At 41.0% G+C, this 576,716-nt stretch overlaps 24 protein-coding genes and 1 long non-coding RNA gene across 81 annotated transcripts in view; 15 read left to right on the top strand and 10 right to left on the bottom strand.

Annotated features, from left to right (window-relative positions):
- Positions 1-12,367: 12,367 nt before the first annotated feature.
- znf618 (zinc finger protein 618) lies at positions 12,368-50,112 on the bottom strand. Of its 13 annotated transcripts, none has more exons than XM_030435246.1 (16): positions 49,597-50,112; positions 37,634-37,973; positions 36,355-36,432; positions 36,055-36,099; positions 35,764-35,799; positions 29,903-29,992; positions 28,129-28,209; positions 27,559-27,648; positions 27,059-27,148; positions 26,136-26,225; positions 24,640-24,717; positions 22,708-22,752; positions 21,888-21,965; positions 20,731-20,949; positions 19,287-20,389; positions 12,368-19,021 (listed from the first exon to the last, which is right to left on the bottom strand). In XM_030435246.1, exons 2-16 carry the CDS (start codon positions 37,944-37,946, stop codon positions 18,482-18,484), a joined length of 2,976 nt encoding a protein of 991 aa, XP_030291106.1. In that variant the 5' UTR covers positions 37,947-37,973; positions 49,597-50,112; the 3' UTR covers positions 12,368-18,481. The 13 variants fall into 13 exon arrangements, with proteins under 13 accessions (XP_030291106.1, XP_030291107.1, XP_030291108.1 ...); XM_030435247.1 differs by having other exon boundaries at positions 20,731-20,946; XM_030435248.1 differs by having other exon boundaries at positions 26,148-26,225.
- A 41,000-nt stretch (positions 50,113-91,112) lies between these two features.
- Positions 91,113-247,791, bottom strand: rgs3a (regulator of G protein signaling 3a). 12 transcript variants are annotated; one of them, XM_030436370.1, is made up of 25 exons: positions 247,639-247,791; positions 239,637-239,740; positions 230,211-230,261; positions 228,425-228,483; positions 228,234-228,328; positions 227,902-227,970; positions 225,556-225,609; positions 224,104-224,164; positions 220,138-220,228; positions 205,458-205,525; positions 192,719-192,800; positions 191,188-191,293; positions 189,655-190,093; positions 187,594-187,633; positions 185,133-185,491; positions 183,149-183,226; positions 179,049-179,160; positions 174,736-174,779; positions 155,605-155,739; positions 129,931-130,935; positions 108,160-108,230; positions 96,173-96,274; positions 94,736-94,797; positions 93,571-93,737; positions 91,113-93,454 (listed from the first exon to the last, which is right to left on the bottom strand). In XM_030436370.1, the coding sequence occupies exons 2-25, from the start codon at positions 239,713-239,715 to the stop codon at positions 93,254-93,256; spliced, it is 3,630 nt and encodes a 1,209-aa protein (XP_030292230.1). In that variant the 5' UTR covers positions 239,716-239,740; positions 247,639-247,791; the 3' UTR covers positions 91,113-93,253. The 12 variants fall into 12 exon arrangements, with proteins under 12 accessions (XP_030292230.1, XP_030292232.1, XP_030292231.1 ...); XM_030436372.1 differs by lacking the exon at positions 224,104-224,164 and having other exon boundaries at positions 225,564-225,609; XM_030436371.1 differs by lacking the exon at positions 225,556-225,609.
- Positions 247,792-247,833: 42 nt separating this feature from the next.
- Positions 247,834-251,124, top strand: rabepk (Rab9 effector protein with kelch motifs). Of its 2 annotated transcripts, none has more exons than XM_030436383.1 (8): positions 247,834-247,925; positions 248,434-248,500; positions 248,596-248,750; positions 249,249-249,404; positions 249,616-249,780; positions 250,318-250,467; positions 250,562-250,711; positions 250,838-251,124. In XM_030436383.1, the coding sequence occupies exons 2-8, from the start codon at positions 248,448-248,450 to the stop codon at positions 251,062-251,064; spliced, it is 1,056 nt and encodes a 351-aa protein (XP_030292243.1). In that variant the 5' UTR covers positions 247,834-247,925; positions 248,434-248,447; the 3' UTR covers positions 251,065-251,124. The 2 variants fall into 2 exon arrangements, with proteins under 2 accessions (XP_030292243.1, XP_030292245.1); XM_030436385.1 differs by having other exon boundaries at positions 247,862-248,072.
- A 187-nt stretch (positions 251,125-251,311) lies between these two features.
- On the bottom strand, positions 251,312-255,179 carry hspa5 (heat shock protein 5). The gene is made up of 9 exons (XM_030436382.1): positions 255,023-255,179; positions 254,315-254,465; positions 253,991-254,222; positions 253,735-253,872; positions 253,525-253,637; positions 253,032-253,422; positions 252,690-252,927; positions 252,432-252,599; positions 251,312-252,329 (listed from the first exon to the last, which is right to left on the bottom strand). The coding sequence occupies exons 2-9, from the start codon at positions 254,428-254,430 to the stop codon at positions 251,761-251,763; spliced, it is 1,965 nt and encodes a 654-aa protein (XP_030292242.1). The 5' UTR covers positions 254,431-254,465; positions 255,023-255,179; the 3' UTR covers positions 251,312-251,760.
- A 2,807-nt stretch (positions 255,180-257,986) lies between these two features.
- Positions 257,987-276,435, top strand: golga2 (golgin A2). Of its 6 annotated transcripts, none has more exons than XM_030435589.1 (28): positions 257,987-258,083; positions 259,343-259,501; positions 261,335-261,409; positions 262,422-262,574; positions 263,311-263,357; positions 263,678-263,741; positions 264,442-264,501; positions 265,415-265,495; positions 265,997-266,035; positions 266,147-266,209; positions 266,530-266,623; positions 266,725-266,831; positions 267,071-267,129; positions 267,332-267,473; positions 267,686-267,775; positions 268,469-268,576; positions 268,726-268,813; positions 269,268-269,410; positions 269,537-269,755; positions 269,884-269,997; positions 270,140-270,364; positions 270,612-270,711; positions 271,171-271,262; positions 271,556-271,784; positions 271,996-272,154; positions 272,277-272,383; positions 272,647-272,827; positions 272,961-276,435. In XM_030435589.1, the coding sequence occupies exons 1-28, from the start codon at positions 258,036-258,038 to the stop codon at positions 273,224-273,226; spliced, it is 3,312 nt and encodes a 1,103-aa protein (XP_030291449.1). In that variant the 5' UTR covers positions 257,987-258,035; the 3' UTR covers positions 273,227-276,435. The 6 variants fall into 6 exon arrangements, with proteins under 6 accessions (XP_030291449.1, XP_030291448.1, XP_030291450.1 ...); XM_030435588.1 differs by having other exon boundaries at positions 272,647-272,836; XM_030435590.1 differs by lacking the exon at positions 261,335-261,409 and having other exon boundaries at positions 272,647-272,836.
- Positions 276,436-277,401: 966 nt separating this feature from the next.
- Positions 277,402-336,016, bottom strand: dnm1a (dynamin 1a). Of its 13 annotated transcripts, none has more exons than XM_030435622.1 (24): positions 335,478-336,013; positions 319,568-319,641; positions 318,348-318,497; positions 317,986-318,189; positions 317,150-317,248; positions 315,881-316,041; positions 314,893-315,035; positions 314,670-314,805; positions 313,441-313,508; positions 312,471-312,609; positions 307,087-307,173; positions 306,151-306,221; positions 305,966-306,017; positions 304,889-304,900; positions 303,281-303,310; positions 302,847-302,960; positions 284,805-284,914; positions 283,886-283,997; positions 283,546-283,560; positions 282,980-283,150; positions 282,639-282,880; positions 282,250-282,453; positions 282,098-282,134; positions 277,402-278,117 (listed from the first exon to the last, which is right to left on the bottom strand). In XM_030435622.1, the coding sequence occupies exons 1-23, from the start codon at positions 335,636-335,638 to the stop codon at positions 282,125-282,127; spliced, it is 2,565 nt and encodes an 854-aa protein (XP_030291482.1). In that variant the 5' UTR covers positions 335,639-336,013; the 3' UTR covers positions 277,402-278,117; positions 282,098-282,124. The 13 variants fall into 13 exon arrangements, with proteins under 13 accessions (XP_030291482.1, XP_030291478.1, XP_030291479.1 ...); XM_030435618.1 differs by lacking the exon at positions 282,098-282,134 and adding an exon at positions 281,348-281,384 and having other exon boundaries at positions 277,402-279,719; XM_030435619.1 differs by lacking the exon at positions 282,098-282,134 and adding an exon at positions 281,348-281,384.
- A 1,446-nt stretch (positions 336,017-337,462) lies between these two features.
- Positions 337,463-345,381, top strand: ciz1a (cdkn1a interacting zinc finger protein 1a). 3 transcript variants are annotated; one of them, XM_030435848.1, is made up of 16 exons: positions 337,463-337,612; positions 338,120-338,378; positions 339,961-340,088; positions 340,198-340,424; positions 341,086-341,203; positions 341,396-341,483; positions 341,786-341,886; positions 342,007-342,086; positions 342,249-342,470; positions 342,552-342,682; positions 342,842-342,935; positions 343,058-343,171; positions 343,278-343,421; positions 343,530-343,608; positions 343,734-343,855; positions 344,343-345,381. In XM_030435848.1, the coding sequence occupies exons 2-16, from the start codon at positions 338,212-338,214 to the stop codon at positions 344,766-344,768; spliced, it is 2,241 nt and encodes a 746-aa protein (XP_030291708.1). In that variant the 5' UTR covers positions 337,463-337,612; positions 338,120-338,211; the 3' UTR covers positions 344,769-345,381. The 3 variants fall into 3 exon arrangements, with proteins under 3 accessions (XP_030291708.1, XP_030291706.1, XP_030291707.1); XM_030435846.1 differs by having other exon boundaries at positions 342,246-342,470; XM_030435847.1 differs by having other exon boundaries at positions 337,468-337,612; positions 338,137-338,378; positions 342,246-342,470.
- Positions 345,382-347,137: 1,756 nt separating this feature from the next.
- bbln (bublin coiled coil protein) lies at positions 347,138-349,413 on the bottom strand. Its single transcript, XM_030435849.1, has 2 exons — positions 349,013-349,413; positions 347,138-348,226 (listed from the first exon to the last, which is right to left on the bottom strand). The coding sequence occupies exons 1-2, from the start codon at positions 349,092-349,094 to the stop codon at positions 347,976-347,978; spliced, it is 333 nt and encodes a 110-aa protein (XP_030291709.1). The 5' UTR covers positions 349,095-349,413; the 3' UTR covers positions 347,138-347,975.
- A 1,367-nt stretch (positions 349,414-350,780) lies between these two features.
- surf2 (surfeit 2) lies at positions 350,781-354,887 on the top strand. Its single transcript, XM_030434710.1, has 6 exons — positions 350,781-350,971; positions 351,177-351,328; positions 352,179-352,282; positions 353,879-354,064; positions 354,214-354,353; positions 354,463-354,887. The coding sequence occupies exons 1-6, from the start codon at positions 350,897-350,899 to the stop codon at positions 354,550-354,552; spliced, it is 747 nt and encodes a 248-aa protein (XP_030290570.1). The 5' UTR covers positions 350,781-350,896; the 3' UTR covers positions 354,553-354,887.
- A 2,481-nt stretch (positions 354,888-357,368) lies between these two features.
- Positions 357,369-365,374, top strand: surf4 (surfeit 4). Its single transcript, XM_030436435.1, has 6 exons — positions 357,369-357,628; positions 360,927-361,113; positions 362,027-362,103; positions 362,193-362,236; positions 362,909-363,095; positions 363,998-365,374. The coding sequence occupies exons 1-6, from the start codon at positions 357,581-357,583 to the stop codon at positions 364,262-364,264; spliced, it is 810 nt and encodes a 269-aa protein (XP_030292295.1). The 5' UTR covers positions 357,369-357,580; the 3' UTR covers positions 364,265-365,374.
- Positions 365,375-372,343: 6,969 nt separating this feature from the next.
- On the top strand, positions 372,344-400,681 carry ass1 (argininosuccinate synthase 1). The gene is made up of 15 exons (XM_030436766.1): positions 372,344-372,450; positions 374,356-374,504; positions 375,532-375,600; positions 376,128-376,316; positions 378,891-378,947; positions 379,055-379,129; positions 380,245-380,315; positions 380,425-380,455; positions 386,170-386,260; positions 390,113-390,197; positions 390,891-390,955; positions 393,701-393,832; positions 396,033-396,189; positions 400,066-400,131; positions 400,236-400,681. The coding sequence occupies exons 2-15, from the start codon at positions 374,403-374,405 to the stop codon at positions 400,282-400,284; spliced, it is 1,239 nt and encodes a 412-aa protein (XP_030292626.1). The 5' UTR covers positions 372,344-372,450; positions 374,356-374,402; the 3' UTR covers positions 400,285-400,681.
- A 14,454-nt stretch (positions 400,682-415,135) lies between these two features.
- Positions 415,136-439,853, top strand: fubp3 (far upstream element (FUSE) binding protein 3). Of its 5 annotated transcripts, none has more exons than XM_030435929.1 (19): positions 415,136-415,287; positions 420,677-420,788; positions 424,493-424,523; positions 425,306-425,355; positions 425,507-425,578; positions 426,922-426,979; positions 427,213-427,375; positions 428,620-428,718; positions 428,947-429,051; positions 429,161-429,263; positions 430,264-430,364; positions 430,698-430,827; positions 435,321-435,481; positions 435,744-435,817; positions 435,951-436,030; positions 436,421-436,477; positions 436,750-436,800; positions 436,916-437,043; positions 438,152-439,853. In XM_030435929.1, the coding sequence occupies exons 1-19, from the start codon at positions 415,192-415,194 to the stop codon at positions 438,158-438,160; spliced, it is 1,680 nt and encodes a 559-aa protein (XP_030291789.1). In that variant the 5' UTR covers positions 415,136-415,191; the 3' UTR covers positions 438,161-439,853. The 5 variants fall into 5 exon arrangements, with proteins under 5 accessions (XP_030291789.1, XP_030291788.1, XP_030291787.1 ...); XM_030435928.1 differs by having other exon boundaries at positions 424,490-424,523; positions 435,954-436,030; XM_030435927.1 differs by having other exon boundaries at positions 424,490-424,523.
- Positions 439,854-446,402: 6,549 nt separating this feature from the next.
- prdm12a (PR domain containing 12a) lies at positions 446,403-451,076 on the top strand. Its single transcript, XM_030435064.1, has 5 exons — positions 446,403-446,764; positions 448,159-448,349; positions 448,451-448,606; positions 449,082-449,196; positions 450,115-451,076. The coding sequence occupies exons 1-5, from the start codon at positions 446,548-446,550 to the stop codon at positions 450,552-450,554; spliced, it is 1,119 nt and encodes a 372-aa protein (XP_030290924.1). The 5' UTR covers positions 446,403-446,547; the 3' UTR covers positions 450,555-451,076.
- A 1,832-nt stretch (positions 451,077-452,908) lies between these two features.
- On the bottom strand, positions 452,909-454,483 carry LOC115593284 (uncharacterized). The gene is made up of 4 exons (XR_003986283.1): positions 454,372-454,483; positions 453,692-453,956; positions 453,271-453,360; positions 452,909-453,190 (listed from the first exon to the last, which is right to left on the bottom strand). It is a non-coding gene; the product is annotated as an uncharacterized LOC115593284 (long non-coding RNA).
- On the top strand, positions 454,405-465,865 carry fbxw5 (F-box and WD repeat domain containing 5). Its single transcript, XM_030436773.1, has 10 exons — positions 454,405-454,535; positions 456,780-456,975; positions 457,108-457,265; positions 457,802-457,985; positions 458,328-458,476; positions 458,635-458,961; positions 459,047-459,230; positions 459,333-459,480; positions 459,927-460,139; positions 461,900-465,865. Exons 2-10 carry the CDS (start codon positions 456,789-456,791, stop codon positions 462,183-462,185), a joined length of 1,836 nt encoding a protein of 611 aa, XP_030292633.1. The 5' UTR covers positions 454,405-454,535; positions 456,780-456,788; the 3' UTR covers positions 462,186-465,865.
- Positions 465,866-473,921: 8,056 nt separating this feature from the next.
- On the bottom strand, positions 473,922-490,960 carry traf2b (Tnf receptor-associated factor 2b). 5 transcript variants are annotated; one of them, XM_030436775.1, is made up of 11 exons: positions 490,525-490,960; positions 485,180-485,382; positions 482,949-483,027; positions 482,624-482,722; positions 480,254-480,415; positions 480,093-480,167; positions 478,363-478,437; positions 477,298-477,525; positions 476,897-477,200; positions 476,070-476,218; positions 473,922-475,971 (listed from the first exon to the last, which is right to left on the bottom strand). In XM_030436775.1, the coding sequence occupies exons 2-11, from the start codon at positions 485,353-485,355 to the stop codon at positions 475,753-475,755; spliced, it is 1,566 nt and encodes a 521-aa protein (XP_030292635.1). In that variant the 5' UTR covers positions 485,356-485,382; positions 490,525-490,960; the 3' UTR covers positions 473,922-475,752. The 5 variants fall into 5 exon arrangements, with proteins under 5 accessions (XP_030292635.1, XP_030292634.1, XP_030292638.1 ...); XM_030436774.1 differs by having other exon boundaries at positions 490,610-490,958; XM_030436778.1 differs by having other exon boundaries at positions 490,906-490,928.
- Positions 490,961-491,635: 675 nt separating this feature from the next.
- Positions 491,636-505,041, top strand: coq4 (coenzyme Q4 homolog (S. cerevisiae)). Its single transcript, XM_030436779.1, has 7 exons — positions 491,636-491,949; positions 495,559-495,714; positions 499,070-499,166; positions 499,261-499,363; positions 499,497-499,626; positions 501,380-501,473; positions 503,050-505,041. The coding sequence occupies exons 1-7, from the start codon at positions 491,862-491,864 to the stop codon at positions 503,231-503,233; spliced, it is 852 nt and encodes a 283-aa protein (XP_030292639.1). The 5' UTR covers positions 491,636-491,861; the 3' UTR covers positions 503,234-505,041.
- Positions 505,042-509,495: 4,454 nt separating this feature from the next.
- On the bottom strand, positions 509,496-519,296 carry bspry (B-box and SPRY domain containing). The gene is made up of 6 exons (XM_030434781.1): positions 518,862-519,296; positions 517,874-517,972; positions 511,959-512,189; positions 511,819-511,844; positions 511,597-511,721; positions 509,496-510,896 (listed from the first exon to the last, which is right to left on the bottom strand). Exons 1-6 carry the CDS (start codon positions 519,225-519,227, stop codon positions 510,361-510,363), a joined length of 1,383 nt encoding a protein of 460 aa, XP_030290641.1. The 5' UTR covers positions 519,228-519,296; the 3' UTR covers positions 509,496-510,360.
- On the bottom strand, positions 513,620-515,307 carry LOC115592226 (paramyosin-like). The gene is made up of 2 exons (XM_030434782.1): positions 514,765-515,307; positions 513,620-514,663 (listed from the first exon to the last, which is right to left on the bottom strand). Exons 1-2 carry the CDS (start codon positions 515,151-515,153, stop codon positions 513,973-513,975), a joined length of 1,080 nt encoding a protein of 359 aa, XP_030290642.1. The 5' UTR covers positions 515,154-515,307; the 3' UTR covers positions 513,620-513,972.
- A 4,106-nt stretch (positions 519,297-523,402) lies between the features above and the next one.
- Positions 523,403-531,341, top strand: zmynd19 (zinc finger, MYND-type containing 19). Of its 2 annotated transcripts, XM_030436492.1 has the most exons (7): positions 523,403-523,694; positions 525,474-525,533; positions 525,636-525,742; positions 526,962-527,102; positions 527,221-527,401; positions 527,563-527,701; positions 527,788-531,341. In XM_030436492.1, exons 1-7 carry the CDS (start codon positions 523,644-523,646, stop codon positions 527,790-527,792), a joined length of 684 nt encoding a protein of 227 aa, XP_030292352.1. In that variant the 5' UTR covers positions 523,403-523,643; the 3' UTR covers positions 527,793-531,341. The 2 variants fall into 2 exon arrangements, with proteins under 2 accessions (XP_030292352.1, XP_030292351.1); XM_030436491.1 differs by having other exon boundaries at positions 523,404-523,694; positions 527,563-531,341.
- Positions 531,342-534,092: 2,751 nt separating this feature from the next.
- tmem141 (transmembrane protein 141) lies at positions 534,093-537,905 on the top strand. Its single transcript, XM_030434702.1, has 5 exons — positions 534,093-534,271; positions 534,444-534,510; positions 536,205-536,288; positions 536,421-536,531; positions 536,750-537,905. The coding sequence occupies exons 1-5, from the start codon at positions 534,218-534,220 to the stop codon at positions 536,809-536,811; spliced, it is 378 nt and encodes a 125-aa protein (XP_030290562.1). The 5' UTR covers positions 534,093-534,217; the 3' UTR covers positions 536,812-537,905.
- A 5,126-nt stretch (positions 537,906-543,031) lies between these two features.
- sapcd2 (suppressor APC domain containing 2) lies at positions 543,032-554,870 on the top strand. 2 transcript variants are annotated; one of them, XM_030436453.1, is made up of 6 exons: positions 543,032-544,048; positions 547,310-547,443; positions 551,606-551,752; positions 552,193-552,294; positions 553,076-553,195; positions 553,300-554,870. In XM_030436453.1, exons 1-6 carry the CDS (start codon positions 543,259-543,261, stop codon positions 553,426-553,428), a joined length of 1,422 nt encoding a protein of 473 aa, XP_030292313.1. In that variant the 5' UTR covers positions 543,032-543,258; the 3' UTR covers positions 553,429-554,870. The 2 variants fall into 2 exon arrangements, with proteins under 2 accessions (XP_030292313.1, XP_030292314.1); XM_030436454.1 differs by having other exon boundaries at positions 543,033-544,048; positions 553,079-553,195.
- A 4,419-nt stretch (positions 554,871-559,289) lies between these two features.
- Positions 559,290-562,953, top strand: hcar2 (hydroxycarboxylic acid receptor 2-). Its single transcript, XM_030435995.1, has 2 exons — positions 559,290-559,347; positions 560,982-562,953. Exon 2 carries the CDS (start codon positions 561,029-561,031, stop codon positions 561,914-561,916), a length of 888 nt encoding a protein of 295 aa, XP_030291855.1. The 5' UTR covers positions 559,290-559,347; positions 560,982-561,028; the 3' UTR covers positions 561,917-562,953.
- A 41-nt stretch (positions 562,954-562,994) lies between these two features.
- LOC115592825 (zinc finger protein 436) lies at positions 562,995-567,245 on the bottom strand. Its single transcript, XM_030435994.1, has 2 exons — positions 566,871-567,245; positions 562,995-565,638 (listed from the first exon to the last, which is right to left on the bottom strand). Exons 1-2 carry the CDS (start codon positions 567,067-567,069, stop codon positions 564,029-564,031), a joined length of 1,809 nt encoding a protein of 602 aa, XP_030291854.1. The 5' UTR covers positions 567,070-567,245; the 3' UTR covers positions 562,995-564,028.
- Positions 567,246-567,258: 13 nt separating this feature from the next.
- Positions 567,259-576,716, top strand: part of LOC115592823 (PH and SEC7 domain-containing protein 3) — a 12,141-nt gene continuing 2,683 nt past the window's right edge. Inside the window, exons 1-12 of one of the 4 annotated variants that reach the window (XM_030435990.1) lie at positions 567,259-567,411; positions 568,575-568,979; positions 570,701-571,370; positions 571,720-571,801; positions 571,975-572,314; positions 572,456-573,460; positions 575,784-575,864; positions 575,957-576,069; positions 576,172-576,230; positions 576,319-576,408; positions 576,502-576,545; positions 576,629-576,716. The exon at positions 576,629-576,716 is cut by the window's right edge and continues 85 nt beyond it. In XM_030435990.1, coding sequence (XP_030291850.1) covers positions 570,855-571,370; positions 571,720-571,801; positions 571,975-572,314; positions 572,456-573,460; positions 575,784-575,864; positions 575,957-576,069; positions 576,172-576,230; positions 576,319-576,408; positions 576,502-576,545; positions 576,629-576,716 — 2,418 coding nt within the window. In that variant the 5' untranslated portion in view covers positions 567,259-567,411; positions 568,575-568,979; positions 570,701-570,854. Of the gene's footprint in view, positions 567,522-567,586; positions 567,606-568,574; positions 568,980-569,576; positions 570,374-570,700; positions 571,371-571,719; positions 571,802-571,974; positions 572,315-572,455; positions 573,461-575,783; positions 575,865-575,956; positions 576,070-576,171; positions 576,231-576,318; positions 576,409-576,501; positions 576,546-576,628 lie in introns of those variants that run through there. The other 3 variants (XM_030435993.1, XM_030435991.1, XM_030435992.1) reach the window with 3 other exon arrangements.

Below are 576,716 nucleotides of genomic sequence, written 5' to 3'. Positions count from 1 at the left end.
TGCGCTTAGCATGGAAGGGGCAGCCAGTTCAGCCGCACACGAGGCCGGGCTGCTATATGTGAACGCTGGAAAATAGAGAAACGTGTTGTGGCTTTCATATAAAAACAAATTCAGCAGTAAAAGGTGAAATATTCGTAGCAGGGAGACGTCAGATTACCGTCCGCTGTGATGCCGTACGATCAATAAAGTGATGTATTTTCTTGGTGAAAAATTGAATTGTCTGTTATTAGATCTTATTCAGGATGAATTAGTGACGTCTACTAGCAAAACGGATCATCTCAAATCAGACAGAAGAGACCTTCGTAGATCAAAGGGGACGTTGACTCTTGCGTCCTACTTTTATGTCTGCAGTTGAATTGCCTCTCTGAAGTGTATTTGCATCACCATCCGTAGATACATGACATTCTAGTCTTTTTTTATATATATATGTCACCCTCATCCCACCACCCAAACTTCCTCCCTTGCTACATCATTTATTAGTCATAGCTTCCAGCTGTACAGGAGCAACAGAAAAGAGAATGTGACTGTTGTATCTCCGCCTCGAGCTTTTTTTCTCACCGCAGAGAGAATCCCGTCCCTCTACACCCCCGGTCGGACTACATCTGTCCACTTATCTGCACCTTTAAGGCAGATTTTTCGTTTGTCAAATTACAACCGTTCCTCGGAGCAAGAGGTGGTTTTCTTCCCCCCTTGTGAGACCAAACTGTGAGATTATACGTAGCTTTAAGTTATTGCAACAACCTTAGTTGACTTTTGGCATCTCGCGCCACAAAGGAACCGCTCTCTCTTCAGTACTACGCACGAATGGCTATATGCTTAACCACACAGCAACTGATTCAGTTATATAACAGCGCAGCGGGGCTAACCGAGGCAACATATACAGTATCATTTCATGCAGTCAGATATAAATCATTCCCACGAAGACGGAGAAACACGCAATTTCGCTAAAGTTCTCTGTCTGCATTTGTGTTTCAGATTATTGACTTAATGGTTTTTTTTGTCTTCATTGTACTTGTAGTTAAATGTTGGTTGTAAAAACAATGCCATAATACTTTACTGCCAGCATATGCTACACTTTGTGGTTGAATGAGTACATCAGTTTGACAAACTGAGCTTCTCATGTCCTCGCTTAGCCTTGGCTGGGAGAGCTCAACTGTGTTGCAGCTTACTTTACTCTGTGATCGTCACCGTGACTATGAAGTAAATAAATGCATAAGAGAGTTGTAGGCTTTGGCTTTGGTCATGTTTTTAAAAGCTTTCTGCGACTTAACTCTTTCACATTTGTCAGTTTTTTGGGGGCACCACCAAAGGAATGTCAAATGTATCCACACTGGCTAAGTTATATAAACAATTCAGTAGAATTTAACGCAATGTTGCCTCCGTACATGCCAAAGTTCTGGGTTACACCCCGCCTTTCCGAAACCCCGCTGTTCCGAACATAGACTTCAATTCATCGTAATGGCGGGGTTTCCCTCTTTTTTCAAAGACCCCGCTATTCCGAAAAGTCGATTGGGGAAACCCCTCCATTCCGAAACCCCCCCACTCCGAACTAACCCTTACCTTAACCCACTTCAGAAATGTGTGGGCGGCTGGAAGTGGGGATGTCAGCACCACGGATAGCGGTGTTTAATTTCGGAACAGCTGTGTTTTGGGGGGAGGGTCGGAACAGCGGTGTGTCGGAGTGGGGGGTTTCTAATTTTTCATCTTACGTTACAATCCGCTCACATATGGCCGGTGATGAACGCATGTAAAGTGCTACAAATTGATACACAGAGCTCCTTTTAAAGGTGCAATGTGTAAGAACTTTGGTTTTAAAATTCAAAAATTAACTGAAATTGTCCACAGAATGCAATGAAGTAACAGTTTTGACGTTATGTTGTGTACACCTGCATGTTGTGTTGCAAAGATATCTACTGAAGTTAGCGTGCTAAGCAGCTAGCTCTTAGCCAGTCTGTACCTCAGGAGGCCGTGGTCTAATGGTAAACAACACCAACAGCTTACGAGTTAACATAAGATGCAGTTAGCAGCAGTTAGCCGTTACCCTGGCGATATGCTTCCAACTATTTTGCTTTTTGGTTTGAAAAATGGGCAATTCTTAAATATTGCACCCTTGCAAAGTACAATTTGAGTATATGATGTTGTGTTACAGGAATTCTTTGTCTAACCCCCAAAGTTAGAGCTACACTTTTCAGTCAGACACCTCAGGAAATACAGAACCACGCTGCACATCACATCATTGCCTATATATGTAAATGTGCATGAGGAGTGTGTTCCCCATCATCCTCACATCATGGATTTTAGCGGCTGTTGTGAGCTGTGCGGTAAACAATAACCCATTATGGGTCCCCGACTGCAACCAAGGCTTGCCCTCAGTTTAACTCTGCTGCTTGTGGGGAAGAATTATACGTGCAGGGGAGCAGAGTACGGCACAGTCAGCACACCACCGCTTGCCACCACTACTGCCCCTCCGTCTAGACGTTAGAGCACGTCCATATGGAGATGGTTAAAAAGCTCATTAGCCGGCCTACTTGAAATACAGTTGCAGTGACGCTTGTCCATAAAAACACAAAGTAGAGTGGTTTCTGCAGTGGTATTAACCAGGTTGAAGCATCAAGCCCCCAGGACTGACAACAATTTGGCGCAGGCCTCCGGTTCACCAAACGATGGCTGAAACGGCATGCTTTCCAAGAAAGGAAGAAGGACAGAAATGATTTCTTGGAAGAGTTTTGGACCTTTTTGCATGAGGTAGTCTGATCCACTGGGTGAGGAAGAGCGGAAAAATGTCTGGTAAGGTGAATGGATGGCCCACTGGAAGAAAAGCAATGGCTTGGTCTTATTAAAAAACATTTAGGGTGACCAGAAGGATTGCTTTAGGGCAAAGAAAGATTTGAGGAAGATGGTGCAAAGACCAAATTCATGCGGCAGCCGTTCCTGGTTTGTCACTGCTGAATTTTTCAGCATTAAGTTAACACATTGAACTCATTGAACTAAAACTCCCCCTTCCTTTACTCGCACATAAAACAAAGTTTATATGTGTTGGCTTTCACATTGTAAAATACACCCATAAAAATGATTATTTATGGTATATCTGACCCCTTTTGACTTATGGAGCGCTGCAGATTAAAGTACCTTATGCCTTTTCAACACCTACTGCACAGTCAAATACATGTACATAGGCTTGATTTAGGCTAATTAGGGAACCTGATACCATAGGGGGAAATTTTACTTAATTGTGCAAAAAGCTATTTCACTGCCTCCTTTAGATTTGCTAGAAAAATTTAACCCCATGAAGATTCTGCCACATTTTTTACATCGATGTAGGTAAAACGTGTCTTAAACCATATCCCAATCCGGATCAAATCATTTGATTCAGTTAACAGTCACCTTTTGTACCTTTCAAGCTGCTAAAGAACAAAACTTATCCCCTCAGCTACACAACGTTTACAGGCTCTTTCTCATAGACGGTACAAAACATGGACGTAGGCCTCCATGTAGGCATCGACTTACTCCACGGAGGTGGAGCACAGACTTCTTGGACGGTCCGTCGGTAGAATTGGCCGTGCGGTATGACACAATATTTGTCTGATATTTGCATGAAAAACTCACCAAAGAGGCACCAACATGGGTGAGTGGTCAAGTTCAGTGTCGGGAAGTAGCTGAGGTTAAGCCAAGCAGAGCTAGCCTGTCATTAGCTGTCACTCAATGGCCGTTCCCTCGGTTGTGAATATCTTTGAATCTGCAGTTGTCACGAACAGGAGAGTAGAGCATTTTTTTTTTGTACCAGGCTGATAACATGTTTATTTCTGCTGGAAAGTTTTAACGTGTGCTCTTACGGTGATCGACTTGCTTGTGGAGCAACCCTCAGGTGGCCGTTCAAGGAACTGCATTTTTCTGCACTTCTGGAGGTTGCCATTTGTTCTTTCTACTCATTTTTGGGAAGTGTAAGCCCCACAATAAAAGCCCTGGTAAGCCCACTGCATGATTCCTACCCAGCAAAAGACAGACAGATACTGTTAGCAACTAGCTTGTGGACTTATTGGAGCATTTAGCAATTTAAAGGGGCATACAGTCTTTGATTTCCCTCAGGAGTTGGCTAAAGGAGAGTGAATACTGAACTTACTCCAACTTACTATTTTCTTTTCGAGCACAAAGACTAATAGCTTTAACAGATTATGTCAAATCTGGAGTTCGCGGTTGTAAGAATGGTCGTAAAAAATTCAAGAAAGGACTTAAATTTTTGATGTCCCACTATTAGATCATTTTCAACGATCTGAAAACTTCATCAAATTACTGTGTACACTCGCACAATGGCTGCACAGGGCTGCACATGAGGCTCTTGGGGGATGAATCAAATTTGACAGCAGCGACCACAGAGCAGCGGCGGCACTGTGAAGCACGAAGGGGAGAAAACCTCAAACATTACAGATGAAAGATATGTAGATAACAACTGTCACTGCAGCTCAAGCCGGCTGAAACTTCCGCGGAGCTTGCCACGGCACGAAGCGGTCCATCCAAACGGAAGCGCCTGCGACATGGAGGTCAGTAGGGCATCACGTCGTTGCAGGGCGACCTAATGTAGTGACAAACAGAAGGGGAATCATCAGAGAGAGCACAGGATGTCCCGCTGGTTTGCTGTTCAGTCTGCAAAATATTGGGAAACTGAAAGGAACAGTTGCGATCGGGGTAAAAAAAATGACTCAACGGCGGTCAAGAGTTGGAACAGACCTATGCAAGTTAAACATTCTCTCAAGCATCCTTTGTGAGCGCGAATCAAAGCTTCACACCCAATAAACTTTTCTCTTTATTGATACAAACCGAGCCTCGTTGCACAACATCTCTGAGGCTGTGTGTTTTTCGCTGGCGCGCCATGTTTGCACTCATGCGAACGATCAAAGCAAAACTACAGTGTGCGCCAAACGCTTATGAAGAACAGGATTCATAGGGCGGTGCCAGGGTAACGTACTGCATACGTGTACGAGCATGCGCGGCCGTGTTTACCTGTGAGAGTGGATTGCTCGCTGTGGATGGAGGGCGGGTTGTACCTGAGAGCAGATATGGAAACGGCGATCGGAACAACATTTTTTTTTTCCAGAATTGCTTTAAAAGTGACAAAGTGCTTTTTCAACCAGAGCGAAAGAAACAAAGTGAATCCTCGGCGTTTAGACATTTTGAAACCGACACGTGAACGTCTCAGAGGGTCTTTAGGCGACTACAACCAAGAGGAAAAAATGTCAGGAATGTCTAGAATGCGTCTGTAAACAACATTAACCCAATGCAGTGGACTTGGTGAGGAACACATACGCCTATTTCCGTTCGGGGTGTGTCGTAAAATGATCGAAGCGGCTCGCCGGGGTTGTGTAAACAACGCAGACTGTGCTCGCTGTGGACACAGTGCGCTGCGTAGGACGTAATATATGTTTCGCTCGGGGGGCCAGGGAAAAGGAAATAAACATAATGCGTTTAGTCAGTAAGCAGGAAAACACATGCTGCAGCATAAGTAAACAATGCATAATGTTACACTGAGATGAGCAAACAATGAGCACGTGCTGATTTCGCAGTCAACAATGCAATGCCGCACCTTAATGTGTCTGGGCCAAACAATGCAAAAGCCGATTATGCAAATTGGGGTTATCGAGGGCACCGCGATGTAACAATGGCACCGAGTTGATTGAGCCGGGCTGTGTGTGTGCGTACGCTACCCATCCCCTTGGGTTTCTTTTTTTTTCCCCACAGATGCCCTTCCCCGAAAACCCCCTATCCTACGCTCTCTGTCCTGAGGCCTCATTATAGGCGCTGCTGTCAATCAGAAGGTCAAGGGTCACGGCAGAGGATCAGCTTGATCAATACCCCCCGGCCTGATCAATCAACTTGTCTTTCCGCCTCCACCAATAAGATGCCGGCGTCCGTCAAAACAAAGGAGCGAGAGGGACGAGAATGCCAGAAAGAATTAGTGAGGAGTAAGAGAAAGGGAGAATGTAAACCAGCCTGCCTCACTGAACAAATCCCAGAAGCTGCTTTTTTTTTTTTTTCCCTCAGTTTAAGAATGACATTGTCAAGGACTAGGACATTGATGAGTGGTGTGCGTCATCATGATGCACCTGTAATGCCCCTGGGGTCCCTCTGTGTTCGCTCCAGATCTGTAGACACCTTGTGGGAGATTTAGATCTGTGGCTGCATGGTGATCAGTTTTATCGTGGCAAAAACACACACACACACACACACACACATCTTACACCGATCATCTTTGTCTTCTTTAGTGCTTTAGTGGTAGCAATAATATATGCTCATCTCGAATCCCTACAGCAGAAAAAAAAAACCCCTGCTTTCTACAAAATAACTCAAACAATTAAGCTTTACGATTACAAAAAGCATACTTCCATTTAATTATAAATCACCTTCTTTCATACATCCAAATTACTGGACTCGGGCGGCCTCTTCTCGTTTTCCTTTTAGCAGATGCAGAGTTAAGAAAATTGAAATGATCCATTAGCTTTGATTATCAAACAGGCTTAATAAATGGGTCATTTTTCAGTATCCTCTCAAATTAAAATTGCCCAGTGTGTATTTTCAATTGAGCGTCTGCTCCTGTGCCAAGGAATTATTTTCCCCGAGGAATCATTCCAGCCACCACGTAGTTACAAATCATGGAAATGAGATGATGGAATATAGAATAGAGAGGGGCGCTGCTGATGCTAAATCATTAAAAATGTACTTTCTTTACCTCAGCTCTGGAGCGACACCTCACTTGACATTAGTTGGCAGACAGCCAAGCATAAAGAGCGGAGGCGGCCCGGGCTGGTCTGTGGTAAAAGATAATTCCTTTAAAACTATGGGCAATATCCTAACAACATAGTCATGACACGCAGCGATAAAACAGATTTAAAAGGTTTGTAATACAATTTGACTGCTCTAAAAATCAGGCGGGACAGTGTGCTTTAACGACGATGCCGCGACGTCCAGAAGGAGGAAGTCACTCACAAAAAACTACTTTCACCTCACGACTCTATTAGCTCCGGATCAAATAACACAAATGCTTCAATTATGCTCGGTTAGCGAAGATAAAAACGTTAAACATATCAACCAACCGTATCCCATAAGAGATAATGAAATCCAAAAATAAAATGAACTTTCAGATGAGATGGTGAATCGAGCACCAGACTCTTCATCTGCTCTATTTAAGTCCTGTTTTGTTTTTGTTTTTTTTATCTGATTCATTTATGTTTCAGGATCTAAAATGAAAATACAATTGCGACATGAAACATCCAATCATGAGTCATCAAATACTCCCAGTTGAAACAATGTGGGGGGATTAATAAACAGGAAATATGCTTGTTTACCATCCGACAGTCGAATGAGAAGATTTACACCAGTTTCAAGCCTGTATGCTACATTCAAAGCTACATCTTGGAGAAGGTTAGCTTAGCTTAGCATAAAGACTTCAAGCAAAGAGGGGACACAACTGGCCCGGCTCTGTCCATATATAAAGTATCTGAATTAAAATCTACCTAGCACCACCTCTAAATGGGCGGGTGCTATGTGTGCTATGTGACTGTTTCTTTGCCGAAGGCGGCGATTTCCTCGACTCTCCGCCACGCTCAACTACAAAAAGGTGTGTAAGATAACCATCGGAGAAACTTCAACTTGCCATTTATATACTTCCATTTTTGCACAGATAAAAACAAAAGAGATGTAACATGCTAATCTGTGAGCTTTGGAGCTAACTGCTTACCCCCTGCTTCCAATCCATATGCTAAGCTAGGTTAAAAGACTGCTGGACCTAGCTTCAAGTTTGAGACACATATGAGAGTGAACCATACAATCATGATTCATAAAATCTGTCCAGTTGAAACACTGCGGAAATAAGAAGCAAGCCAGTCAGATGTCAAATGTAAAGCCTGAACTTTAATGACAGTTAGGTTTAGCTTAGCTTAGCGCAAATACTTGAAGTGGGAGGAAGCAGCTGGCGTAGCTCTGACCAAACATTAAAAAAACAAAACGAAAACTGACTCCTTTTTATTTTTTAGATTAGGAGCCAGGCTAGCTTCTCCCCCATGCATCCAGTCTGTATGCTAAGCTAAGCTAAGCTAAAATCAGCTACAGGCTGTTGGACCGGACCATGTGTGTTTAATCGACACACACGAGAGCTGTATCAATCCTCTTGTTCAACTCTCGACGTGTTAAACGTTTTTTACTCTAGCGAGCTGTCAGCACACCCCGAGGGGCCTGTGTCTGAACAACTAGTTTCGGGGGGAAGAAGTTTGAAAAAGGCGCAGCAGACGGCGAACTGATCGAGCAGCTGAAAACTGTGCAGACGCTACAGAGGAGAGACAAACCAGGGGAGCTGCAAAAAGAAAAAAGAAAAACCAGCAGCAGAAGGAACAGATTGTATAATAAGCCAAGACAGAGGAGTTGATTACTTTCAACTTGTGACATTTTGTAATAATTTCCCAGCCAAATAACACAATTTCACTGCTGTGTGCAGTGTTACTTGTCAAGCCTTTCGGTTCTCTCGGTGCGGAGTAATTGTTGTGTATAGAAATTATGTAGGGGGGGGGGAATACTTAACAAAAGGCAGAGTTGGGTCGGTAACAGAAACAGGGATATGCCCTGGCAAATAACGATGTTTCTGAAGACCAGCGTCAGAAATCCTGACTGTGGCAGTTTAACGAAAAGGGCAATTTACATTTTTTGCACATAACAAATGAGCCTGTTTCCAGAAGCACCAGAATAAACGGGCTTCATGTAAACGTCCTAAAAATTCAGGTTTGGATGTGTGTCCTCCTCTTGTCATTGTCTTCAAGCTGTCTGAAATTGCATGGCGATGGGCTGGATGTGCTCCCCAGATCATGACGACGATTAATAAATAATAACGGTGAGATCAGGGGGAACATCACTGAAGGGGCTATTTATATCCGCAGAGCAAATTTAACCTTGACCTCCTTTTTCACAGTGACCACACTTGCCTTTTCTCAAGCCAAGAGTCAAACATCATATTTTCACACTTCTGCGTCATCTCATAACTCTGACTTAGATATGAAATATTCAAATGCTGCTCTGCCCGCTGTAATGGCCAGTGAAATTCCTCATCGGGAGCCTTGCAGGACTGTGCGCTCTTTGTTCCAGGGGAGGATGTTGCCAGCACCTGCAAGCTGGAACGTGTGAGGTGTGCAAAAAGAAAAAAAATAACACACCTGGACAATCATCATGTGTGTCAGTGAAGGCGTCGTTGTGCGCTTTACAATCACGTTGTGTCATAGGTGGCTTTTGGGCAGAGCTGGGTACTCTGAGAGGCGCGTGAGAGGAAGCAAGGTCGATCTTTTAGGCCTACTGTGGGAACTGATTTCAATCCGAGTCAGTGTATGATGTGCGTGTGTGCGTACATATGCGCAGGTGTGCAGGAGGAGCAGAGGCAGGACGAACAGACAGGCACACCGGGTGCCTGTGAGGTCAGGGGCTAGGTGGAGTGTTAGCGGGAACGACACCTGACAGCGACTGGGAGGATGCGCCCTGGCAGTTCTGTACATTCATGTCACTACTGATAAAAGTCAGCACCTGCTGAGCAGGAGAAACTACAGTGCCGGTGCCACCGGGTCCTCCATACAGGACAGGGAGAGGAGGATGTGAACACTTCCTTCCGCCTGTCCTTCCGTGTCCCTACAGTGCTCACTGAGCAGACAAGTCGGGACAGCTGTGATGGCCATTGGTTGGGCAGGGGTGAAGGTGCCAACCTTGTCAATGCCAGAGGTGGGAGCAAGGCTACATGGCACCGCCCAGTTTGGGCTTGGAAAAGGAAACCTGGATGCCTCTCTTTTGGTTGTGTAACAGCCAAGGGCAGAGGGAAGTCTGCAGAACTTTCTCAGTCACTGCTAATGTAGCTGGACGGCGACATGTGTCTTACTGGGACGAGGAAAAACAATCAGATGTAGGATCTGAATTTTTTTAAAGGCTCGGCGTGAGAAAAACTAGCTGAGGTGTAGCGGTGCAGATGGTGAACCTGAAGGAAGGTGAACTGCGTATGATTTATGTCTATCAACTTCTGCATCTGTTTTTCCGCGCTTGATTCCTCTCTGTCCATAAAACACACAAATCCTTCAGATCAAAAAGCTCAAGTGTGAGGTCAGCTGGTAAAGCATGCAGTCTATGTAGAGAGGCTGTGTCCTCACCTGAGTGACCCAGGGTCCAAAGCTAACTTGTGGCCTTTTGGCTGAATGTCACTACCCCTTTCACTTCCACTGTAGTCACTATTCAGCAGCACTATCCCAAATGCCTAAAAGAAAAGTCCAAATTACCTCAAACTTGTCTCCCTTCTTTCATTTTGGAGCTGGAGGTGGATGATTGTCTAGTTGTAGTAAATTTATTGTATAACCTCATAAACACAAGCATTAAAGCAAATTATTGTATAGGCTTCTGGCTGTCTTTGTAACCTGGAGCTCTGCAGCATGGCAGTGTTTAAAAGCAACGCCAGTGCAATATAATGCAATCCTACCTAATCCTACCTTACCTAATGTCCTCAATCTATGTTCACTTCTGTAGTGTCGCTAGCATTTCTATTATTCTGTAGTGGTGCACACACTGTGGCTGATAAAAAGCCAGATACTGCCACCTAGTGGTCAGATACGAGAACACAGAGGGGACCCCCCCCCCCCCCCCCCCCCTTTACATTTAGCTGCTGCTGCATTTACCACACTTCCAATGCAGCCAAGAGCCCAAAATCATAATTTTAGAACTTGATCAATGTCTTCCAGTACAAAGAAATAGCTGATGTTTTCTGCTCCCGGACTCGTGTGGATGTACGTCGACTGCAAAAACAGTCCCACGCTCCTCGTTCACTTTCCCTGAGAAAAAAAAAAAAAAAGAGCTGATCTGCAACTTTTCCTTGAACGGAAGCAATTGGCGGCTTGTTTTCCCCACATTTTGCTTTTCTAAATTAGCCCCTTAAAAAAAACACACACACAAAAAAAGCGAGGGGCCAGCCAACACGCAAACACTGTGCTGAAAGCATAAATAACAAAAAACAACCTTAGCATGTCACTGTAGTAAGAGCCTGTGGAAAAACGTCACCTTCAGCAGTAGGGGTGTGGAGGAAGGGAAGGGGTCGTATTATGTGTGTGTGTGTGCGAGGGGGTTGGTGGTGTTGGTAGGCCAAACTTGGATGCATGTGCTGCAAATTAGGCCTTTTGGTAGGCAGCCCTTGTGCTGGGGAGCAGCGGAGGAGACAAGAGTGCGGGTGTTTTCTGCATGGCTGCAGACTGCTGCACCTTGGGGGCCGACTGACCCGGGTGCGAAAGGAAGGAGAGGAAGACAGACAGTGGGCTGTGATGAACATTTGCTTGCTCTTTCCCCTCTTTTTCTGTCTCACTCCCTCGCTCTTTTGCCCTATCCGTAGCCCCCGGGGAACCCTTTGCACGCACCTCTGAGCAGCCTCTGTACAGGCCGCTGCCCATGTGCGAGTCTTCAATCGCTCTGCCCTTATATAGGGCCTCTTTCCCCCCTCTACATGTGTTTGAGGCCCTCCGTCTCTCTCCCTCTCTCAGCCACCGTGGAAAGCTGTGCTTCATTTTCTCTGGGGCTGGGAGTCCTCATTCATACTGAAAAACAAGCAACCAGCCTCACTTTTTTGTACAGGAAGACAGTCAAATATTTCCCAGGCTCTCTCGATTCATAAATTCAGACAGTGTTGTAACAAAATGCCTGAGTGAAAAGTAAAGAAATCGTGTTTAAATATTACTTTGGTACAACTGAGTAAAAGTCTTAAAGTATCTGATATGACACATACTTCAGTTCATTTATTGGCAGAAAGTTACTTTTAAATATTAAGTGTCACACAACCTCTGTGCTTTGTATTGACTTGGCTGTCATCGATCAGGCCAATTATAAGAGCTGATATACAGCATTCTTGTTTTGTTCACTTACGTTTAGCAGACGCTTTTGTCCAATACACTGATGGCGGTGGCTGCCGTGCAAGGTGCAGTCCAGGGGAATCGAACCAGCAACCTTCAGAAAACAAGATGCTGGCTCTACCCCTGAGCCACAGCCGCCCTTTTTCAGTCCGACTGAAGATAAATTAATTTTAAAAACGTGCTGCTTTGGCTCTGATGCAGCGTACTAGCACAACATTTGCCTCCAGTTGTAGTGGAGTGGTACAGTAACCTGAGTAAATGTACTTAGTTACATTTCATCACTGAATTCAGAACCAGGTTTTCTCAATGTTTGTCATCTCCCCTCGACTGAAAAATAAACTTTTTTTCATCTTTCATCTAAAATTAGGACAAAGGGAGTTTCAGTCTGACCCTCAAGCACACGTCACCCGACTTTACAGCATTAAAATACTGTCATTCCTCCACATACAGCCAATCAGACGCCACAGTTTGACAGATTTGGAGTTTATTCACACATCACATACTACAGTGGGTAATGTATTCAAGAAACATTGAACAGCGCTGCCACATATGACACAGGAAAAAAAAAAAAAAAAAAGAAGACACTGAACCCTTTCTTTGCCATTATATAAAAATAGTGTTGCTACAAAAGTATAAATTAGGCTTACTAATAAGACAACTCAGATCTGAAGCTACACAGGAATCTGCTGCCAAAGTGCGATAAAAAAGAACAGAATCAAAACACGTTTTTTTGTTTTGTTGTTTTTTTGCATTTTAGCAGAGTATAAAAGGAAGTAATGCCTGTAAAATAGGATGAAAAGCAACACTAGTTTCTTAACCTGAATTGATAATACAGACTATAATCCATAGTTAAAACAGAACAGAGCTCCATGTTAGCATTCTTATACCATAGTTTTTTTACAATTATTATCTGAATAAGTTAAAATCCTGAAACAAAATAAAACTTACAGCTGAGTTCAATTTTCTAATACCAGTATCTAAGTTGAGTTCTTCTATTATATCAAAACCTTTTTGAAATGCTACTGTAGAAAATAGAGGTATAATGTTATTGGTGTTCCCTACTGTATCTCTGAAATGAAGGCTCCCCCTTGTGGCATAAAAACAGCAGTTCTTCTTGTATTTACATGATACATCCTCTGAAAATGGACGATGTCAACCCATAAAACACCATCCCATGATCAGCATCGCTACTCCCGCCCCTTGAAAAAAGGTTCAGATTCAGTCCAGGTTCTCTCATCTGACTCCTTGATTGAGTGTCTTAAGGTAACGTCTACTCGTAAGCCAGTGTGTTGTGTCAACAGATGCAAGTGAATCATGTTGGCTCTAACTTTATATATCAGTACTCTTATTAAAAGCATGCATATTTCTTAGATATAATTCTCATTTAAATCAACAAAAAAAGAATGCTATTTTTTTTTCTATGTAAAATCAAGTTGACATCATGACGTCAACGATGGCATTTTTGTCCCAGAGCGTGTTCTAGTTAAAATACTTATTTAAAAACTGTAAGAAAAAAATCCCTTCATCAGTTTCAGTCGGGGATCGCTTCTAAAACCACAAACCAATGTACAGTAATTTGACTATATCTTGATCAAAAGCTGACTGTCTGTATGCTCAGCTCATTTCCCAATTTATTTCTTTTTTCTTTTTAAATTACAACATTACCTTCTGAGTACTGAGGTAAAACATTAGATTGGTGCTTAGAAAATTAAAATTTAAAATATATTTTACAGCAATTTTCTTTTTTCTTTTTTTCTGGTTACCAAAATATAAATGTGTTGACATAAATCAGTCTGAAACAGCAGTATACATATTGATTTCAGGAATGCAAACCATCACAATGCAAAAAAAATAATAATAATAATAAAAATATTGTTTGTCTTGGTTACACTGAATCAAGTCTTACAGAAGGAAAACAGACAAACTAGTAAAACTGTCTGGTAACAAAATAAAACCCAAACAAAAGAAATCCTTTCAAAAACAAACAAAAGAACCCACTACATTATAACTTAACACCCTCTGAAAATTGCAGACTTCCACCTGGCTGCGTGACTTACAGGTGTATTCAAAGACCCTGTGACATCACTGTTGGGTGTGGTTACGGGTGCAACGAAGCGCAACGCTCAGTTGCACCACACCCAGCGTTTTGAGAAGGGCAGCAGCTGTGCTTTTCAGCCTAGTGTTAAGTTACTCTTTAAGGAGAGAAAAGCACATATGAAAAAAGTCAAAGCTGTTACTGGAGGTAAGGAGTCAGTTACAACACGTTATACAGTTTGCAATGCAGAGCCATTCACTTTTAACTGACGGAGACGACTGACGCGTTGAAAAATAAAAAAGCTGACTCAGCTGCGTTCAGGTAGACTTTAAAAAGATTCTCATCCTGGTGAGACCATGACACTTGAGACCATTCACTGAGATGCCCTATTAATTTCCCACGTGCAGTTTACCGTCTTCTTACTCCCGGTGTCCTTGCAAGCTAAAAAAGGTACGGTCACATTAGCTTCATGTTAAAAGGTGCAGTGTGTAAAAGGTACGGCCAACATTATTGTCAGATTCATAAAATGAACCAACAATGTCTACAGACTTTGAAGAAATGTTTATATTTATCATGTATTGCGCTGCAGAGATGTCTACTAGAGTTAGCATGCTAAACCAGCTAGCCCCATCGCCACCTCAAAAGGCTATGGTCTGATAGCATAGCCCAATGCAGTTTCAGCTGGGAGATGTATGCTGCAAATTTGCTCTGCTCACAGGCTCTCTTAACTTTTTCTAGTTTAATAAATAAACTTGCCATAGTCGCAGAAAGTATGTTTCCTCTCTAAACCTATTCTTTCTTGTATATCAGAACATACAACTGTACACAAGATGCACAGATTATACAACAAACTAGCTGGGATGGTTATTTCAGGCAAAAATGCGATCCAATAGTCGACGCAACTATTTGGTAATTATTCCATTATTAAAATGTTTGACCATTTGTATGTACTGTAGCAGTTATACTGACACTAGTGCTACACACTCTTTACCAGAGCCTGGTAATAATACGATTCTATAAGGCCTTATAACAACGCAATACCTGGTAGTACAGTGTTATACAAGTAAAGACAAAGGAAATACAATACAAAAGGTTTTTTCAGACAAAACCAGAGCTAAACTAACCATTAGAATTATTACTAATCGAACGACTATTTGAATATTCGATAATCATGACCCATCCATACTGCTAAGCTAACAGCAGAGAGTGTAGTGAGCAGCAGCTGGTTACTCTGGTTACTCTCCCCCCCGTTTGCTCGGAGCAACATTTGACATGGTAGGCCGATCTTTACAAACTGCCCCTTTAAACTAAATTGCCACAGGGCTACAACAGTGAGATCTACATTTCCAAGTACAGTTCCATCAGTGTTCCTATCCAGGCAAATCTGTGAGGTCAAAGTCGAACAAAAGGGTGAACTCTGACCCGTGAAAATCTCACTGAAACACACAGGCTTCGGTAGAGATTAATCAGAGACGGAGTGAATGCGGGTCGGGGCAGAAGTCTAATGTGACCGTACCTTCAGTTGTACTGGAGAGTTAAAGCTCGAAAACATGAAAAGAGAGATAGAAATGTTTTATTAGACTGTTGATAACGGGATTATCAATTATAGCTATTGGTGTTTAATATTTGAATACGGAGTAGATGATGCAGTAACTGGCAAAAACATAAAAAACGATAATTCTGGCCAAGCAGGTAGAGACATTCCCTGTTTTTTTCATGTGGAGTATTGTACTGCACCATTGAGGATCAAAAGACAATATATATTTAAACTGCACCACAAATATTATCGTAAAAGAAATACAAATGAGAGTCTCATACCACGTTATGAATATAAGTACATCTACCTGCTCTGGTATGACCCTGCTAATGTGGTTTGTAATCTACTGCTGAGTTCTTTTTCAGTATAAGTTAATACAGTGGAACTTGTGCTTGGGTGTGTTATTGTTAAAATTATTCCTGACTTGTTGTAGAAAATAAGAAGTGATTCCAAAAAGCGTGTGTGTTCAAACAAACAAACAAAAAATAGTGGGAACTTTGGAATAAAGCTACTTGTCAAATAACACAGTTTTCCATGATATTCAAACAGTCCACTAGAGGACAGTGTTTCCGACCATCAGCCATAAGTCCCTTTGAGTCTACTTGAGAGAGAAAAGAAAAAGAAAAGCTTTAGAAATAGATGGCAAAAAGAAGGCCATTGAACAGCAAAGAAAGGCATGATGTTGGTTCTTACTGAAGGGTTTAAGGTGGTCGCATGAAAGAGACTTAAGGCCCAAAAACAGAGATGACAAACTAGTACTTGACTAATTAGTACCAAAGGCAACAAACAAATTTTACAGTATAACTTCCATTCATCCAAGTCATTTGAGGAGGTATCAGCTTGAGTAAATGTATAGTAGAATTCATAAAAAAATAAATAACTTGACTTCATTAGTATGCATGTATGCGACTTTAGTGAATGTACTGGCAGAATTCGCTTCATCCTGAAAAAAATAAACCCTCAGTGATCCATTTATTTTTTCTCATTTTTTGTTTTTTTTCTTCGTTTGTTGCAAATGGCACTAACGGGGTGGAACGTTTCACAAAAGTCACGGTTCAGCACATACCTCGGCATTGAGGTCACAGTTTGGTGTGTGTGTGTTTTTTTTCGGTACAGTGAGGAGAAAAAAGTGGCGGTGCCTGTGCGGGTGCACTCATTCCTGAGAAAATCCCGTTGATTTCACAAAAACAGAAAATAATTTATTATCAATAATTAAGTGTAGAAGCATCATGGGAACAGTCGTTTTTTTTTGTAGCAGAGAGAGTTGGAAACTATGCCCTAAGATAAAGCTTATTGCCTTGAAAATGGAAAAATTTTGTAGCTTACATAAGGAAGACAATGGTTATACTGGAATGATAAATGAGTAAAGAAGAATAAATAAAATAATAACTTTCCTATGAACGAGTCTTTACTAAATAAGCTGTAAAAAAAAAATAATACACACACATACACACACACACATACACACATACACACATACACACACACTCTTAGTGGGCAACCACACAAGGATTTATGCAATATGAATTAAATCCTTGCCTATGAGCTTACCAAACTGATGGCTAATAACATTACTTCTGCTTATCTGAGGGCAACTTATAGCCAACTGCAGGTGTCTCTTTTCACAGAGCTGACTGATGTGACGTTCCTGTATTAGCAGCACTGGAAAACTAGCAGACAAAATGGCCTCGAGATTTCATTATTGTGTAGTTACTGACCTACAAGCTGGGTTGTACCATCAGGTATTAAAGGATAATGCAGGATGTATTTATCGAGCACATTATTTAATTTCCTGGCGGTGCAATCCAGCTGCGGTATAGTGAGGCTGAATGAAATCAAAGATACTAGATATGATGCTGTCCTCTTTGTATGTGGAAGGAGAAACAGATTGTGTTAACAAAGCTCAACCGAAAGCTTGATTTTGTTTTTCAAATTAACCTCATGATACTGGCCCCTTTGTGCAAATCTAACCATTTGATTTGCATTTTCTAGCATCAAGACACATTGAGTTAAATCTGGAAAGACAAACCATTGGATGACCTTTTTTTTTCTCCCCAACAATTTTAACATAAACAAAAAGGAGAGCATCATATCGTCATTAATGTTTTATCAGCTGTTTTCACCCTTTTAAATGAAATATGCATGCAGCCCAGTGCAAGCAACTGATCCACTGCTACATTTTTTTTTTTAGGCCACTGATGCAGCCGTTGATTTTGCTGCAATGATTTTACGCTCAGTTAACCCGACAGTCTCCTGTGGATGATTATGCTGCAAAATATAAAATTTCAGTGATGCAGAAAAGCAAATCATAAACCTACTACACTTAATTGTCAGAGGTGCAATGGCAGTGAGGATTCACCACTTGAATTTCTTGTCACACACCAATGGAAATGATCAACTTCCGACATACTGTACATGCTACTAACTGCCTCAACAGCCGCCTGTTTAGTTTCAATCTGTTTCCTGTATAATAACAATTAAGTGATATTAAATATTTCTCTCGGACATCTTTGATAATCTAGTAGGATTCTTTTCAGAGGTCTATGACAGTAGTTTCAAGCAGTGAAAGCTGACTTTACCTGAAAATGTTGCTGTCCAGTGAGAATAACAGCATTGTAGCCTAGCAGTTTAGTCATTAGGCTGGATTAATTCAAATCACTGGCCGTGATGTGACTGAGACTCGTCCTGCTTAAGTGTGCAGCCCATACCGAGGGTGGCGTACCAAACAGGAAAATCTTTTGAGAGTTACCGTTCCACCCCTACATTTTGTCCACAGTACTTAACAACAGTCCTTTTCTCTGTATAAAATATGTAATAAGCCGTATTGTTTTATGGGTGTTTGCAACCTGTACAATGTGAGTTTCCTGTAAATATTTGTCTTGAGACGTATTTAATGTCCATACACATTTAAGTTTACAGTTGGTCTAAACCTACAGTATATAAATAATAGTCTTAAGTCATTGGTTGGAGGTGAAGGTTTGGTTGGTTAGGGTTGATTAGGTTTCTCTTCTAGCCCATGTTGGCGCGAAGGAAAATTAGTTTGTTCATCTCCTCAGCGGTGACCTGCTGCTTCCTCTTCATGGCCAGGCTCTGCTCGCACACAGTCACACACTCGCTGCGTATGCCCACAGCGGGCACAGCGAGGAGCCACAGTGCCAGACGAGCGAGCTTGGGAAACTTATCGCTCACTGCTGAGCTCCAGTACTGGAAGAGGTCAGGTGTGCCTTGGAGAAGAGGCTCAGCCAAGTATTGAAAAATCTCTTGTCTGACTTGGCTCTGACTGTCGTCATTACCTGACACCGAGCTGGTCCCCCTTGAGGTGCCGCCGTTGTTTCCCCCTCCCTCTATGCGGCTTATTTTAGGGGTTGGTGGGCCGTCGGTGTCCCGGTCGTCGCCACCTGAAACTCCGCCACCAGTCATACCTCCATCCCTGGAGTCAGCGGCCATTTCGCATGCACGAGAGATTATGTCTTCATGCTGGTAGGCTGGCACTGAACGCAGCTTGAGCTGTGGGTCCAGGACCATGGCTACCTGGTGGGCTCGCTCAACCTATAAACAAGAACATTTAAACGACTGTCAGTTCTTCCTAAATCCATGCATCCATCACATATCAAATATCTGGGCTGTCTCTTAAATGTTCAATCTTGTTCAATCTGTTACTGTCTGAAATCTTTAGAATTGCAGTACAAGCTGCTTATACAACAGCACTGAACCTCTTACTGGCACCAAAATTGGTAGATTTAAACAATACCTAAAACTCTGACAGATAAATTTTGATTTAAATAACTTAATCAAAGCAATACCAGCTCAGTACCTTGAAGTTCTCCTTGAGTGCTTCTAGGAAGTAGTGGCAGAGTTTGCTAGCCGTGCCAGTTCCAGCCTCTCCAGCTTTGGACGTGAAGAACTTCTCTAAGCGCAGGTAGACAGGCAGCACCTGCTGTAAGGTTGGTCTCCTCTGGCTGCTCAGCTCCAGCGCTGCCAGGCGTAGAGGTGCCAGCAGACAAGCCAGCGTCCCCAGCAGATGCTTGTTGAGGCCCTGAAGGACAGGAGCCGTGGACTTGCTGCGTCCATACGCCTCACAAATCTGTTCAAAGTGGGCATGGACCTGCAGAAGAGATTCAGCCATACGATCCCAGCATGGAGGGGTGGGGCATTGTGCAGCGCTGCCCTGTGTACCTTCTTCGGTTGTGCTTGCGGACGTGTTGGTGCACTGGTCCTCACGAAGTGCCAGCGTGGAGGAGGATGCTATTTCCCTGCACGTTGAGAGAAGCTCGGCCAACTCGTGAAGACCTCGAGCTTGGAGGCTGCGCTTCCCAAGAACTGCCTGGACAACTGCACCGAGTGAGCACCCTGCGCATCGCAAGCATATCCTGCCCCGGCCGCCACCACCACCGAGTGGCGATCCTGAAAATCCTGCTGCCCAAACTCTGGGCTCCGAGACATACACGGTGCGGATGTCTGACATCACAAACTCAGACAGCACATTCTGCACCCAGTGGTGAATCTGCTCAGGCCCTTCCCTCAGCTCCACCTCCCTCACACCAAGCACGTAGCGCTTCAGTCTTGAGCCCTCCACCTGGTAGGCTGTTAGAACATAGCAAGCATCTGGGCCTGCTGTCTGGGAGTGGCAGGTGACAGCGATGCCAAGTGAAGCATTGGAGCCCAGCGCGCACGTGACTTTGACTTTGACTTGGTTGTACATGCGGGGCAGCTGGCGCATTGCCAAGGCACTCATGTTGCCAAAAGCATCGCGGGTGGAGTAGGCACCGTGACGAGCACCGGTATCCACTAGGGTCTGTGCCAACTTCAGGAAGTCCTTGCTGTTCAGCACATTTAGCATGCTCAGATCTGAACACATAACCCGTAAGAGGCGCTCAGCCACCTGCTGTCGCTCCTTCTCAGGTAGTCCGTTACTCTCTGCCAGCACAGACAGCAGATGGATGGGTAGGAAGGCAGAGCAAAACATAAAGATAATTAGTGTTAATGTTTTTTTAATTTGACATATTGGCGGGAAACGCACGGTATCCAAGAATGAAAATGGAAATAAGGAATCATAGAGATGTCTACAGATCAGACTTTGAATTTAAGGAGAAATTATCAGCTATCTAAAATATTTATCCATTTTGACTATTTTCTAACACAGTATAAATATACTCAAATGGCATATGAACATTTAAATAGCTCTGTATACTGTAAAAAGAGAAATTCTCAAGAATATGTGAAATAAAGTTGATGACCATACTGATAGCAGTACTTACGGCTGAGAGTGTGGTTTCTCTGGGAGATATTTTGAGGCTGGATTTGTAGTTTAACTGAGGAAAGAGCCTGGGCCTGGGCCTGGGCCTGGGCCTGGGCCTGGACCTGGACCTGGGCCTGAGCTTGAGCCTGAGCCTGAGAACCTCTCCAAAGCTGCTCTTGAGGACCGGAGGCTGAGGAGGTTTTGGGAGAGTCCCCTTTGGTGTGGTTCTCGTTGTCCGCTGGGGAGAAACAGAGATGGGACATCAGGTAGCAGCGATAACATTGTACGGTTTCAATGGATAGCGTCTGTTAGGTGTTTCCAGTGGAGAGAGAAGTAAAGAATAAAATTATGACAGAAAATTAAACAAATAATTACTGGTAGCAAAAGAAAAAGACAAAAATACATCAGTGATTCTGTCATTAACAAAGTGTGTCTTTAAAACCAGCTATGCAAGCTGACAAAACAAATTTCCTGAGTCAAGAGATCAGCTACTAATCTTGCAGGGTTTGTCATTAAATGAAGTCAGTCTCCCAGCATTAGCCAGACAGCAAAACATTATCATAAATTATCAACTAGTGTAAATAGTTTTTGTTTTCATAGTCAAGCCTGGATAACAGTATTTTAAGACTGTCCAAATAATAAATGTTTAATTTTAACTGCATGCAAGGACAGGCAACATGATTCATGCATAAGAGGATAAACTGCACTGAGGTCATTTATCAAGTGGAAATATCATATATTATGTGGTTACAGCTTCTCACACATGGGTTTCTGCCATTCTCCTTTTCATACCGTTGTAAAATTTAAATTTTACATTTACATTTTGTCATGACTTTCAGCTGTGGTTGATTTAGATTGGAATTGGTCTTTCTTTCTGGCATTTTAATTGGTTAATGATTATTAAATATGATTTAAAAAAAACAATAATACTGTGCCTCTACTGCTGTTGCAACAAAACATAAAAACTGTATCCAGCAGCCTCAGAACCAGATCTCCAACAACCCTTATATATTCTTTGTGTTTAATCTTGTGTGCAATAAATTTAATGGCTGCACCATTAAAAGTTACGTGGGATCTTATGGACTTTGACATGCACTGCAGCCACCGAGGGTGTGTTCACATTCTGTATTTGTTTTCTCTGTTGAACTCAACATGCATCTGTAGTCGTGGACTCACCAGCGTGGGACTGCATGTGCTCCAGCAGGTTGTTGTAGAACTGGAACTGGATGCCACAGGCACCACAAGTGTAGGGTTCTAAAAAATCACAAGGCCCAGAAGAGCGTTGACTCTTTGCCAGAGTACAAAATAAATACACTGTGCATCTGTCCATCTACTAGCCACTATTGCCTTTATGGTCCCTTATCTTATACCAGACAGATCAGCAGCTATAAAAGTCTTTTTTTCTAGACAAAGTGACTCAATTTGCTGCAGCATTTCTGAAAAACTGTGATGCATTTTCTTTGTTACTTTGCAAATAATTGTTTAAAAGTTGTATGTTGGGGCATCCTTGTGGGGTTTAATCACAATGTCCCTGATCTGAATCAACCAGAGGCCTTTGTTGCATGTCTTTCCACCTCTTTATCTCTCCTCACATTTCTGTCTGTTCCTACTGTATCATATCTAACAAAAAAGAAACATAATAAACAAATGTCTACACCTTTAATTAAAAATATTTTTAAAAATGTTACCGCTTTTCCAGCAATCTTTGTTCCTTGCAACAGTATGAGACAGCTTACTATTGGATCATTACAGGGCATGACTGAGTCTAAACACAATGCAAATGTACGTTAAGACCAATGTTAACAATCCTGATCAGACATTCCCCGGTGATAATGAAGCTTACTACAGAAAATCTGTATAATCACAATGGATTATTGCACCAAACAGTGACAGATTAACAAAAACTGAAGCAGACAAGGAAAAAATAAAAGGTGAAATGAGAAGGAGGGCGCATGCATATTTTCCTTTATGAGCAGGAAGGTGGGGTTGGACTTACTCTGGGTTGTAGAGAATGAGGTGGCCACCAGAGGGCTCGCAGTTCCTGTGGACAAGAGGTAAGAGGGGGAGTTAAAACTAAAGAAGGTGGGACTTTTTTCTCATTCTATTCCCTTTCTTATTTAGACAGTGCCTTTAGTGTTAAGTGTTATTTCAAAAGCAAGGCATCATTTCCAATCTAAGAGCATTTACTGTTTAGTTCTATGATTTGATTCCGACAATTATGACACGAATGATCAGTGACTAGACAATCAATTTAATATGCTGCATTTATTATAGGCAAAATACTTTTTCTTCCAAAGTTGTTAGATGGGTGTTAAAAAGATTAAGGCGCATTACAAAAAAAAATCGTTTATTAACAAGTCACCACATGCGCCGTATACACACTCTGATCAAAACATTAGAACCACACCCTTAGAGGAAAGTGTACAGCCTATTCCTTTTTTCTGTGTCGTTCACTTAAATAAGAAGCAGACAAAAGCATTCACTGCCACATTTACTAAGTAAAGCTAGAAGTGCGACCTACTAAACTTGAAAGACAAGTTCTTCATCTTGTATGCCAAGAGAGCGGGACTGAGACTGATCAACACTGTGGAGTTTCATTTTTTCCTTTTTTAAATCAATTGTTGCCAGGTAGTAGTTTATCTTGAGAAATTAAGCAAGAGAGATGTGACAAGTGCGAAGTGTCACATGTTTGCTGGGTTAAGTGTCTAACAGCAGACTTGCAGAGAGGAGCACACATTAACTATTAGTAGTTACGTGAAGCACTGATATAAATACAGCCAGCTTTCAGTTAAACCCATGGTAGTTTAAAACCTGACGGCTTAAATCTGAAATTTTCAATATCACATTAAATATTCATTGCTTAATGAGTAATAAATGTCAAGTTTGAAAAATACAACCATTCTTAGGTATATTGTGTTTTTAGTGGGTGTGGTTCGGTCAGGTGTCACTGACAGTGGCCTGGCAAAATAAGCACCCCAATGACACACCGTCATCAGATTCCGATTCAAACATTACCAATCGGTGCACAGATGTACGTGACATCACCGGCCAAACCACTTAAAAGCAGTGAGAGAAGTACAGAGAAAACAGCACCGACAGAAAACTGTCCGTGATGAGGAACAACCAAAACTTTTGGAACTTTTGCAGACAATTTTGCATTTCATGTAGGCCAGCATTGCTCACAGTGAGAGGCTGATGAAGAAAGTGAGTTTTCTGGGACTTTAATTACAAGTCTATTTTTAGATCACTGCCATGTAGGGCTGGGTGATATAGTCTTAAAATATTGTTATGATACTTTTAGGTGTCATTACAATACACAATATATATCTTCATAAAAGCCAGGACCAGGCAGCAAAATCAAATATTATATTTTTTCCCCAAATACCTCAATATTGACATTGTTACAATTTTAAAGAGGATTGCTTTTGGTTCTAACACAATGAGATTTTTGATTTTCATCCGTAATATGGATATAATGATGAAGTGGGTAGAGGCAAGTATTACAAAGTTCTGTAAGTTCAGAAAATAACATCACTTTTCTGTATTGCAGCCTTTAAAACCAGAAAAACGACACATATCATGAAGACAATATCCAGTCGCGTATCACATATAATATATCAATACATTGCCCAGCCCCACTGCCAGCTGTCATCAGAGCCAATAATTATCCGACAAGCTATTAAACAGGGTCTGTATTTTCATGGTCTGACTATGGGAAAGAATAATATTATTAGACCTTTTACATTTGAGTTTTATATTGTAACAATTGTTGAGAGGTAGGTCAAACAAACCTCTTTACATCCTCTGCCACCCCATCTCAATTTTCAGGCCAGCTGAACTGAAAATACGTTCCACCGTTCAAGCAGAAATGATACATTTCCACACAAATACACACACATCCACATAAAATAAGATACTCGGCGCTCACCGCTTGAATTTTGCGAGCTGTTTGTGTCAACCAGACTAGACTGAATTGCACTTTCCAGTTTCCGCCTGAATGGACTGTCTGTAAGTGAAAACACGGGAGAGACAATGAGTGACATGCCCACACTAAATAACGTCGATAATCTCTGAACCCACACATTAGTTAAAATGGAGCAAAGTCAAAGATAATCCTAATTTTGGTTTGCTGCATGCAAATCAATCAACGCTAACAGCCCCGATGAAAGGATCCAAATGTTCGTATTACATTTAAATATGGGTTTAATTCCTCGTCTTCATTCCATCTTTTTGACCCACTTCTAAGATGCGAGTGTGTGCCATGCTTTAAATAGTTCTTTATGGCAGAGCGCTTCTTAGCAGAAAGATGGAGGGGGGGAGGGGGGCGGGGTCATGTACCACAAAAATACAGAACCAGTTGGGAGACGAATCAACGATTTATGACAGCTGGATAAACATTTTGGTGAAGCAATGCAGCTGGGAAACATGATCTGAAATTGTCTGCGAAAAGCAGTCTAATTTTTGTATTAATTCTACTTATTGGGTTTATGAATCTGTCTGGAGAGAGAAAATATAACAGCTTTAATGAGACCAACATTTGAAAAAGAAATTGGAGAACCTGTGCAGTCTGTGTTAAATTTAATTTTAATGTTTTTAATCAAAACTTTAATGTGTTTAGGTGCTGGAGGCAATTAGAGAAAGATTCATAACAAGAAAAAAAGTCTTCAATGTATCATCACTTAAATTGTGCAATTAACCATTCACTAAAGGTTAATAGTTTCCAGTAGGGTTGCCACAAATAAAGTGGCAAGGTGACCCAGAACCTTTTATTCAATCTCTTCTGGTTCTCTTAAATCCTGTTTCCACTGGCTGACTGTAACACACTTCAGCCCGAGTGAGGTATGCTCTCATGAATTTCTACTATGCCCTCACAGCAGGACTGTGATATTACTGTGACGGTCCCTGCCCTCAAACCCAGTCATGCCAATATCATAGTAAACCGACTGGCTGCTATTTTAAAAAGACATTATTCAACAGGAAAGCCAATCGGTGTTTGGTTTTTCTAATCATGTTCACTGGGTTGTTTTCTCATTTTCTAACATCAATGCGTGCTCAATTTTAACCTGACACATCTCATAACACTCTCAGTCAATTACAAAGCTTTCAAGTTCTACAAAAAATATAATGTATATGATGGGTAAATGTGATGTTTGGTTCCAGGTAAATGGTAAAATATTTAATAAATCTATAAAATTCATAAAGGAAAAGAGAAAACAACCTGCTCTGGGGCTCTTTGTGCTGCTATCAAGGTGAACAATACCTAGGTTTGATGTTCTTATTTAAATTGGCAGGCACAACTATGGCATGTGTGTGTGTGTGTGTGTGTTGAGGTTATGAGGCATGCAAACTTTGTCTGGCAAAATATGTTTAATCAAGAAAACTAATGAGAAAATGTAGAATTATAATAAAAAAAAGGTTGCTTACTTTTTATCTTACCGGTTGTGCTATGGCCATATTTGGTCATATCCATGCTACCACATTCCTGTACCCGGGATGCCTTCAAATCAAAGGAGGCTACATAGAGATAAGATCTCAGTCAGTTGTAGCTCATTTTAAAAACAATATTCAAGATGACGTCACTTTTTGTTCATAGGAGGCTACATTTTTACAGATATTCATAAAAACAAATGACTCGACTAGAAGAAACTAACTGTTTTCAGTTACTTCCGGGTAGAAAATCTCTGCCACTAAGGCTAACACACAGTTTTATTTTCTATTTTTCATGATTTTATTTCAAAATGTGAACATCTCATTCTAAATAAATGTATGTTTGATGCTTTTATAACACTTTCATTACATTAAGCTGGAGACCCAACTTATCTGTTGGGCCACAGGCCTACATTTACGGCTGAAAATGACAATGGAAGTAAACAGGTTTTCCAGTTTCGCAAAAGTCCAGCAATCACCAGTCGTCTACCCGGAAATGACTGTTGTTGTAAACACGACATCCAGTGTTTCCCACAGAATGGCTGTGTACCTGTGGTGGGGGGGGGGGTGTCAGTATTTGACAACCTGAGAATGAGACTCAACAATCAACTTTAACCAACATTACATAGCATTCCTTGAATCGTCCACCTTGCTGGCACACTGGCTTGCCTGACCTTTCTGTTCCGCTCTCTGTTTTCTCACCTGCAATTCCGTTGTCATAGCAGCAGGTGGGCCGCTGTTGCATTAATTCAACTATAAAATATTAAATAAAAAAGAGTTGCCAAAAGGTACTTGGGCGGCTGTTAATATACCTGGATGGACCACCCAAGTAAAGTCTATGTGTTGGGAAACACTGACGTCACAACCTACACATCAAAGCCTACACAAAAAGGCTTTAAGGAGAAACTAAACAGGCTCACCCATTGGTGTGTGAAGAGCTACATGCTCCTGGTAGGGGTTGAAATACTTGTACTGCTTCCCACAGAACTCGCAAACATAGCTCCCAGTTTCTGCAGGCAAGAAAACACACAATTAAAACATTTGTCTTCATCAAAGTCCATGTCACTGCTAAAACCTTTATCATATCAATTAAGATCCAGTCTGTTGGATTAGTTGTGTTCAATTAAAAAGAAGTGGGGACAGAATCATTTTGTTAATCAAGTCTTATTTCAATAGGGAGAAGCAGAAAACAGGAGGTCGTAATAAGAGTGGAGAAGAGGAAGGAGCTGGTGAATCTGATCAGATCTTTTCCCGACTGAAAATTTCACATCTGAAAGTTTACCTTTAGCAAAAGCTCAATATTAGAGAAAGTGAAATACACAGAGGGTGTCCCTGCAATGTGCATAGAGGTTCACGCTGCCCCTCCCCACCCCCCAATCAGTAGGAGTCATTAGTGCAGTGACAAGTGCAGGCTTCCCACCTGCGAACACTGCCAATTGTGTTTGAAGGGACACCCGCTGCCGTCGGTTGAACCCGCGGTCTCTGCGGAGGTGGGCGAGTGCTTTTTCCCCTGCGAAGGAGGACTTTTGGACTCATGTTCTGAAACCTTTCCAGTGTGGAGTTAGCTCATATTGCTTACTGTTACTTCTCTAGTATGGATCATCACCATGACTTAGGCCATTACAAACTGTGTCCAATGCACTGAACTGGACACAGGTGGACTTAAAGCTGTCAAACTGTATGGCATGTCAAGAACAAATCAAAAGGAATGAAGGATGCACCTTAAATCTATTTGGTGTTTTTATGCCACATAAGAAAACATGTCTTGAGTCAGGTTTCTGATTTCCCCCCTACATCACTATTGTCATAAAACAGGAAACATATGAAACCAAATGGGTTACAGTGACAGATGATCCCAATATAATCTACTTCGACCAGAGGGTATGATTTGCTGTGTAAACTGCAGGGTGTAAAGTAAATTTCATAATCTTGTTTTGTAATTGTATGTCTGTGGCACTAACTGAAAAAAAAGTACATCAAACAGTCTTACTTGGTCCAATTTTCTGGTAGGGTTCAACTGGCTCCTCCTCTTTAAGGCCATCCACAGGTAACACTACCTGTTCATACGGATCTGTGAGAGATGAGGAACAAACAAAAGGAAAATAATTCACTGCATTACTGTAAGTTTACTTATCTCCTCTTGCTTCTTTGTAAAACATCTAAATGTGCTACATCCTCTTTACTGTTCCCTTTACTATTGTATTTTGGCAAACCATTTATAAATATAACACATAGTTCAACTACAAAGTTCAACTACAAAGTTCAACAACAACATCTATGTTTTTCTACTGTAAGGTGGAGAGCAGCAATGTTCCACTGTTTACTTTTATATGGGTCATTCCATGCCAGCTCATCCAGAATTCAGAACTTTTCCCTGTTCATTTCATGGATTTTCTCAAGGAAAATTCATGTAAAAAAAAACTTTTATTAAATTCATGGGACCTTGCAAAATCCTGCAGCTCTACTGCAAATACTTTTGAAAGTTATGAATGTTTGAAGTTTGAAGCCTCCGGGCTAAATTTCGCCATTTTTGGCATTCCTTGTAAATTTAATGCAAGCCTCAGAGACCGCTTATTTTTCACTGGATTGGGTTACAATTTGTACTGAACATCCAAGAAGCCCTAAGGATAATTAAGAGCGTACTGATTTGAATACTTGTTAATACTTGTTACAGAATGTTTTATAGTAATCAACTAGATTAAAAAATAATTTGTTTATTCAAATGAAGAATCTTTACATTGAAAAAAATATATATATATCTCCACTAGTTTTTACTTTCCAGCAACCAGTTTATGATTCTGTGTGGTGTTATTACAGTTATATCACACCCAGAAGTTATTTGGCCCTGCATAAAAAAGTAGTCTCACAGATCTTGCTAAATTTAGCTTCAGAGCTGAAAACCTTTGACTGTATAATTTCCCAAGAAATATCATTTTAATTTCCTAGAAAATGTAGGGGAATGCATTAATATTCATTGAATATATATTAACAATCTAAAGATGTCATATTAATCCATCCTTTTACATTTTTTGAAAACATAATTTTCAAGACTTTTCACCAGCTTAAATATCACATTCAGTAGCTCTATTTGCATAGGTAGATATTTGTACCATGTAACTGTGTTAATTTCAAGGTTTTCAATCCTAATGTGAGCCTGTTTTCATTGGGTTGTTTCTTACTAATAAAGATTTGTTAATCTTCATTCCTCAGCTCTATACACCTTCATTATTTGCAATTTCAAACATTTCCATCTACTTTCAGACATCATAAACTTGACCAAACTTGAAAGATCAACTCTTCTTTTATTGCAGGCTGTCTTGTGATAGTTGGCCTCTTCTTCTGAGCTTTTGCTAATAAAGCAGGGCTCCATGATCTCACCATCACATCAAACTGCTTAAGGATCAAGTAAATTATGATTGCCCTCTTTTATATAGGTCTGGTATGTTGCAATAATCCATTTAAAATCTGTCTCAGGTGGGACTAGCCTAGACCTGTTTTACCTTTGATTTATTAACTCTGCTTTATAAAACCCCACTGAAATGATAACTTGTCTGTTTTAAACTTTCCTTCCTGATTGACTTCTCTTTAACATGCTACTCAGTTTGTGTTGCTGTTGCAGGAGGAAGGTATTCTGCAGTGAGGGGACAGTAAAAATGCAAAGTTCCGTTGTGAGGGGTTTTCTGGTTTGAGTCTTAAAAGTGTGAAAGAGAAAGAAAAATAAGAATTGTCGTGCAAATATTCCAAAAACATGGTAACATGGTTACCATCAACTGCATGCAGGTCACGGTGCTCCTGGAAGCAGCTGTAGTATTTATACTTCTTGCCACAGATGTCACAGGAGTAACGGAAGCTACCTGCAGATGAACAGATAAGAGAGAGAAAGAGAACAGCATTGTTTTTATGTGACTGACACACAGGCAGGCAGACACTGGATAGGACTAGCACAGACAACCAGTATTCTGGGGATGAATGAATCCAAAACTGCAAACTGGCTAGATAATAACCTAATAATGACTTTAAAACGTTGCTGTGGTGCACAGTTTACAGTGCACCTTGTACCCAAAGGTGTTCCAATTACTGTATGTATTTCACTGTGCTGTAAAAAGAATTGCAGACTCTTGCTTTTACTCATTCTGCTATAGAAAAATGGATAAATGACAAAAGATTGAAAAAACACACAGCCAAAGATTTTATTGCATTGGGACAGACAGAGAGAGGGGGGGCTAAATGAGATTAGATAAACAAGACAAATAGGCAGATGAATCCCTGAGGGAAAAGTAAGAGAAAAGTTAATAATGATTTGATTATTTTTAAGAGAAACATCTCTATATAAACACAGCTATAAAAATATGCCCGCTAATCAAATTCCTGAGTCAATCAGTTGATTAAATTAAAAACAGTGTTAGAAAACATAATAGAAAGTAGAGTCTTTAAGAGAGAAAAGACATTTGTCCTTCTGTTCTGCTAAGAATTTACATTCTGCTAGCACATGACTCCAACCGGATTATGTGAACTGTCATACTGAATTACATTTTTGTTATGACCCAAACATACAAAAATAGATTTTAAAATTGCTAACACATTTATTAATATTGCTTTTAAGACAAAGGCCAAAGGACGCAGATGGCTTTTTCCATTCTCTCTGATTTTGTTGCAGTGGTAAGCATCGTGCAGCCAGGTGGCTGTTGACAAGAATACCTGAAGAGCCTCTTGGCACACTACAGTGAAACTCTGTCTGAAGGCAATCTGTTGCATAAAAAGAATGGCACAGAGCAACTGTAAGAAAGAAGTCAAATTCGAACCTTCTTTCTCCAGCTGGTTCAGGTTTAGTCTTTTCTCCATATTAATATGTCTGACTGATGCTGCCCCTGCAGATCGCCTCTCACCTTACACACCCATGTGACAAATGTTTTATCATTTAGCAGGAGAGCGACAACTTCCACGTTTTCTCCAGTCCGTTCTGACTCTGTTAATTCAATCAGCTGCATGAAAATATGCCACTCTGGAAGGTTTTTTTTGTGTTCTGAAAACATTTCTTCATAATCTCTACTGCTGCTCTTGAAAGTAAGATAACGTTTGTCAAAATACAATTTTTCATATTTTCGAAACAGACAAAATGGCTGTCCTAGAAATGCGATACAGGGAGGAAAGAGAAAAGCCAATACATTGTATTCAAATCAACCAGTTTCTCCACTTCGCAGTAAAAGGGTCCATGTGATTATGCTGAATTAGGAACAAGGAAGTACAGCTACAAAAGCGATTATTAGGGGGCCTAAGTGTAATTGCATTTATAACACCTCAAGGCTCCAGTACCATGCATATTCTATAATTTCCCCCACCAATTAACATGATTAAAACTATTTACCACAAATGTGTGGGTTCCTGGTATATGTCAGTGTGATTAAGGCTCACATTACATCATTGCTCCCAGCATAGGTGAGGACATGTGGAGTAAATCAATTACACAGTGACAACATGGACCACTGGTTATGTTTGCATCATCTTTGCAGGTTGTGAGGGCAGGCAAGACAAGTCCCTATGTCTTATATTTCTAACTATGCACTGATTGTGAAATTCTGGCCTGATAATTATACAGATGTTCAAAGGGACAGTTCACCCCCCCAATCCATATACAACAATGTTTGTGGATTATCTTGAATAACGCTGTTGTGATTTCTGGAAAGAGACACTGCTGTTGAGTTTTTCAACAACATTTTTGGGAGCTTTTGGACACCACAAGCCGAGTGCCTCCTAGTTCCATTATATTGAAGAGAATGCAGACATCTCTATGGCCAGACATCTCCAAAACTCTGCAAGTCACACCCAAACAATCTAGATGGATCAGTACCACTTGAGGTATGAGGAAGAATTTGTATTTTTGAGTTTGGGGTGAACTGTCCCTTTAAAATAATAATTTGGCCAATACTTGATGCAGATATCAATGTTTTGGTTTTTTGCTGTTGTTTTTGTCCTCCTTTGTGCCAGGGGAACAAAGAAATCTTGATTATAAAGACCTTCATTACTCCTTTAAACAGCACAGACTTTATTCTACAAATGTCTGAAACAACCTTTAATATAACCTTCATTCACATGAGATTTTTCTAATGAAGTGTTACTGCGTCAAGTACATACATCAGCCTCACAAACTGATGGCAGGGATTAGCATGTTCATAAATGTGCCTGCATGAAACTGACGTGGAACATCATATAAGCATCAACCGCTCCTATTGGTGAAGGTCATCTTGCTTTCTCAGCAGTTAATGAGGGGAATATTGGCCGATACTGATGTTTGGCCGATAAAAATCGCTGCAACCCTACATATTTCACATTTAAATGCCAAAGTGCAGCATGAATTCAGGTTAAGGTTATACACTGTCTGCCAACTGAACAAAACTGGAACTATAATAAACATTTTCCATTTAATTTCACTACTACTACTACTACAACTACAACAACTACTACTACTACTCATTTTAATTTTGACTGTGTTTGCGTGTCTGTGTGTGTTTAGAAGGCCTCATTTCTACCTCTCATGCTGTGCACTTGTGTATTTTTAGTCTTCGTCTAACTTTCAGCATGATTCCAAAGAGATATTCTGAGATGCTCAATAAATATGGAGCCAGGTTTTTTAAAGACTCCTCGCATTACTGCACCAACTGAATGGGACCACTCAGTGGATGCATCAGGGTAACTGACTCAGGGGATCGAGCAAATAAAAAAATACAGAAAACAAGTTGAACCTGGCTCAACTTTTGCCACAATGAAATGTCTTCTGGCAAGTCAAATATATGAAACTGCATATTCCTGGTTTTATTACTTAAAATCTTGTCAGTGTGATAACATTTTCCTCATGTAGTATGAGTATTATAAAACTCTGCAGTGTTTTGGCTTCTAATGATTTAAATAGATACATGATCTATCAGACTTCCTGGATCTCGCTGGTACCTGAAGCAACACACCCCCACCAACGCCTGCTTTCATTTTTTTTTTTTTAAACCCATGGCTGTTTTTCGGTCTGAACGCCCACTTAGTCAGAGCTGCAGAAAGTTTGTCCTAGCTGGGTTCCTGAAATACTCTTCAACTCCAAGTACTCCTCCACAACACTAAAGCCTGTGTTGTCTCCTGCACCAAGAACAAGTCTGGCGTTAAGCAGGCTAAAAAACCAAGGTCACAACACTTCCACATCCTCACTTTTCTGCCCTAAACCTGAGCTTCAGACTTCTCTGGATCACTGACCGTTTTCAATCTTCCCTCACGTAGTGACTTTTTATCTATCTGTATCCAATTAACTGCTATTAAAAACAGGTTATAACTGGCCTCAGCTTGTTTAATCTTTACTTGCTGCCACGTTCTTTTGGGATCACTTGGACGCCTCAATGAAGAAAGTTATATTTAAAATGTACACTTATAAATTGGCATGCCAGTCATTATCAAGTTTAAAGTCTAAATATGTGGCATCGACCAAAATGCTTTACAGGATGTTCCATCCTCTTAAGAATTTAATCTATCAGCGCTTTTTTTTTTTGCAAAGCAGCCTCTCTGGCCTAGTTATTAACACTGTCACAGACCTTTTGGTTACACTCTGCCTGTATTCATCATGCAGCTATAAAATAAACGACTGTAGTTCTGTCTGCAGATGATTGCTTTTTCTTTTCTCCCTGCCATGTTGATAGTGTTGCCTTTCAGCGATGTGCACATTCATGTAATGATTGCTGAGTGTGTGTGTGTGTGTGTGTGTGTGTAGGAAGCTTTATAAATAACTCAAGTACTACGCTAAGGAGGAGTAGGAGTATTTTTAGTCCAAATCAAACTTTCACCGTGATTCCTGAGAGTGATTTTTAAGATGCCTGATAAATGCAGGCCCTGGCAGCGGATATACAATGCAATTAAAGAGCAGCATCCCCACTCATGCATACTTTTATGAGTACAAAAATATAAACGCAACACTTTTGTTTTTGCCCCTATTTTTCACGAGTCAAAATAAAAGGATGCAGGACTTCTTATATGCACACAAAAGGCTAGTTTCTCTCTCCCTTTGTTCAGAAATGTGTTAAAAATCTGTCTTACTGAGCACTTCCCCTTTGCCAAGATAATCTATCCACCTGACAGGTGTGGCAAATCAAGACGCTGATTAAGCAGTGTGATTATTGCACAGGTGTTCCTTGGGCTAGTCAGATGACAGGCCACTCTAAAATGTGCAGTTTTATCACACGACACAATGCCACAGATGTCCCAAGTTTTGAGTGTGGAGTTGGCATGCTGTTTGCATGAATGTCTACCAAGGCTGTTTCCCGTGAATGTTTATTTCACTTCCATAAGCCGTAGCCAATGTTGTTTCTGAGAATTTGGCAGTACACCCTGCTGGAAGAACCAGCATAAACCAGCACCAAAACCAGCACCAAAACACAACATATGCTAGTCTTGCTGGTGACCAGTCACCAACAAGACCAACGTAAGGTGAGCATTTGCCCATATATGGGTAAATGCTCACCTTATGTTGGTTCAATGGCATCTGGTACTTTAGTGAAGTGATCTCTTCAGGAAATTTTGTGAACAGAGTGTCCCCATGGTGGGAGTGAGGTTATGGTATTAGCAGGCATAAGCTACAGACAACTAACACATCTTATTAACGGCAATTGGAATGCACAGAGATACTGTGACAATATCTTGAGGCCCGTTGAAGGTGCGACAATGGTCTTCGTGATCTTCCTGATCTTCCTGATCCTCGTGATCATGTGCTTCAGTGACCCCCGACATTACCTCAATTCACAGCATGATAATGCACAGCCACATGTTGCAAGGATCTGTACAATTTATGGAATTTTAAAACATTCCATGGCCTGTCTACTCAGAGATGTCAGCCATTGAGCATGTTTAAGACACATTGGATTGATGTTTACAATGTTCTAAATCCTTCAAATATTCAGCAACTTCACGCAGCCATTCAAGAGGAGGACCAACATCCGACAGGCCACAAGAAACAACCTAATCAACTTTTTACAAAGGAAATGTGTTTCACTGTAAGAGGAAAATGGTGGTCATGCTAGATACTGACTGCTTTTATTGACCCCCCTCCAAAAAAATCTCTAGCCTCAATAAAGTGAAATCCAGAGTTGAATGCATAATAAATGTATTTTTCAAGGCACACCTGTGCAATAATCATCCTGTCTAAATCAGCATTTTGATATGAAACACCTGTTAGGTGAATGGATTTTCTTGGCAAAGAAACAGTGCTCACTAACATGGATTTAAATAAAAAATGTGATCATTTTGATCAGAAAGTAGCCTTTTGAGAGCAAAGAAAAAGTTTGACATCTTTCATTTTTTTACTTGTAAAAACTGGGACCAAAAGTGTTGTTTCTGTTTAGCGTAGTTACTGCTTTACCTCTTTAAAAACACAGGAATTGTTGTTGTCAGACAAAGAGGGTCCAGTGTGTAGCTTTTGGCTGGGAGGACACTGTCTTAAATATGTTCCAGTGAGATCATTCAGCTAAACTTTAACTAAACTAATTGCATCAGCAAAACATAATTGTGATAATAAGAACATTGTGTCTACATAAGACATGACTGTGCCAGAAATGCTGAGGTTAAGTTGGATGTTGCCTGACAAGTGCTTGATATTCACCTATGGGAAGGCGGCTACAGAAGAGAAGAGACAAGGCTGATGGGAGAAAAGGAGAGAATAAATAATATAGCTTTGAGCCTGCTACGTAACACAGAGAAAAAGATATCGTTTATCTTCAGTTGTAAGTTGCATTGGATTGTTTCTAAGTCAGCTTCATGGAAGATCTTAACGTTATCATGTAAAAACAGCATAATGTCTGTTAAATGAGCCAAGTATGAAAGAAGCAGCTTGTGCTGGCATGCTAATAAACTTGACTGTGTTCACTAGATGAGTGTGCAGACGTGTACTCACTGTTAGGTGTCGGGGGTAGACCGTCTCCAACCATGCTCTCTGATTCTATAGGGGGAAAATAAGTCAGCCTTAAAGAAATCTGCAAGGAGATCAATGTGTGCTCACATCTGCTCCTGGCTTTCAACTAACACTAAAACAATTCAGAGGCCAAAAAATTAAATACAATTCCTGGGCAAAAACGGGACGTGTATGACTCATCTAGAGGAAGTGAATCATTTTAGGTCCAGACTGTCCAGAGAGGAAAAATAAGGCAAGCTTTTTCATTGAGATAAAATACATACGTGAACAAAAATGTCTTACCTCTGTGTGCCCTGACGTGCGTCTGAAAGCAGTTATAGTACTTGTACTTCTTCCCACATACACCACATACATAGGAACCTGCATGAAAAATTCAAAACAATATCATAAAAACAAAGTGACAGTATCTTTAACAATTCCTGCATACAGCATATTTGACTGACGTGAAAGTTGAGACCTTAGTTCTCTCTTGTACTCTTACTAATCCCTATCATAACTACAGTGCATATCTATCTCCCAATTACTTCTTTGAGCATAAACAAAAGATTAACAATAATCAGTTCAAGTTCTAAGCCTGAAGTAAACATAATTTTCCACATTATGTGCACATTAAATGTTTCCTGAATACTAAGATTCTGAGATCTTTTCTTGGCTTTTGCTGCATAATAGTGGAGAATAACAATAAATCTGATTCATTGATTCATATAACAACAATATAAGGAGCCAAGATTTGGGTCAGTGATGATATAAAAGGCATTTCAACTTGTCAGTAGTATACATATATAAAGCTAGCTTACATCTCTAAGCCATGGTCACTGGCTCTAATATTTGAGCTGCCAAAACTGCAATATGGTGCAAAACCTGCAAATGAAACTAATTGTAATCAAATACTTGTTTATTGTATGTACCTAGCTAAAACCACTGTCTAGGTATAATATTTATAATATCTATAATATAAATTTAATATTTATTTCTACCTGTTAGGGTTGTTATGTTGAAGGCTGTAATAAGTGGTGCAGTGAATTATATCAAATTACAGTGGAGGTCTTTGTTATATTTTTCCCTCCTGTTTTATATAAATGGGAACATTATAATCTTTGTAAAAGTAGGATTATTGCCGGGGTAACTATTGCACAGCATTACAAGTCCATAATAAACTCAGAACTGAATGCACATACAGCACATTTGTGTATTTGTGCAAATCATTCAACTAACCTAAACTACAAAATAAAAATCGCTTTTTCACTCATTTGGCCCTTATGGTACAGTCTCTAGCCATGCAGATAGTCTTGGTTTTGTTTGACTTTTCAATTGTGCTCACAGGATTGGAAAATTGCATTTTTAAAAATTCAACAGCAACAACAGGCTTTTCAAAAGGGTCCCATTTCCTCCGTGGAAAGTAGTCCCAATAGAAAAGTGCCTACAGCAAAGGTCTGTGGGTTATCCTGAGTAACCAGGACATTCTTTTCTTTCAGTCAGGAAGCAAGGTCAGGGTCAAGAGACACCAGACCAGATAGCAGTCAGGGAACGCATATATGTATGCATATGTATGTTCACACACCTATGCATGAGTCTGTGCTCTTCGTTGGAGGAGGAGTACCAAGGGCAAACATACCCTCGGACTGAGATCTACGGGATCCGGCACCGGTTGCTCCTCCTTCATTTCCTCCAATGACAACACAGATCTCAGCAGGGTTGGCATCACCCACTTTCCCATTACTTGTCTCCGAGGTCCCTGGCTCTTTCTTTATTGTGACAGGTGGTGGAGTGGAACTCTTTGATTTTGGGGCTGCGGATGGTGAGGGGCCATCTGTGGCTGCATTCCCACCGTCCGCCTGCTCCTTCCCAGGATTGGGTGCCTCTTGTGCACTCATGACTCCACCTCCTCTGAGCCTGTGCTTCTGTAACAGGGGAATAAACAGCAGAGAGACAGAAAAAGACAAAGCTTTATCTCTTGTAGCAATATAAAGTCTTGATTGAGGCTGGACTTCTTGCCATGTTCATAGTATAAGCTTTGGCTTGCACCTACATGACTGCCTGCACTTAGTAATCCAAATTGTGAGACACGTAGCCCTCTTTTTCTAAATACTTAAGAGGTGTGTGAGCTCAAACAGCACAGGATCCACCACCGGTACTATCTGTGATAGTGTAAATATGAAGGCAGGAAAAAAAAAAACAGACAAAATTGTCCTGTTAGCCATGAAGAGCAGACTGGCTTAACTGTTCATGAGTGACCTTTGATGACATAAATTCCACAGCTTTGTGACACCCAAGTGCTCTAATTTCAGAAATATCCAAATTACACAACTTGCCACTTCAGCACAGGGCTATAAAAGGCCTTGTTAAGAGAATGTGCTCGAAAGGCAACCAAGCAAAACAGAGTTATGCCAGGATGACTGATATTATGGAAAGAGGGGAAAATTGGTCATCTAATAATAGCACACCAATACAGCAACAACAAGCCTTTTCATAGCCCAAATACACCTTTCTCTGGATATGACACATGACCAAGAAGCCTCCTCACACAGGCCAGTGAATTTGATAATATTGACAAAACATTTACGGATTCAGTTCAAATTGCTAACATCTTCAGTTTTAAAAAAGTACTGTTAGCTCAGTCTTCCAGTTTTTGCAACACTGAACAGGCTTAATAGTTGTGCAAGTTGTGTGTTTTCTTGATTTCCTAATATCTTTTGCAACTTTTATATGGAAGCTCAACCATGCTTTTAAAGATTCTAGGATCAATTTAATGAACAACTGTAACTTCTGTGTATCCCACAATTTTGTTCGTTATGGCATAAGGGACATTTGACCTCCAGTTGGTGCTTCAGGAAAGGACTTAACACAGCCAGGATTCATTATCTTGGGCCAAATGCAGTCACAGTCAAAAGTTTATATACACTAAGACAACATATATCATGTCAGCCCCAATGATTTCTACAGCTCTAATTTTTCTGTGATGGAATGAGTGGAACATATACGACTTTGTCACAAAAAAAAAAAAACCCATGAAGTTTAGCTCAGTAAATGTGACCAAATCTACTGGATTGAAAATATACAAACAGTAATTCTACCATTTGGTTTAATGTCCCTTGGACATTTTTAACCTTAATTAGGCACATTTGATAGCCATCCACAAGCTTCTGGCAGGCCCCTGGTTGAATATTTAACCACTCCCCTTGCCAGAATCTGTGACGTTCAACCAAATGTGTTTGCTTCCTGGCACTGACTTGTTTCTTATGCACAGTCCACATGTTCTCGATGGGGTTCAAGTCAGGACTTTGGAAAGACCATTCCAAAACCTCAAATCTAGCCTGATTTAGCCATTACTTTACCACTTCTGATGTGTGTTTGGGATCATTGCCTTGTTGGAACACCCAACAGTGACCATAGCCAATCTTCTGGCTGATGATTTTAGGTTTTCCTGAGGAATTTCGGGATAATCTACCTTCTTGGTTATTCCATTTACTTTGTGACCAAATCTGCTGGGTCCAAAATACACATACAATAAATTAAATGACCATCAATGTAGAAAATTATGTGAATTATGATACTCCCACTAGACACAGCCACAAACACTACAATGGGAAAGTGTAAGGAGCTCAGCATTTATCTGGAAAAGCACATTATGGATTTGAACAAGTCAGGAAAGTCTGTTGGAGCCATTTCAAAGCAGTTACAAGTCACAAGAACAACTGTGCAAACAAGTGTTTGGAAGTATAAAGTGCATGACCTAGTTGTGTCACTGCCACGATCAGGAAGAAAATTCCAACGATCACCTGCTACTGAGAGAAAATTAGTCAGGGAGGTCAAGAGTCAAACAAAAACCACCAAAGACTAAGACTGCGATGAATTAGAAACTGCTGGAAGGCAGGTGACAGTGTCCACAGTCGAGCCTGCATTACATCAACATGGGCTGAGAGGCTGCTATGTAAGAAAGAAGCCCCTCACTCCAGACATGGCAAATTAAGGTTTGACTGAAGTTTGCTGCTGATCATATGGAAAAAGAATAAGCTCTCTAGAGGAAAGTTCTGCAGATGAAATAAAATGGAGCGCAGCAATATGTTTGGAGGTGAAAAGGTGAGGCCTTTAACCCCAAGACCACCATACCAACTGCCAAGCATGGTGGTCATAGTATTATGCTATGGGGCTGTTTTTGCTGCCACTGGATCTGGTGAGAGTAAATAGAATGATGAAGAACGAGGATGATCTCAATTCTTCAGGAAAACCTAAAATCATCAGCCAGATGATTGGGTCTTGGGTGCAGTTGGGTGTTCCAATAGGACAATGATCCCAAACACACATTAAAAGTGGTAAAGGAATGGCTAAATCCTATATCTGTACCAATCTGGGCTATCAACCGTTACCCCGGTACCTATCAAACCAAATGGTACTTTTATGGAGCATTACACTTCTTTGACAAACCATCCATTTCATAGCAAACATTGCCATTCAAGCTTTCAATTTGAGCATTTCTAGTTGATGGTTTCTATTTTGGTCCTTTTCCAGTTTTACTGAAAAAGCTTTATGTGAATTTTTCCATTGCCATTTTCAATGCAGAGTATTTGTTAAGCATGTTTTTTATGTTTTTCCAACCCACAGTGTCTTGTTTCACCAGTGGCAGAAGCTGTGGAGCAACCTGTGTGCACCTGTGTGCTTTTACCTACACTGCAATGGACTGTAAGTGTGAGAAGAAATTAGCAGACCAGATGTGTTTACATTCAAAGGTTATCTATGGGACCTTGTTGTGCATTTTTATACCACTAAATAAAATAAATACTGTTGTTGAAAAGAGAAGATGTCTTTGCACTTTACTACGGAATAAACCAGACTGCAGCTCAATGAAATATAAGCCTAGTTCGTACAGCTTTAATCAAAGGCTCAGAACTACAAATATAAGCCACAGATCTTTAAAATTTAATGTGTAATGCATCCATCTGCATTACAAGTGTGAAGCCAAGCTCCTCTGTGTTAAAGACTTCGTTCAACCCATTTCTGACTGTGTCCTGCGGAGGACTTAACACTTACGTTTAATGATGGCCAGATTATGATGACCCTAGTAGTAAAAGTAATGTAAATTACTTTCACATAATTTCATTTGTTTTCCTCAATAAAAACATTTTTGTAAGCAGATTAAATTTGCCAATGTAAACTGATCAGGTTGCTGACCTAATTAAAAAAAACTTCTGTCAAGGTAAACCATGCTTTTTTTCTATCAGCTATCACTGATCTACATTTTCTTACATTTGAAAGTAGCAGTGCAATACAACAGCTTGTCATCAATGTGTAAATTCAATACATCATCAAATACCGTGCGTACTTACACGTAAAAATATAAACACAAATGCGACAAATTACAGTTCAAGATTGATGATTTTCTTTCTGTGCACACAAAAAGCTTACTTATCTCCAATTCTGTTCACAAATGTGTTAAATCAGTGTTAGTGAGCAATGCTCCTTCGCTAAAGCATTCCATCCACCAGACAGGTGTTGCATATCAAGATGCTGATTAAACAGGATGATCATTGCTGTTATGGCTGCAGAGGTGTTCACCAGAGCTGGTGCCTGTAAACTGATAAAATGTTCAATTCACAAACCACAAGTTGTCTCCAATGTTGTTTCAGAGAATTTGGTGGTAGTTCAATGAATATTTAACTGGCAACAGCTCTAGTAGACATTCCAATAGCATACTGACATCTGTCGCATTGTGTGATAAAAACAACAAACAAATAAAAAAATGTTTTAGAGTGGCCAGCCCAACAGACACCTGTGTAATAATCATGCTGCTTAATCAGTACCTTGATATGCCACACCTGTCGGGTGGATGGATTATCCTGGCAAAAGAGAAGTGCTCAGCGACTCAAAATGTCAGAGGAATAAGCTTATGTGTGCACAGAATAGTCCTGAAGCTTTACTTCAACCAGGAGTGAGAACAGAAGTGCTGCATTTATATGATACTGGATTGTACAGGTGTACCTAGTCAAGTGGCCACTGAGTGTATTCTCAAATTTAAATGTATGTTGTAGAATACACTGGAATAATAATTTTAAAAAATTAGAAAAAAAAAGTGATGATGTATGTTTCACTTAAAGCTTTTATCAATATATGATAAAGGCATCCCAGTTACTTTATAGCTTAAGTTTAAATATCACAGTGACCATTACCAGTGAAACTTATACATTACAGTAACCTCGCTGTTTCATGAATTATCAACATAAATATAACAGATGAAACTATTAGATGTTTAATTCAGTATTCAATCAACAGTCAATTTTTGATAATGTCAACTGCTGCACTTCCATGTGGTATATTACAGTAAATTTGGGGGGATATTTTGGACTACTGGTCAGACGACAAGGACATTTGAAGACATCGCCTTGGATTCATTAAGGTCTTATATTTTCTCTGTTCATTTTTTTTTGTTCAAAATAGAGAAATAATCAGCAGACTATTAATTCAAATAATATACTGTAAAACAAAATGTGAAACAAAAATATGCAGCCTATTTGTCGACCAAAGGAGCAACCAATCACATATGATTCATACTGTCTTTGTACATTTATTCAATATTTACCACTCTGGATGTCCATAGCAGGTTTAAAATGCCGGTTTGAAGGGATCATGTGTTTCAAGTCAGTGAATCAGATAAGCCATCATTCTCTATATAGAAAGCTAGAAATCAGAGAAGCGGCTCGAAATTGGAACTCCTACAAAAATATTTTGGGTCAGCAAAGTCAGTGGCCCATTTATTGTCTACGCAGCAGTGCCAAATTTTACATCCCAGTGACACCATAAACTAAATGGTCAGCTCTCTATTTTCTGGCTTAAGGATTGAGCTTTCTTGGGTAGAACTGAATTCTTTTCACATTCTTATTGAAGTGCCTTTCTTGAGGAAACCCCAAATGTTGCTGATCAGGGAACAAAATTGTACCTATTCATATCATTTGAGAAGTAAAGGAAAAAAATGTTTTGTTTCTAGTACATTTATGTCCAAACTGTACATGTCCCTGTCTCTGTTTTTACAAATATCATTGAAGCCCTGTATTACAGAACACACCTATAATAACAGCTCAGCTTTCATGGTGTTTGTCTCTAAAAATATCTCTTGAAAACGATCATTACAAGGCTTGGTGCAATGGGCAGTATTACCCGTGGTATACAGACCACAATATTACATCAGTGTGATTTTAAAACGTCCATACTGTCATGTAATTTTCTGTAAAACTCTTAATTCAATAAACCATGCAGCAGACATGCACCACCAAATATGACTAAACCTGTGAAAACAAAAATAATAAGCACCCGTGAGTGAAAAGGATTCAGTTTTAACATTTTCTGACTCATGGAGAAATATGATGTAACTACAGATAAATTATGGGAGTAATTTTTCTGGCCAAAATAAACAGCTCCAATATGGCAGTGGTTTAGGTTCAGCCTGGAGCCAGCTTCTCCCTGCAGGCAAGTTTGTTCATGGTGTACAGGAAATTTAAATTTTGGGAGGCCTGTTTTTCCTTTTTACTGCAGAGGGGACCAAAAAAGGCTTAATTATGGTATGTGGATTGCCTTTTTCATAAAAAAGCAATATGAAGGTAACTGACAATGTTTTTATAATCGTCCTCTTGCTGAAAATGCTGTGTGAAAAGAGTGTTTCTGCGAAAATTTAACAGTGTGTCAGGAAAAATACAGTAAAGCCAGACCTCTCTGTCTCAGCCGTTTTTAAAAACGCAGCCCGAGGGAAGCAATTTCAAAGTCGACAACACCAGTATTTGGCAGCGTTCTGGCAGAACTTACACTGGTATGAAAATTTTGCTCCGTGACAAGTCTAATCCCCCACGCATACAAAAAGCAATGTGTCATCATTGTTGTTTTATGAATGATCGAGTAAAGGCCTTCCGTCAGCTTAAATTCCAGCCAAAACAAATGACGACAGCACAACTATAGTGACTCTTATCTGTGATGCATTTATTATGTCTCTATAAATTATTAACACTAAAGGGGATGCATCGATCATGTCACATGCTATAGGACTTGTGTTAAGTTCTTCAAAGCTGTTGAATAAAGGTCATATTGGAGGCTTTTTAGGACCGGTTACAACCAGCAATTTAACTTCCTTAGGATGTTTAATCAGCAATCAGTGGTTCCTGTTATTCCTTAACAAGTTTTACAGAAAGATCCAACCTAAGAGTCCAATTGCACGGCAGTTTATTCCCATTCTATGCGAGCGAAGGGGCAAATAATATTTTGAGACTTGAGTGGACTTTGACTGGCTGAGTCGAAGCCTTAGCCAATAGCAAAGATGTTTGTGTAGTTGAAACCTCTAATGGACTACAAACCAGCTAACTGGGTTCGGTGTGCCTCTCATCCAGCACAGCCCCACACTCAGCACTGGTAGAAAATTGACTTTGCCTGCATTTGCATTATGTGAGACCGTGCCCGAAGAAACCATGCAAAAGTGACTGTTAGGCCAGAGATATACTTGCTGTTGAGCCACGCACTTGCGTAGACAACGGGCTGCATGCTGAACGCAGCTGTTTACATAATTGCCTATATACAACGCGTGTTAGCAGAGTGGTGCACGTAAGCTTGCTGTTCAATGTTGACATGCTTACTGACACCTGGCCCTGTCACATCCTTGTAGAGGTGCTAAACTGATTTAGATTTTACATAAAAATATAAGCTTCTAAAATACGACACCTTGTTAAAGATTGCCGTGTGACCCCTGACAAAAAAGAAAGTGCCAAACGATGCCTAAAGTAGATAAACCAGCTCTACCTCAACCTGCTACAACAATAAAATGTCATACAGATCAGTCACAGAGAAACATTTGTAGTACTTTTACTTTCACTACCTAAATTCTGCTTCTACTTTTACTAAAGCACCACCATTGCCCCTTACATCTATCATTGTCTCTTCCTCGTCTTCTAAAAGTCTGCTTTTGTTTACTGAAAGAACAAGAGGTCCTCTGTTAGCACTGTTAGCTCATGACATGCTAACAAAAGGTCCCCAGTGCTCCCTGAGCACTACTAGCTTATTCTATAGCTCAGAGGAGAAAGTCTGTCTACTGGAGTCCCACGTGGACTCACTCCTGTGCTGTCCAGCTCAAGTCTGTTTGTGGTTAAAGAAAGCTAGCCGCCAACAGCTACGAGACGGAGATCGAGCAGCCATGATGGATCGAGCAGTGAAATCAATGTCGGACTGACTATTCTATGCTCCACCTATTTTATGACTGGTTTTTTTTTCTCTTTCCTTTTGATCAGGTAGTTTTTAGACCGCCAGTTGAGTAATTTGTAATGGACATGGTCTGATATTGATCCTGATTGATCGGAGTACACCCACTGTGGGGGGAACAAAGCAATGCATCTCACTGCCTTTCTTAAACCAACATGAACTGACTTTTATCATCCATAATCAATAAGAGCTCCCTCAAGTCATCCATTTAATATTTCCTGTGCAACATTCTAAATGCATACCCTAAATACATGAAATGCCTGTTGTGGCCTGTTTTTTTCCTCTAATTAAAGTCAAAATGCAAAATTAGCCATCTGGCCTTCTGTTCTTTCATAGTCTAAGCCTTCTGATATACTGTAACCTACAGCACCACGCAGAAGGGAAAATCTAAAACAGATGTACGTTTGCTTGATGTTCCCTCGCAAATAAAGGACAACTTAAACCAACTAAAACAAAAGGTCAACGGAGATAAATACCACAAGACTTGGAAACATAGTTAAATAATAAATATGCATATTAAGAATCCATAAACAGTACAGTCTAATTAGCATTTCCGTAAAGAGGTGTAGGTGGCAATTTATTAAACTAGTTTTCTCTCCGCGATGTGTTTTAAAATGTCACTGGATCTAGGGTTAAAGAATAAGGAGGTTAGGCATACAAGAAAAACATCACTAGGACATACCTCTGCTCAGAATTCAGCGCTTAGTAGAGGTACTTAAAATAATTGGCCTATATTTGGGCAGTACTGTATCTGCCTCTGCACAATAATGAAGTAAATCAATCACTGTGCTCGGTTAAAGCAAAAAAATAATAATCGTGTGCGTCGAACTTGGGGGGGGGGGGGGGGGGGATTTTCTTACTTTGAATTGTACCCTACATTGCCAAAAAAACTCTGTGCTGTGCATGCTAAGCAGACTGGAGTGGAGATTCCAAATATAAAATACAAATTTGTTTAAGGCTCAGGAAAATGTTTCCACTCTGGAGGGATTAAAAATAGGAATCAGCTAAAATGGGGGGGGGTGGAGGGGGGGTCACTTCAATCACTGCATGTTTGTATTATCCACAGCAGAGTCAGTGACTAGGAGCAAAGGGTTGACCAAAACCTGTTTCACACTAAATGCTTTGCTTTCCCTGTTTCTTTAATCAAATGCACATTTCCCTGTCCTCTGTAATAAATGTCTTCCAAGATGGTGTATGACCAATGATTTCAAAAAGCAATAATGCAGAGAAATGGATAAATCCCCCCCCCCCAGCTTCCCCTTCACCTCATACACACACACACGCATGCGGGATGCTCTGGAAAAAGAAACTGTGTCGTCTAGTAAAATTCCATCAGCATACACTCAAAACCCCCATAAAAACCTTTTCAATCTATATGTTAATGCCACGAATTAAAATTTAATAACAAGAGATATTGAAAAGCAGACTTGAATTATACAAAAATAAATCCTGAAAGATCAGGCCCCTAAAATTAGAAATTCAGGGCGGTATCCGGTCTGCTGTTAAACCCCTTGTAGGCTGGCAGATTAAATTTTTGATGAAAATCAAAATTACACTGCACACTGACGCAGGCGCAGCAAACCTGGCACTATTGTGATTTATGGATTCATTAAACCCGCGGGAGTTTCACCCCTCCCCTTTTCACTCAAAGAAATGAGATTTGCTTTGCTGAAAATTTGTATTTTCAGAAAAGCTACTCAGGCTCTGCTTTACCTTCAGAAAATGGTCAAGGCAAAAAAAAGGCAGCCTCTGTGTACATAACCACTGCACGTAAACAGGCCCTAATTTTCATTGCTGCAGCAATTGAACGTCCTTATGCATTATTCATGAAACCAATAAGGTTCATTTTTAAAAAGGAGGAGGCAGGAAAATATGTGCAGAATGCACAGAATTTTTTTTTTTTTTAATGCAGCAGCCCCAACCCCTGAAAAGCCATTCCCTTGAGACTAATTTAAGTGAAGCCATTTTCAGACATTTTCGACATGCCAATAGCAGAACAATAAGATGCTCACAATGTTTTAAAAAAGGATGTATGTTTGCTCAGACACATCTAAGCACAAATCAGGAGGCTGTACTAGTGCATTAACAAAAAAAGAACTGGCATGACATCAAAGATAGAGACTCTTTGTGTAACATCACTTACCCTTTAAATAGAAAACAAAACCTCTGTACTAAGTTAATGACAATCAGAGCAAGCAACTGTGTTTCAAACAGCGAAACCCACAGGCTGCGATATGATCCCTCACCATCTTGTGTTTATCAGTGCCTGAGGGGGACAAGTTTCACCTCTCCATCCAAACTATTTGCTCCAAATATCCACAGTGAAACAAAGCTTTTGTTCATTAAAGCACAGACAGAGCAGCATTCCTCCTACCCAACTTAAAAACGAGAACACTCCCAGAATACAGTGCCCATTAACCATATCAGGGTTTAAGGTGTTTTTCATTTCAACACTGCAGCATTACTTCTGAGAGCTTTCTAACTTATTACTTGGTCTTTCAGGTATTCTGCATATACACATTCCCTTCAATGACAGAGGGATCCAACCCTATTAAACTCATGACACTGGTTGCCTCTCCTTCACCAACTCAAACTCCTGCATTTTGATTAGATTTTTCCAAGCAAAGGTCAGAATTTACACCCAGATTTTGCATACCAACCATACTATTTCCACCAGCTCTTTGAATTTATACAGATTTGAAGGTCAGCATTTAAATTACCCACAGCAAAATGGCCTCCGCAGTTTTCCCTAACATTAAAATAAAAAGCAAGCCATGCAAGATGGGAAACTGTTTGGCGTCTGCAGGATTAATATAAACAGTAGAGGCACTGGTTGTGATTGTTTTTCCTGCCCCTCAAATTATGCTGACATGGTCTCTTTTTCTTCTTCCAGTGCTGTTCACTTCACTCTGGATAGTTATTTTTTTCCGCTCACACATTTCCAATCTCTAGAAATAAAAGTCACAAATTGTTCCATGTTTACCGAGCAGTGAATTATATCTGCATTCCCAGCGAATACACACAAATACACACTCACGGAAGAACAAGCAAGGACAAACAAGGAACATTACAGCCAATGTGTATGTCGAGCTGAAAAGGTCCAGGGTGGATTTGAGAGCTGTGTGTTTTTATCTTTATTTCTCTGGCACATTAAAAAAGATTTATCAAATGGCAAACAGTTTGTTTTTTGTTTTAAAATGCTTTAACTCAAGCCCAGAACATCCATCATGAATAAGAAAACAAAGAATTATTAAATTAACTTGCACAGCTGCTTTTTCTTTTCTTTTCTTTTTTTTTTTTTTTTGGAAAGGTCATTTTGCATTAATTAACATTAATGAAAGCACCAGATGCTTAAGCTTAATTTGTGGGTAATCACTTCCGGGTTGGCGTCCACTCCTTATTAAAAAAGCATTTAAAAAAAAATAAAGAAAAATGAATCTTCATGCACACAAACTAACATTCAATTAAAAAACAAAACTAGTCTCATTACTAGTCTCATTTCTTTTTTTAATTTGTCAAAATGACTGCCTACAGGTGGCGCCAATGACACGCAGTTTTTCTAAAAATCCCCCCCTCCTCTTCCTCCTCTCTATGTTCCTAAAAATAAAATTCCAACTGTATTTTGACATGACGACACTTTAGCGGCTCTTCTCGGCTCTCCACGCCGAACACGGAGCCGTCAAATACCCGCAAAAGTGTCGCCAATGTTGCGTGAGTTTCAGGGCGAACGATCAACTCCGGAGCTCTGCTCTAAAAATTTGCTGGGAAAAATTCACAAAACATGGCTGCAGGAGGTTTTTGTGTTTCAGATTGTTCCTCCCCTCGCCGTCCTTCATGTTGCCACTATCGCCTGGTTGCCCCCCCCCTCTCCATCGGCACAACACGGTGTTTTTAAACCCGGGGCTTGGTGTCGTTATACGCGGGGGCTTTACTAAAAAAGGTGCACAGACGACTAGTCAGCAGTTAACACGGGGAAAAACTTCCATTACAAAAATTCAGCTCCCCCCCCTCCAAAAAAAACAAAACACAACACACATCAACAGATTAGCTCCATTTCGGATGGCTTCAAAAAAAAAAAAGCCTGCACCTGGTTTCTCTTTTTTTTTTTTTTAGTGTGCAGGGCAGTAGTGCAAAAAAGGAAACACCGCCAGCTTCTCGTCTTGTTCAGAAAAAGAAGAGGACTGAAACTTAACACCCCTAAGTGAAATTTCACCTCCCCACCCCCGAGAGGAAAAAAAATAAAAAATTTAAGGATTTTTTTTTTTAAATGAGGAAAAAAAAACGTTTGTGACATACCTCCAAAAACGATGCAGCTCATGCGAAAACAGGCTCCCTCGCTCCACGAAAATCTTCCCTCCCAGACCAGAGGTGACTGCACAACTGCTTCCTCTCCCCCCCCCCCCACAAAAAAATAATAAAAAAAAAATTGTGAATTAGTTATGAGAAATTCCAAATGTTAAAATTTCCACCACCAGCCGCCTCTCTCTTCTCTCCCTCCTCTCTCTCTCTCTTCCTCTCTCTCTCTCCCCCTTCGCCGCGACACGCTACGTTACATTTTAGAAAGAGTAATGGCGTAATGAATCATGAATTTGCCGAAAGGTTTTTTAACTCCAGGTCCGTGCAGGCTCCCCCCGTTTTTCTGCCCTTTTTGCAGAGGCGAGGCGGCGGCGGAGGAGCGGAGGAGGAGGAGGGGTGGTGGAGGATTCTGTTGCGGTTCCTCCTGTAGGAAATTTCGTCCGCCATATACAAGGGCAGATTCCGAAATTGCAGCGCCGGCCTGTATATTAGCCTTGATGTTGAAAAAAAAGAAAAAAAAAAAAAAAAGAAAGAAAAAGGAAAAAAGTCTGGGAAGAAGACAGAGGGGAGGGAAAAAATGGTTGGTCGACTATAAAGTTACGCGGGGAAGTGAGGAGGGGAGCGCGGCTGGAAATTACGCAGAGGGGGAATACAAAATATAAATAAATAAACATAAATCATCTAAACAAATCAGGCTCAGACAGCTGTTTTATTAAGATAACAGCTTCTGATCAGGTTCATGTTTATGCCCAATGACATATAGAAATGGTCTGTGTAACAATCTTAAGTTTCACTTTCCAAATGTTTCCACTGTTGCTCATTCTAACGGGTAAAAGAGGAAACACAAACCCTGATTGATGTATTTTTTTCTTCCTTTTAATTTGCTCATTGAATCCACACAAACACTTGACAACACACTCACTCACTCAATCCACTCCTGTTCACTGCTGCAGTATCTTCCACTTGCAGCTTTTTTAAGGTGACTCGTCCCGGGAAAGGTTTTGGTCGGCCAACAAATTTCGATTTCAAAACCTCACTCTCAGAATTAGCAATCCTTTTTTTTCTCTCTTTCAAAATAGTTTTTGTTTCTAGAATGAAGTTTTCGAACTCGGAAGTTCATGAAGCAGCTTTGGCTCGTCAGGACATAATTTGACGTGTTTCCATTGTGTATACTGTACAAGTACAGGCTGTACATGTGGGTTTAATTATTAGACTTAATGCAGTCATACAGTAACAACAACAACAACTACAACAATAAAATAACACATGTTCTAATGTTCATAACACATGTGCTATTACACAATCTCAGATGTAATATATGTGATAGTTTTCATGAGCAGACACAAGAATAAAATACTAACTGTGTAAAGTGTACTTTGTGCCTTTTCGAGTCTTCGGTGAATCCTTATTAATTCAGTCGACTGAATGGAAAAACCTCTCATGAGAGATGTTCAGCCATCTGAAGAATTAATAGATTAATTAATTACATAATTAATTATTTAATCAACCTTTTAATGTATCCAGTTGACTGATCAATTAATTAATTTGTAATTAGTTAGCTGGGCGAGTTAGCGATTAAAGGTCACTATAGGCCTACTTATAGGTAAGAAAGGTCCGCAATAAGTTACAGCCACTGTAATCGACGTTTAAATCTATAAGCTGGTAAAAGAGCAGCACATCTACAAATGTGCGATGGGCCTACATGCATTCAGTATTTTATCAACTCGGCTCTCAGAAGGATTCATTTATAAGGGTTCTATTATTTTCTCAATTTTACATTACTCAATGTACTCCAAATAGATTTGTGACAAAAAGTTATTGAAAAGCACTAATCAGGGGAAGGGTACAAGAAAAATTTCATGGCGTCAAATATCCCTCAGAGAACAGTAAGGTCAATTAAAGTTAATGCACAACTGCAAGTCTGTGATCTCACGAGAAGGGCACTGAGGGGAGGCCACCAAGAAACCTCTGAATGAGCGACATTTTATTTTGCTTCACACGGTGACACAGTGAAAGTAAGTTTTGAAAATCTGACATCTGTTTTTGGGCATCATTTCCGAACACCCCACACATCAGCAGAAACACAACATTCCTGGTGGAGGCTGCATCATGCTGATGCTTCTCTGCAGCAGGCCCTGGAGGACTTGTGAGGGTGGAGCTGGGGGTCAAATTAATGCAGCAGAATCCGGAGGAATCGTGGAGGAAAGTTTGCTGCAGCAGCAACTTCGGACAACAGTTCTTAACATGAACCCACAGCTACACAGGACGGACTGAAATACAACAATGTTTATGTCCTGGAGTGGCTGTAGTTAGGGATTGTGGCGGGACTTGTTATTTGCTAACTCCTGGTCCGTGTGCTTGCAAGTTTACAGAGCTTGGGCAATCTTACAAAGAAGAATGAGGGGAAATAGCAGTGTGTCCACATGAAAAGACTACTAAGTGCCAAAAAGAACTGGAAAGATATGACTATCTATGAAATCATTTATTTGTACTAAAACCAATTTGTAGTTTTCACTTTGACACTATTTATTGTTTTTTTTTTCTTTCTGTTATCTGTGTCAAAAATCCCAGTCACACCCACTGAGTCAAAGATTTATTGTTGTAAAGCAGCACAGGAAACATCTGCAGGCTGGGCGGCACTGTACCAATTATGAGAATTAATTTTAAATTCCTCATGGGTGCAGCATGATTTATTTTACCTTTAATATCAAATAAAGCCGGGTAATTTATTTGCCTTTTGTCTTCAATACGCACATTATGGCACAGAAACCAAGTTGGGTATAAAAAATATGATGATTTGTGCTTTGACAACTGCTCAGTAAAGGAATTATGACCCTTTTTCATGAATATTTACAATACAGACACATAGTCATAAGGTCATTCATCTTCTTTTATTTAAAGAAAAGTCAAATGATGAAACAGTGAATCCGGGAGGACCAAATAGTTCACTTCCATTAATACTTTTCAAAGTGCTCATAAATTCCCCCGACAAACTTTTCCTCTCATGTGGACGTTATTGTTTTCATCAGCTGGACAGAGTTGCTTTGTACAAGATGTGCTCGGGAATTAGTTGATGAGATTTATTGCATACTTCACATACAATGAAGGGTTTATGATCTTTGCACTCAGAGCCAATCTTTTGTTTTGACTTTCAGACAGAATGAACCCTGCTCCCCCTGATGCATTTATCAATTCTGTCCAGCAGAGAGCACCAACACACCAGTAAACAGTTCCTCCCTGTGCTCCTATGCAGCGGCCATTGAACACACTGCATCTGTACATTGTAACCTGCTCACTGTTTGCTCTATGTCTCCCTCTGCTGCTCAGACTTTTCTTTCAATTCACCCCATCGCTTAACTGGTCCTGGATTCCAATTTTTTTTTTTTTTTTACTTCCCAGACAATTGTGTTGTCAGATGTGCAACAGCAAAGTGGGTTCGGCCCTGAAACATTCAAGGAAAGTTCCCTCGTGGAATCAAACATGTCGTCATGCAAGAGAGTTCATCATTCATCCAAGTATTGTGCAGAATTTTTAGCTGGGGGATGTTAAGTAAACACCAGCATACCTGAGATGCAGCAATTTGCATTCATCCTCAGTCTGCGTGTTGCAGCGAGGAGAGTCCAAGTTTTTTCAGGAGAGGCTTAATCCCTTCTTGACGGCATCACTTAATTGATCGGTTAACCTCTTGGATACAGAGCAAGGTGTTTGAGACACTGAGACTGGATGAGACTTACCTTTGAGAGGTTTTCAATGCCTCAGGTCTGGAGGAATTCAAATCTTTGCATGTAGTAGAGTAACACAGGATGATACAGGTTTGTTTTGACATTTCAAGTTTATTTGCAGAGCTCAATCTTGTATGAAAGCGATTCAAATTGATTAACAGTGTTATAAAGCAGCTGGAAATAAGAAAGAGCACGTACTTTCCCTAAAACACTGACTTCATTTATTTCAATCACACTAATCAACTTCCATCTAATTCAGTTACATAAGTTCAACGTAAAGTACCTCTATCATGTGGATTTAATGTGGATAAATTAAATAACTTGCCACTTAAACTAAGTTAGTGTCCTTTTTTTATTATACATAAAACTAATTCATATAATGCATTACTTTTATTTAGAATCCTTGAAGCAGACATAGCCATTTCATTTATTCACATACTGACTCAACATGATAGAATAGCTTTGAATTAAATCATATACTTTACGTAGAACTTGTGTAAATTTAATTAGATGGAAATTTCATTTTCATTTTTTTTGTGCGTGTATACACACAGATGGCAGACACACACAGTTAATTAGGAGTTGAACTAAACTTTCTTGAGCTTATTCTTAAAAATAAAATCGTGTACGTAGAGAAATAAAATCCGTGGGCGGACCGTTCCAAAGCAGCAAAAAGCGCTGAATGCTCTGTCGTAGTATTGAACACAGACTTTTGAAGGAACAGACAACTTAGTGCTTTTGTAGAATAGGAGTCAAACTCAAGCACAGTCAGTTCTGTAATGTTAAGCGAGTGGCGCTGTTTAAGAATCAGTGATATGAGATCAGCTAAATCAAGGAACAGGCTATGGAGGCCCGTAGGCAAACTGGATTACTGTATTTTTATTTTCATTTTTCTCAAGGAATGAATACATGGGGCAGCTGTAGCTCAGGAGGTAGACGGAGTAATCGGAAGGTCGCTGGTTTGAATCCCCGGCTCCCTCTTGCTGCATGTCAAAGCACCCTTGAGAAAGATATTAAACGCCAAATTTCCTCCTGATGAGCAGCTGGCACCTTGCATGGCCGCCTCTGCCATCAGTGTACGAATGTGTGTGTGTGAATGGGTCAATGTGACAAGTGTTGTAGAGTGGTTTTTCCACTCTACAACACTCTACACTTCAGCACTTTTTCCAGCAGACTGGAAAAAGCACTAAAGTGCAAGTCCATTTACTATACGTATGTGGAAAATTAGAATGCTATTATTGCTATTGCTATCAACTTTCAATTTTACATTATCATTTTTATAAAGTCCTCTCTTTGCTTCCATAACAAGTAGCTGCATTTTGAATTTGAACCACTAAATGCCTTTTGAAGTGGGTATGTGGCAGAAAAGACATTACAGTTATTTATTCAAATGCTCCTAAAGGCAAGTGTTTACGGGCCTGACTTTAATATAAAAAATATATATATTCTTGAGATACCCCTGATATGACAGAAGCCCATGCATGCTTTGTTCGAGGACAGAAAGTGATTGACACTTAACTCTGAAGCCAGTGCAATAGCTCACTATTTGAGTCCAGGAGTTCCTGGCAATATCATAGCTGTGTTTTAAATCACTCCATGTTGCTTTAAGATCTTTTCTGCTTTTTCCACAGCGATGACAGCAAAGACGTTCAACACCAAGGTCTAATATGCAAAAAACACAAGAGTCCAAGACTGAGGGATATTACAGGATGCAAGGAACGCACAAGACATTTTTTAACAGCAGCTGAGAACAAATTGAAATCCACTGACTCATACTGAGAAAAGGAGCTTCTGACTCCAGCTGAAACAACTGAAAGCTCATACATTTAGGATAAAAACCTAGCAACTGCATTGTCCTTAATACTACAAAACACACTCCATCTTTCTCAATTTTCACAGCTCAAGGTTAGTCTGACCTCCTCTCAACCTACTTTTTCAGAAGTATTCCTGCAAGTGGCGGAAGAACCAACAGGTGAGCGGAGCTGACAACAAGGATACTATTTTTTCTCCGTGACCTACTTGGGCTCGAGAGCCGCCCAGACCTTTGCTGCATGCTCAAGAGCTCGGCATAAATTAGGGAACACTTTCTCCAACACCGCTGTTCGCACCATGTAGGTCTCCCAAAATCAGACAAAAAAAATAAATAAAAAAGGGAGAACGAGAACAAAAACTGACAGAAAAGGTGCTCTTGTGCCCAGAAAAGAATTCCAGAAATATTTCAGAACCAAAGAATAAGCTGATTCTGTTTTGGCACAAGCTGTAAGCTCCAACAGCGTCTTCATCTGAAGATATTTAAAGTTGCATTCACTTCAAGCTTTGTGTGACTCTTAAACCAAGATTGTGCGACTTTTTGAGAGGAGTAAAAACCTGGTAAAAACATGGTATGACTAGCTGAGTATGATGCCGTAAGTTAGCTGATCTTTGCAAACTGCTACAGTATGTTTATATCACATCACAGACAAAGAAATTTCAATTGTTTATTTCAAACTGACCTTATAACAAGAAACAAGCACAGCGCATCTCAGCAGAAGTTGGCAGTAAATCAAAGTGTGTTCGGCAAAAGTCACGTACACTCACTTTAAGGACATAGACTCAAAGATCTGGCCGTGTCAATCATTTCTGACACAGTTTCCATATTGGATGAACAGGGCCGAAGGATACACCTGCAGAACTGGAGGAATGTTCTGAGCAAAATCAATCACACAGATACATGGATTGATGGAAAAAAAAAAGGGGGGGGGGGGGAAGTGGAATGTGTGCAACCACATCATGCCCTGTGCCTTTAATTCTTTGGATCCATCTTTTTTTCTAGTAAGTGATGGTTTATCAGTTGAATTCCATGTCTACTGAATAATTCTAATTATTACATTTATTAGGTTGCAATAATCCTTTTTTTCCACAGCAGACTACATGTCATAGTAGAAACAGCACAGGCGTTACTAAAATGTACTCCATGTGCGCTGTGACGGTGAGACAGCAGGCACAATAACAGGACCCTGAAACAGTCCAAAGCATCGCATTGGAATTAAACCATTATTTCTTTTTTTTTGACAACACTTGCCCTTTCTGCTGTGACATGTCAGTGTCAGTGACGGTTTCTTCAAAATGTTCATGGCAACCAGCGAGACCTTGTCGATCAACATGGTTTTCTTAATACACAGGGTAGGAATGAAAACACTTTTTACTGTTTGTGCTCTAATTTTGATGATGTTGTTAGGATATGTTGACGTCCCAGCACAAATACAGCAGACGGCCTCATTTAATGCACAGCAGCGAATGATGACAATGTTGAGTTAGACAACAGTTAACACAGTTAACAGCATCCTGATCAGTAAACAGAATGATGCGTTCTCTGTTGTCCGAGTTCATTTGTTACCCAATATGTGTTGGCGGTGCGCGAAAACAGTAGTTGGTGTCCGACCAATGACAAGGGACCGCTGGTGGGACTCCTGCCTGTTGTCCGTTGCGTTACCACTGGTAATTGCAGGTTTTTGTCAAAGGCTAATCAAAGGCCTCTTGTATCCATGTGCAGTGTGTTATTTAGGATCAGGGAACCTGTTCAACGCTGACCCCAAACCAAAAATAGAATATTATTGTTTTTCTCAGGTGTCTTATTTAAAAAACAAGCGAGTGTGGACTTAAGGCTTAAACATATTTAAAGAAACAGCTAGATGTTGGGAAAAACATACTTGTTTGACAAAAGTCAGATTATAGGGAAAACTATTTTTCACCTAACTCCAGTATACAGACGTGAAGTTGTTTTAAGATGTGTGTAGCTTAAAGATATGACATGTAACATTTCAGCATTAAAACAACAAGACCTTTTTAATATATTTCATCCCAAATGTTTGTAACAATATTCAACAGAGAGAAATCCGTTATTAAACTCAAGGTAACAGTGAGTTTCATCTGGTTGCCTGTCGTTGTAACTCGTCGGAGAGAATCAGAGAGTGAGGACAGAAGTCGTCAAACGTGACGACACATAACGAAACTTTAATACATTTCCTCATCCGTGAACATTTCCGCCTGAGTCATGTGGATAACAGATATTCATCACCAGTGTTGAAGGACAACAACTCCCTTGATCCCGCGCTACTTTCATCTTCCGCTTTGTACCCTTAATTAACCAAGCAACCAAAAAAACCTAATTCAAGGTCCACTTACGAGCTTCTCCAGAGGTTTCAAGTTGACTGGGTTTGCTCAGTAAACATGCTTAGCTAAGCTTAGCACAAAGACTGAAAGGGAAACTTTGACCTAGCTTAGTCAAGCAACAACAGAAAAAGTACACCTTCTAGTATTTGGACCCGCTCTCCGTTCACATAACTGTATTTGTCAATATGGCCAGATTTATTGTGATTTTTACCTTTTTCAAATCTTGTTTCCTGCCGAGGTGACGGCTATAGGTCATATTCTAAACATTGTGTATTTCATGGCACATCATGGTAAGGTCACACACATGATATTACTCTACTTTGGGGAATGGTTCTCTTAAACATGCAAAATCTTTAAGGAATATTTCAATACAATGTCCTGTGTGTGTGTTTTTTAGCCCTAAATCTGAAATGAGAATCTTGAGATCTGAGATTAACTCCGAAAAACAGTCAACTCTAACTTTGCTAACTCTTGATTATAGAATGGAATGTCTTGGTTAAAGGGTATCCTGTCTACACAATCATACAGTCCAGGAGACAATCAAAAGTAAACGCCACAAAAAGTATTTTAAACTCTCACCTGTACGCTGTGTACTCTCTCAGCCTGCACTTGTGACTTTTTATCTGATTGTTCTGGCTTCACCCTCTGTCCAATTACACCCCTGTCACTGACGTAGCACACAAACTAAGAAGTACAGCAGTGTTTGAAACACGTTATTCTTCCATGATATGCACGTGGAAGTGTAACTTTTAAGCTGTTTCACTCGAACAAAAACAGATTTCACAACACATGTGTAGCACTTTGTCTATTTCGAGACGAGTGATCGTCCTCTGTCTGCGGGGTAATCAGAGGCTTCTGCTTGTTTTGTCCCCTCACATCACAAGAGCACATGGCTGAAAAAGCCCATAATTGCTTCAACGTCACCTCTACACTTACATTGTGAGCACCTGATTAGGGAAGGAGAAGTGAGTAATGTAATTATAGTTATGACAGGGGTAGTATGAACTGACTGAACCTCCTCCGCTTTCATATGCATGAGGAGTGAGAGAAGAAGCTAAGAATAAAACATACAGTGATTGTGCAGCGAAACCTCTGCTGCCCACAATGACAAAATGTATCTGATTACAGCAGTGCCCTTTCCAAAGCTAATTATAGTTTTCTACTTTTCTGCACTTGGATGTTGTTTTTGTGTTTGGTCACAGTAGTGTCGAGGCCAGAACCTAAAATCATCATCAAGGAACTGAAAATATCAGAGTCTGCACATGATGTATTGGTGTGTTTTTTTTGTTGTTTTTTTTTAACATCAAACGTAAAATTAGTGCCCAACTAAACACTTCTGACATATTTTCTAACTGTTTTGAATTAGCTCGGTCGATATTATAAACATCGACTGTTGTGGTATTTCCAGCCTTGGAAGTGAAATCCACACGTGGTCTTACTTTTGTGAAAATGATGTCATGTCAGTCTCCCGTGAAATGATAAAGATGTATTTTGGAAAGTTGAGAGTTCTCCACATTCTCCCCTGTTGTTGTCTCTTGCAGCGGCTCATCATCTTCAGCTGACTGTAAGGAATAATGAGGAAAATTTAACAGCATTTTAAAGTGGATACAGCTCATCCCAAAGTAGAGTGAGAACAGGAGGAGTCTACAGCCAAGACAGCTAAATACAGAGGCCAAATTCAGCTCTTTTCCTGTGTGCCCCATGGGACATTATCTTGGGGAAAAAAACTGTACAGTAGTCGATGGCAAGAGCCAAATTATTGTTTGATCCCGATTGATGTTTCTCACGTAAAAGGATAATTTTGCAAGTAAAGAAAGTCACAGTGTGTCACAAAGATAGAAAAATTACAACTAGTTTGGTGTAAAACTGCAAAGTAAAATACATCATCCCTCTCAGTACATGCCACCAACACCAACATGGCTGTCATCACGGCACAGGAAAAGTATTAAGAAGGTAAAAATCACAATAAGTCTGGCCGTATTGACGAACGTTATATGTATAATTCATGGCACAATTCAAACAGGAACAAAAAACTTATTGTGTCTTTCCATTCTCTGTCATACATATTTTACCTGAAAAATGAAGGTCCATGGTGGTGTTCCAGACGGGGCGTGACTTTGCTTCTTTGTGCTAATGGTGGCATGCTAACGTGCTCACAATGGCACCGCTAATAAGGTCATGTTTAGCAGATATAAAGTGTATCATGTTCATCATCCTAGATTAGCGTTTTAGTATGCCGACATATGCTAATTTTCAGTAAACATAAAGTAGAAGTGAGTCTTGTGGAAATAGATTTGCAGGAATGCAATGTTAAACCAAAGCATTACACGAAGATTGCGACTTTATCCTGATGGTGTCAGAAGTCTCACTGTCCTGTCATTTCTCTCTCATTTTATTTGTGTGTCATGCGTTGTTGTTTTTGTTTTTTGTTTTTTGTGGGATGTTTTTCCCTTCTGTGTTCTTGTGCTCTTGTGTTCCTCCCTACTTGATTTCCCTCCACACCTGTCTTGCATCCGCTTCGTTAGCCCAGCACTGTTTCCAGCATTCTTCCCAACCAATCAGCTTCATTCCTGCTCTTCTGTTTCTTCCCAGCACTCTCCTCACCCGTGGCTTCTCCGCCTCTCTCCACCTTCAACTCTTCCCGTCGTTTAGTTTAGCACATATTTAAGTCCATTCGTCACATACATTCGAGTCTTCTGTTGTGTTAAACCGTTCCCACTGAGTTCGGTTAACTGTTCCTGATTTTAATTGTGGACATTTTTATCACTTAAAAAGTTTTGGGTTTTTTTGTTTTTGTTTTAAATCATCTCTAATGGGTTATGGATATATTAACCAAATTTCATGACAATCCATCCAACAGCTGTCAAGTGTCATTCTCACGGTGGAGTGGCAGTCAAGGTCAGGTGATCACCACAGTCATTAGAAACCACAACTGTCTGAACTAAATTCTGAAGAAAATCGTCCATTAGTTTAGATATTGTAGTCCAGAATGAAGGGTGGTTTTCAGTAGGCTCCGAATCAATATAGTTTGTAAATGTGCATATAAATTTTACATATTGTTTTGTATCTTATTTTTTCCCACTTCTGTCTATTTAGAATCTGTTGCTTAGTGTTGGCATTGAAATAAAGAACTATATCTAGATCTGCAAAAAAACAACAACAACACAGCAGTTCACAGTAAGGCCAAGGTGAACAGCTCATTCCATTCATGTCTCTCCCAATTAGAAGTTACACTTTAAATAACGTCCAAAATCCTCTTCTTATTCATGGAGTAGGTCGTGAACTCTGAACAGCCTCTTTACCACCAAGTAACACATAGCATTCATTAGTCTTGTTTTCACAGATACATTTTTTTTTTTTTGACAAGCTTCATTTAAAGCTTAAAATATACAAAAACATTATAGTTCATATTTGCTCAAAGGATCAAATTCTTTATGTACTGAGCAAACGGTGCTCTTTGTCTATCAGTGTGTTATGTTATTTTGCTCCACTTGACCGAATCACAGAAGTGGTTCCGGCACTCACTGCACTATTTGCGGTTCAGTGTGAGTTAAAAAATTATAAATATGAAGCCGGGTCATCCTGTTCCATTCTTTATCTGTCGTTTTTATTCCTGTTTTTCCTCCTCTGCTTTCTGTGTCAGAGTCATTCTTCGGCAATTTGGCTGCCCTCCAGAAAACATCCGTGCTTTTTTTGTCTCTCAGGTGGAAGATAAAAATGAGAAATGAACCCCTCCAGACGAGCACATCGGATCACCACTGGTGATTTAAAGTCGAAATAGGTTCACCGAAAGACATAAGAGCCCACGGTTCTGAAATCTCTTGCACACTGATGCACAGAACATGACGCTCCCCACAGCCGTTTCTCTGCTTACTCCCCGACTCCTCCACATTCTTCAGGGTCGCTGAGTTCAGCTAATTTAAAAATGCACACTGATAAATAAATTGAGTTTGGTGTATTGAAAACAGTGACAATGACCTACATGCGCCATCTGTCATAACTTTGCTGGAGAACAAACCCAGGAAGCAGGCCAAGTGAAAGCGACATCTGATTACAAGGCAGCCCAAGTATGAGGGGAAACCAAAAAAAAAAAAGGATTTTTCCATCTGCACATGGAGGAGTACGCTTGCCAGAAATTACAGATGGGGACAAAATCTGACAAAAAGCACAGATGGCCTCTCGTGAAGTTGAAGGAAAACACAACTGTACAATAAATGACCCCTTTGTTTAAGTGTTTATGAGTGAAAATTCCACGGTTCAAGATGAAATTATGTTTTTGGATGTATGTCGTTTCAACAGCGCTCCAATATGAAACACATTCAGCAGAATCAAAAAAAAAAAAAGTACCACCGAGTACTTATTAAAGGCCATGTGAACACAACAAGGGATTGTTTTTGGCAGTCTGGAAGAGTTTCTAAGTCTGGCACCATGTGGTACGCACATCCTCTCAAAGCCGACCTTTGCCCTGACGCAGAGCAGAGGTTGAGACAGTTGACATGAGACGGGCGGCCCAACATCCGACCAGACAGACAGAAAATGTGGGGACAGCTGATGAAACACACACACGCCAGTAGAAATACCATTGGGGAAAAACTCGATACTTGATGTACAATAAAAGAAAAAATCTGCTTTCTCTGGTTAGTTGCTAAATTAGTTGTGGCGGAATACATTTATCTGTTAAAAATGGATTCGCTCATGTGGCTTCACATGTTTTTAGCCCATGAAAAGTTTGTTTAAAGTACCACATTATGTTGCATTCTAATAGCTGTACTCCGCCATGGTTCTGAATATGTAATCATCCAGGTAAAGGGATTTTATAGAGGGGCTCTTCTTGTCTTTATGGGTTTGAAAAGACTAATTAGTAGCAACCCTTAAGGGGCAATAGCAGTTTTGATAGTATGAAGGCCCGTCCAGGTCCAAAGCCCCTGTGCTAGCAGTGTAAACACTAACATTCCCCTGGCCCTCAAGCTCCCAGTCCAAACCACTAGCTGCGCAGATAACGAAAACTAGCTAATGGCAGGTGCGGTTAGCAGCAGTTAGCTGCTCTTATGACTTGATGTGCAACTCTCCAAATTTAACTACAACATATTAAGGTATTCCCCATAAGTAAATGTTCACTGCCCCTTCTCAAATAAAATAAACATGAAGATGAAGCTGCACAAAATGGAAGTACAGCACTGCGTAAGCTGCAGTTTCATCTCAAGCGTGGTGGCTTATGACGGCTAATGTTTGATAGTATTGGCAAACAAATTAGATGTTGGTTTGTAACAGACATTACTCAGTCAGTTTGTTTGATTTTTATGTCTCTTTCAGCTCATTATTTTAGTTTTGGTTGGCTTCACTGTTATATTTCATTCTCAGCACCACCATCAACCTCTCCATTGATTTATTAGTTTCTGTGAAAATGTGCTGATAAACCTACTGTAAGCTAGCTGGACTGCCTGGCTCCAAACAACAGACAAAGTCAGGTGATCAAAGTGGACCATTTTGCAAATAAATACAAATGTTTTTCTGAGGATTTGGTCGGGAGGAAAACAGAGCTAAAAGCTGGGTGAACTGGACTTGCGGCCATCAGGTAAATAGAAACATTTCTCCAAATGAATGCTGATGTTGTCTGGTATCTGCTGAATGTATAAATATTTTAACAATTTTGTGATGTCCCCAAGCGAGCCAGAAAAAGTTGTTACTGGATTAGAACTACCGACACAAGAGAAACTGGTTAAATCAAAAGAAATATAATGAGTTGAAGCCACAGTGGCTGCTGTTCAGCAAATCCTACATATGACTCACTGTAAAGCCTCCTGCTGTAAGGAACAGAATCAGGGGAACGGAATCAATCAATATTGGCAGGGGACACTAGTGATTAACAAAATCCGTGTTCGTCAGAAACTAAATATAAACATTTTTTTTTTAGCCTCCCAATCTGTGGCAATGTTTCTTAAGGTGATACTAGGCAAGAACTCAAACATGAACTCTTTTGTGGAAGAGCCAATAAGACGTCTCTTACTGTTGCATCACCGGCAGAATTTAAAGCCCCCCGGGTCCTTGAGATGCCCTGTCTCTATTATAGCAGCACACTAATGAGCTTCCATTTATAGACTATTCATTTATATGATGTCAGCGCTCAGGTCAAGCCAAGACACACACACATGCATCTCCATATCCGAGTCTCAAAGGAGCACATTCCTAATGGATAAATGTAATTTACAAATACCTTGAGAAGTCTTGCTTTCCCGATTCATTAGTCCAGTAATTTATGTTGGGGTTCCTCTTGACCCACATGCATACAGTTGCAGTTACATAACACCCTTTTATTTTACATGGTGCTTGACAAAAGATGGCCTTTAAAGTGGATCTTAAAGCTCTGATCAGCCGTGAGCAAACAGAGGGTGAGGATTAGCTGCTTTTTGGCTCGATGGTTCGCCTCTTGCTTCATCATCTCCATTCAATACAAAGCCCATCAGTGCAGCTAAATAACCTGCAGTCATTCTCATGACGTGTCTTACCGTCATTTGTGAATACGACCCTGAGTTACCAGAAGTCTTATACTTGGGGCAGCTTGTCCCTCCTCACCTCAATGGAGGAAAGCAAGAAAAAGGCTGAATTTGTACCCTGCATCACATCTTAGGACAAACTATTCAAACGCATCTGAGTATAGGATAAGATAGGACACGACCTATCTTCAGACTGTTCATTTGTAGATGTCTTTCTTCAGATATCACTGCCACATTGAGCATGCTTGAGTTACTGCCAAAACTGTGTCACACAGGGTACAACATCTTAAAGACCCTGACAACTTATTTTCTCAATCACACAATCTTCTACATAAAGCTGAAAAGCTTGGGTTTAATTCACATTCGCCTACATATTTCAGAATCTCTGCTTTTCTTTACGCTTTTCTCTCAGCGGTCGGGACCAGTTCGGAAAAAAAGGTGAATCGTTGAACAATCTGATCGCAATCAAATCTGGTCAAATGTTGGTCCCGCTGAAGCAGACCGATTGCGTTTTGAACTCGACTGTTTAATAGACTCACAGAAAGAGAGTTGAAAATCAAGGTACTTTTCAATGGAATTGTACAGTCCCCTCTCTGTTAGTAGCTCTTGTAGATGGGTTCAGATTTTCTTTAAATAATTAATTGAGCACACGTGGGTCTGGTCAATAAAAAATGAAGTAAAATGTCTGTGAATTTCATCATGTTATTGATGTAAGAAACCATACGTAACTGAAGTTTAACAGTGTCACCGGGTCCGTCCTTTTCTTTCCCTGCTATGTTCCTTGCCATTTATCTCGTCTCAGGTTAGGTAATGCTTGTCCCTTTTCAGTGCACTTGCCCGCCGTGTATTCAGCTCTTTGAAGCCACTGTTCTAATGTGAAGGGCCCTTTTTCGTTTTCCATATTCATCAACCCTCCCGTGTAATCTGCACTCAGGAACCTCTTGGGCGGCTTTGGTTTCGTCTCTTCTGTCCTGAATGTTGCATGACAAGCAACCGAAATAAATGTAACCACACGGAGGACTACAAAGATTCGCTGAATTAATCTTAATTTCTAAGTAGGCGGAGGACATTTTATAGCTCTAGCTCCGGCCTGTGGAGGAAAAAAAAAAAAACATGAACTCTTTTCTGTGCTTGGCGTTTGTTTCATTCCTCTTTTGAAAAAAAAAAAAATGTGTCTCATGACTCGTCCGCTGCTATTTTGAGCATCTTCTCCCTCTTGCTCTCCTTTCTGAGCATTACCTTCATGTCGTCCTCCCTCCTCCTCTAAGTCTCTCACATCAAAAAGACATGCGAAAGTTTCCACTTTAATCTCATCACTGTCCCTACTCCCCCCCTCCCTCCAGGTCCTCTATCCCCCTCCCTCAGTCTCTGTCGTTCTCTCCCTCTTGTGAATGAAGAGTCAGTGATCGAGAGTGGGACTCTGCAGCCGCGTTACAAAACACTGCAGCACTTCTTATTCATAGTGCTGCCCTACTTTCATCGGTACCTGTGCGTGTGCATGTACAGTATACACGCACCCACGCTGAATGGATTGATTCATAAATTGTTTGCTAATAATGATGCCAAATGAGTCATTCACATGTGTAGGACTGAGCTGCTTGCAGACTGTGGTGATGGATATGTTCATCTGTACGCTCTGCAGCAGCCAGTGCTCTTGCTGATCCGGGGAGATTACATCACACAGAAAATTTCTGACGGTGACAAGCAGAGCTGAAGTCCATTTTCCATGTCAGCTGCCTCACATACTATAATTTGACCGCCTAAGGTGGATTACTGGTCCTCTTTCAAGCCCTGATTGCTCCCACATAGAGCAGCTCCAGGGCTGAATAGGTAAAGTAATGGTTATTACACTTACCTGCACTCAACGGCTCAGTGTAGACATAGCAAGGACAAAGACTGAGTGTGCACCTGGTCCTGAAATGGCCTTGATGGTTGTTACTCCTGCATCTCAGGATAAAGGTTTTATTCATGCATTGAAAGAGTGAGTTCCACTACTCTGATTACTATTTAAATATACATTGCACTTATTGTGCTTCCTTGTAATTGTAATTCAGCCCAGTTGACACAAGATACAATGTTCACAATAAAGTGTTAACGATTCTGCAAACCAACGATAGGTCCAAATGTGTACACGTCATCGGCTATGTACCGCAGACATTGACTGTCGTTCTAGTCTATGTTTTTAGCACTAGTAAGAATGACACTATTTTCAAGGAGACCATAGGACAATTTTGTGTTGTGGCGACAAAAGTTGATATTTTTGATGGGAGGTTGAGCCATTTCAAAATTGAGAATCAGAAAGAACCATCGGTGCACTCATGCATCCATACGTCCTTCATGCCGCCGTGGAAGTTGAGCAATAAAACCACCGGACGACGATGCTCGGAACTGGCATCGCACTTTTCCCTTCGCCACCAGTCGAACTCATCTTTAATTCCCGTCCGATCTGCTCCCACCTGTGCGTCTCCGTGACCGGGCGAAGTAACATCAAACGGATGTTTAAAAGCTGCTCATTAACTTGCATGACCTCTCCTCAAAAAGTTCCGCCATTTTAAAACATCTTTCTCTTGTCCTGCGGTCGCCTCTCGCTTGAACTATTGGCTACACCGCTACATTACCGGCGGTTCTGCTCCGTTGGTCCGTATCTAGGAGATTTACGAAAACATGCTGAGATACGGACGTACAGAAGGTTCAGTTCGTGTCAGTGTTCGTACAAATGAGGCTCTGAGGACTGTGTGTTTCTGACAAGACCACGGGACATCTCAAGCCGCGTTTGTGGTGACAAAACATGTCTCTCGTCACAGGTTTCTTCTCTGGAATGAAAATGAAACCAATGAGACGTACAGATAATTGTACTGTTTTGCCTCCTTCTTTTTTGGGCCGTGCACACAGCAAACTGAGTAGGAGTTCAGCATGAATTCAAAAACAAAAATTAAAAAAAAGCACGGATGACAAGAAAGAGAGACGAAACTATTACATCACAGACTTCAACACACGAGGCAGGAGCTAATGTTTGTTTGTGTGGGTGCAGTTCTCTAAATGTATTCCTCTTGAAAACTAATTCCGGGACACACGTTCAAACCCAAGACAGGTTTATGAAGTCATCAGTGCAGTGCTGCAGTGCACTCGTGCTTTTTGTCATCCATGTACTCCTGCTCTGCTCTGTCCTTCCTTCCCTCCCCTTTGGGAACTGTGTCAGTCCTTTTTCTGTCTTTACATGCAGCAGAAATGGAGCCGCTCAAGCACATGCTCCAATTGTGGAAAATTACATAATTGACCTACAGGTGTGACGGACACGGAGAGCAGGGGAGAATAGGCTGTTCTCTTCCTTTCATTTTCTTGTTGTTCAGCCAGTGGTTTTCATACAAAGTAAAAAAAAAGCACTTTTTCTGTCCTCCTCTTCCGCTCCGCTGGCACCAAGAGAAATGTTAACAGAAATTTCAAATCCGATCGACTATTTGATGTAGCGAGTTATGAATATTCTTTCAGCTACGGGATAATTGCTCTGGTGATTTCTCGACCCAAGATTTGCCCTTTTTAAAATGTAAATACAACATAACAAGCCGCACAGTTTTCCTTCTGCATATTTGTGAGTATTATCGTGATGTCATTCATCTTTTTGTTTTGTTTTCACATGATCAGCTAAAAATAGACATCAAATAACCTTAATGGATGAGTCCTCATCCTGTGACGTCGGGAGCTACAAATCCAGCTTTCTATACAGGCACGAAGACACACACACACACACACACACACACAGATGTGAATGTGCACTTTTGTTTGTGCATCATTTCCAATCATAACGCTTTGCTGATGATGCCTGTGTCGAGGATTATGCTAAACCGAACGTGAGCTCTAATCTGGATGAGTTTCCGACAGCTTCTATCTCTTTTCTAAGGCTTGAGCGGGAATGGAGCTCTCTGATGACCTAGATGCTTTTGCAAGGCTTTAAGTCACAGTTTGACCAGTGAATGTAGTGAATTTTTTCAGATTTGACCAGGAGAAACTCCCCAGTTTCCCTTGGTCTTTTGCGTTGGCATTTACAGAAGCTCTTGTTTGCACCCACATTTCTTCCACAAGTCAGGGCGTTGTTTGGGCGTCGTGTTTCTGGTGACTTTTTTTTTTTTTCTTGTGAGAAGTCAGGCCATCTCCAGCTATGTTTCTGGCGACAATTAAGGGATATTTATGCCGATCTTCAATCGCGTTTTTGGTGACAAAAACTTTTGTGGTGACAAAACCGGTCAAATTTAAGCCAAGCCGTGATGTTTTCCCGACCCTAATCAAGTGTATTCTTTTGTGCCTAAACCTAACAAGAGCATAAGTACAGTGTTGAGACAAGAAAAAAATATAAATTAAACAGAAGCTTAAAGTTGCAGAATAAAGAACAATAAAGTTTTAACTTATCTGTGGTTTTGCCCAAAACCGTCTTTGCTATAATTTTTTCTGGTCATTACTTTGTTTCAAAACCAAAGAAACATTCAGCACTGGACTAAAAGTAGACGGTATATATGACTTACTGTGCGTTCAGACCGAAAGCTTGTCCACTCCAAGTCGCTTAAGTCGCTTTTGTCACCCTGTTCGTTCTTGCTTCTAAATTTAAAGGGCCCGCACGCCGCTCGCGTTAAACACCACCACGCAACTACTGCTGTAGCAGCCCATCCATTTACCAACATCGTTGATCACGGAAAGTTACTTCATAAAGTCATTAAATAGCATGCTAGCATGCTACGTTGCAACGCTAGTATGCAATAGTTTCCCTCCTTTCTTACAAACATATTACACAATTAAAAGCGACCATCCTCCACGCCGTCGGCCGTCTTTAATTGATCCCTATTAGAGTTTAGATTCTCTGCCCAAGCCAGAGCGTCGATATTTCCCTCCACTATCCTCAGGCCAGGCCCTTGATCAAGCATTTGTGTTTTGCATTTTTTTAATAACTCAAAATAATGACTGTATTTCTAGCTACAAAACGTGCATCTCTCTCCTCCCTCCATGTTGTTTGAGTCGCTGCATGGTCTAACACGTGAGTGAGTTGTCCTCATGCTGAAAACGTGACTTGTTGCACACGTGACATCACTCCCTGAGACGCAAGAAGAAAGCAAAAATATATATTATAGGAAAATGACAAAAATAATAGTAACACACAGTGACTTGAATAAGTACCTTAATCTGGTTACTGGTTTGGAAATATTAACGCGTTAGATTAGTCGTTACTGAAAAAAGTGGTCAGCTCATAATTACAGTTAATGTGTCGGGCCGGGCCGGGCCGGGTCGGGTCGGGTCGGGCTTGATTTTGTGGGCCCGATCTAAACTCTAATCCCTATACGCGAACAGGGTCAAATCGTAGAGGACCGGGTGTTCTGCTACGGCAGCAATCAGCATTTCCAGCGCCATCTTGGAATGAATGTTTGGTAGGGACCAAAACTACGCGGGTTGTTCTCTGGGACCGACCTGACCAAGGGACGACAGCAGAACGAGACATCCCCATTGGTTATCGCATGGCTTTTCCACCTTTTCCACCAAGGCACGTCATAGCTCATTACATAAAGTTGGAGGATTTTTAACTTTTTTTTTCCTCCTAATCTGCCTATTCCACCCGCCTCCGCCTTTTCCACCTTTCCCTCCTTGTCCGCCTGGCTCCCAATACACAATGAATGACTTCCGGGATCATTTTCCTCTTTATGCGCCTTTGGTCTGAACGTACAGTTAAAGAGACTCGCTATGACCAAAATGATCACTGATGAGATCAGACTGCAGTATCACGGTGGCCTTTGCAACCAAGCCTTGACCTTCTTTTGAAGGTAACAGAGAACCTTTTTGCTGTGGGAAGTCTTAACTGCATATTTCAGGGCCTGGAGACAACCTCATGTGGCGAGACAGTCAAGATTTCATCCCTGAAAAGCACCAAGAATAGAGTTTTTCTGGGAAAATTGTATCTTTTTTACCTCATGACCGTCCTTTTCTGGGGGTGGACATGCTGACTTATCCACCATGACGAGAAAAAGCCTCGCTATATGTTTACCCTCCACTGTGTCTCATTCTCCTTCTGAGGGGGGAGAGTCAGGAGTGGCGTCACTCTGGTGGCCACGGTGTTTGGTCACGCTCTCCTGAACCATGGACAGTATGGCTGCAAGGAATACAGTGAAATGGTTTACCTTTCCCCCCCACAAACAGTATTTTTGTCTTCCATTCTCAATACCCTCTTTAAACAGCTGCATAAGCCAGTTAGTCACAGTGCAACGCGAATCATACGTCATCCTGTACTGAACTGATAAAGTGATTTGCTCGGAATAATTACTACAACGTGGTGTCTGCGTCAACTCGAGGCAGAAACAAACCACATTCTTCCTCCTTCTTGGCCCGCGTTGATTCATTTGGTTTCTAACTCTTACATTCCTGTCAATGAATTTAATGCTCTGTTTGCATGATGCCCATCTACTCAACCGCGCCGCCCATCCAGTCACCCTTTTGTTTGTAAGTGGGAGTCAATTTAAGTGGCACAGTCAGACATTCTCTGGCGTAACATCTACTCAACCAGAATTAAACAAAATAAAAAAAAAATCAACTGATCCACTGATATCTAAACATACGTATAAGACTAGAGTTGTGACACCTAATAAACAGCATGGCAGCTGGTTACTCAGTGTTTCTCACCTGGTATTTATTAGCTGTTTCCTGTTTCCTGACTCAGTACCTACCGCTGATGAGAACTAAAAGCTTGGGCCTCTGTCCTTTAATGGAGTAACTCTACGTTGATAGGAAAAATACTTGATTGCATTAGTTATTTGATTTACAGTATGATTTGACACAAGCAATATCACATTCACATTCCGTGTTTATCACCTGACTTTCAAATAAGGACGTGGAGGGAACGGTGGTGGAGTAACAGACGGGATATTTTCCCAGCCCCAACCTAATAGAATAGAACCTAGAACCTGAAGAAACGTAAAGTTAAATGTCCTTTGCCGGCGATTGTTCTGCCGATTGGTTCGGGCAATGTGCTCTCGTGTGATGTTGTATAAATGGCACGCCACTTAACAACATTTTGCGTGTAATGTCACGCATTTTAAGCTTTTTGTGTGTCATTTAACAGAGAGTGTAATTAGGTATCAACCTGCACTAAAGGACAGTCAGGAGTTGTTCAGCACGTGAGCTTCGCTGTCATGTGACCGTCATCATCATGGTAACAATAACACATGGCTAACGTGAGACAGCTTCAATTTTAGGCATCAAAAGTGCTTGGTTAGGTTTAGGAAAAGATTGTGGTCTAAGTCAAATATAACTTTACTTACATGCAGACATTACGTACATGAAGACCGTTGAATATGTTACAGGTTAAAGGTGCAATGTGTAATATTTAAGTGGAAAACATTTCGAAAATAAGAAAACACGCAACTACATGATATCTAATATATTGTGTTGCAGAGATAGCTACTGAAGTTAGCATGTGTTGTTGTGAGCGGTGGAAACACCTTCACTCCTCAGGTAATGAGACGTCCCTGTATGGACTGCTAGCTACATAGCTAACTCAGCTAACTAGGCAAAGGCAGTTACCGTCAGCAGCAGTTAGCTGTAATCTGGTGATATGCTGTCCCCTACTTGTTTTGAGTATGAGGTCAACAGGATGACTTGTATAACATATTGTACCTTTTAAGTTAAGGATGTTAAAATCCATCAATTTGGTGTCTCCTATCTCAATGTTTACACTACCTCATCGTAATTTTTTATCTCTATGACATTCGTGGCCCAAACGACACGTGAAAAGCAAAAAATGCGTTTTAATAACTTTGCGTAACTAAACAGATTAGCGTTTTATTTATACGCCACGTGGTGAGATAAGGCTGGAGGAGCACGAGGGACAAGGGAAGCAAATGAAATGATTTAATATTCCAATTGTGGGATGAACTTACACTGAGAGCTATTTAGAGATTTTGTGTATGTAAGGAGTACGGGGTGAGGTGGCCTTCCTGGTAGAGCCTCCGCCGCTGTAATTTCATTAGCTATTTTTAGTCGCAGACAGTACAGCGGATTGTGTTTTATCATCCTTCCCGTGCTGACGAGGAGGAGGAAGATTGCCTGGTAAAATATTATTGCTGGCTATACTGGCATTTGGAGGGGAAGAGAAAAAAAAACACCTGAAGGCTTTAAGTGAAAAGCCACATTCCGAATAACAGGTTGTGTAATTGAAATTAAATTGAAAACATTCCGACCGTCCCGTCTCACAGTCTGTCGGCACCGGACCTGCACCCACTCAAAAGCTGTGACTGATGTGGGGTTTTTTTGTTGAGTATTTAAGGAAAGTGAAACGGATGTTAGAAAAAAAATCTTTTCATTCAAAGCCTGTGTGGGTTTTCCCAAAACTCCCCATAATCCCCTCTTGAGCGGCTGCAGACATGTGCCACTATTATTAAGGAACTAGAAATAGGAAATATTTGAGATATATGAGATTATTGCCCTCCAAATGCTTCCATGAATCAATCAAAATGATTAAATTAGAGTTAAATTACTGAAAGTAAAAAAAAAAGAATGATGTCGCCACTCTCATAATCTAATGATCGATGTGACCGTTTAGCAGCTTTATTGCGGCACTATGTTACAATCTGTTGACTTGTGTTACACTCCAGCTGGTTGTCAAGCCAGTAGGGAGTAGAGTGAGGGATTATGTTGCCAGTCCCTGGTTCCTGTTTTCTAATTTTACATCAGAAAAAAAAAAAAAAAAAAAAAGGAGATGAGGAGTTTCCTGACTGCGTCCTGAGGGATCAAGCCCCTGGTTGCTAAGAGACTAATGGAAAGTCAGGAGCTGAAGGAATGATGGGAGTGAGTCACTGACAGGGGAAAAATGAGTGTATGAGTGTAAGAAAAATCTAACATCACCATGGAAGAAATAATAAGCATAAGCACTTATCCTTTCCAGACATCTGTTGTGTGCGTGTGCAGCATGTTATTCAATTAATCCTCGATTCCAAGTTCATTCTTCGCTGTGAGTGACACAATTTTATTGATCACACAGCCACCACAAAAATAGCAAGGGGAATTTCAATTTCGAATCCTGACTCGGAATTAGACCCTGAAGCATTACACTCTATGACAACTCTGTCGTAGAGCGACAGTTAATATTTTTTGGTTTATACAGTTGCAAAAAAGTCCCGCTGGAACTTTAACGAGTTTATTCCACCTCCTTCTGGTGACATAATGCTTGTGGGCTTGCGCGTCCACATCTGTGCGGCGAGCCTTTGATTATGTGTCACAGAGCAGAGAAATGAGATGACTAGGTTAGCAGCATTTTTTTTTCACTCGTCACTTGGTCCTCCCAGCGCTATTAATGCCTCGGTGACGCCACTACGGCGAGGCTGTAAACGTTCAGGATTAACTACTGTATGGATAGAAAACACGCACACCACCAATGCCTTGAAAAGGTAGAGAGGGGTCTATGAATCCAGGGGCATTCTCTCAAAATCAAGAATATAAAAGTACAATTCAAGATTACCTGTGGCATTATGTTGGTTTAAGTGCGCGAGTGTGAAAGGTATAATGCAAAAATGCGTTCATTCTGAGGCGGACTGAGAATGTTTGAGGGCCAGGGGTGAAAAAAATGTATCACAAGGACACCAGACGTATGTGGCGGGGCACCAGTGTGCAGAAAGCCACCATGTTTTGTCCACCAGTGTGCATGTTTATATGTAAAAATCCCAAACTGCAGGTTTAATGATAAAACGATGAACAAGAAAAATGATTAACAGTTGTTTTCATTTAAGTCATCCGTCAAGCAAAAACAAGATGTGGTGCTAACATATGAAGGTTCGATATTTTGGGACATATGCTTATGCGCTTTCTTTACAAGGGTTAGATTGAGGAGATCGAAACCACTCTCGCATCCATACAGTGAAGATTAAGTAAAGACGGCAAGCGGCTAGTTGGCTTAGTTCAGCATAAAGACTCAAAAGAAAGAGGAAACTGCTAGCCTGTTCAAATGTTACAAATATCATTTATGTTATATCTTGTTTAATCTTCACAAAAAACAGATGTATTACTGACAACTGTTGGTTTTCATAGGTAGTTAAATGCTTTGATTATACGTGCTGGGACTAGTTTTTGGCCGGGTGTCGTTACTTTCTGGAGTTCATAACGAATACAAGACTCCAAGAAAATAACCATCATGTGCCAGACTTTCATTGTGAAAACTGTAACTTAGACAATGGAAACTGTATAAGATTTCATCATGAAGCTTTTGTTATCTACGCCAAGGAGGCTATGTTTTCACTCGTGTCTGTTTGTTGGTTCATCAGGAGGATTATGCAAAAACTACAAAGTGGATTTCCATGAAATCTTGACTGGAGGACGGGTCTCAGCCCAGCGATCACCCTGTAACATAGCATTTCCGCTTCACTTCTCACACACAAAAGAATATTTTTCTGTCCTTGAGCTGCTCAACTACACAGATAGTGTACAAAGCAGAAATTATTGATGTAACTGTCCGCTCTATAGCATGATGATCAATCTGTGTTGAGGGGGGACAAAAAATGACTAATCCCTCATATCTATGCAACAGGCATTGCGCATCACAACTTCATTTGTCACCTCACCTTAAGCCTGATGAACATTTGCTCAAGTGTTTATTTCTGTCCGGCCAGAGTCGGTAAATTTAGGTCCCACATTGAAAACCTGGCAGTACAAGCTGACGTTAACCACTGTGGTATTAGGTAACACGTCTGTGGGCGAGGGGGGGGACATGTGTTCCTGTTGGGTTTAGCATGATTAAGTGAATCTGAAATGAGGTCTTTCCTTGACATTTTCAATGAATGGGAGAGGGACAGGGCGTGTGTGTGTTACCGAGTGGCTCTGGCGAGACAGACGTGTATGTGTCTCTTTTTGAATATCAGGACCACAGAAAAAATGAAATAAAATGAATGTATTGAATGACACACAGAAAGATGACTATTATAGAGAATTGTTCAGGTAATAAGCACTGAAAACCTAAAACCAGTCACCTAAACAAATGCAGATTCTCTATTCCTATCGGATTCCTATTCCCCCCCCCCCCCCCCCCCCAAGGTGTGATGTCAGAGGAAAATGGCCAACCTCTAAATATGGTCTATAACCGTCTACACAAAAATGCCCACAAGAAGGAAAACCACTTCCTCTTTCTGCCCGTCCTGGTGCAGGACTGTTCCAGGTACGTATACGTGCACTTTTACCACTAACCTGATAAACACATTATGGTTCGCTGACTCTTACCTGGTGTTGCAAGGGTGTATTTACATAAGAGAGGATCTTTTCTGTGCCCTGGTTCCAGGATAACAAACGTTAAAGTGTTCCAAATGTCGCTGAATAACACAATCACAAGCAGTGAGGCCTGCCGGCCATCTGAGGACGGCGCGTTTGAGTTTTGTCATCATTTGTTGTCAAGCAATCCTGGAATTTATTCTTCAAAAAAGTCAGAAATTCCAGCTGATGATGGGATGCAGCTTTTCCGACTTGTTTATCCTTCAGCCCATTTGTGTATCCTCTGTTGATTGCTGCTCCTTCAGGGTGAAATCTACCCGCTGCACCCGCTTTTGGTTACATCACCACCAGCAAACACATGTTGATGGGTGAGACTGTGGCATGGTTTTTTTTTTTGTTTTGTTCTCCTAGCAGCTCTGCTTCTTTGAGCTTGTTCTTGTCTTTTAATAAACACATATCCCGTGTAAAAAAGGGACTTTAAAAAAGTTTATTTGGTCGGTGGTTGGACAATGGCAGCATAACTGGCTGTGAATCTACAACAGTAGCCACAGAAGCCTGGTTAAAAAAACCGTAGTGATGACAAATAAGCTTTTTCCACCGTGTGACGGCTTTCACTTCCTTTGGATCTATTCTTGTCTCAGACGCTGTGGCCCACATGCTTACACTGTAGCTGGTGGTTTGAGAAATTGCAGGTACACAAGGTTTCACAGCCGTGTCAGATCTCACAGTCTCTTCTGTGAATATCTTACAAATAGCAGGGTGGCTATTTATGCAAAGACTGGATTATGTAAATGCTTTTTGCAATCTGGAAGCAACAATTCCAGAGATCACGTGAGGAGAAAACCATTTACAGTGTGACAAACTGCTGAAAGCGCCTTTTATTGTGAAGTATTGTACATTAGTGACATGCAATTCACCTACCGAACAACGTTCCTACTTAAAGTCGCCAAAGTTAGTGTGTTAGTGGCACCATGACTGGATTTAAACATATGTTTCTCCCCTGGAACAGACCTTTCCTTCAGTGACTTCTGTTTAAACTGCACAGTGAAGCTTTTTTTGCAAATGGCACAGTGCTAGCTTGTTTGCCAGAATGCCTCATTATGAGCCTGTGCATATATACACATAAATCAACCTGTCACAGTTCTTTCAGACTGTAGAGAAGGCAGTGGCCTGAACACATTTTCTGTCAGGGATGTTATTAAGATTTTCTGCTCCTTTTTTGTGCATGTACACGATGTTGGTTCTTGTGTTCTTGCATCCTAGTCGCCTGAATCCATGTTGGCATTGTAGGTTCCTGCAAAACACTACAGTACATTTACGTTTCATACACTTTTTCAACATGTCATATCACATTCAGAATACATCTTTATGAGTAGACTTTCATGACAGGAAGAGGGTGGGATGTGGGAGTGTGACAGCTAGATGATTTTCACCATTTTTTTAAGCCAAAGCAAGAAATCAGGACTATTTGAATCCTGATTGATGGTCATTTGAAAATAGGGTGGATATGTTTTGGGTTTTGGTTAGTTGTTGTTTTATTTTGTAGATTTTATCCTCATGTGTCTTGTCTTATTTTCCATTTCCTGTCTTTGTATGTTTTCCCACCTTTTTTCTGAGCACACCTGTGTCTCTGTTTTGTTCCCTGTGGCTTCAAATTTGTCTTTCATCTGGTATTTTGTTTAGTTTTTCCTTGGACTTTCCTTTGCCAGATTTTTTAGGGACTTTGGATATGAGCCCTTTTGCCTTTCTGTCTCTACGAGTCCTGTGTTTGGGTCCCTTTTTCTTAAACTGTGACACGAACCCACAAATCGGTTGCCAGATTTCTCTGTAGCTGTAGACTTTATGCGCATGTGGGAATCACTTTCACTTAAAGATTACTCATTACTATACTAATCCATATGTACTATACAGTGTGTGGACTATGTTGTACTGTGTCCCATCCTGACCCATTCTATCCCAACCTTTTTTTTTAAACTCTACTTCTGCCCTTCCTCTTTTGACACCCATCCTCTCCTTTCCCTGTCTATTTTTACATCAAGCATACAATAAAATTTTTATCCGGCAGCCTATAAATGCACCATTAACGAATTAGTGGTCTGCAATCACAGGATGTGGCCAAAAGCCAACAGTGAACAGCTGTTGACGTGTCAGCCCTCTGATCCTATATGACAGCGCCACTCCTCAGCCGCGCCCACGCCCCAGCCTGAGTGATGAGGCAAACAGGAAGAAGAGAGGAAACAAGTCATCCACATGTCAGACAGCAACCTGCCGCAACAAACCCACAACTGCTCCCACTGGTTACCACCCCCGAGGTTAGACCCCTCCTTTTTCGTTGTTTGGCTCTTACAGACATGTAGTTGCCACATGGAAATATGTGCTAACATGTTCACTGTAAAAACCTAAAATGGTAATAAAGTTTCCCATTTCAAGGACAGTTGCTGTGAGTGTCTTTTGGAGTCAGCACAGTCAGAAATTAGTTAATGCAGCTATAAGCTTTGGCGAAGCTCCTACTGTGTGTTTTTCCATCCTCGCGCCATGCTTGAACACATGGTATGAGCCAATAATGGCTTTTCAAAACATACTTCAAGGAAATGTTCTTCCAAGAAAAGCGCGGAGGTCTTTAACTGTTGAGTAAGAGTATTTTAGCAGATATAAATAAAACAGGCAAGCAACTGTTTTCCCCCCCAAAACAAACTCTAATAAACTCCCCATTGCAGCACCGAACAGCTTTTAGCAGCTGATGAGCCCGTTAGGAGATGATGGACGCCAAAAACTAAAAGGAGAGTTAACATGGGGGTAACATCCATGGGGGTGATCAGTAACATGTTTTTTAGAGTAACGTACACGTAAAGAGCTAGATGTCGGGTCAGAGTGGTGCAAAGCCATTCGTTCTGGAGGAGTAAACACCCGGAGTCAGCTCGGATTCTGCTTCATATTTGTTTACAGAATGGAGGAGAGCTCAGCGATTAGGTTTAATAAGTGGATTTATCCTCTTCCTGTTTATTTACCTGACTGCAGCAGCGACCTATGGAGGTGACCCACGCTGTCGCATGTTTCTGAAAGTTACTGTAATCTTGACTGTAGGGGAAATGTCTTTTATTACATGAGCAACATTACAGAGCGTTGAGAGGGAAAGGAGAGCGAGAACTGGAGTCTCTGGTGAGTGCTGTATTGAATGAGAGTTGACCTGAGTTTGCCGACTAACCTGCCCCGGATGGGGCCGACCAAATAAAATGCAATGTTATCGTGATAAACTTGTGGATATCTCCTTTTTTGAGCATTTTTGGAAACATTGGGAATAATCTAGGTACACAACTCAACAAAATATATGACAAGTTTGGTCATTTTTAGACATTTTATTGCAAAATTCATACATATTATGTTTAGCGAAACCGTAATCTTTTCCCAAACCTAACCAAGTGGATTTGGTCCCTTTTTATTTTGAACGTTGTGTGTTTATCATTGCTAACTTGACCACATGAGAAAGGGTGTTTTGTTTTGTTTTTCACCGACAAACACATCAAGATAATGTGTATAACTTAAAAATGTAACAACATAACAACATGAAACGACATCCACATCTTTACTCTATTTTTTACAGTTGCACATAAATGCAGTGTACTTACATACTTGGGGCCCAGCTCTCTGTTTCTGCCTTGCGCATTAACTTGACTTGGCTGGCACATAAATCCACAGGGAGATCCAGTTTGCAGATGTATGACTCACCGCCAAGACAGAAAACCGCTGAAAACCCCTTTTGCTCATCCAATAGCACCAGTCACCACATTCTTAGTGATGGAAGATAAACTTTATACAGCTGAGTTCAGATCGACGCTCGCAGCCCAGGAGGTTTTTGTATTAGTGGTTTCTGATCTTTGCCAAATGTATCTCACATTCATTCTGTGTTTTTATCATGTTTCTGCACAGAACCAATAATTATTTTGTTTTCGTTTCCACCCGCCAGGCCCAATGATTTTGCTATTTTTCTTTTAAAGCTGTTATTTTAGTTTGTCTGTAAGGATTAACAAAAGTACCATTTGGGTGCAGTTCAGACTCCTTAAGCAAAACGGCAGTTTTATCATTGTAAACTGCACACAGGCTCAGTTGCATGACTTGTATGCACCTCTATGAATGTTATGTAATCAGCAAAATCACGCGAAATGTACAGCTCACAACACATGTATTACTCCTCTGATTCATCGCTTTCAGGTTGTTAGTGGACACGGGCACAATCTATTCTATCTTTAAGCAGAAAAGAACACACAGGCGCCCACCTTAATGTATTTTGCAGAACGTAAAAGGACAGTCGAGAAATGGAAAGCAAGACAAGCTAGGAGACTGTCTGGTTAGTGTTAAATTGTTGCATAACCAGACCACTGTGACAAAGAAATGGAAAACGGATAAATCATTCAGCTGTGGCAGACACCTGCAGATCCTGCCCAGTACACCTAATCCATGTGTAAACCGTGTATTGATTAGTCCATGTAGGCGATGTATGTGAAAGTGTTGTGGGGACGTGTCTTTGTGCGTATGCCTCATTAGACGCAGTGTGTTTATGTCTGTGTGCGCAGCCACATTGATCTCTGAAGTACTGATGCCCTCCATCTCCTGTGCGCTGCCTCTGAATAATGAATTGTTGACACGAAAATAGCTTTTTTAGAACATGAGGGGGTTTTGGATGCCCTGATGTCTCCGGAGCTCCTTTCATAATCTTCTTAAACCAATTTTGTGTGCTCCTAATGCACTGTGAAACAAGGAAATGACTTGTTTTTATTATAACTGCAGAGAACGAACATGTGTTGTAACCATTCTTCAGCTCTGCAGGGGCCCAGACTTTTTAAAGACAGCTCAATCATCTAAATGATTGTTGGCAATGTATGTTTTCTGCAAACCATGGACATGTTGAAACTTTATGTCATTTAGATTCAAGGTTCTGTTCTTGTGTCGCGATAATGCTGCGCTCATGGTCGGGTTAGGTTCGTGCACAAGTACTGCTTGGTTTAAGGCTCTTTTGTCGCCAGAAACACAGCTGGGTTTGTCTCGAGGTCTTGTTAAAAAGAAACACAAAAAAAAAAAAACACATTGGGAAATTGTCCCAGTCTCATTCAAATTATACAGTTGTTTCAACACATGTTGAAACACAGTCCTGAACCGTGGTCACTGGCTTGGCCTCTAAATCTAAAACTGTCCCCTCCGACAGATGCAGACAAACCAGTTCCTACATATTGCACTTTTAAAATAACCTTGTCTGGTCTTTCTAGGTGCTGTATCGTAGGAAACCGGACTTGTTTCAGGTTTTTGAAGACGCTCCACCTCTCATTCAAGACACTTCTTCAGCTCTAACTAACTGGAGAGGAGTTTTGACGTCTGCTTGAAACCTGATTTTACTGCCCCAGTCTGATTTTTCTTGTCAGTTGCCTTGTTCCCACAGCTCATCAGCCGACAACACGACAAGTGTAGTGTTATCATTAATCATGAGAAGGGTGGCCAAGCTGAGAAAAGAAGGACTCAAGCTGTGATAAATATAGATTTGCGCATCCACGGTGCTTTTATAAATCTGAGTGATAAAATCAATCAGATTAAGAGGAAATTACGTGGGTAAAGGCTGAAAATGTGCGTGGTTTGTTTCCACTGCTCTCCAAAGTGAATTAGTCTCCTCGGGGGGATGTCGCCTGACGATCAGCTGATTTGTGTTGCTTAAATAACCTCATATTAGGCCCAAATCTACACTTTGATCTCCATTTAATGTGCAGCTATTTTTACACAAGCTGTTTCTGGACTCTTGTAAACCACAATGACAGGACAAAAATCTGTGTTCAAGTTTCCATCTCAGCTCTTTGCACTACAGTTAATTTGTTCAACTTAAATCGGCGGCTAAACATGTCGGAGTTGAAAAATTGCTGAAACAGCCTCACAGCCTCCGTCCAGACCGCTGAAAATCCTTCTGCCTCGAGCTTCCCTCCGTTCTGCCCCAGCCTCTCTGTATGCTCCGAGCCGTGGCCTTAAGATAATCCGGAGCCACATGGCCGCAGAGGATAGATGAGTAGTTTGACCTTATCCCGCAAGGTTAAGAGGCGTCCCGGCAATGGCTGTATTGTACATCGACGAACAAAGCCCGGGTCAAACGGTGCTATAGAGGTGACTGATGTTGATGTTTCCTCACATTGCAGCTGCATTGACGATAACAAGATCATTTGTCTCATGCGTCCCCAACAGTGTTGGGCAAGTGACTTTAAAATGCAATATATTACTTATTACTAGTTCATTTTAAAGTGACTCATTACCCTTCTTTTTTGGAAAAAATAGAGATAGAAATAATTATTTTTAATTTTAGGCTTAGCCATATGAAACACAATAGACCTGTGCCTTCTATAATGTAGCCTATAATAACATGATAACAGAAAAAATCTTTTTTCCATGCCTTTTTATTTATTATACGTAGCCTTTATTTATCCCACAACAGGGGTGATTTCCTAGTTACAACAGCTCAAGATGCAACAAGTACAGGAACAAAAAAGTCAGACAATAAACACATAAAGTTCAATTGAAAAATAAAGAGAAAAAAATAAGATATTTACAAAAAACAAAGTGAGTGGAAAGTGACATATGTACAATGTAAATTAAAGTGCGCTCTGAGGATTAGGCTTCATCATTAGGCCTACGAAGTACGGCTCATTTCAGTCACACAGTGACTTACAAGGAACTGACTCTGTATTTATAAGGCCAGTTGGTGTGGTGCTTAAAAAAACAAGAGATTTATGATGCAGGTCCATGCCTTTTTTTTGTCGTCTCTTGAGTTTTCCATGCATTAAACTGTGTCTCCGTGTCCTGCGATTGCATAGACGGAGCTGCAAGCCATCATCGTCACGTCAGACCTACTACACAAACCTCAATCTGTCTCCTAGCACAAGTGTTGGTCTTTCTTCAACCAGAAATAATTTATGAGCCTGACTTGCCAAAGGCTTTTCTGACATTATTCACGACGTGCATTTAAATGCAAAGAATGTGGGCCTCCCCCTACGATCGCTCCCACTCGCTGACTCAGGTGACGAGGCGCTGACGTTGTTGTTGTTTCTATTTTTCGCCAACGCATGTAATCGGCTAACTGAGGAGAAAATCATCGGCGTCTCCGGCGCTCGGCTCCAGCAAAGTTCACGGTCACATGAGATGATGTGCGAGCGTCGTCAGTTCACGGTCATGGATCATCATGCCTGTGATTATGCCTCTCGGTTTCATTTCCAGTTTTCATCTCCACTGAGATTTTTCCATATAAAACTGGGAAACTGTGCCTCTAAACACATTTCTGCTCAGTTGATATTTAGTTGAAGGATATCAAATGTCTCCAGAGTGGCTTTGTAGTCACATAAAAATGTAAGTCAGCGAGAGGAAGTAATGAAAATAAATTAGAGTTATTACCTCTGTGTGGGTGTTGAAATCAGTTTTGTCCTTGACTACCCTGATCACTCTGCATGCCTCTCTACTGTCTACTTCTCAATACCTGCGATCAGACACATTAACCGAAACTCATGAGTCAGGACGTGCCAGGGTGACATCATCGCCTTGATTCACTTCCGTTGTTTCACTTCCCCACTTTGAATCACACACGCTCGCCCATGCCAGATCACCACGTCGTCAAACGGCCCATTAACGTGAATCGAGGCACACGATCGGCAGGGCAGAGGACCCGGGGGAGGGGGGGGAGGGGAGGAAACAGTATCATAGCTGGCAGGGAGCACACGTCTGCTGCTGCCATCAGCACAGAGGGGCCTGGAACACTTCAACACAGGGACAAAAAAAAGTAAATTGTTCCGAAAAGAAATTGAAATCACAGATGCAGATTCTGTTGAATTAGCTCAGATGGAAATACTGATACACTGGCTTGGATTTGTTTTTTAGCCAGCAACTCAGTACTGCTTTTATCAGTGTCTTTTTGTAAAAACCACACGAGTGTTTTCTATTCCACCCAGTTCTTGCTCCAGAAGGAGATGAAGAAAAACAAGACTGAAGAGTCTACGGCTAAGCTAGTGATGCTGTTATGCTCACTGTGGAGACGTCCAAGATTATTATCAGATGACTTTAAATTTTGGCTCGTTGGTGGCGCTCCATAAAAAAAAAACGTAAGGGGGGGTCATCAAATTAATGTCAGCACTAAATTGCATTGTAATCTATCCAACAGCTGTCGAGACACTGTGTTCTGTAACACACATTTTAACCTTCACCGGTGGCGCTAAAAAAAAAAGACTAAAATGTCAACTTGGTGGTGGAGCTGCAGGGAAAAGTCGGAGCTCCACTGCACAACTTAATGACTAAATCTAAGAAATAAAAAGGCTTGATTTGAGAAAGATACAGACTAAAAGCAAGTTAAAGGATCTGCCAGGGTGGTAAGACTCGGCAAGATGTGTTAAAGGAGCAGTGTGCTGTTTTGTAGAAGAAATTTCAATAAGAAGAGAAATATCTTTAGGGACTGATTCTTTCCAAACAAACTCTTTGTTTTCTGAATAAACCAACTGACCCTAAAGGACAACACATGTTAATACTGTTTTACTTTGTTTGTATTTGCGAACCCTGCCACTTTTCTAGCTTCAAAACAAACCCTTTTAAAATAATGTGGTTCCAGTCTGAAAATAAGTAGGGCTCTGATGACTGATCCAAGGGTGGAAATAAGTAGGACTTGCTGGTTTTACTAAGGTAACCTAAAAGCACAATTTCAATTTAGCCCATATTTACATTATATTTTCACTTCAAGAACTTAAAAGCACTGAGTAAAATGACATCCCCGAACCTGACCTGAACCCGGACATCATATCTGGATTTCTGGCCGGTCTCCATGCTCTAGTCCTGGCATTACCAAAGTCAGTAGGCTTCATCCTCTGAAGTCCATGATTATAGACTGTATGCCAAATGCCACTGCAAGCCATTAGATATGTCTGAAAGTCAGGATGCTAGAATGTCTAAAAATGCCTGTGACTAAGTTCTTGCACCGAGAGGAAAGAAGAAAACCGTTGCATGAACCGAGTCGTCTCGTATTCCAATGAAGAGGCAGGTTTAGGAAATTAGCCTATAGGGTTTTTTTGGCTCGCAGGGTAATCTGATGAGGTCAGCGGGTTTTCAGTTGATTACAATCCTATTAGTGCATTATTGAAGCTTAGTGTTACTGTACTTACAACATTCATCATTTAAAGTGTTCTGTTGTGGAAGTGCCCATATGCATCCAGCAGGGGTTGGTGTCAAAACAGCTCAGCGAGACAAAGAGTTTAAGAGTGAGAAAAAACAACCTGAAAACACGCAGGGTGCAATGGGAAAAGCTAATTCGCTGATGCACAAGTGTTATTTAGAAGAGCAAGAGCAGCGTTTTGACGGTGACGGACCTGAGATGTGTACAAAAAATCAGGGGAAATACACATTTAAAGGTCAAAACAATGGGTCGATGTAATCCAAAATATCTTGATTCCAGAGGATGTAATCCGATCAGCGTCGTTACATGAGAGCAAACAGACAGTAATTGTACCGTTTGCCATGTCTGTGAAGTCTGAACCATCTGCAGCGAAATGAAATGTAAATGTGGAAATATGTGTCACACGTCAGATGGTTTAAAGTGGGCGTGAAAACTGAACTGAGGCCAGGGAAAACTTCATCCCTCCATCTCTCTCTTTGACCTTGCAGGAGGTTACTTCCAATTTTTTTTTTTTTTCACAGTTTCGGCTTAAAATAAACTGTTGCATGGTGTTTATTAAACGCTGCTTCGTTAAGGGGGGAACCATCTGGAGTGGAGTTTCGCCGCCTCTCCTGGGAGGAGAGCTGCGTCCTTGAGCCTCAGAGCGCAGCAGAAGAGACTAGGTATGGAACCTTGAAAACAACTTTGGACGAGACAATAAGACAACTTATTGGTTTAAGGTGGTCCCGGAAAAACAAACTAAAGAACGATTATGTAATGTAATTGATGGTTTTCGTGGTATTGGCTGAGGAGTTTAACAGAACCAGCAGTTAGGAACGGGAACAGTTAGATTGCAGGAGTGAGCAATCTTTCCGATCCGTGACAACAAAATTGCATCGGGCTGCTCACGACTCCTTCCCACTCCCTCTTCAGCACAGCCGAGTTCACAGCGACACGGTAATAAACACTGGAGCTCGCACGAGTTTCAAATGCACCTCCACACACCAATGAGTTCTATGAGTTCGTACGTCATTTTTAACTAATGCTTTTTACCCTTCAGCACACTTTTTGGTTTTACAGGGAGTTATGTGTGGAGAAACTTCTTGCTTGTGACTTCCTGTCTTCTTGTCACTGTGAGGTTAAACACAGCCAATATTTCCACATATGTTTTCACATCTGTACCTGTCATACATGCCATATTGACATGAGGTCATAAACATGTAGGCTGAGAGGATTGTGGTGGTGGAGTCCCAAGCCAGTGACCGCTGTTTGAGACTGTGTTTCAACATTTGTAAGAATGCAAGAACTTGATTTTTTGTATTTTTGACAGCTTCTTTTTGCATATGTAAGAGTATAAATACTATAACAAATACATTTTAGCTATGGTGTGTGTGTTTCTGTCTGTCTTTTGTGTGTGTTCAGTGTGTCTAATTGTGAGGTCCACAGCTGCATCCTCTCAGTGCAGCTGGGCCTGTCTGAAGCTCTTGCTGAATTTGGTCATGTTACAAGAATAATTGGAGGAGCTTCTCCTGAGGTATGTTCTCACATAAACATGTATACAGACCTTTCCCCATCTCATTTCTTTGTGCCCATGGTTGCTTGTTAACTTGGCGTCACTTAAGTGATCACTTAAGGCTTTTATCAAGTCAAGGCAAGGGTTAGGATTCGCTCTGTTTGATATGGGAGGGTGGTTGTATAATGACGTTAAGCTACCAGTTATGAGTAATGACATGTCATCTCTTCCTCCATGTTATGTCACAATGGAAAGTTGAGTCTGATTAAAAAGATAAACAACATTTACCCCATTTAAGGTTCACTGGGTGAAACAATTCCCATTTCTATCATGTAGGAGCCTCTCACAGTGTAACCAAAAGCTACTTAGGAAGTACAGAATGCTTTAGAAGAAGTGTCAGCGTACATGTGAAGTGTGCACATTTTGCAATTAATATAACACGTGAACTTACTGACAGTGGTTCTTTAAAGGAAAGGTTCAACATTTTAGTTCTCGACAAAAATCTAGATGAGAGAAGATTGATACCGCTCTTATGTGTGTTGAATCTGTCCGGTAAGGAAACACAACTAGCTAGCTACCTCAGCTTAGCATAAAGCCTAGAAACATAGAGAGAGAACTAGCCTGGTTCTGTCTGGTAAGTTAACCATACTAGCTAGCTAACTTAGCTTAGTACAGAGCTGCGAAACACAGGTAAACAACTTGCTTAGATCTGTTCAGGAAGGTACCTAGCTAGGTTATTTAGCTTAGCTTAGAGCTCAGAAGAAAGAAAAACAACTAGACTGGATCTGTCAGATAGAGGTAACAGGGGGAAACAGTTAGCTTAGCTTTATCCAAAGGTAGGCTAATTAACACGTTCCGACTAGTTCTGTTTCCAGTGTACAAAGCAAAGCTAACTGGCTGCTGAGGCTTCATATTAACATACAAAAATGAAAGTTGAATTTATCTTCTCTGTTTCTCTAAAGGTCATCTATATATAAAGCCAACCTTTTCTGATTAGACCACTGGGATTAGATTATTACATTATACTCCGTTCCACTCGCTCTTGCTCTGTCTGTTGCTGTCCATCGCCAGCGATGATGACATCCTCTAAAGTTGCCGGGCTACGTGCCTGTGATGGAAAACTGTACGGGCATGAAGCAGGTAGTGTGACATGTTCGTAAATGTTCCACAATAAAGGTGAGCTCAGCGCCGTTAGGGCCCCCCTGGCTCCTTCGAACCAGAACATATTTATCACAAATTTTCTGGAAAACACATGCGTTAACAGATGGTAGCCACAGTTACAAGGGTGCAAGAAAATAAACATATCTCGACGATCATGACGACATTACCTCATATAGCAGGTCAGCACATGTTATGCGCGTAGCAGGAAAAAAAAAAATACTTGCAAGACTCTGCAAAGAAACTGATCCGCTTTTCACACACCATGCTAAACTTTGAGGATGACACACGTCGGGGTGGAAATAAAAGAGTCTTTTCAAGTCAGCGGAGTAGACGACAAACAAACAAACAGGATCGAGGGATCCACTGAGTCAGCGAGGGCAGCCGCGCCGACGTGATGTTTCTTTTGTGAACCTGCCAAGAGTTGAAAGCAAAGGCCGATCTGAGAATTAAGGATTAATAGAAGCTTAAGCCCCTCGACTGCTGCACAAATAGATGAGAGACAAGGAGGGAAGGCCCCCTGAATTCAGCACGACTGAGTCCTATGAGTTCGTGCTGCTAAAAACAGAAAATCAAAAATGCTATTTAACAGCTTGAGTTCGAGTTATTTATGTGAGGTCATCTGATGGAGGCGTAAAGAAACTGGAATCTGAGCCTGCATAGTTTTGTGTCTTTATTTGAATGGGGCTTTGTACTGGTCTTCACATTCTTGTGTATCTGCTCCTTTTTCTTTCACGACACAATTTATTACAAAAATAAATATAGCCTATTGGATTCCAATCCAGGGATAAAGCAGGAATGATACTTTTTTAATTCTTGTAAATTTTACAATGAAAAGGTTTGAATGATTCATCCATATATAGAGTAAATCTTGAAAAATGTGTTGTCCTCAAAGATAAAAAATGAAAATGTCTGTGCAGCTGTTGTTGACCTCTTTTCCAAAATCAGGGGTGGTCTGAGATAGTTTGAGGGAAACTGTGTTCGCAACATATCTAAGTGTGGACGTCTTCTTTAGTGCAATTAAAATATTTGTATTAAAGCTTACAGCCTGTAACTGACACTCAAATGAATCGCTAGACAAATTGGGAAATATGCTCTTTAGCTTTCTTGCTGAGAAACAGATAAGAAGATCAAAACAGATCTCATATTGTGTTCAGTATATGTGATGCTAAAACCAGAGGGTGATTAGCTTAGCTTAGCTTAGCTTAGTTTAGCTCATCTTAGCTTAGGGAAAACAGCTCAGTTCAAAGTCAAATTTTGCTTAAAGGCACCTCTAAAACTCAATAACTGGCACTATCTTGTTTGATTAATTGACCGGCAAGGCAGTGTATCCCTGTGCTCCTGGTCTTTATGCTAAGCTACGCTAATCAACTCTAGCCTAATATTTATTGTATAGATATGTAAGTGGAAAATATTGTCTCCTTTTAAAGCTTTTATTTTAAACACACTTTTAAATTTACTTAAAATCATCAACAAAGTGTGATTTTTTTTTTTATAATAATAGATATCAAGTTAGCATGATAACAGCTAGCCCCATGCCTGAAAACCTCTATCCCTGTGTTAGCAGTGTATACAAGACTCCCCCAGTACACCAGCTAGCTGCACAGCTAGCTTAGCTAATGGCTACAGTCATGTACATATGGGATATAGTTAGCAGCTGTTAGCAGTAACTCTGGTGATATACTGCCCCCTGTTGGTTTGGAGTTCAACAGGTGGCCAATTCTTACATATTGCACCTTTAACTCCCAGAGAGAAAGCAAAACATCTGTCGCTCCAAGATTCTTATTTTATCTGTTATCTATTTTATGCCAGAACTATGAAACAAAACATGATGCATACCAGGCTTCAGCTTATCTTTTTCTTAAGTTTCACATCACGTGTACTGTGAGTTCTGCTGTGCTGCCAAAGCAATAAAGAAAAAGGTATTCGAATCTTATTTCCCCGTAGCCCAGCGGACAAGACGTGTATCTTTATAGTGTTGCACAACGTTGAAACACTGCTGTTAATAAATATAATAACACTCCTCACTCTATATCCTGGTGACAAAGTACAACACCAGACTGTCACATCAGAGGGAACATTGGCGGCCATATTTGGTAGCAGGACGCAAGAGACCGGAGCAGGAAATGCGAGCCAGCGCGTTGTGGGACTCACGTGACAGCTGAATTTTGAAAACAATGACAGACACTGTGATATGGTTTACACAGATTACAGAAAGGAAGGAAACTTGAACAAAAGGGATTTGGCAAAGGAATCCAGCTCAAGAGCAGGACCTCCATTGTGTGTCACATACAAGATGAGCGTACAAAAAAAACGACACAACAGACAGAGAGAGACAGTCGACAGGCACCGAGACGGAGAGGAAACAGGCCCAGAGAGGCGATAGAGAGGTTCATGACAATTCCTTTTGGAAGAAAAGAAGCTGCGTCTGTCAAAACAGATGGCAGCTGGTTAAGAAGATTAGGAGCTGTTACTACTGTTTCCAGCACCACTTCAGCCTGATCAACCCCCCCAAACACAGACAAACACACACATAGTATTTTCAACTGCCTCCTGTCATCCCACCCCTAAACAACCGGGCCAACACTCGACCCGTGTCGCTCAAATGCTCGTCTTACCAGAAACAGCAGAAACAGCTGGGGTCAGGATGATTCTCGATGTCCTGCGTCACTTCTCAATCCACTCCATCCCCAACAACTTTGGACTGACGGACACAAGCATATTATCTCAGTCCTTTTTATTTAAACAACTTGGACCTTTCCTTTTGTAGTTCTGATCACCATCTTTATTGGTGATGGTAATAACATTATTGTCAGTGGGAACAGAGCAGCAATGCTGTGATAAAGTGTGACGCAGCCAGTTACATAAGCGTTCAGATCGAAGGTGTAGATTTCGGGAGGGTGGAGGGGACTGGTGCATTTGTTGCCCCTTGTAAAAACTTGAAAGCTCCCATGGACCTTTTATTTTGACTTGCCTGAGAGCCTCATATTCCATTAGATTTGGAATTCTCACCCACATGGAGGTAGAATTTTGTGTTTTCCTTTTGTATGAATAAAACACATTCGGCTATACACTGATGCGGTAAAGGCACCAGTTGGTTTGTAAGATAAATCACCACAATGCAGGCAATGAAGCGTGTAATGCTCTATATTATGTTTGGGGGGAGGGGCTGTTGAAATGAAACCTAAAACCTGGGATCAGACAATCAAATTGAATTTTTACCAAAATTCAGAACACCCAAGATGGAATGACTTACTCATTTCACAGGAAAACTAACGACAGGTCAAGTGGAACCTGTAATCTGTGATATTTGTTAAAAAGCTAAATGTCTGTCTGCCTTCTTTTGTTACATTCTGACTATAATAGCTTTATTACCAACAGGAAGCGATAAACGCTAAAACTATGAAAGTTATGAGTTACTTTGTACAGAACCAGAATTCCCAAGATGGGATCTTGTTTTTTCAGGTAATTAAAGGAAAAATGTGCCATTTTGGGAAATTCACTTATTTGCTTTCTTGTTGAGAATGAAGTGTAAATTTCAATTCTACGCTTGCATCTTTGCAATAAATATGAAGCTAACGCGATTAGCCGAACAGCGACTCCAAAGCTCACTAACCAACGCGTTGTGCATGATTTATCCAGATAAAAACTAAAGCGTAAAAGGGTCAAGTTGTGGTTTTATGGGAGTCGCCGTCACGTTAAAACACCCATAAAATCACAACTTGTTGTGCATTAACAGCCTTACAGTTCTTGTATGAATGAAACAATCAGTGTATGTTGAATAATGTGTTAATGAGTTGGCTTTAGGAGATTCTGGAAGGCAACTTTGGACACATAGGCATGCTGTTTCAAGTCTTAAAGCTAAGTTAAGCTAAGTGGCTACAGGCTGTAGGTTCACATTGGATGCACACACAAGAGTGGTATCAAGTAGGTGAAATCAGTGCTCTTATCAAAATAGTCAAACTGTTCCTTAAAGGCAACTTTACACTACTGTCTTCGTGCTTTTAATCGGTCCACGGTAGCTCACGGATGACTTGAATGCTCATCGGTCTTAAAATGTGACCAGGACGCAAGAGGCAGAAATCAGGAGACAACACATGTTACTTCATCAGTTGGTTGGTTTATTTATCATTAGCAATGACACCAAATGTACTCTACTGTTTTCACTTGCTATCATAGGAGATGCATTTTTGAATTGTAAACAGTGAAAATGATAAAATGCATTTCAGAAAAACTCCTTACAAGCAGTGTATGACCAGGGAAGAGAGCAGATTGTACCTGCTCTCGCTCACCTATTTTTTTTTTTTTTAACAATACATGTCATCTTATAGTTTTTGAGTCTCTCATATTTACATAGATACAGCTGGGTCCCACGTTCTTCACCAGCAGAGACCTATTGGCTTTTTGTTTTTTGTTTGTTTTTAATGTGTTATCACATAGTTTTCTTAAAGAATTATATTTACAACCATAACGCGCCCCGGCTGCCTGCTGCCGGGGGTTTAAACACACAGTTAGAATCACTTGCTTAAAATTCGTTAAACTACTTATGTTTCTTGAAAGTTTTGCGTTGTAAGTCAACCTTATAGCTCTACGATTTTTGTGTTTTTTTTGTCTTCTCTTAACAAATAAAGTTAATACAGAGCTCAAGCCGTTCGTCTTTTTCCCCCCATAAAAATTCAAAAATTATCCAAATAAATGAACATAATAATGATAAAATAAAATAAGAAAATAAAAAAAAAAAAAAGAAAAAAGAAATATTGCACTTAAAGTTTCAGGACAGCATTGGACCTGTTTGGTGGTTAAAAGAGGAAAGTGAGAGCTTTTAGCTGAGTGCTTTGAAAGGAGGTGAGGGTGTCTGTAGAAGCGTCCAGCGAGTTAATCTAAATAAATAGGCAAACTTTTTGTACAACATGAAACTTTTGTCTCTTTTTTCTTTTTCTTCTTCTTCCTCTGACTATGACATTGAGCAACCTCTCGCTGTATTGCTCGGAAGAACTAGGGAGTGCAGGTTGGAACCCTAAAGCATATTTAAAAAAACAAACAAAAAACATTTGAGTGTGTAGAAAAAAAAACAAAAAAAAACAGAAGATAAACCAAGCCGGAAAACTGTCATAGCAATGTCCTGAGAATGCTTCCTCGGTTAGTCCAGAAATGAGCTACAATGTTGAAGGAAATGTCCTTTTGGCTGCGCGGAATATTTTATTTTTCTTTTCTTCTGGTTCTTCTTGAGTTTTTTTTCGCTCCTCGTTGTAAACAGTCTTTGGAGACAGGAAGCAAGTCGTCTTTTTTTTCCATAACTGGCTTCGAATGTGACTCTTAGACTGACACATCTCTGCATTTCATCACAGCCCCGGTGCGTCCGTCATTTATACATGTGTGTTCTTTGCCCCAACTGCCGTCTCCATCTTTTGTCCCTGTCGAGCGCTCACAGTATCTTTCCACAGTCTTGTGATGAGCTGAATAAAGGTGAAAGCTGTTTGAAAGAAGCTTCGAGAAGGGGGGGTGGTGTAGGTGTTTGACGGAGATGCGTGCGAAACTGAGCCAGGAGTGCTCGCTTTCGTTCGGACATCATCTTGTTTTTTTTTTCTTCCCTCCCTCCGCGATACAGTCAGAAAAGAAAAAAACAAAAAGAAGAAGGACTTTGCGTCGTACCGACAGCTTTTGAAGTGGCTTCACAGAGAACGAGGTGGAGGAAAGGAGGGGACTTTAAACGTTTTGAAAGGGGGAAAAAAAAAAAAGTGACAAAACAGTACCGGACTGTCTTCATGTCTGCAGGATTTTCTGAGCAACCCCTCCTTTTCTCCAGTACGACTGGACAAGAAACTTAAAAAAAAAAGACTGACACCAAAATCAAAACCCAAAGAGACAGTGATCAGACAAGCGTCCAGCTGCTGCTCCCGGCCCCTCGCTCGCGGGCTTCTGCATTTTTAGTAACATCCATCCATCCACTCATCGGTCCATTCATCCATCCGTCCACCTGGTAACTGTGTAAACTACATTCCTTTGCAGTGCCAATAGCTTTGCCGCGTCCTCTCACACCATAAACAACAACAACAACAACAACAACAAAATCATAGTGGACAGGATGACAGACACACACACACACACACACAAAATAAAAAGGCAAACAGAGAACCTCACGTCCCGCCCACCCACGCTACTTCAAGTCTGCCCCCCTTTTGTTTTGCTATTCTCTCGTCATTGTCTTCCTCTTCGTCCTCGTATCCGTTTTCTGGTCTCTTTATGATGACGATGAAGTCGGAGTGGAGCTGGGCTTTTTTTGGTTGATTAAGTCCGAGTAGAGTTCTGAGCGCAGGAAGCGTGGGTATGAGTCCTTCTCCATCAGCCCGTATATCCGCCGCTGCGCTAGGTCGAAGCAGGAGCGCGTCACATTCTGCAGGTTGTCCTTAGTGTGATCTCTGGTGTACGAATCCAGATTAACCTGCGGAGGGGAACAGATAGAAAACAAGTCAGCAAAGTGCAAGGAGGGATGGGAAAGCAAATTTTTTGATGCCATATTCCCCCAGTGTCCATGAAATGTGCACACTCTTCACTCACCTCTTTACACGACTGGATGGCGATGTATTCCGCAAAGATTTTCTTGGCTTTTGAGGCCATCTTGGACTGCGACTTGATCTTCTTGTATTCCTCGCATGCTAGCCAGAATTCCAGATTCTCCTCGCTGAACTCTGTGCGCAGGAAAGCTCTGAAGGCTGCCAGACCATCTGAGGGGGAGAGCGGGAGGAGAGAGGAGGAGGGAGGAGGAGGAGGAGGATAAACAAGAGGAGAGTTGACTTGAGTGCCATGGCAACCTCACAGCTGAAGTGCTCATCGGAGTTTCGGCGCCTAAAATAGCTCCTCTGACGGCCTTTTTGAGTCATGTGCTTGGCATAAAGTGAGAAATAAAAAAGCGCCCGCAAAACGCTGCGGCGCAGATTCACGTCTGTTAAGTGACATCAACCCGGTGACCCAATCCTTCCCCAGTGTTCAGCCTGGCTTCATGCGTTCCCCCTATTAACACGCCGTGAATGAACAAAGACATGACTGTTTTGGTGTGAGGACTAAATCTGGCACTTTAGGGCTTTTTTTTTTTTTTTTTTTTTTTTTTTGTGGAGTTTCGCTAGCGGTTAATGATTTGAGGAAGAAGGCATCCAGAAGAAAGAATAGCAGGAAGCGTCGTCCACCCACAACTCCCGTTTGCACCTTTTCCGTTCCCATGAATCACCCGCGCTGATAAGCGGAGCCAACGCGGGCGGTCATCTCTTACCTCACTCTGGTAAGAGCGGGAGTGAAGTAAGAGGTGAAGGAGAGGAAATTAGAAGAGGGGAGAACAAAGCTGAATGAGAAACAGATGTGGTGCTGGCGTTGTGTCAGCGTGCTGTGAAAGATGAATTGTGGGGGGACCAAAATAGCAACACACTGGCAGGTCGCCTCTCTCTTTTCTTTCTCCCTGTGTGAGGCATGTCCGTGGGGGGGGGGGGGGATTAGGGGGAAACTTGCTGCAATGCACTGCAGCAGTGTGCTTGTGCAATCCATATGTTGGTCCAAATAACAACGTTCCACCACCTCATGCCAGAACTGCATGTCTTTATTCACCACACACATTTGCACTCAATCATATCTTAAAAAAAAATAAAACAACACATCCAAACACAGGAACAGATGTTTCCCATGAAGATCTAAGTTAAAACGATGAGTGAAATGATTCAAAAAGTAAACTTACATTTGTGTGCCAGCAGTTTGTCAAGTGAGTCCCCCCACTTCAGCGCCTCCTCCGGGGTAGGCCTGCAGATGAAAGCAGAGCGATTCTTTAACAAGCCCATCTCTGCCAGGTTTCTCATTGTGTGACCCATCCGCAGGACTTCTTTGTCTAAGATTTGCCGGATGGATGAGTGGAAAAATAAAATGTGGAAGTGGGTAAATTCCTTCTCCCTCCTTTGCTTCCCTCTTCCACGCTAGTCTGTGTCTGCTCGTCTTCCGCCACACATGCAGCTCTGCCTCATGAATGCCTACAAACACTGAGAGTCTATCTGCCTCAGCCTGGTGGGGGGAAGGCTTTTATAATCCCACTGAATGCGAGCTTGAAGGCGGGAGGGGAGGGGCTGCGGCCGGCCAATGGGGGATGTGCTGTCGGGTTTAGAGACCTCCTCCCGCCACCAGTGTCTGTCTGCCCCCTGCTGCCTCTCATCCTCTCTGTGCTCCGCTGTGAAAGCGTGGCTCTTCACAGCGCTTATCTCACGCTTGCTGCCATCCTCAGCTGAAGCCTCATCTCACTTCTCCTGCTGTCGCGTCTTTTAGAACACGTACCAACAGATGTTGCATGTATGTGTTGAAGAGGCTGCTTAGCTTCTTAAAGGTGCAGTATGTAGTTTTACGGAAGAAATCTTAATCGGGATAGAAAGATCTTCATCGACTGATTCTTTTGTGCCTCAACAAACTGAATAAACAACCTCACGACTGAGTAAACTGAGTAGACAAACTGACCTTAAAGGACAACACAGCATCACACTGTTTTACTTTGTTTACATGTGGCGGACCCTGCCACCTCTCTAACTTCAAACGGTGTTCTGGGGACCTTATTTTCCCTCTGAGAACAGCTTGTTTATTCAGTTGTGAAAAAAGAAATACAGAGTTTATGTTATTGCAGCATTAATATTGTAAATATTGAAATCCAACTAAACTACATAGTGCTCCTTTAAGTCAAATGCTTAAACAGTAATCTATCATATCAATATTTCTATATAAGGACATTTATTGTGGTAGTTTGGGGCCAAACAGATATTAAGATGTAAAAATTAAATATAGAATGAATGCTCATCATACACCCTTTAACTTTTTCTTAGCATCCTGTGAAGTCTATTGCAAATCGCCAAAGAGCAGGAACAGAATCGTGGAAACGACATCAAACTAAAAAAGCACGTTAATCTCTGATATTGGTATGAATTCATTAAATAACTTAAAAGCTTGCATCCAGACACTTCACTTGTTTCCATCTGTCCTTTTTATTGCAGCCACGCATCCCATAAACACTCCCTTCACTTGCCACTGCCCACATGTCTGTCTTCCAAGGCCAGGTCATCGCCAGTCGCGGCGAGACCCGGAAAACGGCCTCACACACACACACCCACATGCAACACGCCGTCAGGAAGTGGCCACTTACTTGACTGACTTCATGGATTTGTCTAACTTGCTGGCTGGGTTGCTTCCTGGGGATTCATTCCTCCTCCGCAGGAAAGCCAGCCGGTTCTTCATGTCTTTGGCCCTGAGTGAAAGAAAAGATAGATGAGGGAGAGAGAAGAAAAAGATTTGTGGATACAGAAGGAGGTGAAAGGAGAAAAATGAAAGGAAGGATGAAGGGGGAAAAAAAGAGACACGGGAAGAAAGTGTGTTGAGTCCAAGTCCAAAAGTCCACAATTAAAACAATCCAAGGCACGGCGGTCACCAATTAAGTTCTTCAGCACTGTAAATCCAATCCACATGAAAACCCACAAAAGCCAGAAAATATGAAAATAGATGTACATTTTAGTCTTCAGCCAGGTGCGTTGGTATGAAGATACAGAATCTTTCCAAAAAGGCGAATATCAAGCTCCCTCTCCTTCGCTTTCTCCTCAGCGTCTCTCCTGTCAATCTATTATCTCTGACAGTCTTTCCTATGGATGCGTCCCTGGCAGGTTCCTCGGCAGGGACTGAGCGAATGTGACAGAGAAGGAGGAGAGAGACTCAAACCTCACTCCTCTGTTTCATCACGCCATTCTCAGCGTGCCCAGAGGGGCTGCTGAGAGGGAGCTGACCCAGGGCCGAGGCAACAGGGCACAGTGACCTCCTCACCCTGCTTCTGCAGCTTCCCTCCATCAGCAGCATCCAAAGTCCCCCTGACCGCCCACCTCCGGTGTTTCACCTTCACACACACACACACACACACACAGCGCTGCACATGCGCCACCTTAAATCTCACACCAACCACACGGCCCCCCCGCGGGATGCTTCAGAATCCTGCGCATTCCCATAATCCCATGGTACGTGTCCTGGCTTTTCCCGACCTGGAGCACGTGCTGCCTCATTGGGATGTGACCTCACTCAACACCCATTTCCTGAGTCCCTGCTTTTGATTTCCACTGTGGATTGGCTGGCCTGCTAATAATGCAGCACGGAAGTGTGCGCGCTCGCCGGCCCTAATCACTGCAAGCTGTCCCGCTGCCAACCCACGGCCCCCAGGAGAGCATGTACACCCCAAATTAAGAAACAGGGCTTCCAGTTAGAGACACTTATCATTCAGATATGCACACACAGGGTGGGCTGGGACTTGAATGCACTCGGCTGGGGATGAAAGGACGCCCACGCAAGCTTTTCAAAGAAGCCCACCCCTTCCCTCACACCTGTGCCAACTCATGCCCACTTCACTGGGGCTTTCATGCCAGTCACAGGTGTTGGAAAACTCCCCGTCTCCACCATCCGGTGCATGTGTGTGTGAAGGGAAGTGGGATGATTTATGCACGCGTATAAATACGTGCCCGAACTGGACAGAGAACACAGTCAGCCGTCTGATGTGACTTTTTCCAACTGCCGCACTGGAAGGAAAGGTAGAAAACAAGCCCGTACGCATGATACAACACGAGTGCATGAGCTGTTGGAAAGCAGCAGCTGAATAGCTCCTTTAAAAATCCGGATGAGTGTGACTTTGTGGCTGTACTGATTTGGCCCGTGTTTGGGTTTCGGGAGGTTCAGCCCCTGCAGATTTGCTTTAGAGAGCCACAAGGGGCCTTTTCTTTTTGGAAAGAGTCTGTGACGTTCAGGAGAGAAGGACTTGCAAAACGAGTGGTTTCAAATGACCTATCGATATGTTAGGGAAGCAAAGGCGTGCATTGGTTTGGCATTTGGTAAAAGCTTTTCGAAAAGCATTGTTCTTCTCTCGGGTAAGGTAGGGGAGAGAAGTGGAAAATCGATACGAGGAAAAAAATAGATGAAAGATGAAAGAGATTGAAAGACTCTTAGGAAGAACCAGAAAACTCACTTGAAACTCTGAGAATTACCTAAAGGTCCATGCAGCACGGCTGCTGGAGAGATGACTCATCCATTGATCGAAATAACGCCATTGCGCCGTATGAAGCAGGCCTAGACCAGATGCTGAACTACCGAACACAATTCAGGCCTCTCTTTCTCTGAAACAACAGGGCGCTCCGGCTCACAGCCCGGAGGGAATTTTTACCCAAATAAAACGCTCTCTCGCTGTTAAATAAACTCATAACATCAGAGCAGGATTCATTAGATTGCTCTATTTTTAGGTTGAGCTCAAGGCAATTAGGTCTTGAGCTGTGCATGTGTTAGCAGAAAAAAAGAGCCCCTGTCTTGCGAGGGAGAGAAGTGATTTGTCTTTTACAAGGGCTGGAAAATATTTCGTTGGCCTGACAAAAGAAGACTTTATTATTCAAGTCTGGGTTTTTATACAGGCTGAGGCTGCATGTGAACGACACGACAATGATGTCATAACAACAGCCACTAAAAGGCACATGTGTGTTTCTATCCTGCCACCATGTGGGTGTCAATGGATATTGCAAATGTCAGTGTTTTCAGCCCTCTCACAGCCCAGATTGCCTGTGAGACATTCTTCTGCAGAGAAAAGTTGGTGTCGACACTCACATCAACTTGAGCTCACATCGTCCCACGATTTATCTTTCACTTTTTCTTCTTTAGAAACTCAAACACAGCACAGACTCTCTGAAAAATAATTGACACATATTGCATGTCATGTAGCCGCCTCGTTTGAACCGCTAAACGCTCACTGCTGTCACACTTTGTTTTTTTTTTTCCTGCAGGAGCTGTGAGATTTTTTACACAGCTTCTTCCTGCGTGGCGACTTCACCGACGCGGCCGTAAATGCAGCTGCCTGTGTGATAATCAGCTCAATGGGAGTCAACAACTCCCTCGTTGAGGGCAGACACATTCTTCATCCTTCAAACAGAGTGTCACGCGGAGGAATGCAGACATGTCTGTGCCCTCCAGACGTGGAGATTTGCATCGTTATAACACCAGAGGTTTGCAAACTCAGCTACCTGAGAATAAATAATCACCTGAACACCACACAGCATACAGAGTAAAAAAACCTCCTTAGGTGAAAGTCTAAAGCCTTAACTAAGACTTACATGCATCCGCAGAGATGAGGCACTCATCCTGCCACAAGGCCAGCAATCTTTGACATGGAAAACATGGGTACACATATTTTTAGAGTCATGTCACTTAATAACAAACCTGCACTTATAATTGAAATTTGGTGCTTTTTGCATTTTCGCACTGACACTTCTCTCATGTTGCCAACCTCTGTATTTAAAAGATGATACTTTACTGTATCTCTCCAGCTGAGCCTGCTAATGGCTCCCCGGCAATAAAACAATTAGCGATCGCACTCCCTCGGATTTATTACATCCCATGTTCCCAACACTTAACCTAATCTGCTAAAAAGACTGACACATGCTCTGCAGGGGATTATCAAATTAGGATGATCTTTGATCCGACATGCTGCCACCCAGAAATGTATGCTCCACTGCCCCTTCGAGCGCACTAAATACAGCATGTCTATGCTGGCATTAACAACTGGCATCATGTGTACTCACACCTGAGTGTGTGTGTGCGCGAGAGAGCGAGGGAGAGAGAGAGAGAGAGAGAGAGCTTTATGTGCTTGAGTGAAAGAGCGAGAGGTCTTTAGCTCTGCAATTATCCGCAGGTTTCCGTACTTTTTATTCCCTCTATGCTTGGCTCACATTAGACGTACTAATAGCACCCCGCTGGCTATTCCTGGTGCTCTGATAAGTAGGCCGCACTCCCAGGGAAAGGCTCTGGGAGCACATGGGGGAGAGCTGCAGACAGACGTACTGCAGATCACAACGTATCACACAAGCAAATCCACCGCCCCACTTCATTGCACTTTTTTGGCCGGACCCCAATGGTACGCTCAAAACAACAAATGCAGTCGTCCGTGACTGAGTAGCTGAGTGACGAGGTTACCCCGCCGGTACTGCCAGTCCACTGTTGGACTTTTCCAAATAGCCACTGCTATTTCAGAATTAATCAGCGTGAACTGTTTTCTATTACATCATCAGAGAGTCCAACTGTGAGCACTGAGACTTTTTGGTTTCTCCTGATACGGAATATCAATTAATCATAACAGTTAATTGATGTGTTGCAGGCACCTCATTTCGTGGATTGTGATTAACAAATGCTGAATTAAAAAATGTTGGCACAAGGGCCAGAGAAGGGTGAAGGAAGAGCTGAAGCACAAGAAGAAGGAAGGAGGGACCCACTGGTCTGTGGGTATATGATATGGATATGATACAGAAACTTCAACTCTCTATGGGTACGTGTCCACAGGGTTGTCGTTTCACGTCAATGCATGCTTCGCTTCCAAGCATAAGATGCTTGACCGAAAAGAGGCTGCACCCTCCGACAACCACGCAAACACATACTTGCAGCACCTGATTGGACGAACGCCACTCGTGGGCTCCTCATTCCTGGATTTCATACCGGTTGAACATGGCGGCTCATTTGGAGACTTCCTGCTGAGGCACGTTATACCTGACAGCCCTCATAAGTTGCATAAAGTTGCCAGATTTCAACATCATGCAAATGAGTAGTGGGCAACACGATGCCCCGTCTTTCCAAAAAGCAATGCCATGCTACCAGAATGGGTTGCACAGCTAAGCCTTACTTAGACAATGAATGGTAGGTGCAGAATTGGCGGATCCTTTGGGAATGCCGAACTTGCTGTGCTCAGCCCAGAATAGATGCTAGGCACCTTGTCAAGCTGCTAGCTTTTGTATCGTAGCATAAATATTGCGAAAAATGCACTGAAAAAAACACAGTGGTAAATACATTTAGTTCTGCTGCTAGAATGTTTGGTCTCTATAAACTAAAGAATAGGACTACAATCTAAACTAACTATGTGAAAAGTGCCTTGTTCTAATTTAAGTGATCTGGCATTTGATGAATAAACATCACATGAATACGGAATGATAACAACAAAAAATTTTACTTTGAACACTAAAGAAGATTACTTCAAAGCATATCCAGGAGTTCACATCATCACATTTTTGCACATTGACCGTACACAGTCTCTCCATATACCAACTTTTGGTCAAGTCTAGCATGCTGTGGTTAGGTTTAATCGACCCTTTGCAAAGCCTGACCTGTGAGATCTGAACAAAGAGCATTCAGTTCAGAGGAGAAAAGCGAAGTAACTTTGAAAACAGCAGTCCAAGGTGAGCCACGTTCACTCATGTTTTCATTCCCTCTGTCGCCTTGTATTTACAGAAGGCTGTGTGCCTGTGAAGTGAGTACAGGGCACGACACACAAATAAGGCTGTGCAGGCTTGTGAGTCTGTTTGTGCATCTGTTAACTGTGTGAGAGCAACGGGTCAAGGGTTGTGTCAGCACGTCTGGAACATAACATTAATGCGGTTGTGGCTTCCTTAGAAAGATGTGGAAACAAATTGTGAGAGTTTGTTCTTGCACTTTCATCACAGACAGAACAGCCCTGAAACGGGATGTGTCCAAAACACATAAAACACACACAAGAAAGAGAAAGGCTAAACACAACAAAAAAAGACAGTCATTGTCAAATATTCCTCGAAGAACAACGAAAAAGGGAATTGTCCTGAATCTTGTCCATAAATATAACACCATCTCATTCACCGTCTACCTCAATCAAGTCCAAAAAAAGGAGCTCTATTTCTGAGCAAACTCACCTTCCTAGCCACAAAGACCACATGAGTGATCCTATTCCTGAAATCCAGGCTGTGTATAATAAGACAAAAGGGGCAGCCTCAAGTTAGAAGTTAAAGCAGCTTCCTCCAAAATAGTTTAGAGCACTTCACCCTCACGGGGGTTTTTCTTCTCCCTCACTGCGACTGTCAGATGAGATCCACGTAGAGGTCAGATAGCTTCCTGCCAGCTCGAGAGCAACGATTCCTGTGGGAGGCAAAGCAGCCCCCATCCACTCCTTCCTCACCCTCCCTACTGATGTTTCTAAATCTTGATAATGTAAACCAAAGTGCGGATGAACCCAAAGAAACACACACAGGCATGCGCACAACCGCTGCCTTGCTCTTACCTTTCAAGGTACTTCTCAGAGAAATCAACCATAGTGTGAAACATGGGTGCCGGCATGTACGCAGGTTCTCTTGGTGCGTGTGGAAATTTGACTGCATGTAAGCGTGTGTCAGGCGTGTCGTTGCTCGGGGTCCAGGGGTTTTTTGTTTGACAATCACATTCCTCTAACCCCTGAGAGGCTCTGCTGGAGCTTTATATAGTCCTGGGGGTCTGGAGAAGGCGGACCCTGGGCTCACCCAATCACCACGCAGTGTTTAGAGAGGACAGATTCCTTCCACGTGGGCCTGGATGAGTTTTTTTAGTTTTATGGGTTAGTAAGTTGAGATGACATTTGTTTTTGTTTTTTAGGAAAGGGAGTGATCGATGACTAATAATCTGTTCATCTACCCAAGATAACAACCTGTGGGAGAACTCTCTCTAAAGGTGTCCCAATACAATCCAATGTGCACTATTAGGAGCTCGTAATGCCTCTTTAAAATGGCTTTTATGCTTCCATACAATGTCTGTCTGAGGATCCCACTATCACAACTAAAGTAATACTGCTCGATTTATGGTTTTGTGTTAAGGGGGTTATGGCATAGCTACTGAGCAATACGCCACAGTGGGCTGCAGCGTAACTGAAGTGCACTTCCTTGAAAATATAATTACACATCAGGGCCATGACAGATACAGGAGTATCTATGGGGACTTTAGGAAGTCTGATTGGGCTGCTTGTGTTTTCTTTGGTAACATTCCAATGCCAGTAGAGATAAAGTAGCTGACCATGGTGACAACATTGAGGAAGTTCATGAAAGACTCAGTTGTCCTCTCCCTTTCAATCTAAAAATCTAGCAAATCCATTTCCAGTGCAAACCCGCCCACAGCGACCACTGCTCTCTATGAAGGAATGAATGCAAACATGACTATTGGTAGACAGTTGTCTCCTTTTGAGTAATGACGCGAGGCCCCCATGGTATGTTGCATAAATTATCAGTGAAACTTTTGGCACATCCTATTACTTAATCGTTATCATATCATCTTAACCTCTTTCTTAGAGTGATTGGTATGGTGTATCATTATTCCTGGAGCTCCAGTTTAGCGACTTTATCCTATGAATACCAGTAAAATGATTATTTCTGCTTAGTCAATGCAAGTGATATTATGGTACTTTGTTACTTGCGCTAGTTTTGGCAGACACCATAAGCATCACCCATGATTGTTTCCCCAGTCACCACCCCAATGACATCCCCAGGAAATACAGTGACTGTGAGGAGTATAATTAAAGGACAAATCCACTGATTTTACATGTCAAAGTCTGTTTAGAGGTCTTGGGGAGAACTACCGCTTACCTTATTTGAAGAAAGTAGTGTAAAGTCTTTTGCAGAGAGCTGCACAAGGTCTAGAAAACGGCCTTGGTTGATGCAATTTTGCAATTTAGCAGTTGGGATGAAATACTACAAGTTTGGTCGGGTGGAGGTGGACAAAAAAGCAAGGTTTCCAGATCTCTGTAGCCTAATTCTCATTTCTGCTTGACTGTGAGACTTCCCAAAACTATGACCAAACCAACTGTGGTAAAGTTGCATTGCAGGCAATGTGGTCGCTGGATAATTATCTTTTATTTTAGGTCTCCATGAAGCACATGTCGCCAGATCACGTACAATGATTTAAGTTAGTCCCAGCCATATTGGAAGGCCACACTTGAGGTCCAATTTTTTCTCTGTCTTTGTTGCATACACTTAATTAGGAGATGAAAGATTCTAGTTTCAGGAAGTCCAGAAAACAGTGATTTAGTACTTCCCTGTATCTATCTCTAACCTGGACAACCGAAGCTACTCCTACACAAACAGATTTACTTATCTCAACACTGATTCTACGACATGGTCAGAGCACATCATGTCTACTACAGAACCAATGTTCACTTTGGCAAACTTCCACAGAACACATAAGGAGCCATACACACTTGCTGGCAGAAAAAACTGTTGATATAACTGAGGGAATATGTCTTCAGTATACACTATATACAGTATGAAAAGTATAGCCGTGCATATGCTGAGCACACGGATGGTCATCTGTGTTGTTTGTAATAAACACTTCACAGGAACTCTGAGTTTTGCCCTCTCCATCTGTCAGTATATCTTGAGCTTCTGGGACGTCTGTATGTTCGTGTGAATGCAAAGCTTAGCCTCTGGTTATGCATCATTTATATGAACCGTTCAATCTGTCAACTAGCTCATGTTTCGGCACATATTTTTGTCAGTCAGCACTGTAAAAAGTCAAAGTGCTGTAGGTTTTTACTGCTTTATTGCTACTTGCTGGAAGCCACCAGATGGGAACAAAGGGGAATGTAGTCGTGCAAGAATCCTCTGCTCGGGGAAGCAGAACACCTGGACTGAGTTAAAAAAAAAACAAAAGGTGATAATGGAGGGGTGGGGGGGAGGAAGAGGAGATCAAGTGAACAATTTCAGGAAAACAGCTGTGCAGGATGCAGAAAAAGTAGACCCAGGGAGCCAAATGTGCAAAAAAGGAGAGCAGGAACAGGAGATGAGAAAATGTTCAAAGGAAGGAGGATCTATTTCATTCGAGACTAATGACAATTATGGTGATTGAGGCAAGAGGCTATCCCACCCGAAGAATGAGAGTACCTTCTCAAATTGCTTAATGGCTCCATGATTTGACCAAGTCCGATGTTGTTGGCCACTGATGTTGATCTACTCGCTCCAAAGGCTCTCTCTATATGTTATTTATTAGTCTCTGGCATCTGGGAGAAAATAATTTAATTTCCGTCATGCTTGGTTATATGGAAAAAGCCGGAGATTTCCATCTATAGCAGCAACATATTGCATTTGTATTCCTCTGAGTTACATGGACAGATATTGTACTGAGGGTGTGTTTATTGGTGTGGCTTAATATGATTGAGTAGATTATTGCCCCTGGTATTGGTTTACAGTGTGGAATAATGAAAACTGGCTGACAATGGGTCTCGAAATACTGGACGATGAAAGAAAAAATCTTCATAAGTGATAACAGGCTCATGACGCTCGAGGGATATAAAGGAAACAAAGGCTGTAAAGACAGAAGACGAGTATGTAAACATGTTTCCACTCTGCTCAGACAGCTCCGTGGGCCTCATTATCCTCGTTATATTGACTAATGATGACAGGAAAGGGTTGCTCTAAATGACAGGAAGACAAAACGTTTTTTTCCACGCAGCCGTCATCAGTGTCACAACTATATGTACAGATGCCGAGATACAAAGCTCCCTATCAACACACAACAGTGGAACAAGGACAAAATAATCATATGATATATACTATGTTCCAAACATTCAGCTGGTATATTATGTATATACAATGTATATGAGTCTTTTTCTATTTCTTACCTTTTTATTATACTGTTTATTTTTACTATTTTTTAATGTTTTTGTAATGTTACTGTCCTTTGGCTGCTGTGACACAGAAATATCCCCGTTTGCAGGACAAACAAAGGACTTCTCATTCTGATTCTGGACTGCTAGCTGCATGGCTAACTGCTCTAACTAGTTACACTTAGCAGCATTTAGTGTAGTTGAATTTCATCAGCTCTTCCTTTTTTTACGTCCTATTTGTTTTGAGTATGAACTCAACATGACGCTAATTCCCAGACACCTTTAATTCACGTTGTTTTATGACGCTGCATATACAAATCGTCGCTGCTCACCTTGTATTTTTGAATTTAACTGCGCTTGTATTTTTTATTTTCTATATTTCAAATAATGTATTTGAAGTAAAATCTCTATTTACCTGTTTGTTTTTTCCTGCCCTTGTGTTGCTGTAACACCTGAATCCTGGATCAATAAAGAATCATCTATTTTATTTTATCTTAAAAGAATGCTCAACGCGGACAGAGTGGTGTATAATATAAAGTAAGCTTACATCATGATGAATGTTTGTTGACCTACTGTTAGTTGGCAAATCACTGTTTGCTATCTATGACCTCTGTCAAACAGTGCCGTCCAGCTGAGTTGCTATTTGTGGCCATGACCAAACTCAGGTACACAACACACAGCGAGTCATATCTACTTTTTGTTCTGTGTATCAAGGCTTGAGGTCACTAGAATCAAATGATACAGTGACACTTTATAATAACTATTAGTTAATGGTGAATTTATAGCAAATTAGACTTCAGTTAACAGTTGCGTCAGAATCAAAATCAAAAATACTTTATTGATTCCCGTAGGAGAAATTGCGCACGTTATTTGACCATTTATTAAGCAATTGTGATGGTTTAAAAACAGTGGCAATTTTATAATGGCCGTCAAAATAATGTTTATAGACGAACTACACAATATTTCTTAACTTTGAACAAAGTATTCTAAACATAATTTGGGACTTGATGAAAAAGAAATGCTCAATAAATAGCTTACAACACATTTCATTGTTTAGCAGTGGTATAACTATTACCAAAGGTTTAATCAACAATAACTTTACAATTTAATAGTAATGATTATGTCTTCTTTAAAGTGCTATGATATGTAATGCATCAACTCCATTATTTATGTTTGATGTTACGACAATGAATACAGTGTTTAAAGGTGCAATATGTAGTTTTGGCACAGAAATTCAAACTCAGAAAGGTCAAATTTACACTATTAACAAGTTAGTATTAATACAAACTCATATATTTATTCATTTATTTGATATATTTATTGTTGACATAATAAACAAGCCATCCTTAGAGGAGAAAGAAGGTCCCCAGCACACAGGTTTAAGCTAGAGAGTGTTAGAAGTGTCCTTCAAATATAAACAAAGTCAAACACAATGAAACTGTGTGATCCTTAGAGGACAGTTTGTTTAATCATGAAAGCGCCTACAACGAAGATTAAAATTTCTTCCCCAAAATGACATAGTGCACCTTTAAAACAAGGATTTGATCACAAATCAAGCATTGCTTTCGAAATATGCTATTATTTGTAAGTTTCTACAAACAGTGACAAATTCAAGATATAAAACTACACTGGGGGGAAAGAAAGAAAACATCTCTCATCCCTAAAAAGCAGTGTGTCTGTTTTATGAAAGCAATAAAACACGTCTGAAGCTGTTTGCAACAGCTGACAAGAAAAGGCAACACACTCTCAGACTCTAGGAAAAGGGCCTTTGGAATCTTAATCACTTAATCTGCTGGTTAACTAAACAACATAAAAACACAGCCTGTGCAGAAGAATGGCTGGCTGTAAGAGCGGAGGACAGCCAGTGTGAGTGGTTTTATTTTCCCTGCGGCGTGAAATGCGCTTTCATCTTGATGAACGGGAGTGTGAATGAAGCTCAATCAACAGCTGATGAATCACCGAGGCGTCGACATGCACAAAACTCACCCAAGAACACACACGCACACTTTACCTCTCACACCACTGAGGTTGTGAGACACACACATATGGTGTCCTCCTGAGCGGCGCAGACATCATTTGCGACTTAATTAAGTAGGTGATGATCAGCGTTAAATGATGAGTGTTAACTTTCACTGTCACCTTAAAAACACATCTGTCAACATGTGCAGGTATCGCAAAAACTGAGAAAATGGCCAAAAAGGGAAAAACTGTAACGTTAAAGAATTAATGTTAACATAAATCAAGTAGAGTAAATATATATTTATATATATAATAAATATATGTCCTTCATAATCTAATCACACTCATACTAACACATTGTCAGAGTAAGTCTCAGATGACCCCTCGTGTCCTGAAACAGGTCGTTCACTGTTAGTATGGACAGAAGGGAAGACATCTGTTTCAAATAATGGACGTTAAAGCAGGGTGTGAAACCCTACCCTTTGACTTTGATTACATTTACATGAATATAAAGGAAGGGCTGATGACTATACTCTGAAAACACATTGAGAACCTCTGTTGGGTTGTCTCTCCTTGCCATGCCTTCCTCTGTATCACACACAAATAAACAATTATCTTGTTATTCTGGAGTGAAAAAACAAACAAACATGCCATTCCTTGTTCACAACTTTCAAAAAGAGCATTCAGTGATGCTGAAAATAACCACAGACAGCAAACACAACACGCTGATTCATCTGAGTACTTACAGGTTCTTGGATTTCTTCTTCTTTGTCCCTTCGGGGCCGACCTCGCAGCTACAGGGGGATCCGGAGCTCAGCTGGGGGGAGATGAAGGAGAGCACACACTGCATCATCCAACATCCACACAGAGAGAGAGGGCCTCGTGGCCTCATGCAGACACTGAAGCTAGCTGCTGACTAGCCCCAACAGGCTAAGTTGGCTCGTCAGCTAGTGAGTCCACGGTGTGTCCGGTTAGGCTAGACTGAGACTAGTCCAGTCCACAAAGTGATTAATCCATGACTGCAGTCCACGGTGTAAATCCCCTTAAGGCAAAGAAACATTCTCAGAGGTGTGTGTCTGTATCTCGCGGAATAAGTCTGCGTGTGTGTGATTGTGTGTGTGCAGTAGATGGTTTTGGGGTATTAAAAAAGTGAGGAGGCTCTGTGAGAGTGAGAGAGCGTGAAGGACTACGACTGTTGTTTCTGTTGGCCTCCAACTGTGCCCCGGGATTGAAGTGTCGAGCCAAGACCCCCGGTTTCACATTACACTTTCTGCCAACCCTCCACTTTGATTGGCTGAGAGGAAAAGGGAAGTTGCCTCAGGGTGGGGAAGGGGTCAATCTCCACTAATCTGATGGCTTGAAGCTGCCCCATTGTGTGTGTGTGTGTGTGTGTATGTGTGTGTGTGAGGGAGGCTCTAAATAATGAGCCATTGTATTACAGGAACACACAGTTAAATCTGAGCTAGATACTGGCCACAGCTGGTAACACATGGTGGGTGCTTTCTATCTTCGTGGGACCCACTTTGAGTTTTTCGACCTTCGGAGCGAGGACGCTTTTGGCAACTTGGAGACAATTCTGGCTGGCCTTCACTTCTCCGAGGTGCTGTTTTGAGGTTAAAGTGACAATCTACCCCGAAACACTCAAGTTACAGCTGGTTGTAAAGTTTGTAGTTTTCCCACTGAGGGAGAGCAGCAGCTTGAATTGCTATCAAGTATCTCCACAAACCACCCCCTCCAATAGCCCAAAGGTCCCAGCTTCTACCAGCAGTAACATAATCCATATTTACTTTCTTTTCTTCTGCCATGAACACGTTTTACCGCTGGAATCCACAGTGACAGCTTGACTTCACGCTGACCACAGCTGTTGTTCTCCATCAGCGAGGAAGCCACAAAGGTTTTACAGTTACCCTTCAAGCAGGCCCTCTGCGGGTGTGAGGGTTGGCTCAAAAGGTTAATTTTGTGTGGAGCGCCCTTTTTAAAGAAATAGCTTGACATTTTAGGTGTGTGTGTCTTGCTGATGCTTGTTCAGTGTACAAAGTGATCAATGGTGTAGCCCCTCCCCCTTTAGAAGAGATCATATCACTGGGATCCGATAATGGGAAGACATCTAGGATGACCAACAGAGATTTCTAACAGATCTTTTTTTAGAATTCAGTACCAATTGATTATATGACAGTGCAGCAGCTTCACTAATTTAAAATTCGAGATGAAATTGTGGCTTAAATTGACCCGATCATGTACCCATCAAGTCTAAATACAAACACTTAATCTCGTGAGAGTGGTCGTTATTAATGTAGCGTTTTAATGTTTTGAAATCTTATTGTTGTTGGTGGTGTTGCTGATGTTGTTGTGGTTTTTTTTCAACAGAACAAAACTGTCAATTGTCCTTTTTGTCTCTGGTATTGTGTTCCTGGGACTTTTATTCTATTTAAACATTTAGCCCCGTGCGCAAACATTTCCCTGCCTGACGTAACTTCAACTTGTGCATTTTTTAACACATCACCCGTGTTAAGCCTTTCTTTTACTGCAACCAACAACTACAAGTAACACAGAAAAACAGGAAGGGGAATATGTTTAGCCATTTCGATGAAATTGCTCTCATTATAAAACATTACTGTAATTCTGTCTTGGTTGTGAACACTCTCATCGTTCATTATTTGTCTTAAATTAAATATCGACCATGCTTCACCTGCTGCCTTCTTAAACGCTGACACCACTTTCAAGTCACTGGAGGATGAAGGAACAGATCAATAGCATCTGACTTATAGAAACCAACTCCTTACTAAAAAAAAAAGCTTGGCAGTCATTATCCTAACTGCAGCATATACTACAAAGCATTTTTTTTAATTAGCCTACCTTCCGCTTAAAGGTTTTGGACATCGGCTGCCTCATTATAATTCTTAAAAATGAACAGTCAAAATTTGATTTTTAAAAACTCTCTGCCACATCCTTCTCTTTAATGACTCCTCTCTCCAGCTGAGACTCATATAGTCATTATAGGAAGTGCACACCGATGCACTCAACGCATTCTGACTAAACTCACAGGTGATTGTGAAAGGCGAAGGAGCATTTGCTTTGCAGGAGCTTTCTAAAAATAAGTGAGAGCAAAGAGCAGGAACAAAATATTTTTAGAGCTGCTGTTTGATGGGTACAAAGTCCTGATGAACTGTACAGCTTGTTTGTGTGTGTGTTTGTGTGTGAGTAACAGGTTTGTTATACCAGTGTACTTGCACAAAAAAGCAAATATTTTGTAGAAAATGCCATATATTCTTATAGGTTAGTGATATTCTGATGATATCTGATAGACTTTAGGCTTTGAAAACTGCATCAGATTATTGAGTTCATATATTCTCAGGCCCCAATAAAATATATGATACATCCTAAACCACCCTTCCAAAAACAGCTTCAGACACAGGTCACCAAAGACTAAAAATCTAATCAGTAATCTGAGAAGGAACAGCACAACAGGGGAGTTCCAGTCTCTGCGGAGCTGTCGGCCAGGCTTTCCCCAGAAACCACCGAAAACAACTGGAAAACAACGCACACTTTGCCCTCGCCGGAGGCATTTGTCCTGAAGTAGTCCTCTAGGATGGAATTATTCAGGGGTATCGGGAGAGCAAATCGCGGCGTGTAGTGATTGCAGATGAGAGGTGGATTTTCCACTTGTTGGGTCAGCCCTGTTGTTCAAGGAGCTGCCTGCATGCAAGAGCTGGATGCACACTCACAGGGGACTGCTATGCTCCAACTGAATGAGATCCACCTTGAAACGTGTGTCTGCACTCTTCTTATAATTAGCTTTAGCAATTGGTAATTGGTCAACTTTTCAGAATCATAATGTATAACACGCAACACACAGATACTACTGAGTGCACGTGCGGAGGTATTAAAAGAACAATGTGGATGGCATCCGAGCAGCAGCTGTGAGAAAGCTGTGGGCTATGATTGATGATACAGCTAAATGTTTTCTGAAACCTGAAGGACCCGTGAAAGGCCTTTACTTTTCCCATCCTGTCTCCCTGCAATGCACACAGCATATGTGCCAAATCTCATGTCTGCGTTTCGACAGCAGAACCGCACATCAGAGAGACATGACTGAATCTCGTCAGTGGGAAGTCGGTTTAAAGTTTGAAAAACAAAAGCATTTCAAACAGAATCAAAATGGCCTTCCAGCTTCCATTCAATACCCATTTATAGAAAGGGTAAGCTCTTAAGGGAACAGTGGTTCTATGTGAGACGGGTCATTATGGACTTCAACAAATTACTTCCTGCCAAAAAGACCGTATTTTCCGGACGCTGGAGTTGTGTTTCTACTGCATTTAACGGCTCTGCTCGACTCGGATCGACTCACTTTTTTCAGATAGTACCACTTCAACGTAGGCGGGATGCTTTCACTGATTGTTATATCACACCGGCTGAAACTGTGATGACATCAACTTCTATGTGACACTAACACACAGGACCAGAAGAGGATATCCTTTTCTATTGACATCCTTATTGGCAGTCAAACACAGGAACCTCTGCACTTTGCGGTCAGTTTCGCAGGATGTCTGTGTTGCATAAGTGACTATTCTAGTGGCAATTCTCTAGGGCCAATCAGTGTTTCTGAGTGTTTTCACCCAACCATGAAGTGTAGTATCAGCTCAGCTTGCTTGGAACCTCGCCAGAGGTGATACCAAAAAAGGTACCAAGCACCAGGTACTATCCACAACTTTTGACAATGGAAAAACCAAAAAGAGCTGGTCAAGCAGAGTCGAGCCAGGCAGTACTATGTGGTAAGGCCAGAAGAATCATTTTGTGTCACATTAATCTTATTTTCAAGGATCTAACCCTAACCCTATCCCCATTTCTACATGACTATCTGATTACGTAAACGTTTTTTTTTACTAACACTGTGTTTTATTGTAAGGACTGTCTGAACAGTTAAGTAGTTTTGAGTTAAAATAAAATCTTGCAGCTTTACGGCGTTATTCTCAGGTTTCTATTTTTCGATTTGTCTCTGTTCTATCTAGGAGCAAAACCCCACCCGGGCCCCCACACACACAAAAGAGACACACACGTACAAGCACACACTCAGACTGCCTGGCAATGGCCAGTGAAGCATAAAAAAGTCTTAGTCTTTTCTAAAAATAACCCTGGTGTGCGTGTGTGCGCGCGTAAGCTTATGTAGACTGCACATATGCCTCGCTGAAGACAGTCAGAAAACACAGAATCTGCCAAAGACCACACGACACCATCGCCCCCCCGAGGCATGGGATACAGATGCTGACACGCCGTTAATGGTTGCAGGATGGCTGCGCAGATGCACAGATAAGGGTTTAACCTTGCTGCATGTGTGTTCTGGCACGTGTCATCATAGCCCCACAGTATGCATCTTTACATGCATGCACGTGTGGAGGTAAACGTATGGGCAAGCATGTTTCTGTATTTAAAGTAACTTTAAAACATTAACGGAAACTTTTAATGACACATATGCACATGGCCTGGAAACGTGTATGTTTAGTCAGAGTCAGGGCAGAAAAGCTTGGAACACCAACTGGCTGTTTTTTTCCCCTGATAGGACAAAACTGTCTGTCTTTGTCTCAATAAACTGCACATTCTTTAATTGTGCTCTGCGCTAACAAACACATTGCAGGAACAATATTTTCAACATGGCTCTGAGACATTCTTGACCCAGTCAACCCCAGACTCCCTAATCCTCCGACAACCTAAAAACCCCAGAGGTGGAGAAATGAATCCTGGTCTTTGTGTATTTATACTTCTTCCCTCCAGTTCAACCCCTGATGCTTGTCTTCATCAGACCTCCTCCTGGCTTCTTCCTTCCTCTTAATTTCTACTTTTATTCAAAAACAAATTGACAAGCTGGCGTCTGAACAATGTTATGTGGACCCAGACAATATCCCACTCCATTTAGCACAGCCTTGGATTGGTGCAACATTAGACGCTAGTTTCCTGACATTGTGTGGCTCTGTTCTGTGGGTGAGTGGGTGCAGTGTGTGTGTGTATGTGTGTGTCATACCCATTTTAGGGCATCATGACCCAACTCCTGCCTTTGATTTCAGGCAGTTGACGCTGATAAGCTTTGAAATGATCACAGGTTTTAACAGTAACCTTAGAATTACTGTACGGCTACTGAAATATTAATTCTTAATCTCAAAAGATACTTTAACTTTGGCTGAATGAGAGTAGTTGCATGTATTGGTAAGCAGTCAATCAAAGAAGATAAAGGACCTAGGGACTGTTTGACCTACGATAAACGTGGTTAAATGTGATTTATTTCAAAAATTCAAAATTTGTGAGAAAGCAGACAGAAACATTCGTTGGCCGAGGCTTTTCTGCTTGTGTCTTCTTTCACTTTCCATTAAAGAAAGGAAGGAAATGGAGTGCGCCACAGACTTAACCAAAGTCAGATGTTTATCAGGATGTGGAATCTATAAAGTCTGCAAATAGAGGAAGAAATTATTCCAGTGATTGTCTCCATGTGACCTACCAAACAGACTGCGCCACTTTAATTCACCGGATGATATCTGGAATCCAATGGGGAAAATGGGTCATACGCTATTTGGAACTCTACCATTCTGTTTACCATCAACCTTCTTTTCTCGATCCTCAGTAACCTGACAATGAACAGGCGCTAAACAACAGGAGGTTAGTTTGGCACCAGATGAGATGCGAATCACAGTCACAGACAGTTATCGCTCGCACTTTTTGCGTGAGAGTGTGAGACACGTTAGCGCCTTATTAGATTGCAGCAGCCGACAGAGCAGACTGTTTTATAGAACAACTAAAAAGATGAAAGAGGATACGTATTAGGGCTGCGCTTGTAATGCTTCTCGGGAGGATAAACTCAGTACTAACTGGCCCAGAGTTACCAGTGATGTGTGTCAGTTTTCAGTATTTGCATTTAACTCTGAATATTTGAAATGGCTTCTGTGCAATTTTTTTTTGCAGTATCGATACACCAGCACTGGCTGAGTTATTTTGCTGTCCTCCACATCCGCAAAGCCCCACATCCTCCAGAAGTGAAATAATATAGATGCTGGTCTTCACAAGCCTTGATATAGTGTTTCAAATCTCCCTGTGGTATCGAACAGGGTATCAAAAGTCAATATTTTCAAGGCATTGTATCAGAGATAGAAATTCCAGTATTTTGACAACACTAACTTCATGAAACAGAAAATTATTCTAATCTACTCTAGGACTGCACTCACGAGAGCTATAGGTGCTGTCCTAATGAGCTTCTAACAGGTGGACTTCTTATATTGACATTAGACAATGGCCTTTCCGGTGAGTCATTTTAACCTAATAACTGAGCGAAGTCATGTCAACGTACAAAACTTAGTACAAGTTAGGTAATGGAGGTATGTAGTTTTTCCTAAACCTAACCGAATACAGCGACCATGCGATAAAGGTGAGTGGTGAGTGTCGATGTTACTATGCACACCCGTGCTGTTTTGGTAACGGTCATATATGTCCGTGTTGGGAGATGCTGACAATCGACCTGTTCTGTCGTTAAGGTATGAGGATGTGTTGTAACTAAGAAGAGAAAGCGATAAGGGCTATCGATAACACTGAAATCAGACTCTTTACTCTATAAACGACAGTAAAAGCCAATTTTGTACTGTACCCTAATCTTAGTTTTACTTCCCAGGAGTGAGACTGAGATCCTGGATAAATACAGGCCCTGTGGGGAGAGCGATCCCAAAAACACATGTTTCCAGAAAAGTCGAGTTGTAGTTCTTCAATCTGTGCAAAAAACAAGCCAATGTTTGATTTACTTGCAAAAGTAAACCAAGCAAATAACCGAACACATCTTGCTTTCATGACGATAATCTTAGTCATCTCTGGCCTCTGATATGTTTCTGTGCTTTCTTGAAGATCTGGCAAGAGACACTGGGTTTTCTCTCTCGCCCTTTCTCTCTCTAAAGGGCGAGTTTTAGGAACAATGGGGCCTTTATAAGAGGCAAAAATACAGAATATAAGATGTACAGATTTAATAAAAGGCACAAACTGATGTTTAAAGATAGAGACATGGGGGAGACGTCACAAAACCAAATGCTGAACTCAGGCAGGGAGTTTGACGGATGATCAAGGGATGTAATCCATATATGGAGCTAACGTCTACTGATTTTTTAATGAGGCTCTGATGAGGGTTCACAAAGTATTTTAATGAAAATAAACATTCAGTATTCTTTACTGACAGCTCTTCCTCTGTTTTATAAAAGCCTTTGCAAAAACATTCCTGACGTGTTTTGCCTCAATAATTCTCTTTGATGTGTAGTTACATAACTGCCTTAATGTCATGTTTTGTTACGCTTCTCTTCTTCATTGTTTCAATTTATGTCACAGGAAATATTTTTCCAACTTCCTTCGCAAAATAAAAGGAAATTTTTGGGTAAAATAAACTTGCGGTTGTGGCTGAGGGAGCATGATGGTTATGTGTGTGTGTGTGTGTGTGTGTGTGTGTGTGTGTGTGTGTGTGTGTGTGTGTGTGTGAGAGAGAGAGAGAGAGAGAGAGAGAAGGGGAGCTTGTGTAATTACATGGCAGCTGCTAACACACACACACACACACACACACACACACACACACACACACACACACACACACACACAGACAGAACACACACTTCAAGTACAATGGCCCAACCACAATGCTCAGTAATATCTGAACTCAGTGACAGACAGACAGGATACTGAGTCATTCCTTCTCAAACTACATAATGAAAGCAGATACAAATGGTGCATTGTCTGCACGTTTGTGTTTATGTGTGTGTGCGCGCGTGTGCGTGCGTGCATGTGTGTATGTATGTGTGTGCGCCTCCTGTTATTCAGCACCGCTCAGGAGATGGCTGCTTCCTGCATAAGTACTTCCCATGTCACAGGATGTTAATGAACAATACTCGTTACGACGTCACTTCTCGGAGCTGACTCGGAAAAGCTGTCAGGTTACACGGCCCTGGTGCTGGTGTGATCTCTTAAAATCGTTATTGACATTTTTCTGACCGGCGGGTGACCTTTCTGCTTGGAATTTTAATGGCTGCAGCAGTTATGCGCAGACTGTCCGTCAGGAGCACCGATGAGCCAGTGATTACCAATTGGACAAAGGCACAATGAGGTTATTATGCTACACTGGCTACATAAATGATATTATTTGTTTTTAGTGACAGTTATTTTTTTTGCTGCTGTAGATGGACTCTGAAGCTTCCCACTCACATGAGGCCATTAGCAAAGATGATGGATTTGAGGCAGGAATGGTAAAAAAATATTAGCAAGACATGCGCCTCAGGTCAGTTTCTACATTAAAGTTGTTATTTCTGAATATCAGACCACTTAATGAACCCCAGGTGCATGAAAACCCATCTTATAAATCCTCCATGCTTCTTACTACAGTGTCTAATAGCTAAAAAAAAAAAAAAAGTATGCTGCCCTCATACGGTGGAGACGGTTGAGAGATTAGGTTGGGAGTTTTTTTTTCAGATTCTGAATGTTGTCTTTATTACAGCTGCACGCCCATTGTTCACACACTAATTGCTGTAATGCATCCGTGCCTTGGAAGAAAGAACTATTACAGTGGTCTAGCTGGATTTAATTTGGTTTTAAGGTGTGTTTTTTGGTATTTTGCTGTTATGCAGACATGACACAGTTCACTTTTCTCTATCCACGGGTCATGACATTTTGTTTAACCACTGAGGCCCGATCCCAATACACTCCTTGACAGTCTAAGCCCCTCCCCTTCCATTACACATGTTCACATTTAGGGGTTGGATGTCCCGATTCTCGTTTCAATGTATAATGTCCTTTTCTTTATAAGAAGCGTAAAACAATCGCTACTAGTTTGTTTATGTCTGGACAGCTAAATGGCTAGCTAGCTAATGTTACATTGTCGTTGCTGATTTGTGCATGACAATTCATTATGATGAAGTTCAGTGGTGCATTCCCAAAGTCCAGTACAATTAATACAGACTGGCTGGCTGCTTGTGGCCAGGCCATTTTATTTGATGACTTCATTGATGGCGTGATGTGAATAAACTGCGAGCATCGAGGCTTTTAATCCCCGCCAGATACATTCAGATAATATAAAGAGAAAGAGAAATCACCACAGCTGAAGACGGCATATCGGAAGTGTATCGGAAGCGCCTGTTTACATAAACGCCATCAATGACGACTGATGACACATAAGGGTCTTTTAGTGTTGCCCTGTTTCGTTACTACTCTTTCTAGCTTTGTTCTGACGGGCAAGGGGGCACTCGAAATACGAAGCGTAGGGGTAAATATTGGAAATGGAATTGAGCCTCAGTTGTAACTCTGGTCAACTGCTCATTATTCTCATAATGCAGAATGAGCACCGCATCACTGCAAATGCTTAATGTCAGCACTGCCTTTGAACATTTATGTGAGTGACGTTCATCACACTGTCACACTATCTTGACGTTGCGACTGGGAACTGGTTGCCGATCCCTCTACAAATTCCAACCCCGGTAGATCTACAGCGCAGCGCTCTCTGTAACACCTTGAGAAAGATAATTCTAATATCTGCTTTCAGAGGTAAGGTGCTGCCATGTGCCGGCGCTACCAGGTGCCAATTATCAGCTGTGGGAATTCTGCTCAAGGCCAAAATGAAGATCTGGTTTCCACTCGAGCAAAAAATGATTTCAAGGAAAGCAGCGTGTCAGGATGAAATGTATTGCAGGCGGGAGGGAAGGGAGGAATGCTGCAAATGAGATTCCAACCCTGGCAGCCGGGGAACAATGTGGGTCACACACACACACACACACACACACACACACACACACACACACATACACACACAAGAAACAGACACTCGTGTAAAGGCCATGCTTCACCTTCCAGTGGAAGTAAACAACAGATAGCAGTCATGGAATATGTGACTTTACTGCTGGCCTCTATCTGTGGAGTGACAGACAAGATTAAAGCATCTGTTGCTTGTGCTTTTTTTTTTTTCTTCAAAGTGAAGCTGGAGTCCAAGTTACAAGGCTCATTGAATTCGTTATATAATGCAAAGCCATTAGTTCTCAGCGTTTTTTGAAAAGGTACATTTTGTTGTCATGGCGTCATTCATTTCCATGCGCGCAGAATCCATTAAAAAGTATACAGATGCATAAATAAGAAGACGGCTGAGAGCGAATTATACACATCAGTGCTTATAAACCAGGAGCTGCTGTGGTGCTCGTCGTGCCCTCCTGGAGTAAAACTCTAGATTTCGATCATCACTTAAAGAAATGTCTGTGTCTACTGTGAGTTAGACCTAATTAAATAGTTTTCTGATATATAATTTCAGCCTCCTGACAAAAAAAACTGGCTCATGTGCTTGTTTTCCTATCAGTTGTTCAGTGAATTAAATGTCCTAAATAAAAAAGTTTAAAAGTTCAGAACTCCAGAAAATTGATGTTGAAGATAAATTATCTCAAAAGCACTTTGAAAAAAAGTATTTTTCCTATCTGATGTCGACTTTGGCAATGACAACGCATGCGGATGCAGTGGCCATCAACTGATCACGCTGATAGATGACAGCAAACTCCAGTGTCTTGCAGATAAAAGGTCGATAATGTGTTTTATTTAAACTCCCTCTTGGTAAGATAGTTGATTTTTGAGTCTCACTGCCAAGTTGTCAAATACTGACGCAAAAACAAAACATCTATCCGACAACCGGGAGCTTTAATAATGCACACCTTATTCAAACACCATGGAGTGAACTTAGTTTTTGTCTCCAGTACCTCCAGCACTGATTGTTTCCTTGACCCTGTTCTGATCCTTCGAGGACAGCGTGTGTGCGCCCATCAACGCACCAGCGTTCACCCTGACTCCTGCCTCCTGTGGAGCTTGTGTCTGATTGTGTGTGTCTTGTTCCTGCACGTGCTGCTACACAGTTTGCATGACTCAAACCTCGCCAGGGTTTTGCGTGCTGATGTGGATCAAACAGCTGACATGCAGATAAAGTACACCGAGTTCTTGTTATCTCACTGTATGTACCGTCTTAATGCCAGAGACAGAACACACCGGCACTAGGACAAAAAGACAACATTGAACAATTTACTAAAGGCTTCCTAAAATGGCAGTGGTTGAAAGGGGCAGCTGCTGATGTTGGGTGCTGCAGACGTTTTTGATCTGATCTCATTGATTTTCTTGAGATATGTTCATCAAATTTTTCACGTTGAGTGACTATAAAAAGCAGGTCCTTCTCTGTTAAAGAGGACAACATTTGAACCGTTTTTATAATAATTGCAAAGAACATTAGTGCTGTATCATATCATAAACATTTTATTCTAACACTCGAATTACTGAGTTCGAACATGGAGCTATTAAGTGACATAACTGGGTGTTGTGAAAGAAAAGATAAGGAAGTGGACACTCATTTATCCGTCTGATCTGCTGAGCAAAGCAAAAGCAAAAGCTTGTAGCAGGTCAGACAGTGTGATCATTAAGACGGTAAGAATGCACATCGGTCACCGCATTCCAAATATCTCTACGTGTTTGCACAGTTTGGGCATAAATTATACAAGAAAAACGTGTTTGAGGTTGATGACATTCTTCGGTCATGGTTGAATGAGATAGTTATCTAATCAAAACTTAATGTAGGACAATTCTCTTCTGTTCAGGAACATTATGATGGTTAATATAATTTCCACTAAGTATCGCCATTAGTTTCAAATATCATTGCATAACAGTGTACACTGGGAAAGGGATACCTCCTGTTTTGCCCATGTGAAAGATGATTCCTTTTTTGGGGGGGGGGGGGGGGGGTTGAGGGTCTAAGGATAGATGTAAATGATTTATGATGCATGATATTATGCCCCTAGTTGTTGGAACAGCCTTCTGACGATCTTTGAGGAGCCATAACCGTAACTTTGAACACTTGCGATCCAACGGCAGGGGAGTGCGCGCGTGTGAACGTATATACGAGAAACCATCTATTGACATCAACGTAGCCGATTCCCGATCCAGCCAAAGCACTGCTATGGCAACCATCGCTTTAAACATCTCCGTTCAAACAACACACGGAGCGCAATTGTAAAAACAAGGGGGGCCTTCTGGATCCTGTCTTGGATTAGCTGCACGTCAGGAGGTGGGCTTTGTTGTGCCACTGACAGCTTCCAAGGTCCTGTCACGTAATGATTAGAACTGCGCACACTGTCGGGCACTAAGGTGGGTGGAAAGCTGACATAGGTCCAGTGAGTCAGTGCCTTGACATCAGGCCATCACGTCTAATGAAAGTCAGACATCGTTGAAGCCCTGAACAGCGGTTGGATTTAAATCACTCTGGCAACGTCTTCTTGTAACTGCTGTATATTCTCCGGGTTGATTTCCCATAGTATTAGTCATGTTCATTGCTAAGGTCGAACCAGCTGATCCTGAATTAAACAATGCCCAGGCTTTGGAAGGCTAGATTGTATTGTAAGGTGTTTATGACATATTGTCCCCCTGTATGTAAATCACTCGTGGGGGGAACAATACCCCCCCGCTGATACCTTGTCGCTAATTTTGTCAGCACTGTCAGCAAGTGTCACGCATACAAGCAGTCTCTCACTGCGTGGGTAAAGTTACAAGCTCTGAAGCCGGAGACCTCTGCGTGCTGACATCCAGCGTTCGACTCGCTCCATTTTGCTCGACTTCCTCCGCTCAGATGGGAGCAAATAATCTTTTTAGAGCCAGTTTCAAAGGAAGCTTTCATATCCCTGATCCATACTGTATTACAGCGCTATCCGAGTTAATGGATGGAAACAGCGTGTTCTCACACTCCTTCACACACAGTTCACAGCAGCAACTGTCCAGGTAGCTCATTAGTGGAGGGGTATAAGTCCACATGGAGCTACTGTGTGTTTTAAGAGCGTGTGTGAGGGAGAGAAAACGGGTATACAGGCCGTGTTTTTTTTGGCCATGTGGGAGCTTTCTTGCTGAGGAAGGATTTAGCGTGGGAAGCTGCGAACTCTCTCGAGGTCACAAGAAGATGCTAAGTTCAGTATGACAAATAGGTTTAATTCCTGGAGAAAATGCAAGTGTATTACTGCAGGTGTGTTGTGTAACAATGTTGACTCATAACCTATAAGGGCAGTTAAAGTTTTCAACCCTGTAATTACACTATGGTTAAATATTAAAGGTTTAATTTAATTCACTTTAAATCAATTTAAATACGAGCATGGCAGATCAGGACTATAGAAGTAAAGCAAAAGGTTGCATAATAGCTAATAGCTAGCACATGTTCCCACACTTTGTTTTGGCAGTGTTTTGGCTTTACATAATAATCATAATAAGAAGATATTTTATTTGATGGTCAAAGTCATATTAAAATGCCTCTATCTGGACTGAGTTGAAGTGAGAACTCCTCCCAAAAGAGGATTATTTCTTATCACAGTTACACAACTAGCAATAGATGTTCCCCTTCCTGCCATTGTGGCTGGCTATCCATGAAGCCAGACTATCTAATGTACTTGTCTCCGTTTGACAGAATACTCCATCCCAGAAAGATGCGTATATATAGCAAACAAGATGAAAACAAAAATGTTGCTGAACGCCTTCCCTGTACAATTATTTTCCAATAGCAAACGTCGGTAGGCACTGTCGTTGAGCATGGAGGGTTGTCTCTTTTTTTTATAGCCTCTCCCATTTTTATAGCCTGGCGTAGTAATTTTCTTTCCAAAGCTAAGGGGAACATAATAAACCATCATCATTATTTTGTTGGACTGCAGACAGGGACGTTCGGGGTGTGAAGTTCGTCTGTCTGGTCCTCATGTGCAACTCCAGCCACAACATATTACCTAACAGAGTGATACGTTGTCAAAGTTTGTCCTCATTCTCAAAGCCTAGCGTGTGCGTGGCTTGCTCCAAGTGTAAATATCTATAAGCATCTAAAAGTATTAAAGGTTCACAATGTAGTTTTGGAAAAATAAATAAGATAAGGTAATATTAAAGGTCCAATTTGTAAGAATCCTCAACTTGTTAAACACTGACGCTTGAGCATGGCGCAATCCCAAAGCGTCAGTATTGGACAAGTTGGGAACGAGACTCAAAAATCAACCTTCTTACAAATTGCACCTTTAATACAAACTCAGATATTGATTAATCTAATTGATGTATTTCCACAACTGAATAAAGCAGCCATCCTCAGATGGGAAGAAGGTCCGAAGCGCAACTGTTTTAAGCTAGAAAGGTGGCTACTTTGAGTAGTCCTGCTAATTTAAACAATAAGCAAAACAGTATTCCTTTATTCAGTTTACAATGTCTTTATCTATAATATGACTATAATACCGGGGGCTAACAGGATCTATCCTGCAATAAAAGCATAATGCTGCACTTTTTATTTCCATGTCTTCTACATGGAACATTAACTGGTGGGGATTCTGACTTAAAGCTTTAGCATCAGTCTTTAAGCATAATATTAGCCTATGTGGTTTAGAAAAAAGTAAGTTGGGGTTGAGTCAACTCAAGATGGCGTTACCCACAAATTCACAGTGTTAACATATGGTAATTGGCTAATGCTACATCTAACTAGCTACAGCTGACAATGGTCGGCCAGTGACCACTAAAATTTCAGCCAAGCAGCTGGAAATTGTTGGCGAGGAAGAATTAGATGCCTGCTTTAATCAAACTGCAAATAAATTGTTTAAGGGTCAATTTATTTGATTTATCTCACAATGCCGGACTATGTGTGTGTGTGTGTGTGTGTGTGTGTGTGTCTGTGTGGTTTAATAGTGCCATAACTTCGTATAATGTGTCAAGACACGGAGCCAGGGCTGTTAATAACAAGAATGGAGGAGAGCTGGGTGGAATCATGGAAAGGAAATGTGAAACGACCATGCGGTTGTGTAATGTGTCTCGGTTAGATTTGCTAAGGATGTGTGGAGATGCACAGATGGATGAATAGCTAGATGGATAGATATATTGCAATCATATTTTAAACTGTAAGGAGATCCCACTCAGTTCATTCACATTTTTGTTAATAGATGCTTAGCTGACTGGATACTTTGTTGACTGTCCTGAAAGCTTGTTCCGTCCGCTCAGTAAATATTTACACGTTACTCATTCAGCATTTCACCGCACATATTGAGCGTCTCACATAGGTTTTGAACCCTGGCAGGCCTCGCGTCCGTTCCAGACCACCTACTAACAGTTTGTCTTCTATACAATCACATTCGGTGTGTCACTGTGCTGTCACACAAATACCTGCTGATTCTGGTGCATGCCTTGGCCAATTAAGGCAAAGTTGTGGAATCTATTTTTCATTTGTCAGATTTGGACAAAACAGCACGTGAAAGGATGAGACTGGCTCTCGTCTTTATTTTTAAATGATTTCCACGAACCTCTTGTTCAGTTCATTCAGTAAAAAACATCCTATTATTAGCTCCGGTCACACGCACTGACCCATGCGAGGTTCGCATCCCAGTCTTGATATCAACAAGTTAAACTAGGAACATGCACATTAGGGCCTGGGGACTGATCAGAGGTCAGCACTAATAGCTTTGTCTTGGATGACCGCTGAGAGTCTAGACATGCGGCCGAGGTACTTGAAGATGACTTCATGGTACACAAAGTTTACAAATATTTTTCTGCGTGGGCCCAAAATAGGATGTTTAGGTTCCTGTAACTGTTTATCCAGCTTATCACAGCGCAGCGGACATTTTAGTGGAGTTCCGGGAAATTTGAAGACACTTTACTCTCTGAAGGTACAAGACTCCAAACATGTTGTTCCTAGCTCACTTTGCTCTCTTTAGCAGACCATTCTAAATGGCATCGTCACAAAAACAGTCCTTCAAGTCAGTCGGATCTGAATTTTCTGTCGCGTGTGGCAACATATTGTTTGCATTAATGTGGGTTCTATTGGACATCTGATCTTGTGGATTTAACCTCGGAGACAAACGTGATCACTAAGATTAGATAAAGCTGCATGTGCTGTTTGCCAAGTATGAGATCAGCCTGTTTAAGTTTTACCAATACAGCATAATTTGCAGTCACAGAAGCCTGAATCATGTATTGAGCTCTCCCCTGCATTACCGGACTGAAGCAGCGATATCTGATTTACATTAGAACATTAATTCAGTTGTGCCGCAGCCTACAGGTCTGTTTGAGTCAGACATCAGATGGGCTGATTGTGTGCGCAGGTGCACCGACATTAAATGGAAACTGCCTGCTCGAGTGTTGAATTTTGAATGTTGTTCGAGCCGAACAAGAGATTTTTCCTCCCTCCTGTTGAACATATAAAACCTTTATGATCCATGGACGTTATTCACGTGGCAACCATCTCACCCTGACACCACGCTCAGGGTGGGAAGGTTTGGATGATGTTCTGCTGCTGTTTTTTTACATTTCAAGTCCGTATAAACATGCGGAATCTGACAAAATGTTATCATTTCACCGTTTCCCAATTGATCAGCGACTGATAAGATGATGCATAGTGTTAATCTGGAGGGACATCAGGCCACATTTCGAGGTAAAACAACTGATTTGATAATATTTCATGTTTTTCTTCTATATTGTATCACAGAAGGGATAGAGGAGGGTAACGTAAAAGTAATTCGTGGTAAAGGCAAATCTTCCTCTATCTGAAGAATCTGGTTTCGGTCTGCAGCAAAACTTGTTGCAACTCCCTTCTTGAGAAGTGCAAGTCAGTCAGTCTTCAGAAATGTACGTCGTCGGGAGTACCCACCCGCCCGTTTTTTGCAACCATTCTGACTCATCTCGTGGGCGTTCGTTTCCAGCGTATCAACTCCAACTATCCTTCCAAGTATGTGTGTTTGTGTTTGTGTCTGTGTGTGTGTTTGCGTATGTACAGGCATCACCCCCTCCCCCCCCATTAACACACCTGTTTTCCAGTACAAATGCATGCTAACCTATTTTAATTCTGCGCTAGGCACCCATGTGTATCTCTGACACAGCTCAGGAATGTAAGCCATCAGTAAACACATTAACGTCTAGAAGGACAGCTGATATTTATCCAGATTTCAAACAAACACGGCGACCCCGTAAACAAAATGTTTGGCCCCGCTGGAGCCAAAAGCACTTGGGTCGGATCCACACGTGGTGTGTTGCAACGGCATGTGTGCCGACGCAACTGCACTCGCAAACTGAAACGAGATGACGGATAGCGCGACGTCTGGAAAAAAACAGGGCGGATTTGAGGGCTTGGATGGGCGGTATGAGACTTTAATTTAACGGTCTGATTGGAAAGAACATACGGTGGTTTGGTCTTATATTGGTGTTTATGGCGTGTCTGTCATCAGCCTGTGATGGAGACTTTGCAGCCTCTGAAGGTTCAACGAGGCTACAGACTGTAACACATCAGTGGAGCTACTTCTCTCATTCCAAATGTCCATATTGATACTGATTAAATGTTTGAATGGTACTATTATGCAAACATTTCTTCATTGACCTCTATAGTCCAGCCACAGCTCTATAACTCATTCCTTCTTTAACTACTGATGTTCTCTATTATTTGAAAAAGGTTTGACACAGACCATTAAAAGCAGCTCTTGAACAAGGTGGCAAATGATAATCCTGCTGAATGTCAGTGCACCTGAGAGCCCTGTGTTCCGTCACCGTTTGATGAGTGGACTGCGCTTCCGTATCGGACTAAGCCCGGCGTCAAACTTGACTAATGGAAAGTTTCCCATGTAAGTTGCTGACTGTCTGTTCCATTACGCTAAATATCCATGTGGTGTACCACAAGAACAATTCTTGGACCAGCTCTCTTTTACCCTCCCTCCAGGTCCCGAACAATATGTGCCATGAAACAACAAAACCTATTAGTCATGTCTCTTAATGTTAATGTACTTTTGTGGTTGGTCGAGAGCTGATATACAGATATTGGACGGTGCAGACACATCAAACTCAGTTTCTCATTGGACTGTGTATGTTTTGCTTTCATTTTGAGCTAACTGAAGTTTACTTTTGGTGAAGGAATCACTTTATAACTTTGTTTAGGAAAGTGACACATTAACCAGATTTGATTTATCAGGCTTTGACAGGCAGGACTAACACAGTGAGGTAGTCAAGAAAATAATCTCTTAGTCGGATAGACGGACATTATTTCTTTTGACCTGGTTTCTGACTGTCTGTGGTTCTCGGTGCGTCGATGTCGGGGCCACTAAAGACATCAAGTGAGAGGAAAAGGTGCAGAGCGGAAAGAAAACCCAGGACCAGAGTCGGTGCTCGTTAAAGGGCATGTAAACACTGCCTGGCAGGAGAAGAGAGAGGTGACAGAAAGAGAGGGAGGGCAGGGGCTTCACATTGTGAGATGAAAAGCAGTAGATTCTTACTGTGTCTTGTTCCCTTCTCTCGCTTACACGTGTACTGTATGCACCACCATGTTGTGTGGATTTGAAGTGAAAACAATGTCAAACCTTTGAGCACACAATCCAAGAGTCTAAGATATTTCTAAAATAAAAGAAAACATGCATGTGCTATATTTAAATTCAACTAAAACTGAAAGTTCAGTCATTACCTACTCCCCCTTATACTAATACAAAGTCAGATTTATTGTCCAGAAAAACATTTCTGGAGCTTTAAAGCAAAATAGCGTTGTAAAAGCAACTAAAAGAAATAATAGAATGGCGCCATACAGCTTTTTTGTAATACAAGTCTCCAGAAGGCCAGAGATTCCAACTTGACTTGAAAAGGTGATATTCAAACCCCTCGGTCGAGCTCTTGCACGCACTTCAGACAGGGTGCGCCTTAACACCTTCAGATAAGCCGTTGCAGTAAAAATCGTCGCTAAAAAATGGGTGTAAATTCAGTCTTTTCAAATCAATTTTGAATCTCAGGGTCTCCATCGACTTCACGTGTTTAGGAGAATGCTGCAAGACTTCACCTGACTTTCCATCAGCACTGGGGTGAATAGATAGTGACTACAATTTCATTTTTGAGTGAACTTATCCTTTAATGCGAGCATAAATTGCAAATGTGCTGTTAAGCTTGGCATATAGTGTGTTGCATTTTTGCATGGAAGCTATGGCTTACTTCATTATCAAAAAAATTTGGAATTGTGTCAAATGTTCCAAAAACCTTAAAACCATGGACATCAATGAATTTACAGCTAATTGTCATTTAACCTTCACTTTCCAGTCTTTGAACACTTTGAACGTGCCACGAAATAAAGACGTACCCACGTTCAGAGCCTTGAGATGTCACATGATTTATGAATTGAAGGAGGAGGAGGGGGGGGGGTGACAGATTATCTTAAATAATGGAAACACAAGCCTCAGAGGGACCGTGTCCATGACGCCAATAGGTAGTAAAATTACCCTCGAATCTGCCAAGACAAATAGGCTCCAGCTCTGTCTGCTGCATTCCTCCTCTGCACAGCTCAACACACACTGCCATTTAAGGCTACCGAGTGTGCTGACAGACTCGTGTAAAAGAGAGGCAGATAAAAAAGGAGCAGCGCCTCTGATATCCTGCAATGACAGAGTGCGCACTTGATCACCTTTGTCATCTGTGTATCATTAAGTCTGTGGGATATCTGAGCCGCTCTGACATCACTGTCATGATCTGTCACTCTTAGATTTTCTCTCCCTTTATCACTTTGAGAGAGAGTCATCGGCGAATGCGTGCTGATGATGTGGTGTCGGTGTGCAGGTGCGCTGTTCGACCCGTGATTAATACAGGGAATTATGTAGGTGGAGTCATTCTTGAGAGGCTATAAAACATGTTGCTTAATAGTTAGCGAGAAAACACAACAGAGTCACCCTGAGATCTCTCAGATAATGTCGGATTATGCAACCCTGACCAAAGTGATGAGAGGAAAGATATGATGAGTCTGCCGAGCAAACAGGTTGTGATGCATGCTTCCCTCTGTTGGACAACTAGAGCAACTACTACCTGCACTGGGATTAATGGCATACTGGATGCACACGTCTCAAATAGAAATTGAAAAGTTATTATAATGTATACTAAATACATCTTGTATCACATTATACTCTATATACTTTTTCTTCTGACTGCCAGGGACTGGTGTCCTGGAGAGTCTTAAGATGAAGCACTCTTATTATAAAAAATATTTTGTCATATATGTGAATATGCACTGATATTTACATCCAGGCCGCACACAGTCATCGAGGACCTTACATACAGTGAATGCAACATTTAAATCAAACGCAGTAGCGAGAATATGCACAGCAAACTCCTTTCAAAGTGCTAATATAGCACTCAGATGCTTATGCAGATACACACTGGCATGAATAAATTATAGACAAAGGGGGATCAGGCTTTTACAATTAAAGCAACTATGGAATTCTCTGCATATTGAACACACTATGTCCCCAGCCTCCTTTAAATCTCCTGTCCTCTTTGCGCAATAAAATGTTGTCTGTTACATGTTGTTTTAATTTCTATTCAACTGATCTTCCTGTTATTATTATTTAATCTGCCGTATGTGGTTTTGTTTCTATTATGTTAAGCACTTTGTAACTTTGCTAAGAAAGGAGCTATGTGAAAAAGTGTATTCTTATTTGTATAACTATTTTTTTTTCCCATCAATATAAATTTGCAATTAAAACAATACATACACATTGGCAATTTCTATTTAGTTTACTGATCTGCATTTTGTACACAAATGTCTGTGAGTATGTCTGTGTATGTCTGTGTGTAAACATTAATTCATTTGTATTTTCTTGTGATAAGACGTAACTCTGTGTCAGTAGCTGGTAGTATTTATTTGGTGAATGGCGTCTGATTTGTTCGGTTTCATGTTCTGAGACGTCTGGTTTACGGTGTCAGCCTGTAAAAGAGTTTAAAAACTGCAACTTTGCTGAAGAGGTTGGATATTAAGTTCCTCTTGTTGAATAACTTACCCATGTGTGTCTTGGTTTTATGTTTAATAATGTTTCTCATACGCAGAAACTGTGCTGTGTGGTGGAAGCATAGAATCAGAAAATTGCTTTTCATGACTTCAACAGAGAGATAATATAAATGCAAATGCGAATAAAGCCGAATTCCCCGCTAACAGAGGACGTAAACTGGGCTGAAACCGGTCGGAGACAAGTTCGTTTTTTGGAGTTTTTATACAATGTTTTGCGACTTGAACTCCGGTTAGGTGGTGAAATATACTGTATATTCAAACACAAGACTCTCTAGTAGCAATACAGTGACAATATACCTGCTGTTGTGTATGTATAAGTCTACTGTAGCAGGTAAACTTTTCAGACAGAACATTTTGTTAAATTAAATGAAACCCTGTACTGGCTCTATTTTGCCACTTGATGTCGCCCTTTTAACAGAAACCAGTGAACTGAAACTTTGTCCTGGGCGTCACTTACTGATGAGATAGTTAGGAGACATGCAGGCAGAAGGCAGGTTTATATATCCCACTCTGTAAATTAGGTCAGTTGAAAAATGTAAATACTTTGAGTAATATAACAGACCAAATCCCAGCATTTGTGTCTGACATAATATCTTTAGTCCTTCACTGGTCTCTTAGTAAAAAAATAACACTTGCATCAATGTCCTGCTATTTCTAACCCTATTCCTGCATGACTCTGTATCTGTTATCATTTCAGTGTGAGGCCTCTTACCTTACGCCCAGAGAACAGCATACACAGCTGATGCATGGAGCCCCCGTTCTTGGTCAGCTCTTTCTTCAGGGTTTTAGGTGATGGCAGAGTCCAGCCGCCCTTGTGGTGCGCTCCCCCCACCTCCAGGCAGTTGATGGCATTGTCGGAGGTGAAACATGGCGTGCGGGGGTCCTGGAGCAGGCTCCCTTCGCTGTGGGTGCGCCTGCGCAGGGAGTTCTGCACGCTGAGTTTGCCTCCGCCGTGCTTCTCACAGGTGGCGCCCTCCACCATGCTGCGGCGCTTGCTGTCGCTACGCTGCAGGTAGGCGTCGTCGCTGTCGTCTTCGTCGTCCTCCTCTTCGGACTCGTCGTCTTCGTCTTCGTCGTACTCTTCTTCGTCGGTGTTGGGTGAGGAGAGGGCGTCGGCGCTGAAGGAGCGATCGAGACGCAACTCGGGGATGACGAACGAGGACGAGGAGGAGGAAGGTGGAGCGTTGGTGTCGGGTGGCTCCGAGGCGTTGTCTTCATCCGTGTTCGACACCACCAGGTTGAGGTTGACTTCCTCTTCATTCCTCTCTCCCTCCTCCTCGTACCCTTCTTCTTTGTCTTCCTCCTCACTTCCTGGACTCTTTCTGCTGGCCTTATAATCATCTTCCTCATCATCATCATCATCATCAATACCTTCCTCTCTCCTGCTGTGTTCATCCTTCTCCTCCCTCCAGATCTCCATCTCCTCCATACTCTTGCAGTCCTCACCCTCGGTGGAAGGAGGTGGTGTTGGAGGCACCTTATGTCGCTCTCCGGATCCCACCAGACCTCCGAGGGGCATGTAGATGTCATCCAAAGGGGTGAGAGGCTCCGAGGGGTGAGGACTACCCAGAGTTGGGGGCTCTGAGGGACTGGAGGGGTACAGGCTGCTTTCCTCACCTTCCGAGTTGCGGGGAGGCAGATGGAGGCCCACATCTCCTCGATCTCCTCCTACTCCGCCCAGCTCACATGAAGGGGCATCCACCTTAGGCTCCAGCATCTGTAAAATAAAGGAGCGAGACAAAGACAGAGACAGAGAGTAATTAGTTGAATCTGCTTGGACAATTAATGCATTGTCTATAAAACATAAATCAAACATGCTTAACTCGGCATGATTGAGATTTACTCTGCTGCCATGAGCAAACCCACTTATCACAGCTATTCCATTAGCAGTTATCGAATTTGGACTTGAAATATCTCTGTCAGGCTGGATGTCGGTGTAACTGAGCCGTGATGCAAGGATCAGACAGGATGACGCTTATGTCTTTTGAGAAGGTCACGATGTCAGAGTAAGTGATGATAGTCCAGCTGTGACTTGCCCAAGAGGCGGACCACAAACTGAACCCTGACTGAGCATAGCATCCAATTTTTTAATGACCTGCGAGCTCTGACAAGGAGGGGCCAGAGATAGATTCCTGGATGAGGAGCGTCTGCAACCTCACGAAGCAGGTCACGAATACTGTCAAACTAAGTGGATGACAGTGTAAGGATTATAACGTGCAGTATTTCCATTGTGGGTTGTATTCAACTACGCAGGAAGAAACAACAAATTGTTCTTTCCCAATGCTCATTTTCCCTCATAACACTGACAAAAGACCAGTGAATTCATATTGTGATACACTGCTGCTTTGCTCACGGGTGCTGCTATAGTTACAGTACTACACGTGCTTGCTGCACTGATTAAGTCAGACTAACTATTACCATGCCCTCAAGCGCTGTGGTACAAAAAACATGCCAAACCTCGCGCAGAAATTGACGAGATTTCTGCTGCAAAGTGTTACCACCGGCTGCCCATCTGTTCACGCAGCCATCTTTTCTCTGATATGTTTGTATCACTTCAGCATACTGTAAATGTCCACACATGTACAACCCCTTCACTTTCCAGGGCCAAACACAATACACCCATCACACACTTATCTGAATATGTGTGTTCATTATAACTGTACAGTGACTTGTAATAAGGGGAACAGTACCTCTTTGTTTCCGATTTGCATGCATGTAACTTGGATGGGTTGGTACAATCACGCATGACAAGCGCTTAACTATTTAAGACACTCATTTTGTTTTCCTCCAATGTCCTCCAGTCTCAGCTCTCTGGGATTTATGGATAGTTAGCTTTACTATACCCTAAATCAACCGCTAACTGTAGCTGCCGTTAGCTATTTAACTCAGTTAGCTGTGCAACTAGTTGACTTTGCCTGGACCAAACTGAAAGTCTGGAGCACAGTTGGAGTGTTGGTGTTCACACCGCTAGCACACTAGCTTTGGAGGTTATAAACGTCTTAAAAAAGGAGAAGAGACCAAAGATAACACTGACACAAGAAGCAAATTAGAGAAAAAGAGTCTGTAACCGAGCGAGAGGCCCAACCGAGGTAAAACTCATTACAAGCTTTGCCGAATAAATGGCTGCAAGACAGACATCGAGAGACTAGTAAGTAATATGATCTGGTTTTCTGTGTCATCTGTTGTTGCACTCGTAACAAACAAATGTGTACAAATGTCAATTTTACCAACGTATAAGTGAACTGACAGTACTGCAAAACTGCTGGGGCACCAAACGGCAAAAAAATACCAACCCTTAGATAACGTTGCTCAAAGCCTTGTGAAGGGCCTCATTGTGCTGGTCAAGTTAACCCATGATGACGAGCTGCAGTCACAAGACGCTCTGCTCTAATTGCAGATAATGTAGCCTCCTCTCAAACGGCTCTCATGATAGTTCACAAGCTGTTTACTTTTGCAGCTTTAATTAGTTTCCCTAGAGTCTCTTGACCTGGTTGCACTCGCCACTAAATTTTCGACCTCTATTCGTCAACTCTGCAAAGAGCTTTTAGCACTTTTGTTCAGGATCAACTCAGAAAAACAATCCTTACTGATGTTATCTATGCTGATGTAGCTCATGTACAGGACAGAAATTAGGCTCACTGTGTCTCCTTCAATTATATAACCAATTTTTTTGTGATGCGTTCTGTGGAAAGCCTCAGCTTTCTTTTCTTTGTGTACACCTACTATCACTTAGAGAAGCTATCTGCAAATCTCTCTCATCTCATCCCATCAATCCAATAACCCCTTGCAAACTTTTATCTGATTTCTTCCTCCAGACTCAGATATTACACCAAAGCTTGTGTGTGTTTTGTTGTGTTTATTATTTCACGTTAGAGGGCTAGTAAAACCTGACATTTCACCATGATGGTCGAGAGTTTTAGGCAGGTCACAGAAGTCTGGTGTGGATGGAACACGAACATACATCGAGCCAAATAAAATCACAATTAAATGACATTATTTTACCATCTGGTAATAAAACTCTCCAGTACGGTGCTGAAACTAAGCCAAGCAACGTACTGAATGAATAAGTAAGCCCGATTCAAACACAAATTTGATTCCTGATTCCCAACAGTTAACAAAGAGACATCTGTGCCTCAAAAACAAAAGTAATGATGACACAGATTGTATTGTTTTCTGACAGCAACAGTTCAGCTGCGACAATGACACAGCTGTTGGTATTGGCCATTGATAGTATGATAAACACACTCTTGTGTGACCATTTTTCACTGTTTTTTTTTATTTTTTTTATAGAAACTTTATTTTTGTCCTTATCTATATTTATATCTTTTATTGGGGAGTAGAGGTATTGACTTTGGCTGCAGACCAACTTTATCTTTCAAACACAAAATATCCAATTGGTCCACAAGAGCCATAACATAATGATATTATTCAAAATACTGGCCAAAGGTCTGACTTTGGCCAGAGCACTGCATCAATTTAGGCTCTGTCGCACTTGCTGCTTGTCACTGACTGTTTGTGATCTTCATGGACAGAATCTCAAGACTCAAGCCGGTTCTCTGCTCTTTGCAGACAATGTGGTTATGTTAGTTCGTCAGACCATGAACTTCAGCAGACACTCAAGCAGTCAATATGACAGCAGGAGGTCAAAAAACGGTGGATTGCTCCCTCCATGTTGGGAGTGATTTGCTGCTCCAAGTGAGGGAGATCATTCTTGTGTCCTTGTTCAAGTGTGAAGGTAAAATTAAGTGTACACTCGACAGGCAGATTAGTGTGGAATCAGCAGAATTGCAGGTGTTGTACCAGGCAAAGAAGGGGCTTTGCTTTCAGGCTCAGCTCTCAATTTAGGCCAATCTACATTCCAGTCCAAACCAACTGTCGAGAGATTTAGGTCGGAACCGAAAGAAAAAAATCAAAAATCAGTTTGGCTAGGCTCATCCTCAAAGGATGAGGAGCTCAGACACCAGAAGGGAGTTAGAAGAGCTGCTGCCTCTTTGCATTAAGAAGAGCCAGCTGAGGTGCTTTGGAGATATGATAAGCATGCATCCTGCACTCCTTCCTTTGGAGTCTTTCTGGGCAATGCTAGGTGACCCCCTGGGTAGACCCAGAACAGTCTGGAGGGATTATATCTCTCATGAGCAACAGTAAATGGATGGATGGAGGAGGAATTTAAACATCAAACAAAGTTATAATTGAAGCCAATTCCAGGAAAAGCTGATCCTAAATGGCAACCCCTGCTCTATTTTTAGTCAAGTAAGAGATCTTTCTCTGAGTATCACAAGGTTATCAGATGTTGAAACACTCCTGGTTGTTTTGATCGTGCTATTTTCATTTTCCCAATTTTCTGAATGTGTCCAATGTGAAGCCCTCTGAGACTCAGGGCTACAAACATAAACTCGACCGGTTTTGATCATCACATCGATATATACAAACGCCTCAAGGTGATCCAGACCTCTCATTTTGCCTTCTAACTCCCTCTTAACCTCCCAGTGAGCCTATCAAAACGGTTCACAGCAGTGTTACAACTAGGGCATCAAGGCTTCTTACCAACGCACTGGGTGTATGAGGGGTATTTTTAGAATGAAATGCACTTTCATAAAAGCAACCACGTAGGAAAGTGGAATTAAAGCCTCTGTGTTTATCCCTTTTCTGCCCCTCATTTTTCCTGTCCTTTCTTTGTCCGTGGTGGTCCAAGGTAGAACAGTGAGCCACTGTCAGAAAAATCGTGACTTTTGATTGTTGTGTGAGGCATGTATGAACACTTTGAAACATTTATTTCTCTAACCATCATGTATTTAGACCTGAGATCTAAACAGACTGTTTCTCTTTCCCCTTCTCATCCTCGCTGACACCCCATATTTCTATCCCTGTCCTGCACACACAAACCCCTGACTGCTGAAGATATGGCTTGAGACACAATGGAGCCACCTGTCCTGTCAGATACACTTGTTCCTTCTCACAGTCTCCACACACACACACAGAATCGGAGACACACACATCATCATGTTAACCCCTCGTGTCTTTTTCAAGCCTGGCCTCGTGTCTGATCTTAAGATATTGTTTATATGTCCAAGTGTACATGCAGGTGCAAAACACGTGCGCTGAAACGTGATTCAGTGCCATCAATGATTCAACACAATACAATCTGTGGCGTTGGCTCAATTAAGCGAGGAAACAAAACCGGCACTAAAAGGCAGGGAGAGTGAATAGATGGAGGAGACAAAGTGGATAAGACAAGCAGAAGGGAGGAGGGGAGTCCGAGAATGGTAATGACACAGAAATGAGATGAGTAAGTGGAAGAGGGCAGAGGGAGAGACATAAAGCAGGAAAGGGAGAGAGGACCAAATCTTGGAAAACATCCATCTTGGTAGATAGACCATGACCGGCATTACTGTTCCAACTAGCGAATAGCCACTTAACGCCAACCCTTCCAGGCAACATTACTCTTAATTACAAACAGACACAGAAGATTGAAATAAGCTATCAACAATAATAATTGGAATCGTGCAAATATACACTTCCAATTCTAGAAGTGGACGCATTTTGTTCATCTTCCTGGTGAAGGATCAAACAGCAAAAGATTGGATTCAGCCCGCTGAGAGGATCTGATTTAACGCATTGACGGCCAGCGAACGCTGTGTGTTGGATGAGCTGCAACTTCCCCATGTTAGAGATTACGCACATTGTGTTCAAGGCCATGAGGCAGCCACAGTGGCTACTGACATTTTCCCACCACGAGTTAGTAAGCCTCAGTGAATTTCATTTTAGGTCATGATCAGTTCATATCATTCTTTGGGTGCATTGTGCAGGAAACATACCCCATCTGTCTTTTTCTCCTCACTAGAGCTAGAAAACTCAAGGAATTTAACCTCATAAGTAGGCTTTATGGATGGCACTGTCAGTCAATCCGCAAGTTAGGGCCAGGTTGAAATATTTCAGCAACTAGAAGAACCAACCTCCATCCATGTTGTGGTAGAGATTCGTTCAGTAGTTTCATTTAATCCTGCTGACAAAAACCAACCGACCAACCGAATGGGGAAAAGTAATTATGTTGTACACGCACTCAACTGTTTTAATGATCCTTGTCCAACTCGCCTATCTTTTAAAATCTATACCCCATGTTTTTAACACCATCTGTTAAGGATTTACACCGTCCAGTGACGCCTGCCCAATTACATTTATGACTCACATTTGGTATAACTGTGTGGACCGCGATGGAAGGGAAACACTAGAACAGACCAGGTGAGTCCTGAGAAAACCCTCCAAAGCCCCGTTTCCAAAATATCTCTGAAGGAATGAAGATTGACAACAACGACCTACATTTTCAAAAAGATATTCTTTCACAAACATCGAAATCTTCTCATGAAGATAAGATACAGCAAAACACACACACACACACACACACACACACACTGGTGGACAGTCACCGGGGACATTGATGTGAACTCTGTCCCACAGTTACCATGGCAGTGACAGCCTAATCCTGGGGGAGCAGCTGTGCTCCACATTCTCCAAAAGCAGAAGATGTACCTCTGAACTCTGTCATCATAGTTTCCCCCGACCCCTCCCCAGTCTCAATTTCAAGGTGCCATCTTTCATCTTTATCTCTTTCCTTCGTCTTTCCTCCATTTAATTTCCTGCGCCCTGGCTGTTTTTTAAGTAAGATGTTACATTAACAAGCATTAAGAGTCCAGCTCTGCCTCATCCTACTTAGTCTAATATTAATGGTTTAATGTCTCCACCATTACACCTGCCACGTCCACCTTCTGCATCCATATATCAAGCTCAACTCGATTAGCAATGCTGTTAAAAATATATCCCGCCGTCAGACAAAGGGACATGTTTTCTCCCATCTTCCTCTCCGCCACTCCCTCTGTCTTCACGTTCCTCCTCTCACCAATTCCGGGGTGGATCTGTACGGCAGCGCGTTGGCCGGGGAGGATGTTGGGGTGACGTAACTCGACACAATCAGTCTGCATTACTCTTGTTTTACCCTCTTCTTCGGTTTTCTTTGCCCGCTGATTTAGCTCATTGATTTTCTTCAGAGGACATGTAAGGTCAACGGAGTCTAGACAAAGACCTCGCGCTCACATAGCCCGGAGAGTAAAACATAAAATGGACACAGTGCAAACAAGGAACAGAAACAGATTGAATCAAACTGGGCGCTTCCACACTTCTCCTTTTTACTTACATCGTCCATATATAGTGATGGATGATAAAATTATTTTCATCTGCTCGATTACACAGTAAAGAGCCATTTTAGGAGTTTTCTGTTTTAGCACGTGTTATTACAAATAACACATACTTACAGATGACTGTGGCTTGTTTTTTGTCCTTTAATGGACAGTTTCCCACAAGCAGTGCTAACTTCTGACTCCAGTGTTCATCTGGGGAGAGTATGTATAGCCATATGCATCTTGTCCCACTCAAGTGGAGTCACAGACAGTTGCTTTTCACTTACATGCAAGCTGCTTGTCAAATAGGTCATAGCTCACGTGGGGGGACATGATCCCTCAATAGATTCCCACACAGTACTTAAAGCTCACATTTTAAGCTAATTTTTGGGTTCATACTTTTATTTTGGTCGTCTTGTAGAAGATGTTTACATGTTTTTTTCTCACACTGTGCAGTGCTGCAGCACCTCTATTCACCCTCTGTCTGAATGCTCTGGTTTGGTCTCTTTAAGGCCCCCCCTCTTGAAAAAGTACGCTTTTCTCGCATCGCACACCATGTTTTGCGCAACAGCCCTGCTGGTGTTTTATGCAGCCACTGCCTTACGGTGTCCCGACAGCTCATTTAAAGTCACGGTTCCTGAGTACGGGCTACATGCAGTAGTCTACATGGAGGAATAAACGTTTTGATACTTTCAAAGTATTTAGAGTTTATTGCACCTTGACCTGCTTTACACTCAAAAAAGAGAGAAAATCTCAATTTCTATAATATAGGAGTAATTAATAATATTAAAAAACTTACTTTGTAACTCAAACAATGGCATGATATCTCAGAGGTTACATTATTTATGCCTCAGGTCGATAAACCAAATCTTTAAATAAAGAGAGAGTAAAAGGGTTGAAAATAATAATACCTGGTAGGGCACAAAAGAAGATATTCAAACACAATTCAGCGTGTGTTACTTGGAGGCATGTGTTCTACGGAAAATTGTCATTTAGAGGACAAAAACATCCTTGGGGGGTGTGATGCTGCTTGTTATCTGCCTCAGCAGCGATAGCGAACTTGTTCTCTACGGTACTAATGTAGTGAACAACATCTTAAGCCTATGATTTATACTTGCCTTAAGTGAATTAACCTTGCTGCATACTGTAAACCTACACACACACGGTCCATTTCCTATATTCTTGCAGTCACAGGTTGTTTATTACTAAAGACTCTACACACATGTTTTGTCTAATATGGAAGAGGTGTATATGTTGATAAGATTGCCATACAATGTCTGAAATGATAATCACCCTGTTTATCCCTTCTTTGAAAGCGCATGTGTCGGTGTATCTGTCGGTTTGCGTGCATGTCCGTGCACACTAAATATTTATTAGGGATGTTTTGACATGTGCTGTCCATAACAATTTGTGTCCTGGAGATTTAAGAGCCTTTATCGCTTTGTGTAATACCAATAACTCGTTAGGGGACCACATCATATAGATGATCAATCTCTGAATGGCCTCATTATATGCACCGCAATGCACCGGCCTATTTTACCCTTGATTTCACTCGAGAGAAGAGCGATGAGACGGTAATAGTCATTTATCTGTCAGACCCCTCCACTGTGATTGGGGCCGGAAGGGAAGGAGAAAACAGAAAATAGGAAAAGGGAGCGAGGGAGTGAGCGAGAAAAGGGGTCTGTAGATCAAAGAAACCCGGGAGGAAACATTTTACGAGAACATAAAAGTACATCTTTTTAACTGAATCATGAAAAAAAGGTACCACTGGCTTAAGAGAGTGATAAAAATGTTTTATGTTCTTCATAAAACTTTAGTATTTATGTAGGTCTGCATTTCTAGTTTCAAACGCTTTTGGTCACTATGTTAAGTAAAAAAAAAAAAAAAACTATCAATGGTTTCACCTCACAATGCTCATGCAATTAAAGTTCACTGACTCATTTGCACATAACAATACCACTATTCTTCTGAGGCACCAGTGCTGCCGTGCAGCAGTCATATATTGTTTGTCAGCAAATGCAATTGAGGCAGAATGACATACTGTAAGAAATACAGTGGTTCTACATCTCGCAGGAGTAATTGGCAGTAAGTGAATCCTCAGAGATGTCAACTGCAATTTATTACCATGACGTCTCCTCTTGTTAATAATTCAGCCAATGACGTAGCCTTCCTTGTATGTGTCCGAGTGTGCTTCTGTTTCGAGCCACTGAAATCAAACTTCCTCATGAAATAAACTAGCACACTTTCGTTCTTAAACCCCTTTCACACTGCACAAAGATCCCCCATTGCGGCCCATAAACATGTGACTTTTTGTCTTCATTGGGAGAGAGTACAATCGGCATTCATTCCTGGGTCAAATGACTCAGCAGTCACGGTGTTTAACAGTGGTTGGACCAAATATCTATATCTTGATACTTCTTCTTGAACTACGGCTATTGATATGCTGGAGCCAAACTAGCAATGTTTTTATTGATATGCAACATATCGATTATCACAGGACCACTGTGTTGTGACAGGGTGGTCACGCGAATCTTCAACCCTTTTTCCAGAATTAGGCTGATGTGTATTAAAGTTAAGGACGCTGGTACACACATATTTATCCATCCATCTCCATTCAAGCAAGGCCTCCATGCGGCTTTCTACTGTTTCCTGTTTTCTGGCAAGTTTGTGATGTCAAACATGACACACCACACTTTCGACAAAAACCAAAAAAAGTAGAAATGCAAACTCGTCTCCTGGCAGTGGAAAGATCGCCTGTCTTTAGCACGTGTAAAAAGAACCTATATATAGGTGCTACTTTTGTTGTAAAATTGAGGATTCAAGAGCTGTTTGCAGCCGACCATGACAGCGGGAGAAGGGAGAAATGGCACCGGAGGGGAGTTGGGATTTTTTGGGGGCTGTGTGTGAGTATCACATTCAAAGATGCAAAGGCATTATTGATAGAAGCTGAGGGTTCAGAGAGAAAATGTCATTGACGTAACTTGCCCGTGACGACAGGCCTCCGAAGACAATGTGACCACTGAAGAAGAGTGCAAAAAGGCCTTTATAGAAAGCGCGCAGAGAGATGATTGTGTGCGTCTGTGTGTGTGAGACAGAGAGTAGATGCGTTTGTCTTTTGTTTCTATTGTGCCTTTAGTTTTGTTAGGTGTGTGAGAAACAAGGGACTGGGATGTGTGTGAGATTGTGTTTTTCCCTGGTTATACCAAACATCTGATTTTGTTCAAGCTGGGACTGGCTGCGTAAGACCGGCTAATAAATCACATTCAGGGCTGTGTGTGCGATGTGTTGGCGCTTTTGTGTGTGTGTGTGTGTGTGCGTGTGTGTGTGTGTGTGTGTGTGTGCACGCGACAGTGGGGATGGGTCACTGACACTGTCTACTATTGATCAAGAACAAGGGGAAGATTGACAGGAAGACACTCCATATCTTTACACCGATGCACCCTAAAAATCGCTCAAACAAAAGCCACCATTTGCTCAAATGTTTTGTTATCATTCTTCACATTGGTGCATCAACAGGCACCAACACAAACTGCGACGAACACAACACATTTTGTCTCTGTTTTCCCTTTCCTCTTCTAAGTAGAGGATAACCCCACAATTCCCTTAATGAGCAGAAGAGAAAAAAGCAATTTTCCCCAGTGTGTTTCCTGTTGTTGTTTTCCCCCTCTGGTCCCTCTGTTTGCTCTCTCCTCTCGTCTCTGTCACGTTCAGCTCGGCTCAAGACTTGGTTTAGAGTACGCCGTTTTAATGGCTCTCTTCCTACCGCTCCTATTCTTCACTCCCCTTGTGTGGAGGGCTAAATCATGTCACAGAGCAGAGATGACTCAAATAAAAGTGCCAAACCCGAAAGGGGCGGGGGGGAGGAATGTAAACAATCCGTTGTTCAGACAGTGATGTCCACAACTCTTTCTTATTAAAGGGGGAGGTGATATGTTATGGGTAATTGCATTAAAGAGCGCTATTAGAGCTGTGGGAGGAAAGGACGCATGAGTGAATGGAGTGATGGAACAGACAGAATTGAAACTAAGACAAAAAGTCAGAGAGAAAACAAACAGAAGCTGGAATAAATAGCAAAGTTAAATGAATCAAAGCAGCTCACGACACTGACACCCACCTCCTCGTATGAGCTTGTCATAAAGATGCCGGGAGATAAATAAGCCTTTATTGCTTTTTCCCTATCTTTCCTTCCCATCTCTGCCTTGTTTCTATCTCTGCATGGCCAAACCCCTCCCTGCCCCCCAGCAGCACAATAACAGCAACTCCTTACTAACCACATGTATACTGAAAAAAAAAACACACCATAAAATCCATCTTACATGAAACCTCTCCATTCAGATTATCCACAAAGTAAGACGTAGAGGAGAGGAGAAACAAAGTGATGATTTTTTTTAAAAACCTCTTACCTGGCAAGAGGAAACAAGTCCAGGTTACAGTCCACTTAAGCCAGATACAGGCACGCCACACATCCCCATTAAAGTGCCCCACTTCCTCTGTCAAACTGGTGTGTGAGTGTTTGTGGCTGGCTGGCTAGCTGGCTGGGGCTGGTGTGTGTGTGATCCTGTCAGCGTGGGCTAGGCCAACTGAACTGTGCATACAGAGAGAGAGACACAGAGAGAGAGAGAGGCAAGGGGGAAGAGAGAGAGAGAGAGAGAAAGAGAGAGAGAGAGAGAGAGAGAGAGAGAGAGAGAGAGAGAATGCCCAAGAGGCTAAGAAGGTAGACTCCCAAGCTGCACAAACAAGTGCGAAGGAAAGAAGCAGAGGGGAGGAGTAGCGGTAATGAGAAGAGACAAATGAGCAGCGAGCGCTTACAGAGAAGCATATGCGTGTGTGTGTGTGTGTGTGTGTGTGTGTGTAGTGCGTATACGAAGCGTTCTCCTTGATTGCACATGTGCGTCTGCAAATATTGTCTAACGTGTGTGTACATTACATTGCACACACACACACACACACACACACACACACACACACACACACACAGTCACACAACACCCAACCCGCCCCTCATTTTCTTTGCGAAGACATTAAGGCACGACAGCCGTGTCCCACAGGATGCACAAAGCACACAATGGGACACATATGCATTGTAAACATACACACACACATACAAACAGGTGGAGTACAAGTTTAAACACACACATGTTTCTGGCACACGGCTAAAAAAGTCACAGGGCAGATCTTATATGAAGCAAAAGAAAAAAAAAAGGATGTCGTAAAAGGAAACACTAACACATAATAGCTGTTTAATAGCAGCCATAACAGAGGTCGTCAGTGTGTCGTGTGAAGTGTTAATCGCTAACTGCCTATGTGAACAATGTCACCATACTTCCTGGTTTTGTAGCCACATTTCTAAATTCAGTACTTCTTTAAATACATCCTCTGTGTTTTTAAATAAAAAAATCTAACATGTGTACATTTGTTAAGCCTCACATGTTTCATATTGACAGCAGTAATGGCTCCATTATTCTATATTTCCATGGTTTAGGTGGCTTTATCTATATGTATTGTATGGTTATATATGTATGTTTGCACTATTCTATTCTGTTCTATTCAAACAATGCCACAATGAGACCAGACCAGGAAGGACATCATGAACCCTGTGAGAGAGCTGGGAAATGATCGGGCCACTTTCAGCTAAACCGAGCTAATGGCAGCTTCTGACCTCAGCAGCACCGGTTCCACTGTTTTCCCCACGGGCAATTACATTTCCAGAAGTTACCACTTCTGCTACCGACTAGAGGCACTGTCACTGCTTCAGCGAGCTCGCTGTTAATTGCACAGCTGTGTGCCAGTTATGGTTGGGTTACCATTCACATTTGATCTGATAGTGATGAATGAAGGGACCGGTACCCAATAGTATACCTTATTTCAGAACTCTCTATCAAATACCTTTTTTACCCTCTGTAATAGGAAAATAAAAAAACACTTCACTTCTTCAAAGAAGAAATCTGTTCAAAAACCAAGACAGCATGAAAAAAAATGCTTTTTTATTCTGTGCACTTGAGTCAATGTGGATACCTGAATAAAATGTAGAAACTGAAGGAATCAGCACAATATTGGACTAGATAAAAATATATATATATATCTGTTAAAAGGAGCATTAAAAACAAGCAGTAGAGGGCAGCGATATGACTTTGCAGCATCTGCCTAACCCAAAGAATGGGTATCTACTGTAAGGCATTTTTGTTATGCTGTTGTCACTACAGCAGTGCTTGCATAGTGCAGTATTTCCCCATAAATAGTGTGTAATTCATAAACTACTAGTTTCAGACCTTAAAAACCTCACATACTGTATTAGCATACTAAATAGCATGCTGGTGAGGAATTTAGGTCACAGCCCGGGGCTGAATTTTGGCAAACGCTACCAAAAATGCTAAGATAACGTCAAATAAGGCAGCCAAGCCGATCTCCAAAAACAACTTCTCTGATTTCTTAATTAATAACACAGAGCTGTTTAGAGCTTTTAAGATATATTTTATGTTTGACCAGGTGTTTCTTAAGGTTAGATGTGCTGGCCTGCTCAACCTTTGTTGCACGCTCTCTCTCTTTGAACATGAATAACTACTTGGTAGCTCCAACATAATTCGGATCAGTACCCTTAAAAGTACAGAGGACAGAGTTTGACAAAGAAAAACACTTAGCAGGTGTTTAACACATTCAAGTTTTGACTGACTCTTTTTTTATTGCACCATCTCATTGAACCCTCTTTGTCTCCAAGTGTTACCAGCTGTCCTAATCAGCCGTCTCATAATAATCTGTATTTTCTTTTGCATATTTTCTATAGAGTCAGTTAAAATGTACATTCGTAAGGAAACTACTTGTTACATAAACCCATGTATGTGCCGTACCCGAGTGAACAACATGGTGCTCTCTTACTGTCACTCACTTATTCACACACTCTCTCTCTGCAGTCTCTCACCTTTCTCCACCTCTGTTATCTCAAGAGCCTCTCGATGCTTCTCAGGAGAAGGGTTTTTTTTAATCTCCTCTGCGTGACAAGCAACATTTGACATTGAAAGGTACAAGTCACACACACCTGCTGTCTGTCTACGCAGCTGCTCAACAATTATCCATTACTAAATGTCGGGCACAAAAAAGGAGGTTTTACATACAGTTGGTAACAGTTCAGTATAATTACTGAACTCAAAAAATGTGATTTCGAGTCAACATCAACAAAAGTAAAGTTTCTAAAACACAACTAACTAATGAATTAATCACACCAGATATAGATTACATTAAAGTGGAAGCAGACAACTTGCGGCCCTCTTCTGTTTCCAAGTGGCGTAAATGATGGCGGCGCTGTTGCATAAACAACCAAATCGCTTTACGTTTTCCTCAGAGTAGCAACTACCAACAACACAGGACGAAGCATGAGTTCTCCAATCATTTAGTCTATAACAGAGACGTGAAAGCAGATAAACAAGGTGCCAGGTTGGCAGGCTGTCTGGTTTTCCAAATTTCGAAAATATCAAATATCCTACACAAAACTATGTTGATGACCACTTTATGCAATTCAGAGAAGAGTAACATATCGATTGTTATCTGGACAAACAAAAAACATGGAACACATATCCTTCAACCAATCTCAAAAGAGACAATTACTGTACAAGGTAAAATATTTATGAAACAATCTCTGGCTATACAAATGTATTAGAAATAACCAAGGCCGCTTTTGCACAACAGTCGTGACACAAAGGTATGCAAATAGTGCTCCTCGCACACACAGGCAAATGCACATAAAAAGCATGCACACACACATACAGAATAATCCTAGTCCTAACTACAGAGACATCACCAGAGGTCTGCAGACAGAGCTCTCAGTTTGACCTTCATAGCAGTACAAAAGATCACATACTTTACCTTAGACACAGGCATCTGGACGACGTGGTGCTTGCTTAGTTGGGAGTATGTAAGTTGTGTTATTGTTGATGTTGCGTCCCAGAGTAAAGCCAAGACTGGCACAGTTCATCCACATACACCCCACACACACACTGAGAGAGAGAGCACGTGTGCGGCGCAAATAGATGAAGGCTGCTAATCCAATGTGACCATGTGTGATTATTCTCCCTGTCCGATTCCTCTGAATGTGTCAGGGCTTTCTTTTTCTTCCCCCTTTGCACTGTTTTCTTGTCAGTGTTGTTGCTGCAGTCCCAGCTCCGCTCGCCCCCCCCCCCCGAAGCTCGGTAATAACGTGCGTGCCAACGTGTGCAAAAGAGAGAGAGAGAGAGAGAAGAGATAGAATAAAAGGGGATTTGGTGAAGGAGGAGAAATGAAGACAGATGGAATCGCCCAGAGACGGAGGTGTAAGAGTGAAAGGAGGGGGAAATGTGATGTATTAAAAAAAAACGAAGAGGGAGTGATGGGTATGAAAAGATCAAATGCAACTAACTCTCCAGAGACCAAAGCAGCCAGTGTCCCTCATTCTCTCGCTTTTCTCTCTCTCTCTCTCTCTCTCTCTCTCTCTCTCTCTCTCTCTCTTCACCCTCTTTTCCCCTACGTGCTATTTTTAGAAGTTTCTCTGTCGCAAATCAAAGCACTGAATCAAAACCTATCAAAGAGCAGGATGTTAAGGGCCATGTCTTTCACACCTAATAGGGCACACACACACACACACACACACACACACACACACACACACACACAACTCTATCTGTTACAATGACCATGTGTCTGCATCGAACCTGAAGGGGAGCCATGTAAGCTATTCATCGGACCCTTATCTAATCATATCATGCGCCAATAAATAATGGGCTTTTCAAATAGCTATTTTAAACACTGTCTATTACACTGCGCAGACCGCTGTCTGCCTCGCTGTGCACTTAAGGGATATTCTCTCAAAGAAACATTTCCAGATGATGCATGCAGTAATGATTGACATCCAGAAGTAGAATATCAACCGGAGACAAACAGGACTACGCCAGTTTTCATTTTACTCCCAGCACTTTGCTCTATTTTTCTGCCTCCTTCTGTTAATTGGTGGCAGATTCTTCTGTTTTTTTTCTTTTTTTTTTTTTCCCAGTTCACAGAGTCATCAAACACTGTTAATCAAAAAATGTTCCCGTGTTAAAAAGAGACCTGTTATTTTACGAATTAAACTATTATCCCGGCTCCATTGCATGCTCAGCGGAGCAGACGTCATTTCTTTCTCCCGCTAAAGAATGTGCGTAATTAAAACTGACAGTGAACAGGATTTCATGCTCCGCCGTAGCTTTCTTAGGGCTGAGTCCGCGAGGGGGCTCTTATCTATACCGGCTCCTGTGCCGATGCATAATTGCCGTTATGTAACACAGTTATGAATAGTTAAAGGTGAGCTAAAATAAAGCCAAACACCACTCCATCAAAGGGAAATCATTAATGTTTAAAGAGAGACAGGGGGATTAATCCTACACTACCGGCCACAATGAATAACATAGCTGAGCTGTGGGAGTGAGTGTGTGTGAGTGTGTGAGGGAAAGGTAGGCAGCAGAGGGGGAAAAAGACAGACAGACAGACAGTGAGGGTGAAAGATTGCATATTTGCACTTGACGGCTGCAATAAAATGTGAAAGGGTAAGGAAGGGGGGGGGGGAGAGACGGGATAGGAGGGAAAGAGAGCAGAAACAAAAGGCTTCCGTTGAGTTTTCCTGGTAAACTTTTCAAATCCTCAACTTCAGCCTCCATGTTAATGTAGTGTAGAAGGATGAAAGTGAAAAAATACGCTCTTGAATTCTTGACATGTATACAGGAGTGGGATTATCTGGAGGACGCCAGAGTTTTCTCACTCTTTTTTCCCCGAGCAGTCCCTTGAAGTGCTAAAGGACTTTCTGCAAACAAAGGAAAAGTTTGAGAGAGCTCTGTTACTCACACACACAAAATAAACAATAAGGTACTGCGGGAGTAAGTGGACAGCTGTCTTCAATATCCTTGTTCGATACTACGTCGCGACAACACACAGCAAGAACTCTGCAAAAGGTGCAGTGGAGAAACTTTTCGACAGCTTCAGCACTTGATTTGTGGAGAGCGATCCTGATAGTTTGGGATAAAACACCACAATCTGCCCATATATGTGGGCTAAGCCCAGTAAAAACATTCCAGTGAATCCTTTCAGATGGATGAGTCTGCCTTGCTCTCTTGTCTGACAGTGTTGTGGTCTTTACATTTGTACTATTAATATTGTATCTTTAACTCTGATGAAGTCTTTCAAACCCAAAGACGATTGAATTGTGTTCAATCGCTCCTTGAGACAAATAATAAAGTGCTTACGGGACAGTCTCCTTAACTTCAACACAAATTGCCACTGGACAAAACATTTTTTATCCAGTGGCAAAGGGGTGTAAGTTGCCATCGAGACCTTTCGGAAGCATCTTTTCAGAAACAGAAATCTCATGAAACAAGAACACAAGTCATAGCCGCACTGTGTGATATAATATCAAGTGTTTCAGCTCGGTCCCTCATATCTGCTCCATTTGAACAAGTTCTAAATTTGGATGTCACACTTCGTGAGACAACACATCAACACAAATCCCAAGAATAGCATGGAGCATGCTTGCTCCTGTGTTATGTGTGTGTGTGTGTGTGTAGAAAAGGGACGAGCGAAGACAAATGGAATTCATCCGTGTCTAATTAAAGACAATGAAGGGGAAGGTGTGTGTCGGCTACAGAGAGAGAAAGAGAGCAGGAGAAATGTTAATCACATGAACACGTGATTGCACAGATGTTGCCTGTATCTTATTCTATATTTAGATAATTTACGCATACCATCTTGATTTCAGACTTTATGTTAGTGGTGATCATTAAAGAAGGCTGTTATATTCCACAGACACAATGTAAATATTCATATTTATGCCGTATTTCATTCCCTACTTCCGATGAGATCACAGGTGTGCATCAGCCTCTCTCACTCCTCTCCTCGTTGGACAACCAGTGAAAATAAACTGTCAAAAACTTTTTTTTTCACTTATTTGTAAGCTCCCTCCTCACATTCTCCCTCGTCGACTGTACCAGCGCACCGTCTATCACCAGGTTATCACTTATAATGCGCTTCCTCTACTATCATCAGCCTCATCCTGACAATCCCCCTCTCCCCGTTGTGTAAGGCGCAAAATCAAACACTAATCTCCTTCTGGTCCAGCACAGATTTCGAGCTGCGTCGTGCATGTCAGATCCTTTCTCACCCGCTTTCAGACACTTTTTGTTTTGGTTGTTGTCAATTTTCAGTTGCCCTAGTTTTTTTTTCTGTAGATGTCTTGCTGGTGCTCTGTTGCAAAACCAATTAGGGGCAATACATTTGAAGAACTTGAAGATGAACCACTGAATCACTGGTCCTCTTACAAAAAAAGGAATGACTGCACCCTTAAGTATACTTCTGTGAATAAGTACAGTTGTTAAAACAATTTGTATACTTCAGGGGACACCAACCTTTTTGAAAAACTGAGCGCATTTATATCATTTGACGAGCTGTGTATAGTTGTTACTGGACCAGTTCAACATTTAATTGTGCCACTTTTTTGTTTACTTTGAGTACAGTTCTAAGTGTTCACACATCGGAGTACACATTAGATGTACTTTATGCTACAGAACTACTTCACAGTTGTGTTTCATTTTGAACTTGAAGTGTGCATAAAGCCGAACTGTAAAAGTGAACTATTGCAGTGTTATTTTAAGTGTGCAGTGTCTCCCAATGTTTTAAGAACGCTCAAAAAGTAATTTTTAAAGTAGTTTTCTACCTTGTTATCTCTTTCATTCTACTCTACATACAGGAGTTGTTGAAATGTAAGCGTTTATTGTTTTGTTTTTATTGTTAACAGATTGCTGTATTTATCTTTCTAAATCTGCATCTTCAAACTCCCATTGAGACATTTAATCACCGACTCAAAGAGCTGCTGCTAGATATCGATGACTAAAGCGTAACAGACACTGGCGGCGGAGTGTCTCAGACTTTAATTGTAGCATTCACAGAATGCAGGGGAGTAAATGTGGTAAAATTGCTGCTTTTCTCAAAAAGTTGACTTGCAGCGCTGGGAAACACAGTAAGATAGTGGCATATCCTGACAAATTGACACATGTCAAGATGCTGCGGGTGTGTGTGTGCGGCTCTTAAAAATCTTTGGAGACAAAATGGGAAAACGTTGGGGAAACAATGAATTATTCAGTTTTTCTGATAAACCTGAAATGGAGCGAGAGTTAGTTTATTTTCCGTTTGTTATTTTGTGCTGCTGCTTAAGATTCAGCGCGCCCTTGTAGTGAGATACACTTCTCAAAAGATGCTCATTCACAGATGCTTCCTAGCAATCCTGAAATTCACTGTACTGACGATTGAGTGTATACGTGTTTGCCTGAGGTGGAGGGAAATGGAAACTTGTTCGAGAAGATAGTTTGTCGAGTCAAGAGAACGAGTGTGACAGAGTCTCTGCGTCACTGCTTCCTCCAGCATAAATCCTGTATTATAACCACTTCAGCAGCTAAAACGGATTCTCATAAATGTGAAATGAGACAACCGGAGAAAGTGAACGGAGCGAGCAGCCTCTGAAACCTCAACAGACGCACTTTACTCATTAGCAGCACCCATCTTTGTTTCACTGCTCATGTGAGCCAATGGTCTCACATAGGAAATTTATGCCACTCTAACTGCAGATAGTTTGTGTTCTTCTTCTGACTCAGAGTGCCAGCATTGCTCATCAAATCATAACAGTGTGTGTTGAAGTGCGTCTGTTGTTTTCAAAATGGCCGGTCTCGCTTTAATACCCATTTTGTGTGTATGTATGTGTGTGTATATGTGTGCAGCTGAACAAATGTATTTGTCGAGCAGCTTAGTGGCTAATGCTGCCCGGACAAGAATGTACCGGAAGCTTTCCAAGGAAGGAGCTCACAGATTTACAAGGCCTGAGGGATATGACACTACACTCCTGTTTTTCTTTTGAAAATTATTAATTTATGTACTTTACACTGAGCCAACATTTTCTACTTTCATGCTTTTACTTTGAAGGCAAAAAGCACCAAATTCCTCCATTCAGCTCGGTCACTGTATGAGATTTGGTGTGCGGTGTGACATGTGTGAGGTGAAAAAGATTATTTTCAGTTTATTCAATGTACTGATTTATTTAAATTTCTTAATTTTTGGAGGTGTTTGGCACAGCAAGGTACTCAGGCCAGTTTCTCAGAACCTGACATCCTGACTGCTGCCTTGGGGTCTTCGTACGGGTCTCTGTCAAAGATCATCCTCATCTTTAACACCTGCCTGTAGGTGGGTTTTCACCAGTTGTCAATTGCTGAAAATTCAGAAAAATCCGGTGCAAGCTGTGACTTATACATCCATGCAAAATGACAGCAGATGAAAACTTCGTGTGGACCAATGAGGAGACTGTAACACTACAAACAAACGTAAATGCAAGATTTTCATCATGAGATGACATAGCTTCTACATAGCTTTTTATTGAGTGTATAAAGTAGTGGACAAAGCCACCATGACATCACCCATAGGTTTCTGAAGCCATGGTTAAGCTCAAAGTGGGTGTCACCATGTCACTGGATGTGCCAAGGAAAGAGGTAGAGCCTAGGTGGAGCTGATGTGAGCCTAGTGAGTTAAACAAGCCCATGAAGTTGGAAGCTACCAAGCTAGCTAAGCATAACAAGCTACAGTATGTGTGTTCACGCATTCAGAGAAGCAAATACGCCATTATTTGCACAAGTTTGATTGCAGGATCATTTGTGCTTATTTGAGTGACTGGCATGAGTTTGCGCAGAGGTTTATTTGGTCCAAATAGACAGAACGCCTTCCTCTACATCACCTGTGAGATGGCGAGCAACAGCAGGGAACAAAGCCCTCAATTATGCATGACTTTAAGCCTTAACATAACTTAAACAAGAGTTGTATGAACACCGAAACCATTTTTGGACCAGGCTGTAAACATGTAAATTTCTGCTGTGGGGTTCATTGGGATTGATTGGCTTTCTTGAGACTGCCTCTGGTGGCCGTATGATGCACTGCAGTTTGTGGTACTTTCACGTTGGCTTCACTTTTCAGGCCCCAAGGTTGCTGCTTGGGTTTGCGTTGATCAACTGGAAAATAACTCAGCAAACCAACACCTTATAATTGTATATTTGTATATTTTTTTAATGGCATGTTGTGCTATGTGTGGTGTAGGTTATTTTATGTACTTCTGATGTACTTTGGTAGAACCCAAAGGAAATCCACTGTGGCGGACGACACAGTTAACTTAATCTCATCTAGCTTAATCGAAAGATCACATCGAGGTAGTTTTGTGCTACATTTGGATGGAAACCTAGTTTGTATAATGTCAGCTACTGTATAATATTCTCTCCTCCATCTTGGCTCCCATCATATTCTTCGAGTTGGGGTTAGTCATCATAAACCCTCGCCCCAAATCCTCTGACTTTAAATGAAGCTGCACACAAAATAGAAACTGGCAAACTGTCACCGTGCCCCACTCACAGAGGGACCGGAGGATTAGAGAATCTCCAAGTAAAAAGGGCTCACGTCCAGGTTTTTTTTTTTCCCAAAGGGAAGCATTCAAAGCACCGAGGGGCTGGAGGAACTAACGCAGCTGTTGACATCAACACTGTGACGGAGAAACCCCATTTGCTGGAGAGACACATGAATGAACAATCACTTACATAGATGGAATGAATACGAATCCTCCAGCATGTGTGTTTTCCCTTTGGTGTGGATTCCGCTCTCTCCGCAACACTTGACCGTAACTCTTGAGTAAAGTGCATGCTTCAGCTGAGTGTGGATTTACTCAGCTTTGTGCGTGAGAGGACTAAATGCAGTTTTTCCGACACAAGAGAAATGTCTGAGTCAATGGGTAATTTTTCTAAAGCTTCTTTGCTGCAATACTTACTCCCTGGCAGGAATATACACAGCACATCAAAGATTCACTCTATTCTGTTTTTCAAAATAAGTTCAAATGTAGGCCACCGAAGAATGAGGGCAGGAACGACGTTGTAAGCACTGCCAGAGGAATATTCTTCCATGCCGAATCGCTGGAATGTTCTCTGGGATGTTTCAATGTTTTCTGTGGCTATTGTGATTTTGTGTTAATGCAGTGACCGTGAATGTCCTTTTTCTTCTGCCGATACGAAATTAAAATATGTTCAACAATGCCCAGTACAATACAGAGGACACTTTGTTTTTTAAAAGGCTCCCGTGCAACCGATACTGTACCATACAAGGCATTTTCCTCATATTGCTCATATAGACAAAGCTGATTTGCATATGTTTAAACACATTTGGAGTTGACTGAATACAAAGTGTTTGCCTCCAAGGTACTCTGGAGAAAAATGCAATCAAAAGTGAACTAATTTGTCAGGACGTAAAATGTTTTGATTAAGCATGTATTCCTCTGCCTTCGGGGACACTGTTCAGATTTTAATCAGCGATTACAGTAAAAGGTTCTAATAACTGTGCAAAGTACAGGAACAATGCCAGAGGTCAGGACACACATCCACACTGGCGTCTATAATTGAATCGAGATGGCAGCATCAGCTTCGGCAGGAGTTATGATTGGAATATGTGTCTATATCTAAACCTGGCACCTGATATCTGGATCCAACAACACAGGTGAGACAGGTGGAAGCCAACGGTCCCTCTTCATATCGGACTGTGTTCCCACCACATATTATTCATCTCTTAAATACGTGTCTTTACAAAAGACAAGGACACTCTTACTTCTGTGATCACAGTAAAATGATCAATCACAGACTGTTTTCGAGGCTACAGAAAGATTTTTCTCTTTAAATCAACAACTGCCACAAAGCACCAGATTATGTCCGAGCAGGAAAACGACTTCTCAACATTTCCCTATCCACACTAAAATATACGGCAAGAGTTTACAGATCAGATCAGTCTCCCTTGAGTAACTCCTCCTATGAGTCATCACCCAAGTTTGCACACTTTAAGGTGTATATTGCTTTCTTTTAAAAGAAAACAGCTGAAGCATTAAGAAGCATAATTAGCTGCCCAATTAAAGGTTTTTATACTGTGGGCCAAGAAAATATCGTACCGGGATCAATGCACAACTTCATTTCTAATAGAAATTGGAAAAGAAATAAACGCGTTTCATTTCCATACTGTATATTTTAATCAATACCCTGGTTTGGGTAAATGGCATTGACATACGTGACTTAGCATGCTCGCTAAGCTGTTATTTCATCGAGCGTATTGAACAATGCAGTGTGTGTAAATGTATTGATGCACTTAATTGACACTGATTAGGGAGAAGGAGAAGGCAAAGAACACAAACAAAGCTCATTGATCTTATTTCTGAAACAGTTTTTTTTTTTCTTTAAATCTGTCGAAACTTTTGGTCAAAGTTCATAAAGTTCAGCCCCAAAACTAGTTCGCATATCGGAGGATATTTAAATACGAGGCCAACTTCTGGGTCATTTACACTTCTGGGTTATCAGGTCCCATCCTCAATCTTTTCAGATGAACCATATGGACAAAAATACACTCTCATGCACAGGGACACACATGAATACACACACACACACACACATGCAGGGAGAGAAAGGGATGAAAGACAGTCAGCTTGTCCCTCTCTCTTTCTCTCTTTCATGTGCTGATGAGTTAAAGCTCTAATGTACAACAGGTGTGATGTCTACACACAGGGCCATTTATCCCTATTAATCACCTCTCAACCAAACTCAAATAAACTGGGTTCCTTTTTATATTTATGATGTGAATGTGGCTTTATTCGCTGTTCATCAAAAATGAAAGAAGTGAGGAAAAAATGATCTGCAATTAGAGAAGCTGACAAGTAAGGGAAAAAGGTTGTGAGTAGATTTCCCTCAGCAACGCTTGAAATGACCGAACTGGGCCACATCAATCTCATTCGGCGCTCCGCAGCAGCCAGACTCTTAATCAGGGCGGTCAAAGCCCAGTGAGCACTATAAAGACCAGCTACAGTCCTGACATGACAGCAACCTGCACCACCTGCTACATTACAAGAAATGTAGTGAGTTAATACAACAGTGAGTTTAATGGTTTCTGTTATCAGAGGTCGATTTTTTTTTCACAGCATGCAGTTTGATTTAATTCATTTAAAACAGGTCTGCAAATGTGAATCATACGGAACTAAAAGCAGCTTTAATCAATATTTCTAGATTAACAATGAGTGAAATCACTACTGAATGTGTATTGTAAAAGGGCTCCGTAGAGAACAATCACCAGATTCTACAGGTTTCCTCGGCATTTAGCGTCTTTCAGCTAATTGTATTGGTTTTTCGACCCGTGTCTTTACTCGTTTGGTTGAGAGGAGGCAACCATTTTCAGCTAAAATGCTCAACAGATCTACTTAGCATTAAACAAAGAACACAGTTAGCAGCTAGGTTATAAAGAAGTGGAGATTTTGCAGCTAAAGAGCCACATATTTCCCTCAGTAGTTGGTAAAGACCAAAAACCTGATAGGAGATTGGATATTGGACTCATATCCAATAACTTAAAAGGCGATATTGGAGCTGAGAGTGGCATTCATTTAGTAATTGCAGGTAACTTCCTGATCTCAATGCACTACTTCAATTGACCTTTAAACAACACTTTCTCTGCACTTTGTTCTGAAAGATGCGAGCTGGACATGAATACATATATGTCAATAAAACGACAAAACAGAGGAGCTGATTCTCTCAAGTCACACAGCTCAATTAGAGGGTTTTTATCTAAATATTAGGTTGTACGTAAACTAGCACGCTGAGAAAAACTCCTCGATGCTCGCAGTGTTTAGGACTGTAGTTTGGTCAGTATTTCAAAAGATCACAACAAATGCAGTTCAACACAGCTGTGAACACTTTGTACTTCTGTCAAGGCAACTCTCGGTATAAATATATGAAGTGCGGTGACATAAACCCGCTATTGCTGGCAAATATTCACAGCATTCACAGAACAGATCCAGGAACGGCTTAAATTGCACTGAGTTGACATTACATTAAAAAAAGCAGCGCAACTATTCAAATCCGGCCAGATATAAGGCAGCATTAAACTCGCCCCAAAGAAATGTACAAGCTAAGGGAAAAATCGTACTGATGGTAATGTGAGCTGCAGGAAAGTGTTACATGCTACTCACTGAGTGTGTGATGTTCACGGGCTATCTGTGATGGGGGGGTACGCACAAAAATATGCATTCCCATGTGTTCATGTGTTGACTGATTCATCTCAGTCCTCAGACACAAAAAAACTGGAAGTGGTCCTAGATGTGCGAGTGCGTGTGTCCGTGTGTGTCGTACCTGTTCAAAATGCGGAACGTGAGGCTCCCTCCTGTGAAGCTGAAGCTGCTTGTCAATGTTGTCCTTCAGGCACTGACACACGCGGCGCTTCTGGTCCGCCGAATAGGCTTCTAGGCTGAGCAGGCAGTCACACTTCTAGAGACACGGAGCGAGGGAGAGAGGAGAGAAAAGAGAGAGAGGGGGGAGAGAGGGAGAGAGAGAGAGAGAGGGGAGAAAGAGGGATGGAGGGAAAAGACAGGCAATTAGGCATCTACTGTCAGAGGAGGGAAGAGGAAGTGTCTCCTGATCCTTGGATTGTAAAGGGTTCAAGAGAACAAATTAGAGGATTGCAATAGTGTGAATGTAAAAGAATGAATGAAGGAGTTTTTTTTTTCCTCGCACGGGTCCGCTTTAATGAGATCTTAAGACCCGAGCCACCCGAGTGTATGATGACGACGGAGAAGTGAGTCCTTTCAAATAGAATAATGACTCACAAAAGAGCACAATCCATCACAAGTGCTGTGGCAGAGGTGTCGGGTTATTTGTGTGTATGTGTGTGTGTGTGTGTGTGTGTGTGTGTGTCCAGCAGATTGGAATAAACCGTATCCACAACTGACACGGACCACACTCGCGCAGTCATTGTTCGCATGTGTCACCTCAGACTTTTTTCCTTTTCCGCACATTCAGTTGTCATCAACTTTGTTTTCATGACACCACAGACTGTAAATGGTGCAGCCGCTCTGGGTAGCAAAAATACTAGCATTAGTGAAATTAGATAATGGCTGGCATCCCCTTCAGGCAGAATTTGATATGCTGACAAAATGATTACACCCAATGACCAAAGGCAAGATGGCACTCCTGAAAGAGTACAAATCAATACACTATCCCTGCTGGGAAATACATGAGAACCAATATTTGACAACCCGTGGTTGAGTTAGAGTTGGCAGAGCTTGGACAAACAGCTTTGTCACTTAGAAAAACATGTATTATCGTCAGCTGACTCTCCAGGACATCCACAATCTGTGCGTGATCTTTCAGATAACATTTCTAATAGTTTAATGGCCCCATTTGTGGTTTTTTCGTCCTGACTCCAGCAGTATATACAGTCGTAGTTTTGATAAAAGACAGATCTTTTGATAAATCGTAAAACATAAGACTCATTTATGTGGATTTTTTTTTTTTTTTGCCCCAAATCCTAAATTGGAAACAGCTTCCAAGCAGACCTCTTAACAGAGAGTTCAACTATAAGGAACATAAGGTGTATAACTTTGTACCAATAAGTGTAATTTAAAGCTGGAGTGTTTTTGGGATGCAGTTTCTAAAAGGAAAGTTGTATCGCAGAGAAGTTTATCTCTCTTTGCAGTGCAGCCCAGTCGCCACGATAAAATGTTTGCAGTTGAAGTTTCTGCAAACTACGGTTACGTCCACGCTGGACATTTTCATCAAACGTGGTGTATCGCATTCACATGACATGCTTATCAGCCACTTGTTGCAGCAGAAAGCGTAGGGGTGGTGTTATTTCAAGTCAACATAGCTGCCAAACGGCCGACTGGTGTTTGAGTCCCAACACTGGGACACCTGGAGACATTCCCAACAGTTTTCATGGCATCAAAACCAGCCATTTTTCTTTTAAGATTTTTTCCTGGCATAGACACCTTTATTAGCAGTAGACAGAGAGGAGACACGGGAGAGAGAGGGGGATGTGACATGCAGCAAAGGACCTCCGGCCGGAATCGAACCAGGGTCGGCTGCATTTATGGCATGCGCCCAGCCATTTTTCACCGGAAGTCAGACCATCACTATCCATGATCGTGGTCTAAACCAAACACGAGCCTAGGCACAGCATTGTGAAAAAAGGGAATTACAAAATGCAACCTACCTAAATTGCAACATAAACATAAACGTCCAGTTTTAACATATCTGTGGTTTTGTAGAGACGTTCTAGGCCAAAATGAATTCTGGGAGCTGGGTTGTGCATTGATGGCAACATTTACATGTGTTGCTGCTGCTGCTGCTGCTGCAAAAAAAAAAAAAAAAATCATTCCTACTTGATGGGCATTATTTTAGCTTCCTCACATTCTTGAGACAACTTCATAACCATTCACACCTGTTACAAAGCATCATTTGGGCTTTGGTTGAAAGAATGGATCATTCAAAAACACAGTTGAGTCACAGTTCTGACGTGACAAGCCACGACTGTAGACAAATTAATGGATCAGCTGTTTGGATTTTCTATCAAAACACCGGGAGAAATGGTTGTCAAGCTATTTGTGCACGCAGACACCCATACACATTAAGGGTGTCACGATTTCGATTTTAAATCGAAATCGACCGAAATTAAGTTAAAATCTCGAACTTCGAATTAAAAAAATGGGATCGTCGATGCTGCCACACCCCCATGTCACGTCTGGTCGGCTTGCCAAGCGGAAAAAAACACACATGGTAAGTGCTGAAGTGCTGTGAGTCAACCTCCTCTAACTTAGCTACTAGCTAAGCCAGCAGCTATTAGCTACAGCCAGCCAAATGATAGCATGGTGTTACACCATTCCTGTCCGGCTCCCGGATCGTGGTCAGGAAGCACAAGGGAGATGATTTCCTGTGGGGCCGAAGTTTGTGTTTACTGTTGGTGAACCCCCATTCACGTGTGAAGCTGGTCGGGAAATAATACCAGGGAGCTTTGCTGTATCTTGAGGAGCCGTCGCCTTTATTCACAGCCAAACTGCAGACTGTATTGTACACTTTACTGCTGTAACTACTACTGCTACTGCTTTCACTTTTCCTTCCTCTCCCATTCATTCACTGTCTGCATGTACGCACTCTCCCTCACTCTCGCTCGCCCACTCACACCTTACGCACGCACCTCACGTACCGCCCTATTCCTGAAAGGGGCTCCACCACTCTTACAACAATGGAGACCCATCGACAGAACTTGAACCCCCTCCTCTTTCACTGAAGGCGCAGGTCGAATCAAACCGTGACCTTAGAATCGAAAATTTAATCGATTCGAGGATTTGGAGAATCGTGACACCCCTAATACACACTCACATTAGCTCCTCTCATTCACCTTTGTTGTTATATCAGTAGGGTATGTTCAGCTGAAGAAAAGTTTCCATTATTCTGTTCGTTTCTGATTAAAATCCAACATGAAGGAACCCATTGTGCTCAAGTACATTTCCCCCCCCCCTTGTATTTCCCCTATCCAATTTGATTATTTCCATCTACCTCGCCTGTTCTGCTTCCGGCGGTGTCAGGGAAAAACATTTGTGTCCTGACATTTTTGGGCACAAGTCAGGCTATAAATAGGATTTTTCCATTTTGTGCAAGTCTTCAGAGATTGACTGAAATCCTCGGGGCTTTTCTTGACAATCGCTGCCCTGGTCAGTGGTAAATCATGATGCTAGTTTATTTGCCTTTATTCCCTGGCTGTATTGGTTTTGCATGACCTGGTGTATATCTCGTTGGACTATCTGTCTCTTTCAATGTCACTCAATGTTTTGTTGAAGATGGGGATGCTGCTGTTGCAGGGTCTGCAGGGTTTGACGGCACAACGTGTAGTTATAGCCTAGTCATTGTTAGTGATGTTAATACAGGGTAAAGGGGCAATTAAAGCCTGAATTAATGGTTGCAATGTCAATACTGTCTTGATGTAGTATAATATAAAATAGAGAAGGAGAAGGTGAAGTAAACGTGGAGAAATAAAGAAACAGCAAGACAGAGTAGCAGACTGCCATTTATGAAATTGAGCCTGACCGTTTCCAATTGCACCACGACATGATGAAACAGGGGCTTTTTCAGAGTGGACGGAAATCAATATCGATGTTCTACGATATCCATCATGTGGACTGAATCTGAGTCCATAAGGGTGCAGCGCTGGCCATAATAGTTGGAACCCATGCACACACACGCACACACTCAGTTCAATGTAAACATCTAGCCCCTCCGGGCTAACCCTCGTGATATTGCCGTCAGTGAAAATCTCATAATTCAATGGAAGGTTATTTTTGAGTTCTTGCTCCAAGGATTACATTATATTCTACAGGTCAGGAAAGGTCAGGAAAGAACAATATTTGAGCAGTATTACTTGCATGAAATGTAGGGCTGTTTGATCCAAACAAAGATACCTTAAAAAAAACAACTGGATAATTGCGATAAAATTCTTTTGCAGAGAGGATGAATCATGATGACTTTTCCTTAGTAGCATTACCAGCAGAGTGGCACCTAAAGTACTCACCCCCCCCCCAAAAAAAAAAGAATTAAAAAGTAGAGCCTGGTGTAGTCTGCTTTTCTACCACGATGTATAGAAAAGTGATGGCTGTTCTTCCACATCATTTTTGACACATGATGGACAAGCATCAGTGTTTGTTATTATCATTTCTCCCATACCTCCATGTCTCCATGCTGTGGATTGTAAACATTTTTCTGAAATGTTAAGCGCTGCAAACCCCACCCCCAGAGTTCCACTTTTGAAAAGAGCTACCCTTTGGATTGCATTTTTTTGGTGTGTTTGAGAGAAGGCGTTTGTTTGGGGTGACGTCCTTGGATAGTTAGATCCTGGTCCCTGCAATAGAAAATGGAAAATGGAGAGTTCCTCCATAGGTTCGTACCTAGGGAAAGACCCTGCGTTGTAAACATGGCTAAAGTTTTCGATTATTGCGTGAAAATCTGTCTCAACATTGATTGCCATGAAATTTGGTAAACATTGGGGGTTTCGAGACAATGTATTCTAATAACCTCCTTCAAGGATAGGTTCACCCTGTTACTGGAAAGTCGGTTGAGGTCTCATTATTTACGTCCCTTTTTAAGACAAAAACTTCCCTCTAGCTGCTAAGCCAAAAGTGTTGGCACCCTCCATGTTTGAAGTGGTGTGCAAGTAAGGTCCCTTCAAATACATTTGTGATCTTGGCACTTGAAGATACTTGGATTAAGCCTGAAGAGCTGTATTGAGCCATTTTATGCGGTTATCACGTTTTAAAACAAGTCCCCATCCACTTCAGTTGTGGATGCTGCTGCTCTGTTTTGCTGTGAAGCTGCAGAAATGATTCGTCGACTACAAAACTTCACCCAACTTTCCATCCACATCATCAGATGTTGCAGTGTTGTTGTTTGCGTGTGGCTCGTTTCTTCAAGAGAAATCAAAGGAGCTTTTCCTCTTAGCTAATGGCATTCACAAGCTGACTAACTGACATCACTTGATTTCATGGCTGCTGTTTAGCGACACTTCTTATGCAAACACCAAATTAAGATGAAGAAGTGTGCAGTCTGAATTTCTTACGAATTACACGTGGTCACGCGCCGGGCCAGCTAACATTAAAACATGCAATGTTAATGTCACCCAAAATGTAACACACATACAGCAAAACACTTTCCATCAGACACACACACACATACACACAGAGATATTTGCCAGCAATTTTGAATTTCCACAGAACTGATGTGATTTACTCGTGTCTGATAACGATTTGTCCGTCTCTCATGTCCTAGAGCTTTAGTCAAGAATTATTTGGGATGAGTAATTCAGCAAAACAAAAAAGGAACAGCTCAGTCTTTCAAGAAAACATTGCCTCATATGGCCAGGTTTTTCCAGGCAACTCCCCACTGTCCCACATTAGAGAAAACACATCTGTGATGGAGCAGCTCAGGGTCCCAGAGGCATGCATGCACCTGTATCCACAGACTCACTCACCCAGCTTTACAATCTGCACACAGCACCAGTTTAAACTCTTACTATACAGTCCTACTATGGATGCATCTTTATAATACGTAATGGTTACGATGAAACAGTAGTCCAGCTGGGACTCTCTGCTCCGTGATTCATAGTGAGGCACAGGTCTCAGAGCTGCATGAGGGCTTACATCCTAATCTGTCAGAGAGAGGAAGAGTATGTTTACACAGTCTCGGTGTGTAAATATGAGGCGGTGCATACTAAACTGTAAACCACTTACTGACACGATGCACATTTTTTCTTTGGTAAAGAGAGAAGACGGGGTAAATAACAGATGTGGACAGATGTAGAATAACACAGAGGTCATTATTATTATTATGTGTAACACAGCGTATGCAGCGATGCATTTCCTTTTGCATCATATCTTCGAAATGAACACAGCTACTAATGATGATTCATCTGTCTCTAGCTCGTAATTCAGCCAATCTGTTTGAATATCTCCTGTTTGTTTTTGTTTACCATTATTACACTTTGTTGTGCTGATTAACTGTGCATTATTGCGTCTATCTGGGATAGTTTTCTTGACAGTGACTTGTACCTCTATTAAATTACATCAGGTTAAATAATCAGTCATTTCGGCAAATGAGTCAACTGTTGACAGCTGGTCACGGACCACATGTTTTAGGCAGGAATCTTCAGGAGCCAGCTGGAGCTTTTCTATAATGTTGGCACTGCAGGCTATTTCATTTAAAAGCTGTCTATTAGTTTGAAGCAGATTGAAGTGCGTTCTATCACTTTTGTGAAGCATGCAGATTTGCCTGCTTTCATTTTAGGGTAAAAACCAGAACATTGCAGTCATTTTTAAATCACATTTCCACTGAACATTGTATTTGTGTTGGAAGCAAATTGCCTTGTGTCTGAAGGGAGTTCGCTGGAATCTCCCGCTGACTGTGGAGGCAAGTCTTTGGGGATTTTCCTGTTAAAGTCATGCTTCTTGTTGGCATTTAACAGCATCCGGTCAGTGACCCAGGCCGCCCCTTTGTAAGACAAATTGTAATGTGAACATCACAGTAGCAGACTCAAGTAATTTAATGACACCCTTATTATTTGAATAAATCAAACAACTATTTATCTTATTTATTAAATGACTACCAAAAGGACTGTTTTACCTAAAACAGCAAATTGCCTTACTCTACTTTCTACTTTGGTTTACCCTGTACACCCATCCAAGAAATAAACACGAGAGCTAATGAAACAAAATTCAATGAATGGCCACTGGCCTGCCGTGGAGTGGCTAAAAATACAGGCAGCATTTCCCCTTAATCAGATTGATTAAAGTGCTCCCTGGTAGAAGCCCTCCCCCTGAGCCATCTGGCAGATGAGTTTTCAATGTGTCACTGGACTGATGTCAGCACAGCTCACCTAAGCTGCTTCAGCACAGGTTAGCATGGTTTCACTGACACCTAATGTGCATATTACTCTCGAATGGGCGCACATCCAGGCATCATCTCCACACTGCCCTGTAATTATGTCCTAAGTCTAATGTTAAGTGTTAAAGAGCATGTATGATAATTCTATGCTAAATATGAAGCAGCTAGCAGCCGATTAGCTTAGCTTAGCAAAAAGACATGAAGATATGTGATGGAATATTTCTTTCACCTTAAAACGACAGCTTGCCCACTTTTTTGTATTATGGATTAAACAAACAAGGTGCTAAAAATTAATGAACAAGCCTCAGGGGTGATAGTGGGGAGATTTTTTTTTACCATTGGGGAGACGAGGCTTGTTGCTTCCTGTCCTTATGCTAAGCTGAACTAATTAGCTGCTGGTTTTAGCTTAATTTTTAGCATACAGCCACACGAGTGGAATCAATCTTTTCATCCAGTTCTCAGCAAGTAAATAAGCTTTTTTTTTCCAAAGTATTGAACTTTTTCTTGTTATATAAGACTATTGTTAGATTTGTTTTTCTGCCATGGTCGGTGTAGATGTGTTCGTTTTCAGATCATCATATTTTGCTTGTAATTCTTGCGTGTTTTGTTCTCAAATGAGGTAAAGTGCTATTAGAGCGCCACCATGGTCTACTAACCCCTCCCACTGTCCCAGCTGATCCATTCCCTAATGCTAACTCCAGCTCAGTCTCAGCTTTAGTTATCTTTGTCTTATTTGCACTAACTATAGATTTGTGAAATCAGCTCTGCTCTTAGAACTGGAATATATGTCTTGCACTTCTGTCTGAAGTTTATTCAGATGTATTCATTCATATGAGTGTGTTTTGAGTGTACACATTGGAGGCAGATATGGCTTACTTTTAAAAGTAGATTGTAAACAAAGAGTTAAAAAGTACATAGTGGGAGCGAGCCAAGGACAAACACACAGAGGAAAGTGGTATCTGTTCAATGTAATGTGCACACCACTGAAGATGCACTAGAACGAGTACCCATATCCTCAATGTTTCAATAGTAATCTCTATAAAGCAGTAAAATAGGTCTAAATGAAGACATAATGCCACCAAGTGCACTTATTGCCAGATCATGATAATGACTCTGATAATACTTTAGTGTGTGCTTTGTTTGTGCAGTACTGTAAATCTCTAAGATCGTTTTTCAGACACTTAGTAGCAGGAATTTTGAAATATAAAGTGTTAAGTGCCTGCTACAACAAGGGCTCATGTGATATCCGACTCGTCACGCTCCACAGAGATCAAGGGTTTTTCCATAGCAAGTCCCTATACACAGCAACACTAGGCAGCATCGTGCCCTATTAGTCATAGCCCATACACTGGTGATGAACGTGGTATTGTGACCATCACGCTTATGAGTAAGTTACAGATAAAACTACCAGCACGTCACCATCCTATTATCTATTTTTCCTACTTAGTCACAAGCATACTTGTATAGCCATTACTCTGACTGTATGCCTGAAACCTTCAGACAAAACAGTCATACGGTAGGGTATCCCTTCTAAGCACTGAGCTGTAGTGTGTAGCATTTAATGGGTTTATGGCTTCCAATTAGGTGACATGTAAACAAGAGCTAAAGATAATTAAGCAGCTAGCTGTAGGTTGGAACAGTTTATCATCACTAGTGTCACTGGATCAGGAAGCTACAGGGATGGTTGGTCCACCATTGTGGTCCAGACCCAAATATCTCAAGATGAGAGATTTTGATTAATTTTGACTGTGGTAATTTCAATAACCCTAGTAACCCAACTGCTCGACAGATTTCCATCAAGTTCTGTACAGACGTTCATTGTCCCCAGAGGATCAGCAGAGGCCTAGTGATTCTACTGATTCAAGAATTTCTACCATTGTTTAGTTTACTGAGATGTCAATGGTGCCAAGACGATGCATCCAAAGACAGTGGTGATCCCCTGACGTAAAATGTAGCGCCACCAGCAGCTTAAAGTTTTCCTTCCTTCCAGTGTTTTTCCGTTCCTTTCCCTCACCTGTCTTTTTCTCGCCTCTCTCCACCTCCACCTGATCCTCTCGTTAGTGTGTCTGTAAATAGTCTTTGTTCTCCCACATGTCTTTGTCAGCTCGTTCAGTCTTCTCCTGTGTTGTCACCCTGTGTTTCCCTCCCGTAAAACATCTAGTGTCTGAAGTGTCTTCTCCAGTGTCTTAGATCTGTAATTTGCTTTTGTTTGCACTTTGTTGAAGCCCTCTGTGTTTCTACTACTTTTTGTCCATTTGACCCAGTTTTGGTTTACCTGGATTCTTGTTTTTTGTGTGTCACTCAGCTTTTGTTTAAATAAAGCTCGCCTTTTGTTTCTGAATCCTGCCTTCTGAGTGCTTTGCTGCATTGGGGCCTCATCTTACTACCAAGTTGTTACAGCCATGGGTTTTAACCTTTGTGGTTTTCCATTGGATGTATCAATAACTACTGGATGGACTTCCCAGAAATGTGAAGCAGGATTATTTAGTATGACTTCGAACATCTGCCCTTTTAATTTGGCAAATACTTTTTAAATGTTGTACTATTTAAGAAGTTTTCTTATGCTTACATGTTCATATACATGCTATTATACAATGATGAACATGGTAAACATTATTCATGCTAAACATTAGCAAGTTATTGTTTTCATTGTGAGCACGTCTGTGTTTGTATTTAGCTCAAAACACAACCAAAGCTTGATACAGTTACCAGAATAACTGTAGACCAGACCTATTCATCTGACACCCAGAGGGCTAAATGTGGCTTTTAAACCACGTCATTCCGACCTTTGATCATTTTATTAATAGACTAATCGCCCAATGCATTAGTTATGCCTGTTTCCAAACACATAAATACTCTTATTTCATTGAAATGTTTCCACAAAGGCTATTAAAGCAGGGAGAATTTAGGAGTCAAACTGACAACCTATTTGTATGTCTAGGTGCATTGTTTTTTACCTGCATTTTTACAATTCTTTTTCAATTATAAGTCTAATAAAGAAGGCAGAATGAAAAAAAAGTGTGTCCATTTAACAAATTTAAAGTCCTAGTTTACATAGGAGATGGAAATGTTCAGCTCCTTGGCACTCGAATAAGGCCCTTTTTAAAAAAGTAACTGAAAAGGCCAGCAATTCAAATTTCAATCATTTCTTATATGAAACAAGGGACTACATCTGACTTCATCAGAAGGTCTGATGAGATCAGGGCAAGGTAATGGGGTCAGGTTCCCATGACTGTCTCATGACTGCACTAAAGGGTGGCTGGAAAATTCATTCCTGAACCTGGGAGTCTTCTCAAAAGTCAATGACTGTGTGTTAGTGTGTTACAATATAAAAACACACGTATGATATGGTGCAATCTGAAACAAAACATGTTAACAATAGAGTTCAGGTTGGAGTTGATCTATTCCTCACAATGCTCCAAGGTAAAAGTTTTGGCTTCATGCTTGATATTATATGTGGTCTTCAATGTAACACCTGATGGAGCGACTACCGTAACTTTCAATAAATCGCACTAAACACAAACGCATCTTTTCTATTCTGCAAAAAAAAAGCATAAAATGTAGTTCACACTGGACTCAGTGGCTTTCCACACTCTTTCATCTATTTCGAGTTTGTTTCTCTAGTTTCCAGCTCAAAGCTCTTCTGTGGTCTTGCAAAGCAGCCATGAAAAGAGCATGCAAACTGGAGCCCTTGGCCTGAGGCCCTTCCTATAGCCACCAGGGATGATGATAAGCACATGACAGGGCTACAGGAAGTTTTCTGAAGTCATGTACTGTTTCTGAAAGGTTTTAACCTCTTTTTTTAGCAACAAAATTCCTGTGTGTTTTCTTTCGCCATGATCATTACTTAGTCATGGAGTTCATCAATCATTTGGCCTTTTTTTGGCCTCTTCACATGACTGTGAGTTTGGTGCATAAGCACGAATGTACTATTTTGAGCTTTAGATCAGATTAGCATTCAGGTCAGTGTTCATTGAGGTTTTTAAACATTAAATTAAGAGATTCTGACATTTGGCTAGGGATATGAAGGGTATCTAAATGAGAGAATAACATGTTGCCTTTTTATATTCATTTTTTTTTCAACATCCTACATCATCATATCAAGATTTCTACAATACTCGCCATATCACAATCACATCCCATGTATATGAGCTTACTTTCATGTCATGGTTGTGTTGTGTAGCTGGGCAACACGGCTGCCAAGCGGGAAACCGCTGCCAAAAATGGTGTTTCAGCAGTTGTAAGCATTGAAACCGTTGGGTGCTATAAATGAGGAATTACAGCGTTTCTACATTTGTAAGCATGAAAACATTGGATCATTTAAAAGGTATGGTGGACATTTTTCCAGTCAAATCAATGGTATCAAACCTTGACCAATTTCTTACAATTACAATTTCTAGTTGTGTTTGTGCCCACAAAACCCGGTAAAGTTTGTGCCTGTACCTACCGGGACCATAAGCACATTGTCGTTACAGCATGTTATTTAAAATTTACCCCAAAGAAAGCAATGTTGCAACATATCCAAGGTTTGCGAAAATGTTGTCAACCTTTATTCTGCCCATCGGGTTGAGGATAAATACATTCGTGATCACCACATTGATTTTAGTCCAGCGGATCTGATAGTTGATAGTGAAAACCTTTTACTGTTGAACCACTGTTAAATACTGCGTATAGTGCATACATACCTAGGAAAGTGAAACATGAATTATTAATTTAAAAATTACTTCTGCACACTTTCCCATAAAAGTCGTTGAATAATTCAGACGCTGATTGCCATTTGCCCTCCAACTGATGGTGCAGGGAGATAAACTACAGTTTGGTACAGCGCAGGAGAATACTTTCATCACTAAGTTGGTGGTGGTCGTAGATCTCAGTGCAATCATACTGCCAAGATGGAGGTCTTCAAGTGATTATATCTAGATGTATTGCCACTGCCACTGACCATTCTGCCAATCTGTTTTGGCATATTAAATCAGGGAAAACGCAAAGCACACTTTAAGTTGTGGCTTAACTGAAATGAAGAGGTTACATCTTGGTTCAATCTGACCCCTGAGAGACTGGGCCTGCCCTGGTCATATTATGGATGGCCACCATAAAGTAGAGGTTTCACTGACATGAGCCCCTGGGTGCATATCATTCACACCCTGCCTTCAGACGACAAGTGACAGCCTGTATGTCATGCAGTCGATGATGGGCCTGAAGGCTTGAGGAAAATGCGTATATACAGTGATGCATAAAAAGGCATCATACGCACACACATATAGAAAACAAGCATCTTTATAGACACGTTTAAGATGCCCTTATAGAGCAGCATGAGTCTTCACTTGAAGCCATCAAATCAAAAATGCTCCCTTATTTACGTCACCCTATAGGCATAATAAACCAAGAACACGCTGACCTTTAACAGTATAGAATTCTTGGAGGAAAAAAACAATTTGCACGCACAACACTGTGCTTTGTTAGCCTGATCACAGAGCGCCCTCGCTGTTCCACGGCCTACGACCAAGCAATCACACTGTGATTTCACCTAGTTTGGCAGTATCCCTCTGCATTTGGTGCCTCTTATCTCATGTCTTCTCAATCACCACACATTCTGCGCTGTTCTGGGGGATACAAAACATGATTCATATATCAAACCCAATAACTCTGTGCATAACGTGATTTGTGTGCACGGCTCAAGGGGTGAAATCGTTTGTAACAACTGACCATGGAAGAAGCACAATTCTGAAAATAAATGTTTTGCAGACTAGGATGAGATGAAGTAGGTCTTTTAAGTCAGTGCTACTGCTGCACTGTGCTAAGTGGAGATTATTCATGATTTCAGGGTAATTAGTGACGACCGCACTGTGCCAATTAAATACAAATGGCTATAATGGCAATTTAGAGGAAATAGTGGTGAATGGATGGAACATAATGGAATTCTCAGCTTTCACTTGTGGAAACTTCACACCCATCGGAAACCATTACCAGAATACCAGGACCACATTCAGCAAGTTTATAGTATAACACCAGAAGCAGCACAGTATGACATGGTCGTTCTACAAGAGCAAACATAAACACTTACTTTAATCAGATATAACTGCTAAATGTATGAAATCTGAGATGCATGTTTTTGCAAATTCATGCAATGCACAATGAAAAGTTATATATCAAGTCACAAAGTAGTTGTCTTTTAAATCATTTTAGTTCTACTTTTCCGGTGCCTGCAAAGAGTTGTTTCAAACTACAACTACAGCTCTCACAAAAACAAAAAAACTGGCACAGTGACTCCTGCTCTTCCTATTTCATGCAACATAAAATCTTCTCTCAGAACCTGAAGCAGAACCGCCAGTCAGCGGCACTTACATCTCCAGAGTCAGACAGCAGGTGCTTCTGAAGAGAGCTGGCCTCCCTCACAAACCGCTTCTTAGGCCCGACCCGGTCGGCCAAGTTGCCCATGATGACTCTGTGATGACCCAGATGCACTCCGCTGCTCAATAATCTCACACAGTGTCTCCCTTCGCCGTCTGTGTTTTTCGTTTACCTACACAATGCTTTCATGCTTCCTCTCTCCCTGCGTCACTGACACACTTACACGCGCACACACACATGCGCGAGACACATACTTGGCTTTCCTTAAATCTGGGTTAGATCAGTTCCGTTTTGAGCGAGCGCTAAAATAGGATGACCTCCAGTGATGGAGGAGAAGGGCAGGAGCAGACAAAAGAAGGAGAGCGGACTGTGACAGAGGGAGATGGAGGAGAGGACTGAAAGTGTTTAACTGCTCAGAAACGAGGAGAGCTTTTCTTGTTTCCGCAGAATAAAAGTGCCATTTTATCTAGATTTACAGAGCTCAAGAGCAATTCACTGCGCAAAGACACAATGTCAAGGAACTGACATGGACGCCACCTGATTTACACTCGTATTCTCTTTGCGTTTGATGGTGTGGGGGATAAAACACTCCCCTGTGATGTGGACATCCTGCAGAGAGACACGTTGCATCTGTAGGAGTCTCTCGGGAGCAGCTGCATGTGGTGATATGTGGGAGTGACGTGTGTTGCTGCGAGGTCCCCTGTGAATCAATGCAAATGTGCAGACGTGTTTGAATGACTTAACTGACGTATAGTATATCTGTGTGGATGTGCAAGTGTGGGTTTCCTTGCTTTTTTCTTTTTTTTATGTTCTGTAAACTTATTTACAGGACTATACATGTAAATACAGGACAACACTTTATATATATACAATATTAACCATTGAACTTTAACTAGTTGCTTATTAGCATATTAGTAGCATATTGGCTGATTATTAATCATTATAAAACTCGTCATAATAGCCATTAACCTCCAGTGTTTGGGTTTTAACTGATAACCAATTCACCTTTTGGTACTGTGTGGATTAATAAGTGGTAAACTACTAATTAATCAGTTATGAGCAAGACCTCATTTGGGGAATATTTGGGTTATAAAGACTTAATTTAGAATCTTTGGCCATTATTAACAAATTAAGTTGTGTTTGTTACATATGAAAAGACCATTTTGTGAGGTGCTATTAAGGGGGAACCACATCATACTGCTATCATAGCCAATACTAAGCAAAACATTAAGATCCTAATAATTCTGTAATTTCGTTGCCTGTTCCGGTTTTACTGTGGCATGTGTCATAGGTCAGGTATGGCCTTGGATATCTGGTTCATGCGTAGCCTCACTCATAACGACACGTGTGCACATGGAAAAGCAAACCGACGAAAAACTTGCAAGGAATCTGTAAGAAAGGTCACACCCAAAACAAGTGACGAGAGCCAGAAATGTTCACGGGGGGGGGGGGTTTATTTTGCTTTCAATAAAGCGTCTGTAAATGTTTTAGCGGTGACAAGGCAGAAAGAGTTTATCTATTAAAAGAGAAGGGGCATCGAAGTCTTCCAGGCAAATGCAATGTGTAACTAACGAATGCATGCAGAGAGCAACAAAATGCTGCCCTAAATCTTCCTCTCACTCTGATTGTGTGTATTTACATCGATTGACCTTTGCATGGACAGGCCAGAAAGAGCAATTCAATTAGAGTCTATCACACCTTGCATGTGGGTAAACGCAAACACAAACACACACACGTAAACAAACACAAGGCAGCAGCAAGGGTCAGGGTCATACGATCACTTCAAACGCGTGTCTTCATATACTCTCATCAGCGGAGCTCCAAAATCTATTCAAGACCTATGAGGACGTTCTCTATCGGTCTCTTTTGATGTCTTCTCCCCGCTCCTTCTCTTTCATCCTTCTCTCCATCCACCTCACATGTCCTTCCACTTCACACAACAGTGTGACCCTACCAGCAGGACCAGAAGGTCAATCACTCTGTAAAGACTCTGCCATCACTTAATGAGCTCCACAGTAGCTTAGCAGCTGCTCATGCTAACGCTGAGCTGGATCTGAGAGAAGAGAAGAGAAGAGAAGAGAAGAGAAGAGAAGAGAAGAGAAGAGAAGAGAAGAGAAGAGAAGAGAAGAGAAGAGAAGAGAAGAATTCCTTTCCTTCTTGATTATTTGATAATTCATCAGCATATTTTGGTGTTTATATAGCTCTAAAATGACCTTTTTTTACACCTCTTCTTTATCTCATACAGTACATTTATGATAGATAAGAGCTACAGTCAGAGCGAACTGTATGCTCTGTTTCATTGTGGCTACTGTTTGCTCCCTGAGGTATGAAATGAACTGCTGACAGGTGTATCACCTATAATAGATGACTGCACATTGTGTGTGTGTGTGTGTGTGTGTGTGTGTGTGTGTGTGTGTGTGTGTGTGTGTGTGTGTGGGCATCTGACAGGACCAGTTGGAGGAACGGAGTCTGAGGAAGGAGAGCGAGGAGGCCGAGCCAAGTAAATCTTAACTGGAGCAACAAGCGGCTCGCACGCCCAACCCCGATCTCTTTGCTGTCTCTCTGTGTGTCTTCCTCTCTCCGTCACATTTGCTGCACTAGTCTGGTATTTTGGGCACATCGCCGCATTGCTGCCTGAGCCGACTGTTGTGCTGGAGGATCAGCAGCTCTTTTTTCAAGCCCTAAGGTGTCAAACTGTCAGCGGCCTCGACTGCGATGAGTTTGATCGGCAAAGTCAGAGATTTGTTTGTACATAAATGACATTTAAATGACATCTGCGAGGGACAAAGAGAGTCCCGAGAAAAAACTAAATCAATCGTCATAAAATATAAACAACGCTGTCAGAAACAGCACTGAATTGAGGAGAGAAAATACAACATAATAAAAGCTTCTGCACATCCCCGGAACTGATAAAACCGTTCAAGCAGACCTTTATAATACGTCGTATAAAATCCAAAATCTGCCTTGAACTCACTCAAACTCTCTCTCCTTCTCTCCCATGCTGTCTTACGTAAGAGTTCTATTTATATATGTTGCCTAATTGGATAGACTGAATAATATCGGAGCTTTTTACTTCCTCTTTTTCCAGCCTGTGGGACAGATATCAGGCCCCTCTCATTCTGTCTGGAATTTCTGAGAAAAAAAAGGCCCTTTAAAAGATTCATAAGCTGCTAATGAGGTTATGCAGCACATTTCAAAGTAAAAACTTGTGTGACGCCGTGTGTGTGCGTCTGTGTCTGCGGCGGGGGGGTTTTTAAATAGTTGCTCGGCGAACAGATTATCCATACGAGCAGAAATATGCAGCCGAAACAAATTGCAGAGAGTCACAGCGGCTAGATGGATGGAACAAAAAAAAGGGGGGGAAATGCTCCCATTCAGTATTCAGTCTCTTCAGCTAAAAAATTAAAAACACTTCTGAGATGTTCAATCTTTAAAAGAAATACAAAAAAGAAAGACTTTCACATTCAGTTTATTCTGGCAAGATATAGAAATCAAGGAGGATATGAACCGGCATTTGTCTTGTCCAAAATTAGACATGCCCCAAACCCATCCCAAGGATCGCTATCAGGGCTGCTCTGGCTGTATTTTAATTGATCGGTTCCGGCTAAATATAGCTGATAAAAAATGCTCCAAAGGGTAACGAAAATGAAAGTGTCAAATTTCAGTGTTAAGTCAGTGCGCAGCTACTTATTTGATAAACATTTAGGTTAGTATAAGTATTGGACTGGATCAAAGTAGCTGCACATTATTTTAAGTACATGAACCATGGATATGCATGTCTAGTATTTCAGGGTGCTATTGTTAGCAACTTGAAGAGCAGGCACCAGGTCTGCCAGGTGACATATTTCACATTAGGATACATTTGGCTGCTGATGTTAGTGGCAAGGTCCCCAGACACAGAAAAACAGTACAACATTTTGTCAGCTTTCTTTTTTTTTTTCATGTCTTCTGCACATTAACATAAGATTTGGTAAAAAAAAAAAAGGCCAGTGAGGTGGCTCCAGACAGAGTGAGGCAGCTGTTACGGTTGGATATAGCAGCTTGAGGGATTTGTGCAAGAAGGTGAAAGGAAGTGCTGAGTAGAGGTGATGAAAACATTGTGTATTATAACATTAAAAAAAGGGTGATGAAACGTAAAGTTTCATTCAGTGGAAAGAAGGGGGCGAGGGAGAGGATGAGTAGGTATAACTGCAAAACAATATTCATTAACTCCATCAGATCTGCCAGGACAAAAGACCATTTAAAGACTGGAAAACATCCCTAACAGGCTCCACGACTATCAAATCCTATCTGTCAGATAACTGAGTGACATCCTCCTTGTTTATCTCTGATTCACAGCAAAGTGCCTTTATGTTTTCTGTCTCCCCCGTGCAACTGATCTGAGCTTGTTGTCTGAAAATTGGAAGGACAGACATTAATGTTGACTCCCATTGATATTCTGAGTGATTTGAAAGGACCCATATGTTGGATTTAGTGGCATCCAGCTACTGCAACCAACTGAACACCCCTCGCCTCATCCAGCAACAACAATTAGTTGATTTGAAAGAAAAAAAAATGAATTAACAAATATTTTGACTGTAAATCAATCGATTCAATTTGTTCTGTTTCTTTGTCATTTATGATTGTAAATAAAGGGTACTTGGGTTTTTTTCCTGTGGGTTGGACAAAGGGGCTCTGGAATATTGGAATATATTTGCAATATATTTGTCGTTTTCTGATTTTTTGAACGTGAAAATAACTGGCATATTAATTAATAGTGAAAATAAATCATTGTTGCAGCCCTATATTCAGGTAACACAGAAACACTGAAGACCCTCTCTAGAGCCAGTACTTGGTTTGTCTGCTCTGGGCTTCTGTAGAAACATAGCAGACAAACAGCACAGTTGTTTCAGGTGACTTACACTAACGAACATTATGAACATAATTATGAATACATATTCCATGTCTGCTAATGGATCCCCAAAAATCCAACACGTTTGACCTATAAAACGATTGATGTAGAGCTGCACTAAAGAAGAAAGTATTTTACATCTCAAACAACACGTTTTAGTGACTTTTGACACCTTGGAGGCAACAATGTAATGTTTCCTGTTTGCTGCATGTGAACTTGCCCCTTAAAAAGGTTTTCATATGATGAGAATTCTGTTGTGGACTCTTACTACTGGACTGATGGAAAATGTTAGTGGATAAAGTGCCATTACAGTTGCCCATTGTTGAATAATTGGTGAACACCGCAATGAAATATTAATAATTATGCCTTTTTCTTCCATCTTAAAATGTCAGCTTGAGAGGCTTTGCAGACAGACAGAAAGACAGAAAGACAGACAGAAAGACAGACAGAAAGACAGATAGATAGACAGATAGATAGATAGATAGATAGATAGATAGATAGATAGATAGATAGATAGATAGTTAGATAGATAGATAGATAGATAGATAGATAGATATGAAACATATCATACATGAGAACATGTGTGTGTGACAGAAACAGCTCTGAAATGGAGTCACATCTCAGACAGACACACAGAGAAAAGACATTTTCATTAGAGCTTTCTGATAATCCCTGTGTCTTCCTTGTAATGTGATTTCCACCAGATTCGATTGCCCCTCCGGCTCACAGACAAAATAGGCTGTTCACATTAGACCTGCCTTTTCCTTCTTTCTTTCCCTCTTTTTTTCTACCACACAAACGAAATTCTGCTCTCTTACCTCGGTCATGTGAATCAGGTAGAATCTCAGTTCTTCCGCATAATCTGCAAGACAAAAGTAACAAAAGGGATTAATTTCAAATTCTAACTTCACCCTTTTCCTCCCTGCCAACCATCACTTTCACCAGCTTTGCTCCTTCTTGTACACAAAGACGCGTCTTATATGTCTGATTATTGCCAGAATACTTATAAAAAGATGGAGGGCTTTTACTTTGAGTCAGCCTCTGAGACATCCACCCATAAGTCAATGGAGTAGCGCTCTGTGAGACAGGCCGCTGGGTCTGGAGTCAAGATAGATGGTCTTAATCGAGTGACCCCACACAACACACACACACACACACACACACACACATACATACATACATTCAATACATGCACCCACACAATCTGCAGTATATAGCTTGTAGGGATGTTTACTATTTTATTTCAAGTATGCACACACACACACACACACACAGCCAACATGCTGACTGACTGATGTCACACTGGGGAGTGGCTCGGCCCTGGGGTGACATTTAAAATGATCGAATATGCTCCATGAAGACTATCTATCTACCCGTCTATCCATCTATCTACCGAGATGGTGCACTGAAAACTTGAAAACTATGCTCAAATCTGAAGCATATCTTTATTGTATTAAATTTTCATAATTGAATAAGCAAAAGAGAGAAAAAAAAGGTCACTTATCCTTTAAAGAACGTTGTAAAAATTCTATGAAAATCTAATTTTTTTAAGTTAACCCACCATCTCTCATCAGATTATGATTTTAATGTCACTTAATCCTGATTGGAGCTAATAGGTATGTGTCATCTCTTTGTATTTAAACAAACCCACTTTAAACCAGTTAGAAGAAACTGTTCTAACTTTGGCAGAAATCTATTATGTATGAATCCATCATGCCATCATGCTTTAATTAGCGTGCTATGCCAAAGCGCAAAATCTGAGTGTGCTTTGAACTCTCTTGCTGTATTTTTAAATTGTTCACATACATTTATGTCAATTTTTCTGTGCAGAACCAATACTGTGATCCTGCAATCCTTCCAGGAGACGGTATGAAAATGTGCGCTGTTTTCCCCATGTTTAAACAATTAAAAATCTCCCACCTCTCTATGAAAGTCAACTTGACCACTAATGACCACCATCATTCCTAATTACTTTACAGTTACATGCCAAACCCATAGTCTCCAGGCTCAGTCCCACAACAAAGCCTGTGCCTTCTTGTTCAGCATCTTGAGCCTGTCGCATTCACAGGCATCACAAAGAAGAGAACGCCAGTAGTCAGGTCTTGCACTCGTTAAAAAATCTCATCAGCAGTTCATGTGTTCATTAGGCTCCCAGGAATATAAATCCAACCTCTACCTCTTCACACCAAATACTGACAGCAGACGGCAGCCTCCCACTGCAGCACAAGTCCACAGGCAGCTCTTCAACTGGCTCCTGTTGCTTTATTTTATGAAAGTGCGGTATGTAAAGTGATGCATCCCACAGAGTTCGACACAGGAGACACTGAGGCTGTCTAAGCAATGGGAACAGCAGGAACAGCAGGAACAACAGGGCATGTACTGTATGTACTTCTTACTAATTCCAGAAAATAATTGTTTTTATGACCAACAGCAGAGGTCACTGTTGGATATCTTTCTGTTTTCAAAAACCCAGCAGAGTGCTGTCATGCCGCACAGGACCACCGTATGAGAGGCCTGATGGTGGAGTCAAGTCAACCTACTGGTATGTCAAATGTTTATTAAATTGGGTAATTTGCTGTCACTCAATCATCCCCAGAAGAAAAAACTTCTGTTGCTTACTTCTGCTGGATTGAAATGATTGATTGCCCTCTCAAATTTAGCACTTGCATCCCAGTTTCAACTTTTGGGTAATTTTAAGAAGAATCTCTTTGAGGGATCTTTTATTGTCACAAACAATCACACTCAGTACAACGTAGTGAAACTTGTTCTCTGCAATTAACGCATTCCTGAGGAGCAGTGGGCAGCGACTGACTTCAGCCCAGTGTCTCATTCAGGGGCCGTGACAGGAGAAGTGACCTAAGATACATTTTTCCCCCTATTTTTCCTATAATGATGATGCATGAGTTGTCTCTTCTCACTTTGTTAAGTTAGATGACAAAAGTTAGATTGACACATTTTTAATTTGTCACAAAATATATAATCTTGGTGTAATTTGTGTTTAAAGCCACTGTTTCCCACGCTCCTCAGCCTAGTATCGGGGTGACAGGAACACAGGAAAGCCCCTGTATTGAACTTGTACTGTGTCATTACACGGACACACACACACACACACACACACACACACACACACACACACGCACACACACGTCAAACACACCCTTGCTGAAACAAACACAATCCCCCGGCGCCTCTTTCCTGAGTGACGCTGCCGAAGCGAAATAACAATGACAGGCAGCGAGCGGGGTGGAGATGTGTGTCTGTGTGTGTGTGTGTGTTTTATGAGAGGACACACACACACACACACAAGCACACACACATTCTACTGTATCCCCTCCCTGGTGATCTCCAATTGTTTGGGTGAAGGGTGGAGGTCAGAATGGCCCAGAAGAGACCAGTGATGTCTTTGGTGAGGGCAACGCAGCTCAGTAGTTTCAGTTCAGAAATACTTGTGTTCATTGGATGTCTTTCAACAAAACGGTGTCAATCTTGGCTGCTCAGTGAATTATTCTATTATTGAGATTTTAGCATAAGTAATTCTATATATGTTGTATATTTGCAACTAGTCACTTGTTCAGTATTTGACATTATTCTAAATAGGTAAAAAAAACCTGCAGCTGGTCACACTGGCCCCAGTCTGACTCAGCTGAATGTGTATGCCTGCAAACTAGTGTAATGCAAGTGTAGCTCCTACGAAAAACAAAACTTTGATGGAAGATCAGTGGAGCACGTATCAAACTCGAAGAAAATAGCAACAGATTTATGGACTCAATGCATCCAAAGTCCCACTGAAAATGAAACAAGAAGCCGAAACAACCATGAAGAAAGGCGAGTATGCACTTACTAAAAGAGATAAAATGTGACTAAAACTAATATTGATTTTTGTCAACTGGTTTTCACCCAGCAAAAAACATTAGGCGGAAACACCAGGGGGTTAAGTGGCGAATCATGTCAGGTTTGGCACATATTTCTTCTGCAGTGGTGCAGCCTGGGGAGGAAGGCTTTGTGGCTTTGTGGGGCTACACTGACACCTGTAGGGGGCTTCATCCATAGAAAATCAGGTCAAACCTTCAGCTGAATCACTCAAAACAACTCTCACTTGCTCTCAGTAAACTTTGAAATTATTCAGTGCTCTTTCCCTGTACTCACACTGACTTCACTGCCATCAAAGGTTGTTTTTTTTATTCTAGGGGACAGAACAGCAACATCCTTCTAACACCTGTTGTCCTGCTAAATCAATCCTACAAGCACTTTTGATAATCATGCACCACAAAACTTCGACACCATGACCCTTGTTTTCTAGATTAAATCCTGCTCAGCAAGCACAACAATCAACCGACCTGACACCAAGTTAAACACTGAGAAGGACGAGTCGTTTATTGCTGTTTCGTACCCGTGCATTTATCAGTTTTCAGCATTACCCTCCCCGCTGGCCCCCGGCCCAGGCATGACTCCAAACTTTGCCCGTGTGTCCGGCCAACCACTCTAAACACAGATATTTATTTGACTGGCCTGGGCTCTGCCAGCCCCGATGGCCAAACTATTCTCTACATATTATTAGAGGGGAGGGCTGTTTATACCAAGGTGAAATAAAAAGACAAAGCAACAGGACCGTTGGCAGCCTTTCCCTAAATATCCGCTGGTTGAACTCAACTGGAAATATCACCATATTTATACTATTGTATGTTTATTTCTAGCAGTGCAATTTGTGTGTTTAAGTGTTGCGTTCCAGTATCGCTGTCCTGACAGTAATAGGTCAAACGTGGTTTAATGTGTTAACATACAGATAACATCTTTTGCAAATAGCAATTTGGCTGATGTCTTTTTGACTTTTAAGACACGTGTTGATGTAGTAACATGAATTTACTACATGCCGAATGATTAACAGGACACATTTATTGACGACTCATACATAATCAGCACAACATCTCGGACTGAGGATGACGGCTCCTTTAACTGACGGTGACAAAGCATTGGCTGTTGTTGTTGTTCAATCTTCTTTAGGAATTAATTTACAAAGTCGCCTTTTGATCACAGGAAAAGCTCAAGTACGCTCATGTCTGCTGAAAGATACATCCTACACTTCTCCAGACAGTTTTTATATATACAACTAGTCTGACAAATGCTTACGTACCATCCTGAAGCCTCAGCTGTCGGAGGTACAGTGGACTCTGAAGTACGTTACACCGGCCCGGCTCATCTTCTCTCGTCACCAGCATCAAGTCAGTGTAGACGAACACTGTAACCTACAAGAGACGTATAGGGTGCAAAAAAAGCAGGGGAGTGGGGGCGAGGTTAAAAGGGAGGCAGAGAAGGGAGACAGAAAAAGAATAAACTTGATGTCATACTTGTGGTCTCAAATGGCTTACCCATGACACCTTAATGCAGTCGCATCTCAGCAACACACATCAGCAAACCAGTGAGATGCACAAACACCAACTCACATTTAACAGGTCTCACCCCTGTAAAAGCCCCCTACCTCATTTCCTAGCAAAGGAAATGTAGTTCACACGTACATTATTATAGCCGTACATGTGCATCTCTACCCACGTCTTGGTTTTTAACCTGTTGAATGTTAACCCTGTGCTTTAAATGTACTGATTTATTTGCATACTTTTCTTTTGTTTTCTTTTACCTTCTGGTAAAAACACCAAAATAAAGCTCTCACCTCATACCTGGAATATCATCATTTTTATTTTTCAATACCATTATATCATTCAAAGTTCCTCTTGGTTTCAGTCTTACTGTTTTGCTTCACTTGAAATTCTCTAAGCCATAAACACTTAGACTGTCTTTAGAATTAAAGACACAACTCAGTGTCTGTTGAAAAGAAATATTATTATACATCTGTGCCATGTTAAATGCTCAAGGATTGCCTTTCTGTGAACAGCATATCCAGTTCATGAACTGTTATTCAGTGGAACAAAGCTGCTTTCACTGCTTTCTACTTTTATGAAGGTCTGAGAATATTTGTTGGTTTGCAAATCATTACGCTGTTATAATGGTTACATATAAAACTTGAATCCTGTTTTATAAAGAAACTTGAATTTTCAGTATTTCAGTGTGTGCGGAAGACTCCCAAACTTCCGAAATTTACTTTGGGGGCTTCACCGAGAGTTTTTTCAACGTGTCATGTCAGCTCAAGACTGCAGTGGCTTCTGCAGCGGCCAGGTGGGTAAAAGTCACTCCGCTGAAGCATTAAGATGAGAGTCAATGATGAGAGGAACAAAGCATTAAGAATAGAGAGAAAGAGCTCCAATGCATGCATGAAAGTGACTTCTGCTTTCATGGAACATGACAAGTGTACAGCCTAATTCATGTACAATGGCAGCAGTTCAAGATAATGCTTTTGCTTTGGTGGCTTCCTCTAAAGGGTGAAATAGCAGAGAGTGTATTTCAGATGAAGCCAGTGTGTGGTTAGAGAGAGAGTGTGTGTGTGTGTGTGTGTGTGTGTGTGTGTGTGTGTGTGTGTGTGTGTGTGTGTGTGTGTGTGTATGTGTGTGTGTGTGTGTGTGTGTGTGTCTGTGCGCGCGTATGTGCGCATGTGTGTGGAAGTTTGAGTGGGTGGAAGAGGATGTTAGGGTAAAGAATAAGGACAAAGCAAATGAGATAGGAGCAGCTGGCAGTTTTCATGAAGACAAACACACTTTACATGCATACACGCATTTATGTCCATTCTATTATGAAGACTAAGCTTAGGTCATACAGTTTGTACAGAATAATTTAACTTGTTAACTTGTTTTACTGTACGCATCAGTAACAACGACTGTCTCAGATTACTTTAATCGAATGCACCACAAAAACTTTTAACTGACTCTGAAACAGTTTAATACTGATCCCTCTGTACGACCTACATATGAGAGAAGACTGGCTATTTTTGTATTATTATTATAGTTGAACTTAATGCCCATCACAGGGTCAGATTCCAACTTCTTGTGGTTTGATAAGTCATAAAATGGATGCTATTTTTATGGCAGAGTGCCGAGTATAAATCGAGGAGTTTCACAGCCGGAGGTAAGAAGCCACTCTGAAGTCTGGTGGTACGTCCTGGCATAAACACAAAGTTAACTTTGTTCCACCGTCATCTTCTTTTATCCAAATCCGCCTCCAGAATCAACAACAAATGACGTGTAAAAGCTTTCAAGACTGACACTGTGTTTAGTTGTTGGTTGTATTGGTTTTATATTTAATGTATAATATAGAACGATGAAACAAACAAACTGATTGCAGGCTCACAAACAACAATGCATGCCAACAAGTATTATCAGCAGTCTGTGGCAGTCATTAAACTGATTTAATTACCTGCATGATTACTTGATAACTTAAAATAAAATAAGTAATATGTTGCATTTATTGTTAATATCAAAAGCTATCTTTCAGGACACCTTTATACTTTATTAAGGATTCAGATGTAAATCATTCACTTAAATTTGTCATGTCCCAAAGTCACTTTGATACGTTACCATGATTTAATCCACCCAAAACTTAACAAAATGTCACTTTGGATGAAATCACATTTGCCGTGCTTATTATTTGTGCTCAGATATTAAAATGAAAGTGTTTGTGTGAACAATGGAGTTTGTGTGTTTGGCTCCCGGGCAGACCCACTACAGTAAAAGCTGGAACAACACTGACTGATCATTAAAAAACAGTCTGCATGAAGTGGCCCATGCAGCGGAGAGAAACTCCCTCCTGACAAACACTGGCTGTTAAATATTTGTTTTATGACTGACCACAGAGAGAGGCCACAATTACCTTCCATGCCAGCAGTCACTGCACTTCACCTCACCGCGTACCGAAGACAATCTGACAGTGCAAATTAAAGAACTGTGGCGAGAGCTTGACGCAATAAAACAACGCTCACAATACTCGTTATTTTTCTCTTCCCACAGACAAATAGACCTCATGACCGGGTCTGTCCAGAAAAAACACATCATAAAACTGACATGTCGGACAGGATTCCGTGATTTGATTCACCAAAACCACACATTTAAAAAAAAAAAAAATCTGCCTGTCATTCACCTAGGATTAGTATTTTCTGTAAAAGATTTTGTTGGTTGCAGTTAATCCTACTTCCAAAACATTAAAACATGACCAGCTTCAGATGCTTTTCTTTTAGAGAAAATGTACCTTGACGTTTATCAAGGTAATGCAAATATTTTGAAAGTAAATATCAGTGGCTAAATGTCACTTATCTGAGGTGCAATCAGCTTTTCTAAAGGAACTTAGCTAACAGACATTTAATATCAATATCATTAATCTAAGTTGTTACAGGTACGACTACATTATCGTGCATGCATCTGGTACATTCTTAAGAGTTTCTCTGGAGAATAACATGTCGAACACTATCAACACATAAATGTTGTTTTGCTTTAATGCCCCAACAATATACAGAGTACGTCTGACACCAGCATACATTAAAGTATTTCTTACAAAATGAGACTCTTTAATTTGAAATTCTGAAACTTTTTCTTCATCAAAATACTGTATAGAACACCTTTATAATTCATTACATATTGTGTAAGAAGCATTAATAGGCTACTGAAGGAGCTGAACTCTCTTTTGATCCATAAAACAGAATTTTTTTCTGTCAGTCAGATCTCTGGCACTCTCATTCTTTATAAATTATTAATTTTCCTCTGATAGTTCACAGTCATTATAAATTCTTGAGGGATGTTCAGACTCTCCCATTTCTCTTCATGGGATGTTGCTTGCCACTTGTTTCGCCCTTTTCTATATACGTGTGTGACTCTCAAACACACATCCATTCTGATTTATGCTGCTCATTTGGGCAATGGGCGGTCACTTGCGGTATGGCCAAAAAACACAAACCATATAACTCGTAGTGACAATACCACAACATTTTTGCCACTAGTGTGTTTGTCTGTGATCTTAAGGGGCCTGGAGGGGAGGGGATGGGAGGGGAGATCTTTCTGCATCAATAAAATGACATAACTCTCTTATTAGAACTCTTCGAAAGTGCAAAGGGAAAATTGTGTTTCTTCTTTCCTTCAACCAGATCCAATCTTGCGTCCTCTAAATACCATTTTGCAGCTTTGGGGTGTTCTTTAGATTAGTTTTAGATCATATCCTGCGTCAAGTTTTGGATGTTTTGGAAGGTTACCCCTGTGCAGAATACTAAGCTGAAGAGCAGCAAGACGAAGCTTTCAACACACTGATTCTTTTTGTCCTGTATTGAAATGACACGTATTGACATCATTAACTGCCACTTACCTTGAGAGAGTGGTGCTTGCTCTCGTGGAGAATCATCTCCTCGGATATGATGAGAGCTCGGCTGCACAGGTCAAGAGGCTGCGGAATGACATATTACACAGACAGATTAGATTACAGATGCAACGGATTTGGATATCCTTTGAGGCTCATTCATTGATAACGCATAACTTTAATGGGATGTATTTATAAATGACCACAAGCACAAACTAATATAACTCTCTAGCCTGAATCATAAGCCACTTTCACTGTTTCCTAAGATAAAAAATATTCTTGAGAACTTAATTTTTCCTTCGATATAGATAAAATACCAGACACTGTAAAATAAAACTCGAGACACTGCAGTACCAAATCCATTTTTGGCTCCCAAATCCAAGCGATGTGCAGAGGAGCTAACAGCGAGTCTTTTCTTCACTGTGAGAAACACAACTGAAACTGATTCTATGAAGACAAAAAAAGCGAGCTGCAACTGTGAGGCGCTATGTGTGGTCTGCCAATGACAAGACAGTTAAAATGAGTGCGACAACGTGGGAGGACTTCCTCTCAGTCCAGCGAGTAACAGAGGGCCAATTCAATATGTGTGTGTGTGTGTAACATTTGCATACTGTGTGAAACAGGGTCAGGGTAGCGCGTTTCTATATGAACTAGCAGGAAGTACCACCACTGCCGCTGCCAGTTTGAAAAGGTTTGTGGTTAAAAAAAGCCCCAAGACATAAAAAAAAAAAAAAAAAAAAAAAGATTTTAAATGCTGCAGTAGGAGCAAATATCATGTACCAACTATGTTCAAATATTCAATTAGATATTTATTATTACAACTGAGTACTTCGTGTACATATGCAAAAATGAGAGCATTCATTTTACAATGACTTCACACTTCAGTCTGCTCCATTATTTCAACAACTACATTCATAAATTCTTTCCAATTTTCATACGATGAAGAATATATATGTAACAAAGTACTTTATGCAGCTAAACAAAGAGATAAAAGTTGGACGGAACATTCAGAACATTAATAAAACCAAAATAAGCCCTTTAATTCGATTAGTACCTTTTACTAATCTTTGTTGTTTTTTTAAGAGATAAAAGACAATAACTGTCCTGGTTGCTCAGCTTGTAACACTGACCTCCTCTGTTCATTTTAACACCCCAATAATTTCCTGTCTCACTTTACAGACAGACAGACTATCAAGCCCTGTCGCCTAAAGGCAGAAATTCAGAGAAACATTTGCATATCTAAAATGTGTTATGTGTGAAAATGGAGCCTACATGACTTGCACATCATAAAATCGCTCAGACTTAAAAGGGCCACTGAATTTCGTAACTGCAAACCTCGAATGTCTATTTCCTTTTGACCCAAATGTTCTGGGGAAAACCGACACTTCTACAATGATACCATCTTTGTATCATTGTATATGGATATCCTTGTTTGACCACTGAAGTCTAGTTGTCAGAGTGTCATAGTGACCTAGTGGTCTTAGATTCATACCACATAACCGCTACAGTGTGTGCGCAGTTCAGGCCAAAGTATGTCAACCCCTTCTCTCAAACAGGATTAAAAAAATTATTGTATATATTATTTCTGAAATAAGGTCCAATGAGGGAAACTGGAGAGTGTTTTTGCCCCTCACAATGTCATTAATAACACCTGTGTTAACCTTCTATTTCATGTCAAAATGGTTTCTCTGAAAAAGGTCTATTAACACATCTTATCTTGCTTGTTTAATCTGTGCAAACTTATCAGTGTGCATTTCAGCACCGTGGCTAAGAGCCAGATCTCAACAGGAGTGAAAATATGGTGGTGCACTAGTTTTTGTTTCCCCTCTTACACCCTCGACTTAATGTCTAGGAGAACTCTTGAAGCCAAACAATTTGCAACAAGAAACAATAAATCACACAAGTTTAATGCAAATCAAAACCAAACTCTACTGTAAATATACACACAATTACAAACACACACACACACACATCTTCAGACAAACTGCCTTACTTGAACAAAGATGGGGAAGATGAGGATCTTGGGCGCCACCTTCACATATCCGTAGTTGCCGTGTGGGGTGTGTGAGCGGACGATGGTACAGTTCTGGTAGTTGGCAAAGTTGGCATTCTGCTGTTGGTAGTTAGGTACGCCGGCACTGGTGGAAGTGGACGACGTCTTTGTTGTCTTGGAGTTGTTTGACCGACGGAGGAAGCCTGTGCGGCTGGAGAGACCCCCGCCGCCTCCGCCACCTCCACCACCACCAGCAACACCAGCACCACCACCACCGCTCATACCTCCAGAAAAAGCACCCCCAGCACCACCCTGAGGCTGCTGACCAGAAGCCTGTCGTGTGGGGTATAACCTGGCAGCTGTGGAACAATAGCAGGAAGGTAAAGCAGGTGAGGGTTAAGAGGCAGGTTTTATAATCATTTCTGGACTTAATTATTGTGTCAGTAATCATGTTATGGAGTAATCACTTTCATAAAGTTCACAGAGGTCTTATTCGTTTTCTTACGGAGAGCGAGATGTCAAGGTTTATACCATCTTTTAAATCTTTGCCCTAATATGAAGACAGACATGATAGCCATGACATGTTTAGCTTAGCTTAGCATAAAGACTGCAAACGGGGGAGGAACAGATAGCTTTGCTCAGTCAAACGCTAACAAATCAGTCCTTCCAGAAAAACACAGAGTTTTTTTGTGATTGTTGCGGGCAAAAATTGATTATGCGGCACGTTTTCTTAAAAAATGCGATGGAATATGCGGGATATTAATGCAGTTTTATGCGATGAAATTGCAGGAACTTGCAAAAATTGCGGGAACTTGCAAAAATTGCGGGAACTTGCAAAAATTGCGGGAACTTGCAAAAACTGCGGTTTGATGAAAAGAGAAAAAAAAATGATTCCTCCAACACCCTGTTCTCACTATGTTACTACCTTAATGTAAAGAGTCATTTCTTATTACTTCCTATGATAAGCAAGCATACTACATCACAGAAAGTGCTAGGTATATTTAAATTCTCATCTTGTTTTATTTCAGACCTTAATAAACATATGGCTCAAACTTACAAAACATTGATGTGTCAAACAAGTTCTGTAGCTTTACAAAAGGAATATGCTACAACTTCTGTAAAAATGAATAAATAAAATATTAAAAAAATAAAATGTGTGCTTCCTGTTTTACAGAGGTAGCTATACAAAACAGACATCTTCTGTTAAAATAAGTGCTTCCAATGCACAAAGTGCATCTCTTACTGTAAGGTAAATTAACATACTACTAATATACTTACAACTGTAAGGTTTTTGAAACTAGTATGATTTTTTGTTGGCAAATGAGACTGATTTGCAGGCTTCATCATGGCTTCATCGTGGGGTTTGCAGCTTTTCGATGATGTTCACGTCGTGTAATTACGTTACTTCATAACGTTCCCATGGCAACAGGGGAAAATGGTTGCTCTTGTGTGAAGTAAACGCAACATTTTTCACCTTTCTGCTGAGATATATGTAACTTTTTTGCAACGAAAATGCGGGGATTATGAAATCATGCAAGCCCCGCATATTTTGCGCGGAAATCAGCAATTTATGCGGCGAAAGTGCGGCGTATTTGAAAAAATGTGGCCCCCACATAAATATGCGGACTTTGGCTGATAATGCATTGAATTGTGCGATCGCATAATTGCGTTTTTCTGGAGGGACTGACAAATCCACCAACCCGCCCCAGTGCAGCTCACTACATGACATGTTATATCTCGTTTGTTTAATCCACACAAAAAATGAACTGTATGAACAACAAACTGAGGATTTGGCTAAGGACCGAACCAAGCTAGCTGTTTCCCACTTTTTCCAGGGTTTACGTTAAACTAAGTCACTTTGATTTTAGCTGGTCCAATGCTGGCTCACCATTAAAAAAGCCACACAACTGTCTACCATCTGCTAGCTCCAGCTGCTAAGCAAATAGTGTTGCTTAAAAAACACAGTCGAAGTCGCTCTGTCAAAAAAGTTCCTTTCCAATTTTAGTTTTGCCTTCCAGAGCTTCATAATGTTTGGCAAGGCAGAGGATACAAGCTGTATTTGATATTGTAAGCCGTTGTATTTGATATGTTTCAGCAATAACAAACCACATTGAGCATATAATTTGTGATAACCAGTGGCTAAGAAAGCAGTAAAAAGATCAGAGAAATGAATTCACAAAAAACGGACAGCATCAAAAATATTTAGCATTCCCTGCATGTCTGAGGTCACTTTAATTTGAGACTGTCTCAGCCTGCCAAATGTTAAGTGATTTTAATCATATTCATTAAATAACAAAAGCCTGAAATGTGAAGTCAAATCTAAATTAACATTGGGCTCATCCAAAATAATAAAGGCACCAGCTTAAACAAAAGGATTCCAGCCAAAATATCCAGCAGAGTTCACTGTGGCCTTTATCGAAACATCGTATTGAGCATGACAATGAAAGACTGCACGTCTCACCTAACGTTCCCTGGTTGTCTTGATAAACAGGCCTCAAGATCTGAAAGCAGAATGTTAAATCACATTAATATTAAATAAGCTTTTGTTTTAGCATGATGAGGGCTGACATGTAAGCTAGAGGCTAGAATGTAATGAAGCCAAAATACATTAAAACAATAACTTAAGATAGAGTAAGTCATTGCTTTCTTAGATACTATAATGAAAGGTGGAATGCATTTAAGAGTTTTACTATCTATCATCAGATATTCATCATCAATATATCAGGACTGGAAAGGGCCGTCATGAAACAAAGGTGAATCTTTCCATAGAATAAAACAGTCATCATACAGGTGTCCTACACTTTCTCTTTCAGTGACACTGAGCTATGGGTTTGTGTCCAGCATTAGCATGTCTAGTTCTCTACATGACATTGAATTCAGTTTCTAGGACTCAGCTGAGCCCCTTTGGTTTTAAGCTGAACTCAGTGAGGCAGTGATGCTTTTCATGTGTCATAACAGATTACCTTCAGCTGGGGGAGTAAAGATAGAAAAAGCTGCCACCACTTCAAATGTTGTTCAGATTAGTTACAGTAGGTGAATTAGGGGTTGGAAAGTCACCGAAATGTTTCAAACTTATCATTTGCATGGTTCTGCACTGGTTCCATCGCGATAAATATTTTGCGTAGCGCGGGCTCTCAAAGCTCTTTGTTTGTGAACTAGAGTATTGTGTTGGTGTGTCACCAACATGACCCATTTCCAGAGGCCTCTTGGTATATTTAGCCTGCGATGGCCACCACAGAATCTCACCAAAATCCCTGCCTGCTCCTTTTGTTTGGAAAAAGAAGCGGTGGCTGTTCAAAGCAAGGGGGAATGTTTGTTCACAACGTCGGCATGTCCCTGTGATCTTTCTCCAGAGGCTAACCAGACCACTCTACACTCTTTCTTTCTCTCTCAATGCTTTGCTGTGACTCCCCTGAATCTACTTCTGTTCTTCCTGCAAAAATCAATCTTATCTCAAAGCCCCTTAATGAAAACAGATGGAGGGAGGACGCCACATGACCCACACATCGACGAAGATACGTAACACACACACACACACACACACACAGGTCCACGTTAGAGACAGACTTACTAACAGTCAGACACACAGGAAGAGATAAGGAAATAATGACAGCAGAAGGATTTAGTTTGTTAGAAATGTTTCGGAAATCTTGAGAAACTATTTAGTCACTAAAGGCTGAACAATCAATGAAAGACAGGGGGCAATGCTGCTGGGAGAGTGTCTTGAATTTTTCGGTTCAACATGTTTGTATTGTCTGAGGAGGTTATTGGGTTAGTAATCGTATCGTTACAGTTGTGTTAGCTGAGGAATTCAGTTCAGTCTTTTTTTTTTCTTCAATTTATTGAGTTTGCTTTATTTTCTTTTTTTTAACCTCATACACATGACGTCACTGGATGAAAAAATAAGAACATGCTCTATAAAACGTCATATACAGTACATGTCATACTGTGCATGTACATATACTGAAACTGCATATTGTGCAATGGACAAAGTCTTGTAAATATGTGAATTGTCATAAAGTACACATTAAAATGCTATTTTTGTCGACTTCTTCCTCACTCTAAATTTTTTTTTTCACATATAATCTATGGCACATAGTTGATTTATGTATTCTATATGATATCTGTGTGTCAGATACATATGCATTGTTTTCCTTATATGAGCTGTGCTTGTTTGGTAAAGTGTAATGACAGAAATATTGCCAAAGCTTCAGATAGTACAGGCATACAAAATATTATTAACAGCTACATGATATATGTTATTGTCTCCTCTTGCAGTCTATTACTCCATATCTACATTACACTGACCTGTGTGCAGTGTATTCAAAACATGTCTTGACGCACAAATCATTGGCAGTAACCCAAATGACCCCGACATACTGTATATACAGTCCGTCTATCTATCAGCCCCAGGGATGAAAGGTAAGGACACATATCTAGGATGAGCCACCATATGACCATGGTGAGGATGGGGAGGACGAAGGAGATGATGAAGATGCAGCCCACCACCACTTTGCGGTACCTGGCTTCCGGGGTTGATGGGGGCCAGGATGATGTAGTTGTCCCCGTTGGACGCCTTCACCCTCGTACCCTTCAACGTGGCAGTGTGAGGGTGGTGGAGGTGCCGCGGCTTCCCGTCCAGCTCCTCGGCCGACCCCCCCTGGGCCCCCCACCTCAGGGTTCCTACCCCTACGCCGCTGCTATTTCCAGCGTCAGAGCCGTTGACCAGCAGCCTGCGGGCGGCGGTGGCACGGTGGTGGGCTGGGAGAGGCGGCACAGCTGGCGGGGTTTTGCTGGTGCCGACGTCTGGTACGCGTCTGCGGGCTGGGGGCGAAGGGGCATCGTAGTTTGAGGAGGAGGCGGAGGGCTTGTAGGAGGGCCGGTGGATGAGGCCTTCGAAACTAGGCTTAGCTGAGGGGCCCGTGCGCCACACCACAACTGTGATTTCATTGGCGCTGTTCCTACAATGAGAAAGAGAGTAGAAAATATTCAAAGTAAACATTTACCTCCATCAAGGAAATTATGTTTTCACCCCAGTCCACTGTTTGTTCAGTGGTTGGATTGTCAGCAGGATTCATCTTGGCCCAGAATATAACCAGTTAACTTTTGGTGTAGATCCAGATAAAGGAGATTTAGGATTTTTTTTTTATTTTCCTTAACATCATGAGAGGGCATTTTTCGACATTTTCGTTTAATTTCTGAGTAAGTAATGTATGGATCTTGGTTAAGAAAATTAGGCATATATAAGTGGCTGGTATCAAGAATAATTTCATGTGGATCCTAAAAAACACCTCTCTTTTTTCATGACTGAATAAACTGAATAAAACAAACTGACCTTAAAGGACAACACAATTTTATACTGTTTTATTTGTTTATATGTGGCGGACCCTGCCACCTTTCTAGCTTCAAACAGTGTTCTGGGGACATTATTCTTCTTCTGAGAACAGCTTGTTTACCTATTAGTGGTTTAACTACCACCAATTTGTAGCTGAGATAATAGGGATACAGAGGGTTCCAAAGGTTATAAGGCTTGATTGAAATTATTTAACTGTGCATGTAACTGTTAATGACCTAAGGTAGAAAATTTGCCATTTCACTGAAATTTTGCTGATAATGCAGAAAGAAGTCCATGTAAATCTATTTTGGTATTGAAAATTAACTGAATCATAAAAGTATATATGGGAAAACTCAATGAGGAGAGAACACATAATAAACACTTAACAATATAACTAAGATTACGTTGTTGACTCCTGATAAATCACTAACGTCACAACATTAAACCCTACCTCAACTCCCATCTTATCTCACTGTAATTTCTTATTTTTAGACAAACTTTAGACAACACAGCCTTTCTCAGGCAGACAGCCATATCAAAATGTCTCACATTGATCTGTAGGTCAGTCATGAAGGCAAAACTACCCCCATAACCCTCTCAGTCCATCATGTAATCGTTACAAATCACTGCCCAGACTCCTGGATAAGCTTATGAAAAGGATTCACACAAAATTGTGTGTAAATCCGCCCCATAATCCTCTGGTCGTGTCATACTCATTACCTGATGGCGTGGGCTAGGTCCACACATTTCCACTGCTCCACTGGCTGACCATTTAGCTGCAGGAGAGTGTCCAACTGCTGCAGACCTGCCTGATCCGCTGGACCCCCTGCCGGAGTGAAGAGACAGAGCGAGTTCAGATGATTACACACTCTCGGGTGCACGGCATGCTGTCCAGGGCTACAGCTCCTTCATTTCTAAGCTTGTTCTTTTAGTATTAGAGGCACAAAAAGACCAAATTACTGTGCAGATGACAGAATAAAATAATCACCCATACATCCACATCAATTATAATAAGTATTAATTTTATTGTATTTTTGTTTAATCAACATTTTACAATAATTCTGTTATCTATATTGCTTATACTATCTTTTGATTATTGTTACTACCCAGGTACTGATCTATAAATAAATGTTAAACATCCCGTGTTTAGACGATCACAACCATGGGCTATTTTGGTGCATCTAAAATTTCATTTAGGTGCACCCAAAAATACATTTTGATAAAATGTCTTCAAATCAAATCAAATCAAATCAAATTTGATTTGATAAAATGTCTTAATACATTATGTGAAAGATTGCAAGCAGGTATAAAGTCACAAATACGAAATTGTGATAACATTAATTGTTTGTTGTTTGTTGCTAAGTTTCAGGTGCGACCAATGAAAATGTTTAGTTGCACCTGACAGTTTTTTATTGCATGTGCGACCACAATAGTCGCACCCTGGAGCCCTGACAAATAAATTAAGATTTGATTGATTGATTGATTTATTGATTGATTGATACGAAGATCCTTGTAAACTGTGGCAAAACTCTGTTGCATTCCCTCTCATCTCTCCTCAGTGACAGTAATGACATGGCAAACTCAATATTCAGCATCCTTGTTCAAAGACATGGCAGCAGGGTGGACGCCTGCCAACACAGAAGCTTGACTCCAACTCCATTTGTCAGACAGGCTCCCTATTAACTGCAACACCCTGCTGACTGAGCCGATGCTCATGGTAATTTCCAGGCTACGACCACCGGTGAAAAAAAAGTAAAAAAAAAAAAATGAAACACCCACAGGTGACATGAAATTTTTATGATGTGAGGTGCAATCACGAGATGCCAAAATCAGGTCACTTGATGTGAAGCGAAAGCAGCTTTTACAGGAATATAAGTGACAGTCTAGTGCCCTGAAACTGGAATACAGGAAACAAAATCTCTATTTTTTGACTTGCCACCTGCTTTCCGAGTTCATGTCATAAATTATTAAGAATGTTATAAATCTACTTTTGGCAGGCCTGTGAAAGAAAATGTAATACATCACGTATAGGTAGACAGTCTTACAATCGAATACACTTTAGTAAAGTAACTGCGTGTATGGCTGCTTTTTAAATTTATAAAAATGAATGATTCTGGGCCTTAAGCTTCCAGAGAGGGAAATGCTAAGAAAAACAAAGATTGCTCCATCTTGAGGCAATTTAAGTCAATATTTAACCGTCTTTCTGGAAAGTTGAGCTTCATTTACACACTCATGAGCATGCAACACTTGCCTGGATCAACAGCCTGCACCCTCACAGGGGAATCGGAGCAGATGGTGAAGCCATATCCATCCTTTCCTCGAAGGATGGTCACCTGCACAAAACACACACATACACACAGAGTTATTCAGCGATATGAAGATACGACCTCCGTCTCTCTCCCCCTACTACTACCTGGAAGAACCAAAAGTAGCATGCTGGCAGAATAATCAACTTCCTTCCTACAGGACGATTACGTAGATCTGTATTCTGCTTCTACTTCCTATTAAAACTGTCTTGACAGCAGTTTCCCTCTGAACCCAATTAGCCGAGTAGGCGGGAAAAACAACTCAGAGAGACGGAAGAGGGATTTTTTTTGTCCAGGAGTCGGGAAGAATGGAATAAACCGAATCTGCCCAAAATCAGATTTCCCGTCGATTCTCATCTATATGTCGGTATCCAATACTAGCTCTTCATTACAAAACTGCTCCTGTTAATCCTAATGATACCGACTGTAAAGAGTGAATCTAGACTGCAACAGAAGAGTCTCTGGGTTTGGAATATGGGTTGGACAAAAGTTTGGACAAGAGACCACTGTTCACGTCACTTGCGAAACCAAAACTCAATGGTGACTTCTTTTGGAATGCACTTAAACTAGTCTTTCATGTTCTTAACGTTGGTTACTTATTTCAACCTGCATGTTTAAAGTTTGGGCTCAACGTTATGATTATTCTAAAACACAACATGACGACTCAAATACACCACACACACACACACACAAACACACACATGCACACAGAGACAATGGTGATGGCTCTTTCCCATTGTCTCTCCTTCACTTTGACCCTGCATCGTCAAACATTCAGTACCTGTCCCCGATGGCCAGAGCCAAAGTCAACATGGTTCTGTCCAAAACATCTCACTTTCCATCTCATCTGCTGACAACCAGGGGCCCAAAACACACAGGCAGCTCCGCCGCCCTCCCCATCCCCTCTCTCTTTCTGTCTCTAGCAGAGGAAGAGGGAAACTACATGTATATGCTGCTAAATTACAGTCCACCCAGGAGCAGGACGCAGCGACTTGGAGAAATACAGTGATTATTCAGGGGCCCGAAGCTTGTGATGACCCTAAAATGTCGGGCACGATTGCAGTTTCTTATAGTCCACTGATCTTTATATGCCCTGTGTCACACTGTTGGGGGCCATGATGCCCTTACCATATTTCTCCACCTTTAGTCTTTCCGATTTCTCTCTGTGTCTGCCTCCCAACTGACACTATTGTTTTAAAGACAGGTGAGTTATTTAAGAGCTGTACAAAATACATTAGGTATCCTCATTAACGCATCTGAAACTTTGTGTTGACGGGGTTGACCTCCTTCCTCTGGGGCCACTCACACACACGGATGCACACATGACTCGCCATCTTCATTCGTGACTGCAGCAAAAATGTACATACAGCGTTATGTATGCTACAGTGGTTTCCTGCAATGTGCTTATTTTCGTATAAGGACAGATGGATATAAACAAAATAGCTTCCAGTTGGGCTGTGCGACAAAAATGAAGTAATCACGCAAAAATGGAGAGAGGAAATGATGAGATGCATGAAACGACAGTAGGTGGAGAGAGATGACAGGAGCTAAGCAGGAATAAGAGATTAAATAGTGATAAAAGAGGGACAGTGGGACTTGAAAAGCGAGGGAGCTTATGACAGCGGCAAACAAGAGGAACAGATGGCATGAAAATTACATTTCGCTGGAATCAGCCATCAGTCATGTGACATTTCTGAAGGATCACCTTGAAGAAAACGTTGAAAGCAAAGAGGACCACGACTCAAAATAAACTGAAGTGAAGAAGACATCTATCCGCCACGCCTCGTCTTTCTTTCTATTTACATTGTTTTATAAAAAGCTGTTCCAGACATTGTGAAGAACCTCTGAGAGCTGCCTTAATGTGGACCAATTCATCCAAAGTCCGGAGAGTTTACTGCGTTAATTCAATTTGAGCGTAGTTGAGTCCAACCGCGTGGACTCCTCTGGACTGCTTGCATGGGAGAACAGTCCAGCGACCCCCTGGTCCACTTGTGAATTAAAGCAGAGGGATTATTTTCCAACTGGAGGAGAACAGAAGCGACTAGATTGGAAATAATGCAAGAAATAAGTGTATAATAAGAGTGCTCTCGACGTGATTCATTCATTCATTCATTTTCAGTGCATCAATCGCCAGACACACTATCGAAAATGAATAAAGATAGATAAACGGGAAAAGTTCCCAGCTTGCATTAAATATTCATATTGTATGAGCAGCGCCTTAATGATAAATTAATAACAAAATCAAAGGAACTGTGGATGAACCGACTAGACTACGATGTCAACTTTCTTGTGATGAATTTAGATGTAACCCCGTATCCCGTGTGTGGAGTATGTGTTCACGCATGTGTGACAGAGCTTTTTCCCCTTTTTACATTCACGCCCCACTGCTCCACCATCATTTCAGACATGATTGCATGAAGCTGGGAGCAAGAGCTCCAGCTGCTTTTTCAGTCTCTTCAAAATATACGCATCTGTTCATATTTTTCACATTTTCTTACACCCGGTCAATTGAATTATTCCATGACATTTCACTTCCCTATTTGTTCTAATGTGCTATTCGAATTTGTTGGCTTTGAATTTGTGGGATGGAAGCATCAGTTTATGGCAGAGCACATATTTTTCTCCTCATCTCCACTCCTGCTGTCCTTCTCTCGCTATGTGGAGGATAAATAATGTAGAGGACAGACAGCTCACAAGACACACATCCCCTTTAAACTCCTACACTCGCTCACAGATAATTATTCCTTGCCGGATGTGTCGGACGTGTCATTGAAAGTGCATTTTCTTCATCGCTAATGGGAAAGTGTGAGGATCCCAAATTGACTGCCGCGTCAATTTTCATATACAGCTTCCGTCATTGACAGTTGGACAGCTAACTAAAATGCTGCAGCTTTATAAATGATGGAACTTCTTTATTATTTTTGCAAAATAATAATAGAAAGTATTGATCAGAGATTGTAACTGCCAAAACTTAGGGCACTCTCAACTTCACCTCCTCCCTTACTCTCTGTAACACAAACACACCTGAGGCAGCCTACATCCGATGCAGAGGTGGCACAGCCCATGGATGGTATGCATCACACCTCCACCTCCTCCTCCTCCTCCTCCTTCTCCGGCATTCAAATCAGCAGCCAGCACACACACACTGCGACGGTGACTTTCCACCTGGCCGGCCCGTCTGCAGCCCGAGTACCTCCACAGCTTCCTCTGTGCGGCTGAGTGTGTGCTCCTTGGGCTGTGCTCCGACGGCTGGGTTGACTTCAGCGTGTTATGAATCATCTCGCCAGCGATGGTCGCTCAGTCTCGCAGAGTTCAAAATGTGTAATTGCCAGGTGACAGTCCAATTGAGGTGACTCTGGATGGTAATGTGTCTCACCTTGCCTGGAAAACTGACAGGAATCCGTCGCGGATGATAAAAATACGTCCTTAGAGACGGGATACTGGCCTTCGCTCCGCTTCAGCTTTCCCCAAATGAGCCTAGATTCAATTTTCTTGTTAACAGTCCTTTCTGCAGAATTGGCGTCACTCTGCCACTGACCTCCAACTGCACTCATTCATGGTTTGTAAGTAACGACACTCCAATCATCAGTGCGTATTCCTGCCACTGTACTCGTCATTTCATCCGCAGTCTCTCTGGTCCTTCTCTTGGCTCTTCTCTTAAACTTCACTTCAGTCTTCCCTTTGTCTTCTTTCCTTCAACTTTTCTTTTGCTCTCTTCTCTTCTTGCATTTCTTCGAACACTCTGCCCAGCTCCTTTTGCTCGGTAGCCTAAACGGCAGCAGCTGCAGTAGCTCCTGAGATCAGCTGTGTGAGAGAGTGTAGCGGCGTCATGTAGGCGAGACTGGCGCTGGCTCGGCCTGCTCAGGCCACACTGTAGCTCCTGGCAGGGGCGCTCATGGGAACTCTTCAACAGCAGAAGAATAGGAGGAAGTGCCTCCCACCACCTCCCCCCCACCTCCACACACATACCCTGTACACACACACACATGCACTTACGCATACCTCGCCACCCCACAGCCAGGACAGCTTTGTGTGTCTGCCCCCGATAAGACCAGTTTGCTTCCTGAGTCCACACTATGAGGCTGTGAGAGGTGCCATAGCTCTCAGTCATTTTGCAAATATACACTGTAGTGACTAATGCAGGTGGCAGAGGGGAGGCGTGTGTGAATCAGAGGGGGAAAGGCAGGATTTTGAACAGGATTTCTTGGGAAACTCTGACACCACAAACTTGACACAGTGGACTTAAACTCTAGACCGTAATTGCGTCACGAGTTTTAATGACCACTTTTACTTTCCTCACACACACACACACACAAATGCCTCGATCAGGCTTCACACCTCGTCCACCTTAGCTACCATATCCCCAAGTCTCTATCGAGACATTATGCTTGTTTGTTATGTTTTCAACTTCCATATTTCCTCTGCTTTTCCTTTCAGCTGCCCCTCATCCCCCCCCCGAATGCCCGGTACGGAAATTCACACGTCTGCAATTCTCTGGCAATCTCCCCTCCTCTTTCAGTTATCCAAACATGACTTTTATTTTTGTTTTCAAAGTCCATAAGCCTGGGAAAGAGGTGGTAATCTGCAGAAAAATAACAACAAATGGCTCAGCGACAGCACTGCAATACAGAAAAACCTGTTAAATTACTGCTAAAACAGTGGCCAGTCTAACCCCTAGCAACCCCATTAATTGCCAGCTTGCCTCTGTTCCTTTCTATCTTTTGGATGTCTGGCTCATCATGGATTGAAACATGGACAGAGAAGTGACAGAGGGGTGAAAAGAGGAGCAATGCTGCACTAGTCTCCACGATGCTAATAAAGTGGCAGAAAAGGCCGTTGTCTTAAGATCCCTTCATGCCAATAGTAATGGCAGCTTTTCCCTGTTTGCCTTTTCAAAAGGGCGAGGGTTACCCGTCAAGCACACAAAAAACACTTTCTCTCTCTTTCATGCTGTGCTGTTCACCTCTAAATAGGCAGAAGGACGGATTAGAGGGAGAGAAGAAAGGCAGAGAAGAAAGCATGTATTAGGGAGAGGAGTGAAAGAAGAGTTTGAAAAGCTTGTCTGGGAGCCAGACGAGGCCAATCTGGTGTTTAGTAGTGTGGGATCTCTCTCTCCCTCTCTCTCTCCCTCTCTCTCGCTCTCTCTCTCTCTCTCTGTTTCTTTCTGACCTGAATAAACAGCTATCAAAGGAGGGGGCGTCTTCCAAGCCAGTGAACACACAGGATGGGTCTAAGGCCAAGTTCAGGGTCTCAGATCACGATGTGCTTCAGGTCCAAACTGTAGAGGCTCAACGTAAAGGATTTCTAACTAAACTACAGGTACAATATTTTGAAGATGACACAGAGAATAATATGAGACAAAGTGAGATGACAGAGTGCAATATCCAAATTGCTTGAAATGGCCATTTTTTTGATAAAACTACAATGTGTGACAAAATAGACAAATCTTTTTCTGAAGATGACAACTAACATGTTTGTTTGGTACAGACTCAGACATGGGAACGAAAAATGTGATGCAAAAAATTATAATTCCCACCAATCGAGAATCAGGACGTAATCCCAATATCTGTCAAAAAGTCCGAAGTTGGATTTTCCCACTTGGCCCAGTTGGCACTTTCAACTGGAGCGCCAGTCGCACGCACCTAATCAACTCAAAATCCAAGATGGCTGCTTCATGAATCAGCAGCTGTGAAAGCTGTAGAGCACAATGTTTATTAGCACTTCTGTTTCATTTGTGTCTCATTAGTCTGACACACAGTTCTGTCCAACTTCCATCTGTGGACATGTTGCTTCGATGTCTATACACAAAATACCATGTAAATCATTGTTAATCACCTGGTATTGTAGACAATAGTTAAAAAATCTCTAACTTGGCTAAACCTGGTATTCCAACTTGTTGAACTGGAATGGCGTCAACTTGGGTATGACATCATTCCAAGATCCAACTTCCAACTTCCAACTTCCAAGGTGAATGGAACGTGCCATAAACATAACCATCATATAGTTAAGGGTAATGGGAATGTCATTAGTTTCGCAGGTGTTTGTGTTCAACCACAATATTGGACAAATACACATTTATAATCAAAGTTTTTATTAATTTTAGTATTTCACAGGAAACACAACATACACATCATATAACACTTTGTGCTATACATGCAATCCATTCGGGCACTACCAACAGAAAACCAGTAATACACTTACATCACCTTAAGAAAATAACAATGGGTAACATAATACAACCTCAATAAAGTAAAATAAAATACAAAAAATACGTAAATAAATAATTATCAAAAAAAAGTGTGGGTGGAATTTCGCATGATAATACTTTACTTATGGGGCACTAGTCAGTTGAAATTGGATAAATTGTAAAAAGTGGGACCAGACTTGGTAAAATTTACCCCTACCATCATTCAATCTTGCAATAAGATGTTCAAAGGAGGCTGTGTCTGTCACAAGCTTTAGCCAGTCTGTGAAACCAGGCCTTACTTGGCTTTTCCAGTGTCTTAGGATTATTCTTACAGCTGAAATAAACCCAGCTAGTGCCAAAGCAGATTCTGCTTTAGACACCCCTGGAGGTAGAAGAGACCTGTCTCCTAATAGACATAGCTGTGGAGACTCTGGTAGTGGTCTATCCAACCATTCTCCGATAGTTTTAATAACTTGTTTCCAAAAAGGAAGGACCAGAGGGCATCCCCACAGAAGATGGGGGTAAGAACCCGTGTCATTCATACATTTCCAACAACGATTGTCCTCCATCAACCCCATTCTATGAAGTTTGACTGGTGTATAATAATATCTGTGGATAACCTTATAGTGTGTAAATTTACTAAGTGCATCCCTCACAGGCCACCCTGCATTGAAGACCACTTCTTTCCTAAATACACATTTAACTTGAGAAGTGTTGGAGGAAACATCCACAGATCTCCAAGTATCAAATGTCACGATAATCCATCCAATAGTTGTGCTTGAATCAACATTAGGCTATCAAGTCATCGACAGACCAACATTGCCATCTATAGAGCCATGCTTTCCACCTGAGTTTATAAAAGCCTTTCTATCATCCATGCATGAATACGCCGATGGCAGCAGATCTTCCATCTAAAGCTCTTGCCATCTGGAGCAATTTGGGGATGATGTGTGACTCCCACCTGAGCCACAACAGTCCATACAATGTCATTAACACAGTAGCATCACATCCGCTGTATGTGGTTTCGTTTCTTTCAAATTAAAAGAGCAGCTAGGGGCAAGTTTAAGCAGGACTCACGAAGGTTAGGACCCTGGGCCTGAAGTACTCTCGAGGGGTAACGTTCTCGCATTAACACAAACCATTCTTCATTTTATGTTGATGCATGGGCCAGAAAATCTAACCTCCCTGTCCTCCTTTCAGCTCACTTCACCCTTCCTTCCCATCTTTTCTGTCAGACAGAAGTGTCAGACCCATTTTCACAGAGACGGTTTCGGAGCTAATGCTAGCTGACAAGCAAAGTGATGCGGAGGGGGGCACGTTGTCCGGGGTGCAACTATTGTTTCTATTCATGAACTCTCTGCTTAGTGCCAATGACATGAGCAGATTTTTTTTTTCTTGCCTATAAACATAATTGGTAAATGCTGACATGGCAGCTGAGGAGATGAATTCTTGTTATGCTGCACGTCAAGTCTGATTATTGCCATGAGGTGAAAAAAACATTTTCTGGCACTCACATTTTGGAGATTACTTAAACATTTCATTATGCTTTCTCGCAGGCAAACATATCTGTGTTTACTCCAACTCTGACAAGTAAAGTGAACCTGTAAATGGCTATAAATCAAGACAACGCACACAATGACGTTTTTAAAGGTAACTCTTTAAACTCTAAGAGAAAAGTAAGAGACAGTTTCTCTTTCACAAAATGTCACTCCATTGACTAAGACTGGTATTTATCTGAAAATGCTATAATTCTTGTCTACATCTAGCCATCTTGCCTGTATCTCAAACAGCGAACCATGGGAACACAAAACACGAAGAAAAATAATGGAACTTGATTGCTGTGACATTTTTTAAAGCATAATTTCTGCCCCAAAAAATGTAGTACTGTCTAAATGTATGAAAGGAAAGTGAAAAAAATGCTGGGAAAGGCTGACAAACAGGGAAATATTCTTGAGGTGGTCTCGCGTGAGGGACATTCAATTGTGGATATCAGGTATTATCTTCACCAACAACTGAAGTGTCCAAAAGCTTTCAATGAGCCCCGCGCAAATCATTGAAATTATTCATGGTCATCATCAAACACTGAAAAATGTTTGAGTAGGTAAAGAGTGGGCAGGTAATGACACCACAAAGCTCTTTGTGAAGTAGGGCTGATGGCCATGAGGTGACAGTGGGAGAAAAGATAGGAGCTGGAGGAGGCCACAGCAGTGAAGGAGGAAATACGCAAAGGTCTGGAAGGGAGCAAGGACGAGGCAACAGAAAAATGGGTACACGAAAGAGGAGAAAGTCTAAAAGGTTTTCCATTCTTCGCTAATCCAGTCTGTGAATGTGCTTTCCCCCTTTCCCTTAACTCTCCCCTGAGACGGTCCCACACAAACCGCACAATCATCTGTTACTTTGATTCACCCGGAGATAAAGAGGAAGAGAGAGAACAAGAAGGAGGTGGGGGAGGGGGGAGGGGAAGGGGGAAGGAGGAAAAGGAGCATTCACAAATCCGGATGCAAAGCTTTTCCATCTCAATGCCGCGCCACATCATTTCTGCCCTCTTCACCTTCCATATGACTTCAAAAAGCTGCTCAAACTCTTGACATGCTGGTTGCGGGATTGTTATTCTGCGAGCGATGCGAGGAATGTATTCTGCAGCGAGAAACGCAGAAAAACAAAACATGTTTTCTTGTGATACACTGTGATACAAGTGTGGTGCTTTAGAAAGACAGAGCAATAAAAAGACATAAGGTCAAAGGCATTAGCACTAATTTAAGAGATAATTTATCCCCGATGTTTTTGTGTCTGTGTTTGTGTACGTTTATGTGTGTGTGACCTGCATTATGTGCAGAGTGATGAAGAATGTGTGAAAGGGTGAAAGTAAAGTGAGCTTCTCTGTCTAATCGCATCCTGTCGAGCTTCTTAGCTACAGTAAATTCATATGACCACTGCTTTCCAAAGAGTTCACATGTTTTGAAAGCATCAAGGACATTTGTTCTGTTGACCTGCCAATCTGTTAAGTATCTGTTAGTCGCTGCAGGAGTCTGTTTTCTCACTTTCTTTAACATTGCAATACAGGCCAGTTTTTTGACAGTTTCTCAAAGTTTGTCAAAGCATAATGCATGGTTCTTGATTCAAAAAACATGTCCAAGGCATATTTAGGTGGCTGGTATTAATGAGTGAGTACAGTTTGATGCAGATCCTCGATTGGGTGAGCTTACATATGGTTAAGCATATATGGGTGGTTTGAAATTTAGAACGATACAGGGCTACCAAGTTTGATATTGCAATAGGCTTGATTGAGTGGAAAGGGACTTGTGTCTTAACTCTTTTCCTGCCAAAACACCCATTCTTGAAAACAGAATATCCTCTCACAGTATCTACTAGACTAAATAGGTGAATCCCAGAGTTATAGACTGTGTGTACCATAAACTTCTGTGTGGTAAAAGTGCTTCATTTACTCAAAAAAGCATAATCCAGCAAGCAATTATAATAACCGTCATTACTAATAAATTAGTACTATATAATAATTTCTAATTTCTAGTAGTTAGGGTTTCTATGGCAAGCTTAACTTTAGTTTTATTCCAACTGTGCTTATATGGTCTGTCCAATGATTGTACCCATAACCTGTTCTGATGTTGTCTTGTAAGACGCCTGTGTGATCTGAAGACCAGAGGTTTGGGCCACACTTTCATTGAATGTCAGTTTAAATTCTTTCTTGTTTTTAGTAAGTATATATGGAGCCCTAAGGCATTAGCAGACGGCCAGGCCACGTGTGGTTGTGGTTTCCACTGTCTCTGTGCTTAAGGTCTGTCAGTATGTTTTCTTAGACTACTGCACTGTGCTTAAGTGCAGTGCTGTTTTCTGACAATACGCCGTTGTAAAATCAGAGAGTGTATAGTTGGATTGAAAGCTGTTTATTATCGTTCCTTTTGAGTGCTTATGTACAGTATGTATACTTCTATACATTAATGCTCTATGCACGGCAGCACCCCCACTTAAGTACAATAACAAGCACCTGGCGTTGCAGACAAGTGATGCATAACAGAAATACTCATGAAGGGAAGATATTTATCAAGGGTCAGGATTTTTGGCATTACCAGATTATATCCAGATGGATGTTTTGAAGTCTGAAAGCCAAAAACACATTTGGAGCCTAAATTGTTAATACGTCGCTACCCAGATAGGTTGGTGATGTCTGGAAACAAACCTCTGAGCTGATCACCTGTTAATAATATTGCAGACCATCTGTCTTTAAGATCTGATTTGAGAATCAAATCAGATTTATATTAGGTCTGAACATCGCCTTACAGCTTGAGGAAAGCAGCTGTACCGCAGTCTGGTGGTATGACAGCGGATACTTCTGTACTGCTTGCCAGACAGCAGCAAGCTGTGACTAGAGTGGAAGTCTTTTAATATCCTACATGCCTTATATGTGACAGCTGACCCCTCTGATTTTCAATAAAGGCTGGCCCTATCTAAATATAGTCACTGTCACAAATGCATTATAACCTGAAAAAGTGAATTTGCTCAAGTATCATCCTTGTTGGCATCGTGTTGGAACAGGAGCTGGACTCAATTTTCCATGAAAGTCGCTCTGGAAATTTGCCAACTTAGGACCCAGTAAGATAGGTAAACCAAGTAGGAATAAATCCTCCCCCTCGGCTACAGTGTGAACAAAGCATGCAAAATAAGATGCAACACTCACAGCCAACAAGGCAATACTATCTCTGATGGGTCAAATGACTCAGGGAATAATGACAGAGGAACTCCTGTGCCAGCAGTAATATATGAGTACCTTTGTTTCTCTGCATGACATGACCTACTTGTGCACCACCTCCAAAATCAGTTCATATATTTATGAGAAAAGACGTTCATGTTTAATATCAAAATCCCTATTTTTTGCCGAAAAATCAAATTTATGGTTGACATTTCTTATTACTGAAAAGGAGAAAAACTTAGAAATGTATCAAGGAGGCTCCCTCAGCTTCCAAGCCTTTTGGGATGATGGGCCCTTGTGCTGCCTGGCATTGTCTTTGACTGGCAGCTGAACTGGCAGTGGGACAGTGACATGATTGTAGGCATCACGCTCTGTTAACTACAGCTGAAAAGCCAAGGAACAAATGATGTAATGATAGCTGAAGATGGACAACACCGCGCTACACAAAAGTAAGCTGTTGAGATAGCTACAGCTAACAAGCTATCTAGCCTGCAGAATCGGGTTAGTGACTACACTTTTCCCTGACGGACCTTTATTGTAATAGCTTGTTCAACAATCTGAGCTGAAGGGAGGTATTGTAGGCTATCAAAACAAATTGTTTTGACTGGATTTATTTTTACAAAATCTCGATGGATCTGCTTGGAACATGATACAAACTTCCAGTGACGCTCAACACTGACAAGAACAAAGAGGCTGCTGGCAAAGCTACTGTATGTGTCAAGGCAGTAGTACATGGTTGTCTTCACCCGTCCTGGGGCCAACAGTGGAGTAAGCAATAAGACTGCAGCTAACTGGGGGGGGGTGAGTGCTTCTCACAAAGAAAAACAGGAAAAATCCATAAAAGTCCAAGCTTACTTTAGCTACTTACACAGATGTCTTTACTATAAATATGTCTGTTCCTGTTGCTGCTGTCATTATTACATTTTGTCAAGCAAATGCTGACTCAAATAATCACTGTTCCCAATTCCCAGCTGTAAAATGGCTAAACGCATCATCAGTCATGCTCCAGTAGTCTCTTTAAACAGTTTAAGTGGTCGTCCTCTCTCATTGCTAATTAATCCCTTACAGTCCACAATGCGAAAAATTGACGTCAATCACCACGAAATTGAAATACTAACACAAAACTGCGAAGCAATAGAGAGGACCCCCTCATCTGGAGTCCATGAACAGCTCAGAAAAACTGGCTTCGAATCCAACCACACAGATCTCTTTTCCCCTTTTCTCATGACAAACCGTCATTCTGCTCCACACGCAAGTCAGCTCTCTGACAGATATTGTCTTTCAAGAAATGGCATCTTGCTCCATTCACCGCTCAGAGCTCAAACGAAATAATTCAATTAGTTGCTATGGTTGCTGAGAATGTGTAACATGGAATTCGTGCAGTAAATATCCTGACTGAAGGCATGTTTATGCATGATGAGTTTGTTGGACATGGTGCGATGTCACGGGTCAACTACTTTGTATATATATCTACCACAGGCCTATTCATTCATTGAGCATGCATCATGCGAATGCACACGCAAACAACCAACTCAGAGAAATAACTTGTGTAGCCAAACAGAGAAATACCCACCAAAACCTCCAACAAACACATAAAGTGGTAGAGTTAATATATATTTAGGGTATGTACACACACCCACACATTCCACTCCATTAAACTTTGAAATATTTTTTTGCCCAGGTTCACACGCACCCACATGCAGAGCAGAAAAAGAGAGGGATGAAAGCACGTTCAAACGTTTTTAATGCACACACACACCGAGAAAGTTGAAGAAAATTTGATTGTACTTACTGTTAAGCATTGCATATTCTCAGGGCGATTGGTCTCGGGGGCAGCACCATGGTTTGACAGCACAGCCTCTGAAATGTAGACAAAGGAATCACGGGCTGAGACAGTGCCTTTGGAGCACATTTCTCCCTGTGCCAACGCAAAAAACAGCCTTGTGGACGCACAAAAATAAAATCCTCAAATAGTTCTGAGGGTCCATAAAAGTGACTCAGAAAGATAACAGCGAGCAATTATGGCAATAGTTGTTCTGGAGCAGCCTTCCGCTGGGCTGGGACTCAAACTTCAGAGCAAACACATAAAGGGCAAAAAGAAAAAAGAAAAACGGGCCAGCAGAGTCAAGGAAAATCCCGTAAGATGCGACGATCCAACAAACTGCCCAAGAGAGGAGTGGAAGTGAGAACAAGTGAGAGGGAGGGAAGGAGGGAGGGGTGAAGAAGAGAAAAGAAACTCCTCTCTCACTCTATTATCCGTCCGTCACAGGGCTCCTGGGAAGTTGCTATGGTTACGGGGACTCACGCCTCAGTGTCCTTTTAACTATTGCTCATAAAGGCGGCATTCAGCTTTGGGCCACAATGCAGATCTCCCTCTCTCGGTCTCTCTTTTCTTTCTACAATTCCTCCTGTTTACATCTGTCTTTCGCTCAACATCTTCCCTTCTCATTTTCTGCTCTTCCCCTCTCCATCCCTCAAAACTTCACAGCAATCCTACTGTTCCCCTCCCCCCGTCAAACCACCGCCTCCTTCTGCTGTTTGGTGTTTCTATCCCTCCTTTCATCCCTTACTCTTCTCCACTCTTCAATCACACCCCTACCTCCATCACCATAGGAGAGAAATTATCCCATCCCAGACTGTGAAATGTAATTTTCCAAACTCTGCTATCCGAGTCAAAAACAGGCCCAACATGGGTCTAAGAAGATAAGTATCCTTCTGTTAACCTCGTGAAAAGTTGATATAATCACATTTCATACAAACACATACCTTGAAATGTTCATCTAAGTAGCTTTAACGTGAGAAAAAAGGCAATTCTAACACATTCACATTTATTCTGAATAAAAACAAGTTTAGAGATTTCTTGTAAATCATTTCAATCTTTTGAATAAAAGTGACAACAAAAATATGATAGACCCTTTAAGCTTGACACAAAATGTACAATTTTAGAGACTTCTCTCCGAACGCAAATGCCCCAAAAATAACATATGTTTACGTTCAAGTGGCAAAGCAGCCGTAGTAATTATGACTCTTGTCCGTTGGGAGCAAAGGAGGAAGTTGGGTGACGTTATTGTACAGCCAAAAAGTCCAAATAGGGAGGCGGTCGGGGTGGAGGGGTATTCCAACCAGATGAAAGACTTTGCCACGTGGGACTGCTGTTGGTTCTCTGTTTCTAACTAACAGTCAACATTAGTTTGTTTTAACCCTAACCATGATTGTTCCTTTAACCTTAACCAAATGCTTATCATGGACAACAAAGTTCCCCTAACCTTAACAAAGTGCATTTCTTTCCCTCAAATCAAAATGTTTTCCAAACCCTTACCAAGTCATGTTTGTGCCTCAACCTCTGCAAACATTATCCATGTGTTTTATAGAATTTTTTTTTTTTTTTTATGTTTTCAAGTTTTGAAAGGTACTGCTTCTGTAATATCAGTAAAGTAAGGCATAGTAACAACGTAGCGTTCTCATTTTTCTAATTTCCTCTTTCATTTTGTTGGTTATTATCCCTGTGTGTCCTGTTTTGTTGAACACTTCCCGTCTTTGTCTTTTCCCGCCTTTATTCCTGTTCACCTGTGTTTCATCAGTTAAGTAGCCCCCGTGTATTTAAGTCTGTGTTTTTCCCCAATACTACACGTACACAGGTGCGTGTTTTTTGACGCAACACTTCCCAGCTTTGCACACTCATGGGACGCTGCTCTGGGAGTTTCAGCTTGTTTGGAAACTTGCTCCTATATTAGAAAAAATAGCTCAGCTACATGCGTTTCTGAGTTGGGGAATCAGAAATGGTCAGGTTTTTATAATTCTTCCAGAGGCATAGCGTTGTCCTGAACACCATCATTCAGCATACGGTCGTCAGATATCAACTATATGCGAACAAGGGGCCCCATTTCTCGAAACACGACCCACCATAACCAGAATTCATTGCACAGCTTTCTACATAGACAATTTATGGGAAGCTCTTCAGTAGTGTCACTTCTGCAATTACTGTGTTTGCTTCTTGCGCGTTCTCTGCGTTACAGCTTTTGTTCCCTGCAGCTTTTTGGGTTTGTTCTTAGTTTTGTATTCTTAGTTTTATCTTGGATTCTCTTTAGCCTTGTTTTTGTTTGTTTTTTGCCTGCCTTTATGTTGCCAGCCTTTCTTTCGCCTGCATTTTCATCGCCAGCTTTTTGATTTTTGTATCCTAGCTTCGTCAATAAAGCTTGCCTTTTTGTTTTTTAACCTGCCTGCCGCTGTGTCTGTACTTGAGTTCTAACCTTTTCGGGAACCGTAAGAGAATGTAGGTCAAAAAGGATTTGCAACTCATTGCAATCTGTTTACTTTTCACACAGCTTCGCAACTTTTTTTAAATCAGGTTTGTAGTTATGACATCAAAATTCATGTTTTTTTAGACACACTCCTCACGTCAGATTTAAGCCGAGCACAGACAGCCTTCAGCAGATGAACAGGAAACAGCCTTCAAGTGTCAAACTCATAACACACATACATCATTCTGCACAGTGAAGGTCCTAATTAAACTGAAGTAATAAGCAAAAAAAACATTTTTGAGAGGTTGGGGGAATTTAAAATGTATCTATAATCTACTTGCAAATACACAAATAAGTAGTTCTCTACAGTTTCTACTTTCCTCTGTAACCTTATCATTTAACCCCAGAGTAAAGGGCCCAATCCCTTAGCTGCAGTTGCCATGGTAGACTTTTGAAAATATAAAGCGATTCTGTCACTTGTGAATCTGAAACCACCAGGGGTCCAGCCTGGGAGAGGGGCTAACCTGTCTGGCATCATGCCCAGGAGAGCAGCCTTTTGTGTGGATAAGACATCAGTAACACAGGGCATATGAGGGGAGACACTTGGAGCAGCTGGCAACAAGAAACATCCAGCATGACTGACATAAAAATGAGGGGAAGAAAGAGGCACAATAAGGGACGAAAAGTAGTAGACAGTGGGAAAAGTCTACACAAGAGAAATTCACGGAATGAGAACAAAGGAATGCAGTTCGAAGAACGGAGTAAGACACCAAGAGGATTAAAGAAAGACAGAATGAAACTAGACGGGGGGGGGGGGACAAAAGAGTCAGAAAATTAAGATGTGCAAAGGCAAGACAGAAGAAAAGAAATTGAAAGGTGTTGGCAGTCCTCTGCAGTGGAGTCAGACTCAGTCTCAGATCTGCCAGAACATAAAAAGCCCTTGACTCTGACCAAGTCCATCATTGCACCACTCGCTCACTTGACACCCAGACCCTCTATTCACCTCCTGTCGCCTGCAAACAAATAAACACTTGATGGAGAGAGTGGAAAAGCCAAGACGGGAGGGGGTTGCACTCCACTTGACTGTTTCGGTCTCTTAAGATTGCCTCAAGTATCAAGAAGTTATTGTTTAATTAAGAACTAACGGTCTATAAAGAAATTAAAAGACGGGGACTTGCAAAAGGTTCGCATTCAAGGCACTGTGACGCAAACACAAAGATAAGCAGATGACAGGGTTGCAAGGCTTCAAACTGTCGCCCATGGTCAGCAGATTCCACTGTGACACGCTTGACGTCACAATGCTGGGAGTACAATATCTTCCTGTATAATAAAAAATGTTGCCTTTTGACAACTGTGTTAGATTAAAGTGACAAGTAACTTTTTTTTTTCAAACAAATAATGTGGTCCTAACTGCAAAACGCTAAGAGGAATAAATTAAAACTTGCTTAAGTTAATTCATTTAAGTTTATTCTGTTATTTTAACCATTACATATACATCTGACTGAAATATTTCTTACATTAATCAAAAAGTTGTGTACAGCATGGATGTATTAAAATGTTGAAAACGATCTAACTAATTTAAATGAAGTGAAAATTCAACTTAATCGCATGAGACTCTTTGAGAATGAGAATATTCCAGTACATCTGAATAAATATTTACGCGGTAAACTTAATGAAAATAACTTTAACACATGCAGTATGACCTTCAAGTACTCCTGTTGCTGTCGTGTGTCTTTTGACCGAGCTGTATTTAGTTTAGAAATGTGATACAGGCAATTGAGGAGATTTCTGGTAAATAGCTGAACAAAGGCTTCAATTTATTGAAAGAATAGAGTCAAATGTTTAAAACAGGGCTCAGTGAACAAGCAAACTTTCAATTTCACAGCAAGATACAGATATCAGAGGAACAGAGAGAAAATCATATGGGAGCAAAACAACTGCACACATGCAAACCACTGGAGGTCTGAATAATGCAGCATGACTGATGCTTGGTGAGGCATCATTTTCTAGTAAACAGCATTTGACTGACTATTTTGGTTCAACAAATTAAGAAGAGATACCAGACTAAATAATAGATGATAATCACGCCAGAGTAATAGTGCAAAGATATTTGGATATGTGTAAAACTGGCAGCTGTATAGTGAATGGGCAAACTCCCAACATCTCCTACAAATACAAGTCAATGAAAACTTTTTTAAATGGTGACTCCCTTCACTCTCCCATCTGGATAGAAGCTAGATGTATTGTGCAGTAGTATAACAAAAATATAAACAAAGCAGCAGGCTGCCATGCACACTGCTCTTTGTGTCAACTTTAATAATAAACTACGTTTCAGTGGCAGCCAACAGGCTTACATTTTAGTTGTGCTGTGAGCTGTGCATGTTCTGCTATCACGGTTACTAGTTCAGCGCCACATCGCACGTTCCATTACTCTAATTGGTTGTAGGTCTATCCAAATTCAAGAGGCATTTTGCCCATTGCAAATCAAAACGATGGGAGAGGTTGCGGATTCATTCGCATTAGCCAAATGGTCTGGCAATGTCAGGCTAATCAGTTAGATCTACACTCTGTGTTTCTCACCAAGCACATTGACTATATCCTTGAGGCCTAACAAAGTGTTGAATTCCTTTTTGTTTTTTTGTTTTTTTCAAGATTTTTAATCATCCATTTGTTTATAACTATGTCCATCTTTCTTTGCATAGTGTGACCACACTGGCAGGATATACGTAAAAGGTATACAACCCTGTCTCCTGGAAACAGGAGTCGCTAATACACAAATAATTTGCAACAGACATATTTTTCTGTCTGTAAAACTTGGAAGTAATTTTACAGCTTGCAAAACCATGAGCCTTGGAGGTGTTTTTGGTAAAAACATGTCTCATCACAGGGCTGAAAGAGTGAGAGAGGTCTTTAGCCTGAGGGTGTTTTTGTTGGTCAATGACCAAATTGATCTGAAAGGAAAGAAAAAGATACAAAATGGGTGCTGCAGCCTTAAATGCACCGGCTCAGTGCTTTTATATGCTCTCTTTGATCGGGTTAGTCATTACGTGCATTGTGGTAGTTATAGTTTGTGCCCCAACTGTGAGGTAGACTGGAGAGAATGTCTGCTGTGTTGCAGGTTATTTCAGTAATGAGTCGCTCACACACATCTTTTTCTGTCATCGACGTATTTGAATTTTGTTTATTCCATTTACTTTAATGTTTAACAAGAACCAGAAGTTCCCAGAGAAAGTTTTTTTTTCACATGGCTTCACATTCACTGCCTCATGTTTTATCCCACACCCTGAGGGGATCATCTCCATGCTCCAGTGGTCCAACAAGATAACTGTGTGTAGATGAAAGCGTTTGGCTTTTTTAAAATCAATTTTCAGAGGTCAAACACTCCGCATCTTACATTTATACACTTGGTGGGAATACTTGAGGAGGAGGAGGATCATACGAGACTTTCAGAATAATCCATTAAATCCACCAAGCCTCATTAGTTGCAATAAAATCAGTAAGCCATTCTCAAGATCTGTTGACATGTTTGTTTTAATCCTCTGTTGTTCCATATTTGGGACACAAGTCGTGTAAACCACTGGATTGATGAAGAAACATGGGAATAATGTCCTTTACACTATGAACACTGAGCCACTGGCAAACATGCCACTCACTAAGAGTAAAATGGCATGCATATAAGACATTTAACAGCCAGCGGAGAGTTACATCTCCCTTTTTCAGACTCATCTCTACAGAGCAGCTTCTGGCAGCTATAAACTTAACTTTGCTGACCTAACTATGCTGGGTTTGCAAAACTGGAGAAGGGCAACTGCATTATTCAGTAACATTTTCTTGTATAATGAGACAGTACAGTATGCCATACTCTGGATGCCTGGATGATGGGTTTTGAAGGATTTTTCAGCAATGCTAGTGGTATGGCCTGAGGGATGTAGACACCAGCCTGTTGGTTTGGTCCAGATTGTAATATCCATTGAATAGATTGCTATGATAACTTGTACAGACATTAATGTTCCCCAGAGGAAGAATCTTACTGACTTGCATGAACCTCTGACTTTTTCTGCACCATCAGAGGGGGATATTTGTTGTAAATAGGGCATTCATGGTCCCCTAATATGTATCCTCTGGATTTTGCCGTACAAAGACTTTTAGCCATGATACCATTACATGGAACCATTACATTTACTGCTATGTTATTTTGTATTAATCCTAAAGGATGAATTGTAATCTCTTGACTGTTCTCAAACCATTATGTAGTCAAAAGTCAAAATTTTCTAGGCTATTTTGGTTTATAACCAGATTCTTGAAAACCTCACCGCATCCTATTTGCTTCAGCTGTACTGTGTATGGTACGCATTAGCACATAGTTCTTGCTAACACACCAAATTAACATGGTTAACATGGCAGACACTATTAACATTAGCATATGAGCATTGTCAGTGTTACCATGCTAGCATGCTGACAATAGCATTCAGCTCAAGGCTCTGCTTTGCCTTAGTACATCGGCCCAGATCCATTTCAGTAGCTGTAGACCCTTGAATACTTTTGTTGCAGTATCCGTGAGAGTATTCTGTGTATTTAGTACTGTAGTCAGTATTCCTTCTTCTGTTTTAGAGGGACTAACCACAACAATTCTTAAAGAATGCTGCATCCATGTTAGTTTGTGGGAGGTGAAAAAACAGGATCATATAACACTATAATAAAAACACCACCAACAACAACTGCAGCCTCAAATACCACAGATGAATCAACAAAGTTTTGACACAGTCTCAAGAAAAACTAAACCTAAAAAAGCATAAATTAGGTTGTTCTATAGAGCAGTTACTGTATATAACATAGTATGTTCCTGTTATTTTGTCCAACCTTTTCATGCCATGAAAAGAAGCAAAAAGTAGGCCATGCATTTATATTGTAATACAAGCATCTAACTTCTCAATGGATTCACAGGTAATGTATGGTACATGTTCACCAAGTACAATTAGATCCCTAAGAGGAATACATGTACGAGTTTATGCATGAGTTATCTGCACACTACCAGCCCCAAAGCTTAATACACTGCAAACATGACACAAGTGTGCCATTCAAATTCAAAATAATGTCTAAAAGTTTTTTGCCTCAGTCTCTGCCTAGCCCAAGCATAGCCAAACGAGTGGCGATTGGCACATTTCATTTCCTGTTTCTGTACTGAGCAAGGCTGAATAGCCGGAGAGGATTATGTCTGCTGTCTGATGACTCAAAGTGTTGAATGATTGTCCCTGATAGAGATTTGCAAAAGGGATTTGAGGAGAACAAACAGAAATATTCAGAGACTCGGATGGAATTTTATATCCCATCTGAAAAGTACATCCAAATGTATCAAATCAAATAGGCACAATACTATGTGCGATTCGGTGCATTTCCCCCCGTGGCAGCTTGGTTATTCAAAGATAAACAACTCATACCTTTTCTTATTTCTTAAACAGTGTTTTACACACTGAGAGCTGTGCCAAATGTTTGAGGTGGTGCTGACATTTGAGCATGAACATTAATAGCTGCTGCTGGTCTATCATTCTCTTTGTGCATGAAAACCAAGTTGTCACTGGAAAGAATCGTTTAAGTTTATCTTATTAATATGTTTTCCTTTAAGAGTGGCATGGTTAAGAAGCAGCAGTGGAGGAGGCAGCCATTCAAACTGACAACTCTGAGAATTTTCAATTATAACACCAGACTACATTGCTGCTGTAAGTATAGGAGGAAAATAGCTTTACAAGCAATGAGATACTTAAAAATATAAATTCGGAATGGAGTGCTTGCTGTTTTCTTACCTTAACACTATATTGACAATTTGACTAGAGTAGTTGCCCTTGAGCATAAACAAATAAGAGCGGCAATGGTCGGCAAGTGCTGTGACACACAATGAGAATATATCTGCTTGAAATGGGCAGGATGAGAACATGTTAGTTGTTAGTTCTCCATGACTGCACTCCTTATTGTTGGTTACACTCCCCCAAGTCGTGCCCGCTTAGTTCCGCCTTCCTTCTGCCGGCTCAATATGTCTGCCCATCAGGAAATCAATCCTAATTTACTTCGTGTCCGTGACAACTTTCTGCCGTATAGGTTCATTGCCTCTGAACCCGACACATGAAAGTGTCCGCCCACCAGAGATTAAAGACTGTGCTGTTTGGAGGTTTGCCGCCTGCATAGATTCATGCTTGTGAGCCACAGAGTTTGAAATGTATTTGTGTCAGTATTTCTCTGTGCTTATCTGAGACTGGCTGGTGAGTAATGTCCCCCTCAACTTTCATCAGGGCATTATGATAAGGTTTGTCCATCATGTGTCTTATAGATTTTAGATTTCCTTTTTTTCTTGTGTTTCAGTTTACAGCAGCAACCTTCAACATATACATATACAATACAAATAATGCACCACATTCTCCTATTGTCATTTCTCTAATGAGCTGAGCTTAGTGTCAGATTGTGCATTATTCAGCTGCAGCCGTACTGAATGACAAGACCACAGAGAGCTTCTTTAAAGGCCGTACACATATAATTAGGGTTGCTAAGGTATGAGATTTTCAATCTCAGAAAAAAATCAGAGTTAAGGTACCACAGTATTTGGTATTACACAATTATCATTATTATCACTTACAATGACCTGTTAGGCAATGAAAACAGACATGTTTTTGTGGTTTTTAGTGATTTTTACTAGAATTCTTGTCTTTTCACAAGATATTATGTTCCAACTGACATGAAAGTTGATAGAAATTTCAAATATATATATATATTTTTAATAATGCAAATATGGTAGAATTCCATACCATACATAAGTAGATGTAATCAGTAAGATTAAAATCAATTTTCAGACCATGGTGTTCCTTGAGCCGGTATACAGCTGCCACCTTACCTATAGTACACTTGCACAGGTGTTTACCTCTTAAGTCTTAGGTTCCAGCATCGTGTGTTCGCTCTGGTCTCAATTATCTCATTTATTTCCTAATTCTGAAACATCTTGTGCAAAGGATCACGTATACTTTGACTGCTGTGAAATATCAAAATGTCTTTCTTTTATTTTGTGACCTCATAAATAGCTCAGTCCAACTACAAACTGAGCCAGAATAAATAAGAACCACGTGTGGGTAAGTATTTAAGTATTCACAGTGTTTTTTGAGAAATGCATTTTAACAATTAAGTGAGTCTAGGTATAATGTTTATGTTACAATTGACAGACTTTAGTGTTTGTATTCACAGACCACTAATCCAAGTTGTTCTGACCATGCACAATTAAAATTAATTGAAATCCGTGACCATTGATTTTCAAACCCTTTCAATTTACTCACTTTTTCCAATTGTACACAGCTGACAAAGTCGCAGGCGCAGAAGGTGCAACACAGTGGCACAAAGCTCTGGTTGAAGCTGGTCAAGTGGATATGAGCGCGTACCCAAAGCATCGGATGCATGGCATGTCAGACACATACTCACCAACACATTGTCTCACATGATCACACGCTCACACAGACACACATTCACTGGCAGTATTTAACAGAACTTAAAGACATAAAAAACATCCCCCTCTGTCCTCAAATTCCATGTCCAGCCCCCTGGCATATAAATTAATCACATAGTGTACATTTTAATCTGCTGATTTAAAGTCTCGCCATCTGGAAAAAGCGGTGTGTGTGTGTGTGTGTGTGTGTGTGTGTGTGTGTGTGTGTGTGCGCGTACAGTATGTCTGGACTATATTCATCTATTATGGAAAGTGAAACAAATGTGTGTATAAGATGACACACTTTTTAAGCTCAAGCCCAATGGGCGCTCGGCTATTTTTACTTACTCACGCATATACAGACCACCTGACCCACATCGTAAGCCCGTTGGAGAGAAATGCATTAGCCATGGTCAGAGACACACACACGTACATGTCACTGTGGGTCAGTCGTCTCCATTGACACACTGCGCAAGCCAAAAAAGGAGAGCCAAGGGAGATTCTCAAACGCTTTTGTCTTTCATCAGTAATGAAAGCGCAGACATCGATGTTTGTGCACAAACAAGCACAGATGGGCAGCAATATATCTAATCTCCAAAATGAATCATGCCACCGAAACTACTATCTAGACTAATAAAGTAAAAATAATTGTGAAGTCTATTATTTTAATCCACTGATGGTATTAATTGATTAAAAGACAAAGCATTGTTTAACAGACTTATTCTGCTTTAAGCATTTGGGGCAACAGTAACATGAAAAAAATAATAATTATTTATGCTTTTCTACACTCCAGATTAGAGCTGACATCTCTGTATACTGTTGTCTTAGTATTGTTACTCGTAGAACAGAATTTAAAGGGTTGTGACTAATATTACCATAGCTTCAAAGATCTGTCTACCACTGCTCAAGACAAAAATCTGTCCTGAAAATCAACTCTAATTGCCCTGTCACTTCGTATCTCAGAAATGTTGTGCTGCCACTCATGCACAGCCTCTGCTTTTCAGTCTCCCAACTCGTTTTAAGCAAAGTTGATGGCAGGCTCTTAATTGTAGCCCTGCAGCGTAATTAGCTGTCAACGCTCAGCGGATTGGTTTTGTTATGGGAGCAGAGAGTCTGAGCCACAATGGTACTAGAGTAGCATGACTTGAAACAATCTGATAGTTTAGAGAGTTCAGTCCCCTCTTTGTGCTCTGCCTGTATGATTTATGTGATTCATGTACTCTGCATCATTTGTTGTAAAAGTATACTTATCTTCATTAAGGCCAAAATGCCGTCGATGGCCTGCAGCTATTTGTACATTCAAATCAAATTCAGATTGTTGCCTTTCTAAATACTGAATGTCCTGGACATTAGGTCAGGATGGTGCTTCATCATGTGCAGATGTGCTGTTAGTTTCACAGTCCAACATAATTCTGCGCCCCTAGGACGTTGGGCCTGGCACTGTCCTGGCTCTCAACTGGCACAAGTCTCAGAGTGAGGGATTAGTCTGACACACTGATCCAAATAGTGCACCTCTGGTGAGAGTGTGTGCACTTTAACATGGATTAAACTATCAGACCAGTAAAATACTTGTTTAAACAGATGATGTTCGCTGTGAAGTTTGATTTTCTTTGAAAGTGGTGTTGACATTACAGGATTAAAGCCATGTAGCTGTTGAAGTAGTGCAGCTTTGGGTTGGAAATTGTAAAGTAATTGAGTAGATGATCATCTGTGTGTGTGTGTTGAACTCCACTGAATCAAGTTGAATTTAACTCATTGACGAGATGATTGTTGACCGCGAGTGGAGCTTAATGAACATCCAAAATGGTGTCATTCCACACTAAACTTGAATTTTTAATTGTGGATATTTCGAAACTTTATTTTTTAAACATTCATTTGGCAACCAAGAGAGACTCGAAAGGGCTGACTTTTCTCAACAGAACCAACTAAAGCTCTTATTGTGCTGCTCCTCCTGAGCTCTGAACTAGTTTGACATGAAAACCATAAAATGTGTTGTTTCCCCAAATAAGACATGTGTTTGAGTGAGACAAATGTTTTAGTTTTAACTTATAACCAAAACCCTTAAACACACTTTCAACTAATGAAAAAGTAGTTTTCTTTTCAGAACAGATATTTTGGCAAGTGAATATTTAAATGAACAGTAACCTGAGCATATAGTAAGTACTGTGCATTGTCATTAAATACAGAAAGGGGTGTTACATCTAAAACAATAGACTAACTGTAGTTTTTGTTTTGGGGTTTTATTGAGAGGTTGTTGCAATGGCGTCATTGATCGGTGTGGTTCAAGGCAAGCAGCAAACATGATAAATCAGCTTTGAATACAAGGCTAATTGATCCAGAGCAGGAACAGGAACATGGTGAACCTGCCAAGCTTCAAGCATGAGTCTTCTCACTCCCGAAACTGCAGGATTTTTCTTAATGATATAAGGTATATATCACAAGTCATTGACATGTATTGGCTGGCAGCTGGTATACAGTGACATCCAATTAGTTGTTTAGAGAAAGCCCTTCTGAATTATGCCACAGTGCAACGTTACATAAGAGATGGAGTAAAGAGGAAACTGATGTCTGAGAAAACATAGAGGGGAGTGAATAAAAATAAAAAATACAGGTAAGAGGCGTGAAATGGAAAAGACAGGGGAAAGGCTTAAGGATCATCACAAACACATGGATATAAGAGAGGCACACAAAACCAATATAAAGGCACTGACAGGCAGGGAAACAGAGAGAAGATGGACACATGCAGAGTGATAATGTAATGAATGGGCTTTTTGGGTAATTTCTATGTTAGTGCATGTCATGGTGCAGCAGTGCCTCCATGGCCTACATTCTGCCAGCTGGCAACACACAAGTGCATGCATGCATGAGTGTGCACCACCGACTCACACACACAAACACACACATGGATCAGATGAGACAGTAGTGGGGCAGCATTGCCACTGGGAAAGATGAACACATTCTACATCCGTTACGTCTGTTTTTGCCATGACAGTAAAGACATAAAACTACAACTCAGTAACTGTGGCTACAATTACTAAATTAATGTCAAACTCCTTTGCCTATGTAACCCTTGGGTACAAGTTAGGATCCCCTCATGCCAGCCTCGTAATGGTTTCCTGCTGGCTGAGTCTTGAGCCCAATCTGATACTCCTGTCCCAGTTCCATCCACAGAAGCATAAAACTAATTTTAAAGTTGCATGAGGCAGATTAGCCTAGTTCAGCCAAGCGGTGTAAATTGGGATGGGTTAGCTAACGTCTTATGATATCACCGTCATTCTCATAACCCAGAATTGTGGTACGAGAATAAACAAAGTCCAGGGTATGGAGCTCGCGGAGGGTGGAGAAAAAGTGTATGTGGGAGAGCATGTCACTGTGTGCTGATGTGGAAGGGCTGTGCACAAAATTACAGTGTCACGCTGCAATTCACTGAATGGGTAAGCTAAGCGTCGGTGGTGGTCGATGGTCTAACATTGAAAGCAATCGTGACCAATTTAGCTCAGTAGGAGGAAATTAAATGAGAATTGGCAGATTAGCTGCACACACGCAGAGTCATAAAGCTATATCAAAAGCAATGTCAGCAACAATGAAAGCATGCAGAGGAGAGATATAAGGACAGATGAAGATAAGGGGGTATAAAAACAAGCAATAAGAGGAATAGAGAAAGGTGAAATGGTAAAGAAGTGGGAGGGAGGGGGGAGTGAGTGCAATGGAAAGCATCCAAACAGCATCCTCAAAACAACACAGTGCAGCTCTGCAATGCAACATGCAACTTCCAAAAAACATACACATGTGCAAGCGAGTACAGTCAAGTATGACAAAACAACAAACATAGTACTCACCTAGTCTAGGCTGCCCTTATGGCTGGCACGGAGTCGCATAACTCCAACACACACAACCCACCACCACCAACGTGAAAGTGAGTGCCAACATAAGTAGGAAGAGAAGGAAGCACCCGAAGGTAAGAAGAAAAAATAGATTTCCAAACTGATGTGCCTGAGTGTGTGTGAGGGGGTATGCGTGTGTTGTGTGTGTAAATGTGAGTTTGGGTGGGTGTGTGTCTGCGCGTGTGTGAGGAGGGAGATCCACTCCAGCAGCGAAACGGTATGGGAGAGCTCCGTCTCTCTCTCTCTCTCTCTCTCTCTCTCTCTATCTCTCTCTATCTCGCTCTGGCAACTGTGACACGTCAGGGTTTCGTCCAGACCCCTCCCTCCCTCCCTCCCTCCCCACTCTCTCTCTCTCTCTCTCTCTCTCTGTCTTTCCCTCATTCGCTCTCCCAATCCCTCTCTCTTTCCCCTCTCTTAATCCCTTGCTTCCCCTGTTTCCCCACCTCCCGACCCAAAGACTGATAAAGACTTAAGAGCCGCAAGTCTGGCACACTCCGGCCACACGAAAACATGGGAGAATATGTATCTGGCATGTACTTACAGTTGTGATCTTACTGCTGATTATTGCCATAAACTACTTTTTTTGCCCATTTTATGCAACTTTTCATCATTTCATATGCTGTAATTGTTAACTTTAAGTTCATCCTGTTTCTATTTCCACCTGACTTCATAGGGACAAGGCGACAGTTGAAATGCAGAAATGTCCCAATTTGAGGAACTCAAATCAAATCAAAGAACGAGCAAACATGCCTCTGAAACAGGCCAAGTACTCCATGCCAACTTTCAATATTTCAAACATTGTGTTATTCATGATGACGTACACAAAATGAGTGTTCAAAGCTCATTAATTGATAATGATTAATGTGATTTATGATGAAGTTAACTCACCAGTGGGGTGGTAGTTGTGTTGTGAGGGCACTTTAAGATGCTTCTTCCTGCCCAGCTCTTCCCCAAGTAGGTAGTACCATCCGTGAACCTCCTACAGCATACACACAACACAAAGAGTGACAGTCTCTGTGTGTGTGTGCATGGCTTCAAGCTCAGGGATACGACCTAATGAGAGCTAAATTTAAAATGAACTCTATGTGAAAGCATAAACACGTCAAACAGAAAAACACACAGACACACATGCACAGACTCAATTTGCTTGCTCCTGCAGGGCTGCAAACACTGAACACACACGCACGCGCACACACTCACACACACACACACACACACACATACATTCGCCCCTCACAATGCTTTAGATTATTCCAGCAGCTGATGCCCCCCACTTCTGCCCTGTCAGCCAGATGGTGTGTGTGTGCACATGCGTGATATATGTTTGCAACTACTGTATGTGTGTTATATAAAGCTGTGCGGCCTGTCACTGATGGGATCTGATCTGTAATCCTGGCGATATGGACACAGTCTTGCAAAGAGGACATGACAACACTGTTGTAAACTGAAATTATTTTTACGCTGTCACACATTTGTCATAGCACACGCGTAAACACACACACATGCACACACGCGAGCACACTGCCAGCCCTCGCTTTTGTACTAAATAATGCGATGCCATGGACAGTGACAATAATCTCCGTTTTAAAAGCATCTTATCTGAGTGGACAGATTTCTGCGGGCTGTGGGACAAGGGGGGAGGACGGGAGGGAGGACCTGTATAGAAGATGGGGGAGGGGAGGGCATATGTCCTGAAAGTCAGAGAGGGATTTAAGCCATCGTTCAATATTACCCTGCACATGTGACAAAGGCGGACAGAGTGGGGCAAACGAGAGAACCGTTAGTCAGGAGGGAGACAGATTAGAGAGATGAAAAGAGAAAGCAGGAGATAGAGAGAGGTAAAAAGCAAAAAGTGGCAAGAGGGTGCAAACAAATGACTAGATGTGACAGGCAAGGAAAGCAGGTTAACAAAAAATAACAGCCAACAGTCATGAGTTCCAAATGCTTCAGATAGAAAACAGTGCAGGGCAACAGAAAAGGGATGGGCTGAATGAAAAGGAAAAAAAAACAACAGAGGAGAATAACAGTGTAACTCTGTGTGACTCAAAGCTAAATCTCTCTCATTACCATATTAAGCCAATTAAATATTCATAGGGATAAATGTTAGAGGAAGGAAGACGTAAGCCTGACTAAAATATCATTTATTTTCGTTGTTTATTTTCCTCACTGATGTGGATGTTAATTGAAACTACAAAAAAAAGATTTACTGGGGCGAGTGACGGAGAGAAACAAGAGGTTTTGTAAATTTGCAGCTGTGCTGGAATTTGTTTTTCTCATTTTTATTTCCAAACACAAAATTAAGGGTTTTACATTGACTTCTCAGCCAGCCTGAGAAGAAAAATAAAAAAACTCCAACACATTAAAAGGTCTCTTCAGTGAATGCAGAGACCAATTTGTGCGTGATTAAAAAAAAACTAAAGCAAATAGAGCTCTGGTCGTTCTTCGAGGTCAGAATTAAAAGCATAACAGGATTTTACTGTACTTTCACTGCAGAGGGGTTCCTTTTTCTGGAGGGATTTTTCAACCCCAGAATGTGCATAAATCAGTACATCACCAGGACGCTCGTATTTTCTACTTCACAAAGAGCCCTAATTGTAGGGTTTAGAATACTCAATTACAGAAACAGACAATTGGATGAAAGTTTTTTTGCCATGTGCCAGAGTTTTCTCAACTGTGCCGTGACCATAATGAGCAGAAGGTTTCCTGCTTTCTCTAAGTCCAAGGCAGAATCTGGTCAGTGTAGCTACACTTTAACTAAGCACTGAAAAAGAAATTGTAATCACTGTCAAATTATATGTCAAGTGTATAACTGTCATAGTGGCTAATGACCTTTTGTGGTTTTTAAATTTCACACAAATGCATGCTAAATGATCTAAAAACATACATAAATAGTACAGTGCTGAGGCAATCACTTACCGCACTAACCACTTAAATGGCATACAATGTACGCTGACAAAAAGAAAATATGCCGAGTTGGATAGATGTTGAATAATTAAACAGTGAAGGGAAAATAGCTAAGAAAAGGAGTCGAGGGAATCCACTGTACAGTGGTGGAGAGACCTATTCAGCCAAGTAGCAATGCTGAACTCTTGGACCTCACATTTATCTGCTATCACCTGGGACAGTTTGGGAAGTACGACTAAGGGACGGTGTTCTCCTATAATATGCTGGACGTGTGTGAGATGAGGTGGTGTCGCACTTTTTTTGTGTCTGTTATTGTGTGTCTTTGGACGGTCGTCTTCTCCACTTTGCCTGGCGAGTAGTCAGTAAAATGTGTCTGATCCGAGATGTTTCATCTTACAAACAATGGTAAGCATGGCTCGACGGTCAGTCTATCGGCTAGGGGGCTATCGATTGGCAATTTTGGCTGCGCAGTCAGAACGTGCCGCACTGATTTTCTGTTTTCATTACCGGTTCACGTCAGGTTGAGCTGATTCGGGCCACGGATGGACCCCTTCTGGGGTGCCGCGACATCTCTCAACCTTGGCCAACCTGTGACGATGACCACCTTCTCCCCCTCAATCAAGCCTGTATTACATAACACTGTGCAGGAGACGAGAGCGATCAGCTTCTAACTGACTCTCTTTAGTTTCTCTCCGAGTCCCTGTTTATATGGTCAGATATCTGCTTTATTGTGCCAATTCATCATGTTCGCTTTCAGCTGTTTTTGGAGGTCATTTTGGGAGTGTTAGTGCTGGTGATAACCCAACCAATCAGGACCCAATCCTGATTTTACTGCTTCATAAAGCATTGAAATAACCCTACACTGGGAGACTTATTCTATCAGAAAAGAAAAGTGTCTATCATCAAATTAGCCGAGCTTTGTTAGCCGTGATTCTTCAATAACACTGCAGAGTATTTACAGCCACTTTTCTGACCAGGACAAGCATGTCATTAGTTAGACACACCTTCAAAGACACGCCTTCAAGCAGGTAGTCCTGTTATCATGAAAATGCCAATTTAATACAGATATTCATGGTGTTGAATATCAACATCAGGCCATTAGCACTGTCACTGTTAGCATGCTAGCATTTATCTAATTGCACTGCTCTGCTCCGAGACCATTTCACTCTTATTATTGTATTAGTATAGTATTGTGTAGCTCTCAGTTTTCACACCCGCTAGTCACGCACATAAACAAGAGCTACAGCAAGGAAATGTACAGTATGTGTGATGAGAACAGGATGTGCTGTCTTTTTGACAGCTCAAACACAGGCTGACAAGAGGATCCGAATTTGGGCTTTGTTTTCTTCTGACAGAGAACAACAAAGCAGGGTTGTTGCATAACCAGTGGTATTGACAGTCTCCCAGGATAACATTTTTCATTAGGGTGATCCACTAGTTCATAGTTTGTCCGTCGGGTACACTGCCTTTACGAAATAATAAACTTAAATTTGGTTAAAACATTTTTTAGTATGTAATGTTTTATGCCAAAGGTTTCAACGTGCTACATCATCTGCATCATAAACATTTAATCCAACTTCAATTCTGTAAAGACATGAGATTCGGTGAGACTTAAATAAGGAATACGTGTGTGTGTGTGTGTGTGTGTGTGTGTGTGTGTGTGTGTGTGTGTGTGTGTTTGTGTGTTGTGTGTGTGTGTGTGTGTGTGTGTGTGACCTCTAACATTTCAGTAGAGAGAGTGACTCAAACAGAGTGACTCTGGAGGCGACACTGTTGCGCTGTAACACTGGTAACCCCAAAGTGTTTTACTCTCAAATATCGAAGGTCATTTCCACTGAACTAAACTCTCAGATTCATGATCTAATGAAAGGACACACACAGAGAGTGAGCGCTGAAAAGGACACTGTTTACAAATGTCTTTATACCTATCATCTCTGTGTTTAAACTCACTTTGTCCGCGTCCATAAGGGAGCATACACCAAAGCTCATGCAACCCAGCAGGGCACTCATCCTGTTGATACGGAGAGAGAGAGGCAGACAGAGAGAATGAATAAGTAGGATAAAGATCAATAAACACCCCTGAGTAGAGCCGTTGTGTTATCTAACTGACATCTGAAATGTGTTTTTTGTATCCTAAATCAAGCAGACCTGATTATAAGTACGAACTAATCAATGTGATGTTGTTTAAAGTTTTAGAGTGTTTTCTCATCCTGACGTCAGATTTTGTGAAAACATTATCTTGTCCCAACGGTACCACACATTATTATTTATGACAAGAAAGACAGGACAAAGTCGATCCCCTGGGTGAAATCCATGTCTTAAGAGGTAAAAAGGAGATAAACAAAACAATCATAAAACGTAAAAAGCAGCAAGAATTCCATACTGGGGGAACATTTTTCAGGATTGTAACAACATAATGACATCGGAAAAATATTTTATTGGTTTTATGCGAGTCTGTGTGTGGTGGTGGTTGAGGGGGTGGAGATGTTTAATTATGCATACATGAGAAAAACAGTTCTCGACATCTTCCCAGCTGGACAGGACTAATGCAGCTGCTGAGGCTGTTTTGAGGGCAAACTGGCCGTCGGCGCTAATGAACACCTGAAATGTGTCTTGGCTGCCTTCACTCGAATGAGCCAGTGACTGAAAACGCTCAGTTGCATTGACAGAACGCCTCGGGGAAAATGTTGAGTTTAAATATAGCCCATACTATCAGAATCTCCAGTTAATCCAGACTCAATTCTTCACCAGAATGATATAAGATAGTGTATGTTGTGTAAGACTCCCCTACTAGAAAGCGTAGCCTATGCAGCCAATGCCTGATGTGGCTTTATTCATTTGTTCTGTAGACTGTTGTTGTCCCATGATATAATCCAGACAAAGGCTCAATCCCATTTCCATTTTTTACCCCCTACTCCTCATTTTCAAGTGCCCGCTTGCCCCTCTACGACAGAATCATAAGGGGTAGTGGTTTAAGTCTCCCCCTATGAAATGGGAGAACCCCTCAAGACCCTCATACAACATCAGTTTTCAACAGTGGCATTGTAATAAAGCAAAGGACCATAATATTTTTCAACTACAGAGAGTTCTCAGAACCTGGGTTTGAAGTGTGCCTCTGAAAAGCCTTTGTTTGGAGGGCTATGTTGCCCTTTGCCCTACCCCTCTATCCCAACAAGAATCAAGACACCCTACCCCATGGCGAATGAACAACGACTGAGCAAAACAGAGGCAGGGCAGCAAAGGGTGCATTATACATGGCTGAAATGATTCTCTGGGCATCGTCAGTATCAACCAGTATAATGGGTCAATAACCATACTCCTGATGAAGGAAAATCCTCATTGGGTAGCGGACGGAAGTTTATTTATTCAGATTTATAAAAAAAAAGGTATTTTAACACTTACTTACTTACTGTTGTGATCAAAAGCATTGCTCTGAATCTCAATCCCGAGGCTGTTCTGTAAATAGACGAGTAATAAATAATAAAAGTAACAACAGAAATGATCAACCCATTGCAATTTAGCAAGAATAAGATATGATTGAGCAGGGTGAAAATAGAAAATGACACTGCGGTAGTAAGTGTTCATCTAAATTTAGTGCTGCTCCTGTCCTCAACCTTACCCCTAAACATAGGCAAGACTGTGTGTCTGTTTTGATTAGCTGGGCTGCCTGATGTCTTGCCGGAGTCGTCATTGAAGTGAGGAGCTATTTTTTAGCCGCATGCTGTGTCATTGTGTCCATATATTCCAGCACTGCTCACACATCCACGGGAGGATCAGCTGGGTTTGGCTACAGCAGCATCTTGGCCAATGTTGTGCGGTGTTTAAGAGGATTTGCTGAAGAGGCACCGCTGGCCACAATTTCTTCACAGCAGCACGGCACAGGGGAGAGTCGAATAAGCACATTTTCATGACATTTGAGGCTGCACTTTATTTAAAATTGCTTCTGAGGAACATATGGGCAGCACAGGAGTGGGGATAGGCCCGGCAGAGACCGAGGATTCATTGATGGCTGTGGTCTCAGCAGCCACAATTGACAACATTTAATGAGAAAGCCAACAAAGATTCTTGGTTTTGTCGCTTCAGTTAGAGATGCCTAAATTGATGGTTCATGAGCTGCTTCTACAGCTTATGTAGGCATATTTATTACCTGACCATATCTTACACTACGTGGCCACTTTGTATGGCGAAGTGTTTTATTGTTTTTATAATTTCAGCAACCTCCAAGACATTCCGTTATAATTTTGTCAACGGCGCAAAACCCTATTTGGTCTCCACCAAACCATTAAGTTAGTGCTTGTTACAGAACTGGCAGCTCCATCTCATAGCCGACATGTGGGGTTATTTGAATTGTGATAGAGGTCACTGATATTGCTAGATGCAAACATTCCCCTTGCTTTTTCTTTCCTGTCACGCCCTTTGCTGTCAGCATTCACAAATAACATGGAAACATAATTCATCTTTTCAACACAGGATCCAAACAAGTCCTTTCATGTGCAAAATAGTATGATTAATGCTTTCAATGCTATGAATGTGTGCTGTCTTTGTGAATGTGTGCGAGAGTGGACACGTTCAACAGGTTGCGATCTCAAGGTCTTTTCATCGAGCTACTCCACAATAAAGCTGCGGATAGAGGTGCTCAGATCACTGCTGTTCACCTGAGGTGACAGACTGTTGGCGCTGAACAAATACTGTCCCGGTTTACTGTAAAAGACTGAAATATTGTCCTTGCTTGGCAGGGCATCTGGAGAATCAATAGTTATGTGTGAAATGGCTCTGAGTGGATTTGAAATATGTGAATGAATCCTGCTAAATACAACAATAAACATTACAACCGTGGTTCTGAGCCATTCTGCCCACAGAAAAGGGGAGCATGTAAGAGTCTGCCTCTTTCATCTTGTAGTTAATTCACACCAATTGTCAGAAGAAGGGCAGAGTGCCCCTGGCCTGAAACAAATCAAGCTTTTGAGTGAGCTAGACTTATAGTCTTATCAGCATAACAGCGGAACCAAAATAAAATTCAAACCAACTGGCATATAACTGGCAGAGGCAGTTGCTTTATCAAATGTGTATTTACTATTGGAAGCATTTGTTCCTTCTGGCTTTTCCAAATAATACCAGGGGACATTTGCTTTCGATGAAGCTTAGTTACTTACCAAAGATGAGTAAATCGCTCTTAATCTGTGTCCCAGAAACTGTCCCAAAAGGTCTTTATAAGCATTCCACGATCGACACTCAATCACTCATGTAATCTTGTCCCTGTAATAACAGCTGCATGTGGTATTTTATTTAAATTCTATTCTATCTATTTAACTGAAAACAATCATTGGATGACAGTGCTCCATGTTTGTAACGAAACACCCTTAGATGATATAAAACATGTTTAAAGTATCAATCTTCAATGTTTTTAACACATAGCAATGCTTTTTTTCTGTCCTCTCAATAGAACATAGCACAAGAAACGTGTGACTCATCCGACCATATGTCCTACATCCCCAGCAATGACCCTGTTTCATCTTAGGTCTAGCGAGGCAGGGAGGCGAGAGTAACACATTCACTCTGCCAGAATCAGAAACAGCCATACAAAGAGACACACACACACACAGTAAAACATACAGAAGAAACATGAGGCGGCATCAATTATAAAATGGTATTTCACTGCCTGCAGAGAGTGCTTTGTTCCTGTGCACATGTGCAAAAAATATTCTAAATATGAGTTTAAATGAAATAAACTTCATTCCTAGCAGGTACCTTGTTGTGGAGTCGGAGTTCCATACAGTGAAGAGCAGTCTCTTATGAAGGTCTCCCTCACTGACAACGCTGGGAACAAAGGAAGGAAAATAAGTCAACTAGTCCAACATTTTAAGAGTGTATTCCTGAATAACTAGTTGAGGTGTTCCCAAATATTGCTAAAAACTGTTCGGTGTCAATGGCACATGAAAAGCCCCGAACTGAGATTAAAAAAGCTGTGTATACAATGAGATCATGCTTTCATTTACGCTTTCATCACATCCAGATATCTTTCCCATACTTAACTTCTGGTGACATTGACAGATTGAGGAGAAGATTGACTGATTGCTTACAAGGAAAAAGTCTGTAAGAAGATGGGGTTCCTGCAGTGAGGAACCATACGAGTCTTCTGTCTGACTTGAGGATCACTGTCTGGGAACATGCCAACCTGAGGCAGATTGCAAAACAAAAGAACAGACCAAGCAATACTATCTCACAGTTCCCACAAGGGCTTTGTTGTATCATTGTGTACAGCGGTACATACCTTAACATAAGAGTCACATGGCCGCTGGCACTCTTCCACCATGCCCCTCGCCTCCAAAACTGTGAATACATACAAAAAGAGCTGAATAAATTATGACTGTGTAGTCACATTAAATATGTATATGACATTTTATTTTCAGGTGCTGGGTCGAAATGTCACCAATTAAGAACCGACACTGGACCCACAAACACTGAGCTCCACCACGAAGCTAACTACTGCTCAGAATCTGCACAGCGTACAATACTTCTTAACAAACATACTGTCGTTAGAAAAACACTATCAGGTTCGCTGTGTGCATATGTTAGGAATCCAGAGAATATTAGATACAGAAGCTAATTTGTGCAAGATGCTGCGGTTGGGGGGGAAAAAATGGGCTGCGTTGTTTAATACAGCCTGCCTGCATCACATAAACTCACAATGTCTTTTGTTTTCTTGTTAAAGAATAGGTGGATGTCAAACTGCTGACATCATGAGCTATGAAAATGATTTGCAAGAGGCCACCAATTATTTCCACTGAGAGCCCAGAGGGGAAATCTGCATATTTTACAGAAACAAGGATGTGTGAGTAGGTCACAATTTGTTGCACTTGTTCCTCTTCCTTTATTACTGCCTAGTGTTAGCTTCAGGAAAATGAGAAGATATTGCAGAGCTTCCATGTGGGGCTAAAAAAAACGCATGAAAGTCGAGACAGGACACTTAATCAAGTCCAACATTTTGATCTCTGGACATTTCTCAAGATATTACAAGATAAGATACAGACCAACATGTCAACTTAATACAGATAGAATCACTGTCTTTATATGTGGTTCCTTCATGCCTCAAACTCATCTAACTGCAGCAACAACATATATCTTTTTATATTGATCTATACTTTCATATTAGATTACAAATTATACTCCATTGAATCATCATGTTATTGTGTGAGATTACAGAAGCTATAAAAGTAGTTTAAAGTATCGAGAACAGGTTGGGTTGTTCAAGTAGAAACTGGATAAACACACTTTCAAACTGGGCTTTGTTTTATCCACTTAAACCCATGTTATATACAGTATGTATACAGTTTGTTCATCCAAAACAATGAATAACAAATGTGAAATCTCAGAAACACAGATCAAAAACGAAAACACAGATAAAAGATCAATAGTACATTTGATAGTCGGTTTTACATGTTGATTTATATGTAAGCAAACAGCAGAAACTGTCCCTAAAATAAATACAGATGAGGAGGTGTTTTTAATTTTCTGTTACCCTCGTGTATGTAAAGTGGAGAGCAAGAAATGAGATGTATTTTGAATATTTCATCAAATGTGTCAGGCAACAGACAAGACTGGACAAGAAAAAATAAGAAGGAAAAACAGCCAGTTTGCCATCTGATGAGTAAATTGCCACTCGGTCAGAGAAATGACAGGGGCACAAAAGACACTGCGAGAGGAGATGGAGAATCACAAACAGAAGATGGGGCTGCAAGGTTTCGGTTGCTGGGAGACCAAGATAAATAACCACTTTGTTGGATTAATGGACCTGCTACCTCACCAACTACCTACGCCTGTTCTCATTAATGCTCTCCTGTCATAGTTTGAAATTCAGTATTTTTTACTTAATTCGTTTCTTATTACATGTGACATATAACTTTTCAGGGTTTTTACAAATTTTTGCATCAATATGTCACCAACCTCAAACAGACTGTACACACACTGTATGGCACTTTGATTGAAATGAAGAGGGAACAAAGCTTTTTTCTCCACAGCAGCATCTCTCTGTGTGAGCAGACTTAAAAAGGACTTACCGCTAACAACAAGTGCGTCATGCTCTTGGATGATTGACAGCTTCAGCTCACCTATTGAAAACAGATGAAGGAGGGTTATGACGTGTGGGACAAGTATCATTGTTGAACGTAATGGTTTTCATACAATACCAATTTCATATCCAGTGGCCGATATGAAACAATCACAAGGAAGGCACTGGCTTAGCTTGTCAAAAAGATGTTGTGTACTGTACTATTTCTTGGCTACAGTGACTGCTTAGAGTCAAGTCCAGGTAGTCATTACACCAGGACAAGAAGATGTCCTGCGCATAGTCGCTGTAAAACCAGCCAACCAAGCTGTTACCCCTGCCTCAAGTCTTTATGCATAGCTAAACTACCTATCTCTTGTCTGTGGTATAGTAGTATTGTACAAATACATCCAAGCCAAAAGGGCAAAAATTTGTAAAAACATGACATGAGCACACCTGCTCTTTATCAATCTCAGACAAAGTTTGATGAAGAGCAGGTTTTCAGAACATCGCTACTTCAGTGCATTAACTCATTCAGAGATTGGAGCCCTGCAGTGTGCGAGCCGTCGTTTAGTGTCATATTCTATAGACATATTTCAGAGTCTTCCTGTATCACTTGTCTCATCCAACATCTAAGCATCAAACTTTGCCTTCATCATTATATGAAAGAAGGGTATCATTTTGGCATTAATGTAGATATATTAACTACATTTCATTTAAAAACAAAAAAAAAAACAATAAAATACCACTTAGATCCTTACATGATGCTGAACCTGAGAACATCAGAGAATAGCAGTAGAGGAAAGGCGAGGAGACAGAAAGTGCAACCCACATGCAGACTAAAAAGGTCATATAGCTTCTAGGGCCTGTAGCCTGTGTGTGCGTGTGTGTGTGTGTGTGTGTGTGTGTGTGTGTGTGTTTGTGTGGGCGCGTGGGTGTGTGGGTGCGTGGGTGCGTGTGTGCGCGTGTCTTTGCCCATTGTCTATCATCTGTCACTTCTTCTCTCCCTGAATCACACTCTGTCCTTTCCTGTAAGTCTCCTAACAGTACTGCTAACAGCTCGAGGAGACTTGCTAGCCGTGTTGACATGGCCACTGCTAACATTGGCTTTGTGCTTTTCTAAATTAATCCTGCTCATAAGAGCACAGTCTAAAGCTAAAATGTGGGAGCCTCCTTGTGTGATAACGCTGCTGGCACTTCAGAGCTTGGGTACAAGGGATGTTTGTCGTTCCCACACTGAACTTGGCATGGAATTGTGCTGCTGGCTGTGGTAGAAGAACAAAGAGAAAACACTGTTTGAAATATCTTCCTGGTACGTCTGAACCTCAAGGTAGTTAAGCAGCAGCCTCAAAAACAGAATCTACACTATATCAAACTGCATTTAAAAGACCAAACCAAATGGATAATCATAAGGGCAGACTGCTCAAACAGCCTCAGCTATACGGATAGCACCACTGTAAATCCAAGGCAATTCTAACGTACAGTGGTGGATGTCAGATCTCATTACCTGTAATCCATGTATTTAATTAAACACCTTGAGTTGACTAAAGAAGTGTCATAAAGATTAGTGTTACTGCTTTTTGCTGGTTTGGCATTTTGGAAATACTCTCTCATTTTCACCAACACCATGTCCGCTCCCTGGGACTGATAGAATAACAGCGCAGTAAAGAAATGAAAGAGACTATTCCTTTTAAAACCAAAATGTCCCATTTTTCCATCTTAAATAGATCAGGAGCACAGAATGCAAAAAGGAGGGTACAATGGCCGATTCCCTTCCTGCTTCTTGTGCTGCACTTCTGGGAAATTCATCTTGTTTAAGTGGCTACAACATGCTTACGATGTTGTTTGAATGGCTAAAAGGTGTTCATGTTTTCAGTAAACAGGTTGCATTGAGTTGTATTGATACTATAATGGAATTTTCCTTCATTCCTAAAACACTGCAGGTGGAATTGTTCAACATAGGAGTCGATAAATTGCTCGGAACATACAGAATACATTAGTCTTCTTTGTCAAACGGGCCCACGCACAGATCAAAAACACTAATACGACAGGGTAGATATCAGCCATTTGGGTGTTAATGATGGCAGATTAACATACAAAGGTTTTTCAAAGCCAAGGGAGAAAGGAAAGAAGGATAAGGAGGCACAAAAAAGAGAGGCACGCTATCTTTTCAGAAGGCAGATGGCCTGTAAGAGTGGAACAACAACACTGTGGAATCAGAGGTTACAGACTGTGAAAGTAGGAGTGAATTAATAGGACATGGCAGACGAGACAGCACTGTGGGTCAATACATTCACAAATGAAAACACGCTCCAGCCCACTTACAGTATGGATATATGGCTGCTGTGCACTCAGCAAACCCTGTCTCCTGCAAATTATGTTTGTATTTAAACACATTGTATTTTATGTTTCTGGAGTAAAGGCAGGTTTTGAGCTTTATTAGTCAACATAACTACATGGCCAACCACACTAAGGAGGATTACTATAAATCTAATCATATATAACGACGTGAGCATCCACACTGGTGATTACGTTCTGTCAATACTGGTGCCAACCATCCACTGCACGCTTCTGGCTGTGTTGGCAGCCGAGGGAAATTGACATTGATGATCTGTTACTGCTGTATGGTTTCACGAAATTCTTAAAAAATCAAACACTCGTCTGTCAACTTTTAAGGACTAATTCATTTCTATTCATGCTTTAGTACCAATTATCCTGATGATCAATGAAGAATCTTTCAAAATTACTTTTTAATGTGTAATTTGCAGCCTAATATCACGTAAAAAAAAATGTTTACTAGGTTGTTGAAATAATCACGTCTGAGAAATCAGAGTAGACCACGGAAAAGTGTCACCTAAATGCTATCTACTGGCTTACATGAAAGAGGTAGGCGTCAATATGAAACCAATATGAAAAGCACTCATACAAGGTCATTTTGTAGAAAAACGCCCCCGTAAAATCAAGGGAAGTGACGGCCGTGTAAATTCTGCATTCTGGGTTAGCTGTCAGTGTTTGTTTCGTTCATCAAATCGCTCTGAAAGTGGTCCCAATGATATTGTTTGACGCCGTCTTTGTTGTTATACTTGTGGTGTAGACTACGCCATCTTGTTGGGTAGAAAGATTTTTAAAATATTTATAACATTTATAGTTACTGTTACAGTTATCGTTCCTGGTGTTGATGGCCCTTAAGACGCTACATGCTATGTTACCAGATCATTGAGTTTATGACACAGCAGTGTGTTAAGAAATGCTAACATCTCTAACTATCATTCTAACGGCTAAAGCTAATATTAGATTAAAGTGAAGGGTAATTCATAGGCTACATGTTTGTTAAGACCAACGCAAATCTAAGCAGTTTCACTTTGTATACACAGACATACTAAAGACTTCAGCCCAAATTAAACACTTTTCCACCCTATTTGCAAAACGATCTGCAGCAATTACTCACCCAGTCGCTGGAAGAAACACCTTCAGAGACTGCTTCTTGATGCTGAATTAACATAAAATCTTGCTCTGAAATGATTACTAGGAGTTTATGCATGGCTACCCAATCTACTCTCATCAGAGACATTTCCATCAACTTGCAAAGTTCAGATGCCACAAGAACTTAGAAATTCTGAAATGTTCCCAGACCAGGCTATGTAAATAAAATTGACTTGACTTGTATATGCTGCTGGCAATCTAGTGAAGATGTTAAGCAAATGTCTACTTCCTCATCCTTCAGTCACCGCACTGTCTCTTCAGAAATGCACTGAACACACCCTCGGGTGGCAGAGATGCCATCCACAGCCATGGAGCTGATGTGCTGATGTGCATGGCTGAATTCAGAGCAGGAAGGAGAATGCCAGGCCTGTACAGGTGAAGGAGGGTCAAGGGGAAACACGCCTCAAGAGCTGCCAACCTTACAACCTTTACGGACAGAGAGAGAGTCTATAATTACAATAATGCAGCATAGTAAAAAGTCTGGAGTGAGACTTTTTATAGCAGCAGTAAAAAATAATGAGTCCCCTCAACAATAAAAGTGTCGAACACTCTGGAGAGCAGGTTAAACTGAAAAAAAAAAAAAAAAGAGGCAGGAAAAAAGGATAAACTCAGCTATTGTGCTTAAGAAAATATTTAATACTCTATGGGACAAAGAGACTATTCAATTTTCTAGTGTTTGCTTTTAACGTACAGTCGCAGTGCTGTAAATTGCCGGCTATTCAAGCAGCAAACACCTTTCATGCGCATGGAAATTAAAAGATAACTTTCCTTGAATGACTTGTGACTGTGTGACTTTAATCATATGCTCCAATTCCTCTTATACTATGAAACACAGTCACTGGACCCCACTATCAATTCACAAACATAATTGGTCTCCACTTCGGGACAAAGCTGTGAATTGTTTCTTGCTTTTAAGTAAAAAGAAAAGCCTTTATTTTTTCATATAGGTATCTAAAACTAGCACAAAAATCTCATGTTTAATTGATGTCGTAAATTAATGAGGCTAAAATCATTGCTCAACGCGTTACTATTTCATTTATTACAATTTTACTCATCTGTTTAGTTTTTGGATCTTGTTTGAGAAATTTTTATTTGTGAAATTAAGTTATGCACGGCATTACATCATATGAACAAAATACTGTAAGGCATATTCAATTAATACAATGGGAGGACGGAGAGGTTTGAAATTCCCACGAAAAATTATGCAAGACACTAACACAGATATTGACGGTGGGTTACTCCTCCCCTGCCTGGCCATTCCTTGTTCATGTGCCAGCTTAATTAGGCCACAACTCTTTGCTGCCTGTCCAGTAGCATGACATGAATATCTGAGTCATCATTAACCTACCATAAATCCTGTATGGGTCCAGATAACATCCCCAACCTGGGGAAGGGTATTGACTAATGTTATTTTTCATTCAAATTTCATACACATCATAGCACACAGACATAAAAAAAAAACATTCAAACAAGCATATACAACAACATACAGTACATACTTAATGTTGTGGCTCCCCTTTCACTTCCAAAAACGTCATCCAGCCATGTGTCAGATACCAAACATGAGCTGTTATTGGGTTTCAATGTCCAGACCTAAAAGAGCAGCATCCGTTCTGCCACAGTCTGTCAGACAACAAAATATAAGTGTTGTCCTACTTTGTCATTGCGGCAGTTGCTGTCATTTCAAGATGATGCTTCACTGCCATGTTCCTCTGAGGCTTCAGTTCTGATCCAACGCAGACAGCAAAAGACACAATTTCGGAGCGGAGTGAAAATTTTTTTTTCTAAATAACAGAATCTTATAACAAAATACGGTATGTCTTTAATTAAATTACCAAGGAAGGGAGAAAAGTCCACAATGAGAATTTTAAGAAGTGTATGTGTTCAGCTCCTCGTTATCATGTACCTCCCACTCCCCCCTCTCTCTCTCTCTTCTTTAATAGGCTTTACTGTGTATTTGTCACATTTACATCTGAAAAAAGTGCCCCCACTGACATCCATTAAGACCAAGCCAGGGGTACATTGTTGGTCTTTAAGTGATGGTTAAAAGTAGCTATTATCAGCAGCAGAGGAGCAAGAAAAGCGACTGGGGTTAATCCGTGTTCTGTAACATCTTCTGTGAGAAAAGGAGGGTTTTGAAAAGTTGCGAAACTGCTGTGTATAGGATTCAAAGTTTTTCAACTGGGGCGAGCGCCAATTCATCCTATTTGATCCAAGGGGGAACAAAGAACAGATTTGATGAGAGCAACACAAGGTGTCCTCTTGCTTCCTCGCTGAATTTCTCTTAACGGGCCTGTTATATAACTTCCAAAGCTCATCTTCTTCAGCGTGAGCTGCCAAGACCAGCTCTAATCGGAGGAGTAGATCAGATTTATTGTGTCCATTGAATTCATAAAGGGAGACACCTTTATGTCAGTATGCCAATATGCCTTGACAGACAGGACAGTAGAACATGATTTAATGGCTTAAAATTGAAAGGTCTGGGAGAATTCTGTCATTGCAAGACTGCACATTTCATATTTATAAAAAGCCTTGGCCTGTACTTAATATTTAATCATCTGAAATGCTATGGGCACTTTAATCATGATGACAAGGAATGTCCATCAATTACACATAATCATTTGCAAGCTTTTCTAAGGAGGGGAAGAGAGATAAAGGCTCCACTCACAGGGAAAACGGAATGAAGGTAAGAATGAGATGAAACACAATCTCTGTTCTTGGTTAAATGCTTATGTATTTAGTATATGAGGGTTTAATTGAGGTCAGCAAGTACAAAAGTTGAAGACATTTCCTGCGATAGCCTAAAGAAAATCCATTTCTGGCAAATAACAATCATAAAAACTGGAGACTGAAAACTAACAAACGCATCATTTGGAACCTTGTATCGTTTGTTACATTAACATTAAATATATCAAATAAGATAAAACTGCCTCTTATACTGTGAAGTCTAGAGCTGTTAAATGGAGAACTAGTTATTGGGTCCACTCAGTGTTTGATACTTTAAAACCAAACGATGTTTGCTCCTCTGCAGACATTATTACCTCTGGTTCAGGGCTAATGATCTCCTCAAAAGAGAAAAAATTTACCATAATTCTCAGGACATTTTCAGATGAAGCATTGCCTGTCTTCCTTGCAAACTCGAGACCTGTTTCTTTTTTATTCTTTGTGTGTGACAGTAATTGCTATTGCTTATAAATGCTGACAAGAAAGAAGAGCAGGAATAAAGTGCATCCATTCATCTAATTGATGTAACTCTAAAGCTTAAAGTTTATCTTGATCTTTAAGTCAGACAAAATCTCTATCTGCTTTCCGATATCCTTTCTCTCATCCCTCCATTCTCTCCTCTGATACCCTTCATCTATGACGTTTTTCTCCCTCTTCCTGTCGCCCCCCGACTCAGACATTGCCTCAAACTCCAGTTAGTGTAGTGCTGCAGTTATCAATTCTACAGTGGGAGAATGACTGTCAAGCAAAAGGTAGCAAAGGACATAAATGCTGAACAGAGAAGCAATTTTGCTCAAACTACTTGAGTCAGTAGTTATACTTCAAAACTTGTCAAGTCACTTTAAATCTCCTAGCTGCAAACTGGGCCATTCTTTGTTACCATTAGGAATCAAAAAAAACATTTGTGTTCTAGTTGTTACTAGCCTCAGTTTGTCTATGTGTGTGTCTGTAAAGTTGTATGGATGTCTTTTTTGTTGATTGGTTTGCTGTTTGTTTTTTGAATGACTAGTCTTTAATTACCAGTGCAATGAGTGAAAAAGAGTGGCACAAGTTCTATATTTCATCAGTGAAGGAAGTAGGAGAAAACTGCAGTCTAACAGTCTAATAATATGGAACATGTGGACACTCTATACATACCAGAACATGCAAATAACTGCATGTTTGATTTGTAGAGGGAAGAATATACTGTACTCTACAAATCCCAGAAGGGGAAGGGAAAATATTAAGTCCAGATCAGGTTGGTGTCTTTAATTCTCTCTTTGGCAGTGAAACATCCTTCCCTGAGGGTGACCACAAACATGATCTAAGAACCAAACAATAGAAGCTTTCTGGAAAAAGTCAAGCTCATGGCAAAGTCTGACCCAGTTCTCAAAGGGCACACTCTCAAAATGAGCTCAGTGAGTCCCCAAGTGGGATGATTATGCATTAAATAACAGATATCAAAAATTGAAGTTTTAACTTTGTTGTTGAAGATAAAAAGCCAGATGTCAAGTCAAGCAGGCCTGCTATACAGTCTCCTCCCCTCTGTCTGGTCATCTGAGTCTGTAAATAGCATTAAAAACCTTCTTACGACTTTTAAATATATATACTTCACATACTTTTAAAATATAAGATTTTAAATAACTTGCATAACTGTGCATTGAGAACTAACACATCCATTGAAAATGCCATAGCCACTGCCATCCACTCAGTCTTCACACACTTGAGAATAGGAACACCTACATCAGAATGCTGTTTGTCGTCTTCAGCTCAGCATTCTGTACAATCTCACCAGTGATGCTGAGTGGAAACCTGAGGTGGGCAGTCACATTTCCTCTACTTTGGTGCTCAACACCAGATCACCCCAGGGCTGTGTGCTCAGCCCCCTCCAGTATACACTGTACACCCATGACTGCACTCCCCACAATCAAGAGAACTTAATTGTGAAGTATGCGGTCGACATCACCATCGTTTGCTGCATTATAAACAATGTTGAGAGTTTCATATCTGGAGGAAATCAACAATCTTGCAGAACAGTGCCCAGAGCCCAAATTATACTGAAAGACAACACCCAGCCCAGCCATTTGGCAAAAGACACAGAAATATCCATTGTTATACCAGACCGCTGAGCAGCTTCTTTCCTCAGGGCTTAGGGACTCCTCAATTCATCTTCCACACTCCACTGTACAAAATACTTTGTTTTGTTTTACGTTCTCATTTTCAGTTTAGTTTTACAACCCTGTGGTTGTAAAATAACAATTGAATGAACCTTTAACCTTTACTAAGAAAGACAGAATGATTTGTGCGGTTGCATGTGAAGACTGGAAAGGTCAGGCATTGGCACATATGTGCTGACATAAGAGAGAAGCAGGGTGTCCAAGCAAATTTTGACTAATTTCTGCCACATGGGTCAGATCTGAGTGGAGCCAGTGCAGCAAAAAGCTCCCAAGATGGCTACTCTGAGAACCTACAGAAAGCCACGTAATTATGAAGCTAAATTTATCAACAGAAGCAAGATCAAGGAGAACTTGCTATCATCCTCCATTCATTTGAGCAGTTCTCTTGTATGATAAAGAAATCATTGTTTGTACTGTGACTGTAGGGCAATTTCACAATAAAAATACAAATTTCTTTGATGTTTTACTACAAAGCCATGTGGAAACGAATCCTATGAGGCCTTTTAAGTCAGCCACAGAGAGTGAACTTCCCCCGACCTCCTTTTGACACACCCACACAAGGCATCAGAAACATAAAATACGAAAGTGACACCCACAACTGTAACCGCACCCCAGTAATGCCCTATCCATATTCATTTTTATGACAGGTAAACACTGGATAATGGATGAGGCTTTAGCCTGACGGTAAACAGTGCAGGTGCTCCCTCCTCTAGGCTGGCTCACATCCTCCATAAATGATTCAGGGTGTCACCAGATAAGGAGGGGCAGCCTCATTACCAGACCAGAGGAGTTGTTGCTACATCTGAGCCCACTTGTTGCTGCGAGTAATTTGCTTCTCATGTCACACACGCCGCAGGATCAAGTACCTCTGCTGGCAGATGTACTTGACACAATCCTTTATGTAACATTCCCTTACTTTAAGACAGGAAGGCAGCCTTTACGTTTTGTAAGTTTTGGCTTAATGCTGTTATGGATGCATGCAAGGAACTCTTAACAAAATATCTAGGGTCTGAAGCTACAGTAAAAACATGACAGTCTATTTTTCTCAACGAAAAGTAAAAAGAAGAAAGCCTCACCGTGGGTTCTGAGGAAAAAGGACGATGTCTCAGGAGAGTTTGCAAGGGGATTCCGCAGGTGGACTCTAAGGCAGGTCATCTCAGAGGCAGCATGCTCGTCGCCACTGTGGATGAGATGGTTTCAGCGACCACAGGGAAGAGATGAAACGAAACTTGATGCTTGTTCGTGTGGGGGGGTGTCCATGTGTGTGTGTGTGCAGTATGCAGTTAAAGGCAAAGACAGGGAACACAGGGAAAAGAGATTAAGAAATTTGAAGAAATGTATGTATACGTATATATGTACATTTCTTTCACAATTACACTTCATGCTTCAGCCTCTGTAGGATGTGACCTGTTACCAAGGTTGGCAAATACAAGGCTCAACTGTTTTGTTTTCCATACATCCTGTTCAGATCTAGCAGCCAAGGTCAGACGGCAGTAATCAATCTTTATCTGCAAACAATACAGATTTCAATCGGCACACAACATACGTGAGCAGATTTATTTTATTAGCAATAACTTCATTAGATGTGTGTGTGAACAATGTGCACAAAAGTTCAAACACTATTTTTCTATGTACTGTGTCACTCAGACTCTCACTCTCTAGCTTCCACATGTACTAAAGTGATGTAGCCTCTGGCCATGATTTTATAATTATCTGCCCCTGATAGTGGACCAAATGCAGCTTAAAAGGATATACAGTAATAGCAACATTACAAATTGAGTTATGGGTTAGGATTGAGAAGCAAGAAAATCATTATTTAATGAATCTGCTTAAGTGCTACATATAAATAATACAATAACAATCATATATATAATAATAATCAATAAACATTAATTGTTTAATCTGCCTGTTGTTTATTGTTGCTAATGAACCACCTACTGGTAAAATATGGCTTTGACGTTGAGGTCAAACAATATTGTTATGGTAAACAGTGCTTTCTATTATATTGCTGCAGCTTCCTGGTTTTCTACAGGCTGGTTAGTGTAGCACCATTTGGAGCCAGACACAGACAATGTGGGCTACATTCACAGTTCTGTTTACAACTGCACTTGCAGCTGTCATATGGATTTGCAGTCATATGACATATGTACACAGACAAGAGTATTAATAACATTTGAGAGGCCAAGGTTAACTTAACAATGCCCCCCTCAGTTTCCAACAATTGAGCGGGTCTTTCCCAGATTAGAATAAAAGTATTTCACCATTGACGTGAATGAATATATTCATAAATATACGTTACATCTTTATTAAACACTGAATATATATTAAATATATTTTTAGCATTCCGTTCAAAAATTTGATTTGGGAAAATGACAATTTAATTTGAGACAGCAAGTAACAGATGACACACAGCTACAGCTGCATCCAGAGCAAACAACAAATATAAAAAAAAAACAAAAACATGTTTTTATACGGATTATTATTTACTGTAGATGGAACTGAGCCATTGTTGTGATTGTGTGGCAATAATCCAGATTACTTTACAGTATGACTTAACACACCTCTGGGTGAAATGTGACACAACAGTAGCTCCAGCGCATTGTTATGACATCTTGCCCAGTGGCAGTGTACCAGTAACCCAGAGATGAACTCGCTTTTGCTAATCCTGATTACCACACTGGCCACCCACCGAGAAGGCACCCAATCACAGTTTATTTAACGGAGATGAAAATATCTGGTTGTTGAGTTGCTTACTGCTTGCCACACACAATGTCTTAATTCACATCAGCAAGTACTGTACACACAGCCTGCGCACAACAATTGCATGCACTCAGAGAAGCTATTTTGGGCTGTCAGAAAATGTATCTCCAATTATCTCTTTCTCCAGCTTGGTGTCCCTTTACTCAGGACTCAAAATAATTTTCCTTTTTCCTCTCATTTTGTCCCTCCACAAAAAGCCCCTGATTCATTTGGTCCTTATCAGTTACAGTGAAGGCAAAACAAAGGAGTTCTCTGAAACTCATACTCTGCTTCCCTAAAGGGGAAGCTGGGTAGATAATGTTACTGTGGCATGGCCTGGTCTGGTCTGTGTTAGAGGACAGAACTACACTTCCATATGTCAGCGTCATATGCGGAGACATAAATGCACACATTTTAGAGCAAGTGTACTAGATAATGCAAATTGTGTCCAATTTGTTTCCAATGAAAGCCTAGCAAAGCAGCATAAGGCACACAACTCCTCTCCAACGTACAATTCTCGATTCCCCAATTATTTAGACTATTTTCATTTCGCTTGGCAGATTAATAAAGCACAAGATATTGGAGAGTTGTATGTTTTGACGGAGAAATGAAGCTTACACTAGTCTGCACCTTGCTATGCCTGCCTTGACACTTTAAATATATAATTCCTATTCCACCACTATCATTTCTCCTGTACCCTTGTACTTGTTACATCTTTGACCTCTCGGTACTCGCCAAGGCAAGAATGTTCCAAAATAAAACAGAAATACACTTATTTTTTTTACACATAATGATGGTGTGCAGCAGTAGAGTGCAACAGGGTCAGCAATTAGGTTGGACCATGTGCCAGTTTTTTTAGCGTTGTATATTGATGTTTTACAAGCACAATGGAGGCACTTTATGTTTACAATATGTTATGTTTGTTTATTTCTCAGAAAAATCAAATAGATTTAATGATTTTATCCGAGGGCAGAAGTTGTTTTTTTTACAGCAGCTTATGTTAACGCGCATTTGACGTAGAAAATGACATATATTCCATATTCATATGTCTAAACGTATGTCATGTGCTGCACTACAAGACTTGAGATTTAAGTGACAAGTTATCCAAATACAGTAGGTGCTCTTTGTCTTGTAAGTTTCAAAAAACCCAGTGCACAGGTTCTGGCACAATAAGGAAGTGCAACGTAAAGACATACATTTTGTGCAAGGCAGAGAACTTTGAGGAAGGGGCAAATTCAGAAGCATCTGTGAGAGGAAGGTAGATGCATGGGGGAGCTAATTAAGATAGTAGAGATATGCAGAATAGAGCCATACATGTTCCTCGAAGAGATGAATTTTCAATTTGCGCTGGATGATTGGGAATGACTGTGAAGTTTTGACTGGGAGTGAATTGTGAAGAGAAGAGAGTCGGCTGTTTGCAAAGATGTTCAGATTGCTGAAGGGGACAGCTGAGCACCTGGCGGAAGCAGACTGGAGCATTGGGCAGCTTAATGAATTGAGTGAGTGATTTATTATACAAGTCTGCTAAATACACAACTAGTAAAAGTCTTAAAAAAAGACTAGGATGTGAGGCAGCCACAGAGTAGCTGCAGAGCAAATGCTTAATTATAAATCAACTGGAAATAAAGTCAAAGTCGAGGATTAAACAGACTTTGAAATAGGCACTGAAAGGCAATTAAGGGATGAAAAGAAGGTTAAATTCAAGTGCTGCTGAAAATGTTTGGTTAAATTGTTTCGATAAGCAGCAAGTTGATCGAGAGAACAGATCATTGATTAGTGTTTTCTGTTTGGGTTGGTAATCAGACAAGAATCCCAAACATTCACCACTTCCACCTCTCAAGTGTTAGGAACTTGTGTTTCACTGTATATCATTGTGAACTAAAGACCTTTGTTTTTTATTTGTTTGGTTAACAAAACAAGCAATGCAAAGATGTACATGTTGTTTTGACAACCATTTCTTTTGTTGTTCATTATATAGACTGATCAATAAAAAAAAAGATCCAAATCATGAATCATCGTTAGTTGCAGCCCTTTTAAATTTACAAAAGAAATGTCCTTCTTCCTGAATTCCTGTTATTCAAGTGATGCCACCCAAAAAGCAAAAAGAAATCCACACAGCCTAAACTTAGAATTCAGTTATCATTGACATCAACTCATCAGGCATAAATTGTCGTTTTTCAGGCCTGCCAGAAGGACATGTATGCAAAAACAATGTCATTTTCCACAAACTATAGCCATATAGCTATAGAGTCATTCTCTTAAACACAGCAGTATTTTAGTTAACCTTGTCTTTTACTTACTCATTAACTTATTAAATCAATGATTTTAGACATTTCGAAGATAAATCATGGCTGTTTTTAGCAGCAGAGAAACAGTAGTCAGTCAAAGCTCTAAGGTCTAATTATTCTCCAACCCACTTCCTATCACCTCCATCCACAAATCCATCTAGACTGGCACCGATGATGCCATACTGCTCATAAATTAACCAATGCAGATTTTTTTAAAAACCATATTACAAAGCATTGTTTTGTTACCTGTCTTGTGTTTGGGATGTGCAATTTCTTCATCCAAATGTTCAAACCTGATATCCATTTCAGGGTGACACGCTGCTTTTATGAAGATCGGGAATGGCTTGAAAGGGTCAGCCTAGCAGACAGTGCCACAGTGCTGCTGTAAATCTCCCAAGGCTATATAGTGATACCTCATCTTTTGAGCTCATCACTTGTTGCATGCTCCGTGATCCTGTCCTGGACATTTGATATGCCAAGGTCAGCCCATAACTACTCAGTATGACAGTGCAGCACACTTTGCTCCAGCACTTGGAGTACCTGTGCTGAGTTGTCTGTAAAAAGTCTTTGGAGCATATTCAGCAGAATGTGAGTGGAAGGTAAAGAACATTCACTCACGTGAGTATTTTCATTTTCTTCATGCCACAAATGAAATGCTGCTTACATTAGTAATAATATTTCAGTAATGTGAATTATTTATAATATTATGAACCTGACAGGGGGCATTATGCTGCATGATGAGTGCTTTCATGTCAGATGCTGTCAGTAGATTTTGCCGATAATACTTCCATACTTTCACTTAAGCAGTATTCTTGAATGGAAGACTTCAATTTTTTTTTTTTCATTATCATTATCATGATTATTTTGGCCTTTTTCATGGCTTTATTGGATAGTAAAGCTGAAGAGTGACAGGAAATGAATGAGACCAAGGGGGGATCATATGCAGCAAGGGGCAACATGTCAGATTAGAACCCTGTGCCGCTGTGCGAGGACATAGGTTTTATTCACGGGAGGCACGCTGGACAAAATTAATTCTACAATATGAAATCGCTACCTACTTACTTATGTATTTGATAACTTACTATTTACTTATTTACTTACTTACTTACTAATTTACTATTTACTTGAGTTAAGGATCTGTGGCAGAACATAGCAGACTAAAATGATCTCTAATTTCAACTTCATCGGCCAGATGGAAACACCTTTTGCAAGAAAAGTGATTGATTCAAGTGAAATGCAGAAACACTTCTCAACTGCCCTCCATATTCAAAGACACGTTGTTTGTTATTCAAAGGAAATGCCGGCATTCTAAGAGATGGTCTATTAACTCAAACCAGAGGTTGTTTGTTCATACGACCATCAGCAGAATGTGCTTTAGTTAGTACAAAGAGCAAGTATAAATAGTTTTGAAGCTTAAACAAACACAAAAGGACAAATCATCTTTCTCCTATTTTGTACCTACAGTTGCCAGAAGCGGTCCTTTTAGAATATCTTTGTCCTCCACCTTCAGTGAAAGGAAAAGAGGGCATATATTGAATACTTATCCTTGCTGAGATGTGGAACCAATTTTCTACCAAGTTTTTTTTTTTTCTGTATCTTATTCTTTCCAGCTGCACGGACACTACACTTTTCGTTTCAGTGTAGAATATCACATTTATTCAGCACAGATCTGTGCAGTGGAGATTAGTACTATTGCAGTCAATACAAACAGCCCAGAGGACAAATCACCTTGAAAGATGTTTGTGATTTTCTTTTAGATATGAAACATTCCCCATAGTCACATTCATTTGTTGAGGGGGTAGGATACAAAAGACTGATTAAAATTATCTGCAGCACTGCTGTCTTTGCAGAAAGCTTTGCAATTATCAGTATGTGACTTTGTTAATGTACGCATATTCATATTAGAGATTACATCTTTATCTGCCAATGGTCCATTTAGTGTATCTGATTCTATAGGTGGATCTTTCTCCTCAGTGTAGCTCTCTTCTCCTGCCACAGTGTTAATTATTTTATTTTATTTTATCTGATGCAGGAAGTGAAAAAAAACCTCAGACATCAAATTAAATTTGTTTGTGTTGATACATTCTAATACAAAAGGCAGGTCCTCACTCTAAAAACGGTTATTTTCTAAATAAAAGTCTGTCATGCAACAACAGCTTTTGTGCTTAATGCTGTTTTGATGACTTCTTTAAAATGTTCAGTTAGTTCTTTTATACGAAGTGGACAAAACTTTGTATTCTTTGTCCATTTAATTAAGACACACATACATCACAAATAGCTCTTATACCTTAAACACTCTCACCCATGCAGTTCAAGCAACGCTTGACACACAAATTTTTACAAAAAAGGCAATGGCACAACCTACTGGACATGTTGCGAAATGCCATTTTTAAGCATGAACTATCAGCACAGTGCACAGAAAAGGATGATTAATTAAATATACTAAAGAATTTTACAATATCAATAATGGAGTTACCAATTTAGTCCCACGTGGCGAGAAAAAAATAGATTTACTGTAGGTTAAGGTTACACATAAAATACATTAAATGCCTGCATTTTAAATTATGAGTTAATGCGGTGTAATGTATGCAAATGTATTTCTATTGAATTATATAACTGTAAAGCATATCTTTCATTTCAAATGTATTATAAATCTGTGAGAGTGTACACAGTAGTATTGTATTAAAGGCTTATCCACTATGTGTATCTGGAAAATGCTTACAGTTACAGTGCAACCACAAGATGTCGCAACTCCTCTCTGCAACTGCAGCCAACTTCATCAAGTTATGTATGTATATTTTACCTCAGCAATGTAGGGATACCTTAAAATACAGCTTCATGATCATTTTGATGGTACAGTGTCAAATAGTGTGAATGGTGTCTCAGCCACTCCGCCCCCCCATCACTTGTTTCTGCAATGTAACTTCAGTGAGAGGGTAGGATCACAGTAGTACATGCACGTTTACTTAAGTTCAAGGTACAAAATTTCAAGACATAACATTGTTTTGATGTAATGAGATTTGCTCGGAACACCTACAGTACTGAAAAATGGTTACAGACCTGGGATTTGTAAAGACGACAGTGGTGTCAGAAACTGTGGACGGTGCCCAATTACACAAAACATTCATTTTTACATATTGTTGCTTTGAAAATAATAACTTCATGTTGCAGTAGAAGACACAAATAGGACTGTGTTACTCTGTTATCTCTAAAATTAATTTGCCATCTGCATTTAAAAGTGCTGCTCTACTCACCTGATGTGAATCTTTGACACAACATACAGAATAGAACAGCACTAAAAAACAATACTAATCAAATCAAATCAACACTACATCTCATAAATCACTAATAATAACGTAAGTAGTTTACTCTTAGACTATTATATATGGGATGGACAAAATAACAAAGACACTTGTCAAATTGTATGACTTATAATAAATTGGCAAAGTCACAGAAGAGTCAAATGCAGCTTGTGATGTGTAATTATATTTTTCAGTGCGTGAATGTTTATTATAATATTTTTCCATTCAGTTGACAAGTATGGAAAATGATCTGCTGCACAGTAAAGAACATTGACTCTTTGACTTTTCATGTGAATCACACAATTTGCTAAGCACCAGAGGTGTTATGACAAAAGTGTTTTTCTCGTCTGAAGCAAGAAAAATACAAATTATCAACATAACTGTTGAGCAGAAACATAAAATAATATGGCAGGACTGATACAGCTGAATGATTATAATATACTTGTCATGGAGATGTAACGTTCTACCGCCATCTTTGTTTAAGGCTAACTTATTTACAGCAACATAGAAGAGAGTTTGTATCTTTAATATGCAGCCAGTGGAATAGGCTATTTTCGTTCCAGCCAATAGCTATTTGTGTCCTGCTAACACCTTCAAATTAACCATGATTGTTTTGCCAAATGTTCTGCTAGGCTTTTTAAAACTTGTCTTGTATCTGAGTGAAAGTAAGGTAATTAGCCAACACTCGGTTAGCTCTTTCATTAGAGTAATTAAGGAAAAAAAAGTGCGGCGCTGCTGTTGCTGCCTACCTTTTTACTTGAAGTGGGAGAAAGGACTTGTTAGGTCAAACGCTGACGGAAGAAACTGTTTTGAGTGTCATTTTTGTCAGAGACTTCACATTTACGTTATACGCATCATAAAATAGGGACTTCGTAAGAACTGGTTGCTAAATTCAACAGGATGGAGAAGATAAGTTATTTGCGCATGCGCTCCAGGCAACTATGGCAACTACGTTTGGAACTTGTGTCAACCAACCAACGTTGTCAACGCAATAGCTGGCGTAACGTTACTGTTTTCAACGTAGAGTGGTGTCAAGGTTGGTAGTTCAGTTTGAGCTAATTTCACAGTTTCATCTGGCCAAATAAACCGCTGTTATTGTATGGACGTTAGAAAGCTGTGCTAAAGATACAGACATCAGTCTTCACGGACAATTACACTTTTCTGTTTCCACCCGGAAGAACAGGTTAGTGTGGCGGAGCTATTCGCATGCTCCTCTGAGTTAGCAAGTAACGTTAGCGGCTTCATGGTTACTATCTCAGAGATCACTACCGCAAAATTAATCGACGTATGACAGATAATCTTTAAGACTGTGTTTTACAAGCGACCTGTCGCCAACTGTTAATAAGAAACTAATTAATAAGAACACGCACATATTTGGGTTGCTTCAATTGAAGCTAGATTTCACGTAAGGGCGTCTGTGGATACCACCAGAGACGAGTGATACTACGATCAGAAGTGAAATCAACAATAATTTGGTCCAAAATTAGTCGTTTATTAGCTTTTTTGTTGGAAAAAACAATAATACCATGTTTATTCATGCACAGCTTTGTTGAACGCCATGGAGTTTCTCCCAGTGCTTGAACCTCTAGATAAACCCAAAGAAGGAATATGGTAAGTGAATTCAGACCACGTACTTGCACCTATGCTTCAAGGGAATTGGAGCAGATAACTTCCATGTTTTGCTGAAATTGTTCTTCTGTCCACAGGTACTCTTTGATACCGAGGGGAAGTGCTCCGGGTGTTAGTGTGGGTCATACCTGCACCTTTATTTCATCTGAAGAGGAAAGAAGAGGGAGAATTGTTATTGTTGGTGGAGCCAATCCCAGTGGAAGTTTCTCTGAGTCTCATGCCATAAATTTAGGTACAAACATGTCCGCCAAGAATCTGTCCAGGAGTATGACATCTGCATAACTGTGTTTCATAAGCCACTCTCACCAGTATTTGGGCTTTTGTAGGTCCCCACTGATGTTTGAGGCCTTGGTCTAAACATAACAAGTAAAACTTAACACAGTTTTGACATTGACTAGGTCAGTGTGTGATCTTTTTGTTTTGAAATTACAATCACCACTGACAAATGTAGATGTCTGGGATGGGACGCTGTGAAAAAGTTAAATGTTTTGGTCTTGAATTTATTTTGTTTTGTTTTTTTTATTTCTTTTCAACTTTTAGACAAACCTCCCATCACCAATATTTATGAATATGGGACAAGCTAAAGTTGATGTCAAGGGGTCAAGAATTGTGTACAATGTCACTTGTCACAGTACTACGTTGCTAAAACACATTTATCATTTGTATGTTCCCTTCACATTCATATCGAAGGGTTTTCTTTTGGGTTCTTTGTCTTTTCTTCCTCCAACAGATAATCATGAATGGGACATCCCAGAGTGGGAGGGTTTGGACTCACGGTATGAACACTGCAGCTTTGTGCCAGAGAGCTGTCCCCAAAGCCTGTGGGTGTTTGGAGGGGCACAGCAGAGCGGCAATCGCAATTGTATCCAGAATTTGCAGCTAACAGGTAAATCTGAATTCAAATCCCCTTAGTTAATGTTTGTGTTGGTAACGTATTCACATTTAGATGAGCTGTCTGTTCAGCTAACAGTGCCACTTGGTTTACAGCCATGTATTAGCGATTGTTGTCACGTTATGACCAGATGGATAGATTGTACAGTATGTGACCATAGATTACTGTACACTGAGTGTGATCCATCCTCTGCATGTGTGTCCAGACAGTGGGTCTCGCTGGAAGAATGTAGTGGTGCATGGCAAACCCCCCAGTCCCAGGACATACCACACCAACTCAGCCTGCCTAGGTGACAGACTGTATGTCTTCTCTGGTGGGGAAGCAGGAGCTGCACCTGTTTCAGACCCCAAACTTCATGTCTTTGACACAGGTTTGTTTTAAATTGCCTGCTGATTACCACCATTTTATCAAATAGTACTTTACCATTGGATTAGCTTTGATTCTGCATTGTCATACGTTGGTCAAAAGATTTAAAAGTTGTTAAGTGAGCCAGTTCCAGGGCCCTGTTTTTGTGAATGCTGGCTCACTGGCATTGCTGTCAGGGTGACATAAATGTTAAATGGTTTAAAAAATATCTAAACTTGAGTTCTTACTTTGTAAAGAAAGGGCTGAATGTAAGCTTTACTGCCTGCTGCTAACTCATTACATAATATGTACGCAGATGTATCCGTGATAGATTTTTACTGTCAAACTTTTTAATAACTGCCATAAAATAATATATAATTCATCTATTGCAGGTGTGACTTTTTAGATATCTTTAATGCTAAATGCTAAAAATGTACCTTATGTGCCATAAAAGTCAACCAAAGTTTGAAATAAATTACATTGTTCTGTTCCTTCATTTATTTATGTCGTAGGGACACCAATGAGCAAACATGTGATGACTTTTATCTTTTGGTGTTCCCAGCATCTTCCACTTGGTCCCAGCCAGAAACACAAGGCAGACACCCACCAGCCAGACATGGCCATGTTATCATAGCAGTGGGATCAAAGATCTACATTCATGGAGGCATGGCTGGGGACAAATTCCACAACGATATGTACTTTCTTGACACAAGTAAGCTGAAACTGGTGGGAACAATGCTTATAAAGTGAAAACAACAACAACTTTGGGTTTTTTTAAAAAAACAAAACAATGTGTCTGATTAAAGGGAGCATGAAGTGGGAAAAAGTGCAGATCAAAGGAGACATTCCACCTGGAGTAGCAGCCCACTCAGCTGTGGCGCAGGACAAGAATATCTACATTTTCGGGGGGCTGACTGCAGACGGAGCCAGCAACTCCATGTACAGATTCAACACAGGTACACATTCTGACTATTCTTAACTGTCATCATATAAATGTAGCAGTTTAGCCCCTCTGAGCTAAAAAAAAAAAAAATGATAAATTTCAGCCTGTGTAACAACAATGTTATGCCATATGTTTGCAGTCAAATGTAGATGGATCCTCATGAAGTTTGAAGGGGACATGCCACCCAACCGCCTAGACCACTCCATGTGTTTATTGCCATGGAAGGTGTGTGTTGAGGGGAATAGAGGTGAGGAGCAAGCCAGCAGCCCAGCAGCCTCAGAGACAATAACTCTGGCCTTTGTGTTTGGAGGGATGGACACACAGGGTGTCATTTATAATGACTGTATTGTCACTGTCGTGACCTGATGTGCCATAATGTTGTCCATTTTCATTTACCAAATTTGTAATAAACCTTTTTTTAAAGTGCCCTACTTTTTTATTGGAAAACTGAAAACAGGTCAAGGTCAATTTTGTACTGTTGATTACTGAAGTGAACATTGTTTAGTATATTCACTGGGTTTCTGAAGACAGCATCTATGAGGTAAGAAATAGCTGAAATGGGTATTATTTGAGCCAGTAACAGTGTAAGTGAATGCAATAAGAGACAATCAGGTAACATTTTGTATCAAACATTTATTTCAATGTCTTTCGAGAAGTACGATGACCAGATTCAATAAATAACTTTTAGCATTGCCTGTGAACAGAATGAGCCCTTGAACCCACAGACATCCCACTCATGGACCCACAAACAGCTCCACCCTCCCACCCACCCCCACACTAAGTCCCTCCCCACTACAGAACCCCATCAGGACTGCCTGAGAACAGCAGCAGCAAGCCTCGTATCCGGGCTGACGAATATCTCCGCCTTCCAGCGAAGAGAACACCTCTCACACACCGAAACTTATTTCAAAGTCTTTCAGAAGATTCAGTATGGTTGCTTGTTATCGCCACCCCTTCCCAACCATTCCTCTCACTATTTGAGTCCCATCAGTCCAATATGTACATCTACATGCCACTACCAGAGAGGCAAGGGGTGACAAGATGAGTCGACTTTGAACCTCCCTACAACTCATCCTTCTCATCTTGCTCACTTTCTGCACCCTCAGGTGGGGGTCCGCCTGCACTACCATAGAGCTTGCTGATAATTGGCTGAACCACCTCCTCCAGCTCCTTCTTCTTGGCCTGGAAGTCTTCCAGCTCAGCATCCTGGTGCGACTCCATCCACTCAATCTTCTCCTCCACTGCCTTCTCAATGGTTTCCTTGTCATCATCTGAGAGCTTGCCGCCAAGCTTCTCCTTGTCGCCGATCTGGTTCTTCAGAGAGTAGGCGTAGCTCTCCAGCTCGTTACGGGCATCGATCCTCTCCTTCAGCCTCTTGTCCTCATCAGCAAAACGTTCTGCGTCGGTCACCATACGCTCAATATCTTCTGGTGTTAGACGGTTCTGGTCATTTGTGATTGTGATCTTGTTCTTGTTGCCTGTGCCTTTGTCCTCAGCGGTGACACGCAGAATACCATTGACATCGATCTCAAAGGTGACCTCAATCTGTGGTACACCACGAGGGGCAGGGGGGATGCCAGTCAGGTCGAATGTGCCCAGCAGATGGTTGTCTTTTGTCAGAGGACGCTCACCTGGAGGGAAAAAAACAATAATTAAGCTTGTGCTATAAAAATGTATGTCGGAATACAAGGACAGGCAAATGATAACCGTTTGAAATCATGACCAACTCTTACCTTCATAAACCTTGATGGTGACAGTAGGCTGGTTATCAGAGGCTGTAGAGAAGATCTGGGATTTCTTTGTGGGCACCACAGTGTTTCTGGGGATCAGCTTGGTCATTACTCCTCCAACAGTCTCAATACCAAGGGTCAGGGGGCACACATCCAGAAGAACCACATCTCCTACAAGACAGGAAACCATTTCGTAAATAGGACAAAATTGGAGAGTTCAGTTAAGTGGAAGACATACGATGTACAAGGAACATGACTTACCAGTGTCCTCCTCTCCAGAAAGCACTCCAGCCTGCACAGCAGCTCCGTATGCAACAGCCTCATCAGGGTTGATGCCCCTAGAGGGCTCTTTGCCATTGAAGAACTCCTTCACCAGCTGTTGGATTTTGGGGATACGGGTGGAGCCTCCAACCAGGACAATCTCATCAATGTCGGTCTTCTTCAGGTCAGAGTCTTCCAACACCTTCTGGACTGGCTTCATGGTGGAACGGAACAAGTCCTAACAAAGCAAAACGATAAAATTAAAAGGCTTGTAAAACATTAATGTTCATTTCAGTTGTGCTATAGTCATTTTTAGACAACTAAACTGGTTGTATAGCTTACCATGTTGAGTTCTTCAAACTTGGCACGGGTCAGGGTCTCAGAGAAGTCTTCTCCCTCAAAGAAGGACTCTATCTCAATGCGGGCCTGGTGCTGGGCAGACAACCCCCTCTTTGCCTTCTCAACCTCACGACGCAGCTTCTGCACAGCACGGTTGTCTTTGCGCACATCTTTGCCAGTCTTCTTCTTATACAGCTTGATGAAGTGCTCCATGACACGCTGGTCGAAGTCTTCACCTCCCAGATGAGTGTCACCATTGGTGGCCACCACTTCAAACACACCGTTGTCAATGGTCAGGAGGGAGACATCGAAGGTGCCACCACCCAGATCAAACACGAGGATGTTCTTCTCGCCATCCCTCTTGTCCAGGCCATAAGCAATGGCAGCAGCAGTTCTAAAGAATAAAAATATGAGATTAGTATAGAGGAAGGGAGGGAAATGTTGTTTGAAAATCAATAGGAACAGATTAATGAACTATTTATTATAAGACACTCACGGCTCATTGATGATTCTCATAACATTCAGACCAGCGATGGTTCCAGCATCCTTAGTGGCCTGGCGCTGGGCATCATTGAAGTAGGCAGGGACAGTGACCACAGCATGTGTGACCTGGAAGAAAAGATAAGAAAATTAGAGCCAATTCAAACAGTTTATTTAGGAGTGGTTTATTCTTTGATGTACATGTACATGTAAACTTTTTTGGTACCTTCTTTCCCAGGTAAGCCTCAGCAGTCTCCTTCATCTTAGTCAGCACCATGGCAGAGATCTCCTCTGGGGCAAATGTCTTCATCTGGCCACCACCAATGTCAACCTGGATATGAGGCTTGCTCTTCTTCTCAGTAACCTAAAGAGGAATATCCATCTACATTAATATACCAAGTATGTCGCTCAAACTTTAACTGTTGACCTTCTGACCCTACAACCACAACTTTAGTGTCAAACCATCAAGAGTTGAAACCTACCTTGAAGGGGAAATACTTGACGTCCTGCTGCACAGAGGAGTCTCCCCAAGTGCGCCCAATCAATCTCTTGGCATCAAAGACTGTGTTCTCAGGGTTAGAGGTCAGCTGGTTCTTGGCAGCATCACCGATCAGACGCTCACCTTCACTGGTGAAGGCCACATATGAAGGGGTGATGCGGTTACCCTGGTCGTTGGCGATGATCTCCACACGGCCATTCTTGAACACTCCAACACTACAGGAAAACATTTTGAAAAAATGATTACAAATTTCCTTACAATATTTTCTAAAATAATTGAGCCCGAAGTCACTTTTTTTGTCTCTTACCATGAGTAGGTGGTTCCCAAATCAATTCCAACCACAGTCCCCACACTCTCCCTCTTGTCATCGTCGTCGGCAAACACGGTGCCGGCCACCAGCATTACAACCCACAACAGCTTCATCTTTGCTTGGTTGAACTCCGATCTACTAAAGAAATCTGCGGAGAAGAAATACAGTGTAAAAAAAAACGTGGCCTTCATGACGTGGGCCTCTGCCCCCAAGTTAACATAGCTACCAGTATAGTTAGGCTTGATTTAAGTTACTGGAATTCCGAGCCATGATAAATGAGAAGCAAGGCCTTTGACAAAATCAAATCTAAAGTCTAAAAATGTCAAATATCTAAGCGTTGAAAGAACATGGGGAAAGTGGGTGGAGCTCCAATGTGTCTTCCGACCACTGGCTACCGTTAGGTTTTTTTCCCCCCGTCCGCCGGTAGCTGGCTAACCACGTTAGCCTGTCTGGCAGACATGCGAGGGAAGATACATTGCTATATTGAGCAGTCAAAAGTATGCTTTTTTCTATGGCATTTGACAACCAATACCTTCACGCCTTATTCAAAAGGTTATGGTTAACTTCGGGTACATACACCACTTTCGCCATATGTTAGCTTAGCTGACTTCACCATAATGTAACCGTCTTGAAATTACGTTCAACGCTGAAGAAAATACAATACACTTGTCACATTATCATATTCACAACAATCCGCGTACGTACCTTTATCGCAGTATTATCGGTGAATTAAGGGCCTTGACGTTGCCTCAGCTGGTGTGAGCCTCTTCTTGTAAAGTCTGTCTCTCTAATTTGCCTTTCCTGTATTCTTTCCTCTGTGAAATGATGTTGAATGAATTGTGCTCTCTCCATATATAAGCCGTCACTTCTTTCCTGTCGTGGAGGCCCGCGATTGGCTGAGCGGCTGCTCGTTGGAACGCGCTGATTGGTTCCAACCGGCACGCTGGCCGCCGCTGATTTGCACACTTCGAGTCGAGGCGACGTCACGACCTTTGCCCACTGTGCCGATGCTGATTGGCTGTCTGTCAGCTGGATTCATGAACGCTGTTGGAGCAGTGACACGCCACTCCAAACACTGAGGAAGGGTGCGTTTTTCACATGTTGTACATTTGAAGTTGGTGCTCCTTTTTTAAATACAGGCCCCACATGTATTGAATTGACATTCATTCTCACGTTTCAATCAGAGCAACAGTGTGGATACTGTGTTGGTATCATGAGTTGTTATGATGAGTCACTTCAGTGAGTCAGAAATGTACAGAACCATGTGTAATTTGCATGTCACTAGATATCCTTACAGCAAACGTGGTTGCATCAGATTACCTGAATTGCCTGGACATTTCATCAGTTCATGTACAAGATTGCAATTATGTCTGAAGGCCTCTACCTTGAAGTGCAATTAACCTGCAATAATTAGACTATCTATATCGCACAACACTCTCCAGCCTAATTGCTCAGTGATCACATATTGATCAGCTGTAACTATTTTAGGCTAAACAGGCTACACATCCACTTTAAACAAAATCCACTGTAGAACAAGGTTATCTTGAGTTCAATCCATGACAAAAGTCTAAATAGGTCAAGGTTAGGTAACCAGTTGCCAAAGCCATACTTCAGTCTGTATGAACCTAAATGGGATATTTAAGAAAGTAGTGTAGTGAGTATAGTATCTGGTGTTACTTGTGTTTATTCAAGTTAAATATTCTATGTATTCTCAGCAAACACGCACCCTTTTCTGTTATAGCTGGAGGCCTCAATGTAAGGCCACTTGTATGTGCTATGTCATGGTAAACATTAGGATTAAACAGAACAGTTACAGCAAAAAAGAAATTCTGAAATAAATATGTTGTTTGAGAAATTAGAAAAGAAACAAGGTTGAGTTAAAGTCTAAGGGAATGTTTAAGGGTGTGACACTGGCATCATTTCTATATAATTAGTCATTGTACAGTTAATTTTTATACAGAATAAGGTCGACCACAGCATTAATATGAAGAACATACTTGATTGTAGAGAATTCTTCAATAAGTCACAGGGGAGGGAGGACTGTCATGGAGTTAGTCTGAAAGATGTGTTCAGGTGATCCTTGAGTCTCAACCTGACGGATTCAGAACCTTCATCAACAACCTGACAGTACCCTGAGGAGGAGGACGGATCTTTTTTGACAAATGTAAGAATGAGTGAGAAGGTGTCCAGCAGCTTGGAGCACAGCCAGTTGTGGGACAGAAGTCATACTTTCTTTTTCCCTGCAGTAGAAAGAAGAACCATGACAATGCTAGCCGTATACTGGAAGAAGCAAGACAGATCAGATGCTCGGATGACAGATCCGAAGAAAGATTCATTAATATTGATCACTATCAACATTAGCTCTAAAATGACTGCATTCTTTTGTATTTTACCAGTTCATGTATACCATCATCTGTATACCGAGTTCATGTTCAACATGCAACCTCCTTTCACTTCTGAATTCCGTGCATTATTTGTTGTATGTGTTACTATAAGTATTACTCTTAGAATAACCATTTCCTGACATCTTCCATTTAGAAAAAATAAAGATTTACATAGATTATTCTCTCATAATTGACAGAGTGAATAATTTCTTGACATAAACTTCTCTCTGGTTCTCTAATAAAGTACGTGTGGGATAGGTTAACCTGATTATTATTTTTTTTTAATATATATATATATTTTTTATTGATTTTCAACATCATAATAAAACAAGGCAAAATGAATGACAAGTGTTCTGCATGGCACTGCAATGTACATATCCATCCACACACACACTTCACAGCACACCCAGAGGCACACACGCCCCAGAGGCACACACGCAGGTTAACCTGATTGGGAACTTATTGTGAATGTATAGAGCTAAAATTATCATTTTATTAAGTTTAGTTAATTGATCGGCAGTTCATTGAAGCTCAATACCATTTTTTTCTTGCAAATACCAAAATTGAAGAGTCTTATGAAAGTCCTTTTTCTTTTACAAATAGGAATAAAGGTTGGGTTTTTTTTTTTTTTGCATTTTCTTTTTACTGCCACCAAAGGAAGATCCATATTTTTATATTGGACCTGGGCCATTTTTCTTTGACTTTGTAAGTTTTTACCTTTGACAGATCTCATTTATTCCTGTATGACATGTAATTAATTAGCATATAGATATGGTTGATAAGAGACTAAAATCCCCATATATGAATGCCAAAGTATTTTTCTGTTCATATCTATTAGCCCTCTGATGGACTGTCATCATATGCATTGTGCCAAAAACTGCCCAAATAAGCCTAAACCTTTTACAACAACCACAATTAAAAGAACATCTCTAATAAACACAATTAAGATATTTCTCTTGGTACTTCATTAACCTTTACCTGTTTCTTGACAGATTATACAAGGAAGAAAAGTAGGAAAACAAGTAATACTAAAGACAGAAGACATTCATTTCACAAAGTTAATTTTGTTTGTCTGTAAACAGTGTCTGACACCTCACAGCTTCTATTTAATAATAAATAAGTCATAATTAATATGTATTTTTATTGGTTTTAATTAATTGAAACTAAAAATACGTACTATAAAACAACAAAAAGGTCTGTAGATTGTTTTTTTTAATTATTATTTTTTTTTTTTTACCTGGGAACACAGACTGAACTCTGCGCCCCCTACTGGCAGAGACACCAACAGACAGCAAACTGATGACGTGGTTCGGTCCGTTGACCAGAGCAGCAGTATGGCCGACCAGAGCAGGCAAATAAAACTCGCTGCAGCTAAGAAAAAGGTAAAGTATTTTATAATTGAGCTGGCTTAATATCATAGTAAGCACTGGCAGTAACTCTCCTCTGTGGGTTTGTGTTACCGGTGTGGTTATACATGTCTTTACGGAGCAGGGGTGTTGTCATTCCACGTCGTCCGACCTCTGCGCTGTCGCTTGTCCCTCCTCTCTCGCTCCTCCCGAGGTGTTAATGCGCAGGAGAGACCGGTGCTTTCTTCTGGGCCTCTATTGATAGCATTAACTTTTCCAGCTTATGTAGACTATTTTTAGTTTCTAGAGGTGTTTTACAGCATACCACGCCGTCTAGACAGTACGCTATTAACTAAACGTACTGTCTTTGCTTAACGGTTTCATGTGTCTTTTCGAGCTAACGTTAAAATGTGGCAAACCTTAACATGCTAGCTAGGCAAGTTAACGTTAGCAATCTGGCTAACTGATGAATAGTTGGCTATGTGTGAGTGTAAAGAATGCCACACTGCAGTCGGGCAGCTTTCTGTCTTATCTGCAGGATGGCTGAGCTATCTGAGAAAATGGTCATCAAAAAGCAATTTTATAACAAACACTGAGCTAGCATTGTAGCACAGTTGTGTTGGCTGGATAGAATGACGGGGAGTGTTTTGACAGCTGACACCCCTCTCCCCTGTCCTGCTGTGTGCTTTAGCTAGGTGTGTTGTTGCGCTAGTTGGAAAAGATGGCCTTATCAGCTGTGAAATGTTCGCTTCAGGATGTGGCTTGTCAGCACTCCTCTCTGTCCCGCAATCTTCGTGGATGAGTGATCGTGGTGGTAAAATTTGACATTTCACTGCGATCCAACCCCACTAGTGCAGAAATGGCAGCTCCAGTAGGTCCCGTGTTATTCCCTCTGGTCCCATGCGACAGCTGTCACAGGCCCCATCCCCAAACACACGTAGACGGTGTTAAACTTCACATGGATGAACATTGTTTGGCTCGGTTATTGTATTCAGCTTGTTTGGTTTAGAACAACAAGCCCTTGAACTTGCAAGTCAAAGTGACAGCCAAAAACATGCCCAACATCTAGTCTAATCTTTTGAATAGCTGATCTAGTTTTAGAGAAAGGAACCAGTCTATCCCTGCTTCATCTCGGTTAAAAGTTGGTAACAATTCCACAGTCCTACTGCAAGAACTAACCAGATAAAATATGATTTCTTAAAGTAGGCATCATATTAGTTTTCTTTCTGGCAGTCACAAACTGCTCGTTGCATATCTCACACATCTATGGTTTCTTTTCTCAATGTGCTGCACAGCTGAAGGAGTTTCAGCAGAAGAGCTCCCCTGCAAGTGTGGGAGGAGAGAGGGGTGGTGGAGGAGGAGGAGGTGGCGGAGCAGGGGCAAAGAAGAAGAGAAAGGTGAAGGGAGTGAACCAACACGATGCACATTCAACAGACAGAAACTCTCCAATCAATGTAAGTCAGTCTAGTCTTTCCAGTGGTTAGCCTGCTCATCCCTCTGCCCTTATTGGTCAAATAACAACATCTCTTTGTTCTTGACAGTCTGTCTGTATTCTTTTTGTATAAGAGCAACTGCTATAGCATTAGAGAGCCTATACTTGCACATACAATTTGCAACATATTAATAAGAACAGTTTTGCAGTAACTGTGGTCTGGTAGAGCAGTATAAACCAGATGAAGTCCTTAATGGTTTGTTTTCCCCAAGTGATATGATTTGTAATGGCCTGCTTGGCCATTGATTACAACATATTTTGCCGCTGGTGAAACGATACGGCTGTATTAATATCAAATTGGCAGATATATTCCTCCTTGCTACCAAGCACACACAGTACACAGTAGCAGCATTGACCCCTATCTGATAGCCAGGTTACAGGGTGAAAATGTTTATCCAAGAAAGAGAAAGATACTGGACAAGAGAAATGGAGTGAACACTGGACATTGCAGTAGCCAGTCATAATCCAGCAAACGGACAGATATTTTGTCAAATATATTGAGAATTTCAAGGTAATTGTATGGTAAAGTAAAGGTCCTGTGCAGCAAAGTTGGACTTGACAGACTCTAGATTTTTGTCTTGGGCTTAACCGTAGCATATTTCTTGATTTTAATGATGTTGTTACTTTTTTGAAATTATCTTTGTCAACTAACCATCAGCTTGTCCAAAGATATGTTAGAAAAACATGTTTATATACCGTACATTTAATGTAATGAGAAGTAGTTTTCTCTCTCTCTATTAATAGCTTTTTGTTTTGTCCTTTATGCTGCTCTGATTAAAGGACTGTATGTGGACAAGTGGAAAGGGACTGATCCAAACAGCAATGTCTATAACCTGATTAATGATAATTAAATAATCATTATCATGGAACCAGTGAATCACTTTTTTTTTTTTGACATGTCAGTTTTAGATTTTATAGACTTAGAAAGAGACGAAGGGAGAAGAAAATATTGTCGCCAAATGTGTTGTTGCCTGTGATTTTGGAAAACAAAAAGTGTCAGTGAAGACAGTCACATACCTGTCTGTCTTAGCTCATTGACACTCTATATGCTTATTTGCTGCTCACCACTACTGTTATGTTTAAATATAAAGCACCATGTTTTGTCTCTGGTCTGTTGTCAACGCCGTACAAGCAAATTTAGAGCGATAATAAAGAGAGATAGTCATCTGACTCAAGCGCGCTGCATTCACTCACAGGGGCTGACTTTCAGGTCAGTTTAACATATTAGATTTTGGTCAGCCAGGATAGACTCATGTAGTCTGAAGCAGGACATGACAGAGATTCTGGAACTGATGCTGCTAATAATGAAGTGGAGTTCCATTTTAGTGGTCAGGGCAGAGAAGACATCTTTAAAGTAAAGCCATGCATGATGATAATTCATGTTATAAAAATTTCCCTTCTGCTTCTTACCTAAAGATAGTTCTTTGGCCTCTAAAAACACACACACTATCCACATTAGCTTTATATGCAAAGTTGAGTTTGTAGGCAAATAATTATTGACATGGCACAAGTTATGTAAACAAGGGTAGTTGTGAGGAAGTTTATTAAGTGCTATATCATAGGCAACTGGAAGACACTGAAACAGGGGTTTGAAATGAAAACACAGACAGGGCACACACGAGCCTCGGCTTCTCTTCATTAGATACCTTCATCACTTCTAAACTTCCTCTGTCTAAGATTTCTTATAGCAGCTGCATCTCTGTTCCTGTTTGTCCATATCTTTGTCACTCTCTTAATCGTTCTTTCCTCTTTCACATATCTTTCATCTCCTCCCCTTGTTCCTTCTTTCCTGTAGTTTGACAGTTTACTGAAAGCACTTAGGCCTAGTCAAAGTAATGGAGTAGTCCTACCTCCTTTTGGCAACAGTCAGGTGAGCCTCTGTCTCTGTCTGTCCTTTCCTTGTTTCTGCCTCTGCATCCCTCTGCTGTAAATAGCTGCTCCTCATGTGGTATTTAATTTCGTCTCTTGATCCTCCATCATTACCTCCTTGCTACATCAAGTGTGCATATTCTTTTTTCCCCCTCATAGACCAGAAAGCATGGGGCAAACATGAGGGCAAATTCATGCGTTGGTGCTTTGCTTTTTAAATCCATGTCAAGGGCGTGCATTCATGATTAAGACATATAGATGGTGAAGTTATTTTGTCTGTTTTCTGAGTTGTTAGCAAGCATCTAGATTTTGCCATGTTATGTAGAAGTTCAGTGTGGATGGGAAATGCTATGCACAATCAGTGGCATGAGCCTCAGTAGTTGCATGGCTGTGATACCCGCAGGCATGCATCTGGGAAAACAAGGAATATATGTGTGCTTCATCTATCAACTTACTCATTGTTAGTTTTGTGTTTTTGTTTGTTGGTTTTGTTTTTGAGTGCCTTGTTTACACGCAGTGTCAAGTGGGTTATTTTGTTGTTACAGATTATTACTCATCTTGCTGGCTTGAGCTTTAAAATGAGAGTATGTGTAACTCAAGTGACAGAGAAGGGTCATATTTCAGGCATTCAAATTAATGTTGGCATTTTATTGAAGCATGACCCTATGCGTGGCAGTAATGGGAAAAAACGAAAACCGCTTTCCTGTCACAGCAATAAGTGACCGAGCATTCTCTGTTAGCTATTTACCACAAAAATAGATGCCAACAAAATCCGTCCATTTTTTATGATATTCTTCTGTCTTCTTAGATTGTGGACTATCATGCACTCACCTAAGAGAGTTAACTGATCTATAACCTTAATCTGAGGCAGTGCAGTATTCAAGTCATTTCCGTGCAACACATACAAAGTTTGACACATCATTGTGGTCTTTCTGTTGCTCTTTCATCATAACTGCTCTTTGTCTTGGCATTAAACCAGTGTGTGCATTTTTTGTGCATATGTGTCACATCAGGCCTTTGCAGATGCTGAGGCCATGGGGTCTTCAGTTCCTCAGCTGCTGGAGGACCAAATGGGCGAGCCCGGTCGCAGCTCACCTGTGTCTAACCCCGCTAGTGCTAACACTACTACTAACACTGAGTCTGTCAGTCACAACACTGACCTGCAGGTGTGTCTCTCTCTTTCTGTTATTTTCTTTGTCTTTTTCCTTTTCTATCTCTAAAATCTATCAGTGTCTTGTCACTTGTCATTGTAATGCCTGTTTCCATCACATGAATGTATAAGCACCATAATGCATACTGCTGCTGCACCTTCTGCTGTTACACCCTTTTATTGCTATTTACACACTGTTTTTATTCTTTTTGCTGACACACTTTTAATGTTATACCTTTTAATTGCTGTTTATATTGTCCAATACTTATTGCCTCTTGTACAGATTCTTTGCGTTATACCTTTTTGCCTTTATACTCTTAACCTCTGGTACATGTAGTTGTTATATGTATGTTTCCTTTATGCACTTTATGCCTGTTCTTCATACACCTATTCCCTTTGTAAGTGTTAATGGCAATACTGTTAACTGCTTGCTTTCATTTTTATTTTACTCTATTTTTATTTCTTTATAGATTACTTAGTATTTGTACAACCAGAGGGACAATAAACATTTCGATTCTTGAGTCTCAAATTATACATATAGGATCATATGCCATAGCATAAAGACTTATAAAAGTCCACTGCAAATTGCTGTATTTTTAATAATATGCTTGATTAAAACAACAGCTCACCCTATTTGTTTTTTGTGATAATGTGCATTGTCATCACACATTTGTTTTCATCAGATGATCTCACTGTTTTCTGTTATCCTTGTCGGTCAGTCTAACTCTTTCACTCTCTCTTCCTTTTCTTAGGACTATCCTGATACCAATGGCAATGAGAGTTTAACAGAGGAAAATAGGTGGGTTACCTGATTCCTCACTGCTTTGAAACACCTTTGTTTGATTTATGGATACACACAGCATACACAGAACAGAGTTTGCATATAAATTTATGTTGTCTGGGAAGAGAAAAAGGCACTGCAAAATATGCTCTCCAAGGTTATGCACTGTTACGGCACAACATGTTTTTTTTTTTAAATTAGACATGATAAATTTGGTACAATAAGCAGTGCTACTGAGGCTCCAATATATGCTGCTACTCTAGGCTTTGATTACTAATGCAGCAGAGTCAGTTACATAGTTAATATGCAATTGATTATTTATGTGTGTTATCCTGCAGACCACTGTCTTCCACCGAGAGCTTGCGACAACTCTCCCAACAACTGAACGGCCTGGTCTCTGAGGTACGGTTTTAACACCGCCAATGTCATCCTGTCGCTCTCACACTCACATGTCTTTGTTATACTGTGTAAGGCTTTTAACAATAACACACCACCAGTGATGTGCACTGTCAACTACGGTGTGTTGTGTCGGTTCTAGGCAGGAATGCACTGGAAGCATTTTCAAGTTTGCCAGTTGTTGCCTGTGGCCTCAAGCACACTGACCACATCGAACTGTTGCACTAAACCAGTTTGATGTATTTCCTATGAACTTGGTTTGGTTGCACATATTCAGCATCAATTTACTGAGGGTGTTTTTGTCAGGTTTCTGAGATACAGTTAATACTGACCTTTTATCTACAGATTAAAATGATTATTACGATGACAGAAGACAAATATCTTGCTGATCCAGTGGTTTGTAAATATAATAAGCCCACTGTTTTTAGGTTTCTCTCAAGAAAATATATTATATTCAAATATGGTATTGTAGCTCCATATTTTGTGGTGCAGGTGTTTCACTGCTGAATAAGCAAATTGTTAAGCTGCAGTGCATCTAGTCAGCTTTAAAGACCGGCCATTTTTTATTTAAGCACATTCATATTATGTCACCTGAATGTCTAAAGAACCAGAGTATAAATAAGCTGGCATATAAACTTGACTTAAAACATGAAATTTAATTTCTGTGTTGGAAGTGCATAAAAGTGAGTCTCGTGTGTCATTTCAGTCATCTGCTACATATGTGAATGGGGACAGTGCATCCCCTGGCAATGAAAGAGAACTGGAGGTAAGATGGAAATAACATTTTTCAGAACTGATTACTTGTTGATATTTAAAACCTAAGTTTGAGGTCAGTCAAGTAGAGTAACTGTATAACCATGACTTGTTTTTGGCTTGGAATCATGTTATCACACAATGCCTGCATATAAAGTGAAACTCAGTTCAGTTTCAATAGACTGGATCAATACATCGGATACTGTGCTTGCTAGCTAGTTGTCTAAAGTGGTAATCCTAATGTTTGTAGCACACTGACTATGTCATTTACCCAAAAATCACAGTGACTCTGTGTGTGACGGTGACCTTTCTGGCTTTGTGTAATCTAATGAACCAAACAAAGCACATCTGATCTACTGCCCACAGACTTGAGCTTCAACTTGTTATAATGTGATACAACAGTGCAGGTTTTTTGTTGTTTGTCTAAATATATTATTATTATATTCTACAACATTTTAGGTAGTTGATTGTTAGTTTAAGCAAAAGCTGTTAGTGCTGCATTGCAAGTGAAATCTTAAATAAATGACTGATATATTGATTAATAGCAGAGTAGTTCCAGAAAGAAGTAGATAACACAAAGATGATGACATATGACATTCTGGAGATACTGAGGTCATATTGACCCCGTCCGCATCTTGCAAATGATACAGAACTTAAAGAAAGTACAACAAGCTAACTGACTCCCTTAATCAGTTCAACAACCATCATTTATTTCAATTATTGCTTCTCATCTCATTGATAAAAACACATGATGTACCACTTGTGAAGGTATTATTGTTTTCCTCCATGTTAATAATTCACTTTTAAATTGTTCTCCTCCTCCCATGTGTTCCTTATTTGACTTTTGCCACTGCACTTTATGCCTCTCTTTTTTTTTCTTTCTTTTTTTTTTAATCCTTTCCTGGGTGCATGTGTGCACGTGATAGAGTCAGAACCAGGAGCTGGCAGCCGCCCTGGAGTCCAGCAACCTAACAAACTCTCAGCTCAATACCAAGCTAGACCAGCTGGTAAGAAGCTGTGTGTGTGTGCAGATTTGTGTTTGTGTGATTGGAGAAACCCTTTTCCAGCCACCCTGCAATTATCACAGTAGTGCATGTACTGTAGACTTTCTGTATGCCATCTTAAGTAACCTCACAGAATTCATGCATGGATTTCATGTTATTAATTTGTCTTACACTTAAGTTGTTTAAAATACATTTCTATAAAGTTGAACCTCTGTGTAAGGAGCAGTTTGGTGCACAGCTGTCATAATTTAATGGTAGCTGCCTGATTGTAATGTGTTTTCTTTCTGTAGATTAGCACACTAATAGCAATAACCAGAAAAGGTTAACATAACAAAGATAACGGAATGGGTTCATTAGCTCAATACTTTGCTCTACCCCTCTCCTGTCTGGCATTCAGATGAGGTCTTTTGTGCCAGAACTTTGCTTATGTTTTTACACAACTAGAATAATCTAACAATAATACTGCTTTCCTAAACTGACATTTCTATCCTGTTGATCTGACAGGCACAGCAATCTCAGGGGCTCTCGGATCAGTTACAAAAGGTACACAAAAAAAAAAAAGTTTCCTATCTGCCTGTCTCAATTTTTTTCCAGTCTGCTGAATTTTGCTTTCGTTCTGGTCATTCATAAACTTTGGTATTTTTCTTCCCTCAGGAGCGTAAAGAATTTGAACAGAGATTTTCAAAAGAGCAGGGAGCCATGCGGGAGCAATTACAGGTAAGGTCTCGTGGCTAAACACATGAATTGAATTTCTCAGTACAAAAAAAGGCCTTATTGTTCTGCCATGTAGTGTATCAGTGTAAAAAGTCCACAGTGTCACCCTGGTAGAAACTAGATAGAAATGTGATCTGAGAACACACCCACCCTATTCCAACACTCTTTTCTTCGATCATTAACCCTGACAAGAATATATTTTGTAGTCTGCATAGCAGAGAATAAGCAGCAAGTCTAATTACTCTGTAAAAAGTTGTATTTAGTTGATGATATTTAATGAGGGACTTGACATAATCACATCTCTGTGTCTGTCCTCTCACAAGGTTCACATCCAGACCATTGGTATACTGGTATCAGAGAAATCAGAGCTACAAACAGCACTACAATACACACAACAGGCTGCACGGCAGAAAACAGGTGTGTGTGTGTCTTTTATCATTTCCATCATGGCAATATTTTACCCCTTTAGCACTTAGTTAATAGTTTGTATGTTTGTGTCTCTCTTTGTTTGTGTGTAGCTGAGACGGAGGAGTTGAATAACCGCTTGCAGGCATCAAAGCAGAGAGTCTCAGAGTTGGAGAGAACTCTGTCCACTGTCTCGTCACAGCAAAAACAGTTTGAAAAGGTAACTGACACTAGATTAATCACTCCCCACAAACAAAATTCAATGAGAAATTAATAACATGTATGTGATGTATAATACATGACAAAATTTCTTAAAACACAACGAAGTGTATACATGTAATGTAGATGGGCAGCACTGAAGACCATGTACCTGTTTCAGGTTTTAAAAAAGGTTTTCTGCGATCATGCTGGCTATGTTTATTTGTTATTTACATTTTCTTTTTTACTTTTTGTCTCTAGCACAACAAAGAGCTTGAAAAGGAGCGAGACAACCTGAGGCTAGAGATGTTTAGACTTAAGTAAGTCACTCTGTCTGTGCATGTTAAGGAGATGTATTTCATAACATTCCCACAGCATAAGCTTTGACATTTATGATGGTATTTAGAGTTCATCAAATTGTATAAAATGCAGCAGATGGCGTGAGCAAGTCTCCTTAATCCTACCAGAATCTGGTAGGTTAGAAACGATGAACAATCTCTGCATGTGTGTGTGGGTTCGCAGCAATGTGAGTGAGGAGTCGAAGCAGCAGAACTCAGAGATGTCAGAGCAGCTAAAGCTGAGAACACAGGAGAATAGTGCAATGAGGCTGGAGTTGGAAGATCTTCGCAAGAGGCTCGAGATAGCTGACCTCATGTTGCAACAGGTGTGTTAAGACACAGACAAAAACATTCCACAGTACATTACTCATCTCTTTCTTACCAGTAATTGCAGGTGGTGAATTAACTCTACAGCCAGTCTTAAGATGAAAGACAGTGTTTCGAAAGAGAGTCCTACATGTTTGTTTCCACCCAGATGTCAATTTTTGTGTTTTGCATCCATTTCACTCCAGTTGTTGTCCTTTTTATTTCCCTCCAGTGCTCCAATCAGTCAGATCCCACCAGTGCAAACCAGCAGGTCCAATTACTGTTGGAAGAGAAGCAGCAGCTGGAAGCACACGTTCACCAGGTCTGTGTACAACGATCATTCTCTTACAGTTTCTCTGCATGTTAGTCATAATAGTGTCTGTCTGTGTGGATATATTTGCTAAAAGCTTTTGTTCACAGTTTTCTGACATTTATTTCTAAAGCCTGTGGCTCTTATGCAGATTAACTGTTATTTTATTATTTTAATAAAAGCAACTCGTCAGCGATTAACTACCGATTGGAGTCCCCTCAACAATTCACTTATGGAGACATTTACCTCAGCCACACACATCATTACTAGCCTCTTGTTATTTGCGTCACCCATGAGATGATACTTCACTGCATGTGACCTCACAGTGTCCCATTCTTGTGAACGCGAAATCTCAAAAACACCTTGAGGGAATTTCTTCAAATTTGGTACCAACGTCCACATGGACTGATTAGATTTTGGCAGTCGAAGTTCACCTTCACTATGACCTCACAGGACACATTTTGCGCAATTACTCAACAATTTATATAACCAAAAAAATTGACACAAATGTTTAATAAAATAAAATGATGAAACAAAAACCTTTTATGTCAAAAAGTCAAAGGTCATCTTCATTGTAACATCATCATGTTCTGCCTATTATTCATCGCTACGGCTCAGCAACAGCAGAGGTATTCAAGCAGTAATTGTAGTTATATTTAGAAAGTGTTCTGACACTGTTGTCATTTTATGTCTTTGCTGTTGTAGATGATGGAGTCAATTGCCCAGCTGCAGACGGAGAGGGATTGTTATGCTGTGCAGATCCAGGAGGAGGGCCGTGTATGGAAGGACAAAACAGAACAGCTGCTAACACAGGTAAACTATGCTGTAACAGCAGCATAAACTTCATGGTTGACTATAGCCTTGAAAATAAAGCAACTGGTATATTCTTTGTTGTGTTGTTTTTTTTAGTGTCAGACAACTAACTTACAAATTGATCTGTGTCAATCTCTGCGTCTGTGCAGGTGTCTTTGGTTGCGGAGGAGAGGGACAGAAACATCAATCGAGTCCAAGAGCTGGAGGCTAGCATCACAGAGCTGAAAAACGCTGCAGGTAAAAGATTCACAATGCTATTATCAAGTGCTTCTTCCTCTTCTTGTCTTTTTTGCAGCTCCTTTCTTGATGTGAAGAATACTTCTAGTAAATAAGCAGTCCGATTACTTGACTGATGTGCAGCCATAATAGTGAAACAGCCGTATGACAGTATTCTTAAGTAGTGTCAATATGTAAATTATTGCATCAAACATCTGTCTTTTCAAATCCTTTTAGGGTGCTTCAGGTTGCCCCCCCCCCCCTTCATAGTCAAGTTAACATTAGTGTCATCTTTAAGTATTCATTTTAAAAGTTTAAAACCTTAACACAATAAGTTGTTTCTGTTTGGAATTGAACATTCTACATTATAATCCTAAAAGCTGTACTCTGACACAGCCACTATAGTTTGGTGCGTTTTGATGAGGCAAATGTATTAAACTTTCGAACTGTCATTTTACTTCTCCTCCTCCTCCAGCGTTATTGTCGCAGGAGAGAGAAGCTCAGGATAATGCAGAGCCTCAGTCCTCAGGTCCATCAGAGAGTGAGCTGGCGCTGCAGGAGGCCCTCAACACTCTGCAACAGGAGAAAGATGCTCTTACTGCACAGTACCAGGCACAGGTATACATTACAATTTTACATAATCAGCATTTTAAAGCTACACCAATTGATCTGTTCATTACATATTATTTCAGAGATCATTAGCACTGAAGCTTCTATAATCATCCTCTGTAATATTTCCCCCAGCTGCGAGATAACGAGCAGCTGAGCCGCATGTGTGCAGAGCAGGAAACACGCCTGGGGGAGATGGAGCGGCAGGTGGAGAGCCATGTCCAGGAGGAAGAGGATCGCCGGCGGATGTTGGAGGATGTTCAGTCAGACAAGGCCACTATTAGCCGTGCTCTCACCCAGAACCGTACACTGAAGGACCAGCTGGCTGAGCTACAGAACGGTTTCGTCAAATTGGTGAGGCTGACGAGCTTTCTGTTCAGTTGACCGAGATTTCACAAATTAGGAGTGTTCTTTAATAACAAGTTTTGTCCCAGAGGGTGGGAAACTGCTGTCTTTAACCGAAAAATTCTTAATTTGCACAGACTAATGAAAACATGGAGCTGACAACTGCCATCCAGTCAGAGCAACATGTGAAAAAGGAGCTGGCTCGCAGAATGGGTGAATTGCAGGAGGAACTGCACAACATGAAGGAGCAGGTAAGGTCACATACACACACACTCCTGACAAACCCAATTAGAGGGCTGCTGATGGATTTTCATATTGTTGGATTTGGAATATAATGGCATCCAGTTTTCTGCTTCCTTTTTGTATTAATTCTCATTGTTTCCTTGGCTTCAGCTGGAACTGAAAAGTACAGAGACTCAGGGTCTGATAGAGCAGAGGGACCAGATCCTGGCCCACCTGCAGCAGTACAGTGCTGGCTACCAGACCCTGGCCTCAGAGAGGGAACAGCTCCACCATCAGTATTTGCAGCAGATCCAGCTCATGGACCGGCTGCAGCACGATGAAAGCCAGGGCCGCGTGCAGCTGGAGATCAGTCACAATCAGCTCAAACAGGCGCAGGTTTGTACTTCAGGAACACTTGTTCAAGTGACTATTGATAAGTGATTTAATGGAGTGCAGCTAAGACCATGTCCTTAGGAATAAGTAAAGACTGCTTTAAAGTGTCTGTAGTCAGCTCATTGTACAGTATATTCATAGTGTTGCAAGACCTCACCTTCTGTCACTGGCCCTGTTTATATTCCTGACACACTCACACACACATGCACTCTTTTCCGTCATTGTTTTGAATGAATGTCTCCCCCTACAGGAGCATTTGGAGCTGTTAGCCAGAGACAACGAGCAGCTGAAGGCTGAGGTGAAGGAGCTCCTCAACAGCTCAGCTCTTGCTTCAACATCCAGAGACCAAGGTGAGATTCGTCACTGATACTTTAGTACTTTTTGCCCCTTTGTTCTTTTATTTATGTTCTCAAAGCCTCTTCATACTACATTTAATTATGTGACCAAAAAGTGTCTATGGTTCCCTTCATAGACTTTCATGTGGTTGTGACCAAAATATTCAACAGCATGGCTGTCGAGTTTCACACTGTTTTCTGTAATATGAATGAAACGCAATAAAGTTCTCAAGCTGAAACTTGTAGTCTTTCATCGGAAACCTTCTACTAACCGACCTGCAGCACCAGCAGTGTCAGACCTGCGGTGTCGGTCTAACCTGTGCAACCTGCAAGCAATGAAAATAATGGCGGCAGCAGTTTGACTGATGCTTTACCTGGCATCGATCTGTGTTGCAGTCAAAAATTACTTGTAAAATGTAAAATTAATAGCTGGAAAGGTCTACTAATACTTTTAATTTGTCATTATGTCACTAGGCGATGGCGTGGAAAGCCAGTCCCTGCAGGAGAGCCCAAAGAAATCCACTTCCATTGTTATCCCCGACGACTTTGAGAGCCAGAAAGAGATGGTGAGTATGGTGATGATTGTTTGTCCACATAAACTCCTGGAGCAAGTATGCTTGGAGGATTTCACCTTGTGTTCACCTTGTGTTCACCTTGTGTTCACCTTGCCTTTCAGTACACATAATGAAGGCCAATCAAGTTTAAAGGTGTATGCCAGTTTTGATGATTTATTTTTATGCAGACAAAAAAAGGCAATCGATGATAAAGATTTAAAATCCAGAAGGTTTACCACTACATACGACATCCCCATGGCATTACCCTCATATGACCCTATTTTTCCACCCCCCTTTTCCCACAGGAGGAGTTTATCCGAGGAGCTTTGGCTCAGTTGGAGGCAGAGAGGGACGAGGTCAGAAGGCAACTGGAGGAAGAGCACAGGCTGCACATGGCAGCCCGGCACCAGACCGCTCTGGCCCTCAGCCTTGAACACCAACACTACAGCCACCAACCTGCTCATGAACAGCATCACGATCACGATCACTCTCAGGACCACCACAGTCACTGTGAACACAGTCATGATAATTCAGGTGAGGAAGTCCGGGAACAACCGTGCAAATGTTTTGACTACGCCTCTGTAGTGTAGGACAGTCGGTGTTCAAATATGTTATTTTTATTACAGCTAAAAACAAAAATGATATGATCTAATTGTATAGATAAAAATTATATTATATAGATAAAAAAACATATTCAGTGCATTATGCGAACCAGCTTTATACTTTGCTTTCCTTTCTGCTGAAGGAGGAGTACCAGTGGAAGTTCATCAGGCCCTGCAAGCTGCCATGGAGAAGCTTCAGCAGCGTTTCACCTCCCTCATGCAAGAGAAAGCGGACTTAAAGGAGAGGGTGGAGGAGCTGGAGCACCGCTGCATCCAGCTGTCTGGAGAGACGGACACTATTGGTGAGACAGTAGTAGTTGCAGTAAAAATAAAGCTTTGGTTGAGTGAATTACTTTGTCAGGACGATAGAAGAATGCATCAGCATTCTAATATCCGTGAATGTGTTCTCTGTATGTCCTTCCAGGGGAGTACATAGCCCTGTACCAGAGTCAGCGGGCCATCATGAAGCAGAAACACCACGAGAAGGAGCAGTACATCAGCATGCTGGCCCAGGACAAGGAGGAGATGAAGGTACTGTATATGCAACATGCAACATTTCTTATTGAGAATAACCATCAGTGCAGTCCAATGAAAAAAGTCTCTGAAATTAGATGAATTTACATTTGAGTGTCTAAACAGCTTCTGCTTCTCAAATCTTAAAAAATCACTGGTCTTCATCCCACAATGGAAAGATATTCATACTGTCGTCAGTTATTATGTTTAAAAATGCTTTTGTCTTCTCCTCCCAGCTAACATTTATTCTGTATGCGTCCTTGCTGTTGTGTCTCCATCAGGCAAAGCTGGCAGAGCTGCAGGATCTGGTGATGAGACTGGTGGCTGAGAGGAATGAATGGTACAGCCGCTACACCGGAGCTGTGGCCGGCACAGGGCAAGTGAACCCCGACCTGCTTCCTGTTGGAGAGGATCACGCTCATCCAGTGCACCAAGCACACGCACACACGGAGCTTAATGCAGGTAGAGCAGGTAGGCACAGCCAGTAGACTTGCATGTGCTTCGTCATAAATCAAAGGAAAAACAATTATCTGCCGTTGTTTAAAGATAAGACAGGACACAAAAAATAACTTCTCCCCTTCTGTCTCTGCTGCAGAAGCCATGGAGGTCATCCCTCTGTCAGAGCCCACCACAGGTCCAGAAGCCCCCTCGTCCCAGACGCTTCCAACCGGGTCAGCCCAGACCGACTCCATGTCCCGGGGGCCCAAAGAGGACGGCACAGCCCAGCAGATCATGCAGCTGCTCCAGGAGATCCAGAACCCCCAGGCACTAAGATCACCCCCCTTCCTTGGGGAGAATCCCTGCATCCCCTTCTTCTACCGGCCTGATGAACAGGACGAAGTCAAGATCCTGGTGGTGTGAGGTGTGGGTGTGACAGAGGCTGGTGTGTTTTCGTTAGTGTGAGAGATAATGGACATGTCTTGAAGTCTGGGGAATATTGAACACCACAGTTTACCATATTTGAAGCTTATTTATCATATTCAGAAACACTTGGGAAAACTGGTCACAGGTGTGTGAAACATTAAAAAGCCCCCTCTCTGATCTGTGTGTTCACACTGATGTGTGCACAGTTTAAAAAATGTTTTTTTTTTGGCTTTGTTTTTCGATGCTCTTCCCAGAGATGAGATAATCAGTATTCCTTAACAAAATCTGATTTTTCTCCTTACCACAATTTTTAATTCCATCCTTCCTCTTGTCTCCCGTCTTACACACAAGTGCAATAAAAGGGGTCGTATATTCTGCCCCCTCGCTGAAAAAGTACTTAAAGAGCTGTTTGAAAAAATAAGTAGCCTGTTTGTGTGCAACTGTTTTTTTAAGTGCAGATCTCAGTTTTACACAATTCACTGTACAAATGCCAAAAAAGAGCATCACGTTTGAATGTAATAGCCTAAATATTTACCTGTATGTTTGTGTAATGTGAGGAGAAGTGAAAAGGGGGAGAAAGAGTAGAAGTGATGAAGAGTGAGGCGTAAGTTAACTGCACATAAAAGCTTTTGAACTGTAGGCACTGCTCTTATTTCAAAGTCAAGAGCTCGCTAGTTACATAATTAGGTCCAGGAAGGTGAAGACAGGTGTCGCAGATTGGTACTGCTCCTGAAACTACCTTTTCTTTACATCGTCTTTGTCCTCCAAACAATGAAAATAAGTCGTTAGTGTTAATGTATGTGAAGCGTTTTGTGTCGTGATGTCAAACATCCTGTTAGACTGAGAAAAGAGTCAGCACCGTTACAAAAAAGGTGGTTCTGTCTTTAGGGGGATAGATGCAATTTAAAGACCACATGAAGACAAAAATACGTTTTAGTCAAAGTTATTAAGGCATTATTTGCTCATTAGAAGCGTGTCTTCTAATTCTGATAAATAAGAGCTTAGGGTGCGATGCTAGAGGCTGCTTTTCACATTATTGTCTGCGAGTTGTTCTTTCTTTTTATCTTGCGTGATGGTTACCAAGGCGCTGTCACTTGAGGAAATTACAGTAAACATGGTGTTAAAATCTCTTGACCTGCACTCATAGTTGATCTTCCTTCTCCTGAGGCATTTGACTGGTTTCATCGCAAACTCTCAAGTCATGAAAATATATATTGTTTTCCTTCATCCATATCTGAGCTCTAACTTCATGGGGTCTTTAAGTTTAAAGACAAATCAACATCATTTCTGTTCTGTTACATTTGCCTGTAGTTCCACATATCAAAGATGAAATAATGCACATACTTTACAACTGGACTGTGAGTGTAAGTGAGGCGCGCGTGTGTCCTCTTCAGCCGAAGTTGCGTCTGTTGCGACTTTTTTTTGTAGAATTCTATCAGATTATATAAGTATGATTGCACTAAAACTGTACAAAGCTTCTCATTCGGCTCTGTCCTCTCTGGCTGGTTGGACGGACAACGTTTCTACCATAGAGCCTCTCAGCTGGGCTTTATAAATTCTGTGGAGAAAAAGGGGGAATCCTATGAAGCAACGCGCTAATTGAGCTGAGGGTTCCGACTGAAGCGGATTTAATTGAAAGTGTGATGGTGCGCGTGAGTGTGCAGTGTTGCACTGGGAGGGTGAAGGAGGAAGTTGTGTAAATATAAGAATAAGGTGAAATGAATGAGATTGCTCACTTAAAGAAGTAAAAAAAGAGAGGGACCAATCAGAATTCAAGAAAATGAGCGACTCTTTCCAAAAACTGGAGAACAAAACGAGTCAAATTTGTCATGTTCATGCACTTGCTGCCAGCAAAACTTGAGTACATCATCTTTTGGGCATTAAAAGCAAGAAATTAGGTAGGATCCCAACATCTGGACCGACTTCATACCTTTTTTTTAAAAGACATTTCTGATGTATGCTTTAAGAGAGAGATGCTCATAGTTAATTAAATGTAGATCGGAGGATGAATGTATTGACATCTTCAGTTTAGAGCTCTTTCCATTTACAGCCTATAACTTAGAGCTGCGCTATCACAGCTAAGTTTTTCCATTGCAGATGAAATCATGGCAGAGGCCTCTGTTTTGTGAGAGTCTCCCCATGATTGCGATGTGCGAGGACACAGGGGTGTCACTGTGATACACAAAAAAAACAAACACCTTTTTTTTTTTTGAAGGTATTGCGCCCTCTTATTTGGATATCTTTGAATTTTAAGGTCCTCTCTGATGTGGTTAGGACACATTTACTCATTTATGAAATTGCACACTTAATAATTATCACTAAAAGAGTTTAGTGCAGGTTCTGGTATTTTAAGCCTATGATAGGAAGCAAAATGTAATTTAAAAATATGGGATATTTGGTGGCCATATGTACTTGGTGTTTTTTACAGAGAAGGTAAACAGCACTGCGTCTACCCTAAACCACAGCACTTTGTTAGTAAATGCTGTGGTTACTCTCATTCTTGTTTTTTTTTTTTAATTCCTCGCTTCTTAGCATTCTGTCACTTTTTTTAGTTTCCTTTGAAACGCGCCACAAAGTATGATTTTTTTTCCGCTTTTCTCCATTTTGTTTTTTTGGGAGTGGGCAGACCAAGAGGTAAATATACATTAAAATCATTTTAGTGTTGTTTCGGGGCTTGTAAAATAACAAAAACAATGTGGATAAAAATGACTTCCCACGCTTTCTAATTCACTGTTAAATATGTTATGCGTGATTGAAACAAATAGCAATGAGAAAGCATTTATTGTCTTTACTGTACAAGAGGTGGTGTGTATATACTGTAACTGTGTAACATATTGTATATTCATTATGCCTGGTGTGTGGGGAGAAGAGCTGCTCTGCCATGTTTACTGGCAGTGTGGACTGTGTGTATGTCTGTTGGATCAGAGTCGGGGCATTGGCGGGTACTGACCGGCTGTGATTTAATACAAAGATTGACTTAAAAAAAGAGAAAATATTCTATTTATTTGGAATAAGTTAGTGTCTCAACTAATCAGTTTTAGTGTAAAATAGAGGTGAGTGTTGGATCGATATGAAGGATCATTCAGAGAACTGATTTGTTTGAGGGCTGCTTCTGACAGAAGCTTACTGATTTTTTTTTTTTTTTTTTTTTCCTTGAGTAATATTTTCTCCCCTTTTCCTGAATAAAACTGATTGAGCAACTTGAATGCATGTGACCTGATTTATCTGAAGTGGCTTAATGGAATTCAGTTTATTATTATTTTAACCTGTGCTTTTTTCTACTGAGACAAGCCAAACTGTCTTTCAGGATAAAGGCCTGTTCCTTTTTCCACTATTAATCATAATTAAATACCAAATGATCTGAGATAAGCTCACATTTTGGCTGTATTATTCTTAAAACCTGTCATATATTCACATTTTTCTGGTGAGTTTATCAGATAAGGATTTCAAACCCAAAAATGCTGAGCTTTTGACACCCTTTGAATACTTTATTGTGGATAATCAAATTTGAAAAATGTGTTCTTAATTTCCCCATGGGCATGATTTTCATTCTTTCTTGCCTGTACCATTTTTCTTTTAGTAAGACTTAAACTGTCTGTCCACCACTTGACAGAATGACAGAATTATCTCCACAACTGAGAACTAGTATGGAATACTGTGCAGATGTTCATGGTTCCAAGAGGATATTCCTCACTATCAGTCCACCTTCGATTTTGGTAAAATGTCTCAAAACCTTTAGATGGTCTGCCATGATATGACGATGAACTGTCAAAACTTTGGTAATTCAAGGTTCGATATCTAATATCTAAAATGGAATTTAAATTATCAACACAGTGGGAAGACATCAGTTTGTGGGTCTGTCATCAACATCTATTTATTGTCTTGCTGACAAATCTACTAAAGCGAGCATGCAAACTGACTTGTCCTGGAAAGTCCTCTCTCATAATTCCTCTTTGTACCACAAGAGTCGAGTCTGATGGTAAAGTCCTCCTTGACGTAGTGGCGAGTACGCTACTTTCACAAGCTCTCTTACCTTTTTCAGTTGAATAAATAATAAAGAAACACAAAAACCCTGTCTACATCAAGAAAAGAAAATTCCTCTTTGTACCTATTTTGCTTTGTGTTAATTACCAACGTTCACCACTACGAAGAGACAAGAGAGGGAGACGTCGTTCAGTACACTGACGTTTTTATTGTGTTGACAAAGCACGGCAGTCCTGCAGGTCAAAGTCATCGTTCCTCCCCACAAGCAGTTTGAACAAGTTTGCTTGAACCTGGTTTCTGCAGGACTTTCACACATTCACACCTTCTCTCCCTGCGCCTCTACACACAGGGAGAGACAAGAAAAACAAAAAAAGGAAAGCCCTCTGCTACAAGCTAAAGTATCAAACAACCTGCCAGAGTCCATATACATCACTGCATTACAAGTTTTTTTTTTTTCAAATATTTCCTTATACACGTACTCATTTACTCATAATAATTTAAATATTCAGAAATGTCATACATTGCAGACTAAAATCTCTAGACGGTGGAAGTACAAGTCCCATACGATGCACCACACATATACATAATAACACAATAAGATATGTCCATTATAAACTATATACTGTTAAATAATAAGAGTAGAATATGCTCTGTTGTGTTTGCATGGAGCACGCAGATGCACGAGGGGTCACTGAAGTGTTTCGAATGGGTTTTAAATGACATCAATCAAAATACAGAGGTGGGAGTTTTATTTTTTGTTTTGTGGTGGTGGGGGGGGGGCGTCCAAATACAACACGTCACACTGACAGCAGGTTGGCGATGTGAGGGCGGAACAGGAGGAGCGTTTGATAGTTTAATGCATAGACTGTGGCTGTTTTCATGCGCTCACTCACCCCCGTGACCGCTGAGAGAGGAAAGAAAAAAAGGAAAAAGAAAGAGAAAAAAAAAACAGACAATGAATGGCAGATCTCACACCTGGATACACGTTTGAAGCATAATATGATCAAGAAACACTCCAAATATTTAAAAAACCTTTCCCATCAGGGACCTCATTCCCTCTGAATAAAAAAAAGGACGTATAAGGAGCTATCTAACAGTCACAGGGTGCCACCCAGGCCCTCAGATTCCCTTCCTCGCAATTAAAAATGAGTTCTTTTGTGTGATGAAGCTGCCTGCAGAAGGACTTGCTATATATTGCACTTTCTATTTAGATCCCGCCTCTGTAAGATAATGCAGTAACAGTGTTCTTTTGTGAAGAGGAATAAAGAGGGAAAGGAGACGTGGGAGGCGCCTCTTTGAGCCAAAAAAAGATCGGCAAAACCATTTTCTTTGTCTCATATGTTCTGTGGGAAGTGGCTGCGACACAGTAGTGAGATCACAGTTGAGTGAGCTATGTGGCTGTCCACTCAATTACACGAGAGCGTTATATCACAGGTGACAGTGAGGCCTTCTGGAGTCTACAACAGGAATAAGTGAAGTCCAGAAGGCCCTTAAAATGATGGCTCCTCCAGTCCTAGTGCAAGAGGAGAAAGAGGAGGAGAAGGAGGAGGAGGGAAAGAAAGGATGAGGAGCAGAGCCCCCCCCCCCCCCCCTTCCTCTCTCGTGTGAGCTGAGTGAGTGATGGATGTTGCAGTCTGTCTCGTAGCTGACAGAAAAGCAGGGTGAGGCAAAAGGGGAGGACGCGAGGGGGTTTCATCTAAGAGTCCTAAGAGAGCAAAGGGCCCCTGTTCAGCCGTGAAAAAAAAGGGTGTAAAAAGAAGAGAAAGTGGAAGATGAAAAGAGAAACCATAAAGATGAGCAGACCCCGGGGAAATACCTGACAGATAAAGCACCTCGTAGCCTGAAATGCTGTGAGGAAAACTGGCATTTTTGAAAAAATTTTGGTGGAGAAGAAAAGCAAAAGAAGTCAGAGATATCAAGGTCAAACAGGAGGAAAAAAAATAAAAAGTCAGTCGGCAGCCAGAACACCCATTAATTAGAAAGGCTGGAGTATAAAGTCATACTCAGGCAAAATGTCATGCTAAGTGTTGCAAATGTCTCCCACCAAATATTCTGCACCGTGTGTATATATATATATATATATATGTTTGCACTGATGTAAGCAGGTGTGCATGCACATGTGCACTCACACAAAAGTTGCATCTCGTATTTCTCTACGTAGTTTATTTGAATTCTGAGGGTGCAGCATGTTCGTACGTCACTCATGCAGGTGTGTGTTTCAAGTATTCTGCATCTCCGTGTGCAGCAGAGGGGTTGCTGGGAAGGGAGGAAGGGAGAGGGAGAGGGAGAGAGGCAGAGAAAGAGAGGCATGGCTTGTTGTGACGGAGCAGGAGAAGGAGGCCGGCTCGGGTGGGGCGTTGCGTGGCGGACAAAACGACAGGAAGGTGGCACTGTTTGTCCACGGCCGCTCATCCAAAGGAGGGGGACCGACCAGGGCGGGCGGGCGGAGGAAGGGAGGGAGGAGTTCGGAGAGGTCTAGTGGGTTGGAGAAGGTGGGGGTCTCCGGCTGCCATGGGTACAAACACACAGGAAGAGATACAGAGAAGACAGGACGGGATCAGGTCGGATGAGTGGTTTCACAGGTGTCTGCGGCTCATTGAAAGACCAAGATTAGTGATAATACTTACTGTACATAGTGTTATATCAGCCCCCCCCCATGTGTAAATACATGCACATACACATACACACAGTACCCTTCACATGTAAACACAGACAACCACCTATATCGTGAAGTAACACATGGAAGGAAACCCGGAAACACACACACAAAAAAAAACACAAAGATATCAGGATACATGGCCACAATGCAGGTAATGTATGTTTGCAGTCGGGGCCGAATGCAGGCAGAATTATTAAACAGTGTAATCAGTTTAAATATTCTGAAGTCTGAAAACAGGCTGTTTAATCAAAAGGGCATAAATCTAAAATACCCTACAAAACAGTAGCTCCCAGCCTCTGGGTCTCAATGAAATGGCAGGGGCCTCTATTTAAATAACAAGTAAGCATATGAAACATTAAAGAATAGTTTTGTATTTGCTCAGAGCTGGATGAAAAGATTGATGCTAGCCTCATGTCTGCACGGCAGAGAAGAAGCTACGACTGCCGACGGCCAACTTTGACAACAATAGCACTGAGATATAACATGTTATTTGGTGTGTTTAAGAGGCAAGTGGATCTTGGCAGCTTTGGACAGAGCCAGGTGTGTGTAGCTGTTTCCCACTAGTCTACAATACAAGATACATGGCATTTTTTTATCATAAGTAATAAACGAAAGAAAAGTTTCTGAATTTTACCATCGCCATATTTGAGAAAGACATAATGTAGTCAGGTAATCCTTGATAATATAACTAGAATTTTTATTTATCTTTTTATTCAAATGAAATCTGGGTTGATTTTAGCATCTATAGTAATCCGATTACGTTATCTTGATTGCATGTAATCTGTTACTACCTAACCCTGGACACTACTGTACAGATATTTATCAGTGCCGAGCTTTTCATCCAGCACTCTCGTATTTCCCAACATGAACGTACTGTTCCTTTAAAAATGAAAACAATCGATTTTTAACTTTTAGCTGTTTTCTAGAAGACAAATGAAGGTTAAACTATCTGATATTTTACGGAGAAAAAAAAGGTTTGCTTGAGATTCACCTGTGGTGCCGGCTGCCAAAGTCTGTAACAAACAGTGACCATTATTCTGAAGGACAACATCCGACACTTAGGGATGGGTGGGATGTCCTGGCCCACGTACATCACACACAACATCGCCACAAAAACGATAATAATCTTCATGTTTTTGGACATTTGAGTTGACTCCTCCTGTCTAACCCCATTGCTCCTGTAGTCTGAGAATATGCCCCCTCTTCACCAGACACATTCTTATATATCCCCGCCAATAAATAAAAATAAAAAAAATAGCATCAACTCCAAAAATGCTTAAACACTGACGCAAACACGCACGCGCCATCTGAAATGGCTGTGTGTTTGCCCATGCAGCGCTCTGAGAAGAGAAAAAGAAAAAGTGAGAATAAAGAAGATGGCATGCAGCGAAAGGATGCCTTCTGAGAGGAGAAAGAAAGAAAGTGAGGAGGATGATGATGATGATGTTGATGATGGCGGACAGTACCCAACGTACCAGAAACGTTAGTCCTCATTGGTCAGTGATAGTGATTCTGTAGAGGGAACAATAGTCATGTGTGGGACAGAGGTGTGGTGAGAGGAAGAGGGGTGAAGAGGAGGAAGAGAGAAAAAAGGGGGCGCAAACAGTTACAGTGCAGGAAATGACCAAGGTCACGTGTGCTCAGCTCTCACTTTAGGACAGACCCGAATATTAGATGGAGGAAGTTCACTGCTGAGGATTTTGATTGAGGGTTTTATTTTCTGATTTTGAGGCTGCCAGTGAGAGCTTTGCTCAGCAACGTTAGTGTCTCCTTCAGTTAAAAAAGGCAAGCCGCTACTCCGACAAACGAAGATGTCCAGGATAAAAAAAAAGTTCACAAACACAAGGCAAGCACAAAGCAATTTTTACAGGTGCAAAGGCACATTACAGTTAATGGAGAACAGAAAAGTCCCTTTCTAACGCTCATTCCGGTCCCTGACTCGCTTTGGACCGCATTTAAGGGGCGTAAGCGATGAACATGAGTGGAGTGGTATAGCTATCGCTAGTGATGTTCGACAGCGTGGTGAGAGTTTAAGTTGGTGGCAGAAAGGTAGAAAAATAAATGCATGTGAAAGGAAGAAGTCAAACGTTTACCCACACCAAGAGAAAACGAGGGGCACGGTCCACTGAGCGTGAGTTATATTACGGTCTATCCATCTATTCAGGGATCTATTCGTCTATCCATCTATCCTCTATCACAACCAGATGTCTTTCACTGTCATTTACCTCCTGTATCCCCTCATCCAGGTGTCTTCACATCCCCCTTAGTAACAGAGAGTATCCACACTTCAGGTTGGCTAGCTTGTCATGACGTCATAAGCTGTGGTTTGGATGTAAAAGGGCGGGTCGTCTTGAATACCTCTGACGTGTTCACTCACCTGGGCACACTTGGGGGTGCGCGGTTAGGCCGGGAGGGCACGGTGGGCGGCGGCCCGCTGTAAGGGTCCGGGGAAGCGCCCGGGCGAGACGGAACAGGGGGTCCCCCGGCAGGAGGAGGCCCAGGAGGAGGCCCACGAGAGCCTGGGCGGGCTGGAGGTCCTGGTGGAGCCCTGCGGTTCGGGGTTGGACTGGTGGCTGGAGACCTGGAGGAGAAGGGAGGAAAACATTGAAATCCGGCGCCTGAAAGGTTATTCCAGTAATTTACCAGGAACTATGTGTGATAGAGGCTTAAATAAATTAAAACAACTTTGCTGTACATAGAGTGAAGCATGTGACAGAAGATGTTAAACCAAAAAAAGCTCTCTGTTTCCACCAACCGATGACCTACCTCCCTCCGGAGCCGCCCCGCTGCACCTGCAGCCAGGAGTCATCCACAGGAGGTGGCATGGCGGTGGTTACAGTGGACGTGCTGATGTCACCAATGATGCTGAGGGCCTCCCGCAGGGCGTGGTACATCCGCAGCATCTCGTCGCGATGCGTGGCCTGCTCCTGAGACTCCTCCATCAGCGAGTTCTGGTCACCACACGAGTACAGCTGGGCCAGCAGCTCTGCGTTGATGAACTCCTTAGTCTGGAGGAAATGAGACGGATGTTTTGTGTTTAAGTTTAAAGTTTCTGGCTTGTTTTTTGGGAGGTCTATGTTTGAAAAAATACAGGATAGAAATCTGACGTTGTTAATCATGAGGTGCATGATGGTCTTCGGCATCAAGTCGCGGACAGTCTTGTTGACGATGGCCATGTAGGAGTCGACCAGGTTACGAATGGTCTCCACCTGCCGCTCCAGCTGAGGATCCATGCTGTGCATGAGGTTGTCGGAGCCATTCTCCTCACTGCCCTCGCTCTGTGGAGATGAATGAGGGAGGCAGGGACAGAGGACACGGAGTGAAACTTCAGTTCACAAAAGAATTCAAGGGGCGTAGACACAATAAGAGAGACAAAAGTGAGGCACCATCACCTGAGAGTTATACAGCAAGAGTTATATTTCAATAAAAGTATTTCTTTTGTAGTTGCACTACTAGTTACATGAACATAGTCTCATAGATCAGATAAGAAAACACCAATTATATGTCGAGGAATAGCAAATAGAAGTTTTCCTGCTAACTCTGAAGCGATATAGGTTTGTAAACACATAAAATGTCAAGTAAAGTCTCCCAGAATATTTGTTTTAGGGTGAAACGGTGAATAAAAGACACAAATATGATGCAAATAAAAGGCGCGGACAAAGAAATGACATACCTTTCCTTCCTTGTCCTGTGAGGTCAAAGAGCGATGGCGAACACAGACAGTGAAAGAGGACAGAGACAGCGTCACACGAGAGACTTGACAACATTAAAACAGACTCCAAAGTAACGTCACAGCAACAGTCATGTAGAAAACAAACAAACCAATACCTACGTCTACTTTTGTGTAGGTTAATCATGTGTAACTCAAAATCACGTGGACACTTTCATATCCAATCGTTAATGGAGAAATATAACTAACCATACGCATTGCAGGACATTTCTTACATTTCCCTGCCCGTATCTTTTATGTGCATGCGTAAAAAGAAAAATAACCCTTTTAAAAAAGATCGTACCGTGACCCGCTCAGGATAAACTCCGGCCCTGAGGAAGGACGCCTTCCAGGCATCGATATCCTCCTGACTCTCACAGGCCAGCTCCAGCTGACGGTAGTCCTTGTACACGTTCCTGTGATCAGAACAATGCTCAGTGACGATCTCAGTCTTTTTATATATTATTATTTTACATCCGAAATGTGTCCCCTGAGAAGCTGTATCAGGTGGAAAGTGACTAGGTACGTCTATATATATATTTATAGCTACTTCTAGCTACTTTTAACTCCACTATATGTATTTAATAGATAAAGTTTGAGATTCAATGTACAAAACATGTGATCGTGCCACGGACGAAACTAAAATATATAAAGCTGTTAACATTTGTTTAATACAAAATCCAGTTCTTATTATGTGTTAATTCCAAAAACGACTGACAGGAGCCAGTCTGCGTGATGAGTACTTTTACTTTTATTACTTGAAGTCCTTTTTTTCCCTTTTTTATTGCAAACAATTAATTAATTAAGACTGCTAGTAACGATTCTATTGTTTTTATCGTGTGGTATTCACCATGTGCTTCTTCCATTATTGCCTTGTACTTGAAGCTTTAAGACTCCATTACCACTTGAGATCTCTTGAATTCAAATCATGAAATGTGGGTTCTACAGAGCTAATTCTAACACTACAAGCGTCTTGTCACTTGATTTGATGTTTCAAGTTTTTATATACAGTTTCGGTTTTTACATGACATCATCGCTTGCAATCTGAAACAAACAAATCATCCACATTTTGCACATGGTTTCGGAGGTTTAATATCAACTTGGCAGGAAAAATGCCACCGTGACACGATCAATGATGTGTATCAGCTGTGTGTCTCTGCTGTGTACTGATATGTTTGTCTGTGTGTGTGTGTGTGTGTGTGTGTGTGTGTGTGTAACAACACCTCTGTTCGGTGTTGAAGAGGGCAAAGATATGCTTGCTGGACATGAAGCCCTTCTCCACGTCGCGCAGCTTCAGGTTGTCCACCTGCAGCATGTACTTCTTCTCCTTCTCCTGCAGGGGGCGAAAGAGAAACACACGGATTATTGCACACGTCAGGAAGAGAGAAAAAAAAGGGAGACTCCATGGGTGAGGAATTTAACTGGAGAGTAAAAATGGTCAAGGAGATTACAATTATTCGCGCTGCCGCTGTCACTAAGTCCAAAATTGGACAAAACTAGATAATCTCCTACTTAATACGTACACTTAGTATATTGTGATTTTGGGATAATCAATTTGGGAATCAGCCATAGAGAAACAAGAACAGATTGGATTAAGAGAGCAGAAGAGAAATCAGATGAAAGAACTCGGGGGAAATCAGGACTAAACCCCCGCTCATTTGAAATTTAACAGCAGACGTAAAAAAAGAAAAAAAAAAGAAAAGGAAAGAGAGACGAATGGGAAAGTCGTACAGTCCCCTCGTCTGTGGTTTTGATTACAGTTGTGCAGAGTGAAAAAAAAAGAGGAAAAAAAGGAGAGCAACAAATGAGAAACACACACACGTTGAGAGAGCGAGAGAGAGAGAGAGAGAGAGAGAGAGAGAGAGAGAAACCGCGTTCCAGTGTAGAAAAATCTCATGTACTTGTAAATCTGCACACAACATATGACATCCAGACATCCAACTATTTATGAATCAGGGAACCTCAAAGTTCATCAGCTCGGTCTGACACATGCCAGCATTCTCTCTCTCTCTCTCACTCTCTCTCTCTCTGCCCTACTCAGTCAGAGTCTCTCACTTCATCTCTCTCTCTAACACACACACACACACACATGTTGTGGTTAAAAACCTCTCAAAGTCTATTGTTACAAAAGGATTGCGTGCGTGCGTGTGTGAATGTTTTACTATCGACAGTAAAATTAGCGTTTGAAAAAAAAGAGGAGCCAAATATAGCTCAGGGTGAGTGAGTTTCTATAAACATACACTAAACATACACACAAACACACATGCATACACAGGAACACACACGCACACACACACACACACACACACACTGCTTTGGTTGCAAACAGCACCTTTGAGCGTAGTCTCTAACTAACCTTAAAACCATCTGGATAGCTAACCACGGGCCTGCCCTGCCCAAACCCAGTGTGTGTGTGTGTGTGTGTGTGTGTGTGTGAGTGTGTGTGCAAGAGAGAGAGAGTGAGACAGGGGGGGTTGTGTGTGAGACCAAACTCCTTCATCAAAGGATTTATGACCTGCGCAGCCAAATGGTCATATCCCCTAAATGCATGTAAAAACTCTCTCTCACACACACACACACACACATTTGGCAGCAGCGCTACACCCAGGTGCTGTACAAAAAAAAAAAAAAACACACTAAACAAGCAGTCGCCCCAGACTGCTTGCTGGATGCTGACATCATCATTTATGGTGGCAGCGAGGGCGAAGAGGTCCCCGTCCTTCGTCTCTAGTTTGTTCTGTTTTTTCTCCATCTTTGCTCTCTCTCTCTCTTCAGGTCTTTTTTTTTTTTCTTTTACTCTTTCCCCTTGTTCCCTCGTCTCTGGCTTCCCCTCTCCCTGGGAGTGAGCAACCTTGGACTGATTCATACATTTTCCTCTCCTCTGGCCAGTAAATCCAGTCAGGAGAGTTGGAACGGGGGAAGGAGGAAGGGAGAAGGGACGGGGGGGGGGGGGAGTACAGAGAAACTGAACTAAATCAGGGACGGAGCAGGCAAAGTAACGTGATGATAATGATATTGAGACCAAAAAGACCCCCTATCTGTAGGTTGTGACTGAGAAGGAAGAGTAGAAAAATGATGTTTGAAGCACCTACAGACAACAAGAACAGTCAGAGAAGAAAAACCAGACGCAGGAACACAACGCAACCACTTCTGGAGGGGTTTCCTCTCTCAATCAGCCCAACTTGTATGTGTGTTTTTATGTGTGTGTGTGTGTGTGTGGGTGTGTGTCTGTGCGCGTGTGTGTGCGCAGTTGTGTGTGTTGAGGGGAGTTGAGTGCTTTCCCATATGCTCCCATAAAAAGCCAGCCAGCAATAGCAGACGAACGTACAGATTTCAAATGTTAAGAGCACACACACACACACACACACAGAAAAAAACACAAGAGAAAACAATGTCAGGCGCACACGGACACACAGACGCACACATGACATGCATTTACGAGATACATGTGTGTGAAGAACGTGGACACACTTTGTTTGACCTTGATTTTTACTTTACAGATCTCTGGGAATCAGCTTCCCAGAGACAGAGGGACACACGCACAGAGCGAGGTATGGATGTGTGATGGCAAAACCACTACCGAGCTGTCAGGAGACTTCCCTCGTGTTTGCATGAATCACCATGGAAAGTGTAAAACAAAGTTTTGCGCGTAACACGGACACGTGGAGGAGCGCGGGCTCGCAGGCGCAGGACAAGATTTCGACAACATGTCGGAAAAAAAAATTGTGAAAGACACACCAGCGATCCTCCCGCTGGAATCCTACCTGACTGTGGCGTTTCCATTGCTTTGTGGTATTTCGATTTCAACTAACATTCCTTTGGGCGCACGAATACGCAGCATGTGACCATTCATTTAAATCGGCGACTACGTAGGCACCACACTGGCGCACGTGTCGACTTGCTGTCGGAGGCGAGAGTGAAAAAACACAGTTGGTCCTGGAGTATACTGCAAAAAAATAGTATTGAAACCATTTATTTACAAATATTCAGTACTATTCAATACTTTTGTCAACACTATTTCAGTTTCCAGCATATTAGGCAAAACTAACAATAGAGAGCTGAAGTAACGCCCCTTCCCGTTGACCCTGTGGGACCCCATGTCGGAAAAACTTTGTGTGTTAGCGAGCGGATACGTTTCCCAAGCCAATACAGTCGCAGTTTGTCATAAAACAAGTAAAATATGTAGTTTTGTCAGAAGATGATGAAATAAATCTGGTCATATTGACAGCAGCGGTTTATGTGAAAGGAGAGTTTGTCAGTTCTGTGAGCTGCTAATACACAGGAGCAGCTCCACAGTGTTTAAGTTACGGGTTTTGGTGACCGTTCAACAGGACGACATCACTAACGCAACTGCTGGCTGTGTAGTCTTTATAATTACGTCTTATATTTAATTAGTTTTATGACAAAATGGTGGCAAAGTTGTCAGTTTAAACTCTGAGGCTTGTCTCACACGGCCACGGCTGGTACTCAGAAAAACTGATGAGGTGATTTTCTCTTTCCTTTGTCCAAAATGACAGCCGCTTTGACGGCTTGACAGTTTGTGACCGCCGGCTCAACCGGCTGACTTTGCTACAAGGCGCATTATGCTCTAAAAGCAGCCACCAGTGACGTGAAGGCCTGAGTCACAGGCAACGCCATCACCAGGCCCGAGTTCAGCTGAGACGGATCAGTTCGCCCCGCTGCAGCTTCAGCCTGCAATGTTCGCCTCGTCACCAATCTCTGGTCAGAACTGGGCTGAATGCGAGAGTCCTGCAATGAATCACACCATCAGTATTTTCTTTTTTTTTTTTTGGGAAGTGATTTAGAGCGGTGTTGATTTAACTTGCACCAACTGTTATGTCAGTATGATAAGAAAACAATCCAAGCTGAGATTTATTGCGCGACTAATACGCTCATACAAGAGCGTACGTCAGCGCGGCTCTGCTTGTGTCACATCACCCGTAAGTTGGACACACAAGAAAACACACAGTGGCTGAAGATGCCCTGGGTGTGGCCGCCACTGAGGTTACAGCGCACCAACCACCGGCCGAGCTCACTCACTCATTACGAGGCAGCGTGTCAGCCAGGTGCCTCAAACGTGAATGCATTCGCAAAAACGAAGCTCAATATATTCACGCTCAATGAAACCATCGCTCTGGATAATTCAAAGACCTCGCAGGAAACAGTTTCGACAAAATTGTTTTTATTTTTTTTACCCAAGAAATATTCCCATTGATGGGGAGCTCTGCGGGCTCTACACAATCTTTCCAGTTTGCTGACCAACCGGAGTTCGCTGAGAAAACATGCCTTTTATAATTTGAGTGACCTGAGCCTTTAACTCAGTACACTCTGTTTGAAGCCTTTTAAAAAGTTCAAACCCACCCCTGCTCGTAAAATAGAATCAAACAAATTACTTTTACTCGCACCTGAACCACATGTGTGATGTGTCCCGTTTTTTTTCTTTTTTTTTTAATCACACGCAAAACGTGTTGGCCCAGGCAGTGCACTTGGTATTTAACCTGTGGTGTTTGGAGCGGTGTGCGAGCAAAGTACTTTCCATGGTTTTGTTTTGCTTGTGAGTAATAGCAGGCTCATTATGAGGAGCCAAAGGAAGTTCACTCCCGCATTCATAAAGGCACTTCACCACTCTGCACGCCGTCCAAGAAACGTCTCGCAGACTCGAACGCCGTTTGCAAAATGTGGATGAAATATGGCCTCTCTTTCTCTCTCACACACACACACACACACACACACACAGACACACACACACACACACGTGGGGGACCTTACACAAACCGTATCCAATTAACACTTTGAAACAAATCTGAGTAGTTTGGTGGGCAAAACCGAGAAGATAGTTGTTTACGGCATCCACGTTGTTTTAAGAGGCTGCATGTCTTATTGTGTGTGTGTGTGTGTGTGTGTGTGTGTGGTGTGTATGTTGATGGGAGTCTTGATAGAAAAGTCCTGGTGACTTGGGCCATGCATCAAAGGGCTGCGGAGAAGCCGCACGGCATCTGGGAGCAATAACGCTGCTTCTAACCCTTCATTACCACAAAGACTGGGCCCTGGGTGGCAGCCAACGGCAATTTTCACAACCCTCCTCCTCACCTCCCTCCGTTTTTCTTTCCCTCCATTCTTCTACCATTCCCCCTATTGAGTTCTGTCCTTAAAGAAAGAAAAAAAAGAAAAAAATCAACACAGAGAGCATTTCTGAGTCGAAAATTAAAAAAAAGGGAAGCTTGTTGACCCTTGTCGGTGCCCAATTAGAAGAGTTTGGTCCAGTTAGTTAATTCATAAAGAGCTTTCAGCAAATTTGGCCTGTCCCGCAAATGGCTCATTAAAAAATATTCCAAACATAAACGAGACAGATAATGCTGATTCAAACAGAAATCCAGCTAACGCAAGCAAAAAAAGCGAGTGTTTGTTCTGTGAGTAATACGCCTCTGAGAAGCAGCATCTGAGGAAACTTAACTCGACTTAATGCTGTTTGGACTTTATTTAAAGTAAGGCCACATGTTGCCAGAATTTTTAAATCAGGAACAGCAAACTATTTAGCCGAGGGAGTTACGTTTGAGAACGGCTAGATTGGAGCTATTCTAGGCGAATGTGTAAAAACACACAGCTGTTGATGACTCATCGAGCTGCACGGTTGTGCAATAATGCTCGTAACAAATCGCCTCGGGCGACCCGCCAGCGTCCGAGCTTTCTAATACTTCATATATCATGGGAAGTGCTACTTGATAGCAGCGCCGACACAAAGAGTTTTCCGGCTTGTCTAATCTGAAATGTCCAGTTTCACAGGGATGGAGACATAAATTCTCACATTTTCCGTTGATGAAACCGTTTGGAATTTAAACGTATGACATGTTTTGTTTGGCTCTTCGTCGCTTCATCTGTCTTTGCTGACTCTCAGAAAGTGACGGCCTCGACGCTTCGCTCAGCTCTTCCTGTGGGAAACGAGCGCGAAACACAAATAAACGTCTTCACCGAGGGAGGAAACATGACAATGACACATTCAGTCAGCGGGAAGGTCGGTGATACCTTCCTGTTTAGCAGCTAATTGCCGAGCAGTTAATGATCTGCCCAGCGTTTACCTCCGCAGAGGGTCGGCGTAACAACCTAGAGGCTATAAGCGGGACATGTGATCAATCACCGGTGACCACCAAAGAGTAGGAGAAGGAGGGTGGGGGCGCCGCAGCCCGCTAACCACATAAACACGTGAAAATCCCCACACGTCTGGCGACTGCTGTCTCGCAGAGGGCAAACTCCGGAGAACCTGTGTGTTTAGTGTCTCTCAGTAAAATACAATCACAGCTACGTGGTGGCAACAAAACCAAGGATGGGGTTTTTTTTGGAGCAAGCACGGAACATATTGTTACACTGCTGAACTATTTTTGTCATAGTTCACTTATTATTGTCCTTGTTGTTGTTTTTTTTCAGTTCTCTGTTGCAGTTTAGGTGACAGAGATAAATCAGTGAAAGTAAGAGCAGATATTTCACTTCACTGTTGGGAGGAGGGAAAGAAACATTTCTCAAGAGCGATTCCTAAAGGGGATACCAAAGGTGCAGACAAAAGTACTGATATACTGAATGTGTATAGAGGAAATGCCGATTACTAGGCGTACTATTAAACTACACTGTACAACGAAAGAAAGTTTAAATAACTTCAGGGTGGTACCAGCGTGTTCAAAAAGACGGCTGCTGAGCACAAATGTTTTGGGCACGTCAACGCACAAGGTTGTGAGGAGAAAAGAATGCAGGCATGAATGTGTTAATGTGTTTTTGTTCTCCTAAGGTATAAATAAATAAAAATGTCAGATGCCTCATTCAGCCCTGTCAGCAGGATAGAATTTCAGCTGACTTCGTACTGACATTACCACAAAACGTGTCGTATCGCTCACGTGTTTATTGACCGACTTCATGTCAGGAGGTGCAGCGGGACGGTGGATATTTCAGACTGAACGCGGTGTTTCAACATTTGTAGAGGTGACACCAATGAATACGTTTTTTTCAGGAGAACCTGGGACATCTTTTATCCGTGGAGTTTTTCACGAGACCTCGGGACATCCACAGCGGTGTGTGTGGCGACCAAAACAAAGAGCTATTTTGAGCCAAAATGCCACGTTTTCCTAACCCAAACCAAGTGGTTTTTGGTGCTTAAACATAACTCTTTGGCACAAGAGAAAAATAGCATCTTTTGTTTGAAGTTAACTTTTTTGCAAAGTAGGTACTTAGTATGGTCAGCCAGCACCGCCAACACACTCCCAGAGACTGCTGAGACCGCTGACACCAGGTTGATGGGGGGAATCAATCTTTAATTCATCAATACATTATTAAATTAAAATGATGTTTTCATTGATATAGGTTGTTGAGGGGGACAAATCTCTGTTTTCTCCAGGAGGAAGCTGTTTCTACTTGTTTTTTTTTAAGTATTTTGCCTTCTTTTTTCTAACTAATACATTTGTGAATGTAGGTAGTTATTTGGATCTTGAATTACGAGGTGATGAATTTGATATAACATTCACAGACTGTGTAGGATGATACTTCTGCTGTTCCTTGTGTATTTTTTTGTGGTTTGTTTATGACTTTGGATATTAGCTTGGATGATAAACCACACCTGCCATCATCGAGCCTCTCAGCCTGTTGTTGTGTACGACGTATCAATACGGGTGTGATCATCTATCTTTCAAACAGTTAGACCTAAAGGAAGATCCAAGTGGGATTGAAACTTTTTCTTTATTAAAATAGTAAAGTAGATATGTGTTTTCATCCTTCTTCTTCACCCGTGTAATATCTAACTGTGAGTTTTTCTATACTCATACAATATTAGTGTGTGTGTATGTGAAATCTGTGTCATAATGACAAATGACGCCAGTAAATAGTCTCTTTGTTTTCACATGTCAGACAAATATTATGAGATGTAATGGCGAGTGCGAAAAAAGAAAAAAGGGCATTGATAAACTGACACGTTCACATCTGAGGAGCACATGTGAGTTAAAACATTCACATATGCAAACCGACATGGAGTCACACACACACGGGGGTTTCACGCGCAGCTCTTCTTGGGAACGGTTTCACGATGGTAAATATAGATTGTGTGTGTGGTTTTACTGTAACAGATTCCAAATCAGGGGAAACGAGGGAGGAAGTGACCGTAATTCCGTTTAACTGACACATCGCAGTCATTTCATCATCGGAGCTGCGTGATCCAGGCACAGTAATATCTAAATGAACTGCGAGAGTGGTTTTTATAGGTAAACCGACTGCCAGGATATAAAATTTGCACTTCTAAATCAAACTTGTTCCTCGTTCTACAAAGAGGGAGTGTTTTTTTATGACAGGGTTGTGCCAATTGTGGGCCGTTCCAAAAGGGTGGAGAGCTTTTTTCCTTTTTTTTTTTTTTTTTTTTACTTTACACATTTACAGTAAATCTAGTCTTGTAAAACTTGATATACATGAACATGAAAATCTCTCACTTATGTCAAGGTTAAAGCCTCAGTTGTATCTCATTCAGGAAGTCATGGAGAGGTGGCCATTAAAACAAAATATAAATATCCAACGAATAGTATCAAGTATAGATGAAAATATATATGTATAATATATGCACCATGGGAATATGTTCTTTAAAAGCTATAAATCAACCACAGAAATATTAAAGTCCGTGTCATGTGTTATTAAACACATGCAGTCGTTTTTAAATGTCTGTCAATCCTCCTTCAAAAGGAGGCGGCGAGCCTGCAGAGTCTCACATGCACATGACAAAATTACACACACGCACGCACACACAGACACACACAAACACACACACACACACACACACACACACACACACAGACACACACGGCAAAGTGTGTATACAACATGCCAAAAGACATTCAGTGCACACCGGCGTGGTCTCTTTGTGTCCGTCCCGTATTGGTAGGCTTTGTTTCTCTAATGACTTTTGTATTGACATTATGTATTCGATGTGTACGAGGGGGAACAATCAGAGGAATTTACAGAAAGACAAACATACATTACTCGTTTATCTCATCAGTCAGGCGGGATAAACTTTGAATTATCCACAAAACCAAACTGTGTACCTCCCCGGCTCCCCCCCGACATGCTGCGGTCGTCACGAGTCTCCTGTTTCTCTTTTACAACCTCGAAAAACCCTCCTCTCCTGTTTTTCTTTTACAGCGAGACACAGCGATCGGTCCCTTACTGGTTTTTTGCACCACTGTTGCCATTTTTTCCATCATTTCGTCAATTAAATCTTTCACTTACGTCCTTTCTTTTTGCTCACTTTCATTAACTTGGGTGGTTGGAATACACTCAGCTATCCATTTCTAACTTTGATTCTGCCTTTCTGTTGGCTGTCTCTTTTATTTCTGAGCCTGATGTTCTTTGCATTTAACAGGCTGCAAAGACAGAGAGGCCAACTCGACCGTCACTGCTTGTCTTTACCAGTGTCTTATCATGAGTGTGTGTGTGTGTGTGTGTGTGTGTGTGTGTGTGTGTGTGTGACAGGCGACTTTGCATAAACGTGGGGAAAAAAAGCAAGTTTTATTTGAGTTCTTCCATTTCATCCAAACGTAATACTTATATACCATTACATTTTTCCACGTCTGTTTGTTGATTGGTTGGTTGGTTGGTTGGTTGGTTTGTCAGTGGAATTACACAAAAGCTACTCAAAGGATTTTCACAAAAATTGGGATGGAGGATGGGTCTCTGGCCAGAACAGTCCCATTAACTTTCAGTGAGGATCCAGATAAAAGGAAAAAATCAGGCATATTTAGGTGGCTGGGAAATTAACGTGGATCGAAATAAAAATCCAGATCTAGTTTTACTTGATATAATATTAGGCTTTATTGAATTACAGTGGGGACTTAGTGGAGGTATGTGCTCTACTGAGTGCCATTCTAGTTTTAAATCTGTAGTTACCAGTAAGGACTGAAAAGCTGTGTCCACTTGTTGTGTCTCACATTTTCAGATGTTTTGGATTTAATTGGCAGTTCTATAAACTTCAGGATGGTTTCATTTAAAACAACTATTTATTTTGATGGCACACTGTCTTGTAATTGGGTGATTGGTGTCTCTGTCTCAGCCAATCCCCCCCCCCCCCCCCCCCCCATCACTGTTTCTGCACTATGCAACTAAGTTTTGTTTGCAGTTAGCACCACATGTTGTTTCAGCCTGGGGGATTTTGTAATTACGACGGCGGCATTGCACTCAAAAACTGTGGACAAGAAACCAATTTCTACATAAAGCTGCTTTAAGAGAGCTAAAAGAATCCAGCATTTTACGGGCTGCAATTTACTGTTGAATCATTCTGTCAATCAGGAACCCAAAGTGACGTCTTCAAATTGCTTCTTCTGTCCAACAAACAGTCCAAAAACCCCAAAGACTTTATTGTCATTAATGACAAGCAAAATCAGGAAATCCAAATCTCTAAGAAGCTGGAACAAGCAAATGTTTGACATTTTTGACGACTCACTTTCTTAAAATTGACTAATTAATTACTTCACCAATCTTTGCAAAAAATTAAATTAAATTTAAGTAAAGCCTCCAGATTTACCTTAATTTGGAGGGGCTCCGACCCTTAGGTTGGGAACCAATGACTGGACTAGACTACCTTACAGCATAAATAAGTTAAAACTATAGCTACACTTTGACCAGCTACACTGCTGCTAACACACCGATGCAGAATGATGTTATAGTTTCCTGGTAATACTTTACTTCTTATTTTTCTACGGTATCTGATATGATTAAGACATTCTCAATTTTGTTTCTATTTTAGAAAGAAATAATGGTTGGATACAATATTAAGAGGGAGACAGGACATAAAGTGAAGCCACAGTGTGGTCGCCATTCACGCTATCCAGCGAGCACAACAGCAATTTGACATGCTATCTCTGGTTTTGAAAAACGATCAGCGAGCTTTCAGTGTAACTCAGCTGACTGATGACACCCGCATGAAATACTGGGGATCACATTCTGGGGCCGCCTTCATGGGTTTGGCTGGATTGTCGCACACACACTCTCGAATAAATCTACAGCACAGCGTTCACACGATTAGCAGTCGCTGCTCGAAAGATACAATTACACCCTGCGTAAAGTGACGGAGCCGTTTGCCTCACGCGCAGTCGGAAACTTGAGGTTTCTCATGACAATATTAACGACCGGGACGGAGTAACACAGAATCATAGGTTTTACTGAGTGAGTGTGTGTGTGTGTGTGTGTGTGTGTGTGTGTGTGTGCATACTTTCTCAATATTTCTGGCTTTACTGACTAAGAGTTCGCAAAGGAAGCCGCCTGCCTGGTCATCCAAACAGTGGAAACAATGTTGGTGCGACCGCAGCGCTCCCCCCACCCACCCATTAAAATTCACTCCTTCTAATCCCTACACCCGAAACTTAACTGCATCAAGTAACGAGGACCGACTCCCATCGCTCTCTCTTCTCCGGCTTGTCCCTCTGCTATTTTTTTTCTCATTTAAGTCGCGGCTCGCGGGGGCATCGTTTTTGCCCTCCTTTTTTCGCCCCACGTCTTCCATCTTTTTCCTCTCTCACTTTCCCTCCATCCCTCCCAGTACTGCTGACTCGTCTCTCCCGGGATCGTGCCTGCTTTGATTCGGAGCTCAGGTCGGGGCTCAGAAACCATAGCTAAAACAAACACACGGCCTTGGCCACCTCGGCACACACACGCACAGGCAAACACACACACACACACATATATATATATATATATATACATACACCTGGAAACGCTAGCATTGATTACTCCTGTCTGCCAGAGGTTAGACACCTAAATGTATGTGTGTGTGTGTGTGTGTGTGTGTGTGAGTGAGTGTGTGAAATGAAGAAGGTGAAAGAGGCAAACTTTGGCTACTCATGTCTCAACTGTGAGTCACACACTTTTCCTCTTCATACACACACACACACACACACACACACACACACACACAACCTCTTTCGCTCTGGTTCTGATTTACCAGTAGTATGTCACCCTTCACCAGCACCCCCCCTCCGTGTGTGTGTGTGTGTGTGTGTGTGTGTGTGTGTGTGTGTGTGTGTTGGGAAGGCTGCAGAGCTGCATAAAGGGCTCTTTATTCGAGTCGGACAGGGAGAGGAAATCAGCTTTAGAAGTAAAAACAGAGGGAGCAAGAAGGAGATGGAGACCACAGGGCTGCACATCTGGAGTTATTACAAGGCTTCCTCCCGCTTGCCAAGAAAACGCCGACATTCCTGCCCCTCGCTACAAAGACCACGGAGCCTCTACTCTCCTCCAGCCCCACTCCTACACACATCCATCACTCAAAAACCACATTTTACGCTCGCATGTACCATAAGCAGGGATGTGCACATGCACTGGGTGGAAGGAGAACGCACAAATGCAGACGTTCCCTCCCCTCTGCAGCCAGCACTTCAGTCCCATTCCAAACTTTACAACGCGCACGCCAAATGAATGTGTCTCACTTCCTGTTCACCTTTGACCTTCCACTTTCTCCAAGAAAGACAGAGAAGGAAAAAAAAAAAAGAAAAACGAGAGAGGAGGAGGAGGAGGAGGAGGAGGAGGGGAGGAGGGGAGCCAGACAGAGGGTGGAGGGAGAGAGGAAGAAGAGAGGAGAGGAAAAATGGGGGGCCGGCGAGCTCCTCCTCCTTCTCTCTCCATATCTCCTCTCTCTCTCCTTCCCTTTTTCTCCTTCTGGCTCTCGAAGGGGAAACTTGAGGGCCAGTCCTTTGCCACGTCGAGCCTTCAGCCGGTTCACCTCGCTCACTACCGGAGCGGTCGTTTTTTTTTTTTTAAAGCTGTGCGAAGGTATTCGGAAGACGAATCCAAACGAGTAAAAGTAGCGTTTCCAACACGGATCGGCGTGGCTTTCGCGGCGCTGTTGAGTGAAAAGGACGTTGGGAGATGTTTCGGGGGCTAAGCAGTCAAGAAGGAAAGAAAAGAAACATCAGCCAAGAAGAAGAGACATCACTGAGGAGAAGTCGCAAGTATTCCCTCTGCAATTTCTTTTCCCTTTAGGCTTGTGTCGAGGGGGTAAAAGGTTTACCGCTGTTAAAGTGGGAGGTGTTGGGTCAGAGTCTGATCTCTGACTACAACTATTCACTGATCAATTCCAACCAAGAGAGTTTAAGACCACTTGGAGACCAAAGATCTGGCTTTGGGGTGATTCAGTTTTTTGGCGACGGCTTCGTCTTACCAGTTATTTCAAACTGTTTAACATCTCGTGAAATATGCTGGTTTTTATTTATTTCTTCTTGACCTGGAGGTCAGAGGAGGGCAAACCAAGTTTAAGTTCTATACATCTGTGCTATATGTGGTATGACCCTATGTTTGTTTATGCATTTATGCTCGTCTTTCTCTTTCTGTGTATCTGCTTTTTAATCCATTTCCATTGAGAACATTTTTTTTTGCTTTCTGATGATCAGCTGAAAGAAAGAAATGGATAATGGAAGATTTGGCCAATAGTCTTCTAAAAAAATACACAGAAAATTCATTGAACACATTACTCTTCAACGTTTCTTTGAAAAGTCCAAAATCGTCTGGTGTTTCTCCTACAGATCTCGGTCAGGAATGCGGCTCCTCACAGCGGGACTGTCGTTGAATCTGCCAGTCCGTGGGTATCACATCTGTCTAACCTCTCCTCTGCCTCAGCCTTCACCTCCCTGCCGGCCCCCCTTCATCCATCCCTCACATGCTGTTTTCCTTCAGGTCCGCACGATCGGCCTTGATCAGCGCTTCGTAAGAGTCGGACTACGAGAGATCAAGGACCAGGGATCTCAGTGAGTAGAGTTTCAAATGTCTCATACTGGTGGTGGCATCTGTAAAAAAAAAACGTTCTCCACAGCATCCTTTCAGCCGCCCAGCCCGCCTGCCCAGTGTTCAGACTACCTGTTCAGGAAGTAGTGGTTGTACAGTAGTCTGCACATTGGTTAGGCTGGCCGGGGAAGCACGGGACGACTCACAGAGCACTCCAGAGGGGCATCCAGCAGGCGCAAGCACATCGGGCTGTGGGAGCACGCAGCACCACCCCTCGTCCATCTGGGCAAGCCTAAAATATAGCACCCGAAGGCTCCACCGCAGAGGCCTGGCGTTGGATTTATGAGTGACAGATAGCTAAAGTCCCAAAATGTTTGAGTTCATCTTGCTGTGTGAAGATTTTTTTTGTATTGTCTGAACAAATCATGAAGCCCGGTGAAGATGCAAATGTTTGAAAAAGTTGAAATAAAATGAATTGGATATCTATTTCACGCTGTTTGTTTTTCCTTTTCTCAAGCAAAGTTGCACGGTCTCGGAAATGAAACTCTAAAAAGGGAAAAAAAAAAAAACTGGAAATCCCACGTCGACATTACAGATTTACACTCGTGTATTTAGTGTTTGTTTTCTTCTACAAACCCCAAAAAGTTATAACTGAGAGCCGAGATTCCCAAAAAAAGTACAACCGCACTGAAAAAAGATAACTAAAACACACAGTACACCCCCAACATCGCGCTGCAACTCCTGACCAACATGTACAATTACGTCTCAGCCTTCCCTGCATCAACTTGTGGCCGCTTTACCTCAAATGACCATGTAATGTGCAGAGAGGCAGGAAGCCACCATACAAAAATGCTGAAAGCGGAGCCACTCTATCATTGTCTGTTCGCCAGTTTTACGAGTCTTTGTATAGCTCTCCCCCAAAAAAAGACAGAAGATTGTCTGTGGCTTCTTAGTGTTTGTAGGTGACGTCATGAGAAACGCTGCAAGTTCTAGCCGAGAGCCCCTGCCTCGTTTTTTCCGTTATGTTTTTCTTTTTCTACCTTTCGCCGGGGCCGCAGTTTGTACTTCCGAGCCCGCCTGTCTTTGATAAGGTGAAAAATGTTTTTTTTTTTTTAAACTCCCTCTCCCGCCTGAGCACACAAAAGCAAAGTAGAGAAGGAGCGGAGACGTTCACACGGTGTCCCATCACATCACAGAGCATCGTCTGCAGGGATGAAAAGCCGCAAACCAACCTGTTTCCATTTAGAGCCCTGCCACCATGTCACACACACACACACACACACACATATAAACACACACACATAGTATAGCAGACATGTTTCTGGTGAGTGCGTTGAAAGCAGCAGTCTGCTGTTTCCCCCCAGGATGTTTACAGCTGGGATCACCAGGCGAGTCTGGCTTTCTGGCAGCTTTACAGCAGCAGCAGGGAAACCCGGCACACACACACACACACACACACAAAGAGGGGGGCACCCAAAGAAAATACGTCCCGATGACATCTAAAGGAGCTTATTTGTGTGTGAAAGTGAAAATGTCCCTGTGTAAATACATGAATTTTATTACAAGAACATACAAATATCACATCTGACGTGTTCGGCTTTTTTTCTTAAAGTGCGTTTTTGTTTTCTTTTCGACCATTTTTTTCTCCATTCACATCTCTCACCCTCCCTCCCTCCCTCCCTCCCTCCCTCTTTAAGCTACAGAGCAGCCTGATTCAAAGAATTGGCATGTCCTGTGGTAATACAGACCAGAAGGTTTCTAGGCGCGCACACACACACATTTACACACACACACACACGCACACTAACCAAAACATCCTGGCACCGCTAGTTGGGTTGAAAGTTATTATTAGTGTCTGGGGGTGGTGTGTGCATGTGTGTTTCTGTGCCTTGTGTGTATGTGTGTTACCAGGCTGCGGCGAGGGTTTTCCCCATGACGAGAGGCAGTCAATAAAACGGCGCTGCGCTGTTTTGCGAGTTGGTGTTCGGTAACATGTTGAATGTGCCTGTGTGTGAATACTAAATCCACACAAAAAGATGCACAGATGGATTTTTTTTCTCCGCAGGTAATCAAAAAAAATAAAAATAAAACTAAACGTGAAACTGTTTCCAACTTTTTATCAACTGTGTGTATTTTGGCGAACATCCACCCAGATGCTCATTCGAGTGTAAGCCCCTCAGGAGTGCTCTAACCTGTAGCGTATGTGCTCTTGTGCGACTGGACTATGTAAAAATGTTCAGTTTGGACAGAAAACAAAATGGAAAGTTTCTCTTTTCTCTCATTTTCTTGTCTTTTTAAAAAAAATAATCTGCAGCGCTGCAGTGCCCTTTTGGCCTCTGCGCTGAGCCTTAACACCCGCACCCATGTGTTGGTTTTGGGTCTACCCACGCCCCTCGCCCCTCGCCCCTTTAATGTTCAAATAAATATACAGAACAAGAAGCGAGGGAAAGACAGAGGGAGGGGATGGGGAGGACGGAGAGGGTGACGGGGAAAGACTGAGACAGAGAGAGGATGGAGAGACGGGTGAGGGGAGGGGAGACTGAAGAAGAGTTTCCTCGAGGATGTGTCAGGGAGCGATGGGAAATAAGGGGAGGAAAAAGGTAGGAAGAGAGGCTGTAAGCGCTAAAACCCCCAGCACTTTCTACCATCTTCTGTCTCCCCTCCTCCCTCCCTCCCTCTTCTCCTCACTTTCTCCCCCTTCACATGGTCCTTGTTACTCCTGCTGCTAACCAGCTAACAAGAGACACTCCTGCCTGCTCCCCTTTCCTCCCCTACATCCCCAGTCCCGCTCTCGCTCCGTGCCCCTTTCTTTGAAATGAAGTAAGTTTATTAGAAGCAGCCTGTGTGTGCATGTGTGTGTGCATGTGTGTGTGAGTTGTGTGTGTGTGTGTGTAATTGGGACCAGGGCAGGGCAGGGGGCTCTGGTATGCACATGTGTGTGCCAGCTTCGGTGTCTGACATACTGGGGGGTCCTGACTCTTTGTGAAGGGCCTTCTCAATGCTACACACACACACACACACACACACACACACACACACACACACACACACACACACACACACACTCATGTCAGAGAACAGAGCGGCTGTGGCTAAAGCCTGGAGACAGCGAGACTGTGGCTAGCTCCTAATAGTTCTGCAAAGCATCATGGGACACCGCTCTGACCAGTCGGTCCAGTAACAAAAGCACGTGGAGGACCAGCAGTCAGTTTCTGCCCGTGGGATGAGCTGGAATGAACTCTGGACCAGAAAGTGGAAAAGAAACTCAAGTTATCGCTCTGATCCAACTGAAATCAACCTCCTGGTATTGTAATTTGCTGGAAGTTATTACAAAAATGCTGCAGTTAAGATGAGATGCATAGCGGTGGTGGTGTCTGAGGTTGGCCAGTAAAGATAGCTGTTCACAGTAAAAAATGCAGTGTCCCGGTGCAAAACATAGTTTGAGTCTGAACCAATGAGGCTTATTAACATTTCAATATGACAATTCAGCTACTAAAAATAAATTAGTTTGTTTGCAGGGACGGCTGCAAGATCATTTGGGTTGCTTTGCCAGACACAACACAGGTTTGTTTTTTATTAATGAATGTGTTTTGAGACGTTCCATAAAACCTTCAAAGCACCAACTGCATAATAAATCCAAATATTAGACACGAGAGTGAGGCCCAGACCCCGACAAATGTCACATCATCGTCGTGATTTCAAAAGCTCTTTCAGCAAAAAGAGAAATGAGGATGCAAAAACAACATACCCACTAATCATGAATCACATCAAGATCGCAATATGTGTCAAAATAACTGCAATAAGACTTCTTTTAAGAAATCGTGCAGCCTTTATCGACATGAAGGACTTTCATAGTAGCACCTGAAATAAAACTGACAACACTACACTGCATGACGATCAAATTGCCCGGCCGATTTTTATTCCTGACATTTTAAAAAAGGACAAATCAATGCCAGCGTTTACTATCGTGAAACCGCAGAACAAAAAAAGTGCAGAGCCCTCGAGGGATTAATACTTTTTTGCATTCTAATCATTTGACATCTGTAAAATGTACAACTTACCGTTGTCACAAACAAACCAGACAAAAGGAACCCTTACCAAAAATATTATTCAAAATCTAGACTGTTATCATATTTCTTAAACACAAAATGTTCAATGTTGACATCAGCCTGAAGAACTGTGCACCGGTCGACTCATTTTGAATCCCAATAATTTTTTCGAAATCTCAAAATGTCATTAGGGACATTATTTTTTTTTTCATAAAATAGTAGTTGTGTATATATTTTCCAGTGGGTGATTCTCCTAACTCCCTTCTTTTCCCTTTTGAGGACAAAGAGTGTTTTTCTGCCATCGCTCTCGTCCCTACAACAAGCTAATTAGTGAGCTGTCACATTATTTTACCGTTAATTTTTTATGCTGCTTTGTTCTTTGGACAACACGAAACACACGAACAAATGCACAGCCATCAGTTTGACTTGACGCGCTGAGGATTTGACGATTAAAGTGTCTTTAAGCGCGAGCGTGTGTGAACTCGCCTCGTCATCTTTGTACCAGGACAGGGACTCGGCGGTGAGGACGAACCAGTACTCCTTGGCTCCTCCCTTCATGATGCCGATGTTGTTGATGGTCAGCCAGCCCTTCCTGATCACCTGAAAAAACACACAGACGATAATGGAAAGTGATTATGAATAACATCCAGCGGGTAGAAAATCAATTAAATTGACTCTACATTTGTCAGACTGTGTATGTAGCACAGAGACACACACACGTACCTACACTAACAGTTGAATATGATGTCACTGCTTCTAACGGAGAAAAGAGGCGACTGCCACAAACAACAGCGGGGTGACGCTCACCTACACGACTGAACACATTCCTCACACTCTTTTTTTTCTCTTCCTCTCCTTATGCTTCATTCTCTCCACCATACAGAAACTATACACACATTACAGTACAGGGTGTTATTTACCTTGAACCGATCGCTAACTCCTCTCTCCGGCTGAATGAGAATGTGGAGAAATGTTACAAGGCTACACCAACGCAGGACATTTTAGTAAAGGGTTGGTACCAGCACATTACAGCTGGCTGCTGGGACGGCAGCAGCGGGGACAGCAAGCAGGGTTGGAGGCAAAGGGGGAGTCAGGAGGCTACAACAAGAGTGGCCCATGTCAAACCTTTCGGAGGCCATGCAGTGAAATGCAGGAGCCTGACTGTTTTATACTGCATGTGCTTCTGGAATGGAAGTGGTGGAGCGATCAAAATCCAGTTACCAGCATATTCCAGCTGCTGTTCTTTCAGTCTACTCTGACATCATCTTAATGTGCTTTTTTTTTTAAATCACTGTTTGTAACTTATGTCCCTTTGTGACAACTGTTGATGCGCAGCCTCCTTTTTCGATTCAATTGTATTTATATTACACAAAATAAAACAATAAAAAAAAGAGTAGTGCCTACACACTGACACCTAGGCACAGATTTATTTGAGGATAAAACCCTTCAAGTGTCTGGACCTGACCTCACACATTACATAAAAGAAATGTGGGTTTGGAGTCAGTGTACAAATGTAATAAGTAATGTAATAAAATCATATTACATTACACTCCTGCACATCTGTTGTTCAGCTTATTCTTTATATAATCTTTTGAGAGGTAAGTCCATAAATGTGTGTTTCAAAGGTTCCTTCAGTTTTCAGCACGGAGGTCAGATGGTTGTTTAATCAGGCTAACAGAAGCTGTGGGGCCGACTGCCTCCATCAGTAAACAGGAAGTGAAGATCACCACGTAGTTTACAATGTGCCCCTGACCTTTGACCTCAACCTGGGTGGTTGTTATGACAACTGACCACAATGGAGGTGACTTATGTCTGGCACACCGCAGCCCCCCGGGGCCTTCTGCTACTTTGGGGAATAGAAGAGGGAGAAGGAGGGGAGAAATCTAGTGACGTGTAGATAAAAATGTTTGGTTTAAGCTCTTTGAGCTCTCCCTTTCCTCCTTTTTGTGTGTGAGGCAACTCAAAAACACACCGAGGGGACTTTCTCTTTATCTGGTTCAGACTACTGCTGGGGGGCGTCTCTTCGCTGCCAAAGCAAACTGGCCTCGGTGTCGGAGACACAGCGAGCATCTAAAAACTGAGCCTTTCAACGAGACTGAGAGATGACAGGAAAATTACACAACGTGGAGGCGAATCTCAGTCGGACTCTTTTGTGATCTCACGGCCCTCCTTTACTGTAAATGTGTGTGTGTGTGAGCGTCAGTGTGTGTGTGCCTGCAGGGAGGATACAGCTGAAAGAGAGAGTAAAGGGAAGCAGCCAAGCATTCCCCATGACAGCCACCTGCTCATTTACTGTTAGTCAGCAGGAAGCTCGTTTCATACTCGTATACATTCACACACACTCTCAACTACAATCCAGCACATATAAAAGACATACAAGTTTAACGATATGTTGATACACGTATCCTGACGTAAGCAGAGCGTACAATCATGAGCACATACGCATGACAGCTCACTTCCAGACATGCACAGAATCTCACAGTGTCACACTTCCAGCACACACACACACACACACACACACTACTCACCATGATCTCATCCTGAAGCAGAAAAGCCACAGAGAGGAAGGACAACACAGCGAAGAGAGAAACGAGAACACAGCAAAAAGAGAAATCACTCAGAGGAAAGTAGAGGAAAACAAAAACACAGACACCAGACATCAAGAGCTGAAGAGAGAAAGATTTAAGAGTAAAATGTGAGGAAAATAGGCGAGGATTGAGATGTTTGAGAAGGCAAGAGCGGAGTGTAAATCCTGATAAATGTGTGTTTATCAAATCCCCATTATGTAGCCATGAACGTGATACTGTCACATATCTACAGCAACCAGTTAGCGTAGGTTTTGCTTGGCTGCTTGTTTAGCACACAGCTAACAAAAACGTGTCCAACTGAAGTGAAGTTCTGTGGAAAAGTCACAAAAGTCACGTGATTTCTTTATAACCAAATTGTAACTTTTAAAATTGTATTTCTGTTTCCACCACATTCACTACTGCACCTAAATAAATGAAAAAACCTGTCGCACGTGTTACGTAATCGTCTCTTACTGTGATGAAGTTCGAGATCCAGATAGAGATTTAAATTTTTCCGACCATTTTCGGTGATTAAAATGACAGATTTTGAGGATTGTGCAACCCTGGCAGAGGTATTCTAGCGCTTCTCTTTTTGATATTAACATCATGGTCACCGTTTTTAAAGCCACGAGCTGCACGGACTCCTCCACAAACTAAGGTCCGGTATTTTTGCTGACGTCACCGTGACCCTCGCCAACAAGTTATTTCAAAGATCCAACAACTGTCGTCCATTAGCGTGTAACGCGTACAAAGGCTATACAGGGCTGCATTGTGTAGGATATGGCCCGTTGCCCAGGGTAACAAGATACTGTATAGCTGTGCTAGATTTAACATAGGCAAAACAGAGAGCTGAGTGCTAACAGAGCAGCGCCTGAGGCAGAGACTTGCATGAAGTTCAGATGTCATGTGGCTGGCCAACAGATGAGACGTTCAGTCAGGAGAGATTTTTCCTGTAGCTCAGAGAGAGATGAGTCCGTACCGTAAACCTGTAAAATGTCAAATAAAAGTCTACACTGGACATGGCAGCGTGTAAAGTACCTGGTTGCCAGCTGTCTTCTTCTTGCTCATTTGGCTGATCCTCTGCTGAGCGCTGCGCAACAAAAACACGTCAGAACACTTTGTTTTTAATTGCACATGGACCGATGAATCTCTGAGCACTAAACCCTGCAGTGATTGTAGATGAATGCACGCTATAATAAAGGAGGGAATAAACAGAAGCTCACTTGGCAAATCCGATGAAGTCCTCATGGTTGGTGTTCATGTAGGACAGCTCGATGTCTATCAACAGCAACACCTGAAAAAAGAAAGATGCATCATTTATTCAGTTATGATATAAATCAAATTTCTCTTTTTGTATCTGCTAGATTCATTGTGTGTGCAGCTGTTTGTTTGATGTTATCATCAGAAAACAAGTGTACATATTACAAAATTCTAGCATTCTAATTTTATTCGACTATGTCGGGGATGCCCAGTCGGAGATGATGATTCACACATTTTATTTCGGCTCAGCTCCGTCACTCCCTTTTCACCTGTCTTTAGCGAGACTTCCATGAACCGGTTCAAAACTCTTGCTGCCAAGCTTCTGACCAAGTCTGCCAAAGATCCCATGTTACACCAATCCTCATGTCTTTACACTGGCTGCCCGTCAAAGTCTGAGCCAAATTCATGATCCTTGTAATCACATTCAGAGCCGTGCACGGTCAGGCACCTGCCTACATTAAAGATTGGCTGCTGCCATAAAATTCAAGCAGGAGTCTCGTTTCTTTTCTGATTAACAGTCCTAAGTATGATACATCTCATGGATCAGGATGAAGATACACTGGACAGCTTTTCAGCTCCATGTGAAGCCATATAAATAAAATTATTATTTATATTATTGCATTGTCCTAATTGCAAAAATTTAATTTATATTAAAATTATTATTTTTTTATTTCATTTTCGTTACAAACATCTGTCGGTTGAAACTGAACCTTATGGCAGGCTGACTTTGTAACACTCTGGGCAGCCCTGCATTATTTATTCTCCACCCTTCATTAATTTTTTTAATTCTTCTCGAGGTAAATCTTTTTAGAAAAATTAGAAGCAAGCATTGTAACATGGCAAGTGGCTTTAAGCTTTGAGACACCATAAAACTAATTTTAGTTTTGTTTTTATGTTACCTGTCCCTTTGTGCGATTTTCTCGATCCCTGATGTGCTGGGTGACGATTCTCTCCATCTCCTCTCTCAACAAGGGATACTGAGCCAGCTGTGAGCACAGGACACAGTAGGTAGGTAGCAAAAACAAACAAAAAAAAAAACACACATGCAAAGGGTCACCCACGCACACTCTCAAACCTACACACAAGCTTCAGCACACCACAACTTCACCTATCACACTAAATCACAACACACGGTTCCACTAATACAACACAATACGTTACAGAAACGAAAAATCAAACAGGTTATGTTTTTAAGGAGTTTATCGCAGACGCTGCTCTAGTACTCCGCACACCCTGACCAGTGGGTGGATTTTTATGTGCAAAATGTCTATTTGTTGCCAAAGTGGAACAAATGCAGAAGAATAGAGCAAAGTCTGCGATATTACCACACAAACACAGAATAAACAATGTTCCTGGCAGAAAAGATTCTTTTTCCCAGCACACTGTGGGTCTTTTTCCATGAGCTCATTGTAAACCCACGAACGCAGACATTGGTGGGCCTCCAATGTGACACAAACACATTTGGAGAAGTGTGAGGAAAGAAGAAAAATCGAAACCAAGAAAAATCACAGCGCAAGGAAGAGAAATACACGCCGTTTTTTTCTTGCAAGTTACAATGCATCTTTCATGTCTGCCGGACAGTTTGGTGATAGACCTCGTTCTGGTTCCAGAGGTTGATTTACTGCTTCCTGTGTTTGGGCCGATTACAAAACAGAGAACATCTATAAAAAACTAAATGCTTTATAATGATGGGCCACACTGGTAAGATGAACGGCAGTCAAATTACAAGCATTAAAACTAATTTTTTCACACTTTGTTCTTTGCTAGCAATATAGCAAACTGAATCAGAATTGAGTAGCAATTAGCCAATCATAGTTGAGCAACCATGACGAGGCACATCAGGTGTTGAAGGAAGAACTCTACATTAAAAAACTGAGAGTTTAGGAGATTACATCTTCTTTCATATCCCAAATTTGATATACAACAGCTAAAGATTAAGGCAGGGTTTAAACTGTGTGTTTGTCTGCTCTGAGATAAGCTCCAAACGCTAGCATACCCGGAAAATCCCCTTCAGTCATATCCTACCATTACTTAAAAATCCAAGGAACCTTTCATTGGCTTACTACATTATTTTTTTGGATTACAGGCTACAAAAATAACTTAGAAAGAGATACCAGTATAACAGAAGTTAAACACTATGATACATTTCAGTAACAATAGCGGCTCGCTCCTGCTCTTTGTCTTATCGAAAAATATAATACAGCAATTCTACAGCAGGCTAACAAGCTTTACAATGCAAGAACAATTTAATATGGAGTTAGCTTAGTTAGCTAACTAGCTAGCTACAGCGAGAGTCAGACTGAAATGTTGAATAGACAGCTGACACTTTCAATATGTTAGCTCGATGAGCCAGCTACAAGACTCAGACTGAAACAGAAAATGTTTCAACATGGAGTTAGCTTAATTACCTAACCAGCTAACATTTGCTATAATGAGAGTCAGACTGAAACAGTAGAAAGAAAACTGAAAATGTTTGCCTCAACATGGAGTTAGCTTAATTAGCCCAAAAAAGCTGGATTTTGTTTACTTTTGTATGAAATTTAAGAAAAAAATCACCATAGATTTGTATAAACATTCGTAGAAACAGAAGGGCCAAACCTCTTTTAAATTACAAAAATATGTCAATGTACAACTTGGTAAGCATAGATGGTAGGCTAACATTGTCACCAGTGTCTTATTACTAATATCATTGCTGTAACCTGATTTGATATGGTTTATTTTCATGGTTTTAAACATCTCGTGAATTCCCTCGAATCCTAGAAAATTGAAAACCATGAAAGAAAAAATTTACAAACAAAACTCCACAAACTGTGGATGTATTTCAATGTCCAAGCAACTGAAAGCAACAGAATTTCTGGAAAGGTGCATGGAAACTTGAAGACAGACGGTTAAAGGCTGTGAAAATTTGATGAAATGTTCAGTGTCTTTAAAAAAAGTGACACAGAAACACAAAACAGACAGTTGAAAGAAATGTTTTTTGTAAAAACAAGGCAGCAGGCAGAGGCTCTCAAATTGGTTCAGACTGACATGCAATGCAAAGGAGAGCAGGGAGGGAGGGATGGGAGAGAGGGTGATGGAGAAGGACTTCAAACTGACCCCTTTGTGGATTTTCCCAAACACTGTATCTTATAATACAGTATCTTTTAAATATAGCATGTCTCTGAAAGTGAAATTGAGATAAAAATGTGACAGAGAAGAGAAATCCAAAGGAGGTCATGCTTTCTTCTTTTTTTTTGGGTCATTTGCTTTGCGAGGAAGCGGCCAGGTTCAAAGGGTTAGAGGACAACAGGATGGAGAGGACGAAAAGAGGAATAAAACGAGAAATAAAGAGGTGTTCCAAGTACGTAAATTAGTCAGCGAGTGGAACGACACAATCAGTCACCATACTGACAAAGACAGGAAAAAAAGACCAAAGTATCTTTAGACATCATATAAGGTCAAATATGAAAGAAAACTATCTCACATGCAGGTTGAGAATTTGTTAAATTGTCAGTATAAGGCCATTAATTAACAAAAGACAAATAACAAAGAAAGTTTCATTAAGATGCTGATTACATGGTTACACTAGAAGATTAAAAGTAAGAATAGACCGATATCTGCTGGCTGAAGTCATATTTTTAAGGAAAGATGTAGTGTTTTTATCAACACCTGCTCTAAATATACATGTAACAGTGGTTTCTAATCAGGATGTTTTGAGTATTTAATTTGATTCACTGAACATTAATAAAATAATCTCAATACACTGAACATTGGCAGGGTGATGCATTTTAGCCACACGAATGCCTTGTGGCTCTCAGTATTGATCGGCCCTCCACTTTAGTCCAGATTGATCTATTTATAGTACCAGCATTGATTTTGTAATCCTTTGACTCTTCCTTTAGCGTCAATATGAGGTCAGCATTTGTGCTTTTGAGTAGCCTAAAATGTCACGATATTGAGATATTCAGTGACATCATCACGTCCAAAGCGGTATTTTCTCCAGTACTTAGTTTTATGATGAAGTACCTGTAAAACTAATGGTTATAAACTGCTAAAAACAGATGTAGCTATGAAAATGTTTGATGTAAGACTGGGTTGCTAAAAATCACTGTGTGTCATAATGATGACGTCAGCATTTAACTCAAAGGGTACAGCTTAACAGCGCTAGCCTTGCTGCTAGCTTTACTGAACCTAGATTCTTGTTTATAGGCAAAAAAAAGTCCTTATTAAAAAACGTGTTAAAGTTTGAAAATGTCTCATTTGAAAAGGTCTTTAATCTCTTTTTATGTGCAAATGTTTAAATTTAGCACTGACGCTATCTTTAAAAGCGTTGCTGATAGTCAATAGTAGCTCATGCCTTCGTCATGGATGGTTACATTTCAATTTGGCTCTTTATGCGAACAATCTGTCTGGTGTATTAATGCTTTGATAAAAGTTTACATTTATGTTAAACATGGCATTAAGTCGACTTAACTGTGTGGGCTAAATCAATAAAACAACTTCTACATTAACGTAGAATGGAAATCTTGATCATTTTCCCCACTGTAAAGAAATGTTTTCTAAATAAGTAATATAATGTTCAACTCTCATTATATTATCTAAATCTAAATAAAGGAAGCAGGTCTTTTTTCCACTCCTGCCCAGCCATCGGTCTACCCGTACCTTTGCGGTTAACAGAGTTAATAAGAGTGGCTTGGTTCTCTTTGGCATTTTACCTTGTGACTACACTTTTGTATGGTGGAGGTGAGTTCGCTCACTACCATATCTACACACTTCAGTGTGGGCTCCTTCAGCTTTTGGATCTGCTTTTTCACTATAGCCTCAAAGGCCAAGTCAGGGGTGAACAGCCCCGTCCTGTAGGGATAGGCAGGCGGCACGGGAGAGAAGAGGAGGACAGAAAAAAAAAGACAGAGACAGAAAAAGGTGGAGATAGAGGAGGAGTAAAAGCACCAAATGAAGATATAAAGGAACAGGCAAACAGAGAGAAATGAGAAAGTGAGGATGTGGGAAGGTAAAGTATTTGAAATGGAACAGAAGAAACAACAGATTGAAGATAAAAAAATAAAATAACAAAAGGCAAGAGGTGTGGAGGTTTGGGGGGGGGGGGGGGGATAAACAGCACAGAAGGAAGAAAATGCAAGTGAGACATTTGGTTTCCCCTGAAGCCATTCTAGAAAACAGGACAGTGCTGGAGTCTCTCTCTATCAGTAAAGAACGGTGATAAAGAAGAGCGTGAAGAGAGGAGGAGATAGAGAGAGCTCCCAGCCTGCACGACTCCACCAGCCAAAGAAACTCCACAAGCGAACGCACAGCGAGACCGCAGCTGTGCACCTCGACGTTCAGCCAAAAAAAAAACCTGCTGATCCCTCCCTGTGTTGACCCTTCCCCCACCCGTCCCTCCCTCTCCTCTTGACTTCCAGAGGGAGAGCAATCATAACAGTTATTATCCCGAGGCCTCCAGGTTGTTGCAGTCCAACCGCTGTTCAAATTGTTTGGTCACAGTGGATCAGTTTGGATACAGACTACTGATCTTTCTCTTGGCCACACTCGTAAGCCTCCGTAGCTGAGACTGCATCCCCCTGTGGCCCACCGAAGAGCTGTTAAACGTAACGGTCATGGCTCCTGTCTGCTGCAGGTGCACGGCTTCAGTCTCACACACAAGGACGTCTGAGCGCTGAGGTCATCCAATATGGCTGCCAGGTACTCTAAATGACAAATGAGTGCCTAAAAATACGTTTAGTATCTCACTCGAGGCTCTTGAAAGAGAGGACCCGAAGTGAATAACCCCAATGTGCCAAAACAGCCTGACTCAGGCTGCTCTGTTATTCCTGCTTTTGAAAGCGTACATGATGGTGTTAAGTCAAAATATAGTTCCCCACTTTGAATGAACTGACAAAGGAGCAAGAGCAGAGAAGAGAATACTGTTAGCTTTCCAACGCTGGCAGAAAGCCTTTTAATCAAAGTCATAAACATACATGAAAGTTCTGAGCTGAGAACTGCTGCTCCGACATTTAACGTTTAACAGGTAACCGTATTGTGATGACTTCTCAGCCTCCACACTGTTTGGTTTTTTTTTTGCCTCCAGCACAGCTTTCTACCACGGCCAGCCTGTCCAGCCAAACCCGTCCAAAGCGGCAGTGTCAGCAGGCAGGCAGGCAGGTATACACCGCAGCCCACCCCACCACTCCAGGTGTGGAGCGAGCAGGCGGTTACAGTAAAGGGAGTGAACAGCAATAGGGACCTTGCAGATGAGGGTTGGGGGGGGAAAAATAAAAAAGTGCTAACTACCGTTTATTCTTTTTACCTTCTTGGTACACTGCCTAACCGTAATGACTAGCTCAGAAATGACCATGTCCACACATTTGGTGCAAGGCTCTTTAATCTTCCCAATCTGCCTTTTCACAATGGTCTCAAAGGCCATGTCCGGGGTGAAGAGGCCAGTTCTGCCCGACAGAGAGAGAACCAGCCACGGGGCGAAAAAAAAGAAAAAAAAAGAGAGAGAGAGAGGGATGGAGGAGAGAAAAAAAAACAGAGGGAGGGAGAAGGGTTGGGTAAAGAGAAGAGTGTTAATTGTAAAGAGTCACCCCGCAGTTTCTGAGCTTTTCCCCCGAACATAAACAAACAGGACGGAGAGAGGGAATGAGAATGGAGGTAAAGGAAACGACTAACAAAGCAGCATTTGAGAGAAAATATGAAGTTATATCAAGTAATCAGTTCCATTTCTAGAGCAAATATCCCCTCAAGAAACCAAATAATGTTTAAAGATCTGGCTACAACCGACTGCTTTGACTGCGAAAAAACCCAATCATCAACAACTCATTATAGCCTGTAATTATCTGATTTAGACGGACCAAAAATAGTTTTGCACCAAATATAAATCTGAATGATTTTTCTGATGTTTTCGGTCTCATTAGGTGCACATGTATCATCAAACAGAGAAAGAGAGGACAGAGTGGGTTACCACATGTCCCAGATAAAAGGTGCAGGACTTCCCCCAATCAGACAAATGACCGACAAACAGGCCACACAAACATATCGTATCGTATCGGAGGAACCCATCTGATCCCAAACCCTCTCTGTCTGAGTGTACCGATGCCATTAGTATTCAACAGAGCACTCAGTCTGAGTATAGAGGTCCTTGGCAAGATTAGATAAGCACAGTCAGTTAGATGCAGTCTGGCTATCAGAGGTGGCTGAGATGGAGAGAGGAAGCGGAGGCGAAGTAAAGAAGGAGGGGAGCAGGGATGGAGGGGTGAGCCGGAGGGTGGACGTGCCTGATTCCGTGGATGTTCTTGATGGCGTAGCTGATCTCCTTGCGGAGCTCTTTCTCATCGAACTCCATCTGCAGACGAAACGGGGACGACAGGAAGGATTTAGTACACACACTCTTTCTGTTACAGATCCATAAATCAGCTCAACTTTCTCTCTCTTTAATCCTTTAGTCTTTATTTTCTCTCGTCAGCTGAAAAATGCTTTTCTTGGCATATCAGTTTCTGATAATTAGGATTTATACAGTTATTTGAGTTCACGTCTAAACATCCCTGTAATCTGTCAAACTGTTAACGTCACTGCGATCCAGATTCTGCACATATTTTCAGTACAATTTCACTGCTTTTGTTATTTATTGATTAGACCAGTGCCTCCAGACCTGGGGGTTAGGATCGCCAGGTTTAGAACCACATGATCTCAAGGACGTAGGGACTATTAAAGGAATAGTTCACCACTAGCAATTCGAGATTTGAACTACCAACGCACTGTACAGTATTTTTCCCTGTACAATCTGTTTTTAATTTGAAATGTCTCCCTTTTAATTCCTGTTTTGAACCGTTCTTTCCCACTTTCCTAAACAAAGTTTCATAATTTCTTCGAAGCATGCATTACAAACATATGAATCTTTTTTTTTTCTGCGTTGTCAAGTCAAGCTTCTGGATAGCAAGCAGGCTGCTTGTCCTCTCAGTGGGAAACCAACATTTTTCTGAGGCCTCGGTCACAGACAGTGAGTTTTATGTCCTCAGAGGGAGGCTGAGAGAGGACGGAGGAGAGGGACGGATGAAAGGAGGTGGGGATGAAGGAAGTGAAGGGCTAACTGAAAGAGAGCGTGACGTGTAAAAGAGGGCGTGAGGTAAAAGGGCTCAGGAGGTAGATGAGGGGAGGGAGGACGTGCTCGGGATAAAGATGATGTGAAAGGTGAAGAGGGAGGATGTGGAGGGGGGAGGGGAGAAAACGAGGAGGGATGTAATGAGAGAGTGGGAAAAGCAGAGGGAAGAAGGTGAAGTGAGAGGAAGAGATGGCAGTGCGAGAGGTTAGGGAGGAAACAGGGAATGTTTGGGTAGAGATGTTTGCCCTAATGCAAGATAAGCTTTCATTTAAGACATTTTTACCTCATTTAATGTACACTAGCCAATATACAGAACTGTGCTTCTGCCATCTTTTCCCTTCATTTATTGTGTGCATTGCTAAAAATAAAGAGAGAGGAAGAAAGGCTAAACTGTCAGACACACACCTTGACCAGCTCGAAGGGGAAGCGTTCATGGAAGATGCGATTGATCCTGGCACCGCCCGATAGCTCAGCTGTGTCAATCTGGTCCCCGGAGCCCTCTATACACTTCTCAAAGTCCACAGAGAACTGCTGCACCATCCTGCAGGGACACGCAGACACATGTATCAATAAAAAGTTTTTGCCCGTTTCTGTCAATTCCATCTATCTTTCTACCGCATCTACTCACTGGAGCAGAGCCTTGGTCTTGCGAGAGGGATCGTCAGGTCTGAAGTTCTTGTACTCCTCCACCTCCTTCTCTATGGAGAGCAGCTGGCTCTGCAGCTTGGTCCGCAGGTTCGGTAGGGTGTCCCGGATGTGGTTGGTCAGTTGCTGTGCAGGTCAAAGGTCAGGGTTAGATCACGGGGAATACGGGCAATGTCGGAATCACCCAGCGTTGACGTATGTTCCCATTTCGCATCTTGGGAAGTCGTTTTGAAATGACAGGAAATTTCATTCAAAGAAGTTGCTACTAAATAACTTTTCTTTTCTTTTCGAAATTACATGTGATAACAAAAAATGATATACAATACGTGAATTAATAAGAAGTTCTCAAGCTGCAACTAAACATTTACTTTTAACCACCATGTTTCTATGTATATGACGTTAAAAGTGGCAAGTTGTGTAGCAAAAACTTGTTCCGACTCGAGGAGGCGATTATACGGACATAACATAAACCAACCATTACTATGTGTTCCTGTGCTGTCGGAATTATTGGAAAAACGCTTTTCCAACTGGGAAAATTCATGTGAATGCCCTCTCAAGTCGGAAACAACAACTTGGGCACACGAGTTGGCGGGTTGACGTCCTTTGACACTGAAACATGGCGGAAGATGGTTACCGTTGGGTTGATGGTAAGAAGCCTGAGCCAGCCATTCATTGTATCGTCACTGTATTGTTTCCTTTGTTTTTCCTTGTCACCCAAATACTGGAAACACCTCTAACCATGTTGTTTAAACAATCTGAGCGATAAAATGCAAAAAAAAAAACCCAGTGACATGGCGTAGTTCTGACATGGCGCACATGAACACACCGAAGTTGGAAGACCAACTTCCCAACTCTGGAAAATGGAACCATCCGAAGAGCATGTGAGCACACTATTAGACCTGGAGTTGCTGAAAAAACAAAACACACATAATGCAGACACTTGTGACCAACACTCTTGTGCATATACACACCTGATTGAGGACTTTTTGGAGGTAGGGAGTGCCCATGCGTTCAGCCAGGTGTCTGTATGAAGGGTGGGAGAGGAAGAACTTTCTCTCAGCCGCCATAGCAGCATTGATGTCCTTCCTGCCGTCTATGTCCTTCTGGCTCCTGTTCACCACGCCGATGTAACCTGGACACAAAAGACAAGGGTCCACTCAGACGTTTACGACGCAGTCTGAAAAAACACTGGGAGATTTTTTTTGCAGAGAACCAGATCCAACTCTTTTTTATCACTTTCTGGAATTTCTGAGAGCGGACTGGAACAGATTCAATACTTGTGGCCTGACTGGTAATTTGGAAGATAATACAGTCTTGCATTAAAGAATCTGGGATTGTGTTGGGGCTCTTACTTTCTACACATGAGCTGCGTTCAAACAGCCAAACCCAAAATGAACAGCCCCTCCAGGACCAAACCGCTTAAAACTGTGTTTAATAATGTTTAGCTGACAAAAACCACATTTTAGGAGACGGCGGGGTTAGAGAAAAGAATACGGGCGAAGGATGAAGAGGAAAGAAAGGAAGGAAGGAGGCATTACAAGAATAAATGTCTGCACGTGTGTGTCCAAGTTTTTAAGACAGAAAGGGAAACAGAAAAACAAGCAGGAGAGTTCAGGTCACACAGATCCCGTTTCACCTCCAGTTAAGTTTTCTCATGCATCACTCGGTTAAAGGCCGTTTCATGCTCTATAACTAATGCAACTGTGAGCCAGCAGCCTTGTAAATGTGAGCGCCGGCAGGATTAGACAGAGAGGGAGAGCAAGGGAGACGGGGAGGAAAAGAGACGGGAGGGAAAAACGTAGAAAAAACAAAGGACATGGAAAATATTCAAAAGCACATGCCTGGGTTCTAACCAAGAGCAAATGGAAAAGAAAATCACCACATCAGCACATTGCAGGAAAGGGCAGCTCACAAGATACATGCAAGCTCTTTTTCAAGACAGTGTTTCAATCTTTTTCTCCCTTCCCCTTTCTTCTGTCTCTGTCTTTTCTTACTCAATAACATTTTATCCCACCCCCCTTCCTCTTCCTCCCCTCTATCCATCCATCCGTCCGTTTTCTGTAACTTTTTTTTCTCTGTGCTCTGGAGCTCTGAACATCTCCGCGTACGACTGCCTTATTACCACAAGAGGGAAACAGTGTGTCATTGTGACGGTCTTGAAGTGGAGAGAAGGAATGTGTGTGTGTGTGTGTGTGTGTGTGTGTGTGTGTGTGTGTGTGTGTGTGTGTGTGTGCACTCACCCCTCCTGAGTGGAAGCAGTTTATTCTCCAGGATGTCCTTCGCGTCCGTCCCCTCGTCCATCAGGTCGAGCTTGGTGATCACGCCGATGGTCCTCATACCTACATGAACCCACAAACACACACACCACAGTGATGAACAGTCCTAAATATGAAACTGAGTCCTGAACAGAAATGCAGTCAAAAATATATATGTTATATAATTAAACTGAAAAACAAATTAAAAGATGTAATGTCTAATAATGATAACGTATTATAATAATTAAAACCTTTCAAATAATAGATGAATAATCACGCATTTCATGTATGACATGCGTTATTATGTCTTTTGTATCCGGCAAATAAAATGTGATCCGTAACAGCAGGAATAGACACGCATCAGAATCCAAGCACTGGCAGGTTTGATGGGGTTTTGCAAATGACAGCGTGCAGAATGATCATTTTATCTCAATGATTTTGATTTCATTGTAACTGAAAACACAATTCTATTATTCTTCCAGCCCTACTTTATCTGTTTAAGTCTTTGGCAGAATGAGATTTGCTGCAGGATCTTAAATGGATTGCAGGTGAACATGGCTTTCAAGGCAACAAGTAAAACCTTTGGTCTGAAAATTAACTAGTAACTACCAGATAACTCTAGTGGGGTAGAAACAACAATCAACAACAATAACAATCATTGAAATGTGATGGAGAAGTATTAAAAACAAGTAAAGCACCAAAAAAAATTACACTTAATAACACTTGTGCTTAGTCACTGTCCTCCACTGGTTTCTGTATTACAGTATGTGGGTCTATTTGTGTGTGTGTGTGTGTGTGTGTGTGTGTGTGTGTGCACCCACCCTGAGGGTCGACCTCTTTGGCAATCTTTAAAGCGTCAGAGTTGGCCAGATCAGAGTTGGCCGGGGACACGGCCAGCATCAGGCAGTTCTCCTTGGTGACGAACTGCATCAGCATCTCTCTGATCTGGGCCTCGATGTCCGCAGGTTGGTCGCCCACCGGCACCTTGGTCATCCCCGGCAGATCCACCAGGGTCAGGTTCAGCACTGTTAGACGAAAAAAAAGGGAACAGGATGACTAAGAGAAAGCTAAGAGGGCTTTGCAGATGAATTGTTGCCAAATAAAAAAGCATTGTGGTTCATAAGTTATTGATGTCAGACATGGATAAATTTAGCCCCAACAAATACAGTTTCGCCAGCCTCACCATGAGGGGAGTAGACACGCAGGTTGATGGGCACAGGGGAGATGCCCTTGTTTGCTCCAGTGATGCGGTCGGTCTCTGCCTCGATCTCCTGCCGCACCTCATCAAAATCGATGAACTTTTTACCCTTACAATGGAGGAACTCTGCATATTCTGAAAGAGACAGTAAAGAAAAAGAGATCAACTGAAGTGAAAGTAGTGTAAGAGAGGAAAGGACAAGAGTGAAAAAGACAGCAAAAATGAGAAAAGCTGAACTGTTCCAAATTGGGGTGTAATCATCTCTGAGTTTTGAAACTACAGTTCCCATAATTTGAGGGCTTTGTGTACGTGGCAACTATAATGTTGTAAGTCAATATTGTTGTCAATACTTACAAAAAGTATGCCAAATTAGCACTTAGCTGTTCATGTTTGTAATGGGCCCGTGGACCTACGGACAACTTTCACTCGGTGACTATGATACTGACTAAAACCTTAAAATGTGAGAAATCTGAGGCAGGTTCTGGAGTTATAAAAACCATTGTTTTCCTATGACTTCTGAGTGGATCTATGGACTTTCATCCACAATGGACATTAGAGATATTCTCAGAAGGTCATGGAGGCTTCAATGCCAATTTGCAGCTCTTTTGGACTTGAAGGATTATAAAGTACCTTAATTGTCTCTGTTAGCTGCCTCACAGTTGGTAAAATATCTGCCATAAGGTAACCCAGCAGCCATGACTGTGTGTCAAAATTAAATTAGGTTTAATTAATTTCTGATCCACAGTGAGAGTGAGCTGTGAGGGGGGAAAAAAAGATTGCTAGCAGGCCCCTACAACAATCTAATTAATTTAAAACCGTGATTAACATGCGGATGCTGCGTAGAGATAAACGGAGTGGAACAGAAGATGCTGAAGGAGCAGTGTGGAGAAGGATTGTATGGATTCCAGAGGGCAGAGCTGAAAGCTGTGACAGTGTCTCAACTGCTTTCTCCTTCTCAGAAGAATCAAAGAAAATGCTTCATGAATTTATGAATGGGGCTGTTATCCCGTTCACATTTCCAAGAACAAAGGGAATAGAAAAGGGAAAGTGTTTTGCTATAGATGTTGAAATCAGTGCCAAAGTGTTTTAAGATGCTGTTCATTTAACGGCCACTAGATGCTGAGTGGTGAAACAACACATTTATCTATCTTCCATTACATGGAATAAAAGAACCTCCTTGGCGTTTATGGTTAACATGTATCTACCTGTGGGACTGTTCATCAGCTGCAGGACCAAAGGACGACGAGTCACAATGCCAGAGCCACGGGGAAGGAAATCCCTGAAACACAACAGACAAAGGACGGTGGTCAGTGAACAACAAAGGGAGTAAAGTCAAAAAATCAATCTCGAACATTTTACATAAAGCAGAAACACTGCAAAAACAAACAAATCCATCCAAGAAATCAAAACAGACACAATGTGTGAATAACAACATGAATCATCAAATAACAAAAAAACGAAAGAACGTGAGTCAACGATAATAAATCAGCCTTCTGGGGAATTTAGAAGATTGAGGTTTTTAAAAGCATTATTCCCTCAGGAAATCTGTGCAAAGTAAGGACACGTGCCAGTGTGATGTGTGTGTCTGTGTGTGTGTGCACAAACAGCTTATCCTCACACAACAGCTGTGGTCACCAGGCTCAATGTCCATTTGATTTACTGCAGTGCTTTTTTCTTTATGGGTACAACCAGTTGGAAAACTACCGAAACTATTCCTGGATTAATCACCTGTTCTTTCGAGCTCTGTTTCCTCGTCGAGGTTTGTTTCCCCTGGTCCCACCCCCATCCGAAATGCCCCGAAGGGCGAAGGAAGCACGCATTCACAAAAAGCTCGCCCCCGAGCTGTTGTGCTCGTAACTTTTCATGACTTTTTTTAGCGAGTTTTATCTGAGGATGTTGTATTGTAGACGTGAAATCCAAATTTCATGACTGTCAAGTTATATTTTTAAACTGGGACAACAGCATATATGTTTGTGTTTTTATGTCTTTATCAACACGACCAACAACTGTTATTTCTATTAATAAAAAATATCATATTTGTGAGAGACTTTTCATTTAGAATATTATGAACTTTTGGAACAAAATGTGCTTATTCATTTATAGGCAAATATAAATCGCAATTTTATCATATTTGTCTTAAACCCAGTTCCATTATAGCGGTGAAAGCACATCCTGATACTGTTCCCCCTCTGTTCAGTATGAAAGGAGGCTCAGACATCAAATTCATACTCTTGACTTGTTTCCCCACAACAGATAAGTCCTGTGATTTTCAGGCTGATATCATTAAATTTGACCATTTAAACAGGGGGAACGCATCCTGACAGCTTTGAATATCACTGTCAGATACTGTTCCCACTTTGTTCAACATGAAAGAAGGCTCACACATCTTTCAAATTCATACTCCTGACTTCTTTCCTCACAACAGATAAGTTGTGAGGTTTTCAGGCTGATATTATTCATTTTGACCATTTAAACCAGGGGGAACGCATCCTGACAGCTTTGAAAATGACTGTCAGATACTGTTCCCACTTTGTTCAATTTGAAAGAAGGCTCACACTTCTTTCAAATTCATACTCCTGACTTCTTTCCCCACAACAAATGAGTCCAGTGATTTTCAGGCTGATATCATTAAATTTGACCATTTAAAACAGGGGGAACGCATCCTGACAGCTTACTGTCAGATACTGTTCCCCCTCTGTTCAGTATGAAAGGAGGCTCACACATCTTTCAAATTCATACTCCTGACTTCTTTCCCCACAACAGATAAGTCCAGTGATTTTCAGGCTGATATCATTAAATTTGACCATTTAAAACAAGGGGAACGCATCCTGACAGCTTGAAATATTACTGTTAGATACTGTTCCCCCTCTGTTCAACATGAAAAGAGGCTCACACTTCTTTCAAATTCATACTCCTGATTCTTTCCCCACAACAGATAAGTCCTGTGATTTTCAGGCTGATATCATTAAATTTGACCATTTAAACAGGGGGAACGCATCCTGACAGCTTGAAATATTACTGTCAGATACTGTTGCCCCTCTGTTCAGTATGAAAGGAGGCTCACACATCAAATTTCATACTCCTGACTTCTTTCCCCACAACAGATCAGTCCCTGTGACTTTCAGCTGATATCATTAAATTGACCATTTAAACAGGGGGAACGCATCCTGACAGCTTGGAATATTACTGTCAGATACTGTTCCCCCCTCTGTCAGTATGAAAAGAGGCTCACACATCTTTCAAATTCATTACTCCGACTTCTTTCCCAACAACAGATAAGTCCTGTGATTCAGGCTGATATTCATAAAATTGACCATTTAAACAGGGGGAACGCATCCTGACAGCTTGAAATATTACTGTTAGATACTGTTCCCCCTCTGTTCAACATGAAAAGAGGCTCACACTTCTTTCAAATTCATACTCCTGACTTCTTTCCCCACAACAGATAAGTCCTGTGATTTTCAGGCTGATATCATTAAATTTGACCATTTAAACAGGGGGAACGCATCCTGACAGCTTACTGTCAGATACTGTTCCCCCTCTGTTCAGTATGAAAGGAGGCTCACACATCTTTCAAATTCATACTCCTGACTTCTTTCCCAACAACAGATAAGTCCTGTGATTTTCAGGCTGATATCATTAAATTTGACCATTTAAACAGGGGGAACGCATCCTGACAGCTGAAATATTACTGTCAGATACTGTTCTCCCTCTGTTCAGTATGAAAGGAGGCTCACACATCTTTCAAATTCATACTCCTGACTGTCAGGATGTGCTTTACCTGCTATAATGGAACTGAATTTAAGACAAATATGATAAAACAGCGATTTATATTTGCCTATAAATGAATTAGCACATTTTGTTCCAAAAGTTCATAATATTCTAAATGAAAAGTCTCTCACAAATATAATATTTTTTATTAATAGAAATAACAGTAGTTGGTTGTGTTAATAAAGACATAAAAACACAAACATATATGCTGTTGTCCCAGTTTAAAAATATAACTTGACAGTCATGAAATTTGGATTTCACGTCTACAATACAACATCCTCAGATAAAACTCGCTAAAAAAAGTCTGTTTTGAACCTTAGCTCTCTCCACAGCGCCTCAGTGGTACGAGCACAACAGCTTGGGGGCGAGCTTTTTGTCAACACACGCTTCCTTCGCTCTTCGGGGCATTTCGGATGGGGGCGGGACCAGGGGAAAACAAACCTCGACGAGGAAACAGAGCTCAATACAACACCCCCAAGTGATACATCACTTAAACTGAAAAAATACATAAGCAGTTCTGTGAGTAAAACAATATATTGTGATTGCACTATACAACATTTAGACTGTTAATATTTGACATTCATACAGGTCATCTGAAATGTTTTGTGTCAGAATATTAAGATAAAGCAAAAACATTATACAGGACAGTGAATGCACCTCAAATAAGAAATGATTTTTTAACTCTTGTGCCCTCCTCAAATGTACTACCCTGGCAGTGAGATTAAAAAATGTGGTTTTAATGGAAGTTACAAAGGTGTCCAGAGGAAGTATCTGACATTAAAAAAAAAATACTAATGAAATCAAATCAATGTTGTTGGTAATCTCTGAAATATCTAAGACTCATCCCCCTTCTATTCATTATATGGAAAATAATTATTTTGGGGTTTTTTTTTTCTAAAAAATAATTAATAATTCAAATAATTAAACTGGCAATTCCCTGAACGTTATTTAATGTTTGGTAGTTTTGGGCAAGTTTGAAGTTGTTTAAGTGATTTATGAAAAAAGCGGGAAAAAATATTGATGTCTGAGGATTTAATAGCAGTTTCTTGTACATGTAAGTCATTTTTGCCACGAAAGGTGTCCAGAGGGTGCAAAATGCATCAATAGAGTGTAAGAGTAAAAGACATTGGATTTCATGCTACAAGCAGCCAGAATGATCACCAAATCAAAAAAAAAAAAGGTTGAGAAGATAACCTGATGAGGGTCAAAGTACCAAACTGTGTTGTCACTAAACTCAATTGCAAGGTTTTTTTTCCGAATAAAAGTTAAAATACAAAACATTTTTTTTATTTCGAAACACTGACGGCTGTTCATCAGTTTTAGCTGTTGTTTACAAGTTTGTCATTACTGTAAAAAGTGAGTTGACACATCCTCAGAACAATTTCACACTTGAAAAACACTTCATAGTTTGCAGGCAAATAAAGATCCAATAAAGATCTAACTGAGCTACACTAGCTGCTGGGGTGAGCATCTTTAGATTGATGACGACTGACAATGTGTGCCAGTATTGCAGCATTTATATTGTTCTCTTAGCAATCTAACACGTCTGTTGAAATCCTGATAATTTACTGACTTCCTGGAAACTAAAACAAAGATGGTGACCAAAGGAATTTTATGTAATATTGCTATTTCTTTCTCTTTTAGTTTGTTGTCAGTGCGTCACATCTGTCTGCCCTGGTGGGTCTGAGGTGTGTTTGTGAATCGACTAGAGCGTGTGCCCACGCAGACAACCGCCTGCCAACATGTTTCTTTAAAGCACAAAACACTCTTTTCTTCAGGGGGAGTTCAGCTGCTTATGCAACAGCAGCGTCAACTCGCCACTGGCACAGTGTGCTCCTCAACCAGCTGACTGGACAGTTATCACTCAGTGATGCGTGGTGTGTGTGTGTGTGTGTGTGTGTGTGTGTGTGTGTGTGCGTGTGTGTGTGTGTTTATAACAATGACAAGGGGCTATAGGAGACACATTTTGTTGTTTACAATCAGACAGAGTTGTAATTAAAGCACTTGGGTTTCCAACAAAACATTAGGCTATAGTGAACAACACTCTGTATACTCAACATGAATTAGTAACAGATGAAGCCTCTGTTTGAACCCGAAAGCAAAGCCTGAGACAGTTTGATAGATGAGTCATAAGCTGAGAGTTAATCACAGAGAGAACTGCTTTTACTCAAAACTTAACCAGAAGAAGGGTTACAAGTTCAACGAGGGGATCATGTTGAGCTGTAACTGCGCCCCCACGCTTTACCTCTCATGGTTCGGTCTTTCTGCAGCAGTAAACATTTTGGAGTTACAACACGACATTACATTCTGTTCTAGCTTTAAAGAAATAGTTCAACATTTAGACAAATGTTGGCTTCACTCTCATGTTTGTGCGCGAAACATGAAGCTGACCCGTCATCTCCCAGTGCAAAATTCAATGGCATAAAGTCCTGGATCTCTTCTTTGATTGGTTCCTTGGTCGAGAACAGGAAGCTTCCGTTAGTTGCTTGGCAACTGGTCTGACCCATAGCCCAGCACATAACACCATAACTTGTGTTTACATGTCAGTGTTTATATGGATTAAAGAAACAAAAAGTTACATTTTAATTGGTGATCTTCATTTCCATTGGATGAAGCTAGGCTCACTGTTTCCCCCTGTTTCCAGTCTTTATGCTAAGCTAAGCTAACTGTAACTTGCAATAGCCTTTGGTTTAATGGTCCGATATGAGTGGTACTGATTCTCTTATCTCAAGTTGAGCTATTATTTTCATTTGATCAGAGGAATCAAGTGCTTATCTGACGCTGCTCGCAACTCTCTAACACACACACTGAAGCTCTAAACAGTCCTGGTTCACATTTAAATTGTTTTTCATCATCTATTTAGTCATTTTTCGCAGTTTTACCACCTTTTTCTGTGTCTGTGCAAATCATAAAATAGTTGTTGGCAATGGTAAGTTGCAGGTTTTGATTGTGTGACCAAGCAGATATATCAATACAAGGAAAATAAGAAAGAGAGGCAGCGTTTCTATCTGATGGCTTCCTAGCCGTTATTCACTCACATTGAGCACTAACTAAGAAACAGCTCCGCATCGGCACTAAAATAGGCAATTACATAAACAAATTTTCACCTGGATACTTTTTTTTAAACGCAATTTCTAAGTGTAGAGGTAGTGATCAAATCAAAAATGGTCTTTTCCAACCTGCAGTGTATCACTCAACACGCAGGGGACTATATGACAAACAAGTTTTGATTGTGTGGCTGTTGAAAAGACATCTCAGCTAATGTTTGCCTATCCTCCACACCTGCTACTCTGGATACAGCAATCCATTTTAACCATTGTTTCAGTGTTTGCTGCCCTTTACAACAAAGGCGACCCCCCCCCCCTCACCGCCAGCCTCTACGTGCGTCTGCCCATCTGCTGCTCTACCTGCCCGCCGCTGTGTTTTTGAGGCTGTCCCTCTCGCCTATCGGAGAAGACAGATGGCCTTAACTGCAGGTCTTCCTCTCACTCTACTCATCATCCTCCTCCTCCTCCTCCTCCTCATTTCACCCTCAAACTGCCACTACGATGATGCTCCGAATCTGAGAAGCTACACGACAGAATCTGCTTCGACACTGAAAAGACTTCACTCTTACTGTTCCCTCATCAGTTACCTAATAATGCTGAGAGGGTGTGCGTCCTCGCATCAACCTTCCTGTGGTTTCATCCCAGCTTATTAAGGTTGGGGGAGTGAGAACACTTTACACTCACCACAACCCCCCGCACAGCAGGGACACAGAGGAGAGGACTGAAATTGAAAAATCAATAAAAATGGAGCAGATCGGGTAGACAAGGAGAAACGGTGATATTTATTAGAACAGGAACCGAGAAGACAGACAGTGACAGAGAAACGCACAGCCTTCACACATTTTGCAATAGTGTTCATAGTGGTAGCTGTACTTTAATATCTCTGGACGTATTTGGTAATTTGTGGGATATTTTGAAGATCTATAAGCAACACTACTTTGCGCTAAACAAACCAAATAAAAAAGACCCTCCTGCATTGTAAACTATAAATATATAAAAATAGTAATGTGAAAAATACTCATCACACATTTCAAAGAGCTCTGAGCAGCGAATTCTTACATTTAGGGAGCCGGAACAAGTAAATGTTCGATACAAACACTTAATCCATTCCCAAAATAGTCGGCAATTCACGTTCCATCGATTGGCTAATTGATTGAATGATGGATCGTTGCACCAACATTCTGTCCACTAGCAGTTTGTCAATTGATTTCCTGAAATTTAGATGTATGTATATATAAAAATCATCAAAGGTGATCAATAAGCAGGGGAAGAAGGCATGTGAGTCTGTGTATGCGTGTGTGTCGGGGGAGGTCACACACACACACACACACACACACACACACACACACACACACACACACACAGACACACACACACACACACACACACACACACACACACACACACACAATCAATGCTGCAGAGTCACCAACAAGCACCAATCAGATTTATTTGATTGACTTTTTGTTGAGCACCTTGTTGATCTGAGCCAATCAATTCCAGGTCAAATGATTTTACAGAATAAACTTTTAGACCCGAATCAGTCATCCACTCTCTGTCGTTGGCTACAGCGCACACAGACACACGCACACACGCACACACACACACACACACACACACACACACACGTAGTTGCCGCCAGCTGCTGTGGAGTAGTGACTCATTGCTTCATTGTTGTAAACTGTACACATTCAGTGGTAAACAATCAATACACACATATGTAAGGATACGTACACACAAAGATGACCTAATCACACGTCACAGTTCTCAGTCGTAGCACAAGAGGGCTTTAAGTACAAAGCATTTACATTTTAGAGTGTCTTTTTCAGCCTTACACACTTTTTGAGACGTTACATATGATGGATTGTAGAAATTGTCAAATGAATGCATTGTATTAAAGGTGTCATGCATTTTCCAATAAAACACGTTTTTAAAACATATTTTGTTACATTTCCACATCATAATGACAAAAAAATGACTTGACCTTTGTTATATATGATGTTGGGTTGCGTACTCACACTATCCCAAATGTTTCCCACAAAGTTCAAACCAAGATAAATCAGAATGTTGCGTTTCATTTGGTCACCTGTCACTCTAACTTCTGCAAGAAACGTGGAATAATCCATCCGAGACCAAGGACAGAAGTCGGCAAACGTGACTAAAGATGAGATAAATAACACTTTACCTCCTCTGTGGACATTTCTGCCTGAGTCAAGTCAGAACAACTTCCATTTGCAAGCTACATTACATCATCATCGGACTGAGTCTTTTCTGTGCGTTCATGTGTCCTTTTGAAATATCAGAGAGTAGGAACAACTCTGCAAGTCTGAGAACATTTTGGTACGCGAGTTGCCGGACTGACGTCATATGAAGCTAAAAGTAAACACTGGGTTGGTGGTAAGAAACTTGTATTAAAGTCATGTATTTCACCGTCACTCAAATACTGGAAACAGCTGTCAAGTGTTTTTTTTAAATGCTCTGAGTGATAAAAAAGGAAAACAACTTCTTTTTGGCATTCATGTTGCTCACTCATTCAGACACGACTCAGATGAACACACCAAAGTTGGAAGAACGACTTCCCAACTCCGGAAATGGGACCATCCCGGGAGCACATGAATGCAACGTTTGTTTTGATTAGGCAGAAATGACATACTGTGTGTTTAAAATGTAGATTTCAAACAGAATCTGACTACAGGGTTTGTTTGCTTTTTTTTTAAATTTGGTTGTTTGGTAGTGCCTTAGAAGAAAAACAAAGAACAGGAAGAACTCTTGCCCTGTCCTCTAAATGAAAATAAACTGTTAAACGTGTATAAATGTCACTTCCAGACATTATAATAACTCAAACTCAACACTGTTCTGCTGGTCTCATCATTTGCGTCACATCGCTTCCGATTTCCGCACATAGACAGACACTGAGCCTCATCTAATCCAGCTTTAATGCCTGCAGCAATAACAGCCCTGATGACAGTCGTGAACCAGCACGACCGGGCAGTCTCGCTGCCGGACAGTCTCGATGCCGAGCAGCACTGCGGGCCTCGGAAAGATGAGGCTGCTTTTTGGTGATGAGTTTTTACACACACACAAACACTACACATGCACACACGCACGTACAGTGCATATTGCTGTCAGCCACAGCAGTCGACCGAGCCAATGAAACGTCCTGTTGCTGGATGGTGAGCATCCAGATTAGACCGTGGCCAATGGGAGAATGTATTGCAGGTGAACTGCGGCCCAAACAGAGATTAGTTTTAATCCTCTGTAGCAGTATCAGGACAAACGGCCTCCTCTCTCCCTCTGCCTCTCGCTCGCTGCTTTCTCACCTCTACTGTGTCCATACCTACTGTTTTTAGACTTTGCTCTCTCATCTGTGAGGATTCAACACTTTCATTTGTCTCATATGATAATAAACTGATCTGGTCGTTGAGGCCTGAAGTGTTGGTCACACAAAACAAGCTATTTACTTGTTTGGTTCTAATGGTTGTCTTGACTACAAATGTGGCTGCTGTGACAAACTAATTTCCTCTAAAGGATCAATAAAGAATCCATCTATCTACTTAATGAGACATCGGACTTTATGCAAACTGCAGTGGGCCCGTTTCTCCACTATTTTTCTCACATTTTAAAAGGAGCAAGTTGTAGTTTTGAAGGAGAAATTCAAACGCAGAACTTTTAGATTTACAATATTTAGGAGGAAATAAAACACACTCCTTTTCCATAACTGAATAAACAAGCTGTTTTTAGATGAGAATAAGGTCCACAGAACACTGTCTGAAGCTAGAAAGGTGGCAGGGTCCGCCACCTATAAACAAAATGAAACAGTATGAAAATGTGTTGTCCTTTAAGGTCAGTTTGTTTATTCAGCTATGAAAACAAAGACCTTGTAGGGTAAATGGAGACAATAGTCTAAACTGTTTAATGACTATTTTATTCATTAGTTTTTAAGAAAGAAGCAGGATATTATGTTTGTAGTTAAAAAGTTGGGTATGAGTTCATAAGCTGGCTGCTCGTTTTCATTTTCATTTCTTTAATAGATTGCTAAAATATCTCAAGATAAACTCATGATACAGCCAAGATGAATGATCGTGATAATTAAAGGTGCATTATGTAGTTTTGGGAAACAATTTTCAACCAGCAGAGAAAGATCTTCAGACGACTGAGTAGACGCACTGACCTTAAAAGGCCTTTGGCGGACCCTGCCACCTCTCTAGCTTCAAACAGTGTTCTGGGGACCTTTTTTCCTCTAAGAACAGCTGGTTTAATAAAAAATATTTCTGAGTTGGTTCTATTACCTCATTAATACTGACTTTCAATTTATCACCAAAAACTACATATTGCCCCTCAAAGTTACTTTTCGTTTATTCTTTTTTTTAAAGATTTTTTCTGGCATAGACACCTTTATTAAGCAGTAGACAGATAGAAAATACAGGAGACAGATGGGGATGTGTCATGCAGCAAAGGACCTCCAGCCGGAATCGAACCGGGGTCGGCTGCGTATATGGTATGCGCTCTAACCACTCGACCACCTGCACGCCTACTTTTCGTTTATTCTTCTCTGGCTTGTATGAATGTTGCCTCCTTACACATTCAGCTGGCCTGTTGTGCTTTAAAGATTCTTTATTATGATCACACATAATTTGAATTAATTAAATGGAGGTAGACTAATTGAACACTGTCGCCATTTTCCCTATAATTAGTACCTAATTATCATACAGTCCTTTCCAGAATTAACAGATAAAATGTAAGTTGTTTTTCCAGGAAATCATAAGTTAAACCATGGGAAAATAAAGTTTGATTGACAAGCTGCTTGATCTAATTATGCTGAACAACAGAAACAGAAATTCTGTGTTTAATCTGTGTGGTCAATAGTTTATTTTATCACAGCATCTTGGTGTCATTAAATGACTCCTCTTTCTGTGTTTCTATTTCACTCCCTCCTCCGAAGCCTTCCTGAAAAGAATAAAGGCTTTATTAACCGAGCCCTTTACTGTCCTCGTCTTTCGCACGAGTGAAGCTGCTGCTACTCGTCGTAATGCCTCCAGCCTTCTTCCGTGTTATGTAATGCGCGAAACCAGCTATATATCGTCAACTTAATCTCTGTGTGGGGGGTTGGATGGCAGCCTGGAGAGAAAAAAAAAACGTCTGTGTTGTAGTTTTGTGTTGCTGGGTTGTGCTCGTGCAAGCAGCAGCCTTCACTGACAGCAAAGTGCTTCGGTCGACTAAGCAGCAAAACGTTCTCTTGAGTACGACCCAGGAAAACGTCACAATGTCAATCTCTTCTATTGCATGCCACTACTGACCCCACATCCCTCAAAGCAATAATCAAGAAGTCCTCAAGCACAGCATTTAATAAAGATACACGCTACTGTTTCTATAATCCAGCATGGACTGAGGTGCCCTCTGAACTATTATGCTGATATAAATATTCGACATGGGAAGCAACTCTCACTGGAAAGCGATCATCTCAGGCACACTCAGTGTCTGCTGTGTTTTTAGGAGAAGCAGCTGCGGTGCTGATTTTGTTTCAGCTGTTTTTAAAAGAGCTGTCCGTGGTGCTGAAAGTGAGTTCTGGACCGGAAAAAAAAACAAAATGTGCGGCTGAGGACATACACTATACTTCTGTAAACATCATCCATACTGAATGTGCTGCATGCTGTGGTAAGCAGCTGGAGTGATTAGCATATTGCATGATAAACAGAGCAAACTAAATCCAGGCCTCACTGAAACTCTTCTGTGTCTGGCTTGTTAGGGGGCTACTCGCTCATTCAAACCAATGAAATACAACAATTCCAGTGCATAAATATAAAAGAAAGTCTAACTTAAACGCTTTCTGACCCATTTTCAGAGTCATGATGGTGGAACAAAGCAGCATAAATCAAACATGACCTGCGCAAGAGCTACAACAAAACCATATTTGCTGTAAAACTGCGAATCCCCAAAAGATACCTTAATTCAAATCATAGTTAAATACAGAGATGAACACAGTGCTGAGCTTTTAAAGTGAAGAAAACTCTTTAAAAGACAGAATCTACCACACACTAACTCTCTGAGCGATTTACTCCTCGATTCCTGCCTCCTTTCATGATAAAATGCCACACAACAATCATATTGAATTTAGTCAAAAGTCAACATGGGACCAGACATCCCGACCTCCACCTCCACCTGAACGGCTGTGCACATGAGTAGTTTCCACCCAGTTGGCAGCGTATGTGTCAGGCACTGGAGACCAGTAAAGCTCCCTGCTTCGTGCTTACGCCTTAATTAGGCTCATGGGAGACAGACTGAAATACAGACTGGCTGAAAGACACAGACAGGAAACGGGCGCCGGGCACCGATTCAGATTTGTGAAATGTCTTTATTTACTGTTAAATCAATGGGTAACGACCTGAGGAGGACTATGGAGTCATGCTGGACGCGTGTGTGCAGGTATTTCAGATACGGTCCTGAAGCGTTACTATGAATTGACATACGCCAATCAAAGAATCAATCAGAAGTGATTTTGATAAGCGATTAACTGATACTGAAAGCCAATTATCAAGCAAAAATGTCCGAACTTTATTGTTTTCAGCTTCTTAAGCGCAAGAATTAGCTTCTTTTTTCTGCTTTTGCTATATTGCAACTTCAACATCTCAAACTGTATCTTTCACATTATTACGTTTGGTGGATCCCTGTCATTTTCATTTAACCTCGCCCGCCTTTGCTTTGGAGTTGAGCACTTTTATACCTGACGGCAACAAAGCACCTTTGATTTCAGACTGAATGAGACAGAAAAGGATAGCGAAGCGTGGGTTGAAGCGAGGTGAGAACCAGTGAAGTGAGCTGTAACGAGACGGGAGACATCAGTAGACTCTCCGCAAGAACGAATTATGAAAGCCGGATAAGAAAAATAAAAAACAAGGACGGACGACAAAGGGGAATAGATTAATTCGATTAGTGTCCTCAGGTGTTTTCTCAGCCATTAGCGCACCGTATCTAAACGGCTTGTCTACCAACTGAGAGTTCGGCTGTCCTTGAGCAGCCTGAGCCACATTAGCCCGGCTTGCATCAAACATCGACCTGAGAGGTATCCTGGCAAAGTATCAGGAGGAACAGTGTCTAGATGTACAGTGAACTTCTTTCAACATGGTTCATATCAATCCTGTAAACTGCTAGTTTTTCCCCAAATCCTATATCAAGTCTCTTAGAAAAACGCCCACTTTCTTACCTCCATTTCACCTAAACAACTGAACCCAAACAAGTTTTAAACAGCTGATACGCATAGAGAAATTATTGATGATATACCTCTCTGCCATTTATACGTCTCCCGTACTTTGGTATTGATTGCCTGTGCTAACCGTAAGCATCATACGGAGGGAGAACACGGCCAGGAGCAGAGCTGTGCGAGCGGAATAATCTCTCCTATGCTGCTGTCAACATTTTCAACAATGCTTTTCAAATAAAAAGTAAAAAGGATTCAAAAGCAATGTGAATTTCTGTGTATAAAAGACAGGGGTAGGCACATTAGAGATGGAGAAAAACACACAAGACAGCTTTAAGCGTGTGTTGCTCTGGGCAGATAACGCTAACACAATAGGCTACGCGGGGGATGGAGGGGGACTGGATGAGCACGAGGACCTGGGCGACGTCACTGCAGCTGGACTGCATACGTTAACGCGGAGAAGTGCTGCATGACAGGCTGCTGCTCCGCAATCTGTTCACTGTAATGAGATGGCAAACACTGCAGTTTTCACTGACACAAATCGTTTGGCATCTCCATTAAAAGGTTGGCTTCAGTGTGATCCAACATTTTTCCGAGAAATGACGTTTCAATGTTTTCCTTTCCTCCCTCCTGTCGTGATCATCCAAACCACTGGTCCCCGAGGGGAAGCGGTGTAATTAGGCCCAAGCTGTTTCTATGACAACTGCTGAGTGAGTACAGCAGAACCTGCCCCCATAATGAGCGTTAAGAGACTGTTTTAACAGCACTAAACACTGAAAAAAACATTCAGGAAGGCCTTCGACAAAAAAAGGACTGCAACTTACTGAAGGCATTTTAAGATGATGTCAAATAACTTAATGTGAAATGAGCCTCCAAAGACTGTCTGATTTCTCTCCTAGAGGGATATGTATACAATGAAGTACCACACAATGGCTTTGAATGATATGAACAATAGTGTGTGTTATAAATAGCAGCGTGTTTTTCATACATTTTAGATCATTTAGGTGCTGACGGGGACTTAATGTCGATGTCTGTTTACAGGCGTTAGGAAATAAAGTTACTTGCTGCATAATGCCAGCTGTAGGAACCCTGTTATAGTTCCAAAAGGAGCTACACAATGTCGGATTTATCGCCCACAGGGATGTCACTAAAGGCATCAGTTGGAGCTTAACGCTACAACAAAAATCTGGAAGTGTTGTGGCGAATAGAGGTGAGCTCACCAGACCTTTATACCCACTCCTCATCGCTGCTTACAACTAGCAGCTTGAGAGGGAGCCTAAGTTCCCAAAGTCTTACATTACCCAAGTACTATGTTCCCAAGGTCCTATGTTCCCAAGGACATATGTTTCCAGGGTCTTAAGTTTCCAAAATCCTATGTTCCACAGGTCCTACTTTCACACAGTACTTTGTTCCCAGGGTCCTATGTTCCCAGTGAGCTAAGTCTGCATGATCCTATGTTCCCAAGGCCCTAAGATCCCACGGTTCTGGCTTGCCAAGATCCTATGTTCCCAGCTTCCTAAGTCTCCCAAGGTCCTATGTTTGCAGGGTCCTATAAGTTCTCAAGGTCTTAAATTTCCAGGGTCCTAAGATCCCCATTTCAATATTGTGTCAACACATATTAACTCTGGATCAAACAACCCTAACACTCCAGCTGGGGAACACAGGACCATGGGAACATAGGGATTAATCCACCTGGGACTACATTACTAGCATAACACCACCACTTTTTTGGTTCCACAAGCAGCATCACGTGTAGATTGTCCTGACATGTAAACAGTAGGCACACCTCATGCACTACCCGTTAAAATAGGGATTAGCACTGTGGCCACGTGGTGAACAGTCCTGACTCTGCTGCCAAACAAATGTAGGCGATGAGATTGAAGGTGTTGGGCAAAAGAGATAACAATGGTAGAAGTGTTCAGGTCTAATGAGATCTACCAGAGAGTGGTGAATCAATTACACATGTCAAGTCAGTTCCTGCACAGATGGATCCCTCTGCCCAGAGTGATATATTACATTTTGTCCTGGAATACCCAGCCTTGTTTAGCGTGTGTGTGTGTGTGTGTGTGTGTGTGTGTATGGGGGGGGGGGGGGGGCTGGCCTGGAGCCACAGTATGCATACAATCTGACCTTGCTTAAGCAGGAAATACTGCTGAATCACACACCCAGTCACTGAAGTCTGCGAGACCACATCAAAACCTTCCGATCAGGTGAAATACAATCAAGTGGGGCCTACCAGCGGCGAGTTAGTGACACTTGTGTTGTCGGCCTGCATGCAGTAAGCTTCACTTACAGCATAAGCACTGGCAGACAGATGGGTGAGCTGAGCTGGAAGGGCTCAAAGCTCAGGTGGACTCTGTCTCTCTTTCTCTCTCTCTCTGCAAGGTCATACTGCAGCATAACACATCAGATTTGTTCCCCCTCGAACCATCACAGGCTCTGACAGAAATACGACCGAGCACGAAAAAAAAAAAAACGGCGAGCATCACTGTGTACCTTTTTTTCGCCTGGTCAGGATTAAAGAGACCGAGGGACAAACAAAAATGGAAGCACGACAACACATCCACAATGTGGCCGCCTTGTAACTGTATCTGCTGCACAGGAAGTCAGCCTGCAAACTTCAGCCATGTCAGAGGATTCATATGTGCAACTTTGTGTGGGTTTTAAGCAAATAAATAAAAAAAACTAATATGAAGTTTATAAACTTGCTCATAACGGTCATTAAAGGAGGTGGTTTTTCCTGTGAAAAAAAAACAAACAACAAAAACAAGTTAATTGACAGAAAATGTGCAGTTCCATGAACGCATCATGCAGCAGTTGACAGATAAACTTCACTGGGGGATTTATGAGGGCCTAACAAAAATAATCTCCTCGTCTTGCTGTTGTGTTCATGGGAAAAGAAGAATAAGAATATAAAGAAGAAGAGGAAGAAGAGGGACGATAAAACGAACTCGGAAACGTTCACAAGATCTCGCTCAAGTGGATTTGAAACCTGCATGAGAAGGGGGATGGGGGATTGTAGGGGAGCGTATGATGAGCGCACCGGGCCGCACCGGGCGTGCATCTATCCGCAGCCTTTTAAAAAAAAAAAAAGCCACTTACTTCCCGACGAAGTTCTCCAGCACCGAGCTCTTCCCCGCACTCTGGCCGCCCACCACAGCGATCTGGGGCAGGTCCAGGGTCGCGTTCTGTCCGATGGAAGAGAAGGCATCCTGCATGCGGTTCACCAGAGGAATCAAATCCTCCATTCCCCGGTTCCCCATCTCTGCGACGCACCAGGCAGACTATCTATCTATCTAACTATCTCTATGTCTCTATATCTCTATCTATCCTTCTTGACAGCTCAGGCAGGAAGGGATTCGATGTGTTGCCGTTCTCTCCTCGACACCCTCGCGTTCAGAGGGTGTTTTGGACCTCACTCCTCGGGTCGCTCCCTCATTGACTGCCCTGCGCCTTCCTCGGTGTGTTTCGGATCACCTCAGCCCAGGACTCTCTCTCTCTCTCTCTCTCTCTCTCTCTCTCTCTCTCTTTCTCTCTCTCTCCAGCACCGAGCGTGAAACACTCCTCTCTCAGCAGAGCACCGCAGGGGGGGAGGATGAGGATGATCTCTTGTATTTTCCTCAGGAGGGATCCCTGCAGTTCTGCACACACACCGCTGGGTGGCTGGTGTGTGTGTGTTCTGTCACATTGTGCTGTTTTGCTCTCAGGGAATGTCTTGTTTTTTTTGTTCTGACACTCCAAAGCCTGAGTGTGTGTGTGAGTGTGTTTGGAAAGTTTTGGGAGGGAAGGTGCCATCACGTTTTGAATGTTTTTGCTCAAGTTTAAGAATTTCTTTTTGGTGGGATGCACAGATCTGTCCATGGTGCTGAATCTGCATTTCGCACACTAAAAGCTACTGTCTGCATTTTGAATTGCCTTTTATTCACAAATACTTGACCTTTTTTTTTTATCCATCCAGGTCAGCATCCAGTTGTGCAACTCTTCTGTTCTTAACAGGTTAATAATAATAATATATAAACATACATCTAAATACGATATGCATTAAAAATAGAGTCTGAAAGTCTAAAACCATGAGTGAAAATATTTCTTTTTTTTCTTTTTTTTCGTTACAAATGATAATATAATCCTAAAGATAGGAGTGAAACGTTGGATCAAAAACAAAACGTGTTCATGAATTAGAGTATCTTAGTAGACGTATAGAGACGTATAAGACATATAAGACAATCATCTAACTGTGATATTCTGGTATTTCTTTCACCTTGTCTTCTCTCCTTAGATGTAGTTTAAAAACTGATACTTGTCCCCCACAAGACAGCCATATTTTGAAAGTACCTTGCTGATTGAACTCTTGTGTTTTTTTTTTAATTTCATTTAGCAAATTCTGTATGTGTGATGAAGTTGCATTTCATTATCTCTCAGGGAACTAATATTGATGCACTGATCTTCTGATGGTGATGCATAGAATAGAATAGAATAACTTTATTGTCCAGCCGGAGCAGGAAAATTGTCTCTGGTCTCACCCAGGGAAAATAAACATGAACGTGTCCACAGGATTTTAAAAGCAAGACACATCACAGATCAGTCAGTGCATTTATACCCATAGTGTATAGCTTATACTCTCATTTACTCTCATTTACTGTCATTGATAAATTGCATTTAGGATAAACGAGCCCTTTAGTAGATGTACAACATATTCAATGGAATATTATTATTTCAGTGTTTCAATGTATATTCATTTACGTTTCAGAATTGTATAGCCACTCTCGGTTCGTGTTGCATTTCACACATACTGTTTGTCAATATGAAAATTCAGACGATGGCTCTCTTGAATATACGATTATTCAATATGCACACTTTTTTTCACAATTGTTTTTTATCTCCTCCAAAGTTTTTACCTTTTCTTTTAAAACTGAAAATGCTCCTATGATGTAGATGTTTCAATGTACTTCTGTTATTTTTATCATGCATTTTCTTAAACCTGAATTCTGAGAATATTGTTGTTGTTTTTTTGGGATAAATAATTAAAATAAATATACATTTATTATTCACTTGCTGTTCTCCAGACGGCCACCAGGGGGCGACAGGGTCCACTCACCTCTCCGCAGTCCGCACTGTTCGAGGCTGTTTTGGGTCGCTGCTTTATGCAAGTTGCACCGGGGCTGAGAGCAGGTACTTCACCCTGTGCTATGACTTTTAGTTGGATGATCAACGCCCATCGCTGCTTTCCTCTTTGAGAAGTAAGTCTTAACAACTGCAGGAAGGGGAAATGTAGAAAAGAAGTGATAAAAACGCAGCCGCTTTATGTGTAAGTTAGCTGGGTAGTTCTCCGCTATGCTAAGCTAACTCGTTGGGTTCAGTTACGGAGCGGTGGCTAACGCTAGCTGCGTTCATTTCACGGCAGGTGTAGCCTCTTTCATTTATTGACTTCCAAGATTTCTACTTTCTGTTAGTTTCTCAATGGGGTGCCACTCTATTCCACAGAGAAAATGTTAACACGTCATTCTCTCCACAGAGCTGGCTAACGGCAAACGAATTAAGAATAAGCTAAGTGCTAGAGCAAAAAGTAAATTATTGTTAGCCGACATGCTAACACTAGCTAGTTGTCATCACGAAATGTGAGAGCGACCTGTTGTTTCAGGAGGTGCGCACTCATATTGAATCAGTCTTTTTTTTTTTTTTTTTTTACAAAGAGGGAGAGTTGTTCTGAGAGACACTTAATAACACACATTTCCGCTCTGATCCAGAGATATTTCATTTTCAGGGCTGTCAAAACACTGGCGCCTCACAGCTGCTGCTCTGTCAACTCGCAGCCTAACGGAGGAAATTAAAGCCCGTGATGTTCAACCCACACATCCATCAGCAGCAGCAGCAACAGCAGCAGCAACAGTTTCACCAGCACCTGCGGCAGCTACAGCAACTTTTCCAGCAGCAGCCTCCGCCTCCTCCACCGCCGCAGCCGCCTCCGGGGCATCATGTTCCCCATCACCACCACCAGAACCCGCGGTAAGAGCGTCAACTCGAGGCCGGGGATTAAGGCAGGGCCCTCCGGATGAGATGTGTGTAGCTGGCGGTAGCTGAGCTGGAAATAATACATGCCAGACTTTACCTTTCTAAAATGGGTTAAAATTTATAGATGTGCAGTCATTTTTTTTTTATTTAAATGGATTACTTGTACAGCTTGGTGAATGGACATCCACCCCAGCTGTGGTTTGTTATAATTTTATTGAAGTAAGTCTATGACCTAGATTCTGCAGAGGCCAGTAATACTTCTGACTGGCATTCTTTATTGAAAGACTTAAGTCAGTGTTTTAATTACTTGTAACTTGATTTGACAGAAATGAAATGACTTGATAGTCTACATGGAGTTGGAAGATAAAGACACTTGACTTGGGTTGAGACATAATGACTTGAATGACTGGTTTACATTTTTTTTAAAGATATTTTTGTGTCTGCCTGGCAACATTTCACTGTTTAAAAGTCGTGGGGAGAGAATTTTTTTTATGACAGAAGAAATTAAGATATAAAAAGCTGTTATAAAGTTATTATTTACTTTTTGTTTGATTACTTTTATTTCACTGAATATAAATTATAATACAAATTCACCTCATTGTCACGCTGGTTAGATAAATTGGTATAAGTACAAGTATATCGTCATCAGAAAGGTGCTGATACCCCCTCATTTCTATTTATAGACAGGAAACTGCAGGTGAGTCACATGATGAGAACTGCTTCTCCATTAAACCTATGCTGTCTTTGTAGATCAGATACTTGTCTTGTAAAACTGTTTTATGTGTGCGTTAAACACTGGACTGTTGCCATGTTCTGTCATCTGGCCCACCCAAAGGTAGTGCTGATAAAATGCAGATTATGTAATTACGCATGTGTTATGCACTTTGCTGCAACATTAATGGCTCCAGACCAAATAATTACAATGATCACATCGTCTTTGTTTTGTCCCTCTGGCACTGGTTACCAACACAAACGCAGTTTAATTATCATTTTACAACTTCTAGCTATTCATACTGTCAGTTTGCCTTGTCGCATAAAAACCCAGAATTCTCATCCTTAATAATTTGACTTAGCATCTCATTGTATTGGGTTATATTTGTATTGGGTAACTTTTTGGATTTAACAAAAAATATTTTAAAGCTCTGCTTACTGACTCGTACCTTGATTCCTTAAAGTAGGAGAAACTCCAATTGACATTAAAATCTATTTTACAAGTCAAACCTCGCCAAAACAGTGTTAAAATAGCGACATCAAGGACAACAAAAAAATCAGATCACAATAGCAGCAGAACGTACACATATTGCATAAATAATTGTCATAATCAAGAAAATGTACACGTCCAGCTTGGTTTGGGGAGAGTGGTTGTAGAAGTCTTTTTGTTTCGCTCTCATTATTTTCTACATCAGGGTATCAGTTTATTTCAAAATATAACAGATGTATATACAATACATTTCCAGGTTTGTAAGAAGAAAGACTCTTTTGTGCTGGTCTACAGAGCTATTCAGCTGTAACATTGTGTTATTTGTTTTGAAATAATGCTCGATGTTCCATTTTCTCTTGTGTATTTGTTGCCCAGAGCCATTCCTGTTCCTCCCCAGACGGCCCCTCCTCCCAGGATGGTCAACCTGTGCCAGGCAACCCAGACTACGCTCCTCGCCCCCAATCCCATGCTGCAGGGGGCCCTCCTGATGCAGCAGATGCAGGGTACAGTTAGAATTACAGCTGCATCTGGAAACGCCTAAAATATAAAGGCTTTTTTTCCCCACCGTACCTATGTGTGTATCTTTACCCATCATTCTTTGCTTTCATCCAGGCAACATGCGGGGCTTCGGGATGGGTGGACAGCAGTTCCGTCAGTTCTTTGCAGCCTCCTCCAGGTCGTCTCTTCTCGGGCCGGTTCCCATGGGCATGGCCATAAAGACCCCCATGATGGGTTATCCTGCTGGTCGACCGTTCCACCAGCACGCTCGCTACTACAACAATGCTGCCACCACCACAGCCTCCGCCTCCTCCTCCTCCTCCTACTCCTCCTCTGCCACAGTAATTACAACATCACCATTAATGACTGTAATCACTGTAAAGGTTTCAAGTCCAGCTTATGTGGTCGGCACAAGAGCAGCTGGAGCAAGCATTCTCTTCTATTTGTTTTTAATAGTTTGGTTTTTTTTGACAACAACGTAGTTTGGAGGCTTTGGCCAAACACAAAATACTTAATTGTAGAGCTGTAACAATTACTTGATTAGTCAGTGAGTTGTTGGACAGAGAATGTAAAGAAATGTACGCAATTTCTCAACTTGGAATGGCCAAAATTAATTGGTTCCAGCTTTTTTACACATCATTTTATACTAAATGCCTTGTCGTTTTAGACACTCGGCTGAACAAAACGAGATATTTATATACGTCACATTAAAGTGCGATGTGTGATGAGCTAACCACAAAAGTGTAATTGGTTAGTTGCTATTTGATAGCAGGACTAATTCTTTATTGGTTTTGGTCTACAGGTTGATCAAGTTGTCAAAGGATTTGATCCACTCTGATTATATGAAACATACACGAAACATCTAAGTTGTTCTACGTTGGCGTCTCTTTGCTGCAACTTTTATCACAGACTGGGATGCAGAGCTTTGTCTGTTTAGTCTTAAGTGAACAAGCCAAGCATGTTTATACACAGTATATTTATAATCCTTCTCTTTCTGTGTAGGACGCTGCAGCTCGCCCGCCAGACAGGAAGAGAGACAGCGAGCAGATGGCAGCAGGGAGCACAGACGACCAACCAGCAGCTAGCAGTACCAATGAAGCCTCTGACAAGAGTGAAACAGGTAGAGCTGCAATCTGAGCAGCACTGACGCATGCTAAATATTTAACGTTAGAAGCTTGCCACAGTGTGCAGAGCAGTATGTACAGTGTGTTAAATGTTTGAATGTCACGTGACGTTCAGCTTGTGTAGAAAAGTAATTAAGAGTATTTTTTTTTGTTTCCAACCTTGGTTTTCCATTTTTTTCTACCCACAGATGGTGCCGTGGGAGGAGAGGACAGATCCGCACAGCCCTCCGAGGACCAACTTGAAGAACCCGTAGTTAAGAAGCAGAGGACAGACGAGTAAGAAAAACCTTGCTTATTTCTGTTAATTTAGTAAATGTTGATCCGACTCCTCATGCACAGTGCTTAACATCTGAATCCTTGACAAAAATACACAATGAAAAAGAAGGAATACAGGATGCACAGTGTTTTCACAGGTCCTCAGTATCCATGAAAGTTTGTGATCTGAGGGGAAAAACACCACTTCTGTAAAGTTCTCATTCTAAAGATTCTGTGTTTTTACATTAAATAACTTTGATCTGTGAAACTTCTGCCCTCTCATTGACTACTAACCCCCAATGTTGGGCTTTTTTTTCTCTTAGGTCAGAGGAGCCCAAAGAGCCGTGTGTCACTATAGCAGATAGTGACGGGGAAGTTCTTTTTTCAGCGTGTAACAGCAACACAGAAGACAGCCAGCCTGAAGGTAAAACCAGCAGAATCATAAGAGTACATTGTTTCTAATACTTAGTGCTAATGTGATTTATGTAGTATAGTTTAGTTTAGATCTGGAGAGATGAAAGCAAACTGTCTTTCTTTTCCCCAGACTGCATCATTCTGGAGGAAGGACGCTCCGCAGGGGGATCAGATGTTGTTGAGGCGCTGGAGGAGAGCAGAGCTACGGAGGTGAGTGGAGCTTTTATTTGGGACGGTCAGCTTATAGACCAAATAATGTAAAGATAAAATGATAATTGATTTTGACACAACTAACACTTAGCTGAGTATTGGTTATCAGTATTTTTAAACCTCCTGCGTGCAGTACATATCTGGTTTGCAATCTCTCAGCAGGTGCGCAGCTGTTCGTCAGTCCCTTCCCCATCAGGCAGGCTGAGTGAAGATGACCAGCAGGTTACTTTGCCGCTGGAGGAGATGCCCCCGGAGGAGATGCCGCAGGACAAAGATGCCCCTTTGTCTTCACCAGACAACCAGGAGGAAGGAGAGGAGGGTGTAACAGAGGGCGCCAACAAGTTCTACTGCTACCTCTGCGGCATCACCTGCCACAACCAGCAAGTAGGTTGAACATACTGTACACAGGTCGCAGTGGAAAGTACAAGGATTTTGTTTAACCTTGCTGTTTTATTTTTTTTCCAGAACTTCAGGAGTCATATGAACAGTGTTTCCCACCAGCAGAGGATGATGGAGATCCAACACATGAGCAATGCATGCCTGGTCACCTTGCTGCCACGAGTACACGAGACTCTACAGGGAGCAATCAAAGATGGGTCCGTTTAAAAAAAAACAAAAAAAAACACAAAGTCTGATTGTTTTTTTGTTTTGTTTTTTACCCCAAAGAGTTTGAACTCTTTTTTTTTTTTACCCCCCTGCCAGTCATTTTGAGGTTAACACACCAGATGGTTGTTGTTTGTCTGTGTTGTCTGCAGGGAGAAGAAAGAAGACTTGAAGCACTGGTGTGCCACCTGTCACACTCACTTCACCAGCAGCATTAAGGATCACCGTCGCACAGAGGAGCACAGAGTAATCAGCCACTCACTTTTCATACAAGCACATTCACACACACATGGCAGAAAGTTTTAGACATTTAAAAGTGGTTTGGAACCACTTGTCTGGTTTTCATGTGCCCCTCTGACTCTTCTCAGCTTGCCAGTAGAACAGCCATCTCCTCCTGCACAGTCTGCAAGAAACACTTCAGGACCTCCCAGTTTTTTGTGGAGCACTTGCAGTCCCTGGAGCACAGACAGAAAATGGAGAAGGTATCTGTGTTGACATTCTGGATTGAGAACCATTAAACTACAAGTAAGCGTTTTCCCTAAGGAATGAAAATGACACGAAATGTCCACGTTTGATACCATTTTCTAGCTCCAGGAAAAGGAGGGCTGTGAGGCCTTGGGCAAGCTGACTGCCATGGACACTGAGGGCTTTTCACTAGAAGAGGTGGAGGGCAGTGAGGAAGAAGAGGAAGGAGAGACGAGTGAAGGAGACCAAGATTGCTCTGAGAAACAGGTGATTTGCACTGTAAAAAATGTCATTTAAATTGCCAAGGAATTACATCACAGTTGGAGCAGTTGACACACTCGAGTTGTTTACTGTGTTTCTGGTGACCCGGTACAGGATGGCTGGTCCTCCCTCAAAGAAGTGACTCTGAAAGAAATGACCAGTGATGAGCAGTATGACCCTGAAACGGTCTACGGTGAGAGGACTAACTCCTGATTCTTCATTGCCTTATTCAATTGTTTTCCTGCTTGTTGTTTAGATGTATCAATACTATTCAATATTACTGTTTAACAGTTTATTCTTTGATTTCCTCCACCACAGGGTCCAGTTTTTTTGTTCCAGTCGCAGGTTTTATCTGCAGACTCTGCAACAAGTTTTACCACTTTGAGTCTTCAGCCCTACACACCCACTGCAAATCACTGAAGCACTTCGAGAAGCTCAAGGTTGGTTTTTCGTAGCGCTCAAACGATTAATCGATGAGTCGTCAACTATTTAATAAATTGCAGACTATTTTGATAGTGAATAACTTGGTTTGAGTAATTTTAAAACAAATGAAGCCAAGTTCTTTGATGGCAGCTTTTTAAATGTGATTATTTTCTGGTTCCTTTACTCCTCCATAACCTTGTATTTGTGGATTGAAGATGAAACAAGATGAATGGAGAAAAATTATCAACAGATTAATTGACACTAAAAATTAATCGTTAGTTGCAGGTCTAGTTTTTAATGACTTTACTCAATCTTTTTTCCACCTCCAAATAGGGGGGTTGTTAGCAAACAAACTATATACATTGTTTTTTATCTAATGTATTTTATATTTTTAGTCATTTGTGAGATGTATATATTTTGTTTAATTGATAGTATAACCCAGGCCTCAATCTATGCGTGTGATAGCTTTTGATTTGAATCACTTATTATGCTTTCTCCTCTCAGAGGCATAAAGAGATGCTGAGTCAAAAAGGTGAAGCTGTCTCATCTTCCAGAGGTTCTCCCCAAGCTACAGACAGCCTCAGGCCTGTAATAGAAGACTTTTTGGATGAAACTTCCTTCTCTGAAGACACTGGTTTGGTGACAAATGTAGACTCCATGCAGCCTTTGACTACACTCAAACAACTGGACGTGCACACAGAAAAGACCAGCGACCTCCACATCAGTGAGGAAGAGACCACATCCCAGCCTGCTGAGCTGCCTGCTGGCAGCAGAGAGGAACCAGAGTCGGTGGCAGAAGCTGCTGCTGAGGATACTAACGAAGGAGAGGAGGAAAAGGAAGCTCCTGCTGTCGCAGGGAGAAAGAGCGGCACAGGGAAGGAAAAAAACACACCCAAACGCAGGTCAGGGAGGGCAGCAAACAGACGCTGAGTCAAAGATGGGATGTAGTAAGAGGAAAAACCTTGGGACAGGATGTGTCGGTATGTGAAGAGGTGCTTTCATTAAACAGAGACCAAGGAATTAACAGCCCGTAAAGTCTGAAATAAAACACACACCTACAAAGAGGAAGACTGAAGGACGGTTACTCATGTTGAAACATGACTTCTTCCCTGTTCACCCAGGGTGGGAATTTTACACCTGACAGCCACCAAATACAGGTTGAATCAGTGATAGGTGAGCAAGTATCTTACAATCGCCTCCTCGTAAGAGAATGATGTTCTTGAGTTATCTTCTCTCCAGCCTTAACATGAGATGAAAGCAAACAAAATGAGATTACTTCACATACGTGTGCCTAGCCTCCATATATATGAATCTGTTGAAACTGCGTTTATGTTGCCTGATTTGAAAATAATATTTTATTTATGAATTAGGAGAAGGTTCTTCCTGGTAATTGGGATATCCGTAATTATACTGTATACAAATAAAATGGAATTTTGGATCTTCGAACGCTAAATGTAAAATTGATAATGTTGTTTAAAGACTTAGAGTGACGTTTATCTAAAAAAAAAAAAAAACATAAAAAATTATTTGAGGTTCCCCAATTGAAAATCTTATTTTTTCATTTCCACCTTCTACATTAAAGCTAGTACCTTTTTTTAAAATCATTTTTGTGTTGATTCTGGCGACCCCTGTGGACAAAATGAAATGACGTAAACTTGTTTTAGTGCCGCACCACCAGACAACAGAGCAGCTTCTTTCCACGGGCTGTGAGAAGCCTCAATTCATCCTCGGCACTCTGCCATAAAAACTGCTTTTAATTTAATGAATTATCCAACCCAGAAGAGTAGGAATCTGAACCAGTGTAAGAATAACTGTAATTGTACAGAAGTAGCCAGTCTTCTCACTAATGTCTCATTTTCTTCTGACCCCTAAAAAACAGTGCCCAGGCTTATTACGTTTGGCTGGATTTAAGAACAAAACATGTTCTCTGTTAGATTTTCCATCCATTTGTTCTCCGAGGCTGGCTCACCAAAAGGTTAATATCCCACCCTGCTGTCTTGTGAGGATAAGGAGGTTGATGAGGGCTGATTGTCAGCTTCTGCTAATTATTTAGCTGTGGTGAATGATCTGTAACTTAACATAAATGTCAGAGACATTTTTTCAACATTGCTAAACACATAGCACACGCTTTTAGCAACCTGATATGTAGAATGTAACCAAATTAAGTGTTTGAGCAGGTGACAGCTTTTGTTTATTTAATTTTATTTTATATAAAAAAAAAGAAGTGTTATGATGGTACTTTGCTTGAGTGTTGAAAAGTGATGAATCTTAAATAGATCATAGCTTTGTTCAGGGCATTTCATGATCCTTTTTATTTTTTATTTTTCCCCCGGAAATTTTGGGTTCAAGTTGATGTCGTGTTTGGGGCAAAAAAGTTGTCAGCAGCTGTGGCTTTCTCTCTGAAACAGTCCTGCACACATTCTAGTAGCCCTCACTACCAGCAATTGGCATTTTCTTTGTATATTGAACTTTTTTTTTTTTAAATCCCTGCTTAAATCTGTTGGGGCTGAATGTTGTAGTCGACGAAATTTCAAAAAAAAACCTTTTACACTGTCATGGAAAAGAAACCCCCATATTCTTGGAATGAAGCTCTAAAATGAGAAATAACAGCTTCATTAACACACCACTAGCAACAAAAGTTAGGTGTTTGATTAAATGATTAGCTGTCCCTGACTCCCTGAAGACTCCACGGTCACAGAAGGCTGCACTACGTCTTCATTGTGCTTATTTTGACATCTGAAAGCTTGTCAGTAACGGCAGGTAAATGCTACCTGAAGCTTGAAAGACTGTAAAGTTGTTGTTTTTAATCATAATTCCTGCTGGGTGTTGGAAGGTCGTCAGAGAGCCTATAAGTCTGCCTTTTAGCTCAGAATTTATGAAATCACAGCTCATTTAATGGAAGGAGTAAAACCATGAAGTGTCTGTGGGTGTTTAATGTAGCAAATTATCCTTGCAGACTTTTAAACACCAGTAGTTTACAGCAGATGATCCCAGTTACAGATTATGTAAAGATAAGTAGAACTTTGGTTTTGAGTATTTCCTCCGTTCTTCTTGACTAGTGTGCTGCTCTGGAAACATTTATTCCTACGTTATAGAGAAGAATATTTTAAACCGCAAAAAGACTGACTGACACATGTAGCAACTCTTGTAGTCGTGGTGACGACTGTCACATGATGCATCAATTTCGGTCTGAAGGAACAAGATATGATGATGGATGGAAACTGTACTATTTCGATCTCAAACAGAAGGAAGCGAGAGAGAGAAGAGGAGATGTACAGTATAATGTCAAACAAAAGCTGTTTGTTTCTTATTGTATTTTTATTCAGCTACTGACAAATTGAGATGAACAAACAGGTGATGTTTTCTAACTGCTGGAAGTTTAATGTATTTTTGGATGTTTGTTTTTCGGGGGGGGGGGGGTTCATTTTAATTTATATTAAAATGTCTGACAATTCCCACACTTGATTTTGACTTATTTTAGCAAGCACTTAACACACACAAACACTTTCAAGACTGTATCACTTGTTCTAAACAGGTTAATTGAAAACGAACAGGATAGCACAGTGTCGATTTACAGTCATGCTGCAGATCAATCATTAGTCTGTACAAGGGTAGACATCTGGAATGTTGCATATTTCATTTTCGGGAAGCTGAACATCAACACAGCATGGATCAACATATTACACAGATGTTCAACTGCAACCCCTGTTTGCCCATGTGGACGAAACCTGCATATCATGGAGGTCCTGGAGTGATGTGTTCAACGTATGGCAGATCACTGGGGATATCAGCATGTTAGATTTTTATAGCAGCTTTAGAATGAATGCCAATGATGTCTCACTTCGACTTGAACAACACTGTGCACGGACAGAAGGACGCAGCTTTTTCAAGTCCCTTAGATTTCCCAGTGATCGTGGTTTTACAAAAAGCCGCTGGAGATCGATTAACTCTGGCTCTGCTCGGACAGCCAACGTCATCACAACACAGTTCAACAAAGGGAGAAGATTGAGTTCAGTGACGGAAGGGAAGCAAATTATCACACACCTGCTGATGGGGTGGGACATTCGCAGAAGAATCAAACAGGCAACAAAGGTCAGTAGTCCACCAGACTCAATCCCCGTTATCCTATTGCGTTGGTCACTCTTTTTTCCCTTCACCATTGTCCTCGTTTGTGTCTTCTTTGCTTGCTGAGGATTTGTCTCCCTCTGCAGGACTGTTCTCCCCCTCCTGGTCTGGGGGGCCAAACAGCTGGGCCCTGAACTCCAGCCGGGCTTGCCTGTTTGACTCCATCAGTTCGTGCAGTTTTCCGTTGAGTGAATCATTCCGGTCTTCCAGGTCATCGAGATAGTTGTTGATCTGATCTAGCATGGTGTTGATGGCTTCGTACTCTGCGGAGATGCAGCAGAGAGATTACTTTTAGAGTCTGATAGTTTAGGTGATTCATTTTCTATTTGTATACCCATGATTCATTGACACAGGCATGCTGACAAAATCACGCAAATGGCAGGAGAGATGAGAACAACTTAATCAACATTAAAACTAATTTAACAACTGTAAAAACCAATGATAAATCTCAACAAATAAACAATAAATGAGGACAAATGCTGCTTTTTAAAGATGTAAATAACATTTATCAAAAGCTTGATGACATATCAGTGCATTTCTGAACCGAATTCCTTTCATATCTAAAATACTGAACAGAATTTAGTTTGATGATTTGTACAAATATCTCGAGGTGAAAAGCACAAAGATAGTCCTGATGCTATCTCGAGATTAAACTTAAGATGCTAAACAGACTGCGAATACAGCTACTGTCAATTGGAGATTCTATGAGAGTAAATATAACTGGTATTACTGGTCAAACTATGGGTCAGACATTCAAATAAACCTGGGAACTTTGCTTGGATGTAAAATCTCAATCAAATCTCAAAAAACTACTGAAGCAAATTCAATCTGTGTCACCTGACATCTAGTGAAGGTTGATTGCTTTCATTTCACATTACTGCTTCGAGGGGAATTGTTTTTAGTTCGTAGATTTTTACTTTACTACTTTTATATCGCTGCAATTGCGAACTGAACTCTGCGTGACTTTTTGTGTGTAATTTCCCCCTTTGCTGCAGTACAGCTAGCTAGCTACTAGCATCGATCAGTGAGTGAACACATTAGCTCCTCACCTTCTGCATCGCCGAAATCATCATCGTCGTTGATGATACCATCGTCCATCGACATGTCGGGATCTCCATTTGGTCCAGACATATTTGTAAATATTTCTGTTTGTCAATGTATTAACGAAAAGAGTTAGGCTAACCGTTAGCTACAGGTACTGTTACACTGCAGAGCTAGCTAGATAGCCAGCTAATTAGCATTAACAAACTAACGCGCAACTGTTAAAATTCAGCTCACAAGTGCACAACTAAATTTCCGCTTTAATGTTACTTTGAGACGGGTTGAAGGATAATCCAGGAGTGAATCTCCACAGATAGATGTATCCGACAGGGACAGGTATTTAGCTTGACATCTGCTGTCATTGGCAGACGTCAGGTATTTGTTTACTGAACCGGTGCATTATGGGAGAAATGTGGGCGGAGGTTTCACGTCCTCAGCAAAGATCGTCTTAGTCCCACAAAAGAGTAATCACTCCGTGTAGATAATGTGATGGGTAAGTGAGTTGAAATATCCCCATATATGCACTGCTGAAAATCTCTAAAGCGTTTTTACGTCACTATCAATGATGTCCATTCATTGAGCAGGGTCCGATTTTTATTTGCATTTAAAGTTTCTCCCCGCTGCAGGTTAGTTATCGATTACAGTCATGGTTTCTAAAAATACTAACAGAGTGGAATCTCTTTATTCCTCCGTTCTCTGGTTGTGAGCTGTCAGATGCTGTCAGTCAGCTGACTTGATGCTCCTACCACCTGACTTAAGCCAATTAAAGTTTATTTTTGTACTGTAGCAGGGAAAGTATAGTCACTAGTGAAAATTATTAAAAGAAAATATTACTAAACTGATTTCAAGTAGACACTTATTTTGATTGCTAATGTGTTCCCAAGAGTTGTGTATTTATTTAAAAAAAAAAAAAAAAAAGTTTTATAAAACAATGCCTTTCTTTTCAATAGCTTCCATATCACGTAACCCAGTGACTCTAAACCAATGCCGAATTGTAATTCTAAAGCAGACAAATGAGGCACACTTCTTTTCAATGGATTCAGCTGCTGCTTCTTTTATTTTACATGAATATTTATTATCAAAATGTAGCATTTCTTCTCATATATTCATAAAAAATAAAGGAAGCAGTCAAATCCATAAAAGGCGCTGTTTCTCATTTGTCCCATTAAGTATTACAATTCAGGATTCATTTGGTTACACTAGGTCACACGACATGGAAGCTATTAAAAAATGAATGCTGAATTTTCATAATAAATATTCATATAAAATAGAAGAACCAGTAAATTCCATTATCAAGAGGTGTGTCCTATGGGACCTGTGTAGTGATACATTTCGGTATTAGTTTGGAGTCACTGGTTCACAACACATGGAAGCTATTGAAAAGAGTTGCTGAATCTTCATAATAAATATTCATATAAACTAGAAGAAGCAGTACAAATCCAATAACAAGAGGTGTGTCTTATGTGGCCTGTGTACTAATACAATTCGGCATTGGTTTGGAGTCATTGGGTCACATGAGATGGAAGCTATTATTAAAAAAAAACAAAACACTGTTTTGTAAAAAATAAAAAAAATAAAAAGTTTGCAAAATATACACACTACACTTTAGGATCAAAATAAGTGTGGTAAATGAAATCAGTTTAGTATTATATCACTAATCATCAAGTCAGGATGAAGACACATTGTTTTAGTGTAAATCAAACAAACGATAGAGTAACTTATTGAGCTTCATGTTGTCCTCTCAGCTGCACTTCCTCACTCTGACCAGTGGGTGGCGCGAGGATGTCGTAGCAGAAGAGTCGGCGCAGTGAACCCACGTGTGGACACTTCCTGTCAGGGGGCTGGCCTGATAAACACACTGAAAGATCTGTTTTGAAGTGTTTTTTTAAGCTATGGATGAACTACCTGCGGACCTCAGAGCTTTCCTACTCAACCACCCTTTCCTTCAGCTTACAGACGCCAAAAAGGTTTGCGAGCTAATCACACCGCATTACACGGGACAAACTCCACGATGTGATGCTAGCTGTGATGCTAACTTTTCTCATGTGTCGTGTTAGGTTGAATGAGTTCAAACCAAGTCAATGATTACCAGGAGTATTGTCGCATCAAGCTAAATGAAGCGAGTAGGCGCCACTAAATGTGGCACATCTGTCACCTGTGTGCTGTTCGCAGATCAGATGCACTCTGAACGGCCACGAGTTTCCCTGCAGCCTGACCGAGCTGCAGAAGTTCACCCAGGGGAAGAAGTACGAGAAACTGAGTGCTGCAGCGGACTTCAACTACAGCCAGTATGAACCACACGTCGTGCCAAGCTCGAAACAGCCGTAAGGGAGACTTTAACTTGACGTGTTGTCATCGTGCCAGAAAAAAAAAACAAAGAAAAATCACCTTCCTCATTATAAGTGCAGCAGTTGGATTTAAAGGAGGAGTTCACCCAAAAAAAAAAAAAATAATCAGTCATTGTCTACTCGCCAGCATGTGGATGTGAGGTCAACAAAACATTTCTGGAGCTTCGAAGCAAAACACAGTTGCAGCATTCTCCTAAACAATTGAAGTAGATGGGGACTTGTTTTTAAGATGTAAAGATAGAACTGGAAAATAAAAAAAAATGGCTCCATATAGTGTTTTCAGCATGATCCAGTTCTGCTTGAGATCCCTAATTGATTTGAAAAGACCCTTGTTGAGGCCAATAATATTCACTGCACACGGTCTGGAGTCAAAGCAGGAGCTCGGCTGTGTTGTTGATGGTGTAAATAACCTCCAGAGACTTGGATTATGCCGGACAAGCCGTATGGAACCCTTTTTAACGTATGAAAACAACTTACCATCTACTTAAGTTGTTGTAGGAGAATGCTGCTAAGCTGTTTTGCTGTGAAGCTCCAGAAATGTTTTTGTTGACTACAAAACTTCACCCCACTTTCCATCCACACAGGAGGGTGGCAGATAATCACTGAATTTTCCTTTTTAGTGGGTGAATCCTTTAATATAAGACACGACTTCCCAGAGAGTGGCATTTCAGTGTATTATAGGAAACTTGTTTTTAGACAATTTTCACCTGTTTTTTCATTGACAGATTTTTTTTAAGCAACAAATCCCTTGTTTGCCTTTTTTTTTTTTTTTTTTTTTACTTTGTAGTGTGTTGTCTGATTTGTGTGTTGCCTTTCTGTTTCCCAGCAATCAGCTCTTCTGCAAGCTGACCCTCAGACACCTCAACCGGCAGCCCCATCACGTCCTCAGACATGTGAACGGCAAACGCTTCAAGAAAGCCCTCTCCAAATGTCAGTGCAGCCCTTATTTTTATTTTTATTTTTTTGTCTTTTTTTGTTGTTGTTGTTGTTGTACAGGTTATTAACTGGCACATATAGTTTGCCTTAAAGGAGAACTTCGGTCGATTTAAACATGCAGCTTCATTGCTCAAGCTACCCTTGACTTGCCAGTACCGAAGACGCGAACACATTTGGTCCAACCATTACAGAGCTCCGTGAACGGAGACTTAGCATTGAACGCTAACAGCATGGGGTCAGAACTTTACACTGTGTTTTAAGTGTCTTAACATGCTCCACATCTCACACCAAAAGTTATGCAACATCAGCAGACACCTTAGCACACAGCACTGTAGCGTGTATGACTCAAACTGAATAAAAAAGTAGTTAAAACAGTGTGTTTGTGCAAGCAGCTACTTACCTGTTTGTTGACATCCGTGTCTTCCGGTAGCTAGACCAAACTAGTCAATCCGTCGAGCGTGCACTCACTCCCTCACTGGCGGAGACGGAAACGTAATCCAGCTTTTTTCGTGTTTATGTTCATAATGTACATGTCCATGTTACAGCCTGCCATGAGCCTTACAATAGCCTGTTAAGTGCACACTCGATGGATATGCTAGTTTGGTCTAGCTACCGGAACACACAGATGTCAACAAACAGGTAAGTAGCTCCTTGCACAAACACACTATTTTAACTACTTTTTTTTTCATCTTGAGTCATACACGCTACACTGCTGTGTTGTAAGGTGTCTGCTGATGTTGCATAACTTTTGGTGTGAGATGTGGAGCATGTTAAGACGCTTAAAACACAGTGCAAAGTTCTGACCCCATGCTGTTAGCGTTCAATGCTAAGTCTCCGTTCACGGAGCTCTGTAATGGTTGGACCAAATGTGTTCGCGTCTTCGGTACTGGCAAGTCAAGGGTAGCTTGAGCAATGAAGCTGCATGTTTAAATCGACCGAAGTTCTCCTTTAAGACAGTGGGGACGTTCTACAACACAAGGCCAAAGTCACACAGAATTTGGGTGTGATCATCATCGCTCAGGAAGGAAATTGAAACTTCTCTGCTGAACATAATCGTGCTAAATCTGCCTTAACAATGTTTTGACACGCATTTTTGTATTTCGTGGAAATTTGCAGAGGACAGTACATTAGTAATATCTGAAATAACATTCATTAACATTTGATTAAAACATGTCACCGCCACATCATCCAGGCAGTTACCTCAAAATAATATTCATAACGTTTTGTGTATCTTACAATGGACGTCAACATCTTTTCCACATTTACACTGTACAGTAGTATTGCTTCAGTTCTTATCAGTATTGCCATTGTACCTTGATCCTTCAAACCTCCTTGTTCATATTACTTAAGTTTTTCCATGTGTTTCTCTGTGGAGTTGAATGTTTTTACGAGACTGACACTTTCCAAACAAAAAAAAAAAAGATCACGTCTTCTCGGACCAAATCAGACGACCCTACAGTCTTCAATCAGTGATTTTGTTATTAAATTTGAGCTGAAGCGATGGCCAGTAATATCGCTGCAGATATAAGTTTTGGGACGCTGCACGCTGTAAACTTGGTGACTGAAGTGAATGTCTCGTTCCTGTTCTAGATGAAGAGTGCGTGCAGCAGGGGATCGAATACGCTCCAGCCAGACTCAAACAGAAAAGACCCAGAGACAGCGGAGGAGAGGTCGAACGGGGGAGAGCCTCTAAACACGGGAACAGGGTGTGGGAACCCACATCCAGTGACGAAGACCACAGTGACTCAGAAGACAGCATGAGCGATCTCTACCCTCGTCAGTACACACTGCAGACATCTTTGTCCACTAGTATCTGGATGTTATGTCCACTGAGTTTACTCTTAATCATATACACTGTCGATCAGAAGGGTGACTCAAAGGCTTACAACTCTACTTTCTTTTACACTTGTGTCACGTCCCCACAGCCACCATATTCACTGTAAAAAACCCGGCAGAGGAAAATATGGAGGGTGAAAAGAAGGCGGATGAGGAGGAAGATGACTTCCAAACAGATGAAGATGAAGAAATGGAGGTGGATAATCAGGTGCTGCAGAAACGCAAGAAGGTCTGTCGAAACCTGAAGAACATTTTTAATTTTTTTGTTTTGATGCATCGATATAAGGTTTTCCTTGACTTCCTTCCTTGACTGATGCCAACGCTGTAATGTCTTTCAGGTCCAAGGAGGCGGTTTTCAGAAGAAATTCAGAAACAACAACTGGAAATCGGGGCGTAAGAAACGTGGAAAAGTCCCAAATGGGAAGTAAATGCAAAACCCTAAATGTGTAGTATTTCCACGCCTGCTAATTTGTCAGGGAGCAGCACTGCACTTCCAGTTTGGAGAAGCTTTACTGTGACTGTCTGAACCAGCCGGACATTTGTACAGTGAAAACATCCCTTCGACTTTTCATATTTTTCTCCATATGAAAAGTAGTCTCTTGTTCAAGTTGCGATGCAGAACAGCTCCAACAAGGCTAGTTTACGCGACATGGTGAATATCTTCGTGGCAGTAAACGCATCGTTTTGACTGGATAAGTTGTATTTTCTGGTTTGCAACCAAGAGCGCTTGTATAAAATACAACTCTGTTTGGATGTGCAAATATTGTCTGTTGTTTTTTTTTTATTATTTTCTTCTCACAATGAATGCCGATAAAACAGAACACACAGGGGGAGAGACCTCTACAGAAACCAACTGTTGCACGTCATAAAGCTAAGTCATCGAACTGGAAAGCGCTTTTCATAAAAACCTTTTGAAAATTGTCAATTTTCCAAAAACAAAAAAACGTAACATGACACATATCTCCTTTTCATTTCTGTAATCTAGAACTATATAAGGAAGTAGCACAGGAAACCAAATTACTGAGCAGTTGCAGGTAGTTGCTGATGTGGCTGCCCAACAGTTTTTCTCATGACTGTGAAGAAGCTTTGATAGAGAGATACCGGCTCTTCCTGCGCCTCCAGAGGTTTCAGTGTGTCTGAAAAAAAGTTCAAGAATTATCATAAGATTGTGGCAACTCACTGCAACAAGTTGATGTTTTGTTTTCATTAAATGAGATATGACTGCAACTTAATGACAGCGTCATATATTTCCTCTTTCCTTAGTCTCTGTGTCAACGTTCAATCTAGGTCACAGTTATTGCTGTGCATTTAAAAAAACAAAAAAAAACATCACCTGGTATGAATTAAAATGGACCTCTGCTTGTGAAAATACCTTTTTTCTCTGCATACCTAGCAGAGAGTGGACACGTTTGGATCCTGTTTCCTTTGCTATTGCTCTGGCATCTTGTGATAGCTGTGGTTATCATCCTCTCCCCACCAGTAGCCTCATATCTGACCACCAACACGACTTACGAGCCAGCCACGTGTATTGCCAGCCAGCCAGCCCCCGCAAACACTACTATAACAGTGTGTCCCTTCGGGGGTTGCGTAAGCAGTCATGTTAGTCAAGGACCTCGATTCTTGACAGGGGGCCAGGGGAGCATAGGCACATGGAGACGATCGGGAGAACTGACAGACGTTTGAACGAAACCCTCCGCACTGTCTCTGTTAAGAAGCTGCGGCTGACCTGCTGTTTGTGGTCTGCCATGCACACGTAACCAAGCTCCAGAGGTGTGTGTACATAAGAGCCAGTAGTAAGCTAATAGATCAGTGAGGGCAAACAGCCAGGACACATTAATGCGGAGAGCGATGAAGTGATTTGTAGACATATGGCCGATAGATGAGGGCATAGCTGTGTCTCTGCCAAGATGATAATGCCCCCACTCTGCAGGGCATGAAGGTTCACTGAATGGTTTGATGAAGCATTGATCATATGATGCGGCCCTTGACATTCGCTAGATTCCAAGGAATTTAGGGGAATTTCCTGTTTGTTCATGACAAGGAGAACCAAGGCTTCTCTGGACAGGGCTGTTCAAGTATAAAGATGTGTCTTTTCCGGAATGAATAACAAAATCGCCCTGTCATAATGTGAAGGCTGAATGATGTGTGATACTGAAGCTTCTCCACGTTTTCGTCAGACCGTTTGTGTGATCTGTTTGAATCATTCAACTCCTACTGGTGTGAAAAACACAGTCATTTCCCATTCATTCAAGATTTTTTTTCATGCCTAAACAAACTAAATAAACAAACTCTACTGTTTTCATGTCAGAATAAACTGAGTAGACAAACTGATCCTAAAGGACAACAGAGTTTCAAACTGTTTTACTTTGTTTATACACGGCGGACCCTGCCACCTATCTAGCTTCAAACAGTGTTCTGGGGACGTCATTTTACTCTGAGAACAGCTTGTTTATTAAGTTATGGAAAAAATAAATATTTCATTAATATTGTAAATATAAAAATTCAGAGTTTTAATTTCTTCTCCAAAACTACACAGTGCTCCTTTTAAAAGACAACACAATTTCATCCTGTTTTACTTCGGTTGTATGTGGCGGACCCTGCCATTTTAGCCTTTTTAGCTTCAAACAGTGTCCTGGGGAACTTATTGTCCTCTGAAAACAGCTTGTTTATTCAGTTCTGAGTTTGGATTATTACCTAATTAATATTGTAAATATTAAAATTCTGTTCTCCAAAACTACAGATTGCTGCTTTAACTTTTAACTCAGCATTGAAATTATAATTGTGGAAATCATACTAAAAAAAAAAAGATTAATGCACTGTGTCGGGAGAACGTGAATTAATGATGTCTCTTTTTTAAAAATAAAATAAAATAAAGGATCATTATTTTAATAATAGGTCGATGTTTAGCTTACTGTCTGACATATGCAGGCTAGTGAATTCTATCATATGTAATGCTATAAAGGCTTGTTTGTAAGTTTTCCCTAGGTTTCAAAAATGGCAAGAAAATATAAACAAACAGCAAAATGAATGCATGTTTGCCTCAACAATGTTTGAAAGGTACTGAAGTGTACAGCATTTATAGGGTTAAAAATGACTCCGTTTATGGTAATAATAAATTCAGATGTTGTAGCAGATATAAACTTGTTTACAAGCGTGAACAAACACCGGTAAACAACGGCGGGGAGATGTGTCGAGCCCCTCGCGGATCAGTATACGTGGCATACAGCGGTTGCAGTACCATGTAGGGGGGCTCTGTCTCGCTCGTCAAATCGCGGGGCATTGTGGGGCGGAGGCGGCCTTTTCTCTCTGCGTGCAGGCGATCGGGAAATCTTCAAGTAAATAACGTTAACAGGGGGAGGAACGGCACGAGCGCAGCCTGCGAAAAAAATCCAACACGTTAAAGCTGTGTTGCGCTTTAGCCTTAATTATTAAAAAGAACATTAGTATTACACGAACATGGGGCAGGAGGATCTCATGAACACAGCCGAAGACGTGGCAGACCAGGTAACTTCAGTTTTTTTTCAGCACGGCAGTTGTGAACGTTAGCCGCTGTTAGCATGCTAACGTTAGCTGCTAACTGGTGTCTCTGAGAATGAAGTAACGGTGGCCCGAGTGTTCTCTCCACTGTTGTGACATCTTTATTTGTCGTTTATACAAGTGCTCCGTGGCTGGCTGACATCATTAGGACGACATTGTCTGAGTAGTGGCCAATTTGGTCGTGTTTTTAATTTGCATGGCAAGTGATTGAGGTGTATGCTCCTGTCATGCGTCTCCAGATGGATTAGGTGGCATTATTAATTGACACTGACATCTGTTTGACAAGGGCCAACCTTACGTTAGCTAACACTGACAGGTAACTATCAACTATATTATGGCAACTTGTTAGCTTGTCGCCTGTAGCCACCTGGTTTACGAAAAGTAACGCCATAGTTAACGATATCAGAGGCTAATCAGTGCCAGCCAGCATTGTGAAATTACTTACTTAGCTTAGCCCACAAGTTATTAGCTAACACACACACTCTTAGTCATGTTGTGTTGCAGCAACCATAATTGCTTGGCTTTACTAGTAGCTTAGTTTGATAGACTATTTCAAAGTTGAAGAGGCATTTTGGTTTGCCTGAAATGTGCTTGGCCTTGACAAAGCTGAACGTGAACCATCACTTTTATCACATATGCCACAGCAGCCTTTCTGTTGTCATCTCTGTCTTTTTGGAGGGATTTTCGCTGTGCTGGCGCGACTACACGCAAAAACACTTATCTTAGAGAGGCGAGCTGAGATTTCAATATCAGATTTCAGGTCAGCCTGTGACCCATTTTGCTACGTAGACCCCAGAGATGTTGGGTTTGTGTTCTGCACCTCTATGTGCTCTGAAAAGTTGGTGTAGTCTGGCTCAGAGGAGGCATGTGTGCTGGATTCATGGCCTTGTGTTTGTGCAGGACAGATCAGACTTTTAGCTCTAGTTCTTTTAGAGGAGTTCTGTCAGATTACACACAGACTCATTGAGTCAGATCTGTGCGTGTTTATGACAGCTGTGTTGACTGAACACAACCCTCCAATGCCAAGCTATGTCAGCTACTTCCTTAACTGAATTACAGCTGATTGATTCATAAGCTCCTATCACGAGTGCTGTGTTACTGTAAGGGAACCGGAGATATGTTCAGATGTTAGGTTTGCTCAGGAAGAAACCCAGCTGAACCCATTTTAAGGCCACATTTCTCATTAAAGGGGTCTCGAGCTAACATGTTACTGACATGTTACTCCACAAAATGGTCTATTTCTAGGCTGTTGCAGCAACCTCGGGCTTGTTCGGATTGGCTCCCCGTCCGTCCATTCATGTCCCACATAGCAGTCGTAGTGGGAGTTGGTGGACGCTGATAGGCTGCCGAGGTCTGACAGTGCTGATGTGGACTGTCGAGTAGGCGGAGTGGCCAGGGGGCAGATCGCTGCTCCTTTACTGTGTCACTGTACTATCCGAGGATCTTTTCATGGGAAAGAAAGCAGTCTAGTTTCCCTTTTTCTTTAAACTTTTTGTGCTCTTCAGTTCCAAACAATGCAACAGGCTGTTTGGGGCTGTGACAGGGAGGCAGAACCCTGGTAATATATTGATTTGTGGAGCACAATCAATAGCAGTTTATTCTGTCAAGGTCCTTAGTTTACATGTTTCTAACTTAATATTTATCTTTAGTAAATTGGAGGGGATTATAACACCATATAACCTCTTCACCTTTTTTTCAAACTCTAAATATTTTATAGAGAAAAGAACAATGTAGTTGTTGTACAATATAAATAATCAGAATGCGTGTTATTCTAAAAGTAGAGCTGACAATGCGTAGCCAAATTGCTTTATTGCCCGAAAAAGCTCTGTAACACAACAGGTGTTATTTGAACAATGGAATGATGAGTCATCGATCTTTGCTCACAACACCTTAGCCTTTCTTTCCCTTAGGTGTGCAGATATTACAGTGCTTTTTAAAAGAAAAGAACGTGAAATTATCGGTTACCTTATCGGCCATGAGAAGCAGGTTGTTAATGGTTATCAGAATCGGCTGGAAAAAAATCCATATCCTGCATGCCTAATAATGAGTGTTGATGTTCAAATGCAGCTATATAAGAGACTACGCTACTGGTAGGCTTATTCTTAATGGTTGACGTTAAGTTATAGTTGACTAGTTTTAACAGTCAAAATTGAACACAATTGAATCCATAAGGTAAATCTTTGTCCCTGAAAAGAGCCCTTTAAAACCAAGTCCTATTTTAAATGCAGCTCAAATTTGTGGCACTTTGTGCCAGTCATCATGAGCATTATCCAAAACATGACAACAACTCCCATATAAAAATTAACAACAAAACGCATTTGGTGAAAACAATATTCAGTGTCACATAAATGTTTAGGACTTGTCTTATTATTATTATTATTATTATTATTATTATTACAGCATTTTCATTGGGTGAGCACACTTGATGAGAAAAACTACCAATAATACAATACAAGGTAGTACAATTATTAGGTTATTCAACAACATTATCTGGCCTAACCTTTGACCTGCTGTAAAAGACATTTCTACTTACAAGTCTAAAAATCAATTGTCAATTGAGTGACCAAAACTGATCTACATTTTGCACTTATTCATTCTTTGCCTTTTACTTACTAAAGCAAAGTAAAAACTGCCATAGCTTCACATAGTAGTGTGTTATTTCTCCTGCTGTACCTGGAGTTCTACACTATCTGGCAATAGGGCTTCTTTGGGATTTTCTGTCAAGCTAAGTCCAAGCAAGTCAGCAATTTTGCTTTAAATGACTACTGTTTCAACATTCACTTAGCTTGACAATTACAATCAAATGACTAGTGGGTTCATTCCTATCTCTATATTTGACAATGTAAATAATAATTAGTAGCAAACCCGAATTACCCCTTCTCATCCAATGTTTACACTCTGAGATCGAGAAAGTGCATCCTCTTAAAGAAAACTGCATATGGAACCACAATGTGTGACACATTTTGCACTTTCTAGTCTGCTATCAGTGATCAGAAACCTCATTAAAGCCCTTGGTGCATGTTTCCTGTCTATGAAGGACACTGAGATATGTCTTAGCAGTAGCAGGTCAGAATGATTGTGAGTACAAAGAGAGTCTTTATTTGAAATTCAGTTTGATGTGTTACAGCTCGGAGACCCAGTAACAGTTTTGTTGCTTTAAACTAGTTGAGTAACGCGTTAGAAAAACCACATCCCTTGATTGTTTCTCTTTGCACTTCCTTTCTCTTGTCAATCATTTATCCTCTTCCTCCACTCTGTTTACCAGTTCTTGCGGGTAACCAAACAGTACCTGCCCCACCTGGCGCGACTGTGTCTCATCAGCACCTTCCTGGAAGACGGCATCCGCATGTGGTTTCAGTGGAATGAGCAGAGAGACTACATCGAGGCTACCTGGAGCTGTGGCTACTTCTTGGCCACTTGCTTTGTGCTGCTTAACCTCATAGGACAGCTGGGTAAGTGAATGGGAGGCAGTGTCTGTTCAGGTTGAGGTCAGGACACAAATGAGTCAACTTTGAATTGACTGTTGTAGGAAGTTGTGTGGGTTTTTGTTTTTCCATCACTGGGTGGTGCGTGACACAAGTTCTGGTAACATATGTAAGGAAAGTGAGTCAAATTGCTAATGATAGTAGTATGAGATTAAAACTAGTCACACATTAGTAATAAATATGGAAAATGAATTGGCATCAGAATGTTTACTTCCCAACATTGATATTGGCTTCAGCTCCAAAATGTGGGGTCACAGTCGGACTCTACCACTTTACCATACCTACCTGGTAAATAAGTACTATACCTTTATACTAACCTGCAGTTTTTGAATTAAAAAAAAAAGATGATTGGTCCAAAAATCTGTCAGTTGGTTAAAAAAATCTAAATGTGGTTAAAAATGATCCTCAAAAGTGTCTGCTTCTTGGAGATACCCTGCTGATGGCACTTGTCGAAGCAAGCCAAGAGACACTTGTGTACAAAACAGTCTTTCATTGGATACAAAAATGCATCCCTGAGCTCCTTGAATTTTTAAAGCAGATGGGCTGTAAGAGCAAGTAGCTTGCACAGCGGTACCCAAAAAGCTTGAAAGGAAAAGTCAAGTAGATGTCAGGTTCCATTCGTCTGAGAAACAGAAAATGAAACTGCAATGACCATATGCTGTAATCACCAAAGCATGAGGGTTCGGAAATTTGTCATGGGAGTGTGATGGGGTTTCTGCTGAAGACGTGCTTCAGTCTGATGTCAGTAATCAGAGTTTTACGCAAACATTATGTTTCTGTGGACCTGTCCTACCACTCGTTCTACCTGACAAAGTCAAAGCTTTTATGTAAACAAAAACATCAAATTGAATAACCTGCTTTGCTGTGTGTGTCCTCACAGGTGGTTGTGTCCTCATCCTCAGTAGAAATTTTGTACAGTATGCCTGCTTTGGACTATTTGGCATCATAGCGCTACAGGTCAGAACAATTAAGTTATATTTACGTTATTAATGGAAGCAAAACTGTGTCTTTGTATCTAATCTGGAATGTCTGTTCTCCCCCAACAGACTGTTGCGTACAGCATTTTATGGGATCTCAAATTTTTGATGAGGTAAGTTTCACTTTCTACTAAGAAAACATCTCTTCAAAGGACAGTAATCTCAGTGAACAAGTAATGTTAAGGGGAGAACATTATTTTTTATGTGTTGTCAATTATCTTTTAAGTTACTGTTTCGTTTGGTTCAATTAGACGGCCTGTAGTGCTTTTGCCACAGTGACACTTTGATATGCTTGTAGTAGTAGCAGATGAGACAATTGTCAAGCAAGGGTCGGCAACAATTACTATGATTACTGTGGACAGGACCTGTGATTTATTTATACAGCGACAGGCCGGATGATTCATCAGCCATCTGAGGAATCCAATAAATACAGAGCAACGTGAGGTGGCTGTTAGTATAATGTCAGGGTAAACTGAGTTGATTGACAGAAGGATGAAGAAAATTTTGAGCAAATATTGATTTTGAAATTCAACAATTTAAATAAGAAGTGCTGTGATTGGCATTTGCCATTTGTCGTTCATTGCCATTCAACAGACTCAATGAAAAAAATTAACAGATTTTTTTTAAAGAACATGTAGCCTACTATCAGCTGATTTGGCAACTGAAATCTGCCTCACAAAAACCTGATTGTACTCTATGCACTCTACTCCAGGCATTATCCTGCTTGACTGACTGCCGGTCTGACGGGCACTGTCCAAAAATAACCGTCCTCTCTCCTCTCACAGAAACCTTGCCCTCGGAGGTGGTCTGCTCCTGCTGCTGGCCGAGTCTCGTTCGGAAGGAAAGAGCATGTTTGCCGGAGTCCCCTCCATGGGAGAGAGCTCGCCGAAGCAGTACATGCAGCTGGGTGGTCGAGTACTGCTGGTGCTCATGTTCATGACTCTCCTGCACTTCGACTCCAACTTCTTCTCTGTGAGTGCTGACAACAATGACGCTCATATGTCACAGAGGGATATTTCATCAAGATCACTATATGCTTACTGACACTGTTAAAACCCAAGGAGATTACATTTAGACTTAAAGGAGTCGTTGAACATTTTGGAAAATGCACTTATTTGCTATCTACTAAGGGTTTGATGAGAAGATTCACACCACTCGAATGTCTGTACACAATATAGAGCCAGCTGCTTGTTAGCTTTGCATTAAGGATGGAAGCTAGATGGCGCTGTCTGAAGGCAGCAAAATCCGTCTTACTTACACCTTTTAAAGCTCAGTAATTAATACGGTATATTTTGTTTGTTTCATCTGTAGAAAAAAACTAAGTGTACCAAAATGACAGTTTCGTTTACAGAGGTTATGTGTTGGAGTATTCTATAGCCTGGTGCAGTAACCTCATGGAGTCTCTGCTGGTTGCCTGTCAAGTTCTTTGGGCCAGGAAAAAGTAATTTGTTACCTTTTAGAGGTGCTGTAAGGTGGATCTTGTTACCTTTAGACAGAGCCAGGCTAAGTGTATCCACTCTTTGCACTAAGCTAACATAACCAGCTGCTGGCTGCAGCTTCACATTTAACATGAGAGGGGTATCGTTTTGTTTTATCTTGGCAAGAAAGCGAATGCACAAACTTCCCAACTTTATTGTTAAAGACTGTTTAGACCTGACAATAACAACCATCCTGAGTGATCTGATCACGAGAAGATAGCTCTTAATACAGATGTGAACACACCAAAGATGCATTGAGGACTGTATGCACATGTGAATCCACAACAACAGGAAGAATGGATTACCCGCTGTCTGATTTTGTTGCGATTTACAAATGCAATTTGTGTTTGGGCTCTTTTAACCTGCCAAGATAAGCAGATGCTTATTCTTCCACAGATCCTGCAGAACATGGTCGGGACTGCCCTCATCATCCTAGTGGCCATCGGCTTCAAAACCAAGCTAGCGGCGCTGACCCTCGTCTTGTGGCTGCTGGTCATCAACGTCTACTTCAACGCTTTCTGGACCATCCCCGCCTACAAGCCCATGCACGACTTCCTTAAGTACGACTTCTTCCAGACCACCTCGGTCATCGGCGGTCTGTTGTTGGTGGTGGCACTTGGACCTGGTGGAGTGTCCATGGATGAAAAAAAGAAAGAGTGGTAGGCAAAAGGGGGGTGAGATCAGAGGATTGCACAGCAGCACCACTTACTTCCCCCACAGACCGGGACACAAAGACCCTCCCTCTCCTCAAGTTCTCCCCCACCAGGGTACACTTTTGTTTTTGTTTTGTTTTTTCTAGCTCATTTTTTATTTGGCCAAATCCACAGACACCCCGTCAGCCACCTACGGACTTTTTTTTTTTTTTTTTTACTCCAAACTGCTGTTCTTTTAGTTGAATATCTATAATGCCAGATTTTTCTAAACCTTTCTTGTATGTCCTCTTTTTCCATGACAACAAGATTAATAAAACATCAGTGTATTTCAAAGTGCAACGTTAACAGCTAATGGAGTGGAAGAAACGATTTATGTGGTCTGTGTGCAGGAGGAATGAAAATAATTTATTGTATTTTATGGGTGTTATGCCATAAGTTATAATAGATTAATGTTTCTGAATAAAACCGGCAAATTAGATTGATTGCAGCAGTGTTTGATCCCGCAGTGGATGCTGATCTTTTTCTGCCGTTAGATTTTGACGTGTCTAAGACCGACTCATTATATCCTTCCAGAGAACTTGGGCACTGATTTTACAGCAGCTCGTCTTGCCTCTCCAGGTTCACCTCCCCTCTTTTTTTCTGTCACACTCTAGCATTTCGATACATCTGTACACCTTCAATCTCAACTGACTCTTGTTCATGGGGGAGTTGAATTCAGGGGGGACGTGTACATTGTATACAAAGTGGTGGTTTGCAGTCGAGCTTGATTGAAAATTTTCAACGCAGTTGTTAGCTCCAGGACTTGTTAATGGGCACTTTGTACTGTACGTCTATGGCGAATGCCTAACTAGTGAACTGTATATGATCTGGGATAATGGGGGTGGGAGGGCTTAACGTTTGTGAAACACCATATTCTGAGATCTAGAATAAGCAAAGAGGACTAAGCAGAGTCACTAGCCACCTGGACTTTGTCTTTGCTCAGTGTTTTTTGCCCAGTGTAAGAAACTTAAAAAAAAATATTCAGTGTATTGATTTTCAGAAGTTTATATTGTATTTTTGATCATTTGTTATTTTGATTTTGGAAGTTCATGGCGAAGAAATAAAAATTCAAAAATATAAAGTCATTGTCTCTTATGATGTTCCCAGAGGTTGAATTAGATTGGTGGACCAAAAAAAAATCAAAATGGTGTAAATCATCTGCCAATGATGCAAACATGGATTGCATGCATGGAGTATAGTAACAGCTTTGTGAGGACCCACAGGACAGCACCGCTTCTCAGAGGGTATGAGAAGCTCCAAAACGTTGTGCTGAACTGAATGAAACCTGCATTAAAGAATGAAAAAAGACACCTATGTTAGATATACACAGGGGTGTTTTGCTTGACAGGCGTTGGAATCAACAGTTAAGGTTGAAGACTTTGAGCAAACACTGACCTCCAATGGACGACAATGGTAAAAGTCTACTGCAACGGATTGTCTCATCATCTCATTTAGTAGTGTGATGACTACATACATTTACAACCTGAATATGATTTTTGGTGTCATGTTGCAATGCGTTTGTGATTGCTGCCATGATCTTAAAGCTGTTTTGTGTGTGTTGTTTACAGTCGTAACTGCTGTAGAAAAAAAAATTTGAAATACACAAATATTTAACCATACAATTTTATAAAGGGTTACATGAACTTTAATAAAGCCGCTCTTACTAAACTCTAAACTGAACTGACCAAGTACATTCTAGAAATGCTTAATTGCCTAATTTTATTTTTTTTGGGGGGGGGGGGGGCGACTTTGTTTTGCAATGATGAAGACCTAAGAAGAAGTGTTTGATAGAAACCTGCACAGACGAACAGATGGACACTGTCTTCTTCAGATCTGGTGGAAGATGCCGAACACCATTGGAAAAACAAAGATGAATGAAATATGGGAAATAATATACGCAATTCTTTCAAGCTGATGTCTGTGTGCATATATAAATGGTACAGTGAAAGCATACATAGTTACATATGTGTACATGTATGTGAAATGTCTGCAAATCATAACAAAGGGATTGATGTAATCATTTTTACAGCCTATATGAATATATATCATTGTAATATGGTACCAACATATAGATAGATAGATAGATAGATAGATAGAATTACTTTAATGATCCCAGACTGGGAAATTATTTTGTTACAGCAGTATTGGGTCAGCAAATAAAACACTTCGTACATAACATAAATAGAATCCAATATAAACATAGTGTATATATACAGTGCACAGTGTGCTATAAACAATAATAATATATACAACAAAACAAAATATGCAAAATATACTATAACAATAATAATATATACAACAAAACAGTAGAGAGATCAGAGTTCTCTGTCAGGCAGAGGTGAGAAAGTTATTGTATAAAGTGATGGATTGTGGCAGGAAAGATTTCCTGTATCTGTTGCTACGACAGCGAAGCTGAAGCAGCCTTCCGGAGAAGGTGCTCCGCTGTCTGACCAGTGTGAGTTGGAGAGGGTGGAGAGGATTATCCATGATGGATAACAGTTTTTTCAGTGTCCTCCTCTCCACCACAGCCTCCAGAGTGTCCTGTTTGCAGCCAATCACAGAGCCAGCCTTCCTGATCAGTTTGTTGAGTCTGTTGGTGTCGCTGGCTCCAATGCTGCTTCCCTAACAAACCACAGCAAAGAAAAGCACACTGGCCACCACAGACTGATAAAAGATCTCCAACATCTTGCTGCACAAGTTGAAGGATCTCAGCTTCCTTAGGAAGTAAAGTCTGCTCATCCCCTTCTTGTAAACAGCTTCAGTGTTAGATCTCCAGTACAGTCTGTGGTTGATGGTAACACCCAGGTACTTGTAATCCTCCACTACCTCCACATCCCTTCCCAGAATGCACAGAGGTTGGAAAGCCGTCTTCCTCTTCTTCCTGAAATCTATCACCATCTCTCTGGTCTTGTTGATGTTCAGCCGCAGGTGATTCTTGCATACATATGACTATTATATAGTATATATCTATAATTTACAGAAATCTATGTTGTCAGAATCTGAAACTAGAGATTCAACGATGAAACAAAGATCGACAGATTGATCAGATATTGGCAGATGATGTGTTAGTGATAGACATGCATATTATACAATACTAGCCACAAGTTTCACTGGTACACTGGTATCAAAATGTGTTACCTCGTTGTAATCCATTACTTCACCCATTGCTGGCCAGAGCCTTAAGGCCTTTCTAAAAGCAAAATGCACTCCGGAAACAAAGTGATACAAAGTTCAGTTTAGCAACGTTCTAAAATTTCATGAAGCACCAAGGGATACAGGCTACAATAGGGAACAAAACCTTACATAGAGCATGATAAGAAAGAAGCATACGAATACTAGGAGGTGGTTATAACGTGTCAACGTTGATTACAAAACATTTCATCAACAATGAGCCAAGGTCAGATGAAAAGGCCATGTTCAGGGTGTGATGAGAATGAAATGTAACAGAGAGAGAAAAATATGTCACAACAAGCGCTACTGCAGTGACCATATGAATTAAATCCAAATAAGGTAACAGAGTCTGGCCAAATTCGCCCTTAATGTAATTGTTTAAACAAAGTTAGATATGCATTTCTAAAGAAAAGGGAAAAAATAAATGTTTATGTCTATCCGCAGATCATTTTCAGGTCGATGTTTGCAGTGCGGCCTGTAGTGAAGCAATGCAGTTTAGCTCCCAGACCTTTTTCAATGCAGTTTAACTCGCAGGCATTATTCAAGCAATGCAGTTTTGCACCCAGTCATTAGTGAAACAATGCAAATCATCCGCTTACACTGAGATTTACATACTTTACATACATCCAACACCCTTTTTCGACTCGTTAAAACCTTCCACTACAAACTCCAGTCAAAATGCTCCACCACTTAAGAATTATGAGTTTTACTCAACTTCTAAATCCCATTTGATGACTTTTTCACACTTTTACAACTCTTTATACTCCTTCAAAGACATGTGCCTCCTACATAGGGCTTGAGCACCTGTCCTTTTGCCCTTTTGGTTGGTGTTTCTTGTATTGGGCTATTATTAGTATATCATTATTATTATACAAAAGTTTTTTTCCATCTGAGCTTTTATGTCCCCACCACTTTTCAACACACCATTGTACCTATCATAACTGATTTTAAAGTAGTTGAAAACAGCTCCATTTAAATCTAATAATTGTCATGACTGCAAATCTGTTTGTTGTGTTCTTGTCAGCCCCTGTTTACGTCCGTGCTCTCGTCCATGTTCTTCGAGTCCCGTCTTGGTATGTTTTGGTTTTGAGTTTTCCATGTTTGATTTGTACTTTGCCTTTTTCTTTGCACTTTGTGGAACTGTTTTATTTTGCTACTTTGTCTTGCTGTTGTGTTGCTACTTTGCCTCTTGCCCCTGTTTTGTCTCCCTTGGTTTTTTTTGAAATTCAGCTTTTGTTAATAAAGCTCGCCTTTTGTTCCCCATATCCTTGCCTCTCGTTTGTAACTGCATTTGGGTCCACCTTCCCCTTTCCATAGTCCCCCCTTTAACCCCCCAAGCTTGACAGAATGACCAGACCTCAAATGGACCCAGCAGTAAATGGCCTGGAGATAATCCGCTGGTACCAGGACTTTGTAACCAACCCCACCAGCAGGGCTCGGCAGATTGCTGCAAGCAACCTTTTTTTTCAGGCCACAGCCCAAACCCATGCCTCAGCTCCAGCCCCAGCCCATGCCGTAGCCACAGCTAGGCTACCAGCCCAGGCCTCAGTCTCGACCCCAGGGCCTGCAAGTCCTGAGGCGTCTCCTTTCTGGGGAACCCGCCTGGCCTTCAAGGTTTCCCCGCCTAGGAAGCGCCGCTCTCGGTGGCGTCCGGGCTCCTTGAGGTCTGGCGCCCTCCTTTGCTGTCCTTCGCCGACACCTGCCAGTGGCCCTCAGTCGGCGGCCCGGTCGACACCTGCCAGTGGCCTTCAGTCGGCGGCCCGGTCGACACCTGCCAGTGGCCTTCAGTCGGCGGCCCGGTCGACACCTGCCAGTGGCCTTCAGTCGGCGGCCCAGTCGACGCCTGCCAGTGGTCTTCAGTCGGCGGCCCGGTCGACGCCTGCCAGTGGTCTTCAGTCGGCGGCCCGGTCGACGCCTGCCAGTGGTCTTCAGTCGGCGGCCCGGTCGACGCCTGCCAGTGGCCTTCAGTCGGCGGCCCGGTCGACACCTGCCAGTGGCCTTCAGTCGGCGGACCTGATGGCGCCTGTTCCTGCCTGTGGCCTTCAGTCGGCGGACCTGATGGCGCCTGTTCCTGCCTGTGGCCTTCAGTCGGCGGACCTGATGGCGCCTGTTCCTGCCTGTGGCCTTCAGTCAGCGGACCTGATGGCGCCTGTCCCTGCTCCTCAGTCGGAGGCCCGGCCGAGGCCCGTCCCGGCACCTCGGTCGGAGGCCCGGCCGAGGCCCATCCCTGCACCTCGGTCGGAGGCCCGGCCGAGGCCCATCCCTGCTCCTCGGTCGGAGGACCGGCCGAGGCCCATGCCAAGTCCCGTCCCTGCTCCTCGGTCGGAGGACCGGCCGAGGCCCATGTCAAGTCCCGTCCCTGCTCTTCGGTCGGAGGCCCGGCCGAGTCCCACGCCTAGTCCAGCGCCTGCACCTCGGTCGGAGGCCCGGCCGAGTCCCACGCCAAGTCCAGCGCCTGCACCTCGGTCGGAGGCCCGGCCGAGTCCCACGCCAAGTCCAGCGCCTGCTCCTCGGTCGGAGGCCCGGCCGAGTCCCACGCCAAGTCCAGCGCCTGCTCCTCGGTCGGAGGCCCGGCCGAGTCCCACGCCAAGTCCAGCGCCTGCTCCTCGGTCGGAGGCCCGGCCGAGTCCCACGCCAAGTCCAGCGCCTGCTCCTCGGTCGGAGGCCCGGCCGAGTCCCACGCCAAGTCCAGTGCCAGCTCCTTGGTCGGAGGCCAGGCCGAGGTCGTCTGCCGCCAGCGACCCTTTATTGGCTCACAGGCCACCAGCTCCCTGCGGACCTCTGTTGGTGGTCCGGCCAAAGCCCAGGAGGGTTTCCCAGTCAGCGATCCGGCCTCAAGGGGGCTTCAGCCTTCGCCTCCGCCGCCGGCCTCCAGTGGGTCCCAGCCCACGTCTTCGCCGCCGGCCTCCAGTGGGTCCCAGCCCACGTCTTCGCCACCGGCCTCCAGTGGGTCCCAGCCCACGTCTTCGCCGCCGGCCTCCAGTGGGTCCCAGCCCACGCCTTCGCCTTCGCCGCCGGCCTCCAGTGGGTGCCAGCCCACGCCTTCGCCTTCGCCGCCGGCCTCCAGTGGGTGCCAGCCCACGCCTTCGCCTTCGCCGCCGGCCTCCAGTGGGTGCCAGCCCACGCCTTCGCCTTCGCCGCCGGCCTCCAGAACGCCTTCGTCTTCGTCGCCGGCTTCCAGAGCACCTTCGCCTTCGTCGCCGGCCTCCAGAGCGCCTTCGCCTTCGACTTCGTCGCCGGCCTCCAGAACGCCTACGCCTTCGTCGCCGGCCTCTAGGGGGCCCCAGTCCACGTCTCCGGCCTCTAGGGGGCCCCAGTCCACGTCCCCGGCCTCTAGGGGTCCCCAGTCCACGTCCCCGGCCTCTAGAGGGTCCCAGTCCATGTCCCCGGCCTCCAGTGGGTTCCAGTCCTTGCCTCCATCCTCCTGTTTGTTTGGACCTTGGCCCTCCTCCAGACCCCCTCCACCCTCCCAGGCTCACTTGGACTTATGTTTTGAGGGACATCTTGAAGCTGTCCCTTGAGGGGGGGGTACTGTCATGACTGCAAATCTGTTTGTTGTGTTCTTGTCAGCCCCTGTTTACGTCCGTGCTCTCGTCCATGTTCTTCGAGTCCCGTCTTGGTATGTTTTGGTTTTGAGTTTTCCATGTTTGATTTGTACTTTGCCTTTTTCTTTGCACTTTGTGGAACTGTTTTATTTTGCTACTTTGTCTTGCTGTTGTGTTGCTACTTTGCCTCTTGCCCCTGTTTTGTCTCCCTTGGTTTTTTTTGAAATTCAGCTTTTGTTAATAAAGCTCGCCTTTTGTTCCCCATATCCTTGCCTCTCGTTTGTAACTGCATTTGGGTCCACCTTCCCCTTTCCATAGTCCCCCCTTTAACCCCCCAAGCTTGACAATAATTAAATATATAGTCAGAGATGGTAAAAAAAAGTACTCAGATCTTTTAACTCTTTGAACAAGGTTACATTTTTTTTGTAAACATACTCTGTTTGGATGTCCTGCATTCAAAATCCTACTTTAATTGAAGTACATAAGTATGTGTATGTATGTATGCTGTTTGATGATTAGTTTAGTAGTTTAATTAACTGTTTAAAACTGGAGCTAATTATTACATTATTCAGTTAAGGGGGCTGTTTCTAGCAGAGTGCTTTTACTTTTGATTCTATGAATTTATTCTGCTGATGATAAATTGAATGCATACATGGGTAAAAGTAAAGTATTAAAAAATTACTTTAGTAAAAGAGTGAATCTCACCTCCATGAATATTACTTGAGTAAATGTATATGATATTAAATTCAGGCTGATGTTTTTTCTGGAAAATTAAAATGGCTGATTATCAGACCTGATTTAATTTTTCTGAAAGTTGGATTCAAGATTTATTTTTATCCCATTGCAGATAAAATAAATACATGATACTGATTCTCCATACAATTAACAAATTAACTAGTAACTAAAGTTATCAAATAAAAGCAGTGAATGCAGAGCAGAGGAAGAATGAAGTTTTGAGTACAAATTGTAAATCTCTTAATTTACAATGGTAAAACTACTCAGATACATTCCATTACTGGTTATATTTTGTCTATCAGTTAAGGTGACCCTTTCAAGCAGAATGAGCACTTTTACTTGTGATTCCATGAAGTAATCGTGGTGATAATACTTCACTTATGAATGCAGGACTTTTTACTCGAGTGCGGGATCTGAATACCTCTTCCTCCACTGCTTAGAGGCTTGAGACACTAAAACAGTGATGTTTATTAATTGAAACAGCAGAGACTAAAATATCCTGAGCTCTAAAAAATGTTGCACATTGTAATTTCCACAATGCAACTCAGGAGCATCTTTCATCATGGGTTATACACGATGTGAGAACAGTGGATGACGCAATGAGAGGTTGGACCAATCACATATAAGCAGCGGTTGGTCTCACAGCGTCTTCACTGCTCACACGGCGACAACGTCTCCACGCGTCGGCGGTTTGTTTATCCCTCTCGTAAGTATAACCACAACTCTATTATTTTACGAGTCACTTAAAGGTTTTGTCTGTTTGTCGGTCACAATATTGCTTTTCGCCGCTTACATTTTCAGGTAGAACCGGTTCGTCGCTCGGTTCTTCAACTGACAAAATACGTTGTTTTTTTTTTTTTTCTCCGAAGAAAAAAAGCTAGCTAACACAGAGGGAGGACAACAGTGTGTTTGTGTTAATCTAATTCGTGTTTATCCTGTTAGAGTAGCAGTCAGACAGCTTGTTAAAACACGGGAGAAACAGATGCAGACATAAAACTCATCATAATGAGAGGCGTAGCCGTTAATGTCCATCGTTAATATCTCCTCCCCAAATCCTGTTTTCACCCACGCGGATCACACATTCCGAACATGTTAAAGATGACGCATTTTACTTCAACACCTTCTACGTGTCAAAACCACAGAAATGATAATGGAAAGGTAGCTCGATTCAAGGAAGCGTGAAACCACCTGTTAAGATTTCATCATGATCCTCAAACCATGTGGCTGAAAATTTAAAAACACATTTCCAGTTTTAATACAAGAAGTATCTCAAGCCAAGTGTAATTTTTAGGATAGTTTTTATGACAATATGGTGCTGTCAAAGCGATGGTGCAGAGGTTGGGAAGTTATTAATTTTGGTCAATCTGTAACATTTAAAGGTGAACACTGTGGTTTTGGGGCAGAAAGAACGCCAACAAACTAAATAGGCAAACTTCTTTCCATGACTGAAAAGACAAATGGACATTTAAGGACAGCACAATTTCATACTGTTTAACTTTATAAATAAATAAATAAATTTAGAGAAAGATCTTCAACTTGACTGTTTTTTTTATGCCTAAACAAACTAAATAAACAATCTCTCTTTGTTGTCATAGCTGAATAAACAAACTGACCTTAAAGGACAACACAATTTCATACTGTTTCATTTTGTTTATATGTGGCGGACCCTGCCACCTTTCTAGCTTCAGACAGTGTTCTGGGGTCCTTATTTTCCTTTGAGAAGGGCCTGTTTATTCATTTATGGAAAAGAGAAGGAAAAGCTGCAGTAACGGTCAACTAGCTGGCGTGAGGCGTAGAACCGTGGTGTGGCTACTACTCATTGATTTGTTTCTGCTCTGCAAAACCATGGTGAAACAATAGACATTCGTGGTCACCCAGACTCTCTCGCCACCTCCCTACATTTGTGTGAGGAATGTTATTCATTTGACAAATCGCAGAGAAAACAAAGGATAGATAAGATGAATTAGACCAAGAGCAATCATTAATAATCAGCAAAGTGTAAAAAATAACTAATGAACTATTAGAACAAGTAGAACAGTCTAGTGATTTAAAAAAAAAAAAATCACTTTGATGTAATACAGCTATTATAACCAGGAAATCACAACAGTTGTGCCACATCACAATATAATGATGTCCAAATTCTGACACCTATAGTCGTGTATCAGAATAATGATAAAATATGGATATATTGCCTAGCCCTACTGTTAAGCATATTAAATATGCCTGAGAAACAATCTGACCTCAGTCCCACGACCAGAGCTCCTATTAAATATTATTATTTGCTTGCTTGATTAAACTGCCTCCCAGTCATCTAATCCTTTAGTTTCTAAAATGAAGAGGCTGCTGTAAAGTATTTGCAGCAAATTTAAAAATTAAATTAAAAAGTATGTTTTAATTATGTGCTGCCTGGGGTTCTGTTTTGGAACTGTGCGACTTTATAAACGAAACCGTTATTTGAAAACCGATGACACAGATGACAGAGAGACATATGTTGTGTAAGATATTATATTACATGAGGTTATTTTAACTCCCTGTTACACTCAAGTTACATTATTACACTTCCTCCCAAGCTAGGCTAAGACATACTTGATTCCCTACCGTCTCTTCTCAGCTGCCACTCCCAAGCTTCTCTACCTGTTGGATTGAGAAGCCCTCATCATGTCTAAAGGTACAGTGGTTCTGGCGTACAGCGGTGGACTGGACACATCCTGTATTCTGGTTTGGCTGAAGGAACAGGGCTACGATGTCATTGCATTCTTGGTAAGGTTCAGAGACCAGCTTGTGTGCAACAGGTGTTACCACCAGCTGTGTTTGCATGTTCTGTATGGCCTTAGGTTTTCAACTTGCTGTTTACAGACGCTTGACACAGTTTGTCCTACAGGCATGTTGGAGTTTCTCATTGACTGTCCTGAACAAACCAGTTAGTGCTACAGTACTGGTTAACTCATTACAACTGGATTTGGCGTCATAATGGCTACGCAAACTGGAGGGATTTACTTTTTGCTCGTTGGCAGTTTAGAACTGCACAGCAGGCAGATTTTCTTGTTGTCTAACCTTTTATTCAGTCATTATGCAGTCCGTTGTGGGGGATGGGTGAGGGTCTATAGTTCACTGCTGTCCTGCAGTAGCCCTACAAATCTTTTTGGCTTTGGCTGTGCAGGGGAGCAGAAGAATAGCAGGCACTGATCCAACACATAATCGATTGTTTTTGATCAAACTACAAAGGTATGCAGTTGTGTCAACTTAGCAAAGAAAATTGCGTCAACAGACAGCTAAGCAGAAATGGATGATTACACAGTAATAACTACTTGTGGCTGGTATGGAAGCTGTTTGACATGAGGTCTTAATACCTAATGCAAATTAAGCTCTTCTATGCAACTGTAGTACACAATTAATGGAGAAATGTTGACATGCCGCTGTAAGTTCACAACAGATTTTGTTATATGTATTGAATCTCGGCACTAAATATGACTCATCCATAATCTATGTTGAACGAACGAAGAATAAAGGCGTACCAGAGTGTTTGTGCCGTAGGTTTGTTTTGTTTACTCGATCAGTATTATATCTTTGTAGGAAAGTATTACCATTTTGAGTGTTCAGTTCAGGAGATGAGACAGTTCTTCAAGCTGTTAAGTGATTGGTCTCTGCTGTGAAGAGGTTGTTACACGCCTCAGCAGATGTGATCTGAATTACAACACGATGCATTGTCAGAGTTAACACTTGCACAGTCATGAGTCTGCATGTTTGTACAACGAGGGCATGTAATTAACTGTTTGTTTTATTCCAGGCCAACATTGGGCAAGATGAAGATTTTGAAGCTGCGCGGAAAAAGGCAGAGAGCCTTGGTGCAAAGAAGGTGAGAGATGGAATGAAATTTTATGTTACTTTGGATGTTCCTACCCAGCATTTTACCTAAAATGCCTAAGAATACCTTAGGTATCTTTTTGCAATTAGATACCAGATTATAGTATTTTTTGTCAATATTTCCTTATTTCAGTCATGGTTTGACTTACCACAAACTTAGCTAACGAATGTGGTTTGCTTTCTGCTCGCCGATGGTCAAAACTCTTATCTCTGACATATGAACTATGAAGTATTTCAAACATGTCTGACCAAAAGTAAGTTTTCAGCCTCTTCAAGTAGAATGTCAAAGCATTATGTAATGGCTTGAAATCAGTAGTTGCTTTTATCCTCATTCTTAAGTGCTTTGTCACAAACTTCTAGTATCAGTCAAAGCTCTTTTGTGCCAACTAGTCATGAGTTATTTCCTTTAAAAGAAGGGAACAGTATTGTAATACATAATTCAGTCATTACATACTTCTCACATAAAAATGGCTAAAACAAAAAGCCCTGTTTTATGTCCTGACCCCTGTTCCTGTGTAGGTTTTCATTGAAGACCTGCGGTCAGAGTTTGTGGAGGACTTCATTTGGCCCTCAGTTCAGGCCAATGCCGTCTATGAGGACCGATACTTGCTGGGCACTGCGGTAGCACGGCCCTGCATCGCACGCCAGCAGGTTGAGATTGCACGGAAGGAAGGTGCCAATTTCGTCTCTCATGGTGCCACAGGAAAGGTAAAAAAGACAAGAAACTTCACTTGTTCACTGAAGAATATTTACATTTTCTTGCCTCTACCTAAGTGGTGGGACAGAAAATAAGGAGTTTGGGGAATTATACAGACCACTTTCTAGTACTGGAATTTAAGCCCTGACATAGCGGTCATATGCTATGAGCTTTGTCCACTGCCACTGCAAGTCTTTTCCAAACACAGTCTAGTTCACATAGTCACTTTCTAAAGTCAAGGCCATGTTTTTGCAAGGTTGAACATTAACTTTTTAAAATCAAACAGCATTAGTAATTCTGAAATCTACCTTGTCTTGAGCCTCTTCTGCCCCACTCATTCAGAAACATTTTCATGTCTTCAGTCATCTATTCATTGAAAGAAAAATAGATGTTTCCTGTGAATCTGAAACAGATGTTAGCATCTCTATTGCCTGCACTTTTCCTCACACTTGTGTCAATCATCAGTTAAATGAAATGAGTCACTGCAGTTCAAAGAAAAATGCAAATATGTTTTTGCGCTTTGGAGGCCTGTCAAATGTTTTTCTTGGTTAGTATGAGTGAGAAGTGACTTTGAAATGATAAATACTAGCCTTAATTCCATGCATAATTTTATCCACAAAATATACTAAAATAGCCAAGATATCTATCTGTAATCCTTTTCAGATAGATATCTTACTTAAAAGATCTACATCAACTCGTGACTTTTAATTCAATTAAATAATTACAGTCAATTTATACAGCCTAGTATTCACAAATCCCACTTTTTTTCTCAAGAGGCTGTACAGCATACCCCCTGTCCTTAAACCCGTGATTCAGATGAGATGTGAAAAATAAAAAGGGAAAGGGAGAGAGCCCAGAACAGAGCCCTGAGGTTAGGGATGGGAATTGAGACCAGTTCCAAATTTGACTGCAGTTACATATAGCAGAGCTTTTGCATACCTGATGGCAGATGCAGATAGGTGGAATTTGAATCAATAGAGGAAAAATAAGTGCTGTTTCATTGGAGCAACAAGATGTAAAAGCTGATTGAAGAAGTTTTAAAAAGATAACTGTTAATTCTGTGTGCTGATGCATTAACAATATTCAGCATTGTAGGTCCCTGAGGAGTTTAGCTGGAAGGGGTTAAGTGTCTCAAGAATGATGGTTTCAGGATGTGTAAGAACTGAGAGTAGCAGTGACTGGGTAATTTTGTGTCCTTTACTACAGAAAAAGGGGTTGTGAAGATATGAGCAGGTGACAGGTGGCTGCCTGTGAGAAATTTGACCTGCAGTGTGAAAAAGAAAACTCTTGTGGTACAGTACACTCATGCCATGTGAAGTAGAAAACTAGTTTTGATTAACACCATTTATGATCCAATTTGTGTTTCTTTGTTTCATCTGTAAACCAGTGCTTCGATTTCCTTGATTGTTTGATTTTGGTTGAATAAGACGCAACTGAAACGAGAAAGTTTGCAAGGGCTAAGTTAAGTTACAAGTAAAAGTTTCGACAGGCGTTGCCTGTGTTGTTGCTCATTAAGTGAATTTAAAGTTGCCATGCCGGTACTACCGAGTTTGGTGCCAACATTATGAGCACAGGCTAGGGTTGCTTCAAATTGGATTCAAAGGTGGTTTAATATAGCAGATAAAAAACATTCAGGGCAGACATCTCTATCCCAAAGTAGAGAATTAAGTCCAGAGTGTTTCTCCTGCAATGTGAATTGAGTGACATAGAGATAACAGAAGAAGATGTTTGAGCTGTGCTTTTTGGAGAAATGTTGAATCTGTGGCATCAAAGGTCTAATAGTTTTAAGTGGAATTATTTTTTAAATTATTTTTGTTATTGAATTTAAGTAGAGTCTTTTTCGATTTAATCAAGAAAAAATGCAGTTGATGACCTTCAATACATTTACAAAACCTTACTTTTTTCTTTCATTATCTCTCCAAATTTATCACATTTAAACTGCCATCAGTTGGAGTGCAGTGTCCATGTTTTGCCTGTAGATGGAGACAGATACCATACTTTAAAGTGACAGTACAAACCTTAAGTAATACCTTGTTACATCCTCAGCTGTGTCTTAACATTTAACAGCTGTTTTTAGTTTTTTTATATATGTATATATATATATATATATATATATATATATATATATATATATATATATATATATATATATATATATATATATATATATATATATATATGGTATATTTGTGGTAGTTTAGACTATATCTAATAATGAGGAAAATGACCATACAACACCAGCAGACAGAAATCTCAAGCAGGCTGCGATTGTGGCACATGTCAACCGACACTCCAGATGTGGGAAACCTCACAGTTCAAAAACTAAAGTTGTTGGTTAATTAATTGAATAGTTGGTTGACAGAAAGTAATCATTCTGATCATTTATTTGAGAACCTTTTCAAGCAGCGCGTATTTTACTGGTGGTGGCTATTAGATTATGATTTTTCTTTCAGTCTTCTATGATAGTAAATTGAAGGTCTTTAAGTTTTAGACTGTCGGTTGCACAAAATGAGCTATTTGAGATTTTCATTGATACAACTCACCTGTGATACACAGAGCTGAACCATTGTGTTCACGTTTTTCAGGGCAATGACCAGATACGTTTTGAGCTCACATGCTATGCCCTCTACCCTGAAGTTAAGGTACGTTTGCTGTTTCACTATTTGGAGGTTAAATAGTTTGTACTGTTTGACACAGCATCTGCAGCAGCAGGACCCACACCTCCACTCTCTCTGTTTGTGCTATACAGATCATTGCACCGTGGAGGATCCCCGAGTTCTACAATCGCTTCCGGGGGAGAACAGACCTGATGGAATATGCTCAGGTAACTCACATATCACAAAAATCAAAGTACAGTTTGGCCGCCAATTGAAAATGACTTTTAGTGTTGATATGAATAATTCCAGAATTACTGATTCACTATTAAGTCTATAAGATACAGATATGCAGTGAAGCTAAGTTGAATGAACATAATTGATGTACGAGTTTGCAGACCATGTAATGTTACTGTCATGTTTACTTTTATTTCAGTAAAAATGTAATTGGAACAATTTTTATTTTTTGCTTTCCCTATTATATTGTGTTATTATGTTGCATCAGCAGAGTGCACTTTTTTAAAGGTGCACTATGTAGTTTTGGGGAATAGGTTTTAATCAGAAGAGAAAGATCTTCATTTATATTTATATATATATATATATATATATATATATATATATATATATATATATATATATATATATTTATTTTATGTCTAAACAAACTAAATCTCCCTGCCACCTTTTCAAGCTTCAGATTTTGTTCTGGGGACCTTATTTTCCTCTGAGAACAGCTTGTTTATTCAGTTGGGGGTGAAAAAAATATTTCTGAGTTTGTATCATTACGTCATTACGTCTTTTATATGAGCATTAATTTCTTCTCCAAACCTACATATTGCCCCTTTTAAGGTTCTGAAAGCAGGGCTTGCCAGAAATTTTTTGCAACCACGGCATTGCTTAGACCACACATGCATTTGTTGACTGTTTGCTCTTGTGGTCCATTAGATGGTGGTTTAGACCAGTTTTCCCCACTAGAGGGTGGTCATGATGTTTTAGTCAACACCCTACTTGCTGGCTTGTGGAGTGCTTGAGAAATCATGCAATCTTAAAACACTGGCTTGTTGACTTTTCCTTTGGCCATACCGAAAACATCTTTCTTTGTTGATTGTTTTTTGTTCTTTTCACTGCATACTCTTAAAGAAAAAAAGCAATATGGGGAAACCGATGTATTTAGGTTACACAGCATGCCAAAAACCAGCCACTGGAAATAGTTTGCTTGGTTCTTCATGTTTAGAACTTTCTAGACAGACAAGTACAGATCTGATTTAAAGCCTGTACTCTAACCTCCAGGGACAGTTAACTTGCAGGCAAACAGTATATAACGCTTTTCTCTGTCACATTGTAGAAACATGGCATACCTGTACCTGTCACTCCAAAGGCACCCTGGAGCATGGATGCCAACCTCATGCATATAAGGTGGGTAAGACTGGTATGATGCACCTTCTTTAGTTCCTATTTTGAGGTCTTCTTTCGATCACAATTAAATTGAATAGACTGTGATTTTCTAAAGTGTGTTTCTTTACAGCTATGAGTCTGGCATCCTGGAGAATCCTAAGGTAAGACAAGTTCTCAATGGCATGTCATTCTTTAGAAAAAGAAATCATACCCTTGTGGGACATACTTAAAATATAAATGAACCAGTACTAAAACCGGCATGATATACTACTTAAGGAGACTGACACATTTACAGTAACTAAATACATCTCATCACATTCACTTAACACTGATATGAATAAGCACTGATTCAACAACAAGAAAGTCACTTGTCTGAAATAGCACAACTTATTTTGTACAATTGTAGAGTAATTGACAATACTGATGTCAAAGTATTTGATATATTATCTAAATCACCTGTAACATAATAACTGAAAGGAAATTTCAAAGAAATTGTATACCTCAAGAGTTTTAGATAAGGGCTTTAGAATCTATGTAAACATCTGGACAGTGTATGTCATCTTCAGATAAGTATCTGTTCTTAGAATATTTTGTGCCCAACCCAAAATTACCCAGAACATTTTAAACCTACACAGAAATAGTTTTTAATATTGGTACAGTTTACTGTACAGTAAATGATCTCTGTCCTCCACTCACCCTCACACAGTGCGAACTGTAATTTCCACAATAACAGAAAAATGTGTACAGTTAAAATGCATCATCCATTTGGAGTGACTGTAAAAATAACATAGCAGTAAGGCTTCTGTGCCTTCTGCTGACCCATACCAGCCCCATCAGAGACAAACACGACTCTCCCACAGTGCCATGGGTGAGACAAAGTTTGATCTCTGTTGGGGTCGGAGGTCAAAGCAGTACATACAGGTTGCCCCCAGTGACCCCCAGAGCTCCCATCCCTTGGTCGCTGTGTCTGTGTCTCTGTCTCTCCTCACCCCGGGTCCTAGCCGGGCCCTGGGAAGAGCCTGGGACACACAGACACTGACTTGTCGTCAGCAACGCTTCGACTAATTCCCGATTTCATGGGAGCCGGGGAGGGGGAAGGGTTAGGGCGTTGCGCCCAGCTGGGGCCTCCTGAGTTCCAGCCCCAACTCCTCGGGACCTCATTGTTCCACTGGTTGCGCCGCCGCGGGCTGCAACGTGGGAGGGGAGCCATTTCATCGTGACACCGTGACACCAAAATGTCACCAGTAACAGTAAAGTACAAAGACAACGCGCCAGACAGATGAGTCCCCAATGGACGGGGTGTCACATGGAGACGAGGGGTCCCGCGTTGCTGCAGTGGAGATTCAGGGGCAGGGCCACTGTAACTCACAGACCTCTATCTCTCTCACTCTTTTTCGGTCCCTTTCCCACCCCTCCACTGCCTCTTTAGTGGTCGGCCTGTTGAGAAATGTTTTGAAAAGAATGAGACGAACCGGCTCAATAGCATAGCGATGCATGATGACAGTATTGTGTAACTGATTTCATTCAAGGGTTTTGTGTTGGACCATTTACTTCAATATTGAATCGATTAATGGCATTAAATACAATGAAATATTTATGGTGCAGGAGTCCAGAGTGGTAAAAGGATTTGAATACATTACAGAGGCCACAAAATGATAATTTGAACTCTGAACGAGCTGTAATAATTCCGTAATTTTCAGTAGCCACAGCTCCTGTCCACTCTTTCAATCTGTTTCCGAATACATTTGTTAATTAGAGTCAAGGTATACATGAATTTAAACGCTGTCTAATGCAGGATATTATTCATAATTGAACTCTAAAATTAACAACAAAAGGATTTTCTCACCCATATGACCAAACCAACTTGACAGATTCTGATAGACCTAGAAGGTCATCTGAAAGGGGTCATCTTGTTCTAAGTATCTCCTCTCTATATCAGCCTCTCTCTCTCCTCCAGTTACAGCCCTAAAGGCTCAGGGTGAACCTTAACTATTCAACCCCCCCGACGCCCCCCACCTGTGGTACAAAGGCCCCTCTCTGCTTGACACAGTCAGATTAGGAAATGTCCAAATGGTCGCTCATATGTTCTCCTGTAGATAAGAGTCAGCAGAGTTCAGGTTACTCTATGATTAACACTGTATCCTTCCTGATAACCCTAAACCACCTTGCCTGTAGCACAATGACTTTTTCATTTACTTACCTCCATCTGGTAGTGTTAACCTATGTGAAGACATGTGCCCAGGGCAACTTCAACTATTCATTCACATCAGATTTAGTACTATTAGCATGTACCTGTTGTCCATGATGAACACTGTCACCTTTCCATCGTTTGTTGGAAGATGCCAGAGATTCTTAATGCTACTATCAATATCTCTGCTTGTTTTTGACAATTATTGTAGATGAGCAGTAATGCCTTACGGCAATATTTGATTTACAGGATTCTGGTTTGTGATATGTAGAGGTATGTTATTCACAGTATTAGCCATGAATTACTTTTCCATCTGGTTTATCTATAAATGTTCCTCATTTGAATTGCCAGAAAATGTTTTAAAAGTTTGTGTTCTACAGCAACAGGCTGTAGGATATAGACAGATAGATTGTGGGACGATACAATAATTATGCTCTACTTTGTATTCTACTGTGTTGCAAATCACACACTTTACAGCAACATTTTTAATTGCTTTTTCAAAATTGCACTGATGCAGGCAGGAAATGTGCATGATGGCAACACAAACAAATGGAGGAGAGTGAACATGACACTGAAAGGGTTAAATCTGAATAGAAGAATGACTCTGACCAGTCAAACAAAATGAGAATCTCATACCTAGAAGAGGGGCTACTTGGTTTGTGCACACTGTGTTTTACATCTGTAATGTCTTTATTTTCTAAAGTGATATTTTGAAATTTGTTACAAAAGTTCTGAGTAAATGGAAACAACCCTAAGATTGCACTGCCCCACTACATTTATTATGTTGTGGTATTCATCCCCTTTGATTAGCAATATGCCAGTTGCTGAATGGCTCAATACCCTGCAGTTTCCTCAGTATCTCCCCCCTCTGTCTCCGTCCCTCCACACATGAGCAGTCGCGGCCCAGCCTAAGGCAGCCTGACACTCGTCCTGAGTCATTAAAACATCACCTCAGTCTTAATTATAGCCTCCGTCAAGGAGCTTCCCTGGGCCCACTCCACTCTTTGATCAGGGAGCTGATGGGCCACTGCTCGTGTTGACCAGGAGTAAAGAAGCGTAACGCCAAGCCCCTGCTCACCTAGAGGAAATGAAAACTTGTTTTCCGCCAGTCGCATGGCCGGCTGGAAAGATGGATGGATAGAAGACTGCCTGTAGGGAAAGGAAGTGGGCTTGTAGGCGTATGTATGCATGTGAATGTGTGCTTTGAAGCAAAGCGGTCAGTGTTTGTCATGTGCCTTTGCTGCCCTCAGGTCTGATTGGTCTGACCTGTAATACTTAGCAAGTGCTCCCTGTGTACACCTCAGTGTCACTGGAGCTTTGCCTCGATGTAGAAATGGCTGTTGTCTTCATTAAATTCAGCTGAGGCCCCGACATTAACCAAAACATCCTGGGTGTTAAGAATATAAAAATCTTTCCAGCACATCTTGTGTGTATTGTTTTAGTTTCGTCTCAATTTGCCATGTTTGCATTTTAAAGAGAAGGACAGACTTGAAACGTGGTGATTTAAGCGTCATTTCCAACCCATTGCGCCAAAGATGTTTTTACCATCCTCTTCTATCTCACTCTCAACTCTCCCTTCCCTTCCTCCCCCCTCTCCCTTCTTCCACCTCTGCCTCTTTTGGCTCTGTTGGCTTCGATTGAAAACCAATGAGGCAACTAATATGTGGAAAGATAGAAATTTACTTGCTTTAAGTTCATGCGTCAGCCTTCTTCTTTGCTGTATGGGACACGTTTAGCACAACAATATGGCAGCAGCAAAGACTGCCAAAGGAGCTGCTCTGTGCTACATGATGGTGTGCTTCATGCCCCATTTCCCACCAATACCCCCCTTGCCCCCCGCCTTCTCTGTCTCTACCTTTTCCTCTCTTTCAGGGCCATGGCTTTGGGACAGGTCCACCTGCAGGGGGTTTGAATTGAAATGCATTGATCTCTCGCTCACTGGAAACAAGCCTATTCCCCTTATTTCTTTCTTTTTTCTTTGTATCCAATGAACTATTAAGTTTGAGCTCTCACTGTTGAAGCATTCATGAGTTTTCAAGAATTACTCAGCCGGCAGCATGAGTTCATACGCATTTTAAAAATGGGTTTTTAATTGATCTGGGAGAAATTGTTCTTATACGAGACCCTTTTTTAATCCATAGTCTGGCTAGTCACTATTCTTAAGCAATAAAGACACTCGCATGGGAAACAAAATGATTTTGTAAACCTTGTATCTCAGGAATGTAATTGAAATTAATCCCAAACAAGAAATAAAAATGATTATTTCTCCAGAGATAGAATTAAAAAGGTACACTTCGACTAAATCTGGAGTTTCTCATTTAGTTTAGCGTAAAGTCTGAAAAACCACTATGGTAATATGCTGCTTTAAGTTTTCCAATAAATTAGCAACCTGCCACCAATAAATCCTGTTACAGCTGATGTCTCTTATGTAATATACTGCGTTTTTCTTTTCTTTTGAAGGTTGAAAAAGACAACCATCGGTTTACAACCGGTATGGAACTGTTGACTTTTTCGTTCTGTGGTATTTGAAATTCAGTCCATCTTTCCCCCCTCAACAAGTATGCATCAAAGGACTTTTTAGAGTAGTCATTTCGCCCCTCTCCTGCTCGCTCTCATTTGGCATCTTTCAGGGCACTGAGGCAGAAAATAAAGGAGAGGAAGACGGACGCTTTCCTGGTCAATTTTGGTGTTTAGTTAAAAGGAAGGAAAGTGATTGCGCTGCTCGTTTTCTCCTCACTGACAGGCGACGAGCAGATGCCGATTAGTTATTGTATGATGATTTAGTGTCTGGTAAAGCTTTCCATTTAAATGCACCCAGTAGTTATTTTGCATAGTCCCCCTGCAATTTGCCTCAGCTCAGGAGACATTGGCCATCGTCTTGTCCTAATGCTGTGTAATTGTTGGAGGGCCACATCGCTGGGCAGACACGTCAGACCACCACGCTCTTTTAGGTCCCTACCACGACTCACTGAAATCACTCCCAGCTCCCGCCGACTGGAAAAATGACAAACGTCTGTCACCCAGAACAACTTTAGTGGATTTCAGGAGTCGACTTGTGTGATGCCCATTTAGCAAAATTCCTCATTTGAATATAGAATAGAAGGCAGACGTCGCTCAGAAAATCAATACTGGAAAATTAGCGGAGGTGAACACAGGTAGAGAAGACATCAGACACATGATAGAATTGTCAGATCTGAGATTTTTACAGGAAGGCTGAATACTATTGAGGATGTAGTGTTGTTCAAATCGGTTCTGTCATAGTATCAGGTGTGTTTTGACTCGTCAAGTGTTCACAATTCTTGAGGATGTGAGTGATTTCTTTCTTTTGCCCTTTCCCACTCTCCTTCTCGCTGCATCCCACCCCTTCCCCCCTTCCCCTGTGGTGAAGGGCCACACAAGGAAAATGAAACCAAATAGAGGAGAAAAATGGAACATTGATTTTTTTTTTCTTTTTTTATCTTCACTGAACTCCTGATGGTGTTTTCAGGTTTCTCCTTTTTCACGCATCATCCTCTCTTTTCTTTTCCAAGCCATGTCTCGAGTTGTCTGTTATCACCTCACACAATGGTCTCGCCATCCGCAGTGTTGTTCCTTGATGAGGTCTCAGAAGGTCCTGGTTATTCATCGAGGAGAATATAGTATGTGAAATAGAGAGAGTGAGTGGGTGTGTTTTTGTGTGCTTTTCAGAGCCGTGCTCCAGCTGACCTGTACCTGATGACCAAGAACCCAGAAGATTCTCCCAACACCCCCGATGACCTGGAGATAGAGTTCAAAAACGGTTTGTGCTTGTGTCACCTGTTGATGCCTCATCAGTCTACCTTTTATAACTTTAAATGGAATTTCTAAAGTGTAAAACCTGATGTAAATGGACAAACTTGCTAAACTTACATTGCATGTGCTGTGATATACAATAACATTTAGAATCAATAAGTAATTTTTAGCTTAAATTTCAAATAGGCATTTTGTCAGATTTCAGGGCAAATTTATTTCCAGCTAAATTTGCACTTACATTTAAAAAAAATAGGATGATTTGCCCAGTTTTTGTATTTGAAATCAACCATCAAATTCAATTTGATGGGATAGTTCTTGCTGTATAACACACTGTAATGAGAAGATATTGAATGATATTAGATATTAGTTCGGAATTTCTTTAATGCATCAGTAAGGGATAGTGTCCATCTCTGATCGTTGTTCTCCTATGTTACTTAACAGTGATGGTTATAGCCGCAGGGCTACAGCTCTCACGCTGACCCAGTTGCACTTTATCACCATTCCTGACCACCCAGACTTATCCTTAACCCCTCACAGCATTACTCGGCCCAAAGCTGCCGTGTTTGGCCCGGGGGCACACACACAGGCCGGAAGCATTAAGTCCAGCTAATACACCAAGCCCTGAGGGGCCAGAGAAACCCTCATTAGATATATTGCCACAAGGGCTGGTCTGAATAGTGGAAAGTGTCACATGTTTGCGCAAAGAGAGAATGGCAAAGAAACATCCATGCCTGGGGCAAATGGCACAGATGTCCCTTCATCCCTGGACACTAGTGGAAGCTTTGGAAGTGCTTACATCAATCGGCTGAGAGACACTGGCTCCTCTGATCACACAGGCTTGATGGGCAGCTTTATGAGCTATAATAGTTATTTAATGGAAGTTCAGAAGGTTGACTAAATTTGGTGGGAACATTTGTGATCAATAATGCTGGTAAAAGTCCAAATGAAAATGCTCATTCGATGTGTATCAGCATTGAAGTGGTGTTCAGATCTCACTTTACCAGTTTCCCAAAGAAAATGTTAAACTATAAAACAAGTAGCTGGAGATGAGATATGCTTTTGTAAAACAGCTATGCGGTAGTGAAGCCTAGTCTGGTTTCGCGGGTTCTTTGCAGGCCTGCGCTCTGTTTTCACACATATTCCCTGTGCCTTTATTGAGCACCCTATGACAAAAGCTGTTTTAGTTGTCCACACAAAGGCCAGAGCCTACTCCTCCCTCTGAGCACAAGATCAGCACAAGAATGTTTCATTTCATTCCCCCTCCCACCTTTTCATCCCTGCCTTTCTCACCAAAGTTTTCTCACTGATTAAAAAAGAATATTTAACACAAGAACCTTTTTCCCCCGTCAAACACTCCATTCCCCATTCCTCTCCCTTTTTAAGAAAAAAAATTTCATCCCTCCCTCCTTTCATGCCAAAGAAGTGGAGAGGAAAAAGAGACAGAGAGGAAAAATGTAAAGCAGTAATTTTTCCTACAACTGTGTCTGCGCTCCCATTGTCTGCACTGTTAGGCTGCGAAAAACTGAAGAAAGGGATCACGGGGAGAAAAAGACCCCTCAGTGAATGATAGAACTTGCATGATGGAGAGAGCTAGGAGAAAACAGGGAACGAAAGGCCAGCCCCTACACTCCCACGTTCAGACACTTAATTTATTTGAACTTTTAATCTAATTATTAAGTATCTGGGAGGGGGCGCGGTTTCAGTAATGCATCATCCGTACTACCCTCTCCTGCACCGGGAGGTACTTTTTTTTTTCTTCCATGGGAGCCATCGCGTTTCCCGCGATATGAGAATGGGCCATCAACAAAGCCCTTGTCTAAAAAAATTTGTCAAGTCCCTCACGTGTCATTCCTGTCAAGGCTTTGTAAACGCTGGCTGAAAGGCGACCAGAAGTGCTGCTCTTATCTTCAAAGCTATTTGACTGACAACTGCAAGCCTGCTAAAGAATGTATAGCTCTGAATGCTGGGTGGATGGAGAGCGCATATCGGCAGATTTCGTTCTCATTTCCGCTCCTCGGGCAGTCCTCAAATGGTTATATTTTCTTCTCAACACGCACACGGACACACACCCATGTGTCATGTTTGTTTCCTCGCCTCCACCTTTGGCCCGTGCTGCTCATTGAAGGCCATGAATAAGCAGGTTCATGACAGTGATTGATGTGTGCTTGGTTTAAGTGGCTTTGGAGAGGAAGTGTGTGAGGTGAACGTGGGTGTCTTTATTTGTGTGTGTGTGTTAGAGACATGGTAATAAGAAGATGGGTGATGAATCTGCAAGTGGTTTTGTTCCCTGCACATGCGCATGAACACACAAACAATCAGTGGCGCAAAAAAAATCTCAGTGCTAAAGAGAGTATGGGTAACAAAGCTGCGTGAGTAATTGAATTAGGTAAAGGCCTGCCCACGATTTCACAGCTTTCAAACGAGCAGAGCCTTTGAATTTATTAGCCCTTCTCACCACCTCCCTTTTGTAATGGTTTTCACTTTTAGCTGATTTCAGTGACTAAGATAATGAGCACTTGTCAGCAGATTTTATCAATTCTGTTTTTTTACAATTTAGTCAGTTGAAATTTGTTTTTTCGATTAGTTATTGAAAAGCCATTTCCCCAAAAGTCTTGATTAACTCAACTGTGTAAATGTTAATTTTTTTACCTGTTCACTGTGGGCTATGTGTTGATTGCTCTTGGATGAAAGTGGTTATCGATTTAGAGATCAGAGTATCAAAGACCACTTGGCGGCTAATATTAAACCATTGTATTGCTATAACATTTCCATTAATTCATGAATGACACCATAAAAGTTCACACAGGTTCTTCTATTTTTCCTGCTCTCAGATTACCCTTTTTTGCCATACAGCGTAGTGTCTAAGAACTTTATTCATGTTGAACTAAGAAGGTTGTTAAAGTTTATTTGGTAACAACAAGGGTAATCAGAAACCAGAAACATCATAAAAACTAACCTAAACTGGACAAGCTGAGGAACAAAAAAACCACACATTTGCAACAATAAATAGTTTCCAACAATCTGAAGCCCTCTCCTAACCAGCAAATGAATTGGTTTTTTTTCTGAGTTTTCTTCATCTGTATGATCATCCGCAGAGTAGATGCGTTTGAGTTAAAACATTTTAACTGCACATAAAGCACAGGTAACTGTGGTCTAGTACTTTTGTTAATTGTCAAGATTGAATAAAGAGAATGCACATTTTAAGAAATGTCTTTCGATTGTCGGCTACCTTGACAGTCGATAATCGGTTAATTATTAAATAATAAATGAAATCTGTTGGACGTGACCTGGTTTGACATTAGGACACTGGTTTAACCACTGACATGACCTATGTTCCATGCAATATCAGAGTAGGTTTTATTCGGGGTTAACAGGACACTTAAAGTTACAAATTACTTTTATTTTAATGAAATACATTTTCTCATACTAGTATTTTATTTTGAAATATTTGATTAGCAAGTATTTATAACTTGTAGCAAGATACCTTCTAACGTGCCCTTCTGTGGTTGTCGGTTATAAAAAATGTATCCGTTGAATTCTTAACGATGATTACTTCATTAATAATAAATCATTGAACTCTAATCAAGTATGAAAAGGGTCATTTTCACAATAGTAATGGATGACAGTAACAGCAATGCAAGTCATGCTTATTCCTTTGTCATTTCAAACAAAATATGCAGGAATGATAAAATTTAAAATCTGTCTTTTTTTATCAACCTACAAAGAAAACATGAATTGCCATTTCAGTATTAGACAAGTCATATAAATCAAGGATTAAATATCAGTGGAAAGTGGAGTATTTTGTTTTATTTGTATGTGTGCGTAATATCATTTATGAACTCAGATTCTTTTCCCTTAGGAGTGCCTGTCAAGGTGATCAATGAGCAGGAAGGCATGTCTAAGGACTCACCACTAGATATCTTCTCCTACCTCAATGACATTGGGTAAGCATGTTTCGATGGAAAGACATAATATGTTAGTGTCACAGTGTTAAGTTCCAACACCTCTGGAATGATGCGTGTCTGTTGCTGCGGGCCTTGGATAGAATCCCACCAGAGTTTTACCTCCCGTGTCTCCCCCACTTTGTCTCCATCACTGCTTTCCAAATGTCCTAATAAACAAAAAGTATCAAAGGTCAGCTGAAGAAAAATTTGTTTCCTCTGCTGCTCCTTTCTGATGTTTTTTGTTGTGTTTTATGGGGCATCTAAGTTGTGTCTACTATGTTTGTAAGTTATTGCTGCTCTATCATTACATGCATCACAGTCTAGTTAATAATGTAGTTTTTAATTAATGCCAAATTTCATTTCAAATGTCAGGTCAAGACTAAAATAGTTTTAGATCAGCATTGCTATTCAAATATTACATTTGAGAAAAGGGGAAACATAAGGAGAATTATTCTAACTAAACTATTCTAAAGTGTGAATTGCTTCCTCACTGTCTGTTGGGCTGCTATGTTTGTTTTATTTTAAATATTTGGAAGCTTTAATAATAATTAGTAATTAATATTCACTAAAAGATAAACATGCTTTTTAATGGCAGGGCAATATACAATTTACTTATCTCTGTATGTGAACTTCCCTAGTTGAAGGTGAAATTGATGTATGAGTGTTTGTTGGCTCTCCCTGTCTCTCTCTTAGTGGAAAGCATGGCGTCGGTCGGATTGACATTGTAGAGAACCGTTTCATTGGCATGAAGTCCCGAGGTGAGGAATTAAAAATTATGTTTATGTTTGTCCGTCTTAGTTATGGCATTTTTCTTTCTGTGCCTGACAGGCAGTGATATGCACTCTAAATGCAGTGTGATGGACATATTTGCACTTACTCTGAAATACGTCTCAATATTTTAATTTTACACCTATTCAAATGTTTTCCTTTCAGTGTCTCTGGCTTTCATGCATTTTGCAGTTATTTTACCTGAGTGCTTTAAGTGTCACACTTGATATTCCACTTCCACAAAAGTGGGCTGGATGGCAAACACACTCTCCTCAAAGGATTTTTTTTTTACTGTGGCTCACCTGGAATCATAGACACTGAAGTTTCACTTATGCATGCACACACATACAGAAAACACACCCACTGTGAAGCACATGCTTCACTGGATACAAACAAATACACAGTCGATCACATATGTGCACATGCAGTCACACAGGATGCTTTTGTCTTTTTATCGTTGAATCAACAGGCAACAGGAAAAACCCCTTTGTTAGGACTCTACATGTGTTACAGCTAATATACAAGGGCAGTAAGCTGTCCTGGCCTTGGATGCTACACACACACATGCACTCTCACGCACACACTCTCCTCTTCCCCCACGACACTATGTGCTATGATTGGCAAATTGACTGGCCAACAGACTGTGGCTGTGGCGCAACTTGGCAGGTAGAAATTGGAAAATGGGAAGCCCACTTTTCTCTTCCCTCGGCTGAACAAAAGATCAAAGCTTTTTCCTCCACTGAAGCAATAGAAAGAGGTTGAGCACAAGGTGTCCAAGTGGTTGAATAAGTACCACTGAGTGTACATGTTGGTCTCCTCTGGAATGGCAGTCGTGTTAGCACAATAGATGATGGGGAGGGATTGAATGGGGACATGTCATACCTATTTGTGTTGGGTCATATTTATTTGTGTGGGGTCAGGGAGGCGGAGGGGATTGAAATGGTTTGTCAAGAATGTTGTCACTGTGCCATAAAACATTCAACTGCCTGTGTGTCAGACTAACATTTCCTGCCTGTCACAGTGCTGTCAGGCCTCTGACCTGTGCACTGGTGATGGCGCTAGCTGAGGTGCATCTATGAAATGCAGGAAATGGCTGTATCTTTTGATGATGAATGGGCTGCCTCATATCAAGCCCTGGTTGCTGTCAAACTTCAAGACAGCAGCACTAAAAAAAAGCTTAGAAAACATATTAATGTAACTTCTTTTTTTTTTTTTCATTCATCAAAATTATTTAGAAATGTTCAAACAGTATATTCTGTGCCACTTTTTATCCATCTTAAGATGTTTATTTGCTTTTTGTTTACATGTGTTGCCTGTTTATGCCCGACTAACAGTTTGCCCAAAGGGTCAGAGAGGATCAGCTCAGGAAGAATTCATTCCTGGCCCGAACCCCTTCAGGCCTGCAGCATGGTTAGCATACCTGCAGTATAAAAGATTAAAACCTCAAAAACTACTCGGGGTGTTGTCTCTAAGCTTAACTAAACTGCCACTGTTGGAGCTTACCCAGATAGCGTTTCATTGTTTGCACCTCTCTGTTAAGATAGCTCTCTTTTGGAGCACTTAAGCCAAGTTGGAGGGCAGTTTTAACTTATTTATCTGATAGAGCCAGCGGAAATGTCCCTACGTGCCCTCCGTGGCCCTGGATCACCAAAAAGCCACAAGCCATTCTGGCTCAGGTGGCAACCTTTAGAGGCTTTAGACAATTAGCAGCATTGCTAAGCTCTGTTTTTGGCCAGCAGCACAAAGTAAGTGCTTCTCCATTTTCAGATCAGGGCCGATGCTGGAGTTTAGGGTCGTAGAGATTTGAGCACTACTGCTCGCCAGATTGAAAGAGATTAAATAGTGTTTATCTGTTAAATCTGTTAAAAGAGTTCTGGAGTCCGGAGAACACTGTAAATTATGAATTTTTGCAGCTTAGTGTTGGCTGCAGCAATTTGTCTGTTTGGCAGCTTGGCAGCAAAGCTTGAGTCAAAAAAGAGCGACTGTCATTCAGATTGACAGATAATGTGAGGAACCATATATTGAACGGGGCAACAGCACTCAGTTTTTCAAAATTTCAGCTCTCACAAAATGGATGTCATTGATAAATCTCCTATTTCTGTTGTCAAATCTGTCTGGTAGAATTTTTCCCAGCCCTCCTTTTGTTTTAGCTGACATTTGAATGACAGCTTCATTTCTCCTGTCATCTACCTCATCTTTTCTCCTCTCACCCCTCCCTCCCTGTCCAGAGGGGGTAAATTGCAGGGTAGGCAGAGCCCTGGTCCAGGCTCCAAGCTGGCAAGGGCCTCCTACCCTGTCATTTTACCCAGGACAGACTCATCCATGTTTTGTGAGCACTGTGAAGGCCTGTCTGACAGACAGACTAATAGAGCTGTTTGCTTGTTCATAGTTCAGGGCTTATAGTTTATACTACTATGAATGGCCTCTGATGATGATGATGATGATGATGATGATGCTGACAGTTCTGCAGGTTGTGATGAATTGAGGGAATGAATTGGAGGGAATTATGCTTACTCTCTCAGTATATTAGCCATCATTTCTATAATTTGGTTCTCACAGGTGGTAGACTACATAAAATGATAAGAAAAATAAGATTATGTGTTTTTTATTTGAGATGCAAAACATTATCCAGGCTGGTAAAGGCTTGTGCATATCCTTACTGATCTCTTATTTCATATGTAAATGTTCTGTTGGTGCAAATATTTATATTTAGCTTTTTTTTCTGTGTTTATCAGGGATATATGAAACCCCAGGAGGCACAATCCTGTTGAAGGCCCATTTAGACATTGAGACCTTTACCATGGACAAAGAGGTGCGTCGGATCAAGCAGGGACTGGGTATCAAGTTCTCTGAACTCATCTACAATGGTAAGTCCCTAAAATACATAATCTTTATTAGATAGTTTCACTTAATTTGTAATAAATAGTGTCTCTTACTTCTCTTATTCCAATATAATATGTCGCTTAGTCATGATGTTTTAATGCCAGATTTTGAGTACCCAGATTTGGCATTACACATTAGAATCTCGTTTTTTACTTGCTTCCAAATTCAGAGCTACTTTCCATGAAAGTGTTGTGCATTTTCAAATGTTGAATAATGTCCAATTGTCCTTTGCACTATCTCAAATGAAAGCATTTACACAATTGTATGGGTACACATATGTCTGTGTGTGTTTGTTTATATGTCGAAAGATAAGTTGCACAAAATTGCAGGACAGGAATGCAGAAGTGAGGTAATTTAGAAACTGCTTCACTGTTATATAGCTGGTCCATCAAACAGCTCTGACAAGCTCATTTTTAAACTTTGAAATGTCCCATTCAGTATGTATCTACCGTGTTCTTTTAAAAACTAAAAACTAAGGAATTAATATGTAGATTGTTTATTTATTCGTCTTAAAAAATACAACTTAAAACAAACTTTTGGCTATTATAACATGATCTGTTTTGTTTTTAACTCACAATTATTAACATCACCATCAGCCTTAAGAATCAAGTATCACTAGGGCTAAACGTCTCTTTGCAGTTTATTAAAGACAGAAGTGAGCATGCTAAATGTGTACCTGCATCTGTTTGCATTCAGTGCATTCTGTGTGTCTGTGTCTGTGTGTGTGTGTGTGTGTGTGTGTGTGTGTGTGTGTGTGTGTGTGTGTGTGTGTGAGCGTGAGCCTTTCTTGGCTCAGGTGTCTTAATCATCCCTTCTGCTCGGTCGCCAGTCCCCTGCACCGTCATCCACATAATAGGATCAGTGCCATTAGAGACTGACTACTAGGCCACTTCAGTTATACCCTCCAGAGACAGGAAGCAAACACATACACACACACACACACACACACACACACACACAGACGCACAAAGGTGCTACCTTCAGAAGCAGGGCAGAGATTAAACCCATTGTGGGTTTAAATCATTAATAACTCTGCAGATAGATAGCAGACGGCTGTCAGTGGGGCTTATGTTAACAATCCACCTGTCCTGCATCTGTTTTGCATTAATCTGTCACTTTTTACCCAAACAGTTTTCAGGAGAGAATTAGCAGCAATTAAGGGTGGTGCAGGGCTGATGCAGGAAAGATTTCACATTTAGAAAGTAAAGGTCGCTACATCCATATTCATGGTCAAGTCAATTACAAGAACATTCATTCAAGCACATTTTGAGAACTGAATAATGCTTCATGTCATTGATCAAGGAAAAGCACCTAACCATTGCAGGTGTCTGCTTGATTTCCCAGGTTTCATATCATTGTAAATGTTGAAGGGTCGACAGTTTAAAGTAGCAATTTCGAAATGCAGTTTTTGAATAAAAGGTATTTTTCATTATTTTTTAAACCAAATAGGCCAAGTGATGAATTGATTAATCAATTAAATAATGATTATCAATTGCCACCATACGGAGACGCTCACAGTGAAGTGTTGTAAAAGAATCAACATGAAGATCGTGTGAAATATAGCTGGCTGTAAACTAAACTGAGCCCTGTGTGTAATTGTCATGTCCGACATCTCATGCCAATTCAGAGGCAGTTAAAGCGGGCAAGGATTGTGTCTTTGAACATGGCCAGACGATGAGGTGGAGGTCAGCCACTGATGAGAGGAGAACCCCTGCTGAGTGGGGCGTGTCTGACCTCTGAACATACACAGACACATCCCTCGCCCATCTGTCTCCAAGACTGACGGGGCAGGTCAGCGAAATGGGACAAAAGAAAGGGGTGTTTGAAGATCACCTGGAACAGAATTGAGACCAAAGCAGAGTTTTAGTACCATGAAAGAGGGAATTGTGGGCATCACACACACTCCTCTAGACCCTGCTGCTAGTGGAGGATTTGTGGTGGGAAAGCCCCTGTCCCCACTTGTCTATCCCATACATTTTTATTTATTTTTTTTGCTTTGGCCAGTTATTTACTTACATAAATATAGACATGAACAAAACCAAAGGCACTCGTACATTTGCTATATACAATAGGTGACATTTAAAGAGATTTCGCCTCTCTGTGTTTTAAATTGTATAAAATCAAAAACAATTACATGCATTTTTGTTACTAATGTTAATGTTGACATTTCCCTGGTCTCCTCAGGTTTCTGGTACAGTCCAGAATGTGAGTTTGTGCAACACTGTATAAACAAATCCCAGGAGAACGTGGAGGGCAAAGTACAGCTGTCTGTCTTCAAGGGTCAGGTCTACATCCTGGGACGAGAGTCATCCAAGTCCCTTTACAATGAGGAGTTGGTCAGGTAAGCAGCGACAGAGTAAGTGTGTGTGTGGGTGTGTTTATCAAAGCAGCCATGTGTCAGGGAATCAAAGTGTGTGCTTGTTCAGACTTGACAGCTGCGTTTGACTGCTCTGGGCACAGTGCAGCTATTCCACATGTTCACCAGCCAGCCTGTTGTTAGGTCATCTTGCCCAACTTTTTCTCTGACCCTCCACATCAACATACTAAACCGACCCTGCCTCACAAAGACATCAGAGAAGTGTCAAGCTCAGTTCCTGGAGGGCAGACCCCGACCCCGACTCCTCCTACTGCACCCCTGTGGCCCTTCTAGGCAGGGTAACAGTGGGTTTGTTCAGGATGCTGACCCCTGATGCCCTCTGGGCAAGCTCAGCACTGACCAAAGTAAAAACCCCTCCATATGCCATCTCCTTCTCCACTTCACACACACAGACACACACTCCAGTTGTACCCTAGAGTCAGAGAGCTAATGGGTTTTTTTAAGCCAGAGGAGAGCGGTGATTTCATTGGGCTTTTATGAGGAAAGAACATGGGTGTCATGCTAGTTAAGCAGGTCAGAAAGAGGGAGACGAGGAACCATGTCTCACACAGTGAGCCATTCACGTCCAGGTTTGGCAAGAGAGAAAAAACATCAATGTACTGAGTGTATATTTTGTCCTGTGTGGGCCTGAGAGATGAATCCAGATTATACTGTACTGCCCTTTAAACCACTAATGTATTAGCTTGCAACTTTGTGTCCTGCTGCTTTAGTGAGTATTGTGTCTTCAGTAAAACATTTAATAACAAACTGCTGAGTCACTCTCAAGATAAATTACAGCTCATCAATTTTTTAATCAAGCAGTGGCTAAGAAACTCTTACTGATGAAGGTTCTTATTCTTAAAACCAGGCCTTGTAGAGACACAATTCTTTGTGTGACTCCAGTGTTGAGTTGCAGCATCACAAAGACCTCGAGGCCACTGACAGATGGGCGCAGTGGTTCCTCATAAGGGAGCACATTAGAAACGCCCCAATCGAAAAACCATCACATGTCAGTCTTAAAAGTAGTCACTTAGTTTTTCCATTTGAAAAAAAATGTTATGGTCTATTGATGCACAACCAGAGTATGCTACAACAGGACATAAAGTAACAGATAAAGTAAGCAAAGTTGCTTTGATGATTAACTAATCAAAAAAAACTAATGTCCTCATTTTTTTGCTGAGCTCCCGTCTGTTGCTGGCCCAACAGAATCCAGCCAATATTGAATCCACAAAATGGCTTAAAAATAGTAATAATATTTTGTAAAGAATGACTTACAATTTTGAATAACAAGATGCTTGTATTTTAATTAAATACCATATAATAAATACTTTATTTTGATATATTTGATAGCCAAGTATTTGTAATTTGTGACAAGATACCTTTTGTTGTATTTGTGGCCATCATACCTACAGCCAACAGTCTAAATCCAAAATAAATTCAGTTTCCTCTCATATATAACAAGAAAAGGCATCAAATCCTCACCTTTGAGGCCATTATCAATTATTCAAAACTCAAGTATGACACTAACTGTAAGATAATAGCACATTTCAAACTGTAAAAGTCTTTTGGAAAGGATTTATCGTACATGAAAACTATAAATAAACCCACAAATAAATCTGAAATATATTTAACTTGAATGAATCTCTTAATGTCTAACGGCACTGATCATGTAATTTACCTCCCCTCAGCTCCTAACTGTCCACGGGCTGATAAAACCAAAGTGCATTTTAAAAAGCAGTGTTATCAAGAGTTTCACTGCAGTTAGCTACGCTGCAATTTCTTGTTCATGTCTATCAGCATAGAAAAATGTCAATTTAACAGTGACTGCTGAAACTTACTGATGTCAGTCAGACTGTAGTGATACAGTAATTGTTCTGTTACAAAATATGTATGAATGGTACATCACAGTAAATGTTCATAGGTGGTAAGTGACCACAGTGGAAACTGTACAGTCCACACTCTATTTTTTTATTTTTTATATTTTTTTCGGGATTATTACTTACTGGATTATACATACATAGGTGTACTGTACTTGACAGCTATACACCTGGAAGTAGCAGACTCATACACACATGACACACACTTATCTGCCACCACATGACGACCTGCCACAATCACACACATACACACACAGACCAGATTAGCCATGAAACCCCCGCTGACATCCTGTTGGCTCTCCACGGGCAACAGTAAACGGCGTCATTAACACAGTGGTAATACAGCCCGTCACCGCACCCATCTGAGACAGAAATGTCACCCTCCTCGCTGTCCGCTGGCTCCACTCTCAATTAGACTGCAGGGTTTCTTCAAGGAATACACAAAATATCACATGCTTGCACACACACACACACACACACACACACACATAGTGCCGTATTCTTTTAAGCCACTCACTCATAATGGTGTTCAGGTGCCGGGTAGGGAGCCTTGTATTGAGAGTTGATGATTTAGTTGTCGCTCTTTCTTTTTATAGTGTTTATCCTATCATTTGTTGGCAATTTCCTCTTTTGCTAAGTGCTTTTGAAGAATGAGTGCAAGCTGTACATCGGGAGTTGGGGGTGTCGCAGGGAGGAGAGGACTCAGTGAGGGAGTGTATTAAGCACTGCAGGTAGAAACTGCCGTAATTACACAGCAAACGGACACTCTTTGTGAGACACTCACGCACACTAAGGAGAGAGGACTTTACAAGAAGCAGCCTTAACAACATAGACGACTCAGTGGAACAAGTTATAGATTCACTTCTTTTTTTGTTACAAGAAGGGGATATGGTGGAAAACAGAAACGTCAGATTACAAAATCACCTCGACACTTAGCTCAGAGTTGATATGATGGGATTGTTTTAAAATGGATTACGTGCATCTATTGTGTGCTTGTGTATATGAGCGTGTTTTCATTCTGTGATATTGATTCTCCGTTATTCAGGACAAACAATGCTAAAGAGGAGCATTTAGAGGAAAATCGATCTGGACATTATTTCAAAAGAGCAGATTATCAATGATCCAGTTATCCCAGTGGTTGATGAGGCTCCACGGCTCTTGTGTTTGCTGCAGTGATACCAAACATTTCAATCATTTTGTTACCAGAATATCCGGTAACTTTTTCCTTCAGTTCCTGGTTTCTCTTGAACTGTGTTTTCCTGCTGCAGGGATGATTTTTTTTTTTTTGTCACCCTGGTTCCCTCAACAAAAAACCTTATGGGATTTTTCAATTGGATGTTAGATTATTGCAGAAAATAAGCTCTGTGGCAAAAACAAGTTTATGATATTTACATGTTTTGTTCAACAAGATAATCTTCCCAAATAAACAACACTCTTATGATTTTTGAAGTGTAAATGCAAATTAAAAGTAAAAACCTAACGAACGACATTATGGTTGCATGAATTAGACGTCACCACCAGTAAGTTTCCTACTACATTGTACCATACACACTTTACTATGAAGTGACCAATCTGCAAGATGATCCATTAGAATTAGAGGTAGCCTGTAAAGAGTGACTAGTGAGTAGATTAGTCTTAGTTCGGCATCATGACATTTAATGTGCCCTACAACTCCTGTAGTCTCATTTAGCCACTTGTTAGTGACCACCTTTTAAGGACATATAAATGATTTAAAATTCACAAGTGGCATATTTATTCTATCTATCTATCAAGCTATCAATCACAAAGAAAATTAAACCCAGACCCCACATGCACTGAGACAGCAAGCCGTAATCTACAAAGATTTCAGGCATTTGATTTAAAAAATAAACCTGAAGTACAAAAATGCCAACTTTGTCTCGGGTTTTTCATTCCTGTGGCACTCTGTTCCTCAAATATGAAGACGGGTCTCACATGCCTCTTTCTTGACTTCTTCTCACTCCAGCATGGACGTGCAGGGCGACTATGACCCATGTGATGCCTCTGGATTCATCAGGATTAATGCCGTCAGGTTAGCATCCTTTTAACCTTAAGATTAATTCCAAACAGCTGAGAAAAAAACATTACACTACCTACACTTTAAATCTTATTGCTTTTCCTTGTTCTCCTCCACAGGTTAAGGGAGCACCATCGTTTGCAAGGTTTCTCCAGCACCAAGCAGTAACTACTGAAACCATCCCCTCTCCGATGTGTCTTAAGCAGTAGTAGGTTTAGACTGTGTGCCTCCATTCACTACCTGGTAATCTTTTTGTCTACTGTTAGTTGTATAAGCATCAGGGAATCTTAACTTACTGGGCTGACGCACACTAAAATCGTAGGTGTTTCTTAGGTGATAAATAGTGGAGGAAGAAAATAACTCTAACATCATGACAGTTTGAATCAGGTGTACAGATGGTTGTTAAATATATGCTGGATGTTTCTTAGTATATTATTTCCTGAACATGTGTCATTCTTCGTATCATTGGGTCAGTACTTGAAATATTAAATTATTAGTTATTTGATATTAACAAATGCTAAAACTAGGAGTTTATTGTTTCTGAAATAAAATCGAGTGAATCTTGTTTTTTCTTCCTCCGCTCTTTTCTAAATTCACAACTGTATAAAAATAATGAGCATTTGTCATCAGTTTACAAGCAAACGCTGTTGGTATAAATCATCCCCTGTCAGTGTGAATGTATGATTAATAGTCCATGTCTTTGGCAGACAGTCTATTTATTAATGCCTGCCTGTTTAACTCTTAGGGTTGTACAGTCACTGCCCCGTGAAGGCTTCAGGGCAGCGAGGACACTTTATCATATTTGCAATATGTAGATGAGCAGGTAGCAGTGCATGGGTTCATCACAGGCGAAAGTCAATATGGTGGCTTGCTGGTAGCAGCTGGAGCAGAAGTAACGAAGCCATTTCTGAGCTCAAACGGCACAAGTCAGATGGAAGGAAAACCAATTGGCCACGTATGTATATTTCCCTGCTCCGTATGGGGTCTCCAGGGTTAGAGAACGGAGGAAAGATGAAGAGTCATTTTAAAGGCAAAGGTAGAGCACTGTATCATTTATTACCTTTTTTGAGCAATAGAGCAACTCTGTATGGATGAGCATGGAGCTCTGTTTTTGGTCTCACATATTGTCCCAGAATTTCAAAACATTTGACTATGAGGATGCACTTCAGGCTTTAATTCACACTACCATCAAGCACACTATGAGTTTCAAATAGAAATCAGCAAAATCACAGTCAAATCACAGCTACAGAGGTGAATTAAAACACTCTAAAACAATAATATTTATGCACCAAATGACCCACTGATCTGGAACCCTAAGAAATTTCAATAAACAAATGAGATTTAACATTTGAATTAACTATTAATTCATCAGGTTGCTGGTAGGCTGCTTTTGTTATCTGCGAACAAAGACTAAGCTAAGCTAGGCTAATGGACCCGCAGCTAAAGGGAAACAGCAGGCTACTCCTTTCATTTTTATAATATTATTTGTCGTGCTGTAAGTCTTGAGTGTCTGTGCAGGAAGTATAAAGAATATGAGCCATCTTTTCCATCCCTCATGACCGTCACTTACTCAGAGATTAATGCCACAGTGTACTTGGAGGAGGTCGATCTCCATCACAGAAAGTTTTAAAGATGAAGAAGGTCGTTTCCACCTTCGTAAACAAATGGAGACTTTCTGTGTCCAAATCCCACTGCAGAGGTCAGTGCAACAGCAGTTTCAGACAGGACAAGTATTTAAGGTTTGTTAAATAGTTTAAATGATTTGTTCCAGTCCTCTGTACACTATAGTTGACTCCTTGCTATATCATGCTTCAGTCTGTAGGACACAGCAGCTGTTTCTGTCCGCACCTCTCCCCGATCCCCACTGTTGAAAGATGTCAGTCCGGCATTGAAGTGCTGGGTACGGTGCGAGTCCACAGGCACAGGAGACCCCCTGCCAGGTCTAATGGGCAATGAGGGATCCTCGGACCCTTTCAGTCCTTAAAGAGCCGCTCAGCCCCCGCTCAATTACACGGCAGGCGTCTCAGTCTTTGCCTGGTCAATTACCAGCCAGCCCCTGCATTTACTGTCGTGCACACACAGGTTGCAAGATAATCAGTGTCCAAAATTGCTCGGGTAGAATGAAGGGATGGATGGAGAGGTATTCAGATTAGTCAGTCAAGCTGAAGGGGAGGTAGGAGGGATGGGGACAGCTATCAATCTCAATCTGGCTTCAGTGGTTGTAGGGGGAGGATCGTGCTGACCTTTCAGCTCAATTTTTAGAAAGATATGATCCGGGGAAATTTTTACTGATGTGATAGCTGTCTTGTACAACATGTCTGTTTTTTTTAGGAGTAGACGGATGGTGTGTGTATATGAACGCCACTCTGGGATTAGTTATATTCAAGCTCAAACTTCTCTAATCAACTGGCTGTGCATGCATGTGGGCATCTAGATCCACGTCTACGTACCAGGTCGTCTACCACGTCTCATATTCCACCTACCTTCCCCTCCCTCCTACCCGTCTACCCAGCCAGCCAGGTATGAAAGCTGGCTGACACCTGACCAAGGGAATTAATCATCCTTGACCCTGGACCAATTACCCCTCATTACCCACTCTGTGTCCACCTCTCAGGGGAGAGCTGTGTAACAATAGCGCAACATGAAAGTCGTCGCCGTCACAGGGCCGAGCCCTAATGGACGCTCCTGTGCGACTGTGTCTCCTCAGGAGTCCAGGTCGACTAACCTTCAAGTCCTTGTCACTCTCCGACAGCACACCTACAAAGCAGGCTATTGTTCAGGATAAGGGTCCGTGACCTCTTGAGATGAAGTGAAGGTGCCGCCGGCGATGAGAGGGCAGCCAAGCTGGAAATGGACGATCGAAGGTTGGGGAGAACAAGATAGTGTCGAAACACTCAAATCCACACAAAATTTTTGTTCTGTTTGTTCGCTGCTTCTTTCTGAGAAAGCAAACTTTTATCAGTGTATGTCAGTTCATACTGCTAAGTAACTAACTTAGGGCTGGGTTTAAAAATCTGATTTAAAATGATTCAATATTCATTCATAAAATCCAGAGATTGATCTTTTAATGTATGTGTTCACTGTGGATGAGGGTCCAAAATCGACTCTCGCCAAGTGCAAATGACGTTGGATTCGTGGTGCATTCATGTGCACCTCATAAACTCACAAATATGATCAAATGGCCAACAGATCCACCTTAACTTAGTTAGAATTTTAAAAAATCACCAACATTGCCAGGATTTTACTCAGCAGCATTGATATTCACTTGTGGGAACAAACAGGGGACTTAACTGAACAAAGCACATCAGAATGTCTTTTACCCATCAGCATATCTTGTAGTCATTCAATCTGTGCTCCTCATCTACCTGTCTCCATGTTCGCTGACCTCTACTCTGTAAGCACAATGAGACAGGAACAATGACCATGGGGGGTTAATTACCACAAATTAGAGCCCGAAGTAGGTCTCCTTCACTATGGTTTGTGTAACCTAAGCCCAGCGGAGCGGTATCGAGGCTCTATTGTAATGTCAGTCCTCCTGTCTGTGGTCATATTCCACATTCCAGATTTTAACTTGTGCAAAGAAAATGAATTGAACCTTGCTTACTTATTCTACATTTTAAAGTTGACTGGACATTTATTTGTGTTTTTGCTATGACAGCTATCACTGATATTTTATCTGTGCATTTACTACGACAGCTCAATAAACTGTCAATTGCTGGTTGTTTCTGAACATTTCACTTAATGCTCCTTTACTTAGCAGGTAAGGGGTTAATGGACTGGCCCCCTGTGGTTTGTGCGGAAAGCTAATGGGCCTGGCAAAGACGATGAGGTCACTCTCTTATTGCTCAGAAACAATGAGCGATTTACAGGCCAGGATACCATGCCAAGGCTGTTGGCTTAATATAATATATTATTTATATTTATACGTTTTATATTCATGGGTAGAGGATGAACAGCTCATGTTGTGTGAAGGATGTGAGGCTGAGTATACAAACTTATCTGAATTCTGTGGCTGAGTTTGACTAAATCAGGATTATGAGATAGATTCTGAACGAACGCAGGCAGCTGGGGACTTTGCATTACCTGAGAGGGGAATAGAAATGTCCAGCAGTTGTGAGTTCTATTAATTTGTTAATTAATACTGTGGCTCAGATCACTTATTGGCTATAAAAGCCACTGACAGCCTCTAACAGAGCTGATTTGTCCTCATAGCCGAAATGTCCATTCATGTTCTTGAAACGTGATCTCCTGCTACAACATTAAGAGACCATCTGTGAACAACCACCAAAATAAAGCAGGACACATTTTGCCTTCCAGGCTAGCTAACATCCATGGATCCTGTGAGTGTGAGTGCTGTCCTTCACGTCGAAGCTTATTTTCTGGTGTCAAAGGACACCCATACACTGATGTCCTGTAGATCTATAGACAGATGGGACCATTACGGTTAAAGCCCCTGGCTTTGTTTGGCCTGAGCCGGTGATGAAATATTGATGGAAAAATAGAAATATTTTGCCTGCTGCTCAATGTTGCCCAACTAAAAGGGTTAAAGAGTGTGAAGACTTTCCTGTCTCCTGTTACAGCAAAATGTAGCTCAACTACCCACTAACATTGACTATCAGAGTCTGCAGGCTCTTCGGGGCTAACAAGAATCGATAACCTTTTCAGTGCCGGATTAAGTTACCCTGTTATAATTGCTTCTAGTAGCTTTTAAGTCATTTGTAGTTATGTGGAGTTGTAGGTTGCCAACTTTTTGAGAGACATAATGTGTCTTAAAATGTTTGACAAATATTTTTCTTGGATTGTGGAGATTATCCTAAATGCTTTAAGCAATGTTCCAATCCAGAGATATAAATAATTTTGTTCAAGGTAGCAGTCTTTTGGTCACCTGTTGCTATAACTTCTGAGGGAAACATGGTAAACAGCACGTGATAATGACACACACGGGTGTAAGGGAAGTTGAACCTGAATGAATCTAATGTGAAGGAGGCTTTAATATATCACTTGGCCCATGAGCATTTCTTCCTAAACCAATTCAGATAGATTATCATCAGCAATGGCGGTTACAACATTGAAGACGCCAACTCCCATGATCCCCCCTACTTCACAACCTCCTCTAACAGTAACTTTTTTTCATTGTTTTGATTGAGAGACAGCCTAGAGGATTTTTAGTAGAAAAAAATATTCTTGTTTGCTTTATTGCTCAATGTTAGATGGGAAGATCGATGATGGGAAACAGCTAGCCTGCTCTGTCCAAAGCTCACAAAGTCCTCTACCAGCACCACTTGATTTCACTAATCCCCATGTTATATCTAGTTTGCTTAATCAACACAACTGGACAGACTATTTCTTGGTGGGGGTGCAGTGATTTCCTTCAGTCTTGCCGTCGTGGCAGAGACTTACAAACAAGATATAACTTGCTAATAAGCGAACATTAAAAATACGTTACGTTCGTCATCCTTGAATAGAACCAGGGTAGCTGTTTTAAGATTTTACACCGAGCTAACCCCTTGTTTAATTTTTATTCTTCTGAAGCAACGTAATGGATCAAGCAAACAAACCTGACCACAACAGGAGCAGCAGAGGACCGGGATAACTTGTGTGTTACTCTAACTGTGTGTGTTTTTGAAACAATACAATACAGTGTACTTCTCCTGATAATAGCAAATGTGAAATCCATTCTGATACAGTGAAAATGTGTTGCAAAATCAATGTAAACACTGTGATCATTCGGTCAATTCAACACTTTGTCACAACCTATGTCACAGAAACACCTTTTTTCCTTAACTATACACATTCAACTGCGAAACACTCTAATCAAAGGTAAGTTATTTAGCGGCCTCACCACATAGTCAAGCCTCTAATATATTTAAAGTGTTTTTCATTGTTTGGTTTTAATCAGCAGCAACTCTGCACCGCAGTATACAGTAAATGGCTGGCTGTAATCCAGTTCCATATGGCAGGCTAAACAGCAGTCTCAGAGAGTCTTTGGAGAGATATCCTTTGCAAGCTGCTCAGACCTGTTGAGCCTGTCGGTAGGGGTGGGCGGATCGATCCAAATATCGATAGTATCGATACCAAGGTGAGTATTGGTATCAGATCGATACTAGCGTGATGAGATCGATATTTTTGTTGTACTTTCTCTTCTATAAATTCAGCAAAGCATTCGTATTTCTTCAGAGTTTGTGTGAGCGCAGCGCCCCTCTTCACTTCTCTCACTCAGGTTCACTGTAACTGGAACTCAAAAATATATACTTATATTGATAAAGAGCCTACCTCAAACCTGAAGTTTGAATATGGCAGAATATAATAACACTTTTGTGTATCTGTTGAAGGAACATCAGTATTTCTATTTAGGCTACATGCAGATAGGTTATAGATTTAATTAAGTTAAATATAATTTTCTTATTTGGCTAAAATCTTTGTCTTGTGTTTTATCGTTATCATAATCATGGTCAACTAATTAAAGGCAAAAGTACTAAATCACTCAATGTTCAGGAATTTTCAGGTAAAAAGTATCAGTATCGGTATCGGTATTGGTATCGGCAATACTGGCCCTGTAATTACTTGGTATTAGATCGATACCACAATTTGCAGTATCGCCCACCCCTACCTGTCGGTACTGAAATGCCTGTTCCTTCTTTATACATACAGACCAACTTGAGATCAGGAGCCCATCTGCACATTCAAAGTAAGTTGTCAGCGTGCTGGTTGTCCTTGGCTTTACCAGCTGATATCAAACAGGACTGTGGGTCAACAGCCATGCAGGAGGCTCTGTGAGGCCGTCGGCCCAGTTGTGCTCAGAGCCAAATGCCAATGAGCTCACAATAACAACACTAACGAGCTTATGTGAGGCAGGTGTAATGTTTACCATGTTTACCAATCTCAGTTTAGTGTTTTAGCATGCTAACGTCTGCTAAATACACAGCAAAGTAATTAGATTTTCAGGTATCTGATGGTAACAGAAGTATTACACTGATACAAACTGGCCAGATGATGGTGCTAGATGAAATGTCAGAGTATCACCAGAGTTATTGCAACCCCTAAAAGACATTTTACCAAAAATATCAACCTGCTGGTGGCAGTAGAGGCAAAATTCGGGGATGTTAACAGCAGAATGTTTTCGCAAAACTTTATCGCAGTCCATCCACTTTGAAGTTGTTGAGATATTTCAGTCTGGACCAAAGTGCTGGTGACCGGCAGACTGACTGCCATGCCCCGAGCATGGCTAAAAACCACCTTCACCATTACACCCTCATCCACTTCCCAGATCCCCTGGGGCAGCAGCAGTAATGCAGGATCTCAAATCAATAGATTTATCTCCTTCATTTGAAAGGGACTTGGCTCGTGCCTCTCCCCTTCCCCTCGTCTCCCAGGGGTCTACTGGTGGGGCTTGTTTGCCGGCGCGCACTCTTTGTGTTCTTCGATCTGTTGGTCTGCGAGGTGGTGAATGGATGAGAGGCCTATCAGGTTCAAGGTGCCTGTCCTGGTTGCTCTGTCTGGCCCACTCTCAGTGAATCCCTTGGATGGCCTAAATGTTTAATAGCGCTGGTTATTCGGCTGTTATGGCGTGTGTTATGATGGATGGTAATGCAGCTCTTTCTGATGGTGCCTGAATTACACCACAGGGTATTCGGCTGTTTGGGTTGGGTGTTTAACTGGTTTTCATCAGTGAGCCTATAGCAATTATGTCCAGATATTACGGTTATGTTTTTTCGTGGTCAATTTTTTATTGCTTTTACTACATCTGTTAAACTCACTGTTGCAGCAAGACAATATAGTATGACCACATATTATATATTTTGTGTCTCCAAACACTTTGCTCCCAATTTTCCAAACGCACCTACCCACCTCAACCCCCAGGGCTGACCTTGATCCTATAACCTCAATATGAAATACAAAAATCGGAAGGAGATAACTGAGAAAAGTAGGAATTACATCACGAATAGATAATTGATTAATAAAAAAGAGCCCTGTATCCATTTCAGTGGTGAAATTGGGAAATTAAGGAAGAATCAGACACGGAGTCTAACACCTCTAATCATTCATCTTATTAGTTACAAAAGTGCACAGACTGACAGTATACCGCATGCATTTCTCTTGCTGATATTACCATACAAGATACAGGAAAAAAATGTACACCTGGCATTGATTATGGTCAAAAGCAAGTGGGGATTTTTCATAGCATGGCAGTCAAACCAGCAACCTGCTGTTCGGTTTGATAATGAAAAGAAAGATTCATAATTCTGTAGCTATAATTTAGGGCAACAACAATGTTAAAGGTGCATAATATAAGAAAATACGTTTAAAACATCCCAAAAATGATTAAAACTAGCAGCAGAGTGTGGAGAAACAACAGTTTTGGTGTTCAGAGATGTCTATGTATCGTGTTAGAGAGATATCCGATGAAGTTAGCATGTTAACCAACAAGCCTCTAGCCACCTCTATGGTCCGATAGCAAACAACATCAACAACTCCCCGGTGCTCTTGGCTCCCAGTCCAGGTAAAGTAAGCTAATACATCTGCTAGCAGCATGGTTAACTGGGCTTACTAGCTAATGGCGGCTACAGTTGGCAGCAGTTAGCGGTTATGTAAGAGAGTACAAATTGGTCGTTCACACAAAAAGGTTTTTTTTTCTGAATTAATTTAAATACCCCTTTACATTCATAAAGCCTATCTTTGATAAGATTAAACTTTAAGTTATTCAAAGAATACGTTTAAGCAGAAATCTTAACTGTAGCTGCTAGGCTAAAAGTGTTTGTGGGCACGGCTTTCAAGCTTAGCAGCTACATAGTGAAGATTTGGGCTTATAAAAGGGTGTAAATAGCGCCTTTTCAAATCAGTTTGGGATCTCTGGTCTTCCTGAGCCGTCATTTACACCTGACGAGTTAAATTGAGCCATTTCATGATTTGTTTCCAGTTGTCCCCAGTCCCCATCTACTTCAGTCTTTAAGGAGAATGCTGTGACTCCTTTTCGCCGTGAAGCTCCAGAAATGGTTTGTGGTACTACGAAACTTCACCACCACACTTCCATCAGCATGAGGGTGGGTAGATCAGGACTAAACTTTCGCTTTTTTCTCGGTGAACCTTTAATGTACCACACTGACCGTGCTACTGACTGTTTTTGATCCTTAGAGTCACAACATGGCAATAAATAAAGCTCTGCCAAGTGTCTGTCCGTGATCGGTGCTCTTTTCGTTTGGCGAGAAATGAGAAAGGGACATGTTTTGCACCCGGGGAACTGTGGATGTATTGCCACCTCAGAGCTCCTTTCCAAGCCGTTCACTCTGGTTGAGCATTACCTGCCGTCTTTGCACCTCAGTGAGTATGAGCGGCACAGCAGTAGGTGAGGGGTTTTATCCTGGAAGTACATTCAACGCCAGCAGAGTGCATCAAAGATAGATTCCACTTTTTGAAATGCCTCAGACCCCTGTAAGCTGTGGGTTTAAAGTGCTGAAAAGAATCACAACACCGCTTTTGCTTTGGATGAATAAAAAAAAAAAAAAACACCCTGTCCATCTCTGCAAGTCTGCCTGCTGATGTGCTTTTATTTTCTGTCGTGCCTGGTGTTTGGGTTTTGAACGGCGCCTCATGTCATCCTTAAGAAAGTCCTTTTCCGGCAGCCACAGCAGAAGAATTACCTGCAAAACACTCTTTGTCAGAGAGCTCACAAACAAGACCATTTAGCTATTATTTCCTCTCAGTCGCAGATATGCGCGGCAAAAGCAAACGTTTATCGAGAAAAATGGGCCGACGGTGGGAGAGGAGGAAAATAGGACAGGTGGAGAGAGATAGAGGGCCAGGAGAGAGGGGATGGAGGAGGAGGAGGAGAAAGAAGGGGGAGTTATTGGAGCCAGGGAGGGGTCATGGTGTCCCAGTAGAGAGAAATAGTGGAAAACATCCGTAATTTTCACCGCGGGATCCTGTGTAATTGAGTCATTTAAAATACAGATACAGAGCTGAATCAAAGCAAAGTGGCTGGTGGAGGAGGAGGAGGGGGAGGAGGCTGCAAAGTAAAATGGGAGAGAGGTAAAAACAAGGAGGTAGAAGTGTGTGTCTCCCATTATTGGACAAAAGCCGTTCTGTTTATCCTTTTCCTTATCCATCAATCTTCTCCGTCGAGAGAAACAGGATGTTACCTGTCAGGGATTTTTGTATGTTTGTTTGTCCTTTATGTTACTCCTGTCATTCCCCCCCATGATACTGCTGCTCACTGTTCCCTCTGTTCACGCTCAAAATCTGTTTTGTTGTCTTTTTTTTTAATAAGCGCACTTTTTTATTTTTCCTCTCTTTCGTTTTGTTATTGCAGTCGGTGGTTTTCCTCACTCATTCTCATTCCGCCTCTAAATGTACATCTTGTTTTTGTATTTTTTTATATTTCATAGCTGTTTTATCCCGAAGACTTTAGATTCAAAGGGAGTTAGCACAGTTTTTTTTGATGTGCCTATGTCTGAATTGGTGCAGAAGTTTTGACCGCACAATCCAAATTTTAAAAAACGTACATAATTGAAGTAGAGTTAGAATGATTTACCAGAAAGCGAAAGACGGATATAAACAGTTAAAAGACAAAACCTTGCTGGTGTGTGTGTGTATTAAAGGGGGTGTATCAGCCATATGTGTTGCTCATAGCTATCGGTTGTTGTTTATCGATGGCGAGAGACAAATACATTTTTAATCCCATTTGAGTTGGGTCATGAAATACACAGTGGTGTTTGTCATTTTAAAAGATAATTTTGCATGTCATGAAAGTCAAAGTTTCTTGTATCATTCAGTTTTGAAACTGCCGAGTGAACAACATCATCTCACCCAGCACACGTCACCAACGCCAACATTGCCATCACTTCATCTTAGAAAGTATTAAAAAGGTTACAATAAATCTGTCCATATCGACAACTGCGGTTACGTAAAGGGAGAGTTGGTCATTTTTGTGAGCTGGTCCTCTGTACTAACTCACAAAACTAAAAGGTTTCGGTCACGGGTTTTGGTGACTGTTAAACAAGAAGTTGTTTTCTGAAATAAGGTCAAAGTGGTCCACCAGAAGGGGGGTCACTTCACCTTTCCGTGTAACCAAAAACAGACACATCGCCTCTTCGGCATGCATCCTGCAAACAGCTGAGTTTGAGAAAGCAAAATTGTATTACATACGTCGTGTCTTTCTTTACCACAGACAGTGGTCAGAAGCCAGAATCAGCAAAACGAGGTCCTTGAAGCTGCTTAAAGTTTTGACTATCTGAACAGCATTATAAAATGCTTAAAGGGACACATTCACAAGCAGTTTGCATAAAAGTTTGTCCAGATTAAAACTGTATTGCTTCTTTTGTTTCCCCGCCTTTTATGGAAGAGTAGATGAAGGGCTGGAAGAAAGAATCATGGTAAAACTGGTGTACTGCTTTTAAAAAAGTTGTATCAGGTCTGACACTGGCAGCTATTAGCACAGCACACCTTAGTCTTGACCAGACTGTCAGCACTCGAGTTGCATTGTGGGTAATGTAGGTGCCAAGTTTTGACCAGGAAGAAGAATGTGGATTAAGGGGATTGGAAAATTGGTGAAGTCCTTTTTTCAACAATAAACAAACGTTGTAAATTATCCTATCAATGTGCTAAAATAGTGAGACTGTTAGAATATGTTTAAATGGCTCGCAGAATAAAATGGGGAGCATACAAAAAAATACAACCAGACAGTTTAAAAACAAAGGTGAAAATGCAAGAAAAGCTCATGAGGGAGTTTTTTTTTAGAAATGATTTACAATATGCCACTCTTATTTTTCAAGACAAGAGTAAAAATATGTCACAGACGCTTCTTATGTATTCACCGCTCGCCTCTGCATGAACAATGTACTCCTGCATGAAAGCCGCGCTGAGATACCTCAGAGGTCTCTCGGTGAAACACTATCCGTTTCTTGTATCCTGTCTTTAGAAATTTACGCCCATAGCAGCGCCGTGGCAATTATAAAGCAATTACAGTTTCATATGGCCGCTTCTTTTGAGATTGAGGAGGAGAAAGGAGGAGGTAAAAGCTCAATATTTAAAAAAGGAATAAGTGTGCCAATATTGATGTTCCCTTCTTCATTTTTGAAAATGCTCAGTCGTCCAGCTGGGCATGTATTCCACTCGCCTGACCACAAAAACATCTCATTCTCACATCATTGGAATGAAAATGAAAAGAAAATGGATCAATTACTTGGCACATGCTGATGATTTCTTGAACTTTTTCTTCTACACTCCGTCGATGAGTGGCCTTTCGGTTTTTACGACAGTGAACCCTGGGAACAAGGGTCTATTCTCTGCAAGACAATGACGGGGAGGAAGCTGTGTTTGTGTGTGACACTTGATCAGCCTGCTACGGTAACCACAGCTTCACACACACACACGCACACACACAATCTCAGTTCCCACTGCTTGATTGGCAGGACGCCTGAGACCCACACCTGCTTTAACTGCATTTACTTTCTAAGCTGTTTGACCAGATGGGGGTTGAATTCATAATAACTATCTTTATGTGTGTGTGTGTGTGTGTGTGTGTGTGTGTGTGTGTGTGTATTATGTGTCCATGCTCATGTATGCATCATCTGGCTGCATATGACGACCACCACCTGACTTGCTCTTTGATGCCAGAGTGCTGAAATCATTTCCCAGCCACCTTGAATACATTGGACAGCACATGGTAGCAATATGTAAGTGCCGGGGATCATACTTCAGTCATGCTAAATTGGAGGTCTTCATTTAGAGGTGCTGGTCTGGGAACAGCCCCTCAGCTCCCACTTAATTTCTCTACTTCTTTTTTGGAGGTGATAACATGCCCAGGGGCTGACAGGGAAGGGAAATCGATATCTGCACGGATGTGTGTAGGACGCACTACGCCAATCAGCTTGTCTCAGATTAGAGGTCAATCATGCCTGTTCAAGCAGCTGCATGAGTGTGTTGCATGTGAGCAACCACAGTAGGAAACGGTTATTTAAGTGTAACAGCACATATGTTGTCAGATTTACTATAAGCTTTGTACTTATAAAGCTAACTTTAATGTCCTAAAATCTAATTTTTTGGCATCCCTGTCCATCATTAAAAAATTAAACTGTATTTGTTCCGAAACTCAGGAACCAACACTTCAACTCTGCTGGACCACACACTCATTTTTAGACTTTGCTCATTGAGGTTTGGACACAATTTATGGGACAGGAACTGTTTTGCATAAACAGTTTGAAAATTTGCAGCAATTTCACTTTCTTCTGTCTGGCTGCTGGCATTTTCCAGATGTTCAACAATAGATGTTTCCACATGTGCAGCAAGGAGAGAAAACCAGCACTCCTCTGTGTTCGTTTTGTTGTGTCAGATGGTAATTTTTTGGATTCTGTCAAGCTTGCAATGTTACGAGTAAAGAACAGCAAAAGTCAATTTAAAGCATGTACGCGGCGCTGTAGAAGGAACAAGGTGATGCATGTTAGTGTTTGTTTTTCATTTTAAAAACACACTTTGCATATGGATCATCAGTAAATCAATCAAACACAAACACGGCTCACACACTGCGGGGCTCCAATAGCCAAATTGGTCTGATGAAGAGTAGGTGTGCTTCGAAATGTCACTGCTTTGGTGCATCAAATCATTTGGATATTGGAGCCTCGCAGCGCTCGATCCGACTTTTTTGTTTCATGTTTTGCTCATTTTCGACTCAGAACCTTTATTAGCTTGGAAGTGTGTGTGCAAACTTCTCTTTTTTCATCAGTAAATCCAGAAATAAAGTTAGAGAGCAGAGAACATCAGGGCACATGGATATCTCTGACAGCTGAAAAGAAAGTTTTCTGATGTTTTCCAGTGATTTGTTTTGTTTTGTAAATCTTGTTTCAGTATTTCAGTGATAGCATTTCAATGCATAGGAAGTTCATCAAATGTAACATAGGCCTAATTATGTAAGAATTAGAATCTATGTAATTGTCCAGGAATATTTACAGTACATGTGAGCATAAATATGGATACAAAATGATTTGACTCCAGATATCAATATATTTCACTACAACCGATTGTAGTTGAATTGAATTGCATTATACCAAAAGAAGTATACATAAGAGAGATTTAGGTTTTTACAGCCTATATGATAGGACTGAACCAGCTGAAACTACCATCCGTTTTACTAATCAATTTATCATTCAGTTCCTTCGACAATTAAAAAGATAGGACTTTATTGATCCCTCACCTGGGAAATCCACTTGTTACAGCAGCTCACAGCAGTGGTTCAGTAATAAATAGAAAACTGAAACAAGACAAAATAGAATAATAGAAAAATTAAGTACTAATATTAATAATTAAGACTATATACACAATGTTCACATTACACATACAGAACAGGAACAAGAAGAACAATTTTACAAGATAATTGAACACAGACTGTATGCATATATATATATATATATATATATATATATATACCTCATACTTTAAAGGTGCACTATGTAGTTTTAGCGAAGAAATTGTAATCAGAAGAGAAAGATCTTCATTGACTGTTTTTATGCCTAAACGAACTAAATAAACAATCTCTCTTTGTTTTCATGACTTAACAAACGGAATAAACAAACTGACATTAAAGGACAAGACAACACAATTTTATAATGTTTTGCTTTGGTTATATTTGGCAGACCCTGCCACCTTTCTAGTTTCAAACAGTGTTTTGGGGACCTTATTTTCCTGATTTTTTTTCTAATCTGAGTTTGTATCCTTACCTCATTAATACTGTAAATGTTGTTTGAATTTCTTCTCCAAAACGACATGAATAAATAGAGTATATGCCTGAGAAATACACTAAACATTATAAGATATCATCTTCTGGAAACTCTGACAGGCATTCTCAACAATTGTATTGACTGAGTTTAATTTATAAACGGGCTTTACTATAATTTTTTGTTATGTGTTACATGTCTACCTGTGTTGTTCTAGTAACATGTCCATGGTGTTAATGGTGCCTTCTTCCCTGAATGTGGTGTTCCATCATCTCGCGAGATCTTGCGACTCGCGTAGCTTTGGCTTGGCACGTGTGCTGGTCTTTTTTCCTTTTTTTTTTTTAAGTGTGGCTCTCAGCTGCCGAGGCGGATGATGATGATGGCGGAGCTGGTTCAGGGACAGGCCTCGGTGGCTCAGCCCGGAACGAAAGATGACTTCGCAGACACGATACGCCGGGTCCGACAGGTAAAACGCTCTCCAGCGAACACAACTGTAGTGCTTTCGGACCACAAGCAGCGTGACTGCATGTGGAGCAGGGCAGGACTTTGGTCGGGGCACCCCGGACCCCCTACTACAAACACTCCTCATGCACCCAGCAAGCTAGCAAGCTAACGTTAAATAGCCGAGACAGCATAGCTGAGAAGACAGATTAGAGTTTACACGGGACAGGAGACGCGTTATCGAACAGTGTCAAAACTGTCCAAACCACACGGCAGGTCGTGTCTCGTGAAAAACACGAAGGCCTCCTTTAAATGTCGAAGTTTGTGCAACTTTGGTAAGTTAAGCCGACACACTGCAACCTGTTGTCAAGTCACAGAAGTTGCAGTTAGCTTAGCTTGCTAACTTACTATCACAAGTTTGATACCCTCCAGCTCGACCCACAACGTGACTAAAGCTAACATTCAGCCTGGACGTGAAGCCTGAACAACCGGACTGCCTGACACGCTGTCAGAAAGTTAGCATGCTAGTTTTGAAGTCCCAAGTTAGCTAAAGAGTAACTTGCTGTTGCCCCAGTTAAACAGACTCACTGAGAGCTCAAGCACTAATCACATGCTGTACTGACGTTTTAATTCCCGTTTTCCCTCTTTAGCTTAACAGGAAGCTTGTACAGGACACGCAAAGCGTCCTTTTCACATGAAAAATACATCTGGGTAAGCTAGCCGAGCTGGTGCTAGCTTGCTAGCTCGCTAGCATGTGTGGCAGTATGTGTCCTAACAGGCAGCGCTGGAGTAAGGCCATGTAATGTAACGTCATCTGTTCAAATAAGCCCCCCTTCACTCCTCCTGTTGAGCACACTTGGATTTTTCCATTGCTGCCTGGAAAATACCTGGAAAAAAATTAAATTGAAAATACCACCTGCATTTCATTGCTCCTCTAGTCTCAAACAGTGGTCACAACATAGATAGTCACTGAAATAGGTTACCATTAAATTGGTCAAAAGTAGAGGTGTATGTGGGCTGTAGTAGAAGATTAGTATATGAGTGAGTGTAGTAAATAGTGTGTAAATTGGACTTTAGTCACACAGCTACCAGTTGAGCTTTCCCCTGTGTAGATTAAATCCTAGGTATGAACAAACAGTGTGTATCTGCACGTTTTAATCTGTATTTGTGTCTTAATAAAGAATAAACACACATGCCTTGCACAGTATCAATACATTTTAAAACATAGTGTAATTTAGTCAAATTTTAAGTACACCCAGATACAAAAACATGACACATCAAGTGCTTGTCGCAGTCCATAAATGTCCATCATGATGCTTTTAAAGCCCGCCATAAACACCCTCCCTCCCTCCAATTTGTGATATGTTCGCTCACACCTTCCACAGCAGGAGGAACGTTTGACATTGCTCCCTGAGCAGTAACAATAAGTAGGACAAAAGGGATTTGATCGTGGGCATCAGCTTCACTCTTGCGTCCAACACTAACGTTCATAATCAAAGATAAACATCTGAATGAATAACGTATTAACCCTTATAAAAAGCTGTTGATGTTTAATTGTGGTTTTGGGTGTTGGCATGCGAGTGCCCATACTTTATAGAAAAGGGAAGTAATCCCGTTGTTTTGTGTGTTGTCATATGACATCGATGTGGCATAAGTCTGAGAGATGGGAAGTGGAGGCCTTGTTCTAATGCCTGTTTACACTTGGTGTGTGTGGTTTTAGTTCCCACAGAGGCAGCAGTTATTACAGTCACCTGCTTCTCTGTATGCAAAGAGCAACCAGTGAAAGTGACTGACATTTAAATTTTGAAGCTGCACAAGCTGAAATTACTTGGAAAACATTGCATGTTAACCGGTCTTTTTTTTTCTTTTTCTTTTTCTTTTTTTATCAGTCCAAACAAAGACAAAACACATAATTGTCAAAAGGTCCATTAACTCATTAGACTTAATCACCAGGTGTTGACCTCTGCAGTAGGCCTCCCATTTGCTAATCATTGTATTCATCCTCTTTGTGCCTGCCACTTCTGATCTTTTTTTCTTTTTTTTTACAAATTGCATGTGTCTGTGTCATTAAATGTTCCCATCTTGATCATAAAAATAACCATCAAGATTTACCCTCTGGAAATTTATAAAGACACCCGTTCTTGTAAAATATAAAAACCTCATTGAGTGGAAGTTATGAGTACTGTAGATCACTGAAACACTTGTGCCACAGCACCCACTGGACGAGATGTTCTTGGACCCTAAATATAAACTATACATACTTCAGTTACCACGTGACCACATGTCACATGATTTCAGTTGCCTTTAGACAAATCACACATTTGAATACACATTTTAAGGCCTAAAGTAGCAAAACTCACTGACTGCAGTGAATATTAAAGGTTCTTTTAAAATAAATATTCGCTCAGAAAAGATTGCCAATAGAAAGTAAGTTGTTTTTGGAGGCCAGTCCAGTCCACAGTGGTGTTTACCCAGAGGCCTCAGTGGACATTAAAAGGTTTCAACTATAGGATGGACAGTTTGTACCCGACAGTTTGGCACAAAATACACCAGACTGCATTCTAACTCTCAATCTGATACAACAGCTGCAGGGTGCTTCTGTACCAAATATGATTATTTGCACACGCATGCACCTTTTAACTATATGCTATGCTCAGGTAAATTAGCATCTGACACATTTTGTGCTTTCATAGAACTTTTTGGTGATTTGATCTTTTTGAGGTGGCAAGACTTAATTATAGTCAGTATAGTCTGTGATTCAAAACAAAAGATGAAGTGTCAGTGACCCAAAAGAACCATAATTCATTGCACCTTTCTACACAAAACCGAATGACGAAAAAAGGGACGAATACAACTTACAGTATCCCATATGCCAATTTTCCCCAACATTTAGATAAATATACATATTTCCTCCGAATTGCAGGCAAGATAAAGTCTCTTGTGTAGTCTCGTTAAGATATAGTTATGCTGACTCCTGTCTTGAAGGCACACCAGCAAAAGCAGACATACAATGCTTTTCGGAATGTACTACTAGAAAACTAATTTTAGTCAAAAGTCGGAAATGTTCATTTCAGGCCACTGCTGATATTTCATTTAAAAGCCTTTATCTTACCTTAATAGAATAATGACTAAATCTCTTCCCCCATTTTTAAAATTGGCAACAACAAAAATAAACAGACTTTTGTCATTGTTTTGCAACAGCTCTGCTTTCTTCATACTAAAACAAAAAAAGGGCATTTTTAAGATTTATCCACTGTGGGGATTGTTAGTTTAGAAAAGGGGAAAAAATGCTTTGTGAGGACAGCAGGCAGAAACGGAAAGAAAATTATTTAGATATATCGGGTTTAGTATGGACAAAGTGCTTTTCAGCAGTCAGTGCTCCTTTACACTGAGCTACGTTTGGCAACACACCAATTACATGATAGATATTCATGATAATCTTGGTCTCATGCTGAAGAAGTAACCTACTGTACTTCTCACTAAACAAGCAATACATTAGTGTAAATGTAATATTTATGTTTCAGCAGCAGTTTGATCAACACTTGGCTTCTTTGGCTTGTAAGTTGAATATTTAAAAAAAAAAATACTGTCCAAACCATACCAACCTACACTCATACCGTCTATGGACACAGCTGATAAAACAAGCAAGTGTTTGGAGAGATGCCTCACAGGTATCTGCCAAAACATAATAACACAAAGTTTAAGCATTTTCCTGAGTATTCATCTGAAATGCTTTGCAGCCACTTTGACGTATGTAGCTACAGCGTTGTTGTGGAAAACATCTCACACACACACACACCTGCTTCCTTTTCTGCCTCCTCATTTCCATCGCTCCCCTCTCACTTCCACTGGTGGGCTCTGAAGTAGATAATCATCCCTGAAGGTGATGGAAGACTCTAATTGCCGTCACTATATTTTCATATCGGAAAAAAAAATTCCAGTCAGGCACAGATGTCAATTTAGTGTAATTTTCTGAAATGCTATACTTTTGTATGGAAGGGAGAGGTGGCGACTTAGCAAGGAGTGGAAAATGCTGTTGGCGCTCTCATGCAGCGTAACTGAAGATTTAAATGTCCATCACTGCAGAACATGAGCATCTACCTTAGGTCGTCGTTGACATAGATTGGTTTTAAGTTAAGCTGTAATGCAAATCGGTGCACTCTTCTTGGAGTTGTATGCTTGCATTGGAGCGCTTCCATCACTACAGGAGAAAAATGTAGAGAAGTGTGCGTCTTGGGTGGCCAGAAATGTACAGAGAACGTTCCTTGGGCCAGTAACGTATTGATTTTGATCCACAAAAGTAAACACTGACGAACCTCTTAACTTAAAACTAATAACACCGACCAACATCTGGCTTTTGTCTTCAGTGGGAAAGGTAACAATTGTTAGCATTTAATTGTCAATGGTGATTCTGTGACATGCGTAGAAGTTGTGTGAGGTGGCGCACAAAAGGTTGTCCATCTAGACTCTCAACCAATCATTGTTTTCTACACTTCATTCTTAAAACAAATGTGTTTAATCTTCTGATATCGAAAATATTTATACACTATTTTAATTTGTCATAGGTAGATTTCTCGTACAGTAAAGTTAGTTAAAAGTACACAGGAACGTGTTAAAATAGGTATTGTACCAAGCCCAGTTCCTGTCAGACTAGTATGCGAAAAATATTCAAAGAACTTTTAAAAAAAAAAAAAAACAGAAAAACATCAGTGTGATGCAGTTGAATATGATACTAACACTACAGCTTCCAAATGACCATAAATAAGAAACATCACCTCTTTGGTTCCACGCCTAAATCCACCCATTTTTACATTTTGAACCTTTCAATGGGGCGTTTAAAATGGTCTTTGGCACAATTCTGATGCTAAATGCGTGCTTTGGATCAGCCCTTTTTTCCCCCCCCCTTATGTATCTACTTTGCACATCAACCTAACTCCTACAGTTTCTACAAACAGAATCAGCAGCCAACACCTGTGGCTTGAATATGGAGCTTGAAATGTGTGTTTTTGTAACGGCTTTAGGTATCTGTCATGCCTGTAAATCCAGTCTGTTGAGACGCTCTGTGAGGATCTGTGTCATTTGTCAGTGAAAGCATACAAAGGTTAGTCGGTGAAAGCTGGCACACGACGAATGTTTCAAGGAAGGCACCACCATCAGTAGTTTCTGCTGCTGTGATGTTGTACAAAGTGCAGGTTTCAGCTGCTGACAGAAAGATAACAATCACCGCAAAAGATGCTTTGTCACAGCCCAACTTCACAGCAAACGTGATGCTTTTAAGAAAACACGAAGAAAAGAAAATGCTTCACATTTATCCTGAAAGGTTGTCTTGGGAAGGAAATGTATGTTCAAAGAAAATATCATCACAAACCAACTTCTCACCTAGTATTCCATCTGTCTCACTGTTGTGTCTCCAGATGGCAGCCAAGATGGGAGGAGACCAGATGCCCAACATGAACAGTTCCTCTCCGGTCTTAGACCCCTCTCTCTATGGCTTTGGAGGCCAAAAACGTTCACTAGACAACGGAGGTAAGCCTTCAGTTATAAACATATACTGACAATACCATGGGTCTGCAGACCTTCATAGAAATCCTGCTACATAACAACATAAGTGTGTTTATCCCCCTGCTGAAGAAAGGAGATGCTCTAAGTGGCCGTCTTCTGCCTGATCAGGCTGTGTGTTTGTCTGCTTTTATGTCAAGTTTTGCTTCAACCATCTTTTAAAGGTCCCATATCATAAAAAACACGTTTTCTCTGCTCTCTACATATATAAGCTGGTCCTCCCTGAGCCTGCCAACTCCCAGAATGAGGAAAACATGTAATTCCTGCATGTTCTTTGCAGCCCACCCACTGGTAAAACGGCGCTCCTACAGGCTGTTCAGATTCTGCTCCTTTCGTTACTTAACGAAAGGAGTCATTATCATAGGCCGACCTCCTCTGCGCGATGATAGGAGATATCAGAGAGGGGGGCGTTCATCCCTGAGGTGAAGTTCGGTGTGTCCAGCGGTGAGACAGCAGTGTTTTGCAAAATTGTTGCTCAGAGCTAGACACGCAATTGCTCTGTTGTTGGTTGTAATAATCAGAATAAGTGCCTATATTCTGTCCCAGCCAACAGAAGAGGCCGTGGTTGTGTTTAATTTTTAAGGACAACGTGCCAGCTGCGGTTCGTGTTAGCTTGTATGTGTGTGTTAACCACTTCACATCGGACTGCTTCAGTAACGAGGGTCAGTACAAAGCTGGCTTTGCCTCGACACTGATCCTGGTAAAACCATACCGGACCCAGCAACTGCACCCGAGCCACTGATAAGTGTTACCGCGGTTTGATAGTATTTACAGTTGCCGACGAGTACGGTGAAGTCAGCTGGAAATAGGCTAACTAGTTAGCTCCACTTCGATCCGCTATGCAATGGCGTTTGAAGCGAGTTTAATGTTAATAATATTACGAGGGAGCTTCGTTGTCACAGTAAAAAGTCTGGAAACATGTGCAGACTGGAGACAGAGATGATGCGAACAGTGTCCAAGAGTTTGGAGACTGTGTTGGAGACAAACACAGCTTTTGCTAGTTGTTAGCCGTTAGCTACATGGTAGAAACTGTAACAACGCATACAAACAAACTAACATTATTCAGCCACACTAACCATTCTGAAACGTCCTGCTGCCGCCACAGAGTCTGTACTTCTTCAGAAGCCTCTCCTTCTGGGTCAAACTGGTTCGGTTGAAAGAAAAAATCTCCGTGAGCCACAGTGTTACATCCACCGTAAACATTAGCGCATGCTACCGTTAGCATAAGGGGCTTCCTCTCCCTGAGAGTGAAGTAGCAGGCAAGGCTCCCCAAGTAGGCGTTGACAGACGGAGCTCATTAGCATTTAAAGGTGCAGGCACAGAAACAGACTGCTGTGAACAGAGCTCAGCAGAGCTTAGGACCACAGATGTGTTTGGGGCAATACATATCGAATACAGAGTTGTTGGACCTCTGACAGCTGTGTGAAATTGATGAAAAACAGTATAATATGGGACCTTTAAAGTTTGAATAGCTATTTGGTTTCACTTTATTACGCAGTCTTAACGAGTTGCCTTTTAAGGTAGAGAAAGGTTGTTATTTTGCTCCTACCCATCCGCAGCATATTATATAGATGTAATTTTTAATCAAGACAAAAGCTGCAGCAGTGGTTGCTCGGAGCAGTTGGCTTTCAAAAGTTTTTATGCCACTAAAAGAAGAAATACACCATTTTCGAAATTGTTTCTGCAACTCAACCCGATGCTCTCAGCCACACTAAGAGGTTGTTTCTCCAAGCAGGGAAACGATCACTGGCCATAACCAGAGAACTATTTTAATCATAAAAGAATCGTACATGTTAGCAGTGAATCTGGAACCAAACTTCCAGCAAATGAAAATGTGTTTATGCCCAAAAGATGTTTTTAACCTAAAGTCATGGCAACTTGGCAGGAATTTAGAATTTTAAGTATGTGATTGCCCACCAGAGGGCTTTGCCGGATGATGATGCTTTTGCAATCAGTTATCTTATGTGTAGATCTTGTTTTACAAGATCATAGTGGCTTTAGGTACAGAATATAGTCAATAAATCTGTGAAATGCACATATTATAAACCATGTTAATATTACAATAATAAGGTTTAGAAAGAGAGTGGGTTAGTTGGGTTTGCCCAAGCTCTTTTTTTCTAGAATTCATTTTTCACAGCTGTTGTTGAGCGAAGTGTGGAGGAGGCTTGTCTCTTAATGATGTAGGCTATTAAAACGCTTGGAATCCACAGTAGCCAGGTGCACTTACAAGCTTTTTTGGAAACAAATGTGAGGTCAGGAGAAGTGATGTAATACGACATCTGCGTGTGTTTCTTTGCAGAGCTGCGATGGTCAGAAGATGGGAGGTGTAGAGCAAGGGGAGATTGCCCATTAGTTGATTGATTGCAGATGGCATCCTTCACTCTGATGGATAAAACAATACAAATCAAAGACGCTGAAATGGTTCGCTAAATATACCTGGTTGGCCTGTCAAGTCTCTAGTTTGTGTTTGGGGAACTGCTGTTCTACTAGTGGTCAACAGCTATAGAAAACACCATTTGAAGCTTAACATGGCCTTGGGGGAGGGATAATAAACCAGACCAGACAGGAAATATGTCTTCTAAAAGTTTACCCATTATTCCCTGTCAAATTTCTTTGTTGGTAACAACCGCCCTATTTCTCCACTAGTGTGCCACTTATTCAAACTTTTAAGATTGTGTGTAGTTATTGCAAAACTAGCCACAGGACACCACTGAGCCATGGTTTTGTGTTTTTTCATATTTGTATTGTGTATCAAGTTTCTGACACTGCAGTGTAGTGACAAAGGTGTCACTCTATCTCGCTGTGCCTTTCACACATAACAAAGATTTGATCCGTTTCATAGCCATGAAGTGGAAACACAAGTCATTTATCCCGTCCTCCCCTTATCTTGTCACAGCTGTTTGTATGATAGTTCAACTCTGAATGCTTCAATAGATAAATTGTATTCAATTCTGGTTTAGGATTGTTTGACGCGCTGTTATTGTTTGCAACAATTTGTCCTCAGTTTTTCTCTGTCAAGGTTGTCCCACTGTGTGGAGGAAATGGCAGAAGTGGTATCTGTGCAGCACTACCGTTAGCGGTCTGCATTTAATCATTGAATGTACAAGTATACAAATGGACTCAAGGCGTCCGCATCTCATCTTGCAGTCGTGTCCTTGTATGAATTCACCTCCTGTTTTATATTCATAGCTGTTCCATTCTCAAGCGTTAACCCCAGTGCATTTCCAGAAGAAGTGAAATCGGCGCAAACAACCATAAAATTGATTGAAGCTGCTAGATATCAACTCAGGTGTTCACGTCCATGGCAGCACATCCTCCACTGACCCTGCAGGACCCTTGCTCGGTGCTACCTGTCAAAATTCAATTCATGACCAGCAGCCACTGACCCGGCTGCTGCCTCCCTCTTTCTGAACGGCTCTGATTGAAACACTCACTCAAACACTCACAGACCTGATTACCATGCTGGTGAAAGTCCCCCGCTGTGGGTCAGACACCAACACGAACGATTGGCAGAACCACATCCATCTGTTCATGTCCCCTCCAGCCCTGACTCACTCTTTTTCATTTTGCTGCTTCGTCAGCTTTCACTTAAGTAGAGATTTATCTTTAATCATGATCTTTGATTATTTCTCATGTCAATTGGTTTTATGTCCTCTCCCTTCTCTCAGTAGGGAACCACCTTGGCGCAATGGTACATCAAAGGTGAGCCAAGCATAAATGCATTTCTGTTGCTCTATTACAGCCCTATTTTGCCTAATTTTTAAAGACAAGAAGGAGATATTCTTTCTCCATGCAACTAAAGTAATTACCTGATATAATTACTGTGCGTTTTAACTGTTGGTGAATTTGGCAACATGATTTTTTTTAGATAACGCTAGAAATTATTTTCATTTGCTGACTATCTTCGTAATCCATCACCTAATTGTCAGGTCCATAAGATCGCAGAGAAAATTTTCTTAAAATGTAGGTTATAGTTTCACTGTTGACATTTCAAATCATTTGCCTTGTCCAACTAAAGGTCCTAAACAAAAAAGGAATTCATTTTGTGATGATAGAAAACCAAAAAGGGCAACAACTCTTTGAAAAATTACAAAAATTATGAATGTTTAAATCAGCATTGTTACTAGATCATTTTCTCTTGTATAACGCATGATTTCAAGAGCTGAAACATGAGCTGATTTATTGATTCATCGATCAACAGAAAATTAATCGGCAAAAATGGTGATGATCTGACAAATGTGAACGTTTGCTGGGGTTTTTTGTTGTCTATTGTGATTGTAAACTGAATGTTTTGAATGTTAGTCAGACAGAAGAAGCAATCTGAATAAACCGGGTTGTGTGGGGAAAAATTTTCAATATAGTTCATCTGAATATTATAATGAAGTAATGATTATAGTCACTAGTTGCAGCCCTCTTTCAGTTCTTTTTCTTTTATACGTTTCTTTCATTGAAGTTGTTATTGATCATGTCCTAATCTCATTCAGGGCTCTTGCGACAGAAGACTTCAAAGTGCCTGATAAGATGGTGGGATTCAGTAAGTAGCCCTTCAGTTCATTATAGTCAGTGTCGGTGTTTGACATGTAATCATCAGTATTGACTTTTTACTCAGTTTTGGGTCGCTGCTTGGGGCCTCTGTCTAAATTCAAAAACGCTTAAAGCTGGACTTGTCACCCCCTCTTTTGTAGTCATTGGAAAAGGAGGAGAGCAGATCTCAAGAATTCAACTGGAATCGGGTTGTAAGATCCAGATTGCTTCAGGTTAGTTTTGACCAAACACATTATCTCAGCCCTGTTTGAAAGTGTGATTTTACAGACATCTGTTGCCTCTTCACACAAATGTTTTAATGATTTTTTTTTTTTTTTTGTTAAAGATTACATTTTTTCTCTGTCTGCAGTAGTGTTGGAAATGTTTGGAAATGGAAAGTTATCACAATTACTCAGACTTTTTACTCTTTCCTCTGTCAAATGTTATATATGACATTTCGTAAAAAGATGTACAGTACACTACACATTTGCAACTTTCAACAGAGATGAGAAGGAAATGATCATGCTCAGCCCTTAGCGTCTTCTGTTGTTGGCTCTAAGAAAAAAATGTTTATTTTTTTATTACTATTTGGCTGATCGGGCAAGCAAGTCACTAGATGCACTTGCCCGACCTAGGATTTTATTTTCTCAGGGTGATCCTTATAGTCGAGTGCTGCATCTGAATATATCCTGAATAAAATGTGTTGAAAATGTTACAACAATAAGTGTCTTTTTGAAAGAAAAAGAAATGGATAAAATATTTTTTTTTCTATGTAAACCATATTAATTATCAAATCCCCAGTCACCAAATCACAACAATATGTTAATGTTTACAGTTTGAAACCTTGTCACTGCTTTCCCGCACTGACTTTTCAAAGTTCTGGTCTTGACGCCTTCCTCAGATACATCTGGTGTCTGAAGGTCAAAGCGTCATGATTGATTTTTTTTTTTTGTTTCTGATAAATGTTGTATTTGGTTTTGAAAGAATGACAGTCACGTTCTTTGTTTTGGGGGACTCTGTCAGCTCTCTAAAACCTTAATTTACCATCTAAAATGAATCCCCCATCAAGTGAAAAACACGTTTTGATTGTAGTTCTTCCACTTGTATGCTTTGACCATCACTATGCAGACTTATGCATGTGCAGAGTCGCTGGATCGCTGTTTTCACATTATTCCAATCACCTTGTTAATCTAAGTTTAAGCAAGTTTTAGACACTTCACAGCCAGTCATACTGAAGTATACAATTTACAAAAGTGAGATGTGGAAACCTGAAATTTGGTGAAAATATGAAGCAATACTTACTTTTGTTCTGACACTACAGATTAACATTTAAATGAGAACTTTGCATAATGATAGGCCAGAAGAAGAGTTTTCATCAAAGCAGAAGTGTTCTTTTGGTTTAGTTTGTTTCATTATAGTTGAAGCCTTTCACATAAATGTTTATATATTTTTCCCTTTGATACTAACATCACTCGTATATTTTTAAGTTTGTATAAAAAACAAAACATGATACACTGTTAACTCATGTATGTGAAAATGTGTAGTATCTTTAATGGTTGTGGTTGTTTCGTTACAGACAGTGGAGGCATGTTGGACAGGCCCTGCACACTGACTGGGAGCCCAGAGAACATCGAGTAAGTGTCGCCTCTCAACTTTGACAGACAGTGAAACTGCACAGAGCATTTGGAAAGTGTGCCCCATTGTTCCGACACAGGGCACGAACTCCAATCCCTTTTCACATCTCCTCTTAATCAGTCACTGAATCACCTGAACACCTCTTTCACATCCGACAAAGAGAAACGTTTTTCTCTTGAGTCTGTAACTGTGGTGACTAATGTGTTTCTTGGTCGTCACTCCGCCCCCGCAGACAGGCCAAGAGGCTGCTGAGTGAGATTATTGAGCAGTGTCGGTACGGCCCAGGCTTCCACAGCGACATGGACGGCAACAGCTCCATCCAACAGATCCTCATCCCTGCCAACAAAGTTGGCCTGGTCATCGGCAAAGGAGGAGAGACCATCAAACAGCTGCAGGTCTGGTACTTGGGACTGCACTGAACATATAGCAGTGACAGTAAAATTGTACCTATTACAGCCACACTTTTCCGAGCTGTTTCACTTTACACTACTCATCATTGTATAGACTAGATAGTGTACATGCCACTAAACGCAACTCTGCTGTGTTTGCTAAGGATCAGGTTTAAACGGTAAATTAAAAGTTAAATTTTATAATCCTGGTTTGTTTATCTTTACTACAGTGGATTAGATCTCATTTCTGTGTTGACGTTTGCAGGACCAAGAATAGAAATATACGCTTAATATTGGTTATCTGTCAAAATCGATATATATGTATCTAAAATGTGGATTGAATAAGAATCTGAGACAGTTAAATAACGGGTACATACTAAATTTGAAGCACTATATCACTAATCTTGACAAACTAGATCTTAATCTAACCTTAACACCCTCCTATGGGAAACCTCAGAGTGAGCATTTCCCCTAACTCTAACCAGGTAACTAACTAGAACCCAAACAAGCTGGCAGCTTTTACCTTTTCTTTTGTGGAGATTTAGCCATTTAATGCCAGGGCTCACTCTCCCATGTGAAAAACAAGTTCACCCCAACACTGGGCTTTGCACTGCCCAAGACAAATGTGATCATAGCAGAATAATATTGGGTGCGGCCAGACCTCCCCCAGAGATTGTTCTGGCTATGCGAGATTAGTTTTCTCCTAACCTAGCGAATGTGTCCAAGCTGAACAGCATCCTAGAGCTAATAGACAAATACTGGTGCGCTGTCACAACTGTGGCTGCTCTTTAAATAACACATTTAAAATAGCTGATTAGAGCGTACCATAGTTTATACCATAGTTTATAGTAGAGGTGCAAACAGGAGACATGGAAGATGTCATAGTACTTGAGTGTTATTTCACCAACTAAAACTTAAATTATTTTCACTTTCCTTTCAGCACAGATCCATTTGGTGTACCAATGGCCTCGAAAGTGGTGTTATGTGTTAAAAACTTCAATCCGCTCAAATTATATTCCAATTGTCATGACATATTTTATTCTATAAATATTTCAGATTACTTTAGATATCATTTCACATCCTCCATAGATATGAACCCGCTGCTGTAAGTGGCCAAGATCACATAGAAATATAAAAGCTGTTCTGTAGAGATGTGACAAAATGTCCACCTTTTCACCGTGAATAGTCCTTTGGGCCCCAGGAAACTGTTTGATGTGTGTTTTTGCTCCTGTCTGATTTTACCCCTGCAGGAGAGAACAGGGGTGCAGATGATAATGATTCAGGATGACCCCATGCCCACTGGAGCAGACAAGCCCCTGAGAATCACTGGGGATCCCCACAAAGTGCAGGTCGGTCTCAAAAGAGCTCAGTGTGTGCTGCTATCTTTCAGTTTACACTCGATTTTACACATTTTATGCCTTCAGTCTTCCACTCAAACATTCGAAAACCTCTTTGTTCCTATTGAGAGAGTTTCAGCTAGACTTTTGTTATGATTCCCATGCGGTGTTCTTTGTTAAAAGTTTGGTTTTTGATAACGATGTTGTGTTTGTTTTTTTTTTTGTTTGTTTTTTTTGCAGCAAGCCCGTGAACTTGTGGTGAAGCTCATCCGAGACAAGGACCAAGGAGAGTTCAGGGTTGGCAGAGCGGACTTTGGATCCAAAATGGGGGGAAGCAGTCTGGATGTAAGGGCTTTCCTACTTATTTTGGATATGCTAAGATATTGTGATTTTATTGAGTCACGTGAGAGAATCTTTTTGAATCTCTGAATTCTTCCGTGTCCTAACCATCCAGGTGGGTGTACCAAGATTTGCTGTTGGCATCATCATTGGCAGGAACGGAGAGATGATCAAGAAGATCCAGAATGATGCAGGAGTCAGGATCCAGTTCAAACAAGGTAGAAAGATAAAAAATGACCTGATGTTGTCATAAAGTAGTTTAGAATGTGTTCTTTCTAAAGCTGGTTTTATAACTTAACATTAAGGGGTTAACGTAGCTATAGTAACTACATACAAAACCACTCCTCAAAAATGTAACTACACTGTAGACAAGCAGTCAATCACAGTTCTTGCCATCTCCAACAAGTTTCCTGTACCAGTGGGGATTGTTGATAGCCAAGATGAAATTCAGGAAGCTGAAGAAAGACTCAGTAGTCTTCTTATTTTTAGTAACATACATCAAACAAGGAAGTGTCCACCACAAACCCTCAGTAAACAGGAAATAAGTGATTTAATTGACATAAACATGCTGACTGCCTGTCTTTGGACTTTGATTCAGTAATGTGATGAGGTGAAATGAAAGTTACCTTGTTGTAAATCAATTAGTTTATAAGTATGGATACAACTTATGTATGTTAAACACTTTAAATTACACACAGGACTGAAGCATGAAGTATAAATTTGAATCTTTCGGATACATTTCAAACGTACCTTTCCCTAGAGTCAGTTGAATAGATATTTGAGTCTTTTAGTGCATTTTCAGGATTAGTTTATTCTGAAACAGACATTCGGTCATCACCTTGTTAAACTTGGCATATTAACATGTGATGGCAAAAAGAAGACAGCTATTGCATCTTTGTGTTTGGAAAAGAAACAAGTTTAATGTGTACTAAGGTAGGAAACTGAGTATTTGATGGCTGACAGAAAATGTTAAGCGACTGAGCTCCAGGCAGAGCTTCTCAATCATCAGAATTTAGGGTTAGTGAGTGATATTCATTCCAGTTGGATCATCCAAAAGTTCAGCATTTTTTCCTACTTAATCACTGCTCACTTGAGCTGTGAAATCCAAACCTGAAAGTTATAAAGTCTTTTGCTCCTTTTACTGATATACTTTCATTTAAAGCATGGTATCCAACATTTGAGCAATTGAAGACCTTTTGCTTTGTTTTTGTTTTCCAGATGATGGAGTCAGTCCTGACAGAGTTGCTCAGGTGATGGGCCAGCCCGACCACTGCCACCATGCGGTCCACCTCATCAATGAACTGGTTCAAACTGCTCAGGTGTGTGCTTCAGCTTTGTCTGTCCTGTTTACATCCAACCAATGTGTTTTTATGTTTTGGGAAACATAGCAGTGATTAGTACTACCATGAAGCATGTATGTTAACACTTAAGACAATATTGCAATACAACATAAAAATTACTATTTGCTGAAATAAAACTGTCAACTTGTCGATTACAGGGTTTCAAAAATGGAAACAAATGACGATAAAATGGCAGTCTATGGAGCCTCCGTAAACTGTCATTTTCGTTTTTCTTTGACCTGTCAGGTAAACTGTTCATGTCAAAATTCTCTCTAACACTGTCTTTTCTTTCTCCTGGTTCCCTTCGTGTAGGAGCGAGATGGCTTTGGAGGTATAATGGGACGTCGAGGCCGAGGAGACTGCAACATGGGAGGACCTGGAGGACTGCAAGAGGTCACATATGCAGTGCCTGCTGACAAGTGTGGACTAGTGATTGGCAAAGGTAAGAAACATGTTTTCATTAGGCTTTTAAAGGTCGATTTAAACGCCTGTTGTTGCTGTGAGAACCACTATGATGATGATGTATTGTTGACTCTTTTTTTTTTTTTTTTTTTTTTTTTTACTGTCTTAAAAACAACTGTTTTTAAAAAAGAGTTGGGAAGTGTGAGTGTGCCTGGTTTAATTGGTTTCCCGCTGTGAGGTTGTCAGAGAAATAAAACAGAGTTCATCAATTTGATCAGTCTTAGTAAGAATATATCCAACGCACCAGATTGCCTTTTCCCTTTTAATAACTGAAAGCCATTTGGTGTTCAGCCTCTGCGTGAAACTGATGAGAAGAGGTGGGGGCGAGTGACCACCCTCCTATTCTCCCTCCAGGCCTCATGTATACAGCACAAGTGGCATTCATTGGCTTCACTAAGGGCTTAATGACGGGGATAATGCGTGTAATGTGACATTAATTGTTAAAGGTGCATAATAACAGCCCTCAATCATGTGGAAGGCTGCCTGGCATCTAATGAGGGTCTTTCAGCCCAATAGAGTGCAGCGAGGGAATGAATAGGAGGAATTAGCTTATTGGCTATTCATGCCCACTCTATTGCCAGCTATTTAAAAGTCATTGACCATTGCATTGGAAGGAGCCGTGAGTGTGTGTGTGTGTGTGTGTGTGTGTGTAGCGTGTGTGTGCATGCTGCCTTGGTGTGTGTGTGTGTGCGTGCGTACCGTGGTGGGCGGGGTCAGAGGGGGCCTCTTTACCTAAGATAAAAACATGGCAATAGAAATGTCAAGTGGCTTTTGTGCATGTAGTGGGGCGAGGGAAACAAATAAACCTGGGCGTTGCGTCCCCCTCTCTGTGCATTAGCATATGAAGTGGGCCAATATGGTGGTGATGGCGGTGGGTCTGGGTGCTGTCAGCCGTCCCTTAAAGGGTGCGGTGATTAATATCTTTACGATGCCATATGCAGCCCATTGCCCCTCTGTTTTGACCCCTACACACACACTCACACACACACACACAAAGCTTGATGAATCAAGCCACCCACTAACCTGCTCAGACTTTATTACAGCTGTGAATTTAGAGCAGGAGTCATAACAAGCATTCTGCAGCTTTACTCGTGAATTTTGATCTAAAACGCTAAACTCAAATGTCCATTTACAAGGTATTCCAGAACTTTCAGTAGCATGTCGTTTTCACACTTTAAAGATTGTTTGAAAGCTCAGGAAAACCCTGCTAAGTAGAGATTTCTTAGTCCAGCTACTGCTTCAAGACTATTGTTGAGGTGGACTCTAACCTAACCCTAACTTCAGCTAAACCTGGTTTGTCACATTTCAGTTCGACATATCTGTAACTTGATTTCATGTTTTCTTCAATGTAGGGCCCAGTTTTACTTCAATATTTATAACTCTTAACTGGAACCATGACTATATTGTTTTACAAAGTTGCCAAATTTAATATAAATGGTAATCTAAAAGTAAAAAAGACTCTGTGATCTGTTTTCCAGAGATAAAATTTAATTTTATGGGACTTTGCATACATTTTCCTGCCAATTCATAATATATACTTTCAGATGTAGCTCAGCAGATATAGTAGGTGACGAGACTTGACACCAAACTTTTCCTGATGGTCAGGCCTGCACCTTGCATGGTAGCTCTCGATGTTTGAATGAGTGAAAGGCAAATTGTAAAGCCTATTTGATAAAAGTGCTGCATAACTTTAGCCATTTCCCTTTAAAGTTTTGTTAGTATACTTGGATAGCCTTGGCTATATATAACACAAACCAGGACAACAGCATAGTGATTCTTTTTCATTTTTTTGTGTACACGTTCTTCTTTGCCCACATGATGGCTTATGTGAATTATGGCTGCAACCTCCTGTATGACCAGGAGGTCAGTTTTCCATATAACAACTAATCACTATAACACTAATCCTTGTTCTTAGATCGGTTGGTGTGAGGTATGATTAATTCTGTAAGATTTAGATTAGCAACTAACACTATTATAATGCTTAGCTCACTCAGCTAACACTTCTAAAGGCTTGGAGGTGACCTCCCAAGGAAACTCATTCATCTAAAATGTTGGAAACTTCTGAACGTTTGCAATTCATCTATCCCAATGTGGCATCGTAAAATGTCTTTGTTTTCTGTCGAAAGTCCCAAAATACTTAATGTACGTGTCTTCTCTGTGAGTGATTAGTGACTACTTTTGCAGGGATCAGCTCTTCTGACCCTCTGTAAAGATAAACGAGTATGATTAATGGATGAATGGGTGATTAATGTTCGGTCATACATGAATCGACTAATCAGCTCGACAAATAAACAAAAACACTACGTCTAGTTGAAGAAAGCGAATTGGGTTAGTCTACCGGCAGAGGGTACTAAAGGGAATTTCACTTATTTTATAAAATGCTCTTTTCAACATATTGATTTCTTTGGTTCTATTCAACCTAGTTTTATGCAAAGCTGTTGTTGCATTAGGAATTTCCTTATTATACATTCTGTCGATGTAATTTTCCCCTCGAGGCCTGAGAGTTTTCTCCCCACCAGCAGCTAACCAGTCCCTTGGCTTTGCCTTGAATGCTGTCACCAGTTGCACTTTTGTATCCCCTCCTTTTCTCCAGCTCACTAAACCAGTCTCATTAATAAGGCCCGTATTATCTGTCCTCACTACAGCCCAGTCCATGAAATGAATAGTCAGGGTCTTCATTGCTCTCTGCTGTCTGACTAGAAGAGCTCATAATGGCTTCATTAAGGCAGAAGTTTCATTTGGTTGACAATGGGTTAATGGCCCATGTGCAGTCTGTTGGCAGCATGGAATAGGCTACGGGAGGGGAGAGGTTTTTGATGAGCGTTTTCATTCAGAGGTCAGCCAGGGTCATCAGAGTGTCAGCCACAAGTGAACAAATGTGTAATTGATGTTGGGACAGCCCTGGTGTCCCCCCGGGAAGCACCCTCAGCCTTTTTCGGTCAGATGGGCATTGTGGAGGGGGGAGGCGATGGCAGCTATATGCCCCCCGTTCACTCCCTCCTCTCATCACAGAAGACAACACAGAGTCAAGAATGAAAAGGGTAAAAGAGACAAACGATATCCCAGTAGGAGGATACGCTTCAATTTTGGCCCTTTTCTCTTGCCAGCTATGTTTCATTTTCTCCCTGCTGGTGTAATTGCTCTCCCCACACGTCGGGAAGCTGGCATCTGATGCCGAGGAGGGGGAGGTGTGCAGGAGATGTCTCCTTTTGTTTCCTGATTTGCATGGATGTTACCACAGAATGGTAGATAAGTGGTGAGACACATGCCAGAGTCTTCATAATGCCTCAGTCACACTACATGACTTTCAAAGTCGTCAGATCGCTGTACTGTTCACACTACGCAACTTTCTGTCTTGTTATAAGGAATCTTGACTAATCAGCGACAGCGGGTCACACATGACCAGATCCTTCACCAGGAGGAATTCCAGGCGAGTCCGACCGGTATCCGAACCAGTTTTCTCACACAAACGCATGAGTCACACAAGAAACAAGTGGTCCAAGTTGTTTGTGTGCTGAATTGCAGCAAATTAAAACTAGGAAGGCAAAGGAAAGAATACAGTTGAGAGAGTTGGAGGTAAATGAACAATGTTTTTAAAAAGAAACATAGCTGCCTGCTCATATTGTGGGTCAGCAAGGACAACACGATTACAAATACTGAACAGCTTGAAGGTAGGCCAATGTGTTCTGATGGAAAACTAAATGATTGTGCCCACTTTGTCATCATAAGGTAGCATTATGGCGTCACTTTAGAGAAGTAAATCGATGTGATTCTGCTGGGAAGAGATGGGATATAAGTCGGTTGTATGGTTACAGACTTGGTTCAGTTAGGGGTAGAACTACTATGCAGTAACAGTATAACATATTACATTTGGGTTGAATTACATCGAATGATGGAGTTTGGCTGATGTGAGGCATCCATGTTTGCCTCATTTTCTGCTGCTTTCAGGCACAGGTGTTTGGGTCAGGTTGTGGTAGAAAAGAACTAGTTCATATGTCATGTTGTCTGACCACGGTGGAAATCAAAAGCTTTAATTGTTCTGAAAGGGCATAGTTAAAGATGGAGTGAAAAGCTGGCTGTCAGAGGAAGCAGACGCAATATAATTTAATGATGGGCATAGCGGCACTCATTTTCAGATGGTCTTACCTTAACTGCATTAGTGTTACCTTGTCTTTACATATGTGTTGAGAGAAGAAATTGTGTGTGTGTGGAATTAAAACAAGAGAGCTTGAGAGAGGAAACCCTTCTTACTTTCTCACTTCAATGATTTTCCGGTGGCTGGTTTAGAAAAGTTAGAAAATCTGACACCAGAACGGTTTGAGAAGAGGTTTTCAGATGCTGTTCATCTTCAGTGACTAGTTCTAACATTTTGTGGACCAAACCTTTAGTCAAGAAAGTCAGCCCATTAATAAAAAAATACATTGTTTGTTGCCACCTTAGTTAAAAATGTCCTTTTCCTTGATGCGTTTCCAGGTGGAGAAACCATCAAGAACATCAAAGAGCAGTCTCGTGCCCACGTGGAGCTCCAGAGAAACCCACCGCCCAACACCGACCCCAACGTGCGCATCTTCTCCATCCGTGGCACCCCTCAGCAGTTGGAAAAGGCTCGCCAGCTGATCGATGAGAGAATTGGGGTAGGTGGTCTGGCTCTGGCCTATTGTCTGGCCTGGTATTCATGAGCGCACATGTCAATGCAGAGAGCTGCTGGGGTGAGTTGGGCTGCTGTGGTGCTGGTGGCCGGCAGGATGTCACCAGAGGTTAAACATGAAGAATCCATCAAATGGACTTAATGGAGTGCATCAGCGGCCAGCCCTGCCCTCTGACCTTGCCTGTTGGCTCCCTTTAAACACAAGTGTGGTCTCTCACTCGCCTCCTCTTCCCTTTTCTCTGCTCCAGGGCCCAGGAATGGGAAGCAACAGCAGCTTCGGTATGAATCCCTACAACCAAGGACCAACCACTCCTCCTCAACAGTAAGGTTCAATTTCTCACCTCAACATGACACATTTTGTCAGTTTCATCCATTACAGGTCAAATGTCTGCGTCAAAGTAAGAAATTGATTGTCAGGTTGAATACTCACATTCAATTTTCTGTTTAATTTGTATAAGTGGGCCTCAAACGTTCATGCCTGGAGGATGGGGAACAACTTTTCAAATATGGCAGCCTCAAGGCCAACAGGAGCACAGTAAGTAAACCAAAAACTATTAAACACAAAGAAATCAATCTAATCCTTCCCCAGCTAGATGAACATGGTAAGTGCCTGACTGGATGAGAGAACAAAAGAATATATAAAGGTTTCACCTCGGAATTCTTTTTGTCTGCCATAGATTTGACCCTGAATCAGTGATAAAACTCACCTGGTTGTGTTTTCAAAGTCCGCAACGGGCTGGAAGGAGATGGTTATGTTCCCTGTGGCTAACCACCTCTTTCCTGTACCGACACATTTTAAATATGCTGTCGATGGAAATCATTAGGAAACAGAATTGCAGATGAGAGCAGAAGGTGAAAAGAGGGAGGGGAAAAGGGGAAACCCATGCTCGGTAACGCTGGTGGTGTTATCTGTGTCTGGTTTCAGGTCACAATGGATCCCAGACGGGCCAGATGGACTGGGAGCAGTATTATAAAAAAGTTGGCAAGTGTCACTCAGAGAGAAAAGGATATTTTGTTTGAAAAAAACAAGTCAACGCCCACTCTATAGATTTAGTTCTCCTTTTCTTAGCCGGATGAAAACATGCATAGGAAAAATTATGAGCATAAATCTTGCTTGTAACTTAATTCTAAAGCCCTGATCATTAAAATTGGAAAAGCTATATTTTATTTGTATTCCATAGAAACAAAGTTGAAACTTTTTAGAAAAAAATCTTCTGAAAGAAGCTGTTTCAAGTTGTTCTGTTTGTTTTACAGGTCAGCAAAACCAAGCTCAGAGCACTGCTCCTGAATACAACAAAGCTTGGGGTGAGTACTTGTCACCACATCACAACACTGATTAAACATGGAGTCTGAGCTAAAACCTGCAAATTTGACGTGACTTAATTTTCTCCCTAACTGTTGTTTTTATTTGTGCCTTCAGGCCAGACAGCTGGTCCTGCATCTCAGCAGACCTCCAATCCTGACTACAACGCCTGGGTTGACTTCTACAGACAGCCGATGGCCTACTTAAACCAGGGCGCACAGCAGACACAAGCCCCGGGCTTTCAGGTGAGAAACATCTCCATCAACAGTATTTTACAGTGCACTATCTATCATGATGAGGCTGCTGTTATATTTTTCTTATTGTCAACAAATCTTATAAAAACAACAATGTATTTGTCAATGTCTGAACTGAAGACATAGATCTGTCTCAACATGTCAAAACCAACAGTTTTATTAGAAAACATGCTCAGTTACCTCCTGTAATAGCTTGAAACTGTATTGGCAAATGTTAACCAGGCGTGGAGCTCAAATTAATGTGCAGTTACTGAACTTCATTTTTAGTCTTTTTCCTAGCAAACATGCCAAACATGTACTGGTTCAATTGTCTAAGATTTGAGGATTTGTTGCTTTTCTTTGTCTCATATTACAGGAAATTGATAATCTGTGGGTTTTTGATTGTTTAGGCAAATAAGACCGTGACTTTCAGCTCTGGGAGATAGATTTTTATTTTTTATTTTTTGGCTATTTTTCTGACCTTTTTTGCTGAGAAAACAACAAAAGAATCAGAAGATTACTGGTTCCCGAAAGTAATGGTTAGTTGGAGCCCTAAATGGTGCATCTGTTGGGACTATTTTCAGCCGTGATCTCTTTTGATTTTGTATTTTTGTAACTCCCTCATGGAGCTTGCTACCATCAGTCAGGTTCAAGTTACTTCACTTATACGTGTAAGTAGATTCGGTTTGCAGTAGAAGACAAGGCATCTTTCTTATCTACAATCGCTAACAATAGGAAAAACCTTTTTAATAAACACATCTATGCAAATGTTGCTATAACGTATTCGTCCGAGAGATGGCTGCAGGAACAAAAGTGTTTTTATGAGTAGAAAATAGAGCCGAGCCGATATTATATGTTAACAGGTTATAATTATTACATTTGCAATTAAATTTGCTTAAACTGTAAAATATCCTGCCGTCCATGATGTTAGCATCACTTTCAGTGTTTTGATGACCATATTTGTAAAAAATACTTGTTTATATAGTTATATTCTGTGTATATAAGAATATTGACCAAGCTGCAGCAGTCAACTGTCTTTTAATGTTAAACTACACTGGCATCAGCTGTGATGTGTGTAATTTATAGCAGAACTGATTAACATGCTGGTTTTCTTCCACAGGATCATTAGAGAGGACGCCCAGGTGAAAGACTTGAATCACTGCGAGGATGAAAACAACCCTTTTTTAAACAGAGGGGGTTTTAGATTTGCAACGCCTTGAAGACTTTTTTTCTTAGTGAGAAACACTAGCTGTAGAATGACTTATATGATAAAGTAATATTTCTAAAAATCAGGAACATTTATTTGTTACTAAATGCTTGTGTACACTGTTATTTTGGATAGACGGTATCTGGGATCCCTTTTTGGACTTGAGAGAGCTGTTTGCGTTTTTTTTTTCTATATTTTTTTCCTGTCTTTGACTCAGATTGTACCGCCAAAATGAACCCAAAAGTTGTAACATTTCAAACGGCAATATGATCTATTTTTTCTAGTTATGTTGAAATGAAACCATGGTTATTGTGCTTAGCAGTCTTGAATACCATTTGTCATAATGTCATAAGATGTTTAAAAAGAGTGTGTTAAAATGTTTTCCTTTTACATAATTCAGTGAAATGAAACTGTGATGTTTTGTTACAGGAAATGTATTTTTGTTACAAGGCTTAAAAATGAGGATTAATGTCAGCCAGTGGCAATAGTTCTAATTTAATTCCTGTTGTGCATTGTATGCTGTTTTTCATTGTCATTTTATTGTACTCTGGTTTAAAACAAAAAAGGTGCAATATCTTATTTCACTTTTGAAACAAAGATGGGTTCTCTAATATTTTGACAGACTTTTAACTTGTAGTTTTAATGTTTTTTTCTTTTTTCAAATGAGAATGTCATGGATAATTTATTACCATTATCTGATATGATAGGATTTAGGGGGATGTTGCAAATAGCTTTTCTGCCTTTGCTACCTTGTAAAACTATGTATATATGCTCATATATTTGACTGTTAATTTAAAATATATATGTTTCATATATATATACTTATATAAAAAAAAAATATTTTTGTTTTCCTGTCATCAGTGTTGCAGGAAAATTGTCCCTCTTTTCTGTTTTCTGTTTTCATACTGAAAATGTTCAAAGATTGTGAATGTGTGATTTGAAATTTGATGTTGCATCTTGTTATGAAGAAACAAATAAGAAGTGGTAGATTTTTGTGTATGTTCTGTACCTGAGCTATTCAAGACTGCTAAGCCTCTGTACTTCTACCTGTGTAATAATTAATGTAGTATTTTTATGTTTTAAGTATTATGATCAAAAACTTGTCTTATTTGGTACCTCCCAGTTCACTAACGCCCCACTGAGCCCTGACTGTGGACCCAGTGGGGCGTTGGACTCAGTCCAATGCTAATAACTTTTTAATTAATTTTTTATTTCTTTGTGTGATCTAATATAAATGGTATAAATGATGCATCATTATGGAAAAATGATTCTGGTATTAACGTCATTTCTTAATGAAAAGGGATATAATTTCAAAAATGTCTAATTATGGTGTTCGTTTTTTTTTTCCTTTCTGTGTACAGTTAACCATGTATTAAAAACATCCAGACTACCTTTATTGTGTACTTGTTAAGCTGCTTTTCTGTTTGATGACGCGGTTATAAACATGTGGATGTCTTTTGTTGTATTCTGAAGCTCTATTGTGTATATTCTAACAGGTGATGCGTGGAGGATCTATAGGCCAACTGTGTGTTTTCATGTTTTATAAAGCAGAAAATATATATTTTCTATAGTCCATTGCCCGTTCTCAAATTCAAATAAATGTTCCGCAAGCCTCTCTTGTGGTCGAGTTATACTATCGCTACACGTGACACTTAATGTTAACTGCAACCCTTTTACACAGCTACACTTTCTAATCAGTAAGATGTAGTTTGAACATTCAAAGATGCTTTTGTCTCGAAACACAATCTTAATTTAGTGGGGAAAGTGTTAAATCCGTCAACTGTTTGTGATTTTATGATTAAGAATAGTGTTCAATTGCTGGCATTTATATGATGTGAAAGAAGAAATTATTGTTAAAGTGACATTTTTAAGTACATTTACTCAAGAACTGTTCTTAAGGTACTTCTACCTGATTTTCTGCTAAGTTATACTTCCACTCTGGTACATTTAGAGGCAAATGTACTTTTAACACGGCTACATTTATTTGATTACTATCACTACTTGCTTTGCAGATTATATGCTGCACCAGAGTTAAAGTAGCATAGTTATTAATGGTTTTGTCAGCCGTCAGAATAAAAATCTTTTAAAAAGCACAGATTCCGATAAGCAGAAAAATGCTGAATATCAAAAACGACAACTGTAACCGTCCCACTGTACATAGTCAAGGTTGTAACGATATACCGTCTTCAAGGTAAACCGTGTTATTAAAATGTAGAAAAAACAATATTCAAGCCACAATTGACCATAAAAAAGTCCATTAAGGCTTGTTGAAACGGATTGTATTTATAATAATCGTGAAGTGCGATATATCGTGATACAACGAAAAGTTAATATTTACTGAAATGGTTGTCGTACCGTGAAAATCTCGTACCATTTTGTTCCCTGTGGTTTTAGGTAGTGTTGTAAAAAGTCGCCTATATGAATATTACAGTAGTAAAAGTTTTAAAGAGACTGGAGGTAAATGCGTCTAAGTATCAAAAGTACAAGTAAATTATAAATTGATTTTCTTTTACAGTATGTACAGTTTATACTATGAAATGATTATCAGCCTGGTTGATTATCAGATTTGATTTTTCAGCATTTTTCTGATTATAGGAATCAGTTTCTTCAAATATGATAACTGATCAAATGATTTTAAAATGTGCTACTTTTTCTCTGATGCAGCATGATAAAGTCATCATATATGTATCCAAAATCTCATATTTGCCTCCTTAATATTGTGTAGTGGACGTATAAAGTAGCAGAATATTAAGATCCTCAAAGTAAATGTTCCTCAAAACGGTACTTGAGTAAATGTACTCAATTTCCAAAATCAACATAATGTCAACTCTTTCTTCACTTCGCTCAAACACTTTGTGTTTTGTGTTTCATTACAAATTTCAGTCTTGCTGCTCCCTCGTCTTATTATTCCTCCAAACAATCCACATAACGTGCAGGGAGGGAAATGTTAACTATCCTCCTCCTCCGCCTCCTCCACCACCAGCAGCAGCAGCAGCACGTCAGGCCCTGAGGCTCCTGCCCGGTGAGCTGCTCCTCTCAACCCCCTACAGAGCCTGTCCAGCTTTGTCACTGCACATCTTTGCACTCAGCAGGGGGGACTCCTGCCACAGTGGACCCTGCTCGGCCCCATACCGGCCCCGGCATTGATGCGCTGCAGCTGTTTCCAAATCCAGCCCTTGATTTTGATCCTCTTCCTTTTTTTAACGCGCCGTCCCCGAGGACACTTCTGACCTGGTGGTCCTTTGTGGCCGTGTAATAATTTAGTTGTTCCCAGATCACTCGCAGACGGAGGCTTGAGAGGCAGGATTATTATCAATAAAGGCTGTTCTCGGACATGTTTTCTTCTTCAGGGGTTATTTTATTGCTGCAGCTTTTGAACCCTCATCCTCATAAACAGTTACTCAGAGTGCGATACAACATGATCAGGGGAAAAAGTGACAAAATATGAAGGGTTGGGGAAAAAAAGGGGAAACTTACTTGTAGTAAGTTTCTAATATTTACAATATTAAAGAGGAAATAATTCAAACTCAGAAATATAAGTATTTTCCATAACTGAATAAACAAGCTGATCTCAAAGGAAAATAAAGTCCCCAGAACAGTGTTTGAAGCTAGAAAAGGTGGCAGGGTCTGCCACATAAACAAAGTGAAACGGTATGAAGCTGTGTTTTTCTTTAAGCTCAGTTTGTTTATTCAATTATGAAATTATGAATGAGTTTGTTTATTTAGTTTGTTCAGCTTTCAAAATCAGTCAGTGAAGATCTTTCTGTTCTGATTAAAATTTCTTCACCAAAACTACATAGTGCACCTTTAAATTGTAGCTACACCAACAATACGATGCAATGAAATACAATCTGAACACAATAAAATAACTATTCTCATGACATAACAGAAAATAATACACATTTGATTGTCTGCGTTTTGTTATTTTTCATATATAATATCCATGCTATTCATTTACTCAAGTACTGCGCTCATAATTCTCTCCAGTTGTCTCATTTTGAACTATTTTATACTTTGTCTCCGTATTAAATCTGTTTCTTTTAAAACATATAATCATCTATAGACTATGATGCATTGCTATCGATTAAACCAGCGGTAGGTAGCAGATAAAATGAGCTTCACCTCCACCAACATTAAAAAATGATTCATACATAAGAGCAGCAGAAACAATTGATGCAAAAAAAGAAATGTATCTGATCATACTTCGGTACTTTAACTGAGATACATTTTGAATGCAGGTCATTTACGTGTAATGGATTTTGCGTGGTGATTTTCCTACTTTTATTTAATTAAAAGATCCCACCAGGAGCCCATTTATGGCATCACTCCTCTTTTCTTCTCCCTGAGCCTTATTGATCTCTTGTTATGGTGCTTAAAAGAGACATACTTATGTTTTACTTTGAAAATACCTAGATCATCCTGTCCAACCTAAAAAGGATTCACAATATTCTTAAAAACTCTCCAGAAGACATGCTGGGATCACTTTGACCTGGCATTTTGTTAGGAAACTGATATTTTCGAAGCATCACAGTCTCCTTTTAATGAAAAACACTCAAATAAATCAAGTAATAATAAGTCTGCAGGCGCAAATCATCTCATCTCCTGTCATTTTTTAGTTTTTGTGGCGATACCATGTGCAAGTTTTTATTCACGATGACATGCTGAGGCGGCTCAGATCAAGTCAGGAAACCAACATGAGAGCGTACGCCAGCGTTCTCAATTCGATCATGATGATCGATTATCTCGATTCACGATGAAAATTCACCGCGATCAACTTATCACTTTTGAGTGTTTGTTATCACAATCTACGATAATATCTTTTATCGTCCCATCCCTGGTTACGATTAAGAGTAAAACACTTTAAAATAACACAAGTAAAGAATCAGACACAGTAACAGTGACTCCATCTTAAACACAAAATGTCCTGGGAACACTTTCAATGGGACAAGTTGATCCTCCGTATGAAAACAGATCAATTAAAGAAAAGTAAATCAGACATTTTAAACTGTTAAACCTCAAATAACCCTTTATTAAGAATCAAACTGGATGATAAAATGTTGATGCATGAATGTGAAGCATATCACTTCTAGGTGGGGCTGATTGTAGGTTAGCTTAATCACATTATTACACCATAATGTATATGTTTATTCTATTCTATCTCCAGAATCTGAACTAGCCAGTGTTGTTAAAAGTACCAAGAAGTTGAGTAAAAGTAATATCAGCCATACAATCAGTACTTAAAGTAAAAATCATGAAGTGTCTGATATTGAATCCAAACCGGAATCAGTGTTTTCTTTAAATCCAGTTGCAGATCAAATAATAAATGATACATTTATGTAAGCAAAGTAAAAAAAATGCCATAAATGTAGTGAAAATATTGGGCTCCAACCTGGTGGAGAAGAAGAATAAAGCAGAATGAAATAAAATCACTCCAGCAACTTGTGCTCGAAGTACTTGAGTAAATGTACTTTACTCTTACTCTTCTAGTTACTCTTCATCCCTGGTAAAGAGGACAACTAAATGAGTCCAAAGCATAAAGAGGAAGCTGTTTGAGTCCATTATTTAATTTAATCATCTAATCTATCACAGCATGAACAGCACTGCTTCACACACACACACACACACACACACACACACACGCACTTCGAGCTCCTCCACATCAGGCAGGTGTCCTGACTCCCCCCTGCCCTGTCCAACAAGAGAGAGAGAGAGAGAGAGAGAGGAGAGGCGGGGAGGGGGGAGAAAATAAAAGCTCTTTCACGGGGGGGTGAGGAGGAAGAGCACCTCTCTCACCTTTGCAACAGATGAGCCGATCTTCAGTCTCCTGCTCACTGTGGCTGCTACCTTAATCTGATTTTAATGACCCTGTGGAGGATCCCCGGAGACTCGCCCAGAGTGTCTGTGAGAAAGAGAGAGAGAGAGAGAATGTGTATGTGTGTGTGAGAGAGAGGGAGAGAGTGTGTTTTTTTCCCTGCAGCAGGCCTGAAATCTGAGTTTTAAGGAGAATTACGTTTTTTGTTGGATCATTTTTTTTTTTACTTTTACGCATGATAAAAGCCAACTTTTTACGCAAAACCCCAGTGTTCCGGTGTGTTTTTATAATATCTAGTTTACTTTCACTTATTCTGTCGTTAAAGCTGAAATGTTCACATGTTTTTATTCAATTCCCCCCTCACTTCATTTCCTTCTCCTCCTTCTTCTTCTCCCCCTGATGAGCGTGAACTCCCCTATGTGCGCACAAACAAGCGCTCTTCTTTGATAGGTTTCCCACCGGCTCTTTGAAATAAAACAATTACCGCACTCTTTGTGCAATAATTGTCAATCATCCACATTAAATTGATAAGCTTTAAATGGACAGAAGAATGGCTCAAATTGTTTTACAATGGCGCGGCTAAGCGGGATGATTTGCCATTGCTGACATGCCCGCGGCTTTACCAGCTCCGCATAATGCCATAGGTTAATTCATAAATAAGCAAATCAAATCCATGCGTTACCCCAATTCAATTCATTTAATTCCTCTTTAATAAAGAAGCAGGGCCCCACCCCCCTGTCCCCGCCATTTACCTCGGATTTGTGCGATGAATGCTATAAATGTAAATCAATCTAGATGAGAAAGAATCCCCTATTGAAAGCGCGCAGAAATTTCATCTGAGAAAAGGAGACAAACGTAGGAGGGGCCCGCTCATAAAAAGCAGCTGTTTCACAGTAATCTTTTTTCGTGCCCTGTCACTCACCTTGCCTTTTCACTATCTTGCGCAGCTCGTGAAAAAAAGAAGAAAAAAAAGAAAAAAAGAAAACAGAAAAACTCCCGCTATTGTATTTAGTTGCCATATCTTCTTTTCCCATTACATTGCCATATTCGTCCACAGAGAGACACAGAGAGAGAAAGAGAGAAAAAGAGAGAGGGAGAGCGCAACTTGCCCATTTTTTTTTTTTTTTTTTTTTTTTTAGTTTTTTTTTCTCCCCGGACAATCCCCTTGTAGTTGTTGGAGTGAAAAGAGGAGTGCATGGATGTCAAATTGCCCTCAAAACACCATGAAAGATTGATTTGCAGCACTTTTCAGGGCCCTGACATTACTTGGAGGGGAGCTGAATAGGAAACCTGTGAGCCGGGGATGGAATAAAGATGTCCTCTCTGCTGGAAAAAAAAAAAAGAAAAAAGACGGAAAAACTGCCCATTTAGCCCCCAGTCCATCAAGCCCGAAAAATAGGCAAGAGAGGAAAAAGCATAGAAGAAAAGGAGGGAGGGGGGGCTCGTATATACTCATCTAAACGTCGTCACAATACCGAGAGGGGGCTCCGAACATCCATGAATATTAAACCGCTTACCTCAACAAGGGCTTGAAAAAGTGAACCACGTCAAAGCAGCTTTGCATTTCTTTTTCTTTTTATTTTCTTCTTCTTCTTCTTTTTTGTTGCACGCGAACAAAAGCCACGTCGAGCTTGTTTCCATTCTTGTTATTCCCGCGCTTATATATATATATATATATATATATATATATATATATATATATATATATATATATATATATATATATATATATATATATATGTAAGCACACACACACACACACGAAAATTAATATTACCAGCGCATGAATACGAAATGCATGAGAAAAAAATCCACGAGCGACTCCCAGACTCGTGACCCACTTAGATTGGACAGAACACTCATCGGTTTACCTCACAGGGAGTGCCTTTTTTAAATTCAAATGTATAAAAGAAATTTTATTGGCAGCTTGTTGATTTGTTTTTCATTAAGAGCGCAGCGTGTTCATTGTTTTGCGCATTTTTACGCGCGTTAAACTTTCTTTTCTTTTTTTTTTTTTTGCAGAACTTTTCACCTTCAAACATAAAAAAGAAATAAGACAGAAAAACAAAAATCTTTTCTAGAAAACCACCATGCGTGTGCAGCTTGGCATGAAAATGTAATGTCATGATAATTGCTCGAATAAAGTTTTGGCCACACTCTCTGTCTCTCTCTCTCTCTCTCTCTCTCTCTCTCTCTCTCTCTCTCTCTCTCTGTGTGTGTGTGTGTGTGTGTTTAATGGTTGCGCTGGCTGGTTGCGGTGCAGCAGGCAGGTCCACGCGGTGAGGGGTGTGTCATTAATAAGTAATTAGACAGGGGTCACAGCAGCCACTTATATAAAGAGACCCTCACAGCCGGGCAGGGCAGCTTTACGCACAGAGAAGGACGGAGCGAGGAGCAGCTCTTCTCTTGGTGTCTTCTTCTTCTTCTTACGCGCATCTCGAGGTTTTTTTTCCCTTTTCTTTTTTTTTTTTTTCGTGTTTGTGTGTGTGTTGCCAACATGGGCTCCGTGCTACCCGCCGACACGTTGGCTCTCAAGTCTGGATTTAAGTGTCCGAGCCGCTCGCTGTCGGACGTGATCACCTCGGACATCCTGCACAGTTTCCTGTACGGCAGGTGGAGGAACGTTCTGGGAGAACACCTGGCGGAGGAGCGGCAGAGCGGCAGCCCCAAGACCGCCTTCACCGCCGAGGTGCTGGCGCAGTCCTTCGCCGGAGGTAGGCTGACACGCTGTTGTTCTTTTCTTTTCTTTTCTTTTTTTTTTACTGACATGACTTGTTTTATCTGAATTAATCGCGACTGCTGCTGTGCGCCTTCGTCCACCTCATTCTAGTGATTTCTGTGCGTAATAGTGGCCAAATGGAAACCAAAAAAAACAGGAGAAAAAAAAATGGATTAAAGTTTTGATGTTCACATCAAGAATGCGCTTCTTTAAGCTCCTACAAGTGTTTTATCACTGAAAACCAAAAAGAAATCTCAGCCACATTTGCGCATTCTTCCCCACGCAATAACACCAAACGTGCGCAAAAAACAAAAACAAAAAAAAACAACAACAAACAAATAACTTTCTTCCCTTATGTTGCTATTTTTCATTCACTCTGCAGCTTTTTTATTTCGAGCCATTTAACGCGTTAACCCTTTCCAGGGCTGTGTGGGACCTCGCGTTTGGAGGCTTGTTAGGCGTGTAACTGCCGCTGATTGAAAGACGCAGGGCATTAAATTCATTTGGTTAACTTTGTGCTTGACCTGGGAAAGTTTCCACTTAAACCTCGGGGAGAGAAAGGTTCCCTTTCTTTGAGATGTCCCGGGTTTTTATCCCGCATTCATCAATCTCCGGACAGTCTCTTTTCCTCTCTTGGCAGCTATGGGGCTCCGGAGCTTTTCTCTTTCTCTCCCCTTAAAAGATTTGCTGTTCCTCGCATAATGCACCGTGAAGGCTAAATCTAATGCTATTCATTGCATGTCAACCATCTAATCGCCTTTCCATTTTTTTGTTGCCGAAATTCCTGAGTCCTTTAAACAAGTCCTCGTCGCATTCAGCGCAAATTTATTGCTACAAAGTTCTTAAAAGGATAATGAATTTGGAATTAGCCGTTTCTTTTCCAGTAAACTTTAATGAATATCACATCTGAAGCATGACAAATCGCTGGACCCCGAGCAATAGAGGACCATTTAACCCCCATTCGGCCGGCCTTTTTTTTCACAGCCTCGAATTAAAAAAGAAAAAAAAAATCTTTGATTTTGACATTAAAGAAGCGCACCATTTCTTTTTTTCTCTCTTCTCTTTTTGATGCGGATGAAAATGCTTTCCGAGGGGGTTTTTCTCTGCGCAACAAAAACTTTCAATTCATCCAGATAATCGAATTAAACGGAGGATCAGGTGTAGCTTAATATTTCGTGACTAAAATAAGATCCAGTCCATTTGCTGCTTTCAGGACTTTTCCAGCAATCCTGTCCACGACATTTCTGCTTCATGCGGATCACATTTCCAGACATCTTTTTGTCTCTGCTTCTATCTACACAGGCCTTGTGTTTAATTCATTTTCAATTCATTTTTTAAATTTATCATACTTTCAAAGTTTAATGCTCATTTCTTCTTTTATTCGCGCAGAGGTGCAGAAGCTGTCCAGCCTGGTGCTGCCCACCGAGGTGATCATCGCCCAGAGCTCCATCCCTGGAGAAGGTCTGGGCATCTTCTCCAAGACTTGGATCAAAGCTGGAACCGAGATGGGGCCCTTCACCGGGAGGGTCCTGTCCCCTGAGCATGTGGACCTGCTCAAGAACAACAACCTCATGTGGGAGGTGAGTTTTCATTCAATCAGATCCTTAAGAGTCAGAGATTTTAAAACTTTTCTTGTCGCAGTACTGAAGTTTTTTTTGTTTTGTTTTCGCGCTTTTTCCAGGTGTTCAATGAAGACGGCACGGTGCGTTACTTCATCGACGCCAGCCAGGAGGATCAGCGCAGCTGGATGACTTACATCAAGTGCGCCCGGAACGAGCAGGAGCAGAACCTGGAAGTGGTGCAGATCGGCAGCAGCATCTTCTACAAGGCGGTCGAGGTGAGGAGTCACTCAGAGGAATAGACACAGTTTATTCAGAGAAATTAACTCACAATAAAAGGCCAGCGGTGCACCAGTTCAGTTGGGTTGTACTCAGGAAATTAAGAGGTCCATTATCCAGGAAAGGACTCACCACTTTCTTTCTCAAATAAAACCTTTTCCTGATAAAAACTATCCTGAACCTGTCCATCATCCAACAAGTGCTTGATCTGGTGCCAAAACTACAAACAAAATACAAAAAATAAACAAAAATAAGAATAATCAAGAAGTAAAATGCCTTCACAAATCATCCCGGGCCTTTATTGAGGAGCACCAGCAGTGCAGGCTTCATGTTCTTTGGAACAGCGCCACCTGCTGAAACAAATTGAGAACTGATATCTCTATAAGTTGATAGTCAGGCTACAGGAACCGAAATCAACATATTGATCAGCTTGATGACCTTTGCCTCTCCCTTTTTTTCTCTTCGCTCACTCAGACGATCCCACCAGACCAGGAGCTGCTCGTCTGGTACGGAAACACTCACAACACATTCCTTGGAATCCCTGGAGTTCCCGGAACAGACGAGGAACAGCAGAAGAAAAGCAGGAGTGGTGAGTCATTTTTTACAACATCAGTATCAGCCTGTTTTAATAGTGTGAACTGAGGCTCATTAAATCTGTTTTTACAGCTTTTTTTAAAATTGTGATTGGAGCTTTAGATTAAAGGGGCACTATGTAGAAATTCAGACCCAGAATTTGAATGTTAACAAATATTAATGAGGTGATAATACAAGCTATCTCTAACTGAATAAACCAGCTGTTCTCAGAGGAAAATCATGTTTGAAGCTGGAGAGGTGGCAGGGTCCGCCACATATAAACAAAGTGAAACTGTATGAAATTGTGTCGTCCTTTCAGGTCAGTTTGTTTATTCCATCATGGAAACAAAAATAGTTTGTTTATTTAGTTTGTATAGACATTAAAAAAGATCTTCCTCTCTTCTGATTTAAAATTCTTCCTCAAAACTACAAAGTGCAATTTTATATTTTAGCTACACCGACAATATGAATGCTATGAAATACAATTTAAACACAGACCTAAAATAAAACTCATACTGTTTATATTTGGCGGACCCTGCCACCTATCTAGCTTCAAACATGATTTTCTTATGAGAACAGCTTGTTTATTCAGTTATGGAAACACATTATTTTCTCCTTAATTTTGTAAACATAGAATTTTGAGTTTGAATTTCTTCTCCAAAACTTACAGATTGCCCCTTTGAAAGACAACACAGTTTCACAGTGTTTCACTTTGTTTGTATGTGGCGGACCCTACCACCTCTCTAGCTTCAAACAGTGTTCTGGGACTTTATTTCCCCCTGAGAACAGCTCGTTTATTCACTTGTGGATTTAAGTCTTAATTTCTTCTCCAAAATTACACAGTGCCCCCCCCACTTTTTTTTTTTTTTTAAAGACGAACTTCATTTGTGCAGGCTTTAAACTCTTCTCCCCCCCTCTTTGTCTCCTCTCCCAGATGACTCTCACCCCTGCGACGGCCCTTCCGCCTGCTCCCCGCCCTCCGCCTCCATCACAGCGGGTCGCATGCGCTGCGTCATCTGCCACCGCGGCTTCAACTCCCGCAGCAACCTGCGCTCCCACATGCGCATCCACACGCTGGACAAGCCCTTCGTCTGCCGCTTCTGCAACCGCCGCTTCAGCCAGTCGTCCACGCTCCGGAACCACGTGCGGCTGCACACCGGCGAGCGGCCCTACAAGTGTCACGTGTGCCAGAGCGCGTACTCGCAGCTCGCGGGCCTCAGGGCGCACCAGAAGAGCGCGCGGCACAAACCGGTGGCGCACGCCGCCGACGTGCACTCTCAGGTGTCCCCTCCCCCCCCACAGATAACGGCCATGCCCCACCAGCATGCACACCAGATGCCCATGGTGCACCACATCCCTACCATGGTGCTATGATGACGGACAGACGGAGGGGACAAGTCCGCGGAACAACGTTGCACTTTAGATTTCAGCTGTGTAAAAAGGAGGCAGACACAAAGTGAAGCATCTCACAGACATTTCAATGTGTTGCCTTATTCGTATCGGTTGTCACGTGAGCAGAAGTCCAGCAGAAAGATGTTTTAACGATTGTATTTTGGAAAAATCATCTCCAGATTTTACACATAATTAGTTTTTATAGCCTCTCTGTGTCAGATATATATCACTACAGACCAGACCACCTTTATTCTGCATCACATCCTCACCAGCTCAGGTGGAACTCAGAGATTTGTATACAGGAAGCAGAGATAAGGGACGTGGCCACCAGTGTACATTGTTTCATCCTCCCACACTGTAAACTGAAACTGTCACTTTAACCTTGCACAGACTGTATACTATACTGTTGTGTAACTGTAAAATTGTATTGTATGCTACTGTACATGTGAATGTAAATACATTTGTGCTTTCTTCTATTCTAAATAAATATGATATGATATTGAATGTGATGGTAATCATTGTTGACATGCCTGTTAAAAGCTGACACACTTTAAACAGCTTGTACAGTCTGTTTCTGTTGTAATTCATTGTTTTATATAGAAACCCATTTCTGACAATTGTGATAGGCCTTGAATAGATCATGTAGGCCAGTATAATGAGAAACATTCTCACAATAATGATTTAGTATCCCGATATGATGACTCACTATCTCAAAATAATTATCTAATTTCCCGCTTTGGTAATAGTAAAGTATTTCTGATTCTGATAATGAGTAAGTAACTCAAAATAATGACTTAGCGTCTTAGAATAATAACGTAGCATCTCAAAATAATGATATAGTTATGTGATTTCCCCCTGGGACGTTAATATAGTATTTCAGATTCTAATAATGAGTACGTTTTTCAAAATAACCAAACCTTTTTGAAAATAATGAACTATTCATTCAAAAACAATAATTTAGTATCCAAAAATAGAGATAAACTTTCTCTAAATAATGACTTAGTGTCTGAAAATTATGATTTAGTGTCTTAAAATAATTATTCAGCGTCTCAAAATAAGGATTTAACGTTTCAAAAGAATTACTAGTATCCAAAATTAATGACTTAGTAACTCAAACCGATTAGCTTCTTTTAATAACAGAGTATTTCTGATTCTGAGTCTGAGTTTCTTGTAATAATGTCAAAAGCTTTCTGAAAATAATGACTTTCTAACCTAAAAACAATGATTAGTATCCAAAAATAACAAGAAACTTTCTCAAAATAATGACTTGATATCTCAGAATGCAAATCTAATGATAATAATCTGATTTAATGTTTTTCTTCAGGTGCTTTTTTTTTTTTTTTTTTTTTTTTTAAATGTGTTTTATCCCTTGGAAGATTCAAAGAATCAGTGCTGTTACGTGTGCAGGTATATGCGGACATTTTATTTGAAATCACCTCAAATTTACCAGGTATCCCCAACATTATTTACAAATACTATTTTGCCACTTTCCAATAAGCATTGAATGAATAACTGCTCATTTCTTTGGTACATTTCCAGGAAACATGCGGTGGAAGTTAAGCTGGCTGGATTCTAGTTTCTGTCTAACTTGCCTGACTTTGATGTTTAAATTCCAGCTACAGGCTTTCTGTCTCTGTTACATTCATCAAGACACTTAATTCTTAATCATAAAGTTGTAATTGTCGATAATAAGCAATTAATGGTGGCTAACTAAAGAGAAAATGATCAAAAGTTGGACTGACTGCTGAAATCATGGACACTGGTAAGAATGTAAATGGTCCAAAGTAGCAGAGTATCATTATTAGATTAGGTTGGGGTCATTCTCAACAAATCTTGAGGTGAATCTTGTGATAATTTAGGGGTAATTTAAACAAAAATTCAAAATGTTACTTGGTAATTACCACGTACTTACAGTGAAATGTTCAGGCCTGTAAAATGAAGTGTTGCTTATATTCTGTTCTTATATCCAAAACAGTTTAATGCCCATAAAAGTAGTTATTGGTGGTTAAAAAAAGAATAATCAGATAGTTAAACCAGGTAAAAAAAACAATATGCACGTCAAAGAAGAGAGAATGTATTTTCACTTTAAGCACTATTTTTGAGGAGGACTGACCATCTATAAAGTGTGCTCTCATTTTGGAATATCTTTTCACTCAATATTGTTTAATCTTAGCAATTAATAAACCAGCTTTCTGTTTTCTTCATTTGAACGTTAACTCTCTCCTGCAGTTGCTTTTTCTTCCACATGATGACGCCCCACACTCAGGAAAAGAGAGTCCCGTGAGAGAAAAGTGAGCCTCTCCTGGACAAATAGTGCAACGACACAGACACTGACATGATCTTAATATTCATTTAATTCCAAATTGCTGATCATTTCCCACAGACAGTAGATTGTGTAAGTGCTGCTGCACTTGTCGGCTGTCAGACATGATCCAACTCCGACAAGGAGTTTTCGGACTAGTCATCATTAAAACAAGAACAGAGCTACAACAGATGCTGGGGAATAAACTTCAGGGATACATAAAGAAATGGGGAAATGTGAACATCTCTTCGGTCCACTTAGAATGGTTTTGGACTGTTTTTTGTTCCATCACAAGAGACTGACCACACATTCAGCCCTGCAGAGAGAAAGAAACAAGAGAGTTTAACCCTCAGAACTACACATGCATGATTATTTCACAATGGCACCGAGCCTCACCTTTGCACGGGAGCTGGCATCCTGCTGCTGTCTTGTTCTCCTTTGAGCAGCCAAAGCAGGAAGCTATGCACTCTGCACCACGAGACAGTGCTGAAGGAAGACAGTGTAAGACAGACAGGACTTCTTTTTTTATCTGTTTGTAGTATCAGCCTGAGGTAATGTGGCAGGTAACCTGATCCAACCCCTATCAGGTTTTATCACGATCTATTCTACACACATTCCTACTGTACCGTTAACTTTTATGTCTGTCTACTTTATTAAAATGAGTACCTCAACACAGTGAAAAGAATAAAGCTTTCTATGTGGGTAAAACATGTGATGAACATCTAGTCATACATCTTGTTTGCTACAAAGTTCCCTGTTTAAAAAAAACAAAAACAAAACTTGCTATAAATGTGTCTCATAAAGTTTAAATACTTACCAGAGAATAGTAGTCACAGCATATTTCCACTTTGGTGTTTTTTCCCAGAGTTCACCTCAAAGTCCAGCTCACCTGCTGTCATGTGGTCGGCGTACCGATGTACCGACTACAAGCCAGTGACACAGCGCTTCTCTGTGACAGAGCCTCTAGGACTCCACTGAGAGATGCTCACTGGGAGTCACCCACCTGAGAGACACCACATGTGACTGTTGTGTGTTCCATGGAAAAAACAACCCACCGTCAATCCATTTCACACCTATCGAAGCTATTTTCACAGGTTAAAGAAGAAAAAAAGACGAGAACAGAAATACGTCTTTGGTTAGTAATGAGATTAAAAGTCACTATTATGAGATCAAAAGTCAACATTTTAACATAAATGATTGTATTTCATGATTCTTTAGCCCATAATTTATCTCATAATTGAATTTGAATCTCATTTTTAGGGCTTGTTTAGTTCCTACAATTAAATATGATACAACTGTGTCAATGTTGTTTTTGGACATAAAAAAATAAAATAAAAATAAAATAAAGATAGAATAACCTCCACTCATCATTCATTGAAAATATGAGAATGAATTAATAATAAGATAAAGTAAAACAAACGAAGAAAAATGATTTGTTTCTATTACCTACAGTTCATTTATTAATTATTTAAATAAAAGGAACCTGTTTAACACAACCTGGATGTACTTGATCGATTGAGTCGGCCTCGCCGGAGCGATGATGCTGTTGTCTGTTAGTCGAGTCTGGTTGATTCACCGCTGCTTGTTGTCATTTTTCGGTGGCTAGCTGTTAATGCTAGCTAGCCGCTGGATTTTCTCTCCAACATACTTTGATTCAGCAGGTGGGTCCCAGTTTATGTCAGCATTTTTGTACCGAGTGAAGCCGATGAGCACATGCAAGATAACAATTTGCGCCTAAAAGCAACCGCTTTGGTCAGAAATATATGTCGTCAGATGTAATCAAAAGTTGAAAACAAATGTCAGCTAACGGCTAGCTGGATTGTTAACAAGTTAGCTAGCTTAACGTTAGCCTGATAGACATATTTAGCTAAGGTATCTGTAAACTCAGCTCTTAACTAAATTTGACAACCAAACATCCGCTAGTCATCAGATATTTTTCCAGTTAATATTTCGTATGTCCGTATGAGGGCTAGACGGTCTGCTTTCAGTGGAAACACAGTAACTTGATGTGAGTTTTGCGCACAGCGGCACAAATGTCCATGTTAGGTCATCTTCACACGACGGGCTGGTTCTGCCAAGACTGCATACGTTTACCGAAGATTTAGATAAAGGAGCTGATTGATTTCGATAAAGTTAAACTCCTGTATGGTTGAAGATTGTGTTGGCTTGTAGCTGAGGACATGCCACGCTAACATGGCTCTGATCCAGTAGCGCCTGTGGCTTTTACATATATCATTAATGCCTATTTCGTAACTCCTTTGTCTTTGACAGCTCTGAGGAGAAAAGGCCATTCAATGTTAGACATGCATGTGCTTGTAAACACAGCGACATTACAGACATAATGACGATAGCTTTAATGAGCCACTCTGACAGCAGTGGACCTGTATCAGCCGAAAACAGCTCAGTCAGTGCTGCCTGGTCTTTGGTGTAACAGCTCTCAGCTGTCAGGCTCAAATTAGTCCGAGTAAACGTGAAGCTTCAGGATATAAATGGCTGCACACAGATCAAAATATGTGATTGATTTCATCGTACATTCTTTTAAAAGATCGTGTAAATTCCCAGCCAGACTGTGTATTCTTTCTCTACCGACTATTTCGATATTTAATTTACTGTTTCAGGCAACACAAATGCCAAACACTCCTGCTGCTCAAATGTGAGGATCCTCTGCTGTTGTTTGACAAACTGTGACCAGCACTTTTTGACAGTTTGTAAAAAGCTAAATGGACTTATTGAATAGTGGATGAAACAAATAATGAAAACAATCTCTCGCTGCAGCCCCGGTATGTTCTGTCCCTCCTTAAATTTGGCATTTAAAGATCATCATCTGTTGCTTAAAATACTCGACAGAGGCATTTGCTCCATTTAAAACTCAAGTTTCATGTCAATACACTTACAGCCTCAGTATAAACATTACAAAACAAGGGCATGTAAGCCTTGATGGCGTGGCAGGTTTTTCTACTCTAAGAAGTTGTTCAGTAGTCCAGTGCCAATTTAACATCTGGGTTAAATAAAATAGTTAAAAATGTTAATAAAAAAAAACATTCATCAATTGTAGCTGTATTTAATTTATTTCAAGCTATATTTTGCAAAATCAAGTTGAATGCCTTCTTAAGTTGCATCAAGAATATTAAATAACTTGCAGTCTGTGTCCACCTCCTTGTTTTTTCATAACTGACTAAACAAACTGAGCTTAAAGAAAAACCTCATACCGTTAGCTTCTTACCATTTCATTTTGTTTATATGTGGCGGACCCTGCTGCCTGTCTAGCTTCAAACACTGTTCTGGGGACAGAGCTGAATCAATTAATTGATGAGTCAACTGGCAGATTATTAACTCAACTATTTTAATTGTCAATTAAGCGCTGAAGTAGTTTTGCGAAATGCAAACATCTGCTCCAGCTTTGCACTTAAGGGGATTTTCTGCTTTCTATGTCTTGTGTACTGATAGATTCAATACCTTTTATAATGAAAAAACAAATAACAGATTCTTTGATAATGACAATAATCATATATACAGTAGTGTCTTTCATGCAGTGGTGAAATCTTGAACTAAATGGCTGCACATCAGCAGATGAGTTACTGATGTGTTTCTATAAAAGCCATGCTGTTAGGCCAAGTTTTGTTGCAATCCATAGGAAGTTATTTTTATATATTAGTGGAGATCCCCAAAGATTTGAAAGATATCAAAACTATCAGGTAATGTTTTTGGTGGAATGTGTATAAAATACAGATATGGAAAATGTTCCATTTGTTTGAATGCTGCAGCCATGAAAACATAAAGTCTCTTAGCAAGCTGAAACAGGACCAAATGGAGTGAGAGGATTTTACTAACCGTAAAGATACTTAAGGGAAACAAACACGGGAAACTGTACGTGGGTGTATGATGCATGTATGTGTGGTACACAGGATGTTAGGATGGAGTGTGTCCCAGCTCTGCCAGATAGTCTGGTGTTAGAGATCTTCCTGCGTCTGCCCCATGACGCCGTGCTGAGAGCCGGGCTGACCTGCAGGCAGTGGCTGGCTGTCTCCAGAGATGAGTTCCTTTGGAGGGCGCTGTTCTACAGCTACTACCGCATACCACGATCTGTACCCCGACACCCAGGTAATTGATTAAAATCACATGTTTAACAGAAGACATTTGAGCATCCTGTTACAATTTTTAACACAACACACAATTAATACAAAGGTAACATCTTTGCGGCTTTAAAATAACTCCTGTTTCGCCTGTGTGCAGCGGCTGTGTCGTGGTACAGGGAGTTCAGACGTCTCTTTGACTGTATCCCCTGTGTGGAGGTTCAGACGCTGAGAGAGCACAGTGACCAAGTCCTCCACTTGGCTTTCTCTCACAGGGGTCATCGGTTCTCGTCCTGCTCCAAAGACTGCACTGTTAAGGTCAGGATCAAAAGATTATTGAGGCATTTCCTTCCTTTGGTTTACTTGTTGACCAGCTCTGAAGTGTAGCTCAGCACCAAAGCAAGCTTCAGAAGGTGAACCAACATGTGCCGCCATGCATGATTAAAGAATTGATCAGCACATTTATAAATTCAATCGTACAATCATAATTGTTTTTAAATGTTGGCGCTGGCTTTAGTCTTCACTGTGAGGTCTTATTGTTGAGTTTGTGTATTGTATTGTCTCTTGTGTATTTGTCGTTGAGTTTTATGTATTTTAAAGGTCCATCACAAAATCACTAAGGCTATAAATTCTGTTCTGTGCATCGGTTATGCTACATATTTGTCCCTACAATTATTAACACTCCATTATAAAAATAAGACACACAGAGCAGGTGAAAGAGTTGAAACTCAAACAATAATTTGGCAAAAATAAGGCAAATCTGTTTTCACCTTCATTGATAATGCCAGTAAAACATGATGAGACAAATGGAAACACTTCATTCTAAAACCTGTCTTCTGCCTTCTTGTGTACAGCTATGGGACACGGAGCGGCACGATGGTAATATCTCGCTGGTGCACAGCTCCAGCATGCGGCAGTTTAACTGGGGCTACACCCAGTTCTCCCAGTTCAATGCTGATGACACCCTGCTGCTCGTGTCTGGTGTCTACTTGGGCCCACACCACTCCTCGTCTGGGGAAATCGCTGTCATCAGTTTAGGTAGGTATTTTCTTGTGTGAGTCTTCCCTCAAAATCACTATTTTATGTCACCTTCACTGAAGAAATAAATAAAATTGTCTATATGCTCAAAGAAACAGTCTCAGCCATCACACTCATAATGTTCAGTTTAAATTCAGTAAATCCTCCTTAATAATTACAAACTTCCACTTTTGTTTAACCTGTTTTGAATCATTTCGGAGGCTGCATGTTCTGTTGTGTATAAACATTTAATCTGTGGTGTGAGATTATCTCATCAAAATGCCCAATGTGGGTGTGTGTGTGTGTGTGTGTGTGTGTGTCTTATTTCTTCATTAATCATTTATGTGTCTTCTCACACTACAGAAAATTACACGCTGTTGTCGCGTGTGAGGAACAAGCCGTACGATGTGTTTGGCTGCTGGCTGAATGAAACGCACCTGATCTCCGGGAACCTGCACTGGATCGGCAACATGACGTCTTGCTCTGTGCTGTGGCTCAACAAAGCCTTCCAGGTGAGATGAGAGCCTGGCAGCCAAGCTGTTTCTTTTCTAAATGTAGATGAAGGACCCATGGGAAGAATCTTTATAGCTTGCATTTTGTCAACATATGGAACGTCTTTCAAATATATTTTCTTCGTTGAGTCCTTCGTCCTTTACTTTTTCTCTGACAGGATGTTGAATCAGAGAATGTCAACGTGGTCAAGCGCCTTTTCAAGATCCAGAACATCAACGCCAGCACCATCCGCACAGTGATGGTGGCCCACTGCCGGCGGCACGACACCCCGGACTTGCTGCTGGACTACGAGGCGCAGTCTCAGGCTCGGAGGCAGAAAGGGCAGCAGCAGCAGAACCACCAGCCTCTTCTCTTTGACCTGGGAACCTCCGGCAGTGAGGAAGAAGAGGAGGAAGAGGAGCAGCAGAGGGAAGCACGGTGTCCTTGTCTCTCCACTGGCCGCCTTCCTCAGCCCACCATCTCAGGCCTGGAGCATGTTTTAGAGGTCAGAGAGGTGTGAAACTCAAAACATTTGTATACATTTAAAAAAATAAAATTGATCTTCATTTTGCCTCCTTTTGTCCTGTTAGAGTCGTAAAAAGGTCGGCCCCAGGGAGCTGGCGATTGAGACCCACGTGGCTAAGGTGATGGGCAGAGCCCACACGAAGGCCCCTGACTCCAGTTTAATTGAGCCTACTGAGCCCGGTGAGGGAGAAGACAAAACGTACTTACTCTTCACCACGGGAAGCCTTACATACTCCCCTCATCAGATAGGTAAGAAAACTTCTAAAGCATGCTGAAGTATCCCAGGAAGATTAGAAAATGTATACACAAAGCTGTCAGACCTCTCATGTGGTACTCTTTGTCCTTTTCCAGGTATTAAACGGATCAAGCCAGACCAGATGACCACTAGTGGTCCCGTATTGGGGGAAGAGCGGAGTTCAGATGAGTTTTTTGATTCCCTTGACCATGTCATTGATATCCATGGACACATCATTGGTATGGGCCTTTCTCCAGACCACAGGTAAGTAACTGTGTAGAAAATAAGCTGCCTGGCTTCATACATACTGCTCCTAGGACCTTTAAACTTAGTCGACTTGTGTGTTAAAGTAATTTATAAGGTTAACCATTTTTCTGTCATAATTGTCCAATTATAAGAGCCATTTGAAACTGTTAATAGCATTATTTGATAACATCGTTGACGCAACAGTTAACCATTGTTGTTGACTTTAGTAAAAGATGCTCATTTTTATGCCACCTAGCCGGTGACAGCCATGGCTTGAAGCATTATGGTTTTGGTTTGTCCGTCCATTCTTGTAACAACGCATTAATAATTACACCTGGAGGGAATGTCTTCAAATTTGGACACAACAAAACAACATCTGTGTGCCAATTCAACAAGTGTATCACCCTTTAAGAGTATGTATTCAGTGACAACTTTAAATTGACTCCTTCCCTTTCATTGATCAGGTACCTGTATGTGAATAGTCGGGCTTGGCCAGCTGGATGTGTTATCTCCGACCCCATGTCTCCTCCTCCCATCGCCGAGGAAATAGACCTGCATGTTATCGACCTGAAGAGTTTAAGGGAAGAGAGACGGAGCCTGCGCGCTCACCGAGCCTTCACGCCTAACGACGAGTGCTTCTTTATCTTCCTGGATGTCAGCAGGGACTTTGTTGCCAGGTGGGTGAATGGAAACCATTTCTCCGTCCAAAGAACATGTGCAGCTTTCGCAACCAACACCATTAATTTGCCTGCGTTTTCTTCAAGAAGTTGCGATGTAAGAATTGGGAAGCGATACTGCAGTGGCAGAAAATTTGTGGTCATGTAGTTTTTGAATGATGCAAACCTGTAGCTCGTATCTTGCAACTCAGAACTTTATTAACTCTTTGTTACCGAATGTATCAGTGAAAGCACCCACACTTACAAGGTGTAGGAGATACCTTTGTTATATCAACTTTAAAGTTTCATTTTGGAGCAAAACCATAAGGAGAAGATGGAAATGCAATGTTCCTATCAAACAAAGTGAGGAATAATGCAACTCTGCTCTGTACAAACTTTTTTCACTGGCTGATACATAACAGAAGTCATTTCTGTGATGAGTTGAGTTTCCACCTGCAATAAGAGATTCACTAGTTTACTCATCCACCACAAATGTATGTGTACCTGTGGATGATATTGATGGTGTTTGATAACCTTGGTGAATCAAATCAAAGCTGTTAATCACAATTAAAAACAAAAGAATTAGCTTGAAGCTGTTGGAAAATAACTGACATCACAGCATAATTGGGTTAAATGATTAAGTAGGAATTTAGGGGATCTGTAACTTTTTTTGTCTGCGATGACAACCATCTAGGAAACAGTCATTAGTACTGAAGGATTACATTTCGTTTGAATCTAAGACTGCTAACATAATAGTTTTAAAGGGAAACATTCAGGATAAGTTGTGTACAAATAAGGCAAAGTTTTGAAGAATAAAGAAAGAAGTCTTTTTTTTTTGATTATTCATCTTGCACTTCATTCTGATGCCAGGTGCTGATGTTTTGATCTGAATCATATCTACACTCTTATGTGCAACTTTTCAGTCACACTGTTCAGCTTTCATTCTTTTTTGCTCTTCACTAAAGAAGAAGTGAATGTTTTTCAAATCTCTCTGTAAAGTCTCAAACTAACAGAGCAAAAACCAAATACGAACAAACAAAATCAAACTCAACAAAACCATCAGTGTTGTGTATATAGGGCAGCACACATCAAGTCAAGCATATAGAGAAGATTTTGTTTGCTCTCTCAATTGACTAAATAAATCATGCTAGTCTTTCAAAGAAGGGGTAGAATTAACAAAGGTTTTAATTTTTGGAGCAACCCCTAATGCTGTCTCAAAGTATTTAAAGAATATTGTCTTCAAGCCAAGAACTTGGCAATGGAGGCTTTTGATGCAGCCAGTGAAATAAGATGTGCCTGCAGGCTACAGGAGAGGCAAAAACAAAAACACTGCTCCCCTCGGGAGGGAAAAAGTCTTCAGGGACGCCGAAAATAGAGATCAGCGGACGAGGGAGCACAGGTTCATTGGGAGCTTTTAACAACAGAATGATGAGGGTGCATTTTGTCCTCCATCACTTACATTAAAGTCCCATTAGAAATGATCTTCAGGGTAAGTATGGACAGGAGGAATGATCACAGTTGACCAGTAGCTCTTTGCATGTACATTTGGACATGTGAGCATTGTGAGAAAGACTTGAAATAATGTGAACCTATCCTTGTAATATTTGAATATAGAAAGTGATGTGTTGCACACTGTTCATCTCATATAAAGAAATCAGATCATTTCAATTTGGTAAATTCAAAGCAGGTTACATCCAGAGTAGATTCATCAATTGGTTAACTGGAAGGTGGGAAAATGAATCAATAAAAATGTCATAACTCTTTCGCTGTCCTACCTGTAGTGGAGCTGAGGACAAACACGGCTACATCTGGGACCGTCACTACAACATCTGCCTGGCACGTCTGGCGCACGATGACGTGGTGAACTCTGTGGCGTTCAGCCCTGCTGACCAGGAGCTGCTGCTGTCTGCCAGCGATGACTCTACCATTAAGGTGTGGCGCTCACCGCGCATGCTCCGCCTGTCGCAGGCCCCTGCCAGGCCAACGAGGCCCCGCGGCCTCCTGTCGTCCTGGCTGAGCCGCGGCAAGAACTCGTCGTCTGCCAGCAGTGTCAACGGAAAACCATGAGTCAGGTTGGGAAACACTTGAAGTGGGAGGGAGCGGGAAGAGGAAAGTTTGATCTTTTTCCTCAGTGGTGTGAAAATATATATATATATATATATATATATATATATATGTATATATATTTGCACTCCATATATATTTACAGTGTGGTCACAGTAAGTGGTTTTGTTCGAGCTCACGGTGTTGTGACTCATAGCAGTGCTGGACAGGAGGCGGGACTTGATGTGACTCAGGGTTTAGACACAAGAGAGCGCCGTTGCACCAGCAGAGGACAGAAATCACCACAGACTGTTGGTGCTGTTGACCGGAGTGATACGAAATATTATCACAGAAAGATGTTTGAGTGAGGAGCTGACACCTAAATGCACAAGACAGCCGTCCAAACATTATCCACAAGATATGTTTTTTTTCTGTTTTTATCTGTAATGTCTGAAGAGGTCAGACGCAGGACTCCTGGACCTGAGGTGTAAATGTATGTAAATGTGCTGCAAAGCTGATCGCTGTCATGTTCTGCTCATCAGAGGCAAAGTGCTGTAATGAGAATTAATTCAGAAAATGTCTTTTCTTATTCATGGCTCCATCCACTTGATGTCTTGAGTATAAACACCTCATAAATCCTTTTTGTCAGAGGATTCTAAAACCAATAGGGAAGACGGCAATAAGCTGCATTTACAACAGTCTGCCTTGGTTTTTAATTTCATTCCGTCCCATTGTTTTTGTGCCCCAGAGATGATCGATCACTACTCCATCCAATGTAGCATTATTGAGTAATTTAATCTAGAAGAGTTGTTGAGGAACAGTTAGCGTGAAGCATGACTGTGATCAGAAATATGTTGTTTATGTAGCTAATCGTTATTTGGGCCTATATTATGTAGAAATGTATTTAAACACCTTTATTCGTTTGTAGCACTAAGCTGCACCCTTTAACTTTGTCAAAAAGACGTTCTGACATCAGAATGAATGTCAGAAATGTGTGTCCCCTGAAGTCTTTGTCTTGTCTCAGCAATACAAGTGACAGGTTTGTTTAGTCTTAAACCAAATGTCCCCACTTGAAGTCTAAAAATGCCCAAATATGGATTATGGACAACTATATAAAGCTGTGTACATTTGGTCATTTAGCTTATCCTGTCTGTCAAAACTGAAATCACCACCACATCGTCCTCTAAAATCCGTCTCAAGATGTTTTATTTCTGATCAAATACTGTGCACATTAGATTAAACTGTAGAACAAGCAATGTTACATGACATATTTATATACAAACGGCATGTTTTTGATTTTTTTTTTGATGGCATTGAGGAGGTTTTTTGAACCCATTAAGAACCAAGGCGCCCATTTAAATGCTTTCTGAAAGTGCTGTAATGAGAATTAATTCAGAAAATGTCTTTTCTTATTCATGGCTCCATCCACTTGATGTCTTGAGTATAAACACCTCATAAATCCTTTTTGTCAGAGGATTCTAAAACCAATAGGGAAGACGGCATTAAGCTGCATTTACAACAGTCTGCTTTGGTTTTTTATTTCATCCCGTCCCATTGTTTTTGTTCCCCAGAGATGATCGATCACTACTCCATCCGATGTAGCATTATTAAGTAATTTAATCTAGAAGAGTTGTTGAGGAACAGTTAGCGTGAAGCATGACTGTGATCAGAAATATGTTGTCTATGTAGCTAATTGTTATTTGGGCCTATATTATGTAGAAGTGTATTTAAACACCTTTATTCGTTTGTAGCACTAAGTTGCACCCTTTAACTTTGTCAAAAAAACGTTCTGACATCAGAATGAATGTCAGAAATGTGTGTCCCCTCGGGTCTTTTTAAAAAAAAAATAATAATAATATTTGTCTTGTCTCAGCAATACAAATGACAGGTTTGTTTAGTCTTAAACCAAATGTCCCCACTTGAAGTCAAAAAATGCCCAAATATGGATTATGGACAACTACATAAAGCTGTGTACATTTGGTCATTTAGCTTATCCTGTCCGTCAAAACTGAAATCACCACCGCATCGTCCTCTAAAATCCGTCCCAAGATGTTTTATTTCTGATCAAATACTGTGCACATTAGATTAAACTGTAGAACAAGCAATGTTAAATGACATATTTATATACAAATGGCATGTTTTTCACTTTTTTTGATGGCATTGAGGAGGTTTTTTGAACCCATTAAGAATCAAGGCGCCCATTTAAATGCTTTCTGAAACCTAAAGCATTGAATAAAAATACCTCCTAAAACTCGAGGGTGACAGAATTGTCAACGTTCACTGAAATCTTTTATTTCTCAGCCTCTGGAGTAGATAGAAACTTGAAAATAAAAACATCGACTTTAATTAGAAAGTGTTGCCTTTGCTCTTATGTTCATTAACAAATAACAGTTCATTACCTCATTCACATGTCTTGAAAGGGACAACATTATCCAACAAAAGCTCACTTCATGTCAGGCTCTAAAGGGAGAAACGCACAAACACTGCATCTGGTCTTGATGGGTTTATATGGCCTGAATCCTTAAATTCACTAAAACAGAGGTAAAGTTAGAAATTCTGTAAAAACATTCAGTAAATTTAAAAAGCTGTAATTCTGTTGTAATAACAGATTGCACACTAATGTCTTGAGCACTATGTAATGTGAGCAAGAACAACTAAGACAAACAGACTCACAGAAAATGTCAGACATGTCTTTAATTTAGACACAACGTATGTGTGTGGGTCAACACTTCAAGTACCAAAACTGAAATTTCGTTAATTTGAATGTAATAATTTGAAATGCTTATGCAGACAGATGTCCTCAAGTGGTTTAAAAAGTACAACGGACAGCAACAAATAGAACTACAACTAATGATTTCTTTCCTTTTTGATAATTAAATGTTTTCTCTATAGTCAAAAATGCCCAAAGTATCCTTTTCAAATGGCTTCTTTTGTCCAACAGAAAAGAAACTCAATTTAATGAAATAAATGAAAATAAAAAGCAGCAAATCATGACATTAAAGAAACTGAAACCGGCAAATGTTTGACATTCAAAACAGATTAAACATGACTGACATAATTATAGGTGATCAAAATGTTTGGCAGCTACCTTTTCATTCAATCAAAACATTTATTATTCAACTAATAGTCAATAGCAAACCTCCTGCTGCCTTTTGTTCAGAAACTTAATGAAAACCCAGGCCCAAACAGCCAGATTAACCCTTTACTTCCCATCATGCCTCTTTTCCATTTAAGGTCCTTCAGTTTATCATCCGAGGACCAGTCTCAAATCAAAACAAAAAGTAACGCATAAGATCTGAATGTTGACACTTTGGATTTCAGTTGCAGTTTAACTGTCACAAGTGTCAGGTACTTTACCTGCCCAAGTTTTATGTTTCCTTGGAGATACCCAGCCGGAGGCTGTTGTGACTGATTATATCAACTTTAATTATGATTTCAGGTTGTCTCGTTATCTGAACTGTCTGGTTGTCATTTTATTTCAGAGTGTGAAGTAGTCAGCTCATCAGCTCACTTCTGCCCCCCAAGTGATCAGTATTCTCCATGTGTTTGAAATGTGTGTAATAAGTCATGAACTTCCTCCTCTGTTCCTTTTGACACATTTCTTAACTGTTGTTTTCGTCATCATGTTTTCTGTCTCTTTCTAAGTCATTTTCTTACTCCCCTCAAATAAAAAGCATGCCCTGAAAGGCCAGAAGTCTGAAAAAGTGTCCGACTCGAACTTGTTTCTACAACTAAAATTTCTCAAGAAGCTTTTGTACAAAAAAGGACCAAGAACCAGCAAAGATGTGAAATAAAAGACAAGCAGTAGTTTGGATGTTGTGAGGTAGCGTGGGATCATGGGAGATGTCTTTATTCTCACACAGAGAAAAACCCATCAGTTTCCAAAGTGCAGAAAGACGTCTTAACATGTCCAATTATCAGTTCTCAATCCAAACTTATTTAGTTCACCAAAACAGAATAATAATAATAAACTTTCAGAGTTCACAAGGTGCCCAGACAAACAAGCAGGAAACTCAAAGTCAATATGAGTAATTAACAGGAGTAAAAGTGATCGAACACAGAAAGAAACAAAATTAAGAGATGAGTTAAAGATAAAATCAATAAAGGAAGGTAAGAAGATGACATGACATCAGAGGACTTGAGACCAGATAAAAAAAATTAGAGCAGCAAAAGAAATAATAATAACAAACATATTAGAAAATAAACAGCCAAAAAGTAAAGGACGGGAAGAAATTACAAACAGATCAATAGACTGAAAGAAATAAAAAGAAAGGTGAACATCAGTTTTAAAAGGGTGACTTAACATAAAAGCGAGTCTTTGAAAGTGGGTTTTGAGAAGTGATTTAAAATGACGTTACTGATCCTGCGAGCCGTATCGCCTCAGGTAGGTTGTTCCAAAGTGTGGGTGGGCCCTGATGGCAGTGCGAGGGTGAAGGTTAGGGTTAAGTGCGATCACCTTTTGGTTGTTACAAAGTCAACACACTCGAGGATTGAAGGCTGCTAACAGACCCGCATGGGGTCAGCATTTCAACTACGGGGACAAGTCCCAGATCAAAATGTTAAAAAACGGACAAGGAGCCAATGAAGAGATGCCGAGGTAGGAGCGATGTGATCTGTTGAAACCAGTAAGAGGCCTAGCTGCTGCAAAAGGAAGAAGCGGGGACAAGGAAAGGTTTGTAATTTTTTGGTTTTAAAATGACTCAAAACAGTTAAAAGAGTGTCAAAATAACTGCTATTTACTTTTCTTTCAGTCAGTGGTTGTAGCGAAATTCCACTAATGGTCAGGCAGTGTTGGGAAAGTTCACTTTCTACATGAACTAGTTCAAAGTTCAGTTCACAAACTTTAAAATGAACTAGTTCAGTTCATAGTTCATAATTCAAGTTCACAGTTCCAAAAATGAACTAGTTCATAGTTCTTTTTTTTTTTCAATATGTTGATGTGAGCTATTATTTTTCAAAATGATTGCCACAGCCCATATAGAACCACAGACAGCTATTATTTAATCAGTTTTAACACTGAAACTGCAGCTCTCCCACAATATTCTGCAAAACCAGGTTGTCCAGCTGCAGCTGGGAGATGAAGACAGCGGAGCTGCGACTGTACACAGTTACTGCAGTTTGGTTGGTAGAGGATCTGTTTTGGCTCGCTGTTGCCGTGTCTTTTGATTTTTTATTCACTTGCACATACCTTGAAAGGCTCGCCAGGTGCTTTAGTTCAATGTGCCGTTTCAGGTTTGTGGTACAGGATAGAGAACAAATTAAAAATTAAAAATAAAATAATACATAAATAAGTAAATAAATAATTTAAAAAAAGAAGAAGGAAGGGAAAAATAAAATAATAAATAAATAGATAGTTCAGACAGTGGCTTCAGGGAAAAACTTTTCATAATGACTCAGTAAGGTATAACTTTTTTGTTATTTAACAAAATCAGAGATTTAAGCAAAGAGCTCAGTTCCAGGAGAAAAGGAGCAAATTTAGGTAGTGATTTTGCAAATTTTTGTTTGTAAATAAAACATTTTGCATAAGATAACAAAGTTCATCATGTGTTCAAGAGCATTATCTTCTGTGTTAACATAGTGGCAAATAACATGTTTAAGGGTAAGAGAATGGACAGAGTTAGCAGCATCAAATTGTTTTTGCCTCCATGCTTAGCACATTGATGACGCATGCGACGGTGCGACTCTGTGGTGGCTGGTGTTGCCAGTGTTATGTCCGTTCAGGACAAATTAATCTGTGTTCATTTGGTAATGCCTCATTGCATGTTTGGTATGCAGCTGTTTCTGTCTGTTTCGTTTTGATCGAAAGTAAAGCGAGTTGCACAAACCTCTCGTCCAGCGTCCTTTTTATACGCAACAGCCAGATTGGGTGTTTTTCCGCTATTAAGGCCTGTTTACAGAGTGTTTTAACCGGTTTTCGCCTGGAAGGCTCGATGGAAATCTGGCACTGTCTTGAAAAAAGTTAAACTGTGAGAACTAACCCTTCACAAACGCCAGAATGAACGCGTTCACAATAACGTTCATCAGGCAGAAATACGTACGTTCAGTTCACGTTCGTCCAAAATATGAACATGTTCATGAACGATCGTTCACTGAACGCGTTCAGGCACAACACTGTGGTCAGGTGCATGGTGGCTCCATGGGAAAAGTTGGAAGATCACCGAAGTCGGTAGGATTCATCCTCTGGGGAACATGAATGCTTTGTGAAAAACACATCTTTACTTGTTGAGATATGTTGGTCTGGTCGAAAGGGGGCAGACCAACGGACTGTCCTTGCCATCCAAAGAGCTGCGAGTAGAGCTCATGAGAATTTAACTCGAGGTCCACTTGGCAGCTTATTCCAGAGCCTTCACAGTCATTGCAGTCCTCCTCAACCAAAGCCATCCATGAACTAAGATTGAAGAAATGATCCCCTGCTTAAATACATACAGTCTGATCATCATGTGCCCAGTATATGTCCCATACAAATGAGAAAACTCTTTTTACAACAACAACAACAACAACAAAAGAAACAGTAAGGGGACCTTTGAGGGACAATTTTTTGGAATATTTTCATCAGACTTTTCAGTCATCATTTACTCGTAAGATCAAAATGTCCACAGGCTAAATAAGGGAGTGAGATAAGTACATTCTAAGGTTAAAGAAATGACCTCAGAGTGAAACTAGCACTGTATGCTTTTACATGTCAACGAAACCATCGATACGTATGTACTCTCTCGTCGCGGCTGTGCAACAGTCATACTCAGAGGCGGCAGGTTATATTTCTTGAATACGGTCTGTGCGAAAGAGAATCCGTTTCTTACATCCTGCACACATTCAGAGCTAAACCATCTGTGGTTGTAATGCAGTGGTAAAATTAAAACAGTAACCGCAATAGAACGGCATCATGCTCAAAACCAGGCCTACTGAGCAGGATGTCTCAGTAGGCCGGGTAACTTCTAGAATGGCACGAAACAATCTCTGTGATAAAAATAATCTATGACCAGACATGTGACTCAAGTGATGTGGGCCAAACATCACGCGAGTCATTTTTTCCTTAGAAAGTCAAGTAGTCTACTCGACAAGTCACTGTTTCCCCTCTTAGATAGTGAGACAGTCTTATCTGCAGATCTGGTCTTTGTCAGAAAAGATGATGTTTTCAGGGCATGACCAACTGGGAGGAAACTCCCGGGGCAGATCCAGAACTCTGTGGAGGGATCACATATCTCATCTTGTCTGGAAACGCCTCAAGATCCCTCAGGAGCGTTGCTGGGGGACAGGGACAACAAAGAAAATGACTGGATGGATGGATGGATGGATGGATGGATGGATGGACAAGGTGTTGGCACCTCTCTATTAATAATATTATTGGCCAATTTATCTGCCCTTTTAAAAAAAAAAAAAAGGACAATAAATTCAATTTGTGTTAGAATTGATTGATTTTCAGTTATTAAACTACATTTTTATAAAAGCTCAATTTTTTAATCAATCAAAACAATATCCCCTCACTGTTAAACAGTACAATACTGCAAGGTAGACTGATTAAAACCTAAAAAAACTAAAGTGAAAACATGAAATATGACGCATTCAAGTCATCAGGTCTCATGTCAAGTCAGGTTTTGAGTCTTTAAACATACGATATGTAATTTATGATGCAAGGGGGCTTCCTATCAAACAAAAGAACAACGTTTTTTGGGGAGGGCCTGTTGCTCAGGGGCTAAACCAGACCTGAGGAGTAAACACATCAGATTCTGCTCCGATCTGGAGCCATTTCCTGAGAACTTTTGGGGGCGATTTTGGTCGATTTATCTTCGCTCCTGATCTGCGGAGCTGACCTCCATGTCAACTGTGTTGTGGAATTTCGGCTTGCTTGACCATACAGGAGAGATGAAGAAGACTCAGAGACACCGATGACTTACGTCGAGATAGTTTATAGATCATGGCCATGGAGGAGCAACATAACATCGCATCTGTCTTCACAGAGTGTGGCCATGATAATCCTAACAAGTCTCCCCAAGTGTCCAAATGATATCTTACAGCTTCAGGAGGCAGTGCTTCCATACATGGTTATCTGTTTAATGACATAGCAAGGGGGGTGATGCAGAATCTCTCCCCTGTAGCCAGAGGACTAAGAGGTAAAATAGGTCAGAGACACTTTGTCTGTAAACATAGATAGAAGGCCTCCTTACGAGGTTTACCCTAACAGTTAGCTAAGCCTTGGCTTGGTTCGTCAGACATCTGTTCCGTGGACATATCCACAGTAGCTTTGAGTATCTAGGTTGCAGAGACTAAGAGCAGAGTGCTCATAGAGCAATCATCACTATCATTATCCAGACTTTAGTCCTTACAAGACACGACCTCCTATAGATTGGAGACAGAGTGACCTTGGAGAATCATAAAATTCCCCCACAAACTGGAGCTGAATGGAAAATGTACTTTATTTCATAGAGACATGCAGAGAGGAGACATGAGGAGACAGAACCAGAGGCTCTGGTAAGGTTTGACATGAATTTAAACACAAAGATGCACACACTCTCCTTGTATGCCGTTGCTGGCTAATGTAGTGAGGTGATCTGGCCGTTTGCGGTGGATGAACACAGCAGAAGAAATGATCTAGCAGTCAAACTCGCTTTACTGCTGCTGAATACGCCATTGAACAGCCACCACTGCTGATGAAAACCTATCTAGCGTGACTCAGGCACCTCGAGTAAATCTGTGGATTTCTCTGGGTTCGAACATTGTTGGAAAAATTTCAAGTTGCAAATCATCAACACAGTGACTCGAGTCGACTCAAGTCCAAGTCACAGTGACTCCACAGCTCCACGTCATGACTAAAGGACGCCTCATATATACAAGTGATGGATGCGTTGAACCCGGCATGCCTTCACGGCGGTCAGAGGAAGAAAAATGGAGAGGGGCTGGTCATATGTTGTTTAACAGCAGATAAGCAGTCGAAGCATTGAAATCATGGCCTCTCACCCAACATGCTCGCACTGACGATGCTTACATGCTGATGTCGAGCAGGTACGATGTTAATCATATTCATCACGAATACGCCAGCACGAGCTTCTGCGTATTTTGTGACGTGAAATTTGATGTGCAGGAATTACACACGAACCTTCACGAGTACTGAAAATTTCGTCCCAGACTTATATCGATTTTCACCGTAGTTCTCCTGCCTTAATCTAACCCTGTAACTTTCTGTGACAGACGGACAGATCAACACTTTGGCTTATGAACAAGAACCTGCACACCAATTGACAATCCCGTCTACATCAGTTATGTTGCTAGGTAGAATGCGATGAGTCTTGACATGATGTGTTCCAGGAAGTGTGTGTCCATGTTAAATGGCAGCTGAGAGTAAAACTGACTGATAAGTCTCGTTTCAGTCTCACAGTTGTGTAACCTGCTTCTCCCCCAATCTGCATATCTGCCCTCTTAACAAACTTGGTGGTTTTATGGTAGAATATAATGACACTGACAGCAGTAACGCTTTGAATCAGCATGTATAGTTGTGTCTTACTTAAAAAATGTGCACCTGACACTGGTCACAATTGGCACAACAATTGGTGCCTAGTATCAGTACAAATTGTAAAAAAAAAACACAACTGAAAAAAACAAAAAAACAAACCCATAAACACAACATGACTGGGACAGGAAATGACTCCATACAGCTGGCCAGCATAATCCAATTCTCCGAAAGCTCAGAGATCCCAAATTTCCGAAGACGTTTACACCCTCGCCGTTCTGTTGAACCCCCTTTTTTGATGGAGTTTGTGCTAACGCTTTAGCTTCTAGCTTCTACCTTCTACTTCAGATGTTTAGGATAACGTTGCAACACCGTTTTGCTGTGAAGCTCCAGGAATATTTTGTAGACTACGAAACTGCACTCGATTTTCTGTCAACATGAGGGTGAGTAGATAATGACTGTATTTTCATTTTTGGGTGAAATTTTCCTTTAAATTCAATTTTTAAGGTACTTTTTTTTACGTGAGCATTTATTACTTCATAGTTTCACTCCACTATGGTTTGAAGATAATAATAATAATAAATAATATATAGTTTTTAAGTTAGTAGTCACCTAGAAGACTGCATGCTGCATCAGAACCAAAGCGTCCCATTTCAAACTAATTTATCATCAATCAGATGCACGATCATTTACTTTAACGTGTCACTTTGATACATCAGCATCAGTCACTGCCAGAAAGTTACTTTTGATACTTGAGTACATTTAATATCAGATACTTTAAGACCATTATTTTAGTATGATTCATGTTGACTTTGAAGTGAAATTCTGCATTGTATCTTCACCCAAGTCTGATTTTTGGGTACTTTTCTTTTCTTTCAATTTCACTGTTTGTACCATAGACTTCCTGTTGAAATGTGAAGTCTTTCGTAGACTCAAAACCTGAAACAATAACTTGGTTAACAACAAATCCATTTAGTCACACAAGTTGATTTGTCTGTCGTCTGTGAGGTTTGTACCGCAGACTTTCTGTTGAAATGTCTCCAATCGAATTAAACAAGTTTTCTTAGACTTGGTAAAACTCCCCCCGGAACCACCGACACAAAATTCTAAGTAGTTACTCCTCATAACCAGACTAATATTCAAATAAAAAATAAGAGGAGTTCCCCATTTTATACTATGTATATACACTTTATATATATAGTCAGAACGTCCTGTTCAATTCCTTCCTGTTGTTCAAGACTGTGTCCCAAAACATTATATTTAACCTGATGTTTTGGGACACATTCTGAAACAACATGAAGGAAATGAACAGGACGTTCTGAATATATTTGTAGTAGCAGCAAAACAATAACCGGGTTAACAAGCAGCCCGAAAACCGTTTAGTCACACAAGTGGTTACTTGTGGTTGTTGTTTTCTTCACATCTTGCAGATATTGCAACAGCTACTGTTGCAGCAGATGGCTGATAAACAGTCGCTGCAGTCACTTCACATCACTCTGAAGGAGAAAGCACCAAAACAGATCAGAGATCATTAAACCGCAGGTTTAAATTTTTCACATTGATGTTAGTGTTTGAGAACTTCATAAGATAAATATCAGCAGAGTGAACTGTGGTACTGCAGTTCTTGGGATATTTTTGACCTTAGTACACTTGTGACGTTGATCTGTCTTGATAACATGATTAATGTGTGCTGTAGATATGTTATCATATCAAAGCTCGTGTTGATGAAGGTTCTCAGTCATCCAGGTCATGGTAAATCTAGGTGCTGTATCGTAGGCAACTTCAAGAACCTGAAACAAGTCCAGTTGCCTACGATACAGCACCTTGATAGAAAAGCTTGTTTGAACTACAATCTTAAAGCAACATTATGTAGAAATTGGCATTTTTGCAACACCACTGACGTAAATACAAATCCCAGGTCTAACTATTTGTCAGACGTAATGTAGGTGCAAACTACAAACAAAACTAATTACGTCATTACAATGTGTTGAAAACTTGTATCTTGACGTACATTTTTTTTCATCATTGATTAGTCTGTTGATCGTTTTCCTGTTTGATTCCGAGGTGAGTTCTAAAATAACCCCAAAGACTTTAATTTTTCTGTCACATTAGACAAAATGAAGCAGCGAGTCCTTTACAACGGAGAAGACAGAACAAGGAAATGTTAAGGATTGTGCTTGGAAAAAAAGACTGTGTAGTGGTGTATGTATTCTTTCACGATGGACACACTGTATATTCTGACATAGATGTGAACATGGCACCACATGCAGAATTGATCTGCATATAGAAGAAAGCAACAACGAGTGGAAAGTTCAAGGAGTATTCGCAATTTTTTTTTAATTAGAATGTTGAAAATACACAGAAGTTAATGCAGAAGTCCCTGAAAAGTACAGTGTGGTTTGATAAAAAACTAAAACTGATTGTAAAAGCTCAAAATATTTAAGTATGAATGTATTAAAAATGTAATGTTGTAGCTCATAAAAGGTGGAGTAAACCACAATAAATTACTTCATGACCCCAAAAAATTCACATGGTTGAGCACTTAAAATGGCCTTAAGAACTGAAAATACATTCAGCAAATACGAAGTACTATTAGTAAGAATAGTACTCTACTGTAAATAATATATAATGAATATACTGGAGGAAAGTGGATATAATATAGAGTGAATGTTAGTATTTATATTAATCATTCTAAATTACTTACATCACAACAGGAAGCAGAAAATACAATAGTGGTGGTACAATAGTAAATAGCTACTGTTTGCTATAAATTAAACTCCCTGTATTGGCGGTCTATGTAAGGTGTTTTTTTTAAAGCAGTCTCATTCACTAATAATAAAAAAACGTATTCATTTTGCAACAAAACAATGGCTCATGCAGTTTATGCATAAATGTGTCGCGTGTTACACTTTGAGACTCTACATTTTAAAAAGTGGCCTGCTTATAACATGTTTGTACTGTTTGACATCACAATGCAAAGCTGACTCTGGAATATTAGAGATATTATAATATATACTTATAAATGTATGTATAAAATATTTGTTATATGATTTATTTATATGTTATAATGTTTTATGCGAACGCCAGGAGGGTCACATTAGGATGACAGACGATTGAAGACCTCTATTTATCCCAGACTCCTGCTGACTGCTCTATATTTCTGTATGTGATCTTGGTGCCATCACACATCTTAAATATACAAGACATTGAGAAAATAACAGCAATGTCTATACTTTGGAGCCAGACTGATTGATCAGTTGACCGATATCATTGGCCAGACATCACAGATATACCTGTATCGGCATATGTGCTGTCAAATATGTGCTGATATGAATACTGAATGCATGATGCAGTTCGAATTTTACTGTTTCAATTGGATGTTTTCCTTTTTGACAAAAGAGTTTAGCTGTAAAAAGAATGTTGTCTTTATTTTTGTCACTTTATAAGTGTTCTATAACCACATTTGAGGGATCGTCTGTCAAACTGGAATTATTGTCTCCATGCACTAGTCACTGAGCTGTGGCGTTTAATAATGGACAGACCATTTTTTGTGGAACAATATGATGTAACCAAAGTGGACCTTTGACCCTTTGGATATAAAAAAAATACTGATAAATTTTGTTGTCAACAAAAATGTGTTTTGTGAGGTCACAGTGACCTCTAACCACCAAATTCTAATCACTTTATCCTCAAGCAGATGTTTATGCCATGGCCACAGCTATCGCCGGCGCAGAGGCATAAAAATGTGTGTTTATGTATATATTCTTTGTATAGAAGAATATTAGCTGATCAATATCTGAATTGTGTTGCTCGACAATATCAGTATTGACATCAGCCCCAAAACCCAGAATTTTATCTGGCTCTACTAAACTCCGTCTTTGGCTCTTTTAAGTCAGATTAATTTATTCAGTACAGATGGATTATATCCATTATAATTCCACCACCATGAATGTTATTTTACACACCCTTGTATATCAGTCCTAACGTGACCCTCTCAAGAAAAAATCTTGATGACATTCTTGATGTATGATATAATCATACATTTAAAATATATTGTTACTATTATTACTATTGTGATTATTCTTCGTATTATATATTATTATAATGTTTCCATTGTTTGCTTGGTGTAGCTTCCACAGACACACCCTATAAGCCTGTGAGATCTACAATGGCTTTGATGAAAATCGTATCATCTCTCAGATATGGGCTCTTGCCAGCCAGTTTAGCCAGTGGACAGAAGAGCGGGCAGCCGCTGGCAATATTCATCTCACTGATCGGCTGCTGGAAGGAGGTGGAGGTGACATCAGGGCGGAAAGCATCTATAATGTGCTCTCTGTTGTTCTGATCCAAGAGCATCAGAGTCACCTGGAGGAGGAGGCACAGAAGGGGACATCGGTTTGTTTTGTGCTCCTTATTATTATGATTTAACAATGGGTCCGAAGATCACTTAGAGGCCTTCCTACCTTCTGGCTGAATGGCCATTTGAGCAGTGCATCGCACTTTCCTCTCATCACGACGAAGAACAGTGAGAGATGTGTTCCTCGCCCTGTCCCATCGCCGTTCAAATACAACCTCAGACACATTTTGTATCCGTATTTGCTGGAGTAAAATGCTGTGAGGAAGAAAAACAGGAGCAAGGATGTAAATAGAGCCTAAAAGCACCATGTTTCATGTGAGAATGGGCGTGACATGTAAACTCCCTAAAGGACAACATGGGTGTATTGAAGTGGAATTTCCCTTGACCACTCGCCAAGAGCTAAGATCATCCAAACCACATGATCTCAGCTCACTCTAAAAAAATCTCTTCATTACGATGCAGAGGACCTTTGCAATGTATGATTGTTGGCGGACAAATGAACAGTTCAACCAAAAATGGAAATTCAGTAATTATCTAATCATCTATATGCCGATGGACTATTAGGGGAAGTTTCGTAGTCCACAAAACATTTCTGGAGCCTGAGAACAAAACAGCGCTGCAGCATTCTCCTAAACATTTGAAGAAGCTCATCTGACATAATCCAAGTCTCTGCAAACCTCAAGATTCCAAATTGATCTGAAAAGACGTTAGTTGCCAAGCTAAACAATTTCTTTTTAACTCACTTCAGGATTTTAGGGCTTTCAGGGACCAGAGTTGTTGTTTTCTGTTGTTGTCGTTTTTTTCCATTTTAAAGCAATTCCCCATCTACTCCAGTTTTTTAGGAGAGTGCTGCAAAACTGTTTGGCTATGAAGCTCCAGACATGTTTGATGGACTACGAAACTTCACCTTATCCTTGAAGTCCTTTAACTCACCTGGAGAGAACATTGCAGGTGTTCGATTGGCCAAGGCCTCCTGTCTGCGGCGAGAGAAGTCAGAGATTTTCCAGACAAATATCCCATCGTATGTGCAGAACTGGAGCTCTTGCACTAGCTGTTCGGTTTCAGACAGTTGCAAGTCTTTCATCGTGACCGTCCGCTCCAGCTGACGCACTTTATTGGAGAGATTTTCAATTTTTTCCTGGTCTAAACGATGTTGATGTGAGAAAGCCTCCAGCGTAACCGAACTGCGCTCCACCTCTCGGTTCAGGACACAGACGATGTTTTCTAACGCACTGACCTGTCCAAAAACAACAGCAAATACATTTAAATTGCCATTTTAAAACTGATAAAACATTAGTGGTTATTAAAGAGCATTCAATCAATCTGAGACTCACCTTTTTTTCCAAGTCCACAGGCTGTGCAGAGGCTGCAGCTCCAGCAGCGGCCATATTGACTCCCTCCTCAGGAGCCCTGTACAGTCCCAGACCAGAATCCTCCTGCCACTCCCCGGGACCAGGAGCGTCAGCACGCACCCGAGCCATGGACAGCACCATGGGCAACAGCAGACGCAAGTGCTCCATGGTGCTGCTGTGCTCATGGTCGCTGAGCTTCCCGTTTTCTATCTGAGAAACACAACAGAGCTCATTTTGCCACTGCTGTATTCAGGACCAAACAGAAAAACTTTCAAACTGCAGTGCATAAATGGTCAGTGAGATTTTATCAGGGGTGTAACTAATGCTTCATAAAGTTGTTTCCATCTGTTCATTCAGGTTGCAAAACACTTTTAAAATGTACTTTCTGTAACAGACTCAGAACAATAGAACAATTATACATACAACATCAAAATATATTTCTGATAAGGATCCCCTAAAATCTGGTTGTGAAGAAACCTTCACAATTATAGTAATTTCTAACATTAAAAGGTTCAACAGCAACAACAGACTTGTTATGATATTTATGAGTCAGAAAACAGTCTAATCTGCTGCATCAGGACTGTGTGGTTGGACTGCGTTAAACAACGCCTCAACTGTCATCAGATTTCAAATATTCAAATGATGCTAAATCCTGATTGGTGCACAGGAGCATGTGACATTAACTTCTTTTTCCCGACTGAGCCCCACCTTTTTACACCAATGACAAGAGCTGAGGCAAAAACAGCAGTCTGAGAAATCTCTCATATCCAGAAAAACATATCAGTTAAATAAAGCTCTGGTTTTACAGAACCGGATGCTTATGCTATGCTAAGCTAACTTAGCTGCAGCTGCATATTTTCTGTATAGATGAGTGTGGTATCAATCTACTCGTCTAACTCTCAGCAAGACATCAAATATGTGTATTTTACGAACTGCCAAACTTCCTTTGCGGTACCTTGAGAACAAGCAGGGTAAGGTTTTTCGACCAATTTCAACACAAAATAACACAATGACAGTGTTAAGTTCTGAATAGGTTACCGTACGTACCACTGATTTACAGCCCACTTCACTGAATGGACAGGCACTCTTGGACTTGGCGCAGGACCTGCTGTGGTCATTGAACTGATGTAAAAAGAGTTAAAAGTTAGGAACCAATCTCTTAAACATTAGACAAACTCAAACAGAAGTGAAAGTTAAGTACATGATGTTCAGTTAAACAGAAACTGTGGTCGCAGAGGGAACTCTCAGGCACCATTTCCTAAAAACCTTTTACTTTCAGATGATCAATTTCTGGAACTGACAACCTTCTGGTTTAATGGTACATTTATTTATATTCATTATTCATCCAACTTGTATTTCTTTGCAAAATAGTACACATTTTATACATTTGCATGTATTTCGTACCATTCTGGAACAGGTGTTGCTATATGTAGCATTAGCCTATTCCATGAATTCTCTATGCCAGGGGTACTCAAATACAAATCTTAAAGGGCCACAAAGATTTTTTTCAATGACTCAAAGGTCCATGTATTGAGGTCGGTCAGGCCACATGCAATAATACTGTAATATTCAAAACAAAATGTCCTTTTCATTCTAAACAAAATACGAACTAAAATAAAATGTAATTTCCATTTTAACATAAATTAAAATACATAGTTGAATATTTCCTCTTTTTGTTTGCCTTCAAACATTGTGTCCATCACTTCAGTCATGCATTATTTTATTTCATTGTGCCATAGATGTGACAAGCAGCCTGCTTGCAGCTTGATATGACGATTTCAGTGCATTTATTTGTGTTGTGCTTATCTCTGAATTTTGAGGAAATGTCTCTTCAAAATTCCTATGCTTCATCTCATAATGCCGTTTCAAATTGGAAATCTTCATCACAGCTTCTCTTGGCATATTGTAACGCCCCTTGTGGACTGTGGCACAATGACTCTTGGGTATTCTGTTGGTGTTGGTGTAATTATGGTTCGTGAATGTGTTTGTGAATAAGATGATATGTAAGATGGTTGTGGGTTAATTCACGTCATTTGTTCTTTGATTAATTGGAGTTGAGTTTTAACAAGGATGATAAACATTTTGGCACCGTGAGTGAAAGGGTGTTTGCCGGGAGAAACTCCCCGTCTGTTACAACGTTTGCGTGAATGATATTACATGACGAAATGGGGTAGAATTACTTAAACTATGTCTGGCCTTTGTTACTGCTGCACTGTAAAATATGTGGGGCTTGTCCTGGTCAGAGTGAGAATGAATGCAAATTTTAAATCCCAACTTCTCTGAGTCGCGGATTTTCACTGTCCATTTTGTAATAGCAGTTTACTTGGAAACACACCATTTTCAATCTTTTACCACCGGCAAATTGTGAATACGCGAACTGCTCCGAAAACGAAAGTGAAAGTTAAAAGTTGCGCTTGCAGCGGTGAGTGACCCAGCTGTCTCTGTATCGTTGGCATGGAGACAAGTCCCGGTGCACACGTGCTGACCCAACCAAAACCCATGGTGAAGGAATAAAAGTTCAGGGGCCACAAACAGGAGGCCGGCGGGCCGGATGCGGCCCGGGGGCCGCCTATTGAGGATCGCTGCTCTATGCTTTGGCACAGTATAAAGATAGTCCCTTTATAGACAGGGGTAAAACATGTAAGAGCCTTTGTTCAGAGAGGATACTGTTAAGCACTACAATACCAAGAAATTTAAAACCACTTTTAATACCATTTAAAACTCCACATGGATATGAATATGGAAAATTAAAGGGTAAATTGAGGCACAGCTCGAACCTTTTCTCTTGGGATCTTCTTCTTTCCACAGTCCTTGCATTGTAAAGGAAACTTCAGACAGATCTCATCATGGGCCTAAATCACATCATGAGAGTGTTATTTTTGGGTCAATTTATGCAGACACAACCAACAAATGTCTTGCACTAGATAATCTCCCTCACCTTGATGTCCTTAAAGTTGAAGGTCATTTTGCAGTATTTACAGTTGAGCGTTCTTGCTTCACATTCTCTCTCGAGATGTCTTTCCTTCTCCGTCAGGAGAATCATGACTTGGCAGGCGTCGCACTGTATCCGCTCAAATTCACAGCGACCTTCATGTTGAGCCTAAGAATGGAGGACAGATTTATTATTATTACGACCTTTACACATTCACAGCAGGTGTGTCCTGTGTTTATTGTCTTATTAAGGACAATAAGAACGACGGTTGTGTTTTATGGTTTTACAGCACATGTGCGTGAACGGTCTGGTTTATATGGTAGATTATTCAAAATTAGTCACATTAAACGTTCTGACCTTTTGGTGTTATATATTATATATATATATATATATATATATATAGAGATATATAGATATATATATATATATATATATATATATATATATATATATATATATATATATATATATATATATATATATATATATATATATATATATATATATATATATATATATATACACACACACATACACATACACATATATATATATATATAAAAATGATACACCCTTGTTTATCTCAGTCAAATCAAATGTTTTGTTCAGATGTTGTAACTGCCAGACACACCCTCACATGTGGGAAAGGATGTACTGACAGTTGAAATGTGGAAAAACAAGCTGTTCTTTCTTACACAACCATTTACCTGATTTAACCCCCTGGGCATTAAAAGTAGACTTATTTTATGAAGAAGGTGATCATATATCATATAATTCTCTGATTATTTAATCAAAAATCTTTATTAATGGGACTTGCAATTTTATTATTTGTACTATACTAAATAATATACCAAAGAAGGGAAACAAGAAGAGAGCTCTGAGAGGGAACAAAAATAAATCAGAACAAAAAAAGATGTGATAGGTAGATAAGGAAATAAAAGCACAACAACGGGAAAAAAAAGTGGAAGTAACTTCTTCTCCAACAATACAATACTGGGAAATAAGTTGTTTTTAATATATGCTATAATATTAAGCTTTAAAGAAAAAAGCATTACATATCATTTTGGAAAAATACCGGGAAGCGGAAAGGGTGGAGCTCAAGGCGGCAGGCGGAGCCGATTGACCGGGAAGTAAATCTCACCACTATGACCACCGGCAGACAGCATGGATCCACAGAGCAGAACCACGAGGTAGGCTAGCCTGTTTTTCGCTTTGACTGCTCACTTTCTAGACATGCTTCACCAGCAAAACTCAAAGCGCATAGAAAATTAAATATGAATCATGTCATAACAGCCAAAACCCTGCCCTCATCATGCCACAGACGCCACACAGACGTCGCATTTGGTCGGTTTTTCCAGCCTAGCAAGAACTAGCGTTGGGCTAGGTGTGTGGCTAGCGAATGCTCTATTCACACAACAGCCCACAACCTTTCACACAAACATGCCGTGGGTGCATCACACAGCATAGTAATCATTACTTGAGCACCGCAACAAAACTGAAGCATACTTTGATCCCACGATTATGGAAAGCCGGCACAGTTTCCAACAAAAGAGGAAGTTTTAGCAGTCAGCTAACGAGTCACACGAGACACATTTACAAGAAATGTAAACTCATCTCCGTCATCAGCCTTTTTAAATATTTCGTGCCATCCCATCATCTTAGCATTTCCTGTCTAGCTGTCTCAAGAGAGACAGCACAACAAACATCCTTTGCAGAGAAGTTGCGTCAGGAATTCTGTTTAATTCACAAACAGACTCGCCCCTCTATTTACAGTAGAAACAAAACTTGTCGACGGATGACGCTCATTCAAACACCAGAACGCAAACAGCTATTATGATTCAGACGGTGCTTGATGCATGATTATACAACCAGTCTTTCTGAAGAAAATGGGTCACTGTATAAACCTGCTTCTCCTTCATGTCTGCCAGTTAGTCTTAACTCAGCAGTTTCCTGGTGAACTGGTGCAATCTGATCAAAAAAAAAAAAGCGGTTTCATTATCATGTAAGGGTCAGCATCTCCCTCACTAGCAGAGAAGCCAATCTTTCACTGGCCTTTTATATCCTGGTACTTCCCCCACTGAGTTGTTGTTCTTATCTGGGCGGGTAAGACAGGGACTTTCCAGGCCACATAAGTTTCACTTCCTGTTCTCTCCACTCTGCTGCATGCTGTGCAATATGAGCACACTGCAATAATGCAGGCTAAATGCTTGAGGGAAGGAAAACATGACCTGGGAATGGAGGATATGTGACGGGATACTCTGTGTGGGTACTGAGGGCTTGGGGAGATTTCAAAAGATACTGACTGGATTGGTTTGGGTGCAGTTATTATACAAAAAGCAGCTAGCAGACCCATAGAAGCTGAACTTTATACCTCACCTCATATTCTTTTATCGAGCCAGTCCAGCTGCAGCCCTGGTTCAAACACCTGGCAGGCAGACTGGCTATTTCTCTACCTGCAGCATTGTCTGGAAAAACCTGGCAGGGGAGCAAAGAACACAGTTCAGTGAGCTCAAAAAAACAATGAATATAAAAGCAATGAGACATACAGGTTGCATTGTGGGAGTTTGTGGTTGAGGAAACCCCCGTCTGACTGTTGTCATTATTTTTCTTTGAAGCAATGTGTGGGCGAGGAATAGTTTACAGATTACAAGGAAAATGTCTCACGCACTAACAATGTTGTCTAAAATACTTCATAACATACCTCATTGCTATTTAGAATGGAAATGGGTTCCTCATATATCTCCTCTTGGCGACAGGCTTCACATGGCTTTGGTCCAGAACTGACAAACAAAACAGGTTTTTACTTTGTAGTAAAAAAAAAAAAAAAAAAAAAGCTGATTGATGCTTATAGTCAGCAACAATTTCCTGCTGAGCAGTATGGATCACAGTTCAAGTAGATGAATCATTAATCAATACAACAGCAGTGAAAGAAGCTTGAAAGCGCTGCACAACCACTGCAATATGGAACCTTGTTAAGGCGTCACGAGAAACATTTTTTAGCTTTTGCCAGTGAACGCACACACAAGCAGAAAGTAGATGTGACATTTCAGCACAGTTGTTTTCAAACAGGTCAGAGGATGTGACCTTTAAAAACACCTACTTCATACGTGGTTTTGTAAAGAGGTTAAACTTAACTACATGTGAATCTGCATTTCACGTGTCACAAGCACATGTGGTTTGCGACCATGTACGTGTGACATGCAAACACAAATTCACGAGTCCTTTTTTGTTGTGGTTGTGTGGAGTATGGCAGGGAAGCAAAATGAGACTCCAGCACATTCAGTGTGTCAGATAGGTTTTAATTCCCTGTATTGCCACCTTATGTTTAAAGAACCAGTGTGTAGGATTGTGAGGCACCCGGTGGTGAGGTTGCAGATTACAACAACGGAAATCCCCCTTGCTGCACCCTCACCCTGGCTGCTAAAAAACATGAAAGGAGCTCTCCATCGCCAGCATTTGGTTTGTCCATTCTGGGATCCTGTAGCATCACGGCAGAGCTTCTGTCGATAAAAGGCTCACTCTAACATGACGAGAACACAACTGTCCTTAGTTTCAGTTGATTTTACATGAAGGACATAATTAGGAATGTTATATTCCATTTCTGCCAGCAGATACGCCTAAATTCTACACACTGGACATTTAAAACAACACTATGTATCTTTAAAAGTGATCCTGAAAAAAGATAGTTGACTGCCGAATCTTATTCTCAGGTTGTTAGATACTGACGCTTTCGCTTGGCGTCTGACACAAGCCATTAAAGGGATATTCTGTGTTAGACTCCCTCTCGAGAGATAAAGTTTGCAGACCGCTAGCTAAAGTAGTTTTAGCATCCTCAGAAACGACCGCACGACAACAATACATTGCAGTAAATGGGTTCAAATATAAAACCGCCATCAAAAAGCCACAAATAATGCTCAGAACAACACCAAACTTCAGCAACATTAGAAACAGGGTCCCAGCACATATTTCGAGGCATCAAACATTTGATATAGTTGCCGTATTTGTCGGAAAATATAAACGAAACTCACCACCCGAGAAGCCTTCCTTGTTTTGGGGAAGCCCTGTGAGTCGATTACCGAGTGCAGTAGAGTCCCGCAGTAATGATCATCATTGAGCTGCGGCACTCTACTGCACTCGGTAATGGACTCAGAGGGCTTCCCCACAACAAGGAAGGCTTCTCAGGTGGTGAGATTTGTTTATCTATTCCGACAAATCCGGCAATGATATCAAATGTTTGATGCCTCGAAATATGTGCTGGGACCCTATTTCTAATGTTGCTGAAGTTTGGTGCTGTTCTGATTATTATTTGTGGCTTTTTGATAGCGGTTTTATATTTGGACCCATTTACTGCAATGTAATGTTGTCGTGCGGTCGTTTCTGAGGATGCTAAAACTACTTTAGCTAGCGGTCTGCAAACTTTATCCCTCGAGAGGGGATCTAACACAGTTTCACGGTGTGTTAGCGTCGGTGCCTGACAGTCTTGGATGACACTCACGCCTATGATGAACTGGCCTAACCCAGATGGATGGAATGAAAGAGACTCAACAATCATGTATCTTTCTCCAGGAACATACAGTGTTGCTTTAATGATACTGTTAAAGTATCATTAGACATACAGTGATACATCCATGTATGTGTAATGCATTCACAATGCATTTAAGAATTTAAAAAAAAAGAAAAAACAGTGAGTCATTGACAGGGCAAAGAAGACAATGGACACCTTTAAAGTGAGTCAGCATGGGTCAGATCCTTGTGATTCACTGACTTCAGTCATGTGAGGGATGAGTCTGAATAAAGTAATTGATCTTGGGTGCAAAACATCCCCAGAGGCGAGCAGAGGCAAGAAGCATGTCCAGTAAGAGGCAAAGCATTGGGATAAGGGTAGGGTTGCATTTCACACGGTTGTGGGCGGTCTGAGGACCTCCAGTCTACCTGGTGAGCTGCTTGAAACAGTGTACACAGAACCGGTGGCCGCACTGAGCCTGGACAGGCTTCCTCAGGACCTGGAGACACTGCTGACATTTGTATTTATTCTCCATGGGCACTGAGAGCACACTGAGGGGGATCCCTGGTAAAGAGTTGACGCACTCCAACGAAATTCGGGCCATTCTTCTCCATCAATCTGGTGCTATATCCTGGAAACGAATACCAAGCATAACAGCTGTTAACAAACATGACCAGCTAAATGGACAATAAAATGAGACAGCACATCAATCACCATGTTCTGTGTTTCCCATCACATACTTGTAATTACTAGATGAACTCTGGCAAACCGAGAAGTAATAACCAGTGTGTCAGGATTATACCTTTTAAAAGGGCGTCAGCATGTGTGAAATCAAGTGGTTATAATGAAGGTGCATGTGAGCAGCAGCCAAGCCCTTAAGCAAATAACTGACTGGGCGTTCATAGGGTTGATTCATCATTGTGAAACTGCCTACAGCCTGAGACATGTTGAAATCATTGGCAATGGTTGAACCACAACTTGCAGATAAAACAAAATTTTGCATGGAATTCAAAAAGATGCAAAACCGTCGAGCCTACACTGGAACCTGTTTGCAACTGAAAAACACATGGGCAAATGCTGCTTTATCTGTGAATACCGGAGAAGATGTGGGAGAATTCTTAATCAGCAATGTTATGAAAGATAAGATAAATATTGATGTCGTGACAGAGTTGCCTGATAAGATGCTCTAGAATGTAAAGACTGATTCTTATCGAGAACTTCAAGTTCCCGGAGAAAGGGAAAAGATGTGACCAGTCTGGTTTAGTATTTTTTTTTTTCCTGTCAACTGTTGAACACTTCAACTCTCAAATTTAAAATGCAATAACTTAAAGCTGCTCCGTTAATAATTTTGAAATCACTTCTTTGGCAACATCTAGTGGAAGAATTAAGAATGACAATTTGTCAAAATAATGGGGAGCAGTCGCTGATAATTTTTTCTCTCCATGTGTCAGTGCAAGTAACTGAAATCGGTGCACAGATTAAATGAGATTCCAGGCGTCCCAAATGCAAGGTGGATCTCTTGCATCACATCTTTCGTGGTAAAAAAAAGTTGAGGTGCTGAGTTTTTGAGATATCAGCTGAAGGGATATCTGCCTTCTCTCTTCCATCATGGGCTTGTGCTCATGACAGTGCAGGATGTAAACATTAAAGGATAAGTTGACCCAGAAAGTGAAATTCAGTCATCATCTAATCACCCCACATGCAGACCGCCTTCAAGAAACTTCTGTCACGCTGGACAAGCTGTATGGAGCCATTTTTTTGTTTTTGTTTCGGTTGGTTTAACATTTTAAAACAAGTCCCCATCTACTTCAGTTGTTTAGGAGAATGCTGCAACAACATTTTGCTGCAAAGCTCAAGACATTTTTTGTGGACTATGAAACTGACTTTCAAGCCATGAGGGGGTGAGTAGATCATGTCTGAATTTTCATTTTTGGGGGAAATTATCCCTTGAGGGCGCCCTCCTCAGCTTAGTTAGCTAGTTATGAGTAGAAGCATGCTTCCTTAGCCCTTTTCACACAGAGAAGCCGCATGATTGTGCAGCGGTAGTTCGCCAATTCTCCGCCGTTGGTCGTTCACACGGAGCGAAGCATTTCCGCCTTAAAGACGAACCGCGGTGTAATTTACACAGAACGCTGGCGCTGCAACTCCTGAAGAGTCGTGGTGGTACACGTCATGATGATGACGTCTGTTTTTTCAAGGTGTCTCCCCGGTGTCCCTCTGTTAAACAGTCTAACTGTCGCGGTGATTTTTTTTCAACACAAACACTTGGTGAGTTAAAGTTTTTTGCCGGTGACAGACACCATTTTTCGGGCCGAAATGTGACGAAGAGTCGCTAGGACGGAGGACAGACAGGAGGACAGACGCTATTCCGCGGACAGCTGCGGTATTTTTTTTCTCATATACGTTGCCAAACACAGTTACAGTTATAATGTTACTGCTGTTTGGTTCTGTAACGTTGGTTTGTGAGACATTTATCTTTATTTACTTGGGTGAAGGACCTGTGTAGTTATCAGACTGACAAGCCCTTGATACGCGACACTGGCTTATCTGTTCACACTGGTTTGGTTCGCCAATACTGCACCTCTGGTACTGGTACTACCGCCAGAGGCAGGTCAGTGCCGGAGTGAAATTTCACCCCTCGCCACCTCCGAGACATTCACATATAGGCCGAGATGGAGAACTGGCGCAGGATCCCCGCATCCAAACTGCAGTGTGAATGGGGCTCTTATGCACGGTGATATGGTTGGCGGATGTAGTTCAGTAGAAATAAAATAGTTCCTACATGAAACTGCTCACAACAAGGTCTGTGGATTATTTTGAGTAAATAAATGTATTTTTTTTGGCACACTGAGCACCACAAGCAGAGCGTCATCTAGTTATATTTGAGAGAGGGCAGACATCTCTACAGCTGATAATTCCAAAACTCAGCTACTCACGCCAAGAAAATCTAGACTGATAAATAGTATCTGTATCAGTATTAAAAAATGTTTTACTTAGGACTTTAAGGGGACTGTGCCTTTAAGGCATGCTTGGCTGGTGGTGCATGTTTACTCCTTTTCAACAACGAGAAATACAACTTTGGTAACAGGATATGTCTCATCTGCTTCCTACTCACAAACAATGCCAGTAAGTGTTCATCAGATTATGTTGATCAAATTTCCCAGACTGGACTTAATGCCTGTTTTTGTGAACTACAGTACTTCCTTTCATGCCTTTACCAAAAAAAAAAAAAAAAAACTTCCTTCAGAAACATCTACTCTATAAATATTTAACCTGTTGAATGATTTAGTATTGAAAAATCCCTGATGGGAAAATGAGTGGGGAGTGTTTTTCCCCATATGATATGTCATCATATATACTGACATATTCCAGCACACCCACAGCAAATGTTCCATCAGTAAAACACTCAGGCAGCTGTTGTGGTCTGTCACAGTGCATGACAGAGTCTACTTGTCGCACAGCTGCAAAACTTAGTAAACTACAGTATGTGTGTGCATGCAAGTACTGTATCAGCATATAGTTAATGCAAATGTCTCTGGGAGCTCTGCAAAGAATATGAGCCTGATTGTAGATTAGCATGTCAAAACAAGACTGTACTAACAGGCATGTAGTTCATCTAGTTTGCACAAAAGCCAAGGAGCTTTATGCAATGCTGTCCCCAACTGTCATTCGAAATGCCACGCATAGCAAACAACAAAAGGTAAAAGCTCAGTCTCTTCAGATTATGAGATATGGGTGGCATAACTACCTATTTACACTAGGTGGAGTTAAATACCATTTCCAACCCACATTGTTTGGTTATAAAACACACTCTTTATAGACTGTCATGCAACAGTTTGGAAAAGGGCTGAGAAACAAATTCCCACTGTGCCTATGCTGATCCTGAGATTTAAGTGGACTTTGATGACGTGGCTTAAAGGCAGGAAATGTCTGCATCCTCTTACCCCCATTCAAGCCACATTTCCCACAAAGGAAATCTGTTCAAACTTCCCCACTGGAAGTGAGAATTAAAGTGGCTGGGTCAAAACTTAACTAGCACTGAAAGGTTACTGTGCCCCCTCAAAACTCATTTCAAAAATGAAACCCACATGAACGCAAGTACCTTGACATCTCATGACCGTCACAGGATGAGTTACGATGACATTTTTTAGATCAGTGTACCAAATAAACTCAGAATATCGCATAATGATCAGAAGACCAACAGCTCCAGCACATGAGGAAAGTTACCATGCTCATCATGAGACCCAAGTTATCACAAGTGAGCATATGACCAGTAATGTGTTAGCATCCAGTAGGAATAATAGTAGCCATTCAAACTATGAGCTCTATATTTCCAGTGCCAGTCATACTCAGTGTTTCATTAAATAAACATTTGTGCTAAGATATAGTTTTCAGCTAAACCACAACTTTTAAGAGGACAATACAAAGCATTTTAACTGTGTTTAAAACATAATTTGACAAACTTTTAACTATTACTGAATAAATAATATCTATGCATCATTTTTGTATGAGTTTATTTGACAATCTTAAAATTCTTCAGTTCCATCATTTGAGGAGTGAAACAGCAATATTGGTTATTTAATAGTACATTTTCTAGAATAAAGACTAGTAATCATTTAGTTGTCTTGTTCAACCCCAGATAACACATCAACCACAAGGAGAACCCCAAGCTGAAGGCGGGAAATGTCATATTTAATTTCTGAGAAAAACCATGTGCCACTTATCACTCTGAAGCCACACTGTCTTATTCTGAAAATTCAAATTCTCAGAACGCTATCTGACAGGAGATCATATAAATGGATGACTCATATTTCTTGAAGTGCATGTAGTAAACTTGTGTCAATATTACACAATCATTCCAAAGAAGCAGCCCTCCTTTATGATTCAGTGTGTCATTTAACACGTAAAACAAACTGTGAACTACAGTGAACTATTAACCATCCCCTGATAAGTACAATAGTGCACCCCAGCTGGTGTTTGGATTGTGTGTTCATGGAAACCTTGACTGAAAGGGGCACTTACAAATCCAGTGCAAACACTCATTAGGCCAGGCAACCATATGCTGGTTTTCTAAGTCAGTCACCAAACAGACAGACCTGGTATATAACAAGCAGAAGTAGCATGAGAGCAGCCACGCACTCAGCACAAACATGATTCAACTCCGCAGAGTGAGCTGTCGCAAAGGACCAAGGTTACTGAACTGTATCCAAGTAGTGGAAAGTGTACAGTCATGCCTGCGAAATAAATAACACCAAGTACAACCAAACTATCTCCTCAGTCTCCACGTTAAAATTACTTTAGGGTCTCAAACAAATGCCAACTGGCTGCTTGTGAAAGCTAGTAGTAGTCAGAGAAACACGCTCCCCTTCTCCCTTCGCCATGTTTTGGTCACCATTTCAGGTATTACCCAATATGCTACAAACTAGGAGTTCCTGGGCGTTGAACCACCCTGTTACAAAGTACTGTAGCAAACCCAAAATCCGCACTTACCTAGTTTCCAAAGCGCCTTTCAAAATTATAGTCGCGGACAACATCTACCCCGGTATATCTATGGTGCACGCCCCAAACACGTCGACACTGAGACTATAAAAGCTCTAGGCAAATGACTAAGAGGCGTAATGGGTAGTGTACACTAGAATAACTTCTGCAGTTGCCTATTTTCGCATTTGCGTTATCGACTAAAAAGGACAAGTTAATTACACTTAGACGTTACTTTTTGATAGCTACGCAACTTTAGGCAGCTAGTTGGACAGTGTTTGACGGACGTATTTACCAGGAGTTTAGCGATTTAACATCTCGGTTAGCTAACTGCTAAGGTTGTCGTCTGGTAAACAGCAACACCAGCGCAGCCAACTGACCTTGTCGTCTTTATCGTGCAACTGACGACGGACAGAAACCGATTCTGTTTGTCCGCTGTCGCATGAGAAGGGCAGTTCAACCTTTAACGTTAGCTGTGTTTACAATCTTGTTGCCATGACCCTTTCATGTTTTTAAGGCATCTGGGGCGAGCGGAGTCACTTTTTCTCTGCAGAACATTCTGTGATCCATAAACCCCGCTCCTGTACCCGGGCGACGCCGGAGAGAGAAGCTATGCTGCATCCAAATGTCCGGACTTTGGACGCTGGAAGTCTGCGAGTCCAAACTCACATCTCACCCAGTCCACAATCTAACGCCCTTGGTCCTGAAGGCTCTCAAGCGGACTCTCTGCAGACTTCTGGGATGTCCGCTTAGGCTGCAGACTTCATCGGACTTCACTGATTAAATTACCCACAATTCATTGCCATACCTACGCAACATTATTATTAATGTGTAGCGCAATTACTTTGTTATAACGTTACCTGAACACATCATTATACAGCAATATTAAGATGTATAGACTTTTGCATTTTATTATTGTAGTCTTTTGGGTTGTCTGCCAGATGCAAAGCAGCAATATCCAAATTGAGAAATAAGTTCTTCAAATGCCCAGTTCCAACTAAAACAAAATAAATTCACTACAAAGTAATTAATGAAATATCCTTTCAGTGATTTTTGGAAGTATCTGTAAAAGTGATTTTAAAACAAATGGAAATCTATTTTTGATGCTGGAAACAATCCATGGAGTGGTTAAGTAAGACCTACTGCTCAATGTTTAGATCAGATACATTTTTCATTCATTAGGATAAATGTTTAAAGACCCACTCATCTTCACATGTTATTATAATGAAATCCAATGATATATTAAGTGCCTAAAATAAATAAAGTCCCAGTGTGCCATCGATCTCTATGTATCATTAGAAAATAATATCAACAATGTAATACCTTGATCTATTTTTGTGTTTGTATTTTCCTTTTTCTCTTCACTTGTATTTTTGTTTAACCACATTTTATTGTGTATGTGTTAATGTTTTATGTCATATTTCATGTGTTAAGAAGTGCCTGTTCACTCTGACAATGTTTAATTGTTGCCTTACAGTTTGTGGATTTGAATTTTGTAAATAAGTAATTTTAGTATTAGAAATCGACGTGATGACGTCACGGTGTGTACGACTGAAGCACGCGTGGGCTTAGTTTGCAAGTCCAGATGGTGGGAGACGGGATGGGATCCAGCCTTAGTGGCATGGTGTGCGCATGCGCATTATAGTGTTGACAATGTCGCGGCTCTTAGGTAGACTATCCCTATGGGTAAATCATCGTCAATGCGTTTTGATCTCCAGAGGTAATTAACGAGCTCGCATACGTGATTTGTTAGGACTGCTTTTTAAACAAATCCAGCTCGATGTAAGTAATCTGCATAGATGTAGAAACGAAGCATGTAGAAGCTTGTGCCAGCCTGAGTTTGCGACTATAGAGGACACTGGCAGCACTCACACTGCACAGCTAGCTTATGCAGCTAGCTAGCGAGCTAAAATTGGACAGGTATCAATAATTAGGTTGTAGCTGTAGAAATAATCAGCCAGATAAAAGTCGGATAGCAAAGACGGATCGATTGATATAGCTCGCACATTAATGCATTAATTAATTTTTTATGACGTACTTAAACAAGAAACCGACCATTAATGGATGACAGTCCCAAACTAAACTGGAAATAGTTAATTTGTATGAGGGAATAAACCTTTCGTGAATGATGATATTGATGACCGACATCTATTACTGTATAGTACTATATTGTTATACCTGTATTGTATTTGTAACTGTATTGCACTTGTATTCTCCGTGTTTTTAATTTCTTTACTTATTTGTGCTTTAAATTGTCAGTAACCCTCCTGTTGACAGCTATTAGTATTTTACTACAGACATGTTGTAGCACCATTACGACTCCTATTTCCATGTCCAAATAAACTAAAGGTGTAAGCAATAAACAAGACCTCAAAAGCAAATAATCACAACTTTTTAAAAAAACAATTGAAAAAATCAATTTAGAATTTACAGGTTTCACCGACAAGCACCTGCTCTAATTATTAAGGTAAAGGAAAGCAGTTACCATGATGTATGAAAAACCAGATGTTTTCTGAAACAGCTGGACTCCAGCAGTGGCTTGGTTTTCGGTCATTGTATCAGTTTGTATGAATATCTTTTTCATGACCAAAAGGGATGAAAATGGTTTGATTTCCATGTTCTATTTTGTATAACAATGAATAAAATCACTAAGAAGCAGAAATGAAGAATATATATTGATATTTGGATGTAGCAGTCCCATTGTTTAAGACTTGTTATCGCTCTTTGTTTTGGGCTGATTTTCAAAATCCCTCTGGAGTAATTGCAGGGGATTCAGATCACCTGTGCACAGGCTGGGGAGACTGACTCCTGATTGAGGACTGGAAGCAGCTTGGGGAATTTCCCTCCCAGTCAGTCATGGTGTGACAATGCCCTTTTTGTGTAGGCTTAAGAGAGGTGATGAGGTGGTTCTCACACTCACTCTGACTCTGACTCTGTTCCTGACTCACTGAGAACATCATCCCATGTTTAGGCTCTATTGTGTTTTCTTGACTGCACCACATCATTCTAGTGCACAAACTGTGTTTATTCTTGATAGCCTTGAAACCCAAGCACCTACACACTTTTAGTTTTGACATTTTATTCCACTGGGGCTTGTAGGAGCACATTTCAGGTTGATTATCCCCTGAAGAGGCATTTGTTTATTGGTTTATTGTCCAAGTAGCTGATATCAGGAATCCCCACTAGATTTTCTTGTTTTTATATTTTTATATAGGTTGGGCTGTAAGCATTTCATTGCACTTAATGCCACACACCAAAACTGGTTGTGGTACACTTTAAGTTCTTGTCTTGAAAATTATGTAATTTCTGCTTTCTAGTGATTTCTGTTTTGTTGTCGTACAGAGTCGGAATCGAAACCATTTTCCAAATTTTGCTGATTCCTTTCGGCCACGAAAAAGAAGAACACCTTGTATTTCACTCTTTCAAAGGTCTCTGTAGTGATGGGCAATCGTGAATCTCCCGTGTTTAAACGCATCCATCCACCTTAACAAAAATAGACACCCACGGAACATATAATCTGAAGAGATGAATCAAATGAAAAATAACCAAACAGAGAACATATTTCTAAAGTATTACAACTTAATTGTGACAAAAAAATAGGTTGAGAAACCATAAATCGAATAAACAAATAAAACATGGTGTAAAAGGGGAAAAAAGGGTAAGTTATAGACAGATGGGTGCCATACTCGGTAGATTTTAGTCTCTGTTCCTAGGCGATATCATAAATTGTCTTCAAGTTGATACAGGACATAAAATCTCCAATCCACTGTGGCTGGGAACGAGAGGGAGAATATTTCCACATAAATCAGATCGCTCATCAATCAAGTTACAGAAGTTAAAGCCGACATGTTCAGTTTTGCTTTTTGGCAAATTCAAATCTGGTGCAGTGCCACAAATTACAGACAGAGGATTTGACTCAGTTTGGTTTGAAGAGTTTCTGTAATAGTTACACCTTGTATTTCAATTGTATTCAGTGTATTTTAAGACGAAAATCCACTCAATGACCACTCAGTTTTTGTTTTCTAAATACCAGTTTGTGAAAAGAAAAATGAATGACCAAAGGATAGACTGTCACTGGCATAAGTAATAGGTGGGACACTTGGTCAGTTTATAGCCCAAAGGTTAGAGATGCTGATGGGTGGCCAGGATGCTGCTGGTTCAAATCCCTTTCAAGATGGCGCAGTAAATCTGTCCGGATGACAGCTGTCACAACCAGAGGGTTGTCAGAGTTTAGATTAGTTTTAAAATCCTGCCGTTATGCCCTCAGCTGCTACAGTTTGTGTGTTTATTTATTGGGTGTTTGAATAGATTGAATACAGTTGATCAATTACAGTTGATTAATTTTAAAATAGTAACTGAAAAAAGTAGCATTTGATTCTAGTTTATAAAAGAGTTGGAAGCAAGGAAACTGGGAGGTGACGAGCCAGCCTCTCTTAAGTTTGCTGCGACCCTCCGAGTTGAGTCAGTGGAGGACAGATTTATTTAAGATGTACATTTTTTATTTGATCTAAATAATAAGAAAAATACGTCATCAAAATGTTAACATAATCAACTGCATTAGATTTCTTTTCTTTAGATGAGCTAAGTTCTCAAAGAAACTAAAAAGTCAGCATTCTCACCATAACGAATGTTTACAAAACTAGGAGGTAGTCTTTGGGTGAACTTTCTAGAAAAGTCCCTGTATTATATTTTGTATCCGACAAGTGTGCAGAAACAATAGTGACCGCTGATTGGTGGGGAACTGCCTTTGGGCAGGACTTCGAGCAGACGTAGAGACTAAAGGACAGCAGAACTGCGCTTCTCTTTATTTAAGCCGGAACCAAAACTATCTGTTGAAAGCCCTCCTGATCAGGCTTGAATCTCCCCTTTTTGTGGCATTTTGTCCACACCAATGTTAATATCACCACCTCCAATAAAGTGCAGCTTGCAATCACAGAGGAAGGGTACGGGACAAAAACATCCGGGAGTAGGAAGTCAGTCATAAAATGAACAAAAGAGACAGTGTTTATTAAGTGTTTATTTGGTACCTCTAGCTATTGGCTACTACATGTGATGTGTAAACCAATCAGATAGTGTTGTGGGTGGGACCAGTAGTCAGACCACAGACTACAGACAGGATGCTGCCTTCAAGTCGTCCATTTTTAAATTAATCTGTTTTTATCAGTAATCAAACACAAAAGGGTATCAATGCAGATATTTGGAAAATGTTCACAATAACCTGTTTTTGTTATGTTAGGGCAATACAATAAATATCAACAGCATTTTTAGACTTTCTTGGTCCAGCTATGTGAAAGTTTTTAATGTCGCTCCTCCACCTCTGTCTCCTTAGCACTGTGTGTCCAACAGCTACACAGCAGTAGTGCTGGGTTTACAGATGGCAGCTATGATGGCCTGTATCCTGGACACATCCAAACCACGCCCATGCAGAAAGCCCTGTTGGCTGTCGGGTCAGGTGTGGCTGCGCTGCAAAATCCCTACAGACATGGTGAGACTTGGCATGGGGCTCAGGCTTTGTTTTATTTTTCTTTTCATCGCCCCGGCTTGTTGTGGGGCTTGCGGTTTCCGAGTGGTCATGACGCACACCATACTAGTGCAACGCCCTGGTTTGATTGTGGCTGGGGACATTTGACCCCTTTTTGAATGTGTTTCCTGCTTGTATCTTCGCTGCCGAAATAAGGCAAAATGCCCCAAAAAATCTTTTAAAAAATCATAGAAGCTTTCCCATGAACAGAATCGTTCAGCCCAGTCACAGATGACCTACTTTATAGTCAAATATGGAGATAGCTCTCCTGATGCTGTGATAGAAAACCCCTAATGTTCCAAACCATGGAAATTTGTGTAGAATCAATCAACGTGTTCAACTGCTTTGAGGACAATCTTTAATACATTGTAGCCTTTTGGAAATTATGACATGCATCACTCAGATTTGTTTGAGAGGCTAAACGAGGAAAAACTTCTTCAAATAAGATACAATTCTAAGTATTTACAACTTGTGAATATTTAGAATAAAAAAAACACAAACATGAACAGAGGTATAAAACATGTCACTGTCGTTGACCAATGGATTTTAGGTGGAATATGATGGAAATGAAGTCTGGTAACAGCAGCTGAAATAACTTGTGTGTTGAAATGACTAGTGTTTAACACACTGTGCAGCAGTCCCAATCATAAAGGTCAGCAGATAGTGGGAGTAAGTTAGCAGCAAGAGTCATTTCTCTAAAGAGGGGATTGCAAAAAAATTAACATGTGGTCATACAAAAGAAGCATTCTACCGAATCGACCAAAGGGCAACGCACATGTTAACAGCTTGATAAACTAATAATGAATTCAATAAAACGACAAGAAGGATAGAAATCAACACCTCTCAGAGTTGGTAATGTGTCCCGCAGGAACATACTATTTGTCAAGAATGATCATTCAAGTGTGATTCAACAAAACACATTTTTCAGTCCTGAAGGAGAAATGTTGTTATTCGTTTTGTAAATTGATCAATTGGTGGAATTAGTTGTGCCAATTTTATTTATCTGAGCAATAAGTTCGAAATGAAGACTAAGATGTATCCCATGACTAAACCACAGGACACAAACTTATTTTTATCTAATTGCTGTTGTCAGCATAAATCTCTCTTTTTTCTGTTTCATTTGTCCAAAATTCTCATCTCAGATTTTTATTTAAAGATGCTGAAGAGTAAGAACAAAATATGAAAATAATCCATTTGAGGCCTGTTGGTGCTTTACCACATTCAACAAGTATGTGTGCTGATGAAACCTCAGTCACCCAGTCTGCAACTGATAGATTCTGGGTATCAGTGAGGCTCTATCCTTGGCATGCCTGACGCATTTCAGATTAATGAAACTTGATTCACTGTGTCATCCTGTTTATCATTCTCAGTAAAGTGATACTAAAGGTGGGGACAGTACCTGATGTTCTGTTCTCATGTAGTCCTGAATAGTTTTACTATCTCTGGTGCTTAATTCTCTGGAGACTTCTGTTACTGGATGTGCTTTAAAAATAAATGAGTTTAAATACCCTGAAACCTTCAGGGAGGAAGAGAGCACTATCTGGACATGTGACATCCCGTTTAGAGAACACAGGTGTTTTTTAGACTTCTTCACTGCAGTATCGGTTGATCGCCTTGAAACAATGGCCACTTTATAAGAATGTAGTAACAGCCCAATTTGATAACTTTCGATCCCTCCCAACACTATCAATTCAAGTCCACACTCTTGGTCCCTATCAGTCTCCAACTGAGATACCTCATGACATCACCAGACTTTTCAGACATTTCCTCACACTTGAAAAATCTCCTTCAAAGCCACAACAGACAGTGAACAGCTGTTTTTTACTGGCTGAATAGTACTTCCTGTGCTGACTAAATCTGATTGCTGAGTAAAAGGCATAAAATGAAAATAAAGCATCTAGGCACATTTAAGGTATAATACACGCTGTATAGACAAACTTAACATATTTTAAGACGAGATACTTGAGATGTATATCATCATTCTCGGTTAATCAGTCATTGAATTGAAGGTATAATGTGTTTTTAAAAAAAAACTCTGAATTGTACTTTAAAATTCAACCCTTATGTTGTGTTCCGGTCAAATCTGTCCGATTTAAAAGTTTTATCTCTGAAAAATGTACTTAATTTGATCAGACTGACCTAAGAGTCCATGACTTTGTCCACAAAGAGGATTTCAACACACAAAATAAATAGTATTTATTTGCATACAATTTTGTGTATTTCATTCAACTTTTGTCCACTCTTGGTGTTCCCGGTCAAAAATGACCAGTCATTAGAAATGAATGGGGGAGACTACAATTAGTGTAAAAAACTGATCTCAGGTACATCCTCATTTGTCATATGGACACACACACACATGAACACACACACACACACACACACACACACACACACACACATGCACACACACACCCACACACACACACACCTTGGTTCCCAGGCAACCACCACGGGAACCTTAGCCCAGTAGAGTCTCTCTCCCGCGGGAACGACACCTGTTCTCAGAAAGTTGTTGGAACATTGTTTCAATAATATTGAACTTTTCCCGCAGCTTTGGTAGCCTATATAAATGCTTTTTTGAGGCCTTGCTCACAGTTCATTGGGTGGCAGCACCATGGCATGTCGATATACCATAAGTGAGGCTATTGATTACATATGTGATCACCACACTGGTGAGGAGAGAGGCCAGGAAACTGACAGTGAGGATGGATTAGAGGAGGAAGTGTCAGAAGATGAAGACGACACAGAATATAATCCAGACCAAGAATTAACTGATGGGGAGGAATCCAGTGATGAAGAGGATGGCCATGCTGAGGCTGCTGTCACATTCAGGTCAAAGAATGGGAACTTATCCCGGTCTTCATCCCCACCTGAGACCCACCTTACCCTTTGACCGGGAACACGACTAGTGTTACTTTATGTGACTGTATAAAAAAATGAAATGGTTTCAAAACAAATGTCCTTGGTAACTTTGACCCTAAGTAGTCTGTGATAAACAATATACTATGTTTCATCTGATTATTTTTTATAGTCAAAATAATCCAGAAATTATGCTTTTTAGAACTCGAATTCAAGATGTATACGCTCAGATCAGTGAGGTATACAGGCCATAAATAACAAATAGAAGTTCAAAACTTGTAATGTTCACAAGAACTGAAGTTGATAAAAAGATCTAACACAACAAGTAGTGATAATATATGTATTACACAGTTTTTATGATGAGTTTAAATGGAACGGTCATTTTTGACCGGGAACACAAAATTGTTTAACATGAAACGAACACAACATGAGGGTTAATGGCATGAAACTGTCCGTACAGACATGGTCGCCGTGCTCGGAGAGACGACGGGGCACCTAGCGTTGATAAAACTCAGAGACAGGATGCGAAATGACCCCGAAGGCTACACTATCCTCACGTGAGTCCTTGTCTCTGCAGATTTACATCTAACTTTCTTTGCCGTGAATAGAATCTTTACTTCATCTTTCTTGTTCATTTACTTGTTATTGCAGGGAAAGGCCCAGGATACGGCTTTCTACACTCGATCTGAACAACATGGCGTCCCTTCCCGACGGCTCTTTCGGGAGAGAATACCTCCGATTTCTGGAGGACAACGTGAGTCTCCACTGATGAGTCATGAAACGCCAATCAAAGACAGTTTTACACTTAAATACATTTTCCCCTGAAATCCCTCCTCCTGTGTTTCTCTTTCATCTTTACTCATGCATTCGCTTTCCTTTTCCATCAGCGTGTGACCCCTGACTCGAGGGCTGATGTGAAGTTTGTGGATGACGAGGAGCTGGCTTATGTCATGCAGAGATATAGAGAGGTGCATGACTTGCTGCACACCTTGCTGGGCATGCCAACGAACATGCTGGGTGAGCCAGGATCCATCACTGTCCCACGCAAATCCTCAAAGTGAAACTGTGTTATTTAAAGGAGCTTGATAGCCGAGCAGTTTTATGCAGTTTTTTTTTCTCAAATGCTGAGACACATTTCTTTAAAATTATGCTCCATTTCCCAAAGATCTGAAAACAGATGCAGTACTGCACACTCATCTTCACAGACTTCCATCTCAGAACCAAACTGTCCTCTCAAAACCATGTCATCTTACATCAAAACCAAACTTTGCCTTCAGACTTCACACGAAAGCCATCATGTACACACACACACACACACACACACACACACACACACACACACACACAATAAAGTAACCATAACACACTGGTGATATCAATTCAAAACTATGGCATAAAAATCTGGTACTGCAATGAATTATGCCATCTGTGGCATCCCCCAGATCAAGCTTTCTTGTCTTTCTTGGCAAATTGTATACCAGTTATTTCTCAATGTAAACCAATGGGGAAAAAAATCCTAACCAGGCTGTGGGGGGGAAAACCCCTTGTATACCCTAACAAACCCTGGCAAGCCTCAACCGTTACAACCGCCCTGCAGAAATATAAAACATTCCCCTATGCGGTTTCGGAAGGGAGAATATGCAGGAACGTGAATCACCCTTCTCTACCTTCAGGTGTTGATCCATTGTTCCAAAACATTTGAACTGACCCATGGCCCTTTTACCTAGGAATTCCTAAGTCTCTTAAGTTCAACAAATCTCAATAATGTGTGAAAACAGGGAAATTGTGTTTATGGTTGTGGGGAATGTGCCTCTCTTTTGGTAGATGGTGTCATGGTTTGGGATGTTTAGTTAGAAGGCCCAGTGATAGTGTGTCACTAATCAAGAAAAACTGTAACAGTACATTGATTAGTTCATGATGTGGCGAAGAAAAAGTCTTTAGGCTCCGGACTAAAACTATGTGTCCAAAGACAGGAATGTGTGTTTATGTGTTCTTTTAGTCAGATTTCTAAAGTTGTGCAAATGCCTGATTCTGTTATATGAATCTTAATCACCGTGTAAGCATTTCCACTACCACAATTTTCCATACATTGATGTAAAACGCTCTTACACATCCGTTTAGATATCGATATGTATGTCTGCTTCACCCCTTAATCGACCCATCAATGAGAAAAACTGTCATTACCGGCAACCGTAATGCGCAGCTGTGATTGTTCATAGTTTCCACACATGAACCTGATGTATGTTGTTCGATCTGTGGAGCTCTTATTAGAACAAAGTGCTTCTCAATTCAGGATCAAATTAAAAGATCATCACTGGGAGGTAATGGTTCAAATGTAGAATACCTTCTCTCACCTTATATTTCATGTCCATCATTTCACCTACTCTCACCACACATTCTATCTTAATGGTTTTGTGCGGACACATTGGTTTTCCATCAGAGTGCTGACAGAATAATGAAACTTAAATTGTGTCTCTTTCTTGTCCACGTTTCCCTTTCCAACTGTCCTTAAACGGTTCCTTCTTTTACAAGCGTTTTCCTACGAAACTGTTGAGCTAAGCTTTTTGTTTTACTGATACATGCATGGACAGATCCAGTCCTCCTACGAATAGCCAAAAACTTTTAGACTTGCGTAACAAAGAGAAAAACTAGGTTTCATCACGTCTGTCAGTTTTGAAACACTTGACCACTGACTTTTGGTTTTCTCTTCTCCTTTGAGCTTAAGCAATCTAAATATTTCTCTCTATTTCATTTTCTCTGTGCCTTTCAGGTGAGGTGGCAGTGAAATGGTTCGAAGCCGCTCAGACTGGACTTCCCATGTGCGCTCTTGGCGCTGTGTTGGGGCCACTTCGGCTGAACACAAGGTACGACGCCAGGGTTTTTACCAGAGTTCTAAGTGCTGGACCACCATGACATTTAGCTCTGACTGTACTGTATCGTGGTATGATTGGAACATACAGCTTGAGTGACTCAACAATACACTCATAGTATTCACCTGTCGCTGTCCGGTAACAGGGACACAGAGACAAACCCCACCATATGCTTCTTGTCAGGCTTGTAACCCCGGTATTTTGGGGAGACATAACAATGGTAGAGGTGGGGAAACACCTGAAAACACACGGTGGTATAGCTTGCTAACTGATGAGTCTTTGGGCTGGACCAGCAATCAGAGGAAGTTCCTCCCGCTGTTGCACATTCACCCGACACTCCTGCCGCTCTGCCTTGATACAGAACAGGTAAAAACACAAGGAATCACAAACAGAGTGGGAGGGGTCGTCACACTGATTTCATGATATCATGAGTGAAAACTGGTGGGTTCAAGTTGTTTTATGTTTTGTTTTACTGGAAGAAAACATGATTGAGTTTTGAAATAAGAATATGAAGAAATGGATTTTAAAATAGGTGCACAATATGACTGGGGGTGTGGTTTAATGGTTGAAAGGGGCATTTTTCATTTCATTATGACTTTAATATAATAAAAAACTACAAATATCATTATTTTGAGCTGGAGGTTTAACTTTTTTTCTCAAAAAATGATTTGAAATCATTAAATGATTACCAATTTTGTTACCAATTAATTGTCCTTCGATTTATCCATTAATTAACTAATCATTTCAGCTCTGTATTGTGGTCTTTTACGCTCTGAAGTTCATCTCTTAAGCCAAATTCACATTACTGTATTTCAGGATTGTTGGCCTGATCTGAGCTCACTGATAAAAAGCCCCAGATCATAAGCAGATGGGTGCGCTCACATGAACGACGGCATGTGTTAACTTTCCACAGACCCCAGCAGGCTAAATATCTGGCACAGCCAATGAGAGCAGACCCTCTTCTCTCCTCTTCTGCTCTGCTGTCATCTGCAGCAGCTCCCAGAATCCAGCCTGTGTACGGAGCGGGTGCAATGACAGACTTTGCTTTCTATCAGAACACACACTCACACAAGCGCTCAGTATATGTAACCACAATACGAGCAGGCAGTCACACGTTCTCAGCGCGTAAATAATCCTTGCTGGACGAGGATCCAAATCCACCCTCTCGCCTTTATTATTTTCTTTTTCTGTAAAGCAGCGCACAAACAACTTTGACTTGATTCGACTATGTGCATTAGACTACAAGTGTCCCCCTCACCTTTAATCTGCACATGACAAACAGTAAAAAGCATTGTCTCCACTCTGAGAACAATGCAGAAAGAAATGATTAACCTGTTGTAAACATTCTTTATTCTTTTGCTGTCTACTGATAAGAGCGAACAACTGTAAATCATTTCTGCCGTTGTAATCATTGCCTGTGAAGCGTTTCTTTACATGTGAATCATTAACCCTCATTCAATAACCGACTTCCCCTGTGTTTTGAGGAACTTGGCTGTGCTCCATTTATTCAGAAATACAATATAATCTCTGTATTGTTGTTTAATGCTGAAGTATTCCTTCCTTCTCCCAGCCGTTTGCAGTCCCTGTTCACTTCCCTGGGTCCGTGGGCTCTGCAGAACGGCCGCCGGTCGCGCTGCATCCTCAGCATCTTCTACGAGAGGCGATGGGAGCAGAGCCTAGAAGACCTGCGCCAGGAGCTCAACATAGAGCCTCCACCTGTCACACTGAGCGCCACCAACAAGAGCAGCACGTGAGGAAGACGACAAGATGAATGACTCAGGAATCACAGGACAAAAGACTTTTGATAGCGGACAAACCCGAAATATTTCAAGTGTGGACTTTTTTGTGCGAGAAGGAAGTTATTGGGGAAGTTGGAAATATTGGCTTCTCCCTTCTTACATCCTGAATAAGTCTTTATACATGTTGAGGCAACGTTTAGTTTGAAATTAATCATTTTGAGTGAGTTGTCCTTCGTTTTTGAGAATTTGACAAAAAAGTGTGTATTTTCTTTATCATGACAAAAATAAATGAACTGAATTATGTCTGTTGTTAAATACTCACCAACACACAGAGGAGACATTTTGTCATTTGTTCAGTCGGCGTCTTTGTGAGTGGTTTTCTAATTTTATACAGCGAAATTATCGAGAAATAGGACAGCAGTTGTAGGTACACGATACTAGCACCTCAACGCGGGAAAGAAGCAGATGTTAGCTTTAAAACATGTGAGCGCAGCTGCTTCTGACTCACTGTTTGATCACTTACTGTATCAATATGTGCCTACTTTTTACAGTAATGATGACATCTACAGGAAGTTGAACTGTGTACACTGTTCGGCAGGTGTGTGAGACTACTGTCAAAAAACCACCTTTTGATTTTCTGGTTAAGAGCCTTTTCCTGGTAAGATACAATGTAAAGGTTATTTATATGTGTTGTTTCTGGGCTGTCTTCATCGAATCTGTCAGCATGTAGTTTGGTGATAAAAGAATCTGCGGAGGCAAGGCTGGGTGGAATGATAGAGCAATCTGTATTGAAACAGATCTCAAGCCTGCGTCCGAACCAGTGTGGTCACACCCGGTGTTCCCAATATCTGGCAAAGTTCTGCCCAATGCTTTGTCCTCTGCCCTACCAGAAATCCTCTCAAGCCTTTCGATCTAGGAAATCTGCAACTAAAGCCACGTAATTTTCTCTGCCTGTGCGGGCCTTTTTAGAGTCCATTCGCCCGCACCTACTACTTCTTCTAATTGTCTAATAAGTCACTTTGGTGGATTGAGGGTCCATCCATCTATCCAATAGGCAAAAGAGGAGTTTATCTGCCTCCGATCCCTCTGGAATAGCTCATCTTCTGTAAGTTACTCCTTGGGGCTTGCAACCTAAAGTTGACCGGATTGTCTCTCTGTCCTTATATGGAAATGTATACGTTGAGCCAGCTCGGAACATCTGGCATGAGTGCCGAACTCATTTTAGTACCCTGTATGGGCCCCTGGACATGTAAACCCAACATCTGCCACATACCATAACTCACATAAGCAGAAGCAACCTGTCACAGTTAAATCATAGCTCAGAATGTGTAGCTGTATAAACACCTCATATGTAATTTCACAGCTCGGAAAACACGAAGAGAATAGAATAAAGCTCTCCGTTGCGCGCTGCAGCCAGGTGTCAGATGATACCTTTCGTCCATATTTTGCTTTGGATGAAGTGCACGAAGATGACCCATGATTTCACTGAAAGCTGCTTCAAGTGACCGTCATTATATATTTGTTAATTATGGTGGCACCTGTCATTTGTGTGAAACAAAGTAAAGTGATTTGTTTTATTGCCGTACCACCAGACTACAGAGCAGCTTCTTTCTTCAGGCTGTCAGACTCCAACATTAGAAAGTAATCTTCATTTTATTACTTATCCAAACCCAGACAAGTCAGAATCAGGATTTTGTTTTGTGTGTCCATATAGTTATTTCTTGATATATTTCTTTAGTCATTATAGTTTCTGTGGTCTGGAATGTAACCAAATACATTTACTCAACTACTGTACATAAATAAAATGTTTAGGTTTTTTTGTACATGAGTTTTTTCCATACACTTTTCATCCACTACATTTATTTAATAACATTAGTTACTAGTTACTTTACAGATTCCATTAAAGTAATTTATTGTTCAGCCAGTCAGATTAAAAAAACATGCAGCAGATAATCGGTCAATAAATAGTATTATGTTTACTTAAAAAATGGAATCCAATAGAGTTACCTGTTAAAAAACTGTAGTATTGCCACAATTAAATCAATGTTACTCGATTACTTTCTATTACTTTTGTATATATATATATATATATATATATATATATATATATATATATATATATATATACACATATATATATACATACATATGTATAGTTTAACCATTAGGAGTATGTAATCCTGTTAGTAAAACTTTTTCCTACTGTATGTATGTGTTATCTGATTACATCTTTTTTCTGTAACTTTACAGAAATAGTTACCTTATTGTATCCTAATATTGTTAGTCCATTACATGTATTCTGTTACTTCCCAAAACTGTCTATACATTCATGTAAATATATATATAATTTACTTTTACATTTAATATTAAGTACATTTATTGCCCGAAAATTACTCAGGATACCTAGGTTATATTTTAATGCAACATACTTACTCTTACTCAAGTATGACTTTTAGGTGCTTTATTCCCAAACTGTCTGGCGGTAAAGTTCAGAAAAACAAAATTCTCTTTTTGTTTTACGCCATCAACAAGGGCCACCAAAATCAGAAGAAAAAGATCCTCATTGACCGACATTTCCTCAAAACTCTGAAACAAACTGACCTTAAAGAACAACACAATTTCATACTGATTTACATTGTTTAGATATGGCAGACCCTGCCACCTTTATAGCTTTAAATATAGTTTTCCTCTGAAAACAGCTTGTTTATTCAGATATGGTAAAAATTTGTATTTCTGAGTTTGTATTATCACCTCATTGATATTGTAAAAAAAAAATGAGTTTGAATTTCTTCTCCAAAAACTACATAGTGACTCTTTAGAGGTTATTTTAACATACATCATAGCTGGCCCTTAAAGAGGTTAATAGCAGCTTTATACTGAGCAGTTACACAGTGTCTCTGTTAAAAGGACGAGTGGGCTGTAACACTGTTACAACACATAATGTAATACTGAAACCACAAGAAATCTAGGATTACTACATCCTGGCACAGCCATTGTTTAAACAAGTCCATCCTGACACCACAGATCAATTCTCCTCTTACAGTTACTATGTCATTTAAGGCTATGAGGAAATTCTGTTTACCCTCAGGCATGTCGTGTCATCAGGTCAGTATCAGAGGAACACAGTGTCCTAGGTCACATTTTACACTTCCTTACAATTTTTTCATTGTTAGTCAGTTCCCTAATCACAAATGTTACAGCCATTAAATTCTTTATTCCCTTTCTGCATCATTCACGTTTACAAACATTTGTTCAACAGGTACCACATACAGCATGTTCTCAGGTCAAGTCTGATTGTCAGTGGCCATTCATTCATTAAAAAAAAGAACTAATAATGATAGTTTGCCTAAAACAGTGACTTTAAGTGTTTTAATTACAAAAATTCAGTTTCAAGTGTCACATGTTATTACATTGAGTCAATGTAAGTCAATCAAATGACTGAGTCTGATCGAATTGAATTCAAATAGACTTAACTCAACATAAAGTTAAGGGTAACTTGTATGTGTATGTGCTCAGTTTGACTTTGATGTGTGATTGTAGTCATATGTGTAGCTGGTGGTCACTCTGTAGAAACACTCGCACTTTCTTACTCTACTCATATGAGTCAGCACATCTGCATGTCTCATTTGGTGAAATGTGACAGTGTTGGTTTGACGTTGCCGCCCTCTGGTGTTTTGTTTCTGCCTGAACCTGTGAGGAGACCTGGATGTGTTCACAGCCGCTCTGCTTTGTACAGTTTCATGAACATGAATGTTAAATGGGGCTCTGGCTTAAAAAAAATAAACCTTTTACTGATGTAATAAAAAAGTTACAAAATGAGTGCTGTGGACTCAAGAGATTTAAGAGACACTACAGGTTAGTAATGTGAATATAGTGCAAATACTAGTAGATGTCACCATGAAACTTCCCCATTTGGCTACTTAAGTTCTGACAGTAAATTTTGTAACACAAGTTTTTACTGAAATGGTATGTTCTAATACATGAACGAGAAATTATCTAATTAAATATGTGGTGGCTTGCACACATTTCCATGAGAGAAATCTGAAAACTGGATAAAGTCAGGCTCTAAATTGTTGTTTCATTACAGAGGGAAGTTTGGATTGATTGTATCCCTCCATAAATCAGAAACATGAGAAGGGATACATTTTCACCATCTATTAGGAATAAAATGATATATAAATATGATATATGTGAACAAACCCCTCAATGAAAACCTTAAAAATGGAGATGTAACTGGAACATTTGGTGTACATAAGTGCTACTGACTCTGATTTCTGTCTCTGAATATGGTGGAAAAAAGAAAATTATTTTGAGAAAACAGCCTTAAACGATATAAAGGCCTGTTGTAAAATCCGATACATGAAAAATGGTGAATAGGGTAATTCTTTTAATTGATAAAACCAGGACAAAAAACTTCTGCACACTGTGACCTTCATCAGATTATCTTCCAAAAGATATCTACAAGATAACCTGATGAAGGTCTTTGTACCAAAACGAAATTCTTTATCGCAACTTAGATGAACAGTGTGTGGGAGTCCTGACTGTGTCGGCTCTTGGTTTTCTCCCGCAAAGGACAAAGTTTTACTCTGTGAACTAATAAAAACCACTGTGAAACTTCCCCAGATAATTGTGTATTTTTAAGTTTCGTTTAAAAATGCAAAAAAAATACATATAAACTCACTTACATACATCTAGAACAGATATCCGAACTTAAATGAACACTTAATTTGTATTTTGTCCATTTTCTTTCCATTAAACTGAAAGAAGACATGTTATGGAAAAAACAATCTTTTCAAACATAAGCTGTTTAATGCATGAATTGGTCAATTTTGAGATCTTGGTCTCCTACGTCTTCTTTTAGATAAGTGGAAAAAATAGTCAAAATGGTCCTTTAAACATTCGGGTTTCAGTTTCAGTTTCAGTTTCAGTGTTTTGGAAATGAATGCAGAGGATCACATCTTTAATCAGATGGCCTCATGTGCATATTTACGCATGCATTATCAGACCGCTTTCAGGGTTTTATCTGTTATTTAAATGCATTTAACTCTACTCACCATTTCTGTCTGAAAATATATCCAATTTTACAGTACAGATGTCTCAAACTCTGAGTTAGAAGTCTCTACAACAGCAGCAATTCCATAAACCAAACTTTCCAGATTTATTTATATCTATACTCTGAAGGTTTTTACTGAGTGGTCTGTTAATATATCAATCACAGCCTGTTGTCATAACATTTATTATTCATAAGGTGGTGAAAAATGTATTTTTATTTATCCATTTTCTTTTTTTGTTTGTCTTTTGAAAGTATCTCGATTTGTGTGGTGAACAAAAGATCTTTGACTCAATAAATCCACAACATTAAACGTATTTTTGAACCTGGAGTTATCCAACATTAAGATTTCTGTCTGTAAAATTCACGCAAATTAGCACACATTTAATTTGACAGTTATCTTATATTTGAACACTACATGTCAGAAAACGTATAGTACGCAAAATAATTTTCTTAGTATACGTAACAATTTTAAAAGTTTCATGGTGATACCAACCATTAAACTGACAGAACTGATGTTGGTAACAGGAAACATCAGCTGTCTCACAGAGTTTCACACAAACCTTTGAACAAGAATGATCAGTGTTTTCTGAGTCACACTTCCTGCAGGACAAGTGTTTTAACATGTTGCTGACATTTCCAAATACACATAAAACAAAACCGTGCTTTGTTCGTTCCGTTTGTCTCTCTGACAAAATGTCTAATAATGGAACGTTACTAAGTACATCTCCTCAAGTACTGTCGCCCACTTACATACAATTTCAAGGCACGTTTAAGGAAGTATTTCTGATTATTTTGCTACTTTAAACTCCAGTTCGCTAAATTTTGGAGGCAAATGTTTCACCTTTTATTCCACTACATTCATTTGATCATTTTAGTTTCAGGTTATTTTTGCAGGTTGCATTCTGATTTAGAGTGGACCAAAGCCATTTTCACAGTTATTATCTCAGTTAAAATCAACCCCCCCCCCCCCGCCAATTATTATAGGCAATTATTTTCGGGGCCCCACTGTACACACATGTTGATATATGGTAAACAAACAAAATAACTTTGCAACATGATTATTATTAGACTCATTAATTTAGTTCAGTATATATTTTATTTATCTATTTATATTTCGGAATTCTTACACAATTTGTGTCTCGTGTTCTTAATAAGAAAAGTAGAGCTGGTGTTGTGTGTTCACACAAATGATTTCATACGTATAGAAAGGTTGAAATAAAGTTATTCTTTTAAAAATATTTAATAATGGAGATGAAACATAATTCAAAGTTGGCTGCTCTTCTCTCCCATGTCTGGTCCTCCTTGTGGGGATACAGCCCTTGGCATGCACCTATAATACATATGCCTCAATTCTGCTCCCAATATACTGTATGTATAATTTACTTTTACTTGTACTTTCGATATTTAAACACATTTATTGCCAGAAATTACTACTGATACTTAAATACATTAAATGTCAGATACTTTTGGCCTGTTACTCTAGTAACTATGAGTAACTTTCATTCTTGTTAAAGTTCATTTTAACACAACAACATCTTTTCACATCTCCACACTTTTACTGAAAATGTTTTTGCAAAAAGAAAATACAATATTTTACCTTGTGTGGCCTGGGAATTTCTATTGCAGAGACAAAAAAGCAATTCAAACTGTAATAATTGGTTTACTTAACATGTAGCAAAGGAAAAATGATTTGCGGTGAGTTTCTTTTCCACAAAACATTTAAAACAGTCCTGGATCAACCAGTGTCTGATGATAAAAACAATCATATTAAAAAAAAACATCCTATTTCATAAAAAAAAAAACAATCATCGTCAGTCGAAACAACACTGTTATAAAGTAGCACTACTGTATAATATTATCAACAGATAAAGAAATTCTATTAAATCATTAAAGACAGTAAAAAAATAACAATCAGAACTTACTAACAGAACAGTAAACAATAAATATAAGTTGAGGCCAGCATTAACTGCACAGATGGAGGATCATTTTCATTAGATAAAGTCGTCTCCACCTGGCAGTTCTTCACATATCTTCACACTCTTCACTTATTTATTAAGTTTTGGCCAGAGTCTGGGTCTTTGCGTCCCTGTCAGTGCAGTATGGTGATACTGCGGTCAGTCACTGCACACGCCGGCACCAGCGGTGCCTTGAACTGATGTGTGACAGAGTACAGCACGGCGCTGGAGTCCGGCTCGTAAAACATCAGCGTCTGACTCGGGAAGTCCAGCAGCAGGCCGATCCTCTCGGGTCTCCTCACTAACTGCAGGGGCACATTCTTCCCAGCGTGGCAGAAGGAGTAGTCCCCGTCGTAGTGGGACAGCACCCAGGACTGACTGTTGTTGCCCAGCCGGGCCTCGTTCCCCGAGCCTTTTCGCTCCAGAGAGGCGTAGCAGACCCCCACCTTAAAGGCAGCACTCTGACCTACATCCATCACCCAGCTGTGGGTGCCAGAGGACATGGACAGTGAGCCCAGCGCGTTGGGCCAGCAGTCGAATCGTGCTGGGTCGTAGGGAGGAGACTGGCGAGGTTTTTTGTGGAGGAAGGTCAAAGTGCTAAAGTCTTCGGACAGGGAGAGGAGTGGGCTCACTGTGCGCTCATCAAACTTTAAATAAGATGATCCGTAAGCTGTGAAGAAGAAGAGAAAGATGGGTTTAATGTCACAAACTGCTGATTTATGAGCACACAAGTTTGACAGTTTCAAGTTTGTTCAATCTACAGACTTCCATGAGTGACACTTGATTTTCACTCTCCTGCAAATCTCCTATGTGTGACATAGACAAAAATATTACAAGAAAAGCTAAACTTATTTCAAATCTCATTTCAGTGTATGTCAAGTATTCTAATTCAAACGTTTTGATAGTAATAACTATGTTTTTAAATTCACATATCTGGGATTCCTCTGCATACCACTCAAAGGAGCTTGTGGTAATCTTATCAAAGTGTAAGAATAGTGGGTGTATTTTCCTCTAAATCAGACCATAATTTACTAAATGAACATTATGCTGTATTGAAGAAGACTTGAAATAAGCGATTGAGACCATCAGCTCATTAAGAAAATGGTTACTGAGAGAATAAATCGAGTGAGAAAAAAGGTAATTTTCTCATAAGCTTACGTACAATTAAACTTAATTTGCAACCAGTACCAATAGAAAGAATGCAAATTGAACGCACTCTTTCAAATCTACTTTGGTGCTGTTAACATATACATAAACGTATTCAGTATGTACAAAATTACCTTTGCTCCACACACCATGCTTTATGCCACATGCCATTATCAGTGTATGTAACAACCTCTTCACGTTTGCCTGAATAAAAATCTACTGACCGTTGGGCCCCAGCAGCACTGCAGCAGCCCACAGACCTCTGAGCAGCTTGCTGTCGCTGCAGTCTGGGTTCAGGTTGAGCTTGTCTGTGTCACAGGGCTCCCCGACCCCCTCTGCCTCCTCCACCCTGATAAAGACAGCACGAGGAGAAGAGATGTCAGCTCTGTGTTACGGCACGAGCAAGAAAAAAAAAAATACAAGCAAGTCATGTGATAAAAGATCACCTCTCAGATATTTCCTGGACACTCGCCTGAAACAGGAAAACAGGAAGAAAGAGCAGTTTAGAAAGTCATGTCCATCACCAGGATGCTGTAATACATCCCATAATGATCCCCACTCATCCTGATAAAAACATGTCTCTCACCGCCAGCTGTGGGTCGGGAGTGTGCGTCAGCATGTGCACCAGGCCCGAGCGTGTTTGCGACAGGCTGGCCAAAGCCTGGCTCCAGTGAGCTCTCTGGGTGAGGAGACACTGCTCCACCCGCTCCTCCTCTCTATGCACCTGCTCCAAGAGGCGCTGCTCCTCCTCCTCCAGGGCTTCGCGTGCCGCGCTCACCTGGGCCAGGATCTGCTCCCTCGCACTGCTCGCTGCTGTCTGCACCGGGGAGAAGAAATGTTCAGGGGGAGAAATGCTGGATTAACAGGTTAATTGGGGCCCGAGCTGGGAAACCTAAAAGGTCCCTGTTGTTTTTCGAATGAGGACTTTTTTGTCCCAAATTATCGTATTTTTCACTGCCTGAACATACCCAAAAACTCACCAAACTTGAAATATAGGTCACACCTGGTGAAAAATGTTATAATCTATCATCTTTGTGAGTTTCCACCACTAGGTGGCTCTATAATCAAGGAAAGTGCGTTTTGGCTTGTAACTGCCATTTAGTTTATCGCACATTCAAACCTTATAGCCACACGTTCCATGAATTGTGCTGAATCTCGTGAAACAGGAGATATATTCTGCCTACCATTTTTTTTGTTCGTAAATTGGCCAACATACTTTTTCGAATTCCTCCTAGGCAATTTCACCGATTTGCACGAAACTTTGCACACAGCGTCTGTGGACCCCTCTGACAAAATGTGATCAAACGGATTTTGATATTTTAACGAATACTCAAGTTATTAAATAACAACTTCCTGCAGATTTCGTTCCAAACAGGAAGTGCTGCATATCTCCACATTGCTGTGTCCGGATGACATGAAACTCAGGTGACTACTTCCCCATAAGCCCCTGAGGCTCTGTGCAAAATTTGGGCTGATGACCACAAGGTGGCGCTCTTTAAATTGAAGTATTTTATATCTCCACAACACCAAACTTGTTACAATTGTCAATACCCTCCTGATGATAGCTGATGAAAGGTGTTACCATCAGACTCTACAGCGCCCCCTGGAATATTAAAAATCCAAGCCCCGCCTCCTACATACACATACATGAATGACATTCGGTATGCATACGTAACATGACCAGACGCACAAAAAACATCTGGGTACCAAACTGTCACTCCAACAAGAAGTCGGCCATTGTGATTCAAAGTTCCCATTTCACCCCCATTTTGATCCATTTCCATGCCTCGTACTTTAACGAACTCCTCCTACAGATTGAACACCACAGACTTGCAATTCACTCAGTATCATCCTCAAACCATGAAGATGAAAAGTTATCAAAAGTACATGTTGGACACAGGAAATTACATGTAACCCCTTCCTGCACTGTCCGACAAATGGCACGTGGCGTCAGCTTCTGACCGTGTTAGCATGATGGTATTGATAAGTGTGTTTCATATACAGCGTTGCCTCAGTTAAGCTTCAAAGAGCAAGCATAGCTCTAAGAGGTTTTTCTAAGATAGTTTTCATTACTCAATGAATGGTATGTCCCTCTTGATCAGGATATTTCACAGACCATGTTGACAGTGTGCAAAAAAAAGAAATACCACTTGAGGGCCAAAATGTGTTCCCACCTCAAGAAAGACAATGTTATACATTACTGTGCAACTACTACATACTACAGAATAAAGCCATTTGAACAAGGAATTACATTTTTCTTCCCAGTTTTTATTTTCTTCTTAAAAAAAAAAAAAAATTGAATTGTGTGGGAACCGGAGCACCCGGGGAAAACCCACAGAGACATGGGGAGGGCGTGTTAACTCCACACAGACAGCACACATGTAGCTTGTCTGAAAGACACAGTATGGGGAGCATTTCTGATAAGCCCCTCGTACTATGTCTGCAAGAGTGTGCTGCTGTTTGGAGGTAACGGTGAAATAGTGCCCCCCCCCATGCCCGACCACAGATGACATGTGGCATCTACTGGCTGTCCACAGTAGAGATGTTCTTGGTGTTGATGTTTGATGGCGATTGTGACAGCTTGAGTTGTTGAAGCCATCTTACTTCTTCCACTTCTGTGGTTTCCTAAGTCGCAGAAAGTGACGGGCTCTTTTCCAGGAAGACTTTTTTGGTTTGCCTGGGTGAGTCTCCTCGGAGACTTGAGTCACGTCATGAAGTTCAGGGGCCGGAGTAGTAGCGATGGACTCCTGCTCACACGCCTTCTCTTCAGGGACTTCTGCTTCCTTCAACGCCTTAAGCTCTGTGGAGAGCTCAAGGTTGAGAGAGATCTGAACAGTAAGCTGAGTTTTCAGCTCCTCAAGTTGTCTCTCATAACGTTCCTCCTTCTCCAGGGTGTTTAGCTGGAGATTGTTGATTTCCTCGGTCATCCTATGATGGAAGTCATCCTTCTCAGCCTTCCGGTTGGTAATCACCTGCAAGCCTTTGGACACTGTGTCTGCGTGAGCCGTGACTTCTTTCTCAAGCTCCCGCTGCAGACTTTCAGCCTGCTGTCTCACAGTGATGACTTCAGATTCATACCCTTGGCTGATCCTGTCCAGTTTTTCTTGAAGAAGATTGTTCTTCTGCTGCTCCACCTGGAGCTCAGCAGTGAACTTGTCCTGGCTGGATGTTTGTGCTATTTTCAGCTCCTTGTTTTGTTGTTGAAGGATCTGTCTTTGATGGGCTTCCTTCTGAAGCTCGTGTTGGAGAGTCTCAACCTGCTGTCTGACTTCAATTACATCAGTCTCATACCTAAGATAAGAATAGATAAGATAAGATTAGTATAAGGATAAACATACGATACAGTAACTGTCATATGTATGTACATAATATGTGCAATATATAATAATTACCTGAGTCTGATCTCATTGTAGGAGACACTGATCTGATCCAGTCCTTTCTGAAGAAGATTGTTCTTGTCCTTCTCCGCCTGGAGGTCAGCTTGATACTTCTCCTCGTTGATTAAATGGGAAACCTTCAGCTCCTCGTAATCTTGATGAAGATCCTTCTTCTTCTTCTGCCTGGTGTTGTCCCTCACCTGAGTAGCTATCTTTGCGTTGCTGAGAGTTACATCATCGCTGTACTTTCTCAGCCGCTCCAGCTCTCTGGTGGTTTCTTTCCCCCTGTTGATATACATTTCCTTCAGGGTTTTCTGCTTCCTCAGCTGCTCTCTGGTGTCTTCGAGCTCTTGGATAAGTCTCTCCCGAGACATGTCTGTGGGGCGCTTACTAGAGTACTCCATTTCGTTCGGCTAGTATATTCTGTCTCAGAAAAATGCTGTTGTTGTCTCTGATAAACAGATATCGTCACCTTGTTCCTCACTTTTCTTTCTCACGTTAACACGGCTGTGTCTGCGTTCGATGAAAAATCGGACTCAAGAAATGTTGTCCTGCAAACCTGCCTTTATATAGGCCCGGAATGGAATGTTGGCGTGGAGGTTCTATTTGGCTTTGATTGTTTTGCTTTGATCACACACAGACATGCACACATGCATACCCACGCACACGCACGCACACACACACACACACACACACACACACACACACACACACACTTTTTCTCACACATAACATTAAATGATAAATTGCGAAATACAAAAAATATTGTCTCAATCTAAAGTAATTAACATGATAATTTTCATGGTAGTTGTTTTGTTGTTGTTTTTTTTTAACATCTCTGTACCCATCACGTAAATGCATGATTTCTCATTATCCTCTGCATTCTTTCTTAATCACCCACCACCATGAAAAGAAACATGTTACCACAATAGATAAAGGCTTTTTAACACAACAATACATGTGGCACTTGTGAAACCATTGCAGATAGACCTACTAAACCGTAATCATGTTTCCTAAATATTTAAAGACAGAAAATCTTGTTGACATAAAATACTTATATCAATCACGCTAAATGCAACGAGTTGCAAGATAACACACATCCTTACAGCTGACTCTTGAATGTCACTGACTTACTCTGCATTACCTTATGATGAGTGGCTGTGTGTGTGACTTTGTGGCTCTTTCCTAGCTCCTCATAATCAAAAGAAGTGTTATTTCACCCATTCAGACCACGTCCAGGAAACGCATGCACATGCAAACACCTACATGTGCTTCCTCCAACAGCGCCACAGCCCAAAGTACGTGGGCGGCGAGGGCCCGATCATTGCTGCTTGCAGCTTTAATTGGAATTATAACTTTTCATGAAAGATGATAAAAGATGATGATGTGCCAGTGTTGTGTTCACAACTTGCCCCCGAGTGGACATAAATTAGTTATTGCAGGTTCAAGTAAGACGCAGGCGTATTTTCTCAAGCCCCCAGATGTTGAGGAAATTATCTCATATATCAACTATTAAGGAACATGTGGGTCACAAAGTGTCAGGGTCCAAATTGTATTTCTCATAATCAGCAAAGCAAATTCTTGACGAGTGGATGTCTAAGCACAAAGGTTGGCCGCCAATAACATTTCATGACCGGATTCCCACATCTATCCGTGAACGCGACAACAGTTTGAAGAGGTTTGAATTGCCTGTTGTAACTTGTCACCTATAAAACTACACATGCATGACCCTACCTCTGACACCCACTGTGCTCAGAGAGGTTAATAAACACGACTGGGCGCGCTGAGAGAGGCTACGTTTGTTTCTTCGCTTACTTTGCATGGTGCTGATTAAAGGGGCTGAATCAGAATCTGAATAAGGTGCGCTTGACTAGTGAACATACTGTGATTTATACTCTCTTAGTAATGCATCTACCCTTGAAAAAAAAGACATCTAAAATCATTTAACTTTCATTGAGTTTCGTAGAGACAGAGTGATGTGAAAAAGGACACAATTACATTAATTGAGAACGTTCAGGGAAATTATCAGATTTTTGCATTTGTATAAACTAAACAGTTACTTTGCTGTTTAACCAGCCTGTTTCATCCTTACAATACTGGTTGCAAATGAGCAATTTAAATATTTGCCATTGAAAATATGCAAATTGCAAAACATTATTGTACCACTGCGTTTTTGTAAACCTGCATCCAAGGACACAAAGAGTATAATTGGATCAAGGGATCAATCCGTCTAAACAGGGCAGCACTGATGAACCATAAACCAAGATTTTGTCACCACACTGTCTGTTTCTCACTGTCTGACCTAAAGTGCTCTCACAAACATGATGTAGCATACTGTTCAGCTTCAACAGAGAAAGACTGTAAACAGGAAGTGAGCAACCATATTGTTAAATGTACTGTTAAGATGCAGTAAGGCGGGAGTGTTTGTTGGTTTCGCACCACTTATGTAGCACCACTTTCAAATGTATCCGTGTCTTTCTACTGCAGCGAACAAGCCTGATGGCCTCTTGACCTCTCCTGACACATCTGGTATTTCTTTAATCATCTGATTTAATGTTGTGTCTGTCTTATCTGTGTGCAAATAAAGTAAACAAGTAAATAAATAAGCAGACAGAGAGGATTTCTTTCACAATTTCTCCTCCTGATGTGACAAAAACAATAACTGCTTCATCGATGAAGGTTTTTTTCGTCAAGCATAAACGTCTTCCAGCTTCACATATGTGCTGGTTTTATATCATTGTACACTGAGCCATTTGCATTTGCAACAGTTAGACTAAAAAAGCAGTCTGAAGACGTCTCTTCGGGCTCTGGTAAATTATGATTGCATCTTTGATTATTTGCTGAATGTAACTGAATAAACAGTGGATCCATTAGCTGTTTAATAAGTGAACATAATGCTGAGTCACAGCACTGATGCAAACCAAGGAGACCAGTTTCCACATACACAAACTCAACACGTGTCTGCAATTCACATGTGACTTTTTCCTAAAGTCGGCCGTCTGATGTTAAAACTCTACACTGTGGGCTACAGTGGGATGTGTGTGTCAGCACTGAGGTCGGCACAGCCTCTGTGTGCTCACTACTGTGTGTGGTTGAGTGGGTGGGGATCAGTGGTGTTCCTCACCTGAAGCTTTTGTTCTTTGGCTGTCAGCGTCTGGTCGATAAACTTCTCAATCCTCAGTGCCTGCAGCTGTATTTTCTCACACACATCCACGAGCTGGTTCTAGTGAGAAAACAAACACACACACACACACACACACACACACACACACACACTGTGGTTTTAGAAAATAGCACATGAGTATCATCAGCTGGAGACGCAACAAGAAAATCCTGTCTCTTCAAATACCACACAAACGAGCAGCGAGAAAAAAAAACGACATGTGGCACACCCAAGGACGAATTATGAAGTGTACTCATCACTCTGTCAAACACGAACACAATTTCCATACATTATCAGCTTTCATCATCTACAAAGTTGCTGACAAAACGGGAAAAAATAGGCTACATATTTTCTTTTTATCATAGAGGCTCAAAGGCAAAGTAGTAGGATATCTTTTCATGTAAATGAGGTCAAATAAGTGAAAACACACATCTTAAAGGTGCACTGGAAATATTTTCTTCATCAGGGAAATTTCTTTATTGCCTAAACAAACTAAATAAACAAACTCTCTTTGTTCTTTACAACTGGATGAACTGAATAAACAAACTGACCTTAAAGGACAGCACAGTTTAATGCTGCTTTACTCTGTTTATATTTGTCGGACCCTGCCACCTTTCTATCTTCAACCCTTACTTTCCTCTGAGGACAGCTTGTTTATTCATTATATTTTGTCTGTGTTTGTTTTATTGCCTCATTAATATTGTAAATATCAGAATTCTAGGTTTGGATTTCTTCACTAAAACTGCACAGTGCACAGATTAAGAAGTAAGATGGCAACCCCATTCACGTGAAGTGAAAGTAACCTCCTGCAGGTGTCCACATAATGAAATATGTAACTTTAAGACTTTATTACCAAAGTTTTAAAAAGAAACACCAGCATACTGCCACAGTCTAGTCAACACAGAAGACAGGTGATAAATACGGACACAGCAGGTGTATGAACACTCACCCTGACTGCGGTTACTCTGTCGGCCAGAGGGGTCACGGTGTGTCCGTGGCAGGAGCCCACGATGGCGCAGTGGGAGCAGATGAGTTTCTGCTCGGTCCCACAGAACCAGTCCAGCTCTGACTCATGCTCCACGCACACCTCGCCTTCCCCGGAGAAGATCCCGGACTCGGTGTCGGTGGTGGTGGTGGTCGCGCCGCCGGGGGAGGTCGACGCGTCGGTGTCCGCCCCCGCCTCCCCCTGCCCCTTCAACACGGAGAAAATAGGCTGCTCGCCGTCCATCCCCGAGGGTTTTTTGAAAGAGTTGCCCTCGGTGGCAGAAGGCGAGGACGGGCATGTTAGATCGCACGTTGTGAGCTCCTCCGTCATGGCACAATAAAAACGCAGCAGGTGCACCGGCCGAGCAGGAGACGCGCCTACAGCACAGCGCAGTAATACAGGTGTAACAGGTGAGCGGAACACGGAAGTGAGGCGGACACCAGAGGTCAGCGCTGACTGGAAAGGAAAAAAAAAAAAAAGTTTTCTGCTCTGCTGGTTTTCACTTGTGTGGTTTGGGCGTCAGCTGTTAACGGCCTCTTACGTTTTAGAGCATGTGTCAGTCACAAGCAGGTAGAGCCTTTACTCTGGTGCGTTCAGGGCCTCATGACAGCCTGCAATGTCAAGTTATTTAATGACGTTACAAGTTGTTTTCCTTTGTCTCTCTGGCCAAGTTTCAGCTGTGACCTAAGGTAGACAGTAGCCACAGGAGGAGAGTACCTTTAAATACAGTTCAAGTATTTTAAAGTATGTTTTACTGCTGTATTTAAGTGGGAAACTGTAGTTTTTAACTCTACTGCTTCTGCTCTTGTAAAAGAAATATTTTAAAAAAATGCCCAAATGTCATACTGGAGTAAGAGTAAAGATATCTTGTAAAAATATTACTTTGGTGACGTTGAAAGTCACATAGTACTTGAGTAAAAGTATTAAAGTATCTGATAGTAATTGCCCTTAAGTATCAAAAGTAAGTTCCTGGTAATAAATGTAAGTATCCAAAGTAAATTATATATATTTACATCTGTAATGTATGTCTTGGGGCACACATTTTTGCAAGGACCCCTCAAGCAAAACATTCTTAAATGATCTTAATTTTGCAGTTACAATTCGGATCTATTCAGGCAACAAAAAAAGCTGGTTAGGTTTAGGAAAACATCATGGTTTGGGTGAAAATCAGTACGTAACTTTATTTAAGTACCTTATGTTAGGTTACATATGTGACGTTACTATGATGACAAGTACTGCTGCCTTCTTGTTTCACATTGGACATGAACAGCCGTCTCCTGGATGAAAGTCCTTTGCTTGTTAAACCCGACCGTCCATCTTTTAACTCTTCAAACTCACATTCTCCTTTACAGGCGAGTAATGACTACAGCCGTTAGATGTTGCTGCTTTCACTTTCAGCATGTACGGTTGTTTTTCTGATGAGGACTGTGGCAAGTTTTCACATCGGCACATATCAACAACATATAGCCTATGCTATTGTGATGTATTTGTGATCGACTGATGATATCAGCCAATCGATAGATCGATCGGGCACTCCTTTGCTCGTGAAGGTTGTGAAAACATTCAATGAGCACATAAATGTAGTGAATTGCTAAACTCTAAACTTCCAAACAAGGTGGTCTGGCTTTAATTTCAGTCGCACGCAACATTACAACAACAGCAACAATAACTTTGTAGAGGTTTATTAACACAAGACACAATCAACTTGAATTTGTGAGTGAAAAACCAGCCTATTATTTGATTGATTGATTTTGATTTGATTTCAGAACAGATCATTTTCATCTATAACTCCTCAGCTGCGAATGTAAAGAGACTGACAAACTTTTACTGTGAAATAAGTCTTGGTAATATGATTTAAATCATTTGTAAACAGTAATAAGCGTAAAAATCTGATATAGGCTGTTTATCATGATATGCTACCTGTATACAAAACAACACAATAATCAAATTGATGTGATTAATTGTGCTTCTATGTTATAGATCACATCAGACAAAACACTTCCATTACTTATTGAGTTAGTTTATGATCACACTTTTATTTAAGATGTCACTTTAGACAACAGAACCTTGTAAAATTAATAACCTGTTATTATTGTTATTATAATTTTAGTTAAGGTATTTTCACTTGGGATTTCATTTATGTTTTCTTGATGCCGTTGTGACAAAACTATGGAAGAGTGTAATTATATTTTCCAGGGTGGAATAGATAGATAGTTTCGTCACATGAGGGATCAGCAATGCAGCCACACCTCAGACACAGCTCGCTTTAGCAATTGAGAAACGCCCACTGTCTGGATGAGAAGACCATATATACATTACGAAAGATGGTCTATACCCCTTTTACATAACCTGAGAAATTAGAAAGAGTTAATTAATTTGCTTTTTATCTTAAGTTCTTCTGATGACTTCATATAATCATATTACTGGAAGATTAGCTTTTTTTTTCTTTAATGTGCCCATGTGACATTGTTGTAACTGTAAATTAAGTGCCTTTTAACCTATGTGCTCAGCTTTGACCTGCGGATGCCAATACTAAAAGCATCCTGATGAGTAAAAATCGGTACAAGAGGTTTTAAAACAAAGGAAAATAAAAGGCTTTGTATCGTCTTTACATCACTTTCTACCCTACCCCTTTTTAAACTGAGCTTAAATGAAAGACTTTTTTGTTAAAGCTATTTGGGAGGAAACAGATCAGATCTCGAGAAATTCAAACCAGCACGAGGAGCGACACACCCCCCACTCCTCCCAGCTCCGTGTCTCTGAGTAACTGGATAGGAGTGATTGGCAGAAGAGAGTCATGCCTTCTGGCTCAGACAAGGTGGGTCTCTGCACATTTCTCTTTGAAATGAGAACAGCAGAGGCACAGGGCTGCCATTGTTCCAAACATAAGAAGATGTTTTGTAATGGGTAAAAACTAGTAAACATAAGACATACAGGTGTTCACAGCATGGAATAAACAAGGATTCCCTGTGATGTCAAGGAAACAGCTCAAACCTTGAATACACACCGTAAAGAGCGGGAAACATATATAATGTCAGTATATCCGGCATGTACACTCAATTTTGTCGATAGCATTTCAATGCGCTTGAAGGATAAATTCACCTTCACCTACTCACCCTCATGAAGATTTCTATACCACAAAACATTTCTGGAGCTTCACTGCAAAAGAGAGTTGCAACATCCTCAAGTTTAAGTTCAACAACTGAAGTAGATGGGGACTTGTTTTTAGACCAAAAAACAAACAAAACAAAAAAACTATTTAAAATACAATAGAGTCATACAACTCTCCAAGCATCATCCAGGTCTCCAGAGGACCAGAGATCCCAAATTGATTAAAAAATATCAGTTTTTCATTCTTTTTAAAGCTGAAATTTTCACTTGAGCTTTTTAAGCTAAAGCATTAGCATGCACTGTGTCTGAAATGGCTACACAAGCTCAGCTGCACATTGAGGGTGGAAATGAAATCTTTTCAAAACATTTTGGCAATTCTATTTCTCTTTTTTTTCATATTTGAAAACAAGTCCCCACCTACTTCAGTTGTTTCACAAAACATTTTCCAGAAATGTTTTGTGGTCTGCAAAACTTCACCTGATTTTCTATCAGCATGAAGGTGAATAGATGATGAGCTGAAATTTCATTTAATGCTGAACTGTTCCTTTAATGTCTGATTATACAGCTGAGAACTGTATAATAATGTCTGAGAACAGCATGCTCACAAAATAATGTTTTAAAATATACTATTTTTGCACTGTCTGTCTGACTTAATTTCCACTTTAATGTTTCAATGCACTTTAACTCATTAACTAAAGAAAATTGTGAGAAAGCATCAGAGGAGATGTTTTTCATTCTTTACTGTATACAGTTGGACTAGGATTTGTTTGGAAACATCTTTACCAATTAATCAAAATGTTGTGTCGAGTGAAAAACATCACATTCGTTATCTTAGAAATGTATACATACACAAGCTGTATTAGAAAAAACATATAATTTTAAGTTATAATTGAATATATCTCAAGTGTGCTTTTTACAATTCTTAATAATTCTTAATAGTTAATCTTCTGAAACATTTCTTTATTTCCAATTCATGTAGTACAGGTCCTGATCTCCAGAGGGTGCTCAGTCACTTTAGTAATTAAACTGAAAGTAGTCTTCTCTGACTAGAAGCTGTGTTGGTATGTAGATGATGAACGCTCCACATTACAGCGCTGCTGTGCCAGTTCAGCTTTTCCTATAAAAGTATTTCAGTGCCAGTGTTTGTCCTTTTTCAGACAAGGTTTTGTTTTCAATGTGAAATTCTAAGATTCCAAAATTTAAAGTCACATTTCTGTCTCCATGTAATCCTACCCCGCCATCAAACATTTCGCGCGAAAATGGCTAGAAGTGGTCACGAGAGTGCTATGACGTTATAACTCGAACAGGCGGCCCTTTAAAATGGTCGTTTCCTATTGGACGGCCTGATCTGACACCTCGTATTAAAAAACGTAACGTCGTATGTGATTGGACGGCCTGTTTAGTGGCTTGGCCTGCCCCGCCCCCCAGCAGCTCGCTCGGCTTTCCTGCGCCAGCAGCTGTGTGTCACCGAGGCTGGGCTGCTGCCGGAGAGACCCGGAGTCAGGGCAAACACCAAACCGCTTAACCCAAACTGGCATCGCCGCGGGGCTGAGGGGCTGCCCCTGCGAGTATTAAACCTGAATACCGTTAGGTTGGATCCTACGCCTCTCTCCGTCACCACCGCCCGTCTTCCTGATGTCGGATTTCAAGCTCGGGATCGTACGGCTCGGCCGTGTGGCCGGGAAGGTGAGCTGGATCCCAGGGCTGCCATGTGCGGCCGGGGAAGGGCCCGCTGGGACCGCGAAAAGGCGATGGAAAAATAGGCTTTACGGTGATGGGTTGGTGCTAGTCAACAGCTTTAATGCTTATGAAGCCTTCGCCGATGCGGGAGCTGTTCAGCTTTGCTGATTTTTAGCTGCATTTGAACGGATTAGAGAAGCCGGCCGCGCCGAGCCAGACTGGTTTTCTGTGTGTTCCTCCGCCGCCACCACACAGTCTCGCTGCGAAGCTAACGCTAACTAGCACGTAGCGGGTTACGCTAGCTAGTTGGTGGCGTTAAGCGGAGGAATAGCGCCTTAAATGTAAACGGTGTGGTCGGTATTTAGTTGTTACCGCTGCGGGTTGTGTACGGAGGGAAAAGACGGCTGCTGTGCTGTTCAACGGTTGCGTGTCTGATGCTAACGGTCGCTGGTGTAGTTAGCAGTGCCACGCTAGCTGTGTTATTTGGATTACACGGTGAAGTGTCTGCTAATGAGGAAGCCATTGCCATGCTCCATCAACTGATTCTTTTGTGCAACGTGACAAAGCACCGGCAGGACAGCACACTTACTGAACAGCTGTGGGCACAAACTTGCATCTTCTTTTTTGGGGGGGTCTCAAATTATATAAGTGTCGCTCCACATAGATGTGACGTTAAACTGTGGCTGAATGTCGGTCAAGAAATGCCCCCGGCTGCTGCTCGCACTCCGAAGGACAGACGCTGCCCACCTGCTGAGTAACGGTGCTCCTGGGCCCCGGTCAGCAGACATACAACTATTTATTACATGATGTCACCACTGTCAAGATCCACACAATAGTCTGGCAGTCGAGATAAAGTGTCACATTGCATGTTTCGACCTTTTGGTATGTGAGCAACACCACCCATGCTGTGTTGGAGCGTGGGGCTCCCGTGCTGGTGTCTTGTCACGTGCATGTGTAAGTCCCATTTACAGACACGGACCTCAGGTAGCTGGTTGACAACGCTTCTGTTGCTCCACAAATACACATGTTGCATCTCCAGCTAAAATAATGTCAGATGAAACCAGGAGTTTGGATGTTTGACACCTAAAGGAGACATTCCCTCCGTTCGCGTGCACACACGTGCAGGCAAGCATACCTCCAGCTGCTTATCATGTGTGTATCTCTGTTGCGGCCCCTGCAAACAGGCCACTTTGAATATGCACTGTTCTGTACATGTGGCATCTATCTGCATGTCCATCCATCCTGGGGGGGCAGAGGCAATGTCCTTGTGATCCTGGGCTATACATATTAAATTGATTTTGATATAAGTAGTGGTGTTTCACAAACCAGTTAAATCGTGCGGATTACACCAAAGCCACATGTGGATCTGATTAATTTGTCAGGGTGGATGTGGTTAGTAAATTGCCCCGGTGACTAAACTCACCTTACCTCATGTTTTGGATAACATGAGGTAGTTCTGCAGGAAATGTGCAGTATCTGGGGGGGGGGAATTGATATTTGCTAACTAGGCTGCTGTGCCTGACACATTATTTTATGACTAATTCCTGACTGAACTCTGAACCATCTGTTGTGTCTAATTATGTCACTTGTATAACTTTCGACACAAACGGCCTTGTTGTGATTGCTTGAACAAGTAACGGGTCTTGGTCTCACGCTGGCTTTTTATCCCCTTTTGGATTCCTCGTAAAATGCTCCTAGAATGTTGGAGTCCGTCGATAGCTGTAGGAGTTGTTGTGGTTGTTGCAGTTTTAGGTGTTAACCTGAAAACATTCTCTCTCGTTCCAGACAAAATACACGCTGATCGACGAGCAGGACATACCGCTTGTGGAGAACTATGCGTTTGAGGTAAACTACAAGGATACCGCAGCAAATTATGTTCATGGCATGTATAGCTTGTACACTTTCCTGATTGTGCCAGTGTTAAACTGTTATATTATCTACCTCCAGGCGCGCATGGAGGTGGATGCAGATGGCAATGGAGCGAAGATCTTTGCCTACGCTTTCGACATCGGCAAAGGCCGCTGGGCAGGACGGCCGCTGCATGAGCTGCTCTGGTAAGTAATTCATGGACTGAACGTATTATTTCTTTTGGAGGTTTTGGGGCCCAAGACTGTTAGTGAGCCTTCAAATTGTGAAAGTGTCCTTGAACGGGTTCTCCTGATTGTAATCAACCTGAAAGTTCTGAATAGAAAAATTGCTGCAAGTTTTGTGGTGGGGCCATTTTGCAGCATTCAATAAAACTGCATATAACTTTAGGATTCACAGCACATATCTCTCCGTTCTTCTGTATCTTAAACGACAAGATTTTGTATTATTACCAGTGCAGACTGGTGCTTTGTAGCTGACCCTAACCCTCCCAAGTGGCTTCAGTGAAGGTTCACATCAGTTCAGTATACTGTACTGGTACTGTCTATCTAACTCATTTCTAGCCAACGCTTGTTGTTGATCTATCCTGTTATATCATAGTATCCTATGTTTATCTGCGTATTAGTTGAGCCTTTTAACTCTATTGTCAGTATTGGTTTTGAACAAGAGAAGATCTCAAAGACCTGCTTGTGGCCTTTAAAATTTATGCTCATGTAGGATGAGACTGAAATACACAAAGGAGTGGCCATTAGGGCTGTACTGACTGTGTTGTCAAAGGAAGCTTCAAATGTCTTCGTATATTATGATGTCATCGCCCTAAAAAAATCCCCAATTGGAGTAGTGATTCATTGGATTAAATGAGTTAGGCTTTTTTTAATTAAATCACCCTGATGGAGCGCTGAGTGCCAAGCAAATGCAGACCCATAAAGTGATATTTTTGGTTACAAGTTGCCTAGTTTACTATAATTGTGTTGCATAAGAAATACTGTATAAATATAATTTCTGGTGCCATGAGATTGCTGACGGACTGCAGGTTTGTGTGCAAGCAGGAGAGAGAAAAAAAGGTTTCCTGACCCCAGTAAAATGTTTTTTGGATGCTGAACACCAACGGATATAGATTTACACAGAATATTTCTTTAGATGAAGACACAATGTGAATTTTGGAAATGATCATCCATCTTTATTTCGCATACACATTGACTTCTGGAATTTTGCTCTATACTTTGAGTTGATGATGACGTCTCATTCTGATGTTGTCAAATACCACCGGGACGCTGGCCAGGCCAAAGCATCAGTATTTGACAACCAGCAATAATCAGCTATCTTTTGTTTTGTTGTCTACTTCTGCTTTAATGAGCTGTGATTGTTTTGTTACTGACTTATGTTCTGATTCATGTCCTGACCCAGGGAGAAGCACAGAGGAGGCATCGCCCCCAGTTTTCAAGTCATCCACATCAACTCTGTGACGGTGGACAACCGGCTAGACAACCTGCGACTGGTGCCAGTGGGATGGAGCCCCAAACCAGAAGAGATCTCCAGCAAACAGAGGTATGACGACTGTGTGGTAGCTAAATGCAGATTTCTTACTGCTCACATTTAAATATTTTTTGGTAAATATTTAAAACGCATGCCTGATATTTCTTCCCATGTTCTTCTACTCGTCCAGAGAGCAGTCTCTGTACTGGCTGGCTATCCAGCAGGTACCAGCAGACCCGGTGGAGGAGCAGTATCTGGAGCTGAGCCGCACACGCTACTACAACGCTAACGGGGAGCTGGTGGAGGAAGAGGAGTGCTCCTGCACTTACTATGAGTGTCATTATCCTCCTTGTTCACTCATTGAGAGGAGGGTATGTACTGTCACTTGTAAAACAATTCAATGTTTAATAAAATCAAAGTCCTTCATTCCTTTTTTTCCCTCCTTATGAAGCCATCCACATGTTGACCATACCAAATCATACGCCAGATGGACACAGAGCTGAAAGTGATTTCCTTCCTTGTCTTTCCACAGCTCCGGGAGTTCAACATCTGCGGTCGCTGCCAGGTGGCTCGCTACTGTGGCTCCCAGTGCCAGCAGAGGGACTGGCCCGCCCACAAGAAGCAGTGTCGCGAGCGCAAGCGGGTGCTGGCCCTCGAGTCGGAGCCCGAACGATGATCTGCCTTCATCCTCGCCTGGGAGAGGAGGAGGGAGACCGGGGGTGGGGAGACAGGGTTAGACTTGTGGGAAGGAAGCGGGGATGAAGTGCAAACTGGGGAAAAATTGCTTACAAGGGACTAACGACAGAGGACAATGTTGGTTGCTTGATTGTTTAACGGATTCAGGGGGTAAGGGGAAGGAGAGTAAAGCAAAAGACATCTGCCACTTCCCAGAACTGGTAATTCTCCATAGCTTGCTTTTCATGTGGATGACGGGGAAAGTTTGTTTTTGTTTTTTCTTTATTTTTTTCTCGAGGAGGGAGACCCTCGAGCTCTACCTGCTGCTATGGTTTTGTATGTGAGGGGGGGAAAAAAGTTGTCTTGTTGACGAACTGGACAAGCTTCTTTGGACCACAATACGAACAGTTGCCGTCATCCACTTTTCGTTTCTCCACCCAGCCGCTGGGTGCGGTGACGTCTGTGCAAACGGGGGGCGGGGGGGACCCAGGGGCTGCAGTACCCATCGTTCAGCTGGTACAATGGGACATGGACCTTTTCACTGTATCGCTCCCCTCTCTGACCTCTCTGGTGCACATGGCTGCTGTCTTCATGGTCATCGACACCTTTGCCGCCTCCCTGTCTGTTGTTTTCCCCCCACGCAGCCGACCACGACACACATCAGATAGATTTCACTGATTGAATCACACTACCAGTATTGAGTGTGGGAGTGTGTGTGTATGCTTGTGTGTGTATGTATGTATGTATGTATGTGTATGTGCTGCCAATATGTACTGAAGGACATTGACATGGTCAACATGGGTATCAGGCATGGTTAATGTATGTCTTTTCTCTTCTGAAAGGGGCCATATTACACCGTTTTAAAGCATAAATTGATAAAAATAAATAAAATATTTTCACTGTTCTATGATAAAGTAGCTGCCAAATAAAGGCTTAAATTTCCTTTTTCTAGGCGTTTTTCTTTACCCAATTTTTATTATCAGGATGCATCGATTGTAAAATTCTGGGCTGATACGATGTTTGAAATAACAATTTGGCATATGGCAGCTGCTGATTAGTTTGTTTTCATTTTTGTTATTTATTCCCTTCTTTTTTGAGTCAGGGAAACAAATAGATCTTCATTAAAAAAAATACTCAACTGCTTTTAAAGTTATTTAACCCATTGTTACAAATGAAATCATACACATGTATTAAACAGCCTATTAAAGGTTCCATATATAAGAATTTTACTTCACTCAATGTATTAAAAGTATAGACGGAATGTGAAAAACAACAGTTTTGACAACATGCCCAAGAAGTTTCTGTATTTTGTTGCGTAGACATCTACTGAAGTTAGCATGTCGACTAGCTAGCCCAGCTTGCAGCTATCTGCACGGCTAATTGGCTGGTGGCAGCCAAAGCTAGCAGCAGGTAGCGGCTACACCGGTAAAATGCTGCCCCCGTTGTCTTTGGAGTTCGACAGCTGGCCAGTTCATACATTGTATGAAGTAGTTGCTTCAAAAGGCTTTATAGCCGACAATACAACTGGCTACTTAATTATTAAGAAAATAATAGCCCTACATAATTGATGACTCAACCAATGAACATCGGCCACTGCCGCCAGTTAAAGGAGCAGTATATAACAATTGGACCCCTGTCGTAATCATACCCAAAACAAACGGGGAAGCACGTCACTGTAGAAACTGCTAATCTGTCATGAGCTAGGTAGATTTGGTAAACCGTGCATCTAGCGGTCTGGACTGGGAGATCAGAGCACCAGTGGAATGTTGGAGTTTACACTGTTGGCACAGGAGCTTAGCATACTAACTTCAGTAGGTATCTGTGCAACACAATACAAAAACCCCTCTAGCATAATATTAGTGCTGTTATTTCTTCACTCTGTCGATGCATTTTTGTTCATTTTGGAATTTGTCAACTAAAATTCCTGCGTATTACACCTTTTAAAGTCATCTTATTGGCTGTCAACAAGGCAAATATTAGCAAAATTCAGTTCAGTAGGCTTTACTGGCATTATATTGTTTGTTGCCAAAGCACAACTGCAATTACAAATTAACTGTTCAGCCAATGTCGGTGCATCCCTGTTTTATTTTCCATTCATTTGAACAGACTTTTTTTTTTTTTTTAAGACTAGGTACAATGTTTTAATCACCTGAAGTAACTGGATTTATAACAGCCTTTTTTCCGAAGTTCTCAAGTTCCTGATTCAGAAGCCGCTCCTGGTGTTATTGATACTTTGAAAAAGCATTTTCAGAGTACAGAAACTGCTTTTCTTGTTACCACACGATAATTATTTAATCCTCTGGAGACACAAAGTATCTGTCAAACGTTTTTTTTTTCCGATGATCAAAAGTAAACGGCACGTGAGAAATGGTCTGTGCCAAAGTCTGCTCTGACCTGTTGTTTGGCACTCCTGTATCAGCTGGTTTAAATCCCTCCAGTCAGTCGTAGTTTTGCTGGTTTTTAACAGACACCTGTCTTTCCAACTGTATTTTTGCATCTGCAGGGTTACTGTGTGTGTGTGTGTGTGTGTGTGTGTGTGTGTGTGTGTGTGTGTGTGTGTGAGTGCCGGTGTGTGTGTGTGTGTGTGTGTGTGTGTGTGTGTGTGTGTGTGTGTGTGTTGGGGCCGGGGGATGATGGGGGTTCCTGCTCAGTTTCTTGTGTGAGAGTTTGCTCTAAGGGTTATTTTTTTGAAGAAATTCTATCAATGGAGCTATATTTATTTAAAACATTTTGATTGTGAAACATGTTTTTTTTTTTTTGTCCTGGTGATATTTGAAGGTTATAAAAAACAAAAGTGGACAAATGTGGGACCTTTCTATGTCACATCTTTTACGGGCAGGGAGGGGGACTGAACATTTCAACCCTGCTACTTTTGATTTTCTTTCTCGAACCCAGGATGAATGGATGAGTGAGCGCGTGAGTCCTCCTTCGGTGTTGCCCTTTCCCGGATTTTCCATGAAAAACACTGCACACCATCATTGTCACTAAAAAAAATCTTCCATGTGAGAGACGTCTGGGAGTGTAAAACTTGAATCCCTTCTCCCCTTTACACACCTTTGGTTAAAAAAAAAAAAAAAAAAATTCTGGAGAGTGGTTTTATGAATTGAACCATTTCCTGATTTTTTTGTTTTCTGAAACAAGACGGTCCGAGTGAAATTATTCTGTGTCGACTTCTCCTCAATCGCCTGCCTTCCTTGTATTACCTACAATGCACACACCTGCTTATTGTGTCCTCTTGTGTCTTAGATGAGGAGTCCAGACACTTAGTAAGCATGTAATTCACAGATGTACATGCGACTCGTTGATTGTTTAATTTTGTATGTGTGTGTGTGTGTGTGTGTGTGTGAGAACAGGTTTTCAACACTGCACTAAAAATTTGGCTCCCATGTTAGCGTATTTGTCCTAGACGGGTTGAAGGGAGGGGTGTGATTTGGATTTGGAGTGTACAGATTGTGTCTGAATTCTTTTTTTTTTTTGTTTTTTTTTTTTCTGTTTTTGTTTTGTAAAAATATAAACATTAATCACCTAGAAATAAAAGAGCTACAATATGTGAATGGAAGAACAGTTGGGGATAACTGACGGTTGCTTTTCCAAATGTAAAATGATAATAAAATAAAATGAACCTCATTTGTTGGAGTCGGCGTGTGGCGTCGGTTGAGTGTGAACGGTGGCGACCAATGTGGGGGTGGGAAATTAGCACAAGAATTAGCATATTTGTTTGCTAACGCGTTGCTGTATCATGGTGAGGAAACAGACACCAAGGGGTTTAATGAGGTGCTGATCACTGACGGCAACAAGGTGAGAAAAGCGCTGCACACTCTTGCCGTTTTCTTTAATTAGATAGCATGTTTGTGTTGTGTAGACGATTCACAAACATGTTATCTAAAAAAACAGAAAAAAAACATGGAGGCGGAGTTTGCAAACACTTTGTTGTCACCTCCCTATAAGCACCGTACAAACATGGAGCAAGTGGTTTATAAACACTATTATGTAGCATTTAGCCTCTTTAGGGCCATTTTAACACACCGCTTCTCTTTTTTAAACATTTTCTATTGTTGCAAAACTGCATTTTATTATATTGTTATATATTATCTGTTTCTACACAAGAGGAGTTATGGTTGTTATCAGATATATTTACAAAGTTATATCTTATTACAGCAAAATCATAGTGTTTATCAACTATTCGTTAAAGGAACATTTCACCCCAAAATTTAAAAATGTTAGCAAAGTATCTTAAATGCCTTTGTATTGTAGATAGTTTAGTGAATGAAATTTTGACATGTATAGTCAACAAATTTTCTCTTCATATTTTGGAAAGTTCCCCTCCGGAAATGGAAATTCAGCCATTATGTTTTCAACCGCATGCTGATGGAAAATCAGGCGATGAACAGACTGACGTAGATACGAAATACAAAAATCAAACCATACTATAGCTCGTCCTGGGTAATTTTAAGTCCCCCGACCCTCAAGATCCTCGTGGGGTGAGAAGATATTGATTGAGTTTTAATTTTTGGGTGAACTGTCACTTTAAATGTTTACATACAGCTTATACAATCTAAATAAGGGAGGTTTAATTGAGCGGTCTTTCTTTCTGTATTTACTGCTTTAAAGATTCACCCAAGGAGTCAAATTTTTCCCCATAAACGTGAAGTCTATCGCTGAATTGATTAGTAAATCATTTCGTCGATCAATAGAGAATCAGTCAACAGCAATCTTCATTATACATTTACTGGTTCGAACTTCTCATATTTTAAGATTCCCTGTTCTATAGAATTATAAATTATTTTTCGCTGAGGCATTTTTCACAAAATTCCGCCATTTTTCTGCCAAAAAGAGTAGAAATACATGATGCAAATAATCATTAGCTGCAGCACCAGTTATGTTCCCTTTTTTGTGTGTGAGGTTGTTCTACATCCACTGCAGCCAAAACTGATTCCCATGTGTTACACTATGTTCAACAACATCAGTCCTCATATATATATAGAGCAGCTTTTTTGCTTTCTGGCTGAAAAAACAGGCGGATACAAATTTCAGTAGGACTAAAGTTTCTACTTCTTACTCTTTTGTGAACACTTGATTTCCCTCTAACGCGTCAACAGGCTGCTCAGTCAGATAACATCCTCCATCACTGCCCCCCTCTGATTTGATGGTGAGCTGCAAGTTTTTTCTCAAAGATGTGAACGCCGAAGTTAAAACTTTGAACCATCCGGTGTGTGGACTGTTTTTTAAGTTGGTATTGACAGTCACTCCTCTCCCTTAATGGTTCCTGATGGTGGATTTGACTGCAGTTCACAACATACTAAAACATTCTTTATCTCCGTGGCTTTTATCACTAACATCTCTGAACTATTCTTCCTTTTCTCTCTCCTCTGTAACAAGTAACAGATGTCCAGCCGCTCTGCTGTAACTTAAGCCTCTGTGTAGTTATTTGGTTCGCAGCAGTAGTTGGATTCGGTCCATCTGCCTCTTCTCCTTCTTCGTCTTCTTCCCGCTCATCTCAAATTCTTTCCGCAGAGCCCTTTACCTCATCTAGGTCAAAGTTCACCAGAGGGGTCACAGAGGTCAGAGGTCAGCAGGCTGTGCTGTTGTGGCAGGCCTGAGGTCTCACATGGCATGTAACAGACACAAAGACAGGTTACGATGATGACTTCATTTCAGCACCAACTTTCATCAGTGAATCTGTTTACTGGATTTAATTGTGCTGTACGTTCTGTATCTATTTGGAACTATACTAACCACAGTAAATAAGTAAGTAAATTAATAAATAGATAATAAATAAATAAATAAATAAATGAATATAGGAGTTGTCTCCTGTCAGCCTGTTAGCAGCAATCCACATGCTATGTTTGCATCTCATATTATTAATTCGCAGTATGGTTATTAACAGTATTATTTTTGGTTTTTACATTTTATTGTTTATATTATGCTAATGTTTCCCAACTGCTAGGTGGAATTGTTTTACATAACTGTTTTATTTTACTTTGAATTAATTCAGTTGTAATTATTTGATTTCATTTTTTCTAATTTATTTATTTATCAAATTATCCCCCATAATCTAAAAGTTTCGAATGGTTTAGTATTATGGCCAATTATGGAACTGCCTTTTGTCAATATACGTATTTGTAGTTTGGTAATGTTCTCACCCTTCAGTGATCTCAACAGTATAAATAAAGGTAATGTCCCCTAATTGATCACATTTAATTGGTAGAGTATTCATTTTTACAGGGAGCTTCATGATTATTCTTTCGTCGCATATTTTATGATAACTTTCTATTTCATACCTCCTGAACTCTGAACCATATTATAGTTATATTTGCTCGGGGCTGCAGTACCACCTCCTGTCCGTCGGGCGGCGCTAGTGTTTTACACAAACAGCTGGTCCTCTCTCGTCTGTGTCGGTTTGCAGCGCGGAAGTTCAGTACCAGCAGGGTTAGTTATGTATATGTATACAGCCAGGAGCATGAGCTGATGATATTATTTCTTTAACTTCCAGTTTCAGAGCAGCTAACAACATGGTGAACATCGGTCTCACCAAGGTGGACGATGCGCTGGCGGCAAAACATCCGGTGGGTTTATATTTCTATAGAATAATCTCTATAAAAATCATCTGTGTTGATCTCTGCTGGACACTGACAGTGAAATGAATTAGCTGCCACATATTGAAATCTTTGATATGTCCTAAAAAGTTGAATAAAAGTGTTTTAGGAGGATGAATGAAGGCTGTTTTCTCGCTGTCAGGGTTTGGGGAATTACGCTGCCTGTCAGTCTCACGCCTTCATGAAGGGGACAGGGACCTTCATTCTTGGTGAGTGATGTGAAATGTAACATATTGTTCGAAACACTTTAAATTACAGTTTCATTTAATTATAATATTGTATCAGCATAACTGAATCATCAAATTGTATATAAAAAACAAACCATTGTATTGGACTGTTTTATGATCTGTCACTCTTTTTTTCAGTTTCTCTAAATCGGTCCCTGAACTAACCAATCTAGAATTGAATAATTGAGCTAAATTCCTACATGTCAATACATTAACATTAAGTAAGAAGTAAGAAGATCATCAAATCTATAGACAAAACATTATCTGGACAAGTACATACCACAGGAGGGAGCTATATTCTGCAAATGTTTTTGGAATCAATAGAACAGGATGTTCTACTTTTCATGGTGAACACTGAACTCATCACACAGTTTTCAAAAAAAAAAAATCAACAAAAAGATAAAAAAAGGGGGTTTTGGTTTGATTTCTGTTATAATGAAATCCAACATGACGGTTAGCAGACAGTGATCTGTGATTTGACACACATATATAGACATTGGAAGGACACTGCAAATAGATTTGTTTTTGTCTATGTGGCTGTTAAACATCCCAAAAGTTATTATTATTCTTGGACACATCGTTGCTGTCAGTAGGAGGAAGTACTCGGATCTTTTACTGCAATATTAAAGTGCAAAAATACTCTATTACAAGTAAAAAGTCCTGCATACTTAAAGAACCAAAAGTAAAAGTAACTATTATGCAGAATGGCCAATTAATTAACATATGATTAATGATTAATGTTCTTGAAATATAATTATTAGGGGAGTTCCAACAAGGGTACCTCACGATTCGATTTGATTTCGATTATGGGAGCTTTGATCCTTCGATTCTTCGATTATAACGATTGACGATTTGATTCGATTACTGGTGCCACGATTCTTCGATTATTGCGATTTTTAATGCTTTTTTTCCATGCAAGATTGATTTTGTCTTCATCTGTGGCTACATTTGTAAATAAATAGCCTATCAATTAACTCAGTTCCTCTAAAACTACACTCATTAAGTAAATAACAAGGTTTTTTGAACATTTGACTTGTATTTTTCAAAGACACAAAATATTTTATTCTATGACTATGTAAACATTTGCACTTTGACCTACTTAACTTTGAGCAGGGAAAGCTCGCGAGAGCCCCCTCTATTGGCGGAAAACACTGAAAACAGCAAATCGCGTAGGTCTTGTCAGTCGTCTTGTTTGCGCTCTCATAAAATCCAAAGTGCTTCCACACGGTTGCAGTGAACCCCGGTGGCGAGAGAATCTGCCGCTCTTCTCTGATAATTATGGATACATTCATGTGTACATCACTATAATGTTAGAGAAAGTTGGAGCTAGTTTTCATTACTTTTTATCATAGGTAGCTTTTGGAGCAATCAAGTCTTATCTTTATCAAAAAGAATACACCACAATTTATTTGTTGATGATATATAGTATGATTATCTGAGTCCTCAAAGTAGATAGTGAAGTTATCATATGAATACAGAGGAGTAAAGGGTTTTTCTGCATTGTAGGCGAATATAGGTATAAAGTAGCATTAAATGGAAATATTCAAGTAAAGTACAAGTACCTCTAAAGTGTATTTAGGTACTGGTACTATATTTTTATGGATGTTCGAACATTAGGATATTGTATGATAGCTTCTAGATGTGTCACTGAGGCGTGCGCTGTGTTGCTTTTGCAGGTGCTGGTGTTTTATTTGCCATTCAGACGGCTCTCCAGCGGAAGCTCCCTTATCCTCTCCAGTGGAACCTCCTCATTGCAACGGGTGAGAAATTAAACATTTACTTTAAATGGGTTTAAACACACAAGCCGTCAACAGCTGTTTGCTCTCTAGGCACCCGTACGTCCTCTCAGCTCACTAGTGTTTTAATAACCGTGTCTCTGTCTTCTCTCTCAGTGGGGTCATCCGTAGGAAGTTACGCAGTGACCCGCTGGGAAACACAGAAATGCTCAGACCTTTGGATGTTGTTGGAAACAGGACAAGTCCCGGACAGATCGCCACCGCAGGGTGGGTACAGTGTGTGTCTGCAGATTTGCTCACCATTCTAAAAATATTGAAATATGGATGTATGTGGGAGTAACTGAGAAGACAGCCTGTTCTGCATATACGTTTCTGTCCTGTCCTCAACTGATGTACCTGTGCCAGCTCCGCTCTTGAGTCATGTTCAGCTAAATACAGACAGTTTGGTGCTTTATGTTTTATATGTGTTTGTGTTTGTCTTTCAGTGTCTCAACCAGAGGAGCCAAAAGGAACTGGAAAGACAAAATATGGCGACGTTATGGATTAAACATATAGTTTTAAACCTGTGTATCTTCTGTATATAACTACACCTTATCAGAAAATCTACAATGGTGGAGACATTCAGATAAGCTCAGTTCTGGGTGTGAGATAGTGTATGCTGTATTTAACACCAGGGTTGTTGTGTTTTTTTTTTTTTTCATTTTGAACATGAGTGAAGCGTCATTTTTTTCCACTTTGAGTTTGTGGTGTTATTTAAATTCATAACAGCATTACTGTGAGGATAAACGGCAGACTTTCCTGAATCAGAGGTCAGGAATTAGTTCAGGCTTTTTGGAGGAATTCCAGGTTAAGCTCGTGATCCAGTATTTGGATGTGTTAGTTTGACATGCAACAGATTTAGACCGGTGAAGCCAGCCACTACTTGTCACTGCAGACCCTCATGGGATTTTCAGCCTTGGATTGTACTCACTGGTGGCTTGAACAAACCAGTTTTTAAGTGTATGATCTAAATTACACATTGATCATTTTAATCATGTATGCCTCGGACTGAAGAGAGCAAATCATGATTCATCCTTTTAATAAACATTCTTGGATATTTAATAAAAAACGCTCCAGGCAGCAGTGTAATCCACGTGAAATCATTTACAGCTGCTGCTTTAAGCCACTGCATGTTCATTCATCCGTCCTCAGTTCAGCGATGCTGTAATGAACCCTGCCATATCTCAAAATGACTAAAAATTAATCCGCTTTGGATTTATATCAATTTGTCGCCTGCGCCAAAAAACATAAATTCCATGAGGTTAGGTGCTAATTTATAATGACAGCATGAGCAGTTTGTTTGGAAGATGAAAAGACGGGAAGGAGGGAAATGTAGAAGTCAGGTTTTTTTTTTTAAAGAAACTGTCACTGGATTTATCCAAACTGAGAGAAAGAGAGGATTGGTGAGAAGTAAAAAGTAAAAGGGGCATGTTTGTATTAAACTTTAGGTCTACCTCAGTCCTGTTACAAACTGCCTTCTAATGATTTTACTGAGAAGTTTGTTTAATTAAGGTATAAACACATTCACAAATCCACTCTGTGTTTTGTTATTCAAACATGAATAGTTATAAAAAAAGTGTAAAATACAATAAAAAACGGGAAGAAAATTTGTCGTATGTGTATTCTGTTGATTTAGATGTTAAGATCTTGTTCTTTTTTAGTTTGAATATCCTCATTTTAAGTGTCTGTTGACTGGGTGTCGTGTAGTGTATTTTGTCAATTGTGCTGATATAAAGAGTATAAAAAGCAGAGCATTGATCCGTCCTCTCCTCATCTGTAGTCACAAAGACGCCCACATGTTCATGTTTTTGGCAAAACTGAGTGGAATGAAGACAGTGCACCATGAAAGAGACCGTGCAGCTGTCAGAGGACAAACACCAGAGGAGTACATATTCAAAAAATATATGTCAAAGCTGCAAAGATACCTCTAAATCATTGTTTTATCACAACATAATACACTGGATGCCTCCTCAGTTTTGACTACGTAAAAAACTAAACGATAGCTGGATAAAGTGCATTATTGATCTTGAATTTTGATATTAATTTTCATTGTTACAGCATCCAAATCACTGACGTGAATCACAAAAACCAAGCTACATAAGGACACTGCATTAGAAAATAAGTCAGTGATAAGTAAAATAAAGATATGCTGAACTGCTAATTTGAAAAACAGCGACCTTTTTTTCTTTATATAAGTACGATGATAGTATATTTCTGTACAAGCCACACCAACCAGTGATAAGTAAATCATAATATGGGCACAGCTCTGTATGCTGCTTCATAGACAGATATAATACCCAGCTTCAAATGTGACACAGAGCGGGATATTGCTCATCCTTGCATCCCGGCAAGTACACAGATTGAAAGGTACGACCATTTTGAATTTAATGTTGCAATCTATGGCTGCGACTAACCATTAATTTCACTGTCATTTAATCTCAAAACGTATTGTGTAGTCTACAATGTCATTTGAAAAATTGTCATCACAGTTTCTAAGAGCCCAAAGTGATGTCTTTAAATGTCTTCCTCTGTCCAACAAACAGTCCAAAACCCAAAGTCCCCTCATTTGTTATCATAAATGACAAAGAAAAGCAGCAAATCCTCACATTTAAGAAGCTGGAACCAGCAAATATTTCTGCTTCAAAATGGCTTAAGTGATAAATTGATTATCGAAATAGTTGAAACAGGTGCTCCATCAGGAGAGGTGAACCAGGCAAGTGTTTGGGGCTTCCCAGAGCCCCCAATGACCACCCATGTCGGCACATTTTGTCATGACAGCTGTTAATCCACTTCAACCTCCCATAAAGGCACTATATGTATATAAATATGTATCCTGCACCACTACTGCCTCGAAATATCTCTTTAATGCTCTATGTGTTGACGATCCCTGACCTTATAAGGTGGGTTATTTACAACGTGATAACATTGATGTTGTCTAGGTAATAATTTAGGTTTCAGCTATTCTGGTTTCAATTTTATTCATGTTTAAAAATTCTACTAATGTCAACATTGGAAATGTTAAAAGGTTTGCATTTAGTAGATTTTTGGTTGCTGTCATATTATTTAGAACATACTGGTGATGAGCACTGGTCGGACCTGGCCTCCTGGGAATTTTGCCACGGGCCACAACAGACTCTAGAATTGCTGCTGACAGCTGGCATTTGGTTTTCTTTCAATCAAGTAATCGTTGCAGCTCCACTGCCATCTTTACATCCTGTCCCCTTCTTAGAGACAGATGTTATCAGCTGGATGCAACTTCAAATAGTTGAATATTGTATAGAAGATCATTTAAAAGCTCTGTCCAGATCCTGAGGATAAAGATCCTCTTTATTCTGACTCAAATCTGTTCATCTTAACATTTGGAATGAAGGATGAATCTATAATAACATGTGGGACTCTGTCGTTACAGAACCTTTGTGAAGTGGTAAACATGTCCATATAAGAGAACATACTGCTTCTTTAAACACTCCAGTTTATTTGCATAGCTCAGCTAGTTTTGTACAATAAGGTGTTAGTAACATAAATTTTGCACCACGCAGTGCAGGCCAGTGAAACAATGGAGTCTTTCAAGCACGCTTTAACACCTTGGATGATTGAAGCGACCAAAGTCCAGCTCTTTGATTCATGGAGAACGAGCCAAAGAAAGTCCTCTAATTCTGAGAGCTGGAAACACACGCTCACACCAGTGAAACATTTTTCTATGTACGGAAAGAGACGCACGTCTGGATTGGTGATCCCGAGTAAAGGCAATCTGAACAAGAGAAGATTTCAGCTTTGGTTTTTAATCTGAGTCCACCCCCACACATTGCTTCTCTCTCTCTCGCTCCCGTCCTCCCACTGTAAATCAAATCTGATTTAACACCTCCAAGATTTTGAGGGTTTTGAATTCACTTTCTGTCTCTCTCAATCCAAAAAAGAAAAGGGGGAGCTTTGTGAATTGAATAAGCTCTCAAATCCTTTGTCACATGGACACTGATGCTGCTGAAGGAAAAGACTCAGAGAAACAAAGAGAGCAAACAGGACGTAATGAGAGAAAAGACTGCGTATGTGTGTGTGCAGGGTGTTATACATGAGAGGACTGACCGGCAAGCTGAGCTGCAGGATCAGTACGTGTCCAATAACTAAAACAAACAGTGGTATGGACCGGCCTTTTGGCACGCTTGGCAACCACTGGCACGGTTTATGGAGCCTCAAGAGTGTGTGTGTGTTAGTGTCCGAGCGTTCAGCCAGTTTGTGCAGCAGTGCATGTGCGTGACAACACGGGCAAGAGAGCGATGAGCAGAACCGGAGTGAGTGCTCATTTGTCTGACCCCGTGAGTCAAGTGATGACACTGAGCTGAGCTGCGACTGCACAGTTGTGTGCGTCTCTTTCTCCTCTTATTTCACGTTGTCTTCTCTCAGTTACATAACGATCAAGCCTGAAATGAAAGTCTACAGAAGTCCCGAAAGAGATGCAATTTAGGGCATTTTTATGGTGGCCCTTAAGGGTCAAAACACAAGGTTTCAGGAAACACGGTAGAAAACACATTGTATGCTGTTGTGTTTTGTGAGAGGTCGTTGTAGTTCCTGAAATGTTGTTGTGTTTTTTTAAATGTCGTGTTTTGTCAAATGTTGTGTTATGTGTAATGTTGTTGTGTTTTCTGTAAAGTTATTGTGTTTTATGTAAAGTTGTGGTGTTTTGTGTAATGTTGCGTATTGTAAAATGGCGTCATGTTGCCTGAAATGTTTTTGTCTAGTGTAAAATGTTTAGTTTTGTGTCATGTTGTTGTGTTGTCTGTTATGTTGTTAGGATTTCTGTAATGTAGTTGTGTTTCCTGAAATGCAGTTTCGCAGTGTTTTGTCAATGGTAATATGTTGCCTGAAATGTTGATGTGTTTTGTGAAATGTTATCTTTCCTGAAATGCTGTTGTGTTTTGAATGAAGTTATTGCATTTTGTGTAATGTTTTTGTGTTTCCTGAAATGCTGTTCTATCGTAATGGTGTTGTGTTTTGACCTTCAGGGCCACCATACATTTTTTTGTATCCCAAAGGCGAGCCACAATTGACTCACTGCTCCGAAACACCACTGTTGGACAGTTGAACATGTGATCTAGTTGGCCCGTCTCTTTAGCCCACGGCCAAAAATCAATTCCAGCAAATTAATGTGTTAACAAGAACAACTGGTGTGTGATTGACTGTCACATTTGTTGTGAGGGGATTATCGATTGTGTGTCCTCTCTTTCAGCCTCTCCTCTCGCAAAGAAAAACCTGCAGTTCATTTGAATAACATAATGGGGAAAATATGTGAGTCAATATCTGGTCTGACAGGAAAAATAACCGTACGCATGAGGCAGTCAGTAAATTACAGAGAGTCCTTTGTGACAGGGTGACAGTATCTTCAACATTAATCGCAGCTTAAGCTTTTGACGGGATGAGACAGGACATAAGAGTTCAAGTCTGGGCAGGTCAGGGATAAACATGGGTCTGAGCAGGGACTGAGAGTTTCTGTGACTCATCGCTGGAGACAGAGAAAACAGAAGTGTCCCTGAAGTGCCAGAAATGCTTGACTCTGACAGAGTAATGAGCAGAGATGCAGCTTTCCAGCCTAACTTAGAGAGAACCTTAATATACATCACATAATGCAACATTAAAGCTGATACAGAATGAAAGCGTCTTTTGAGGAAGAAAAAAAAATCTTGAAAAAGGATTATTGTTGCCACTGTTGTCACTTTGTAGACGTCTAGTTTGGGTGTTAGTGTAACCAGTTGAAAAAATGATTAGTTTTAATTTGGTACACATCAGTAGTTGCCTAAAAGGCACAGAAGCAAGAAACTAAGATTATTTTTATTTCTAGTGTAGGATTACAGAAAATATTTTAAATCTTAAAGGAAAAGTTCACTCCAAATTTTTTATTATTACTGATCCAGTCACTACCCTGATGCAGATAGTGAGGGGGGTGACATGTTTTGGGTGAACTTTTTCGTTTGAGCTTAAGACAATGCAGAAGATGTTTCATTCAGTTTTGATTAAATGTTATTGCATGTCCATAAAAAAAACTCAAAAAAAGTTTGTATGGTAGTGTATGCAGAAAGACAAATATTTATTCGATCCAACTTGAACTGAAAACAAGTTATTTATCAATTCAAAAGATAACTTTTCAACATAAGAAAGTCACAGTATCTTGAAAAACTAATGACACATAAGACTGTAAAAATACATAATTATCAAGACTTTTATATCGTAGAAGCTAGCTTTTCTGACAACGCCTACTTGACTGCACTTCATGTCACAAGTGTGTCTTTTAGTACGCCTTACTCCTGTACATGGGTTTAATAATTTAGGTCAGTTTTATTCAGACATGGGGTTAAATCCCTCACTGAAAAAACATAATTACACATTTTGAGGCACATAAACAACATGTTTACTTCTTGAATTTACTCCATTCACATTGCAACTTACTTGCAGAGTTAAAAAGTGTATTTAAAGATGTGAAACAAAGGGATTGTGTTCCCTGCTCTGGCTGTGTGTGTGGAGCTGTAAAGTGATAGCGGACACAGCTCTTTCTGATTATGTGGAGGGGGATTATATGAATAACGTCTCAGCATTAGTAATAACAAAAGCACAACTCAAACTGGAGTCTACCTCGGGTCTGCACCAATGAGCGACGAGCTCGTGCACACCGTGGCCAATGAGGGGGTCCCGGGACGCTCGCGCACGGCCGTTTGAAGGGCGGTCCTGCGGAAAAAGGAAAGTATGGATCAGACAGCGGCGGAGTTTCGGTGGGAAGGTCCGATCTCCAAAACACCGGGAATATTTCAGGGTAAAAAACATTTTAAGGATATGTATCTCGCTGTTTGGTAAGCGGATATTGTTTTTTGTAGTCTTCTGTTTGCTCAGTTGTGTGTTTACATAAAGTTTGCCAACTTGTTTTGGCGTGTTTTTGATTGATTAGTCAGGAGAGATTAGCAGGACCTTCATGGCTTTGATAGCGACTGACCAGAGCTGCAAGCTGAACGGAACCGCGGCGGTTTACGGCAGAGTTGGGCCGAGAAAAGACATGTTTCAGGGCATGACAGGGGACTTTAAAACTGCCAAAATGCAGCCGAAAGAGACGGAGTATTCAACAGATGGCCTGCCCAAAGCCTTCCTGCACAGCCTGAGGACCCTGTTTGACATTTTGGACGACGGGGGACGGGGTTATGTCCACATCTCTGAGATCGAGAGCCGCTGGCAGGGCGCAGACACCAGGGAACTGCCCGGTGGGGTGCTGAGCTGCCTCAGGAGGGTCACACCACCGCATGGCTGCCTCACCTTTGAGCGGTTCGTCGCGGGGCTGCGGTACTCCATGCTCAACCCGGAGAACAGCTCCCATTTCAGAGCCCAGGCTGCTGTCCACCCGCAGCAGGCACCAAAGCAGCACCAGAAACCCGCCCCGCTGTCCACATGCAGCGTCGGGACACGGGTTGAGAACAAGGTCCGTCCGCTGGGGCCGAGCAACGTGACCAACACCCAGCCGCACCGGTCTGCCTCCCTGCAGAGCCGGAGCAGGCCGGAGGAGGGGGCCGGGTACCCCATGTGTGGACCGGCCCCGTACAGCGCGGGCTTCGAGAGGTCCGGGCGGAGCGTGGAGCGCAGTTCCGTGGCTCCGGGGGGCGGGTGTTACCGGGCCGAACCGGGCCATGCCACCAAACCAGCACAGCCTCAGCAGAGCCGGGTCAGGTCCATTGAGTCGCTTGCTCTGGAGTCATCGCAGCTCCACGGAACAGGTAAGTTGTACCATGAAAAACACATGTAAATCATAAATGGAAATTATTCAGTGAGTTCATGTCGATAAGATGAAAGAATTCAGAGATTTAACAGCAACACACATAAAGTCCATACAATGTCAGGAAACAGGGATACTCTTCGGGAATGTCATAATAATAAGTCAAACATAAGGTCTTCAAATTTGACCATCAGCCCAAAAGTCAATCATATTCAGTTAAGTTATATAAAACAGAAAAAACAGGACATCTGATGAGCTTTAAACAGCTATTTATTTTGAGAACTAAAAGGATAATATGATTAGTCATTAAAAAAAAAATGTTTGCCAAATAGATTTGTGTATTGACACAGAACCTCACCCATACTAGATTTTTGGGGTCGATGCTGGTGCTGATATTAGTTATTGAAAAATTCTAATATTTATTTATCAGTTGCAGTAATGGCAGCAACATATGGACCAATACCAACTTATCAGCCATAGGCCAAAATCTGCAGTGATATTGGCCAATGGATATCTCTGGGTAGAAATATCAATTAATCGATCATTTCAGCGAGCAGAGATCATGTTAGATGCCACTGTGGTGCAGTTGCAATGGTTTCTGTTTTCGTTCGTTACAATGGTTCCTGCTGCAAAGACAAAATCGTATCTGGACACAAAGAAAATGTGCATGAGGATGAGTGAGATGAAGAGCTACTGTGTTGCTGTATACCTAGCAGACTTGAGGTTGAATTCTCATGAACAAGCTTCATTCTCATATTCTAATCTGATTGGATGCAGTGGTTTGTGTTGTACACACAAGTGCAACATGTCTGCAGAGGGAGCCCTAATAAGGTAAAAAGGGTGACATGTCTTTGCATGCTTCTCAATGGGGTCAACACCCACCACTGTTTGGTTTTGACAAAACACTTCTCAGGTATCAGTATTATGTCACAGCTTAAACAGGCCCTGTTTAAGTGCCTCTGCTGTGATGATGGGTTCCTAGCTGAACAATTACCGCTGTAAACTCCAGGTCAGGTTAGAGGTCGTGTCAGAAATTCCTGCAGAAATGTATGTGTCTTGAGGGTCTGCCTTGGGAAGAAAAACAGTTATGGCCCCTGACTGGATAACGGGTGATGGTCAGTTGTATGCATGTTACTGCTGAGAATTTCCCAGTTGGCCTGCTCGTTATCTTGTTCATACATACAGGCTCTCGCTCATAACTTGCTTTTGTTCCTCTTGTCAGTCATACAAGAGGTTTTTTCCCATGCTCGCTCACACACACACACACACGCACACACACACACACACACAGTCAACTAGAGCCTGTCCGAGTTTGTCTGATCTCTGTACAGCCAGGCCTGTCTGGAACTGTAAGAGTGACACTCTATCTATCGAGCCCTCGGGGCTTTCATTGCTTACACCACTTGCACTTAGTACAGTGTTTTTGTTCAGATAGATAAAATTACATGGCCAAACGTTCACATACTCTTGTGCACTTTTGGTTAATTCAAATGAAAGGAAATGCTACAGTACACTATAATGCAACGACAGTTCCCTTTTGTACACAAAGCAAGGTGAATGAAGAATTTTTTCTTATTTTTAATATTATTTTAATGATGTATTTTATGTTATGGAACAAAACGTGAAAATCTCATGAATTTGCTGTAATCACAGACTTTATTAAAGTCTGGTGGAAAGCTTTTCCAGAGGCACCATATCATCGTCCATAGCTGTGGAATGAGATGTGTGTAATAGTATGTCCACTTACTTTGCCACATACATTTGGCCATATAATGTAGACAGACAGACTGACCACCAGTGACCGTGCTGTAATCTCTCCCATGCAGCCAAACCCCTGTTGGATTAGGCCAGATTACATCAGACATGCCGGGGCTCATTGAATCACGGCAGTGGTGAATCCTCTCCAACACCCTGGACATCACCACAAAGTCCCAGCGCTCTCTGTCACTTTCTCTTGACTTGGGAAAACTATAGTGCTGTGCACTTAAAATCTGATAAGGATAAAATACCTCAGATGAAACCAGGCAAATACCAAGGAAAAATACCACTGAGATGATTTGCCAACTAAGGTTAAGTGCTGTTTGCAGAGCCTGGAGGCATCTTCCACTTTATCAGACCTGCCTGTCTTTTAGCTGCTATAGGAAACACCCAGCGTAAACGTAAACACACACATATTTTCATATGTTGTTTTTGAAATAACTAAAAACTGTGTTAAAGTTGAGTTTCATTGCTCAGTAATGAGCTTGGAGACAGCAGCTGACAGCACACTTTCCTCATAAGGTTCATGTAGTGGCTGCTGTGGAGCTTTCGATCATATCTCCAGATCTTCTTTGGCTGAAGGGGTTTGCTTTGCTGTCATGTGACTGTGGATTTTCAAATTCCCGTTCTTGCACATGAGCTTTAATTGTCAAGGTTGCTTTAGTTTCTTGAAGCAAACTCATAAGGTCATCCTGTAGTTTTGGGGTTATGGTTAGAGATGTCTGACTTGTTATCTCTACACTGTGTTTTCCCTCAAATACTTGACATATTTCTGTTTGCTCCAGTGAACTCATCCTCACTTAAGTAAGCAAACAAAGGAGTGGGATTGGTTTCAGAATCAAATAATCAGTTTGATTGACACAGCTTTTTAAAAAAACAAAATGTTGTTACATTAAGATTTAGAATAGTCTGTGTTGAGTTCAGTGTGCACAATAAATAACAGTAATCCTGGCATGTTGACACCAGACATTTGAGTACAGCTCCCTCCTGTGGTGCACACTGGCAAGTTGCAACCTGAATGCATCATCGGGTCAAATGAAAGTTTTAGCTGTAGTTTTCTTTGTCTTCTTCATCACTGTCTGTTTCCAGATGTGGAGGCACTTTTCGCAGTAAAATTTAATCTTACATTTTCTAGATAAGTGGCTGATTAATAATACAAAGCTGAAATGAAGATGCTGCTTTTACTGTTGCTGACTGAATGTGACCATATGTAATAAAGGTATGTCAAGGCTGTGACAGAATATTCAGAGTTACCTTGAGTTCAAACCTGGAATGCAAATTTGTTTTGTGCCCAAAAATCTGTCAAGTGAAGATCAGCAAATGAAAGTTGTGCATTGTGGTAAAAGTATCTCATCATCATTTGTATACTGTAAAATGTTTTCTTAAATGACTGTACAAAGTGTGTTATCCAATGTACTGTCTGCATCCAGCACAACTGCAGTAATTACAGAATGCATTCCATCCCACAGTGTTCATTCAATCTGTCTGTTTCACATTTGTCTAGGTGTTGTGAAATCAGGTTTACCAAGATCTCAGAGTGAATCTGCAACAGGATTTACTGGCAGCTCCAGGCGACACGGGCGGAGTCGGGAAGAGCAGAGGCGTCATACCATCTCCAACGGAGTGGACTATGGAATGGTGTGTACACACCCACACACACACACACACACACACACGGACGTACACACGCACACATTCTCACTCACACACACACACACACACACACACGCACAAACAGACTACAAAGTGCCACGCCTGGGTTTCAGAAAGGAACATTTTTGGATGTCAGTGGTGAAACATCTTCTATTTATTACTGGTTAATCAACAACCCAGTCATGGGTTGACACTAGTGGTGCAAAGGTCTGCTGTTGATCTACCTTGTTTCTATTAATCACCTGGAACCCACCTCTGGTCTTCACAGGTAAAACAACAACCAGTTTGCAACAACCTGCGAACTCAATGAACGTGCGCATCAGTGGTTTACATCTGTAAACATCATATGTCTGTTGGAGTAACCCAGTGAAGATAATAAGAACCATACTCAAAGCAATATGTGGCTGATTTTATTTTAAAAGACGTTGCTACAGCTTGGCTCGGTCTTTTCACTTTTGTTTTTTCAGCTCAAACAGATTTCAACAAAGTATGGTAGCAATCAGTAGCTATGCCTACTGAGGTCATTGCTTCTTTCCACTGGATAAGAATTAATGTAGTGTCAGTTGAATATGGCTTGTGTTGTTTGTTGAGTGATTGTTTGAGTTAAGAGAATATTCATGATTTTTTCAAAAGATTCTAGTAGGTAAAAAGTAGGGATTCACTGATTGTTCAATTCTGAGCTGATACTGATGTTGAAAATAACAATTTGGCCTATAGCCGATGCAGACACTGATGTTTTACCATTGCTGTTTTTGTTTTTTAAATAATTTTTGTTACAAATAACAAATAACTGAGGTGTAAAGCTTTTCAGCCCTGAGTATACTATCTTTAAATCAAAATCTTCATTCACGTGAAAAAAAATAAAAACATTTGGAGAGTAACTGCTTCAAAAGGATTTTTAGCTTGATATATTACTACCTACTAAATGAGAAGAATTTTTCAGGACCTGCATATTTTTACAGTCTGATGGCAGGGATGTCACAAGCCTGAGGCTCATGAATGTGCCAGTGCAAATTTAATAGATGTGACACATTAGACCGATATTTGGCCGATATATTGGTGCATCCCGAGTAAAACTGTAGAGGTGATATCAATGAGTTGACTGGCAGAAGATTAATCAGAAACCATTTTGATAATTGATTAACAGTTTTGAATCAGGTTTGAGCTCTGAAATGTGAAATCCTGCTGCTGTTCTTTGACTTACATGATGGTGAATTGAAAATCTATAATGTCTGAACAGACATTGTCAAAACTGACAGAAGTTTGTGATATTACACAAGTTACTAACAGAGTTTGGTGGAGAAGTGATTCAGTCAATCATATTTCACTGGTTGAAAAGTTTAACTTGTGACAAGTTGAAATGATTCTTCTTTGGTATCTATCATCATTTTAGTTGTGTTGAGTTGGGTCAGAGAGTTGAGAATCAGTAGTAAAAGACTTTGAGGGAGAGACAGAGGCCTGCTTGTACTTGAACTCTGATAATTTGAAGTTTGACTGGATATAAGAGAAAACGTTCCAAAAAAGAGGTTTTCTTGTCTAGGCTCTTCTTCTATTGGCCCCCACATTCCCCTCCCATCCCTCTGCCCACTGCCTCCCCCTCACTCTGCCCCTCCCACCCTCCAGTCCAGAGCTCATGCCTCCCTTCACTCTCCGTCTCTCCCCCTGCCTCACCATTTCTCACTCTCTTGCTCGCCTCCTGTCCCTCTTTCTCTCCCTGTTTGTGTCGCCGTCTCCGTCTCTTTTCCCCCCTCGGCCTCCTGTGTCTGGAGAGGCTGACTGACCGACTCCCCTCCTTCTCCCTCCCCCCCTGCCCCTCTCCTCCTCCCCCTTCCCCGCGGCCCTCCCACCCAGGCCAACTTGGCCTGCTGTTGCCCTGATGGTAGTAAGCCGGGTCGGGCCCAGGGGCCTGGTAGAAGTAGAGGACTCGTTCAGCCGGCCCGGCCCAGCCTGGACAGCTGTGTGGGCCTACACCACCGTCTTCATCCCCCTCAGCAGTAGCCTCTACAGCAGCAAGGCCCTGCACTTTTTTCTCTGGGTGAGTAGCACGGCAGGAAGGGAAGAGGAGGGACAGAGGCTCGTAGAAGATGCAGGAGATTAAAGTTTGTCTGTGAGACAGTTTTCTAATTGAGTGTATTTCAAGACTTGAAGCTGTGCATCAAGTTGTTTTGTTATTTAATTGTGACAGTTGCGACATAGAGGATCAGAAAAGTTGTGGTCAATTTCTGTGTGTTGATTTAGATACTACGCTTCATTTGGGCTAGTTTTGGGGACTTTTGGCTTTGTTTGTTGGCTCCAACCTGCTGTGGTATTGTCGAGCTTTAGGGTCTGAACTTGGGCTGAGACTTGATGAATAATTTATTAATAGACTGCAAGAACTGACTGACAGCAAGTTGTCAAGTCCTTTATCAAGAGAAAATGTAAATTTTTAGCTGGTTATATTCTTGAATCTAAGTTTTTGCTCTTTTTCCTGTGGAATATCTTTCGGGTATGAATTTAAAAAAAAAGCAATCTCAAGAACTTGATGGCCATTTTTTAGTGTTTTCTAACATTTCCTTAACTAATACAGTTGTTTAAATCGAAACGGACAGATCTATGAATCAATGCAAAAATTATTAACTTCTTTTTGTCAGGATTTTCATTGTATTTGTTTGTGTGCTTCAGGTTTTGGATAGTGCTGAAAATAATAGCTTATTACTTCATCTGCATTTCAAGTCATCGATCAAGCAGAAGTGCCAAATTCTTACTGGTTTTATTTTTTTTGAAATGTTTTGATTTTCTGCTTTTCTCTTTAATAGCAAAATGTAATATCTTTGGGTTTTGTGTGGTTGGTTTGACACAACAAGCAATTTCAAGTCATCACCTTGGACTCTGGGAACCTCTGGGCATTTTTAGCTATTCAATAGACAAACAATTAATTAAGTAATCGGAAATATTCAACAGTTTAATCTATGTCATGTAAATATTTGCAGCCTTGGTCTGTCCTTGTTTGGGGGACTTTTGGACGTGTGCCTTGCCTCTGAGCTGCTGTTGTATTGAGCTTCAAGGTCCGGACCACACTGTTCGGCGGTGCTTTGTAGACGCAGTTTGAAAGGCCGTTATGTTCTTTGTGTTTTTAACTAAACAGATTGTGCAGCCGGTGTCATGTTATTGTATGTGCGCAGTTGTTGTTGTGTGTATTCATGACTGCTCTTTCAGCCAGCACTCAAACATACATGCACACAGACTTTTTCCATCAAGCCATTTGCTGCTCGGCTCCCTCTCTCTGATTATTTCCTGTTCTTTTCTCCCTTTTCTTTTCTAAATGGTGGGTTTTCCTGCCTGTGGACGACCGCACATTCATGCTGCCTGACACCAGGTCATACTTCATTCTAGACACGGACCCTCCAACCCCCTCCTCTTCCCCTCAACCCCCCGTCCTGTCTTCTTCTGTGTGTACTCTCTTCACTCAGAGCAGTGTTGTATAGTTTATAAACATGTATCCCAGCTGCGTATGAGCTGCGGCTGTGTTTTAAACTGATGAGCGATGATCAGAGGAATTTACTGAGCCACACAGGGGACAGAGGGATGGAGTGATGGGCTGGATAGAGAGATGACACACCAGGTGGCTGAATGCCAGCAATGAGGCCTGGACTGTGGCTGTGTGCTGCATGGACAGCCTGGTCAGCACAACTCAATGCAGCCTTGCTGGGGAGCACACACACACACACACACATCTCCCTCTTTCTCTTTCACACACACGCGCGCGCGCACACACACACACACACACACACACACACACAGTGGCGTCCATAGTTGAAGTGGCTGCGCTGTTTACCCCATTCTTAGGTTGCTGTGTGGTTGCCATGACGCTCGGCTGATTGCTCCTCTAAACATTGTTCAGGATGGGAGAGAGTCCGGCACAATTGCCATGGCGCCATTGTCTCCGCCGGCACAAAAGAGTTTGCTGCAGATGCCCTGGTGAAAAGATGGAGTTTGTCTACCACGCAGGCTGCCAGGAGCCCAAAATCAATCATTAGATTTAATGTTGGCAGCGATCTGAACGCTCTCTTAGTGATGGAATTAGAAACATGACAAATAAATGTTTTTTAATTTCCTCTTTCCTGTACCCCCCTTTCAACCCTCCATCTTTAACTTTCAATTCTCACAGTTAAAGCAGATGAAAGAGCTGGAGCAGGAGAAGGACTCGCTGCTGGCGGGCCTGGAAGTGGTGGAGCGGGCCCGCGAGTGGTACCAGGGTCAGATCCACAATGTCACAGAGAGACAGCGGCAGGTTGGCCAGAGCTCCCAATGCACGGTCAGTTCAGGATCTAGTCTGAAACTGTTCAGAAGTGATGGAGATGTAACTTGTTGCTGTATTTTGTTTGACAATGTCTTCCTTTTTGGGAAATTGACAAAAAAGCAACAGAAACAATGTCTATGAACTATAAATCTGTTTGAAGAATTATATAATTTGATCAAACTGAAACATGACCTTTGGTAGTTCAACAGGATAAATGACTTTTTGGTAGAGAAAGTTTCCAGCATGTTGCAGAAAAATATATAGTTTGATAAAGCAAGTATGTAATTGCTCCTCCCCTCAGCTGACCCAGAAAAGAACCATTCAGTATTAATTAATGTCTCCACAGCTCCTCCTTGGTTGGCTCAGTTCCTCTTTGTCACACTTTTTTTTTTTCAAACCTTTCACTTCTATATTGAATTTCATACTGATGGACTGTTTATGTTCTCTCCTCTCAGGATTTCTTCACAGAAGCCAATCAGAGCCGCATGAATGTTCTAATACCCAAACTGCAAGAAGTCAACCGCTGCCTTAATGACCTTATTACCTGCCCTGGGATGGTGAGTGCTAATTGACTTTCAGCATTTTTGTGTGATTCTAGGAACACCTAGGAAATGAGACTGACAATCTGAAAATACTGTAAATACGGTGCACAATAAATGGTGTTGATGGATGAATGTTAAGACCCTATTGAGGGTATGGATGGACTTTATAGATGATTATGATTCTTTATTTTTGCCGTGTTACTGAGTCACTGTTAGGATCATTCTTGCCAGTTGTCATTCACTGTAGCACAAAACTGCACAATGTTTTGACCAAATTTGTCATAATCAGACACTTTCATGGTATAACAAACATCTCAGAAAATATGATGAGTCATGGTATACTGTATTACACAATTATTATTATTATTATTATTATTATTGTTATTATCAGTTACAATGACTCGTAAAGTAATAAAAAAAAAGAAATGTTCTGGTGGGGGCTGAACAGACGTGATATATATGTATATGGATATGTATGAGTGCAACATATTTTCTCCACCTGATGCTCTGACTCAAAATCATGAGCATGAGAAATTCAACTTAACATCATTCAAATGTCACCAAAAACATGAATACGCTTACTGATTCATGTGATTGTATAAAAATGTAAAGTGATTCTCACAATTGCCTTTTCATAACATGACTGTAGAGCATCTGGAAATGGGAAGCTGCGTTTATCAGACATGTAAATTATGACATTTCATGACAAAGCGACTGCTGGAAACCTCTACTGATGATACATAACATTGTATTTTGGATGTTTTTTCTCTTTAACACTGGTTCTCTTTGTGTCCAGCAGCCATTTCCTTCCAGCGCTGCTCAAACATCAGCGCTCTCCACTAACCCTCAGCCTCCAGGCCCAGCTCCTCCACAAGCCATCCAGAGACTGAAGGACCAGAACAGACTTCTCACACAGGTTCAACATTTGCTACATGCTGTCTATAGACACTAGTAATTAGTAGTTACCAGTCAGTGTTGTTTTAAGACTGTCACTCTCTTCATTTCTTCTTCCTCATGAAGGAGGTGACAGAGAGGAGCGAGCGGATCACCCAGCTGGAGCAGGAGAAGTCTGCTTTGATAAAACAGCTTTTCGAGGCTCGAGCCAGAAATGCGCAAGACACCAGCACCATGGACTCCACCTTCATCTGAGAACACTCCACCCAACACCGTAACATCACCATGTTCCAGCTGCGAATCATCTGGAGCAAAGCTTTTACCAGACTGAAGCTGACTATTGTTTACCCACACCTGTAGTAGCAGTGATGCACCTTTAGCCATGACACCCTCGTCTGCCGCAGCATGTGAGCACTCCACCTCCACCCCCACCTCTACTCCAAAACCATGTACTGCCTAGATGTGAACACTCCAGAGAGTCCAAAGACTCTGTCACTTGCTGCGTGAGTCACTCGAGCTTAAAAGACTGGAACACTTTCACTAAACCAGTCGGGTCTCATGAGATCCCATCACTCCATTTCTTGCAGGATTACAGCATCTGCGAGATCTCCACTCCCACTCCCAGAAGGCTTTTTCACTTCTGCTGCTCGACTGCACAGGCAACGGGAAAAAAAAAACCTAAACTCGGTGGTCCAAATAGGACAACACGGGGGAGGGGATTGGTTTCTGTCGGAATAAAATGCCATATTCTCACAGTTTAATATGAAAACAAATCACCAGCTGCTTGCTGTGACCTATCACTTACTTTTAAGTTTGGTACTTTGATCAAAATGATAATGAGACACACTTTGCCCACGTCTTTCATTTCAGTATTTCCTTCCTTTTAATGTGTATGATTTGTTTACCTGACATTTGGCTTTCTGGTTTTTTAGAGTGTTTACTTTCAAACACTGAGAGACAGGAATTACTGAAAAAAGAGCAGTTTTTATATTATAGGAGCATGTTTAATGTTAAGATGTTTTTTTTAAAGATGGAAAACAGAGATGGGAGGACAGCCGACAAGCCATCGAGATGTAGAGGCGGAGACGGATGAGAGAAGTTAGGAAGTTTGCACGTAGAGGTGAGCTGAGGAGGATAATAAACACGGTAGACGGTGAATGTGTCGGAGCTCGAGCTCCTCAGTTGGGAGATGTTCTGATGAAACGAATCATCACTTTGGCTATCCAGTGCTACATCCCCTGTATGTCTTTTACAGTGGATTCATTGCATGGGTCGTGTTTTCAGCTCAAAAGGATTTATCTTCTGAAGAGATTTTCTGTTTGAAAACCTGGAGATTAAACGTTAGCACGGAAAAGGAAAAAACACAATTTGTCCTCGTAAGTGTCTTGTCCAGGTTGGCTTTAGACTAAAGCTGTAAAAAAAAAACAGTCAGCCATCCGCAAGTTTACAAGAGAAATGATTAGTTAGTGGGTGGCGGTAGATTGAAAAACAAAAACATTGTAGTTTTATAATGGATCTGTATGGTACTGCTGGGATGACCGCACTTAACATATTGTTGATGTCTGTTTCCCATTTGTGTGATTGTATTGTTTCTTGCTGCTCAAACTGCATTATGTGTGAGTGAAACTCTTTTCCTTCTGCTTTCTATTGAGAGAACTCAAATGAGATGTAAAAAAAATAAATAAGCCCAAACAAACCTCGATTGCTCTTTTGTGCTTACTTGCAATGTGTTTTTCTCATCATCTTTGGTCTGAAATTATATTTAGAAATAAAATACAGTAGGTGCTTTTTAAAATTGTTTTAAAAAACAGTCCATTGAAAACACTAAATACAGATGACAGAAAATAGCAACCTTTTAAAAAAAATGAATTCTGGCTTATTTTGTTTAGAATATAAAAGCTTTTCAGGATCATTTTATACCTTTTTCTGCAGGTTCTGTGATGGATAATGCATCAGTTTAGATCCAAAGATCTCTGTGAGGGTGATTATAACTATTTTTCTGTTTCCACGTTTAGATGTGAACAAAATGGCTGTGTGACGTATTCACAATTTAATTAAAATGTTCATTTGGATGTCAGTTAAGAGCAGAAAGAAAGAATGGAAGAAAGAGAGAAAGACAGAAAAACTCAACTTTCCATGAAGAATCAGCAGATTTTTTTCAGGATGATCTGTCCTCATTAGTTCTGTTATGACTCCCTGTCATTAATTAAAGAAATGTCCCTTGATAGTGAGGATGATCTGATGTAATTCATGCGCCGCTTTTGCTCCTCACCCTCACATGTGATTAGCTCAGCTTCGGTTTTAATGAGGAGGATAATTGGAAAAAGTGGACAGTTGGTGAAGTGAATCATGGATGGATGCAGAGCTAACTAGTTTCCATTCGTAACGACGTACTCACGAATGAACCCTTAACCTGTGTTAACAAATATTCTTATTTTCATATTGTATATTATTTTATTAGTTTTTACTGAAAATCAAGGTTGTAGTTTTGAAACCTTTGAAAACTTGGTTTCAGCTTGTAGGTGTTTCTCCATAACAGTAAGTATTCATGTCTAAATGTGCAGAATTTAATACAACATGAAAATCTATCTACACCTTCTGTGGTTACTTGCAGTGTTTCTCTTTATCTCTAGTCTAAACATATATTTAAGAATGAAATAGGTGCACATCAGTCCATAAAAAACACATCAAATAAACACTGCAGAACTTATTTTTACAGGGTTCGTACGGGTGCTTGAAATCCTTGAAAGTACTTGAATTTCAATGTTGTGTTTTCAAGGTCTGAAAAGTGCTTGGATTTTAGTTTAAGTGCTTGAAAGTGCTTGACATTATAACTCTGTCTTGGCAACATTGGGATCAGACTGGATAGTTTGCTTATTACAAGCAGAAATAAAACCAGTGTGTGTGTATCATCACACATGCAGCCTGGTAGCAATAGAGAAGGATGGCTGAGGAGACAGTGAATTTGATGCAATTTGGACTGATGACACATTCAATATTAATAAACTTTGATGAATAAACAAACAGCTTATAAAAGTTTATGTCAAAAAAGAAAATTACAGGGTGATCTCAGGTCTCTCTTTGTCTCGCTGCAAGTGAGAACGCGAAGTGGCTTCCCTTTTTTGGATAAACTTTGTGTTCTCCTTTAATTTCTAAAGTTTTTGCTATTATGAAACATCATTTTAGAAGTTTACAGCATAATACAATGTACATAATTGTGATATAAAGTGAAAATGAATAATCATGATTATATATATTCCTGTAGAAAAGTATTTTACTCCTGCGATAAGGTGCTGGTAAATTTTGTAAATGACCCTTAGAAGTGTTTGAAAAGTGCTTGAATTTGACCTTGAAAAATGTGTACGAACCCTGTTTTTAGATATTTCAGTTTGTACATTTTAAGATGTCATTTCATGTGAAGACAGTGACCTTTCAAAATAAATCTATTCTTACATTGAGGCTCTATTTGTTGAGGCTTTTCAGGGTTATTTTTAAAGGTCGTTGTGTAGGTTGGGTGTTAGGTGATGCATATCTATAAAAGTCTTAGGTGAGGAAGTCCCACTTGTCGGTGTTTTAACTTCGGTTTTTCCGCATGTAGGTGTGATCAAAATGGAATCCATCCATTTTGAAAGCAGCTGCGTGTTTTGTGTTTGTGTATTTCTGCTCTGCTGCAGAATTATGCAAACCTGTGAGAATATTCTACCTTACAGGAGGAAGGCACATCTCCTGTGAACCCGACACCAGTACAAACAAGTTGAGAGACTGACACACGGAGGTAAACAAACCTGGGTCGAGTTTCAATCAGGCGGCTCTTTGTCAGGCTGTTCAAACACACAGCATAACACGCCGTTGTGCTGCTTCAGCTGTAGTACATTAATCAAGAAGTGAAGGATGGTTAAACGCTCGACTAAGAGTATGATATATTACCTGTATTAGCAAATAGAAACTAATAAAACAGTAGCAAAAGGTCAAAGGTCACATTGGAAATCATCCAGTAACCCTTCGAAAAAATGACACTATCTCTTGATGCCCAACGAACACACACAATAAAGACATCAATTCAATACGTGCTGTTGATAGATTCACAGGGATTCAGGTTCCTGTTCTGCATGTTGGGCGCGGCACCAACCCCACAGACGGACATCACACCTCGACCCCACGTCAGCCTCACGTAACACATTACACATCGTTACATCGAATTGAATCAGAAGTGATTTTCTGGACTGTTGCATCAGTTGTTTACTGCCGATTTTCTTTCCGTCAGGCTCCATTGGTTTGTTGCATCATTGCCGATCGGTGTGGACGCATGGTGGCTTTTCCACACCAAAACCTGTGATACATTTCAGTGACCTCACTTTCGCACTTTTTTCCTCCGCATCTTTCATCCTCATTTTTTTTTTTTTTTTTTATGATTTTTTGATTTCTTTATTTTTGAAAGTGTGATGGGTTGTACAGTGGGGCCAAACTAGAACAACTGTGGCACCCAGTGGGAGATACTCAGCCTCCACACCCTCGTCTCGGTGCTGTGATTGGATGATCAGACCGGAGCAGGATCCCTGAAGCGTTAGTGTCATCTCCAAGATTTTTTCCACTCATTTTGAGGTGAGGGCTCAGTGTTTGCTCACACCAGGACAGACGAGCACAGGAGCCACAGGGACACCAGTCGCTTACAACAAGGCGCTGCAGGAGCCTGTTGAGCAGGTGAGTGACATTTTTGGGATACAATCTATCTCCTGACCTCTTACTAGGGGTGGGCATACTGCAAATTTTGGTATCGATCTGATACCAAGTAATTACAGGGCCAGTATTGCCGATATCAATACCAATACCGATACTGATACTTTTTACTTGAAAATTCCTGATCATTGAGTGATTTAGTACTTTTTCCTTTAACTAGTTGACCACGATTATGATAACGATAAAACACAGGACAAAGATTTTAGCCAAATAAGAAAATCATATTTAACTTAATCAAATCTATAACCTATCTGCATGTAGCCTAAATAGAAATACTGATGTTCCTTCAACAGATACACAAAGGGGTTATTATATTCTGCCATATTCAAACTTCAGGTTTGAAGTAGGCTCTATATCAATATAAGTATATATTTTTGAGTTCCAGTTACAGTGAACCTGAGTGAGTGGAGTGAGAGAAGTGAAGAGGAGCGCTGTGCTCACACAAACTCTGAAGAAATATGAGTGATTTGCTGAATCTATAGAAGAGAAACTACAACAAAAATATCGATCTCATCACTCTAGTATCGATCCGATACCAATACTCACCTTGGTATCGATACTATTGATATTTGGATCAATCCGCCCACCCCTACCTCTTACATCAACTGTAACTTTAGTTTGGTCTAGTTTTTAGCTCCTCTGTCTTGCAGCTGTGTCTTTTTGTTCCGCCGCTGCCCTTTATTAGTCCTCCACGTAAGGCGGCAGTCTCTTTACAGTTTCACATTTACATGTCTCCCCTAGATACAGAGATAGTGAGTGAGTCGCTTGTTGACAGGGAGGGAACATGTAAGAACGCATGCAAACAATGCTGTCCTCCCATAAAGCCACATTCTGAATACTACCACCATCACCTTATGGCCTGTGACATACGTGTGTTAAAGGGTTTGTGGAGTCAGTGTTACAGGAGATACAGAGGTAGTTGAGTGCAGAGGGTGTCAGTTCACCGGACATTTAGATACAAGTTTAAGGTAAGACCCTTCATTTCCCATTCAAAGAGAAAGAGAAATTTAGATTTTTTTTCACTCATGCATGAGTTTACTTTACTTCTGCATTGTGTGGTACACTTAGCTCATTGTGCTGTAATATATGATGTGCGGCGCATGTCTGATAAGAGTTTAGGGAGTCACCGTTCGTATCAAGTCTGCTGCTGCTACTCAAATTTCCACTCTGGCGCTGCAGTGAGTCACTGAAAAATGAGAGTGCTTATGTGCGATGCGGCATCTCGTTACCTTATTTGCATGTGACAGTATATAATGACTGCTGCTTTTATTCTTGATTTCATCTGAAGTTGAGGCAGGTGACAGTGAATTTTAACACATTTAGACCAACAAAAATCTCATCAACTTCACAGAAACGAAGCAACGACTTGGTGTGAGTCTTTTTTCCCCTCTAAGGCTGTTTCATTTGGAGGATTTTTAGAGGCAACAAAAAGTAAAAGTAAGTAAGAAAGTATCCAGCAATCTATGAGAAGGAAAAACAAACATTTTATATTTCTTATTCCTTTAATCATTTTGTGACCCCCTGTTGATTGATCTTGTGCTACTCATACGTTTGCATTCTCTGCTATCAGTGGAGCAACTTTTGTTTTATTCAAATGTTTAAGCTCATGTGTTCTAAAGTCATTGTTTTATGAATGTGTTGCGTGCTCCCAATCCTTTCCCTTGCTCTCTCCCAGCCCAAAGTGTTTTTAAAATGTTACATAGACCTATATGTGATCTACAGTCCCATAAAGTCCAACGTATATTTATATGTATGCTTTCTATATGATTAGGCACAATTATTTCTAAGAGAAAACATTTATCACATCAGCCTACAAATCTTGTATTAATGAATTAGTTTGTCTCAGTGGCTGCCCCTGTAAAGGTAAATATGATGATGACGGATTTTTTTGGCTGCTTTCAGCATGAGACGGCAGCTGTGTGCTGCTGTGTGTGTTTCTGCTCTGATGCACAACTTCACAAACCTGTGAGAATCGTCTTATCACTTTTAATCATCTTGTGACCCCTCAGATTTATCTTGGGAACCCTTGTGGGGGGTCGGACTGCCTGATTAGGAGCCGCTGGATGGACAGATGTTTTCTAAGCAGCACATTAAGAAGTCCCTCATCCCCCATTACATTTGTAATTACAGTCTTGGAGGATTGAAGGCCGCTTTCGAAAAGACTAAAAGTTGGACTAATGCTGTTTTCAGTACAGTTAAAAAAAACAAAAACCCACAAAACTGTAGTGTGTCTTTTCTTTGTCAATCACAAATGCAGACAAGAAATAAAGATTCAGTCAATTTTGCATCGCTGACACACATGTGATTGTGCTGAAAGTTTATGAGTATTTAAATCAATAAAATTCAAATACAAACACAGATACTTAAAAAGCAAATGACGCTGAGCTTGTAATCTGGAAGTCCACAGTTTGAGTTTCCTGGCTGCTAATGACTTTCTAATAAAGTCAAAAAATGGACCCCATTCAACTTAAAAAATGTCAGCAAAGTGTCTTAAATGTCTTTATCTCGTAGGTAATGTAATGTATGAAACTTTGTCATGTACAGTCTCCACTTGTACACAAAGTCAACTAATTCTCCATCATGTTTTGGGTTTTAAAGGAATTAATTCCCTGCGAATATGAATATCCAGTCATTATCTATCTATTCTATCGATGGAAGTTTGGGGACTTGTTTTAAAAACTAGACGTTAACACGAAATGGCTCCATACAGTTCGTTCGTTGCAATCCACGTATCTGAGAGCCCTGAGACCTTGAATCGGTTTGAAAAAATGTTATTTACACCCCTTTTTAAGGCGGAAATCTTCACTGTAGCCACTAAGCTAAAGCGTCAGTGCACATCCAGTTTGCTTTTTCCAGCTCAACCATGTGTTCGGGGTGTAAATTACATGTAACCCACTAAAACAAGTCCCCATCTACTTCAGTTGTTTAGGAGAACGCTGCAACACAGTTTTGCTGTGAAGCTGAAATGTTTTGCGGGCTGCAAAACTTCACCCGACTTTCCGTAAGTATCACTTCTTCCTGTCTCCTCCGTTTCTAACGCCTGAACCTGATCTCTTCTGTTCATCTGACAGATCTTTGTCCCTCTGATGTCCTCCGACGGCCTCCCTCTCTGACCATCATGGAGGTTTTATACATCAACTCCTCGGTGCTCCTCGTCTCCCACAGACCCCTCAACCACACCGGCACTGAGCGGACGGTGTATGAACATTGCAAAGACATGCCCACTGTTCTCATTTGGTACCTGGGCCTGCAGTTCGTTAACATGTTCCTGGGCATCCCGGCCAACCTCATGGTGCTGTGGCTCATTCATAAGAACAAGGGGGACTCCTCCACCTCAGATATCTTCATCCTTCACCTCGCTGTTCTGGACGTTCTCTTCTGTCTCATCCCTCCGCTCGAGCTGGCTAACATAGTCTTCCTCAACACCAGCAGCACCTGGTACGTCCTGCGGTTCTTCTACGGCATGAAAGACTCCTCGCCGCTCTTCCTCTCCTGCATCTGCCTGGACCGCTACATGGCCGTGGTCCACCCCATCACCTTCACCGAGCTCAAGGACCGGCAGCACCGAGCGGTCCTGGCCTTCATCGTCTGGCTTATCACTCTGGCCTACGCCGCCGCTAAATGCGTGGGCAACATCGTCAACTTCGAGAAGGTCTTCACGGGGATGATCCTCGCCGCGTTCATCTTCATGGTGTACTGCAACATCGCCATCCTGTGGGTGCTGAGGCAGTCCGGGCCCGGCAGGGACGAGATGCATCCTGTGAAGAAGAGGGCCTTCAAGATGGTCCTCATCATCCTCGCCATCATAGTGTTCAACTACTTCCCGCCAGTCGCGCTCTTCCCGTTCCAGCACTACTTCTCCCCCGACGTGTTTGTGTGCTACATTCATTACGTCGCCTTCGGCCTGATGGACTTCAGCAGCAGCATTCAGCCGATGCTGTATCTGTCCAAGGAGAAGGCGTGCAGCCTCAACTGCTGCCAGAGCGGTGCCACCCAGATCCCATAGAGATCCATGTTTGGTTTTCACGTGTGGCAATAATGTTCATATGAGGGTGATGTTGTTTTGAAACGTAGGATAATAAATTCTTGCTTGATGCGATGTCCGAAAAAAAAATTATGATTATTAAAAGATTCGTATTGTGCAGTGGTTCCCCGTGGTTTAGATTTTTAGGTTTTAGAAGGCAAAAGTTTGAAATTTTGGGAAATACACTTTTTTTCAAGTAAGACTAGAAGTTTGTCCCTTCAACCCTGTCCCTTAAATGCGTACTGCTAGCATTCAGTTAGATTAGCTTAGCACAAAAATTGGAAACGGACAAACTAGCTCGGTTTTGCCAAATGGTACCAAAAAAACGCGTTCACGTGATCCGAGAAATTGGTACGGACTTTCTTTTTATTTCTTTTTTGTCTTGTCTGATATGAAAATACTGAAAATATGAAGTAAACTAAAAAGAAACCGTTCATTTAATGACATTGTCTTAGGCTCTGGGGAATTGTGACTTCCAATTTTCACATTTTATTTCATACTAAACAATTCAATAATGATTTTTCTCCTTAATAAAATGTATTTATTGCAGCCAGTGTGACTCACTGACTGATAAGAGATTCTATGAATGTCTTGTGAACAGATTAAATGGGCTCAGTTTTCCCTCGGGGTATACATGTTGGGAACCACTGCATTATGTATAACGTATTTGTTTTTACTGGTTGCACTGAATATGTACCGGGCAGGAGTGGCAAGCTGAAAACCTGCACAGGCCAGTCAGTCGACAGGGTGGACTGGGAGCTGCAGAGGTGACAGTTCACCTTCTGGCATCTGACTGCAGGGCAATCTCTCCATACATTCATGTATGTTAATAGGTCCTGTTTGTGTGTGCGTGTGTGTGTTTTGGGTCTGTTTATATATGGATTAGGGTTCAATTTTGGAGGTGGTCAATATAGTATGTCATCATCTTCTTCTAAAAAAGCATGTATTTGTACTGTATTTGTATTTGAGTGAACCTACATTTTAAATACCCTTATTTGCACACTGCCTTTTATTTCAAATGAAACATGCCTATAAAAGTGTAAATAAGACATGCAATATGTTTCGGTTACATTCTTTTCTTTAATTTAAGACACAGATCACACAAAAGTCAGCAACGATAAGTTCCTAGTAGCAAACACTCCTGTGCAGGTATATCAACCAGTTGCCACAACAAACAGCAGCCCTATCATCATCGACATGACATTTCACTCTGGTGCATGTCGGTTTATACAAGAGGCGATAAGAGACGAGATTCCTACAACAAATCCTCTAGAAGCTCGACATTCGTTGAGATCAGCATGGCTTACAAAACGATTATTAATTTACTACTGAAAGCCGATCGATCGAAGCTGAATATTTGCAGTAACATTACTACAGCCTATAAATACATTCTTGTCAGTTCAATGGATCAGACTGCTGACTATGTAGTTAAAGCTATATACAGCAATATATTAATGATATTCACTGATGCAGCACACACTCCTAAACCTCAGTCTACTACAAAGTGTATAAATGTGTGTAGAAGCATCTTAAGTCTAAAACAATTATATTATTTTCTACTGACTCCTGTGGGGAATCTGTGTTTTTCTTCACACGGAGGTCAAAGGTCAGAATCTGGGAACAATACTTATTCGCTTCCTTTAAAGCATTTCTTTAACATACCACAGACACAGTGGTAACATACAGCAAGTTTAAAAGAACAACTGTTCTTTAAAAAAGGTCCCATTTTCAGTCTGTGACTCTTTACACTGTTGTGAGAGAGAAGACTACACAAGGAATATTAGAGTTTATCAATCAAGATAAAATAATCAATCATACGGTATTGCTAAATATTTGGACCTACTCAAAAATCACAGCAAAGATCAGACAACAGTGTATTGCACTGTAACACAAACATCACATACAGTTGTGAGCATGAAACGTGGAGCAGCAGTTTGACAAGTGATCATAACTCGAGCTCCGCTTACTAGCCTTTACTGGAGCTTTCAGCTACAGCACACGACCACGAGATGTGTCTGAAAGCTCCGATAAAAGCCAGTAAGGGCGGCCATTGATGTAAGATCACACACACAACACTCATTCTCAGCGTTTACATTACTCATCACCAAGAGTTTGGTTATGATTCCTCTCAGTGTCTGACAGTGTCTCGGGAGCTGAAGTTCGGGCAGTTTCGGCCTCGCTGGTGCTCCCCTCGCTCTGAGCCTTCTGCTCCTTGGCTGCGTGCATCTTCAAGTGCTTCTTAAGGGAGGAATGGTCTGTGTAGGTCTTTCCACACTGGCTGCAGAGGTAGACCTTCTCTTTGGTGTGGACCAGCTCGTGTCTCTTCAGGTGACCCGACCTGCTGAAGCTCTTGCTGCAGTACGAGCAGCTGTACTCCTTCTCTCCCGTGTGAGTCCTCTGGTGCAGTTTGAGGCTGCTGGCCACCGTGAACTTCTTGCCACACTCGTTGCAGCTGTACGGCCTCTCCCCTGTGTGCATCCTCATGTGGATGGTGAGGTGGCCCGCCTGGCTGAACGTCTTCTTGCACAGCTCGCAGCTGTAGGGCCGCTCTCCAGTGTGAATCCTGTAATGCGTCTTGAGGTCGCCCAAGCCGTTGAACCTTTTGCCACACTGAGCGCAACAGTACGGCTTCTCGCCGGTGTGGATCCTCTCGTGTATACGCAGGTTTCCTGCGTTGCTGAATGTTTTGCCGCACTCCTGGCAGCTGTAAGGTCTCTCCCCGGTGTGAGTCCGCAGGTGGACTTTGAGCTGGTTGTGCTCGTTGAAGCGCTTCCCGCAGTGCGAGCAGGAATACGGCTTCTCTCCAGTGTGGACTCGTTTGTGTATCCTGAGCTGACTGGGGTGGGCGTATGTTTTACTGCAGATGTTACAGCTGTACGGTCTTTCTCCCGTGTGTGTGCGCTTGTGGGATTTGAGGAGATCAGCCCGGCCAAAGCGCTTGCCGCAGTAGCTGCAGCTGTGCGCCTTCTCGCCGCTGTGAGTCTTCATGTGAACGTTGAGCGAGGTGGCTCGGCTGAATGTTTTGGGACACGTGGGACAACGCAAAAAGTTGTCACGAACCTCCAAAAACTCATCTGCATGAATGGCGGGTGAATCGTTTTCCTCATGAGTCACTACTTCATCCTCTCTGCTCACTCCATCAGGATCTATATCTGATTCAGGGTAAAATCTCAACGCATCAATGGACATCACCCCATTCTGCTCCTCCTCCTCCGTCTTAACGAACTGTCCATCCTGCATGTAAGTGTCAGAAACAATGGTGACTTTAACCTCACTGTCACTGCCTCTGGAGTCCTGCTCCAGGCCTGGAGATGGTGGCAGAGGTTCATACGCACCTTGACTGTCATAACTGACCCCTGTGCTCTCGTTTTTTATTGGCCTCATTGTCAGATTGAGGAGAGATGAAGGCTGCGAGAGGTCAATAGCACCGCTTTCCTCCAGGCCAGGCTCTGTTTTTACAGATATTAAGGTTTGGGTGGAGACACATGCCCCCGGCGTGTCCACACATGGTCCTTCTAGATCAGTCTGCAGTAAAAAGGAGGCAGAGGATGCGCGCTCCCTCATCTTGTCTTTATGCTTCCTCCTGCAGCTCTTCTTGTCGCTGCTGCATATGGACATCTTGAACGAGCCCTGGGTGGAGGGGATGGGACGATCGTTCCATTCGGACGTGGAAAACTTTTCAGGAGCATCTTGTTCATGAACGTCTGTTAGATGTAGAAATAAATAATGAGTAAAACAGTACAAGCCATGGGTCATATATATACTTAAATTCCAGCTGGATGGTTCGATTAGGAAAATAACTCAAGCAACAAAACAGCCTGAACTTTTAAATTAAACACTGACAATTCTGATCATCCATTTCAAAATGTAATGATTAGAAAAGGAAACGTTTGGGGACGGCAGCATTGGCTTTGAGAAAAGCTTAATGACATGTTGCACAATTTCTGACATTTTAATCGACCGAACAATTAATTGATTAATTGAGAAAATAAACAACAGATAAACTGACAGAGTTGCACCCTTGAACTCAACTGACTTGAGTGTCTGAACATTATAATTCAAAGCTGCGGAAGAGGCTGTAAACACAGCACATGCTTTCATTTGCAGTCATGTTTCTTGATAGCTGATAAAGTCCTTTATCTATCTATTTAGTATCATTATCATTTATTATTAATAATAAAGACAGTCAGTTAGTGCAGTTAACGCTTTTTGTTTATTCTTAAGGCTGAACTAAACATGCTGAATACATTTTATACAAGAGGATATCACAGATTACTTCAATATGTAGAAATAACTGCAGCAAAAAAGTGTGATTGATTTCCACATTTTGAAAAATGCGATTGACCTTTTATTGTAGAATTGGCTATGATGACTGTCCTTCTTATTTATATTGATTATATTGGTCTTACTGCTTTATTTTTTTCCACTTAAATGTCATGTTTTTTTTCTTATTTTGTACTTATTTATTGTTGTTGTTTTTATTGACACTTCCTCTGCTGTAATAATGGAAATGTCCTCGTTGTGGGACTAATAAAGGACTTTCTTATCTTATCTTGTCAGTATGGGCTGCAGATTGAGATGATAACATCACTGTTACTGGTACTATGTAAATAGTATTGTACACACAGTGATCCCCAGACCTGATACACGTTCACAGCCCTGTTCTGAATGTAGTGAAACCTGCTTGCAGTCTCTTGCTTCTTCTGCTGCTCTGTACAGAGCGCGCGCGCGCGCGCACACACACACACACACACACACACACACACACACACACAGACACAGACACACACACACACACACACACACACACACACAGGAACAGGCACAGTTTGCTGACACTGCAGGTAAAGCTTGAACAAAAGGTCAGTGTCTGCATGAAGCTAGGCTGCCCACTGTCGTGACAAACACACTGACACCCTCCATTAGACCACCGTACCTCTGGCAGCAGACTCCGAGCTCTTCTGTGCAAACAGCAGCCGCTTCAGGCCCTCGTTCTCCGACTCGATCCTCTGTATCGTGCCCTGGTACTCGGACAGGGTCCGGTCCACTGAGTCCAGGATGTCGCTGACCGTCGCTTTGAAGATCTCATTCAGAGAAGACTCCAGGAAGATTTTCAGGTCATTTGACTTGGCCATGTTGGACCGAGCGGCTGCGGGTGTAGACAACTCACCCGTCGGTTTGTACTCGGTTAAAAGTATCTGGAAGAAGAAGAAGAGAAAAAAAAAGTGGGTGTGTGCGGGGCTGCTGCCGTGTGCGGAACAAACAAAGCAGCTAACGTCGCATGAGAGTGACGACACGGTGAAGCTGGTTGTGTTTTGCTAACGGCCGCTCACAGTTCTGTGGCGCCCCTGCTGGTGTGGAGTGGAACTGTTGGCTGCTCTGACGTTACTGTGTTACTGTTTTTACAAATAACCACGGTGATAAATGTTGTTTAAATACCGACGAAAAGAACTGCAAAACTACAGCAACACTGCTAGGTTAGGTCACTACTACTACTTCTTGTACCAACTGCCAAATCAGCTTCTACAACCACTAACCAACCACTAAATTGTAACTGCAACTGCAAGGATGCTCAAATAAATGCTAGGTAATGCTAATATTTTTAATACTACCGGATATCTGAATGCTAATAACACTGGCCAGTGTTAAAGCTACTTTTGTTATATGCCAAGTGAGTAAAGCGAATTACGCCCATGCTAATGATGCTAGTTAATCGCTTTAAAACGTTGATAATAACGAATAACATCGTTATTAAATAAGCTACTTATTTAACTACGTTAACTAGCTAACTGTAAGTAGGTGGAACTAGCTAGATTCCCACTGCTAGCTAATGAGCTTAGCATGCTATATGCTAGCTTAGTTATATACATTTTGTATCATTATTTATTTGTACTATTGTCTTAACTTGTTAATGTGCATATTCATTATATTTGCTCAGTCTTGAATTGTAATTTTCTTGGAATATATTGTGATTGTAAATTTGTAAAAAATAAATAAATAAATAAGTATGCTATAACTTAGCTAACCTAACTAGTTATGTTAAGTGGAGCACTCAGTTGAAAAATAGTTAGTGCTAGTTTAAAACAGATGATACTCATGCTAAATATGCGCCAAATAATATTTTTTCAACAAATGCTAATCATTTGAATAATTAGTTATTTATTTAAACATTTTTTTAAAGGAAATAAAAATGAAATAAATAAAAAGAAATGAAATGCTCAAATAAAAGATGTATATCATCTAAATGGTATTGTGATTACAGGTAAGCCTTTATAAAAGCCTCTCATGTCTGTGTTGAACAGGCTTTTCTGCCCACAGCCAAACACTGAGCCAGTTAACCAATAGAAAGAGGAACAGCTAATTCCAGTGCAGCCAGTGACTGGTGCATATTGCATCTGAATACCTTCTGGTTTAACCGCATCATTCCTGCTGGGCTGAGCCACTCCCCTCACCTGAACTAGTATGTTTGCTTGCATGCCTTCAGGCCAGTGGGCGTATGTTGAGGCCTCTCAGGTGTCTCTGAGCGCTTGAGTCATCTGCCAATCACAATGTGCCTTTTCTTCCTCTCTGTCGCCACTCGGCAGCTTTCTCATGTCTTTCCGTCCTCTAAATTCTCTTTTCTCCCTTTTCTCCCCCCCAGCCATATCTGCTGTTAGACGAACAGGAAAAAGAGAAATGGAAGTCTGACTCTGATCTTTCCAAAAAATGGACAGGAGGCACAAGGAAAAAGGAGTAGCACCTGGTGCAGACTAGGACTTGTGACTCGCATGCATCTCAATGCGACACCACAGACTAAAACTCTGCTCGGCTGAAAGAGAGCGGATGTGAGGCTTGTTTGTTGTGCGCTGCAGGTTTAGACCTAATCAACTGAGGGTTATTTGTATGCCTGTGTGCATGTGTGTGTGTGTGAATATGTCTGCAAAGGCGCAGCGCTTTGACAGCGGTACAAACCCAGTATAACACAGCGGCGTGTCTCTCCCTTCCAAGATTTAAAACCTCAGAAGCAGGCTGATCATATGATGCTGCTTTAAAGAGCCTGGAGGGGGTAAGTCATGCTTAACAGCTAAAAGTATTCCTGCTAATGAGATCATTCTTTTTTTTGTAGTTCTTTGAGGTTTGAAAATGTTTAAATTAGTCTCTGTGTCATATTAGCTGGAGGTAATGACTGACATACAGGGTAATGTTCATCCTCTTTAGCTAATTCTATTATTACACATGCACATATTTAGAAGTCATTTCACAACTTTCATTTTACCCAGTGTGGCGTTGTTCCTCTTTTGATTTTATCCTCTCTGGTACATTTTTTCCGAAGGTTTTTACTTCTCCTTTAGTATTGTATTAGCTATTCTCTCACGCCTGTGATGTCCTGTATGAACCTTCCATGCATTGTTGTCAAGTTCTCTTTGTATTCTTCACAAAGGCTGGACTGCAGTTTCTCTGATTAATATGATTTAAAAAAAAAAATGTTTTTGATGAGGGTGGGAAAGCGTTTCTTTCTGTCATTTGATCATTTCTTCAGCAGTTTATATAATCAACAATGCTGCCAAAGATAACAGCACATGCAGAGGATTAGCCGTGTTGTTCATGCTGAACACTCAGTATTTCATCACAGAGGAGCCAGAGATTGAAATCTCTGTACTGTAGAGTATCAGAATGCTATGAATCATTTTGAAATTCAGCTTATTAAACTATCGGATTCTCACTCAAGAGAGACAATGCTGCTTTAAAAATCCTCAATATAAGCTTTAGTATCTATACATTTCTTTGTTACAATCCACTTTACAATGCATTTACAGACGATCATCTTTGTCAGTCTCCGTCAACGTTGTATTGTGGCACTTGTTGCACCCTGACGGGAACTGAGAAGTGAGCACCCATACAGGAAATGTGGTCAAGGTCTGTGCCGGATGTTGGTTGCATGACGTGAATCGAATAATTTAGACAGACGCAGAAGCATAGACAAAAAAGTGTGACAGATAGAGGAAGAAATAACTGAAGGTGAGAATAAGTAAGGCAGACGAGAAGAGGATATGAAATGTGATATTCTGTCGCTGGCAGAGATGCCCTTGGTTTGTGTTGACAACACACAGCTCAAATGTTGACTCTTTCACGGTTTATCCTTCACCCCTACAGTAGTGCAGCATGGTGATCAAATGATAAACAACACAGGACTGTTAAACTGCTCGCCAGAGACAGCCCCACCCTTTGCCTCCCGCCTAATCCCCACCGTACACCTCTACTGTATCTCTCTTTCTCTCTTGCTCACTTGCTCGGCTGATTTTTCTGTGTCTGTGGTCAGGAAGTAGAGACATGGCTTTGTGACATTTCAGTGGAAGTCTATTGCACTGCACACTTGCAACGCCACACCAAGAAGCTAAAAACATTGACAAATGAGCAGCACTGGCTCAAAGAAAAGTGGATTATGTTTGCATACAGATGGTGAGTGTGGTGTATTTTTATACTGTCAGGGATGTAAATGATTTTATTCAGTTACTCAATTTTTTTTTGCTTGGAGTGTCGTTTTTAGTACGTTTGAAAGGACTCTTTCTCACAGATGAATAGAAGAAACTACAGAGCTGCTCTAAAGACATCACTGTTACGCTACAACCAAATATAGTAGAGTCTTATGAATGGGTTTTTTGTCTGTCAGCTAATCAGATGCCTCTTCCTGGAGGTTCCCCAAATGTTTTTTTTTCTTTAACTGTGGCATTCAGATAGTTAGTGAAGAATCAGCTTAACATTAATTGCTCTTTTCTCTTCTCCCAGATCTTTCAGTGGCTCAGATGGAGGTTCTACGCTTCAAGATTTCACATTTATGAGATCGTACAAGATGGATGTCTTGTAGCAAGAAATAATTTGCAGCCACAGCAGCTTTCACAGAAACCCACAGACACCTCGACAACGGAACTGACTGAGATACATGCTAATGGCGGAGGAAAACGTGTGCCCCTCTCTGCCAGATATCACAGATTTAGTCCTTCAGCAGCCTCAACAAGAGTCATGGTCCTCTATAGACCACCAGTTCTGCAATGGAGAACAGGAGGCCATTGTGTGGGGCGAGACGGAGCTGCAGATCAACCAGGAACGAGAGACAGACGAGCCCAGACGAGACACTGCTGTGGAGGCAGAGCAGTGGGAGCAAATGATATGGCCGGTGCGCCCCATGAGCTGCACCAGTCCCCCGATCTCCTTCGCCACAGTGCAGTGGGACATGCCCGATCCCACTGCAAAGGCCTCCACACTCATGACTGACAGCAGCGCCGGGCATGAGCTGGACTCAGGAAGCGTGACGACTCTAGACACCACTTCCCCATCATTTCACCAATCTCAAGGCGTTGACGTCGACCTTTTCACACAGGAGGTCAGAGAGGAGGAAGATGGGGAAGATTTGCAGTTTCTGAACTCGGATCAAGAGAGGGCAGGAAACTGCTCACAGGTAGGTACTGTAGAGAGCGAGATGTGAGGTTATCACGCTGCTATTTTTTTTTTTTTCAAGTTTGTCTATTTCTGTGCGGTTTTTTCTGTGTGACGACACAATTTCCTGTGGCATTAACCCTCCCTTCACAGAGGGTTGACTTGCCTCACCGTCCCGGTCTTTATCTCTTTAGAGCCACGTGTTTGGGTTACGTGTCTGTGTAGTGACTTGAGCAGAGGTGGGTGGAATAGAGTGGACATAATGTTGGTCAGATGAGGCTCAGGCATGCTTATGCATGAACCCACTGGCAATCACAAGCTTTCTCGCACCGCTCGTGTTCATGATCGATGGCCTGTGTTGCAATTTCCAGCCATGTGATGCTGCAGATGTGCAAGAGCCCACGGCGCAGGAACAGGAAGATTCAACTCATGAGCTGTTAGACAGTAATAACGGTACGTGCTGCTCGGAGCAACATCTTAATCAAGCGTTAAATGCCATTTTTTTTTTCCATTTGTTTCTCAGTTTGATAATACAAATGACTGATTCTTCCCTTTTTATTAGAATAAATGAGTACTGTTTTAACTGAAAAACTGCGATATTCTCCGTCTGCTTAACAATCTTTCAGAAGCCCCACTGCCGACAGACTCAGAGGAGGAGAACGGACACTCAGCAACTTCAGATCCTGCTGAAACTGTGGACTTAATCGATATTCTAGAAGAGATTGATGGCTCAGAAGACGTGGCGGACAGCTTTGTGGACTTAAAACTAGAAGAGGAACAGGAGGAGCCCGGTGTTCTGCTGACTGGGCAGGAAGACTCGGAGGAAGAGCAGACTCCTCTGAACAGTGTTGAAACTGAAGAGGAGAGCGAGGAAAGAGACGTGGTAGAAGAGGAGCAGAGTGTTACAAGCGTTTCCTGTACTGAAGAAAGTGACGAGGAAAAATCTGACAGTTTTCTGAGCGATGTGTGAGTATCGTAGACTTAACTAAAGAAAGGGGAACAGGAAGTGTGTTTTAAGGGTATATCTGTTCATTATGAGAATGATGTCACTGTATAATGGGATGTTTTAGCACTGACGACATTGCTTCTTTCATTCTCACTTTTCAGGGAGGTTCCTGCAGAACTGCTGCAAAGTGACGATTCTGGACCAACAGTGAACCCAGATAAGCTAATTGATCTGCGACAGTCAGAGCTTTCAGAGGAAGGACAACAATCAGGGCGTGAAGAGGACGTAAAGATAGTCGAACGGTTACATGAAGATCCCACAGGACTGACCGCAGAGCCAGAAATGTGCAAAAATGTAGATCAGAACGTGAACCCTGAACAGTCAGAGGCCGCTCACGATAACGAAGAACAGTTTCAGGCGGAAAGTGGTGCAGAGAGGATAGAAAGCTCACAAGAGATACTGGAGCTGACTGAGAAACTGGAGGAGACGAGTTTACAGCATCAAGATTGTGACCAGACAACCTCACAGGAGCTGCGGCCTGAACAAGCTGAGTCTGAGCAGCCGGAGATGAGCGCAGAGCCAGAGGAGATCCCAGTAGAGCAGGAACACTCTGAAGACCAGTTCGGGCAACATCTGGAAGAGTCACCACAGATGGAATTGGCAGAGGAGCCAACTCAACCTGAAAATGCCGACCAGCCAGAGGAGTCCACTCCATCAGAGCAGACAGATTGTATTCAAGCTGAAGACCCTGTAGTGGCAGAGCAGCAAGAACAGATGGAGCCGTCAGAGCAGAGCGAGCAAACGACCGACTCGTCACAGCCAACGCTCTCTGAGCAGCTCGAGCATCCAGAGGAGATAGATGAGTCCGAAATAACGGAGCAGCTGTCTGCTGAGACTGAGGTCACACAGCAGACAGCCGAGGCAGAGTTCAGTGAGGTGGACAAACAGGCCGAGACATCACATCAGGCTGAAGAAGCCGGACACTCCGAGAACGGATCTGTACAAACTGTTTTAACCAACGGAGAGCAGCCCAAACCCCCTGAAACAGCAGTGTCTCTCATGAACGGAGGGGAGGTGGACAGAGAGAAGGCCCGCTGCCTCGCCGAACGGCTGTTTAAGCTGGATGGGATCCAACGTGTGGATGTGGTGAAGCACTTGGACAAAGAGTAAGCATAAACATATATTTATTTTTTCCTGTCGTTACAACTGAAGAGTGATGGTGTTTTGAGCACTGCAGCTAAACCCACCACTGTGCAGCGAAGCTGCAGAAGGCTTTTAGCGTGGCATGTCATAGAGGTGCTGATTGATACCAGACACTGACAGAACACTACCAATTAAATCTTCAGACCTTTATTGTCGACAGCAGTGTTTTTCAGTCCTGCTCCTGACAATCTCCTGCCCTGCATGTTATTGTTTTTTTTGACGTTTCCCTGCTACAGCACACCTGATTCAAATGATCAGCTTGTCATGAAGCTCTGCTGAAGCCTGATAACGACCTGTTCATTAGAATCAGATGTGCAGGGAAACATCTAAATGATGCTGGACAGAGGATATTTTCTGCTACTTTCTAATACTACCTGACCAAAATGTTGAGGCTAATAATTCAACAATAAATACCAAAAACTTGAGAAGCTGTGTAAAACGTAAATGAACCAGTGAGCTTGTTTACCTGTGGACCTTTCCAAACAGGTGTTTTCTGGAGCATTCCACAACTTTCCCAGCCTTTTGTTGCTCCTGTTCCAACTTGTTTAAAATGAGTTGCTGGCATCAAACTCAGAGTAAAAGGCATATATTATATAAACATTGATGAAGCTGATGAGGTAAAACATTAAATATGTTGTGTTTGTACTGTGTACATATACATATAACTGTAATTAAGGCTTTGTAATGTAAACATTTTACATTGAGTTACATCACAACATCAATAGTTCCTGTAGATATACAGCATATCCACCTCCTCAAAGACTGAGTGAAGCCCACAGAGATCTGTGTGATTTATTCCAGAGCAACACACCTTCGTATTTGTTCTGTCCTCTGACATGTAACAGTAACGGTGACTGAAAAGATTTTATACATTGATATCAGCTTAGTTGCTGTGGGTACGGCTGCCCAGCTGGTGAAAATGCAAACGTCTCGTGGGGCAAGTTTTCGAGAAAATAACCCCGGTGACATCATCAGGGGTGTTTTGGAAACCAGTTTAAACAGAAAGTCTGTGTTACAAGCTGAGGGCGTTATTTAAGATGGTTTTGAGTTGTGTTGTGGGAAGTGTAGGATGAAGCGGTTATTGTTATCATAATATTGAGACTTAGTGGAATAAAAATCTTTTTGTGGTCATAGTTATTTAGTTTTCTGGACTTTTTGACAGTTTGAGTTGAGAGAAATGAACCGAGTTCCTCGAAATGCTCGGCCAACATATTCAAGAAGTCACATGATTTATTTTCTTCATCCGAACCACATTTATCCTCTTTCGGTCATTGCCCCCAGATTATATTAAATACTGCATGAGAGCGCCAGTCTTCACTCACTCCTTTTACACTATATTTTCAAAATTCCTCTCCCTGCTGGAAACAACAACATCAACAACCCCAAAGCTAGTCCGCCGAAAACGGAAACTTACCCAACCCTAATCTGGTTGCTAGCATTCAGAAAGTAAACAAGCTAGCAGTTATTACTTTATCTTTTTGGAGGGATTTAGCTGTTTTCATGCCAGGGCTCACCTTTAAAAGTCCACCACAAGTTACCCCCCAACAAAATCTTGCAGTACACAGTTTCTGATTAGTGATATTTGCACTGCTCCAGATGATTATGATTGATCTAACGAACAAGCAAGAGCTTTTTTTCTGAAATATCACTAGTTATGGTCCTGTCACTTATGCTGCGTTCATTTGCTCCCCACTTGGTCCCACTTCCTGAGTTGGGAAGTCAGTCTTTTGACTGGTTTATTCATGTGCGTCAAGTTTTGCATTTGATTGTTCAGAGTCGTTAAACAACATGTCTTCCAGTATTAGAGTTGACATTTTTTCCAAATGTTCCAACACCTCATGACAGCACTGTTAACTGTAACACGTTTTATACAGTAAAAGGACACTAATCCTCTTTCTTAGAGCAGTTGGTAGTGACTTTATTCAGTGAATACTACTAACAATATTATTATCACTTAGCCAGCTTGGCTTACACTTTAAAAGCCTTGAAAGTGCCAATGCGTCAGGCATTATGATACTTCATTACTCGCGCTAGTCCTGCCAAGCACTGGAAGTATCACCCATAATAGTTTTCCCAGAAGCCTCCCCAGGAGACTCATGGATAGCAGTCTGACAATGGGTGTTCTTTCTCTCTTTATGCAAGACTAGAGCATCAGTAATCATCCCCCAAATGTTATCCCATGATTCATATCAAGATATTGATTTAAAGATGTTGTGATGCTATTGTTTATAAGAAAAAAAGTGATGTTAACACTGACACTGACTGCATTTTGTTTCTGTGTATTAGCAATGACTTCAGTCATGCTGTCGGGGAGGAGTACCTGAAATTCTTTGACTTCACCGGGGAAACCCTCGATCATGCCCTGAGGTGAGAATTACCTTGATTGCACGCACTCACATCTCTCCCTAAACATGCTCATTAAACATCTCATAAGCAATATTTATTTTATTTTGGCACAGATCTTTCCTGAAAGTGGTGGTGCTAATAGGAGAGACTCAGGAGAGAGAGCGGGTGCTGCAGCATTTCGCCTGCCGCTTCCATCAGTGCAACCCCGACTCCTTCTCCTCGTCAGGTGAGCCTCAGTCATGGGTTATTTGATATTTCTGTGATCATAAAATTCAGCAGTGAGCACTGTGACAGATGCATGTGTCATTTTTCCCTCTTATATCCTCAGGGGCTGTGCTGGCTCTTACATGTGCTTTGATGCTTCTTAACACTGACTTGCACGGACAGGTGAGAAACATATAAAAGAGTAAGATATAATGAAACTTTAAATTATGAACTCTGTGCGGTATTTTCAATGTGTTGTGTTTGTTAACAGAATGTGGGAAAATCCATGTCCTCCTCTAAGTTTGTGTCCAACCTGGACGGAATGAATGAAGGAGAAAACTTTGGCAAAGACCTCTTGAAAGTAAAACTATCACTGATTTTTGTTTCAGAAAGTAAAGTCATATCTCTATTTGTGAAAATGATTTAACCTTTTTCCTCTCCATCTTCATTTCAGAGTCTTTACAATTCGATAAAGAGCGAACCTCTCGAGTGGGCCGTGTAAGTAGACTGATGAAAAAAATAGATCATTTTATTCTTCATTTACATAATCTCACGTAAGAATCTGTATTTGCACGTTACAGTGATGAGGAGGAACTGAAGAGCTCCGTGTTGGTGGATGAAGATGCAGCAGATGACGCACCGCTGCGATCCAAAGCAAACCCCTTCCAG

Source organism: Sparus aurata, chromosome 12 (assembly GCF_900880675.1).
Source record: "Sparus aurata chromosome 12, fSpaAur1.1, whole genome shotgun sequence".
Lineage (NCBI taxonomy): Eukaryota > Metazoa > Chordata > Actinopteri > Spariformes > Sparidae > Sparus > Sparus aurata.
The sequence above is the reverse complement of the archived record's forward strand: the minus strand, read 5'-3'. Positions and strand labels throughout refer to the sequence as shown.

What these genes read in the sequence shown, in the direction of transcription:
- znf618 (XM_030435246.1), bottom strand. Translation starts at nt 37,946, where the DNA reads ATGAGTGCACAAGAGGCACCCAATCCTGGGAAGGAGCAGGCGGACGGT. An exon ending in GCACGTCAGGGCACACAGAG is followed by an intron (nt 36,100 to 36,354) that starts GTAAGACATTTT and finishes TTCCCCCTATAG; the next exon opens with AATCAGAGAGCATGGTTGGA. An exon ending in TGACCTGCATGCAGTTGATG is followed by an intron (nt 28,210 to 29,902) that starts GTAACCATGTTA and finishes CATCTCTCACAG; the next exon opens with ATCCGTATGAACAGGTAGTG.
- rgs3a (XM_030436370.1), bottom strand. Translation starts at nt 239,715, where the DNA reads ATGACCTGCCTTAGAGTCCACCTGCGGAATCCCCTTGCAAACTCTCCT. An exon ending in TTCTTACAGACTTTTTCCTT is followed by an intron (nt 227,971 to 228,233) that starts GTAAGCAATCAG and finishes CTTTGTTCCCAG; the next exon opens with CGTTGTCAGTGAGGGAGACC. An exon ending in GGTGCAGGCTGTTGATCCAG is followed by an intron (nt 191,294 to 192,718) that starts GCAAGTGTTGCA and finishes TCACTCCGGCAG; the next exon opens with GGGGTCCAGCGGATCAGGCA.
- rabepk (XM_030436383.1), top strand. Translation starts at nt 248,448, where the DNA reads ATGGAGTTTCTCCCAGTGCTTGAACCTCTAGATAAACCCAAAGAAGGA. An exon ending in ACTTCATGTCTTTGACACAG is followed by an intron (nt 249,781 to 250,317) that starts GTTTGTTTTAAA and finishes TGGTGTTCCCAG; the next exon opens with CATCTTCCACTTGGTCCCAG. An exon ending in CATGTACAGATTCAACACAG is followed by an intron (nt 250,712 to 250,837) that starts GTACACATTCTG and finishes ATATGTTTGCAG; the next exon opens with TCAAATGTAGATGGATCCTC.
- hspa5 (XM_030436382.1), bottom strand. Translation starts at nt 254,430, where the DNA reads ATGAAGCTGTTGTGGGTTGTAATGCTGGTGGCCGGCACCGTGTTTGCC. An exon ending in AGGCTTACCTGGGAAAGAAG is followed by an intron (nt 253,638 to 253,734) that starts GTACCAAAAAAG and finishes CTTTTCTTCCAG; the next exon opens with GTCACACATGCTGTGGTCAC. An exon ending in ATGAGAATCATCAATGAGCC is followed by an intron (nt 253,423 to 253,524) that starts GTGAGTGTCTTA and finishes TTTATTCTTTAG; the next exon opens with AACTGCTGCTGCCATTGCTT.
- golga2 (XM_030435588.1), top strand. Translation starts at nt 258,036, where the DNA reads ATGGCCGACCAGAGCAGGCAAATAAAACTCGCTGCAGCTAAGAAAAAG. An exon ending in AGAGCTGAAAAACGCTGCAG is followed by an intron (nt 268,814 to 269,267) that starts GTAAAAGATTCA and finishes CTCCTCCTCCAG; the next exon opens with CGTTATTGTCGCAGGAGAGA. An exon ending in ATCAGCTCAAACAGGCGCAG is followed by an intron (nt 270,365 to 270,611) that starts GTTTGTACTTCA and finishes CTCCCCCTACAG; the next exon opens with GAGCATTTGGAGCTGTTAGC.
- dnm1a (XM_030435617.1), bottom strand. Translation starts at nt 335,638, where the DNA reads ATGGGGAACCGGGGAATGGAGGATTTGATTCCTCTGGTGAACCGCATG. An exon ending in CTGGAGAACTTCGTCGGGAA is followed by an intron (nt 319,642 to 335,477) that starts GTAAGTGGCTTT and finishes GTTGTGTTTCAG; the next exon opens with GGATTTCCTTCCCCGTGGCT. An exon ending in TGCACCTCATGATTAACAAC is followed by an intron (nt 282,881 to 282,979) that starts GTCAGATTTCTA and finishes CATTTCCTCCAG; the next exon opens with ACTAAGGAGTTCATCAACGC.
- ciz1a (XM_030435846.1), top strand. Translation starts at nt 338,212, where the DNA reads ATGTTCAACCCACACATCCATCAGCAGCAGCAGCAACAGCAGCAGCAA. An exon ending in AAGAAGCAGAGGACAGACGA is followed by an intron (nt 341,484 to 341,785) that starts GTAAGAAAAACC and finishes TTTTTCTCTTAG; the next exon opens with GTCAGAGGAGCCCAAAGAGC. An exon ending in AGGAGAGCAGAGCTACGGAG is followed by an intron (nt 342,087 to 342,245) that starts GTGAGTGGAGCT and finishes GCAATCTCTCAG; the next exon opens with CAGGTGCGCAGCTGTTCGTC.
- bbln (XM_030435849.1), bottom strand. Translation starts at nt 349,094, where the DNA reads ATGTCTGGACCAAATGGAGATCCCGACATGTCGATGGACGATGGTATC. An exon ending in TGATTTCGGCGATGCAGAAG is followed by an intron (nt 348,227 to 349,012) that starts GTGAGGAGCTAA and finishes GCATCTCCGCAG; the next exon opens with AGTACGAAGCCATCAACACC.
- surf2 (XM_030434710.1), top strand. Translation starts at nt 350,897, where the DNA reads ATGGATGAACTACCTGCGGACCTCAGAGCTTTCCTACTCAACCACCCT. An exon ending in AGCTTACAGACGCCAAAAAG is followed by an intron (nt 350,972 to 351,176) that starts GTTTGCGAGCTA and finishes TGCTGTTCGCAG; the next exon opens with ATCAGATGCACTCTGAACGG. An exon ending in TGCTGCAGAAACGCAAGAAG is followed by an intron (nt 354,354 to 354,462) that starts GTCTGTCGAAAC and finishes AATGTCTTTCAG; the next exon opens with GTCCAAGGAGGCGGTTTTCA.
- surf4 (XM_030436435.1), top strand. Translation starts at nt 357,581, where the DNA reads ATGGGGCAGGAGGATCTCATGAACACAGCCGAAGACGTGGCAGACCAG. An exon ending in CCGAAGACGTGGCAGACCAG is followed by an intron (nt 357,629 to 360,926) that starts GTAACTTCAGTT and finishes TCTGTTTACCAG; the next exon opens with TTCTTGCGGGTAACCAAACA. An exon ending in TCGACTCCAACTTCTTCTCT is followed by an intron (nt 363,096 to 363,997) that starts GTGAGTGCTGAC and finishes ATTCTTCCACAG; the next exon opens with ATCCTGCAGAACATGGTCGG.
- ass1 (XM_030436766.1), top strand. Translation starts at nt 374,403, where the DNA reads ATGTCTAAAGGTACAGTGGTTCTGGCGTACAGCGGTGGACTGGACACA. An exon ending in CTCATGGTGCCACAGGAAAG is followed by an intron (nt 376,317 to 378,890) that starts GTAAAAAAGACA and finishes CACGTTTTTCAG; the next exon opens with GGCAATGACCAGATACGTTT. An exon ending in GGAGATAGAGTTCAAAAACG is followed by an intron (nt 386,261 to 390,112) that starts GTTTGTGCTTGT and finishes CTTTTCCCTTAG; the next exon opens with GAGTGCCTGTCAAGGTGATC.
- fubp3 (XM_030435927.1), top strand. Translation starts at nt 415,192, where the DNA reads ATGATGATGATGGCGGAGCTGGTTCAGGGACAGGCCTCGGTGGCTCAG. An exon ending in TAAGATCCAGATTGCTTCAG is followed by an intron (nt 425,579 to 426,921) that starts GTTAGTTTTGAC and finishes GTTTCGTTACAG; the next exon opens with ACAGTGGAGGCATGTTGGAC. An exon ending in AACTGGTTCAAACTGCTCAG is followed by an intron (nt 430,365 to 430,697) that starts GTGTGTGCTTCA and finishes CCCTTCGTGTAG; the next exon opens with GAGCGAGATGGCTTTGGAGG.
- prdm12a (XM_030435064.1), top strand. Translation starts at nt 446,548, where the DNA reads ATGGGCTCCGTGCTACCCGCCGACACGTTGGCTCTCAAGTCTGGATTT. An exon ending in ACAACAACCTCATGTGGGAG is followed by an intron (nt 448,350 to 448,450) that starts GTGAGTTTTCAT and finishes CGCTTTTTCCAG; the next exon opens with GTGTTCAATGAAGACGGCAC. An exon ending in TCTTCTACAAGGCGGTCGAG is followed by an intron (nt 448,607 to 449,081) that starts GTGAGGAGTCAC and finishes TCGCTCACTCAG; the next exon opens with ACGATCCCACCAGACCAGGA.
- fbxw5 (XM_030436773.1), top strand. Translation starts at nt 456,789, where the DNA reads ATGGAGTGTGTCCCAGCTCTGCCAGATAGTCTGGTGTTAGAGATCTTC. An exon ending in GGCTCAACAAAGCCTTCCAG is followed by an intron (nt 458,477 to 458,634) that starts GTGAGATGAGAG and finishes TTTCTCTGACAG; the next exon opens with GATGTTGAATCAGAGAATGT. An exon ending in AGCAGGGACTTTGTTGCCAG is followed by an intron (nt 460,140 to 461,899) that starts GTGGGTGAATGG and finishes TCCTACCTGTAG; the next exon opens with TGGAGCTGAGGACAAACACG.
- traf2b (XM_030436775.1), bottom strand. Translation starts at nt 485,355, where the DNA reads ATGGCCCGAATTTCGTTGGAGTGCGTCAACTCTTTACCAGGGATCCCC. An exon ending in CCATTCTAAATAGCAATGAG is followed by an intron (nt 482,723 to 482,948) that starts GTATGTTATGAA and finishes CTCCCCTGCCAG; the next exon opens with GTTTTTCCAGACAATGCTGC. An exon ending in GCTCGATAAAAGAATATGAG is followed by an intron (nt 480,416 to 482,623) that starts GTGAGGTATAAA and finishes CTCCATTCTTAG; the next exon opens with GCTCAACATGAAGGTCGCTG.
- coq4 (XM_030436779.1), top strand. Translation starts at nt 491,862, where the DNA reads ATGCGCATTATAGTGTTGACAATGTCGCGGCTCTTAGGTAGACTATCC. An exon ending in GAAGGCTACACTATCCTCAC is followed by an intron (nt 499,167 to 499,260) that starts GTGAGTCCTTGT and finishes TTGTTATTGCAG; the next exon opens with GGAAAGGCCCAGGATACGGC. An exon ending in CCACTTCGGCTGAACACAAG is followed by an intron (nt 501,474 to 503,049) that starts GTACGACGCCAG and finishes TCCTTCTCCCAG; the next exon opens with CCGTTTGCAGTCCCTGTTCA.
- LOC115592226 (XM_030434782.1), bottom strand. Translation starts at nt 515,153, where the DNA reads ATGGAGTACTCTAGTAAGCGCCCCACAGACATGTCTCGGGAGAGACTT. An exon ending in TACAATGAGATCAGACTCAG is followed by an intron (nt 514,664 to 514,764) that starts GTAATTATTATA and finishes TTCTTATCTTAG; the next exon opens with GTATGAGACTGATGTAATTG.
- bspry (XM_030434781.1), bottom strand. Translation starts at nt 519,227, where the DNA reads ATGACGGAGGAGCTCACAACGTGCGATCTAACATGCCCGTCCTCGCCT. An exon ending in ACAGAGTAACCGCAGTCAGG is followed by an intron (nt 517,973 to 518,861) that starts GTGAGTGTTCAT and finishes TTTTCTCACTAG; the next exon opens with AACCAGCTCGTGGATGTGTG. An exon ending in CTCCCGACCCACAGCTGGCG is followed by an intron (nt 511,845 to 511,958) that starts GTGAGAGACATG and finishes TTCCTGTTTCAG; the next exon opens with GCGAGTGTCCAGGAAATATC.
- zmynd19 (XM_030436492.1), top strand. Translation starts at nt 523,644, where the DNA reads ATGTCGGATTTCAAGCTCGGGATCGTACGGCTCGGCCGTGTGGCCGGG. An exon ending in TGGAGAACTATGCGTTTGAG is followed by an intron (nt 525,534 to 525,635) that starts GTAAACTACAAG and finishes ATCTACCTCCAG; the next exon opens with GCGCGCATGGAGGTGGATGC. An exon ending in GTTCACTCATTGAGAGGAGG is followed by an intron (nt 527,402 to 527,562) that starts GTATGTACTGTC and finishes GTCTTTCCACAG; the next exon opens with CTCCGGGAGTTCAACATCTG.
- tmem141 (XM_030434702.1), top strand. Translation starts at nt 534,218, where the DNA reads ATGGTGAACATCGGTCTCACCAAGGTGGACGATGCGCTGGCGGCAAAA. An exon ending in CGCTGGCGGCAAAACATCCG is followed by an intron (nt 534,272 to 534,443) that starts GTGGGTTTATAT and finishes TCTCGCTGTCAG; the next exon opens with GGTTTGGGGAATTACGCTGC. An exon ending in GGACAGATCGCCACCGCAGG is followed by an intron (nt 536,532 to 536,749) that starts GTGGGTACAGTG and finishes TTTGTCTTTCAG; the next exon opens with TGTCTCAACCAGAGGAGCCA.
- sapcd2 (XM_030436453.1), top strand. Translation starts at nt 543,259, where the DNA reads ATGGCTTTGATAGCGACTGACCAGAGCTGCAAGCTGAACGGAACCGCG. An exon ending in ATCGCAGCTCCACGGAACAG is followed by an intron (nt 544,049 to 547,309) that starts GTAAGTTGTACC and finishes ACATTTGTCTAG; the next exon opens with GTGTTGTGAAATCAGGTTTA. An exon ending in AGAACAGACTTCTCACACAG is followed by an intron (nt 553,196 to 553,299) that starts GTTCAACATTTG and finishes TTCCTCATGAAG; the next exon opens with GAGGTGACAGAGAGGAGCGA.
- hcar2 (XM_030435995.1), top strand. Translation starts at nt 561,029, where the DNA reads ATGGAGGTTTTATACATCAACTCCTCGGTGCTCCTCGTCTCCCACAGA.
- LOC115592825 (XM_030435994.1), bottom strand. Translation starts at nt 567,069, where the DNA reads ATGGCCAAGTCAAATGACCTGAAAATCTTCCTGGAGTCTTCTCTGAAT. An exon ending in CTCGGAGTCTGCTGCCAGAG is followed by an intron (nt 565,639 to 566,870) that starts GTACGGTGGTCT and finishes TACATCTAACAG; the next exon opens with ACGTTCATGAACAAGATGCT.